The following is a 576716-nucleotide window of genomic DNA, read 5'->3' as shown; positions in this document are numbered from 1 at the left end:
GCTTTACTTTCATTGCCTAGAGTCGCTGAACTGTTGTTGGTCTTTTGGAGCATTTGGGCTATTATTGATTTTTATCTCTCTCCATGCTCAGATGCCTCCATATATAGATGAACTACTGTAGCTACATATAACGTCTAGATCTCTGACCTCCACTGAACAAAGCAGGTTGGCTGTATCTTGATCCAGTTTAAAGACAAATGGTGACTGTGCTTTTGAGGTTGGTTGGTTGGTTGCCAAATGGTCACCAACCAGTCTTTAGGCTTCTTTGACTGAGTCCAAACCAGCTTGATCGCCTCATTAAAACCTCATTCCCAGGCTCTTGGAACCATGCTAGGCTCCAGTTGCCTCGCTAACCTTCTAAAGTATTTACTACCGGGTCATATGTCAAGATTATAAGAAAGAGTTTTGGTTTTTCAATTTGTGGTCTAGGTGCTATTATGTGTACTTTGTTGGAGCAAGCACTGGTGAAATGCAGGAATACCATTGTGAATTTTTTTTTTATGTTATTTGTATTAATCAAGAAGAGCAGAAACAGAAAAATCAGGAGCTCTGAATTATTTGTCATTGTGAAAATTAAAGCCAAGCAGGGTTACATTAGATTACTGCTGAGAATGAAAGCAGGCTGTATTTTCAGGTTATACGCTGTTTGCTGACAGTGGTATGCACATCTCAATGAGGGTAAAAACATAGTAATATAAAGAGCACAGGTCCAAAAAAGTCAAGAATGGGAGAGTCTTACCAAACTGATGCTGTTCGCTCAGCAGGAAGATCCCACTCAGCAAGTTGTGACCTCTTTCTGCTAATCCAAAGAAAATCTATAGTTGGTAGCAAAAAAAAAACAAACATTAGAAAAGAAAAAGAGAATTTAGCATCTTACATTAGCATTGCACTTCATGGTTGTAGTGCTTGTGAGAAGCCAGCCTACACAGCCAAACTGACTTGCGTAGGTGTAGTTAGGATAACAGGAACACATGTACACACCTGCCAACATTTAGGTTTGAGAGTATGGGAGGTTTTCCAAACTGACTGTCGCTGCCTAACCAAAAGATGTCGGGAGATCTGTGAAGTTAGTGAATTGTTTTTAACTGTGTTAAAAAACACATGTGAAGTGATTTTGGTGACACCCCATTGTGTAGACTGAATAAGTAGTAGTACTGAAGTATCTTTGTTTTTGTTTCAGGGTTGCACTTTGTAGACGGTCCCTGTTGCTTTGAAAAACCTGAGGTTTGCTCTTTTTTGATGGAATTTTAAAGTTTCATTTTATTATCTACTTTGATATGGTTGAAAAGAAGTGCTGTTTGTGTGTTTTGTTTTGTTTTTTACAATGGCTCACTTATGAGTTATTGATTAAAGAAGGTTGATCAATAAATATCTTTCCAACTTTAGTCTGGATTAGTTGCACATTAGTTTCATATTTTTTAACTCTTGACTTTAGACCATAGAAATAAATGGGAACAAAGTGGTGAAGCAACAACGAGGCTAAGGGAGTATGTTTTCGTGTTCTGTGTCTGCTTTGGTTCTCCGGGTACTTAGGCTTCCTTCCACAGACATGTATTTAGTTGATTGGTTGTACTGGGTTGTTGTCCATACATGTGAATGTGAGTGTAACCTACTAACAGGCTGCCGGACAGTCCATGTATCCTGCCTATTGCCCTGTGGTAAATGAGATAGGCTCCATGATGGAAGAGAATGGATGGGTGGATAATATGTGTGCCTGTGCAGGGATTTGTTGGTTATACATGAATTACACTGTAGGCTGCCAGGTTGTGGTCACATGTGGGGCTAAAATATATGTAGTGGGCTGTCTGAAGATGGTATTTCATAGAAGATCTTGAAACTTGGCTGATGTTAAACACACAGAGGCATGCACAGTACTGTGCACAAGTTTCAGATACTGTTAATCTAATGTAGATCGTTTTTTAGGTTTTAACAACACACTGTACATCATATTGAGATATACCAACTTTACAGTTAATAGCTTTTTGGGAATCCCCCTGTTGGTGCAAAAATACTGTCATGGTCCCTGTGCCCCGCTGGTCAATCCTCTATTGGGCAATATGTTTGTGGTTTGTTTGCTCTCTCGCCCTCTCTCTCTCACTCTCTCTCTCTCTCGCCACGGCGATGCTCACTGCGGGCTCCCGCTGCTGGCCCACACACCTGCTCATCACCACACCGGCCGCTGATCCCAGCTGATTACTGCACTACTTAGATGGCGAGTCTGCACTAGTCTTCGCTGGATCGTTGAGCTATCAGTGTCAGTTAGACTTGTGTTTCGGCTAACCTTCACCTTGAGAATTTCTTATTATTATCCTGCTAACCCGACGTTTTGTGTGTAGATCGTTTTTGGAACCCGATGCGGAGAGGAGTGATTGAAGGGGGAACGTTTTGTACAGAAAGTGTGGAACACCCTTCTCCCAACCCTGTTTCCCACGGACCCTGGCGACCCGGACCCGTTTCCCCTGCACGTTGTATATAGCCACTTGGTGTATGTGTTCACTGTAAATAAACGCACTGTCCTTCGCTTAAAGGAAAACCCTGGCCTGCGCCTGAGTCTCTTTCGGAACCCCTAACAAATACTATTGTTTGTCTGTCAAACTGTGTTATCTTCGGCATTTTTCATAGATTCAACTAAAGAAATGGAAACAAATGATGTGTTTTTGTGACAGACTGCTAGTAACAAAGAGCCTAAAGTAACAATTTAAAATAGGTTCTTTGCTAAGTTATCTGTTATATGTAGACACAACACCGGTTCATCCTTTGAGTTAAGAGACTTTTTTTATGTTTCAGTGGGTTCATTCATAGGTCAGAGTTAATTGGGTTGACAAACAACAACATTCCTCTGACAATGGTCAGGTACAAGGACAGGAAAACGAGTGAAAAAGCAGCCAGTGTCCAAAGAAACCATTTGAAAGACCCTCAGACAGTCTGGGGAACTATTGTTCATGAGCACTTTAAAAATGACAACAAAGGCAGGCTCCTTGGAAGCAAAATTTAAAGGTGTGAGGAGCGGCTGAAGAATTTATGCAAATGTAAATTTGTGCAAAGGATGGAGGAAACATCAAAACAGGAGAACATGGGTAGATGGAACAATGGGAGTGTTGTGTTGGCAGGCTTGCAAATGCACAAAGTTTCCAACATCTTGATGTTTCAGTTTGACAAAAGCCAGAAACTACTGATGATTATCCCTATAAAAAGCCCCACTTCACTGGATCTTCTGCGCAGCGCACCATCTGTATTGTCGGGCTTTTTCTGAACCTTTCCACGCCGAATGGCAGGCTACCACTTGGCATAATATGCAGCTCACTGTAGTCCTGTAATGCATGCTTCATCTTATCAATCTGACCCAATAACCCCCAACCTGAGAGGAATCACAGCACTCGAAAACTATCAACGCATCCTCTAGAAGTGCATTTGTTGCTCGTATTGTGGCTATATGAAGAGTTGGGGCACTTCCACTCGGGCTAATGAGTTTGCTGGCAGCGTCGCTCTCTGTCTAATGACATCATTGACACTGATGCTACATATTGTGTCACGGGCCTCTGGCAATCGCTCAGCAGCTGATGTCCTCACTTTGCCACCGGGGGCACGCCTGCCTGGCACCAGTGGAGTGACGGTTTTGGCAGGGCCGGCGGAGTAACCCCGCTGCTACTGTGGCACAGTTTGCAGGACACATCAATTTGTCCCCCGCTATTGTGAGAGACGATCTTCCTGGCGCCGATCCAGAGCTCGCCGCCTCGGCCTCATCTGCATATCTTTGTTATCCGGTGCTGGTTCTGAGGGAGAGAAAAGGTAGAGAGAGAGAGGAAGAAGACAGACAGAGGGATGACGTGTTGTGTGCCTCGCCATCTGGGCTCTGTTTCTTCAACGGCCACAAATTAAAAGTCAAACCTGTATGAAGAGGATGAGGCAGAGGAGGAGGAGAGGTGGTGCTGGTGATGGGATAGAATTGTCAAAAGGCAACAATACTTCTAATCTCTTTCTCCCTCTGTGCATTTTCAAAAGATGGAGGGGAGAAGGAGGGGGGGAAGAAAGCTGCTTTAATAATTAGAGGGGTAGAAAGCTCAAACAGATGAAACAATGTCCCCCTCCTTTCTTCCCTCTCCCTATCGTCTGTAATGACTCGCGCGTTGATGGAGAGGGCTCTTTGAGGATGACATTCAAATGCTGACATTTGAATTATGTCTGTTTATCAGAGGGAGAATGGCCCGCCCGCTTTTGTTGTGCCTCCTTCGGCGCACAGATTCGCCAGTTGCAGGTACTCAAGCCGGCGGGTTCATTTTAATCACGCGAGCACGAACGTAGCGCACACCTCGAGTATTGGCTGACAGAAATCCTGAAGGGGGCAATTTTAGATGGTTTGGTAAAAGTGCGGGAGAATAGGGGGACAGGCTACACACACAAAAAAGAAAAAACTTTAATGGGTTTTATTTCAAGCGTTTACAGCAGAAGAGCCATCAAATTGTAACAACCAACATAAAATCACTCATCGTCACTAATCCCCGCCTGGATTGCCGGTTTATCTGCACGGCTTATTTCCTCACGAGGACGAGCGCGGACGCCGTTTTGCGGCCACAAAAATGTTGAATCCCATCGCAATCCATGTTAACCTTCAGGAAGCATCATGCACTTAAGGGGAGATAAAAATTTGCATGGGGAAGATTTATTGTCTATCACTAAATGGGCTGCAATGCAAAACAAAGGCCACTCCACAGCGGCGGTGTGGTCCCTCCTCGGATGCTTGTCAAAGTTGGGATCTAAAATCGGGGACGATCCATCACGTTGGCACATGAAAAATTATGGAATTCACCCCGAGGAAATGTATTCACGGGACACGGGTGCAAATGGCTGTTTAACAAAGGCGGTAAACGCAGGTCTGCAAGGTGTGCAAAACCAAGAGAGGAGAGGGGAAAGGAAACTACAGCCTCTGATTATCAAGCTCACTATCTGAGGGCTGTTTCACTGCTCTACACCCCCCTCCCCCACATATTACATATCGCAAGTGAAAAATTTAAACATGCATATATATTGAAATGATCAGCCTGCTTTGATAGTGGAGAGTAGCTCTGCTGGGAGAGAAGAAGAAGAAGAAGAAGAAGAAGAAGAAGAAGAGGGCAATTATCTGCATTTTTCCATTAAATATGAGATGAGACTTTTAATGTTCTGTCAATGTAAAATATACAAGTGAGCTCATGTAGCATGAGTTATCATTTGTATTATAGCTGGTGTTAACATATATGGATATTTAATTGGGAACAGGCAAATGTTGTTGTGTCAGTATGTGCAACGTAAGGCTTTCACTTTTTGAGCTCAATTTTATGCTTCACTCCTTCACCTGTGTCATAAAGTACCGAGCCCTCCAGCCCCCACCCTCCCCTAGCTTCCCTGTCTTCCCCTAAAGGCCATATAAAAAGTGGATGCAGTGCATGTTTAACATTTTAGTCGCAGCCACCTTGATTTTTTGGGGAGTAAGGATCAATGCATATGTATATGTATGTTAGCTAAGGCTAGAGACCCATTGGCAACCCCCTTGATCTCTTGGATAGGGGAAAATATCTCTGACTGGCCAAGCAGATGCTGAGGTTTCTGGCTGGTTGCAGGTGAAATCCATCATGAAGAGTCTACTGGACTAAAATCTGCAAAGGAAATAATTTCTATTTTAGCACATAAACATAAACATCGACAAAGACACAGACCGTGGATTTGTACAAAAGGAACTGGCTGGTAATGGACAGATGTGAGGTTATCAATGGTTACACCCTCGCGCAATAAAGAGGATTATGTTGTCTCATAAGACAGCTGACCAATCTGTTTCACTACCTCATTAAATCTAAACAAGATATATTGTCGAGGGTACAGCAACTGTGACCGTTTGTCTTGAAACAACAACGGTAATCTCAACATTTCAGCTTTTTTCTCAAAATGATCAACTATGTAGTTTTTTCTTAACGTGCCCCTAACATTCCATCGTAAAAATTCTCCTTATTATTGCTCTGGTTGGAAAACAGATTGCTACAGTTACCAACAAGATTCAAGGATGCCGACTTGTTTACAAACACTTGTCAACGACTCGCTAACAGATAGTGAAACTTAAAGAAGTGTGACTGATCTGGAAATAAAAAGGTAAAATGTTGCATGTTTGGTAAGACAGGTTTCAAAAGGTCCAGCTTTTACTTTGAAGCTAATGAGTGTCTGATTCCAGTTTGTGTTATAGCTTCACGACCACTTAGCAAGTAGTTGGCGAGTGTTTGCAAACAAGTCAGCATCCACTATGCAAACTGACAGTGGCAACTTGTTTCTGACCAGAGTCACAAAGTCACCATCACAATGCAGCATCATATACGTCTTCGCAAAAAATCCAATGCCAGCAGCCTCTAGCAACCACTGACCACTTGTTTGGGGAATACAATTTTTTTTCCTTGTAATCGGTGCTCACAGTCTTATGGTCTGTGTAAATGGGGCTTACAAACAGATTTCACAGCAACTGCTAGCCACTGTTTAGGGAATAACAACCGTTGGTAGCCAAAAGCCACCAATTGGCCTCTGTGAGGTCTTAGTTAGTAAGTGACATCTATATTCTGCATGAGTTCATAATAAAGCTGTATACATTCTAATTCATGTTACCATTCACACTGTAAAAGAAAGACGTGAAACCTCGCATTGATTTATGAGGCATTTTGAAGTTTCGCATATTAACAATTTGTTTGCTGCCATGTTGGATTTTTGGTGCTGCAAGTGACCTTATAAGCCAGCATACTCCTAGTGCCGGTCAACAGCCTGGATAAATGGGGAGGGTTGTGGCATAAAATCTTGGCAAATCAGTCATGTGGATCATCAAAAATCTGACTTCCATATTGAAGGAAGCTGCAATGCAACAATTAAGGTTAATTTGAGGTTAACAATGACCGTCTCCATGTGCTGGTGGAAGCTGTTGCTATTCAGAAGCAAACAAGAGAAAAGGAAAGGTAGGAGTGTAGATGTGAGAGCAGGAACTTTAAATTGAGGTAGTATGAGTGTTAAAGGGAGGGAAATCCCTGATTTGTGGACGAAAAGGAAGGTAGATATATTCATGGATGAATGGAAGAAGGACATGAAGAGGGTTGGTGTGCTTTTTTTATATTATAACATGTCAATAATCTGATATATTGGTTTTCAGTGTCCCACTTGTGTAAATGACCTGCACTGCCTGCTATTATGACTTAACATTAGGAATATCTAGGACCCTATCCTAGATAAACCTGATGACATCTCTATGACATTTAAATGTAAAATCGTTGGAATGTACCTTTACTTTAAAACGAAAGTCGGATGAGAGCTAGATTTCCACATTTCAGTATACTGTGTTACTTATTTCTTGCATCTGCATAAGCAGTATGTTTTGTTTATAAGCCTGTGCAAGCAAACTGTATGTATCATCATAAAACAGTTGAAAAAACAAACACTGAATACACATTATGTCCCTGCATTGTGTTTTCAACCCCTGCACTGATTACAGTACAGTCTCATCATTCACCACGACATCCTGGATGCAAATCCCTCCCCCTGCCTGTGGATGAGCTGTATGATCACCATATCGGCATGTGAAAATAATATAGATTAGTAACGTGAGAGGGAGACCGAGTGGAAAATGAGATGATTGCTAAAGTATGTTCTAGCTGATAAAGTGAAATTGCATTTGTCTAAGTGCTTGCAGGAGCCGGTCCATGTGACGACTAGAAGTGGAAATGTCTTAAGGTGGAAGTTGAACAATCAGGGGGTATCGTTTTTGTAAGTACAGCCTTTTTCACAGCTGTTCTCTCATTATGGACTGGATTTACCACCTTTTTTTTTTTGTTGGTTATATTTTTTGTTTCTCCACCTTTAGCTGTTTGCACTTTTATTCCCCTGCTAAAGTGAGAAGGTCAGGCCTTTTGTGTGCCTGCCTCCTCTCTGGGGTGAAGAATTTACCATGTTTCCCAGCAGATCGGAAGACCCAGCATGCATTGAGTGCCGCCTCATGTTCAGGTCTTTCAGGACAGTGGGGGAGCTTTGCTTACCGGCATAGAGCAGGGCAATGGCTAAAAAACACTCACAATGTATTTACAGTTCAGCCGGGATGTCAGTCACAGAGGTGAGGTTAGAGTTTTTGCAAGGTAAAGGTGGTAATAAAGACTAAAAATGGCAATCTATTGAGTCTACTCACAAAATTGGACTGCTTTTGAGAGATGATAGATAAACCTGACAGATATCAGTGTTCATTAATTACCAAAAACACACATTGTGGTTTATTTCAATGCCACACACACACACACACACACACACACACACACACACACACACACACACACACACACACACACACACACAAACACACGGCGTAAATACCTGCTAGAACACCACTGGGATGTAATGCGTATATTTCCTCAGGTATGAGCAGCATTTAATAAAAACGACACTGTAAAAGCTTTTCCTGCTAAATTACAGTGAAGTAATGACTGCTTTTGAATTGCCAGATGCTAGATGCCATTTCAGTCTAGCAACTGGCATATACAACATCAGTTAACACTCACCAGCCACCTTGTTAGGTGCACCTGCTAAACTTTTCATTAACACAATTATCTAACCAGCCAATCAGGACAAATCATTGTATTTACACATGTAGACATGGTCAAGACAGTCGGCTGAAGATCGAACTGATCATCAGAATGGGAAAGAAAGGTGATTTGAGTGACTTTGAATATGGCATGGTTGTTGCCATTTCAGAAACTGCTGATCTTCTTAGATTTTCTTACACAACCATCTCTGAGGTACATAAAATGGTCTCAAGACAGAAAATGACAAGTGAGCAGCAGTTCTCTGGGTTAAAATGCCCCATTGGTGTCAGAGGAGAATGCTTCTTTGAGCTAATAAAGGGAAACTGCAAATCAAATAATCTCTCGTTACAACCAAAGTATGCAGAAGAGCATCTTAACAATAGCAGGCTGTAAAAATGTTGCCTGGTTTGGTAATTCTGGATTTGGTGTAAACAACATTTAAAAACATCCATCCATTCTGTCTTATACAGGGAGTGCAGAATTATTAGGCAAATGAGTATTTTGTCCACATCATCCTCTTCATGCATGTTGTCTTACTCCAAGCTGTATAGGCTCGAAAGCCTACTACCAATTAAGCATATTAGGTGATGTGCATCTCTGTAATGAGAAGGGGTGTGGTCTAATGACATCAACACCCTATATCAGGTGTGCATAATTATTAGGCAACATCCTTTCCTTTGGCAAAATGGGTCAAAAGAAGGACTTGACAGGTTCAGAAAAGTCAAAAATAGTGAGATATCTTGCAGAGGGATGCAGCAGTCTCAAAACTGCAAAGCTTCTGAAGTGTGATCATCAAACAATCAAGCGTTTCATTCAAAATAGTCAACAGGGTCGCAAGAAGCGTGTGGAAAAACCAAGGCGCAAAATAACTGCCCATGAACTGAGAAAAGTCAAGCGTGCAGCTGCCAAGATGCCACTTGCCACCAGTTTGGCCATATTTCAGAGCTGCAACATCACTGGAGTGCCCAAAAGCACAAGGTGTGCAATACTCAGTGACATGGCCAAGGTAAGAAAGGCTGAAAGGCGACCACCACTGAACAAGACACACAAGCTGAAACATCAAGACTGGGCCAAGAAATATCTCAAGACTGGTTTTTCTAAGGTTTTATGGACTGATGAAATGAGAGTGAGTCTTGATGGGCCAGATGGATGGGCCCGTGGCTGGATTGGTAAAGGGCAGAGAGCTCCAGTCTGACTCAGACGCCAGCAAGGTGGAGGTGGAGTACTGGTTTGGGCTGGTATCATCAAAGATGAGCTTGTGGGGCCTTTTCGGGTTGAGGATGGAGTCAAGCTCAACTCCCAGTCCTACTGCCAGTTTCTGGAAGACACCTTCTTCAAGCAGTGGTACAGGAAGAAGTCTGCATCCTTCAAGAAAAACATGATTTTCATGCAGGACAATGCTCCATCACACGTGTCCAAGTACTCCACAGCGTGGCTGGCAAGAAAGGGTATAAAAGAAGAAAAACTAATGACATGGCCACCTTGTTCACCTGATCTGAACCCCATTGAGAACCTGTGGTCCTGGAGTCCACGTTTCTTTGCAGAATCGTCTTAATTCAGCCATATCTTCCAGCATGAATGGCCCATGCAAAGCATTCTCCTTCAGGATTTTCTGGTAGAGAGCAGAATTCATGGCTCCATCAATTACAGCAAGTCATCCTGAAGCAACAAAGCAGCCCCAGACCATCACACTGTTGCTGTTATGTCGTTTTTATGAAATGCTGTTAGTTTTATGTCAGATGTAACGAGACTCAAACCTTCCACAAAGTTCTATTTTTGTCTCTTCAGTGCAGAGAATATTTTCTTGGTGTTCATCGAAATGTTTTTGGTAAATGTGAGACGAGCCTTTGTGATCTTGTTGGTCAGCAGTGGTTTTCTCCTTGATCTCTCACGTGGATGCCATTTTTGCCCAGTCTCTGTTTTACTGTTGAATCATGTGGCAAGTGAGGCCTGCAGTTCTTTAGATGTTGCTCTGGGTTCTTGTGTGACCTCCTGGATGAGCCATCGAAGCTCTTGGAGAAATGTTTTCAGGCTGGTCACTCCTGGGAATCTTCACCACTGTTCCAGGTTTCTTAAGTGTGGATAATGTTTCCCATTGTGGTTCACTGAAGTCCCACAGACTCAGAGATGGCTGTGTAACCCTTTCCAGACTGATAGATGTCAGTGGCTTTGTAATAAGAGAATAGTTTTCCAGCTCTATATAAACAGGAAAAAAATAGGTTGTGAGGCGACTACATAACAAAAAAAGAATAAAATCATCTACACGAATGAATGAGGTCTTTATTAAATTCTGCCTGAAAGTAAAACATCCTAACGTAGTGTCTAGGTTGAATTTACCAGCTTACGAGAATCGATCACGCCTGGAGTCACACCGCTGTGACTGACAGCAGCTTTGTTGTCCAACACATGAGGTGTAATGTGTCATTTCCAAACAAACAGCCACTTCTCTTGCAGGTTGAGGTCAAGACCGGCTAAGGTCAAGGCCCCCGTACAACACCAGGGTTGCTGAAAACACACAACAGCCCCTTTGTTCTGGGGGGTTCCTGCTTGAGTGAACACGCTTTGGGCTGAGACTGCTGTTTTCATTTAGTTGTTGCTCCCGGGGCAGTTTTGTCTCTCTTCCTACTCCTCCCAGAGATTTCATCACCAATACGCTGGGAGATGATTTTGTGAATGAAGCCATGCATATCCTCACAGCTTTTATGATGGTAATGACTAGCAGTATGCATATCCTCACAGCTTTTATGATGGTAATGACTAGCAGTGCAGGAACAATGCCAGGAGAATGCTGGGATTCAGGGTCTATGCTTGTGGGAAACAGAGGAGATGAGGGTCTGGTTTTTGTTTCGTTTTTGTTTGTTTTTTTGAGGAAAAGCTCAAATCTCCATAATGTCTACTGATAAAAAAGAAACAAGTTTGACTTTTATCCTTTTTAATTTATTATATTTTCAATTATCTAACTTCAGGTGTCCTAAAACTTGCTCTATGGCAGTGTTTTGTTTCTGCACGTGCACTTAAGAGTTCAGAAGTCATCAGCACATGGCGTTCCCCATCCTCCTTAAAGAGGTTGTCACTACCCATCTGCCAGAGCCAACCCCTCCTCGACCACCACCACCTTCTTCATGACGTTTAAATCGCATAGCAGAAGATGTGTAAACACACACAACACATTTGGCAATGATCCCTTCACCATGGCAACGACAAACAAGGAAAAAATCCATTAGCGCGGCACAAAACGAGTGAGGAAGATAGATACTGAGAGAGAGAAAGAGAGAGAGTTGGCAGGAAGTCAAGAATGCCAAGCGTTCTGGCTGCCCCCCACCCAACCTGACAAAGGGCGCTGGCAATTAGGGTGAAAAATAAGCCCGCTGTCGGATGTTGTTGTCTGTTGGTTGTCATCCTTCACATACCCTCCACCAGAACTCTCCTCTCAGCGCACCTTAAAACACATCTTGAATTGAATCCTTGTCTTTTCCACAGCAGAGGAGTGAGCGTCATTGGCTGGTTGATTAACCTTCGTAGTTAAGATTTTGGCAGATTTACACAGAAATGTGGTTTTTTGCAATTCTTTATCATTGGCTTGAGATTCAACTTAGAGACTAGCTGCTCTTGAGTGCTTCCTTTGACATCAAATTTTAGTTTTAGTCAACTACATATGATGAGATAAAAGTAGACTAACATTGGTTCAGTGGCTAAAACGTAAATGTTTGTCGTCTCAATGTGCGCACATGTCTGCTCTTCTCTTCCTCCTAAGTGTGGACATTGTGCCGTGTTTTCATGAGAAACAGGGAGCATGGGAGCTTGTTGTACGGGGGTGATCAAATGTGCACGTCTAGCCTTACTACGGGAGGAGATTACTCCTGATAGCATAATTTCAAAACTAGTACAACCTTTCTACACAACTTAATTAGTTCTGATTGGATCTCGTTTCTCATTTTTAATCATTGACAAAAGCGCCAACGCATTTCATAACAGTTTTTGTCCTTGTGCAATAGTTTTTATTTGGTTATTGTCTTATTTTTGTCCAAAACAAGGTCATTGAAAAAAACTATTGGCCAACGAGATTCAGACTGATCTTATTTGTGTCTTCTCCCAGCATCCAATCTTGGATCTTTCACTTGTTGGGTGTCAGTGTAGCCACTGAGACTCAAATTATAGCATATATATATCCTCTCATGTATATACAAATACACCCAGAATACAACCAATTGGCAACCAGTTGGGTCAAGTCCCATATTGCACAGAAACACAAGGCAGACAACACTCAGTTAATTGCACCATGTTGGGATTCTGTCTGCTTTGATAAATTAGATGACTTACAAATCCTCACCGGTCTGTCTGAGAGAGTGAGAGAGTTGCAGGCAGTCCAAGTTGCACCGTGATTGTTCGGAGACAGGTTACATCCTACCAGGAATCCTGTGCAAATGCCTGGCATGTTGATAGTGGTTGTCCAGAGGTTGAAGGCGCTGATCTAAACCACTGAGGAACCAGTTGATCACCAAACGCAAAAACCTTCAATGCAATGACTCTCAGACAGGCTGTCTGGACCTATTTGTTCTCATTTTGGGTGTAAAATTTTAGGAACTTTCTCTTTAGCTCTGTAATGTGAAGCGCACATGGTTAAATCTAGGTTGAGCTGATTTTTCTGTCTGTGTTCAAACAGCAGTACCTGGTAAATGCTTTGTGCTATTGTCATCCACCAAATATCCCCATAAAGCTCATCTTCTCTTCTTTCTGAAACCATTGAAATTTTGTATCTAGCACAAACGGTAACAGAGTTGTGGTTATGTAAAGAGCCGCAGCCGAGCTGTTTGAACATAAAGGGTTAATTTAGTGGCATAAATGGTCCCCAACTCTAACACTGTAGCAATACATCCACATAAAACTAAATAAAATGAATAAGCCCATCTAAAAACTAAAAATGTATCAGTATGAAATCTAACAGGAGCCTGAAAGCACCCATATGAATGAGTGAAATGTGCCATCTGCTCAGTAGATTTCCTTTCTGAGATACACTAAAAAAATTCTGTTCTCAAATTTCTCAAATTTCAAAAGCACATAATTATTGTTGTATAGAAATAATTTTTTTTGCACTTAAGTTACATTACATGATAGGATCATACAATCAGATAACTACATGAATAAATGCTTTTTCCCCCAACATCCCTTTCTTATGTACAGACTCCAGCATCCAGACATCTGGCAGCGCTCCTTCTGCCAGACGGCTTTCCCCGTGACACCGAGTGTGGCTGAAAATTGAGGGGCCACAGCAGTTTAACTGTTATGTGATTGTTTGAGCATGTTCCAGCTTGTAGGCACATGGTTGCAGACCACACCGGCGGACCGAAACGGGTCTAATGTACACATGCAAACACGCATGCATGCATGCTCACAGGTGCGACATACTGTACGCGAGTGTGGCTGCACGGGGGGAGAAAGTTTTAACAGGCCTTGCAGGCCAATTAGAGTGATTCACCGCGTCATTGATTTTGACATGCAGGATTAACCGATCAGCAAGCTGTAAAACCATCAACAGTAGCCATGTGGTAGAGATACAAAAATACACGCAGACCTTTTATTGGTTTGTGTGAACCAAGTTTTTCAAACATATATCTTCAGTGTAAAGTTAGTCTGGCCTGTACGCGTGTGTGTAGACAACGCCAGTATTGGTGTAAGGCTGAAAGCGGGCCTCCTTAATCCCTCACAGTAGGTCAACCACTCAAAGAACTGCAGCCATTATCGGCTTTAGCTTCATTTTATTAAATCACTCACCACGTCCCTGTTGTGTGTTAATGGGCTAATTTGTACCGACACTGAGCAAAGGATACAATCAATGATATGGTTTTATAAGGAGGCTTAATCAGATAACAACTTTGTTCTAGCCGGTAATTAGAAACAGGAGTCAAGCTGGAGGAGGAGACCGAGCAGACCGTTCTCAGCCTTCGCCCCGGTGCACCGTGGGAATGGAGGTTGAAGGTCAATTTCAAAATTAGTTAAGCTTGACGGGCTGCCACTGACCTGCACAGGTGCTCCCACTTCCCCCGCTGCTCTGCACTTCCTACCACTGACCCCGCCATCCAGAGGTCACAGACATTGGGCCCCAGTCTCCCCGTCTCCCCCGTGCTGCACCCCAGGACCAGTCTGGATCCATTAGCAGAACCAGGACAAAGCCCAGGCCTGCTGAGAAGACCAAAGACCACCGCGGGGCTAATGCAAAGCTTAAGCACATTCAGCAGAAGAGCACATTTAGGCTAAGCGTTTGCACACCTTGTGGCTGTAGGTATGCACAGCTCACTGAGCTGTGCTGTTGCATAAAGCGTCTGCCTGCAAGGATATCTGCACTTTGCAACTGATCAAACATCAACTGTGCAGGACTTTAATAGTTAAATCTGCTGTTGCACATAAACATGAAAACAAATTTCCCTCCCTCCCTTCCCTTCACCTCCCCTAGGCCCGCCGTCTGTACTCTCAGTATGTTTTTTTGAGAGGGGTGTGGAGGGGCTGGTTGTTATTGGCGCGTCTGACCGAGAGAAGAGAAGCTAGTCCGTTGTTTTTGAGCCCCGCTGCGGTGTGGCCTCCCGCTGCTTGGCCTGCCATGTGTAATTAAACATTTGGCCTACACAATTACTCAGCAGTGTACACATGCCAGTGTTGGGCCTTGCAGAATATGCATTTCAAAGAGCACCAATTCCCTTAAAAGTGCTGTACTGACAGCGGAAAGGAGGGGAGAACCTTTTGGGTGGGGCAGGAACGGTTGAAGGGGAACAGGGGAGGAAGGAGGAGGGCGAGATGTGGGCTGGGTGGAAGGTCCACAGGGATGGACTGATTAGAAAATAAATTGAACCTGAAGCAGAACTTGAAAGTGGACCAGACCAAGGCAACCATTGTTTAGGAGGTATGGTTGGAAGAGCTAACACGTTAGCGATCCTCTCGTTTCCCTCTGCACGCTTTGTGCTATAAACAAAGACTGTTTTGGAGAATTTGACAACCTTATAGCACAGGAAAGTGAATAATTCATGCAATAATTTGAGACATTTCACTCAAACCAGAAAAGTTGACCTGATAATAGCGCTAGAGCAAAAAAGTCAGTGGATCATCAAAGTCAGGGGGAGTCATAATCAGACTTCCACTGACCTCTGTGCAGAATCTAATAGTGATGAACCAACAAAATGTACCATCACAGGCTGCTATGGCTAAAATGTTTCTAAAGATTCTGTGCACTGAGACCAGGACTGGGCGATTTGATGAGTATTGAGCACTTTTAGATACTAATAGCTTCATCTCTGAGGGAAGCTTGAATTTTTAACTTTTATTTTTCCTATTTAGTGGTTTGCCTTCTTGAGAATGTAACTTATATTATATAAGCACAATTATAAGCTGAACAGCAGGAGGGTGGTGCACGCTCCCTATTGTGTTTCAGTAAACTGAAAAGCAAAGCAATGCAAAGCAAAAAAAAAGAGGTCAGCCAGTCTGTTGAGATACTTTTCAGACATGTATGTTGCTTAGTGCATGGTGCACCTTCTCTAACAGACTGATTCAGCTAAGCTACCACAAGGACACATATGAGAAACCTTTCGTACAGCATGCTATCAATTCAATATATCTGTCAGGCAGAGAGGGATCTACCACATAATTTTCCCAAATGTGGAATAAATAAAGTATTTTTCATGTCATCTCATCTCATCATATAAACAATGTATACAGCCACCATGATGTCAAGCCCTGGTTTGGTAGCTTTTACTGGAACATTTTGTACATCACCATCTTTGAGTGATCTGATAATCTACTTGTGGATTTGACCAAGAAGCAGACTTGTGAGTTACAAGGCATCCACCTTTTTTATTGTCTATTTTACTCTTAATTAGACCGTCATTTATAAAAACAATCATTGTGTAGCACTGAATAAAACTGCAAACTAGTGCTCAGGACAATAAACACATTGAGAAAAGGTTTATTGAGGTGACAAACAAAGTGAGGAGTGTGTTCCTTTCCTAATAGACTTCTATATGATAGGACTTCTTTTTGTTTCCCCCTGCTTGTCATAAGTGAGAATGCAGACTTAAAGGAACTTCTGCAATAAATGGAAAAAAAGTGAAACTTGGGGAGGAAAAAAGGTAAATAGCAGCGGCCTTTTCTGCCTTTTCTTAACCCTAATGTTGCAGCTCTACAGTCTATTTTCAGAAACTGTTTCTAACATGACCTTCAGCGACCTTGATGGTGCTGTCACACACGCTTCATCTTTGTGTAACCAAGTCAGAGCTTCCAGGAGACACTAAAGCTCCTTGCAAAATGACAAACCGGCAGCTCAGGCAGCGGCAAGAGCACCCAGTCAAATACGACATCCCTCTGCAAACACCGTATCATGACTTGAGAAATGGCACGCTGGCATCCAGCTGTCAGTCAGACTTGAAATTCCTCAGCATTCAGAAACTAAAGCCCCCTATTTCTTCCCCTGCAGTTTGCCAAAACATGTGAATCTGCCACTTCTTTCTTATTGATAAGCTTTGACAAAAGTCTAAAGTCAGTGCAATAATGCAATAAGCTGAGGCAAACAGAGAGCAGGAAGACAGAGAGGGGGAAGTGCTGGATTTCGAGGATGTGTGTGCGTGCACCTCTCTCCCTCACTCTCTTGCTCTTACCTCTCTTTCCTGAATTTGTGTGTGTGTGAGAATGAGAGGAGACTAAGCTCCCCATCTCTCAGAGAGAAAAACAGCACACAAACACTCATCCTCTAGAGTCCCCCTTGAACAATGTGGATTTTAAAAGAAGAAACCTCTCTGCCAGCCCCTTGTCAGCAATGAAAGCTACCAACACGTCGCCGAGACGTTGGCAGCACCACCTGCCTGTGAGGCCCCAGTATCCCCTCCTCAGCCTCTTGTGTGCCATAGAGGTGCCTGTGTCCATGTCCCTCTATTGTGGTGTGGACTAGAGGGGGTATTGTGAACCTTGTCAACGGCTCTGCCATCTCCGTGCCAGCTGGCCGGGTGTAAGCGGCGAAAGGGGGCGAGGAGGGAGCGAACAATGCAAAGATCTGTGCACAATGGGCGGCCGCGGAACGGCGGCATTGTTCCACCATCATCAGCCATGCCAGCTTCCCCCGTGCCGACTGCGACACAAAAGCAACAACTCGTTAAATTGGGCTACCTCAGATTAAATTTTTACCCCAGGAGGGGTAAAAAGAGTCCAACGCATACCGGTCTGCATTAGACACAGAGCAAGGCTCTTCATCGACATGGTTTCCATTTTCGCATCCACATGTGCTCACAACCACGGATATCCCCGCAGCCCCACTTTTGAAATCAAAGAGCGAAGGAACGGGGGAGGAGCAGCTTTAAGGAAAAAGTCTGGAATCCATCTGAGATTGAGAAATCCAACCATCGTTGGTTGGATCCAATTGAATGAGGCAGGCCTGAGTAACACACTCCGACACGGCCTTTCTCTTCCTCTAACACCCCGACCATGTGGTCCCGAGGCCTTGCCAGAAAAGCATGTCACAGCTCATCACAGTTGCAGATGAATATTCATGCAGTAGAGGGCGTCTGTGTGTAAAGTATTTACGTGTGCGCCTGATTTTAGTGCAGAAAAAGAAGAGTGAGAACGTGTGTGTGTGACAGAGAGAGAGAGAGAGAGAGAGAGAGAGCACTGTATATTTGTGAGGTGTTTTTTTGGTTTCACTTCCTCACAAAAGTGATTCCCCGGCAGACTCCCAGGATGCAGCCACAGGCCTCTGCTGCTGACATGGCCACCGCTTGTAACACGCGGCGCAGCTCCCAGTGGTTCAACGGCCAAACACAGCCTGAGTAAGAGTCGGTGTTGGCTGGAACGTGAGGTCTCACACACTGTCTGGACGCGAAGGCGCACACACTCACTCACACACACACTCACACACACACACACACACACACGTTCGGGCTGCCAAAACTCCACAGATGTCCTGGCTGTTGCCGCGTGTGAGTCAGCGCGGGCCGAGCTCTTTGATGGCGAGGTCTGGTGCGAGGTTTGGGGTGCGAGGATTGAAATGCAAGGCAGGTGCGCTGCCACGTTTGGCTTCCAGGACATTCTGATGCCCAGATTGGCCCCTGACCCCCTGAAACAACAGCAGACCCGCCATGTCGAGTCCCAGAGGGTGACGCATTTCACTGAGAATTTTTTTCATTTTTTTTTAAAAAAGGAAAAAGAAAGGAAGAAAAATCTCGGTGAGAATTTCAAAAAGAAAAAAAGCCCCCCAAAACAAAACTGGGAAAATCAGATTTTGTCTGCCTGTTGCAACTTTTAGACATGTTGCAATACCAAATGACGACTCTGCTATCACTGGTCTGCTTGTCCCTACAGTGACTAGATTAGCATTGTGGGTAGCATCAAGAGTGCAACCAAGAAAGTGACATTTGTAACAAGATAACTTTCTACAAGCATGAATGTACTTTCGGCAGTTCACACAAACTTCAGTGATGACTGTACCATTCGATGCCATGCGGGTTTTTTGCAGTGAAACTTCTCTGAACTCTTTGAAAGTTGGTGCCCATTTTCAGAGCTGCACTAATATCTGTCATTACGTGGCATTAAAACCTTCCACACTGCCTGCTTTTTTGGAAAGCAGACATGATGACGATGATGACTGTGACAATAAAGTAATTGCCCATGCTTTTCATTTTTGGACAATTGATTTTTAAAGATACTTAGCAGAGCAGGTGAAGCATGAAGGAGCCAGTTATGTAGACATAAAACTCAGCACTCCCATGGGTTGGCACAAAGCCTCATCGCTTTCTCCTCGGGAATAATCTAATGTACATTGGAATGGATCGGCTTATTAATGATGGCGATTCATAATGCAGAGAGATGTTTGAGAGCAGACCCAGCTGTGGATCGCTTCCACAAGTGTTTTCAGTCAAAGTCTGGACAGTCCTTTCTCTGGGCGGTGTGGGGGTGTAGACACAGGCCTTGATTGACACCCTGTAAGAATGAGATTTATCAGAGAATTTATCATGATTAAGCAGCAACCGGGTCACAGGGCGCTATCCAGGAGAAACAATACTGGAGTTTTAGTGAGATGAAGTAATGACAGAACTAGCTGTAAGATCTGCCATGAGTCATTTTCCATTACAACTGAGTACCACCTCAATGCGATTGGGGTTGTTATAGCAAGGTGGCCCGAAAGTGCTGTAACATCATTTGTACATGACACAAACACAACACAACGGTGGAGGACATCAAAGCGATGGCAAAAGTCCTCACCTCATCACCATGGTGTTGGTTTGTGTGCAGCCACTTCCCTTCAACAAAGGTGCGTTTGCTTGTTATGATGAAGTCCCTCTCCTTGTCCAGTGACATCAATGCAGTCTGTTGACATCACATTATCAGCTCAACTCAGTTAGTTTGGTACTAAAAAAAAAGCATCAGTTGCTACCACCTAATGCAAAACCCTAAAAACAGAGACTTTAGACTGTCTATAGAACAAAGAAAGAAGTTAACTGTGGTTGGAAAGAGAGAAGGCAGAGCAGAAGTGGCTTAAACCTGAACTCTTTGAAACCCAAATGTAAAGCAAAATGACGTGAATCCGTGAATGGAAACCATCAGCTGGGATTCTCCTGACACCAACAGCGTTGAAGGGGAAATGCTTGGTTAAACTTTCTCTTTAGATAGAGACAGGTGAAAGAAAAGGAAGAGTGCTCTTGTTGTCGGATATCCGTGGGCTTCAAGTGCAACTGAGTAAAGCTGGGCTTTGTTTGGGTTTGGTGTGAATGCACCATGATGGCTAGCAGAGGGTCATTACAATGATTTCATAGAACAGCCATCTGCTTGTTTAGCTGTGTCCCAGTTTGAAATCTGAAAATATCCAACTCTGATAAACAGACTATGGTGAACTTTTTCCTTTCTCTATGGTAAATGGACTGGCACTTGTATAATGCTCATGTTTGGTGAATAAAATGAAGGCGGATGAAAGAAGAACAACATGAGACTTAAATCACGGGAGTTTGTTTTATTAGTTCTGACTTCATTTTTGGTTGTTTTTAGAATTTAGTCATGTGGTTTACACATTTGTGTCTCCTTGAAGTTTGATTGCACAAATCTCTTGGGGTTACATTAGGAAGGACATCATAAACTTCCTCATAAGTTTATGGTCTCTGTCACTATTTTCAAGTCTTACTCAGTAATGCATGCCATGCATATTATACATGACAGGAGAACTGACGTTAAAGGGTCAGATTTGCCCCTGGTGTATGAATATCAGACAGAAAATGCAAAATGCTTAACTCAGGTTTTTTAAACGGGACAGTGGGTAATGGAATTGTGGTTATGTTCCGCTTTTTTTACAGCCTGTGTGTTGGACCTTGTGTTGCCTCTCAGAATGGAATCTCCACAGGGATTACAACAAAACAAACAGATTTAGAAAGAAAATGTTTTAAATTTGTTTTGAGTCCTGACCTGAATCAGTGGCTTGTTGTGGGTGGGGGAAAGAAAACTAAATGCCACAACTTCAGCAGCATGGCGCAAACAAAACAGATCACTCTTCTCTGTAGGCACAGCTGCTGTTTGATTAGCAGCAAATTACAATTCATTCCTGTCGCCCCGCATGCCTATACTTCTTCCAGAGCTCTTTACACTTAGATTAAACACAAATCATTACTGGTATGTTGGGTTTGGGGGAATACACCTGTACTTTTTCTTTATTTAAAGCCACCAAATAAACAATATTTTGCTGGTACTGATTTTGTCATCAATCCATCCACTGTGATGGTGGTAGCAGCCCATCCAGACCTAGCTCCCCTTACCAACCTCCTTCAGTTTATCCAGGGGGACATCAAGCCATTCCCAGGCCAGCTGAGAGATGTAATCTTAACCCTAAGGATGAGGGGGGTGCCTCATCCTTGTCAGATGCCCAAACCACCTGAACTGTTTCCTTTTGATGTGGAAGAGTAGGAGCTCTACTCTGAGCTCCTCTTGAATATGGATATTCCCTGACAGTCATTACCAAAATTTCTTGACTGTAGGTGCGGTCAGGAACATAGATAAAGCGGTAAATCAAGAGCTTGACTGTCATGCTCACATCTCTCTTCACCAAGACCAACCGGTACAGCTTCCACACCACTGCAGTTGTGTCCTCAACCCATCTATGAATTTCCTGCTGCTCCCCTTACTTGTAAAAAGACCCTGAGATACTCATCTCAGGGTGGAGTGGGAACTCCAACGTGTTCCACTTGTGGATTTTGGTCTCAGACTTGGAGGTACTGATTCTCATTCCTGCCACTTCACATTCAGCTGTGAACCACTCCAGCGCGAGCTAAAGACCACCACCTGATGGAGTCAACGGAACCACATTATCCTGAAGCCACAAAAGAGGAAAACCTTCACCAACTGCTACAGCTAAATATTCTGCCCATAACAGTTATGAACAGAATCACTGACAAAGGGCACTCCTGGCAGAGTCCAACGCATACCGGGAAGAAGTCCGACGTGCTACCAGCATGCTCTTGCAACAACTTTACAGTCACCAAATGGCTCGTGGCAACGTGCTAGACATGCTATAGTCCCAAAGTACCCCTCACATGATACCCGGACATGGTCGAATGCCTTCTCCAAGTCCACAAAGCACAGTTAGACTCAACAAACTTCCACGCAAGCCTTAAATATCCTCAATAGGATAAAGAGCTGTTCTAGCATTCTGCTTAAAGATGTGACCCACCACCTTAGTCTGCCAGTCCAGAGTTACCACTTCAGATCTCCATGCGAAGTTGAGGTGTGTCAGCCTGGAAGCCCCTTACTAAGATTTCTGTTAGATTCCATTAAATCTTCCATGAGGTCTGCATGCCACATCGGCATCGACAAGTAATGAAAAACCACACCCTCTGCACCGATTACCCAAAATTGATACCACCACGGTGGCAAATGCAGGTAAATAGACAAAAAAGGGAATAAACTAACAACACTCAAAAAAATACAGATTTTGGCTGCTAATAATGATTTAACATGACTTTTATTCAGTTTCACGTAACTTAATGAGGTAAGTGAGACCACCCTGACAGTCAAGAGCAGTTATTACAGCAGACAAGCTCTGAAAAATCCCAAATCTTTATTTTATTATAATGGGCATATTCATATACAGCAAGACAGCTTCGAGTAGGCTTATGTGATCTTTTTACTTCTCAATCACTCAAACAGCACCAAGATCCGTCATTTGATAGTTGACGGTAGGAAAAAAAAATCTCTCTGGTTCATGTTTCTTCAAGAAAAAGTGGAAATATAAAATTGCACATATCAAAGACCTGGCATCCTGGACTCTGTTTTGCAGCTTTCTGAGCCCTCTTAATGAGATGACAAAAATAACACTTTCAGATGTGCCTGCAGCACAGCCGTCGCAACCCGATTGGCAGAGAGTGAGAATGAAGCCCGGAGTACAGGTGTCAATGTGATTAATTACACCGGGGAGGAGAATTAGCAGTCTGCTAATCAGGTCGACCAAACAAGGAGGGAAAATTGAGTTGTTGTTTTTTTTTAAGTGTTAGCTTTTCTCACGATCGTGGCCCGTTAGAAGAGCAGAGGGAAGTTTGTTAATGGCTCCCAAGTCCATCCCGGAGGACCAAATTATCCTGAAGGAAGCTCTCTGTTTGTGGAGTGCCGGCTCATATTTTGAACGCCCGCAGACGCGACTTGTAAAACTGACGGCCGATCCAAGAGTAGAAATTTATCTGAGGTTCAGAAATCCCGGTCAAAATTAGAAAATGACTTAACCCCAATAAAAGAAAAACAAACTCCGAGCTCTGGCCACACATAAAACAGGAAACGGGGATCACATCCAATCAGGTGGAACCATTAATTTTCATCTATGAAAACAACTGTGGATTAATGACTTTTGACATAAGGGTGATGAATGATAGAAAAACAAGAAAAACTGCTTTTTTTGGTTTCTGAAAAGCGTGTGTTGGTGCGAGATCGTAACATGTGTGTGGGAACATCTGGCATAGCCTGAAGAGACAGCCAGGACTGGACCTGCAGACATTTGGGGTCAGTGAAAATGGCCTCTATCCCTGACCCCTCCTCTCCATCCTCTGGCTCAATATTTACATTTTCACTTCCTCTGTTTGAGGTTTTTTTTTTTTCTTTCACACCTGCCAGTGCTTTCCCTTCGAATGAGGAAACATGATCAGCCACTTTGCTGCGCTTTTTTGGAAAGTCACAAACACTCAGCTCATGTGTAAAATTGGCTTCTGTAAAGAAGGTTTAGCTTTAACTTTATGCTGTTTTAGTTCAGTGTAATTTTGTTTAATTGATGTCTGTTTCTAATTTCCTCTTTTGTGATGACTGTTTGGTGGGATAATATTTATATGAGATGATGAGAAATATTGTACTACTCCCATATAATACGGAGAAGCTCTCCAAGTGCACAGAGCTCCACCTGAGGGTAATATTTAAGGCCTTTACAAGTAGTTCGTGTAAAATTTGCACAAATATTTCGTGTGTTATAAATATTTTTCTGTCTCATCTATTCTTAATGAATTTGCAGCATCTATAGTTCGATTTTTCCACTTTTTAAAATGCGAACAAACAGATCTGACCAATCAGACTACTGCATTTGGTAACAAGTGCACTCATAGATATTGCTGAAGTAAAATTGTAATAGTTTTGCAGGTTATTTGACCTCATGGTGGCACGGCATAAAAAATGCTTCCCCCTAGCCTCCTATTAGATACACCTATCGTATCAATGCCATTGGTGTATCTAAGGTCAGAGCTCTCCAACCTCTGACCCTTGAGAACAAGGTCACCAGGGTTGGAACTCGTCCAAGATTTTTAGCAGACACACCCATGGCATCAATTTGAAAATCCTCCAAGTTTTCAACTCAAACTGAAGTCAAGTCAAAAACATATGAAACCAAAAATCTCCCTAATTCTTATCTAGATCAGATATTTTGATGTCGTCATGTTGCCTAGTAACCACCTGACAATAGGCTTCAATGACCCACTTGTAGCATTTATGCACCTTTCTGACTTAAAGGGCGTCACATGAGTTTTATTTCACAACAATTAATTTATATCTGATAAACCTGAACCTTAAACAGAATTTCAGGTGGAAAAATGTCACCTGCAGGAGTGCTACTATAGTCATCAACACAGGTCATTAGTAAATTCAGTAGGGCGAGGTATTTGTTGTTTTTTAGGTTAAGTGTTGACGCCAAAATAAAAACTAGGATCTCTAGAAATTATTTTTACTGTAACTCTCGTGAAGGCAATGTGCAGAGAGGAGCCCACTTTACGTTAATATTTGAAACTGTATCGACTGCAACAACTCAAAATGAATTTCAGGCCCTCAATCAGCCACCTCAAAGAAATTGATTATGTGAAATATGGATGCTTCATCAAGTGAGTGAAGGTTTATTGATGCTGTCTAAGGCTAAGGTGAGTTTTATGTTTTCTAAGAGCCATTTAAAATTCATTGAATAATTATTAAGAAAAGCATGTTTGGCTGTTTCTTTAATTCCTTCACCCTTCACCTTCATCAATCAGACACAATAAAGTGTCTATTTGAACTGACTTTCCAAAACTGTATTTGTTAAATTGAAGCCAGTAAGGCTAACAGTTGGGCTAAAGTGGCCAGCTACCTTTCATGGTACCTTTTTTTTTTTATTATAAAGCAGAACTAACATGTAAAAGTTTACTTTAGTCCACTTGATTTAGAAGAAGATGAAGATTTTCTTAACCTCTTGCCCAATTCAGGGTCACAGGGCAAGTATACAGTACAGGTTCCCAGTCTATCTATCATTTTAAAGTTTAAATATTGTGGTTTTTTAGAGAGTAGTTCTGAATGAAGGATACAACGCTGTCCTATAATATGTGTTTTCTTTTTTGTCCTGTGTCCCACCTCCTGCCTGAGCCTGGTCCTATCAAAGGTTTCTTTCTGTTAAAAAGGAGTTCTTCCTTTCCACTCTCGCCAAATGCATGCTCATAAGGGTCATTTGATTGTTGGGGTTTCCTCTGTATCATTTCAGGGTTTTTACCTTGTAATATAAAGTGCTTTGAGGCAACATTTGCTGTGATTTGGTACTATATAAATAAATTGAAATAAATTAAATAGAAATATTGGTAACAGCTAACTTTCATAGTGCTTTTCTACCTAATTTAAGCACAAGTGTCATTTACACACACACACCCCAAAAAACACACACTGTCTAACATTTGCATGCATCTTGTGATTTGGTATCTTGAGTAAGATTACTTTAACATAGGAATTGGAGACGTGTGGGTCTACAAACATACAGAAATGCTCTAAAAGTCAGACACAAGCACTCCAAGGATTGTCCTTGGTCTCTCAGCGGTAACTGTTAAAATGTGGTCAGTGAGAAACATACGTGACACTCATTAAGTCAGAAAAATAGGACCTGGGGTGGGTTGCAAAGAGGCTTGCAGAGGTAGCAGCAACTGAAAATCAACTAATGCAACTTGAAAAAATTGTTTATAAAGGTGTTTATAGTTCTTCCAAGCAAAGAGCTGGCCTGCCAGGAAATGAATGTTGCCTCAGAGCATGCTGATATGTTTCTATTTAAATTTTGAGTTAGGCTGGACTTAATGACAGTAGGATACATTTGGCCCAAACTTTCGCCTCCAGGTAGTTTCTTCATTCTGCAGCCAGATGCAATGGCCACCCAGGAAATAACAGCTCTCTACACATAATAAGAAAAGTCCACCCATTAGATTGTGTCACACCTTTCAAACATAACAGCATGCAGGCCATGAATGAACCTTCTCAATCCCTTCACCATCATTTGCTCCTCTTTTTTTTTGGCGACACTCCTCTCCAGCTCCGCCCCTTCTACTCTCTCAGCCTCCTTTTCTTTTCATTCACTTGGGGTTTCATGCCCCTCCAACCACCACCCTGCCACCCACCCATCCATCCAACCAAGCTGTTCATTAGAAGACAAGCAGTTCCCTTTCTTTCAGAGAAGAAAGTCCAGTGGGCAAAAAGGAAGTGAGAGCGCGCAGGCAGGACATGAAACCTCTTCCCAACCGTCTCGGCCACCCAGGCCAAAGCCTCTCAACTCACAAGCCCCTTCAAGCGGGCATTTTCCAGCGCTGTGAATTTTTGTGCAGGTAAAGATTAGCAAAGAGCCCGCGGCAACAAAGCATTCAATCACATTCAAGTAGCGCCCTGTATCAAATGCGCCCTCCACCTCCACCTACTTTAGGAGTGCAGGTCTTTCTTCTCGTCTCCCTTTTTACTCTCTCTTCTTCTCTTGGTCAGACTGAATTGCCTTTGAATCAGGCATCTCTGGCCCACCCCTCCCTTCCTCACTCGCACATACCCCTTGCTCCTTCATCTCTTGTCAATCTGAGAAAGCCAGGAAATGAACGCTCTTTGTGGGATTAATTAATAGCGGGAGCTGGTCAGCGCGCTAGCAGAACTGTAATTGCTACTCAGCAGAGGGAGGAAGGAGAGGAGGCGGATGGGGAGGTGGGTGAAGAAAAAGTTTGGGTTGCAGTTTTTTTTCTTTCTTTTTTTTTTGAGCGCAGAGGGGTGGAGGTGAGGGGTGAGGTGGGGTGGGTTCCTGAGCGCTTTGAACTGAAGGGCTCTGCTGCAGTGGATTAAAGTGAGAAGAGAGAGATAGAGGAGGGAGGAGGGGGGGGCTTTGAAGTCTGCTGAGAGGTCTAGGAGAAGAAGAAGAAGTGAAGTTGGGTGGAAGAAATTCTGTCTGGCAACATCAAACGCCGTTATCGCCCACTTTCACCTGTTGACACTCAAGGGTGAAGACACTAGATTCGGCACCGTGAGCTGCGAGGCCATCACGTTCCCTTCGTCTTCATTCCTGTATAAACATCTCCACTGAGGAAGATGCAGATTGGTTTTGTTTGCACCAGTTCGCACTGGGGTTGATTCGGCTGCTCGCATCTGAAGTCATCTGGTTTATTTCCAAAGAGAAACGCTGCAGCTTTTCGATCTGAACTCCAGGGTGAGCCTGAGTGCACGAGTACGAGCATTTGGATCATTAGAATATTCTTCTCCCCCACCCGACTCCCACGCAGAGGCACATTTGAGCCGAGAGAACATACATGTAAATGGCTGAAAAAAAAAGGAGAAGAAGAAGAAAAAACTCTTAAGGTCATCTTCTGATTACTGAACAAGTTCATCTTCTGAATTTCAACACCAATGCGAGAGTTTAACTTATTAATTCTGCACAACTATATTCTTTAACGATCCAGCAAAAAGCTGTAATGCATTCCCCGCCGCCGTGCAGTCAGGGTCTATCAGGTTTTTCTGCAAAGCTCAAGTGAAAACCTGTAAAATTTCCCTGAAATTTTTGGTAATTTTTTTATTCTTTGTTTATTTATGCAAATAAAAAAAAAGTTGAAAAAACATTTAATTTATTCATGAGACACAATTATTAAATCACCCTGTGTGTATACTTTTTACTATTTTTTTATTGACATTAAGCTGTATTTAACAAACAGCACACAAAAATGAAAATACAGATTTTTATTATAACCTTTATTCAAACAGGTCTCCATCAGCAGTGAAGCAGACGTTCTAAAATTCCATAAAAGAACCCAGTGTTGGATTTCATGTTGTTTCACAAGGATTTTAAGGGGATTATCCATCAATGTTTTCAAGCTGTGTATGAAATAATCATCCCAAATATGGCAACAAGTGTTTCCCTTCGTGGCAGATGGCCGCCCAACCCTGAGCCTGGTTCTGCTGGAGGTTTTTTCTCCAACTGTTGTCAAGTGCTTGCTCAAAGGGGGTCATTTTTGTAGAGTCTTTTTCTTACATTATAAAGCGCCGTCAGGTGACTCTTGTTGTGAAGTATAGTGAAGTTACTACTACAGACCCACGCTACTGCATTGTTTGATTTGTGATTTTAGACTGCTTTAGGTGGTTGCTTAGCAAACCACCTCCATAATGCATAATTCAGGTTTATCAGATATAAATTAATTGTTGTGAAATAAAAATCATGTGACGCCCTTTAAGTCAGAAAGGTGCATAAATGCTACAAGTGGGTCATTGAAGCCTATTGTCAGGTGGTTACTAGGCAACATAACGACATCAAAATATCTGATCTAGATAAGAATCTTCGGCGGCCTACGGAGTACCAGTGTGTCCGGTTTGTGTGCTCAACTGCTGATTGTGCATCGCTTTTGAGCTGACACTCGGCCGTTGGCGGTCATTTCTGGCTCCAGTTGCCTTGGTAACCCCCTAATGTATTTGCTACCAGGTGAGGATATCCAGTGCTATCACTGGCAATCACTTCACTCGCTTGCCTCAAATTTTGATCTTATTTTGGGATCGGCCAACTTGCTTCGTCAGCATTTTTTTGGTCCACTGCTTGTAGTTGGTGAATGTCATTGGGCTAGTTTGGTTGCTGATCACCGCGTTACTGTGAATCGCTGTGTGCAAGCAGCTTGAGATATTTTTCCTTTATAATGGCTTACTGTCCTGTGGAAAGCCTCATCTGCTTTGCTAAAAATAAACTCTATAATGAGCACATCAGATGGATATTGATGTATTTACAGTGGGTTGTTACAGTAAAGTAGTAAGACAGGCAGCTCTCGGTTAATGGACTGATACTTGTATGGTGCATTTCTATTCAATCTGAGCATTCAAAGTGCTTTCTTACTATAAGCCTCATTCATTCACAACTTCTAACCTGACATTCACACAGGGAGATTCAGGGATCACTATCCCCAAGTTTGGAGGAACCAAGGATCAAAACACTGACGTGCCAATTGGTAGACGACTCACTCTACTTCCTGAGCCACATCCACAGCTGGAATGCCATAACCCCATAACATTGTGTTCACACATTTTGCATACATGTGTCATTAATTATCTTTGTTGATGTACAAATTACCCCACATGTGCTCAGTTCTTGTTTGTGCTCCTAAAAATTTTGTACCTAGTGTTATGGAAAACTTGGGTCCACTTGCTACATTTGCAAAACCGTCTATCAGGAGCCTTGGTGTTAGTATTGACTCAGCTCTGACTTTGGATGCCCATGTAAAATCTTTGGTTCGCTCCTGTTTTTATCACTTGAGAAACATTCCTAAGCTGAGTCCCATTGTATCGCGCTCCGAATTAGAAATTGTCATTCATGCATTTGTTTCATCTCGTCTGGACTATTGTAATTCTTTGTTTACTTGTTTATGTGAAGCATCTTTGGAGCATCTACAAGTTGTTCAGAATGCTGCTGCAAAGCTTCTGACCACGTCCTCCAAGTTTTCCCATGTCACACCACTGCTGATTCAGCTGCACTGGCTCCCTGTTAAATTCAGAATCCAGTTTAAGGTTTTGACCTTGACTTTCAGGGCTCTGCATGGACAAGCACCAACATATATAAGTGAACTTTTACATCCATACATTCCCAGCAGGTCCCTGAGGTCATGTGACCAGGGCTTGCTTGCTGTCCAACACACGAGGCTGAAAACAAAAGGCGACAAAGCTTTTGGGACTGTGGCCCCCAGATTGTGGAACTCTCTCCCTTTGAGCCTGAGATCTGTGGACTCAGTGGTCGCTTTTAAAAAACAGCTAAAAACTCATCTTTTTAAACTTGCTTTTGGTTGATTTTGATTTTTAGGTTTTAGCTTCTGTGAAGCACTTTGTGATTTTTATCTTGAAAGGTGCTATATAAATAAAGTTTTACTTACTGTTAGAGTGTCAGCTGGTTTCAATATGCATTATTTTACTGTTTTGGATCAACCCAATATTTTATTATTCCTCTGTGACACAACGAGGCAATGATGCTTATGGACATGCAATAACTTTGATGTTAGGCTTTTGAAAGTCTAGAATTATAAAGAAAAGATGTTTTAAATTGCCTTAAGATGGGAGCTCTCACGGGTTTTTCCAAGGAAACCTTACTTAAACACGTTTGCCATCTTTTGTCGTCCTTAAAAATATTTAAAACTCACTTATCATTATGTGTCATCATATCACAGTTTTCATTAGCCCATCGATAAAGTGTCTGAGAGTGACCTTGGTCGGAGGAGATTCGCTCCTTTGCTGAAAATGCAATCAGTAGATCTAAATGTGTGCAGATATTTTGTGTTGCAGTGCGTTTCGGTGAGGTGAATAACCTCCAGAGTTTGAGCGATGCACTGTACGACATAATCTCTTTCCATTTAAAGCTTTCACTTAAACACACTCGCACACACTTCAGTCCACTCATGTTCACACCTCCTTGAAAAATGAGGGTTTATGTAAATTTCTTAAAAACTTTGCAGATTTTTTTTCCTTTTTTTTTTTTTTTATATTCCAACCTCCCTGAACTGACAAATTAGTGCTGGAGCACCCATGCGTACGGAGACTTAATCATCAATAATCTTTTCATTTCCGAGGGAGATTATTCAGTGGGGCCTTTTGGGTGACTGTGCTCTGACTCTGCACTTGCACACAAGAAAACATTTTTATGGTGCAACTTCTGAGCGTTGAGGAAACTATTGTGACTCTAGCTTCAAAACACAGCTTTTCTAGAGGGAATAGTAAATAATTTAGATGCATAAGAATCACCTTTGGGTGACTGTGAATCTCTAAGTGGCCTATTTTTATGATTTGGTCCATTTAAGTAGTTCAAGCGAGCACTATTGCTTTCTTTTATTGAGCACAATATGGCTTCTTTGTGCTGTGGTTAATTAATTTAGGGTGTTCTGGTAGGTTTGGTCATTGATCTAATTTAAACAAAATTTTAAAAACCTTCATAACTCAATGAACTCGTTCTATTCAGTGGGAACATTTAGAGCAGGGATGGATCTTAATCGAGTCAGTGAAACTGCCCTTTCTGTCAGTGTGAAGATGTTTAACTACACATAACCCCTGAGATATTTTAATATAAGATAAATTATGGCAATTTTAAATGAAGGTCTCCATTTTTTATATGATAAATGTGTAAAATTACAGAAAAATGATCATAGATCATTGCCCAGATTATAGATCATTGCCCAGATTGTCCTGTATGCAAAAAATAAAGTTTTTGTTGTTGTTTTGGGGTTTTTTAACTGAAATTTCTATAGTAGATAATGATAAACGGCAACTTTTCTATCATTTAATTGTTTATCTTTTACATAATTACTTTGGTGTAGTATTAATGGCTGTGTGGGAGGTCTTTATCAGCTTTAAAACTAATATTAAAAATGTGTAAAAAAGCATTTTCCAAAGTCTTCGCCAGGCCAATTCTGGTCCCCGGGCCTTGTGTTCGACACCCCTGATCTAGGCCTTTACAGCTCCATAGGTGGCTCGAGACTTCAAACAAACAACTTTAATTCACTTCTTTCTTTTTTTCCCCTTTTTTCTTTCTTCAAAGTAAACATGGATCGTGATCATGCTGCCGCTTGTCTGCAGAAAATAAATAGATCAACCGCGTGTAGCTCATGGGAGTGGACAAGTGCAAATGAATGCCCTTAAAGTCAAAAATATGCACTAGACGGAGAAATCGTATGCATATCCAGTGAAGTGAGCCCACAGTCACTCATCCATTATACTAGCTTGGCACATTTTAGACACACACATGCTGGACAGACAGTAGTATCAAAATTCTGGAAAGAGAGATGTAGTGATAGTGAGGGGTGGAGGAGGAGGTGGAGGTGGGCAGTCAGAGGAACAGAGTGATCCTTGATTTTTATGCAACGCCTGTTCAAAATTCAACTATCCTTGAGGCACGCTTGTGCAACACTTTGCTGATGTCTGGAGGCCTGTAATTGTGCGCACACATCAATTATGGATCGCGGCTCTGGTACTCCTCGCCTCGTCCTCCGCCGGCTCCAATCAGAGCGGGGCCTGTAGCATGGTCACACTCCCCCCAGTGCTATTTTTTTAATTTTTTTTACCGTCTTCTTCTTCGGCCGGAGCCAGTTTGATTACAGGTGTAGTACAGGCGGCCTTGTTATAGACCAGGGGGCTGTTTGGGAGGACTGGTGGTCCCCTTCTCCCCCCCCCCCCCCCCCCCCCCCCCCTTCTTTTCCTGTCCGGGTATAGGGGGCACATTGGTGGGCGGGTGGAGGGAATTAGGGGAGGAAGCATGGGTGGAGGGAATAGTGGTGGTGGTAGCTAAGAGGAACGAGGGGGGAGGCATCTGATTCGGCCATCACATCCCGCTAACAATTTCTGTCAGGTCCCTAGAGGTTCCCTAATGAGCCCCACCGACACGGCCGAAGGCGAGATCCCCGCACCGGCCCACTGAAGTGAGAAGCCAGAAGATCGGCACCTAGCAGCCTTGCAATTATTAATCAGACTTCTCGCTCTCTTTTTTTCACTCCACAGCTCTCTCTCTTTTCACTCACTCCCTCTTTTACTCCATTCATCTGTTAGTCTAACTGCTCCCCTCTTTGTCTCTGCCTTTACTCCCCCCCACCAGTGGGCTTTTTACATGCAGAGTAATATATAAAAAAAAACGCGAACGTATAGCGGAGCTGCACATGTCTTGTCCGCGGCTCAGCTCTGCATGTCCTTTAGTGTTTGATTGGCCTACATTCTATTCTGCTCGATGCCTTCAGTTACAGTGTGGGGGAGCACCGAGACATGAAGATTTGCTGTGTACATTTAAAAAACTGACGCTCATGAATGAATGCAGCAGTGTTATTACACAGCAGAGGAGCGCTCTTGTGTAACAAGCAGTTTGGGTTTGTTTTGTTCGATTACTTTATGAGTTTTAATGCTGGGCTTTAACTTGATGTGTAAGACTGATCACTGTGTCAATGTTCATAATGTTGTCATCAGCCATCAGACGTCTTTTACACCGCTGTGATTTTTACCTCTTCCTTAATAAAAGCTTTCCCTCTCTCTCAGTTTCTTTCTATCAATGCTTTAATTTATGTTTATTTCTTTAGTCTTAGCAATAATAGCGTCACACTGCACTCAAGTCAGTAAATCAGCTAATGACTGATTACACCGTGTGCTCATAACACACCTAAGCTCCAAAATAAAAAAGGTCTGCATTAGCTACTGAGAGGCTCATATCCACAACTGTGAGGGTTTTGAATTTTAACCTGAAGGTCTGGGAGAATATTTTTCAAAAAGCTTGGAAAATAAATACAAAACAGACATATAATTATCTTTTTTTTTTTAAAGATGTTAACAAACCTATTTCTGTGTTTATTAAGTCAACTTAAATACCAACGCTCTTTAATTTATCCAAAAATGTGTCATATTGTTATGTCAAATTATATTTTTGTCACATGGAGAGGTTACCTGACCATAGCTGGTGCTACAGCTATTTATATTATTCTAAAGAGTTTTTAATTTGTTTTTGTTATACATAAAGATAACAGTAGGAAATAACTGATTTGATCCCTCAGCTCGTCACCAGCCTGTGCCTCATCAGATCTGCAGTCACTTTATTGCTTTTAGCTTTCATGGACACGTGATCGTCTTTTCATCCTGATTTTTACTTTTACTGTAAATCTTTACAAGCAGAAACCTGCTGGTTAAAAACAAAGACACGAAGAAGAAGGAGAAGGAGTGTGAGGCTAAAACAGGGGTCTGCCATGTTTAACACCCTGGTGACGTGCAAACAGACACCTGCCATTAAACAGCTTCATTAGCAGCATAATAATACACAGCGGCTTGTTTTCTATGAGGGCAGGTTTGTGCTTTCATGCACACATGTACAGAGTCTCACCCACACACACACACACACACACACTGACTCACTTTTATCCCTCCATGGAGGGGAAAAAAAAGGGAAAGTTGCTTCTCCAAGTCTGGGCTGACTCGCCCTGCGGCGAAACCTGACCTTTGCACCACAAAGGTGAAAAGCTCTGTTCTCATTGGTTTGAGAAAAATGCCTCCAGAAGTAACATTTTTCCCTCTTCACATCTCATCCTTTCATCGGTTATTGTGATTTTTTTCTCCCACTCTCCTCTGCCCCCTTTTCTTTCGTCCTCTGAGTGAAAACCTCCCGTAGCCTGCCCAGCCCGCCCCCTCCGACCCTAACCAACCACCGCCGTTACCACCGCTGCCTCCCCCTCCGCACAACTGCCGTCTCCTTCCCTGACAGGCCCTGATGTTGCTGTAACATTTTTATCACTGGGCGGCTGCGCACCTAGGAGAACGTGCAGGACGGAGCATGTGCTGTAGCTCGTGGGACAAGGCGAGGGGGGATTGTGGAGGAGGCGGGGGGAGATAAAGAGTAAGAACAATGTTCCAGGTATTCCTCAGGAACCTCGGGGGTTCGCTGCTTCGGGGTCAAGTTCACGCCCTTGCTAAGATGTGAATTGTTGACCCCGACCCGGGTGAAAATTGTGTACACACTCGCCTCCGATGAGCGACAGAGGAGCAATAAACAGCATGTGCTCTTGTTTTGATCTATTGCTTTGTCACAATATTGAAATGCTGGTGCAGTAGGTGTGACAGGCTTTGTGTTTACTGTCATTTGCATGCTTGCAGCTTTAATCTTGACTTTGATATTGCTTTGTACAATAAGAGTGAAAATAACTATTAATTTACACAGTTTTGTTTTTTTTTGGATGTATGAACATAAACACAGTTTTTTTTCCCCCACATTTAAATACTTAACAATCCAGTGTCGCTTTTTGAAATTGCAAAAACAATAACTGGCATACTTGTAAATTTTTTAACAGATATCGGATGTTTAATTAATGGATTTTTCTTGCCACAGTCAATAAAAATGTAATTACTGTGTAATTACTGCATAATTACTGTGTTATTATTATTTTATATACATTTTGCTCAACGTTTGATTAAAATGTATTCCCAGAATCTTTTTTAATATAATTTATTATTAATATTATTATTTTTATTTTTGGATTATTTAATTTTTTTAAATCTTTTATTTTTTCTAACCTCTGCAAGTTTTTTAAATAAGTATTGAGTGCATTTTTGAAGAAAAATATGCTCAAGATTTTAAAAAATAAATTAAAAAGAAAAGACAGAACACAAATATTATGCTTTAAGGATATGCAGTTAGGAAGGACTAACCACAAAGAACCAAAGCATACGGCATCGTCTTCATCTCCCTGGACTTCAACTTTCTGTCTCTGCTCGCTCCCTCTGTTGAGCGTTGATTGATGTCTGACCTGACTGTGTAGTCAACAAAATGGGTGTTTCCTAGCAGAAGGAGAGAGGGAGGGAGATGGAGAGGGAGAGAGAGGCTGCCTAATGAGAGCTGAAGACAATGCTGGTGTGATGAAAGAATGGAAGTCGCTCTGCTGGGATTCAGAATTAGAGGCAGAAATTGATGCTGCAAGTGAATCTAAAGAGCGAGGGAGAGCGAAAATGAGGCCACTTGCTTTAATGGCGTGCTTGTGCGTCAGCTAAAATGCTCTGTTAGGGCCTCAAAGGGAGACGTGCGCGGTGGTTAGTTGGACCTCAGCGACCCGTGCGTCTCCGCCGCGTTGTGACCTGTTTTGTATCGATAACAACAAGAATAAAGCACAAATTAATAAGAGAAATCAAACAGCAACACTTGTGTTAAACCTACAAGTCTTTAAATAAGTGAACGTACATTAAGTTAGTATTTTACAGCCTGAGAAAGGGAATTGTAGTTTAAGTGGTAAAATAATAAAGGTGGGAAAAAAAGAGAAAAAAAGAAAAGCATCTCCAGGAAAGGTGAGCAGAGAGAAGAGGCAGGCAATGTGCAGAATAAGAAGTAGGCCATCCACTTCCACTGCCTGCCTTTCATGTAAATATATTATGGCTAACAACCACTGCCTTAAAAATAATTAAGCCTTCATTTATTTATTTTTAATACAATTTTTACGTTTTATTATAATTAATTTAATTTGACGAATGGAAAAAAAATCACACAATTTAAGTCAACTTTGCAGAACTCGAACACTAAACTAATCTTCCTCTGTGCTCATTAATAACAGTTTTAACTTGAAACTTGTCTAATACTAAATGATAACAAATGTATGTCTTTTTTAAATTATTTTAAACAGTAATATTTAATGTTTAATGTGTTTCATCTGCCAATAAATTAAACCTACAGCCGCAATGGTACACGCGCCCAAACTCCAACAAACTCTTATATTATTTCTTCACGTGTACGATAGTTTTACAAGTCCTCTAAGGGAAAGTTATTTCTGGCCGTTACAGACTTGGCATGTTGCACAACTTTCCTCTCTTTATTAATTCATTTTACCAGGAAGTCCCGAGAGCTGGCCGAGGTAGCAGCCATGCAAATTCACGGCATGTTATGATGCATAAAGGTGCGACTCATGCAGTGTAATACGTAAAGATTTACAGCAGTGGTCTCTCAAGAGAAACAGCCACATGCCTCCTTCACAGCCTTCTCTGTAATCCCTTTAAAGTCCCGAATGGGTCTGAGCGTCTTTCTGAACCCTACACACTCGGTGCAAATCACTCCTTGCTTCCTTAGAAAAAGCCACCTGTAGCTCCTCTGCAGAACGTAGAGCACAAAATGAAATGTGTAAACGTCTTCTCTTTAGATGTTGAGAAGAAACTGTTTTTAATTGTGTCATGAACCCAAATTCATTCATGCAATTGAATACACACTTTTTATATGTATGTTCACGTATAAATAAAGTGAAAGAAGTCTAATCTGAATGTGTTGAACTCCACCGATCACAGTGGTGATGGTGTCCCTGTTTTCAGTGTGGAAAAATGTAAAAACTGCACAATTTGTTTTCCTTTCTCTTTTTCTGCTTTATTATTTTCCCGACGAGTTCCAGCATCAGTGTTCAACCGCATACCCACGAATCATTGATTTCTCGGGGCACTCATTAAAACTTAACTTTCTCCTCATCTCAAAAATCCGTCCTGCTGAGGTGCGTTTTTGCCCTCTTAGACAGAATCTCAGGGCAACACTGCGCATGATAAACACATGAGGCAGCACAGGGGCAGATTTAGGTGTGTGTGTGTATAGGTGTGTGTGTGTGTGTCTAGAGGACAAGAGGTGGGAGTGCGAGCGAAAGGAGAGGACAGAGCGCTGTGAGGGTGTTGGCAAGGAAGCTATAGTGTATTTGGTTTGTGCTGCTCCTGTGGGTTTGTGCATGTGTGTGCTCATGGGGTGAGTGATGGAGAGGGGTGAAGAGGAGGTGGTGGTGGTGGGTTTGGGTGGTAGCCCCGCTGTTTGGCCATACGCTCCTGCCTTCTCTTGCCTTTTCAGCATGGCTGACCAGAGAGCTCATTTGCATTAGTGGTGTGTGTGTGTGTCTGTGCGGTGGGGTGTTGGATTTTGCTTGAGGCCTGTCTACTCTTCCAGGCAGCAGACTGGTGTGTGTGTGTGTGTGTGTGTGTGTGTGTGTGTGTGTGTGTGTGTGTGGCAGCATGAATTGGGGGGGGGGGGGGGGGGATCACGCTCTGGCAGAGAGGACGTGTCACATCCATGTAGCCCCCGCTAATCAGCGCCGGCTTGAGCCACGGCCAACTTGCCGAGGCCTCGCTTCCCTTCCACACCATGTGAAGAAATGCAGATAATGGGGCACACTGCTGCAAGAAAGAGGCATGCTGGGAAAATGCTACATACACGTAGGGGGGTGAGAGCTGCCGGTGGACGAGCTAGGAGCTCAGCATATGGGAAGGTATTGGGTGTATGTATGTGTGTGCGTGGAAAGGCAACAAGCACACATGTGCGCTCGCTCCCTGACAATCCACCGGCAACTCTTTTCCATTGCAAATCCTCAGTCATTTGGTGAAGTGCTAGTGACCCCTATGGGCAAGATGCTGTGATTTTTGGCTATTCATGATGTGCATGGTTGAATTTTCTCTAACCCGGTGGAGAAAAAAAAACACATGCACATGCCATGTAAAATATTTCTGACTAGTAGTAAGGGTTTAAAATACTGTACTCCTGTTTTTATTTCCTCACCTCTTAAAGTTACTGTAGGTGATGTGAACATTTCCAGGGGATTAGTGCCAAAAGGATGACACAAGACTATGTGGGGGGAAAAGGTTTAAAGACCATACAGTGTATAACAATGAGGCACACTGTACAAACTGTCCCTGTTCAACGACAGCAGCAGCTCAGTTTATAAGCATGAAACTGTTATTTTACAGTGAACCTGCTTAAATCCAAAACAGTACTGTAAAATGTTACAGTGCCGCATATCATTTTAATTTTTACACTATGATGCTGTCATTTTAGCGGTCCTGTTATACTGACAGCAGGTTATCACAGTGCGACACATAATTTACATTTTTACAGTAAAATACTGTAATTTTAGTGGGTCAATGGTACATAAAGTAGTTTATTACTGTAAAATGTTACAATGTTGCACCAATCTTTACGTTTTTACAGTAAATAAGTGTACTTTTAGTGACCCTATTGTACATAAAACAGTTTAGTACTGTAAAATGTTACAGTGTGACAGATAATTTACATTTTTACAGTAAAATACTGTAATTTTAGTGGTCCTATTTTACATAAATCAGCTAATTGCTGTAAATAACATCTATAAAACCAGCATTCTTCATGCTAAAGTAGTTTTGATGCCCTTGGATCTGTTTCCTAAATTCATTTTCTTGTCTTTCATGATAAGATGTTAGCTTCTGATGCAGGAATTGTGTTGCTTTTAACATTTCAACACCCCAAAATGGCCAGACGTGACAAAATATTTCAGCAGTCTCTGTCATCGCGGTTCATTGCAAGCTAAATCTTAACACCATTCTCAGCCACACAAACACCAGAAAACACATCATGTGTCCTCAACAGTCCGAGTCTAAATGCAGCATAATTAATAATTATTAAATAATTAAAATAACCATCACAGCACTACTGAGCTGGTGTTTTGAACTTAAATAGCTACATTCCCATGAGTGTTTGTGCTCAAAAGTGAAGTCTCAGTAACTTGGTTATTTCTAATACTTCTGAAACTCAAGCCTGCCTTAACAGACAAAGTACAGTAGATTCCTTCAAAAGAAAATGGTACATTACTGTGCAAAGTTTTCTTTATTTTAACAGCAATCAATTACAAAATGCATAAGGGGCTGATTATTAGCATATAACCCCCAAACTGAACTAGACGTGAATAAAAATAGAGACAAATGTCACAGCCAGCTTTGTGAGGTTGCTGTGCCTACAACCTACAACCTAGAGAAACCAACACGTCCAATGACAAATGTTTGCTGCTGCACTGAAAAAACTTAACAAAATAAAACTCAAAGAATACAACAGGTTTTTATTTTTTCAAAACAAAACAAAAATCTGTTAAATTCTTTAGTTTGAAACCCGGAAGTGCGCAAAGTTTCTTCATAATTGCTTTTATTGTCTCTAATCTGATTGAACCTACTGAGTCCTTCAGCCTGCACGCTTTTATTCCAAATGTGTTGAAACCATCTGATGTCACAGTCCCATTTTAACCCTTGCACAACCTCCTTTCTTTGCCAGTACTGTAATCACTTATGGTTATGCCAGTAAACCTCATTTGAATTTGAATGGGCCAATGTGTGCGTGAGTGTGAGAGAGGAAGGATTGTGACAGCAGCAGTATCAGCGGTGAACAGCACCCACCTCCGCTCCCCTCCCCTCCTGCCTCACCTCCCTCAGGTCTTCAGAAAAGAGGACTTTGCCTGAGCCGAAACCTGCCGCTCTCACGCTATCATCCTCGACAAACAAAAAAGCAGCCAGGCGAGAGACAGAGGCACGGAAAGTAGCGAAGGGGAAGAGCGACGGAGAGGAGAGGGATGAGCTGAGGAGGGAGGGACGGAGTAAACCGTGGGGAGAGGTTTAACCCGGCAGGTTCAGATTTTCGAGCGACCCCTGTGTTTTCCTTCTCAGCCTTCGTCGTGGCAAACGGGCGGCGAGCAGATGTGGCAAACACGACACCCTTAACCCAAACCCCAGCCCCCTCCAACTTCAAGTCTTCTAAGCCCGTCTGATCCGCATCTTAACTTAAGGAAAATATAATGTATTCCAAAAGCAGGAAAAATAATATGACACAAAGGGATGATAAATAGCAGGATGAGGCCTGTAATAAGCTAAAGGGGGCTACGTGGATAATAAGCCCCGAGTAGGAGATGTGGAGACCTGGGCCTATATGCTTCTCCTTTGCCCACCCGGGATCTCTAATCCTGGGCTTTGAGGGGGAAGGGGAGGGTAGGAGGAGGAGGAGGGGGGGGTGCTGAGGTTGAAGTTAGTGTAAGATGCATTAGTGTCTTCTACACATGTGCGCCCTAATCCCTGCTCTCCAGCTTTCTCTGAGCCGCTTTTGTATTTCATTTTCTCTCCTGCTCTCTTCTCCCATCCCCACCCCGCATCGTCCTTTCTGCTCTCTCTCCCTGCTCTATCTTGACCAGTTAAATCCCGACGGGGCCGGCGGAGTGACAGGCCCCATTCAGCGGTGTGCTGGGGGTGACAGCTGGTGAGAGGCCCATGTGAAAGAGCGTTGCCCCCATGATGCCTCCGCCACCCCTCCTCTTGCCGTCCACACACACACAAACACACACACACACAGCTAAGGCAGAACTGAAGGTCTGGGCAGCAGCTGAGCCATCGCCCCCGTTGTGTCCTGCCCCCCTTTTTTTTGTCTCACCGGTCAGTCCAAGAGAAGCACCTGCGCAGGAAAAACAGGTAGCTGGAGTCCGATTGTAGCGTTTTTACCCAAACGTACCTGCCAGTCAACCCACATGGACAGAAGAGTTTCAGGCAAGCAAAAGACAGGTTTACTGAAACGACCCCTCTGACGGTTTATAACCGATCACTTTTGATGGCTAATGTTAGCAAAACTGCAGTTTAACAATCTCTGACATTCCCTGTTACATTCCCTTGTCTGCAAGGTCCATGTTTGGATGAGTCTGGTGTGGAAGAGCTTTACTGGCCCGCACAGATCACTCATCTCAATCCCATCAAAGACCTTTTGGAGGAACTAAAACAGAGTCCATTGTCCCTCTCTGACCTTACAGATGTTCTTCTGGATGACTGGACAAAATCTTCTATAGAGCTCAATCTTGTGGAGAGCCTTTACAGAAAAGTGTCTAGCATAGTAAACAAAAGACGTTTGCATGTATAGTATGCTTTCTCCTCAAATTTAGGAGATGAGCCGAGGTATTTTTTTAAGTTTCAGGAGTGAGAGGTCTGGAGTGCAAATCCTAATGAGAGAGAAAGAACAGGCGATGCCCCGTGTTGTGTTTTAGAATTTATCTTTAGCTTGAAATCAGGACTTTTTTTCCCTCCAAACTATTATCACTACAGCTGCAACTGGATCTATTAAATGCAACATTTAAAAGCTTTTGATTTTTATCTTTGCACTTGTGTTTGTTTCAGACATTAAAGTATATATAAAGGATATTGTGTCACAGTGCGGGTCTTATTTTTGTAACTTCGGCTATCATTTTTATTGAAAAGATGCTGCTTGTTTGATATTTCTGCAGTAGATCCAAGCAGTGAACAGCAATTTTTGTCTCTCCCCAGCTGGTTCAGGCAGATGTGCTGCCCTTCCTGAGTTATTTCCCTACTGTCACCAAGTTCTTGCTAAAGGGAATTAATTGGGTTTCTTGCTATAATACCATAAGGTCTTTACCTTACAATGTAAAGTGCCTGTTAAATAGGTGCTATATACAATAATATAATATTCTATGCAAAAGGATTAGAGTTGCTGGAAAATTATATGTTTTGGGGGGATCTTCTCAGAATTCTGACATTTTTATCTGAATTCTGATTTTTTTTTTTCACTGATTATAATCTCGGAATTCTGATTTTAATATCAGATTTCTGATCTTAATCCTTGAATTTTGTTTGTTGTTTTTCTGAGAATTCTAATTTTCACTTCAGAATTCAGATTTTCTTTCCTCAAAAATTCTAACCTTAATCCTAGATTTATTTTTTTTAGGCTTCTTACCTTACATCTTATGTCCGACTTCAGACGTTTTTTTTCCTCATAATCCTGATTTCTTTTTCCTCAAACACTTTTCTGCGCAGATGGTTTTATTGTAAAGCATCTTCAAAAGTCCTAAAAGGCAAAAATGGCACACAGAAGCAAAATGTCAACAAACGAAGCTAGACGTCTAAATATGAGTAAGATCCAACTCGAGATAAAAACTGGGATCATCTTTTCAAAACAATAAAATCCAACATAATTAATTCATTTTGATGGCATCTTTACTTTCTGTGCCTTCAACATTAAAAAAAAGTGCCTGTTTTAAGAGGGCCTTATTAAGAGTGTGTGGCAATGGTGATCTTGCCACAGGAAGCACACAAACTCCAGGTAAAATAGACTTTAAACCGTTTAATCCTCTAACAAAAATGCCCTGGGTATTTCACTACATGAAATACGAAATAAAACAAAGAGCCTTGCAGCGAAGGAAATGACAGTCAGGGTTTAAAATCCATTTGAATGTGTTTTTGAAGCAAATGCAGAGGCTTCAAACAACAAGGCGTCCAGGTCGAGTCGCAGGGAGCACAGAAAAAAACATTTATTTCTGTGAAAAATGTCAAGGGTTACGACTTTAACCATCATTCACAGTCACCTGGAACAATTTTAACTTGCTTGGTGGGTTTGAACGAGGCTCCACAGCATCCAGCTACTTGATCCAACTGCCCTCCCTAAAGTACAGTAGCTGGTCTGCTCTCAGCACGGCTCTCTAGTCAGTTCAGTTCATTAACAAGGGGGAGCTTGTGTTGCTCTGAGGCCTGCAGTACCGTGTGTGTTTGAGTGAGCACCACTGATGGACTTAGAGACGTGTGTGTGTGTGTGTGTGTGTGTGTGTGTGTGTGTGTGTGGCCCCGTCTGGTGCTGCCCTCATGTCGTCCATGACAGGATGTTCTTTCTCTGCCCCCGGCTTGCTTGCAATGCCTGGTGTCCATCAATCTGTGCGTGTGCCCTCACCTGCACCTGTTTATATGTGTGTGTGTTTGCTACCACATTATGGCATGTATGTGTGTGTGTGTGTGTCTGCTTCCCTGTTCGCCTGCCTAACGAGGGTCCCTAGTCCATATGTGACTTCCTCATTAACGGGCCCACATGACAGGGACAGAGGCGCTGGCCACTGGCCCAGAGTAGGGCTGACACCGCCGGACCCCCAGACGCCAGCGGGACCGTGTGTGTGTGTGTGTGTGTGTGTGTGTGTGTGTGTGTGTGTGTGTGTGTGTGTGCTCGGCCACAGATGCCCTAACCATGTGGCCCCCTGTTCTCTCTTCCAGTTAGGGCCACTAATTACAGGCTGGATCTCTCCCCTCTTCCTCCCTCTCTGCATCCCTCCATCCCATCCCTTCCCTTTCCCTCCTCTTTTTGTCTTCTTTTGAAGTGATAATGGTATCATTGGTTTCTAATTGGCCAGTGAAGATTGATTGTAACAGACAGGAAACGCTCACGATGTGCTGCAGAGTCGCTAGTCTGAGAAGGTGTTCGGTTGAAGTCGGGCTGAACACTGTGCGAGAGACACAGACAGAGATTTACAGTGCAACGGGGGCTAATAAACACAAGGACAAGCTGAAAATAAAAGTTCGAAAGGAGCAGGTTGCGAGCGAAATGACAGACATCCCCGCAAGGACAAACAAGCGCCGCACAACAGTTTGAAGCGTCGGTGCTGGCAGTGTGCGAGAGAGTCATGCCAGGCAAGCCGCCATAGGTAATGACTGACAGGCTGTCACACGGAGACTGCTTTTCGGGACTTCAAGTCAACTCTGCAAACACTACCCTGCCTGCCATACCTGGCAGAAGCACAATTGGATAACAAGCGGGGCTGTTTGCACTGCTGGTGCTACATTCAGTGGGAGTCACGGCGAGGAACAAATAACGTCAGCAAAGCCTTTTTTTTAGTGCAGTTAGCGGTCACAGGGAGTGTTTTTCCCATCATGCTGAGCTGTAGCAAGGACACAGAAAACACCGACTGACACTTAATTCCACCCCATGCACACTCCAGTACTGTAGACTACAGTACTGCAGTGTGTACTGTACTATATATATGAATTCTAGGGGATGTGGTTTCATCAAGAAAGCTGCAAGGCTGCAAAACTATTAATAATTATATTTAATCATTAACAAAACTATAATTTCTAAGTAAAGAAGTGACCTCTACCACCCTCACAATGGCTTATTCTAAACGAGAATCAACATTTGCCAACTTTATACAGAAAGGTACAGTCCCAGCAATTAAGGCATTCATGGTTTGTGCACATTGATTTGCATTGCAGTCTTTCTATTGATTAACAGAGGGCGACTCCAAAAAAAAATCACGTGGTATAAAAGTCTATGTGAAAATGTCTCCACTTCCTACTTAATGTATTGCCTTAGTAAATGGGAAATGCCACTAGTTTCAAGTCTGAAGAAATAGAGCAATCCATCCATCTATTCATATTCAGGTGCTTATCTGGGTTCAGCTCATGGGGGAAGCAGCTTAAACAGACCTCACCCTCCCCAGCCACCTTCTTACGCTCACCTGGTGAAACATCAAGGTTTTTCCAAGCCACCTGAGAGATGCAATCTCTCCAGCGTGTCCTGAGTCTGGGTCATAACTCCAACACCTCACCTCAGAGGTCATCCCAGTCAGATGTCTGAACCGTCTTAACTGGCTCCTTTCATTATGGAGGAGCAGCTGCTGTTTTCTAAGCCCTCAATGTTTCTCTAAATTTTAAAGGAAGTTCATTTACACCATTTCTATCTGTGATCTCATTCTTTCAATCACTATCCAGCGCTCGTAACGATACTTGAGGTAGGGACTTCTCTGTTTACCACATGGCCCAAGTTTGTCCAACAGTCACCCGTTCCACTGTACCCACACACTAACAACACCCCAACACATTTAAACTGCGCCACTTGAGGCAGGAACTCATCCCAGACTCAGAGTGGGCACAACACCCTTGTCCAACTGAGAACTGGTCCAGTGAAAGCTGGAGGTCGCCACCTAATGAAGTCAAAAGATCATCTGCAAAGATGAGCCTGCAACACCTGGCTAAGCTCTCAGTTGAACGGTATTGTGTTGTTAATTCCATCAGCAAGGAAAATGCCAAAAATCTACAGTCTGGTAAGTAATGAACCAAAAAGAAAATTCTCCAGTTTGTGACCCAGCTACAGGGGAGGAAGGGCACAAGTCATTGTACTCCAAGCGCCAAATCGATCATTTCTATTGAAAGCTCAAGTACATTTTCACAGTGTACAGGCTGTGAGCTGACCTGCTGCTCTTTGTGGATGTACACAACTTAATTGAACCAGATGTTTTGTGAGTGGTCATAGCTGATTTCCATCCCCTACACCAGCAGTCCCCTGGCCCGCCCGGGAGTCGTTTGATACTGGGCTGCGAGAGCTGAGGCTCAGGTGTGAAATTTACGGTTTTCAGGATTTTTATCGGTTTTTATCGTTATTTCTTTTAATCATTTTTCTCGTGAATTCGGTTTCCCCGGGTCTTTCCTAGGGATGGGTATCATTTAGGTTTTATCCGATACCGGTGCCAAACCGGTACTTTTGAAACGGTGCCGGTGCTTAAACGGTGCTCAAACTGGTGCTTAAAGAATGAAGAACACAAAATTGGTCCAAAAACCTCTCATGTTTAACTGTTTTCCACTTTTTCTTTGGTCATTTTAGTCTTTTTGGCCAGGGTGAAGGGAGTATCTGCCATCAAACAAGAAGACAGCCGCATCTACGCCGTAGATGCCGTAACTACGACGGTGTTTGCTAGTTCACCTTACATGCATTAATTTAATAACGTGGTTAGCCTACTCAACGTAAAGTATACACGAACAACATTAAGCTACTCACCAGAGAAGAAAGGCTGCTGCTGCATCATCATCTGCCATCATTTCTGCTACACTGGCAGGGCTAGGGGCCAGGACTGTACTCTTCGGGTTTTTGGGGGATGTTGCTAACTCCGGGTCCGAAAACAGGCAACCCACCCGCAGTAGATGTGCTCGTGTGAGGTCTCGCAGCAAGCTATCAAATACGGCGCATTTTTCGGCTTTAAAAAAAAACGGTATGCGTTGCCAGGTGTTTCATCGGATTTGAGGTGTTACCTCCTTTGACAGTATCACAGTATCACCTTAAAGCACTTGTTGCAGGCTGCTGAGTTTGCATATTTTGCTATGAAGTACAGCCAGACTTTTGAGCGCTTCGCCTTGGGCATTTTTAATCTGTAGCTCTGCTCTAAAAGAACGTACGTACCTGGGCCCGCCTACTATCCTCGGAAACCGAAAAAAAGCACCGAAATAAAGCACCGAAATGTGCGCTGCTTTTTGGTCTGGTTACTACCGTTTATGTCAGAACCAGTGCCATCATGGCACCGGATACTGGTACCCATCCCTAGTCTTTCCCAATGTGTTATGGATAAATCTTCTTTTTTTTGCTACCGGAACTGGTTTTATTTTGTTGTATTTTTCCGCGACACCTTAAAGGTCGGTCCATGAAAATATTGTCATACATAAACCAGTCTGTGCCACAAAAAAGGTTGGGGATCGCTGCCCTACACTGAAAGTACACTGTTTACGCTGTCTATATATCAGACACTATACAGTTAGTATGAAGGTGGAATAGATCTCACCATCATCAGCTAAAATTGATATGAATTTCTGCTACACTTGAACTCATGAAACCACAGCCACCTTGCACCAGTCACACACTGTTCTTTACTTCATACCCATCACAGTACAACAATCTAACCTGTTTATCCTGCATTAACCTGCAGAGGATTTTCATGCAACCTTTAAATAACACAGTTAGTCTACCTCAGTTTCTTTTGCAGCATGTTTCATGAAATGAAAAAACATAATGTCACATGTACAGACCCGATATCTGATTTTAAAAATGAGGACTTGCATGTAAGCTTTAAATGAGCAGTCCTTACCTTTAAGTCTAACCTCTCCTCTTCCTCTCCTGTCTTTATCTTTCTTCATCTCTAAGTGACGTTAGCTCTTTCTTTTCTCTCCCTGTGAAAAACAGCAGCCGGACCTTAAGCTAGTAACACACTGTAAGACAAACTTCACACAAGCAGTTTGTGTGTTTGCTGATGTTTGTTGAGCTGATTGAAATGTTGCATTTGAAATTACCTGCCAGAACATATTCCTCCTTTTATGCTTGCTCCTCTTCAGTGGGGCTAGCTTGATGCTAAAGTACCGCGAACACAACTTACAGACACCAGCAGTCCTTCCAGTGTTGTGGCAAAAAAAATGAATAAATGAATAAAAACACAGAGCCACACTAATCCCTGACTCGATAGTCATAGTCAGGGGTTAGACTGTTTAGACTGTTAATTGGTTCAATATGCATTAAAGCAAAAGTAACGAAAATGTAGGAAGTAGAAAGTTGTCCGGGAAAAAAAACTACTAGATAGTACAGATACCTGAATATTCTACTGAAGTATAGTAACAAACTATTTGTACTTTGTTACTTCCCACCTCTGGGTTCATGGATGTAGTGAAGGAAGACATGCAGATTGGTAGTAATCCCTAAAGGGAAAAAAAACGTTGGTGATTCCCATATGGAAAAGAAATAGTAAAAACTTATATGTGATTACTCATTAAAGTGGCCACTTTCTCATTACTTTCATACATTGTTTTAGTAAGTATCCAAAACATACAAGTTTCATTATATAATTTTTCAAGGGATCTTATATCCAGTGTTGGGTAAGTTACTTTAAAATAGTAACTTAGTTACATTACTTGTTACTTCTCTCAAAAGTAACTCAGTTACTTCAAGTTACTCGTTACTTTCAAGGTAACTAGTTACTAGGGAAAGTAACTTTGGTTTTACTCAGAATTCTCTTGTTAATGTGTTTCTTCCATAACTTTGCCAGTCTTCTAGCTTGCTTACTTGCCACAAGTGCACTGTGCCACCTACCAATAGAAAGGAAAAGATAATGTGCATATTTCCACGAGAGAAATCCCACGCCTGGACCGTCATTGACTGCTGCCATGATTCTAGCCTACGTCACAGCGTCATGTGCGCTTTTTACATCCAACACAAAAACTGCAATCGTGGTGCTTTCAATTGTGCTCAGAACTCGGAAATTCTGCCTTCTGAATAGGAAGATGTAGGTAACACCAGACTGCAGATGAGCTGCATACATGGCTGGACTGGGACAGAAAATTGGCCCGGGCATTTTGACTAGAGACCGCCCACCATTATAGGAAAAATCATAAAGCCTTTGAATGAAAATAAACACTGTTGTGACAGTGATGTACACTCTTTTGATGGTATATATGCTTCAATCTATCAATCGTTTGTTGTAAGATTCAGATAATTATTTTTTAAAAGATAGACATTTTAAATGAGAATAAGAAAGAAAAGTATTTCTTTGTGCCCCCCTTTCCCTGTTAATGCCCTATCTGGCCCCCCCTGGCAAAACTTTGCTAGATCCGCACCTGCACAGTTACCAGCTGTCAGCTACCTAAAAAAGGATCCTGGTTTTATTTGTCTCTCAGAAACAGTTCATAACTTCCCTTCAACTCATTCATGTCACCTAAAAGGTAAACCTGTTTCTCCATCACAGCTCTGATGATCCAGTAAGGACATCTCCTGGTTTCATCTTCATGTTTCCCTCTCACCAGATAACCAAACCATATCATGACCAGCAGGTTTACAGCTGTGGCTCCAGCAAACATCAGCTGATACTAGAAATTAATATTAAATAAATTCTAACAACAGCTGATCAAGCTTAAACCTGCTGCTGTTGTTTAGCGCGACATCCGCTGGTTTCCTCTTTCGGCGCAAAGTGAGCGATAAACAAACAAGAGAGAAAAGCCGATCAGCTGATCATTGATCAGTTTCATGATTGAAGTAGAAACGGGAGAGGGAGGGGAGAGAATGAGAGAAGAGGCAGCTGTGCAGCAAAGACAGAATAACTCCAGTTTTGTGCCTTTTCCATTGTAGCTGAATTACGGGACAAACTGTTCCTTTTCACCTCAATAAGAAACGCGTAATATTTTCTCTGAATACCAGACGGGACGGTTGGCAACTCTAATAACTTGTGAACAAAATAAAGTTCAACATCATTAACTTCATAGCACCACCCAGCTGTATAGAAACTCCGTCATGCTAGCTAGCACGCAGTACGGAAAAAGTCAGCACAACGAAAATAAACTCCACCTAAACTCGGTTTATATCTGACCCAGAGAGACTGCAGGTCATAACTTCTTACCTGAAGTTCAGTTCACACTTGGACCGGCGGCCGCCTCGGGTCTCTTTTCCTTCTGCGTCCCCTTTCCTTCATCCACCTGCTGGCCTCCACCATTTGCTAATGTTATTGAATCTGTGGAAGCTCCGCGATAGCCACCACACGAAGTAACGAGTAACGAGCCTATCTAAATCCCAGTAACGACTAACACGTTCCTGATTTTGGCATAATAACTAGTTACCGTGCTCGTTACCACAATAATAACGTAGTTACTGTAACGCGTTACTTAATAACGCGTTAGTCCCAACACTACTTATATCTGTTTTCACTCTTATATGCTTTTCATACAAGTTTCACACAAGACAGATACAAACTTTATAAGATTTATATATATCTTTTCCATATGGGTTAAGGGAAGCACTCTGATAACATTTCAGTCCTCAATAGCGTATTGCAGTGCTGAATGTTTTCTTGTCCTGTGGTTGATTGAGTCTTTCAGTGTGCATCATGTCCCATCATCTCCTCAGATTTTCAATCAGATCCACACTTGTTGTCTTCATCGTGGTGGTGATGCATAAGCTGCACTTTGTTTCCTGTTTGACTGTTGTGCTAAAGATCTGAGGGTTAAAACACACGCTAACATTTTCTCCAAGGTTTCCACCACTTGATCTTTGACGGGTGCATTTTTACTGACAGTAGAAAAATGTCGTACCACTTTGAAACTTCCAAGTTAAACTCACCATTTTTCCACCAGTCGTCAGCATTGCTAACCTCTGCTTCAGAAAACATGACTCTCAGCTTTCTATTTGACCTATTGATGGATAATTCTGTTTTTCTTTCCAGTGTACTCGCCCACAGGGTCTTTCTTTACAGGTCATACACTTCGAAAATCGACATCTGATGGAGGCTTTAAAGACAAATTCACCTTCCAGCAGATGTAGGTTTTTAAGCTTAATTTCAGCATTCACTGGCTTTTGTGCTGCATAAAGCCAGAAATTATAGATTCAATTAGCACAACTGGACAAGAAAGGAAAAGAGGACAAGTTGAATAAAAATTTCAAATGTTACTGAACTTACTGTTCAGAGCAGCTTTGAATTTAAAAAAAAAAACTAAACTAAAGGAGCTACAGTAAGGTTACCAGTGTCCTGGAGATGTACGCCCCCTCTGACAACCACCAGCTGGCTCCTTGGCACCCTCACTGACCTCATGATCTCCAGGTCTGAGCTCTGATGGTTCACCTACTACTGTACTTGTCAAGTTCACACGTTTCACACGTGTAGACCCTCCCTTATTACATACATGATCATTTCAGGGTCACAGGTACACCATCAGGGCACTAAGTCTTGTGCTTTCACTCTAATTTTCTCCAATAAAACCTGTTTCTGGAGCTTTTAAATTGCTGTAAAGATGGGTGATCAAACAATAGCTGGGAGGATTTTAACCTTTGCCAAAAGGTATAAAGTACAATTGAAATCTAAGCAGATCAAAGACTAGGATGTTGTCCATAATTTGTTGTTTCCGAGTAAATCTCCCTAATCTATCATGGTAACATAACGCTGCTATCATCACAGCAGGAGGGAAGTGGGGAAAAAGAGATGAAGAACATTTCCATGTCCATAATTACAATATGCTATTGTGCACATTGTCAGAGGTTTTGGAAGATGGAGGGTGGAGGAAATGATCGCAATCATTATGCTATAGCTTGGATACAAAAGTATAATTTACAGCTGTGGTATAAATACAAGATTTAACTGCGAATTATTATGCACATTTAAGAGTACGACTCTCTGCGGTGGCTGATTGTCTTGCAGAGACGTGTCGGCTGCTCGGCTTTTCTGCAGATGGTCTGGCTCAGATTTTTCAGTTAACTTCAAAATAATTACCTGTCACACAAATGCCCAAAAGGCCCCAGGGGCAGTTTAACACTCTCAGCACATATCATTTTTCTCTTAAGCCACCACACAGCGTTAAAATTAATGCTGCTGCCCAGACAACCTTTTGACCTCTGACCTTCCAATTGTCTTGTTGCTTTTCAAAGGGTAAACAGAGACAGAAGACGGCCTGTCTGTGAACCTAATGGTCTGTCTCTGTGTCTACGTATCTGACTGATGACCAGCTTACTGATGTGTTGTCGTTTGTTTCCATACAGTTTTATGTTTTTTGTCAATTTTTGTTACAAAACTTCGGTCAGGACCACTTTAGGTTTAAATAAAACCATATAAATAAAAAATAAAAGCCATTTAACCCAGTTTATATTTGACATAGTTTATATCTGGTGTTTGTGTTCAGCAGCAGCAGACTGCTGTGTGGAAGAGAGCAGCTGTCAGGGAGTGTGGGTTGCAGTGGGTTGCAAAGTGTCTCGCAGTCGCAGCAGCAAATTAAATATCTAGCTATTGTGAAGGGTGAATTTATGTGTGGTAGAGACAATAAATACAACCGGACCTCTTTTTTTTTTTTTGGGGGGGGGGGGGGGGGGGGGGGGTCCTTCTGAAGGCATTTCACTTCTCATCCAAATGGCTTGTTTACTTTTAAAAGTTGTTGTTACTTCCTAAGTGAGGCGAGGAAGGAAGTGATTGCGGTTTCATGTGGCTAAAATGAGCTTCCTCTAAAGGGTGTCAGAGCACTCAGTAGTCAGTTTAGGTATTTTTTGGGGGAGTTGACCAGGATAACTCCTGGACACCTCCTAGGTGAGGTGTTTTGTCCAGCTGGGAGGACAAAGACACATTAGAGTGATTATGTCTCTTGGTTGGCTTGGGAATGTTTTAGTGTCCGGAAGAGCTAGAGGAGGTGGGTGGGGAAAGCGACTCACAACTTGGACCTGGATATGCAGCAAGAAGATGGATGGATGCCATCTTGGAGGTGTTCCTGAGGGTTGCTGGCCCACCTTGTCATCATGTGAGTTATTAAGGGTCTAGTAACTGGAAGGTCAGTGGTCTGATCCACTCCAGCCTGCATGTCAAAGTATTCTTAAGCAAGATATTAAACCCCAAGTTACCTCTCGACATATCCGCTGGAGTGTGAGTTTGTGAGTGTGAGGTTAAAAGTGTTCAGGCATAGAAAATATTGTGTAACTGAGTCTTTTAGTAAGAAAATTTAAATATATATGAATACCAGTCTACTGAGGGTCGCGTGGGCCAAGGTGTGAATGACTTTTGACTGTCACAGCTGACTGATAGTTGGCGTCACTGCTTCGCTTCAGTGAGGGTTCGGTATTTATTAAATCTGGGACTCCCCATTTGCTGAAGAAGCCTTTTTAATGAGAAGCGACAATCTTCAAGAACCTGCAAAAAGAAGTTAAGCAGTCTTCAACTCAAGCAGCTTGAATAACTGAGAACCTATACAGCAGCGGTCCCCAACCCCCGGACCTCAGACCGGTACCGGGCCGTGAGTCGTTTGGTACCGGCCCGCGAGAGTAGAGGCTCAGGTGTGAAATGTATAGTTTTCAGGGTTTTTATCGGTTTTCAGCGTTATTTTGTTATCGTTTTTATCGTTAACTCGGTTTTCCTTGGTCTTTTCACGTGTGTTATGAATAAATTTTCTTTTTTTCGGTACCGGTACTAGTTTTATTTTGTTGTATTTATCCGCGACGCCTTAAAGGCGGTCCGTGGCGCAAAAAAGGTCGGGGACTGCTGCTATACAATATATTGCTGTCATATATATTATATTCAGTATTTTGTATTACATACACTTTTGATAGTATTTTATACTGTACACACTATTTACAAATGGATAGTTATTTATTGACCCACCCTAAAGCCTATTTACTATCCTAGCTTTATTTTGGATGCTTTCATTATTTTACTTTGCGCACAGAAATAAAATAATTTCACAAAAACTTAAAGATAAAATACCAGGATCTTTGGGTCGTACGCATCTTCCTTCTTTCTCCAAACATAAACAAACAGATCCTTTTTAACCTCCTGACATCCACCAGTTACTTGCAACATAATTGGGGTTCAGGTCAAATGCATTCCCAGAAACTAGAAGACTCCCGCCCATTGTGGCCAGCTGTTTATTAGGCAGCTTGTTTTGTGGTCAATGTGTCAGAGCCATATAGACAGGTGGATGTTATATTAACCACAACCCTAAATTAGTCATCAACAACCTATTAGTTGCTAAAAGGATAGTTACTTCATCTATAGCCAAGCTGACACAGGGTAAGAGTAGAATTTAGGGGGATGTGTCCTTTTTCTAGTTTTCACTGCTGTACTTTTAACATGTAGCCAAAGAAGAAATTGTTTACGGCTCAGTTTTTCTGGCGATTATTGCTGCAGTGAAAGGAAAAGGAAATAAAAAGTAGAAGAACATAAAAAAAATGTTTAAATACATGAAAACAAATATGGGGGAATATATTTCACAGTTCAATGTGTCTGATGCTAAATGAAATATAGAGTAAGTGGGTGAGAACAAATGAAAAGTACAAACAAATAGCACTGGCAAAATCCAAGCACTAAAGAGCTGCAGCAGCGTAAGTACTCTCATTTCTTATTTTCAGAAATCTACACCACTTTCCTCCTCCGCCACCAAATTTTCACCAAATATAGCAACAAAATAATGTACAATAACACACTTGTAAGATGGTATGAGCTGCTGGAGTTCAGACATATATAGAGCCATGTTAATGTGGGGGGGGGGGGGGGGGGGGGGGGGGTATTACAGTTTATCAACCTGCCTGTGCATCTGCCAATCAAACCAGCTGTCTGTCAGCCTGTCAACAAGCAGAGATAAAGAGAGAAACTTGTTCTCAGAATAGAATCAGCTGTTCTCTGTACTGTCGGATGCTCCTGCTCTCCGGAGAAAGCGTTTCTCATCTGACATCTCCGTGGATAAGACCGAGATTTCCTATTGGGTGTAAGGGAGTGATGGAGTGAACGGCTCAATGAGAGGGACAAGGGGGGAGGCCTGAACAAAGCTTTGTCCACTCGCACCCTCTCTGTGGATCACAGTGTGACGACCCCACTTTCCCAGACTGTGAAAGTCACCCTCTGGTGTTTAGGTTAAAGAAATCCAGGAGAGGAAATTAATTTTGTCGTAACTCGTTTAACCTTTCAGCGTGCCCCTGGGTAGCCAGGAGGCAACGAGAAGTGAGGTTGGATGTGATAACAGCTATCTGGTGACTGCTTATGGTCTGCAGCTCGTCAGTCTTCAGCATCACAAAGACTGCTCAGAGGTCACTTGAGATACATTTAAAGGCTCTAACCCAGGATTTTATTCATAATTACGCCAAAATTAAAAGTACATTTGTGTCAGAGTCTCTTGGAAACTGGAATCAGTTTGACCAGTGCACTTCACAACATGATTATCATGCATACTTACATTAAAGTGACCACATTTTTTTTTTGCAATTACACTTGGAAAAACAGTGATTTGAGACTATAGTTGACCAGGTGCAACAAACTTGCAATCTTGTTGCCTTTGAAATGGTCGCTTTGAACACAGGGACCACTCGCAGTTAGCTGCCATCTACAACTTCGGCTTTGGCGCATCAAGTGTTAATAAAAAGTCCGTCTGCAATCAGTTTGGGTCAAGCTGGCAATCACATGCTGTCTGTTTGTGATAATACAGACATTGACTGTGAAAAATAGGCAAAAATTACAAATCTGATGCCATCTTTGCAAATCTACATACACAGAAATTCACATTAATGACTTAGATTCAACGTCCAGTCAGAACCTTATAGGTCTAACGGGATTTCATCCAAAATCAGTGACGTGTTTGCTGCAGGACGATGATTTAAAATGACATAGGTGCTCAGCAACCTTGCTTTAATATTTATAACAAGAATACAACCAACTGGCAAGCAGCTGCCAATCAACTGCAAAGACATGAATTCTGCTTGCATTTATAAATGAGGCGGTAATTATTTAACCTTCACCAATATGTCTGAGTAATTGCAGTCAGACAATTGTTACTTTTCTTAAAAGTAACAAGTACGTTACAGCATTTGGCAAAAGCCTAACAGTGGTCACCAAAATGATATTTTTCCTAGCTGAAAGGAAGTGCTGTCCTATTCTTACTCTTTTCTTCTAACAAAAAAACAAAAAACAGATTTACCCATAAAATGTAACAGTCTGCTTGTCTCAGCGATGAGAAGTACAGCCCCACATGCTTGCTAGAGTGACTGTAGATTATTCTTGGTTAACTCTACCCACCTTGGAAACAGTTGGCAACACTGGCTCCGATCCAGCAAGAGGAGAAATTCATACCATTTTTTCCCTGTCTTAACGTTTGTGGTTCTTTTTCTGTTTACTGTGGTAGTTATGATGATTTAAAGTGGAACCAACTTTAGTTTCATGTGAATAAGTGCATATAAAATCTGCACTGAGACTTTAGATGGGGCATATCAGCGCAAACACCTCATACTAGCTGTCAGCACGAGCACGGTGGTGGAGGGGTGATGATTTCGGCACCTTGCAGTCACTGAGTCAGCCATGAACTCATCTGTATGCCAAATTACTCTAGAGTCGAATGTGAGACATCTGTCCAACAGATAAAGCTTTCACCAAACTGGGTCATGCAACAGGACAATGATCCCAAGCACAGCAGCAAATCTACAACAGAAGAACAAAAAAAGAAAAGAATCAAAGTGTTATTATGGCCCAGTCAAAGTCCAGATGTGGCACGGTAAGAGAGCTATGCATGAACAAATTCTCACAAACCTCACTGAACTGAAGCAGATTTATAAATCAGAATGGGCCAAAATTCCTCCACGACAAAACAAGAAACCAATAAAGTCACACAGAAAAAGATTGTTTCAAGTTATTGCTCCTAAAAGTGTTTTTCTACAAGCTGCTTTTAGCTTCCAAAGGACTGGAAAAACTTTTTGTCACAGGACTGTAGAAAGCTCCAGATTTGTCGTCACTGATGTTTCTGAGCCCTGACACACAACAGTAGGTAAGCAAATACGATGCGATTGCTCCCATGAGCCGGTGCATCCATGCATCACGGCACACGGCATAAAGATAAATGTTTCCCGACATCTTCACTCAGTTTCAACTTGTTGCCACATGTCAGCGGTGTCTTCCTGCCACTGGAAATGACTTCCTGTCTCTTATGGATTTATAGTCGCTTAGCAGATGTGAACATCTGGCTGCACAGGAGTTAGCAAGTGAATTTATGGGAGCGCATCTATAGCATTTGCAGCAGATTTTTATCCCTGTGTTTTGTTAGCGGGACATGAAAAGGAAAAAGCGGGAGTAAACAGAAAGAACTGATAGGATCCAGATTAAAAAGCCCGAGGTTGTTATAGGTAATGAACCTACACTGTGTGTGTGCAGCTATTGTCGCCTATAATTGCAGTGATGTTCTTCAGCAGCCGAGAAATGCCAAAGAGGACCCCTCAAACAAAAACACCTGCCTCGGCTGTCGTTTCTCTACAATATTTCCTTCCTGGCAATCCCCTGCCTCTCTGCCTTTCACACACTCCCCCCCTCCTCCTCCTGCCAAGGGTCCATGAGCGAATATTTTTGTATTTTTTTATAGAAAACAGAAGAAGAAGTGCCAGTTGGGAGACAAAAGGAGAAAGTGGTGACATTATGATGTGCCCGTGATGTTAATTAAAAGAGGAGAATGAGTCCATTCAGCAGCGTTTTACCGATCCCTGAACAATAACCTTTTGTGTTAAAGAGAAATGTGATCTATACCAACCCTGTAAGAGGTTTACATTAAACCCAGCAAGCTGTACAATGAAATGTCACTCTCCTGCCATCTCTGCAAGGATTCAGGCTCACGCAGTGACGTGTTTATGTGAGGTGAAGCGTTAACGCTGCGTTTCATTTTATTTCCTTTGCTTGTCACTTAAGCATTTTGTTATTGGTACTGTATATCACACCGCTCTATGTTTTCTTGTCATTTAGGTCTCCGTTATCCAATTCAGCTTTGTCTTTGCTTGTCATCTTTTTTGAAGGAGATGAAGAGGGGTCTTTTGTTTTTTAAATATAAAGGCCCTTAGAGTTTGTTTTATTTCATGTCAAGAAAATTTATATTTTTGATGTACTATATCACTGAGCATGTAAATACTATAAGCCAATCAAGCGTTCGGATGCTGGTGGATGTCAGGCGTGCATTCTGTCAGTTTCTATCTTGTTGTCAGAGGCAGGATGAATGCATTAAGACGACTTCTGTACGCTGCTTTCATCAGATTCCTCTCTTTGAGACATGTGGAGGTACAAAAAATACACCGAAAAGCTCATCAGCCCATAAACACATCAAGTCATTAAGAGAAGTCTCGAACTTCTTGGCATTGTTCGACCTTTTTTGGGAAAGCTTCCAGGGGGTGGAAATCTGTTTCCGCAGGCTCGGTAATGTTCAGATGTGGTGATTCAGAGGGACATGAAAGGTATTTCACTCGCTCATGCTGTTCATGAGTCCACTTGCCAGCGTGAGTGGGGGCATTATTTTGAAATATGAAAATTTCATGAATGAAAAGCTCTTGCACCACGGGGTGTACCTAAGGAAATGGCCTCTTACTCCTTATTATTTCACCATGTGGAGGAATTACTGGGCTTATGACTCCCACAAGATTGCTACGATACATTTAAAGACCAGGCTGCACATTTAACTGTTACAACAATCTGCTGCAGGCATATATGACTTTCTTAGAATGGCAGCAGGGAGACAATTTAGGTCAAGAGGACTACCACTTTGGTCCAAATGAAATAGTGTAAAGCTACACTGAATTCACACCAAAGCACATAAAAGGCGTCTCAAGTCCTGGATTTTTGTTGCTGCAAAAAACATTTGAGAAAAATAACTAATCTTATGAACTGCCTTGACATAGTGAAGAATATCTAAGGTATCCTTCACAGACTGCTCAGCGACCCCAATGCAACCTCCGGTTATGAGGATCAAAGCCGACTATAGATCGCCAGGTTGCAATTCTTATTGATGGAAACAACAGCTGCAGATCCATCATGTAAGTCTCTCATTCCACCACATACCAATGGTGTATTGGATTGAGATCTGGTGACTGTGAAGTCATTCTCATTGTCATGTTTAAGAAATTCGTTTGAGATGATCTTAGCTTTGTGACACGGCGTGTTATCAGAAGATGGTACACTGTGGTCATATAGGAATGGACATCGTCAGCAACAACACTGTTCATTGGTGTTTAACTAATGCTTCGTTGGTACTAAGCGGCCCAAAGTGTGCTAAGAATCAGAGCTGTTTTAATTAATTGTCACATGAAATCAGCAAGATGCTCCAAAGACTCTTTAAAGGCTTAATGTTTAATGTAATAGAGCCAGTGATCCAGATCTTAGTTACTCTCTAGTCCTTGGGTGGTTTCCTGTCCACAAACAACAGGAACATCTAAACACAGTGGAGCTCAGAGCACAGCTCAGGAGCTGAACCAACTGAACAATATGCAGTATGTTTGGGTTCACTGCGTGCAGCCCCAGTGGCCTAATGGATAAGGCACTGGCCTCCTAAGCCAGGGATTGTGGGTTCGAGTCCCATCTGGGGTGCCTTTCAGCAGAGTGGCGCAGCGGAAGCATGCTGGGCCCATAACCCAGAGGTCGATGGATCAAAACCATCCTCTGCTAACACTTTTAGACAACTGGTTGAACCCTGAGTAATGGGCCTCAAGTGTGCCGAGAAAATCATCACACCAACATAAACAGCACAATGGCTTCATGCTTTTTATGCCACCTCATGTTGTAGCCAATTTAGTTTACATGTCCACTGTTTTAATCGAGTACCCGAACAGTTGTACCTAATAAAGTGTGCATCTCTCTAGCTGACCATGCTTATTCTCCGCCCCTTACCTGTTTGATAGATGTAGGTACTTTTACACCTTTAACATCAATGAAATTTTTTTTATCAATTAGGTGGATTGGCCCCACCGGACGAATCACAGTGATTAATAATTCTGATTAGATGCCGATATTGTGATTAACAACATTTTTTTCCTCTATCATTTAAAAGATTTTCACTTTTCAGATGAAACATCTCAACCTCCACGAGACAACTTGTTTTTTTGTTGTTCTTTTTTCTTGAGGATTAAGTTTCCATCAGTCACTCTTGGTGACTTTGGATTCACATTTCTGTGGCGTTTCATGTTGTCACAACTTTTCACTCTGTTCCCTTTGTGGCGCTTTATTATTGCGGTTTTGTCTCGCAGTACAAAGACTGTATGGATTCTTTGATATGTCAGCGATGCAAATACAATGATGGCTTGAAATGACAAGAAACAGAAAGGAGCTCATACTCTGACAGCAGAACTAGGCCAATTTATATAGCAAATGATTGGTGCCATTCGTTTTAGCGCGCACGGAAGCAGTTGTTCACTTATACGGCGAGCAAAATATTAACAGTGTGTTCATAAGTAATTAGTCTGAACTCTAACCTTTCTTCCTTTCAGCACCCAGTCTGCTGGCTGTCTCTCTAACTCGCTGTAAGAAAACGAGCAGCTTGTTTCAGCCTCAACAACCCCTGAAACAGTCGCCATAAAGTAAACACACTAGAAATCTTATAAAATTGTGGATGAGGTGATGACTATGGGACATTTAACCATATTTTCGTACATTTAATAAACAGATAAACAATTAAATTACAGAAAGTTCCCTTTTTTTATACTGTTTCCTTAAAAATGTATGGTTTTTTTTAATGGTGGCTTTACAGTAAAAATTGACTTGCATTTCTCTTCTTTTTCTTATATTGAAATATTTCATGAATTAAAAGGGTATTTAAAGTTATTTACACTGACAAAAAGGGAAGTTTTACTGGTGTGGGCCACAATGTAAAATGAGTTTGACATCTCAGCTGTGGAGGAAAGCGAGGTGTAGGAGTTGGAAAGAGTGGAAAGGGCGGAGGGATCATCCAATGCAGCGACCTCGGTTGATCGTGCGAGCGGGGGGGAAAGTCTTTGAGTTAAGTTTTAATTTTTACTGAAAAAATCTCAGTTCTCTGACTAACAGACTTGCCAAATCTCAGCCAAAGTTCTGGTCTAACCTTGACCACGTTTCGTTTTCCAAACTTTTGCTGCTCGGATCGCTCATGGGTGTCCTCCCACTGTGTACTTGTACTTGTGCAACAAGACGGATGCAGAAAGAAGAGAATCGTAAGTGCATCCTAAGCGGTCCAGGGCTCCGCAGGCCTGTGCAAACCTGTAGGTGGTGATGAACAATTACTTAGACACACTCTGTTTGTTTTCCTCTGGAGGGAAAGAGGTTGGAGTGCATTTTTCTTTCATACAAAAACATAAAACTGCTCTCTGTTTTGGCCCTTTAGGATACCGTAGGTAAACAAAATTTGTAATATTTACTCGGCTGCAGTCACCCGGGTACTTGTGTCGGCAGTGGCTCCAGCTTGTTGCAGCATCGGGTACATCTGAGCGGTCTGCAGGATCTGAGGCATCACTGGGGAGGCTGTGCTGGCACGGATGAGGAAACGGGAGAAGGAAAGTGGGAAAGGAGGGGGTATAAAGGGAATCAATGCAAAGCTCCTTTTAAACTCAGTTCCCAGGCTGTGCAGCTGCTAGCAATTACCTGAGAAGGAGAGAGGAAAGACTGTGAAGTAACCCAGCGCTGAAGGCCTCTCCTCAGCTCACGCCCGGAGGCTCACTAATTACTTCACCAAAAACCCTGAATATCTGTCAGAACCAATCAGAGGCCGCCAGGAAATAGGAACATGGAGAGGCATTCATTTGTTTGTGAGGCAAACACTCGCCAAGATACTAAGAATCTGTGTTTATTAATGCATGTGTACAGGTTGCTCCCTGGAAAATATTGCCTCCCGCTCTGAGGAGGGACATTTTCATCCACACAGACGCAGCTTAGCATGGAGTTAAGCAAAGGGTAGAAAGTAGAGTCGGAAACATGAGGTGCTTGCTCTATAGGAGAATCGTCATTTCTGCATCCTTACTCTTCCCTCCTTCCCCCAACACCTTCCTTCATCTTCTTTGGATTGGCTAGGGAGCCTGACTGTCCCCCTCCCACTCCACCACCACCACCCTCTGCCATATGCTCAACGCCGTTAGTCTTTTAGAACCACTTTGTCACTCTCCCGAGTTTAGGAGGTAGACTTTGAAAGTGATGTCGCGGGATGCAAAACACCCGGGGAAGGTGGGCCAGCACCAGACAATGATTAATACGGCTTTCAGAGATCTCCTTGAAGGAAACTGAGGCGTCATTGCGTCGCTGCAGAATTACTTCAGCTTAGAAGGGAGGTGTGGGTAGGAGTGGTGGTGGTGGTGGGGCGGAGGGGTAGCTGCATCATAGTTCTTTGAATCGCCGTATATGGATGTTTTTTAATTAAAATGTTTAGAGAAAAACACATTATTCACAACCTTGAATTGCAAGGGCGAAACATACTTTATGCATCAGGGAGGAGGAAAGTGTTGAGACTTTGTCACATTCATGAAAGCCTCATCTTGATTTCCATGCCGCTCCTCCAAGGTTGAGCAGGTTGTTGTCGCCCCCCTCCCCCCCACCTCCTTCCTGTTCCAAGTTCTAAAATGATAAATGATAAATTAGCGCACATTTCTCATACCTTTCATCTGCTAAGATGTCGGGACGCACCGAGAAACAAATGCTGGAGATTTTAAACGTTAGAGAGAGGCTTTCTTTCTCCCTTTGGGGAGTGCTGATGTGTGCTTTTGCATGAATGGAGCCCAAAGGGAGTTTGCAGAGCTCGAGGTGGCAGGAAGAGCAGGAGCTGGTCATTTCCAACGTGAAGCCACAGGATCGTGTTTTCTCAGGGGCCGCTAATACGCGCTGGCATAGTGAGTGACTCTCCTAGATGAAGGTCTAATTAAGACTAATAGAAGACGATGATGGAGGTCTGCTCGGGGAGCCGTGACACTCACACCTCCTGTGGGTGTTACTTGGCTTTCTTCAAGGTACACTTATACACAGCGTGAAAGTGTTGTGCCATATCACAGAAGCCCACTGAGGAAGCTATTTACCTGTCACTAATTCTTGCTTGTTGCTGAGTAGTAAGATGCATGGTGCTGTGCAAAAGTGTTGAGCCATCCTGCATTCCTTTATGTTGTTTTGGAAAAACATACATAAGGCCTGGGGCCCAGAATCTGCCTGACAACGATTCCTATCCAGCCGACTGGAGGACTGGAAAATGTGAAGGAGCACGGTGGGTCAGACGTAGGGCTACACGATTAATCGTTAGAAAATCGCGATCTCAATTCATACTTATGTGCGATCTCATTTCCAAATGACAACGATTTAAAAAAAAAAAAAAAAAAGACGACGGCGATTGTACCGCATTTTGATCCGGGACGTACTCTGCATGAAAACAAGCGCTCACTCTTCCTGCTCAACAAATGACAAGGGCGGAGCCTTATACCACGTGATACAGAAGCTGTGCCGTGTGATGCTAAAATTAGCAGGGAAAAAACAATGGAGAGCACGTCAGGGATGACGAGAAAGTGACAGGAGGAAATCCGTCCCGGTCAACCACCCAAACATCAATAACGGGAACCTTATACAGCGCTTCCCTATACACGTCGAACTCCCGCAGGCACAAAGAAATTACGGAGGCTATTACTTATCACCTGACCAAAGATATGGCTCCCATCAACACTGTGCAAAACGAGGGATTTAGGAAAATGCAACCACAAAACGTGAGACATTTGTTGTTTTATGTTTATTTATTGTGTTCATGTTCAGTCTCAACTGTTACGAAGTTGATGGGTTGGCAGTTAATAAGTGCAATAAATATTTATACTGGAAAAGAAAATCGCTAGAAAATCGTCATCTCAATTCTAAGCCAAAAAATCGTGATTCTCATTTTATGCAAAATCGTGCAGCCCTAGTCAGACGGCTTTGTTTATTGTTGGGGTTTTTTTTACAGTGAGTCTGAACAAAAAAAAGTTAATTTTCTTTATGTTTTATAACTTTTTCTGTGATTTTCCACGTTTATTTCTTACAGTTTAAGCCCAAACAGTCATGCTAATCTACTACACCAACGTGTCTTTATCATGTGGAAAAACTGAGACACGCTGTTGAAATTGCATTGTTAAAAATCCCTCTGGGATTAAATGTTCAGTTTTATTTCTCTTTATTGAGAGAAAGGGGAACTTTCACTAGTCGGGGCCACTTGAGCGAGTTATTTGTGGCCTACGATGTAAAATGAATTTGATAAATAGTCCTCATTACTCGTTGGGTGGCTTTAAAGGTGCATTGTTGATTTAGTCTTCCTCTCACTGGGCCGCTGCTGAAACATTTATTCAGTAGCAAAGTGAGCGAGGATCAGATTGCACATATTTGGTAGAAAGCAGAATATCAACACTGTGAAGAAAGTTCAACTGAGAGCAGCTCACTGGGGAACTCAGATGATTTTGTTGTTTTTTGATAAAAAATGTGAAAAATAAAAACATAAAATGAAAAAGAGAAACGTTCCACTAAGACTGTGTTCAAACTTTGACTGTGCATATATCCAGCTCTATGATCTGATGGACATCTTTACAGATTTAGGTAGCAATCACTAACTGTTCACTTTATAAGTTTACGAATGTCTAGGTTCTTGTTAACACAGATATCCAATCAGCCTATCGCCTTGCAGCAACACAGTGCATTTAAGCATGATGAAGAGAGCCTGCTGAAGTTTAAACAGAGCATGAGGACAGGGAAGAAAGGGGATTTAAGACTGTGGAAATGCACTCACCATGTCTCATCAGGATACAGCCATGTTCTAGCAGTGAGTGCATTTATAAACAGTTTCCTTTGCAATAATGACAGAAAGCTGGCTGTCTAAAAGTGCTAGCAGGAGATGGCTCAGCACACTTGTGATGCCCACGCTGCTAGAAATCACGCCAGATGGGACTCGAACCCACGAGCTTGAGCTTAGGAGGCTAGTGCCTTATCCATTAGGCCACTGGGGGTGCACTCAGTGTGCTGCATATTATTCAGTCTACAGCTGATCCATTGTGACCTGCAGCAGAATGAGGAAAATGTCTATTCAGCTCCTGAGCTTTGCTCTGGGCTCCACTTTGTTTGAGTGGTGTTTCTGTTGTTCGTGGAGACTCATGAAACCAGACGAGGACCAGAGAGTAACTAAGATGTGGATCACTGGCTCTGGTTACATTAAACATTAAGTCTTTAAAGAGTCTTTAAAGGATCTTTCAGAATTTATACCACAAAGAACAAAGACAGCTCCGAAGGAAAAAGTGGGGTCTGACCCTTTACTAGAAAAGTATAGTGCACAGTATAAAATATTGAATAATATAAGTAAGTATAAAATACTATCACAGCACAAATCAAAATGGGGAAAATGTAGTTCACACACAGTCTATTGAGTTTGAACTCTATTATTCTTAATTTTTACAAACTCTTTAAACCTTCGACTTGCCTGTAAGCTGATTTCTGCTGTTATGATCCCGGTCACACCCACTCCTGTCACATTTCTTCTGTCCCATCTCCCATTTTTTTTAAAATAAAGAAGTTGCAGTGGCCAGTTTGAGGGGGGGAAATGTGACAGTGATATAATGAGCTATGAATACTCGCATTTATCCACTAATAAGTGAGATAATTTAGAAATGAGTGCTGAGTAATGACGTTATGATTGTGGTGGGGACACAGAAACAAAGGAAGTGCTCTCACTCAGTCATTCCCTTCCTCCAGCACACACACACACACACACACACACACACACACACACACACACACACACACACATTCATGTACAAAGAGTCATTTGCACACTCAATAAAACTACTGTTCTTCCATATCGCAATTTATCCGAACAAATTAGAGGCTGCGAGCATCCCACAGATGAAATCTCAGTTAGTATCTACCATGCAAATTAAAGCAACGTGGCCCATACTCCATTACACATATCATTATAAACCCCTTTGCCCCACTTCAAAACCCCCGCTACCAATGATCAATCTCACCATGTTGGGGTATAAAATGCAAAGCTGTGAATTAACAAGCAGGCGTGACAGGCTGATTATTGATTTAATGTCAGCGCCTGGACGGCACATACATCTCTGAGGCGCAGCACACTATTAAAATGTCCTAACTAGGGTAATTGCATTAGACACCTTTTTATACCACTTTGTAGGGCTAATCGGCATGTAATAAGGAGAGAGATGAGACAGGAGCCCAGCGATTCGTCGAGACAGCGGCCACGTGATGTCATGTCTGGAGGCGGAAGGTAAAGCAGGAAAGAGGGAAGAATAAAAGAAGTAGAAGGGAACGATCGGGGCTTTAATCTGTGCAGGGTTACAGATTTCTTGCCACTACAGTAGGAAAGGTTAGAACAGAGGTCAAAGGTTAAACAGAGACACGTCAATGTTGGTCTTTGGACTGACCTGATTAAAAACAACTACATTTTGACAGAAGCCCAGAGCGAAGATCAAGATCCAGCCAGCGTGCACACCAGAACATAAAAGCAGAAAACATGTAAGAAGGCCTCCACCCGAGCCCAGCAGAGGCCGGACAACTCATCCTGGACCCACCCAGGCAGCACAAGCACCATGTGAGCCGAGGGTTTCTTACAATTGAAATCTAAAGAGTCCTGCTGACAGATTTATTTAGCAATGTTTCTTTATCAGGCAGAAAAACTAAGTTGCCCAAAGTAGGCTGCATGTATGCGACCCTCGATGTAAAAAGAGTTCGACATCTCTGAGCTAAAAGCTTGCTTTAGTGTTTACAGTTTGGTGTTGTTAGAGTCATGCTAGCTAGAAATTGCGCAAAGGTAGATGTGAAGACAGGCCCGCGTTTGTGTCCGTGAAGTTTGAAGGGCACAAAAACAGAACAGTCCTGCAGGAAGACGAAAAGCATTTTCCCAAGAATTGAAACATCCTTCAACATGTTGACAGCGCTCCAGGCTTGGACCACTTCCTGTCGCTCCCTGAATGAAGATGTGAAACTTCATTATAGAACCCCCCGATGAGGCCTGTGAGGGAGGGAAAACAGAGAAAAGAAAGAGGAGAAGACGAAGAAGACGGGGTGGCCAGGTGCCAGGTGCTCACTGTGACGGGACACCCCATCGCCACGGAGACATGGGTCAGGGGGCATTTGGTGGGAGGGGCTGCTCGGGGCAGGGGGAAGGGGAGGGCGCGTGCTCCGAGCAGCGGGGCGGCCAAAGCTTTGGCATGAATTACCCGCCTGCTGAGCCGGCGCTTTGGAGATGCTGGATGAGAGGTCACGTACTCAGTGGCCCTCAAACGCACACACAGGCTCGCCCGGCAACAACAACAAGGCTCTGTGTGCGCCCGGCTAGTCACAACAGCTATTCTGCATTTAGCACACAAACACTTGTGCGCTCTTGGAGAGGATGAATTAGGTCAGCTCGGTTGGTCAAACAGGACGGCTCGATCCGCAGCGGGGCACTAAACACAAATTATTCTCACTAGAATGCTTTTAATATCAAAGAGGAGAGGGACAATCAGTGGCTGGACCTCCTCCATTTAGACTGTCCCACAGCTCAGCGTGGCTCCATGCAAGGCACCTTGTCCAAAGAGCACCTGGACGCGAGAACAATTCGGGCGAATAGAGCACACTCGGTTTCTGTCCTCGAGTAAACAAGCTGAAATGCTGATTTTTTTTAAATTTTATTTATTTTTGCCCATCTGGGGAACTATGGCGTTGCTACGGTCACCGAAAGGCACAAGAAAAGTTTGTTTAATCTGCACACAGAGAATAAACATTTTAGTTTCTCGACGTGTAATAATTGAAATTTCATTTTTAATATTAACTTCATTAGATAAAATTAATGAGTTTGTTTTTGCGCTTTGAATTTTGGTAATTGGTTGACCTTTGTTTGTTGAAATTGGGATTACAAAGCGCATTGTGTTTTATGATGAAAAATAAAGATGTGGTTTGAATATGAAATGTATATTTTAACAGAGAAAACCTAAATACTTGAACTGCCTATAAAAAAAATTGAGGTTTGTATGTTTTAATGTGTTTTTTTTATGTACTTGATGTTATAATGCTGATGTTTACAAAAGTCATTTTACAGTTCAACATGAATAATAAAAGGGGTAAAAGAATACGTTTGAAGGCTGCAGTAATGATCCTGTTTTGTTGACCTTAGCTTTGTATCCCACAGACCCACACTGTTGTATATTTAATCAGACTGAGGACTGAAATTCAAAGACTAGCAACGACAGGCTAAATAACCCTCGGTGACCCAAGTTAAACTTGGCAATGGGACTGATAATTTACATATAACAGGGCTGTAAATAAGTGAGAAGGTCATCTATACCAGCGGTCCCCAACCCCCGGGCCTCTGACCGGTACCGGTCCGTGAGTCGTTTGGTACCGGGCCGCGAGAGTTGAGGCTCAGGTGTGAAATGTATAGTTTTCAGGGTTTTTATCAGTTTTGGCCGTTATTTTGTTATCGTTTTTATCGTTTACTCGGTTTTCCTTGGTCTTTTCACGTGTGTTATGAATAAATTTTCTTTTTTTCGGTACCGGTACTAGTTTTATTTTGTTGTATTTGTCCGCGACGCCTTAAAGGCGGTCCGTGAAAATATTGTCGGGCATAAACCGGTCCGTGGCGCAAAAAAGGCTGGGGACCGCTGATCTATACTGTTAGATACAATCAGGTCCATAAGTTTGTGGACGTTTTTACTTTAGACCATAACATCGTGTTTTAAATCAAATAACTAACATGTGACTGAACTGCAGGTTGTTGGCTTTACAGCTTTTAGAGCATTTTTTATAAACAGTTCCGCATTTTCAGAGGTTCAAAAGCAATTAGACAATTGAGTTTCAAGACCAGCATGAGTTTTGATTTTGGCATTTCTGATGGTGTCAGATGGGCTGGTCTGACTATTTCAGAAAGTGCTGATCTGCTGGGATTTTCCCACATAAGCATTTCTAGTGTTTACAGATAATGATATAAAAAAGTGAGCGGCAGTTTTCTGGGAGAAAATGCCTTGTAGATATCAGAGGTGAGAGGTGAATGGCCAGGCTGCTTTGAGCTAAAGGAAGACAACAGTAAATTAAAAAAAAAACACTTGTTGCGACCAAGGTATGTGTAAGAGCATCTCTGAAAGCAGCAGAAGTCCGCAATGGGAACCAGTCTCGAGCTATGAACTGGAAATTGAGGCTATAAAACACAAAACTGGACCATAAAATACTGACAAAGGTTCGCTGGTCTGATGAGTCTCAGGGCAAGGTGAATATATCCAAATCAAAGCGTTTCCTTGAACATGATGAGTCCACTGTACTCAAATGGCCTCTGCAGACACCAGATCTCAATCCAATAGAGCAACTTTAGGATGTATTGGAACGGGAGATTCACATCATGTCAACATGGACCAAAATCTGTGATGAATGGTTCCAGCACCCTGTGCCATTAAGAGCTAAGGCAGGGTCCAAACAGATACTAGGAATGACTTGGCCAGTAAGTGCATATATAAACAGTGTCCATTAATGGACACGTTAAACAGTGACCTTAATGACAGAAAGCCCGCTGTCTAAAAGTTCGAGCAGAGAATGTCCTCTGCGTTAAGGACCCAGCATGGTTTCACTGGGCCACTCTGCTGGACAGCACCCCAGATGGGATTCGAACCCACAATCCCTGGCTTAGGAGGCCAGTGCCTTATCCATTAGGCCACTGGGGCCACCTTGTGTGTCATCCCTCTATGTGGTTACTGCCCTTTGCTTATCATACCAAAGTGAAGCTGGCCGTCCGAACAAAAATTTTACCCACGCCTGCCTTAGACGAAGGATCTTGTTGGTTGTTTGGGACTTTGAAGCTAACACTGGCTGTAAAAAGAAAAGTCACACTGAAGTAAATAGGTGGTAAATGAAGGCTTTTGGAGCCAGTGAGTAGCTTTAGCCTCTTAGTAAAAATAATCGTGTTCTGATAAGATCATCAGGCAGGCTACCATTTACCATCTTAATGTGGAGTTGCCAAGGTTACACGTATCCAGTGTCAAATGCACAGATGCGAGATCTGACTTTTACTGTGATTCAGGAAAGAAAACAGGAAACAAATTGTGCCTAATGGTGGATCACTGAGCCTCCTCTTCATTGTGACATCGCCGTTAAACTAGAGGTTTGTTTTCGCCAGCAGTATCCGTATGTGATGATCCCACTCCCACAGGAAGAGGGAGAGAGTGGCTGAAGTGAATCAAAGGCCAGCGGCTTCTGTGTCTGTCTCCGTCCGGTTGATTGCCAGAGACGCTGGATCAGCGCCTCCATCATCTGACAACCTGTGAGAGCGACTCATTCATTCAATCCTCTCCTACACACCTCCGGGACCTCAACAACACCTCGCAGCATAATGAATCAAACGCTCTGCCAGGAAAACACAAACCCCCGCATAAACACACACACACAGACACGTGCACATGTCGCAGTAATGATTGTCAGCGAAGACAAAAGAAAAGTTTGGTGACGAGTTCATGACTTATTCCGTAAAAGGGAGGGGGGGCTTGTGGATGTGCTGCGGCGAGATTCTGGAGCCATGTAATCATGGCAGGCGTCAACAACGCCATCCTTATTACTGCAGTAATGAAAAGTGAATCAGTCTCACACGGATTCATTTGTTAAAGGCAAATAATTAAGACAAAGGTCCTGCATCAAGCAGACAAATCAGAAAGACAAAGTGTGGTGCGTGACAGTCCTCCCGCGGTGATGCAGGCCTGTCCTTTTGTGTCATGACTAGTCGCTCTCTGGCATTAATCAGAGCGTCGTCCTATCTTGTTAGGCTGAGCTGGGAGATGATAGGGAGACCGCAGGTCTTTAATCAAGGTTAGAATAATCTGCGATGGTAGCTGATTATAAACCTGATCATCAGCAACATATTGTCACCTCCTAATCATCCAAATAAACAGAGAGAGAGGGAGAGAGGGAGACCTGCCCTCAGCCCCCACGTGGAGGAATAAATTACACGCAAACACACACATGCCAGAGCCTTACACATGCCTACATGCATATGCAAACACAATAAATGCATGCATTGCACACACACAGGCACACGGGGCCGAGCGTGCGCGTTCTGATATGCAATCTGCAGCGCGCTGCACTTTTTTTTGTTGTTGTTTTACATCAAATACTTTTAATGCAAATACCACATTTTATGGGGGCCTTTTGAAAATTCTTGCCTCTCAGCGATTGGGAAACGAATGCACCGCGGCTAAGAAAGCCCCAGCTTGAAAGACATCCATCAAGACAGCAGATAAACAATGAAATGGCCCCTCTCAAGTCAGTGATAACCTCAACTTCTTTCTAATCTACTTTCATGTGCTTTGTCTCCCCTTTTTTTCCTCTTTTTTATTTACTCCCACTCTTTTATTTCACCTCTCCCAGGGTGAGCCTCTCCTCTTCCTCTTCCTCCCTCTCCTTCCTCCAGAAGCTCATTACCTCGGGACCGAGCGAGATCTCGGCTGTTTTCAACGCAGCAAAAACAAAAAGAAGAAGAAAAAATTATAACACGACCGGCGACGGCACTCGTTAGCAGCCTTGTCAATCATCTTTGGCGCAGGCAGGGTGGAGAAGCAATCGGCGCCGGGGTCAGCGATGAAGATGTTCATTCTCTATTCATCCATCACATCTTTCGGGGAAATCAATTTACAGCGCATCAGCGTCACAGTTGCCTCGACAACAGCGGTGATGTGAGAGTGGAGGGAAACAACTTCTAAGAGAGAGACAGAGGAGAGTGGTGGATTCGTTTAGATACAACCTAATAAATGTCACTCATCTTCTTCTTCTTTGTCTTTTTTCTCCACTATCACCCCACCACCACCACGTTCTAGGTTACATGAATGCTTTGTCCTCTACTCAAAATTACTATTTGCTAATAACTCAAAACTTTAATAGCAACCAAAGCAAAGCATCAACTACCCAATCCTTTGTGGTGCTTTCACTTCCCTGTCCCGTTCAGGAGGTGGCAGGTGACGAGGCGGAGGTTTTGGGGGACGTTGCCGCTCATTTTTAATGTAGTTGTTGCTTTCTCGCAGGTGTCAGCTTCACAGTTCATTAAGGGTGTTTGGTTTGAGGGGGGGGACCTGAAGAGATGGAGGATGAAAGACAGACAGAGATGGAAGAGAGTTAGAAAGTAACTGGCGACGTAAATGAAACACGCCGCCGACGCCGTCCACGTTTGCAGACTTCAGATGAAAACATGGGTTAAAAAAAAAAAAGAAAACAGACACTGAGCGACGAGTGTGCGCTGGTCATGGGAAGGCTTTGAGGAAACCTGAAGTGTGAGGTGGAAGACAGGCGAGTAGAGGGGGACGTGACAGAACGAGGAGAAGGATGGAGTGCCAGTTTGTGTGCATGGAAGCGCACAAGCTTTGCCAAAAAAAAGTGGGTGTTTGTGCGTATGTGTGTGTGTGTGCGTGTGTGCTTTCATTCCAGGAGATGTCATGCTGTTTGAGCAAACGGTTCTCCGTTAAGGCCATCCACCGCCTGCTGCCGGCGCCACCACCCCTGCTGTACCCAGCCAGCCTCGTGCCAACGCCTCCGACACCACAGCCGCTGATGCCAGGAGCCCGCCTGCCCCCTCATCTCAGCAGAGCAGATGTCACTCAATTGCCCTCCACCTCACCCCCTCGGAAACTTCACCACCACCACCAGGAGCCGCCGCCACCCTAACAGTCAGCCGAGCCAGCGTGCCAAGCAGGCGACGTGTTAAGAGAAAGTGGGGCGGCGGGCCCGCCGACGGGACGGCAGCAGGCGGGAACGCACAGAGCGGGGAGTGCTGTAGATTTTTCGCGCTCCCGCCAATCGCCCCCCCCGACACCACCCCCGATCCACCCACCTCTCCCTGACAAACGCACGCACATGCCGCATGCACTGGCTCACAAACACATGCGCAGTTCCCCACCCCATTGTAAAAAAAAGAGACACACTTTCCCCTCGTTCTCCCGAGATGACACCCCCTGCAGGCCTTTGGAATATTTTAATTCTGTTTCCTAACTCTTATTATGTGTGGAGTGTGTGACATGTGAATTGTAATTAGTTGCTCTGGGGTGAGCAGAGAGCGAAACCCCCACCTCTTTAAAAAAAGAGAGAGAGAGAGAGAGTGAAAACACTGGAGGGCAAATAATCTTTCCAAACACCCCATCCAATTTTAACCCCCCTCCCCGAGTCACAACCTGGTGTTCCTGTTGCCACCTTCGGTTTACCTACATAGGTGCAGGCCCCCCTCCCCTTTTGTGTTGTTTCTCCATCCAAGCCCGCCATTCTCCTCCTCCTTCGCACCGCCGTGGATCTTATCTGCGAGGGAGGCCCATATCAATAACCCCGCAGCCTCCGCTCCTGCACTACAAAGAGCCCGGGCAACAGGGGCTAGCTGTAAGGATGGAAGATAATGGGATTGAGGTGGTACTTAAATCTCAGCGAACCACTGCAGCTAAGTAATTAGTGGATGGGATCCATACTGGAGGGTTAAGCAGAGCTAATGCCACCCTGGGCGTTGCTGCTGGAGCAAAATTAGCAGTATAGGAATGAGAAAAAAGACAGCTTGCTGCATCTGTCTCTCAATCTATCTGCTAGACAACCTCCAACGTTGGTGAAGCTCTCCAAGAAACCCCAACGCAGACAGAAAGAGGCCAGGGGTAGGAAGGTGGGAGGGAGGACGAGGATCAGGGATTGTAATTTCACAGCAGTGTCAGAAGAGCCAGCCGAGGCCCTGTCTTTCCATTGAGGCTTCATTAGGGCGAACAATGGACTTCCCTGCCATCTAATTAGATGAGGTTAATGAGGAGAGGAGGGCCACGGTTGATCCCCACCGTGCAGTCTGAGTCACAGGCGGGGTGGGGGTGGTCAAGGGGTCTTGGGGGCACGAGAGGAGCGTCCCCTTGGAAAGGACGCAATGTACAGTGCACTGTGTGGGCCGCGGCGAGAGTGTAAACTCCATCTAAATCGCTGTATGATTGAATTATTGATTCCTGAAGGGAGGTAATGGGTTGATAACACATTGTATTACATTCACTGTGATTCTAATACGGTTTCACAAATATTACAGAAGAATTAGATATTGAGGGAAATGAGTGCAAGTGAAGACAGCGGAAAAGCAATTATTTGTAATAGCTTACAATACATTTTGCAGGGTGGTTCATGGTGAATGCTGTTCAAGAGCAAATATTAGTCACTTGTTTTTTCTTTAAAAGCTGCAGCAATCCTCTCACATCTCATTGGACTTTTCTCTTTTCTTTGAGTCTCTAAAAATACTGCACACCGGTCAGTTTCTAAAAGCCGGAGCTTTTTGTGATGTTTGGCTTCACTCTGTTCATTTTTTAAAAAAAAATACGAGTGTCACAGCTTAGAATAAAGCTTCTTTGTGGGGAAAAAATCTGTTCCAGCTGCACTATACCTAACATGTAAACTCACAGGAGGCTGTACGGATATGAGGCTAGCATCAGTTTATCAAATTGTTTCACTATCATCCATCCTTGTCACTTATATGCAACGTATGCAAAGCTTTTCCTTCTTTTTTAGTGCATCATTTCAAGAAAGAAATGACGGAGGTGAGTCAGTTAATGACCAGATGCAAGGTATGCCTCCCACCTACTCGACGTAGAAATGAGTGAGGGAGAAAGAAGAGTCATTAATGGCTTCACCCTGCTGTCTCTTCAAATTCTTGGGTCTTGGCTAATGGCTGGTCAGACACACATTTCTTTCTTCTAATGTGGTGTAGTTACAAAGATGTAAAATCACAGTCCAAAAATGCAATCATACACAACATGGTGTCATAATAACATCACCGCAGGACGATTGTTAAAAACAACTGGCTTCCTCCTTCCACTAAATTTATTATATCAGTACTGCTATTATAGTTAGCACACACGCTTTATGGATTCTGATCACTAATACAAAATATAATCAGAAAATTATATGATGATGCATTATGTTAGGTGGAAAAATCTGAAATAGCTTAAAGCAGAAACGAAGCACTACACGTATAAAGGCTTATTTACACCATGGAGCTGTAGTCTAAAAAAAATATCAGATTTAACTCTGTCTGTGAAGTTAGATTTAAGAAATAAGTGAGCCATGGGTCTGCAAAAAGCAACGTGAAAGTGAAAGTTCTCAGAGAAGTCTCTCACCTGGGGCGCTTCTTCTAACAGTTCACTGCATCTGCCTCTTCCTGTTCAGTGTTTTTAGCACCGACGTGTCATCTACACTAAGCTGGTGACATCTCGGAGGGACACACCGATCACAGTGTCAATCCCTATTTCGGGTAGGTACCATCAGGCAAGTGCATAATATTACCCGACTAGTTCTGCTGCCTAAGCCTAAATAAATGGCTTGACTGTCACTGTTTCTGAACATTAATGGAAATGAATCATTTTAATCTGGGAATGTAAATATATAAATACTGCCATACTTTCATAATACTCCAAAGTACTCATATGGCAATGCATATTTTAATGGAAACCTCTGAGACTGCCACTTTATTAGCTGTAACAACACAAAAGGGATGTTTTCACACCGAGGCTCATTAATTTCAACTTGTAATACAGTATACAATATGTAATTACATGGACCATTTGGATCATGCTGCATGGTGACTAATGAGTACTACTTTTGGTATTTTAGTTCAGAGTTGCCTTTTTTTTGTTACACCAGATCCCCTTCCAGATGCAACCCCAAAGGAGATTTATATCCCTGGCTGGAATTGAACCAGTAACCTTTTACCCACCAAGAAAATGTGTCATCATTTTCAAGAATAAAGGGAAAGACAAGACTATATATACAAACAGGTTTGATAGTGCATTCTAGACTCATTCAAAAACCAGAATCTCCGAATTCCCAGTTAGAATTTTCATCTAATTGTCTGCATGATAAGACGGGCACTTAAACTAAAGTTTTTTATGTTTTATATTTCAATTTTGGATAATATATCAAGAAAGTTAAATATTAGAACAACTTTTATTAGAGCTATATTTAATATATTGGATTACTTGTAATATTAGTACTTTAACTTGTTCATTACTGCTCTTACCTTTGTGGAGCAATTTCCTCTGTTTTGCCGTTTATCATTTATCATAACAATAAGCACCTTATATTGTTGACACAAGAACACACTGACATCTTAACTCAGTATTTACCTGCCTGTGCAATCTCTGTCGTCATGATACTCTAAAAAATCATCACAATTCAAAGACGAAGATTATACATTTGAAATTAGGGATATCACGTGTACTGTATTGTGGTTTTGTAGTTCCCCTAAGGGAGACTTAATGAGATGAAATGTCTAAGAAGTTTCCCACCACTTTGCCTTTGTCTTTATCATCAACATTTTCAGACCCCAAAAATCAATTTTAAAGGAATCTAAAATAATAAACCAACAAATGCTAAAACCAACTTGTTATCAACACCCAGAAAACCCACCAAAGTGCCAGATTGCTCACAACACAGAATACAGCATGTGAGTTTGCCCGTGATTAACAGCTAATTAAACGGGTGTAAGAGAGAGGGGAAGAGGTGTGCGTGAATTTGCCATTAGAGATGTGCCAGACGAGGGACTGGGTTTATGTATAGATAATGGCAGTTAAAAAGCTTGTGTGAAGAAGAAATAAGGGGTATTTTGGCGCCGTAAAAGCAACAGCTGGCATTTAATCTATGGAAGTGACAGTGAGAAGCAAGCTGTAATGTAAGGAAAGAAGAATGTTTTTAACAAAAAAAAGAAAACTGGTTTCATTTTGCCATTTATACTCTGCTTTTATGCAGTCGTAGGAGGTTCATTCTTCAACAGTAAGCATTTTGTTTTGTGTGCAGCAAAACAGCCCTTTTATGGCGTTCTACATCACAGTGCATTATAGGAGATTTGAGGCAGCACCTGCCTGATCTGTAAGCTAGCAGCATTGCTCTCCAAATGGGACATTACTCCGTGGATGGGTAATGTGATTTTTGTGAACTGGGAGGCAATTTTGAGATTTCAAAAACAATGTCATCACTGCGCATTAGTGAAACCAAGAGATTACACCTGCTGCGGCAGAGCTGACGGTCTAGTTTAGACACACACGTAAAGGCACACACATATTGAGGTAATGTGTAGTAATGTGTGGGTCATGGTGTGCAGTAATAGCCATAATCACAGTTACAGTTAAGCTCGTTTCACATGAGCCTATTGAAGCCCATGAGCAATTTCATTTTATATATCCAATACTGTGCAAGAGTTTTGAATCATTGTAATTTCTTTACATTTTGCTGGGAAGAAAGGAAATATTTCCAATGATTTACTGAAACATGCAAACACACAGGGAAAAAACAGAGTTTGTACAATTGTAGAGAGTTGAAAGTCAATATTTGGTGTGACCACCTTTATTCTTCAGCACAGTCTGAACTCTCTTAGGCAGCTTTCTTGTCATGTCTTTAAGTCGTCTTCAGGAATAGTTCTCCAGGCTTCTTGAAGGACATTCAAAGCTCTTCTTTGGATGTTTCTGCCTTTTGTTCTGTTCTCTGTCCACATGATCCCACACTGCTTCAATAATGTTGAGGTCCGGGCTCAGGGAGGCCGATCCATGACTGATAGTGCTCCACTGTGTGTTTTTCTATCCAGGTATGATTTTCTGGCATTGACAGTGTGTTTGGGATCGTTGTCATGATGAAAGATGAAGCTGTTGTTTATCAAAACCTTTGCAGATAGTGGATCAAAATCTGATGGTACTTTTCTGTATAATTCATCTATTTTCACAAGATCTCAAACACCACTGACTGAAATGCAGCTCCAACCATGACAGAGCCTCCACCGTGTTTTACAGATGGCTGTAAATGCTCACTGTTTTACCTCTCTCTCTCTCTTGACCTCCTCTGTATACACTGACAGTGATTTGAACAAAGTTGTATATTCATTATTTCATATGACTTGCTTTATGTCTCGTTCTTGTGTAATTTCCGTACCTGAGCCTTTTCTCCCTGTTTCCCTTCCTTATGAATGGCTTCTTGACAGACACTTCGTTTGTCCATCACTTGTCCAGTTTACTCAAATTATTTATGTTGTCAGATAGATAGATAGATAGATAGATAGATAGATAGATAGATAGATAGATAGATAGATAGATAGATAGATAGATAGATAGATAGATAGATAGATAGATAGATAGATAGATTCTACATTTTACTCTGCCTCAGTCTCAATTCTTTTCATTTCCCCAAAGAAATGATGCAGTTGAAACTGACATGCGCGAGCAAAATGTTAATCAAACAAACCCATTTCTCCTCAACAGCTAAACCAAACAAACGGGCCTCAACTTTCCCATTCAAGTCAGAATGACAGCGTAACACAACACAGCAGCAGCGAACGCAGCGTTCTTTATTCAGGGAACGTCAGCCGCGCGCTATTCTGTTGAAAATATCAACTTCAGATGTTGAGGGGAGGAAAAAAGACGGGCGTTTTGTCTGCCTTTGTTGGTTTGGGCTTGATATGCCGCGTGAGCCTTTCAAGCCATTTGTTAGACTCAATTTCTTCCTCTGTTACATCTACAGATTACGTTTCAAGCAAACAACCAGCAACATGAAGGCGCAGAAGCGCTATTATGGTGAGAGAATGACAACTTGCATAGGCAGAGAGCAAGGGGAGAGAGGAGAAATACAAGAAAAGGATGAGAAAAAGAGTTGATGTAAAGAAGGCGAGGGAGATTGGAAAGAGGCGGAGATAGACGTGATGAGATACTACAGTGATGGGATGTATGCGTGTGGGGTGTGTGTGTGTATGGTAAATGCTTGCATGCAGGTTATGCAAATAAAAGAGCTTTGATTCTTTGGCCTTAAACATAGATTCCCTTTCATTGTTTTCCTTTCCGTTAACAGCCTCTTTTGGTTTTGCGTCTCTCCTACACCGTCTCGTCTTGTGTGTTCATGAAACATCACAGCAATGTGTAAAGTCTAAACTTGAAACATCTGGCTGAGATATTCATTTTCTTTCTAGATAAGTAACTTAAGGATGCATATGAAGTGAGTGGCCTCTCACTGTCTTTTTTTGTTTGTTTAGATATCTAAACAGTAGCCACAAAAATGAATATTCATTTTTTCAGAAAATTTAAATCTGAATAGGCCCTACTTGTGTTTTAATTGATCTTTAAGTAATAATCATCATGACTAACATAAGCAAGCCCTGTCCTTACTATTAATTTATGGCACCTGGAGTTTGTATCAGCTTCCATGTAAGTTTATTAGCTAGATAAGCACAACTAGTGACAATCCAGCAAAAACAGAATGCTAATGTCTCACAGTTTGTTTAGTGTATGCTGTGCATCACATTAGCAAGAAATAACACTTTTGTTATAAAAAATGGACCCAAAACCCCCCTCAAATATTAGTATTTCTTTACAAAAAATTGCTCAGTATTAGCCTTTTGAATTAAGTAATGACCAGCAATAAAAAGTGTGGCTCTAATTTTAGTTTTAAATATCAAGTGTTAACTTTTATTACAGCTTTAGCTACATAGCAAATGTAATAGTTGAATTAGCTTAAATCAAGCTAAAACATAGCCCTGCTCTTTAGTAAAAAAAAACCCTGCTTGTTAAGTTAGCAGGAAGTGTGCTATTCTGGTAGTAAAAAGAACAAAAATGTATTTAAATAAAGAAGCAAATAGTAAGATATGGAGGGTGAGGTACTTAGACTACCCAAGTAAAGCTAGGCTATGGCTTCTTTACCTTCTGGATAGGTCAGGTCCTCAAGATAGATTAGCAGGAGCATTTCCATCTACAAAGGGAGAGACAAAGTCCATGTTATGAAGAAGGAGAATGGAAGTTGAGCAATCTGACCCAAAACTCAACAAAAAAAGATTGAGTGTGAGGGTTGTCTGGGACCACTTTTAAGTTTGCTAACTCACTGTTGTGCTAGATTTAAGCAGAGAAACTACAAAGTTAACCATAGAGGCGCCGTGCACATTTTGCATGCTATTGCAGAAGTTGCCTAACTTAAATCCAAATTGTAAGTCATATTGACAACTTACAGCTGTTTTCTGGGAGACAACGGTTTCCGAATAAAGTCCACTGTGTGCGCTTTGAAAGAAGTCAATTGTAAAAGTAAAGCTTTGCATGCAAAAAAAAAAAAACTTTCTCAAAGACGTGCCACATTTTTACTTTCATGGGTTACTTTTTGGTTGTGTTTTTGATTCTCCATCCAAGTAAGTACAACAGAGAATTTTTTTCAAGGTACTGGAAGGAAAAGCATGTCGCCTTATAGCACATATTACTCCACTGAAGCAGGTCAGTATATCAGCTACAGTTTGCTCCATTTTTTTTCTTTTTACTTTTGCCATTTTACAGTTATATAACAATGCACGAGGACACACTAACTGTTAACTGCTTGCCATCTTCATTTTTGTTCTCTCCTCCTATGATTTTCATTTTACTACTCTGGAGCTAGTCAGAATGTCCATTAATGTTTCGTACACTTCATTAAATACCACAGCAACACCGGTTACGGGACTCAGAAAAATGCTCTCATACAGCTTTTGGATGATTATGATCATCTGCATGTTACAATTTTTAAAGAAATAACTTCACATTGAGCCATATCTGCTGGTTCCCCTTATAAACATTTACATTTGCAACTGCATGTTCATTATTAAACAATAATGGAAAGTATACTTTCTACTACTTCTTGATATATTTGTAATTTGTGTTTTTAACCACTCCTCTTTATTGTCATTGTAAACACACTCAGACATGAATTTCTCATCCTGATCTTGCTTAAATCTAAGTGGGGTTGGCTAGAGTCAAAACACAATCTCGCGTAATTTTTTTAAAAATCAGATATTGGAAGTAGTGTGTTCCCAACAAGTGCAATTAAAATTGTATTGTTGTTGTTTTTGTGCCTTCAGAACTTGGATCACTCACGAGTATAAAAGACAGACCCAGTCCCAGGAATAATTTAGTCTTATTCCATAGCTCTACATGCCATTAGTGTGTACACTTCAGTAAGGAGGATCACTTGCCACGCAACAGTGGTCTGCTTTTCCAAGCTTCCCAGCAGCACTCTACTTTAACCTAGATCGCCATCTAGTGATGGTGTGCTGTACACCACCCTCAACACACAGTCCAAGCACATCAGAGAAATAACAGTGACTGTATGGAATTACATGTGTTTTTTCTTTTAAGTGTATGTTTGTGTGTGTGTGATTGCAGAAATCTGCTTTTCCTCGGACATCGCTGTGAGCGGCTGGACCAAGGATCGATTCGCTCTCGTTGCTGGTGTCGACAGTTAAGGCAGTAATTTCCACGGTGGTTTTCTACAAACAAAAACACGTTAGTTACAAATTGCATCCAACAATCGTCTGCTTCCTCATGTCTTGATTTTGTAAATGCAGGCTTAGTTTTAGACTCTCGTCAGAGGAATTTTGAATGGAGCAGATAAAACTTTTTTTGGGTGTTAAATCTTGTTCTTTATTGAAGATTTATTTGAACTGGGGTGAAATAATAATTGTTATTAGTGTATCTACAAGATGTTAAGAATTAAAAAACTTTTTTCAGCTTGTCGTTGGCGCACTTTTGAATAGGACAGCTTGTTTTTTGAGCACTGCACCCCACCAACTTTTAGAATTTAGGAAACCTTAATTTTTAGCTTTTTTTCAAATGCAATTTTGAATGTAAAATTCATGGATTAATTAAAGGGAATTGCCTGAATTAAGTCAAAGCACAAAAATAAGAAAAACTGACTTCAATTCAAAGTACCAGTTGTGTACACATCTTCCAGGAAGTAAGAAAGACTTTTTTTTTCCTTTCATGTATTTACATATGTTCCTGCTCCTTTTTTCCCCTGAGTGTATGTAAAAATGTCTTCGTTTTCCAGCTGTAGCTCCATACATGTGTGTGCGAGTGTGTGTGCGTGCACAGGCCATGCGCCACACCTCTCCATAATGAAATCATGCGGGTCAGTGAGGCCAGCGAGGCTCGGGCAGGTCACCCAACAGATCGGAACTAAGCTGCTTTGACCCAGCCTGGTACTGAATGCCAAACACACACAAACGCACACCATGCACGGCGCTTACAGCACAATGGAACCACTGTACAGAGGGGAGGGTGTGTGGTAATGATTAAAAAGGCGAGTCCAAGGAGTGTATTTACAATGCAGGAACCTACGCAGGCAATTGTCTTCTTGTTGTTTTACTCCAAAACTAATAAAAACCTATCAGAGAAGACGCCTTTAAAGAGGCTTTGAAAAAATATCACATCAGGAAATTAAATCAACAACAGAAGTCTGTAAACACCGAAATGCTACATTAGATTACAGTACAGCAAGTTGTGTTTTCAGCAGGGTTATTACGGAGAAAGGGCTTTAATCATTTCGCTTCTATTAGCTGCTGCTCGTATCGCCCAGGGACTTCCATTAGAATTAAATTAAACAGTGGAAATGTAAATATTGACAACATATGCGTAATTATTTATTCCACAAGCAACAAGATCAGAAAATTATTGCTGCAGCATTGTGTTTATATGAAAACAGAGCAATTTTTTCCCATTTGCTGGCAATAAAAATGTAAATGAAATTCCACAGAAACAACAACAATAATAATAAAAATAATAATAATAATAATAGTAGTCCCCCAAAAAACAGTTAACTTAAACACTTTAGAAAACGTACAGCTAGCTCTCCCACCGTCCACCTGTGACCTTAACGTTCTGCATTTCCAACCCGTCAAAGGTCAAAGGTCAACAACTTCAAGACGGCAGTCCTCTGGAAGCTGTCGCTTTTTCTAAGAGGATAATCAATTACCAGAAGACTGATCTCGGCTGTCGCGTCCCCACTCATTCCTGCTTCTTCAGATCAGCGAGGTCCCCATAAATTTGAATGTAAAACAAGCTCACCAGCACAGGGTTAAACACGTAATTAGCCACGACAAGTGAATATGAGGAACAGACTTAGTCAGGAAGAGAGCTATGGTAATGCGGGAGACTTCGCAGCCCCTGCGAGGCATCGAGACGGGACGCAGGAAGGGGAGGGTGTGTGAAGAAGATTTCAGATGCAGATATTAGAAATGCAATTGTCTTCTGCATACAGGGCGCCGGTCTGGAAATTGACTTTTTCATTATTCAGTTAGTACAATAATTAAATATTCGATGCCCTGGGTTGGTGAAGTCACTGAACCACACGGAAGATATTTAACCGGGCCTGACAGATGTTTTAAATAATGTTTATTTATCGATACTAATATAAACTGCCCTAAACTGTCACTCTCCTGTGACCTGCCTTGGATTTCTCCGGGCTTTGCATCGCCAACTTGCATCCGGTAGTAAGAAGAAGAGAGGTTGGGGGGAGAACTTGCAGAAATGAGCAAAGTTTGACTTTGATTTGCAAGAGTTTCGGGAAACTCTTTTAGAGCGTCGTCTGATTGGCCGCTTCCCCGCAATTTCCGGTGACACGATTCAAAAACCGAGGGTGAGCTCTCCGTTTCGCAGCGGCCTCGTTTGTCCAGATGCAAAGACGACCCAAGTGTATAAATTAATAAATGAATACATGAGCAAACACCAAATAAATATCCACACAGACGAATTAATACATGAATGCGCGGCTATATTTATTTACCATCGCCGGCCCAGACAGAGAGGGGAAAAATATCATTATACAATAATTAGGCTTCCATCTGCCTTCCATTGCCCATTACCAAATATGAAATATTCTATGTATTTACATCCGAAAATGCCAATCCCATTCAGTATCACCGCGTGATTTGCAAGTCATGTAGCTAGAAAGGCCCATCAAGGGAGAGGATAAAAGGCAAAACGGAAAGCGATTCGCTTCTTTACAAGACCGGCCAGAACAAGGCAAGAACAAAAAGGTATAGGAGAGGCAGGGTTTTTAAAGAAAAAAAGCCCTACGTGAGAACTCTCAACAGGCTTGGAGCGGTTACAAACAGCAAACGGTTGGACGCCAGTACTTCCAGTAAGCGAGAGGAGAGGAGCTCAGTCTGAGGCCGTCCCTCGTGGCTTTCATGTGGGTAAGTACTCTTCATACGATACTCATGTTACAGTTTTCTGGAACGCGTTTAATATCAGCACAAACAGTTTTTGCACCGCTCAAACGTTTATCCTGGCTCTCGCCATTTCTTTCTGCGCCGCTGGAAACTTGGACAGGGCGGCCGCTTTGAGCCGCCGTGTGCTCGAGAGCAGCGCTGGGGTCACGTTCGAGCTTTATTCTCGATCCGCCCGAAGTATCGCGTTGTCCACTCCGAGAGGCAAACGACATGCAAGCGGACTCGAGCTCAGCTCGGCCTGTGGAACAATGCACTTCCTTTCGGATCTTTGCAAGTTTCGGAATCCATTTGCATTGGCAACAGGTAGCGGGCTCTCGATGGGGGCCCCGAAAATGTCTGCTTAGAAATTCATCTGCTCCTTCACATCAGAGGACTCAACAAGGGAGAGCGGGTGTGTGTTGGTGTGCAGGGGGGGGGGGGGGGGGGACAAAGTGGTAGAGTGCTTTTGTTGACAGGCTCCGACAACTTATAGTGATCCTTCATTGCTGTGTTTGATGGACATCTGAGCACCACTTGTGAAAGTGTGGGGGATGGTGAGGAGAGGGTGGCATGAGCGGGAGGCGGCGGTAGTGGTGAGGGGGGGGGCGTGGGTTGGGTTGGTGCACGGGGTGTCAACACAGAGACTGATGGAGTGTGCGCTAAAGCACTGTATTGAAAAAAATAAACAAATCAGAAACAATTAAGTGTGAACTCTCATGGAATATTCATAGGCGCGCAGCCTTTGCGTGACAAGCCATCACGCCACCTCCGGTCCATTTTTTTTATTTTTTATGCTTCTCCTCTCCATGTCCTGCACACATGGAGATGTGCCTGCCACTTAAATCAAATTAGTCATTAGCAAATTGAATCAACAATTAGAGCAAAAGAGCTGCATGGCATTAGCGTCAGTTCAGTCATATTTGTCAACCTATCAGAGCAACCTCTGGAGTGGATTCTCCTGCGGTCCAACTCCTCTCCGGTGCATTCAAAGTCAACGCCGTAGCTCAGGGCAGAAGGCCCCTCTGTCCCTTTTATGCCAGGGTCACCTAGCATCACTGCAGCTTGAGCACTCTGCCATTTTTTTTTTCTTTGACTTTTGCCAAACTGTGTTTGTTTTGCTCGCCGAGCTCTTTGATGGATCCGGTGGCTGCCCTGACCGCCCCTCTTTCTGCCTCTTCTGGATTATTTGTATCGACATTTCTCACTCCTCTCCGCCACAGCTTTTAGTTAGAGGCTGTCAAAAACATTGCTGGCGGAAATGGAAGTATCCTCATTATGCAAATGCCGGCCTCCACTGATGGCATGTTCTGTTTTATAAATTGCATCCCCCCTTGTCAGAAGTCAAATTGTATTTGAGCAACTTCAGAGAAATTGTCACTAAGATTTCAATTTGGTTTGCCTGCTCTGCCACCATCAATTTAGTCACAACAAATATAGACATATGTTTATTTCTTTACAAAGAGCGACGTGATCGTGCTGCTCTGTTGCTGCTCTTCCACAATCACACATTATTATATAAGTACATCTTGTGTGGGGTTTTGAATAATGAAAGCCCAAAAAAGAGAGAGAGAGAGAGGCTGGAATAAATTCATTCCAGATTCAGATTTTTTTTTTAATAAAATATGATAAACAGCGGGGGCTAGCGTATATTTTTTAAATGGTTTTCTGCTCACAAACTTTGAACAGAGTTGACGGGGCATCCTCCGAGGAAATATTAATAATCATGTCCCATTAGAGGTAACAAGAAAACACATTTAGGAGCGATCCTCTGTAAGCTGCATGAATAGCTGGGTAATTGTACATTTCCTTATGTATCTCATTTGTAAAGATTCCCTCGCAGCTGTCGTTGGAAATCTAAAGTTTCGCACTTATAAATAAAAACCCAATCGCAGCTTTTATTTTGGAGGAACCGAGGGACTCTTGCTACATTGTAACTTCTCAAATACAATATTAAATATTAAACATGCCTTTTTCATCATATGAATTATTCTCCTGAAAGTCATTTCCAAGCCTGGAAACTACTTCCTTTAATTCTTTAAGCTTCCAGACAAAAACAGTCTTCAGAACTTGATCAATTCAGAAACTAATATTTGAGAGGATTTAAGGGGGGGAAATGAACTTAGTAACCTTGGTCATATAACAGAGCTAATGCTGAGTCGGCAGTTTGAAACTTATAAAACCAAATATTGAGTGGCAGAGCTTCCAGCCGGCAAACAGCTCTGTCAGCACGGGTCAATAGAAATCAGTTTTAGGGAATGCGATTTGAAAGAAAACTTTAACAAGTTTCCTCTGTGAATTAAAAATGATCCGCAAACACATCACGGGATTTGAATTTATGACGTTACGGCATTTATCTGTTTCCATCTGTAGCAACGTCGAGGGTCTAAAACCTGATGAGTTTTCTGTCTGCTCAACTTAAGGGCCTCCATCAAAGCCAAACTACATCCAAGTGCCCTTGAATTGAAAGAAGAAAAAAAACATACATCAAAGCGACAAGAAAAACTCAGAGTTCACTTCAAACTGGCAAAATCTTGCCCACTATCCTCCATCACAGCAGTAAAAAAAGGATGACGTCTTAAATCTGTGACAGCAACAGAAATTAATGGCGCCTGGCTACTACTGTTGACAAGCCAAAACCCCCCCAAAAAAAGAGAGAGAGAGGGAGTGAAAAAGGAAAAAAAAAGAGGAGAAAGTGAGAAAAAAACGTCAGGGTCGATTTTAATATTCATGAATTTTCTACCAGCTCAGTTCAGCAGTTTCGATTAAGCATTAATTAGGAGCCAGAGGGGAAACCAAACAAAAATAAGGAGCTGAATGACTAATGAAGGTGGTTGAGATGTGGGTAGACTGCCATGCCACTAATGGTTCAGTGTTATGGGTGCTACATGGGCAGCAGTGCCAGCAGTGTGGGCGGCTAGACGCACCTCTGCCCACACCAGAGATCACACTCTGAGAGAAAAACACACTCTGGCCATGGAAGAATAACATCCTCGCCTCCAAACAGCGAACAACCGCTGTTTTCTGTCTTTAAAGCCTGTCAGTCGAAAAACCTCCCAAATCCACTTTTGTGAAAGGGGTTCATGTGTTTGGTTGAAGCTTACGTGCTCCTCTGGGTGATGGAAAATTCCTAAAACTGCTGGGTTTGTGAACATTCCCCAAACCAGCTGGAGAAAGTTAAAAACACGCACGTTAGGATCAAGCTGGAAATGGTGAAATGAGGGTCCTGCATCACAGCAGCAACACAAGTGTCAGCTGTTACACATTCACATCGCAGGTCTGTATAAAGTTAACGTATGTATAAGTTATGTCTTGACTGTGTGAGGATCATTTCTCGTGTTTAGTTCCTGTAAAGCAAATCTTACAGTCAGTGGTGTAACAGTACGCAAAGTAAAAATGTTCACAGTGGGGTTTTTGTTGTTTGTTCCTGTCGTTGCTGCACACTCTTTATAACTCGTAGTAGTGCGAGTGAAGAGTGCCTTTAGATTTACGTGTGTTTACTGTCATTTCCATTGTTTAAACTACAAATTTCCAGTCGCAAATCTTGATTTTCGTTTATTAATAAAGCATAATTATTTTATTTTTTCAAAAAGCATAAGGTCACTGCTGCTTTGTATCGCCTCAAATTTAACATTGAATATGAATTTTTAAAATTTTAGGGTAATATAACAATCTCTCTTTACGTTGTTTAATAAAATGACGGTTTCTTAAAGGGTTTTATCATGAAACAATGAAAGATGCTATAACTAATGAAATGTGAATAAAAAGCTGATTACATTAACAAAATACAAGAACTTTTCTGTTTTAATATGCAAATTATACAATATTTTACAAAAATGTACCAATTATGAAACATTTTCCAAAGCGGATATCTGAGCACTGGATAAAGCCAGGTACCAAGTTCTTATTTCATTAACACACTGGAGTTTTTACTGTGCAGACAAAATCTGTTTTGTGTTATTGGCAGCAACCAAGAACCTTTCCCCACACTTTTACAAAATACAGTATACACATATATATATGTATGTATGTATCTTTGTTGTGTTCAATTACATACATTTTTAGTACAAATCTGTATTCATGGACAAACTAAGAGATAAAACTGAAAATTCCATTTCATCTGATGACTTACTTTGCAGTACACATACAGTTTTGCATTACAAGAGTTAAATTAAGTAACAAAGACATAAAGTGTAGTAAAATAAAACGAAGTAAAGATCTACTTTTGTATGAGACATTTCCTTTCATTTTATGTTTCTTATGGAAGCAAAATGTCCTAAAATTTCAAAACTGGCGAGTGCGTGATCAGTTTTCTTATATGTGTCTCGCTTCATTCAACATCCAAAATATGTTGTATTGTATATTGTACAATAATGTTTGTTGCATCCTTTCGAAAGAAAAAGTTGCAAAAAAAAAAAAACAAATAAAAAATGAATTAAATATGTTGAATTTTGCTGCTTATTAACTTAATTTCATCAGATGTGTCAAAAACCAGAATTTACAGCATGGATTACAAATTCTCTTTTTAACAAAACAATCTCTGCAGAACAACACACATATAAAACTAAATAGCTTAACTTGGAATAAAACATGCTACTGGTGATAAAGAAAACATTTTATCAAATTATACAGTAAATCTTAAATAAAATAATTATTTATTTTTACTTTTAGAACTATCTCAAAATATTTTAATGCTGAATAAAGCTGACTTAAAATGTGTTTTCCCTCTGGTATCATTCAGAATATTACATTAAAATTATAATAGGGATTTTAAATTATAATGTAACTGTATCTATTATTATTATTATTGTTGTTATTTATATACAAACTGCCCATGGGTTTTATTCAATATGTCACCACTAATGTGAAGTTTATAGTGCACTTCATGCATTAACAAGAACAATGTATATGTATGACAGTACTGGAGTTGAATACATTTGTCAAATATGAATAAACAGCATAAATATGAATTTGGCATAAAATTTTCATTCATTATTGTCGTGGCTTTGAAATGTCAGCTAAGGCAAGATTTACATACTATAAATATTTGCACTCGAAAAATTTTTTTTGTGCTTATTGTTCTTAAATGTGGAATAAAAAAGTACACAGTTGTGTCCCTTTTTTCAATTTTCCTATTGGTTTTATTTTTCTTATTGGCACAGGGACGGGAGGGAGTAATAATCCCCACAGGAGCAGAGGAAGAGGACTGGGGGGGTGAAAAAAAGGTTATCTTTTCTTTTATCTGTTTGAGAAAGAGCTTTGCAGTCTCCTCTCCCAGTAAAACAAGGATAAAGGGAACAGAGGAAAAAATAAATGATATTGTTACAGAGGTATTATCCTTAAGCCTGCCCATGATATTTGAATTGTATTGGTGAATTGTAATCAGGTATTTTGGCTTAGCGGCGCTGCTCTCCGTGTTGAACGCCTACCATCTGGTATTGGACGACAGTGTGACAGACAGTGGGCTGGAGAGGGAGGGGAGGAGGGGGGCAGAGAGAGAGAGGAAGCCGTTATCCAACTGAAAAGCCTGGTGACTTTAGTTTCCCAATCTCTAAATCTACACATTGTAATGTAAGTCCACAGACAGGAAGCCCAGAGCAAACAGTGTTTGTATGACCAGATATAGGCTGCAGATCCCTTCCAATCATGAGGGGGGAAAGTTGGCCTGTGTGGGGCTTTGTTCACTCTGGGTAGGTAAAAGAGAAAAAGAAACAAAGCTAGTCTTTAAATTATTGGGATTTTGAGACATCTGAAAGCCCACAGTGTTATTCCATTTTGGTTGTTTTGTTTTCAGATATCACATGGCTTGAGATAATGTTCTTCAGGATGGTTTGCAAATGAATTGTGGTGGGAAAGATGAGGAGCTATGGTGTGTTTATGCTGCTAATTTCCTGTCAGAAAAATGTAAATAAGGCTTTTAGATATGGCTGGATACACTAGTGAGGGTGGCTCAGAGTAATATAGGATGCTATTAAGGCCACATTACAGTATAAGACAACATTATTAAACACCATTACTTACTCATTACATGAGGCCTGTAATGTAATAACAGCAGACCTAGTTTTTCAGATGGGAAGTGAGTCCAATGACTTCCAGATTGTCTAGTATCCTAAATATCCCCTTCGATATCTGGGATATTTACTTTGCATTGCAATGATAATATTTAACTTTAACAAAAGATTTTCAGTCCAAATTGCATCGATCTTGAGACGTGATCACAAACAGTAGATTTAAATAAATTAACCTTCACAGAAAAATTCAGACTAATTAAGACTGTTTAAAATAATTGTGTTTATAGCACACCACAAAGTCCAGCAAGACTTATAGAAAAAGAAAACGATAAAAATCCAAAGTTCCCTTAAAAGCACGCATTTGGTGAGAGTGGGGATAAAAAAAAATTAGATATGCATTTGCTTAGATATCAAAGAAACAGTCCACTCTTCATGGATATGCATCCACCTTCAGTTCCTTTCTCCGAGAGAGAAAGTAGAAAGAAAGACTCATCTGTGTCAGAGTCCTCCAGTTTGACCCCGTGACCCTGGCCCGGCTGATGAGAACTCTTGTTTCCGTTTGACGACGCTCCGCAGAGGAGAATCCTGTTGCGACTGGACGAGTGCCCTTCAGCCGCCTCACTCACCGCTTTTCAAGTGGCTGAGCTCTGCCAAAACACAGGTCCAAAGTTCAGAATCCCCTCAGATGACAAAGCAGCACATCAGTGTTTGTTTTTGTGTGTGTTTGTTTTCTGCATGCAGGTGGTCGCCACGGGGTTGCTATTCATCGATCCCAGTGCGGAGCCAGATTTCTTCTAAGTCACGTTGCGTTGGCGTGACCCCCACCTTTACAGGCAAATCGACTCGCTTGCATCTGTTCTCATGTAGCTAACCCTGAATGGGACGTCATATGAACATCTTGTGGTCAGCAAGGGTGAAACACGGACAATAACACTGATTATCAGCAACAGCTCTGGGTGAGAGTGGCTGCCCTAACAATTAACAAAGAGAGGTGTGTGTGTGTGGAAGGAGGCGGGTGAAGTTTTCTTTCTTTTCTCTCTGCTGCGCCTCCTATCACAATTCATTACCACAAATTAGGGTTCAATAAAATTGCTATTCAGAGATAATTAGGAGTTGGGTTTGTGGGGGGGGGTCGGGGAACAGAGGACGGGTTAGGCAGGAAGTGGCAGGAGGCCGGGTGGAAGGGGTGGAGGAGATTTTGCTTTCCACATGTCATCATGACCCAAACCAACAAATTGAGGGTCTGCAGCTGGGGCAAGTGAAGTGAGACCCTGACCTGCCGCCAAACACACACTGATAAGACGACCGCACACAAAAAGAAAACACGCACACACGCTCTTTTTCTCCCTTCCTCTCACCTGCTGAGTTGGGAGCTGCTCCAAGTTAAACAAATTATTTCAGGCCTCTCTCCCTTTCATTCAGCGGAGCAACGGTTCACCAACAAACGGTGATCCCACATGAGGACAGCGGCTAATAAGGTTGCGTGTCTGTGTCTGCGGCTGTGTGAGTGTATAAGTGGCTGCCTGAGTGCAGGAGCTGCCGTTGTGCCTGCATATATGTGCGCCAAGCTTTCATTAATTACCACTTTCCTGATGGAGAACAAGCTAGTGATCTTTGCATTTGAGAAGGAGCAAAATACTTGTCGCCGTAGAGCAGATATGTTTAATTAAGACATTAAGATTATCTTTATTTCTATCATATTTGATGATTTAGCTCTAAAAAATGACAGTAAATTCTTTATTTCTGTGTATATGTAGCAGTGTAAAAGCACAATGTGAGCATACTTTTTATTCCATAGTAAAACTTACAATAATGCCTTAAATTGAACACACAGGGGTTTTCTATATATAATTAATAGACCGACTGTTTGAAAATATTTAAGTGTGCTACTGAATCAGTGCAAAGGACTGCTTTAGCATGATACCTTCTCAATATTTTATCCTCTTCTCAAGATTATCCTCTTCAGTCAACAACTCTTTGTTCAACAGTAAAGCTGAGAGACTAACAACATGAGTGATGTTTAAAGACTCGAGTGAATGGCTTGGAATGAAAATGTCTCAGCGCTACTTTTGTTATTTCTGGAGTCCATGAAGGACATTTTGGCTTAATTTCAGGAGTAGATAAACTACAATAGGCCTCAGCTTTGATATTTTTGTCCTGTTGTTTACGGATAGTTTTTAAGATTCATGTTAATTAATTACCCTTCCAGGCCTTAAAGTGTACATAAACAAAACTGGTCTATATGTAATTCAAGCAATGAAACTTACCTCCCTTAATGGACTTCTATTTCTGTCTATTTATTTATAACATATTTAAAATCTCACCTAGGGTTAAAAATATTATCACAGTTTTGTGATTTTCCTTTAGTGAAAAACCCAAAACTGTTTTGATAAGTGACAAAAAAACATGCCTTTGTGACAGTTACAGTTGTAACGATTAAAGAGTGAAAATATGACTTTTAGCTAGCACACTGGCTTAATTTATCTTTTAAACAGACATTGTGACATAACCCACTAATGTCCCATTTGCATGTAGTCTATTACTTGGATACTTTTATTATAGAACAACAAATAAGGACACAAAGAATTCAGATTGTTACATATTAGCTTTGCGTCAGAAACAGCTACATGTTTAGCAATATTAGCTAGCTAAAAAGCTAATTTTTGCTACTCAAATTGAAACTGATATAAATTTTTCACCACATGTCCTCTTTGTAACCTAATCATGATTTTTAGGGTTTAAGCCATGGTTCTTTTGCAGTTTTTTTTGTTTGTTTGTTTTAAAGTATTAGCTTAAAGTTTTCAGTTCGTTAAAATATAAAATAATAATAACAGTAGCTTTAGCTTAAGAAATTTCTTTCATGCATAGCTATAGAAAACCTTATTTAAATGAAATAATTAGTTATTATCTTATTATTGCTTAAAAAAACAGGTTTTAACTTAAAAAACAAAGCAAACTAGTGTTAGCGTCGATTGGTGCTCATATTATCCTGAAGGATAGCGTATTTGGGTAAATATAGGTTTTCCACAAATATATGTTTGAAGCACAATTATATCTATTTAAAATCAATAAACTTGAAAGTATATAAATGTTATATTCTTTATGTATTCAAAATTTAAAACATTAAAAATTTTAAACATGTAATTTTATATATCGGACAATGTGGGATTTTAGCCAAAGTTTTAAGTCCTGATACTCAAATAATCATTAACAACAGACACTCAACACTTAAGATAGAAGCAAAGAAAAAAAGCTACATAAACAACACAGATTACCACTTCAACAACAACATTTTGTGTTTACTTTCAAGCACTGCTTTGGCCGCTGTTACTGACATTCAGCTGCTCTGTTGAACCTGTCAACTTTAACTCCACTTGTTCTTTCTTATGGTTGTTTGTGCCCTGCATCCTCCTCGTCCTTTTCCTCCTCCTCCGCCTCTCCCATGTCCCCCAGCTGTCTGCGTGCGACTCTGGCTGCAGCCCCAGCACTACTGGAGGGGCCGTGTGAACCGTCCGGTCCGGTCACCTCGCATCAGTGTCGGGCTGGAATGCGCCGTGGCCTTGGCCCTGGCTGGGGACACCACTCTGGGGGGGAGGGGGGGCATTGGTGGTGGTTGCCGGCGGAGCAGGTGCTCGCTTAGGGAGAGGGGGGAAAATAATGTTGATGTCATGTCCCCGCCACCCATTGTGGTTGGGGGGACATGGACACTGAGGGACAGAGAGAGCCAGTGGGTGTGCCTCTCCAGAGGTCACTGTGCCAGATCAGAATCACACTGAGCTTTTACTTATTAAGTGGCTTTCTGTGCACCCGGTGGTCAGCCAGCACTACACGACAACCAACCCTCTCCCTTTGCACAAAAAGACTCCGGTAAAGAGATACCGACTCGCTATTGAGACAGCCACTCTGCCGTTGTATTTGCCCCTGCTACTACCAGCCACTGTGAACAAATATGGCACATGATACTGGAGGTGTAGCATTCCTTCCCCCTTCCCTTCTCCTCTCCTTGTTGAAAGAAGTCCTTTACACACCAAACAGAGCATCACAGACTCTCTGATCAGCAATTATGCACTTTAGAGGTATTAAATACTGCTGAGAGGGGAAACGGGGGCCTCCAGGGACCACCAGCAGTCTGTAAATACACTTCTCTCTCCAAAGTGAAAGGGAGAGACCTGCCATTTGTAGACATAATTCATGCATTAAATGTAACGCCGGGGTAAAACAATTACGTCGCATATATTTCATCTTTATTTACTTCGTCATGTCGCTGTCGCACAGCAGCGTGTGCGCACAGCATATGACAACTCTTCCGAGTTATTTGCGGCGTATGCGTTCACTCATCTGTGTTTTCCTGCTCTACATCTATATTAATCATCCGCACAGGTCAGAGATCGCCCGGTTCTAAGTGGTGAACTGGCACAAAAGATTATCATCAATTAATATGCCATAATAACAGGGTTCACTTTCATAGCTGCTGTATGCATTTGTCTTTTAAAGTGATCTGGTTTGGCAATCTAGCCTGTAATGTATGCAAATGTGAGGAAAAACACTTTGGATTGTCTCTGAGGAATAAGAATCCATATCGGGATTCATACCGGCAGCGTATTCCATTTTTGGCATCGAGAAAAGTTCTCCAGCAGCCAGTTTGTCTCGCCGACTTCACATGTTTTCATGCTGTTTCCCCAAAGTTGTCTCTGTGAGCAGAGCCTGGTGGGAAGCCAGAGAGGCCATTATTCAAACCAGGGTCTTGACACCATTTTATGGCTGAATTGCATTAACTTGCATGTAACTTCAGCAGTGGGAAGCAACTGTTCAGATACAACTCCCCCACCATCACCAAAACTCAGAAGGTCCTTTGATATGTTTGTCCATGTAGCATAATTCATCCACTGAACTGCACGACACGGACATGAAACAAAAAATAGCAAAAGAAACGGAAGGACACCAGGCATCCTCTGCCAAGTTTCACTTTTGAAGAGCACAATTCAGATCAGCACCAAATTTTAGCACCATTAGCTTGCGTCACAGTCTACACTGAGCACTGGCAGTGTCAGTTTGTACGCATAAGCAACAGGGCTAATATTTGCTTATCATTGGGCCATTTTTAAAATGTGTGCCTCTTTGCTGAAAATTACTGGTGGAAATGCCATACTGGATAAATGCTGCATTGTCAGGTACACTTATCAGTACCGGTATCAGAAGCATTTCATGTGTACTGGAGTTCTTTACTGGAGTATATCAAGTACTTTCTGCCACTTTCTTACAACAAGGACCCAATGTTAAAAAAAACAGCAAATTCTTTGTTATTTGTTACTTAGGAAACTTCATAGTTAAGAAACTGCAAAACAAATCAGCTAAAGCAAAATGTAAAAGTGAAAAGGGCAGAATTTATTCTCTTTATTTACAGTTTTAACTCTGCAAAGGCATCCACTGTGGGCTGGATTGGACCCTTGGTTGGGCTGGATACTGGGATTCGTTTTTAGATGTTTGGCCTCTGGTTTAGGTGGTTCTAAACTCCACCATTGTGTTTTAGAGCTGAAGAAGCATCTTGGATTAGAGGTGAAACATCTTCAAGCAATTTAAGAAAGTCCCGCTGCTTTCTGCCCGAGCTCCTTAGCCCTCCAAGGCCTGGATGACTGAGAACCTACACAGACATTTTCTTACTGTCCACTGATGAACACAGCATCTTCTATTTTTGTTGAAATCATTCCCCCAGATGCATTACTGGTCAGTGAACAGTGCTTTTGTACATAATGATTCACTATACTAAATGGCACTAGCTGGAGCAGATTAGGCTCAAAAGGCGACACAGAAAAGGCCACTAGTTTCATCAGACTTCAGTTTAGACTTCCTCTCTTCACTTGTCAATACCACCTGGGGAAAAATACCTGCTCCAAAGTACAAAATAAGCTCTGTACTAGACTAAGAAACCATCGCTGCTGAGCAGCAAGGCCGCTCCAAAGTGAACTCCGAAGTGAACTCCAGCTGCAAGTTGCAGAAACACCCTGGGCAAGAGGAGCTTAAAGGACGGCGTGAGTGACGCGGCGCCTCGGCGCCAGAGACGATGAGGAGAGGGGAAGTGACAGCAGACAGTTGCTACACACGTTGTCGGGCTGGCAGTGTCACACCTGGCAGCTGTCAATCATCAGGCTCCCGAACACCTCGCTCCCTGATATCGCCGGAGCTGCTGCCAAACATGCCTTGAGTGGTGTCAACCATCCACACATGAGCAGTGGCCTACTCCGACTGCACACATCCTGTCACGGCGAGTCAGAGAGCGGGAGAGAGAAAAGGGGAGAGACAGGGAGAGAGAGGGGAGAGGGAGGGAAGCATCCATCTATTTACATATGGAAAGGTCACAAATAGCCTGCAGGCACTGTGCTAATTAGAGAATGTGGGAAAAAAAACTCCAAAGATAAATTGAAAGACAAAAATGGAGAGTTATCTAAGTGCGGTGGCGTAATGAAAGTGAGGATAAGGTGAATGAAAGGAGAAAAGGTAAAAGAGAGAAATTTCTTTTCTTTAAGGTGGGAGACTGGGGAGCCGGTCGAATTTGCAGATTCGACATCATCTGAACACTCTTGGGTAGCGACTCATCGATACAGGTGGTGATCGGTGCTCCCGCCTTGTTCACCGATGTAGCTTTAGCTCTCTGGCTAGCACGGGCCTCCACCAGCAGACGCTGACCATATGACGGTGTTCAGATGACCGGGCGTGGGTGATCTCTCCCTTAGCCGGATAAGCGAATCAACCTTTATAATTCATTGTGACAAGCTGACAGGGAAAATGAGTGTAAAATTTTATACTTACATGAATTTTTGTGTCAGATCACCGTCTGTGCACTTGTTTATCCGCCCGGCCATTGCCGAGGGCTTCTTTCTCCGTGGGTGCTCCGCGGACTTTGTTTCCAGGCCTTCAGACACATCGCCCTTCGCCCTAGTGAATTTGCTGATTAATTTTGGATGCTCCCCTTAATTAACACCCCAAAGGAAAGCGTAGATTTCCTAACCCGCCTTTTGCTGCAGAACAAACAAAAATGAGAGGCTCTGAAGAAAGATGACCTCAGGGAGACAGACGTGCCGATGTCCAAAATGACATTACAGGAGCAATGTGAAGGCCCCGTGATGCTGGGCCTAGACCTGGACCTGGGCGATGCCTCGGGAGCTCCCAGGCCTTTTAATCAGCGGCTGGAAACGAGCTCCCCATTAGTCTCATTTCATTTGCTTTAGCGTCGGCAGAGAAGCAGGCCTCGCATGATGCCACCCGACGCTTGAAACATGCTGCGCTTGTGCCAGTGCTGGTGCCGCCTCCGGCCCACGGTCATTAATTGGTGCCACTCTCTTACTTCCAGTGAAATTGGCAGATGACGGACAGGGGGCGAAATAAAAATGTGATTTCTTTCTCCTTTTTCCCCTCTCTTCCTAACATCAGAGTGGATTTCACTAATTGGGTTGAATGGCGCCCATCGCGTCTTGTGACAGCCAAGCAGGATGCATGAGAAGCTGCGGGCAGCTTGGAGAGCTCTCACCCTGCCATGCCAGCTCAGAAGACATGCCGGCAGGAGGGGATGGCAGGGTACGGGGGGGTGGTGAAGTTGCAAAAGACACACTGAGACAAAAGAGCGCAGCTAGCGATTGCACGCTCGCTTTACGGAGACCTTGAACAAACAAACTTGCACTTTGTCTCGCTGAGGGCGAGGATACGCACATCATTGCTCAACCAGAAGGTAGCAAATCAGCTCATGAAAACACGAAGGGTAAAGTCCTCGGAGACTTTTCCCCTGCCTTTGCGGCCCATGCGTAGTCACTACATCAATTTCAGTGAGTAACAAAAAGGTTGTACTAGCATAAACAGCAATGCAGAGGAGCAGGAATATGAAAAGAATACAAATGATGCTATCAATCAGCCACCCCAATGCATTTTTGGGTTGCAAAAATTTCACATTTTAACATTAAAATCCTATTTTCCTCACATTTTTTGTCATGTCATGTGGGCTTTTACAGCACAACAGCCATCTCTACTGTCGCCTTACAAACACAGGATTGGGATCACACCAATAGTGTCCAGACTTTCCTCTCAAAATATCGCAAAACCTGTCACTGCAGTAAGCTGATGTACAGTTTACATAACTGCAGGCTAACACAGTGTCCAATTAGGACTATTAAAAGCACATCCGATCCGCCCGCCTCCAGTAAAACAGACATGGATGTTTGAGCAGGTCGTCTCAGCTCCACGTTGGACAATTGTGCGCTTTGTTTTTGCGGAGATTCTGGGGGGAAGAGTCGGGAGGGAAGAAAAAGCAGAATTCCTGTTACAAAAGGACAAGAAGTGCAGGTGTAATTGGGATATTTGGGAGTGTCCGGTTTCAGGGCCCATCAGAGAGCAGCAGTGAAATGAAGCCTGTAAGACTAGAGCGTGGACTGGCAGGAGAGGCTGCCCTCTCACTCTCCTCTGCTCTTGTTCTGTCTCAGTTTGACTGCACTCTCTTTTCTCATGCATCTTTTTTCTTGTCTTTTATTTGTTTAGAGATCTGCACCATCCCTTCTGTTTGCAATTTTGCTCTCTTTGGTGTTTCTTTATTATCGTCATGCCTCCTTCTCTTTACAGGACATGACACCACAAGTCCCAGCGAGGCTTAGTTGCACACCACCCCCACCCCTCCTTCTCCCGGGCAATGATAGCAGCTTGATCGGGCAGGTATAGGTAACAAATGAGATCAATTAACGTGTCCAAGAGGGGCACCTACCCGGGAGTCCGGTTGCACCAAACAATCTCCTCATCTTTTGTTTCCCTCTCCGGGATTCCATTTGCAACCTCATCACTTTCCCGGCCGGGACAACGGAGCCGATTGTTCCACCCAGCCCTCTAATGGAGAAGGCCCAAGAAAGCCTCCCCCCTCCGCCTTCCTATGTATCCGTACTATCAGGACTCCAACTCAGGACAGAGGGCGACCTCGACGAAACGAATCCTCACCTGCCCCACCCTCCTCACCTTTCTCTCTCTCTCTGTGCGGCCCTCTCAGGGCTCGATTTGTAGCAAATTTGTTTCTCCAGCTCCCTTTAATTGAATGACTTTGGCACTAACAAAGGAGCTGATTGAACTCAATAACAGCCCTGTTGAAGGCAGCAATGCTAGAGCAGAGGGCAACGCTGCTCCCCCCCCCTTAAATACACACTTTCTCTTAGATTACATACATCTCAGAGGGATATGAAGGCAATGTTTCAAACAGGAAATGGATCTTGTTTTTGGGCACATCATGCAAAACAAATCAGAATGAAATGTGAAATTGATCAATCTTCCTGTTGATGTCATACTTAACTGGCGTTCCTTTGCCCCGCGAGCCTATCAGTTACTGTCCGTGTACACCTTTCTGTCTCATCTGGGTTTAACCATCATTTTCAGATGAAGCATTTCCAGACCTCACAGCTGACAAACTGACAGTCGCAAATTTCATCTCTGCTAATATTACATGCAGCTTGATGGAGCGATGGGACAACCGAGTGAAGGTCTGCAGAGAAAAATCACCAAGAGGAGAAGCAGAAATAGGGGCAATTATCTTGAGTTAGAGAGACAGGGGGAGCCGGTGATGGCAACCATCGAACCCCTGAGCGTTCTTTTAAATGTGCTTGATGAATGTGATGTGTGCGCCTCATCTGGTTCCCTCCTTCCTTCAGTCTGTCCACAGCAGTTAGACGAGATTGTTTACGATAACCTTGTAATCAACCTGGCCTGGCTGACAGTTTACCATTACCCTGATAACAGCTCTGCTGCAATTTGGCCCCTGAAAGAAATTTTTTTTTAAACAAAATGCACACACACACACACAAACGGAGCGACTGCTCTGGCCCTTTCTGATGCCTTATTGATAGAGCGCTGGCCCTGTTATCTTTGTGCGTAATTTGTTTTCAAGAACGGTGATTTACATTTCAGTAGGATTACACCTTTTAATGCTACACACGAGCGAGAAGTGGGCAGCCGTTGAATACTCCACATCACCATCGCAGAAGGAGGTGGGGGGAAGAGGGGTAGAGAGATGGAGGATGGGGATGGGGGAGAGGGGTGTTCAAACGATGCATTTCCAAGTCCTCAAGTGGAGAGGATTACAATTACAATTAAAAATCAAAAGGCCTGCGTGTCCATCAAACGACTGCCCATAACCCTTTGTGTACCCAATGCCAAATAATCACGGCTAGTGGAGGGTTGGCAGATGCAAAACGCTTCCCGAGCTTAATTGTGGTGTATTACGGGAGCTTGTTCATCGGGATATTATGCAATAAGTGTTATTTCAGGCAAGGATGCAGGTTCTAAATGGCATGCTAATGTGAGTCCCTTGGCAGCATGTTAAAGAAAATCCATGCAGCACCATTAAAACAACAGCGGGGCCAATGGCAAAGTTCAATCATCTTGTTTTGGATATCGCCTTGATGTAGTACAACAAGTTCAGTGCAACTCCAGCTGCCACGGAGGGCAGGTAGTGAACATTTTCAAACAGGAAGCAGCAACATAAAGTAAACAGTATTTATATGTAGGATGCTGAAAAACTCATTCATAAGCTTTTTAAAACATTTCAAATATGTTGTGGATCACAACCATATTTAATGAAGTCTAGAACTTCTTCTGAATATTTATCCTTCTGAGTGATAGTTTAATTTTGGATGATAAGATTCAAAGTAGAATTGTTGTGTTTTTTGTTTTTTTAAATCAAGTTAAATCACCCAGCCCTGAAAAAAGACCCTACAAAATCAAAAAGGTGAGGGTAGAAAGAAACGTCCTTTCACAACAACACTGCTTTCCAAACACCAATCTGAGTAAACCAAATCATAACCCAACACAAAGAAACCTATCTGAAAAATAAACTAAAAACTAAAGTTGAGTAGACTGTTACCTAAATGTACATTATGAATTGGCAGAATATCTCTGAAGTGTGAGAGACCGCTAACCAACCACAATTATAGGGTGATAATTAACATCCGTAATAAAGTACTCGTTTTTTTAAACATCTTAAAGCTAGATGCCAAGAAATCCTCAGTTGTATCCCGAAAACAATGTGTCCTGTGTGAGAGTGTGACCACTAAACAGACTAAACCAAATTATAACACACAGGAAAGAAAGCTATCTGAAAGGATGGAGACAAAAAAAACCTAAAAGTGTAGATTCTGTAACCACAATGGCAAAATATTGTAAATCCAAGGGATCAGACAGGAAAAGAGTGCCCTGTTGGTGCTTGAACTAACAGAATAACTCTGCTTTCCAAACACCAATCAGAATAAACAAAATTATAGCACATTGCAAAGAGAGTTATCTCAAACACTGGAAAGAACTAAAAGTATAGGCTCTATGACCACAACTGGGCAAGTACTGCAAACCCTAGAAATGAGACCAAAAAACAATATACTGTTTTAGTTGCTGCTGAGACTAACCGGCATATAATAAAACTGCCTTCCAAGCACCAGCCACAGCAAAAACCATTATAGCACATTGCAAACAGAGTTATCTCAAACACTGGAAAGAACTAGGCTCTATGACCACAACTGGGCAAGTACTGCAAACCCTGAACACGAGCCCTCAATCAGACTAACTGGCACAACACTGCTTCAAACATCAAAACATCAGATTAAACTGAATTATGAACACAGTGCAAGGAGCGTTAACTATAAGTCAATGACCACAAACTGGAAATCGAACAAGGAAGCCACAAAGATGACAACTGACAGATGAGACTAAAACAGAGATGCATTCCTTCCTTAATTTAAGCAAATCTGTTGGGAAATTCCACATTTCTGAGTTAAATGACATCTAAAAATGAAAAATACTCCTCGGAGAAGGAGAAGATCTGAGTGACATTTGCTATATATAATTATTTATAAAGCATTTTAAGCACACTGAATTCTTTTTTTAACTTCACTAAATTGTATTTAGATGCTTTGGCCGCACTGTTTTTAGAAAATATCATCCCAGTTGAATTGAACTGAAAGCTCACCGTGCACGTTAGTTAAAAATAGTAATCAAATATAGGCCTTTGCTCTCTATAAATATGACTTTCTAGCAGGAGTTGTTGTTGCCCTGCTTTTTACTTCCACCAACACTCTGCGCAATGCCAGCACGCCGCCCCCTTTTACACGCATTCTAATCATGTGCATTATTTCAGTAATTCAGATCACAACATTTTACATAATTCTTTGTTTATTCATTTTCTCAGACAGTCAGTGAAATTATGTAAAACACGCTCTCAATGGCGCTCTGTGTGTGTAATAGAATGCAGATTTCATGTTATTCTAACACGTTTACTTACTTGGAGGCAAAGTGTCCCATTTAAATGAGAATTACACTTAAATGTCACATGGGTTTATCTAAATTTATAAACAGTGCATTTATTATATTACATTGGGTGAATCCTAAACATGGATTGCGGGGAGCTTGGATGAGAGACGTGCTCCGAGGGTTATGACTTACTAATGCCTATTTAAATTGTAAACGCTTCCTTCCTTTCTGTATTATTTACCCGCCTTTTCTCTCTGCGAGACGACATGGCACCTGAAGAATTGCTCTTTGAATTTCCCCTGCCATTGAGACCGAAAGAAACATCATTTGCTTTTGTCGAATTAATTCAATCATTAGCTGCCAGTTTGAAACATGCAGTTCCATGAAAGGGCTGAGATAATACCGCTCCTGCCATTCACAGTAAGCCCGGTGTCTCCCGATAGCCGTGGCAATCTATTGCCTAATAATTTTCTGGCCAAATTATAACGCGGGAATCGTCATTCAGCGAGGTGAAATGTGTGAATGCGACAGTGAATGGTGAGAGGGAAGGAGACCCCTTGAATGTCTTTCTCAGAATGGCAGCAAAACAAGGAGATTACAGGGGGAGAGGGAAACTCGTTTACCTCATCAGTGGCCTTTGTACGCCTTGAGTCAGCTTTCTGAGGGGAAGGTGTTTGAACTCAATCATCGCTGGCTGTCTGTGCTGGGACACAAAGTAGTCCCTATCTGAATGCTCTATTAAAATATATACATCCTATTGAAAAACAAAAGAAAGACGACAGCGGGGGGGAAAAAGGAAGCACAATTCATTAAAGTGCATTCAAAATCTATGCACTTCAATTTTTTGGACTCTGTGCATGAGCAGACAGCATTTCACTGTCCTGTGTACTTGTTTTCAGTGCACACGATGGGGATTGTTTCCATATGGGACAGCAGTATAATAGCAATAGGGTACATTAGATCTCCTCCATACAGATGTTCACCTCTATTTCTGCAGCAGTTGGGTCCATCTGTGTTTACAGTGAGCTGCTTAGCGCACGCCCGTGCGAGGAGAGGCATATCAAGCATATGGACATTTTACAAAAGGTTACCCTGCATAAATTAGGTTGAATGGCAATCTGTTGAGGAGAGGTGGCTTACTGTGGGAACTAGGTGGTTCGGGGTATAAATGGATAATAAAGGCATCTGCTTTTTTAGCCAGAACAAATTGAGAAATGAGATATGTGCAGTTTAGAAAGTGAGTGAAAAAAATTGTGCATCTGGGAATGCTGCAATAACAGAAGATTATTTACTTTTCTTATCTCATTTCCTTCAGTAGTTTGCATGGTAAGATTTTCACATTAAACCTAATGTTATTTAACCATTTAATAAATTTTTTTTGCAAGTTTGAAGACATTTTTGTTCCTAATTTAGGCACTTTTTCATTCCTTTTGCACTCATGTCTGTGAACCCCCCCAGCCTTTATGTGTTTTTTAGTATCACATGCTTCCAATCAGAGGTTACTCTCTTAAATTCGACTGCTTATTAAGGTTTGATTATTTTTTTTTTTACTACCAAAACATGCTGGTATTTCATTAGAGACAAATAAGGTGCTTTTTTTGTCCCAGTTCTGGAGGCTGCGCTTTTACAGCAGGCAGCGCTTTAGATTTTTATCACATCTTAGAGTGACATCTAGTGGCTGCTTTTCTCATGACGCCACAAAGATATAAGGTCCCCAAAAAATGCAACCTGGCTTTATTAAAAGTGTGTTGTTACTTTTTCTGTCTACATTTTCAGCTCAGCACCATGTAAAAATATAGCAAATGTCTATGTTCTTTCAATTGGTAGATGGATTCAGAACCATCTTTGTCAACATCGGCGTTCGTGTTCACATCTGAACTGATTTTGATTGGATTTGGACTGCTTTCAGGGACTATCTGAGCTACTTATCCACAGCTTACAGTTTTAGCTATTTGTTTACTGCATTTAGTTACTTATGAACCCAAATTTAAGTTCATGCTGTCAGCAGGTACCAAGAAACTAAGAAAAACCAAACTAGAGAAAAATCTGTCAAAAAGAATAAGGAGAGACCGATGATCTGTGGGCACCACCTGCTAAACCATTCTCTTTGTGCTGTTGTTGGCTCTTCAGTGCACCTGTTGTCTCTTTGATTTGCACCAAAGCAGCTGATATGGATTCACAGTGGATTCTGCTTTCTAACTGAACAGACTGATATCCCTGAAGTTTAAAGGACTTTGTGTTTTACTGCACTGATCAAGTGCTCCCTTGATTTTGAGCAGTTTATCTGGCATCTTCATTACGCTCAGCGACCAGTTTTAACAGCTAAGCTGTGGTAGGATATTGAGCAGGATTGTTCCCATAATTTAAAGGGGATAAATAAGGTTTTGGCGTTTTTGCCTTTTTAAACCTGACCTTTTTCATATTTTGTGTAAAGATTTGTGTGTAATAGAAATGGTTTTAATAATAAATCTCACCAACATAAAAAAATCTTTTGTGAGAGTTATATTAATTTTTATCCTTTACAGCTAATATTTTATTTTATTTTATTAACAGATTAGCAAATAATTTCAAGTTCTTCTTTTCTTACTCTTAGAAAACACCATCAGCTGTTACTTTTAGTAAACTGTTCCACATTTTTACCATTATATTTATTTATTTATTTATTTATCAATTTCTTATCTGTCTGTGTTCACTGCTTATCAGTGACTTTTTCAGTCATGCATTTTTTTAGATTCACAGGTTTAATTAAACAATAATATGTGTTTGTCAAACAACTTCGGCCTCTGTTCATTACTGCTTTTTAAAAGCGTGGACATACATGAACGGATTTATATACCAAGTTGGATTTTTAAGTGATACTGTGAATATTCCTACTTTCTGATTGTAATAATGACCAAAATGTACTAATTGAGCATCATGTTTTCTTCAAAGTGACCTGAAACTAGCAACTAAACTTTACTGACAGAGTTGAGGGTCATTTTTTGTAGACATTTCTGCAACTGCATGTATTTTTTAGCAACCAGAGCAACTCCTAAGAGTAGATGTTTGAAAAACTATGCTTTGTTTTTTTTTGTGTGTGCTTCAACATCGTACAGGAATATGCAAAGGGTATGATTTTTGCAGCCACATAGCTGCAGTTATTTTGTACATGCTCTACATTTGCTCCATGCTGCCTGTGTTTACACAAACCACAGAGGCCACAAAGACTTTGAGAAGACATTTGCTTTGGGACATTTTAGTCTTGTTTTCTGTTGTTTGGAGTTCACAACCCGAGCAAATCCCCTTAAAACAAAGTTTTCTTGTGTTGGAGATCAGCAGCGCGTTGAACCTGACATGATCCCTCCTATCGCTTGCTTCCCCTCGGTTCCTGTCACACCTAAATGCTGTCAGGTAACACAGAAATAACCTTTAAAATAACCAATAACTCCAGTTCCATGTCAAACGCCCCTTCAAACATACACCTCCGCCTCTAATATGCCTCTGTTTGCTCTCATCTCTGAGTTACCTTCATCGCCGTGTGGGTGGTTAAGATTGATTAACAATAAGAGCAGCTGACTAGGTAGGAATTATTCACCAAAAACAAAGCGTCCATGAATCAAGAAGGGCTCGCAATGAGAGATGGAAGGAGGAGGAACCACCGCTTCCTGCGTGTGGTATGATGTCGGCTAATTGAAGCTTTGTCAAGCAGATCGGGGGTGGGGGAGGTTCAAAGGCGGACCGAAGTCTGGCGACAACACTCGGTTTATTTTGGTAGGCTCGCCACCTTTGATGTGAGCTACTTCTTCTACACATGCAGCTTTGATACGAGAGGTCATCGCCGCTGGTCAAGGGGGCTTACCGGACACAACAGGTCCTCTGGGAAAATGAGCGGCCAGGTCATCACAGAGAAAAACAAAAACTGAGCAGAAGAGTGCTTGAGTGGTGAGGATTCATATTCATGCAGGGATCGCACATGCATAGACGCCACAAAAAGGGCTTTCAGGGTAATTAACCTCATCCTGTTGTGGCCGTGCTACACGTTTTGGCCAAAGCAATTTCTCCAGAGAGGCAGGTGTTTAAAACTTGTAGCTGTTTTTGATGCTTTTTTTGTACAATGCTCCCCTTTTCAGGAACACTTTCTCTATCACACACAAACCTAAAATTCAGGATGATTGATTACACCCAGAAATACTGTCAACTAAGAGACCTCGCTAGATGAGGAAGCTCTGACTGAATATGAATATCAATTAAAGTTTCTTATCAGTTTATACAAATTATATAGGCTAGCAAATCATTCCATGCATACAAGCTAGCATGTAGCATACAGGAATTTAAAGAAGTGCTAGAAATCCTGTTTATAGGGACATTTTTAAAGATGGCAGAGGGACAACAGGAACTGTGAAAAGACTGCAATAAAGGGATCAACCCAGACTTTGACTCTAAACCTTACAGTCCATGCCAGCCTGAGTTAAAACTGCTTACTACATGCTAGCGTAACTTTGATTGTATTATTAAATTAGCATGGTTTCAAGCTAGGTGAAAAGCAGGACAGCAACATCTCCCCCTGCTAGAAAAATGTATTCATAGAGAGCAAATGCCCATATTGGACTTTTTGCAAGTTCACTGTCGATTAATGAGTGGTTTGCAGGTGTTTACATAGAAGCTGCTGGCAATCAAAGCAATCGCCAGGAATTTAAAGCAGCACTGTATATGCCTTCATGACCAATTTCACCCTAGTAAGTAATAGCAAATAGCCAGGAACCACTCACCAGTTGGTCACAGATTACACTGGTCAGTGTCTGGGGTCCCTGGCCGATCTCTACGCCTGTGTTTCTGAGGTCTTAGACACTTTCTTTCATGAATGGATCAACCATGATGGCACATAAGGCACCTCTTTCACTGATTCTTTCAATCTCTCTAGTTTTTAACCCGTGTTATTCCTGCTTCACTGACACAGATTACAAAATAATGACATTTGTGGCACTATAGACCAATTTTACTAGGCTGTTATATCTGACAATTGTCATAGCATTAAAGTTTGTTTCACATAATGTAACAACTGGCAGTAAAAATTAGTGACCAGTCTTTATTTTGGAGGCTGCAGCTCCAGTTTTATTGTTTTCACGATGAAGGATGGTCTACCCTTTCACTTACACATGGACCCTTCCTAAGACATTCACAGGTGAAATGTATTGACCCGAGCTGAATGATGCCAGAGAAAGCTTGTGAAGGTAAGAGATAATGCCATAGGAAGACAGATGTTCCTACTGTTACAATTCCCTCTTTTCAGCTCCCATAATTATGTCTTTTCAGGACCTTTGTGTTTATAACCAGTGACACCCAGTCAAATGCTCCCTTTATTTTTGTAGCAGAGTGGTAACAGCCTTTAACTCACTTTTCCAATGTCTTTTCATGGCCAGTTCTTTTGTTCTTGAAGATAAAAAAGTAAAGAGTGTACGTGCACTGGGAGGGAGACACTCTGAATAATGTGCTGATCAATAAAGACCATCTAACAGAGAGATAATGTTGTGAAATTTAGAGTGCAGGTCGTTGAAGTGTCATCAATAGTGCTCACAGTGAGAGGGTTCATGCTGTAGGTCATTTTCTGCTACAGCTGAGCCGACCATATAAAAGTAAAGGTACAGTTGTGTCTCATCTCCAATACAAATTCTGTATGATGAGGTTTAACAGTTGTGTCAAGGGGAAAAAACATCAAGGCCATTTCATTAGGTACAAGACTAGTTTGGACCAGTTTTGCCTTCAGAACAGCCTTACTTTTTCATGGCACACATTCATCAAGGTGCTACAAACATTTGTTGGTTTTTGGTCCATATTGACGTGATAGCATCACACACTGCAGCTCTGTGGCTATAGGTCAGGAGGTAGAACATGTCACCTACTACTCAGAAGGTTGGTTGTTTGGTCCCTGGCTACTCCAGTCTTCATGCCAAACAGGCTGGCAAGATACGAACCTCAAGCTGCTATTTAAATACAAAAGCTACGATGTACCAGCTGTACACTACACAATATCCATCATGTTAAGTCTCATTGCGTGCAGCCCCAGTGGCCTAATGGATAAGGCACTGGCCTCCTAAGCCAGGGATTGTGGGTTCGAGTCCCATCTGGGGTGATTTCCAGCAGAGTGGCGCAGCGGAAGCGTGCTGGGCCCATAACCCAGAGGTCGATGGATCGAAACCATCCTCTGCTAGGACTTTTAGCCAGTTTGCTTTCAGTCATTAATGGAATACAAGTTTCCCTTTATGCACTTACTGGCTATGAGATGTCTAGTACTGGGTTGATACTAGACTTGTAGTCAAGACCGCCTAAACCGAGACCAAAGGGTATCGAGACCAAGACAAGACAAAGTCGAGACAGAGACAAAAAAAGTCTTTAAACTGCAGCCAGATGCTGCTTCGTTTACGGGTGTCAGGCATATTTATATGTTTTTGCGATGCACTCACACAGCCCTCCGCACCGCTGTCTACTGTCTCACTCGCTTACTGAGAGGACAGACGCACGCTCCACTTGACTGTCGCGTCTCTCACCCTCTCTGTTTTTTCACATAATGATATTATCTTATATCCTCACATGTGATTGGCCACAATATGGAGGGATTGGCGCATAGCTGAGCCACTGTGTGAGAGCTGAGCAGCAAAAGGAAATTAAGTAAGGAGCCGGCTCTCGCTCAATGGGAGTCGACTCTGATTACTACAAAGCACTCTCTAAGCACGGCTCTTAGAGCTGATGCTTTTGCGCATGACGTTGTGTGTCATGGATACTGTTGACTCCAAATCTCCCGACCACTATAGACCAAGACAAGACCAAAGTCCCCTTTTTGTCTCCTGATCTTCCATGGCAATAATTCAAGAAGTTGCTGGAAACATTCCTGAGAGATTTGGTCCATAATGACATGACAGCATCACACAGTTACTACAGATTTATAAGCTGCGCATCCCAAAGGTGTTCTTTTGGATTGAGATCTGGTGACTGTGGAGGCCATTACAGTGAACTCATTGTTATGTTCAAGAAATCAGTTTGAGATTATTTGAGTTTTGTGACATGGTGTGTTTCCTGCTGGAAGCAGCCAACAGAAGATGGTACACTGTGGTCATAAGGGATGGACATGGTCAATAACAATACTCAATTAGTCTTTGTTAAACTAAACCCTGTTGCTAAAGGGCTCTAAGTGTGTCAAAAAGTGTCTCACACCATTACACTACCAGCACTAGCCTGAATTGTTGATACAAGGCAGGATGATGTTTTCATGTCTTTTACACCAAATTTTGACTTTGCCATTTGAATGTTGCAGCAGAAATGAAGACTCATCAAACAGGCAACATTTCTCCAATCTTCTGTTGTCCAGTTCTGATGAGTCTGTGTGAACTGCAGCCTCAGCTTCATGGTCTTAGGAGTGGCAGCGGTGTGGTCTTCTGCTGCTGCCATGATGCTCGTCTCCATACCTTGGTTGTAATGAGTCGTTATTTGAGCTGCAGTTGCCGTTCTGTCAATTCAAAGTAGTTTTGCCACCCTCACCCGGAGAATTGCTGCTTACTGGACTTTTTCAGAAAGTTTTCTGTAAATGTTGCTTGTGTGGAAAAATCCCAGTAGATCAGCCGTTTCTGAAATACTTAGACCAGCCCGTCTAGCACAAGCAACCATACTAACTATCAATTTCATTTAAGTCATCATTTTTCCACATTCTGATGCTCGCTACAAACTTCAGCAGGTCACTTTGATCATGTCTAAATTCCTAAAGGCACTGAGTTGCTGACATGCCTTGCAGGTGTTTGTCAACTGTTGAACCTGTTTATATTTTACCAGACAACCTTAATGGTCAATCATATCATATTGTCCTGTTCATACAGAATACAGTAAACCTGTTGTATGTGCTTTCTTGTTTAATACTTTTGCACTAATGTTAACATGAGACATGAGCAGCTACAGACATCAAATATGCAGAAAGCTGTTTATGATTTTTCCCTGCCAAATGACCTCTAAGAAGTGCAGCGTGCCAAAAATGGAAGCGAAAGAGTAAATTTTTATAACCAACAGGCTTCTTTTAAATCTAAAAATCAAATCTCAGTCTGCAGGCCTCATGGAGTGTCTGCTGAGGGCAAGGTGAGTGCGGAGGATATCAGCGTCATCGCCCGCTCCTCTCACTCTCGCCATGATGAGCTGTGCTGCCGAGTGTGTTGTTGCCTAATTCTCTCTAACTACAGCCCTGTGTAATCACATACCCCAATTAACCACCTCGGCTCCCCGTTTCCTGCGACGCGCACGCCGCCCTGTCTTCTCGCCACACCGCGTAATTAGCTTTCATCTGGAAATGAAAAGAAAGGAGCAGCTCAGCAATTGTGCAGCCACTCTCTCGTTCTCCCCCGTCTCTACCCATCTCTCTAGCACTCTACTTCTCATATCATAATGGCCCGCAATTTCAATCAGATGGATTTTTATCGCTGACACTAAGAAAAATTGGCTCTCATCCTAGTCCCTCCTTTCAACCCCCCCACCCCACCCCCAAACAAGCAGCCCGCCTCGTTTGATAGCTTATGCTTGTGAGACAGCCATCAAGGAGAGTCCTTGTTGTGACTGGGAGGTCTTAGTTTGATATTTACAAAGGATTTAATTCCCTTTTGTTGATGGGTGTGTGGCATTATGGAAGGATCAGGTTTTGCATGCTCTAACAAGGTGTAGCACAAATTAATTCCAGTCCACATAAATGCGAGAAGGGATGAAACAAATACATTGGAGATTTTTGCTTTTAATCATTTTGTTGGAAGAGATTCCCGCTATAATCTTCAAGTACATTATCAAGCATTAATGCTTGCTTTCATTGAACAGGTTAAGAAGGCAGGGGCCAAGCATTGCTCTACTCTAATTCACACTAATGAGCACAGCCCCAGAGCCTTTTTTTACACAGTGGACCATCTTTTAAATCCTGTAAGTTTTAATAAGATTATGTGGTTGACTGAGGAATTCTAAAATTTCTAAACTTTTCTAAGGATAAAATTAATGACTTGAAATCCTAAATAGTAGTTCCTGATTCTTTTATTGATGCCCTGCCCCAGCAATATCATTTTCTCTTCTTTAATGCAACTATGGACGAGCTTTTAAGTACTGTGGCACGACTAAAGCACTCATTGGGCTGTTAATATGAGCTATACCTCCAAATTTTCTCTGTGAAGTGTTGGATATCACTAAGGGGCATTTTGGGAGATTTTTTTTAAATGGGGAGCCATGGGGGACCACAGGAAATCAGAATATTGAATCATTAAAATGTTCATAAGTGTGCTCATTTGCAGCCCTGCATCCTGTTGCAGATTTATTATGTGGGAAGTGGAGCTCCATAAGCTTGTGATGGATAGTTTGGATAGCAAAGTGCAAAATTATAATTCTTTTTGAGTAATAGTTCACAGCTTGAATACATATATATTTAAAGTAGTTAAAGTAAATGTACTCATGTAATCTTACACTTTTTCTAATCATATACATCATTTTATTGGGCTATAATTATTGATTTAGGGATGTTTATATATGCTTAATGTGGCACCAGCAGGATCATCATGCAGGATCATGTCTATGGCACTGAGTTGTCTATGTTTTATCAGTGACCTCCCTGATGTCACTGATCTTTAGTGGGAGTTAACAGTAATCTGTGCTCTGGATGTGTCCCAGAATACTTAAAGCCTGTTTGCAACCACTCAGAAAAACATGATCTCATTACAGAGGACTCTCAAAGTTATCTTTTATAGTAAAATGTCTGGAGAAGACTGTCTACAACTTCCTGATGTGTTACAACAGAACAGCATCTTTGAAAAACTTCAGGCATGTTTTAACATCATACAAGTTGCATAACATGTTCATATTTGGTGCCTTCATGGTGAGATTTGGTCCAGTTTTGACCTGGTTCAAGAACCAGCTCTCTATACTAAATTTTGAACTAAAGATCTGTTTAGAAAGTATGATAAATGGCCTATTTAACATAAATAACTGGATAAATAATCTTTAATAAATGCTTCAGAGATCAGGGAAAGTTTTTTTTTATCATTTGTTTTTGAAAAAAAACTAATTGTGAATTTTGTCCATGTGTTTTGTCAAAATAATTAACGACATGTCAGTTCCAACGGAAACCACACTGTCAAATCTGACTTAAACTTTGCAGGAAGATTATTAGGGGAACCTGAATTCCTTTCAAGTTTTGTGGTATTGGTTTGTATAAAATACACACCTTAAATGTCAGTCATTTATGCAACTCTGCATAGTAATTAACAGTACAAACCCAAACAAAGACTTATTTTCCCTCGAACATATGACTGGCAATATAAGAAACAAAGTCAAATATGATTAACATAAAATGTCACCATTTCAAATCACCTGAAGACAAAGGCATTGCCTAGCTTTGTGGCGATATGTTGTTGTGTTGGGTCACTTCACACCTACAAACCCAGCAAACACAGTTGGAACAGTGGCTTTAGCCAAAGAAATATCAAAAAGAGGGGCAATGGTAATTAACCCTTTAAGACCTACCATAGAACCAAGTCCACCAGAGCTTATAAGATAAGATAAGATAACCTTTATTAGTCCCACACGTGGGAAATTTGTTTTGTCACAGCAGGAAGTGGACAGTGCAAAAGTTATGACGCAAAAATTAGAATACAATAAGAATAAATACAGTACACAGCTGTACAGAATAGAATAAAATAAAATAAAATACTATATACAGTAGAATAAAATAGAATAAAAATATACAATAAGATAAAAATAGAATACGAATGCTATATACAACTGAGTAAAAATACAACGATGCCAGAAAAGATTATTGCACTTAGTGTTATTGCACATGTGTGGATGTGTGTGTTTGTTCAGTTAAAGTCTTTGTTGTGGAGTATGACAGCAGTGGGGAGGAAAGACCTGCGAAATCTCTCCGTCCCACACCGTGGGTGCCGCAGTCTCCCACTGAAGGAGCTGCTCAGTGCTGTCACAGTCTGCTGCATGGGGTGGGAGACGTTGTCCAACAGGGATGACAGCTTAGCCGCCATTCTCCTGTCACTCACCACCTCCACTGGGTCCAGAGGGCATCCTAGAACAGAGCTGGCCCTTCGGATCACCCTGTTCAGTCTCTTCCTGTCCCCAGCAGAGATGCTGCCGCCCCAGCAGACCACACCATAAAAGATAGCAGAAGCCACCACAGAGTCATAGAAGGTCTTCAGGAGTGGGCCCTCCACCCCAAACGACCTGAGTCTCCGCAGCAGGTACAACCTGCTCTGCCCTTTTCTGTAGAGGGCGTCTGAGTTATGAGTCCAGTCCAGTCTATTGTTCAGATGAACACCAAGGTACCAATATTATATTATATTATATTTTTACCTGCTGTGGAGCCATTTTTGGGAGCATTTCAAGTTGCTATACATCAATACAACCATTATAGCCCAGATTTTAATAATATCTATTCATTAAGTGCATAGTAATTACATAAATTGCAAAAAAGTGCAATAAACTACAAAAAAATTGAAAATCGTTTTTGCTTTTTTAACATATATTTGTAGTTAGAGAAATTTAAGAGGCTTATCCCTCAAAACTGTAAATACAAAAAAGTTGCACAAAATAGTTTCCTACCACAGGAAATTTATTTTGAGTGTCTTCATAGTTTTATTTTTGAAATACACCAATTTTTATACACTGCAGGAAAAACGAAAATAAATATTATACTGCAAATTTGCAAAAAAGCAGCATATGCATCAAAATAAACTATTTCCAGCAGTGCAATATGAGTCCTAAGCATCCCAGAAACGACACAGAAAGTCATAAAGTCAAAGATAACTTTAAAAAAGACGAGTATAGGCTCTGAGGCCCTGATAGTAAAAAAGACTACATTTCCGCGAAAATGACGTCACTTCCGGTTTCGGGCAGGTAATGGCGGAAATGCAAAAGTTCACGCTGACGTCTATTCCAACGTAGGAAGTGTTATGAACAGCTGATCGGAACGGCACAGCGTGTTTCTGGAATATTATGTTTTTGTTCCTGCAAGCGCTTTTTATGCAGTTTTTGCAAAGCTTTATGTGGAAGGAAACCGTGACCTAGGACAAGCTGATGGCATAAGATGTAAGTACAACTCCTCCGGTTTCATATGCAAAAAAAATTTTTGCGCTAGCTTACGTGGTTGCAGTGCTACTGGGATTTAAAAATAGTTACGCAAAACAGAGCGTGCCCGCTCCGATCGGCTGTAAAGGGTTAAGTGGATGACCAGAGAGGGTACCTATGACAGATAGGCAGATTGGTACCCAGTGTTGGTCAAGTTACTTGAAAAAAGTAATCAGTAACTAATTACCGATTACTTCCCCAAAAAAGTAATCCAGTTACTTTACTGATTACTTATTTTCAAAAGTAATTAATTACTTAGTTACTTAGTTACTTTTTAAAAACACAATTTACAACCTGAATAGGTGATAAAGCGATAGATCTTTCAGTCCAATTCTACTTTTTCTGCATAATCTATCATACAAAATGTAATCAAATGGAAAAGTCTCTTTTTAAAACTTGTTTTATTAGTTTTAATATTTTAACTTTATGCATCAAGCAAAAATTAAATTATATGCAACATTCTCTGACTGGAAGAAATTTGCTTAACATTTAAACTTATTTTCTGCACATTCCAGCACATAAAATATTAATTTTTTTTGTGTTTACACTCAGTCTTTCAAATAGATGCAAGTAAAACACAGCAGAAAATAAATAACATCAAAGACTAGCGGTCCTTTTGCTCTATTTTCACCTGTAAAGCAGGAGTAGCGTAGGCGGAGGTTTACCCTGGTGCAGGTGTGCCGCGGCGGTCAGTTGAAGAATCCGCGAGTTTCTCAGCACACTTGGTGCTTGCTTGGAAGTTTAGGGGGGGTTTTTTTTCGCTTTTCCCACGCACAACGGACACTAATGTTTTTGTCACTTTTTATGGAATCAAACTCAAAGTAAGGTCAGTGATAGGTTTGTAGCTTGAACCCATCCGCTGGAACGTTGAAGACAATATAATTACACTGCAAAGCAAGACACAAGTAGGCAAGCTTCTTCATGTTTCTCGTGCACGGGAGAGAACCGGACAGGCACCGTTCCTTTGCTTGACCCCAGTTGCTCTCGTCCGTTCTCCCGTACCACTGTTCTTTTATTGAGGTTACATGAATATGCATAAGTTCATTAACATATGACGTCTACATACACACAAAGAGTACCTTGCCTGTGTGTGTGTGTGTGTGTGTGTGTGTGTGTGTGTGTGTGTGTGTGTGTGTGTGTGTGTGTGTGTGTGTGTGTGTGTGTGGACTGCTGATCAAAGGGTCAAACATCCTTGGTCAGGAAGAGGGTAGCCTCCCCCTCACCCTAGATGGTTCATCCTAGATAGATAACACGGTGAGGAAGTACAGCAGTTCATTTATAAACAAAAGCACTTAGACTAGAACAGACGCAACTACGTTAATCCTACCGTAAAACAATGAAACAAGGTACGACCTCTCCCCATGCTCCCAGGATGTAGGTGTGCATTCTAGTGTGGAATACACACCAAGCCTTTGCAGCCTGTTAAAGATCACACAACCTATCACTACACAATTGATTATACACCTCTAAGAATATATGGTTAAATATTTCTAAGCATAAATGACAATCAACAATACAAATCTAACAGTCAGTACTTCCACGCTTTAAACGTTGCATGCACATACTCTCTCCTGCATTCGATATATGATCCATTGTTGATCTGCACACAGCTGTTGTCACGAACGTCGCACTTGCTTACGTCACTGTCATGAGACATTCTCGCAAAAAAATCACGGTTTTATTAACGCAGTAACGCAGCGTTCCTACGGGAAAGTAACGGTAATCTAATTACTGTTTTTGCAATAGTAATCCCTTACTTTACTCGTTACCTGAAAAAAGTCATCAGATTACAGTAACGCGTTACAAGTAACGCGTTACTGCCCATCTCTGTTGGTACCTATGACAGCTGGAATAGGCCCCAGCACCGCCATGGCCCTGAACTGTTTAAGCAGAAGAAGATGGCTGAATGCAAAAACACTGCCATGACATTTAACACATAATTTTTATGCAATTCATATGTAAATCATGTTCTTGTGTCCTCATGCACTGCATAAAAATTTGATTTGTACAGTATTCTTGATTAAAACTGAGCCCACCAACAACAATCTGTGCTTCTGATGGACATCTGGGCAAACAGATGACTAGGTAATACCGCACTTTTTGTTGATATGATGATTTGTCATGAATGGCCATTCAAATTACAGTCACTCAACTGCAAAAAACACAACTGCGGTCTTTAATTTGATTTATAAATCAAAGTGCATCATAGTTAGTGGACAGTGTAAAATCATAAGTCAAAGTTGACCCAGGACTGAGAAATCTGCTGGTGGGTAAAATCCATTAAAGCCAATAAAAATGTTGAAGTATTCAGTGGTAGCACAGGGCAGTAAGGGGTGGCTGTGGTTCAGGAAGTAGAGCACATCGTCCAGGTTGGTGGTTCGATCGCTGGTTCCTCCAGACTAATTCTCAAGGTATCCTTGGGCAAGACATTGAACCCCAAGTTGTACCTACTGTATCAGTTCGAGTGCAATTGTGTGAATGTTGGGTTAAAAGGTTATTAGGATGAGAAAAAGCTGATTGGGTGAATGAGTGCTCAAGTAGCACAGAAATACACAAGTATAAGTACTAGTATATTCTCAGGCCATAAACTTTAATTCAGGCAATGTACAAACTGCCAAATTATCTGGGTAGTGGTATGTCTGTGAAGGTTCTCAGTCATCCAGGTCATCGTAGCCTAAGGAGCTTAGAGAGAAAAGCATCTGGACTTCTTTAAGTTGCTTGAAGATGTTTCACCTCTCAACCGAGAAGCTTCTTCAGTTCTGGAGTCAAATGGTGGAGAGTCCCAGATTAAAGCCATGTGGGATTGTCCCCCCACGAGGAACAATGGACCCCCTAATGATCCTTTGGGTAGTGGTTGTTGGGGCTTATGTTGAAAGGAGCTGCCTACTCCTCTGCAGTCTTTCTCTGCTTTTATTTACAGGTAATCCTCCCAAACCGGACACTGGAAGTGGTTTGTGATTTCTTGTACACCTTTTTATATAGTTAAACGTAGAGTCAGTCATTTTTTGAGGGTATTTGATAGAGAGAAAAAAGCATGTTGTGCTTGTAAATATACATCATGTAATTATGTCTTCCAACAAATTGATGCGATCTTATAAATATATAATTAATCCAATAAAAATACACAGAAGCAAGCAACAGTATGTTGAATGTGACCTGAATACAGTGACCTGAAAGGTTATCTGTTTTCTGCCTAATCGCTTTTTTGTTTTCTTTTATGTTTGTGGATAGAGACTGGATACGTATGTAGTACAGCAAAGTTAGAGGAGGAGAAGAGAAATCATGGGGGGTGTTTGCCTTAGTGCCTGAAACTTCAGACTCAAGACATGCAGGATCATGTCAATGTTTCATCATCAAAGAAAGGGCCCCCTTCACCAAAGAATGAAAAGGAAGGAGATAACGCCATCGGTGCCACCTCAAGCCTCGTCTCCTGAACTGAAGTCAGGACTCATACCTGCTGCAGCAGGTCCCTGAGGTCATGTGATCAGGGCGTACTTGTTATATAGCATATGAGGCTGAGAACTAAGAGAGAGAGAGCTTTTGCCAGTGTGGCCCCCAGACTGTGGAACTCTCTTCCTCTGAGTTTAACATCTGTGGACTCAGCAGTCGCTTTTAAAAAGCAACTAAAAGTCATCTTTTTGGAATTGCGTTTGGTTAACTTTTTGTCTGTTTTGTTTTAAATGCCTTCATATTTCTTTGTGGAACACTTTGTGATGTGTCTCGAAAGGTGCTCTATAACTAAAATTTTACTTACAAGATTTTATTAGTTTTCAGACTCCTACAAAAATCAACCTTTCCACTGACAAACAGTTCGATTACATTCTCAGATGGTGTAAGAGTTTATTCACTAAAAGTGAGAGTCCAACAATACTAGATCCACTTCAAAGAAAGTTTCACTCACGTCAGCTAACAGCAACTCACAGAGGTTAATAGCAGCTAACAGAGGCTAATAGTAGCTAACAGCAGCAAAAATAGGAGGGCTTACTGACACAAACATTCAGGATATCCTCAACAACTCTAACTCATTGACATATATCAGACTCCTTTCACAAACTATTACAGCCTCCTCCAGAGAAGATAAACATGGACATTTCGCTCGCAGCATTGACAGCTGAGCTAAACAGCAAACTGCCAGACAGGAAAAAACTGCAGACTGGATCCAGTCTGATTATACTCACTAACCAATGCAGAATGCATTCAGGTGACCCTGAATCCTCCCTTAGTTATGCTGCAATAGACATAGGCTGCCGGGGGATTCCCATGATGCATTGAGTTTTTCCTTTCCAGTCACCTTTCTCACTCACTATGTATTAACAGACCTCTCTGCATTGAATCATATCTGTTATTAACCTCTGTCTCTCTTCCACAGCATGTCTTTTATCCTGTCTTCCTTCTCTCACCCCAACCGGTCGCAGCAGATGGCCGCCCCTCCCTGAGCCTGGTTCTGCCGGAGGTTTCTTCCTGTTAAAAGGGAGTTTTTCCTTCCCACTGTTGCCAAAGTGCTTGCTCATAGGGGGTCATATGATTGTTGGGTTTTTCTCTGTATCTATGAAGCGCCTTGAGGCGACTTATGTTGTGATTTGGCGCTATAGAAATAAAAAAAAGAACAAAAAAAAAGAAGAAGAATGGTGACCAGAGTTTTTGAGGTGACTTATGGCTTAAAGGGATAAAACACTACAAAAACTATAACTGTTCATATCCATTTTTTAAATTTCTAGATTTATTATGTTGAGGTGAGACATAATACTAAGTTATCTATCTGTTAACTATATTATCTTAAAATATAGTTTCTACAAAAATGTATTTGTTACAAAAAGAGTAGTAGAAATATGTTGTGGCTGTTATGGAGTAGTCATAATGCAATAGCCTTTCCATTAAAATCATCTTTCCCCACCTCCCGCACAGCAGAAACCTTAGCAGAACTTTTAAACAGAACAATCCAAAGTCCTGCTTGCCCTTATCTTCTTTTCACTTTCTCTAACCATGTGACAAAGTGCTGAAATAAAAAGTTTGATCCCCTTTTGGCACACTGTTAGCGAGAGGCTTCCCTGCAGATGAAGAGAGATGATATCATTAGGAACTTATCAGCAGCATGAATGCTGCTCACAGGTACAGCGGTAATGTGACATGAACACCACACTTTGGTGTCACCAGGAACCGTTCCAGCCGGGTGAATCATTGTTCAGTCAAACAAGTGAGCAGCCTGTTAATGACACTGCCATGACATTTAACACATAATAAGGTGTTTCATCCTGATCTCCTTAGGAAATGATTTGCAGGTGGAACGAACCTGAAGACCTTTTACTCCTACAACATGATGAAGGCAAAGACTGTCTGAATATCTTGTTCTTGCTGCTCTTTTTCTTCCCTCATTTTCTCTGTCGCTTTACCCCACCATCCCCCCGCCGCATCTCTTAGCTCTCAACCTGGTTGTTCTCTTATCTCTCCATATCCCGAATGAATCGAAGGCGCTTGTTAGCCCAAGGATGTTCATCGGTGAGTGCTTGCAGGGAGAGAAAAAAACGGTGGATGGGACAAACACAGCTTCACTGTGCACTCAGAAAACCATTTAAATACACTCAGCAGCCCTGCATGAACAAACAACTCAAGAAGTTGTAGATCTAAAACCTCAAATGGGTCCTTCAAATGTCAAAATAGATTTGATCATTAGCAATGCAATATGTTTACACTAGTGTTAAGATACCCAAGCCAGATTTAATATTTAGGTTTTAAAAATCTTTTAGTTCACATCTCTAGACTATCTTCATACTACTGTATTTATAATTTAAGGCATCTATACTACTATTAGTACTATTAGAGCATTTTAAAACCCCTTTTCCATATTGATGCATAATCCTCCATCTATCACATCTAGCATTACCCCAGATCTGCTAGCCTAGATATAATATTAAATGTTTGGCAGAAATGTGGCCCACATCCACATCTGTGGATCTCTTAGAGTCTCATTCTTCATTTCCACACCTCCATCTTATATAGCTCTCATCCACATGTGGCGTAACCCAAGTACTGAAAATCTTGGGTCACATTTGGCCAAACTAACTGAGCCTGGGCTCAGATTGTTCCCAAATGTGTATGTGTTATCTTTTATAATATGTGGCATGCTAATAGAAAACCATGCATAAGTCACTGTTTGCTAATGTGCTTCGTATAAGTTTGAACTTCCTGCTAAAAGAAAAGAAAACCAGGTGGTCACTCTCAGTGATGAAGCAGTTTCGTCTCATCCATTAAAAACTTATTTCACTCACTCGCCATTTCACACGAGTGGAGATGACGTGCAGGCTTTGATACAGAGTAAACATCTCTCCCATCGGGCGGGCATTCGGACCATAAATTTGAAGTTGAGGGGAACGAAGTGTAACTGCTTTCATAATCATTTGTTATTTCAACACAATTTCCACTGAATAATTGTTCCATCTGGGTGGATAAGCACATTTAACAAACTTTCTGCGAGTACAGAACCGATGTGGCGGTGATCAAGAGCAGACATGGATACAAACACATCCTGAGATACTTAGCTGCGCTGCTTCTGGTGTCATTACTTTCTTAACAGAATAAAAAAAAACAATGTAGGGAAACATATTTATGCAATTGATACGCTCTTTCAGTTTCAATAGATTGTGTTTGCCAAGCAGTGCATTCATTTTTCATTAGTGCTTCTCTCTTGTCATATAATTTATACAGTGGCTTCCCATATCTTGTGTGCTATCCAGTGAAAAACACTTTTGAAGAGTGAAATCTGTTTATAAAGTATGCGTGTGTCTGTGTAGGAGTCCCTGGGTCTTTGATATCATTCAATCACCACTGAGTAAGTGGGATGTACATGAAAAGGAGGGCTTTTCCCCTCATCTTTTAAGCCTGTCCAAATCTGACATTTTTGGGCATTTACAGAGGCAAAGAACAGCTGGTGGCCTTGTGCATCTTACTGATGCTCATCTTCCTGTATATGAATCCTTTTGAACACAGTCGCTCCCAATATGCTTCTTTTGATGCTCGCCTTTGTTTGGTGACTTCACATCTTTGTGGAGAATAAAGAAGATTACACGGAGATGGAAGTGATTTAAGATCAGTCCTACGGTTAGGTGAATACAGATTTCAGGAGATACACAAGGAAAAAAAAAACATGTACAGCGTTTGTGAGCTGCTTTTAGCTTAGTTAATTTAAAGGACAAAAAGTGAGCTACTGTGTTCCCTTTTTGCCTAACTTTTTTTGGAGATAAACTAAGGGATTTGCAGGGATTTCTTCCAATTCAACCTATACTCAGTAGGGATGGGCATTTCAATCAACAACACTGTTTAATATTCACTGTTAAGCATTTGAGTTTTAAGCAAAAGTATAATATTTCTATAGTTTAGTTAAAATCCTCGGGGTGTATTTCCTTGTTTGTCGACACGTCTTTGACAGATCTGAAAATCTACCTCCAGTTAATTGTGTAAAAACAAGAGAAAGACATACAGTTGTCGGGTAAAGTTCACACTCATCATGGGTATGAATGTCATGGTAACTTGGGGTTTTTAATAAAGTCTTTTTCCAGGGTGGATGATGGCACAGCATGCATCTAGAATGACATTAAAAAACAAGAATTGGGTAGATGAATTTTCTCTATTCTATACGGGGTCAAAGGTATACATAGGTTCAAACATATGCATAAACCTCCATTAATATTTGGTTAAATGTCCCCTAGCAAGTTGTACCTCAGACAGATACTTTTGGTAGACATCAAAAGTGCCGTATTTGACCACTCTTCTGAGCAGAACTGGAAGAGTAAGAAGTAGAAATAGAAAAGTCTGTGTCTGTGTTCAAATTCAAGAAGTAGCAGTAAAAATTTGCCAAAAAAAATAAATCAGAAAATACTCAACAAAGGTGCAGATAGCTGAAAATTCTACTTAAGCACAGTAAGTATATGCACTTCATTGCTTTCCATGTCTGCCAAGAACCAATTGACGTGGAAGTCAACTCAAAGGGGGAAAACTCAAAGGATATTTGAAAATTGGATGAAAATTCAATGAGATACAATGTTTTTAAGGGAAGATTGTTAGGGTCCCTGGGTCGTCGACCCAGTGTTTTGTGTTTTTGGTTCTTTGATTTTGTTATTTCATTATATTCTAGCTTTGCTTTATGGGTTTTAGGATCATTCTTAGTTAAGGTTCTCTGGGTGGGGTTTGGTTAGAGTTTTAGTGTTCTGGTTTTCTGTCTGTGTAATCCTTAGTTGCTGTCTCCCCTGTCTGCCCTGGTCCCACGTCTCTGTTCCCTCTGTTGTAGTGACTGCATGTGAGTCTGTGTCTTTTGTTCAGTCTCTGTTATGTTTCCTGTTTTACTTTGAAAGTCCATGTCTCATGTTAATGTGTCTGGTTTTGCTTCCTTTGTCTCGTTAGGCCTGATTTGCCCCAGCTGTGTTTCCCTCCTGTTACTCATTCCCTGATTGCTCCCTCTGTGTATTTAAGCCCTGTGTTTCTCTGTGTCCGTGTTGCGATCGACCGTTTATTTTGCTGTGTGTTTTGTCAGTCTGCCGGTGTTAGTTTATTTGGATTTTTTTCAGTTATGTTTGAGTTCAACATTAAAGCTGTTTCGGTTTAAGTTTGTCTCTGGAGTCTGCACCTTGGGTCCTATTCCTGTCTGCACACAGCCATCACTTAACAAAGATAGTTCCTTCCTCGACAAACATTACTCCTAAAATGACTGGTGTCAGCGAAGCACATGATTCAAGCTAAGGAGTTTGGTTCCATTGCTAAATATGGTTTCTACACTTTAGTAGTAGAACTAAAGCGCTATGTTAGCACTTCATTCATTTTGCAAATTAGACAGAGAGATACTTTATCGATCCCACAACCAAAATTTTTGAAAATCAAAATAGCAGGCAGTGGTCCAAATCAGTGGAAAATTTTGTTTTATGGCATGGGATTCAAATTGGTGAGGAAATGCGTGCCACATCTAAGCCAAACATTTGTTGCTACCTGGGAAGGAACTGCTCCATCCTTCTTGTTAGCTCTGAGTTACCATGAAGTCATATTTTGTTGGGGATCTCACCCCACCTGTAGCCACACTCAGCTCCAGTGAATTTCTTGCCCGGGCCTGCAGCCAGTATCACAGCATCCTCAAATCAGCATCGTCTTGGCATAGGAGTGACAGCAAACCTCTCGCCTCTGAGGTTTGCATACAGAAGAAGGGCTTATCCTCTTAACAAATGAACCTGGAACCTAAAATCAGAGGAACACAGGAGGGATCATTGCTGCACTGCACGGCTCTCCCCCCCTCCCTTCCTCTCCCTCTCCGTCAGAGAGGGATTATCCTTTTCACTTAGTGCGAACGCCGCTAATTTCTCCTGCCAGGTTCAACTCCCAGAATGCACCAGGGAGACTGGCTGTCTATGCTTCTTTTCTTCCTTTCTCTTCTCTCCTCGTTGCCATCTCTCTGTCTTTTACTCCTTCTATCCACACCTGGCTCCATGACTTGTTTTATCTCTCTGCTGGTGGGAACACAAACCCCAGTGTTTCTTTCACCTCATCCTCTTCTTTGATGGTGTTTTACAAATTCACTTGGCAGACTACGGCACCGTATTCCTGGGACTCAAGGCTTCACGCATGTGCCTAAAAACAAGATTAAAGGTGCATACTTCTCATAAAACAGGTGTTGTCAGCATCTAACAGGTTGAATTTTCTTTTATTTTTCCCTTTTTTTCACATGATGCAACAGCAGGGTTTTGTATTCAGTATCGATGTGACTGAGCCGAGGCTTTTGTTCACAGAAGCGTTCACTCATTTTACTTCTCTAAAGGTAAGGAGGTGACAGGTTAAATGAAAGTAATCTATGTTTTAAAGCTGCATTAGCCGAGAAAGTATACCTTTCCCTGAACATACTTACTAAAAAATATATATATAATAATCACATTTTAACTAAATAAAATATCTGGAGACTAAGTCCCCATATGCAGCTCACAACATTTACTACTGTAAAACACGTTTGGTTTAGGCAAGGGTGCAGCAAGGGTCCACAGTTAGTTACACTATCCTCAGATGGGCCCACCTGCCTACTCAGGTAACAAGAATGCCCTGTATGTGTTGTTTCTGAGCACACAGTTCTTTGGACAAAAGACAAGGACTTACAGTAATGTCCAACTACTGGACAGATCTGATTTAAAGCTATTCAGGTGTATGAGTATAGTGAGGTATCCTCAAGCCCCAGGAGTCTGGATTGCCAATGAGGTACCAGATGGGCCTCTACAGCCTGTGTGCCTGGGGCTTTGGTTTGTTTCTAACATCCAGACTGTGTTGTGGTCTCACCCGGACAACGCACCTGGAGTTAATTCTTGGCAATCAACGGAGGGTATTTATGGCCAGCTTCCCTTTCACCTCACCGCCAGTTCGTCAACCCACCTAAGCTGGTAACAGGCTCAAACTCCAGCTCAAGATCCAAGTTCTTGTATGCTTACCTTGTTTTCCTTGCTCCTAGCTCCATCAGTCCACTACACCACGACACCACTACTAAGAGTCACCTTTTGGACTCTGGTTACAAACCCCCAAAAGATTTTCAGCTGCATTCCAGGGAGTATTACCTAGCACACTAACCTGCCTGCCCTCCTGCCACCACCACCCACGCAGAGTTCTGGAAATCTCAGGTCAGACCTTCTTAACACTCCTCTGCCAGTCACTCGGACCTCTGCCTCCCCCTCCAAGCCTCAGTGTCCTCCTGTCCAAGTGAGCCACTCCATCTCAGTATTCACTAGAATCTCTGGTCCAACCCATTCACCCACTAACACCTGTTCTCTCTCTCTCTGCACGCCGCGAGCACCATGCAACCAGTCACCGCTTATGTAATGTACCTCGGGCTGCCACGCTAGAATTCTCTACCTTATATTGTATTGTGTATCAAGTCAAGTTTCTAGGTTTTGTATTATATTATGTGTCATGTAACGCCAAGGTTCTAGGTTTGGTTCTCCTTGTCTGCTCTGTGTCGTTGTAAATAAAAGCTTCTTAGTTCAACTGTTCTGCCTCCGCACTTCATCCTGCACTCGAGTCCAGTTCTGGTACAGGCCTCTGGCCCCCAGTCTAAATCATACATGTTCGTTAAATATTGGTAGAACATCTCAGAGGTAGCAGTTTCCAAGTCTCAGATTACGTTTTAGAGCCTGGTAGTTTTAGGACTGGTCCTACACTGCTATCCCACACTCCAATCACTAACCAGGTGAGCATCCAAGACTGTAGCATGGCACAGCTGCTAATGGTTAACTCTTTCCTGACCCATCTGCCTATGCTGTCTCTGTGTTGGGTGTCAGATGATGGGCAGCATCTGATCTATAGTTTCCATCCTTCTGATGTGATTTAATCTGCTGGTTTACAAAAATATACACACAATTTTATAGTTATTCTACATTTTCCTAAATATGAATCCTAAAGAACAGTAAATGTGCAACATTTGTGATTACACACACTTTATAATTTCAAATCAAACTGACCCATTTACCTCAGATACCCTTCTATATCTCGTTCAGGATTGCGTGCGCTGATCTTTCCAGACAGTAGAAACAAATGACCAATACACGTGTTTTGTTTGAATATATCCAACTGTTGACATGTAGTACTACTCCTCAGGTCCACCAGTCTGCAGATCGAAGCATCCTTGGGTAAGATACCGAACCCGAAGTTGCCCTTGAAGCATCCATCAAAGTGTGAATGTACAGTGCCAGTCCATTTAAATACATACTTTTCCAATCAGTCTAACGGACATCATTTAAGAGATCATACTAGATGGCTTGTACTGCATGCATTCACCTAGCAAGTTGGTCTAGCCAAACAGATTGAGAAACTCTGCACTAACACCTCTAAAGCAATCAAATTAACACATTACATGATGTTAATTTAACTTTTAAAAGGTGTTAAAACTGATTAACCTGGATCATGGTGACTAGCTCTGTCTTCTCCAGTCTTTCTGTCAAGTTAAACTGCTGGTTGTGAGATTAAATGTCATTTTTTCCTAATTTAGCCCACGTAACATTTTAATTATTGTAATTTTTTCTGTAATTATTGCTGTAAGTAAATTTTCACTTTAACCCTCCAGAGTAATTCAAACAGCAGAGATTATATCTGACCAAACCAAATATCCCATCAACCTGAAGGCACTGTGGGGAAATTACATTACTGCTTTGGAAACCAGGGACACGCCATCCATCTTACCCCAACCATATGCAAGTCTCCCAGTTGGTATGTATATGAGTGGGCTGATTTGGTCTTCTCACACATACAGGCTCTGCCATATATAGTTAATCATAAAAAAAAACCCAGTGTGCATGCTCACAGTATCAGGTTTATGCCTTTTCGTCACCTGTATTTGTATCCTCTGTGTGTTTACTCAGCACATCATGTTAGTCTCTCACCTCTGGCTAATTCTCACACCCTGCTGATGAATTCCATAGCGGTGCACGCCGGGTTGTAAATCGCATAAGCCAGAGAATAAATACAGGCAGTTTCATGGTTTTCATGCTCGCTCAGCAAGTTTTATTTGAAAGCAAAAGCCATGGTGAACACATGCAGGAAAAATAGATTTGAAAACCCTCACAGAGCACGTGGTAGTCTTTTGTGCTGTTACTTGACCTGGAATTTTAGATTTTGTCTGCCATCAAAGTGGGAAAAGATGTTGTTGCTTTACCACCCAATCACATTTGACCTAAAAGATATGATTTGATGAAAGTTCATTCCTCAAGGGCATCCAGCCAGAATGCAAAGAAAACAGCCGTCAGTGATTTTGCAGTGGGTTAATTTTCCTTTAAATCATCAACAGTAGCTTAACTTAACAAAGGAAGACTCACATGGGCTGCTAAACTGTGAAAGAGAAAACAGGGTTGTCTTTGAGTCATTAACTTAGAAGGGTAAAAAGTTTTTTTTTTAGAAAATCAGAAGAATAAAGGAAACTCACCTTAGCTGCAGTTCTTATATAATGTGCTCCAGGTGAGTTCAGTTAAGGGACAAAGAAACCCAGGAACCAGTCAGCGATGAGAAAACCTTGAAACAAATTGAGGTAAAGATCGCGAGCTGCGGGAGAGCGAGTAAAGGGTTAATAAAAGTAAGAATTTTTACTATATTAAACTTAAAAAATTAAAAGAAAATAAAGAAAGTTGGAGCGATGTAATCTGCTTTTCTATTTTAATCTAGAAGTTTCAAAATTTAGGAAAACAAAAAATAATAATAAAAACGTTGGCCAACATCTGTATAGGATTAGGGTTATATCGCCCACCTGTTGTTTGGATATGCTCTTGACATTTTTTATTTTTTTCTTAGTTTTCATGGAGACAAATTAATGTGAACAAAAAACTATCCCTGCTTTATAAAATACATGTGTAACCTAATAGGATTTATCCTAATCTTTGACACCAATTGGATATAAAACTTCAACTATGTGTCAAACAATGTTATTTTGGTAAATAAGTCTGTGGTCCATGAATAAAAATGAAGTGACTGTTTGAAAAAAGTTAATCTGCTCATATAGCAAAAGTCATACATATCATCTTTTTATCAATAATGATATGCAATAACTAACAACATAAAATGCAGATTTAATGCAGACTCTCCTTTATGAGTTTGCAAATTTATGAAAGGAAAAACACAAAAAGAAAGGAGTTTATTGCATTACAAGAACTAACCTTTAAATGTCAGATGAAATAAGACCTCACTGTAACAACAGACACTACTGATGTAAACAAATACAGTCCAGTAAATTTAATCCAAGACAAGCAGGAAAATGATTACTTTTAAACTTTAGGGGTAACAGAAAGTATGCACATTTTCACATGTGTATCAGCTTTCCAGAAAGGACCAGATATTGGTAGCAAAAGAAAAGTTAACTAACTTTCCTGTGGCTAAGCGTTGTTGCTTTTGCCATTGTTAGCTGCTGTTAGCCTCCGCTAGCTGTTAGCTGGCATTAGTCAAACCTTCTTTGAAGTGGACATAACATTATTACTCATACTGTAAGCAAATAAACTGGTATACAATCAGAGAATGTAATCAATTTTTTTACCAGAGGGAAAGTGTGATTTATTTATTTTTTTCGGACAGCTAACATTAGCTTGCCTAATGCTAGCTTATAATCATCAATAATCATCAATTGTTGTCGGCTCTTGTCAGCTGTCTGGAGGCCATGTCTAATCAACTAAAAATAAGTAATAACTCTTGTATGTATTGTTAATTGTTTACTTACAAGTTCATGAGAGTGTATCAATGTGTTGAAAAATATAATTACATACTATTCTCTGTATATTTATAAGTACAGTATAATTTCTTCTGTTGAATAATGTAAAAAAGATTGACTGCACTTTTAAAGAGTGTTCCTGTTTGAATAATAAAATTATCTGCAATTATGTGACTCTAATTAACTGATGTAAGGTTTATTCCTGAGTCAAAATGGTCCTTTGCGGCTTACTATGCACTGCATGGACTAAAGGCTTTAAGTCTTTGTTACTTAACAGATGTCTATGGGTGTTTATTTTAACCTTACCTTATTGTTATTTGATGAAGAAATTTTATTTTAGATCTGAGTGAATTTAATTACATTAAAGCTAAAATTGGTTTAAAAATATTTTGATGAAGGTAGTAGTTGTTTGGAAGAAACTCCTTGTTTTTATATCATAGGTTTTATAATTAACCTATGAAAAGTCCACATAAACATTTTAGTGACTTCATTTGTGATGTAAAATCAAGGGATTTTTTTTCTTTCAAAGTTTTACATCAGATAACAACAAATTTAACATTTTCTTTAATCTGTCTTACCCCTGACTCCCACCTACCACCTCAAAAACCTTCCACTACCCACCCCACCTCACCCCGTCTCTTTGTAAACCTCAGTACGTGACGGTATTCTGCCGTTATCCCGTCTCCCTGGCTCACCGCGGTGGCTGCTGCTGCTGAGCTGTTTGTTTAGGAATCTGGGCCCGAAAATTGTATTCCATCGACCATGCTCGCTATCAACACACAATTATCTGGGTTAATCATGTGGAACTGTGGCAAATTCACCTGGGGCTCAGGAACTAATGACATTCGCGTCTGGCCCTGCTTTAGTGAAATGGCCCCAGCACCTGCAGCAGGAACACGGAGATTGCCAAAGAAAATTTGGTCTCATTTCGTCGTCCTCTACGCCGCCCCCCGCTCCCACCGATCCAAACCCACCCCCCCTCTCACCTTTTCTGCCTCCCTTCCCCCTTTCCAATCTCTCTGCCTCTCTCCCCATTTCTTCTGCCTTGAATTTGTTAATCCTTCAGGTTTCCTCCTCTGCACCTCTTTCTTTTTGTTTCTCCTGCACCTTCTTCTCCGGTCAAGAGAGGGACAAACAGAATCCCCAAGTCCCGCGCAACCAATCGCGATGGCGAGGCAAACGTCAGTCTTCACGCCTCTTGTGTAATCACTATACTTTTCCGGCTTCGCTACCTGCGTAACACCTGAACAGTAGATGGTGGAAAGTGAGGAGGTGATACAGAAGATGATATGTCGTGATTTTGGTTCCGGACAGACAGCGACTTGCGTTCGCGCTGTATAATTAAGAAAGTGATTGAGTGCAGTCAGCAGGGTGTTGATGCTCTTTCTCCATCACACTTTCTCCCCCTCGCTCTCTTTGTCTTTCTATCACACACACTCAATCATACACACCACGGAGTCATTTCCACCAACTTAGAGGAAGTAGAGGAACTCAATGCTCGTAATTATACATCAATACAAACATATGTTTCCCAATCACAGATGCCATCCATGTGTGAAATGGGTGTCACACTGTTGGAGGTCTCATTATTTGTGAAGTGTGCGCCTCAATACTTTGGATACCACCCACACTGGTCACAGTGACTGTTATATACCTCCTCCGATCATCTCAAACAGGGCTTTTGCATGCCGAGCATACTGTACGTCAGATTGTGTTTCCAGAAATCCTTATTTGATACGAGGTACGAAACAAATCCTTCCTCTCTCGGGGAAAGCTGTGGTCAGTATAGTTCCACCGTAGATGAGGTGTTAGCTGGGTTTTATTTGCACCTTATGCACTCTTCAGTTGTTTTTTGGCAAGAAATAAATGACTACTGTTGTGTTGCACAGAGCTCGCGTCACTGCCCATTGCAGTCATGTTTTAAGGCCTGACTCAAAAATGCAATCCCTTCGGTTTTAATGAGGTTCCAGATTCAACCGTTAGTGGCATTCATTCATTAAAATCCCAGAGGGTATGGGCAAAACTACAATTACTGTGTCTAAAAGTGAGGTCCCTGCCATTTCTTTATATACTAAGCATGTCTTTAATACAACTCATTTACACACAGGAAGCCTTGAGTATTGTCCACGGCAAGATATAATATAGTCACGGCCCCACTCGAGGTGCCATTAAATGCTTCAGGTGTTATACAAACAAATTACCACACAGGTCATGAATAATGGAGTTCTGGTGTGAAAGCTGTTAAAAGATCTGATCTCAGTTGGTGTTTGGCCTTCACCTGAAAACTTGGTACCGTTCCCATTGGAGTGAAGAGTCAAACACTTTGTTTGAGAAATCTTAAGCTGCAGTCAAACCAACCAAGAGCTTAGCTTTCAAACATGGTTACCCCTGTGAAACATAGCCTGAGACTTCTCTGTATCACAGTCAACCCTGTCCCAGCTTCTGTCTGCACCATCTCTGCTGAAGAGTGTGATAAGTTCCTAAGATCATTTATTGAAAAGCTAGAAAACATGAAGCAGCTTCCAGGGGCCTTTAGCTAGGCCTCCTTTCCTACTTACCTCTATCCCTAAGGACACTTCAGGGCCAAGCGCAGCAGTGGGTGACCAAGAGGAAAGGGACGAGGAAGAAAATGAGGAGGGACTCAGCCATCTACAAGAGGTGGGCAAAGGGATGAGCTGGTAGACCTCATCAGAGATGACATGAGACAGCAAAGGGAAGCTGAGGGCAGCGCAGGAGAGCAGTGAAAGGATTACAGTTTTTCTTAACGCGTATGAATGAGTGACCTCTTCCAGGAACTGTTTGTTTAAACTTCCATAGTTTAAAGAAACAGGAATTCTCTGGCAGTGTTGCTGGATCTGATGGAATGGAGTACAATAGAATAGCCTTTTATTGTCATTTCATATGTACAACAAAAGTGTGGACAACAAAAATGTGGAAGTTACTGAAGCAAGATATGTCTTCTGTTTGGTGAGTGGAGCTTCACACAGGGTGGTCTGCAGAGAGTGCTTTGGGATGCTGCTTCCCACTGTCTGCTGAATCGACCATTAACAGGGTTATTTAGAAATATGCAAACATTGAAGGTACAAAATGCTACTGCTATAGTTTAGTACTTGTAACAGTTTAAATCAAAGCATTATTCAGATTCTTACGCTTAAGTTAAACATATTAATAAGTGTAAATTAGCTTTTTTCATCAACTCAAAAATGAGAGCCTGTTATCAGCTTTGTGACATTTTTCCAGCCACTCTATGCACACAGACAAGCTAAAAGGTCAAATATATTAAAAAATTAGAAAATGTTCTACTGTATTTTAAATCTGAGAGATATTTAGTTTACATAGCTATTAAGTAAATGGGTACATTTGATCTCTGGTCATTGAGTTGCTGAAATTACCTGTAAAACTAGTTAAACTTAACATGTAATATCTAAAAGCTTGTAGATGAAACTAAATTATTTTACTGGGACATGGTTATCTCTCAGCCTGAGATGCAAATCACGTCGGTGACGAAGGTACAGAAGCTCTGGTTTCATTTTTACACCTTACAGCTGTGTGTTTCAGGCTGTCACTGTTGCTAGTTGATTGAAGATACGCTGAGGTAAGGCCAGGAATAGCTGGTTACGCAAATCTGTTCAATTTCACAACCGCTCACGTCCGGCCTTTGTGGTTTTCGAAGACCCGGGTAGGTCAGGTCTTTCAAAGGATGTAGCCCCTGAATTTGGACACTGCAGTCGAGAGGGCTCAGTTATGCAACGTGCAGGGTGTCTTGAATCTGTGCAGGGTCTGTGCATGAGTATCTAGGTAATAGTTAGCTAACCATTTGACCTTGATCTCACTGTTAGCGCCCAAGGTCAAAGTAAACCATTTAGGTCACGAACAGAGCTTTACAACAAACTTTTTTATTTTTTCAATACGACACCTTACATCACATCACAATGACACCAAAGCAGGCCATCGTCACCATATTGTAATAAAAACACAATAAAACATCAAAGTTTTAGTGTCGCCTGTCCTTTGGGGGGAGTTGGGCTCTCTATACACTCTTGTTTATAGAACTTGTGTCACTTTAAAGTTATTCTGGTGAGTTTTTCTCTCTTCAACAGAAAGGCACTAACAATTTTTTCCACGTCTGTACATGATTCACAAACAGCATTTGCTGGACTCATTGTTTTCCCCAGTTTTATAAAATCGCTGTCTGCACTTGTGCACGGATGTGTCTGCACACAGAAATATATTCAGGGATTGTGCGGCTAATTGAAAAATGTTCACCAAAAATAATCAAATTTAAAGCTTAAGTCTGCATTCGAGCCCACATAAGCGGCAACAAGAGGAAACACACACACACGCTCAGAAACTCAGGGAGCTCGTCTTGTTGCTCTGGAGTCCGTGACACGGTTTAACCGTCTCACAGGATCCATAAAACGCCCCCGAAGGCTTCATATAATCTCCCCTTTTTTCCTGCTTAATAGGAGATAATACAAGTGCGCACCCCGATGAATCAATATGCAACAGCAGCTTTAGTTTGTTAATTAATACCAGTGTCGGAAATAGATTTGTGATTTGGCAGGGCAGGTCTGATATGACTCTGGTCTCCCCTCTCTCCCTCACCCTGTTCTACTCTGCATCCACATCCCATTGAACTAATCTCATTCTTTTTTTCTTCTTTTTTTTCAATAGCGCTAATTCTTTGACTAAAGCCTGTTATCTCATTAAAGGCCCCGCGATGGGATTCGATGGCATCCTGACATCTGTATTCATTCCCCTCGAAATTAGTCCTGACACAAATTTAATGAAAAAACACTCCGAACAGTGGAGATTAGACGGCATGCCAAGCATCACAGAATAGATTGGGGAGAAAAAAAATCATCTGCTTAGTTTTGGTGACATTTTTGGAAGGATGGATTAGCGCTGGTCTTAAATAAGAGACTGTTTTTTGACTTAGGTCTGCTGGGTCTACCTGTTCATGGCTCGTTTTGTGCTTTTTACACCTAATCTATAAGTCGGATTGAGACTTGGAGGGATGTGGTGATGTTCCTGATGGTCTTCAGAGGTAACTTGAGCTTTCTATAGTAAGAAAGAGTGAGTCAAGACAAAAAGGAGCTCCCCTGGTACTCAGTAGATAAACCTAATGCTCAACAAAACCAGAGGTTGCACGGCAAGTGGATTCCCTTCCTATTCCCAGTTGGCTACCACCTTACGTTGCACCTCCTCCTCTTCGTCTCCAGCTCCTCCCTTGTTCCACCCCCGCCCCTCGTCAGTCGCGGCACTGATAATTCTCTCTGTTTGCTAAAAACCAGAGATGAAAGCGTTCACGGATGAAAGAAACTTGGATTTAATCTTTCTCGCCGTCTTCTGCTCCCTCTTCCAGTGCACAGAGCTGATCGCTTTCTTTGGAAAAGGGTGAGGGAACGAGGGAGAGGCGAAGAGAGAGGGGAGGCAGAATAAGTGGGAACAAGGGGGAGAAAACATGGACAAGTAGGTAAAGCCTATTTGGAGCCAAGAGGCACGGCTGTGGGTGCTAGTTCAATAGAAGCATTTTGCCTCTCCAAATGTACACACACTGACCTGATGAAATAGCGGCCTGGAGAGGCCACAGATAAAGAAAAGCCATCATTTCCTCCTGTGCCTCATTTGGCCCTCACCACGATAAGGCTCAGGGATATCTATAGTCACAAGGTAAGAGGCCTGTCATAAAGAAGAGATAAAGGGAGTGCAAAACAGACTGTGGGGAGCTGAGGGAAGACGGGCAGAGAGGAAGAAGGGGGGTACAGTGTGCACAGGCTGCAGGAGGGATATTCACCCAATATATGAAATGAGATGGAATTAACTGCTCAAAGTCAATCCACCTGTCACCTGGTCAGTTGTACTCAAGGATCTGAGCTTGGAAAAATAAAATCCACGGACCCCACAGAGGGCTATGTGTAGTTCTTCTTTGCGTTACATAATTGTACTCAGTGTTTACGTTTGCAGTGTAAGTCCACACACTTTGCTACTTCAGCTTTTATGGGAACAGACCTGCTGCTAAAACCATAGTTTAGCCTGGCACAGGGGTGTGAAACCTAAGGCCCGGGGGCCAGAATCAGCCTGGCAAAGACTCCAATCTGCCCTCTGAACGTTTAACTGTATTTTTGCAAGTTTTACAGCATGACAGTCATGACTTTCTTATTTCTTCTTTTTATGCATATTTGTCACACCTACATGTAATTACAAAAGTAATTACCAGCTGCGCTTTAGAGCAGTTGGCCCATATACGATTCCAAACAGACTCGTGAAAAAAACCACGTGTGTTTTGTCTTCTTAATGCAGGAAGGCACTATAGCTGTGCAAAGGTCTGCACGGGCTAGCAACTAGTCGTAAAAAGAACGCCAGTTCTCCTTTTTCTCACACTGCACCTTCTTCCTGTATTTATGTTTGTTGCTCCCGCCCCAGACACACCTGGCCAATGAGCAGACTGAATGTTCTCACATGGTTTGTAGTGACGCATTTTGGTTCACTTGGATTTTTTCTCTGTGCAAAAACAAACCAAACCAATGGAAAAAAGCTACAAATTTACAAATTCATCAACTGATGAATGAACAGAGTAAACAACCTACAGGTGGGAAAACACCCTAAAATTGAGGTGTAATTCAGGAAACACAGAAAAGAAAACCACTCTGTTCATGGTATGTAATAAATATAACACCGGTGTAATTCCCAGAGTTCCTGGGTAACATCTCCATTTCTCATTGGATCAAATCTCAAAGTCTAGGTGATTTTTGTCCTGATAATATGTCGTTGTATGGGTCCACTGTGTGTCAACAATTTAATGTTGGATGTTACCCCCCATTAGTCGTACAGCCGTTTATCCGGTGGACAAGGTTGCTGGAAGATTTTGCAATGCAGCTGCAAAGCTGTGAGAATTTCCTCACTGTACCCAGAGACTTGGGGAATACAGCACCAGGCCACAGACCTCATTATCCACCACTGACTTGCCTGAATAAATGAAATGGAGGGCAGAAAAAGGGAAAAAAAATCTGAAAGGTAAGGTGAGACACTGAAAGCACAGATGTAAGAAAAAGAATCACCTGTGACTCAAAAGAAAAGATCAAGATAAAAATATAAAAGGGAGGTAGAGAAGCTTTTCTTCTTTGCCCTTACACATGCACACCATATTCTGTCATCACAGGAGTTATTAAACCATTTTCTTCTTTCCCATAATTGCTCATTTAGATCATTGCCTGCAGTAATTTGACTGAATGTGAAGTGTCTGGTAAAGGTTACACAACTTCTGGTTGTATTCGCAAATTAAATTTTCAATATTTCTTTTGTAATCGGAGCTTTAAGGCCACGCAGAATGACACATCTGAGCCCAGATGCTATCCTTTTTTTTTAGATTTAAATGTTGATTTGCTGTAAAAGCGCATCACTAGCCCGAGGCCGCCAGCTTCCTCTCCCAGGAGCGGTGCACGGCGGTGGTGTGTGGGGGTGTTGGATTTTATAACCTGCAGCTCCCCAGCCCACCATCGCCAGCCAGTGCAAAGAGAGCCCATATGGAAGCCGAGCGTGGCTCCGGCCAGCTCGGGCTCATATGTATGGAAAACATGAAGTCTGGAGAGGGAAGTCACATGGGGTCGTGCTAGTCAGAGAGGCAGCCCGAGGTCCTGGTGCAGGTTAGAAGGTCTTGGTTCGGGAGACGAGGCTAATTTCTTCTACTTGGCTGAGCAAAGGCCTGAATAATTGCGCCCCCTGGGTTGGCCTCTGGGTAATGTGGAGGTAGAGCAGAGTGTACCAACGTGCAAAGCAAACAGGGGGAGGTTCGGGGAAGGCGGGGGATCAGACGAAAGGCCGTGTCCTGCTTTTAAAGGATGCTCATTATATTTGTTATGTTGTGAAAGCAGCAAAAGAAAAAAAAACTCTATACATCATTATTTCAGCTTCTCACTGCAGAGGGTGCTTGATTCAGTGGCATTATATACATACATTAACCCAAGCCTGCCTTTTTGATCATTGGCACTGTATTCGAGCATCATCAGAAACAAAACCACATGCCAAGATGTTATTTTAGTCTCTCAGGACTAAAAATAGGACTTGCTCCTATTTTTTTAATGTTATCCACAACCCTACAAAATCTAGTCACTGATATCTTATGCTAACTTAATCTTCGGAATAGGGATTAAAAGGCCATGAAGAATCTGGAAAAATGCAATGTGACAGTATTTTCGAGGCCTGGAGAAGTTTTGGAAAAACCTAAGATAAACCATGAGGTTCAGATAAACTAAAGTGAAAAAACGCTTGTCAGATTTAATAAGAGCTGCATCAGTTTGAACCACCAAACTCAGATATCTGGAAGAATTAGCAGAGGATGGTTTCTATCCATTGACCTCTGGGTTATGGACCCACCCCAGATGGGACTCAAACCCACAATCCCTGGCCTAGGAGGCCAGTCCCTTATCTTTTAGGCCACTGGGGCCGCACATCATGTGTCATATATATCAACCATCATATATATCACATATATGTGGCGTGGTTGTTGCTCTGAGTATTTCAGAAACTGCTGATCTGCTGGGATTTTCCCACACAACCAATCCAACAGGGTATCTTTTGCATGTGGTGAAACAGGAGTTTCTCTTCAGCTGACAAATCTGCAGCAACTGTGTAATGCTATCATGTCAACATGGACCAACATGGACCAAAATCTCTCAGGAATGTTTCTAGCAACTTGTTGAAGAACTAAAGGAGATCAGAAGGGAAAAAGGGATGCAGCCCAGTACTAGAAATGGCGTTACCAGTGAGTGAATATAGAGACAACTTGCGTTAACGAGAGAAAGCTGGCTATCTAAAAGCCCTAGCAGAGGATGGTTTCAACCTCTGGGTTATGGGCCCAGCACGCTTCCGCTGCGCCACTGCTGGAAATCACCTCAGATGGGACTCGAACCCATGATCCCTGATTTAGGAGGCCAGTGCCTTATCCATTAGTCCAGCGGTCCCCAACGTTTTTTGCACCACGGACCGGTTTATGCCCAACAATATTTTCACGGACCGGCCTTTAAGGTGTCGCGGATAAATACAAGAAATAAAACTAGTACCGGTACCAAAAAAAAGAAGATTTATTCATAACACACGTGAAAAGACCCAGGAAAACCGAGCTAAAGATAACAAAATAACGCTGAAAACCGATAAAAACCCTGAAAACCATACATTTCACACCTGAGCCTCAACTGTCGCGGCCCGGTACCAAACGACTCATGGACCGGTACCGGTCTGAGGCCCGGGGGTTGGGGACCGCTGCATTAGGCCACTGGGCATACATAGCTAACCGGTTTAAATCATCTCAGACTTCTTGACCATGACACTGAGTTCATTGTACTGAAATGGCCTCCACAACGAGACAAATCTGCAGCACGTGTGTGATGCTAACATCTCAACATGGACCAAAATTTCCAGCACCTTGTTGTTGAATCTGCAATGAAGAAATTAAGCAGCTCTTTAATTAGAAGGGCTCCAACCCAGCAAAGGTGTACCTAATGAAGTTGCTGGTTGGTGCATCACGTGAACTCTGATAATGGTAATGTAAGCAGGGCTAGCATAGCTAACTTTAGGCTATTGCTGGTATAAGGGCTTTGGTTTTGCAGCTAAATCTCTTCCTGTTAAAATGGAGTTTTTCCTTCCCACTGTCGCCAAGTGCTTGCTCATAGGGGGTCGCTTGATGTCTCCTTATTTTGTCTAGCAATCAAAGTTGCTTGATTGCTGGAGTTTTCTCTCTATTATTGCAGTGTCGTTACCTTATAATATAAAGTGCCCTGAGGCGACTATATAAAGGTAAATTTCTGATGTATTCATTGAGTTTAGAGAGACCTTTCCTAGAAACCACAGAGGTTAATAAAAATATAAAGGAACATGAATGGGAGGACAAAAGGGACTGGTTAAGGGGCACTTTAATGGTTGATGTGTTGGTCATAAAGATTTTTACAGGGGCTTGGGGCATGCTGACAGTTTTCTCCTAAATGATAGAAGAAAATCATCATTCCAGCAGTGGAGCTGAAAAGGGAGAAGTCAAAACAGGAAACAAAGCAGCCACCTCTCTTTGTGCCATCTGGAAAATGGCACAGAAATTGCTGGAAAATGCTGGTAAAGACTGACCTGCCCCAGCAGTTGGGATGCCAGTTTTGGCACCCTTCCATTCACAAGGACAACAGAAGCAAGAAAAAACTGCTAGTTAAAGCTGATAAATGATGGTTAATCTATCAACCTTTGCACAATCTTTCTTTATTTTTATGAAACAATGTTTTTACGAGGGTGTAAAATAAATGCCTTGGGTTGCTTTTCTTTGCGGTAAGCTCCTTTAAGCAGACAGCTCTGTCCACTGCAAAAGTGTGATGTCGCAACTTAAAGGACTCCTGGCAGTGGCGACGAGTGCATGCATGTTCCCAAAAGCACTCCTGGATCGAGTAATGAATCTGCCATAATCTCTATGACCAAGTGCTGTGACTGGATCTCCTCGCATTTATTAGAAAGTAAAGATCAACCCTGGGCTACGACGAGGAGGTGACAGAGATGTTTGGTGACAGCTGGGGGAATGAACGTGACATGCTCAGGTGTAATTATGCTCACCTAGTTCACAGCGGAGATTAAGAAGAGAAGGGACGGATAAGAGCAGGAGCGTGAGACGTGAACGAATAATGAAAGACTCGTTTTCGTCACTGTATCATCTCGAGGTCTCACTTCTGTTTGCCTTTTCCAATTATAAAAGGTGTGACTGTGGGCCTCCACCCCCTCCTCCTCCTTGTGATATAATGTTAGTAATACTTAATTTCAAGGGAAGGAAAAAATAATAATTCTTTTGTTTGTGAGAGAAAATTGAATGAGTTGACTTAATTATCACTTACAAATTTCACTCCTGCTTCCCTCCCTTAGCAAACCTAATCTGATGTGTGCACTGCGACTCTGCATTTCACTGCCATGTTGTCGGACATCATCGTAAGGAATCTACTAGGGGGATAAGAGTGATTTTAATGAGGTGATGCAACGCTTCCAAACGCTATCCTGAGCCGACTCTGCCCTCTAGTGGCTGCCAGACGTCTTTACATGAAGGCCAAAGCAGCCCTCCTATCAGAAAATGGATTATGACAGTCTAATTTATTATTATCCCCATCCCTCTGACCCAGCATTTCAGATCTTCAGCCTGATGTCCTCATGACAGGCAGCCACAGTCACACTCAATCTACTCACTGCTTCCACGCACCCTGAAGCGGCCTTCCTCTCTTCAACTTTTGTCAAACTTGATTTATCAATTATAATAAAGGCAGAGTGAGAGCGGGGAAGCATTAATCACAATGGGATCTGTTAAATAGATTAGAAAAATCATTTGCAATGACTAACTTTATCCTCACTGATGGAAGCTTTTCTGTGTTTTGGTCCTTTTGACATCGCTGTACGGTTGGAGTGACTTCCTGTCAAGCATTGCTTGCCTCTGATTTTACTCTTAAATCATACTAATCCTGATGTGATCCATCCAGATCTTTATATTTGCTAGAAATAATAATCAAGTACTAGTGAACAAGTAACCAGGTACTGGATAGAAAATCACACAGTGGAGCACTATCAGCCTCCCCAGAGCCCGGACCTCAACATTATTGAAGCAGTGTGGGATCATGTTGACAGAGAACAGAACAAAAGGCAGAAACATCCAAAGAAGAGCTTTGAATGTCCTTCAAGAAGCCTGGAGAACTATTCCTGAAGACGACTTAATGAGAGAGTTCAGACTGTGCTGAAAAATAAATATCGAATTTCAAGCTTGTTAGAATTGTACAAACTGTTTTTGCCTTATATATTGTATTTATATGTATGTTTGTACGTGTTTCAACAAATCACTGCACCTTTTCCCTGCAGAAATCTTCTTTTCAGTCTATGGAGGCATGAAGCGCTGCATTGATTTTGCACTCAGTGATCGAAGCTCCTCTAACGCCAGCACATCTCTGTATCTTTTGCAGCTTTTTGTACCAAACCTTTCCTTACAGTCACCTTCCCAAACAGCCAGCCTTTTCAGCAAGGACTTCCTAAGCTTACCCTCCGAGGATGAGTGTCATCTGGACACCTGTCACGTCAGCAATCTTCCCCATGATGCATGCTGCATGTATTTATCTAGACCGAGAGATGCACAGTATTTATAAGTCACAGAATATTCTTATAATTTTCAATACATTTGTTTAATTAAATTCTTTTAGTTATAGGTCATAAAATGGAAAAATGCTTGAAGAATTACATTATTTTTCTAATGAGTCTAGAATTTATTTCAGTTTCCTAAATAACTGTTTGAAAACATCAAGCTTTTTGAGAATATAGTTTTTTATTTAGAAGAATTATATTACTCACTGGGGGAAAAAAAGTTACTTTCTTGCGACAGAGTAAAAACTGTGGCTTTAAACTGTCAACAGATGAAATCTGAACTCTCTGGTCGTCATTTATATGCACATATGCTCGATTACTATCCGTATGCTGTGTCAATGCAATGAAATCTTTGAGTAGAAGTAGAGAAAAAACGAACCTTTACAAACAGCAAAATGCAGTAAATGTAAAGTTACAGTAGTTTATTGACTGGAGTAAAATGTCGAACATGAAACTGAACAAATATTTGAGTAAGCAAACTGATTTTAACCCCGTACGCGCCCGTTGGTACACGCCCCTACATTGGTTTCAGTTTGGTGACCGCAAAAATTCCCATCACAGGTCCGTGCAGCTTTAACCTACGAGGTCGACTCTACTTTTATGGATCACCAAGTCCCGTCATGTACATCACAGTAATGGCAAAGGCCCTTTGTTTCTGTCAAATGTCTTAAAACGAGTCTCAACAGCTCAGTTTCCAACCAGCTTTTCTTACATATTAAACTTCTCTGGACTTCCACGTAAGTCCTGCAGTTCCTCTAAATCCTACTATCTTAAGTAACACACGTTAATGACTAACAAACCTGAAAGAGCACAAGGTTTAGGCCTTTAATGTAAATGACGCTTTTTGATGTGTTGAAAATTGTCCTGTATGAACGTTGGTTTGATGCCCTCTCTTAACTTTTTATATTGTGTAATTGTATATTTTTTCAATTACAACAAAAGAATGTATCAACAATGAGGTAAACAGTAATTCAAGCACACGCGATACGATCACGTAAATTAAAACAAAAACAAAATAAATCTCTAACCAAAACGAGATCAGAGAAAAATATAATGGCATAAACCATTTGACTAGTCAATCAAATGTCACTGTATTAAAAACAAACACACAGTTATTTCTTTTTCCCCACAGCAACAACACAATCAACATTTCCACTTTAAATGAAGTGGCGGCCACCTGAAAAATGAAGCCGACATGACTCAGTGTGAGCTATACTGTTATAATGTTATGATGTAAGCAGACTGTTGTAATGCTCAACTTTACAGTAATTAAACAACAGTCCTGTTGAATGAATTTTCAAATAGGAGCTTGAAGCCTACTCAGGCAGTTGTAGCGATTAGCTTTCTTCGAGGCCTCACGAAGCTCAACATCTCTGTGTTTGTGGTCCTGATGCCTTTTGGATAACTTTAAATCAACTTATCTGATTAATAATGCAGCCTGATTTAGTTTGGGCGAATTAAATTCTGGTATTTCTTTAGTACTAATTAGCAGATATGTGCAGTTTATGAATGCAAGCTTACTAACCAAGGTAATCACTTAGCACTCCAGATATGGTCACTTCTGGCGCCATGATAACATTAGGTCTTCAAAAAGGAAAGTTCAAATGCCAATGCTTGACATCACATTGGTTATGTCCAGCTTTTATATACAGTCTATCATCTGAATGGACTGTAAACTGTATATAAAGGATGGTAACAGCATGAATATCATTGGCCAGGACTCTGTAAGCATTTCTTTAATGCTTACAGTGCTGCTACACACGAGACAACTAAAAAGACTAAAAATCACAGCATTCAGTCGATGGTACAAGACAAAATCAGATTCGTCAGGAGCCTCCTGTGACTGATTTTAAGCCACAAACATTTGTTTTTCTTCTCAAGCATCATCAGCTCCACATCCGCAACTCATCTACACACCAAGCACACGGCATTTCACTCCAGACACGTGGAGCGGTGAACTTTTGAACAAGTCGACTGTCTGTATTCACAGCTCATCTGTCGAAATCTCCGAGATTTTGTCCGTGCTGTCCAGCTCTTTACTCTCGATGCTTCGTCCGACCAGGACGAAGAGGAGGCCGGCCAGTAGGCAGAAGAAGACGGCCACCGGAGCCAGGAAGAACGAGGGGCCGTGCTGGACGCTGAGATGGAAAGACGGGCAGCGAGAGACTTTCTGGTGGAGGGTAAACTGATCCAGAGTGTCCAGGACCTGGATCCACATCAGATACATCACCACCACGATGAACAGACACACGCCTAACAGACACACGGGAAACAGTGCAGGTCATTCAGCTTCTGATCGATATAAGATATACAGACATAATAACCAGGCTTTACAGGAGAATCAAGAATGTAATGGGAGCAAAAATGCCAGATGACATCTGCAGTTTAAATATTTCTACTCATTTTACAAAACGTCTGTTGCAGCCTTTCTCAGCTGATGTGTTTCTGTTAAATACTGTGTTGTTTGTTTTGTTTTGTCAGCGTGTCATCTACTACACTTTTGTCCTCACTCCGTGGGACACGTGTAAACCTGCAGGACAGGTTTTTACCAGTCAGTGGCACAGCAGGTCATGTTTTACTGCCTGTTTTGACTGCTCAAAGTAAAACAATAAATCGTGCCGCTTCATAAGTACAAACAATGCAGTCATTGTGAAATGAGACTGTTTTTTCTTCAGTTTTTCCTCTGCGTAGAACAGGAAATTGGAAGCATGCATAAAAACATTTTACATGGCTCACATGTTTGCCAAAGCACGGGAAAGGCTTTCCTCCCTTCTAATTTCTAAATTTTGCGACCTTACCAATATTTTCATACTAATGTTGGCTCGTAACAAAGATTTTTTCCAATTTTTTAACTTGAGTGATCTCTGCAGAAGAGGAAAGGATGTCCTGAGACTAAAGGTATTGATGATTGGTGTTTGGGGTTAGCTGGAACCGCACACTTTCAAATTACATTCTTGTGATAAACGTTTAGCCAAGAGCTTCAGCAAACAAATACACCAAAACAGGGAAACCGTTAAATGTGCAGAAAATAAAACTCCTCAAACACAACCTCCAAACATGTTCTCATTTAAAACTGAGCTACACAGACCTGGAGGCAGTGTTAGCTAACAAATGTGAACCTCTATTAAATGTTACATTATTTCTAGTTTCAGTGATTTCTAGTTAAAATATTTTTATTTTTTGATGCTACTAAAACTAATTTAATACCACTAATACTACTAATCTTACTTTCTACATTAGTTGTAGTGTAGCTGAAAGCATTAAAATCTTTTGAAAATAAAATTGTAAAACATATTTTTCTGAACATGAACAATTTGTGTTTTATGTTTTCTTTTATTCCAAAGCCAAATCTGCACTAGAAACTTTGTGTTTAACATTCATTAATGTTTATAATGATTTTTAGAATTAAGCTACTTTACTTAAAAGGATTAAAAATAAAAGACATGTTTATGTCTTTGAAGTTGTGCAAAATTTTATTTTATTTATAAATTCTTCCGAATCAGCTAATCAAAATTATTGCACGTTATGCAGATTAAATATAATATTTTTTAACAATCCTACATTATTTATCATAGATATGAAAGTACATAAATAGATTTTTAAATTAAAACACATTTTATCCAAACAAGTAAAAAAAAGGTGTTGTTAAAAAACTGAATCTGGTCAGAAAAAGTGGCCTACAGAGGGCAGGGTTTGCCCAGCATACGATAAATTAGGATTATTTTGATCTGTCAGTCATGCAAAGCTACTCAATTAGAGCAGAAGAACACAAATACGGAGGTGGATATGAGCGGTGGAAGCCACTTTAAACAACTTAATGGCTACGTTTGCTGTAGCACTCCTGGCCAGTCATAGAAATCAAAGCCAGAACACTGGCTTCACTGTGTAGTGGTTTGTAGATTCACTGGGGAAGAGAAAGGTCACTGGTTCAATTCTAGCCAGAGACCCATATTCCCTTCAGACTGTGTCAGAAAGCGCATGTGGCATGGAAAAGATGGCAAAAGTGTACCTGCTGTGATGATCTCTAGTGAATAAGGGATCAGACAAAAATAGTTCTCCTATTTCAGAGACAGATGGACACTGGATAAGAGGACTGTGACCAAAACTGTCATTACAAATGGAGTAAATTATACAATTTCTTCTGTTGGGGGGCAGAAATCTCACAACATACTTTAAAATGTTCTCATGATAGTCTCCTTCTGAAGAAAGCTTCTGAGGATCTGTTTGAGAAGAAGCCTCCAATTCTATATTTAGCCTTACCGCCAAGCAGCTGTAGAGCCCCGCCCACTTTATAGAGCTTGTGGTTGGTCAGTGGGCCGGCACAGATGACAACAAATCCACCGATGATGATCGCCGCCAAACCCATGACGAAGAAGATGGTCCAGCAGATCCTGAAAACTGAGGAAAACACGACAGCCAGTCAGTGCTCAGTGCTGTTTTTACAGTGACAATGTGCCGCTTGTATAACAAAGTGATGCCAACCAGTGGCCGCATTGCGTTCAACAGGCTGTCCAGGAAACTTGTGCGGCTCATCCCACAGCTCTACCGGCTTGTTAGCAGGAAAAGGGAAGAGGAAAGCGACCTCGCACACTTTTGGTAGAGGCTGGTTTGCTGAAGAGGGGGGAAAGGCAGCTGTCACAATTAAAGGTTCACTGTGTTATTTTTGCCATTTATAAAACACGTAATGAAGGTTCTCACAGATCCAAAGGTCCCATATTGAGTAATCGTGAGAAAAGACCGTGTAGGAGCACCGCCAGAACAGACCCTCATGGAAAATGGTCACACCCTGTGAATTCTGTCGGATCAGAAAACAACATCTGATGAGAGCTGTGGAAATAAACCCTGTTTCTGACCCGTGTTTGGAGCCAATTTTAATGAATACCTCAATGAATTTTACTCCAGAGCCACTCATCTCCCAGGTTTCATTACAAGAATGTGTGGAGAACGAACAAGATCCAAATGCAGTGAGTGCTTTCTGGCAGGGAGATGTTTAAGTTATGGGATACAGCATAAGAGGCAGGTTTACTGTGTCAGGGTAACCAGAGCCTGCTACAGAAAAAGACTGGGGGTCCATCGGCTGCCAGCAAACAGACACATTTGAGGAAGTTTGCACCCAGAGACCCTCCACTGGAGCTCTTCTAGCTTACACTGAAAGAGGATCATGCTCAAAAACATCCTGATGGGATTGGCGTTTTTTTTTTTAAATTTGTGTGTCAATTTGATCTTCACAGAGTCTCAAATGAATCTAGAGTGCATGATAATCAAGTTAAAGCAGCCAAAAAGTAGAAGAAGAGAAAGAATACTGAAATTTTAAGCAATGCAAAAACTATCAGGACAAAGGACAAAAGGATATCAGTGCAAGAATAAAAGCCTGATCATCTGAATGCAGATCCATAAAAAAGTGCACATGTACGGTCTGAAGGGAGTGGTGCAAAAGCCAACTGGGGGAATACTGCAAGTTGGCACACTGAACTTTGTGACCTCATCTTCTCTCATGTGGCCGAGATTTGATTTTCTCTGTCCATTCATTTAAGTCTCAAGTATCACCATCCAGAGACACTATATGTAAATATTCAATTTGTAGGTCTACAGCTACAAAGTGAATTTGGAGACATTTAAAGTCATAGATAACGTATCTGATGCACAATATGTCTATTTTTCAGCCCCTTCTCATGCACAGGGCCTAAAATAACATCGGTTGTTTTGCAAATGTGAAGGGTCAGTGGTGTGAAACATCACCAACTAGCCAGAAATGCAACCCATGGTACACAGTATATAGGACGTGCTGTGGGCTACTCCACAAAAATCAATTAAATTGACTGAATATATATAAAATTTGTCATCATTAAGTTAAACTTTTCTCAACTTTGAGGTGCACAATTGAAGCGATTACCAATGACAGCGAAGAACACAGTTCACATGGGTGTTACAAGGTTACCTAGGCAACAAGAGCCTGCACCCGGTCCACTAGCGGCATGACAGCAACAAAGTGATGTGTAATAAGCAGCCTGACAATGGTGATGAAGGTTACTGTGACAAAATAATGGCAACATGTAACACGTTGACACATTGGTTTGTTATACTTACCCTGTTATACTCCTATTTTAGTATTATTTTGCTCTTTCAGTCTTTTTTGTTACAAAATCATTTTATGTTTGTGTGCAGATTAGAAGTGTAACGCTGTTGCCATATAATCCAAGTACTGGCCTCTGGTCCAGTGATTTCCATGCAGTGGTAAAGGTTTGCCAGGCCCCTCAGCCCAAATCAGCTTTGGGAGAGCTAATGGAAAATCACTAGCATTGCACTAACATTTGTCAACATTTATTTCTTAAAATATAATAAAACATTATACACACTTTTGTCTTTTAAATGGCCTGAAATATGAGAAAAAATAGATTTGTGTTAAAAGATGTAACAATCTTTTGATCTTAGCCATGCAGGAGAAATCTGGCTGGTGCAATCCTATACTGAGTGTTTTTGTTGTTGTTGTTTGTTTATGTTAAACCCATAAAAAAAAGGTAGCACTTTGGGCACCAAATATTTTGCATGAATAAAAAAACAAAAATTCCTGTATTCCATTAAAATACAGTTGCAGTAGCTCAAAAAAATTACATTCTTGTGTATTTTTACTTATTTCTTTTGTAAATTGATGATGTTGACTCAAATTTTAGATACAAATTCACAGCATTACGCTATCATTTAAGTTTTATCTAATAAATAAACATATTTTAACGTGGAAAAATCTGCTTTTCATTTTTTTTAAATGACAAATTTTGCGTATTAACAGTTTTCCATGTTATGTTAGTCATTCAGTCTGTTTTTGTAACTTTTATATTTCAAAGCATATTCCTATTTTAAATACGCATGTTAATAAATACATCTTTACTCATAAACTACTGTTTCCCTTTCTTAAAAGGCATCACATAAATCAACTCGTCGCTCCTGCACAGTTCAAATACCTTCACGTTGCTCTTCCCGTCTCTCAGGCTGTGTTCTCCGGGGTTGCTGCAGGACTCTGCAGCCAGCAGCCAGTACTCAGTCCCACAGGAGAGAATCAGGAAGAGAAACCCTGTTGCTCCAAAGAATAGAGCAAAGAAGAGGAGCACCTTCAACCTCAGGCTGGACGACATGTTTAAATCTTTCCAGATTCCTCCGTCTCGGTGCTTCTCTTTCTTACTCTATTAGCATGTCATGTTTAAAAAGTCTGATAGACTCCTAAGAGGCTGGACATGTCGATTACGCATGACACTCTACACAGGGCTTCCCTTTTACTGCTGACCAATCGGGCACAAGAAGGTGGCTGAATTAAAATAAATGTGCACCATATGTTGGAAGGGATACAGTTACAGAGGCCAGGGCTCAGACACACATAAATAGGATGGGTACATTTAAAAATAGAAGCAAAGCAAACAAGATAATAAAGCCCGAAACAGAGAAATCAACACGTGAAGAAACATCTCCTTGGCGTTTATTGGAATGCCAGCATTGAAATCCAGATTTGGTACAGTACAAGGCTATCCAGTATAACTGAGATCTAGGCAACAGTGACAGTCCAACAAGTCATTCAAACTGCATGTTCATATATTAATACGATTTGTTTTTCCTTCAAAGACGGGTTGTTCAAGAGATGATTCATACAAAATGAGGGGGGGGGATTTAAAAAAAAAAGAGCAAAGCGGTGGTGATTTGTCATAATGCTGCAGGAGGAACCAGGAAGAAACAAACATGAGCAAATAATTTCATGTAAATTCAAATAAATATTTCTTCCAGGTACTGAGGGTACTTAAAAAAAAACAAAGGAAATGGGAATGGTCAGTTTGTTTTGGTGATTTCTATTTTTTTTCTTCTTTTTTTTTAATGCTTGCACCCATTTGATTATCATAAAGCTGCTGCACAGAAAGGCTGCCTTTGGGGTCACTTGGAAAAAAAGCTGTCCTTGAAAGAGAAGCTCTGAGATTTAATTGTTTCATCACAAATTATTAATAAATTTAAATGGAAGCAGGGCAGTGCGTGCTATGTGAGTAGCTACCATTTACAGATGTTCCCTGATTCCTCACAGTTAGTGAGAGCAGTGACTTTGTCCTCACGAGGAACGCCCATCCAGATTATTTCATTGCACTTTATACTGCACGTATTTGGGAGCCCAGCAATACGCCCGCCAAATAACAAGTGGATCAGATGAACAGTTGCTGACACAAGCCAAGAGCACATGCACATACAGAGGCTCCTCGAATTATTAAAATATCGATGTAGGCTCATGCAGGGTCTCGTTTTCAGCAAGCATCGCTCCTTTATCACCCAGCAGAACATTTTGTTCTTGTTAAAAGGTTGACTGGTCATTTAGATATAAATGTATTTATAAAAACTTTTCCAATAATGATAGCGAAGCTGAACGCTGTGCTGATTAAAGAGGCAATGAATCTGAACCATTCGTCTTTTCTCTGTATGAAAACTGCAGAAAAATTAAAACTGTCATACAACAGTGTGTACTATCCCTTTACAAACTGGAACAGTGTTACTCTTACAGGTACCATTTAAAGATGCTGCCACCTGAGAAGCTGTGAGACTCTCAGCCCTAAGATGCACTTATTTCCGGTCAGTTATGCATTCACTTCAGCACCGGTGGCTGAAGCCAGATTCGGCTTTTCGAAGAAAGGATTGGTACACACCACAGACTGAAATCTTCAGTTCTTAGAACGAGAACACTTTAGGCCTTGTTTGTTTCCACTTTAACTGACCCCAAACGATGATGCCCCAGACATCGATAAAACTAAACGCATGGCTTTTTAAATCAGCGGGACAGTTTTCAGTCAGGCTAGCATAATTAGCGGCCTTTTAACATGCGAAATTCGAACTGGGGAACACTATATGCCACTAAAAGAGGAGTGATGGTTACAGAAAATGGACCCAAGTATGCCTACAGAGTTATTTATACATTTCTGATCCACTTCATGTTACATGAGATTTTAAAAAATCTAATATTCTTTCAAAAACAAGAAAATTTCAAAGTGACTCCAAGCTTTTGAGTAATCGCGTAGCAAAGCATGATGTGTTTCTTAAAACAACCGTTACACTTTCAGTTTTTAGAGTACAGAACACATACCACAACCCAACCCATATACACAGAATTGCATTTATACAGGACTCATGTTGATTAATTACATTTTACAATCCTGTGAGGATAGAGTAAGTACATATATGAGGCACGCAGAAATTAAAGATTTATCACCTATCATCATCATCATTATTATTATTATTATCATCATCATCATCATCAGCCTACTTGCAGTAAACATTTTATCTGAGGATCCTTTGGGCTGAGTCACCTCTTTCCTCTAATTTGTGAGGATGCTGCCACTCTTCTGGCAGTTTGTTTGGTCCACTGTAGCTCTATACAAATAATCTGTCGGAGCATCCGTGCAAAGGCTGGAGGGACTTGCACAGCACGTGAGGTCTTGCATCGTCCGTTTTTTGTTTTTCCTCTTCTTGGCCTCCCCTGAATGCATTCTTTCTCTCCATCGCCTAAGACATGACTCCAAAGACGGGGTTGTGGCGGCAGATGCTTGGCCCGATCTCCTCGTAGTCTTTCTTGGTGTGGCACACTTGGTAGAACTCGGGCTGCAGAAGCAACACACAAATGTAACAAAGCAAACTTAAATACTGAATAACATTTTGGAAACATCACAGTGTAAACAAAGAAATTCAGGGCTTAAATGTTGCAAAAGAAGCCTGTTAGCTTTCTTTCTAATGCGCACCTTCATATAGGAAACTTACAAAATAAGTTCTTTTACGTACTGGATACTTAAGAGAATACATTTTGGATAGTTCAGCGGGTATGTACTGGGTAGTAAAGCGAGTAAGTACTGGACACATGGGTACTAACGGTGTGCATATATTATGGAGTTAAAAGCGTACAGCTTACATCACTAGAACTAGAGAGTGTAACTACAGGGTATTTACTACTATGATGAAAACACTGATTGCAGTGCAAAAGTACAGATGTCCTTGAAATACTCACAGTAGATGCCAGCATTGATCCTCCGAACCAGACAGCATACCTCTGCATGTGATGGGTGATGACTTGCACATCGATGGGTTTGGGCTGCAAAACAAAGATGATTTGTGCTCAACAGTTTACTGAAAAGCCTGCAGGCTTTGGAAGAAAGAGTTCTTCTGCGGAGCAAAATGTTTCACAGATTTATGTGAAGCTGCCTGTATCAGCTCCTCGTGCTACTTCTACCCCCTTACCTTCAACTTCCCACCGCTCAGCTCTTCGCTTATTTTCAGTCGTGCGTCCACAGTCCTCTTCAGGTCCCTCTGCAGGCGTCTGCCAAAGTCCCTGAACATGGTGGAGCCTCCGGAGAGCACGACATTCTGTGACACAACACAAAATAATTACTGCTATGTGCTGCGTGTCCATGTTTCAAACAGAAGCAGACAGGTGTGCGTTTACCTTGTAGAGAGGACGCCTGACGTCGATGGGACAGTTCTGGATGACTTCATCCACCACTTCTGAGATGGGCTGGGTGAAGTCTGGGTTGGCAAACTGGATGAAAACAAAAAGGTAAAGTTAAAATAAATAAAAAAAAAAAAAAAAAAATATATATATATATATATATATATATATATAAGGGGTGCAACGATACACAAAATTCACGGTTCGGTTCGATACTTTGGTGTCACGGTTCGATATTTTTTCAATACAAAAAAAATGTTCATGCCTTTTTAATTTGTCATTTATTAAAATTATAAATATATATTTTAACTCAAAAGTACAGTTTTTAAATTTAACCCTAACCCTTGTGCGCGTTTTTTATTTTGACAGCGAATGCGCACCTGCGGACCACTTATGTGCAGCCCTGGTTATTTAGCTCGTCATATTGCAGCCACAGAAATTCTTTTGTCCATGAAACCATAAAGCTGCACTTTCTTTTTGCCTTATAGTCTGATTTGTCATAACTTCTCCGTTTTGTGGTAAGCTTTTATTTGGCTGTCACTTCTTCACCCTGACCTGTCTTATTTGGCTCAGCAGAACTGAAATGCTTTTACACACGCACTCACATAAGCTCAGCGATTCTCTGCGCGATCAACCTCTCACATGTTTAAGCTTGCTGCGGGAGATTTCACTTGTCATGTTTGCATAGTAAGCTAACGATTAATAAGACGATGTCAGAGGAATTGGTGCACAAATTATCATCACTCACAGATCAGTGCTGTCGCTCTCTATACACAGTTCGCACGATTGCAAAGTGAAAGCAAAAAACAAGCGCAAATTCAAACGCGATTTCAATATGTCACATATTGACAGCGGCTCACCGATGCCAATGACATAATTACCCAGCTACATTTCTGAAAGAATGCAAAAGCATTGACATATATTTTTCCTTCCTACAATAGCCCGACAGGCAGGGAAGAGATAGATTTTGGTAGCCCGACTGAAAAAAATCGCTAGCTCCAGGACGTCGGGCTAGCGATATTGCGAGCCCTGTATCTGATTGAGGAATCACTCATCTTTGGAAAAGAGAGTTTATTACAGAGAAATGGCTCTTTCCAAAATAAAAGCTATACTATCCGCTTCTTCTGGGCTATATTCTCAGCAGCATAAGGAGAATCATGTGCTAACAGCTGTCTAAATGACTTGGCTAAAGTTAGTAGCATGCTTGTTGTTTTTGTCTTTGCACTAGGATGATATTGGTGTAAATGTGCAGTCATATTCGTTGTGTTCCCACTAGTGCTTTCAGGTTAATCTCGTTGAAATGACCTTAACGCCACAACACGGCAAATCTCCGTTAACGAGCTAACTGCGCTAACACACTAGTTCCCACCCATGTAATTGAGCATTGCATGGCACATCCAACATACTGTTTTACTTTAGTCCATGACTCGCTTACCTTCAGGGTCATACGTCACATGAAAAGCAAAATAATTCCAAACGCCAGATCTGAATGGGGGAGGTCCATGTTGCAAGGAGAGCTTAACTTCTGTCTCGCTAGCTTGCCCTGCGCTCTTCCTTCTGACGATGCTGTCTGTGTTGAGCGCTCAGTGGATCTGCGCTCAACAGTGCAGCCTAGGCGGAGTAGTCGAACGCAGATTCACTGAGCGCTCAACACAGACAGCATCGTCAGAAGGAAAGTTGATAAAATAAATTACAAATGTTGTATTGTTCGATACATATGCGTACCGAACCGAAAGCACTGTATCGAACGGTTCAATATCGATACGAATATCGTTGCACCCCTAATAAATAAATATATATATATATATATATATATATATATATATAAATTAGAGGAAATGTGAGCAAAGCGTGTCCGCGTGTTCTGTACCTCAGGGTGGAAAAAGATCTCAGGGCCGAGGAAGCGCTCGTACCCAACGTCGATGGTGAACTCCTTCTTGGTGATGGCGTTGACGCCCGTGTACTGTTTGATCCATTTGCTGCCGTCTGTGTCGTACTTGTTAAACTCTTTAACAAGGTCAGGGCACACATAGCTGAACCGCTCCTAAAAACACAGCACAAAATATTTGGCAATACTGTAAGACAAATGCACATGGAACTAAACAAACAACGACGAGCTTCCCGTTTTAAACCTCTGGAATGAATGGAGAGGCTACCAGTTTTCAGTATAATTTAACTATGGCTTCTAGTAGCATCTGTTTCTAAAATCATTTTATATGAGTGCTTGAAGTTTGTTGTATATTTGCTGCTATGACAACTCAATTTCCCTCTGGCATTAATAAAGTTTCTCAGATTCTGATGCTTCTGATGCCACACTGACCTCTAGTGGCCAAACTGATAAGTACATGACAGAAGCAGTACGCAATCATCTGTCAGAGGTATCACTTCCTTTTCTGCCTTGTTTTCTTACAGACTGCATCTTGAGTTAGTTTCCATTTATAAATTAAAATCTATACAACAACAACACCGCATGGACAGGACAGCTTCACAATGACTCAAACTGGTGCTCATGCTGTTTGCAACGACACAAAAGGTGTCCTCGTGAACAGAGGCCCAGTTAAACTCTGTCGCTCTAAACTCTGTTACAGAGCTCGGCCAACATGCCCCTGCAGTTAGCAACAGAGATGAAGCAATCCCTCAAGTTGTGTGCCAAGGCTGTCACATAATCCTCCCGGTTTGTCCGCACTCTTGCTATGACCTGCTGATGCCTCTTTCAGTAACGAAGTGCCAGCTTTAAGGCAGGAGTGATGGCAACAGAACAGCTGCACCCCAGATCTTTTACCTCAGCAGTACTCGCTAAGAAAATCCACAATCATAGTGCCGGGCTTTTGTGTTTTGATTCTGAGCGAACATTCTGCCAGTGGCACATATTGATGTGCCATCCTGGAGGGGTTTGACTACCTCTGCAACCTCTGTAGGGTCCAGGTGTCGTCTCATGCTAGCAGTAGTGACACTGAGACTAGCCAAAAGCAAAACTACTAAAAAACAGTCAGAAAAGATGAGGACTGAAAAATGTGAGTGTCCTCCAGCTGTAAACCGTTCCTTTGTTGCGGGTTGTCTCATTGTCGCCTCTCTAGTGCTCCTGTAGTTAATTTAATTGACACCAAAGCAGTTGAAGCTGATGAGAAACCCCCTCTGCAACTGAACTGACCCTGCGTTATTGTCCATTGTACTCTGCACAGCAGCATAATTTCATATTTATTAAGACTTTAACCTAGTAACTGAGACCATGAACTCATCAGGAAAATCTTTACTCCAATCCAAGATCAACTGAAAGCCAGGCTCACCTTCCCATATATTTCTATACAGTCTGGCTGCTTTTATCGCCCCCTGCTGGCCATTAGGCAAGGCAAGGCAAGGCAAGGCAAGTTTATTTGTATAGCACAATTCAACAACAAGGTGATTCAAAGTGCTTTACAGAGACATTAGAAACAAGAACAAATAAAAAGCATGATTTAAAATTGATTGATTAGAAAAAAGGGCTTTTTTTTCTTTTTTTTTAAACCTGTCTTTGGTTGGTAAACATGAAGCGTACTGACCTTGACAGCTTTAGCCGTCTCCAGAGACTGCTCTGGAGGAATCCCCACCTCTCGTTCCCTCAGGAGCTGCTGGATGAAGTATGTGATGTCTCGACCGGCGATGGGGATGTGCTTGATGCAGCTGCCGATGACGTAGCCTTCAGCCTGGAACGCCACAGAGCAAAGGATTAGAGCTCCAGGGAGCGGAAGTGAGGCTGGGAGCTAAAAAGCAATTAATAATCACAAAAAAGACGCGACACCGACCACCGGGATGACGTGCGTGACCCCGTCTCCGCTGTCGATCACCGTCCCTGTCAGCGTTCGTTCTCCCACCTGTCTGGATGTCCAGGAGGCAGCCAGCGCCAGGACAGCCTGGGGAAGAAGAAAAAAAAATCATGAAACATAGGTTTACGCTCAGGACACTCATGTGCATTTATATGAAGTAAGAACAACCCAAACAAACTGTGAAACCTTGAAAAAGAAGAAGTGAAAACCCGCATTTCCCCATAAAACATCCTCGGAATCACATTCTCAGTCAAACACACAAATCTAATTATACGCACGCAGCTCTCACGTCTGAGCTCAGTGTTTGAACCAGCTGTGAGTGCTGGGTTTGAACTTTTAGGGATTTGTTTCCAAAACTCAGAAAAGCCTTTGCAGCAGTCTTACCTGAACAGCAATGTAGAGGCCGGGGACATTGAAGGACTCGAACATGATCTCTGCTGTGTACTCTCTGTTTTCTGGTGTGTTGAGGGGAGGCTCTGTCTGAAAAGGGAAGACAGAAGATTTTAGGCTGATCGTTCACACGAGACGGTCGTTGCTATTTTTGTTGTACTCTTGATTCCCTAGCAGTTTGTATTGAAAACAAACTCTCTGCAGAGGAGCGGACACGTCTGACAGATTAGAGAGGCGAGGCTGAGATGGTTTGATGGTTACTCGGCACAGCTCGACTTTCATTAGGCCAGGGGTCCCCAATCCCAGTCCATGAGGGCCGATGTCCCTGCAGGTTTTAGATGTGTCCTTGAACCATCACAGCTGATTTAAATGACCTCCTCAACATGTCTTGAAGTTCTCCAGAGGCCTGATAATGAACTAATCATGTGATTCAGGTGTGTTGACCCAGGGTGAGATCTAAAACCTGCAGGGACACCGGCCCTCGTGGACTGGTGTCCCTGCACCAGTCCCCTGCATTAGGCGGTAGCAGCTGGTACCAATTACTTTTTTAGTGTCCGTTCAGGCAGGGGCTCCAAGTGATCCGAAAATGTGATGTCAACATACTAAATGCCACCGATTGGCCAGTTAGTGGCGTCTCTCGATCAGTTATGAAGTCCGTCTTCCTCATGAAAATCAAAACTGAAATGGCTCCACACAAACCCACAATGTGGTCCCAGAGTCTGTCCACTGTTATGTTGCTGCAGCAAGAGTGCTGACAGGGACTAGAAAGAGAGAGCAGATTTCTCCTGTTTTGGCTTCCCTTCATTGGCTTCCTGTTAAATCCAGAATTGAATTCAAAATCCTGCTCCTCACATACAAGGTCTTAAATAATCAGGCCCCATCTGATCTTAATGACCTTGTAGTACCATATCACCCTATTAGAGCACTTCGCTCTCGCTCTGCAGGCCTACTTGTTGTTCCTAGAGTATTTAAAAGTAGAATGGGAGGGAGAGCCTTCAGTTTTCAGGCCCCTCTTCTGTGGAACCAGCTTCCAGTTTGGATTCGGGAGACAGACACTATCTCTACTCTTAGGTTAGGCTTAAAACTTTCCTTTTTGCTGAAGCATATAGTTAGGGCTGGACCAGGTGACCCTGAATCCTCCCTTAGTTATGCTGCAGTAGGTGTAGGCTGCTGGGGAAGCTTTCTCACTATGTGTTAATAGACCTCTCTGCATTTAATCATTAGTTATTGTTATTCTTTGGCTCTCTCCCACAGCATGTCTTTTGTCCCACCTTCCTCCGTCACCCTCAACCAGTCACAGCAGCTGGCTGCACATCCCTGAGCCTGATTCTGCTGGAGGTTTCTTCCTGTTAAAAATGAGCTTTTCCTTTTTACTGTCGCCAAAGTGTTTCCTCACAGGGTTATATGATTGTAGGGGTTTACTCTGTTCTATTACTGTAGGATCTACCTTACAATATGAAGTGCTTTGAGGCGATTTTTGTTGTGATTGTGTCGCATACAAATGACGTCACAGTACTTCAAGCCGTGTCACTATAACAACCACGCCCAGAGGGACTCAACTGTAATGTAATGACATGTAATGGTAAACGACCAATAGGAACAAGAGGAATTATTATATTATTTAGGTCGCACCAGTTTCACAACACTGAGACAATTTGATCCCGCAAATATACTTTTGAGAACATCTGTGTTTTGCCCTCTAGGCCACAGTTAACAGAAGTTTGTGTTTGGTGTAGACAAGAAAAAACAGAGGAAGGGCCCTGCCTGCTGCTTAGCTCTAACTACCATTAACCCACAGTGCTCTGGTCTTACCAAAAGGAAGTAATGATCTTCAGGTTCTGCCCGCAGATACTTGAAGATGATCTGCTCCATAAACCTTTCCATCAGGTCCCAGTCTTCCACAATCCCGTGACGGATGGGCCACTGTGGACGCAAAGAGAGAAAAACAGCATTAATATCGATCCTCAAACACAAATCTGACTCGGCCCCCACGTCGGCGTCTATCTCACCTTCGTTGCATACGACGGTTTATCGATGGCTTCGTCCCCGATGAAAAAATCCAAATCATCGACTCCCTTCATCATCCTGCGCTGGGCCTGGTCTCCGACCTTGGCCGATTCTTTGATCGCAATACCTGCAGACAAACGATGTAAACTGTAAATACTACGGGTGGAAGAAAAACAAAAATTTGGTACAGCACAGTACCAAATATATTTTATTAAATAACTATGAACAACAGGATTGATCATGCACTTACATCCTGAGATAACATTAGTCGAGCAAACTTAGATTCAATCGGCTCAAGAAAAAACAAAAAAATCATCCAACACTGGACACAATTAGCTTGGCAAAGATATTTTAGACACTCAGTCACACGAGTGGAAACAGGACAGCTGTTTCCTGTCTAAATAGTTGCTCAGAGTTTGATGGCGTCGCACACTCATGAGGTCACCACAGCAGATCAGCTGCATGTTCTCCTTCACCGCATCCATGGATGTGCTCTGAGGTCTTGGTATTAAACATCCTTTGTCCAACTTGTGATCTGTGAGGTACGTCTAACCCACTCCCTTAAATATATGCAGACCAATCATGCTTACAACCACAGTCCCCCCCCTACTAGAATTTTCATTATGAGCCAGGAAAAACCTGCTGTGCGTGAGTTGATAAGAAAATATTGTTCCAATATGATACCAGCCTTACGGAAACCAGTTTAACTGCTCTAGTACATCTCTAGGGTGAAAGGAAGTCGGCCTGAAACTGTTAACCTGCATTAAACCACACAGAGGCAATCCACATTAAACTGCTGGTGTTTATGCAACTTAACGAATAATGCAGTTTAATAATAAATATGCTCTCTAACAGCATCCCAGCACGTAAATAAATCCACATGTTCGACATTGCCTTGTGTTTAAACTAGTTTTAGGTCTTTAGTGGTTTTGTTTTTTGTTCTGTTTTTTTGAGGGGCGGGGGGGTCTGTTTACTTACATGAAGGCATGATGAACTGTGGCTCTGTGTTTCCTGCATATCCGAGCTTCGTGTACCTAAAAGGGAACACAATCAGGGATATAAGACACTTTCTCCAGGCTTGAGCGAACGTAAGTGTGTAATATGAGGGCTGCTTTCTCCAGGAAGTAACATTAGCTTCAGCGGCTAGCAGCAGCTAACAGCAATGACAAAGCTGAGGGAAGAACAAAAAGCCTTCAAAATAAAGCAGCTGGAAACTTTGGCTGGATTTGTGGCATTAACGCCGACTTCACCGACGAACTCAGAATAACAGAGAGGCGCTGAGCAAAAGCCCCCAGCCTGAAGGCTGAATAGGGCGTTAGCTGAAGTTTGACAGTCGCTTAGGTGGTCAATGAAAAGCAAGCTAACGCTAACTAGCCTTTTATTGTGCTCCTACTCACCCCGTACCGCAGTCAACAACACAAGCCGGTAGCCGACCAGCCATGCTCGCTCTCCTTCAATCTGTCCACGGAGAAGTAAATGAGGCGCCCGACACAAGCGGAGAGATCAACAACGGCTGAATGAAATCGCTGCAGCCTGAATGAATAGCAGAATAGCTGCCGAACGGAGAGCGCTTCCGGGTGCGGTGGAATTTCTTCTAGTGCAGAGTCAGCAGGTTCAGACGGGCAACTGTGGCCCCAAGTGGACGGAGACTCCAACTGCAACAGTAGAAAAACAGAACAACAGTTGAATAGCCCCTTATTGTCGTTGAACTTGTCGGTGATCCACACCAACTGTGCTGGAATAAAATATGAATAGTAAGACAACATGAATATCTTCTTGATGCATGCTCAATCATCCAGGTAAGTAAATCACAAAAAGTTGATTCTGTTCATCTGGACGTAGCGTTTTCAGTGGGAGAAATGTTTCGTCGCTCATCCAAGTGACTTCTTCAGTCTCAGCTGACTGCAGGTTTCCAACCTTATAAACAGTACATTTGCATAATGACTTAAACCAGCACCACTGAATGAACGAATGGGCTGGGAGGTCAGTTCCTTGATCATTAATATGCAGATTCTCATGACCATTGATTAACCACCACTGATCAAAACACTGTGATCAAAGACCACTGATCAAGGGCCATGAGTACGATTCACAGAGAGTTGGGGATTGGCTGCAATCACACAAAGGGCGGGGTCTTATTTGGCCTTCTGTTTGGATTAGTGGCTGCGGTCGTCACGTTTCACCCACAGCATCCGCCTGATTGAGCCCCTCTTTGTCTTCATATTCAGCTACCTTTCGTACTTATTGGCTGAGCTGTTTCCCTTATCCAGCATCATGGCGTAAGTGCAGTCCAGACACGACAATGTTCACAGCTGAGAGCAAAATGTAAATAAACCTGCACCCAACATTTAAAGTGGGAAAGTGTCACCACAGTGTGAAAAATAATCATGCGACATATATAAGTACTGTTAGTAAAATAACAATAAATGTAACTGATGATTAGTTTGGTGTTCAACAACTTTCCAGCTCCATATTTTAATTTTAGACTCTACTAGAAGAGCTTTGCATGATTAACAGTTCAAAATAATCCTTATTTATCTGATGCTCAGCCTTAGTGGAGCCACTCAGGTATTTCCGCTCCTCTTCCTTTCAGACAACTTTCTTCTTGTTGGCTGCCCTCTCAAATGGAAGGTTTAAACATCAAGTGTGCAGGACATCTGTGCTCACAAACAGAGCTGTATGCCACAGATGACCATGTTATGGATGTCTGTTTTTTAAAAAGAATCACACAGAGCCAGAAATGGAAATATTTGAGTGCAGTGATCTCATTTGTTGTATTAAAATAAACAGTTTGAGATGATGAAGATGATCAGAAGATGGTGCACTGTGGTCATAAAGGGATGGACATGGTCAGTAAATATACTCAGGTAGGCTGTGGTGTTTAAACGATGCTCAGCTGCTGTATCCCATCTGTCACAACCATGCTACATATAGAGTCACTTAAATCACCTTTCTTCCTCATTCTGATGCTCAGTGTTATCTTCAGCAGGTCACCTTGACCATGTCTGCATGAACATCAGGCTGGGTGGTCATATGCAAAGTTAAATCTAGCAAACAGGGATTTAAAGCATAAAAACATTATAGACTCTCTGTTGTAAAAGAATCCTTTTGAAATGCCATTAAAATTGGCATTTTTTTAGCCAACTAAATGTAATAAAAACAAATGTGAATTTAAAGCTTGAATAATGCTTTGATATGACTGTTTCTTAATAATCAGGTAAATAAATGCTATAGCACCCCCGTGTGGCCAAAAAACAATGTAAGGTTCAAAAGTCTGTTATAACCAAAATGATATTTATATATGTGTATATAATATAAATATTCCCTCTCTTTTTGGTAATGTTTCATAATTTTTCATAACAATTAGTTTGTCATGTTAAATGCTCTAAAGTTTAAATCTTTATTTCTGTTATTTTTGCACATTTTTCCTTTTATTTTCTTTCAGTTTTAACACATTGAATCAGAATCCGCTTGGTGGCCTCTGAAATATTATGCTGTGTGGACAGAGCTGTGAAAAAGAACCATCTGGGATTTTTTTGGTTTGTTTTATTGTCCTCCCTGCAGCATTGTTGTATGTGCTATAACCACGAAGTACTAAATGGAGGAGAATGTATCCCAGAGGTTGTGCACCACCATTCACCACGTTGTCAAGATGCGGTCCACTGTCTCCAAAATAAAACCTAATATATATAAATATATATGAATAAGTCACACAATAATCAATAATATTACTAGAAGATGGATATGTTGCTGACATAAAATGTATGCAGCATCTTTCTTTTTTCACTTTGAGTTTGCAAATTGAAATAATAATTTAAAAAAAATAAGAACAATATCATCACCATTAATATGAATAATAACAGCATGAATTGGAATTGAGTTGAATTATTATCATTAATATTTGTCTTATTATCATCCTCATGCTGCTGTAGCGTGTGGTGTATAAACATGTATAATGTAACTGCAAAGAGCAGCAGACCTGTTCTGTAACGACCTGTACTTTCTGTGCAAGCTCGATTTTAACGTAGACTTCAAACATTTGCGGTGTTAAAAGTATCCAGCGTTTATTCTTTATGCTGTCTGTCTTTGCAGGTTTTCCCCATATCAAAAATAGAAAGCGACCTCGTCTCCCTCTGTTGACTCCACCAGATAATATCAGTGATTTAGGTCCCATCAGAAGCCAGACGAATTGGTGCCAGCCCTCCACCGGAGGCCCGCTGATAAAGACGATATATGAGCAGGAATGAGCTTTAGGGCTTGATTCTGTCTCTCGAGCACCTTCCCACATTAAAGCCAACCCTATGTCCCGAGAACATCGGCCCTTTGTCCTCAGGCAGACTTATCACTCACACAAGAGTCTCTTCACCACATAGTCTCCCATAAAGGCCCTTGGCTCTGCAGCCTCTGATAGAAACCGTCCTCTTCTCGTTCCTGTGGAGTCTGGCTGCTTAATGAAAAATCTCTATCAAGAACTGTGGCTGAAGCACTTTGTTTCATCTCTGTCAGTGGCAGCAGAGCAGAAGCCGTTATTGAAGAAGGACTTCCTCCCTACATCAAATAAAATAAAACAGCAGAGGCGTGTTTTCTCCTACTGAGGGAAAAACAGCATTTCTGCATCATTGTGAAACAACAGAACTGTACCAACGGGGTAAATAGTATTTAAATGGTGTTAAAGAGGTTTTAATTTAGAATGCAAAGGAAAAGAAAAATACGTTTTTGCAAGGTTAAACAGGCATGTGGGAGATAATCCCACAACTCAAGCGCACTGCCTAATGTCCAAAATGCCCTACATTTGTATTAATAGTCTGTTTTTGTCCTGCTTCGGTGGTATTTCCTGCAATGCATTTCTAACACACGCTACAACTCTTCCTGGAAGTCTTTCCACAGGTTCAATGTTTATGGGAGTTATGGAGCGTTCCTTCAGAAGCACATTTGTGAGGTCAGATACTGATGTTGGACGAGAAGGCCTGGCTCACAGTCTCCACTCTAGTTCATCCCATAGGTGTTCTGTTGGGTTGAGGTCAAGTTCATCCACACCAAAATCTCTCCTCCATGTCTTCATGGACCTTGCGTTGTGCACTGGTGTGCAGTCATGTTGTAACAGGAAGACTCCATCCCCAAACTGTTCCCATAAAGTTGGGAGAAAACATCTTCACTGCTCTCCAATGTAAGGCTTGGATATATAGAAGCCGTAAATCATCATGGCATAGAAACCCATTCAGTCAAGCTCTCTATCCACTGTTCTTGAGTTAATCTCAAGGCGACATGAAGTTTGGAGGTCTATAACACTGTGCCGACCCCACTCTGCACTCTTATAGTGTGTCATCCAGAGCTTCATATTTTTGTGTGTCACTCTTTTGAATACTAGAGGGCACCACTGCTCACGTTTTCAAGGCCTTCCACCCTGAGAGTGCATCACTCACTGGAATCACACAAAGAGCAGCTTCTGCACCTTTTAAACAGCCTCTGTTAAATGCAGGGATTTAAAAAAAAAAATTTCTTCTACTTGGCCCTCTTTGATTCAGCTGCTTCTCTCTGCTGAGGTGCAGAGTGTATTTAACACTCGTCCGATGCTTGTTAACGTCCACACAGCCACAGATTAATCTCCCCCTTTGCGCTAAATTGTGTTTATTGGCCCCACTTAGTGGAATGGAGATTTGTGTTTGTGCTCTAAAGTGGATTGGAGGGAAGCAGTTTGTGTCAGCTTGACTGCCAAGTCATCAGATTCAGGATCATTATTGGCTCTACCCACTTTCCAGGCCTGACGGTGTAGACAGTGCAATCTGTTAATAGAGTCTCGTCTTAATTTAAGGCCCACAGCTAGGCTTTGATTCACTGGTTGCAGCTAATGGAATTTAAGGAGGTTGGACACACTGATGGAGGGTTGCTTTCATTTAGTTTAACTATGTGTACAGTATCTGAGGCTAATTGACCCTCTGGAGCTTTTCCGATCTCGCCGTCCTCTCTTGTCCTGCGATCTGTGCCTCCCACACCAGAACTGATCATTTCCTTCTCATTTCCAGACAACAGTAAACAAAAGTAGATGAGTTGAGGTCCCTCGTCAGCTTGAGTATTTCCGCTGCCAGAGTCGTACTGTGACTGCGTCATTAGAGCAAGGCAGAGGAGGGCCTTATTATTTTTAATAATCTCCTGTTTTTTGCTGCTTCTTATCCCCCAGAGGTCTGCAGTCGGCACTTCCCCTCTGTGATCGTCAGCCCTGACTCCCTCGCCCTCCTCCTCCTCCTCCTCCTCCTCCTCCTCCTCCGTATTCATGCTTAATGATGCTCAGTCATACAGGCGCGCCCTCACACTGCAGGACTCTCACTGATGACAGGCACAAAGTTTAAATTGCAGCAGCAACACGCACACACAAACACACAAAACTGAGGTTTAACCTCCCCTAATGTGAGTAACGTTGCCGCGTTCATGATGGCTCCAACAAGCCGACGGTTGTCTTTTCATCGCTTTGCCAAAAATTATTGCATGTTTCTCTCTATAGTCTGCAGGACTCATCGAGTGGGAGCTGCTCTATTGTGTCTCAAACAATGCACCGCTGCATTGTCAGGCGTATAATTGAAAACGGTTACTTGGAAACACTGTTATGGCTCTTACAAGTCAATCATCCATTACTGGTGACGCTTATCATCGCAGCCACAACTGGACTGTCAAAAGCCTTCAAAGCGGTCGGGAAAGAAACTGGAAAAGTAGCTCACGAGGCAGCGTTTAGCACACATGAAGTCACAGCTTAGGGGTGTTCCCACCTGAGAGCTGCTCATTAATAAATTAAATCATCATTTAAACACTGCATTTTGTATTTACACAGGTTATCTTTTATATTAACATGTCCTTGATGATTTGGAACATTTAGGTGCAACAACTATGCAAAACAAAGAAGAAGAAGAAAGATCCCAAAACTAAGAAATCAGGAAGGGGGGAAGCTGATTTTCACAGCAGTGTATTTAAAATGATACACCGAGGAGGAAAACTGTTTTTCCCAGGGAAAAAAATGAATCTGTAGATACATGAGCTGCAAATTCCAAAGACCGAGCTACCAGACAAACAGCCACTCGAAGACAGAGGTGTAAAACAGGTTTGCTGTTCATTCTGATAAAGTCCTCTGTGTGATATAACACTTTTATCACGTTTACACTGTTGGCAGTCTTTCTATCAACTGCAGGTTCACTTAACAAGACTGTGCTTCCTGCTCAATAACGATAAGTGAAAGCAGGCTGCAAACTGTCTGAAATGAATGTCTTGCATGCTCAATCATCCATGTTTATCTGGACGTAGCGTTTTGTGGGAGAAACGTTTCGTCACTCGTCCAAATGACTTCTTCAGTCTCAGCTGACTGCAGGTTTCCCCAATCTTATAAACAGTACATCTGCACAATAGCTGAAACTAGCCGACTGAAAGAACAATGGGCTGTGAGGTCAGTTCCTTGATCATGGGCTAGTTTCAGTTATTGTGCAGATGTACTGTTTATAAGATTGGGGAAACCTGCAGTCAGCTGAGACTGAAGAAGTCATTTGGACGAGTGACGAAACGTTTCTCCCACAAAACGCTACGTCCAGATGAACAACCTTCTGGGATGTCTGAAATAAAAAATGCTGCAAAAACATACATGCATAGTCATTTAAAAAGAACAGTACAGAGACATGTCAGCAAAGTGTGGTTAATTTAATAAAACACCACATCCATGCCGTCCTCGGGCTGGCTGTTCTCAAGGTTAAAGACTCAGAGAGGTTAGGCATACCTAACCCAGCAGGGACCACCAGCAGAGGTGAATATAATTTGGAGTTTCACCCCCTCAAAAAAGTTAATGCCTAGGTGCAGTGAAATTCTAATATCAGACTGGAAGCAGGATGGTTTTATTATGAAAAAGACATTAACGTGTGATAGTCCAGCACAATATTTCATAGACTTTAAAGGTTCCCTGTAATTTCCTAGATAATAATTATGTGGCTGTAAATTTACAGCAATATTCTGTTAAGGGGCTTAATTTGTTTCTAATTACTGCAAAGGAAGAAAAAGAATCTGTGTTCAAAGGAATTTTTTCAACAAATTAACTTTAATTAAGCAGTAACCTCTGTAAGTCGGAGCACAGAAGGTCAGTAGATATATCGTAAATAAAAATGTATGATTAAAGGAATCCATTCATTGTTGATTTCTAAGGGAACATCTACACAGGCATACATTCAGTAACCATCGCTCCTGTGCAGTTGCCCCCTGTGTTACCAAATGTAAGTTTATCATGTTATAAATGCTGATTGGTCATTAGAGAAACTCTTTTCCAATTATGGTAGCAGAGCTGAAAATGGTGCTTGATCTAATAGTACTGGCTGAACTAATAAGAGTTGAGGGTCCGCGGTTGCTTTGTTGAGCAGAGGTGAGGCCGTGCTGCCAAGAACCCCAACCTTTCTTTTACTTTATATTGTTTAGTTTCAGTTTGGTTTTTCCTAGTTTCAGTGTTAGTTTTAGTTGTTTTTTGTTGCTCATGAACACAACCGATCATGGTCATGTTCTCAAGTTCAAGCTGAGCATCAGAAACTGTTGTGATTTGCCACACCACCGTCTGTTTTACGCAGAATGTCTTGCTGTTGGCATAGGTCAGAGGAGAATGACCATACTGCTTCCAGCTGACAGGAAGGGAACAGCAACTCAAATAACCACTCGTTTCAACCAAGTTATGCAGAAGAGCATCTCAACAGCAGCAGAAGACCACGCCGGGTGCAGCTCCTGTCAGATAAGATCAGGAAACTGAGGCTACAATTCACAGGGGCTCGTCAAAATTGGACAAAAGAAGATTAGAAAAACGTTGCATGGGCTGGTGAGTCTTGATTTCTGCTGCAACATTCACACGGTAGGGTCAAAATTAGGTGTGAACAACATGAAAACATGGATCAGCCTGCTTTCTATCAATTCAGTCTGCTGGTGGTGTAATAATGTGGGGGATATGTTTTTAGAAAAAGTATAAAGTGGCCAATGAAAGCATTTGTAATGTGCGTGACATTTGTTAGGGGCAGATTTGATAGGTTCAGACTAGCAATTACAATGCAAACACTTGACGACATGCGGACATGCTGGTCTCGATAAATGTCCAGACTGTCTCGGTGCTTGTTGGACAAATTTGACCACACTGACCAAGACTAAAGCCGAGGACATTTCCCTATCCATAAATTATAAATTTAGTTTGTTTTATAAGCACACAATATTGTTTCTGTTTGTTTTTATTGTTATTTCATTTAAATACAATTTCTAACATTTTTAGCTTCTAGTGTCGTTTTAATGAATTATTATTGCTTTGGTCAGAAGTCTTGCAATTTCTTGACAATTTCCCCGCCTTAAATTGTCTTAATTACATAGACCAAGAAGTTTCCAAAAAGTAACAGAGTTATTATTAAATGTTTAATATTTTGCGCTCCATTATCTGTTAAACTTCTTAGTTTTCAAACACAAAGTGAACGAGCTCTTAGAGTGAAATCACGACGTCTTGCTGCTTAACGGCAGTTTTTCTGCAACATTTCTGCAACATTTATTTACATCACATATCAGCAGAATACAGTGTTACTCTTCACAGAAGATCAATAAAAAGACAAAAGTTTATCAGATGGCCCCGTCTCTGACACAGCTTTTTCAAATCTAGAAATAATAAACTCAAGTATGCCTTTCCTCTTGACGTTCTTGAACTGCAGTTTCTTGTCCTGCGCTCTCCTCGGGACCGTTAAAACCTTCACGTGTGGCATTAAAATACAGCGCCGGAGTGTCTGCATCGCCGTCCACAGCACATTCACCACAGAATAAATACGATACGGTACAGATAGCCACGCAAGCAGCAAAACAAATATCCGTGATAAGAATAAATAGGCAAACAGATCATTTAGAGGCAAATATAAATGCAGAAATTTTCTAAAATGCTCATCTGAACACTGAAATATGAGAATCAAATCAGGTTTCAGTTATGAAATTTGTTTTACAGCATGCAGAGGGAACCGTGATTTTGGGGCCATGAAGGATACTTAAAGGGAAATATGACAGAGATCACCTGAAGCAAGTCTCGAGTGAGAATTTTATTTGTACTTGTATTTTTTTCTTATTATTCTGCACTATGTAATATGAAGGTTATGAGACAATTTAATAGATCATTCTACACAGGAATATTAATGCCTACTAATAGTGCTTTATATCGCAGAAGCAACCCTATGATTGACAACGCAGAAACAAAGAGAAATGACGGTTGATAGTGGAGAATAAGCATAAATGTGAAAGGAAGGTGCGAGAGAGCTGGGAAACCTTCAACTTGTTGCCTCAGTCAATGTGCAGTCTTCACGGTAACATATGAGAAATAAAACTAAAGTTTGGCTTCGTAAGGTCAAATCTGTGTATTCAGAGCATAAACAGCTACAGCGTCGACAGGAAAATGAAACCAGCAGCGCCGTTTCAAACCGTAAGACCAGAAAATGAAAAAGCTCAAAAGTATTATAACCTCCACCAGCACTTTTTTTTTTACAGCATCTAATAACCAGAAAATAACTTGAGACCAGCTTCTTCACATAAACACTCCACTTCACAAAAAGCCAAAAGAGAAAAAAAAAAGAGAAAAGAAAGAAAAAAAAGGCGAGAGATGACTCAGCCGCATCCTCTTCAAACCCGAGCAATCAATGATTCACAAAGCTCTGTATGCTTTCACTTCTCCGGGGTTTCAGTGTCACTCTCAGCGGTTACGCCATTTTATCAATAACACTGACAATTTTCCATAAAGCTGAGAAGCTACGAAGCCGATGTGGTGTCCAAATCTCCTCGTAAGGTCCAGACCCCGGGATGAACCTGTGGCAACAAAAAGCACATCGTATGTATTTGTTTAAAAAGTGTGGCTGCCGTCAGCAGCAGTTATGCAATTTAAGACAATTTTATGGTTCAAGTTACAATGAATAAGTGAAATACTTTATTGTTAATATATGTGTGTGATGTAATGTATGTTGTTGGCTGGAAATACATTTACAAGGGTTTACAGAATGTTTCCGGGGTGGAACCAATGTTTAGTCTGTTGTTTGAGGTCGACGGCATATTCTGGTACACGCTACACTCGGTAGAGCGCAGCATGCTTTCGTCTCTCTCTGGTGGTGGTAGAGACGAGACATGTAGACGCATGCAACGGAGTGTCCGACTATGGGAAAGAGTGACACTACAAGAAGCGTTTTCATTAACCCCTGCAAGTTAATGCGGCCAATGAGGTATGCAATTTGTATATGTTGTGATAGAAAATAAGATGTTTGTTTGTGATAGAGCGAGCGAGTTTATGGTAACCACGTGTATATGTTAGCATTTTGTGAAGGTAAATTGTAAGCATTTGTGTTGTTTAATGATGTACCTTATTGTTTATTCTCTATGAGAACAATGTACGGCGGAAATTGATTATTTTATGTTGTTGTACAGTTCTCACGGCATCGTTACGGCATCTCTGGTGGCATCGTTGGTGGCGCCCGTGTGCAATAAATGCCAGTAAATCAAGAACGCCTTGTGTTCGTTTTTCAACTTGGAGGGAGTTACAGTGAGAACTCAGTCTGCTCGGCATGAGGCGAGGAGACGAGTAGCGGTGTCGTCATCCACTGAGCAAGAAGAAATTCATCGCACGCTAGCATCAGACAGATAAGACTATGCATACGCCAGTTAACCTAAGCAGCAAACAGTTGAAGTTTACATGGACGATCCTTTAAGTGATGCATTTAAAACAAGTTAAATGTTAAGAAGTGGGTCAACTTTGACGACTGTTTAACGGAACACTGTAAGAACTGAAAGTAATCTGGTGCTCTGCATATCTCCTTTCTAAGTTCATGGTTCTGTCTAATAAGATTTTTTATAGGTGAAGTCATTTTACCTATTCGTGTTATTTGGATGCTAGAAGTGTTGTAGAATTAAGTGCTGCGTCGTATGTGTTGTTGGTTTAGGAACAAAGTTCACCATATTTATACGACTCAAGATGGTATTCATTCAGATATTTTATTAAGGTTTAAGGTGTTGTAAAATCTTGAAGGTATTATCCATTCTTGATGTTTTGGACAAGTTCACCTAAAGACAAGGTTAAGCTTGTAGCTATTAATATTTCAGGCAATTGAGCTGGTCTGTTGTTAAACCGCATGTCTGTTAAAGGTATAGCTAGAATTTATTTTGTGCCAAGTAATAAGTAAACATCGCAGAATGGATCAAACAACTGAATATGAAACTAAGAACGGCGACTTACTTGAGGATAGTAGTGCCACAAATGTACAGCAGTCATGTGAAGAAGAGCCACGAAGAAGTCAAAGACCTCGAAAGCTTACTGAAAAGGCTCAGCAACTGCATGATGATAAGTCAAAAAAACTTCAGCATCGTTTCACTACAACTTATGATAAATGGAAAGCAAACGCCAAGCAAGCTAAGAAAATGATAAAGGGAGCCCCCTCTGTTGAGGTTGTGAAGGATTTGATGTGTAAGTTAAGTTGTGCATCAGCAGATGTGAAACACGCATATGAAGATTTGCGCAAATGTGCTTCCCCAGACAGTGAGATCCGTCGTAGGGCAGACACCTGTGACGCGGTATCCAAAATAATCTTGGACAATGCAACCACTTACCTTCAGAATAAAGATAACGAAGACGTTCAGATAGAGGATTTAGTCTGGCCTGAGTCTAGTTCAGTGTTTTCATCTTCAGCTTCTCAAGGCACAAGTAAGGGCTCTCAAAGAAGTCTAAGCTCTGCAAGCAGTTCCAGCATAAAGTCACAAAAGTCAAGCCTTTCCTCCATTAAGAGACAAGAGGCCGTAGCAGAGCTAGCTGCTACACAAGCTGCACTAAAGGTCCTGCAAGAGATAGAATGTGAGCAACAAGAACTTGAAAGTCTTGAAGAAGAAAATCGAAAGAAGATTGCATTACAAGAGGAAGAAAATGTGGCAAGAAAGAAAGCACTGGAAGAGAAACGCAGACAAATAGAGCGCTTACAGACTGTTAAGGAGCTAAGTGCGGCGAAGGCACGACTCCAAGTTTATGAACAAGACATAAGCTCGGATGAGGAAATAACAGAGTTACTTCATAACCACGCAGCTCAACAACATAGATCTCCAGGAGTTGTAAGGAGTCCACGTGAGCATCCCGTGATACACCAAGCAGATAGTATCACAGTCCTCGCTGAAGCAATAGCAGAGTCTATTAATGTAAGCCGTCTCCCAACACCTGAACCATCTATCTTCATGGGTGATCCACTAAGGTATAGCGATTGGAAGATGTCATTTCAAACCCTGATAGGCAGGAAAAACATTCCAGTAGGGGAAAGAGTCTATTACCTTCGTAAATATGTTGGCGGACCTGCAAAAAAGGCCATTGAAAGCTACTTCCTATTAGGAACGGATACAGCTTACAACTCAGCATGGGACATCCTGGAAGAAAGGTTTGGAAGTTCATTTGTGATAGCTAAAGCTTTCAAGGATAAGCTTGCCGCATGGCCCAAAATCGGACCCAAAGACAGTGTTGAGCTGAGGGATTTTTCAGACTTCCTTAGAGGCTGCCAGGCTGCAATGTCCCAGATTAAGGGTCTGGAAGTATTGAACGACTGTGATGAAAATCAAAAACTTCTAACAAAACTGCCAGATTGGCTGGTGGCCAGTTGGAATAGGAAGGTGATTGAGATAGAAGAAACTTGTAATGTGTTTCCTACTTTCAGTCAGTTCGTGGAATTCATCACAAAGGAAGCAAAAATAGCTTGCAACCCAGTGACTTCTCTTCATGCCCTGAAGTTTAATGATGGTGAAAAGGTAAAGATAACAAAGGCACGAAACATTGGTGCAAAGGTGCTTGCGAGCAACTCTGAAGAGAATGCAGAACGTAAGAAATGCACTTTTTGTGAAAGATGCAATCATGGCATACAGACATGCTGGAAGTTCAGGGAAAGACCAGTTGAGGAACGCGTTAAGTTTGTTCAGACAAGGAAGTTGTGCTTTGGATGTTTACAACCAGGACATCTCTCAAGGACCTGCAAAAGAAGGAGTCTTTGTGAGACATGTAAGGAAAAACACCCAACATGTTTACATGAAGACCGTGAAAGAGCAACCAGAAGAGAGAAAGGCAGTGATGAGCATGGGGAGAGTGTAAAAAACTCGAAATATGCTAAGTCAACGGAAGGAACAGAGAGCAAACATACTCCTGAACCATCAAATGAAGCCACGTCAAACAGAGTAGTGCAAGGTATGGGCAGCATGTACTCCTCTACGGTTGTCCCAGTTTGGCTATCTACATCAAGTAACCCAGAGAATGAAATTCTTGTATATGCACTACTTGACAACCAAAGCGATACCACATTCATTATGCAAGATAAGGCAGAAGCTCTGGAAATGAAAGGGGAGGCTGTGCAGTTAAAACTCTCCACACTTTCATCCAGAAATACAATCATCCCGAGTCAAAGGTTAGTTGGACTGCAGGTGAGAGGTTTCTATTCATCAAAGAAGATTTCTCTCCCTGTAACCTATTCAAGAGAGTTCATCCCTGCCAATCTAAGTCACATTCCTACACCAAGAACGGCAAGAGCTTGGACACACCTAGAGCATCTTGCAGAGGAGATCGCTCCATTGATTGAGTGCGATGTAGGGCTTCTCATAGGATACAACTGTCCACAGGCTTTGCTGCCCCGAGAGGTCGTCCCAGGTAAAGACAATGAGCCATTTGCTCAAAGGACAGATCTTGGATGGAGCATAGTCGGTTGTGTTAGCCCATGTGTCGACTATGGTGATGCTATAGGAAGCAGTCACAAGATTGTCATGAAGTCAGTGAAACCTCACCTCCAGACATCTAAGAAGCTCACAAACGAAGTGAAATATATATGTCGAACCCAAGTCAAGGAGTTCATTTCACCGCCAGATGTGCTGAGGATGCTTGAGTCTGACTTCAGTGAGAGAAGAGTAGAGGATGCTAATCTATCTCAGGAAGACTTGCGTTTCCTAACCATCATGGAAGAAGGAATCAAAATCAAGGCGGATGGTCACTGTGAAATGCCGCTCCCCTTCAAGAAAGATCGACCAAATCTCCCAGACAATAAGACGTGTGCAGTCCATAGGCTTCGATGTTTGAAAGGAAGATTTGAAAAGAACAAACAATATCAAAGGGACTACACGACCTTTATGAGTGAAATCATAACAAATGGGGATGCAGAAAAGGTCCCAAGAGGAGAAATTAACAACAGTCCTGTGTGGTACATTCCTCATCACGGGGTGTACCCACACAAGCCAGGAAAAATACGGGTTGTATTCGACTGCTCAGCAAGATTTGAAGGCGTGTCACTAAATGATCACCTTCTTACCGGACCAGAATTAACGAACAGCCTGATAGGTGTTCTCTGTCGCTTTCGCAAGGGACAAGTTGCCATAATGTGCGATATCGAGCGTATGTTCCATCAGTTTCACGTCAAAGCAGAGGACCAGGACTACTTGAGATTTCTCTGGTGGGACGATGGAAACTTCCAGGCTCAACCATCAGTCTATCGCATGCGAGTGCATCTATTTGGAGCTGCCTCTTCCCCTGGTTGTGCAAACTTTGGGTTGAAACATGTTGCTGCCCAAGGACATGGTCACTACAGTGAAACGGCCATTCAGTTCATTGAACGAAACTTTTACGTGGACGATGGGCTCACAAGTGTCGCAACCAAGGATGAAGCCATTAAGTTAGTAAAGGAAGCAAGGCAACTCTGCAGTGCTGGCAAACTGCGAATTCACAAATTCATTTCTAACGATCATGAGGTACTTGCATCCATTCCAGAGAGTGAACGTGCAGATTCAGTACGAAACCGCAACTTGGTTCTTGGTGAGTCCCAAATTGAGAGAGCTCTGGGAATCAAATGGTGCATTGTTGCAGACCAGTTCCATTTCAGAGTGATTGTGGATGAACGCCCACTTTCTAGAAGAGGAGTCTTATCAACTGTGGCATCCATCTATGACCCTCTCGGCTTTGTGGCACCATTTGTTCTGGTTGGAAAGCAAATACTCCAACAGATGTGTCAAGACAAGGTTGGATGGGATGAACCACTGTCAGAAGAGCTCAAACCACGGTGGGAGTCTTGGCTATTGGATTTAAGGAACCTGGCTGACATCAAAATTCAGCGCTGTTATCTCCCAGAAGGTTTTGAGAAGGTCGAAAGATATGAACTGCATCATTTCTCAGATGCGAGTGTTAAAGGGTACGGTGAATGTTCTTACTTGAGAGCAATCAGTGTTTCAAACCAAGTCCACTGCTCTCTAGTTATTGGCAAAGCCAGGGTGACTCCTACAAAGGTCACCACAGTACCCAGGCTTGAGCTATCAGCAGCAGTTATTGCCGTGCGAACGAGTGACCTGCTTAAAAGGGAGTTGGAAGTTCAAGCCAAAGAATTCTTTTGGACAGATTCGAAGGTTGTTCTTGGATACATCAACAACGAGGCTAGAAGGTTTCACATATTTGTGGCAAATCGCATTCAGCGTATCCAAGAAGGTTCCGATCCAGACCAATGGAGATATGTGACTTCTGAGAACAATCCCGCTGACCATGCATCACGGGGTCTGACAGCAAAGGGACTAATTACTTCCAGCTGGTTCACCGGTCCAGATTTTCTCTGGCAGGATAAACTTCCTGCTGATGACATTAAGGTGGGAGAGTTGGGAGCTGAAGATCCAGAACTTCGTAAGACTTTTGTCCATAAGACACTGACCACAGAAGATTCGTTGCTCAATCATTTCTCAAGATTCTCAAACTGGACAAGGCTAGTTAAAGCAATTGCACGACTCAAGCGATACGTCAAAGAGCTGAAAGGTCTGACATACAGAACAAACGAAGTCACCAGTCTTGACGAGAGGAAAGAGGCAGAGCTTTTCATCATAGCTACTGTTCAAAACGAACTGTTTTCTGAAGAAATCAAAGATCTGAAATCGAAGCAGACAACAACAAGAGATCGTGCAAATAGGTTGCACAAACTGAATCCTTTCTTGGATGAAAAGGGTGTGTTGAGAGTGGGAGGTCGGCTGGAGCATGCAGATTTACATCCACAAAACAGTTAACCTACTTGAAGCTGAATCGTTCAGAATTCTTGTCTCTGTGATCTATGTGACTAAGGGACTGTATACACTTGCCTTTACAACGAGGTTCAGTTGAAAAATCATTAATGATTTGGTGGGAGTGTGGCTGCCGTCAGCAGCAGTTATGCAATTTAAGACAATTTTATGGTTCAAGTTACAATGAATAAGTGAAATACTTTATTGTTAATATATGTGTGTGATGTAATGTATGTTGTTGGCTGGAAATACATTTACAAGGGTTTACAGAATGTTTCCGGGGTGGAACCAATGTTTAGTCTGTTGTTTGAGGTCGACGGCATATTCTGGTACACGCTACACTCGGTAGAGCGCAGCATGCTTTCGTCTCTCTCTGGTGGTGGTAGAGACGAGACATGTAGACGCATGCAACGGAGTGTCCGACTATGGGAAAGAGTGACACTACAAGAAAGCGTTTTCATTAACCCCTGCAAGTTAATGCGGCCAATGAGGTATGCAATTTGTATATGTTGTGATAGAAAATAAGATGTTTGTTTGTGATAGAGCGAGCGAGTTTATGGTAACCACGTGTATATGTTAGCATTTTGTGAAGGTAAATTGTAAGCATTTGTGTTGTTTAATGATGTACCTTATTGTTTATTCTCTATGAGAACAATGTACGGCGGAAATTGATTATTTTATGTTGTTGTACAGTTCTCACGGCATCGTTACGGCATCTCTGGTGGCATCGTTGGTGGCGCCCGTGTGCAATAAATGCCAGTAAATCAAGAACGCCTTGTGTTCGTTTTTCAACTTGGAGGGAGTTACAAAAAGAAAGAAAGAAAGAAAAAGAAAACACTATCTTAAAACAGTAACTTTGAAACCATTTCTGTGTGTGTTTAGTCTTTTCACCTTCATGCTAAATATCTCACAGCCAGTGAACTCAGGCAACACATACGATCCGACACTCGCTGTTTTGTTGAATTTTGGTTGAAATCAGGGCTTTGTGCACTCCACTCACATTCATTTATTAAAAGATGAGAAAAATTATTTGTTTAGGGCCTCCAAACTGTTGCAAAGCAGGAAAAGCAGTTATCACTGTAGAGAGCAGCATTAAGATTTCCCTTAGCTAATTTAAGAGTAATAGATTGAGGACATATGCTAATTTGCTTTCTAGTGCATATCAAATGAGACGATTGATACTAGTCTCACATCTGCCCATTACGTTTACAGCCAGATGGTAGTTAGCTCAGCTAATCACTGGAAAAAAGGGGAAAACAATCCCCCTCGCTCTGTCTAGAAGACAAGAGTCACCTACCTTCACTTCTAAAACTGTCAAAATGACATAACAAGACTTATTTGTTTAATCTGTTAAAGAAGCACAGTGTCCTTTGTCACCCAGGTCAGGTTCCTCTCATAGCTTCCAGGTTTTGTGCACAACTAAGACAACCTGTTGTGAGCTATAACTAAAGCAGGGGCGGGCAACTCCATGCCTAGAGGGCCGGTGTCCTGCAGGTTTTTGAATGAACACAGCTGATTTAAATGGCTAAATTACCTCCTCAACATTTCTTGAAGTTCTCCGGAGGCCTGGTAATGAACTAATCATGTGATTCAGGTGTGTTGACCCAGGGTGAGATCTAAAATCTGCAGGACACCGGCCCTCGAGGCCTGGAGTTGCCCACCTCTGAACTAAAGCATTAACTCACACTTGATCAGCTTTACCTAAAAGAGGGCCGACAAAAGGTCCTGTACCTAGTTTAGCTCCATCTCTCTGTGGTGAAGCTACAGGCTGAGCTCATACACTGTATATATAAGACGGATGGCCCACCATAACATTACCCAGTGATTTGTAGACTATCCATTGAGGCTTTGAGTTTGGTACTTCATCCCTTGCAGTACTGTCCATACCTTTAATCATGCTTAACTCGAAGCCAAGGAAAAACCAACCACATGGAGAGCAGTTGCTGGAGGTTGCTGATTTTTACCAGGAGAAATTGGTAGCAAAGAGGGTGCTGTGCCAAAAGTTCCTTGAGATTGCTTTGGCTGCTAGCAGACTGCTGTTGATACCTGTGGTTTACACGGAAGATGCTGACCTGTCTGCAAACACTTACCAACTACTTCCCAATCTTTAGTAAAATTTGCAAAAGATGCAAACCAGACACAGAGAATCTTTGCCTTCAAAGTAAATGTTGTACCTTTTTGATGCAAGCAACACATTAAAAAAGGAGATACCTTTATTTGGTCATTGCATTTCTAGTTTCCATTGCATTATTTGTAGTTTTCCCACTGTTTGATTTGTTTGCAGCTAAGTCGGTGTCTCTCATGTCAGCTACTGACAATCCTGGCAAACGGCTAGTGACTAAAGCAATCAAAAGGAGACCTCTTTGAATGCTACCAACAAAAGCAATCATGATCTCACTGGTTGAGGAATACAGATTCTTCCCTTGGCACCGGTGGTTGCCAGATGGTTGCAGACTGGTCCCTAACTGAGGTTTTAATAAAACTGAAATGATGGAGTGTCATAAAAATTAAGTTTTACTGAAAAGAAACAAACCAAAGCTTCTTTTTTTTTTTTTTCGGTGTGGGGGGGAGATGCTTTGAGCATGTGTATATCTGATTTAAAGGTACTCGGGGGACTGGCTTCCTTTTGCAGTGACCTTCAAGTGGCCATTCAAGGAACTGGGGTTTTTGTTACTTGGGCTTTATTTTAGAAGTAGAAGTTCAGCAGCAATAGATCACTGGCTCTGCAGTACGGAATATCCCTGTTTATATCACCTATTTATGGAAAAATATACTCCGCATGAATGATGGATGCACTTTCCTTGTGTGCAAGGTGAGAGCAAAGCAAAAGTGTCTGAAACCTGCATTTTTTTTAATGGCCCCACGGGCAAATTTGTAAAAACCCTTTGGTTTTTGCAGAAATCTGTGGATAAATGTCTCTTGGCCCTGACTTGAGTAATTACTGTTGTGTTTGATAAGCTCAGTGCCTCAGTCATTTTGGGTCACACTGATTTAAAAAAACAAAACAAAAAAACCCCATTAAATCTACCGTCTTATTATCCCCTCGCTTATGTGGTTTTAACACCATGCTTTCTTTTACAAACTTGACTTTAATTCTGATTGGAAAGATAAATTCTTTTAAATGGTTTAGACAGAAAACAAACTGTACAGCGAAGTTGTGGCGGGAACATCATCTACGTCAGTAGGAGGAGCAGCAGTGCGAGCAGGAAAAGAAGAAGAGGCCGGTTCGTCTGCAGGGTGGTCGTTGCCGCCGAGTTGGTGGGACGCTTCCTCTTGGGGCCGTTGCAGAGTGGGGTGTTGCAGCAGGAGATGCAGACTGAATTCAACCTGCCGGTGCAGAACTGCTGGTAGCCAGAGGAGGCGATGAGGCAAGCCCCCGAGGATGCACACGATTTCCGATAATGTATCCCTGAAAATAATAATCAAGAGCTCTCTAAATGTTTCCAGTGTTCAAACAGAAAAAATAGTAAAAATAGTAAAAGAGATTCCAGTAGTTGGAAATGCATTTAACAAAAGTTGCAAAGAAATGTGGATTCATTGTCCCTGCTGTAATAAGATTGCTTAGACTCAACTTATAAGAGCTGCAGTACTTTATTGTCCTATTTGGACTTTGAAAGTACTGATTTCCTGTCTCCTTTTATTAACTAACGTTGTGCGGTGAGGGACAATTTGTTTCTGCGATGTGTTGGAAAAATGCTTTTTATTCACTCTGCACTTTCTGACTTCTTTATCAAGTAACCTTTCTCTATCTGGTACCTATTGCTGTTATTTGTTATGTTTTTCTACGGTATGCTTGATATAGGAAGCATTTTGTCATCTATGTGGTATTGTTACTGTATTATTCATGTGGTTGTTTCTGTTGTCTGCAAATGAAACATTCCTTTGCTGTGTGGATTAAATCAAATTCAGATAAATTCAATTTCTGCAGCAGGGAGTTCCATTAAGTGGAAAGGCAGGAAAAATGTGCATCTTAGCATTTTTCCCCTTGATAGTGCTTGTTTGGTATGTGGTAATAAGGCACATGTTTCTACAGAACTGCTTCTCTGTCTGTCAAGGTAAAGCCTAAAATTACTATCTGAGGCAATGCTATGAGGGATCAATGTTTTACTCAAGGACACCACGCAAGGCTACTTTGTTGCAAGCACTGAACCTATAAACTTCCAATTATAAGACACTTCATCAAGCCACGTGCTGTCTGAGATTTGACAACTAATAGGAAAAATCTGATAAGCCAATCAATGATAAGTTTGTTATCTGAAGGGACTTTTGCAGGTAGCTGCAAACATAATATTGACAGTCTGTAAAAATAAAGAATATTTTTACTTCAAATACTAGGCTGCAAACATGTTAGGGAAAGCAAATGCACAATACCGTGTAAAGATGGAGTAGTTGAAAAATAAACATCCCCAAATTTAGTAAAAATTGAGCAAAAAACAGATTACAGTCACTAATGTTGGTTTAATTTCTGATTTGCATAATATCAGAAATTAAACTGATATTAATATATATATATTAACATAATTGTTAAGGCAGGAAAAACATTTACACAATAAAATGATAATTAATGATGTGCTTTAGCCTTGGATTAATTATATTAATATCAGTACTACAACGGAAGATTTTTCTTTCTTTTTTTTTAAATCGAGCTATATGTAAACACCAAAATCCAACAAAGAACAGGTTACTGTTGACAGTTGTAACTCAGATTCTAATAGCATTTTGCACAAGCTCCCACTCGGGTCTTTAAATAAGAGTGAACAAAGCAAACTGATAGCTAATGACTGTTTGGGCCTTAGAAGCAATGTTACAAAAATATGTTTGATACTAGGTTAATTAATATCTAGATTAAATAAAAATACATTTGTTACATGGAAGAAATTGAACTAAAGGAACAGGACTGAATAAAACTGAAAATGTTTTTTTCCCAACACTATAATAGAAAAGACTTTTAGAAGAACTAGCCGTTGTCTGTGCACATCTTTTGATTATGTTAGCTGGAGATGCTAAAGTGTAAACGTCCTCAAAATGTAATGAAAATCACGTTAATAATTTCTGTTTAGAAACTGAGAGCACCTTGGATCTTTCACAGCTCTTTAAATAAGATTTAACTCAACAACCTTAAAGTTAATGATGAGCTTTGGTCTTTGAAGAAATGCTATGCTAATACTTTTCATACTTGGCTATGCTAGTTAGCCAAACAGATGTTAGCAGATAAATACACAGATAAATGTACAGATAAATATTTTATGGAAGCTTGATTTTGCTACTGAATTTTAATTATTTAGTTTTACCATCAATAAATTAAAATGTTAGATAGCATCTCAAAACAAAAAAAAAAAACTTGAAATTTCGAATTAGATATGCCAAAATTTTAACTTGAAATTTTAAGATACTCAGTAAGTTCAAATTTTGAGATAGCTCAAAATAATATTCTGGTGCCCAAAACAAATTAAACTTCCTACCTTATACTGCTCTGGATGTGAAATAAAAGTTCAAACGCTACACCCGTATTGTGGTTGTATCCACTTTTCCTTTTATTATTTCATATTTATACATTTTTAGACAATAAATGGAGGTTTGTTAATCTTTTTTTGCATTTTCTACCACATGACCCCTGGTAGGTTTCCTAGTTTGGAATTTTAAAAAAATGTCTGCTTAAAAAATTGTCCCACCTCTTTTCCAAACTGTCAGTTTTTTTCACTCTATAGACTGAGCTATTTTATTTCTTGTAAGGCGGCACAAAACTAATCTAATCTCAGTGGCAGCTGAATGAAAGCCTCTTGTCTTTGACAAATGAGCTGAATGAAGTAGTTTCAGTCAGCTGGGGTTTTGGATCAGCAAAACAACATCACAATACAAATAAGGCTTATGTGAAAACGAGCCTGCAAATAAAAAAAAAAAAAGCAATGGATGGGAACGTTTATGTAGGTTTACAACTGGAACATTTTTACACACTGTACCACAGCCCAGTGTCCCCTCTGTGATACCGAGTCCTACACCAGAGTCAGCCTACACATCAGTCAGTGCTTCTCTTTTCCTTCAAAGCAGAGCAAAGGAACTAAATTACAGATAACAATATCTATTTCACTGAAAATCACAGGAGATTGCTCTTTTGGACCAGTCAATAAGACACAACGATTAACAGGTATTTTGGGATGGAAGAAGTTGGGTATCCTTGGGTACTTTCTTTTTTGTCACTAATGACAGAGAAAATTACACACATCTGCAAACATCACAGTTAATTTAAAGAGTTGTTTATGTAGGCTCCACTTACGTGACTCGAAAATAAAAGTCATGCTACGACCAAAACGAGCGTAGTCAATTACGGCAGCCTCACCTAAATGGCAGAGAAGAAAACTTAAGAAGTCACGTTCTCTCTGAGCGATGTGTTTTCAGTTTCATCTCTGGTTTCCAGACGGTCACCTTCCTTCTTTCTACTGATAGACAGAAACTCTATCTTTGTACTTTTGGCTGGCTCAGACTGTGCATTAATCCCAGTCTCTCAACCTTTATGGACTCTGTTCTGGAGCGCGTAAAGGAATGAGAAAACCAAGAAAGACATTCCTCCATCAAGCATACATAATTCTGTAATCTCTGTAACGTTGGGGCCTCTACTGAGGCATTGCCAGACTTCATGAGCTAACAACGAGAAGCGGCTTACCATCAGATTTGACCAGCACCTCCTTCTGGCACATGTCCTGTACGTTGACGGTACAGTTGACGATGTACTCTGGCGTGGAGCAGTCATTGTGCTTCATCTCCTCACACTGGTAGCACTGAATCTGAAGGGTATCTCCTGCCACACAGAGTGGAAGCAGAAATGTTCAGTTATTGCAGGACTTTTTTTGTTTCCCGCCCTACAGAGTTCTTCACGTGGATAATCAATCCTCCCGTCACAGCTTGATAAGCAAAGGAATGCGTTTAACATTTGTTTTTTTGTCAAATGTCAAAAGCGCGGAGCTTAAAAACTTGGCTAGATTTTTTTATCTTGTGAAGAAAATGAGAAAGATAGGCCTAGCCACTGTTTCCAAGAGGTTTGCAAACTCAAGATTAGCAGCAGGTGGAATCTTAGCTTCCTGAGAGATCGGTTGAATAAACTTTGATATTACTTATTGATACTTTAAAGACTTAAAAATATGCCCATAAGCTGCATTCTTCTATTATGCACCACTGAGTGATAATGAATGATGCTCTGTGATTAATGTGACTGTGCAAAGCTATGAAATTTCAAGCAATATGATTTTTTAATTTTCCAATCATTACCTAGAACTTGAATCTAGCGTTTGAGTCCATCAAACGATCAGAAAAAGTGTTTACTGAGGTCGTAAACCAAGGAGAGTGTGTACAATCTGAAAAGCAATAGCAGACACCCCCTGCCGGCCATTAAATTAAGTCACTTGGTCCACGAGTATTGCCTGCTTTTAAACTCATTTTCAGGTGTTTTTTTTTTTTTCTCTCCTCCCCCCCTTCTCACCGTCTCTTCTCCCCTTTGGTTTTCTTTCTCTCCCTCTCTTTCTTTCATTCTTTCTCCCTGTCCTATCCCCCAGTCATGTCTGTCCCGTTTGTAGCAACCGAAAATAAAATAAATTCATACTTATAATAAAGGTCAATCAAATGGACCAATATGGCAAGGCCATGATGATCCAAATCAAATCAAATCACTTTTATTGTCACATCACATGTGCAGGTACATTGGTACAGTACATACGAGTGAAATTCTTGTGTGCGAGCTTCACAAGCAACAGAGTTGTGCAAAATACAATAACATAAACAGGCAAAATACAAGAATGGCTACATCTGAAACTAATAAATATATGTACAATATATAATAGTATATGCATTTCTGGATGTGTATACTAAATGTTTTCCACGTGTGTGTGTGTGTGTGTGTGTGTGTGTGTATACACATATTTTACAATTTAAATAGAGTAAACAATAAAATAAAATATATAAAAATATACAGAGTTGAATATGTGCAAAACAGTGGCATTACTGTACAGTATGGAGTGCATAATGTTGAAGTTCCAGTAGTAAAGGTGAGGTGTCTATGACGTGTTCAGCAGTCTGATGGCCTGGTGGAAGAAGCTGTCTCTCAGTCTGCTGGTTCGGGACCGGATGCTGCAGAACCTCCTTCCTGAGGGAAGTAGTCTGAACAGTTTATGGCTGGGGTGACTGGAGTCCTTGATGATCCTCCCCGCTTTCCTCAGGCAGCGCTTCCTGTAGATGTCTTGGAGGGAGGGAAGCTCACCTCCAATTATCTGTTCAGAGCACCGCACTACTCGCTGGAGAGCTTTGCAGTTGTAAAATTGGTAAAATAAATCCGCTTGGCATCTTTCTTGGCCTTAAGACAACAATTCTGATGGCTAAAGATCCAAACGGGACACAAAAAAACAAACAAACAAAAAAAACTCATTTTCAGTCCCAGTTTAACTTAACAACGAGTGTCTACAGCCACCTGTAAAACACGGTGGAGGCTCTGTCATGGTTTGGGGCAGCATTTCAGCCAGTGGTGTTAGAGATCTTGTCAAAATGAATATATTTTGAACACAGAAAACTACCGTCAGATTTTGATCCGCCATGCAAAACCATCTGGAAAGTGTCTAATTGGCAACAGCTACATTTATTTGATTGACTGGCCTCTCCAGAGCCTGGACCTCAGTGACTCAGACAACAGGGTTTTTCACACCTCCCCCTCCTCTCAGTGGCGTTATGCACCATAGCAACTGGCCACCACAGGTGTGTGGTGATGTCACCCTTTCTCCCTCACTGTAAACCTAATCATGGCTGATCCTGTGAGTGTGTACGGGCTTCAGCCTGTCCTCTTCAAACAGCAGCTTTAAAGCAAGTCAGGATAGGCGTTATTCGTCATATGAACAGCACAGGTGACGACTGATGAAGTTTGCCAGACTTTTCTCAAGTTTGAAGCTGCTCTTCACAGGACTATTTTTCTTGGATTATTGATAATTGTTCACAGTATCTGTGAATCAGGGCTGTGTGTTTATTTCATCCCCTGTGTTCTCCCAGAGTTGAGCAATAGATGCTTGTACAGATTTTAGCACATATACCATTTGTTCAACGGTATATTTGCTCCAAACATGACTAATGGCGCTCCACGAGAGCGCTCTGTCATCTTTTTATCTCCCGCTGGGTGTTTTGACTTTACGCCTACAAGCAGATGGACAGTGACAAGGTCTCCTGACTGCACGAAGCACATAAAAGCACATGTTTTTCTTTGCTCTCTTTTATTGGATGTCTCGAGTGTCAGCAGAGAGGTTATAAATTCACACAGAATAAGCCGTAAAGAAAACACATCAGCAAAGCTCAGAGTGGCTGTTCTTAATTCCCTGGTAACCCGTGGATTTTATAGCTGATAAAACTCCATTTACAACACAAAGCTGCCGCGTTAAATGTAATCTGCCAGTGCATAGATGACCCATCTGCATCCTCATCCCCTGAGGTACTAAAACCAGAGTCCAGATTGCTACGGCAACCTCTTGTAAATATACAAATGCACTTTTATGTGGGTTTTTGCCAATTTCATCTGCCGCTTTTTTTAACTTACCAGCAGAGGCACCTGCAGACCCCACAGGAGCTGTTCAAAGACCTACTCGGTCCTCATTTTTCAAATAAATCATTCTGTTCTTTGCATGTTCTCTGTGGAGCGTTAAAAGATCAGCTCTAATTTAAAAGGTGGACTGGACTCCGTCAGTCATTGCAGATGCAGCAGACATATTTCTTTTGCAGTCATCAAGCTAAATCGTGAGGATTAATTTGAAATACATATATTCAGCCTTTATTTTGAAAGAGCACCATAGGCCTTTATTAACTTTTATACTGTATGAGAAAAAATGAGCCCAGAAATCACAAAAATATTTATTCTTCTCCTATTGCCAGAAACCTTGAGATGCCTCATGCTCTGCAGAGATCTGCTCAAACCGTGAGGCAAAAAGAAAGCGAGTGTAAGTAAACATATGAATTAGACATCACAGTGCCCACAATGACGTTGTAGTCCTGTTTAAGTGACTGCTACGGTTGGAAATCAGATGATCTACAGACTCAGTGCCACCTCTCTGCATCATAACTAAAAGCAAAGTCTATAAATTTATATAATCAAATCTCAGCATTTTTCATCAGATCACTGCGTATGCTCACTTACTGCTCCATGCTAGGATATCTTCATCAGAGCAGCTCAAAAATCCATCCCTGCAGAAACGCCTGCTCTAAACATCCCACTCAAGCTTATAGATATCACTGGTGCAATCATTTAAATGGCAGCAAGCATTCACCTCCAACTTTAAAGGTCCTCATATCATATCCACCACCACAACACCACCCTAAAACATTTAAACCAAGCAAAACCTGCAGACTCCTGAAATCAGGACACCAGAGCAGCATCCAGCTCCCGAGCTCTGCTCATCACTTCTAGAAAACTGCTTCAAATCCCCCGTTTTCTTAGTTCCGCTAAAGAAAACAGACCACAAACCACATCCTTTTTGCTACTTCTATATCGCCATCCTCTGAACTCCAATCACCTGACGCACTTCGGAACAACTAAATACTATCAGCGCGATGTGGCAGAAAGTCATGCAGCAGCGGGAACAAGCGGCTCGCACTTTTAAAGGGCGTCATTGGCGTGGATCTGTGTTACTATTGTTCCCACTTTGCTCCAAAATGAGCTCGGGGTGTGTGGGGTGGGGAGGGGGGCACTCCTTCTCCAAAACCATAAATCCTTCCTGCTGTTTCTCCACTTATCTAAAAACATCTGGAAAGATTCTCTTTTTTTATTCTTTATCTATTGGCACAAAGACGAGTCTCCAAAATGTTACACCGGCTATAAAGTAAAGTTCATCTCGACTGGCTCTAAACGAAGTCTGCATTTCCTCTCTGTGCGTGGACATGACTTCTATCATCATACGAGACCACTGCGGTCTCCCCAAAGTTGCACCTACCCGCATCGAGGAGGACTCCGAGCAAAGTCGCGAAAACGAGCAGACGCATTCTCTCCCAAATGATGCTCGGAGGGGAAACATGAAGAGAAGAAGAATGGGGGGACAAACACGCGTGGACTCCCTGAGGTTGTTATAAGACAAGGAGGTCGACCCGCCGCAGAGGCAGCCCGGACTCGGATCCGCTCATCCTCCCGGCTGACTGAAGTGACAGCGAAGAAAAAGAGAGAGAGGGGAGGAGAAGTAGTAGAAGAAGCAGCTCCTGCCCGCAAAGTGCGCGTCTCCTCTCCACGCAGCGCGACTGGAGACAGATCCGGAGCGCAGAAATCATAAAGCGCAGCCACGTGACTGGAGCGCACAGTTGGCGTTTCCATTTCTCATCCTGTGCCCGCGCACTAATTGCGCATCATTACTTCCTCTCACCGTGACTCTTTCTCGGCGCTGGCGTGTGGATTTGGATAACAAATAAAATCCCCCGTGCGCAAAACTTGGATTGGCGCGTTTTGGTGCTTCCTAACAGCTCGCCAGAATATTTCAGTGAATGGAGTCCGTAGCCCCCGCAAAGGGAAACACTTTCCCCTCGTCTGCTTTTAAGATCTTTCAGTCACGTCAGACTCTCAGTGGCCTGGATCACATAGCACGCGACGTGTATGTTTTTTTAATGGCGTAAATAGTCCGCGTGCAGACGCACATTTTAATATTAATTAATGTAACTGAGTCAGCTCTAAGGTGGGGTGGAGGGCCACGGTGCGTTTACTATTACTCTTATTCACGCCATGTAATCGCCATGAACTTATTAATGACGTATCATGTGATCATTTTACTTTGGAAAATAAAAGATGTAATGTGAACATTTTTATCTGCGCGCGCGTGTGTGTCACTGAATGCATTTAACTCCGTTTTATTTATATCGCACCAAACAATCACTTTACACCGTGAAGTAAAGACCCTACACTAATAGATTGATTTATCTATTGATAATTATCACTGAATCACTGTAACTGTACCTGCCTGTGTGCACTGAGCTAAACTTTGTTATTTAAGTAACGTCTGTCAGTTCAAACTACACAGAGCAGAAAAATGTTATCTTTACAATTAAATTAACTCAGGCAATCCATCTTTAAAAACAAAAAACAACAACAACAAAAAAAAAACGACAACAACAACTATCATCTAGTTTTGGATTCTAAGTACATACACAGAATACTCAGAGGAGAAGATTGTGCCATCGCTGTTGCTCCAGTGTTTCCCTCCGCTGCAGGTGTTGGGGTCCTGAGCTTATTAATCTGTGCTCAATACACCTGTGAACACCACTGTTGGTGAACATGTGGCTAATTAAGTCATCAACTACTTCATTAGGTCCACCTGTTTAATGCAAATATCTAATTGGCCAATCACATGGCAGCAACTCGAGGCCCTCAGGCACAGCCTGCTGAGGTTCAAACTGAGCATCAGGATGGAGAAGAAAGGTGATTTAAGTGTGAATGTGTCATGGTTGTCGGTCTGAGTGTTGGGATTTCCCCACACAACTATCTTTAGGCTTTAATAATAATAATAATAATAATAATAATAATAATAATAATAATAATAATACATTTTTATTTATGAGCGCCTTTCAAGTCACCCAAGGACACTTTATAATAGGATAAAACACTTAGTAAAACAATGGGAGAATAAGAACAATAAAACAAAAGCACAAGATAAAATGAACAAACAGTGGATTCACAGTGAATATGCAGATTTGAACAGATGAATTTTGAGTTGGGATTTAAACTGGGGGAGAGAACCAATGTTTCTTATTTCTGGGGGCAGAGAGTTCCACAGCCTGAGAGCAGAGCAGCTGAAAGCTCTGCTTCCCATGGGGGTGAGGCGGAAGGAAGGTACAGCAAGCTGGATAGAAGAAGAAGAACGAAGTGAACGGTCAGAACAGGTAGTGGTTAACAGGTCAGAAAGGTAAGGAGGAGCGAGGTTATGAATGGCCTTGAAGGTGAGCAGAAGAAGTTTGAATATTATCCGGAATTTCACAGGGAGCCAGTGAAGTTCCTGAAGAACAGGGGTGATGTGCTGGTAGGAGGGGGTTCTGGTGATAATGCGAGCAGCAGAGTTCTGAAGCAGTGGAAGCTTATGGAGGGATTTTTGGGGGAGACCATGCAGAAGAGAATTGCAGTAGTCAATACGGGAGGTAACAAGACTGTGGACAAGAATGGACGTAGACTGGGTGGAAAGAGAAGGAAGCAATCTGTTAATGCTGCGTAGATGGAAGTAGGCAGAACGGGTGAGATTGTTGATGTGAGATTTATAGGAAAGTGAACTGTCTAGGATGACACCAAGGCTCTTAACCTGAGGAGAAGGGAAAACTGTGGAGTTATCGATGGTGAGTGAGAAATGGTTCGCCTTCAAAAGGTTGGATTTGGTGCCAATAAGGAGGATCTCAGTTTTATCCTCATTACAGAGAATGTGCTGTAAAAGAGACAATATCCAGTGAGCAGCAGTTCTCTCAGTTAGAATTCTTTGTTGTTGACCAGCCTGGTTCAAGCTGGTAAAAACAGGCAATACTAACTAAACTAACCACTTTTTGCAACTACAGTATGCAGAAGAGCATTTCAACAGGAGCAGAGGGTCACTCCTGACTAGAGATGGACATCAGATATTACGTATCGGTATCGGTCCGATACTGACGTAAATTACTGGATCGGATATCGGAGAGAAATAAAAAAAATGTAATCCGATCCATTAAATATAAAAAAAAGCACCTCACAAAACTTGCGACATGGCGTAACTCGGCTCATAACCGTAGCATGTCGGAGCAGTGTGCTCAAGTGATAGAGAGGCTGTGTGTATTTGAAGCCTGCTACCAAACCAGGGTTTCATCTCTGAGAAGGTTTTCCCAGAGAGAAGTAAAGCAAGTGTGTAAGTCCATCTCTGAATGTTTGTAAAGCATTCACGCGTTAAGCTTAACAACCAATACCTGGAGCGACTGCATCTTCTTGCTGCTACTTCAATCGTGAAACTGCTTAATGATCAGCTGATCGGCTTTTCTGTGCGACTCCTTCTCTCTTCTTTGTTTTTGGCCCACTTCGCGCCAGAAAGAGGAAACCAGCGGCTGAACAACAGCAGCACGTTTAAGCTTGATAATCTGTTGTTAGAATTTATTTAATATTACTTTCTACTCGAGGATCTTTTGCAGCTGACGGCTGGTAACTGTCCAGGGGCGGATCTAGCAAAGTTTAGCCAGGGGGGCCGATAGGGCATGAACAGGGAAGAGGGGGCACAAAGACATACTTTTCTTTCTTATTCTCATTTAAAATGTCTAGCTTTTAATCAATAACTATCTGAATCTTACACCCAAAGTCCATTACTGTATATAGTAACTGTTAAGTCTAATATACCCTAGTAAGCTATATTACTTTTTCCTTTGGGAAGATACCATCTGTGCAGTCTGCAGTTCTGTTGAAGGAAGATGTTGAATCTATTTAATTATTTTTCAAAAAAAATTTATTTCTGTGCATTTTTTTTCCCACACTGCATCAAATTAAAGTTGATTACGTCGATTAAGCATCATGAGGTGGAGGGTGGGTGGTTCCCTATTTTTTTTTTGCTGGGAGTTTGCAACCCTATTAGTTAGGTTGCTTAAGATTTCTGCTAAGTACTCTTTAAAATACCAGAATAGGAAGGATGTAGTAGGTTTAAGTTTATTAGATTGATCAGTATTGCTGAACTATGAAATATTTTGTGCAGTGTATTTTTTACATACAGGTATAACAGAATAGCTTTAGTGTTGTTGTTTATTTAAACTTGAGTATGAACTTATACAAAATGCAGCAAGATATTTAAAAAACAGTTTTATTGATTAAAAACACTATATCGGATTCATATCGGTATCGGCACATATCCAAATTTATGATATCGGTATCGGTATCGGACATAAAAAAAGGGGTATCGTGCCATCTCTACTCCTGACATCAACCAAGAGTCGTCTTATTCTTCTTCTCTAAAAACAGGAAACTGAGGCTACAATTCAAATTCACCAAAACTGCATAACAGAAGATTGGAAAAATCTTGCCTGGTCTGATGAGTATCAATCGCTGCTGCTACCTTCAGATGTTTTCAGAATTTGGCATAGACATTAAAACATGGATCCATCCTGCCTCGTATTAGTGCTGCTGGTGTCTGCTTCCAGCAGGATAACACACCATGTCACAAGCTTAGATCATCTCAAACTGGTTTCTTGAACATGATAATGAGTTCAGTGTTCTCCACAGTCGCCAGATCTCAGTCCTATAGAGCGCCTTTAGGATGCTAGATGGACAAATCTGCAGCAACTCAGCGATGACATCAAGTCTATAATAGACCAAAATCTTTGAGGAATAAAGGGACACATCAGTACTAGAAGTGGCAAAGCCAGCGTTTGTATACGAGGACAGCAAGGTGGCTGTCTGAAAGTGCTAGCAGAGGATGGTTTTGATCCATCGACCACTGCGTTATGGGCCCAGCACGCTTAGGCTGCGCCACTCTGCTGGACAGCACCCCAGATGGGACTCGAACCCACAATCCCTGGCTTTTAGGAGGCCAGTGCCTTATCCATTGGGCCACTGGGGCTGCACACAGGAGCTAGCAGGTACAAGCAAGGTTTAACTTTAAAGGACACTTAGACATGTTAGTGTTTGTGTGCCTGATTATTAACCCATGAAGACTTTTATAATCACTTGAGTACTGCTCCATTTTATTATTTGCAGCAATTGACGTTAGCTTTGGCTTCCGGACCGTTTGCACGTCTCTGAAACTCACTTTGAGAACTTGAACTACTTTTCAGTTTTTGAGTCATATTTTCAGTGCTGTGAAAATCCATTAAGTTCTGCACTTTGTGACTCATTTTTATTTTTGTAATACCGCTGTGTAGTCATCACCAAATTCTGTGACCTTTTCATGAAATTTTAATACAGTCTTTTCTAATAATAAATCAGTGCACCTATGTCTCTCTTATTCTTTCCTCTCTTCGCTTTCTCCTAATCCTCTACCAGTTGCTTCCACTTCCTGAGACTTGGTCAGCTGGAGATCTCTTCCCGTTAAAAGGGAGTTCTTCCTTCCCACAGTCACCAGATGCTGCTCACAGGGGTTATTGGTCTAATACTGTCAGTTCTTTACGTTGTGATTCACCTTGAGGAATTGCACAGAACAAAAGAAAAAAAAAGCATACTACTTAACCTCGACTTTAAATCTGCTCGCGTGCTGCTCAAATAACCTACAAGCCTATGCTTAAGAGGCAGACACAGAGAAAGAGAAATCTTCCAAGCGTGCTTAAACTAATTGCGTTTATTTATATGCGTATAATTGCCCATCAGGGGACTAATGGTTATAAATCCCTCTGCAGCGAGAGCTCTGAGCTTCAGCCCCTGCTGACAGATTGTGAGGGGGAAGCGGTGATTACACGCCATGAAACATTTTGGGGAGGGCTTTCTCCAAACCTGGATTTTCACACTTAAAGAAAGGTCAAATGAATCACCGCGTATGAAGGTACACGTAGCACCTCCTTCACTATATTGCTCAGAAAAACACACAGACATCCTGCAGCTCAGGTTGAAATAGGAAATAGTTTCTCGTATTTATTTAGGAAATAGTTACATAAAATATAGCATTAAAGTCTAGTGTAACAGACAAATTGCACACAGTAATAATAATAATAACAATAATATTAATTACCAAAGTAACACTGCTGGTAACTTTCTCTTTACAAAGGAAGGTTTAAGGAAAGAGGTGAAGCATGACAATCACACTACAGTCTGACAGTACAAAATGTGGGTATAAATACTGGACATCTAGAAAAATACACAAGTCCTCTTCAGACTCTCTTCATACAATATTAACAGTTTCATAGAAAAATCGAAAACACACAGTCGGCTCTGTTGATTAGCACCAGCTGGTCAAATTCCAGAGAGAAATGTGATAAAAAAAGTGATAAAAAACATTTTAGCGTGAGCTCTTATTGATCAAAATAATATTTTTACTTTTTTTAAAAACAACAAGAAGAAGAAGAACGCCCGAAAGAAAACACAAGACGCCAAACAGCAGACATTAAACAGGTTGAACGATTGGCAAACAATTTACATCTTTTTACTTTCTTTTTGTTCTTACTTGCATATATATCGATCAGCAATGCCCGTTCTGATATTAACTTATATTTTTTTAATATATACAACATAATATACAGCCACGAGAGGAAAGCTGAGGTTTTGGAGAGTTTGGGTGTGTTATGCTACATGAGACTACGTTTGGATGCTTGGAGAGCCATTTGTCTACGCTTTCCCGATGGCTGCGTTTTCATTTTTACAATCGACTTTAGTCCAGTATGTTCCCTGAGCTACGGGCGACGACACCTTATGTTTGCTTGTTTTATCTGTACCTGGTCTCATTAATTCATGTACCATGTGGAGTTTCAAAAATGGAGTTTTATGCAAATATTGCCCATTCTGCTTGTCGTGTTTTCTTTTATTTTACACATCTTTGTACAGTATTTGTTACAGTGCAATGATAAGAAGTACACCAGCATGGTGGGAGGAAGAGGAGGAGGGGTGGTCACTAATGATACAAACGTGTATTGCTGTCCAGTCCACCACACCCAAGCCAAACCTGTAAAAGTCCTGTTTTTTTTTCTTTTCTTTTTTAGGTTGAGGATTCATCCTCGCGTCTGTAGCTCTTCTAAGTGCTTCTTGTTGTAGGCAGAGGGGACCGGCACTCGTCCTTTCATGGCAGGGCTGTAACTGAGACAAGTCCTCTCCAAGATTAGCTGAAGGTTGAGAGGAAATCAAGAGCAGATCCAAACCAAAACCAAGACATTTTTGCAAGGCTGAGAAAAAAGAAGAAAATAAACACAAACTAGTGTTTAGGGTTGGGCGATAGGACAGTGACCGGCTCAGATGATTGGCGGTTGTATTATTGCGGGAGATTTTTGGCGTTTTAGTTTGCTAATTTTCTGCGTTGCAACCGTAGACAGTATAAAAGATGGATGTGGCTGTGGTAACATCACCCATTGGTTTCAGAAGTTCAAACTTCCGATGTTTTTAAACTGCAGTTGACGAGGGACGGACATGGCACACCCCGGATAATCGTTAAACTTCAAAGAATGTACAGAATGGACTTAAATATTTACTGAGTATGACCCAAATTAAGCAAGTGAGCTAATAAACTCATCACAAAAGTGTTTACTTATGTTGTCTCTGGATTATTTTCCCATAGACAACAAGTCTTTCTGGAACTACAGGTCTGCATTCCCTGGTGGTTATTAAAGAATAATGCAGGTTTAAGGCACGTCTGCATTGGCTTTATTTCTTTATTTATTTTGTTATACTCGGAAGTACGTCCACCTTTTATAATGTCGCTGTAAATAATTAACTCTAAAGTGCAATAGCTCCTTACTTTCTGGAGGTTTTATGAGCAAGAGTGGAAAGCTGTACACAGATATCAAAGTTTTTCACTGACATGCCAAATGTTCCTGGTTTTCTACCCTAATTGTTTGATAGAGTTGCTGTTATCCCATCTGTGGTTCCCAAAGTTTGGGCGTTTTCAATAAATAAATACAAACTTTTTAAAATGTCGGCTTTCCAAAACGATGCCACTTCAAATTGATAGTTTTTTAATTAATATATATTTTTAATTTGGGAATGGCTGCTTTAAGATGCTAAGGTGTACCTCAGTTTGCCAAAATAATTAGTTGTGGAGATGTGGCAGAAAATGTTAATGTATCGCCCAACCCTGTTAGGGGTAATCCCCTAGAAAAACAGATGTAATCTACCCAAAAATCCACTCCATATGTCCACTGTGTCGTTCAACCTCCAGCCAATCAAGGCATGATTTCCAATAAGAAGGACAGAATCTGAAAGAGAAATGTCTTGAAAACTGGACTCCATCTCTACAGCCCTGCTTTTTCAGACTTCGTTGGATCCCTGGCTGGTGCAGGAAGAGAAGCTGTCGTACAGCGAGTCGCTAAGGGAGCCCACGGGATCCACCCCGGGCCTGCTCGTGAAACTGGAGGAGGACGAGGCCTCGTCTCCTTTGAAGCAGCTCTCCCCGCTCTTCCCCCCGTCGGCGTGGCAGTCAGCTCTGCGGCCGCCCGAGCCCGTGTCCGGGTACAGGCTGCTGGAGCTGCTCTGATTCAGCTTGTTTAAGGACTCCAAAGAGAAGTTGAGAGAGAGCGGCTGGCTTGTGCTGACGGGCATCTTCTCCATGGGAATCTCTTTCTGCAGAGAGAAAGGAACATCTGTTAATGAAGAGCAAATACACGCTAGTTCATGTTACGGTAAATGCTGCAGTGTGAACTTTTTGCGCTGCCCTGTCTCTACTCTAACAACAGTGAGTATGACAGTGATCTATATTGAGATTTTTGTCACGCTCAACGACCAAATGTACGTCTTGGGTGCTGGCAGGCATTCATCGCAGGGAATTTGGTCCCCTCGGCACTCTTCCTGCTACATTAACTGTGCCATTCAACGTTATTATTTCTTTTGCATTACCTCTGACCATCTGCTTTGTAGGAATACATTAGTAAAAAAGCTGCTGTTTGTTAACACTGCTTCAATTAGCAGGAGTGGTTTCATCTCTTAGCTGATGCCAAAATGTGCCAGACCAAGAAACACACCTTTAGCTAACTCAGTGCTCGGACTTATATCCAACAATGATGAGACAAACTATAGGACAGAGGTGCAACAACTAGAGTCATGGTGCCACGACAATAACTTGGTCTTAAACACCAAAAAGACCAAGGAGATCATTGTAGATTTCCGGAAGAGGGGCCATAACAACCATCTGCCTCTCTTCATTGGCAGTGAGGCGGTGGAGAGGGTGAGCAGTTTTAAATTCTTGGGGGTAACTGTGACCGAGGACCTGTCCTGGGGCAACCATATCACCTCAGTTGTACGGAAGGCCCAACAGCGCCTCTACTACCTGAGGAGACTGCGGAGCGCACACATTCCCAGATCTCTGATGTTGAACTTCTACAACTGTGCCATCAGCAGCGTTCTGACGTATGGATTTCTAGTGTGGTTCCCCAGCTGCACCAAGGCCGATCAGCAAGCACTCCAGCGGGTGGTGAAAGAAGCTGGCAGAATTATTGGAACAAGTCTGCCAGAGATCAGTAATATCTTCCCCACTCGCTGTCTGAGGAGGGTGCACAGTATCCTGCGGGACCAACATCACCCTGCGCGCCACCTTTTCCATCTGCTGCCCTCAGGGAGAAGGTACAGGTCTATACAGGCCAGAACATCCAGACTGGCCAACAGCCTGTATCCACAGGCTGTGAGGCTCCTGAACTCTCTGCCCCCCTCTCACGGACAATAACCATATCCAACTTCTTAATAGCAATGAACTGGTCTGCATTGGTGCATCATATCTTTATTCTCTTCCCCCTCCTGCCCCCCCCCCCCCCCCCCCCCCCCCTCTTTCTAAAATAGATAACTATCATATCTGATATCATATCTCACAGTACAATAATATTGAATGGGTTGCATTGTTGTATTTTGTCATGTTTCTCAGGTCTTTGTCTGAATTTCTACGAACATTATTGCTAAGGATTGTCTTATTGCATTGGAGTCACACTGGGTTAAATATGTACACTTGGGTTTTAAGGGGTATTTATTATTTTCTTCTTTTTTTTTGGGTTGTATGGAAGCCCCAAACGCAATTTCATTGTTCTTGACAATGACAATAAATAAATAAATACTAAATACTAATACTAAATACAAAAACTGTAAAAGCATGCATTAGCCGTCTGCTTCACTGTCATATGACCCATTGCCACACAATCACAGAGTAAAATAATCCCTTCAGAGGGAAAGCAACACAACACATACACCTAAAAATAGTCTGTTCTTATTCATAATGTACCTGCTTCCCAGTATCTTTTTAATGCGTGTCTCAAAAGACACTTTAACAAGGTAGTTACTGTACCCCTCAGCATCAAAACACCTCCTCAGAGGCTGTAAACAACTTTATTTCTGCAACAAATAAAGCCTGGGAGCACAGCAGCTATCTTCATAGGTGCTTTTTGCAGGGGTAAGTACACAGAGGAGTAGCTGCAGGGGCTGGACAACCTCTAGGGACCCTCCAAACCTGGACCGTTTAGCATTTAGCTGCGAGCTGTAGCTCCCTTCGGACATAAATCCAGAACTACTTCACACAAGGAGCACAAACACATACGCCACTGAACTTTATTAGCACAATTTGGCCCGTGCAAACTCTTACTGCAAGGGTCACGCACACACAGAGATCTTTAAAAGTTCCCCTTAATATGAAGGTCTCATCTGCCTCTTATCACACTGAAAACGTGATCACATTTGTCTTACTTAGCCATAAATACATGCTTTCACAGCCTTTATTACAAAAGTTCCACCTAAATAAAAACCAAAAGGGTTTGATCGAATAAGTCATAAAGCAAGGAATTTCTCCTTTTTATCAAAGAGGCCACAACGAGAAAAGTTTAATTTGGTTATTTCTGATTTAACAGTATGTAAAAGTGGGCGACCTAAGGAGACATTAGCTCACCTTTTTTGTTTACTCTGTAAAAATGTCTATGTTCATAATGCTGCTATATCCCAGCCTAATTAATATACTGTAGGGTGAAAGCTTCACATGAGCCTGTTGCTGTTAGTCTGGTCCACAGGGTTGACATTTCCAGCCACAGAGCAGGAGCAGGCTCATAGCATCAATCTACAAGAAGCTGAAGTCACGTAATTTTGAACTGTAGCAGGAAGTACAGTGTCCCTTTATGTAAGCACAGCTGTTAATTAATTAATTAGTCCTGTTGTCTGTGAAACCATTGATTGAACAGCTTATTTTAATTTATTTTTTTATTATTTATATTTTTAATTCATTCTAAGGTCTGTATGTAATGGAAGTGTGTCCATTTAGGGTTTCTTCTATTTCCTGCTGCAGCCTGATCTAGCATGTTTTTCTCCTTATCAAGTAGCCTCATCTCTTATCTTATCAAAATATTCCACCTTTGGTGATGTGGTGCTTCTGTAGATGTATGCAGTGACAGCTTACTGACTAAATGACATACCGCTGAAACTGGATTTCTTTCTGTGAGACATAGCAGGCTGTTCGTGCTCGATACAGGGATGTCACTGCTCTATAGTGAAACATTAGTTAAGTCTTCTCAGTTTCTCTTACTAACAACCTAATTACATTCACGTGCCAACCCAGGTGTAAACTATGTCATGATGAGGAAAGGATTGAGAGGGAAGAGAGGAAATCATTTGCCTCTAAATGCAGCAGGTCTCATAAGAGCATCAAATCCTGGAAGAGTTTTAAACATGCAAATGTAAAAGAAAATGCCTGAAAAGTTCAACAGGAAGGCTAAAAATGAAAGTAATCACCTCATATTGTGACTGATGCCGAATCAACACAAAACCCTAACATCCCATCGAGGCCCATTAATCTGCACGGTGACCTTTGTTGGGAGGCGGAGTCATCATAAATTTGTAAAGAGGTCGGAATCAAAAGAAATATTAAAGGAAAAATGTGCCCAGAGGTGACGTGTGACTCACATCTGACACACAGGAGCAGCTTTTTTTTTTTTTTTTTGCAGGTGCGGAGGTTAACTTCCAAATTAAAAACAGGTGCTGAATGCAGATTAGACCGGACGAGTTTTAATTCGACACCCACGCGTGCTTTTTCATAGCTTTCCTATTTTTGTGTCAGATTTTTGTCAGCTGTACAAAAAAGAAAAGACCTGTCGTTAAACCGCCTCGGGGCAAAGAAAAGAGTGCACAACGTGAATCTGTGAAAAACAGTCTTCAGATGCTGATTCTCTCAGCCAGCCTCCATTCGTCACAAACAAAGGAGAGAAAAGAAAGGGGGGTTGGCTGTGCTATCGCTGATTGGGTTTGATTTCGGAGGAACACAATTACCAGCAGATCGAAGCTTCCCGGTGCAGGTCTCTGTACCACCTGCGGGCGCAGCCAAAATGATGGCTCCACACATAACTCAGGCTCCAGGCGGACGTCTCAGTGAGAGCTTCCTTCTTGAAAACACGAGGGCCCGAATCAGCAATTGGTTCTGCATCACATGCCAGTAATAGGATGTCTAAACTCAAATTCAGCAGACCTGCTTGCTACAAAAGCTGAGTGAAAGGGTCTTTTATTAAGGCTCAAGCAAGAAACATTTTTTCGTTTTCCCCTGCTGTTATGTATTTTTCCCTTTTTACGTTAATATTCTGAGTCGTACAGATGTTACACGTCTATGCTTTAGATCTGTAATCCTTCAGATTTCTCATGAAGTCAAACTAATTGTATGCACACTGCTATACTTAGTAGCTTTTAATGACCAAAATTGTAATAGCCACACTCTGTAAATAAAAGATGGAGCTAGTAACAGTTGCCATCTTGGAGTCCCCAGGGAGAGGGGGGGGTCGCCTTTACTGGAATGAGAACACATCAGCAGCCACAGGTCAGGCAAAATAATGACTTTACCTTCTAAGGAGGCTGATGAGAGCCAAACCGCTCCAACAGCTGCTCATCACCTTCTACACATGCACAACAGAGAGCATTCTCATAGCCTGCATGACAGCCTTGTATGGTAGCTGCACCAAAGGTGACACAAGCATGTTGTGAAAGCAGCACAAACAAAAACAAAATAATAAAGAGGGCCAAGCAAAACCATGAAGACAACACACCCCTCGGACGATGGTCTGTATTTGTATAGCACTTTTCTAGCCCCTAAGGACCCCAAAGCACTTTACACAACCTGTCATCCACCCATTCACACACTGGTGATGGCAAGCTACATTGTAGCCACAGCCAACCTGATGCGCACTGACAGAGGCGAGGCTGCCAGACACTGGTGCCACCGGGCCCTCTGACCACCACCAGTAGGCAACGGGTGAAGTGTCTTGCCCAAGGACACAATGACCGAGACTGTCCAAGCCGGGGCTCAAACCGGCAACCTTCCGATTACAAGGCAAACTCCCAACTCTTGAGCCACGACCGCCCCGATCTGTGTTCAGGCTCCTATGACTATGGCAGGCGCTTTAAAACTATCCAAACACATACAGACCGACCGAAACACAGCTTCCTCCCCATCTTAACACGACCCCACAGTAACTATGCATGAACCTCATGTGCAGTTTCACCTCCTTATGGGGATTTTATATTATGCAAAAAAACTCATGTAAAGTGCTCAGCATCATACCATTACAACCCTCATGTATCTGTTAATTAGTCAGTAAGCTATGTTTAAATATGGTATTTATTGTCAGTAATTTTGTTATGCTGGGATATTGACAATGAAGAATTTTCCTGTCTAGTGACAGTGATGCTGAGATGAGCTGTTTAGGGCGTGTGAACTTTTCTGTCAGTAAGTGCAACTGTTTTTGCCGCTGTTAGCCTCTGTTAGCTGCTGTTAGCCTCTATTAGCCACCGTTAGCTTCTATTATCTGACATTAGTGAAACTGTCTTCAATTGGATTGGACTTAGACACTTAGTGAATAAACTCACCAAGGATTTGAGAATGTAATCAAACTGTTATCAGAGGGAAAGTGTGGTTTTTAGGACTCTCAAGCCTAACATTAGCTGGCATAATGTTAGCTTATAACCAGCTGTTGCTGCTGTTTAGCGAGCTCATTGTCAGATGTCCAGAGACAGGAGCATCACATGTCTAATGTGCTGATAATAACAGTATCAGGAATAAATGAGTATATTTATCCACATTTTTGCATGTTAGTGTTCAGGACATTGAGGATAACATTTTATTAAAATGTTGTTTGCGTTTTCTCTTTCCTTTGCATTCTTTGGTGGAGAGGACACGTTCTCATATAATAAAACATTGGCATGACGCCTCATATTTTGAGTCTGCAGTTGCAGTTTGTTAGAAAACATAATTACACACTAATCAGTGCATATTTATAACTATATTATTCTTGTTTTTCTATTTAATAAAGCAGCTGATGCAAAGCAGTTGGTCCAGAAGTAAACTCTGAGGTTGAAAATTGCAACGACTGCCATTTACTGACATATCAGTGAGTGTCAAACGTATGGCTATGCTGGTATATACATGCATGGTTCATCATTATATATTTATATGTAGATGATGCTTTAATACTGCATAACTTGGAACCTTAATACGATTAAAATGGGTGGCTTAAAGGAGCCCTCATCTAGTTTAGTTTAGTTTCGTAACAGGCTGCAAACATGTTTATTTCTCCTGAATAGTATGTATTTTTAACAGGAATGTATATGGAGGATTGACTTGCTTCTTTTGACTGGTTTATTAAAGATATAACTTGCAATAAGATGACAAATATTATTATCTGCACTGTAAACCAATTAGCAAACCTTCCTGTCACCACGAGCCAAGATTGAGAGCTCAAGGACTTTGACATAGATGTTATTTGTTCATCCTCAAAATAAAGCAACAAGTCCACTGCTGGCATTTAAGTTTGCTGAAAGGATGTGATGAGAAAAAAAATTAATAGAAGCAGATCTGTATTCAGCACATGGAGGCATTATGAAGCGAGATTTGTGTTAATACTAACAAAACAATTTTTTTCCCATGTTATCTGCAAGAAAATCAGAGCAGCTGTGGACAGACATCAAGCTGGGTGTTGAATGGTTATTAGAAACTATTCATGGCCAGTTTCAATGACGTGAAAGTGTATTCAGTGTGAACTGTGCTGAAAGGAGGCAACAAATCACAAGTTTGGTCAGTGTCAGGTTTGAGAAAAGTTTGGAGGGAGAAGTAATTGGAAAACTCATTTTCTATTGTTGCTGACAGAATTTCAGCAACTTCGTGTCCGTGCATCGTGTGATTGTAGCGTCTGGGTTACTTTACAATGAGGACAACAGTGGTGGTGGGAGGGGAAATGCTAATATAACTTATTTATTGTCTCGGGCTATGTGTTGTCTTTGCTGTCACCACTGCGCGAGTAATTTGATCGCGGGCCAGTGTGGTGAAAGTGCGATGGCGGCTTCTCGCTTTCTATTTCGGGGTCTTTTCCATCTGACTCTGGCGATGCTATCAGCCTGACAGTGACACAGTGGGAAGCGCATATTCCTGCTGCTGATATTTATTTGTACACTGATGCAGTTTTGGTTATCTAGCAGCCTTATTTCAAACTGCATGTCAACTGAAATGTTCCCCTAACCCTCACCATGTAATTACTGCCCAAGGTAACAAGCTGTTCCACGCTTGAGGAGTCTGCTGATTTGTGCTACACAGAAGGGTTTTGTTTGGACCTGGGCCACAGGAATATCACCAATGCCACACCTTGGCACAAGTTCTGATGCTGTTTTCCTGCAGCAATATCCCAGACAAAGCGTGGAAATAAAGGGGGGAAAGTAATGAGTAAGCAGGAAAAGCAATAAAAGCACAAAAGTTCATTCAAGGAGGACAAAAACAAGACAGAAGGAGACAAAGGAAACCTGTTTAGAGCGAAAGCGGGCAAAGTCAACTGGGAAGAAAGACAAAGAGAGTTGTATGGGAGACAGAAATAGAGAGGGGCAAAACTGAAGGGGAAGAAAGGCAAAGACATGTGGGAGAAAGAGAGACTGGGAGGAAGGAGAGGATAGAAAGGAGAAGGGGGTGGGGGGCGCCGTTAGCGGGGCTGTCAGGTGCTGTCAGGATGATGAATGGGAGGCCAGCACGGGCTGTGAGGGCCCTGATGGGAGCCGCTGAGCTTTACATCACTCTCCTGAGTGTTTGTGAAAGGTTATTAAAGGCGCTTAAATCACGGGGCTCTGACACAGGCCCGCTACCAGCCACCAAACTTCCCCAAACTAAAGCCGGTGACAGTCAAATGCTCCCGAGCCACGACAAAAGGAGAGCGGCCGCACAGGTGTGGACGTGCACAGCCAGGGGTGAGGAGGTGATGACACTCGGATAGATTGTCTTTTTCAGAGGAATAATGCGGGGTAAATGGGTTCAGAAGCAGTCATCCATCATTACGGTCGGTTCACGGCTGACGAATAAGGTTATTGTTGACACGAATGCTTATTTTAACGCAGAAGTTTGAAATCAGTGGAATTAGCTGCTAGTAAAATCACAGCAAACGTACACAGTGCGATAGGATGCTTCAGTAAGTGGGTTCCCATCGGAGTAAGTAAATTTACTATGCAGCAGTAGTAAGGTGGAGTCAAACTTTACAGGTTAAATTTTACAGCTGCTCTTTTTTTATTTGTATTTTGGTTTTTTTATTGGTGCTTTGTCTAAAAACTGTAAGTTTACAATACTATTTGTACCTAAGAAAAAGTTTAGACAAACTCAGGTGTGCTGTTGTTGCATTTGAAACACCTTTTACCTTTTATTAAAGCTAATCAGACTTCCTCTTCATCTGGATTTGTCTCCCTGGGTTTGAAAAGTCACATTTTACACGGACTGGTACTTCCACTCACCGGTGACTTCATTAGGTACGTGTGTTTAACTGCTCATTAATCCAAATACCTAGTCAGTACCAGCCAATCACAGGGCCCACGCATGCATAGATCCATCCTGTCTTGTAGCAATAGACATAATCAAACTCAGTTGGTACTAAAGGCGTACTAAGAAACAGGTATTACAAGTACTTTAAGCCCTTTGTCTAACATTCGTTCGAGGAGTTCTAAATTGGGACCAACTTGGGGTCAGTATCTCGCTCAAGGACAGTGTGACATGCAAACTACTAACCTTTGGATTAACAACAACCAGCTTTACCTTGTGAGAAACAGGACTTGAGATGTAAGCTAAGGGTAGCAGGAACAGATATCATTCGTCACATTATTTGGTTAGCCTAGCAGACAGGTGTGGATACTTGCGTTGGCACCCATCTTCCAGTGAAAGCAGCCAGGCTCTTAAATTGGGGGAAAATTGGTTAAAACCATAAAAACAGTTTTTAGCTGCTGGGTGGAAAGTTGTTTATTTCCTCTGTAAAACTGGAAGTCTATGGGGAACGAGTCATTTTCAGAGCCAGTAGAGAAACTGCAGTTTCTGAAATGTCGTTGTTTTTGTTATTCATGTATGGAAGTTGCTGCTTTATTTGAACTTTTTGCAGTAAACATGACTACCATAATACGAATAGCAGAAAAATACGACACATTTCATACCAAACGCATTTTTGCAGTAAACATGACTACCATAATACGAATAGCAGAAAAATACGACACATTTCATACCAAACGCAAAGTGTCTTGAAATTAGAGTTAGAAACCTGCAAAGTGGTCTACAAGTAAATTACTCCTCATGACAGTGTCAGCTATTATTGAGGAAGCTGTTTCTTTAATCTCTTGGATCAGTTCATAAACCTCCAATGCTACGACACACAAAGCCATTGATCCCAAGTGGTAGCAGCTAACACTCATTATCGCTGTATTACTGTACAATGGAGGCCTATTGATAAACTGCATTTGGGGCCATTGCAGCTTTGGTCCTAAAGTACGTGCTCAAAAACACGTGAATATTAGAATTAGGCACATCCACAGACTAATATAATCTCACAGCTGTGAAACAATACTAAGCAGCTTTTTAAAGAAAGTTGAGCAGCTTTATGACAGCAAGTTTTCACGGGTTTCACTCTGACAAGGCGTGCTTCTTGGGTGTTTCAGGGGTTGAACTTCTGACCTCACATTATTGCAGCAGTCCCTGTAAGTGTTGCAAGCCAACACTCAACTGGGAAACGTAGCCTTGCGCATCCAATTACATGACAGGCAGGTCTGAGGATGAGACAAACACAGCCTTGCTTGTCCTGTTTGAGTCCGTTGCGTGTGGGCTAATGGAGCTGTGCTTGCAGCTTGGCCGCACAGCGTCACTTCAAAAGCTTCCCGTTCGATGCTTTGCCTGTCCACCGGGACTCGGATCGGAATCAGAAATCTCTCTCTTCCTGTTTCCTCGCTTGTAGTTCGAGTGGAGTCGCTGAACTTTGCTTTGTTAAATGGCGAATCGGCCTCTGTACAATAATGTAATACTTGATCGAAACGCTGCTTTTGCTTGACTTGGCAGAGTCAGCAAACTGACCTCGGAGCTTAGGGGGATTCATTTGTGCTCGAGTGCCGCTCTCAGGACACTCGGGTGTGTGTTTACTTGCTGAATCACCCTGGACTCACTGCATCACCTACACCCAGCGCAATTTGTCATAATAATCTGCAGCATGGTTCAGATGGAGGCTGCATGTGCACAACAAAACTTGACTGTTTAATGGTGGGAATGAGATCTAAATTCGAAAAAATGTTTATTTTTTCTAATTTGTGGGTGTAAATGATTACAAATAGATTCGATCTGATCTCATTTTAAATTCCAAGATGACTTCAGAGGTCGAGAACCAGCCCACACCATAAATTGAGATTTTTCTCCCCCATCTCTAATAGACAATAGTTTTTCTTAAAAAGTCGTGCTGACTCAGGCCTTTTTTTTTTAAATTATGGATTTTTATGTCAGGGCTGCTGCTGCTGGGGCAGGCGCACTGTAAGAGAGTTTGTCCCAGAGAGCCAGCATATTGCAGGCTGCAGGCCATTTCATGGTCTCTGATTCTAATTTGTCATTCAGCAGCGTTAAATACTTGTAGGCAAATACCCGCTGACACAAGAGGGTGAGGTGATCGAAAGCAATTAGGCGGATTTTTTCCGTGAAAATCTGTAAACGATTCCAAACGGCCGAAGAGAAAAACCTTGGGAGCGCAAACAACTCTATCGGGAAGAAAAAAGAAAAAACCTTGGATTTTTAGTGACTTTGAAAGAGCTCTTGTGCTTTGGGAGTCTGACCATCTGAGGAGTCTCCTTGCCGAAGTTTGCGACATACGAGAATCCTAACGGTCCAATTTATTCTTCCTCCCTCTGCCTCCGCTGCAAGGAAAGCGAAATTATGCATCTTCCATCCTGGGAAGACTTTCATTGAGGTCAGGCGCCGTTTTTCTGACTCAATACTCATCCTCTTTATGCTGCATAAAGAAGCATACATCTGGGAGCTGCATGGCTTTTAACACTTTAAAGTGCCTCTTTTTGGGCTACGCTAAGAGCCAATTGATTTATCCTAGAACAACAAACACAGGGCGTAGTACATTTTCTCTTTCTAATGGTATTCTGAGGCCTACCAATCAATAATAACTATTAATATACAGAACATTCACCCGCTAAATTGAAACACTTAGAAAGTGACCTACTGGACGGCTTCCTTGACAGGAAAGTTTAACACAAATAAAATGCTTGATGGGAATCGGCAGCAAGCCTGTAAAACAGCTGTTAATGAGCGAATCTGATTAGCGGGGAAACAATGAGGAGTTTGAATACTCACACTGAGCCTGTCTCCAGCTTTTCCATCAAGGGCCGACTCCTTGTGCAGCAGGTTGTACTGCGAAATCTTCCTGCTGTCCTTCTCCAGGTGCGAGAACATGTCGTGTTGGTAGTAGTCCATGATTGACAAGGATTTTTCCACACTTCTTCTCTTCAGGGTGTCCTCATTCTGCTCGACTAGAAACACAGGAAACAGATTCACAAAAAAGGCATTTTTTGTTAAACTTGATCCAACTTCTACAAAAGATAAAGACTGAGGAAGCTTCATGAAAGATTCAGCGACTACAACTTTCAACCACACCTGAGTCATTCCTCTTAGCTCTGTTGATCAGGGTCTTTTGCGGCGAGCCCAAAGTGCTTCCCGTCCCCTCGGGTTCAGTCTCAGTGTCGCTGCTGCTGCCTGAGTACGTGCACACTCGCAAGGCTCTTTCCTATTCATGGACAACAAAAAAGTCATTTTAAAACAGAGACATAACGCGCCTTCAAAGCCATACGAGCGCTATTATGCAGTCTGGTTTTTGCACAGAGAAGATACCAGGAAAAAACTTTAAATATAGCCCTCATGACTAAGTTAACTTTTTGCAAAGCAAAGTGGTGTTTAAGCTTCTCTCTTTTTTAGTTCAGTAGCAAATTTAGTTATTCATATGTAGATACCTACAGTTTTGAGAAAGTTTACTTTTAAAAGTTATTTGCAACATTATAAAACAGTCGGTAATGTTACAGAGTCACAAAGGCCTGGAGACCGGCTGGGAGCCATAGATCCCAATCCCAAAGTGTCAAAGTGTCCCCTTAGCAACTATACTAACCCTATAAATGGAGCGGAGCGGTCAGTAAGCCTAGAAAAGCACCATTTGAATCCCAGGTCTATAAGACCTCAGTCACACAGGTCTAGAGTTTGGTCAACAACCCCCCTGGCAACCAAGAATAACTTTGTTGGCAATTGGCTGCTGGAAGTTGCTTTCTAGGTGAAACTAGTTGCAAAGAGGTTTACTGTGCTTGGGGAGTAACCTCCTTTTAATTGCTTTGGTCTCTAGTGGTTGCAACAGTTGCCAACTAGTCTGCAAGCACTTCTCAACTACTTGCTAAATGGTAGTGAAACTGTGAAAAGTGTGACACAAACCAGAAACAGAGACTATTAACTGTCAAATAAAAAGCCTTCTGAAACGTAAGTGAGGAGAATACGCATTTTTCACTCATGACTGGAGGTTGCCACGAGGTTGCAGACCAGTCTCTGGGCCTGTGTGATCTTACCTGCTGAGGAGAGCAAAGTCTACAGTACTTTTGGGTTATTCTTTTTCTTTTAATTTTCTTCCTGTGCACCTTGGACATGGACTAACTGCAGAAACATCTGATTCTAAACACACTTTAACCAGTGAAGTGATTGTGTGAGTATCTGTACACTGCACATCATGCTGTAGATATTGGCCAGATTTCTTTGATCTCAATGGGACTGGTTAAATAAAGGTAATAATTAGCTTGTGCATGTTGGTTATGTTGTCAGATTGGAGTATATCCTACCGGACTTCTACATCTGAATGTATTCTCCTCTACCACATAATCAGCAACAAGCTAATTAATCCCCCTTGGAGTGACAGTTTCAGCTGACCTAAAAGCTAGGCACTGATGCTCTGTAGCTGCAGCACGGCCATCATTATTTTTCTCAACACACACACACTGCATTTCACTGTGATGCAGTTATTGTCTCCTTTCAACTATATATTCAAAATAAAGTGAATACTTCCATGAAGAAAAGGCTGTCTTTTCTGCCATCTCACTAGCTTAGCAGCGCTAAAGAAACGCATTAAAAAACTGTAACTGCTTAATTCAAAAGCAATTAACTGCAACAAAAACAGATATTTCTAAGAAGCTCCTTCACAACACGTTACCCTCAACAGTTGGTAAGTATACAGCCTCCCTGGTGACATTAGTGGGAAAAATGCTAGTGTGTGGCCACCACTTTATTACCTCATTCCTCAAAAACAAGCAATGACCATTTTCAACTCTGCAGCTAATGAAAGAATTTCATCTTTGAAACTGTGTAAAGTTTGAGACAGTGTCTGGGTATCTCTCGAGTCCCTTTAAGAACCACAAATATGTCAACTTAGACTAAGTGTAATGTAAACGACTTACGCCCAGCATATCATGGTCCTTGGATTTCATCTTCCTCTCTGCTTCTGTCTCTTTGTCCTCAGTGGAACCTGAGATGTTGCTGCGTGGGGCACAAAAACTCAACCTCTTTGTCTGGATTGCGTCTAGAAATCGGGGGATATAAAAGAGAAATGAGGCAGGAGGTTTATAACAAACATGATAAGACGGTGATGAAGGTGATGAAGGTGATGTGGCGAACACTGACCACTGAATTTTACAAGAAGATCTGAACTAACATATGACCAAGTGGATTACCTGTGCAAACAGAGCGTGGAATATCCACTGGCAACTAGATACACGCAGGATTTTTGAGTATTTGAAAAATCATTAAATTATAAGTGATCAAATAGGTTATGCAACTACTTTTTCTCTTAAAATTGATATATTTGCTGTGCTAATCGATGTGCCTGATAGTGTGTAATGTGCCACTGCTGCCAAAAAGTGGTAATAATTCAACTAGAGGCTGTTCAGCGACAAAACAGAAGCGGAATGGTTTGTTAGCCAGCTAAATGCTACCGCACAAACAGGAGAAACAGCTGTAAAGCTAGCAAGTCAGAAGTCTACCACGACAGTCATTTGAGGAACAGTCAAATACTTCAGAGCGACAATCGAAAAGGACTTTTACTTATAAACTACAAACTGCAACATATTTGGACGTAGGGCAGATAGACGTGGGAGTGGAGCAGGGAAAGACCACTGTAATTCTCGTGGTAATTTCTCCTTGAGCTGACAGGCTGATGAAACACGGGATGAGTACATCTTGTACATCCATTCAGTCGAAACCTATCCAGCTGGCTACAAACCCATTTCCCATTCGTATATCTGAATGAAACATTAACAGCGTCCACCCTGTGACTGCTCCATCCACAACTCCTGGCAGCCAACAGAACAGCTTTCAGCTGTCGTCCCCAAATGACATCGGGCCGTCTTATTATCACTCTACCCAGTGCTGTCAGACGCCAGTTTAATTGTCTCGCATTCAGAAACCTCTCTTTCAGCTGCATTACAATAACGGGCTGCTTTTGGCTCGTGTTCTGTCTCCATCTGAGAAATCTGCATGGAGATCATAAAAGTCCTTTCCCCTTCTTCCTCTCACCCATTACGAAACAAACAATGTGACAGATGTTCTGTCTGTTCAGGTATCCTTTGCTTTTTTTGAATTTTTTATAATGATGAAGGAAAGGACAAAGAGGTAAAACCTGTGATAAAGACGCACAGCTTACTGTTAAGGCTTTCATAATCAACTTGTTTCACAGGGAAGACTCAACAGGAGCCACTTTATGTTTGTAGTTTTGCCTCAGATTCCTGCCTCTGCAGTGACACCGCAGCACTGGGGTGAACGAGATGCCGCCTAATGTCTTGTAAGCATAAATCTCCGGGTGTGAGCGCTCATCCCTGCATGTTATTGTAGCTTTAATTAGCCATCTGATTGCATGCTACCCTCCGCAGTTCTGCCGTGCATCATGGCCGACGCCGAGGCAGAAGGTGCTTTATGATCTATGGCTGCGGTGACGTGCCTATCTAATTGCATTTGTTGGTTTTCCTCGGGGAGTGGGAGTGTATGGCTTTCTACTATCTCAACTGAGTATCAGATGTCAGTGTTGATGGATTAGTCTCTGAATTAGCTGAACAAACAAGGTTCTTCTTTTAATCAGAGTTTAATAAACCAAACGGCTTCCTCTTGTCTGCTCCTCGGGAGCCCTTGAGCAGTCAGGAGGAAAATGCATTAACATAAAGTACAGTGACATTCAATACTTCACTTAACTTCCTGAAAGGTAAATAAGCTGTCTGAGGCTTTCGAGCCTAGGCTTTTTGTCCATCAAACATAATAATGGTAACGTTTACAGGCATGGATTTAAATTTATTTCCACTGTGACCTCGATGGAAAACATGAATAGCCTGAAAAGCACAATGAAAAGCACTGTTCTTTCTATTGTGGTGCCACATCCTGGCAGCTCTGATGACCTTCAAGTTAATTTAAAGAAAAAAAGTGCTGTAAAAAACTAACAGTACAAAGCACTGATGAGTATCAGTGATATATTAGATTAATAAAGCCAGACATCTATTATCTGTAAGATATAAATGAGGCTGGCACCTTTGCTTTGATTTAAGAAGCACTGCAAGTTGTAAATGTAATGCTTATACAAGCGAATGCACAAGCTAGGGTTACTGCAGGTAGATATACTGCAGAAACTCATCAACCATCACTTGTAACATTGAAGGAAACTCTTCAGAAATGAAACTGCTGTCATTGTAGTGGATTTGTTCATTTGGCCTGAAAGGCAGATTGACTAGGAATCAAATATTCATCCAAGAGATTCACAAACTAGCCAGCCATATTTACTTGGCTGATATTTTGGTTAGGTGTTTAATCCAATACCGATGCACTCATGTCAGTGTAACAACACGAGTAGCTGGGTGTATTCTCCACTTTGACTGTTTCAAAGCAAACAGTTGGCCTCTTTGGGCAATCGCCATCTCTGCTGTTTCAAAAAAATCGTCCACAGATTTCCATTCAGGACTACAACCTCATTCCATTTAGGAAAAATTGGTGGGTGCCCAGTGTTTGCATTGATTTTTTTCTTTTGCATTTGGTGACCGAATGCAAGTAGTTAGCAGCAACCAACTGGTTCCCCAGAGGTTGATCGTGCAGTGCCTTCAACTCCTAAGGAAACAGTTTCAATCACAAGACAATTAAACAGGTTGCTTATTGGAAGGCAACCTGTCTCCAAACGATCAGAGACCAGCTCTGGCTGACTGCAATCGCTCTCAGCAAAGGTTTGTAAGTAACTGCTTCTAATCTATGAAACTCCCATCATGTTGCAGTCAATCTGATTCACTCTACACCAATGAGTACAACTTGTCTGCGATGCCATAGGGGACTCGACTCAATGGGTTGCCATTCCACTTAAAATGACCGGTCAATACTATAAAGGGTCTACAAACAGGAAAAAGAAGGCTATGTTGTGAGGCATTTGTTTACAGTTAATATTCCTGTCTTACCTGAGGATGCTAATTTGGGCAGGCGGCTCTGGGTGTCCTGGGCGTTGTTGTTGCTGCAGGTCACAGTGGGGTCAGACAGGGAGTGACCCATGCTCATAGAGACATGCGGGTGGGGTTTTGAAAGGGAAGGCACTTTCACATCAGGTTGTGAGGGGTCAGGGTGAGAAGAGGGAGGCTCCCGATCGAGCTCAGAGGAGCCACCGGTCACCCCCTCGGGGCTGGATTCAGATTTAGGGATGTGGCGACCGCTGGCCCGGGTGACAGAATCGGGGAGAGGGAAGGTGCCGATGCCACTGTCCAGGGTTCTCATCTGACAGCCGAAGCCTAAAGTGACAGGGAGAGGAGTGTGACGTCTGGGAGAAGCAGGAGACAACGACACAGGAAAAGAAAAGGAGGACCTGGATTTACATGCAGCGGAAAGGGTTGTGTTTAAACAAGGAATCTGTAGCAGGTTCAAAACACAATGTAAATGGAAAAAGAGAGAAAACAAAACATTTTAAACTGACACAGTACTTTTTGGAAGCTCCTTTCTGGTGCCCATTTGTAGTTATCACTATGGTGAGAGGCACACAGCTCTCATATACACAGTACACAAGAAACACCTGCTGCCAGCAATTCTGAACTAAATACACGATTGAGCTGCAACCCGAGGACATGCTCCTTGGATTCATCAGAGTGCACGCTGGGTTGTAATCAGGCGATGTGACAGCGAGTAGGAACAGATGGATGTCGTTTAGAAACCACAGTTTGCAGAGCCTTGACTCAGGCTGGAACAGATGGATGGCCATTCAGCACAGCACAGGCCCTTGTAACTGTGAACGGTAATGGCCAACAGTTACATCGGCTAATTATTAGTGGTTTGCAACTTTTTGCTGAGTTACACTGAAAACCACTGAGGATTAATTAGCTTTCTTACCAGGGACCTGTTATTCTTTTTCTTGTTTCCAGCTGTGTATACTGTTCCAATGGTGGACGCTCATATTAAACATTGCCAGAGTTTTACATAATTACGTCAAAGTAATTCTTGGGTCAAAAAGATTCAGATTAATTTACAGCACTGGGAAAAGCCTTGAGCCACCCCCACTTCTTTCTATTTTGCAAGGAAAATGGGAAATAGTGATTTAATGAAGCATGTGTAAACATACATGTAAATACAGCATATAAAGCAAAACCAAAATGTGTAGAATTCCAACGAGCTTGAAAGTCGGAATTTGGTATGACCAAGTTTTTACTTAATATCTCTTTGGGAATCACCTGGTGCAAAAATACCATACTAGTACAGTTATCTTTGGTATTTTTCATAGATTGTACTTAAGAAATTGGGGAAAAAAAGTGTTTTTGTGACAGGCTGCTAATAACAAAGTTAAAAAAGTAAAATAGGCTCTTCACTAAGGTGGCTGTTACATACAAAAACAAAACTGGTTCATCCATTGAGTTAGGAGTCTTTTTATGCTTGAATAACTTATAGGTCAGAGTTAAGTGGCTTAACAGACAAAGCCATTCCTTTTAAAATGGTTGGGAACACGTTAGGGCTGCTCAATTAATCGAATTTTAATCACGATTACGATCTGGGCTTTCAACGATCATTAAAAATGACTGAGCCGATTATTAGCCCCTCCCTAATTTATCCGCGACACCTTAAAGGCCGGTCCGTGAAAATATTGTCGGGCATAAACCGGTCCGTGGCGCAAAAAAGGTTGGAGACCGCTGATTAAGAGGACCCGAGGGAAGCTCGGAAAGCTAAGCAGAAGTTATTTGGAGAGTGACTGCCGTTGGTTGAAAAGAGAGTTTAAAAAAAAAAAAACTTCAGTGGTGTTGCACACTATTTTATATTATTTTTTTAAAGTCATTGTTAACCCTTTAAAGCCGGTCAGAGCAGCACGCTTCGTTTTGCGTAACTATTTTTAAATCCCTGTAGAACCTGAACCGAGTAAGCTAGCGCAATAATTTGTTTTGCATATGAAACCGGAGGAGTTGTACTTACATCTGATGCCATCAGCTTGTCCTAGGTCACCGTTTCCTTCCACATATAGCTTTGCAAAAATTGCATAAAAAGCGCTTGCAGGAACAAAAACATAATATTCCAGAAACACGCTTTGCCGTTCCTATCAGCTGTTGGTAACACTTCCCACAGTGAAATGATGCACATGCTGTTTTCTTTGCAAATCTGCATCATAGGATTGTTTTTTGTTTTTCCTGCAGTATATAAAAATTGCTGTATCTCCAAAATAAAACTATGAAGACACTCAAAATAAATTTCCTGTTGTTGTAAACTATTTTTTGCAACTTTATTGTATTTAAAATTTTGAGGGATAAGCCTCTTAAATTTCTCCAAGTAGAAATATATGTAAACAAAACAAAAGCGATTTTCAATTTTTTTTGTAGTTTATTGCACTTTTTTGCAATTTATGTAATTACTATGGACTTAATGCATACATATTATTAAAATATGGGCTATAACAGTTGTATTGATGTATAGCAACTTGAAATGCTCCCACAAATGGCACTACAGCATGTAAAAAAAATAATATAAGCTCTGGTGGACTTGGTTCTATAGTAGGTCTTAAAGGGTTAAATAAATATCGTCAAATAATCGTGATCTCAATTTCAGTGAAAATAATCGTGATTATCATTTTTGCCATAATCGAGCAGCCCTAGAACACGTTCTGGACTGACAGTGAGTGAAAAAGAAGCCAATGTCTAAAGAAACACTTTGAAAGACCTTCAGAAAGTCTGGAGAACTATTGCTCAAGTCTGGTTCCTTGGACACAAGAAAGATGAGAAGTATGATCGGAGATACTGGAGTGTAAACCTCCTAAAAAGTTGTCTGAAGTAAAAAACAGTGGAAGTTCAAGACTTTTTCAGTTCTGCATCTCCAAGTATTGGTTGTTAAAAACTCTTAAAGCGAACCTGAAGGCTTTCTTTTCTTCAGTCTCTCAGAAATGCGTAGATATTTACAGATTCTGCTTCTCAGTGTTACTAAAGCTTAAAGGGTTTCTTTCAACGCTGTTGTGCTTCACAGTGAGCTTTAAAAAGAATTTGCAAGTACTTAATCGGGCATACTTCAGAATTAGTTTACCGCTAGAAAGAAAAACAGAAAACAATATTTACACTTAGATGTGAAGCTCATACCATCTATCCATTTTCTCTTTGGACGTTTTTCTAGCAAGGATGCCAAGTACATTACTTAAATGTACATTATCTAAATTTAAAAGCATTGCCAATAGATGCACAAAGTAGGGGAATATTTGAGCGAGTTTTTGAGAAGAAAAATCGGTGCATGTCGCCAACTTTCAGCAGATTTCGCAACATACTGTGAAAACGAGTCCTTATATAAGTGTTTGGATGTACAGATACACCATGTTCATTGCACAGATGGCCTGTTAGTTGCAAATGTATCTGCTATCAGGCCCTCGAGGACACTTACATGTACTGGAATAAACAGAAATGCTGATCTCAGTGCATGTCATAGCCTCCGTATGCACATGGATGTTTACTTGTATATGAGAGCGAAAGGCGGAGAGAGCCATAGATTACACGGCTGTGTAATTGAATGCCAAGCCTGGCAGTTCAAAATGCCCTCTATAACCAAACTATAACAAGGTCCACAGTAATTCTACCCAGAGGGAACAACGACTGGACATAATCTAGTTTTTCATGAGCTCCCTATCACTTCTGTATACAACCTCCAGGGTTTGAGCAGAGAGAGTTGCCTTATTGATACCTCCTCTGCGTGGAAATGGGTTTATTCGAGGAAGAAAAACACAACAGAAATTGTAAGGCTGGATTAATACAACAGAGTGTACTATCTCTTTTGTTGCTGGAGCAAACATCCAGTTGAAATTATTCCTCTTTGGCTGAAGAATACAGTCTTTTTCTGTTATTTTGTACTTTCGTGCTTGTTAAAAATGTTTTAAAAAGGCAGCGCCATTTTCTAAAAACAAAAGTCTACAAAGTAAGTTTTGAACACCACACACATCAGCACCTGGTGAAGTAATAGCTGAATTATTAGTATTGATCAACAGTGCCATCAAACCTCTGCAGACGTATTAGAGTCATTTTGAGCTCCGGGTCAGTCAAAACGTTATTTATTGTCCCTTTATGAGGAAAAAAATACCTGCCTTGAGGGAAATTCTTCTAATGCACAGTACAATAACTGACCAGTGTGAACCTCCAAGCCCACATTCATAACTCGAGCTGCTTGCATCATAAACTGGCTGGATGTAAACTATTTTTATGATTGATGTGTTTACCTGGCATTAAAGCCTGTGAATGCTGCACTTTGGAGGGACGTGACATTATAGCAGTGCTGAAAAGCAACGAGCAGCCACAGCTGAACCTTTATTAAATATTTAATTCAGGCTGTCGGGAAGCGCTTAGTTGGCAGAATGTAAAGAAGGCAGCCTGTTAACCAGAATACAGAGACAATTAACATTTTTATTTTTGGTGACATGGCTCAGACCCAATATTAGTGGCTCAAGCCAAAAGTATTTTGTGATTGATTAGTAGCTTCGCAGCTCAATCTGCCAACTCTGTGCTTCTGTGGAGATTATTTCCATCTGCACTCAGCCTTAACAAACACATTTATTTTAATTGTGAGAACTGGCAGATGTATAGATTTTTCACTGTCACCAGCATGCATGTTTTGCATACAAACAGGACTAATTAAGATGCAACCCCAGAGAACAATGGCCAGCTTTTCCATCTAGTTAAAATATATTACGTTTGGAGACTAAGACTTTATTGCTATTGTTAGTAAACCTTTGAATATTCAGTTTTGTTTTTGCTCCGTTTTGATCTCCACCAACTCCTGGAGGAACTTTCTGACTCTTTAGCACCTAAGTTCTTAACTACAGTCCCTGGCCACTTTGTTAGGTACACCTGTTCAATTGCTAATTAATGCAAATATCTAATCTAATAAGTAACGCAACAACTCAGTGCATTTAGATATGTAGACATGATCAAGACGACCTGCTAAAGTTCAAACTGAGCATCAGAATAAGGAAGAAAGTCGAGTTAAGTGACTTTGAATGTGGCATGGTTGTTGGTCTGAGTATTTCAAAAACATAGATGTTTCTAGAGTTTACAGGGAATGGTCTGAAAAATTAGAAAATATCCAGTGTTTGGTAGTTCTCTGGGTAAAAACAGCATGTTGATGCCAGAGGTTAGAGGAGAATAGCCAGACTACATTCAGCTAATAGGAAAGCAACAGGAAGTACAATAACCAATCATTATGACCAAGGTATGCAGAAGAGCATCTCAACAGCAGCAGAAGACCACGGTGGGTAGGGATTGGGTATTGATAAGATTTTCACGATTCCATTTTCGATTCTGTTTAACGATTCGATTCTCTTATCGATTCTTTTTTTAAAAAAAAGGAGAACACTAAAGTCGATTAGCTTAGAACTTTGTTTTATATCTTCTCTTTGAACAAGATAGAAATTTAGGAGTAACATGGCCTTACAAACCCAACAGTGAGATCTTAAGAGATGCAGCCTATGGCTCTTCAATGGGGGGTCACAGGGTCCCCAGGAGAAAAAATTGTAAATGTAAAATAATAAAATAAATATTCTTCTGTAGCAATAACAAAGTATAACATAAATTATTCTGTAGCAATTACACAAGAATATGCAGTAATGTCCCTGCCTACAATTAAACACATTCACTTACCAAAGATCAGGGCATCTGCTGTGGTACATGGGTGCAAGCCTTTTACCACAAACTTAGTCACTGCTCGGTGACATTCGTCTATCCTGGCCTGAAAGGAGACGCTACCGGTAGACTGCAGCGAGAGCTGCCAGCATCTGAGCCAGACTCTGTCTGTCTCTCTCATCATGGTCACCTAAATGCACAGTAATGGCAGGTTTTGTAATAAGGCAGATCGCACTAACATAATATGCACTGTTAGTTGATTATTTACCTGCCGCATTAACGGGAGAGGACGTGGAAACGTTACCGCTGCTGCTGGGTTGAGATTCACGAGTCCGGAGCGGAATTAAAAACACGACATTCATTTAAGGTCATCGTGTGTTTTGTGAGCAAATGTTTCCTCCCTTAAATGAAATATCTACTTTGCAAGTATTGCAAGTTGCCCTGTTGTAATCCGTTCTCGTAAAGTATAACCAAACTTTTGAGCGTTTGAGCCGCCATGTTTCCTGCCAGGTAAATGACGCTCCGCAACGTGGTGATGTCATTCAGGGCGACTGGAATCGATAAGGGAATCGTTTGCAAAAATGGCAAAGAATTCCAAGGAATTGAAACAGTGGGAACCGGTTCTCAACAAGAACCGGTTTTCGATACCCATCCCTAACGGTGGGTGCTGCTCCTGTCAGCTAAGAGCAGGAAACTGGGACTACAATTCACACAGGCTCACCAAAACAAGACAACAGATTATTGGATGTTTTGTTGTCTGATCAGTCTCGATTTCTGCCACGCCATTCAGAATTTGGTGTAAACAAAATGGAAAACTTTGGGCTCTAAGTACCAACTGAGCTTGAACGTGTCCATCCTTTTAAAACCACAGTGCACCTATCTTCTGATGACTGTAGGATAACACACTGTCTCACAAAACTCAGATAATCTCAACTTGTTGAATCTATGCCATGAAGAATTAAGACTGATCAGAAGGCAAAAGGGGGTCTAACCTAATACTAGAATTTACAAAACCACGACTCTGAGCAGTCGTTGGCGAGCCAACTTTCATAAAAGTCCACTGCTGGAACTCACCCCAGATGAGACTTTAACCCACAATCCCAAAATCCCTAGCATAGGAAACTAGTGCCTTATCCATTAGGCCACTGGGGTGTGCACACTGTAATAATGTAACAAAAACATTTTGTTCAGTGTACAGCCGGTACATTGTGGCTTGTTTATTTAAGCTGTCTGTGCTAGCAGCAGCAATCAAAGATTCTTATCCTTTCAGGAGCATCACAATGGTAAAGTAAGGTGTGTCTTTAAACATGGCATAGTTGTCGTTGGTGCCTTGTTGCAAAACTCAAATAAAACTGGTTTCTTGAACATGACAAAAAGTTCACTGTACTCAAAAGATTACCACAGTCGCCAGAGCTTAAGCAACTAAAAGCCCATTCACATGGATGTGCAAGCTGACAAATCTGCAGAAACTATGTGACGCTATCATGTCAATATGGGCAGAAAAGTCTGAGGAATGTTGCACCTCGTTGAATCTGTGCCATGAAAAATTGAAACAGTTTTGAAGAAGAGGGTCCAATACTTTTACTAGCAGTGGGTAGCTAATAAAGTGTCCGGTCAGTGTATGTTCACCAGCTGTGTCTGGTGGCTAGTTGGTTTTTGGAGGTTTTCATTCTCTGAAAACTCCTACCTATCACAGCTGAAAATGACACAAAAATTCTAAAGTTACATGCTTGAAAAAAGTACCCATAGGGCTTTTCCCTGTCTAAAAGGAATCACAGAGTCAGGAATTTCATCACCTTAAATGACCTCTTTTACATGCAGTACACGCTGTCCTGCAATTCTATTTTTAACATGCATGTACAGGTTGGCCCTCGGGTCTTTTGCATCCTCAGACAGCTGCTCTAAGTGGCAGCTCCAACTCGGCTTCTAAGAAGGACACATTTTTAGTGGTTTTCAGCTCCCTGTAGCGTTTCTGAGATTTTAGAATATACTATTTATTTTATTTGAAGTTTTATTTGCGATACTGTTCTTACCTTTACTTCACTTACATCTTTTATTATTTTCGATTTCTTCTCTCTTACAGTTATAGCACATATAAAGCACGAAATGGTTTGATAGTACAGCCATCCTAACCATTTGCCATCAGAATAAGCTATTTTATTTACAGTTTTAGTGTTCTCCCAAGTTTTGGCAAGGCAAGGCAAGGCAAGGCAAATTTATTTGTATAGCACAATTCAACAACAAGGTGATTCAAAGTGCTTTACAGAGACATTAGAAACAAAAACAAATAAAAAGCATGATTTAAAATTGATTAAAACAAGCAAACAAACAAACTAATTAAACACACACATTTCACACCTGTTCGCGCGATCTGAACCCTTATCGTAAGGGGAGCTACCAGTCCTTCTGTGGACGAGCTACTTTCTATTTTAAATTCCCTGAATTTAAAATACTCTCTAGACCCAGTCTAGACCCAGTTGGGGAGCTACCCAGAGCTCTAAACCCACTTAACAAACAAACAAACAAACAAACAAAACAGTATATAAAATCAAAACAGATAAAATCAGAACAGTAGATAAAATCAGGCAATGAAGGAACAAATAAAATAATGATTCTGACTTATCTGCACACCCCTCTTTTCCCTCTGAAACAAACTGGCTGGGGTTATAACCCATCTAATTTATTTTAATAAAACTAAGAGAAAAAACAAAATCGCTACCCTGCTATCAGCAAATCTAAATTCACACCTGCAATAGAGCTACATTTCAAGAAGCATGCCATTATGTACTTTGAGATGAATCTGTGAAACAATTTGTCAATAACCCGGTGAGTGACAGCCGAGTAATGAACACGGTGCACTCCACATCCAGTAAACAGCACCTACACCCCCTCCTTCCCCTCACCGAGCTACAATCTACAATGTAAGTTTGTCGCTCTGCAGTAATAACAGTCATCATCTCATCTCACAATTGTTTGATGCATTTATTTTTTCACTTCTTTAGCTGCTCAGGCATTGTGAAACATCACCCGGCTGCACGTCAATCACCTGAACAGACTGTCAACGTGCCGTTTGCAACCGCTGCTATTTCCCCACAGTAATGGTGAGTCTGGCAGTGAGGGGAATCAGTTGGCGACGGAATTGAGTTGTCAGTCACATCAGGAAATTGCAACTGTAAAAATGTGTTAATGCTTTGTTGCACCGGTTGATTTTTGACAGGTTTAAGCCAAATGAAAACCTGTACTCAGTGAGATAAACACTTGCAGATAGAGTATGAAACCCAGAGAAGAGAAGACGTGAAGTTTAGGCAAAGTAACAACTCAAATCAGAGAAGAGGAAAGATATTGTTCTTTTAAACTGCCTTTAGTGAAAGCTGAAAAGTAACTCATAGACTCACCTAACATGTGGTCTTGACAAGCTGCGTCTGGGATGTGTCCCTCTACATTTTCAGCCTTTAGGTTGATCTTCTCTGTCATTATGAGGGTCTAGAAAATGAACAAACTCCATGTTAGTGACAAAGTTATGACGTAAAGCAGAGATTTTAAACCTTTTTTCTGACACACCCTTAAAGGTTTGTCAGATAGACCTGAGAACACCTCACCATCCCCACTTTTCAAGTTCAAACACGTTTATTTGAAAATTATTTTAAACTGGAAACACTTTCAGCTTAGTAACCAATCATAGCAATTAAATTCAGTCACACCACAGTACAAATAGGACAGAAACCTTCTTGCTTGAACAGAGAAAATCAGTGGTTGCTCAGTAACTGCCCTGAATTTTTTCACATTGGTCAACTGATTGCAAGATGTTGCAGCAACCGCTCTCCAAACAATCCTAGTCTAGCTCAGATTGCCTGCAATCACTCTCAGACAGATTGGCATACATTTACTGGGAGTGGTCCCCAACTTTGAAATAACAGTGAAAGCCCGTGCTTTGAATAATTTTAGTATAGTATGACTAGTATAACTGCAGCACTAGTGAAATATCCCAACTATTAGATGACTGACAGTTTGTTCATCTATTCTTATTTTGCTAATAATTTGCTAATAATTTAAAATGATTCATATTTCTAGCTAGATTGTGTAATGGTTTAAGCTAGTTTTAGCTAGATGGTGCAAGTTTTATTGCTCTTTCATTTCTTCATCTAAATTTTTATTTGATAGGTACGCTGTTAGGTCATAATTACTCCCTTTTTAACCCTAATTTTAGCGAGCTACTGTGACTTTCCTGCAAAAAAATTTCTCTTGCTTATGCCAACATTTATCCAGGTATTTTGACATGCCTTTTCTTAATTTTTTATTACTTACGCAATCCAAATCCCTATACATGTTTATAGTTACATTTCTATTGCTTATCAATTAATTATTTTTTTCTTTTAGATGAGTTGAGCTAAGCTGTCCACATACCCCAGGATACCTTCTGGATATATTAGACCGTATAGATGCAGCTTTGTTAGTATAAGCTGTTAACATTTATCAATTTAAAAGGCTTTCTTTTAGGTAATGTGCAAAAGAAAATTGTGGATGAAAAGGATCGGTTAAACCGATTCACGTACTATATGACTTTCCAGAGGACTGGACAAGCTTCTGGCTTTGTGAAATGTGTTGAAAGTTTTGTTCAGAAAGAAGTAAGGTAATTGTCACAGACTTTCTGCCATACTTTAATTAGGTTATTTTAAAAATGTGGTTTTGGGGGTGGTGTAAAAGGAGCTTGTAGGTCATAAAGTGTGGCTCTTTTGTTGTATTTCTGTGGGGAGAAGATAGACGGAAAGCTTGGAGGATGGTATTAAATGGCTCTTTTGTCAAATTGAGTGTCTGCGATAAGGGGCTCCTCCATGTTATCAAAATTTCACATCATCTGGATTAAATTTCCTACATTATGCGGTGAGACTGTCATTCTTTCCCCCTGTTCAGACTGCTCCTTTCAGTTTCTTTTATTATTGCTGTCTCCCTTCTTTCAGTCGCTCTCAAGCTCTCAGGCTCTCCGTCATATTTTGGCATTTTGACTGACGGGTAATAAAGAATAAACCCACAAGGTCAAGATTTTAGCATTTTGCTTACAAAGTGCACTGATATGATTTACAAAATCAAACAGCTGATAGGAGCCTAATTTAAGTCTGTACTACATCCACAGCCTGATGGCTGCCTCTATGTGAGATATAGCTTAAAAACCTTCAGCTTTGTGGAGACAACAACACAGGATTGGGTTTGATAATAAAAAAAGTAGGCGATGAATTGTAGGCTGAGTCAGAACACAATGCGAATCAATATTGAGCCTTCAGGGGATGTGATGGTGAAGAGGCAGAGGTGTTGTGGATCTGTTTGTGAACATGTTCATACTGTACAAGTGTGAAAACCTATGGGAATTTTGCACGTATGCGTGCACTGCAAACAAGCTAGCCCCAAAAACTGTAACAAAGTCCGCAGTGCATGTTTGTCTACTTACAGCAGTATCTGAACAGATCTCCATATCTCCCTTCGTTTCGCTGTGTTTTTTGGGCGTGGCGATCCCAGGCGGCGATGTGGCCACGGAGTTGCCCTTCACAGCGGTCCTGTCAGGAAATAAGATTTGATCTGTTTTTCATGTCTGTGTGCCGAGTACTTCCTTTATCAACTCACCAGGTAGAAAGCGAGACTCCTGATAAATTGCGTTGACCCACTCTTTCGCTTCATGAACGCGCAGGTAAACACATGTGTGCACGCACACATACACACATGGAAATGTCATCGCACGGTTAACAACCTGCATGAAGTGGTACTTCACAAGTGTTTGAAATCTGTCAGCTGGGTTTTTGAAGAGGAAAATGAGCAAAGAGAGTAGATGACTGTGGCTTAAACACACAATAATCCTGAGTGTTGCTGACTATGTGTCTGATCCCCAAACTGTTTATGCTCACTAGTGAAGAGTCACACCTCAAACAGACAGCTGCTGTTTGTGTTTCTCTGAACACACAAGCTTAATGTAGGGATTGCTCATGTTTAATGTAATAGAGCTACTACTTTGCTTCTGAATCGTTGATTCACTTGGTAGAAAGGCATCTCTGAGAAAGCTCGGTGACAGGAAATAATCAGCACAGCATCCGATCAATTAGGATAATAATACTTGATTTTCTTAATGACAAAGGTGTTGCTAACTCACCTGCCAAGAAGCTCTTTCACGATCTGGTCTTTTCCAATAAAGGCCGTCGTGCACTGGATCTGACTGGCAATCTGACCCATCTGATTGTTGCAGTGGTCCATAATGGAGCTAAGCTTGTTGTTCATCTCAGACAGACCCTGCACCTCCTGGCTTTCTTTCTGCTGATTATCATTTTTCTTCTTATCCTTCTTCTTGTCAGACTTCATCTGTTTGCCTCCGATCTTCAGCTCTTTCTTCTCCTCTTTTCCCTTGGGAGAGTCGGCTTTTTTAATACTCAGAGCTGGAAGTTTGCTCTTACGGAGGCCGAACCAGTTTGCCAGAGAGGGACCCGTCTTCTGTTTGGCCTCGGTGGCAGCGACTTTCTCCTGTTCTTGACATTTCTGCACGTTCTCCTCAATTCCCATCATGACTTTCTCTTCAATAGTGGTGACTGTTGGGCTGATTTTTTTCTCCTCCATATCTGGGTGTTTGTTTGGGGAGTCCGCCTGGGTTTTGACTTCCCTGCTGAAGTCTGCCTCATTAGGGAATGCTGCTTTGTCTTCTGTCTCTCTAACTGGATTTTCCAAGCCGTAGACACAAGAGGACGGAGGATGAAACTGTGGATGAGAGGCAACCTTCGATGGCTTACGGATGTTTAAACCAGTCCGATCACTGATGGGTAAACTACGAACCACTTTGTGAGAAGGTGACATGACTGCCTCCCCCTTCCCTGTGCCCTGTGACCCCTCAACTTTAGAACCCGATTTGAAAGCTCTGTCAGGGAGGATGCCGTGACTATTTGACCCTGTCATCCCTCCATAGTGGCTAAGTCTTGTCCTTGGAGAATGAACAGGGCTCTCTGCTAACCCAGCACAGGTCGCTTCTAAGGAACTCTGTCTCGACAGAGAGTTCCCCCTTTCCCCTGAGTTGGTAATGATCTGAGTTCTGATTTTTCCCGGCCCATCTAAGGAATTGATGCTTGGTTTTTCAATGTAGTTGGTGCTGAAACTCTGGCTACGAGCTTTTGCCCCGTTCATCCCTAACGCTGGCTTTAAATGAGGTTTGGCAGCAATAGATATGGATCTGCCAAAAAGCTGACTACTCCTTTTCCCATTATCACAAACACCCCCTTCCTCTGGCACCATAAGAGCTTGTAATTCTTCTTCCAGTAACCTACACTGGACTTCACCTTTCCCCTCTGTAACAGACATCTTGGATGGCGAATCAATATTGTACTCTGTCTGCAAGTTGTCACACTGGGCAGAAGCATTTGAAGTCACAGTCTCCTTGGAGACTGAGTTGATATGATCTTTCTCTTGTTTGCCTGGTATAGAGGGACTATTTTTATGGCTAGGAGGAGACTTTAAAAATGCCTTAAAGCCCATTGGGATGCGAGTCTTTGAGGCTTTTTCTGCTAGGTTAGGGGACATAATAATAGAGCTGTCTAAAGCTTTGCCAGTTTGTGGCTCTGCCTGACCTTGAGGTGTGTCCTGAAGTGAAACAGGTAAACTAATAGAGGTCTTCTGCACTGACTGATGGACATTTTTATTAGCAGATCCTTTTTTGCTTGCAGGTGAGTTCTGAAATGAGGACCCTCTGAGGGCACTGTAGGGAGGAGGGACATTCTTCGAGGTTTTAGGTGCGGTTTCAGGTTCTCGAGCACACCCTGAGTTTGCAGAAGGGAGGTAGTCTTTCGTGGTCATCCGCTTGGAATCGCCTTTAGCAGGTGTCTTAGTCATGGCAGGGGACTTTTGAAGGTGCTGACTGGTTTTGTCAACCAGTTTCTGAGGTGCAAGTGCAGTCCCGTAGCCTGCATCCAAGTCTAAACAGTCTTTATCCTTGATGGGTAGCGTTGATTGCATATTTGGTAAAAGTGAGGTGTGGTAACTTGGGGGTGGACCCCTCACAGTGGTTGGCGACCCCTCGTAATTTGGTCTGATCAGTAAAGAGGTGGTGCGGCCCGGGGGAGGGGGAGGAGAGGGGGACCTGAGTTTATTTTTGCTGTTTTCACAGTGTTTGTCTCTGGTTGGCTGTTCGCCGTTGTCAGCATACTCCAGGTGTCTCCTTGAGAGGTGAGGGGAACTCGATGAGGCGCCCTTATTCCATTCGGCCCTGCTGGGGAGCTTTGAGTTCACCGCTTTTGGGCTTTGAATACAGGTTCCTGGTGTCTTGATGAATCTGGACATTTTAACTGTCGGAGAGGAGGGGGACTTCTCCTGCCCAGGGGGTCCTGAGTTCCCGCTGTTACTTGGTTCAGTGGCAGAGCCCTTAGATAATCTCAGTGGGGATCCTGAAGGTTTATTACTACCAGGTATCTTTGAACTACTGTACTTGGAACCAGCAGCATCATTCATGGGAGGGATGGAAAGGCCTTTACTAGCTCGGTTGCTTGGTGGTTTGATAAGTTTCCGTTGTGGAGTCAGCTGCATTGATAGCCTCTCTGCACTTCCCTCCCTGCTACTGCTTTGCTCCCTTGGCTTGTGGGTCCTGATCTGATATTCAGACGGCTTCTCTGGAGACTCAAGAACACTGTAGTTTCTTGATTTTGAGGGTTTCTGCTTTGTTGGCCTCTCTTGGGGCACCAGTTCTGTGTAGTCAGGAACTACTTTGCTACCCTGAATGTCTTTTTGAGTCCCAGCAGCTGCTGCAAGTTTCTCTGCACAAAGTTCAATAGGCTCTCCTTCTGCATCAAATATTGCCAACACGCTCTCCTCAGATTGGGTGCATTTGGCCACTTTGGGCTCCTTAATCAGGCTGAAAGGCCTGGGTCTTCCATCTGCAGACTGGGTACGAACCTGGTCTCTCCGCAAGCACTGCTGTGTAATCAGCTTGGCAGCATCTCTTGACAACCTCTTCGAGTCCCTCTCGGCTTGCTCTGGTGGCTGGCTAAAGGACATTCGGATGTCACTTGACTCAGACTTTAACTCCTCCAGATCATCCGCATCAGACAGACGGGGAACTTCTGGTTCAGTAGGGGTGAGGTGCAGCTTCGATGGTCTCGTAAAAGCTGATATCCGCCCTCGTTCAGGGAGAAGGCTGTTAATAAAACTCATGAGTCTTTCAGGCTGCTCCTTTGAGTCATACCCAGAAGGGTGTTTAGTAGCCACAGGACTTGAGATAGTGTCACCTCCGCTGTCTTGCGTTCCCTCCCAGCTACATAAACTGTCTGAGATGCTGTGTGAGAGCTTCTTACAGTGAAACCAGTTGTCCTTGGTGGGGATGTTATCTCTACAACTAGAATGTGCTAGTTCATCATCTGCATCATCAGAATCATAAGCGAACTTCTTTCCCTGAGCAGTTCTCCCCACATGGGTAGGCCTAGACACCCCTTTACTGCTACTCTTGATGCCCAGTGAGTAGATGCCCTCATTGGAGTTCATGCAGTCTTTGTAGCCTGACTTGGAGACCTTGGAGGAACAGGAGGAGCTCCTGTGTTTCCTCCTTTGGAGCTTTCTCAGTCCTTCCAGTATGTGGCTCTCCTTACGTCTTGTGGGGAGGTGCTCCTCCTGAGCAGCACAGATATTACTAGGGGCTGACGAACCCAAACTCAGCCTCTTCTCCCACGTCAGAGATGACTAAATGGGAAAGAGAAAGGAGGCAGAGTCAGTCTCTGTGTAGTAAGAACACATATTCTTTAGTACGTAAAGCAATAGAACTGAGAAAAGCAAATCATAATGTTGGCTTTTGCGTGCAAGCTATTTTTATTCCACCACATATTTTAAATGCTTGGAATTAGGATGGTGCAGGACTGTCTTTAAATATGAAATCTCACATTTTCTCAGAAGCTTTAAACTCCAATTGGAAACATAATCAGCAAACTCATGCATGAAGGTTGTGGGATTAATTAAGGTCTCGAAATAAAGACTAAAGCACCCCTAATGAGCCTGATGAGCGAGGTGGTTTACCATTTTCCCACAGGAGCGTCCATCATTCCAGGTGTACGAGCCGCTGGAGAATTCACTGCACGCGCTCGACAGCGACAGCTCACTGCTGCTACAGCTGCTGCGTGGGTACACGGGGGCTGGCACTGTCAGGCTCAGCTGGCTCAGACATTTGGCCACAGGGAGACCTGCCTTTCCATTCAACTGAACCTCCTATGACACAGAAAAGAGGCGACATAGCATTAAGATGGAGTCACTTACATGGCCGCTTAACAATGTTTGTGAGTTACATAAGCTTTCCTTTAGTCCGACTAGACATCAAAAGTGTTTATGTGTTGGGTACTGCTGCATATCTAATTGCCATCATGCTGTTGATTTTGTGATGAAAGGTATTGAAGAAAACCTTGAGACACCCAATCAAATATCACAGAAAAGTCGACTAAATTGTCGATGTACTGCACTTTTCAAACTTAAAGAAATACCGATATCAATCATCTTTCGTGTGCAGTCACCACACCGCGGCAGATGTTTGTCCAATTAGCATTTCCCTGAAGACAATCTGACAATGACAGTGGAGTTTAAGATGAGGAATCTGATACATCCATGGCACAGTTTTCAATTCTCTAATCTCACATTCGTGTGCGTGTCACTTAACACGGCTTATTTAAGGTTATGTAGAGGTTTTGCTCATCCTGATTACAAGATGATTCATAATTCGCTTTTCAGCCATTATTATTTCATTTTCTTTTTCTGCTCTGATGGCACGCATTAGGGTTTATCAGGTGGCATCCTCAGAGGGGTAAAAGGGCAAAGGAAATGGAGCAAACTCATTTTCGGGCCTTAATGCATAATATATAAGATGATTAATGTTCCAGAGTGTCCTGTGGAGTCATTTTTACTGAAGACGAGTCTCAATCGATGGTTTTCTGGTAATATGACAAGGATATATCCCTCTTAGTGCCAAGTGATACTGCTGGCTTTTCCTGCTGAGAGCACAGGAGGGGTCACGGATTTGGATTTTAGATCTGTATTTTAATATCTTGGAATGATTTCTTGATGGGAGACGGGGGTATAGTTGTGCTGCAACACTTGGATGAGTTATATGGGTAGGGGAAAAAAAGTACATTTAATGTTTCCCATTAGGCTTACATTAGAGGGGGAGTCTGTATTCCTGGAAAGTAGGAAAGCCTTGCTTCTCTCTGGCTCCAGGAGCAAATCTGCTGCAGACAGATCCATGATCCGAGAGTGGAGTTTCTGAAAGTCAAACGGGAAGTACACGCAAAGATGAATTTTTGACTTTGGGGGATCTCAAGAGGAGCATCTGAGATGACAGAAGAGCATAATTGGTATGAAGATCTTTATCAGTACTTTATGCGGCGCACAGCATAGCCTGAAATTCCTTTTTGTAGCATCTCAGCTGGGCGTGAGGATTTTGATCTGAGTATTGTCTAAATCTCCCTCGAATGACAAATATTAAAAGAAAGCAATTAAACAAAGTAATCATTTGAGTTCATTTTTGAAAATCTCAAACAACTGCACAATAGGCTGAGGCGGAGCAATATTTTTTACCTATCTGATTCCCTCCACTGGTGCCAAACGGAGCCCCGATTCATCCCTCTCTCTCTCAAAGTCATTAATGTCATCGTCCAGAAAAAAAAAAAAATAATAATGTGAATAGGAAATAATTGCATCAGGGAGTTTGGGATTGCTTTGATTTTTTCCCCCTTTTTTATTTGTGCTAGTCTCTTCTGTTATTTCACTCTCATGCTTAAGAGGGAAGGATACAAAACCAAATACATTTCCACATATTAATCCCAGAACTTAATTACACTGGATTCCCTGAGCTCAAATTAACTTAAACTAGAAATCTGCAGGAACAGAACACTTGATCTTGTGCTGCATTTCCTGCCAAGGGTAGAACTAATGCTCACTTAGGGAGTATATGCATGTGCTTCTACGCACTGGTCGCTTTGTTTTCTTTTGTTTTTGTTTTGTTTTTTAATTCAGTTTCTACCATTAAAGTAAGTGGCGACTCACATGCTGTGCACCCCTTGAAGAAAATAAATTGGGTGTTATAAAAGCAAAAGTCACCCACGGTAAATGGAAACTGAGCTTTGAAAATGATCTCCTCAAATTTTCCTTCAATGGCATGAACGTTTTAAAATAAAAATGGTTTCCATTTTATTTACTTCCATAAACCTCCTTCCCGACTGTGTATATCGACTTGTGAAAAGAAAAAATACACGACTTCTAATGACACCAAAACTTCCCTGCTTTCTTTTGTCTCTTTAGAACAAGTAACCTGTGTTGCATTCATTGTGGATTTTTCACTCCAACTTCAGACAAAAAAAAATCCAAAAGAAAAGCTGCTTTTTGTATTAGAGAAAGCCTGTGAATAAGCTGTTAGCGTGACTGATTTTTGTACCATCAGCGACAAGGTGGTAATTTGCCATGGAAACAGATCGATGCCCATTTTCCATGTTTCCTCTGAACAGACTGTATAAGGACCATATTCTTTACCATTTGTAAGATTTATAAAAGCATCCGGCTTTAGATGCTGGCACAGAGTTCTTTCTAACGTGTTCAGGTTTCAGTGAGTTCAAAAACAGTTAAGCTACAGGGAGGATTTCTATCTTTTTTTTGCCTGTTACAGATCAAAACTTAACTTTTAAAATGATCTTGCCGAACACTCATCAGATTTATAAATATAAAGGGTCTGTTCTGTGCCCTGGAAAGCTTAGGAGATCACATTCTTTCAAAAGCAAATAAAGGCAAAAGTAGTAGTAGTAATATCGTGCAGTTGTACTAGTTTGGGCGCATATATATATATATATGTCTGTATGTGTGTGTGTTAAGGCATTAACAGCAAAAGAGCAAAAAAAACCTAACATGTAAAAAAAATGCATCAGAGTTTTAGGGGTTTTCTTTGATTAAATAAAAAAAATATATTTTAAGTGCAAATTCTTGTCTTATAAAAAATATGCAATTTTCACTTTTCTTTTTAAAAGCCGACAAACTGCTGAAAAACTAATTATTAGAAACTTCTACAGGACTAAACGTGATAAAATAAAATTTGAGTTCATTTCGTTTTGTCAAAATACAGTGCATCTCAGGTTCTGTAAAATTGTTTGTAACTGTTTGTTAAACACAATCCCACTGTTCCCAAGAACAGACGGCGATTGAGCTGCTGAGGTCAAAGTGATCAGCCTGTGCCAGCTAGGACTCGGGTAATTCTGTACCCGGGTTTGTGACAGTTCTGCTTCTGTGTCTAAACTTTGTCTTGTACTGCTCTTAAGCATGTTTTAATTATTGTGCAGTATAAACGGCCTAATTAGTATTATTATTATTATGATATGTGATAGTTTTAGGTTTTTAAATAAAAAGCTGTCTTTTTCACATGGTTTGTTAAAAAAACAAAGCTGACAACCTTTTTCAACGAATGTTTCATCAAGAAAACATCAAAACCATATCGAAACAGTTTTAATTTAAGACAGATGAAAAAACATCTACAGGATTTGAGTTTATTTTGTTTTGTGAAAAAAAATACAGTTCAGGTTCTGTAATTGTCATTTTACTTTGTTAATCTTTTAGTTCTTCACACTTTCCTTGTAACATTTTTTATCTAAAATTATCTTTTGTTAAACATAATCTCACTAAGAACAGGCGGTGTTTGAGCTGCCGAGGTCACAGTGACCGACCTGCGTCAAGCTAAACACTCGTTGCTATTTTAGCAACCGGCTTCGTTCCATTTCTGCTTTTGTGTTTTTTTACATTAAACCTTTTCACCCTCACAGTGCTCTTAACCATGTTTTAATAAATGTGCAGTATTTGTAGTTGATCTTTTTTTTCCTTTTATTTAAAATTTAGATTATTGTCTATAAAGCACTTTGCAGTTTTTGCTTGTAAAAGGCACCATCTAAATAAACATTGTTTGGTTATTATTTTATTCTGTCCACAGAGATAACTGTGTATGAAGCTCTGATGCGACACGGCCGGGCCTGGATGCTGTCCACACAGGATGGGAGTGGCTGAGCTGTCACGGGGGGGCTCTGATCTTATCATGACGGTGCTGGATTTCACCTCCTCAGCATCCTCATCAACGATTCAGTCAATAGTGTCACAGGGTCACGGGGGGAAAGATAGGTGAAGGAAATGCTAGCTGACAAGGCCGACTGTACGCTTCTTGAACTTTTTGACATTCAAAGTCAAAAATGTAAATTGTCCCATTAATGCAGGGATGACTGCAATATATCATGCAAATAATGGCCTTTTATTGACTATTAGCTAACGTCTGGAGTAACTTCATTAGTCTGGGAGCCAAACTTTTCAAGATATACTGAACAGAAGGAAAAAGCCTTCCTGCTTTTGTTCTTTTGTTGTTGCTTTTTTTCTGCTTTGACAGTGGTCATATTTCAAGATAATGAACGTCGGCCCAGAATAGCTTCCAAACAAATACGTCAGTATTGGCACTCGCTGTCAAAAACACATCGTCCTGCAACACACCCACACATGCACAAGAGAGAAAAGCCGTGCTCGCAGATTAATTCACAACACACACACACCTACTCATCCACATAATGCTCACCTGCATGACCTGATCTATACGTCTGACTCATCACAAAGGCTCTTCCTAAATTTCCAGCTACACACTGCTCACTGCACTGTAGCTGGAACTAAGACAAATGCTCCGCTGCAATATAATAAAGTAAGATATATGGAGCTCCATTAAAAACAGACATTCTAAAGCTCCACTCTGCAAATTTTGTTATTTATGTTTGTGGAAGAGTATTTGTTTAAATCTGCTATTGCAAACTTCTTTTTTTCTTCTGTGCACAAAGTTTTTACAACTTTTTCACAACCGCATGAGCAGTAATGAGGTCACGGCATGCATGTTGTGTCCTTGGGGCTCTTAGGTTTGAAAAAGAAAACAAGCATTTGTCCCAGTAATGGGTGACTCAATTGCTACTAGCCCGAGCAGCATTAGTGGCTGGTACTACACATAGCTGGTCGTAGTGCAGAGTTTGAGAAATCTTGCTTTTTGTTTTGTTTTTTTTAACATGTGGATGTCAGAAATGAATATGTGGCATTTTCACACAAAAACATTTCAGCTGAAGGCAGCGAAGGTGCACAAACGGTGCATTCACTATCAAATGCATTATGGTTCTTTATCAGAGGAACTCAAGATGCCCACGGGGAACTGGGGAACGTTTAATTACTGATAAGCAAAAAGGTCCAGAGCTAAATGGGAAACTGTACACTCATATCGGTGATTAAGTCTCCCTCGGCTTGAGGGTGTAGGACAGAAAAGAAATGAAAACTCACCCCGGTTATTTTCATATTCTCCTAAGTAATTCAGCTCAATTGGTTTAGTAAGTTGAACACAAAATCTATCTGTAATCTGACAGATACAAAATCCAAACCCGTTTGTTATCCTTTGCTGTACGCTTACGCAGACTTCTCAACTGAGTATTTATGACTATTTAAATAATGACAGCCTCATTTCTATAAGATGAATGTGTAATTGGTTCACTGTGCTTAGCACGTCAGCGGTAAACAGAGAAGCTATGTTAAAAAAAAAAAAGATTCTTGCATTTTTCAACTTCACTAAATGTGTAATCCATTAAAAAGGGGGAGGAGAGGGTTAAGCTAACTATCAACTAGCTTTTATTTGAGGCCCCAGTAACATAGGCCCAGAGACCAGTCAGAGGAAACAATCAAATCATTCAAATGTTTAATTAATAAGGAAAATGTGTTTGATATAAAGTGAATGCGTACCAATGCAGTATATTCCATTTGACCATATTTAATAAATGTAACATTTTGTAGTGTAGTTGTGAGCTTTGTGCTAACACAAATCCTGTATTCTTTATAAGAAGAACACACAGACTTCTGTGTCACGGTTTGCGGGGGCAGACCGTGTGTATTGTGTATCAGAAATACACAATACATAATGAACTTGACATTCATTATGTATTGTGACAGATGGCTGCCCATCTATACAACCAGAATGCCCATGACATTCTGGTTGTATATTTAATTCAATTTAGCTCAGTTCAATTCTTCTGTAGCCCCAAACCTCAACAACTGTCAACTCAAGGTGCTTTATATTGTAAGTTAAAGATCCTACAACAATACAGAGAAACAATACAATACAGAGAAATCCCCAACAATCAAACGACCCCCTAAGAATAAGCACTTGGCAACAGCAGGAAGGAAAAACTCCCATTTAACAGGAAGACATCTCTGGCAGAACCAGGCTCAAAGAGGGGCAGCCATCTGTCACAATCGGTTGGGGGTGAGGTAAAGCATTGAAGTCTAAGCTCCCTTGTTCTGGGACCTCCATAAACACTTTCTTGATGACTTAATGGCCTCAATTGTTGATTTCAGGCGTTATTAAATAAAACACAAAGTTCATTTTGTAGCTCATGGTCACTATTGGAGTCAGAAAGGAGGATTATCAAGGGTATGCTCATTGGCTATGCTCATTGTACTCATTTTTTGGTTGGTTCTGCCTCTCAGCTGTCACATCTGGTTTGAAAACACTAAGATAAGAACAACAGGAAATGCTCAGCTCGAGGCTTCAGAGTGACTTCACCACCACTACTACCCATGAATAGCAGCTAAATCCGTCTTTTATAGAGTCTATGGTTGTAGTGTTACAATGAACAGGAAGATAAGAAAGTGGCCTCGATCTTCTTATCTAACTCTGCAAAAAATAAGTATAAAAATAATAATTATACAGCACGACAGATAAAAATATAGCTGTTCCGTAGGAAGTCCCGAGCCTTTGTGACGTGGATAAATATAGCTGTTTTTAACAGCTCTCCCACACGACTGAAGCCCTCATAAAGGACACGCCGAGCATCCGGAGAGGCGTGATCACATTATGATTAACTCTTACATTGAATCACCCTGATGATGGTTAAAATGTTGCTATTAAATAATGAGCGGACAAAAACCCACACGCTTGTAGAAACCACACAAACAGCACTGTAGCACGCACACATTACATGATTATGTTCCTTTCACCTGCCTTACGTTACGTACGTACTCATAATGTCTGAATCACGCCGGAAAGAGAAGAAGAAAAACAGTCTCGGCTGGATGCCAGAGGGATATAAAGCAATACGCCGCAATCCAATTACCCGCATGGGATCTCAATAACGACTGAACTTGATCTCAAACTCTATCATATTCCTGAGTGCCTTAATACACCTCTTCAGTGAGATTGCACCTCTTTGGTTTCCGCTGCGGTGTCGGCAGTATCCTTCTTCCAGCCTTTTATATTGCACTTTCACTTAACAATATTCCTGCCTGTCTGCTAATGGCAGCAGAAGTACCTTGAAAGGATCTTTCTAACACGCCTACAACTACATTAGTTCTCTTTCCTCATTTTTTAAATTCATTTTCTGCATTTGTACCACTTCCTGTTTTTGCTTTGCTTTCTCATGTCCTTCCTTTTCCTTATCTACCCATAATTTCTTTCTCCCGAAAGAGCCACAATTATGTGACATTCCACTTTCCGAACTCATCATATTCCCCTCTGACTTCGTATCATGGTTGACAATAGCTGCGTAAAAACACAGCCGCAGGTCCGTCAGCCTCATAATTACACCTTACAGAGTCTGCTGGATGGACACATGGACACTTTTCAGTAAATTGGGACCAAAAGGAGAGAAAAAAACACCCACTCCTGCTGAGAGAATATAGGGTTTATGGGGTGTACAAGTACAGTGATGTTTGGTGATGGCTACAGGGTTCAAATCTTTGTTGTTTGTTGGATGTGGAGAGTTGGAGATTATAGCCCTGGCGCTGCAAACATTTCAGAACTTATGTGAAGTGTGTTATTTTGATTTGGAGGAGGGGATTTGTTTTCAAGAGGGCACCAGGGAAGACGCTCTACTTTGGGGGAAGGCAGGAGATGTTTTAAGTTTGTATCTGCCATTTAAAGACTTCCAACATAGTTTTTAATGTAGAAAGCCGTGCTGCAGGGAGACCCGATTTCATGTGAATCCTCAACATAAAACTATAAAAGTAACATTAAACGGCACATATGTAAGCTTAGAGAGAAAGATGTAAACCCGTAAACAATCAAAGTGTTTACGGGTTATTTTTCTTTTCTTTTTTAGCAGTCTCTTTCTCTGGTTAGGACCCCAAAGCTCTTTAAAAACAACTAAAAATGGAAAACAACTTCAAATGCATGAGAAGAAGTACTCAGGGTCGTTTACTGGAGTTCTTTCCACCATGTTTGAGTGTGGATATGCAAACTCAGGCTAAAACTATAGGACCCCAAACTGACCTACTTAATTTTTAAAATGTATACCTTGAATTTTTTTCAGGATAAATAATATTAATAACTATAAAATTTAACTATATAATATGATATTCAGTCTGCTGCTCAAGTTTGCCAGTAACTTGTCTGAGGAACAGGAGACATAAACTGTTCCAGTAACCTGAGGAGGTGGCTGTTTCGATTGGAGAAGCCAGAGCAAAGACTTATGTTTGAGTTCAAATATCTATATACAGTACTTTGTGCATTACTAAAACATTTATGTGGTAGTAGCGAGACTAAAATAAAAGTATACTGGCAAAGGAGTAGCTGAGGACGGTATAATCCTGCAAAGCTTGCATATGACAGGACTCTCTGCAGCTCTGTGCAAACTAAATCATTCCTTACTGATTCACATTAAGAGGGTTAAAGCACTCGATTAACTGATCATCAGCCACAGGGCCTGGACATCTTACAGTCACTGAGTGGACCATGAACTCCTCTGTATTTTTAATTCACTTTTATTTATATAGCCCCAAATTAGAACAACATTCAACTCAGGGTGATTTGTATTGAAAGACAAAGGCTCTACAAAAATATAGAGAAAGGCCAACGATTAGACAACCCTCTGTGAGCAAGCACTTGGCAACAGTGGGAAGGAAAAACTCCCTTTTAACAGGAAGAAACCTCCCTTAGGCTCAGGGAGGGGCGGCCATCTGCAGCGACCGGTCTGGTCGGCTGAGGGGAGGAACACACTCTGTTCTTCTTTGTTTTTTGTTCTTTACCTGTTTAACGATACATTTCCTGCCATTTGATCACCTACAATGTAGTGTATCGACAGGAGGGTAGGTTCTGGGAAGGGCAGCGTACCTGGAGAAGCAGGTCCGAGGCCGGCTTGATCTTCTGCTGGAACAAAACACCGAGCGCCCGATTCTGCTGCTCGAGATCAAAAACCCTTGTTCGCAGCTTCAGACACTCCTCCCTCAGATCCTGATTCAGGAGGACAAATAGAAAGAGCATCGTCTGAGTGTAAAATTCACATGACAGTTAGAACAACACTGAGAGTATATCCATTAATTTATATTAGCATGCATTAAGAGAAAAAGAAGTAACAAACCTTCTGGGTTAGAAGCGCCTGCACGACTTGATTGGCAACCTTAAAGAGAAAAAGAAAACATCACAGAATATAATTTATCTGCTTTGGCACCATAATAAAGTCCTGACCTCATATGACCCTTCCGGGCCTCTATAGAAACCCTTACACTGCACTTTGGAGTGTTTGTACTTCCTCAGCCAATTTACACCTCGGATGAATTATTATGAGCCCAAGCAACCGCTGTGGCACAATACATTGCACATTTTTCCTCCGCTATTGGGTGTGTGTGTCTCTTTTACACACTCGTGCAGACAATGTTGAGCTCTCACAGCATAATGGTGGTATTGACAGTGCCTGGTTGATGTAGGGTACCAGAGGTGTGCCTGACTTAAGTGCTGCTGTGCCCGGGTCTTGGTCTCAGAGCGGTTCGCACTTCAGACCGCAACGCCGATGGAGGAGCGTCTACGATTACTGCCCATTGATTGCTCATTAATACCCCGTGAAGCCCCATCGGCTCTTTCGAGCGCCTCGTTTCTCGTTTATTGAACGAAGAGAGATGGGGGTAAACATAGCAAAATGAGCCCTGCTTGTGGAACCGCAAAGTTACAGATCTGCCTCTTGTGATCAAACAAACTGGAGTTAATGGTGTTTGACAGAGGATGTGAACTTGCGCACGCTGTACGTCCTGGAAACAAGTTACAAACACAACAAACGACTTTAAAATTTCACACAGACAGCTGGTGTAACATAAAAAATAATCATCCCTTCTGTTACACTGTTGTTCTAGTTAGAGGGGCGCACACAGTCTCCATCATTAAAACAGGATTATTGCTAAGCCGTCCTTCCACCGAAAGCCAACCACAAAGGAAAACAGTTGACAAATAAACACAACAAAACCGAGCTGAGCCATCTTAGTGAGAGCAGGGAAGCAGAAAGGAGACGAAGGCTGAGTTTACTCCAGATGCAATCCATCGAGGATGCAGCTCTGTATAACAATGGCCCCGCTTCCCTGTACTTTCTTTTCTTTTTTTTAACTTTCGATTTTCTTCCTCACCCCCTCTCATTTTTATTTCCCCTTATGCTCTCACCAGTCTTTCCCACCCTGCGGCAGATCTGCTCAGTCTGCTGAGCTTGTCGGTTTGAGGACAAATTGGGCGACTTGTCCCTGCTGGACATGCTTTCCTTTAGCAGCGCTCCCTCCATCCCGGAGTGATTCAGCAAGCAGGCACAGCCCAGAGCCGGGGCTGCTTCATTTCCCTCATGTAGCTCCCTAAACAGTGCTTAACAAGCTCTCGCAAAATAACCAGAGGGCACAGAAGTGATATTGTTATGTAAACTATTTCTGCACAAACACCGGTTCATGTCAGGATGAAGCTACATACAAGCTGACATTTCAGACTTGCATCACAAGCACTTAACTGCACGTTACAGTTACAAAAAGAAGGAAAAATAAGTAGTTAAGGAGCAAAAGAGACTGCAGTACCTCAAATAGCCACTTGAAGCTGGCACCAAGTATGAGTCAATCCCCACAGATTTTCATATTAAAATGACCAACTTTACAGCAGAAATAAACATGTTTAAAGGCTAATGCAAGAAGCATTTTGGGCTCTATAAATAATTTCAGCTTCCATGAGAACTTTACAGAGGGATGGATACCAGCCGTATGCTATAACAGCTGTACGATAAGCTTAGCTTAAGCTAATTTGAGTGACTGTACTTGTAGTGTTAGTGCCTTTTACAGTTTAATGTGTGTATAATTGTACTTCAGTGCATCAGTCTCGAAGAGTGAAATTCTAGTAGTTTCTTTGTATTTCATTTTTAGCACTGATTACCGCATTTCTGTTGTGTATTATGCTATTCACACTAGCTAGCATTAGGTCCTGGTGAATTATAGCATGAAAAAACAAAACCAAAGAAAGAAAGAATGGGGTATTATCATAATGCTAAAATTATACATTGTTGCAAACTGGCCTTGTTTAAGGAAAAAGTAAGTGCCTACCTAGCTGCTAGCTGTCCACTAGGCTTAATTTCAGATACTTTGTGCTGCTGTCTTTGTGGTGTTGGTGCTTTTTGGAGTATTTTTTATGCAACTAGTTGTCAAATAATACGGCTTAATGTGTGGGTAACTGTATTGACAGCCTGTAAAGAAGTCTATGCTTCAGTTTTGATGAGTGAAATTCTAGTTGTGTCTTTGAATTTCAATTTTAGAAAATTGTTATCAGGTATCCCAACCTCCAATTTGAACCCATCTGTCACACCTACTGTCTGCCTATCCTCATGTCCTTCCTCCTCACTTCCTTCCTGTCTTTGCATCATATAGATATACTGTTGATGGCCTACCAGCTACTTGCGCTGTATACTGCAGCTGCTAATAGTATGGAAAATAAGTAGTATCCATGTAGTTGTGAAGTTTTAGATTCTTTATTTGACATATAGTGCAGACATAGACATAACAAAATTCCAAAGGCAACTGCTATTAACTATCATATCTTCTATTAATTTAGCCTGGATAGTATAGAGTTATGTAAATGTGTGTGTGTTGTTACTTAACAGTTTAAAAGTAAACAGAGGATGTGAAAAGACAAAAAATGTCAGATAAAAGAGTGTGCGTTAAGATTTAGTTGCATGAAAAATAAAATTGATTGTCATTATCAACAAATTCTCTCCAGCCTTCCTCGAGCTGTGGCTGGAGTAAATTGCCAAGCTGTAAGATAACCATAGCATGGCTCAGGACCTCATTAAAACCTTAATCTTCAGGTCCACAATACAATTTATTTTATTCTGTCAAAACAAATTCAGTTTCAAGGTAAGTAAAACATCTCACAAGCCACTCAACGTCCTTGAATGTTGCCTGGAATGAATAAAGATAAACAAGGTGTGCACTCACCTCGTCGAGACACCGCTCGTACTGCTCCCTTTGACTCTCATTCTCTAAGGCCAGGGTGGAGTTCTCCTCCTGCAAAGAACACACACTCCAGTTATGTTTGATGCAACAAAAAACAACAGAGACAGGAGCGGCAATCGAGCGTTGCTCTGGCTAAGACTGAGACTTCCCTCACAAAGGTCATATGTCAACTTTGAACCAGGACAGCCAATAAAAATTTACCAAGTGCAACTGAGAAAAAGGTCAAGGGGATGGAAGTTATGATGCTGAACTTTGGGGCGGCAGCTAGCCGTTTGGAGCCCGGACCTAATAAGAATATCTCCTCTGCTTGCCAAGCGATGAGGTGGCGTCCTATTGATCTTTGGGAGTTTCCAATTTGTCAGAGGCAGGCAGCATATTAGGAGCTGTCAGACTCTTTGGTTCTCTCGCCCTCTGCCCTTTACTAGAAACTACCAATCCCTTGATGAAAACATGGGAAACATGATTACAACCCAAAACAGTCCAACGATGCTGTCTTACGAAGAAACACTGACTAATTAAAGCCTCAAAGCCTGCAACGTGTGGTTATGAGTGCAAATCTAATGAATGGCCTGAGCAATTAAAGAGAGCTCGAGCATCTCATGTGTTAGTTTCTATTTTCAAGAGATGCATTTAGCTTGGGAAATCCCCCTGACAGTGTATTTATCACTGTTACACAACTTAATTTATGATTCAAATGTGCCAGCGAAGACTCATATTCCCATCATTAACTGCAGAAGGAGAAAAACAAATAAATCAGCTCCCATTTATTCACACCCAAAAAGAAATGAGCATGACTTTTTAAAATATGTGATGATTTAACCAGAGCCTCGCCTACACGGCAGCTCATTTTCTTTAACTCAAGCTTCAGTATGAGGCGCTATCTGACACGTCCGCGCGCAGCCTAAAATCAGTTTTGCTATGTTGTTTTAGTGGCATGCAAGTCTGTAAGTGTTGGCGACTGGACGTGCTTGTGTCCTTCTTTCTTTGTGCTGTAGTTATAGAGATGAGCAACCTGGAAGTGCACCGCTCTCTTAGCAACAGGGCTGCACATGGAAACACATGCATGTGACATTTAGGTCTGTGAGGTAGCACGGTTTGGACGGATTATTTACATTCCTGCCCCTCAGAAGACACCAGAAATATTATATTAAATAATCATATAGCATTTAATTTCAAGGTTACTATGCCAAAATAGTAAAAACATTTCATTGTATTAAGTTATGTCGCTGTTAGAAGAATGAATGGCGGTGGCTCTGAGGTGTCTACACCAGGGAAAACACTTAAGCGGGAGCACATCCTTGGCAGGTGGCAGAAAATTAACTTTCTTTGTGTTGAGACTGGAATTTAATATTTTTCAGGGATGATGCTTTCTGAGACCAAGAATCAAGGTAAAAGGATTAGTCTGTCATTGAAAATAGTACAACTCAGCACAACAGGCACTAAAAATTTGACAATAAACCTTCTCAGTCAAACCGTGTAATCCCGCTATCATATTCTGCCATAGTTCAGTGTATTATTATAACACCACAACAACCCTGCAGTCATAATGTCAGTGTAAATAACAATTCTTGTAACTAACTTTAAAATCTATTCATGACTTGGGGCAGAGCAGACGCCTAAATAATATAATCTCTAAAAACCTTCGATTATTTAATAATGCTCATGTTATGTGAAAAAAATCTATTTTGGGCCATTTTAAAGCTGTTTGTTGTCATTAGAAATGAAACAGGATTCATCTGAAGTCACCACTGACAGTACAAAAGACCGATATAGCTACCATGACATCACCCACTGGTTTGAAATATTGTCACGGTTACCATCCCGCTGTTTTGAAACCAGCGAGGGGTGCATCTAACAGTGAAACATTTAATGTGCTTCTCATCCTTAGAATGACCATAATTTAGAAAATGCATTTAATTAATTTAAATAATTTATACAATCCAAAATGAATGACTGAGCTCATTAACTCATCTGGAAAGTGTGTATGTAGCCCAGCTAGAAAAAAAGAGCAGTGGAAAGTAGTTTTTTTTTTCATGTATAATGTAAAGAATTTAGTCATTTCTTTTTTCTTTTATGTTTAAAGGAAGATGTGGACCAATAAGATTATCTGTTGTCATTTAACTTGGCCAATCAGCAATGAGCTCCCAGTGACCCTTGCTGTTGACCTTGATCACATGATTTCCTGTGTTGCCATTTCGTTCCTGTTCATATGATGCCATGTGCCAGAGAAACTAATGTTCCCGAAGTCGAATCGCTAGGAGTTAAAAGCAAGTCTGCTGCAGTTGTTTTTGGTTGTTCAGAGTTTCACCCTGTCAACGGTCAGGTTTTTTTGTTATCTGGTAAAAGGATGACTCGACAGACGGACCCAGTCTGAAGCAAGCCCCATCGAGGAGCAGTGATTCCACAGTTCCAGTTAACTGGATGGCGAGCCAACCCGAAATTGAAAAGGATTTGCCAAGGTTTTATTGAAGCCAAAGTTTCGTTCCCATTGAAGCTTCAGATACCTGCAGGACTACGAACTTTCTTCCTTCATCGGAGTGTGGTAGGACAAACATTAAACAAACTGAACGGGCCCCAACGATCCATCAGTTATCAGACATTATCCACTCATATAATTGACTCAGAGAAAGCTGTATGCGCGCACTTTTATTTAGTTTGTTATTTTGGGGAAAATATTTTGTATTTTATTTTATTGTTTTTTCATTACATTGTTGCAGCTGCTGTGTGTCAAATATAACAAATTTGTGAACAGTATATTGTGGTGTGGTCTCTTCTTATTGGTGTTTATACCTTGGGCTCCTGCCGATCCTAGATCTTCTGATACTGGCTAGTGGGAGTTCGGTCATTCTTAATAATAATTCACAAGTTGGGTTACATGTACACAGGTCAGGGCTGAGGGGCGTTTTCCCACAGACATCTACAGCATTGGAAGTTTTTTTGCAACCAGAGCTGTCGCCCCCTAGTGATTATTTAAAAGAATGTAGGTTTAAGGCACTACTACGTTGGCTTCATTTTTCAAACTTGGAAGTTAAATCACCTTTAATGTTGCCCATAGAAGTCATGAAAGTCTATTTAACTTGCATCTGCAAGCCGCTTTGCAACCCCACTGAACCCCATTTTCTCCATTTAACGCTGAGTAAAGTCTGACATAACAAATGGCATGCCTATTATCATTGATGCCTGCTTTGTACTGGACCTGCTGTGGACATTTAATGCTTCCAATCTACACTGTAGGGACAAAATTATTGGGTTCCACAGCTTAATCTTTTATTTTATACCTCTGTGGCAATGGGACTTAAAAAAACCCTTCATGTTAATGGTGTGGGTTTCTATGCTTGAGCAGCTCCTGGAAGTGTAGGTGGCCTAGCACTTTAGTTCATATAGTGCACGTAAATGTGAGGGTGGGAATGTTCCAGAACAGAACTGCAAAATTCAAATTACTGTACATGGGATACTAATCTTCTTTTGACAGTAGTTTTTTCTCACTGTTTAGTGACTAATAATTTAAGGATTCGACTCTTCTTTATGCTCTATTTTTTGGGGCCCAACATTCTCTGAGAACATTTCTTTGGCTCTTTAGCTCTTTAGTCATTTTCTTCATCAACTAGTACTCTACTTTATCTCCCTGTCATTTGGTGCTTCCTAGTAATGAACTGGCATGGGTAAAATCAAAACAATTTACATAGCTGATAGGAATATATCTATGCTGTCAAATAATATTACAGCAATTACAAACCTATAGCTTATCCAGTTTATCCACCAATATGTGAAGTACAGACATCTTTAGACTCAACCTAATCCATATATAATGTATATACCCTGACACGTCTTACAACAGGCTCACACGCTTGCATTTTTGGGTCTTTGGTAAATATTTATCAGGTTGTGTTTGTCAGGTGTGGACTCCTGGGTAATTTTAGCTTTAATGCCCTTATCACCTAATCAGTAAAATGACCAGTGGCCATTTCTCCCAGAATGTGCTATGTGTATTCATTTAGGCCCCGGTTACAGACTGCAGCACGTGCCTGCCAAGTTAATGAAGAGAAACAGAAACAGGAGCCGGGCGGTGCTTACTTAGTGCCAGTGGAGTTTATGCACAATGAGGGGCAGTGATGTATTGCCTCTGTTTTGTTCCTGCTGCTTTAGCTGGGGGTGCATCCATCACCCACACAGCAGCAAGGAATAAAAACGGCAGATAACTTTTGATAAAGCTGTTTAAAATGTAGCGTCTCCGTAATGCGCTTCACCAGATGGATCGCAGGGACAGGTTGACCATACTTTTCGCCAGTCTCAGAAGATAACTCACCGCTGGAGGAGCAACAGGCAGGCAATTATCTGCCACTTTGCTGTAATTAGGGTCTGTTTTCTTTCAGGGATGAACAAACAAAAGGAAGAAAAGATCAAATACACTCTGAGGACTTTTTTTACTTTTTCACTTCTTTCTCCTTCATGTGTCTTTCTTGCTACCAAAGTGTCATCTTTATTTTTCTACACGCATTTGGATTGAGTAGTAGGTACTCTGTAGTATCTAGTAGGTAATTGCCACCTCATTAAATGCAAGCTGCTCCACCAAGTGAAACAGAAGCAAAGGGCAGAAAACAGCAACCAAATTCAGCAGAATGAAGCATGAATGGTGGTAGAAGCTTTATCCATTTAATCCAGAGCTCAAAACAATTTTTTTATACAAGCTTTCTAACAACTTGCCTTTTATTTTCAATTTTATTCACTCTATTTTTATTTAATATGTGCGCTGTTTGTTTATATCAGAGGTCAACAACCTTTACTATCAAAAGAGCAACTTTTTAGCAAGGTTTGGCTTAAACAAGCTGTATGGAGACACTGCTGTGTGTGGGGTTATAATGAAGTCAGCTAAATACATATTACACTATTAACATAAGTAATAGGTGCAATACTGTGTACTTGTTATATATAATAAGTTTTTATATTTGAAATAACTAAAAAAACCTACTGACATATAAAGGCCTACTTCAAGCCTGCTTTTGATTAATAAAACATGTAGCATTAGAGCATGACTGATATATATCTGCTGGGCTGATATTATCGACTGAACGTAGCTATTTTGGATTTGCTATTTATAAAGGCCAATAAATGAAAATTTAAAAAGTAAACCAGGGATAGAAAAAACACCCTTCAACCATGTTATGAATGTTGATGTTACATAGTTTGTCCACCAGAGGGCACTCCCTTTGCAGCCTCTCTTTAATGTGTTTGGAATGGCACAAACAATAACCAGATGATCCAAGCTGAGCATAAACGAGTAAATGACGAGCCGTGCCAATAAAACAAGATCATGTTTAAACTGTGTTATCATATTACCTTAATAATGATTAATCATTACGCATAACATATGTTTGGAAAATTAGTTTACTGTAATGTGTGTCTAAAAGAAATAAAATATCAGATTTTTAAAATCACCAAATCTCGATATCAGTTGTAAAAATGCTATATCGCTCGTGCTCTATGTAGCATAATAGCTTTAGTAAAAAGTAACATTTTCATTTCAATTATAACTGAAGTGCACAGATCAAGCACACCAGTAAGAAAACTATCTTTAAAAAAAAAGCAAAGCAACAAACCTCTTTGTTCATTTTTATAATTAAATTATTTTGTTACCGTCATTAGAAGAGTTGCTGGAATTGGATAAACGAGCCACATGTGGCTCTGGAGCTGGAAGTTTGAGACCCCTGGGTTAAGCTTAGGCACCAAAGTGTCTGGCTGGGGTTAGGAAATGGTCATGACATTTACTTCTACTTCTTCACTTCCTCCTAGATAATCTGTGTTGCTCTCTGTTTATCACTGATGCAGCGGAGGATAATAGCCTCCTGAGCCAGACTAGAAGGTAGAAGAGGGCAGCTCCTGGCCGTATGCATGTGACAAATAACAAAGGATGACATCCACTCACTGGGATGATAATATATGAAATGAGTGACATGACTCGGGGTAAGACCGAGTGCCACGCACCCTTCACCACACCAAAACCAAAAAGCCACGTGGAGCCACTTAGGAGTGTATCAGTGAAGACTAAAAGCCTAACTTAATTAAGCCTGAGCACTTTAATTACTGAAGAGATCTGAGCGGATATGTGTCCAGTGGCTTCAGCACAAAAAACAAACAGTGTAGATCGCTGTGGCTGAGCATCTGCTTTGGCTGCTTTGGCTCGTGGCGGAGTATAGCCCAAATCCCCAAGCGCAGAGGAAAACAAACCAAAGCTGGAGTACAGCCCGAGGCCCCGGCGGCGATTCTCACAGGATGACTTTGCTCTCCAAATGAAGGAGACCGGAGAATTTGATGAGCTGTCATGCTTTCAGACACAACCGAGCAAGGACTCTGACAACTGTCAGACGGGCTGGCCACAAAGGATAGCCAGGGGTGGCTAGGAGTATGGATACAAGAAGTATACAGAGGCACGAATAAAGAAAACTCAGAAGGAAAAGGAGGTAGGCAGAGAGAAAAAGAAAGCTGAAAAATTCAAAGCAGGAGAGACTTAAAGAGACAACAGAAATGCGTGGTGGCGAGTTAGTACCTCCAGGGCCTTGAGGCGCTCCAGCAGGAGCTTGGTTTTGTCTTTATCCTCTTCTGCTTGGCTGGCATCATGTTCAGGATTCAGCAGCAGCCTGGGGTCCAGCTCTGCTTGAGTCACCGGCAGGGAGCCCTTCTCTACTGGGCCGTCGTGCTGTTTCTGCACTTCCTCAGAGAGTTTATCCTGACGCACAGACAGCGAAAAGAGGTTAGAGGGGGGGAAAAATAAGGAACAGAAAATCAAAGCATGAATTTGGCGAGCAAAAAGCAGAGCAGATGGGAGGAAAGAATTGAAAATAGAGGTATGACAAATGTTTCAGGGTAAAACGGTTAAGGAGGCGTGAAAGGCAGAACTCAGAGGGAAGGAGGGAGTGAATGAAGAAGAAAGGAAAAGGGGAGAGGATCAGATGGGCAGATGGGACAACAGGGAAGCAGCTTCAACAACAGAGCTCCAAAACATCCCATAATCCCTAATCATGTTTCTCTTGTTTTCTAAAGAGTGGCAGTGACCTTCAGGGGCTTTCTTTTCTGTATAATGGGGATCCTGTGCTCTCCCTCTTTGCCCTTACACAGTGTCTGTCTCACGCAGTCTCATTGCCAGCAATCTTTTCTCTTCTGGTGTTTCCTGGCATCTGTGATAATTAAACACTGGTTATAAGTAGCTAATAATGAGGTACTGTCTGGCTAGCGCCAAACTGCTAAAAACAAACTCTTGGTCACAGTTAGAACACTATTCATGCTTTTCAAGGGATCTTTGGAGCCTCACATTAGATGCTTACTGAAAACATCTATTCATCAATATTTGCTGGAAAAAGATCATCTGCTTCTTTGCTACAAGGGCTGAAAAACAAAACAAACAATTTATAGTAATGTCATTGAATTTTAAAGAAGAAAAAAAGCCCCAAAGTGGATTGTTCCAGCTTTTGTGTTTGTCTGAGAAAACAATTTGAAGACATCACCTTAGATGAAAACTCTGATGCACGCTTTGTTCTGCATTTTTTACTTTAAAAGCTGTAAAAGTATCTGACTCCACTTTTCAGTTGAAGTGAATTTTGCTTTGGCAGTAGTTTAGATATTAAAGTCATCGCTCTCTGGCATTTTTAAACCTAAAATAGTGGTTCCAGTGTTTGCAGCTGGTGACCTTTGCAAGCGCTCATCATAGGCTGAACATGTTAATAAAATTTGAGCACTGATGTTCTCTAAATATTGCCTTTCACCGTACCTTAATAAGTGTAAGAGACAAGAAGTAGCCAGTATAAGATAACTTCTGAAATAAGAAAAATTATATAAACCTGGGGGGAAAATAATAATTGTTTTTGATGAGATATACTCAGATTTGGTCTTTGGACTTTCAAGGAAAACCAAGTCAGTGCTTGCCCACAACCAGTGATTGCCCAGCTGGAGTTCTGGGCAAGTAAAGCTGCACTTCCTCTAACATCAACTTCCAGTTGGCCCTAAAAGTCAGTCGACAAATAATAGTGCTTGTTGAGCAGTAATACGAACTAAAACTGACTGACTGAGTTTTAATTAGTAAAATTCTAGTTTTACTAGAGAATCATGGGTATGGACAAAAACAGCCAAATAATGACAGAATCGAGAACAACCAGTGTTTCCAATATTTCACTTCACTGCCTGCAAATATTTCTCAAAAATGTGCTGTTGAATAGTTCCTGATATATAAACTGCAAATAAACAGCGTACTATCCTCCTCCAGCAACCTTCTCAGGTATGAGGGATCCAGTCTGGCCAATTAAGGGGTGACATTTACTTCCTTGGTGACTTTTCTGTCTTTGGCCTGTGGCGATAACATTTAGTGGACTGACGATTGACGATTTCTTTTAAATATAGTGGAATTTTTATTAGAGGTTTCACCATTTACAAAAATGCAAAACTGGGTATTTATCTGTTTGCATTGTTACTACATCACAGTAATTCAATTAACTGACACAGTTTGACACCTTCCAACTCCCAACAAGATAAACAGCACGTTAATCCTGTTAAGCTAGAAACTTTGATATACAGTGCTTGGTTCTGGAGATTTGTAAGCACTTTTGTTTGGGTCATTCAGGAGTCCAGTAAGGATCTCAGTCATAAGAGCTTGAATATACTGATGATTCTTGAGAAAAGAATTGTTATTTTCCTACAATAAGTCTTGCACTTGAATAAATGAATGAAGTAAAATACTTTGCTGTATCTGATATTCAAGAGTGGCTGATTTCTTTAAAATCAGCAGTGTCTCAGTGCTTGATCATTTAGGGCAATTTTCCCCCCAGTGGTCTTTGATTTCTTTCATTTGAACAGGTTTTCAAAGAGGCAAAGATTCACAGGATAAAATAAATATGTGAGGAAAAGCTGGATGGTAAAGACCCAAATTTGATGCACATTTTTCTTTTTTTTTCCTCACAAATTCATCATCTTGTGACCCTTCAGATTGATCCTAAAACCTCTTGAAGTGATCCCTAGTTGCAGTTCTTTATACTTACTAACTGCAGGCTTTTGGTAAAAAGATGTGTTGAATAAATGTTAATAACATGTTAGCTAGATGACAATGAAGGTATTATTGCATCCTAAGTCACAAGAGCAGAGTAAGAACTTGAGTGCGACATATCACTGTGCATGTGCCTTAAAATTTTCCTCCTCAGCAGATGAAGTCTGAAGACACCTGCGGTTAATGTGCTCGACAAAAGTGAGGTTAGCATCACAGATGAATAGCCGCAACTCTTTTTTTTTTTTAAATCTGAAAGCTGCACAGACCAAGCTGCTACTTTCTTCTAAAAGGAATTGGAAATAATGTCCTTCAGAATACACCCCCACCCCACCGCTTGATTAAATGTCGTCTAAACATGTATTAGGTTTTCAATCTTGTTCGATTCCATCAGACAATTGTGTTCAAGGCAATACTTTATAGTCAAGGTTTTAAGTCTGCTTTCGTTCGCCTGTGATGCCTGTGATTTGAGAGACTGCTCATCAGACGGCGTTAAAGGGCTCTGTAATAATCTCCGCAGAGAGAGTCTTGAGTGGGAGAGGGGAGGGAACTTTGTCCCTCACGTTGCCCTTTCAAGTTATTGAGTTTGCCTGCTGAATACACAGAATACAGCAGCGGCAGCAGGAGCACATCACTGCGTAGGAGCGGCTGGTGTTTAGTTATACAGCATATGGGAATAGCACAATAACCCTCCAAGTATATTCTCTATCCGCTGCTGATCACATAAGGAAATGTTTACAGTTTACATCAAGCAGCAGATCACTGAGTTTAGCTTGTTTTTAAATTTTTGACTTCTGTTGCTAAAAAAGATAAAGAAATCCAAGTCCTTCATATATCTGTTATCATTTTGTGATCGTTTCCATGAAGGTTTATGTGATGTATATCCATTTTAATTTGCTTTAATCTAGCTAGCAGTTCACTATGTAGAGAGCTGGCATGCTAACATACTAATGGTAATGTAGTACAATATAGGCTACCATAAAAAACATATCTTGTATATATAGTAGCCTTTCAGAATATACTAGCTAAGGTTTTGAGGGGGATATAGATTCCTGATCTTCCTGTTGGTCTGTCTTTAGGCTTTAAATAAAGAGCACAGAACTTTCACTTGGGAGAGTAGAGTTCAAATCTCACTTGAAGACAAAAATTAGCACTGACTGGTAGGAGGGGCAAAGAACAATTGAGAAGGGAGTCTCCCTGTTGTTTAATTGCAATGGGTTTTTCTAGATTTCCACCTTCTGCAGTTAAAAAACTTTGCAGTGTTAGCGTTCTTGTTGGTATTTTGACGGCAAAAGTTACCATGTTTGGAGTACAACGAGTTCTAAGCTATAAGCTAACACTAGCAAGTGTAGTTAGCAAGGTGCCATCTGATAACAGGTGCCTAAGTAAGAGACTAAAGCTTATTTTAGACTTCTGTGTTGAGCCAAGGCAAGTAGCCAATACCGTTGCCAGCATTTATACCTGTTCGCGCACTTTTGGCACCAAAAACCAATTTGGTGGCTGATTTTCTCTCTTCAAATTGATCCCTTATCTTACAGTCGCTTTTGAAAATGGCAGCAGAAGAAGTAGCTGAAAATGCATAAACAGGCCAATCAAAGGTGTTTTGAGCTACATCGAGGCAATGGAGGTGCATGTCAGGAAATGGCATAGGGCTTCTTCGGTGTTAATGGTTATGATGTATCTACGGTATAGATTTAATTACACTGTAATAAAATACTCTAACTTAATTCATAAGCCACAATCTTCTATACATCACAGCAGGTCATATTTTTCCTCAGATAATTCAATTGCCAACAACATTAGAGAGATCCAATTAAGTCCAATTAGTGGAAGTGGGTAGTAGCAGGAATCCATTAGCACAGTTGCTACCCCTAATTCCAGTATTTGATGGACAATTTATTGAAGTTGGCTCTTGAGTTTCTTCAAGTTTGTCTATTGTTTTCCTTTTAAGGCTTTAGATAAAGAGTACAGAAGTTTCACTTGGGAGAGTAAGGTTCAAATCCCACCTACAACCAAAGGTTAGCAAATGTTATTAAAAAATTAACCCCATTCAGAGTTTTTGTGAAGAAGGAAGCACAGAAGTCAGAAACACTCTTGTATTAAACTGTAAATGTGCTTTCTATAGCTGTAAAGTATTTTCTAACATGGGTGTCCAGGGTGAATTGAATCGCTTTTGGAGAACAGCCTCAAGTGGCCATTAGACGAACTGCAGATTTAGTACTTCATGCTCAGAACCCCAAATTTTTTAACACCACTGACTGAGTGTTTCTTCCCCTCACACTCCCTTTTTAAGGGTTTATTTTATATGCACAGACAACAGACAACGCTATCTGCATATTAACAAAGTGGATTCATTTGATATATATTTCATAAGACTGCACTGTCGAGTTGCATTTTTGTGATGAAGCTTTTGCGCCTCAGGACAACTTTCAGACATGAGTCTATTATTATGGCTGCTAAACCCATGTTTCACATGTACTCAGTGGAATACATAAGCAATAGAGCCACTGACAGTGAACTTTACGATCCTTGTTCTTTATTCGGGACACTTTGATTCGCACTCATCAGTCAAGGATGATTTTTTTCTGCATCTATTCCTGTCTTGTGATATACACATGTAGTCATTAATAAAGACACTCTTTTTATTGCATACTTCATGAACTAGTGGCTGCCCTTTTCTTCTCCTCCCTCGAGGCATTTCACTCTCATTTCACCGGCTCGAAGTTAAAGACAATAATGTGGCTGCTGCTTTATGGACACTGTAGTTACCGTGTGCCCCTAGTGTGACATATAAGAAACAAACGACCAGTGAGGCTTAATAAATACTCTAAGAGTCTAAAGTATTTTCAAGACTACAAATGAATGCAGCACACATAGCTGGGGGCAAAAGAACATTTGTTTTCTATAGTTAGGCCTCTCAGATAATGCCCCACTGATGATAGACCGAGCGAAGCATTTCTGCACTGCAACACTGTGTAAACATGTTCAGCTCCAAATTGTGAAGTGAGACCCCAAAGGTGACCCAAGCTTCAAAAATACACGGTATTACTTATTCTTTCTGCATTTCTGCTCAATCCCAGCAGCTATTTCTCTTACATAACAGGGCCGGGAATGAATTCTTTCATCTTGACTCAGTCTGGCTTTAGTCAATACCCAGGCTCTCAGCTAAATAAGAAAAAACAAACAGTGGAAGACAAAGACGCATGTCTCTACTAAATGATCACTGCATGTCAGTAAATAAATTCTGAAAATAACAAATTTCATTTGTCCTTTCATTATTTCTGTACTTTTTCCTAAGCAGCTTTAAGAATAACCTCTCTCTGGACCATCACTGGCATCACAGTCTCACTGTAATGAGATTTTTAAATGAGAGTTTACCTTGTAGACCTTCATGATGTCCACCGTGTCCACAGCAGTCTGCTCCAGGACACCCTGATTCTGCAGCAGTGACCGCACTGTCTCTTCCATCCTGCGCACACGAAACACACATCGTCAGAAAAAAAGATGCATTAGTGGGAAATGATGATGATGTGGAGACCTAAAAGTCAGAGGCTATAATGTCCTTAAAACTAATATTAAGTTCTTTATTTTATTTTATTTTATTTCATACAACAACATTGCTAAATATCAGCCCAGCAAAGGAGGAAGTATGCTAATGTTATACATTGCCACTGTGTGCGTACGGAGGAGCTCAGGGTGCATGTAGGGTCAACAAAACATGTAGGAGTGAAGAAGTGTAGTTTTAAAACAGTTTATTTTCCTGTTAGCTCTAAATACGTTTTTTTTACACATGAAATTAGGACCGAGTGTTGTCAAAACTGTTGGTAAAAGCATCTGATTGGTAACATCTTCATTTTTCATCATGATAATGATCCCAAACAATAAATAATATTAATAATAAATAGGTAAAGCTGGACTTTTTCATGTGTCGATACGTCTTCTGGCCCTGCACCTGCCCCATTTTTAGATGGGGTAGTGCATGTACTGTATTTTTCGTTCTTACTGTAAAGCAAACCCTCATCTTTCCTGAGAAATCTAATAAAACCTCCACCACCACCCTCAGATTTGAGGCATGTACTGGCAGATGTGTTTTTCTGCAGGATGGTGCATATTTTAATTTAATTTCGAGGACTTCTTGTTCTCATGCACGCTCACCCAAGCAAAAACAAAGATAGATAAAGGCTAATAACGGTGCCTTTCAGGGTTTTAGGTTCCACTACTCCAAAAAAGATAGTAACTCAGAGCCAAGGTCCAAATGACCTCAACAGTATATAAAACATCCCAACCCATGTGATACCAGCAGCCTCAAAATGATGAGCAGAGTCAAATGTTCGGCTAAAAACATCTGACGTGGAATCTGTTTTCAAGCTAAAGGCTTGCTGTTTGAAACGGATCATTGCGTTCTTCTTCCTTTGTTTTAATACTCTCCATAAGAAAGCCCACACAAACACACACACAAATGGCTCAGAAGTGAAAATAGAAAGGGGAATGGGACTGAATCAGAGCCAGAGACACAAGATGGATGAGTCGCAATTTTTCTGGACTGAATCCCAACTTCTGCTCCGTTCGCTATGCGAGGAACATGTCGTCCAAAATGACCAGACTGAGTGCAAAAAACTGCAGTCGCAGTGTTTACTGACTTATTGTGTGAGATTTTCTAGGCGTGTGTCAGCGCACAGCTGTATTCACGTCTGCTGATGACTTGAATTAAGCGCAATCACGGCAGCACAAACCAAGCGAGCGACCCTGACCTTCAAGGCCCCCGTCTGCTCAGAAACAATCTTTTGCTTCTATTTTGTGCTGCGAACGCTGCAAGCTGCATACAGAACAGGTACCAAAGAGTGAAAACACCTCTACCTATTTCCATCTGAATAGCAGCCACATGCCCTTTCAATCCACAGCGCTGTACGGTGACCTTTCACCTCACAGGCGTTCACTTTGTGATTCTGTGAAAAAGAAAAGAAAACCTACCCCAGCACCAGATAAGCTGTGAAAGATAATCTCGGGCCCAGCTGGGATCATGTAAATGGAAGTGATAAGATGAAACTGACATTCAGGAGCACCAGAGGATCCAGAGTAACAGGCAGTCTTTGTAAAAAAAAAAATAAATTTTAAAAAAGTCTCGACAAAAGAAAAAACGTTGACACTGTCAGCTGGGAATCATCTGGATTCATGACACCATCTTCTTCTTCAACTTTTGATTGGTTTGATTTGCGGTGAAGTTAAACAAGGAAGGACCCACACGGAAGGAGCTGAGATGTAAATTTGAACGTTCAGAGCGACATTCAACCCAGTCTGCCGCATGCTATTTGCATTAGCAAGGACTATCACCTCCTTTTTTCTCTAGCCTCAAAGTCGGGACTCATGTGCCTGTCAGTGTGACAGAAGGCCTTGTATTACTTACTGAGGCAGTGCAAAAGTGCATGAATCATTCAAAAAGTTTAACCAACCAGAGTTTCAATCAATTTCTGGATGTCCTTTACACATTTACAGGCAATGTTATCAAAGTTTTGACTTATTTGTACAAGAATGTCAAACATTCATAAACTGTATGTGGGGGCTACGAGGACACTGTTACACAGTTTTAAAAAATACTTGTGTAATTCAAAGAAATTCTTCAAGGTTTCAGGATTCTCACGTACAGTGTTGTGAGGAACCTTCCTTTCTGATTTATTCGTTTTTTATATATTTGTCACACTTACATGTGTCAAGATAACCTGAGTAAATTCAAAATGCAGTTTTAAAATGATGATTTCATTTATTAGGGGATCAATTTTATCCAAACCTACCTGTCGCTGTGTGAAAAAATGAACTGCCTCCTAAACCTAATTACTGGTTCTGCCACCCTTGGCAGCAAGAACTGCAATCAAGAGTTTGTGTAAACTGGAAATCAGTGTTTCACATCACTGTGGAAGAATTACATCCACTCTTCTTTGCAGAATTGTTTTAATTCAGACACATTGGAGGGTTTTCCAGCATGAAGGGCCTGTTTAAGGACAATGCAAAGCATCTCAATCCAATTTAAGTCCAGACTTTGACTCAACCACTCCAAAACCTTCTTTTTTTTTTTGAGTCATTCTGAGGTGGACTCGCTGCTGTGTTTCTGATCATTGTCCTGCTGCGAAACCCAAGTGCTCTTGAGCTTCAGAGCATAAACTGATGGTCAGACATCCTCCTTCAGAGCAGAATTCAAGGTTCCATCAGTTACAGCAAGTCGTCCTGAAGCAGCAAAGCAGCCCCATCACACTACCACCACCATGTTTGACTGTTGCTGTGATGATCTTTTTATGAAATGCTGTTAGTTTGATGTCAGATGTAACAGGACTTAAACCTTCCAGAAAGTTCAGCTTTTGTCTCGTCAGTCCACAGAATATTTTCTTGGGATCATCCAGATGTTTTTGGTAAATGTGAGACGAACCATTGTGTTGTTTTTGGTCAGCAGTGGTTTTCTCCTTGGCCTCTCCCATGGACGCTATTCTTTCCCTTTCTTATTGTCTTTCTTATTTTAGCGTTATGGTAGGGAGCATTGCCATTTTCAAAGAAGCTGGTGCCACCGGGGAGTTGTGTGTTTGGTCTGAAACAGATTTTGGTGGACTAACAAAGTGCAAAGTAGAAACCATAAAAATACCAGGACCCAACGATAACCAATGCTCCTCATTTTGTCTGTCTTCATTTTTATAATGTCGAGACTGACCAGTGGTTTTATCCATTCATATTTTTGGAGCCAAAGGCAGAAGAGCACAACGATGTTCCTGGTGGCTTTTCAGTGATCAGCAGTGGCTGTCGGCTATGTGGTAGTGGGTGAAAATGAGCACATGGAGGCAGGGCAGAGGAGGAACACCATCTGTCCAGGCTGAGCCATAAAGCCGGCTGTAATCAGGCTGCTAGCTGCTGAACGAACAGTCAAAGCGGCAGTCAGGCAGAGCTGATGGCAGATTGCTCCAGTTTCTGCTTTAAATGCTGCCCTTAATCAGCACAACCTATAGAGAAAAGAGGGCGTAGACACGGATAGCTTCGGTGTCCGGAGACGCCGAAATGGGTCAAGGACGAACATGATCAGCATTGCAAGCGGTTGCCGTCCTTGGGGCTGAGGGGATTTGGGCAGATGACCACCAACAGATATAGCACCAGTGTCTGCCTCTGTGTATTAACATGCCACTGAGCTATCTATCAGCCTGAGAGATAAATCCCTAGCAATTTTTCAAGAAGTCACAAAGGTCTTTTTTTTAAAACACCTAACTTTCAGTTTCACACTCAGTTTCTCAAGCTGTGACTCTTGATTCCAACCGAACGTGACGTGCATGAGCTGATTCTGAACAGCACTTCATTATTTTGTTGATCTCATCCGCGACAATTCAGGAACGAATTGCCAACAATTTATGAGAATGCACTATAAAAATGTAGAGCAGTGTGTGGGGTAAATGTGTGTGTGTGTGTGTGTGTGTGTGTGTGTGTGTGTGTGTGTGTGTGTGTAGGGGGCTTTTAAACCTAAACTGCGATGACATTTCATTAAGCGACACAACAGATGGAGTCGAAATTATTCTAATACATGAAAAATGCACCAGATAAGCCGGCAAAGCGAAGCAGAAGAATTAAATGAATACATGAATGACATGGTTTGCCAAAAGTTTGGTTTTGTTGCACACAAGTCCACACCTGCATAACTCGCTGTGAACTGGCAAGGCCTCGGTGACCTTCACTTTACTAAAGTGGCAGGATGGTGAGAAACACTTTGATGCCTCAGGATGCCTGCCTGCTGCTCATATTGTGGCTGGAGAAGGAGGAGGAGGTGGAGGAGGGAGAAGGTCTGGTTTTGTGGCACACCTGAAAGAGAGCCTTTGTGTTTCTAAACAGACCCGGTGCGCTCTGGAGGTGCCTCGTTTTCCATACCCCTTCCATTTCAGAGATCACTGAAGCCACAGATGTGTGTGTGTGTGTGTGTGTGTGTGTGTGTGTGTGTGTGTGTGTGTGTGTGTGTGTGTGTGTGTGTGTGTGTGTGTGTGTGTGTGTGTGTGGCATCTCACTGGATAGACTTTGGTCCTTTTGAAGGCTCGGGCAGAAAGACTTTGAAGTTTTGCGGTGGTGCTGGGGGACTGGAGGTCCTCATTGTTGACAGAAAAAAAAATCTGGCTCCATCTGGACTAAAGATTTATTCTGCGTGGCGATAACTCTCCCGTTTTCTCCGTTTGCTACAGCTACAATCACATTTCCACAGATTTGCAAATCATTTAACGTCCATATGTGACCAGGAAATGTTATAAAGGCAACATATTAAAAAAAATGTTGTTGAAATTCTATTTTATGCTCGTTTGTTACTTGGGGACAGGGACATGTTTACCACAGTGTTGCATCACCTCCTCTTTGAACATCACTCTGTAAACATTTGGGAACTGAAGAGACCAGCTTCTGTGGCTTTGACAGCAGTGTTTTCCTCTTTTTGCTGCTTAGATTTTTTTTTTTTTTTTTTGCAGACTTTAGTTTGGCGTTGTCTTGCTGAAATAGGCAAGGCCTTCTCTAAAAAAGTCATCTGCTGGCAGCGTACGTGGCTCCAGACCTGAATATATTCCTCAGAGTTATTGCTCCTGTCTCCAGGATTTCCAATAAGATCTGAGATCTTCTGAGCTCGAAACATCCCCTTTTTTTCCTGTACACTATAAATTTTTACTTGCATTTGAAGATTCAACAATGAATGCACCCACGCAGTGATTTCCAACTACAGAATCAATCCGGTTTTCAATACACTGAGGGCCCGAGGTACATGGCCACTGAATATTAGTTTTCAGCCTCGTCTTTTATGAACACAGTTCCTCTGAATTTTGTTACTATATAAATGATGTAGATACTGTAGATGCAGGAATCTGCAAATTCTTTGAAATTTTCAAATTTCTCTGAAACTTTTGTCCTCACAAACCTTTACAGAGTGGTGAACTACCATTTTACATACTATTGGCCTTCAGAGCTGCCTTAATTCTTTGTAGTACAGATATGACAAGCTGCTGGAAACATTTCTCAGAGTTCATAGTGACATGATAGCATCAAAGAGTTGCTGCAGAGTTGTACATCCAACCAGTGTTCAGTGGATCAGTGCTTTCATGTTTTTTATGCTAATGTCACAACAGAAATCAAGACTCATCAGACCAGGACACTTTTTTCCAATCTAGTATTGTCCGATTTCGTGAGCCCGTGTAAACTATGGCCATAGTTTCCTGTTGTTAGCTAAACAGAATGGTACCTGGTGTGGTCTTCTGTTGCTGCTGAGATGCTCTTCTGCGTAGTTTGCTCATAACAAGTGGTTATTTGAGCTACGTTTGCCTTCCTGTCAGCTTCAAGCATTCTGCCAATTCTCCTCTGACATCAGTGAGGCATTTTTACCCAGAGAACTGCCGATCCCTGGATGTTTTCTCTTTTTCAGATCTAGAAGTGTGTCCTTTGTAAACCCTAGTGATGGTTGTGTGGGGAGAAATCAGATCTGCCCTTCAGGTACCAACAGCCATACCACATTCAAAGTCACTTAAATCACTTTTTTCCCCTGATGCTCATTGTGAACTTCAGTAGAAGTTGCCATGTGCCATTTGTATTAATGAGCAGTTGAACAGACAGATCTAATGAAGAGTCTGGTAAGTGTACATCCAGTTATCTTACTAATTAACCTCACAGGTTGCACTAGGTGTTTCTATTTTTTTATCATTACCTTACTTTTTCAGTCTTTTATTGCCCTAATCATAATGTAAATGCTTAAATCTACAAGCAGATTAATTTCTTCAATCTCATAAAAATCATATTCAATTAAATAGAGTTTCCAATTTATTTGAAAATCCCTACATTCTCTTATTCCTGACAGCTAACAGAGCACCAGCAGTTTTTGGAACTGACTTGTAGTTCATCTGCTTGAATTTTGAACTGTGATCTGACGTCTTGTGCCTGAACTACTCGTTCTAATCTCATTTTCTTCAGCAACTCATGCAGCCGGCACTATGACTAAGAGTGCTTTGAATAATTAGCATTAATTTGTTAGAAAGTGTTTGCGAGAGAGGTAATTATGAAGTAATGCGGTTCCTCGAGCATTAAAATAGTGAATTTAAATAAGCAAACGTATGTTTCCAGAGCTAAGTAAAGAACAGGACAAGCTCCCAGCTAAACAAGACAAGTAAACAGTGCAATTTGTCTCTGCTAAAGTCAGCTACTTGAAACATATGTGAGAGAAAGGGAGTACGCTAAATGCTTTTGATGGATGGAATATAACCCTCAGATGACAGAGCATTAGTTTACATAAAAAACATGCTCAGTGTGATAGTGTGATTAATCTCAAAGTGCTTGCAGGGACCTACTCAAAGCACCATTCTGGGAAGGAGAGACGAAGGAAAGGACAAAAGGCAAATGCCAATTCTGACTCTCGTGACCCTTGTGGTGCACCGGCTAAATTTCAAGTGTGGTGCTTGTCAGCAGTCCAGGAAATACAATTAAGACTCCAATCAATTTTCAGCCTGGGGTCGACGATGTTAAGGCTAACACACCCCTCTCGCCTCCTCTCAAACACGCACACACACACGGAGAACGCACACGAGCTCAGAGCTCTTCATGTGTCAGCGATCCGCAGCGGTACAAAACGATGCACTGTCAGAACAGAGCGGGTGATACAGTTAGCATATGAAAAACTTCCAGTCCTCTTCCTCTTTTTGCCATACAGCTGTCAGAAGCCACAATGACTTCAAACGCTTCATTCAAAACTATTTCTATTCATCAAAACTGCATCCCCCTTTATTCAGCTCTAACCTTCAATGACAAATTCCTTCACAGACCTGAAAATGATTAAAGGGCTCCAAAAACCTCTGCCAAAAGCTGAAAATTGTAGCTCAAAACTCACCCCGTCTTGACTTTTTTTCCATTTTTACTGCCGCCGTTTTTTCCGAAAAAGGCCAGAAGCACCGTGCAGACATCCCTGAGCTCCATATGTGAAGTCATCCGCTGTAAAGTGACCTAGACACTACAGCACATATGTGGGTCTCTGGGCTAAAATAGGCCATGCGGTCATCATATAAGCCTGAGTGCTTTTCACTCAATCGACGGTCAGTCCAGCGGCCGGGTCAACCAAGTCAGCCTGACGGCACAGCTCCTGTTATCACTCTGTACTTGCTGTGTCTCCAACGTGTCATTATCCGGCACTAGCCTGTGCAAAGACAGTGATCTGGCAGGCAAAGACTTTCCCATATGTCCCATGTTAAGCCCTCCACACAAGAGAAGGGCACCTGCTGGGCGGCAAGCAGGCCAGCAGTCTCAGATAGCATGGGGAAGGCGGTGGCGGGGGGGGAGCAGCGATGGACTTGCACAAGTAAGGACAGGGATCCCCCTGTTTGGCAGCCTGTGTGTGTGTGTTTGTGTACACGCACATGTGTAGCTGTGTGGGTCTTTATTAGTGATTAAGAGGCTTTGGCTTTCATAAAATCGACACTTTCCGTGCAAGAAAAGCTGAGAGGGAGGCAGCGTGCCAGGACACTCACCGCACGATCAGAGATCTCTACAGGACTTCCAGCGAGTCGCTTTCTACCATCACATTTTTGGTTAATTTTAGTCAGTGCTCTCCTGCCACGTGCATGTTTGCAAGTTTCACAGCTCAGATGAAGCAGGACACACACACACACACTCCTATTGTGGGGATATTCATGCTGCCAGCGTTCCTCGGCAGGCACTTTGTCTCTATCCCGAATTAGAAATAAAAGCAAGGTCTTTTACTTTGTTTTTCCTCTTTATCACAGAAAGTCCCACAGGCATGTGTTTGAGAATGAAGACCATAATGTGAGGATGAAATATCTGAATCCTCAAAGAATCTTCACCTGAACAAGAGGACGCTCTTCTTGCTCTCTCCGACTGTGGTCGCACTCTCACTTTATCAGCGCCGCAGTCAGGCTTCGGTTGACTGAAACCCTCTAATCTGATTTGACAGGAGCACAATTGGAATATCCCAAAGCTGGTGAAACGATACTGAGAACAATCACCTGGTTGTGCAGCTGAATCGAGGCCATGAGGGGCCCTCGCGTGACTGATTCATCGACAGCTCCAATCGCCTTATCTGACCTTAACAAGGCGCTGCGAAACTGTCTGTTTTTTGGCCCCGAAATAGTCCATTTTTCTTCTCAGACTCCTTTCCAGCAACACACACCCACCGGGTGATTGCCTAGCTTAACACAATGCTAAGCCACTCTTATCCTCTTAGAGCTGTTTTTGCAGAAAACTCGCAAGGAGACCCTTTCTAGTACGTGACCTAAATGAAGCAGAGAGGCAAACAAAACTGGTGGTGAAGAGTTTGGCTTTGAGGACAGGTCAGAGTTGTAAAAGTCATGCATATCAGTCATGCATGTTACAGTGGAGTAGCATTTCAAAGGTCCTCGCCCTTGTGACCGCTGCCTCTCGCCAGAGAACTTTAACCTGACCAACAAGACACACATGCAAGAGACGCAAGGGGGAAAAGAGATCAAGCGGCCGGAGCATTTAGTGTGCCCCGTAAATCATATTTCATAAATCTTTGCTGTGACAACAACGGCAAATAGTAAAAATGTGCAAAAACCACAACAGTTCAGCCATCCAAGACTTCTGAAATAACCACAAAAGGGTTTTTAGCAGAAGCACTGCACAGACTGCACAGACAGGGTGCAATCGAGGACTAGCCTGCAAGAGTGTAAATTAAAAAGGACATATGGAGGCGACCAGATTTAGATTCCTCCTTCATCCCCCTCAACCCCCAGCACTTCCACTACGTTTGGGAGGATTTAGAGTGCAAATTCACGAGGTCTGTCCCACATGTTCACCCCTGGCCAAAGGAAGCATTTAGCAGCAAAGAAGCCATCGGCTCTCGAGAGCATCTAGCTGGAGCCTCTCTAAGCATCTCCCTTATGGGCTGCAGGCATGTGCATCCCACATGTGAGAGAGAGCTACAGACTGAGCAAGACATCCCAGCGGGAGACCTTAGTCGTGATGACAGCGTGTAGCGCATTACTTACACCCAGACCCTACAGCCTCTTCCTACCATGGACTTTTGGGAATTTGAAGGGGTCAAGATGGAGAGAAGGGGTGGAAGACCATTGTTTGACCAAACCCAGTCAAGCCATTTTGAAGGAAAAGCAAAGAAACCAAATCAGTTGTACTGATTTCCCAAAAGAAGTGTGGATATGTATGTGTCTCTCTTAGTCTGGATAAGTTAAATATATTTCAGGCTTCTTTTTCTAATGATTAGACAAAAAGATGTATGTACCCACTGGATTTAAAAGCTCTGAGCTAAGCTTTTGGCTGCCACTCTTTAAATCATTCTCTTATTTGTCATCTATTTTACCCTAAATGGGATAATTACTCACAATAAGAACTTTATGCTGTATTAAACTTAACTTCAAACAAGCTATTTAAACTATAATCCTATTAGGAAAATGTTTACTGGGGACATAAATCTAGCAAGAAGCATAGACGTCCTCCTCATAGACTTTTAAACAATCAAACTTCTCTAGGCAATCTAACAAGCTGGAAGAAATACAGATTTAAGGCACTTCTGAATTGGCTTCACTTTTCAGACCTGGAAGCTACATCCATCTTTAATGTCACCCATGGAAGTCATTGAAGTCTACTATTTAGCTTTGTAACTGGCATCTTTAAGCAGCTTTACAACACATGTGAACCCAATTTTCTCCATTTAATGCAAATTCAAGTCTGACTTAGCCAATGGCATGTCTGTTATCACTCATGCATGGTTTCTACCGTACATCAAGCGTCCAATATACACTGCATTGACAAAAGTATTGGGCCATACTACTTAATCTTTAATTTTATTCTCCTTTGACAATGGGGCTGCAAGCCACTTTGCAACCCATGTGAACTCCAAGTTCTCCGTTTAACACTGAGTAAAATCTGACTAGCCTTCCTTTATATCAAGTCGAATGCGCAATTTCAAAATGTAAGCCTGAACACTGGCTATTTTCTGAAAGTTTGGAGACTAAATGAGACCTAAGTTGTTATAGAAAGTAACTGGTTGACTGATCAGCCTTTCTTGCAAAAATTCAGGCAAAAACAAACAAATAAATAAGTAACAGCCAAATTTAAATACTGGAATAAAACTGAGAAATCATTTGTGAATAAAATCAAACCTCAACTCTGTATCCTGTAAGTTAAGATTACCATAAAGATTTCCTGCTTAGCATTCTGCAGCAATGAATGGCAAACAGGCAGATTATTACACCGAGGTGACCCTTCTTTGATTTATTTCAGAGGAAGAAATTCAGCGTTTACATTTTTTAAACTCACCTCAGCTGAACTACAGGGGCAGAGGCGGACGAATCGACTCTTTAGGAAGTAGGTGAGCTGCTTGTGTAACACATCTGTGTATATGTGTCATTCAGAGCAGCTGCCAGACAGCGAAATCTATAGTGCAACCATGAGATCAGTTTGAATTACATGCTCTTTGGCTTTAGGCTACAGTCACCAGCTTCACACTCCAGAGAAAACCGGTGAGCTGCTGCTGCTGTAGATGGATGCCCTACTTCCACACACGCTTGTAATCTGACCTATTAACATCATAACCAGCATGTTTAATCCAAGGTGGAAGTTGCTGTGGTGCAATGGAGAGGGCATGTGCAAGTATTTGTGGCCGTCTGACACAATTACAAGCAGATAACGGGTCACTTTTTGCCACAGAAACCCAGTGGAGCGCTTTAAGTGAGGGGACTGTGTCTTATCTTCAAAGAAAAATGTGAAGATTGATACCAAAGCCCTCTTATGGGCTAGTAATTTAGTGCATGTGATAGAGTAGAATAACCCAAATTAAGTTCAATCAGACATAATTCCCTGGTCAGATTTGGAAGTTAAAGAGAGGAGGGAGGGGGCTGAAACGGACCAATAAATCCTTTCAAATATGAGGTGCTCCCAAAATAGTCCAGACACCTATTATCTATTTAACAGCCCCATTCCCCCATTGGGCAACAGTAAGGAAGTAACTTCAAAAAAGACTGACCCCTCCTCCATCCTGTTAATGACCCAAGATGTGTCGCCTTGAACAGAGGGCCTGATTCATCTGGCTAAACCCTGCAGAGGGAGTGGGAGGAGGGGGGAAGATCTGTTTTGAATGCGCCAAATTAAAACACTTGGACCTGGCGTGGCTGGATGCTTGAATGATTAGAAGAGAGGGCATTGATCTGCAAACAGAGCGCAATCACTCAGCTCCCCCTGTCTGAGCCTATCAGGCTTTGGCGGTCCAGCTGTGGCGGCGGTGGTGGTAATGGAAGCAGAACATGAACGCTGCAGACCGCGGTGGGATCTCAACCTGAGCGTGACTGTTCAAACAACGCGTCCAGACTTGAAAAGCGCTGCCATTCCTGCATGTTTACATCACCGGCCTCCTAAATACGCTGCGTATGCAAGCGTGCATGCATGTTCTCACACACCGTGCTGAAAAGAGCACGCCGCTGGGCTGTAAATCTGCAGGCACCCGTCGTCATCTGCTGCTGTTGTTAGTCTGGCCATAAGTCTCCCATATCCTGCGTGAAGAGGGCCCTTCAAAGACAGTAATGAGTCAAAGTCAAGTGGAGCGAGTCGGCTGTAAACGCCCCAGTTTTGTCAATGAGCGCGCCCGTCTTCTGGGCGACAGAGAGTCTGATTTAAAGATAGAGCAGAAAAAAGTAGAGAGGAATCTCTTGGAAAACAAGGACTTCACATTTTCACTCCTTTCTGGAAGTGTCTGACCTCCAAGAACAGGCAGAGGGATGAGTCCAATAAAGTTTTTAGAGTGTGAGGAAGGAAACAAAACAAATCACTGCAAAAAGTTCCTGGGTAAAATGAAATTTGCACTTGTGCTCATTACCTGCAAAAACTGTCTTCTTCATCCTCAAGCCACATTTTTAATGCAGGGTCCCCAGTGGCCCCTGTGTCTCCCCGGCGGTCATCCTGTCTGAGCTTGGAGCCGAGATGTAGTCAAGGCCTCGGAGAACAGACATCCAAATGTGCTCGATCGTTTCTGTCCCTGACATTAATTTATGCCATCATTTAAGGAAGGACAAGAAGATTTTTAAGTTGTGTCCCCCATCTTTTCTCTGTCTTTCCCCTGCTGGGCCAGTCCTGGCTCTTAAAGTGTCCGTGTGGAGTTGTGGGGACGTCCAGGGTGGGCCGAGGACGCTGCTGAAGTCTCCCGCTAATCCGCTGGAGTTTAATGACTGCAGAGGCCTTGCAAGTAGTGGGGGGAAGCCTTAGAGAGGGGGTCGGTCAGGGGAGGTTGGGCATGTGACCCACACCAGGCTAAGAGCCCAACTGGTTGGGGGAGGGTGCGTGTGCATGCAGAGGAGAGGATATAGACCTATGTCTAGAGTTAAGTGGCCAGTCAGTTGAAGAATGCCAGCTTTCTGATCTCGGGAGCAAATTGAGCTATTTCTTTTATTTTCTTTCTTGTTTTGTTTTGTTTTTCTTTAGGGTGAAAGCTGAAAAGAAAAAGCCAGTTGTTTCAGTTTTGCCAATTCCTGCCTTAAATTGTTACCCCTGCCAAAAAAGGAAAAAAAAAATAGCCTGCGCATTACAAAGGACAGAAAAAAAGCAAAGGAGACAAAACAAAGGCTGTAAGAAGCCGAGATTCCCTGGAGTTTGTCTGGCTGTAGGGGTGACCGACTGATCTTTTCTGTTTGGTGTTGCTTTTTGTTCACGTATCTGATACAGTAAAGAGCAGCTGTAACAAGCAGCTCATTACCTTCCTGCTTCACATCATCACACAACAAAGCAGAGAGCTCAAAAAGCAAAGAATTCGGAGCAGAAATTACTTATTTGCATAGAGTCTGATACCACAGCTAAAGCACTTGGCTGGCTTTTATCGTTCCGACTGGTCCGCCTTATTTCCATCCTCATCTCTGTGATTCCAAAAGTGCCACCTCAATTAATTAGCGACACGCAAATCAATTGTTGCCTGAGGTCAAGCAGATCACGGTCTATTTATAAGACTGGACGTCCACTTAACATGATTTGTGGGCATTAACTCAAAAAGACACATTGATGAACTAAGGTTTCTACCCCCCCCCCCCCCACACACACACCCCCCCCCCCCCCCCCCCCCACACACACATCAAATGCACAACAAATAATGAGCCCGAATCAATCAATCAGCCAGCAGAGAGGTAAATAAGTGTCGTCTGCCGGTTGAAGGCAAGCATCCGTAAGCCAACAACTGAAACAGCAGATGCAAGTAGGGCAAAGGTTTACAGGAAGGCTTCTTTTTTTTACTGGCTAATTAAAGTGACCACACTGTTGTCCCATCTGCCACCGCAGATTATTGGCTGCCATGTAAGCATGCTAATGCGGCGAAGGGACCAGGTACCAGTAAACACACTCCACATGCTTGTTAGGGGACTCGTTCACATTCAGATAAGCGCTCGGGCATCGCTTTAAACAAAGATTAAGGCTCTGAAAGTGAAATCCTGTTAGCTTATTTGTGCAGAGGCGTTAGGGGAGCGGGGAGATATCTTTCGAACTTGCAGCCCGAACCCCGCGTTCCCTTTGGGAGTTGCTAAGAAGCATTGACGACGCGGGGAAATTGCAGCAATCGAGCATGATGTCAGCGCGCCACACCGCTGGAATGGCAACAGCCGAGCGAGGTAGGGCCGAACATCCCCACTTCGATGAGCGCTTTTTAAGGACATAATGGAATCTTTGTCTTTACTGCCACGCCGTTGCTTGGCAGCAGGAACGGTAGCCGCCGGATGCCCGATGAGAGCCATCTATCTGGACAACCCCTGCCATGCAGACAAATTCATCTGGCTCTGCGGGGACCTGTGCAGGACCCAATCAGGGATAAGCTTCATATATTTCCCCCCTAATAGAATTGCTGTACTTCATCTCACTCTGGCTTCAGCACATTGACTCTTGTATTGCGAGCTACTATCTCACTAATTCACTTTTAGCCTTGAGGAGCGAGTGCACTGTATCTGCACTCTTTATTATGCCGGGGAACCTGTGCAAAAACCCAATAAGTCTACGTAAAGGTCAGAAGGTGACCCCGATGGAAGACGTGGACAGGGGAAATGCCGGAAATAGAAAACTGCTTCAGGTTTAGGAAGGATAAAGCAAAATGAACTCCCCTCAGCTATCTCCAAAACAGTGTAAACTGTATAAATGTGCATCAGGAATGCGAGGAAGGCCAACATGAGTGAGAAACACCACTGAGCTTAATTCAGAGGCATCAATGGAACATTTTAAATATGTGATAAATCTTTGGAATGGCTCTTAAATATTTTATTCCTCCCCTGGCAGCGACTCTGCCCTCGTCTGCACTATAACACTGGGACCATTAAAACGTACCGGATTTTCTCCAACCAACTTAATGAGAAGATAAGCAGTCAATGTAAAATCCCCCAGACTCTTTTTTCCCCAGCCCCGTCCTTTTGCATACTGAATGCCTATCGCCTAATTATGGCATCAACTCGGGCCCTGGCTCTTGATTTGCTGTCCCTCTCTGTCACACTTCAGCAGCTGCAAAGAGGAGGATGAGTTCATGAAATAGAGGTTACTGAAGTTATGACGAGAGCATTGTTTAAGGGCTTCACACCTTATGGGTTCCCTTTCTGCAAAGCAAAAGTAATGTATCAGACGATCTTTTTCTGACGAAGACAAGGTCAAGCGTCGCAGAGAAATGGCACTGAAGTGCTCTGATGAAATGGAAAAGCAAAGAAAAGAATGTGAGAAATAGAAAAAGTGGGAACAAGGTATCGATTTTGAAGGTTACTGAAAGATTGTGCTGATTGCAGAAAATTGCTGGCAAAAATCTATTGCTTTCACTAAAAGGGATAGTTACTGGTTTCTGGACGCTTCAGGGAAAAAATGCTCCAGGCTGCTGTACATGCCACTGATATCTCCTTAAAGAGAAACAGTTTGATAAAAAATGTCCAAGTTTGCTTTATTAGATTTACTCTGATCACTTGGATCACCCATTACTGCAGCTTACTGTGAAGTTTTAAGAAATTGGAGCAAAGGGTTAAACTCAGTACCCAGGCAAAGGCTTAGTACAGTGATGGTGGCTGTGGCTCCTCTAGTCCACATGCCAAAATATCCTTCGACAAGATTCTGAACCCCCGAGCTGTTGGGTTAAAAGTGCACAGGTATAGAAAAGGGTACTTGTTTGAATGACGTTTGTAGTAAGGAAGCGCTTTGAGTGCTCAAATAGAGTAGAAAAGCACTAATAACTCAAAAGCTGCATTGGGACAGATTGGAATCTTCACCGTGCCAATTTTGGCCTAACCTGGCTCCGTTTTTTTGCTGCCTCTGCAAGCTGCTTTGCAACCCACCTCAATCCCAGCTCACCCTTTTCATTGCATGTCTGACCCAGTCGTGTTTGTTGGTTGTCTGCTGGATGATAGCATTGATCAGAATAGAAATCAGGAACTGGCTGTATTGTTCCATACAACTATACTCAGTATTGTCTGCAATATCTTTTTAACCCTATGACCATGATTCTCAGCTAGAAAAGGGTGGAATGCCCACTTTGGGTCTGGAAGGAGTTGTTGTCAAGGGTGGATGAGTTTAAGTATCTTAGACAGTACAGCTGCTACTCCTCCACATCGAAAGGAGCCAGGGGAGGTCATTCAGGTATCTGACTAGGAAATCAGTATTTTTCCCCCTGAATTCGCTGAATGTCACTGTGAATGCTTTCTGTGTGGACATAGCTTTCAATACTTTTAAATGCACTTTTATAAAGAATATGGGAGTTGAGATTCTTCACTCTTGCACATCTATCGTTTTTTCTTAGCATTGGGTCCAAAAGTCCAGTTTTATTAAGCCTCTGGTAAAGACATATTTTAGAAGACAGAAAAGTCTAGCATGGCTCATTTTTCCTTCGTGAATGAAAAGTTAAAAAAATAAAAAAAAGTGAACACAGGTGCCCTTTTCCAGGGCAACAGAGTTCAAACCAGAGAGGAAAAAACATCCAGGGGTCTCTGAGTCCAGACTCTGACTCCGAGCTACAGACTTTGAGTAAAATCTACTCAAACTCCTGTCATAACTTTTACAGCAAAGAGACAATAATTACTCGATGACCAGATGCTTTGGCCTTTTCAAATGAAAGTAGGACAACAAGTAATGCAAGGGACTCGAAATAAGTCAAACCTCTGAAGGATTAAGCGCATTTCTTCACTGATTACAATTTCTTGCAGATGGCTTGTGATGACCTGCAGTTTAGTGAAAGGAAAGCGTGTGAGGTCATCTCTTTAAAACCTTTTATTACCCAAGGATTATTCATCTAGCGTGGTGTCCGACACATCCATAAAGTCTCAAATAAGAACAGAAAATAAATGGAAAAGCAGTTCAAGGATTTATGTGTGGGTGGTTGCCCTTAAATGGGGTTAAGAAGTAAAATTTTTCTTCTTTAAAATGTTACAGATACTGTGCCGTGAAAAAGTATCTGCCTCCTTCCTGATTTCTGAGGGTTTTTTTGCAAATTTGTCACACTTTCATGTTTCAGATAACAAAGCAAATTTGAATATTAAACAAAGAAATGGATAAGGGACAACAGTTATCCAAACCTACTTGTTAATGCCCATAAACTTAAAAAGTAGTTGTTCCGCCCTTCGCAGCAAGAACTGCAATCGAGCTTCAGTGATAAGTGCAGGTGAATCTTTCACATCATTGCGGATGAATTTTGGTCCAGTCTTATGAAATGCTGTTAGTTTTATGTCAGATGTAAAAGGACCCAAACCTTCCACAAAGTTCAGCTTTTGTCTCGTCAGTCCACAGAATATTTTCTTCTTTTCAAGATGTTTTTGGTAAATGTGAAATGTGAACTTTGACCTTAACCGAGGTCAAAGTTCAAAGTGAGGCCTGTGGTTCTTTAATGTTGTTCTGGTGCAGTAATTTTGGTAGGCTGGTCACTCGCCACTGATACAAGTTTTCTCCATGTGTGTATAATGGCTCTCACTGTGGTTCATTGGAGTTACAAAACCTTAGAAATGGCTTTCTAACCCTTTCCACTGACACATGTCAGTGCCTTTGTTTCTCAGCTCTTTAGATCGTGGCCTGATGTGTTGCTGTTTGAGGTCTTTTAACCTGCTTCACTTTCTCAGACAGGTTCTATTTAAGTGGTTTCTGGATTCAACAGGGCTGCCAGTAACCAAGCCTGAGTGAGTCTTGTGAAACTGAACTCAGCTTTCTAACAAATGTGGTTAATCATCAAAGAAAAACTGAATTTTGTACTTACTCAGGGTAAAACAACTAGACAAACAACAAAGAAATGAGGTGGGGGGCAAATACTTTTTCACAGCACTGCATAAAAAGGAGATCAAATCACTCAAGTGAAACACAATCATTTTATAGACGCTCGTACTTTTCATCACCTCCCACACAGGGTTACAGAGGGCTGAATACAATATTTGCTGATGCTGAATAAACAGGATCAGTATCATAGCAACTTTGTAATTCGTCCTCTATTTGTTTTTATTTATTCCTTTTGTTCAAACGTAATGAGTGAGGGCTGAAAAATGGGATTTAAAGCCCGCTCTGTGCTCCTGGGTTCTTTTACCTGGAGAATTGCAGCTGCAGTGAAACCACCTGCGCCTGACCCAGCTCGGACTCCTCCGTCACTTCCCGGAGACGCTTCTCGCTCTCCAGTCGCAGGCGTCGCTCTTCCTCTAGCTCGTGGATCAGCTTTTCTCGCTGTGGGAAAGAGCAGAAGGACGATCAACTCTCAGGCAGTGTGTGGCCTGGGGCTAAAAAGATCACCCTCAAGTCACATGCCACAATTTTTACGACCCCCTTCCCCGAATATTCGACCCTCCTCGGATGAGGGCAAGCAAACACAGGCTGTCTCAGCATCATAATCACCAAAACATCTGCTCACCAAACATCTGAAACCAAACACAGCTTGTCCTAGCTGAAAAAGACAATCCACGCCTCGCCGCTTTTTCCCCTGACTTTAGGTGTGAGAGGAAATAAAAGAATAAGGGCATGATGACATTTAGGCCGCCTCGATTGGCATTACTTCCAGTAGTTTGTTGTTACTTTGAAACACTCATAATGAGCCTCCGCTTCTTTCTGTCTCTATGAGAGAAAGTTCACACTAAATGTCATCTGAAATCACTGAGCCCGCCCTCCCGTGCCTCAGTCTTTCTCCTGCTTTTCATTTCATTTCAGATCTATTCAGAAAATGCTCCCCGATATCACTGAAGCTATGAATAGCATGTTTACCCTGCTCCTCTCTTCCTCACACCATGCAAACCGTCCTCTCTTCTTCTGCGTGTTTCACCTTTTTTTCCCCCCTTTACGTTATAGTTATGATGATGAGTAAACATGACCTCATTCGACCCAACTATTGATAGATCCTGAATTAAAAAGCTGGAGTTCCTCGGTAAGAGGAGGGAGGGATCACTTATGCCTACTTATCTCTGCTTTCCATTCCTTGATTTCAGAGCTTTATAAATGTTGCTTGTGGTGTATATGGTCTCCATGAAGCATTTAGCCAGTTTTCTCTGGTCTTTTCCAATTCTTTAATTGGATTCTTCATTTCTGAAGGATTCTGTCTTTGGATCCCAAAAGAGAAAGACATCCTTGCCTCAAACCCAACTTCAAAGACTAAGGTCCCTGTGGTGGCACACTCCCTACTCCAGTTTTCTTGACAAAGTTGCAAAAAAAGCTTTAAGCAAATTCCTAGCAGCAAGGCGGAGGATTTTTTTTTTTAGCTGACGGCGCAAATAAGACGGGATCATTCTCTTGGTCTGGCAGTTTCTATTGTACATAAAGCCAAGCATCTGTCGCTGCTGCTGACAGTCTATGACAAAGCCACTGGCTTCCATTTCCGTAGATTTGGGTGATCTACCAACTGTCAAAGCCTTGCCAGGAATATCAGCTAAAAATACAAGATTGTAAAATATCTGCAAATGGGTCTGAGGCCAAAGACACACACTAGAAAGAAAAAGGGAGACAGTTTCTTCTTTTGCAAACAAAGATGCAGTGTTTGGTGAATAAGAGATTCAACTTTGGCTTAACAAGGGTTGATTAGAGATGATTATCATCCTTTTATTTCCACCTAGGAGTACAAGTACCCAGGGAGGTGGTGAAAAACGTATATGTGGATATACAGTGCAAAAGTCTCGACTCACTTCTGATTTCTTTTCTTTGGCTAGGAAAATGGGACACTGTTCAAATGAACAGATACTGACACTTCTTTTGTCCGGTTTCCTCAAACTTTTTAAGGACACCCTGCACACCATTGTGAGATATGTTACATTTTCAGCCAATATCTCTTTGGGAATCACCTTGCTGGTGCAAAAGTACTATTTTATCTCTGTCAAACTGTGGTATCTTTGACATCTTTCACAGATTGTTACTAGCAGCCCGTCACAAAAACGCACAGAGGGCCTAAAGACACATCTTATAATTGGGTATTTGCAAAGTTCTCTGTTATGCATAGTCACAAGAATAGTTAATCCCCTGAGTTAAGTTTCTTTTTTGTGCTTAAATGACTCATAGGTCTGTGTAAGTGGCTCAACAAACAAATAAAACATTCCTCTGAAAATGGTCAGTTACAAGGACTGGACTGAAAATGAGCAATAAAGGAGTCAACGTGCAAAAAAAGCTTCAGGAAGCCTAAAGAACTATTCACCCAGAGCACTTTAAACATTACCACAAAGTCTGGCTCTGTGGAAGAAAACATCTGAAGTGAATGCATTAGTATTTTAAACAGAGACTACTGTACATAAGTGAATAAAAGTTTTAAATAACCTTTTAAATAACAGCCTTCACTGTACTCTACAGTATATCTATGGAAACACACCTGTTACCTTGGTAATTCTCCTGCACCTCTCCTGACAGATTCCTTTAAACATCTGAAGTTTTGAAAGCTCTTTGCTGTAAAAGTAAGTCTCTGGATAATCCTCTGGATAAAACATTTGAACTTTATATAAGAGTTCAATGAGAATCAGTTCAGTTGTTTACAGATGTGTACTGGCTACTATTTAACATGAATCTAAATGTGATTGGTTAACTCTAAACAGAGGGTGTGCACACATGCTTAAATATTCTAGTTGTTTTGGAGTCAATCAGAGTTTAAGAGCCAATGGAAAATGTTGGGAATCACCAGATTATCCTGTCAGTTCTTCATCAGTTCTCTTCAGTGCAAATGGAATTACTTACTGCCCATCCTCATCGTCAGCACCAGTCATGATGTGGTATTACTCAGTGCATGCCTGCAAAGAAGCTGGAGTGCTTTCTCTCAGACAAGCATTATGGGGACATCTTGTGGCGTGAAAGAATATAGGTCAGAGACAGTGAGCGTGTCACTCTGTGTGGCATATGGACAAAACATCCTCCTCGACATGAGGCCCTCCTTTATGCCGGGTCTCTCGTGAAAAACCATGAAACCAAACTGGAAAGAAAAACATCGAAACAACTATAATGTGACACCGAGTCGCATTGCTCCATTACTCCGTATGACCATACTCTCCTTATAAACTGTCTTGTGTCACTACATTGTTACTTCTGTTACAAAAGCAGATCCTAACTGGGTGATTCAGCTGCTGAGGGGGAATATTAAACCAGAGTCACCATTAAAACCAGTCCCCGTCTTCACCGCGGCAGTAAATTCACGGCTACTATGTGCAGCGGGGAGGCTCTCCCTGTCAGGAGTAATGGCTGCTGTAAATCCACTCATACAAGAACGTAAAGTAGTGCATCCCCCTGCCAGGAGCTGGACGTATATATATATATACATATATATATATATATATATATATATATGTATGGATATATATATATGACTTTTCTGGTTCTTCTTTCTTTATGACACATAAAGTTGTTTTATGTTTTATAGGACACATTTTCCACTTAGCGTTTAAAGAAACGGGCGCCGATTTCAGCCTCCAGCGTCGCAGCAGTTTAGCTGAATTTCACCTCGATGCAAATGAGCACAAAGGCCTTTTATTTGCATCAACATGCATGGCTTTGTTCAGCAAAACAAAACAAAAAAAGCACAGTAGCAGCTTTGGTCCTGATTTTTTTGTTGCCCACACAGGCCTCCAGGCATAAACCACCGACCGCTACGTGTCTGCTGACAGTCTTGCCAACAACCTCAATAACAACACAGGATTTACAGTCTCTACATTGTAGTAAAAGCCCTGCGTTGCTTTTGTTCAATATATAATTTCTGCAATTTTACAAGGCCTGAGGACATTAAATCAAACATTGCTGTATCTTTCTGTGGCCAGAAATCCCCGGCAATACATTTCTCCTCGATTGAAATGTTTATTGTCTGCATCAACTTCTCTCTTTTTTTTTTTCCTCCTTTGGTGCTCTAATTGAAAGCATATTCTTTAATAAGCCTTCACTGCAGCCACAAAGACAACACTTCTTTAGAAAAAGCCCTGGGAAGAGATCTCAAAGTCAACACCGAGAGGATGAAAACACGCCTGGCAACTTTCTGTGAGAACATTTATTTTAGTTAATCTGGCCGCTGAGGAGATAATCCCCGCTCTCTTGACAGCCTGTCACTGTTGTATGGATGGGATGAGGCGAGGTGTCCTGCCTTCTTTGTCCTGCAGGGGGCAACATGCTCCTGTTCTATTAAACAATGCAGCGCATAGAAAAAAAAGGAGAAAGAAGCCAATGTCAAATGAAATATGGGGTGTAATCTATAAAATAGCTCCTGCTGGATTTTTATACCACATATATCAGAAACAAGCCCAGATTTGGGCATCAGGGGGTGGGGGGTGAGGGGTGAGGGGGTTTGAGGATTAAATTTGACCTCTGCCACAGAGAGATAAATAAAGAAATATATCCATCTGTATGTGACAGAATTTATCACCATCAACACGCAAAGCCTGAGAAATAAATGAAGAATCTGTTACACCGAGCGGCTTTGGAACATAAGATTTTATTAGCTGCACTCGAGCCCAAAATGAAGCCTCCCGCTTCGGTAATTGGACAACATTAGATGGTAATGGTATTCATCCGAGCTGAATTACTAGAATACTCGGAGCCCCCCTTTCATACCCTCTAAGATTCACTGAGGACTCTAAATTAATTAGAGGCCTCTGCCTCTCCTTGTTGTGCTGTGCTGCGACCTTATCAGGTTAAGTGCATGTGTGTGTGTCCCATCGTGTTGTAGGATGTCCATCTGCAACTGTATATACACTGTACTCGTTCAGGGTTAGGGGGTACAGGCCCAATAATCTCTTCATTACACAGGACATCCCCCCCCTTGCCTCGGTTGGAGCTCTTTGCCTAATCAAAGGGGCCGGGAGCGGCTCGGAGGCTCGCTGGCAAAGCAAACATCGGGGACACAAAGCACTGTGCAGGTTCTCCATTCATTAATAAAACATGCCACCGGGCTGTTTGTGTGCATCAGCGAGGCTGGATTCAAATGAAAGTGTAACACGAGGAGGATCGGGCCTCCTGGCCTGCCTGGCTGGCTCCCAGATACAAGTCGTAAAGATAAAAATTATAATTATGCTCTTGTTTGTTTAGAAACAGAAGAGAAAGCATCAAAGTGCAGGAGTGTGTGTTTTCCGATTACTTGTGACTAAAGTGAGCCCAAACAGTGTTTTATCACCCCACCCCACCCCACACCAAAAGACTCCATCAATTCAATTATCATGGAGCGCCACTATTGGAGTGTACCACTGCTCTCTTAGACAGCCACGGGCACTGTGGCAAATAATACACACACCCCAGGAATATGCAAAATCATACGAGTGGCCCATTTATCATTGCCAAGGGAGCTCCCCCACCCCACCCACGCACACACACCCAGAATGGGACGGTGTGGAGATGCGATTTGGACCTGGCTGTCAGCGCTCGTCACCCGGTGAATGTGCTGAGTCCTGCGGGGGGACCCCATCGCGGCCCCGGCCCCTGCCCCTGCCCGTGGCTGATAAGGCCAATCTGCAGAGACAGCACCTGAGTCCCCCCCAGTTCCCAAACCTCCACGCTGTCACACATCCTCCAAACAGCTGTCAGAAACCCTATATGAGGGGTCCCCGAGCGCCCGAGCTCCACGTGGAGCCTCTCCTTTTTAAGCCCGTCAGAGAGCCCCTTTATCTGCTGGCAGCACGCTACGGAGCATGTCCACTCTGAAGGTGCTTTTTCTTTTTTACACACCAATAAATCACTGTCAGATAATCATCATACCTCGATCCACTTACAGCTAACTAATTAAACCCCGTGCTCAAAATTAATTAATATTGCCGACCCGGAGCCCTGCCAGTGTGCCTTATTTGCTTATTTGATTTGGCTAAATGTAATCCAGGTGAGCAGAAAAGCCACACATATGGTTATTTAAACAGTGTTAGTTATTACAGAAGTTTTATTTGGTGATAATATGCAAATGCTACACACTTATCTAGTAATCTTGGAAAAGTCCAGGAAAGTTTTTGTCTTATTCTTTGCGTTTATTTTAAATGTTGGTGCCTTTCAGGGACAAAATCTCACTATCTTCCAGTATAACACAGTATTTTTCTAATGCAGTAAGTTTGTGACAGTAATTGCTGTTATGCTGCTTTCAGACTTCTTTGATACGGTTTTCTGGTGTCTGTTGCGGTTCAGCCAATCATTAGCTAGTCTGATGACTTAGCCTCAGGGGGCCTGTGTAGCCAGCAGATATCCAGGCCAAGGCTTCTTGTTTTATCTCCCCCCCTGCCTCCGGTCTTTGTTTACAAATACAGATGATTTTTTGTAACAAAGGGGTAGCCAACAGGAGCAAATCTAACTCTCCTTCAAACAAAAGCCTGCTCGTATGTGCCAGAACACTGAGAAAGAATAAATCTTGTTCATTTCCTGCAAAAGTTCGCATAATTATATATCTGATAGCTGTTAATAGACACTGTGTGTTAGCTGGTATTGTGAAGCGATTACCTGGTCTTTAGGGTGTTTGTAAAAATATTAAGAGAGTCAGAGTCATAACTTCAGCTGGATGCAGATGCCTGGGCTGCCACATTGATATTAGTTTCTTGTCCTTATTCCAGGTGACATTGTGATAAAATCAGTGTTTAAAGTCTAAAATGATCTCTATAGTTGAAGGATGTGACTTTAGTCTTTGGCTCGCTGACTTTCAATCCAGCAGGAGTTGCAGCATTTTCTAGAATACTAAGATGTTCTGTTTCAGGAGGGTCCAAAAGAGCGGTGTCATCTGTGAAATCTACTATTTAATCCTAAAGATACCACCCTCTGAGACCCAGTACAGTAGGAACCTTAAATTAAAAGGATATTGCCAACCATACAGCTGACATCAAAAATCATCATGCTGGTAAATCTTGTTTCTCCAACCAACCATCAGCGAATGCAAGTACTGAAGAATACAAAAGAAAAAAAATGGCAAAGGGTGTTTTAGATGCAGAGATTGGTTGGCAGCTACAAGGTTGCTCAGGAAAAATTTATATTCCCCAACTGGTTGGCAAGTGGTTGCTGGAGGTTGCTAACAGGCACTAATAGGTAAAACAAACTCCTTGCGATCGCTTTGGTCACTAGCATATTGATGCTGTTGCTAGCAGTTTGCAAGAGAGATAGCAACTTGTTGTAAACACTCACCAGCTACTCTCTAAGCTGTAGTGACACTTGAGAAAGTGGAACAACCTGTGGTCCATTTATTGAGCGTTTTTAAGTTTTTGGACTTTAGAGTTTTGTTTATTTTTAAGATCTATTTAATTTCTGGTTTGTTTAGTGTTTACATTTACCCTCATATATTCCTCTTTAGTGTAATTAGTGCTATTCCTAGTTCCCTGGTGCTTTGGAGTTTATTCCTCCCTCAGTGTTCATTTCACCTTTGTCAAGTTTCCTTGCTAAGTTCATCCATGTGTCTGCATTTTCCCCATTTGGTTTTCCCACTTCCTGCTTTATTATGAGAGTTAGTTCACTGTGCTTTGCTTTTAGTTTTGATTCATTGTGTCATCTTTGCTGATTAATTCAGCAAACAATTCAGTATTTATAGTCACCACCTCCTCGCCACAGGGTTTCCAGCATGTTTTCCTGTGTTTTGAACTGTTTTGTACTGCCTGCCATCAGCCAAAATAGACATCTTGCTTTTTTGTTAAACAAGCTTGCCTGTCTTTGGCCTGGCTGTAGCTCAGGAGGTAGAGCAGATCATCTATTAATCCAAAGGTTGGTGGTTTGATCCCTGACTGCTCCAGCCTGTATGCCTTGGGCAAGATACTAAACCCAGTTGCTCTTTGATGCATCCTGTGTAATATAAGAAATGCATTAAAAAGCACTGTATAAAAATTATTTACCATTGATGTTGGGTCCTCACTCTTAACCACCCCTTGTCTGGAGTGCTGCTTTTCTTAGCAACTCTGGGTTCGATATCTTGCCCAAGGATACTTCAACATGTAGGTGAAAAGAGCAAGGGGATGAACTCACCGACCTCTCGACGAGTAGGTGGATTATTTAAGTCAGATATTTCCTGGAATATCTGACACCTCCTCTATCAGTCTACATTAAAGCCTACCCCAAGTCATGCTTTAGCTTAGAATCTTGATACCAGCTATAAAAGTGTGTAAATGTTTGTAAAAGTCCAACACAGACATACTGCAGAGCTATCCAGGGCTGCTTCTTCAGTGACTATGTTGAATTATTGAATGAAATCCTGAAGCTGAAGTAGCAACAAGATAGATTCGGGTGAAACGACCTGTTAAAAAAGGGGCATTCCCTCATCAGAGAACCGCAAATGTTACTTGATGTGGCGTTACAAACTATGTCACACACTCTTGAAGATTGCAGCACACGCAAAATCCATTTTCATGTACAGAAATAGCTGATTCCTATCGTGGCTTGGAGGCTTATTTAACCATGCTGTGCTCTCACTTTATATTCACAAACGCAGCGCCTCCCCCATCGTCCTCCTCCTTTATCTTAACTTCATTTTCTACATGAAATGCTCCGGAGAAATCAGATTTTTAAATGAGCAAGTTGCTCAATTAAGCCGAGGAGTTGAGGCAAATAAAAAAAACAATTCCCTTTTATCACTTGCATGTATGCTTCGCTCAACCGTGAAAGAATCAAACGCCGCAATCAGCCCGAGCGCCCATGGAAACGGCAATGTGTGGGTATGCACGAGGCGAGGCTCGGATATCACAGAGCATCCACAAAACCCAAAGAAAAATAAAGCTAGTTGTTCTCAAAGCCAGATCATTTATTTTCACATGTTGTTTAGACAGCCGTTTCCAGCGGTCATAATCTCACCTAACAGCTTTAAATGCCTTTTTAATGGCGAGCCCAGCCCCCCTCCGCCCCCTCAGCCCACAGAGCAGGCAGCGCCGCCTTTACAAGCCTACACGCAGACTTGTGTTCTCTGCCCCTGACAGGAAACCTCGGCATCCTGCCCCTGATGGACTTAGACTGCACTTCGGAGTGGCATCAAAAGAAAAGTGGGAGACAGAGAGCAGCTCTGCCCTGCCCGGCACCACACCACGCCTCTGGGATCGGGAAGAATTCCAGGGAAAACCTACAGCAGCGACGAGGCCGCGAACAAACGGGAGCAAGCTTGCTGGAAAGAGGCCGAGACTCTCGCAGTATAAACCCCGACCTGTGCTTTGTCAAACACCTAAAGGGAAACCTGCTGTTTTTCTAGCAGGAGTTTCAGCAGAGTGGGCCAAAAGCAGCACGTCCGAGCCTTGATGTGAAGTTTAAGAAGCAGTGAGAGGCGTAAGACAGGCGGATCATTTTCACTAATAACAAAACGCATCTTGTGTGGTCATACATGTGGTGAAATGCAGCGCAGGCCTAATTACTGATTGCCCTGCAAATTATTTAAAAAGGTTTCATGTGATTCTCCCAAACGATCCATAACAAGAGTTGTGCAGCTTCAAGCTGCCAGCAGTATGCGTGCTTCGCGGCGGGACGCCGAATTAAAGCACACACTCCTCAGTAAACTGTGCAGTTAGTGCTGTTTCACATGCGCAACCCGAGGCTTACGATTGTGGCGATGCACGATCATAAAGATACCCTTCCCTTTCTTTTTCCTACACAATGCAGTCGTGATGGCGCTGCAGAAACACTGCCGCACACTCTCGCGGCATCTCTGATCGCCTTATGCGATCAGATCGAGGCAGCGATCAGAGGCTGCTAAAGAGAGGCATCAGATACAGAGGCGGGGTAGTGCCACTTCAAAAGTCTGCGCTGTTTTAATCTGACTCTATCGGTTCATCCCCTTGCAGGCGAAGATGTGGGGGATGTTGGGGAAGAAGGCGATGGGTTTTGGGGGTCTATGACTGGACGCAGGCTGGGGGTGGTTTGCAGTTTCCACTTCACTCTGGCAGCACTTTGACAATTATCTCCTTTACGCAGCAGCCTCTTTTTTCACTCCTATTGAAGAACCTCGCCTGAGCTCCGAAGCCTCCCAGGAATGCCAGAGAGAGAGTGGAAGGGGAATCCAATGGGGATAATCCCAATTTCAAATGGAGCTTAGTGATATCCCCCTCCTCCCTTTCTTCCTCCATACCCCCCTCCCTCACCCTCCTCCTGTCTGGCACAGATAACTCATCCTTCTCTCAACACTGTGCATGCGCAGACAGTAACTCACGTCGCCCTCTAAAGTAATAATTAGCATGTCATCCAGTCGTGTCAGTTGGAGAGCCGGGCCTTCTGGGGAGGCTCGCGGCATGGCGAAAGATATATTTTGGTTGGGCTGCACTGAGGTCAGAGGAAGCTGGGTTACTGTTAGAGGAGGAGGTGTTGACACGCAAACGTGTTGTCACTTTGGTGTGAGCACACGCAGGTAAAAGAAAGGAAAAAGTGGGGGGCAACTGCAACCAACCTCTGCTGGTGTGGTCCACATGAACTCTCCTACTTGTGCCCCAGAAAGCTGAATCTGTTCATCTGAATGATGTGTTTTCAGTGGGGATGTCCAACGCAACATCCAAATGGACTCCCTTTGACTTTCTCACTGGTATTCCTGGGAGGCTTCAGAGCTTTCCCACTGAAAACACAACATCCAGATGAACAGATTCCGCTTTCTGGGACTTCTTCGCCTTGATGACTGAGCGTGCATCAACACATCTCCTGCTTATGGCTGGCATTTGGTTTGGTGGACCAGAATGTGGGTCTCCAAGAAAACTGTGTTCATGGCACAAAATGAATCAACCACAGGACAATGTGACCATCGGATTAGAAGTTTGTAGGAACTCAGAATGTAACTCAAACAACTGGTTGTTTTCTGGGTACATTCCTATATAAAAGCAAGGTTATCGAGCACCAATGTAATTTTGCAGTTAAATCACCCTCTTGCAGCAGCTACGTGGCTGTTTGTGGAAGAATTTCTGTTTCATATCTGTGGCTCGGGTCTGAACGTAAGCAGATTTATCATTTTTGATAATTTATCACACTCGGTCACTGTATTATCACAAACAGATTGCATCTCATTGTCAATTTGACCCCATTCAACTGCAAACTGAGAGCAGACTGACTTTTTTATCGCCTTCAAATCACTTTGAAGATCTCATCTGACTATGAGTGGTGATCTTACACAGTCTCACTCATTTTGGCCACACTGAGATCTCCAGTTACTGTTTTGTTCCCTACTGTAACTGTAGCGTAGGATATCAGTGACCAAACAACTAAACAAGAGGCTTCAACACAGTAACCCACAAACTTCAAAGTGGCTACTTCAGCCTGTTACAGACATTCTGTGGTTGAAACAAAGATCTTTTGGGTTTGTACAAAATTTGATTTTAAAGGGAAATACCACCAATCACCAAGTGTCCATGGCCCTTTTATTCTTCAACAAACACTAACTTGATTTTGGGCTGTTTAGTCTGTCAGATCTGGCCCAAATGTATCTTAAAAAGGACGGCTGTTTTGGACCACGTCGCCCAAATATCATCACAAAAATATGATCACGCAAACTTGCAGGAAAAACTTCTTTCCCAGCAACTTTGAAAAGTCTCAGTTTCATTTGTTTTCTTTAATATTTCAGTCCCAAAACTGACAACCCAAACACATACACAGTGAATTAATTTTTTGAATAGCTTAATATTGAGGTCTAACACCAAATCAGTTTCATCTACATATACATTTTCATTTCACAACACACTGGACACAACTTAAACAACTAGCCTATAAGGAACAGTGATGGTCAGGTTCATATTCCATTCATCAACAGTATGTCAACCCATCAATGCTGAACCTTTTTCAAAATCAATAATGAACCTTCTTGTTTCACACACTGGGCCATGCTTGGGGGCGACAGTTTGGAGTCAACCAGAGGTCAGAAAGTAAGCGCTGGCTGACTCTGGCGTGATTTCCTCTGACATCTGCTGACATCAACAAGTCCTAGAGGTAAAGCCGGTCTTTGTCTGTGCTCTTTTAGTGTCTATATTTACGAGCCGAAGCACAAACTTAGCTACACATCTGGTACAGCCAATAAATTCAGTATCTACTGTGCTAAAATGCCCTTGAGCAACATGCCAAACCCCTGCCCATCTCCAAGGAGGGAGCTCTGCTCAGTATCTGACCCTGTGCTCTGACCTCTACAACTCTGAAGAGGTATGAAGAAAAAATAGAGCATTCCTCCTTTGGGGATCAATAATCACACGCAGCGGTGAGGAGATCTCGGAGCGTGTCGGCCCTTGTGTGCTGTAGCTTTAGGCCTGCTGCCACACAGAATCAGAGGCGTCACTGGGGTGCAGTGAAACAGCTGGGCCTGTGGTTAAAGCGTCTGCTCAGAGGCTGCAATCAGCTGAGCCCCGCTTCATCACCCGGTTCTTCTCACTTCCTGACCTCGCTTACAAACACACACTCTATAAATGCATTCAGACACACTTGTGGAAACGCAGACACAAACATATACGCTGCTTTGAGCGCATATGTATGCTAATGACCACCTCCAGAACTCATAAAAGAACGGCACATCAGCACTTTCTACCAGAGACACGATGCAGTGTGCAGCATTCTACGGTCACAGAGCCTGGCAGTGCATTCAAGTACCTGTAGTTTGTGCAGAAAAGGTCAAATTTATGCAACGCACTGCTTTTTCCACAAACAGGCAACTGTCACATAACACAGTATTTTTGTACTTGCTTCTATTATTGCCTACACATGCATTTCTACAGGATTACTGCCTTCAAGAGCTTCTGATGAGGTGTCGAGACACTCAGCCAACACAACAGTTTTGGCAGAGCCTGACGGTTTCTGTGTGGGTATGTACGTGGAGTGAACATACTGTGGCTTTTCTGGCTTCGTGAAGATGATAGGGCCAAGCACTTCCACTGTACTTTACCATTGTTCCTTCGCTCTTGCTCCGTGCGACTTCCCTCTGCAGGCGAGCCACAGCCAGCTTTTCCCTAAACCAAAGAAACAGGAGATGGAGGGGAGAGAGAGAGAGGGGGGAAGGAAAATAAGAATGAGTCAGTGTGTGGTCAATCAGCAGCTCAGTGTGCCAGGTCTGAGTGCTAACAAAGTGGCAAATCAAGAAGTACCCAAAAACATATTCATTCTCTACTAGTCCACTGATCATGTAAGTGCTATGCATGTGGGACTCTAGTATGTCTTAGAAAATGCAAACCATTCTTGTCCCAGAGTTTTTGATAATGCAATTTTATGAGAGGCCACCTGCATGTCTCCATTATCCACAAGGTAGCTCTTTGGCCTTGGTGCCAGCACTACATTCGTGGTTTCCAGACAGCTGGAAAGAGTCCTCAAAAGATCACAACAGAAGATAGGGAAGAGGAGGATGTTGGGTTTCCAACCAGGATCCCATTCATTCCGTTTTCTTTGGACCTTGAACATTAATTAAATTTTTCCCTCTCTTTTTATCCTCACTTCTTTCACTGGTTAGGTTTAGGTGCTAAATACCTTAATGCATGCTCAACGCATACCTCAATAATCATCCAGGTAAGTAAATCACATGAAGTTGATTTTGAAAGTCTTTAGACTGAAAAGGTTACTTGGATGAGTGACAAAACATTTGTCCAAATGAAACGCATAAATTAAATGCATAAATTAGCATTTAGCTTCTAGCTTTTAATACAACAGTCGCTTTAAAAAAGGCAGTGAAAGAAAACAGTGGCACAGCTTACATTATTTTGACTATGTGGAACGGACTTGCAATCTCATTGCCTTTGAAGTTCTTGCATTTGTTAATATTGCAAGGAGACGCATCACAGAGTGACTCAGGTTGATTGCAATGCAACAGCAATCAATTTGAGTCAGACCAAAGTAGTTTGAGGCTGGTTGCCTCACACCAGACGACCTGTGAAATCACCTTGAGATCAAAGCTGGTCACCCAGACGTTGAGGCTATTACAGGCTCAACCTCTGATCAGCTGGTTGTTGCAACTGGCTGCAACCAAACAAAAATCCAATGCAGTCACCAGGCAACCACTAATAATTTTCCAAGCATACCAAAGGTGTACCTCAAGGATCAATCCCGGGACCACTTGGATTTTTTTTACACGTCAAAACTTTTAGTGAAAATGTCACCAAGTTAATAATAGATTGGATTTTATTAGCGCTTTTCAAGGCACCCAAAGCGCTTTACAATACCACTATTCATTCACACACTGGTGGAGGCAGCTACAGTTGTAGCCACAGCTGCCCTGGGGCAGACTAACAGAAGCGAGGCTGCCATATCGGCCCCTCTGGCCAACACCAGTAGGCAAGTAGGGTAAAGTGTCTTGCCCAAGGACACAACGACTAGGACAGAGAGCCCAGGGATCGAACCGGCGACCTTCCGGTTACAGATGCGATTCCCAAACCCCTGAGCCACGGTCGCGGTACATTCTGCTACAGTTAGCTATTAATACACTAAGGGACACCCAGCATGGGTACTTGTCTTTTGCCCTGTCTCCCTCTCCTCATCCCCAACCAGTCAAGGCAGATGGCTAAGTCTTGTTTTGCCTGAGGTTTCTTCCTGTTAAAAAGGAGTTTTTCCTCCCCAGTCTCTCCAGGTTGTTGTTTATAGGGGGATTCATAGTTGGGGTTTTCTCTGTATTATTGTGGAGTCTTTACCTTACAATGTAAAGCGCCTTGAGTCGACTTTTGTTGGATGAGAGATGAAACATCTTCAACATAAAGACGTCCAGCTGCCAGACAATCAATCCTGATATTCCTCCAATAGGATATCATACCTCACAAACCTGAAACCACTTAGTTATCCTTTTATTTAGAGCGATTCTTGTTTTGTTTCCATCTTTCATCTTACTTTTATCTTACAAAAACATCAACCACTGTCTTCACACCTAAGACTCACTCCCTCTATTCGTGCCTAAAGGCTGTGATGAAAATGGAAAGAGAAGCCTCCCCTCAGCTGCAAAATCAAATTTATCATCATCAGAGGACACTCAAGCTCTCTACTGGGCAAATCAAATTCCTCGACTTAGCTAATCATTTCTTGTTTACTAAGTGGTTGGTATCAGATATCCAAGATCAATATCAGCTCACTATACAAGAAACCAACACTTCTGCCCTCCATCTATCTCCAACTTCGGCAGAACCCACACACGCCTGCAAGCAAACCAGCAGACACACACATGGAAGAGGCGAGGTCGTCGGCTAACTACGCAAAACAGAGTTCGCGGTTCTATCCAGACAAAAATAGCTCAGAGGAAACAAAAAAAAGAAAAGAAAAAAAAGCTGGGCATCCTCGTGCCAGACCCTACAGCCTTACAGGCAGACACACACACACTCATAACAAACTCTTCCACACAAATACGCACAGAGCTGAACAAAGAAATTGACTGTGCACATCCAATCCATTTCCCACGTGAGGGCATTCCAGACTTTAATGGGATAAATCTTGGCACACTAGCACGGATAATAAAAAACCCTGTTTTAAAGCCCCTCCTGAGGCATCCACAACAACTGAAGCGGTGCTCCAGGACAAGCCAGACTGTGAATGTGTTTGCTGAAGGCTTGTCAGTATACAAGTGTTTCTATCCGTATTTCTGGGAAAACAACAAATGTGTAAGGGGATCAAAAAGCCTCCTTTGGCAGCGTAGCCTCTGAGTGAATCTGTTCAAGTCATTATTGTTGTAAATATAGTACTCTACATGCATTACTAGAGGCGCATGATGTGTTATCACCCACTTATTAATGTTTCTGCAGACCGGCTTGAAAGCCAGGTCTGCTAGGAGGTAAATATCAGAATCAATCAGAATCAGAATCAGAATACTTTATTGATCCCTGGGGGAAATTATTTTTTGTTACAGTGCTGATATGATAGTTGCTTTAAAAAATGCTTGAAAATAATTAACTTACTTAAAAAAGACAGTAACGAGTCAAAAAAACCAAACCTAATAAATGAATTGCATCATCTTACAAAACCTTAGGTGTGCAGCTCAGGAGGAAAGTTCCTGTCAAAGTCTTGTTCCCGACTGTTTTGTCTTCACAGCACACCTAATGTGGGGCTGTGGGACCCAATAAAGAAGCTGATACACCAGACAGCCCGAGTAATCCCAATCACCTGCACATTTTTCACATTTCTTCAACAATAGCAGACATCCAAACCCCCCAAAAATAGCTCATGAGTAACAACTCCTCACCGCCTCGCAGTCTTTGACAAGACGCCGTTGTTTCTGAGCGGCTTACCTGTCGGAGGGAAAACCCCCCGGTGATTAAGAGACAGCTGACAGAGATGGATGAATCAACCGTCTGAACTGAACAGGCAAAATACAAGGTGGGCTACGTTTCTGCTCCTGGATGGCATTCCCACTGCAGTGATTCCTCTAATGGGAAAACACTGATTAAGACAACGGCGAGCTAAACGAGCCGATTGTGAAACACGCACTGTGGCGGTGACGAATTCAGGAGGAAGTCAAGCAGAGTGCCGATGCTGTGAAGCAAGCAGGGGTGTGTGCGCGTGTGCGTTTGGGTGTGTATTCTGGACTTTTACTGCATTGGTTACTGCATTCATAAATTCCGTGTGAACGCATGCCCCACACCTGACTAAAACACTCGTGTTTACATTACACAATGTGTCTCTTCCCATTACAGCACACTGTACACCATTACACCACTTTCATTTAAAAAAAAAAAAAAACTCTCTGGAAGTTCTCACTGCAGATATTGTTTTGTTAAACGGGACCGGCCTGGCATTCCTCCAGTCTGTGTTATGGCTGAGCGTCACAGCGCTGTAAAGGGTTAAGTTTCAGGCCACTTATGTACAGGCATGTTCCAGGAGCAACGGAGCATGAGCCAACTGCGCCCGGCGGCAAAAATCGCCGCCAAATATAGAACAATTTGACATTCTGTGTTAAACGTAATTATAGTAATTGGCACGAGCGGTAGTCAAAACAGTATTCCAGTGAAAAACGCTCACTGGCGACGTCTTGCATCCAGTTGGCGCTGGTGTGGAATTATATGATATCTGAACTGCATTCAAGCGCACATGAATGCAATCTGTAATGTACTCTGTGTGTGTTTATGCCTGTGTTTAGGCTGACATATTCCACTCTAAATTTGTCATGTGCATTTCAACCACAATGGATGCGAGATCCATCACGTCGTAAACTTTTACCAGCTGTGTAAACTGGCCCCGAAATAGTCAGACAGAGTCCAACCTGACGGCTGTTAGAGTCAGGGAGTTTATCTCAAGCCCATCTCTCGCAGAAGGCTCTAGTTTGGTATGCAAAGAGCCATGTTAACACATTAATTACGATGTTTTCATTTTTCCCTCCACATGTTCTCATGAATGTCGTCCAAACGGGTCAAAACGCAGGCACGCGGTCCCTAAACGCCTCATTTTAAAGGGTAATTCCATTTTATAACAAGCCGGGTCTTATTTTCCCAGTTATGGACGTTGTTTCGAGTGGTTATGATAACATTAACAAAGTTTTACAGGGGCTAGAAACCTGAGCAGGCAAACAATCAGCCAACAGTTTGGACAGCGATGCAGCCAAATTATCAAAACCATACTGAAAGCATGTAATCCGTCACAGTGGGAAGACACGAATAGAACAGACAAGCCAGAGCTTTCCACATAAATCAGGATAATCTGGGTTTTGTTTATAACCTGTCAGATTGTTTGTGTTTATTGCCCATAGACTGTATATAAAAGATGTATGTGGCCACAGTGACATCACCCTTTTGTTTGTGGACTTTTGGATTCTAGATCTACACCATTACAGCTGTCACCATCTTGAATTTTTGGACCTAGAAGAAAGCATGACAAGCTCACTAATGGTTAGCTTAATGCGAGCAGCCCTAATAACACATTAATGCTGCTCGCAGGTACCCCCAATATAGCTGCAGAAGATTAGCACGCTGTAATCCGGTTTATTTTAATATGGGACCCTTAGAGTGAGCCTCAAGTGGCCACTTGACGAACTGCAGTTTTACACACTTCCATGTTTGCTTAGATTTTCAGCCCTGGATATTTTGCTTCCTGCCGTCCTTTAAATGAGCTAAAAACATTTTCATTGAGGCAGAAAAGTGAATGATTCTCTTTGGACTCGAAGCCCCAACTTTATATATTTCACACTTGATGCGTTTGTCTTCTACATCCTGATCTTGTGATGAAAGCATAAGCTGACAGCTGACCGTGTGCACACGTTCTACCTCCGCTGAAACCCGTGTGGGGTGTGGGCCTCCAGTTTCTCCTGCTGATTGCAATCACCTGATAGTGGTGATGACTTACTAAACAAGGGAATCCCACCAAGCACCAGTGGAGATACCCAAACCACCTGATTTGGGTATCTGATAGCCCCAGTTGCAAGTGCACTTCTCTTCAGTACACAAAATGCAACGAGAGTAAGGTGGTCATGTAGTCTGATCATGTCAAAAAGCAGTACTTTAAAGTGGATTTAATACAGTTACAATGCTTGTATTAAACATGGTCAAGTGTTCAAATATTGAGCGTAGTTTGTGAGTCACAGGCGCAGGCTTCAAACAAACTCAGTTTCAGACAGGTTTTTTTTTTCTACTCTTGGCTTCAAACGAGCAGTTAGCCCTAGCACAGTCATCACAGAAGCCCCACCCACCTGCTGTTTAATCTCTGTTTGTAAAGCGGGACCAGTCAGGATGAAGTTTTCATAAAGGAAGGAGCTGGTTTCAGACAGTGGCTTTGTGTAAGATAAATAAAGCTTATTTTGAACTATAAATCATATAATGCAGCTCTAGTAGAGTCCACTTAAAGCTTAAACAGTGATTTAACATCTAGTTTGTGATGAAAATCTTGGCTTACATGCCTCGTTTGTGCACCTGCTTTGTTACATTCTTAACTCGCACTACCTGCCATCCACCCACACACCTCACAGATCACGTCTTTCCTTTTCACATGCATTTCCTTCAGCGTCAAACGCCGCCCCGTCTCTGAGATAAGACAGACAGCGCGGCGCAGAGCGAACATAACACCCGCCCCGCCGCATTCACAGCAGATCAACCCTGTTTCCTCTGCTCAGTCTCCTGAGCTCAGACGCTGTGTAAACCCTCCGTGTGCACCCGCTCTTTCTCTAGCGTCGCAGCGGCGGTGGCGTGCATGCATGCAAAGACACGACCTGTCAGGGCCGAGAGAGGATCAATCACAGCTTGAGCTGACATGTTGTGGAGCCCTGCGCTTTGAACTACATTGTGGGAGGCAGACGTTTAGCCCGTGTTTTCATCACTGTTATCACGGCTCTTCCATACAGGTGGTTTAATCCACTGTACATTGTTTGCTGCTAAGCACATAATGAAAGAGGGAGAAGCGCTGTCTCCTGTATTTTGGTTTCCTCTTTCCCTCGCGGTACTGTACACCACTATCAAGTGCGTTTAATCTGTCCTCTTAAACACCACATACTGGTTCAGCTTTTTCCCTGCAGAAGTTACTCACTTTGACATAAACACATGCATCCTGATGCATAAAAGATGCATAAATATAAACCATCTCTCTAGTATTGTCATCGAGGCTTATGGGGGAGCTAAACATTTCAATCGTTCTCAGCCACAACTGTACACAGAGTGGCCAGGAGGGATGCATAAATGTTTGGATGAGAGCAGAGCTGCCATGCATTTATGTATTAGCGTCTGCACTCCCGCTGGGTTAAGAGCCCTGATACGCACGCAATCCCCATGGCCCACATAGGGCGCCCTCTTCAGAGGGATCCTGACTCCGGACCGGTCATTCCCATCCTTAATCCTTCTACAGCTGTGTTATGTAACCTTCTCTGTACCGATCCACCCAAAAAAATCAACCCAGTCCCAAACCCTAGTGCGGGACAATAGGCTTACTGATGCGTTTGATAAGTTACAACATCCAAGCCAGCCTGACAGGAAAACAGAGTTACAACTGCCAAGAGAGTAAACTCGAGATGGGGTGTGAAATACATTTGCACAACTCTAATTTCTCATGTTCTGCATGGATTCCCTGACATTGTCATGGAGAAAATGAACTTGAAAAAGTCCCACTTCATTATGTGTAATTAAAAAGTCCTGTACCAACAAAGGCAACGTATCATTAAAGCATCATTTCCTTAAGACTTTAATGCAGGAATTCCTTTCTGCAGTCGAACCCCAAATGCCGAGATGGCATCAAAATCAGCGTCGGTGTAAACACTTTCATCTGCACGGGCGTCTGAGGGGGTGGGGCTTGCACATCTGTGACCGTTCAATTGGTCCCAATGCATTAGGCAGGTTCAATCAATCACCACGAAGCACTGTGGTGGATGGCGAGGAGTGGCCTGACCCGCGGCGATCCCCCGTTTCCCAGCCACAGCTGGTTCCTGACCTCCTGTCGCTCGTCACGGACCCCCGTCTGCAGTGAAGGGCAGCGGAAAAACATGAGCCACATGTCAGCACCTCTCACACCCAGCCAGCCAGCCAGCCAGGCAGCCAGACAACCCGGCACAATGAGCCTTACCTCACCACCGAAGACCATCAATTATTGACGAGGTGAAATGTGATGAGGTTCTGCTGTGAGCACACAAAGAACACACGCCTTTTCAGGCTGCCATGTGGCCTAATAACGTCTTTATTTTCCAAAAAGACACGTTTCTAATCAGCAACATAGTCCTTGTTTGATGTTGTGGAGCAATAATCTGCATTAGACACTCAGAAACACTGTTAGTCTGACCAAGTATGTATGATAAATGCCTCCCTGTGATGTGAATCTGGACAACAGTGTGCTTGACAAACACTAAGAATGTGGGTCATCTCAACACCCATACATAACTTCATCATCATGACTCATACTTAGTTTTAATTTAGGAGTTGCGTACTGGACTTTGTTTGGACACGTGTGTGCTACACTGAGCAATGTAGTTAGGCGAGTTGAGATGATCACGATTAGCAAGATTAATCCAAAGTCAATAACAGGTTGAGCGCTCCGAGTTGTTTATGCTTTTCCCTCCGAGATAACATCTAGCCCTCGGTACTTCACAGGAGTCTGACAGAATACACCGGGAAGCTTTGTTTTCTTTTTTTTCCCCTCCGACTCTAAGCATTGACATAATCTTGGAGCGTGTGATTGATGGCGGCAATCTCTGTGAACTAGACTGTGTGAAAATTTTTTTGCCTTTCCCACTTAAAAGAACTTCAGGGAATTCTTCAAAACCTCAAAAAGTCATTGCTTCTTTTATCCTATTAAGTGTCTATGTAGAAAAATTGGCACATTCAGTGGATAAGTTCTTGAGTTGTGGTCTAAAATGTGGCTTTTGGAGACACTTTGACAAGCAAAATCTCATTAATTCTTCTGTGTCTCCTCAGCTTCCATCCTTAAAACAGTAGAGTCAAGTCATGTTAAACAGACCACACTCCTACCTAAAGTAATAGGAAGGGTTTCAGCTTTGATTTCAGTGGACATAAAGGACATAAAACCTGCGTTTAGATATTCATCAGGACAAACAGCTTTTACAAAAAGCCTAAAACTTTTCATATATCTCAATCAATCAATCAAAATTGTCAAAGTGATTAATGTCTCATATTGCCAGAACTCTTTCAAATGCTAAATTCCACTACAGATACGGTGAGTCAAGAAAAACTGCAAGCACTCCTAAAGAGCAGATATGCCTGCCACTACTCTGTTCAGACTGTTTGCCGAACTGGCAGATAAGTTTCCGAGTTTGGCTGTTTCTAAAGAAGGCAACTGGGTCTTTGGGGACAGGCGAGACGCTACCAAGTGCAACATTTGTAAATCACCAACAAAACTAAACAACACATATCACCGCTATCACACGCTATTTTGCCCCTCTGGCCATACGAGTGTTTAGGCATAGGAAAAAAGTGGTTGTATGAGTGTGTGCTTGAATGAACGAATCTTGTAGTTAGAAAGCACTTTGAATGCTTAAACAGAGTAAAAAAACGCTACATAAGTACCAGTCCATTCACTATCATCGTTGGTGTTGCAGAAATATGTGGAAAATGCCTTCTGTTTTCATCTCATTTCCCTCAAGATGGCGCCGAGTATGGCAGCCTCGTCGCGAGCTCCCCCAAGCAACGGCTTTCTTCTGTGTTTAATTTTACTTTTCCTTTATTTTTTCACGAGCAGCACTTGTCTCCTTGTGTACGACCGACAAACCTTACTGGACATAAAAGACGGTCTTTCTTATAACTTTCCGGAGTTCAAGTTTTGCAACACGGACGCTCCGTTTGCAGACCCCCATTCATCTCACCTGAGACGCCTTTGTTCTCTGGCCCTGGAGGCCGCAAACGCCGACGCAGAGGGAGAAGATCTGGCGTTCTGGTTCGACTGAGACGGCGCACTTACAGACCACCGTTACCCAGTTTATTACTGGCTAATGTGCAGTCTCTGGAGAACAAGCTGTGCGAGCTTCGGGCACGGATCTCATTCCAGCGAGAGATGCGGGACTGCTGCGTGATCTGCCTCACAGAAACCTGGCTATCGGACAAAGTACCGGACTCCGCAATACAACTGCCGGGGTTCTCTGTGCACCGCGCGGACAGGTCACAGGATCTTACTGGGAAAAGCAGAGGCGGTGGTGTGTGTTTCATGATCAATAACAGCTGGTGTGATTATGCGAACGTGCACCCGGTCAAATCCTTCTGCTCACCGGACCTGGAGTACCTGATGATTAAGTGCCGGCCATTCTGGCTACCGAGGGAATTTACAGCAGTGATTATTACGGCTGTTTACATTCCCCCACAAGCCGACACTGACCGTGCACTCAGGGAACTGTACAGCGCGATCAGCAGCGAGGAAACCGCACACCCAGAGGCAGCGTTTATCACAGCCGGAGACTTTAATAAGGGAAACCTGAAGAAAGTCTCACCAAAACTCCATCAACACATCCTTTTCAACACACGTGGAAACCGGCTACTCGACCACTGTTACACCTCTTTCCGGGATGCGTACAAAGCCCTCCCCCGCGCCCCATTCGGCCAATCAGATCACTGCTCCATCCTGCTCCTGCCCGCCTACAGGCAGAAGCTGAAACAGGAAGCTCCAACCCGGAGGGCGGTGCACTGTTGGACGGACCAATCGGAGTCTGCGCTGCGGGACTGTTTTGATCACGCGGACTGGGAAATGTTTCACGTGGCCGCCAGAGACATTGATGAATACACAGACTCAGTCTGCGGATTTATCAGGAAATGCGTGGAAGATGTCGTCCCATCCAGAACAGTCAAATCCTTCCCAAATCAAAAACCCTGGATTAACGGAGATGTTCGCGCGGCACTGGCGGCACGGAACACCGCCTTTGCCTCCGCGAACACATCGGACTACAAACACGCACATTACCAACTCCGGAAGACGATCAAAGCAGCCAAACGTGAGTACAGGGACAGGGTGGAGCAACAGTTTGACAACCCTCGGAGTATGTGGCAGGGACTAAACACGATCACAGACTTTAGAGGGAAAACCAGCACACCGCAGACCACGGCCTCTCTGTGTGAGGATCTAAACGTATTCTACGCTAGATTCGACGCAGCGAACACCATGAGACCGGACAGTGTGCGCACCGCGGATGACGTCAGTGCGCACACTGTGTCTGAGGAGGATGTGCGGAAGTGCTTCAGGAAGGTGAACGCACGCAAAGCTACTGGTCCGGACGGGATTCCCGGCCGCGTCCTCAGGTCATGCGCGGCTCAGCTGGCTGGAGTGTTCACGCACATCTTCAACCTTTCCCTCTCTCTGTCTGTAGTCCCAGCCTGCTTCAAAATGGCCACCATCGTCCCTGTACCCAAATCCTCCACCATCTCCTCATTGAACGACTGGCGACCTGTAGCCCTGACCCCCATCATAAGCAAATGCTTCGAGAAGCTGGTCAGGGACTTCATCTGCTCTGCACTACCCGACTCACTGGACCCTCTACAGTTTGCATACCGCCACAACAGGTCCACTGATGATGCCATAGCCCTGACACTACACACTGCCCTGTCACACCTGGAGAAGAGAGACACGTATGTGAGGATGCTGTTTGTAGATTACAGCTCAGCATTCAATACCATCGTTCCCTCGAAGCTGGACAGGAAACTGCAGGATCTAGGACTGAGCAGCTCCCTCTGCAGCTGGATCCTTAGCTTCCTGTCTGACAGACGCCAGGTGGTCAGACTGGGCAGCATCACCTCATCCCCCATCACACTGAACACTGGTGCTCCACAGGGGTGTGTACTGAGCCCTCTCCTGTACTCACTCTACACCTACGACTGCACAGCCACTAACAGCTCCAACATCATTGTGAAGTTTGCGGACGACACTACAGTGGTGGGTCTTATCACCAACGGTGATGAGACGGCTTACAGGGAGGAGGTCAGCGCCCTGACCCACTGGTGTCAAGACAACCATCTCACCCTCAACGTCGCAAAGACAAAGGAGTTGATAGTGGACTTCCGGAGGTGCAGAGAAGTACACACCCCCATCACCATCAACGGCGCTGCTGTGGAGAGAGTGAGCAGCTTCCGGTTCCTTGGTGTACATCTGGCTGAGGATCTTACGTGGTCAGTACACACAAACAAAACAGTGAAGAAGGCGCAGCAGCGCCTCTTCTTTCTCAGGAGACTGAAAAGATTCGGCATGAGCCCCCGCATCCTCAGGACCTTCTATCACTGTGCCATTGAGAGCATCCTCACTGGATGCATCACCACCTGGTATGGCAACAGCACCGCCTACAACTGCAAAGCTCTCCAGCGAGTAGTGCGGTGCTCTGAACGGATAATTGGAGGTGAGCTTCCCTCCCTCCAAGACATCTACAGGAAGCGCTGCCTGAGGAAAGCGGGGAGGATCATCAAGGACTCCAGTCACCCCAGCCATAAACTGTTCAGACTGCTTCCATCAGGAAGGAGGTTCTGCAGCATCCGGTCCCGAACCAGCAGACTGAGAGACAGCTTTTTCCATCAGGCCATCAGACTGCTGAACACGTCATAGACACCTCAGCTTCACTACTGGAACTTCAACATTATGCACTTCATACTGTATATAAATGCCACTTGTTTTGCACATATTCAACTCTGTATATTTTATATATTTTATTATTATTATTATTTTTTTTTTTTTTTTTTACTATTTAATTTGTAAAATGTGTATACACACACACACACACACACACACACACACGTAGGAAAATATTTAGTATACACATCCAGAAATGCATACACTATTATATATTGTACATATATTTATTAGTTTCAGGTTGGCCATTCTTGTATTTTGCTCGTTTGTGTTGTTGTGTTTGCACATCTCTGTTGCTTGTGGGGCTCGCACACAAGAATTTCACTCGCATGTGCTGTGCCAGTGTGCCTGCACATGTGATGTGACAATAAAAGTGATTTGATTTGATTTGATCTGATTACATTTGTGCCAAATTTGATGGTGTTTTTAGGGTGTTTAAGACATACAGTATCACAAATATGTATGGGGTGGAATAGCTTAATGCCTCTGGCAACAGCTGCCACCTGAAGAGGCATGAAACTCTTCAAAGAATTCTGCAAAAATCTTCAAAATCAGAGTGAAGACGCTGATTTAAATGCACTGTTTAGTGGGCCAGAACTTCTCCAAAACTTATGAAGTAACAAAGATCAGACATAAGGAATCCTCTGAGAGAAATGCATTTGCGTGGATTACCCCCTGCTTGGCTGTCTGTCTGTCTACCTAAATGTTTTCTTATTCTGCGAGCAGGGCCTGACCTCAATTGTTTCCAAGCCACAGATGCATTCCTGCCCAGACGAAACGAAACATTGCGGATGAGCAGATGTGCTTTAAAAATGGCTGCAGCACCCGCCCGCCTGCCTTTCTTGTCTGTCGGGAGGGTTTACTCACCAGCGTGGCTCATGAAGAATGAGGATGGGGCTAGACATGATCACACGGAGGGGCAATCTTAAGCACATGGCTGAGCACACATGTACAAACACACTTGCAAAGATATGCAAAGACATGCACACACACACATTTACAGACAACTTTGAATCTTTCATGTGCAATTCATAAATGAGAGATGACTCCAAACTGGAAAGGTGCTGTTGCTGTACCTTAGCAAACACAGTTGAGGGGATATGTGGAAATGGGGCAAGAGAAGGAAAACAGAGCTTATCAAAAAGCATTCCCAGCCACATACTCACACTCCAACAGGTTGTAATCTTGTGTTTGCTTAAAATTTTCCCCAGTGATGGCTGTCTAACTTATGTCGCACCCTCTGACACATAATTGAGTTTAAGTGAGGCACATTTCACAAAAGACTGCAATTACCTCATGATATAGGAGTTCTCCTGTTTTTTGTGAAATGGATTCGGACAAGATAAACAAAACCAGTTTTTTATTTTTTCGTCCCTGAGAAATTATTATACTTCTCCAGAGATGAACACAAAACATCTCTGCAGATCTATACAGGCTCTGTACGCTTGAGATGAAGCCCAACTGTGTCTAAAGGCCAAGAATGTCTCAGCGTGTGCCAAGACGCCACGCTTAAAGGCAGCAATAAAAGCCTGCTATCATAGACAGAAGCAGGATGAAATGAATTGAAAAATTGGCGATGTGGTGAAGAGTGACGACAATCAAGAGACTAAGTTGGCTATTTTACTTCCTCACCTGACCGAAGTGGTATGAAATGGGTGGGTTTGTGTTGAAAAGCTACAGAAATATTTGTGACACTAAGAGGGCGACGTGTGGGAGGATTTTAGGCGCTGTTTGATCTTCTAATAAGTGTTCCTTTTGAGGCATGCTGATGTCTTTGTCTGGGTATTTACAGGTGACCTGGGTGGAAAATGAGATGATGCTGAGCAATCTGCTATGAAGCTGAACCTGATCGGTTACTGTGATAGTCTTTCCATCAACATCGAGTTTTTACAAGACTCTCAAATGTTTTTCCATCCTTTTAGACATGTAGGTATGTGTACTGCTGATGCCTTCATCGGTCTGATAAAGTGACACTGTCATTCAGACATAGGTCCTATTACGTAAATTGTTCTTTAAATACTTTAAGACATCTTTAAGACTACAAACATATACCTTGTATTCATTAAACGTTCATAGGATGAGAAAAGGTGATCTGGGTGACTGTAACAACTGGCGGGGCATCACGTTGCTGTCGGTACCCGGGAAAGTGTTTTGCCTCGCTCTTTTGAATCGGCTACAACACGCAGTGAACGAACGATTGCGAGAAAAGCAGGCTGGGTTTCGGGGGGCCGGTCATGCGTCGAGGAAATCTTCACCCTCCGCATGATCATTGAACAAACATTGGAATACCAAAGGAAGATTTCTAGTAATTTCATTGCCTTCGAGAAGGCTTTTGACAGCGTCCATCGGCTGACTCTATGGGCTATCCTACGCCACTATGGAGTCCCTCAGCAGTTTTTAGATGCCTTTCGTTGTCTCTACTCCAACTCCCGTTGCTGCGTCCGGACGGATGACAGCTGCACAGATTTCTTCAAGATCAATACTGGCGTCCGACAAGGATGCGTGCTATCCCCTTTCCTCTTCCTGTTGGTAATTGACTTCATCATGTGACGATCAGTTGACCAAGCTGGCATTGGTGTGCCCTGGCACGAAGCGCGTAATCTCACTGACTTGGACTTCGCAGATGACATCGCCCTGCTGGGCTCGACTCAGGAAGACCTCCAAAAGTTGACCGCGGCCCTGCAGAGGGAGGCGACGAAAGTTGGATTAAGAATCAGCGTCAAAAAAACCAAGGTACTCCGAGTTGGCTATGCACGTGCCCGCATTCCTGTCATGATAAACCAACAACGTGCTGAAGAGGTGGAGAATTTTACATATCTTGGCAGCATCATCTCGAATGATGGGGTCTCTGATCGGGATGTCGACGCCAGAGTAGGGAAGGCAGTTGGTGTCCTGCGACGTCTCCAACCTATTTGGAACTCGACCTCCCTGAATGTAAGGGTCAAGATCAGACTACTGAACTCTATCGTCTTCCCTACTGCACTTTATGCTAGTGAAACCTGGCGCTCAACAAGTGCAATTATTCAACACCTGAACGTGCTTCAACAACGTGGCCTGCGGCGAATCCTGAGAATTTCCTACCGGGACCGAATAACAAATGAGGAGGTCCTACGAAGAGCAGGCACCCGCCCATTAGCCGATGTTGTTGCAGAAAGGCGCTTCCGCTTTGCGGGCCATATTTTACGCCTACCCCCTCATCGCCCAGCTAAGATTGCCATGACATGGCGTCCACGCACTGGCAAGCTAAAGCAAGGCCGACCAAAGACCACATGGCGTCGAACATTCATGGACGATCTGAGAACTGTCGACATTGCCTGGGACGAAGCTGAAGCAGTTGCTGCTGACCGACATCGATGGAGATCACTAGCTGCCCGATGCGCCGCCTGGCGTAGGAGGAACTAAGTCTAAGTAAGTCATAGGATGAGATGCCATCATATTAACAGAAAGGAACAACTTGTTTCATTGCTGGAAAGTTTTCACTTCCAGTCAGTTTTCACTCAAATTATTGAAGTCAAAAGTCTCAAAATCCTCCTCCAATGAGCCATTTCAGCTTTCAAAAGCTGATTGAAGTTTCTGGTTCATAGAACTAACTTACTCCCCTTATCACGTTCATGGCAAGGTGCCTAAAGTGCTCCTTTAGACATGATAGAGACATGTTTGGAATGAGATAGTAATAGAAAGGAGTCTGAAAAGGACATTATTTTGGCAGATACAGAAGCTTGTTCAAACATCTGCTTATTTGATCACGTTAGATGCCAAAAAATATCTCCGTGAACCCTTCGTTTGTTCTCAAATTATTGTAAGAAAGTCTTAAAAAAGCAATTATGATCTAGGCCAAACTACATGCAACATATACATACGTGGTTGGAGCGTAACGGGGTGACAACAGGGAACCGCACCTCTCACTCCATGACAGCTGAGGTAGGCTCCCCTGTGACCTATGAACTGGATGTTAAGAAAATGGATGGATGGAAAGTAGATCTCACAGTAGCAGGTAGCCATAGTTTTGCACATGGCTACTGTGAGATGTACTTTGTTGAAAGTGACAAGTAAAGGTCACTAGAACTCAGTAGTATTACATCTTCAATTGAAAAGTGAGCATGGTGCACATTTAGGCACAAAGCAACATTTTCAGAAGACTTCAGATTAATATAATCATTAAGGATGTTTTTCTGAAAGACGCACGAACATGTTCAAATTACCATCAGAAGGTTTTAATAACACCACTCCAGTGAGCCTTTCCACACAGGCTTCTCAGCTTTAAAAGTCCAGTAACCCTGAACAGTGCATTACTGCCAGAAGATGCAAATGCTAATGTAGCACTTTTTGCATGTTCAGTGCTATAAATGCATCCACATACATATAACCAAGTCACACATTTCATCCATTGTTCTGTATTTCACACCCCGGCTAGCCTGCATTGAGGTAATTGGGGAACAGAGACTCATGTGTACTACTGTACTACAATGCTAGAAGGTTCTGCTGACTCATGGAGACCATGCAGAGGCTACAGGGTATTTTACAACAGCTGTCAACACAACAGTAGCCCTTTACAGAAGCGGACAAACGGCCACTGCATATACAATAAAGACAAAGGTGCTGCAAACAAGACGCATTTGAGCCAAGGGTCAGCCATCTCTACTGCAATCCACCTCTGCGGGCACACATATGTGTCCTCAGTGTTCCTGGGCAGTTCATAACTCAGACGCCCTCTACAGGAAAGGGCAGAGCAGGCTGTACCTGCTGCGGAGACTCAGGTCGTTTGGAGTGGAGGGCCCACTCCTGAAGAAATTCTATGACTCTGTTGTGGCTTCTGCTATCTTTTATGGCGTGGTCTGCTGGGGCGGCAGCATCTCTGCTGGGGACAGGAAGAGACTGAACAGGGTGATCCGAAGGGCCAGCTCTGTTCTAGGATGCCCTCTGGACCCAGTGGAGGTGGTGAGTGACAGGAGAACGGCGGCTAAGCTGTCATCCCTGATGGACAACATCTCCCACCCCATGCAGCAGACTGTGACAGCACTGAGCAGCTCCTTCAGTGGGAGACTGCGGCACCCACGGTGTGGGACGGAGAGATTTCGCAGGTCTTTCCTCCCCACTGCTGTCAGACTCCATAATAAAGACTTTAACTGATCAAGCACACACATCCATACATATGCAATAATACTAAGTGCAATAATCCTTTCTGTCATCGTTGTATTTTTACTCAGTTGTATATAGTATTTGTATTTGTATTCTATTTTTATCTTATTGTATATTTATTTTATTTTATTCTACTGTATATAGTATTTTATTTTATTCTATTCTGTACAGTTGTGTACTGTATTTATTCTTATTGTATTCTAATTTTTGCCTCATAACTTTTGCACTGTCCACTTCCTGCTGTGACAAAACAAATTTCCCACGTGTGGGACTAATAAAGGTTATCTTATCTTATCTTATCTTATCTGTTGCAAAAGCCATGGCATTAATATAACTATTCTCCATGTGTGATGCAGGCAGTTTTTCATGCGTTTAGTTGCATCGCTTTACTTAGAGTCACTTTGCACTGTAGCTTCCATCTTTAAGTATGTCTGGTCCCAGTAATTCTCTTTTACGTGTTCACAAAATTGCCATAGCGCTCCTGTTCTTGCCCTCTGGCATGTTGGTAACCAAGCAGTTAAAAGCATCTGCACGCTGCCGTAATTCACTCTAAGTAAAGACTGTCACCAAATGGCTAAAATACAACAAGAGAAGTGTTTGGAAAAGAGTTTTACAGCTTCAAAAGGTGAGCTTCTCCAGCAGCCTCTCTCCATTTCCTTTCCAGCTGCGCCAACACCTTCAGCCTCTGGACACGGTCCCGCATGTTTCTCTCACTATTATCCGACGATTTACAGCCAAGATAGAGGGGAGCTGAAGTTTGTTGACATTCCCCGCCCCCGTGCAACCTCAAATACGACACTGACCCCCTTTTCCAACCTCATAAACGGCTCACTCCGTTGAAAGCGTCACCGTGACGAGGAGAGAAATATGAAACAAGTGGGAGCGCTGGCAAATCAGGCTTAGACCGCTTTGAGCGAGAAAACTTGTGAGGTGCGTGCACGCACTGTGAAAGTGTGTCAGCCTGTGTAAAGTAAACAAGGACAACACCATATTATCTTGTAAACTGTTGGCATGCAGTGCTATGACCTAAAAAACAAATCCAATTTGGGGATTTGCTTCCCCCCCCCTTCCAACACTAAGACTTATCAATAAAAGCCCTTACAAAGGAAAAAATTTGCAAGCCAAGAAGCTTTCTGTACAGAGGCAATATTTTAAGCCAGTTTTGACTGGAAAACAGGCAGTTTAAATGCAAAAAAAAAACCCCAACCCAGAAGTTTTCACACCTTTTTGAACTCAAATGGAGCAAGTTCATCTGTTTAGAAACCACAAAAATGCTCCAGCTCTAATGACATCACTTAACAGTCAGCGAGGGTGTCTGGGCAATGCTTTGTCTCCAGGCAAAACAGTCAGCTCATGCAATAGACCATTGATAGCTAGCAAATAAAAGCCTTTTATTGGTTATAAATTGTGTCAGACCATTAAACTTTATATTTTTCCCGAGTGACATTGCTCTAACTTGAGCCAACGGGGAGACAGAGGAGGATAGAAAAAGAAAAAAAGACATCTGATAATCCAATTGTTCTGCATTTCCAACTTGTTAACATCCAAAGCATGAGACTTCAGTTGGAATTAAATGTGTTGTGGCTGCATGCATCCAAAAAAATAGCTGCGTCGCAAAATGTCAGGATTCTTTACCAAGCTTCTTTTTTTTTTTTCAGATGATGTATTGGCAAAAACAGGTTTGTATTAGCCTGACGGAGCTCTGCATACTGTTTTTAGGGATCCTATGTGCAGTTTGAGGGGGATAGGGGGGGAGGAATGCATTCAAAGCAGCCTTAATTGAGCTGGATGGCCTGCAGTCACAGAAGCAGAGTGTCTCAACAAGACTCAAGCGGGCGAGATCCTGAAATGTGCCTCACACGTATACATCATTAAACTGGCTTACGGCTCCACGGTGCCGATCAGCGCTGCAAAGACTCTGGGAATTATATGGGAAAGTTTGTCTGGAAGGAGCCCTCAACCCCCTCCCTCCTTCAAAATGAAAGTCCTCTGGCTGTCAATGAAGGGGAAGTGCTCCCATGCTGAGGCCCACTGGGCCAGCCATTGAACAGAGGAACATTCCTCAGTAATTCTGTTTGACCTGAGCCCAGAGTGGTAGCTGAGGGTCACCGAATACAGAGCGCCACATACGGGGAGGAGACCAAAGGGGAGGAGGAAAAGTTGGGAAAATCGGATGCACAGGAGTGAGAGTGAGACAGACTGGTGGAAAGAAAATACAGTCGTCTTTTCCCAGCCTTTGTTTGACAAGTAAACACTCAGGTTATGTCATCTGTCAAGACTGTCCTCCAACAGCAATCCCGTAGGCTGTTTCATAAGCTGTCAACGTGACCTGAAAATGTGTTCAAGATGCAAACAACCTCTGGTGGTGCTGCGAAGAAGTGCCAGGTCAAAGTGGTCAAAAGTGCTTGGTATGAAAGCTGCTGGACTTCTTTGAGGTTCTTGAAGATTTTGAGGAATCCAGATATTTGACCTGCAGCTGAAGGCTGTTGTAGTAGATGCATCAAGTTCAGATAAGCAACAAATACTTTATTTTAACCCAAACCATCATTTTCTTCTATGAATAACCTATAATAGCCTCTGAAAACACCCCAAACTGAAAAATGGGCCCACACAGGACTCAAGACTCAGTTTCCTGGTTAAAAGTTGTCTGTTTTTGGCATCTGTGGTACACTCTGTTGATCTGTTTACAGAAATCAAATAAATTCTGCCCACATGTGAAGCTGTAAAGGTGCATCAGTCCTTTTCAATCTGCTAGCAAAAACTGGAAAACAGCCCAAAATCGGCAGTGTGGTGGGACTACTGCTGCACTACAAACAGGGCAAAGAAACCATAGATTTTTTTCGCAGCTAACTATGCAAATAATCCTCAAATATAGCAAACTCTAACACGCTTGTCCAGCATATTGTAGGGTTGACTGTTTTCCCCTTCAGTGGGGATGGTTGTCACGTTCCAGGAAGGCTTATGTGGGTCGTTTAGGCTCAGCATCCAGCATCCAAACCACTGCAGCACTCACTGTTTACTCCAACCAACGAACTTATGGCAAAACTTCCACCAGCACGTGATGAACTCCTTTTGACCGTTAAATCAAAGCTGGCTAAATGTAGGACACACGATGCAGTAATGAAGTAAGTGTGTCATAAAAGAGTGTGGCACCGGGGGCAAACGGGGGGCGGATGATAATAATGGTTGCACTGTGGCATGGCTGGGATGGAGAGAATTACAGTTTTAATTCTATAAAATCAAATCCCTCCACTTGGCAATCCTCTTATCCAGTAATCCCCAGGTAGGTTTCAGAGAGGGCAACAGGCTCAAACTGCCCACTGTGGCAACACATCTGCCTCCCCCGTGGTCGGTGGGGTTGATATCAATGACTGCTCCTGTGCTCCCCGATAAACGCTCTAAACTGAAACCAGACCAAACAGCTGACACATGTCCACCCTCAATTTGTCTCCGTTTCCATCCCTTCCAATAACTTCTTCTTGGTGGCCTTCTGAGAACCAGCCAGCAGCAGGATTTAGGGGTAAATAAATCAAGGTTGGTTCGCGTAGGTGCTTCTGACGTCTGCAATACTGGTGCTACCTTTTTTGCGGTGGAAACTGGGCATCAGGAACGTGCTGGTGCAAAAGAAATCATAAACAAATAGCAGATAACATGGTGTGTGTGTGTGTGTGTGTGTGTGTGTGTGTGTGTGTGTGTGTGTGTGTGTGTGTGTGTGTGTGTGTGTGTGTGTGTGTGTGTGTGTGTGTCGGGGGGATCAGTGTCAAGTATGAAGCTGAGTTTTTAGGGCTTTGTTTGGCCGCTCGCTGCTGAATACCTCAGTATATACCTAAGTGCCTCATATACTGGGGTACTGCTGCAACCGTAATGTGCTTTAAGTACCTTTTAATCTGCTGTTTGTTACCCTTCACATAGATTGCCTACATTCATTGGCATTCCCAGCTGTAAAGCATCCACTCCATGCCAGATGCTATTTTTTGCTCTTGTGATGGGAAGCACCAGTTCCCAGGGCAAAAAAAAAGCTCTCTTTAACTCAAAAAAAGACAGAATGGCATTTCTCTCTGGCGCTTTGACAACACCAGCAAGAGAGTGATGATACCTCCCATGCTCTCCCATGCTCTCATTTCTCTATTCCCCAGCAGTTCTGTTTATAGAGATAACAAAGTCAGCCCAAAAACATAAAGCCGCCCCGGCATCCCTGCGATGGCTGCAGGCACCAAGCACTGAGCATCTATCTGTCTGCTGCAAATTAGGCTGCCTATAAGGGAAGACCCCCCCCCTACTGACCTGCCGTGACTTTGACACTGCAGGTCTTAACGCTACATCACTGGGAAAGACTATATATACATAATATTCCATATTATTGTCCACCACCTCAACCAGTTCAGCTCATTTCAGTGTGGGATTAGTGGGCTGGATAGGAAATCTTAATCTGCCTGAGCAAGCGAGACAGAGAGAGTGAGTGTATAAGGAAAGAATTGAAGCCTATGCATTCCTGCACATACAAATCCCTGCAAAGCCGGGCTTCTTTAACCTCCACTTTGTCTGTTTCCTGGTGTTATCAGTCAGAAACAAAGTGGGTTGTTTTTTCTATGCAGCACCCCTGACCCCATGCTGTTGCCACTAGCAACAGAACATGCGATTCCCCTCGCAAATCAGTGCAAATCGCACATGTGTGCAGTCCTTCTATATGAAACATGTCCCCCTCTGGGGCATTACTTGGAAATATTGCAGCTCGGGACAAAGTAAGGAAGCCTAAACGAGGTAACAGTGAACCTGCCGGCATGCATGTGATGCACATCTTAAATCCCCAAACAAGCCAAGCGTACTTCAGTCACAATCAAATCTTACAAGAAAACAAGGTTTCTTTCTTTCTTTTTTTGCCATGTCATGAGCGGCTGACGCCGGCTCGCTCCTTACCCTCGTGGAGACGCAGCATCCTGGTGCATTCAGAGGACACGCATGGTAATCCACTGGCACGCTTTCCTCCTGCTCCGCAGCTGCTGTCCGACTGATCCCGCAGATGACAAAGTTTACATCCACAAACAGAGCGCTGCCGGCTCTGCCCCGGACTGTCTTTCCCTCTTCCTCGCTCTCAAAGTCCTTGCTTCCCACCCCCCACCCCCTCCTTTTTCCCCTACTCTGCTGCCTCCCTCACTCTGCCGGCGTGCACCGACTTCTCCCGATACACCGCTTTCCCTTCTCCCTTCCTGCTACATGCACGCTTCCCTCAGCGCTCCGAGGCTCCTCTTTACACACACGCACAAACACACCGAGTGTTTTGTGCCTCCGATCTGCCGCCCACCACCCCACCTCCCGGCTTTATCTTTCCTCCGAATATTTCTCTCCTCAGTCTGTCTCCGCTTCTATCTCTTTCTCTCTCATGCTGTCTGTCTCCGAGCCTCCCTCTCCCTCTCTCTCTGTGACTGCCTCCCTCCTCCTCTTCCTCGGGCTTACAGGACGTTTAACATGTGTTCAGGGAGACGGCTGCTCTGCTGCCTCTCTGAAGGTGGATCTTTCCTCAGGGGGGAAAGAGAGGGCCGGGAGGCTGGGGTGGGGGTTTGCACGGAGAAGGAGGAGTTGTTTTTTTTTTAGGAGGTGGGGGGTGACAACAGCGTTGTAGGCTGGGGGGGGGGGGGTGCAAATCTTTACCTCAAACAAGGGGACATGAACAGGCAAGCAGCAGCCGGCTTGTAATGTTCCACTAAGTGGACTCCTTTCAGAGCAGGGGGGGGGGGGGGGGAACAGAAGAGCTCACACATGCAAAAATGTGGTAAAGTTGCAACTTTCAGGTAGTCACTCTGTCTCCCTGCACACCTGGTCGATCCTTTCCTGAGGCTGGCACCCTTGTTTGATCATACAGAAAGTTGCAAAAATGGGAAAATAGTCAAATTGGGAGCTCTGTGGGGAGATCGGGGAGGGGGGGGGGGTGTCAGTCCCCATTAAATGATCTGACAACCACCTACTCTGAGGCCTAAGCCGGCCAAATTGAGCCCTTGTACAAAAAAAAAGAGAGAGAAATGTGGACGGGGAAAACACCGCAACACAAAGAGACAAGCGTGCTGACAAAAGACAGATAGAGACAACCGAGGAAGAGATCAAGAGCAAGGAGGAGAGCGAAAAGACGAAAAGTGAAGGAGAAGGCGAGGAGGAGAAAAAAAAGGAAAAAGAAAGCAGTGCTTGGGTCTGCTGGGCCGAGTGACTCCGGCCCATCTGCCACAATCACAATCAGTCCCAGCTGAATGGCTGTGACTAACTGCAGCATGAAGCCCGCAGCCTCAACCCAGGCAGGATGGAGATGAGAAGGGGGGGGGGGATGAAGAGGCAAAAGTGGGGAAGAAGAGGAGGGTGATGGGGGGGGTTCTATTGTCTACTCCCCAATAGGACCAGTGCAGGAGGAGGCGGGCACCGGATGGGTGAAAAGGGGAGAATTAAAAGGGTCCCGGTGACAGGAGTGCTCAGTTAAAGAGGGTAAAGAAAGGACAGGGGAAACTTAGAGCTGGGGCCATCGCTGCCACTGTGCTCTACAGCCACTGTCAGTGATGTCCTCAGCAAACAATCACGCGAAGCAAAATGAGTCTGCAGGAGGCTGATGGAGCGGCTTGCTCACGTCAAGATAAGGGAAGGTAAATAAACCGCCCCAAAAAAGTGACACTCATTATCAGATGTCTCCTAAAGCCGGCAGCGACATTGTCATTTGTCATCATAAAACTCTGAGAGATTCATGATGACCGATGATTGCGCTCGTGACCAAAGTGTCACGCAGAGCGGGGTAATTGTGTTTATCATAAGCGCAGCTGTCTCGTGAGGGGAAATCTGAATGTGGAGCGAGCGAGATTTGATTTTACGAGCAGGTGGTCACCAATTACACACCATTGTCCCATTTGGGTTAAAAAAAATAAAGACAGATGAATGAATGGCTGAGTCAGCATTAACACAAGGACGCGCACAGTAATCAAGAAATATCGGCTTTAATTTGATCGACGGGGAGCGCCGAAACAGCGAGTAGCGCTGTGCAGTGCAACAGATGTGAGGCTCACTGTGTTTTTTTCCTGCAGGAAATAAGCGATGCTTGTTTGCTTAGCTTTGTTTATTTCCATTTAACTACATAATGATGGTACCATAAGTGCATATCTGCATGATTGTGTGTGTGTGTGTGTGTGTGTGTGTGTGTGTGTGTGTGTGTGTGTGTGTGTGTGTGTGTGTGTGTGTGTGTGTGTGTGTGTGTGTGCGTGCGTGCATGGGCTGACAACTGTAATTGCATAATGAATGGGTTTGTGAAAGCATGTGAAGTTAAAGTCCGTACATTTTAGGTATACACTGGTGGATGTGCACGGGTGCATATTTGTCTTCAGCTGCCCCTCATATCTTTATATTTTGCTTCCAAGCTAGACCTTCTTCACTCCTCTTGAGCAAAACGTCTCCAAGTTTCTTCTTCTTGTTTCTTCTGGTTTGTTTGGACATTGGTTTCTTTTTCACTGATTTTTAGTCCAGTCCTTGTACCGAAGCATTTTTTGTTAAGCCACGTAACACTGACCTATGAATCATCAAAAGAAACATAACTGAAGGGATGAACAAGTGCTGTGACAACACATAAAAGACAACTCAGCAACGAACTGGTTTTAAATGGTATCTTTAGCCACTTTGTTTCTGGCAACCTGTCACAGAAACACATCATTTTCTTTTCATTTCTAAAGATGAATCAGCTGATCATCTACTGAAGCCTCATCAGAAATTGTCTCAGTGGAAGGAAGGAAGCTGCCTAAAAGAGTTCAGACTGTGCTGAAGAATAAAGGTGGTCACACCAAATACTGACTTTTGAGCTTGTTAGAATTGTACAATCTCTGTTTTTTTTGCCTTTAGTGTGTGTTTACATGTATGTTTGCACATATTTCAGTAAATCACTGCATCTATTTCCCATTTACAAAGCAAAATATCAAGAAACATGGGGTGATTCAAGACTTTTGCACACTACTATATAGACTACAGTCTGACTGTACACGTGCACAACGTCTGGGACTGAAAAATGAAGCCATGTCTGAAAGAGTCAATCCCTGTAGACCACCCTTACTGTAAGCACATATTTATAGCCCAGCACAACAAAACCCTTTTCCCCGCCATTATTAGGGCTGAAAGTTGTGTGTGGCATAATGACAGGTGATTCTAGCTAGCCAGGCCTATAGATGTCTTTCCACTTGTTACCGAACTGGATGTCGTGACTGCATTTGTGCTGTTAGAGCCCTTTGGACTCTTATTAATGCAATAACAACTCTACTGACAGCCTAAGAATTCTTCGTGCCAGTGTTGCTGGGTGAAATTCTTTTCTTTTATCTGTATGATACTCAGCACTAATTAGCAGCTATCTGCGTCTGTGCTATGCACTTATGCACCCTGCTAACCAAGCCTGTGAGCGTGAGCTGAAATCGTCACTTCACTAATTAATATGTAAAGTCAGGGTGGCAACTCCCATCCTTTATTTACAGTTTATTGTGTGCGTGTCTTCATGCAATACGTGCAAAATATAATCCATACGTTGTCACAGTGATAATTAAGTCCACTAACACCATTGTGTAAGTGTGTGCGCATGATGTTTGCAAAATTCATATGCGTATATGAACGTGCATGTGTGTGTGTGTGTGTGTGCTGAGTGATCTGCTGAGCTCATTAAGGCGCCGCTTATTGCTCTGCCAGGGGTGTCAGTGACAGATTCCACTGTTTGGAAACACTCGGCCGCCCACACAGCCAGCCTGGCTCCACCACTGTCACGCACACACACACACACTCGGACTAGGTTAGCATTCCACAGGGAGGAGGGGGTACAGGGAAGGAGACAGGCCGGTGCTGGGACAGTGGCCGGAGGGCCGGTGGGTCGATATGGATTTGTAATAGGGTGCAGGGTGGTCTGAGGTATGCTGGCTGTGGCTGCATGTAGCGTGAGTGTCAGCACCTCTGAGGTCCTTTCGGGTTAGAAGGACGCTGGTGCTCGTAGTAGTAGTATGTGTGCAGCGGTTGAAGAAGTATTTAGGACGCTTACTGAAGTGAAAGTAGCAATTCAGCCATGCAAAAATACTCTATTACAAGTCTGTCACGATGTGTAAACTGCATTTTTGCAAGTGAGTTCAAAACAAATTTCCCATTTGGAGAGTTCATGCTGGAATCAAAGCTTTCAGTAACCTTGTTAAATGGATTTATCTGGCACAAATTAAAGTTTTTGGCTCAATTTACCACCCAAAAAAAATTATTTAAAATGAGACAACAGCGAGCACCGATTCCTGGACTGGCCTGTAAAATATAAACACATTACGTAAAACGAACGCACAGCTTGCTTTGCCGTCGAACTGGATATGCCTCGCATTTCATCAGAGCGATATCTCGAGGCTAGAGAGGGCTTGAAAGTGCTCATTATGAAGAACAGTTCCTGCCAGTGTTAAATAATTGATGCATTACTTTGTGGGCAGCATGATAATGCTGACCCAGATGGAGCTAAATACAACAGATAGTTTTTAAAGCACTGCAGCTGGCAATATTTCAACTGTAGTGAAGTGTAGGTGCACTCAGGTGTAGTACATGGCCCTGAAATGTTTAGAAAAGTAAGAGTAAGTGCACCACACGAACGCACAAACATCCTGTCGGCCCGCTGCTCTGGCGGTCAGCCACACTTTCCCTCCGTGACATTAATCCCCTGCAGCTTGATCACAGATGAGCGACCAGGGGCGACCGGCGTGCGTCACTTGAGGTCATTACCAGACTGGTCGATTCTACAGTCTAGGTGTGTGTTCCCAGTCAGCCTTTAATCGTACACTAGATTAGCCCAAACGTTTGGGCTTGAGATTTGTTTCTGAGAGCAACCATCTAAAATGTCTGAGCAAGCAAGAGGTGCAAAGTCATTTGGAAACACGTCGGTGGTGCTAGGCGTGGATATTTAGCTGTCAACATGGACGGGAATCTTTTGGGAAGAGGTTCAGGGAGTATTTTGTGCACAATGATGAGTAAAGGAAATGCCATTCTGCAGACAGGCAGGCCTGTTTGTTTACCCAACACTAGCTTGCCCTGGATCTGCACAAGACAGATGCAAATCACACGGCGGGGCTTCCTCCGGAGACTCCCTGCATGTTAGTGAGCATCTACATGTGTGTCATTTCACTTCTTTGTTGCAAGATGAAGTGTGTAATACAATGAAAACCCGCAACGCAGTCTTCGGTCATGTTTCATTAGAGCAGGGAAGGGGGTTGATGGGGGGGGTGGGGGACGATGCCAGTCCAGTGAGACATCATCAAGTGCACCGAGATTTTCCTCTCTGGAAGATCTCAGGAAATGTTTAAAGTCATTAGGAGTGGAATGAGCTGGATTAACGCTGATGGCGGTATCTTTAATTAAACTTAAGTAAATCTTTTTTTAAGAAAAAGAGCATTCCTTGTGTGATTACAATTCACAAATGGGGGCTATTATGGGGTAATCTTAGTTTTATCCTCCTCTAATCAAAGGGACAGTTAGATCTCGCAGCAGAAAGACTTTTTTTTTTTTAAAGAAAGCAGCAAATTTAGAATACACAACATTTAATGCATCCTCTAATTCTTATGCAATCAGAAAGTGCTTATTGTAAAGCACTTTGTGATTTTTATCTGTGAAATGTGCTATATAAATAAATTTTACTTACTTACTTATACTTAGAAGCTCGATTAGGTTTAGAGATGGTCAAATGCAGGTCAAAATTAGATACGCTTTAAATGGTGCTTTTGTACTCCAGCCGAGCCCTCAGAACACTTTTCCCCTACAAGCCACATTCAACCAGTCACACGAGCATTCATTCACCGCTTCATTTTATGCCTTTCAAGTGCTTTTTAGCCATCAAGCACACCAATGGATCCATCGGGAGAATATGGAGTGTCTGACTCAAATATGCAAGATGAGAATTGAACCTCTGACCAGCTCTATGTTCAGAGCCGAAAAGTGAAAACTGTGAACTCTAACCAATCATTAAACCAGATGGGGAGTCTCTAAATTGATATTGATCTTTACCTGTAATACGTTTAACAAGGCTTTGCAGTCCTTGTGATCTAAAGCAACCATCAGCCTCTCTCCAGCTACCAAGAGGTTAACAGAAGCTGACATTCACTTTTTCACTGTGTTTATATGCTGTACTTTCTGGTTACAGCCCCGGGCCCTCTTGCAGCAGTGCTGCAGGAGCTCATCTCTGGAGATGGGGAAGATTATCCCAAAATGCAGGACACTTGGGTGGGGTTTTACAGGACTATTAAAACCCCACCTTCCTGCATCTGTAACTGCTTTCTCCACCCTATGTTCATCATGATCCATGCAGCGCCTTACACCACTGACAGAGACTTAAGCACATCATGTTTTTGTGTTAATTCTTGTTAAGATGGACAGTTATCGTCTTCTTAATAGCTATGATTTAATGGTCAGCAGCATATGTTGTGGCCCTTGTGGTAGCCACTTGTTTTTAGTGGTTTCTATTGTTGTTTTCTAACCACTCACATTTCTCTCTCCCACCTCCGTTTTCATGTTTCAGTGTCAATTTGTTGTCCTTTGGTTACTTCCTGTTTGAGTTTAAATGTTAGTTTTACTTCTTTCCCCTCCTTTGGGATTGTTTGCCCCACCTAAATTTGTTTCCACCTGTCTCTCTAAAATCAGTTCTATGTGTTTGTGCAGCCCTGTGAAAAAGTCCACCTCATGATTCAGTAACTTAAAGAACCACCTTTAGCAGAAATAACTGAAGTAATTATTCTGTGTCTCATGTTATCGGTCTCTCAAATCATTGTGGAGGAATTCTGGCCCACTCTTCTTTCATTGAGGTTTATGCACAGCTCTCTTAAGGTCCCAACACAGCATTTTAATCAGGTTGAGGTCTGGACTTTGACTGGACCATTGTAACACCTTGAATCGTTTCTTTTTCAGCCATTCTGTATTTGTTGTACTGTCACAGCACCCATTTTGGGCCGATCTTTATCTGTTGTACAGATAAAGTCACTTTTGACTCTAGAATACTTTGGTATACGGAGGAGTTCAAAGTGTCCAGGTCCTGTAGCTACAAGAAAAGCCTAAATCATCACCCCTCCATCGCCATGCTGACAGTGGATATGAGGTGTTTGGCTTTGTGCTTTATGACCACACATTTTCACTTTGGTCCAAATGATTTTGTTCCAGAAGTCTTGTGTTATGTCCAGATGCAAACCTAAGCTGTGCTGCCATGTTCGTCTTTAGGCACTTTTGTTCCTTCTCCCGAAAGACCTTACAAACTATACTTATTCAGTCTTCTTCTAATTGTACTGTCAAGAGCATTTAACATACTAGCTGAGGCCTGTATAGTCTAATTTGTAGCCCTTTGGGTTTGTTTATCCATCCCACCTGCTCCACTTAGGATCCGACTCCAGAGTTCTGTTTAAAACTGACCAGTACATTGTCCTGAAACATTATTCTACATTTACTTTAAGAAACATTCAATTTTACAACTTATCACTTCATCAGAGACTCACAGGACACCCACTTTCAGGACTGCAGTGTTTTGATTTTCACACATTTTCACCCTTTCCTGTTTCCTCAACGACATGAGGATGTTTTCCAGAGAGCCCTGAGCTGGGGGTAAATAGCATGGTTGCAACCACTGTGACTGCCACCACACAGGTTGTGTCAACAATGAAAACCACACGGGCTCTATCAATCTGCTCATCTTAAAGCGAGGATGTTTACCGGAGTGCTTCGCAGCACATGTTTTAGTCAAAATAACGGCACACTTTCAGGAGCATAAAAGGAGTCATAACATATTCACCCTAGAGCTGATCTTGACAAAAATCTATTCACTGTACGGTGAAGAACTCAACTAAAGTTTACAGACCTGAACATTGTGGTGAACAGTCAATTCAGCTGAAATCAGATAAAGTAATATACTAATGTGTAGAAGTGTTTCTTTACAGTACAATACATTTAACTTGAGTGTCTGAGAACCCGGTGAAACACCAGCAGTAATTAGGCATTACACAAAATCCCACTGGCAAAAAGTCTCTTAAGTGCACCTAATTGCTTTTAGGAATGCAGATAATACCCCATTCAGTGGAAATGCCAAGAATAAGTGTCACAAGTCCTTTAAAACGCTGCATATGCATGTTGTGAAACCACTAGAAAATGGTTTAGTGAAACACTGCATATACAGGGAAAGGACAGATCCATTAGGTTAAGCTATTTTCAGAAAAACAGCCAGTACACTACGGCTCTGCAGTGTACTTAACCTTGAAACCAATCAGAAAACATCAGAAACATGAAGGCTTAAGGTGAATGATATGGGAGGCGAAGCATATTACTGGCAGGTTCTCATATGCAATGAACAGGGGAATGCACCTATGAAAACGACCTTGAAGACGCTTCGGTAAAAGGCCTCATTAAACCATTCGATTAACCTTTTCCTCTCATGAGCTCCATAAAACTGATGCATGTATTTTACCAGGGCCTGGACTGTTTTGGTGTGGGGGGATGGGGAAGATCGTCCCAGCTAGACAGAGTTAGCGAGTTTCTGAGAAGATAACCTAGCACGTGTTGACTTATGTCACAGGGCGGCGGTGTCACCTCCTTAACTTCAGGCTTCAGTGAGGTTATCATTGTGTTCACAGTGAAGTGAGGTCAAGATAAACAAGAAGCTTTTCTGTCGACTTGCTACTTCCTTCAAGAAAACAAATTCTCACACATGTTAACAACTTACTGCTATTTACAACAAATTTCAGCATTATTTCTTTGGACATTTTCTACATCTTTTTCTCATTCATTCTCATTTTGAGTCAAGTCCAAGGAATGTTTTGTTTGGTCGACCTGGTGTGTAGTATGTCCTTAAAAAACCTGAAGAAACTTGGACCTGAGAGATGCATGTAGACCTTCAGCTGAATGAAGCCTCATCAGAAATGGTCTCGGTGGAAGGGTGGCTGTCAAGAAGCCATTCTTAAAGAAGGGAAATACGCAGAAAAAGCTGAGGTATGAAAATTGCAGAAGAACTGAACTGAAAATTAGTGGAAACAAGTCTGATGGAGGTTAGGAGACGGGTAAAAAAGTGTCTACAGCCATCTGTAAAACACGACGGAGTTTCTGTTATGGTTTGGTATGCATTTCATCCAGTGTTGTTGGAGATCTTGTCAAAATTGATGATTTATGAACACAGAAAGGTACCATCAGACTTTAACATGCAGTAACATCTGGAAAGAGTCTAATTGGCGCAATTTAATTTTTTTTTAGCATGAAAACAACCCAAACCCACTGTCAAGAAAAACACACAGTGGAGCACTATCAGTCATGGATCAGCCTCCCCAGAGCCCGGACCTCAACATTATTGAAGCAGTGTGGGATCATGTGGACAAAGAACAGAACAAAAGGCAGAAACATCCAAAGAAGAGCTTTGAATGTCCTTCAGGAAGCCTGGAGTGTCATGGTCCGGAGTCTGTGACTCCGTGTTTATGTTAAGTTTATTATTATTCTGTGGTTTTGGTTATCTTGGGTTTTTGTATTCTCCTGCTTCACGTTTCATGTCCCTATGTCTGTGTCCCCCAGCCTGTGTTTAGTTGGTGTGTGTTGTGTTCAGTCAGTGTGTTTCCTGTTTTACTTTGAAGGTCTCGTTTCCCCTGCCTCGTCAGCTGTTATGTCTCCCAGGTGTGTTTCCCTCCTGTTTCCCATCCCCTGATTACTGGTGTGTATTTATAGTGTGTGTTCCCTCGTCCTTGTTGCTGGTTCGTCTGTGTTATGCCCTTCGGTTATTCTGTGTATTTTGCCCCGTCTTCCTGTGCATTCTCCCCGCGTAGTTCTCCCTGCAAGGTACCCTCGTTCATGTTCAGGTTTTGTTGTTTAAGTTTTAGTTTTCCCAGTTTAGAGTGTTTTCAGTTCTGTTTCTCGCCATCCTTTCTTTTGTGTTGTACATCACTGTCGCAATAAAGCTCGCTCACCTCAGAAGCCACCTGCATTTTGGGTCCTTAATAATTCGCACGGCTTGCCCCGGCAACCCGTGACATGGAGAACTATTCCTGAAGACTACTTGAAGACATGACACAAAAGCTGCCTAAGAGAGTTCAGACTGTGCTGAAGAATAAAGGTATTGACTTTCAAATATTGACTTTCAAGCTCATTAGAATTATACAAACTGTGTTTTGCCTTATATACCATATTTAAGGTGAGCAGCAAGACAAATCTAGTGGCTTTGTGAAGTGCGTGTAACCTCTGGTCACAAAGCAGAGCATAGAACACACGGTACACAATAAATTCAGCTCTATAGTACAAGATTTATGCTACAAGGGTGTATTTTAGCAAAAACATTCATAAACCAAACCAAGCATCTCTGGTGCCTAAAACTAACCAAACAAATGGGTGAAAATTAAGCAAATATTATAACAAAGGGAAAGCTAAGTTGAAAGGAAAAGTCACAGTTACAGCTTCTGAATTGGATTTTTTTTAAACCACACTTAACTCATCATATCTTCCTTTCAGCAGAGTGAAACCACGCAGTCACGGTTATGTTATTGGCGGCCACCGACTGATAATTTATACTGGGCTGCTAAATAACTCGTACTGGCCATCAAGTAGGAAAATAATATGCAAAACCAGATAATTATACATGAAGAGCAGAGACTTTTGTCATTTTACCACTGGCTGTTCATGGTTTACACTCCACAAGGTTTAATCGAGCATTTTATTAAAAAATAACAAAGTCTTGAGGAAAAATACCAACAAATTTAAAAAGGCAAATTCCACCCTCGCATGAAGGTTTAAATGAGGGTTTCACAGACTGATTTATTTGCCCACTAACTGCTCCTTTAAGATATTTTGGAGTCTGGACTCCTGGGCCGTAAAGTGACCTCTAATGGATGGATTAGGTTCAGTCATTTACTTCAGAGGGCGCACAAATATACTTTGGGAGCATATTAGATCTCTTTAAGGCTTAGCGTGATCAAATTATTGCATTAGACCGGTCAACTTATCCAATTAAAGTTGTAAAATGCATGGCTCTCGCCCAAGCGAGACGGCAGATCCTCGGGGCGTCGGAGGGGTTTGCGGGAGGCTGAACCCTATCCACCTCCTCATCGGCAGAGCAGGCCTCGCCGCATACTTCAGCTGAGGATTACAGCCTTTCATCTTGCTCAGACCGACGGCAGCACACAGGCGTCTTTGAGGCCAGATATGGCTTGTAGCAACATCAGCAAGGTCCAGATTTGTAAAGCGGTTTCCCAGCTTTGTGCTCCTGTGGTCTTTCTTTCTCTGGCATGTTTACAGGCTCACTCATTTAGCTCTTTCTCTCACTTAACGCCACCATCCTCTGTTAAAGGCCCTTAAAAAGGACAAACTTTAAGAAAATTCAGAGTCTCTCAGAAAACTTTTAATAGCTCAAACAATTTTGAGAATTTGCAGCTCAAGAAAGGACTTTCTTGACTTTCCAGTCAGTCTTTGATAGTTGGTCTTAAAGCTCAAACATTGTATGATCAAGGACAAATAGGCAGAAATGTTGAGCTGCTTCTCAGAGAAAAAATGGACCAATTTCAATTCCACCCACAGGCGAATTCACTTACACAAAGCAAGTCCTATTAGCTATAATCCCCCACCTAAGAGCACATCTGATCTGACCTCCGCTTTCTATCTCTGCCGTCTTCGGAGCGGGGCTGCTCTATGAACATGACAAATAGCTTATTGATCAGCAGATGTCGTCGTCAATGTCCTTTCGACTTGGGCTGCAGCTGCAGTTGCCTGCTCCCTGCAACCTGTCCTAAGCCCCGAGCATCTCCAGCTGAGTCCCCTGCCTCCCTCCCTGCTCCCTCATCACAACTCCCCACTTCCCAGTTGCTATGAGGGAGCCCCCCCCCTCTCTCAGTCCTACCCCACACCGCCTTCCAGCCACCCTCCTCATCCCTCCTTGTCCTCCAAGGTGTGGAAAGGGTCACAGACAAACGCCATCTGCTCCAGCAGGCAGAAAATGGCAGGTGAGACCAGCTCTGGGCCATGTGACCCCTTACACTGGCCAGCTATGGCCACTGAAAACAAGGTCAGGGGAAGATTTGTGGAAAAACAAAAAACCCCAGCTCAGCACATTGACAAATCAACAGTGGGAAAGTAGAGATGGAAAGAGGGAAAAAAACTAATCTGCATTGTTTTAATCCACAGGGAAGATTACACAGTCACGGTGCCTTGACACAGCAGCTTGTCAAAAAGAGGTCATGCAAACTCACTCCCCGCCCGTCATGCTTTTTAGTGCTGCAGAGCATCCATATGTTCCCCACCACCACATGTCTGTCACTCAGCAACGACTTTAATAAACTCTTTTTCCTCAACACATCCAACCTGCCCTGACTCAACTGTGTGTCAGCGGCATATCAAGGCCACCACTAATGAGAGTGTAAACCTTTAAAAAGACATTTCATCATGTTTAATGAGTGCCCTGCAAACAAACGATGAATAACTGGAAACCCTGGGTTTGGTGTCCAACTGTACAACGTGTCTGATGTTTCCAAATTTGGATTTGCTCCATCTGATGTTGACACTGTGCCGTGGAGCTTTTGTTTCCGTCTGTCAAGGACGTGGTCACATTGAATAGATCGAGTGGGAGAGGCCGGCCAGCATCCCACTGGGGCTTTGTGCTCCATCGAGCAATGATGCTGCGACCGAGTGCAAGAGACGGCGATTGTGTATCTGCATGCGAACTCATGGGGCTTTAGGATGACGAGGATATAGCAGGTGTTTCTGACACTCAAAATTATCTTTAATTAGATTCAGATAATTAATAATCCATGTTTTTCATTAATTTACACTTACCACCTGTAGCTCTGCGACATTTGGAGCTTGTTTAGGTACAGATGACACCCACTTGGCAAACATCAGTGAAAACTCCAGCTTTTGCACAACACACCACATCCATGTTTTCTTTTAATTTATAAAAATGCAAAAGTCTCGATCCACCACTCATTTCTTTCATATTTTGCTTCCAATGAGCCAGATATTCTTGAAATGTATTCAAGCACTCTCGGGCAATAGCCCTCCAGGCTTTCTGGAGGTCTTTCAAAGCTTTTTTTGGATATTAGCTACTTTTTCACTCACTTTTAGTCTAGTACTTGTTACTGGCCATTTTCAGAGGATTATTTATCATTTCCTAAGCCACTTAACGCTGACCTATGAATCATTCAAGCATAAAACACTCAACGGATGAACCAGTGTTGTGTCTAAATATAAAATTCCAAAGATAACACAGTTTGAAAGACATAAAATAGTATTTGTGCACCAACAAGGTGATTTCCAAAGAGTTATTACCTAAAAACTTGGCATATCTCAGCATGGTGTGCAGTGTGTCCTTAAAAAAATTGAGGAAACTGGACAAAAGAAGTTTCCCATTTGATCAAAATATAAAGTAAGACCAAGATGTACATATTTAGCAATTAAATGAAAGTAGTATCTGCCTTCTAACATAAAAGAAAAAAGTGAAATTAGGACAGAGATCAGCCATAATTGTCCAATTGGTGTACTTTGCCAGTGTGAAACTACCCCATAATATGGTACAATGAGAGCCATGAATGTAGTAGGTCACTGGGTCATAAGGAAGGATGCAAAGAACTAGAGGAATGTACGGGCTTCTCTTTCTCCTCTTGACTGATTGATGGGCCCCATATTCTTAGGGGTGGAGCGAGACATCTACAGCATCGTGAGATGCTGCCTAATAAGGGAAAGGAGGCGGTTTTTTGTTTTTTTTTTTGTTTTTTTTTAAGTCGAGGTCTATGTTTTAGCTGAACAAAAGCCTTTGTGAAATCATTCATCACTGTCGCCGCTCTGAATCGAACAACACTGGAAAAGAAATGAGAACAAATCCTGGCTGGTGGTATGTTGTTTCTAAAAACTGAGCTTCAAAGACAAGGAATTTTCAAAGTACGGATTTCCACTGGTTTGTTTACAACATCTAGAGGCTTGCAACAATGCAGAGCCCCTCACAGTTGAATCTCTCACTGGAGCCCATGGAAGACAAAAGCAATCTTTGTAAATAGCACTTCTCCTCAAGACACCAGCATTACTTGAAAAACTGGAGCCTTTATCCATGATTCTTTCAATCAAGATACTGACTTGAAAGATGTACTTCAAATGGCAAAAACTACTTTGAGTTATGAGTGAGTTTATATCTTTGAACCTCAAGGAAACAAATGTCAGTTTTACAAGGCAGGGGTGCATTGGGGGATACTTAGAGAATCGGTCTAGTCCTTTTTAAAACATACCAAACTGACCGTTAGTGGTTTGGTTTGGTTTCTCAGGTTTTGTCTACTTTTACTGACTGAGCGTTTTACACAATGGCACAATGGCTAGAAAAACATTGTAGAAGACCAAGTTTGATGCCTTGCGGAGATAAGAGCAAAAGGAAGAGACGTGGCAAAAAGGCTAAGACACAACGCTTACATGTCAACGCTTAAGCACTTCAAAGTACAATGCCATGTAGCATTAGATCATTTAAAGGTATAATTTACCCAATCAGAAACAGGGTACTAACCTTGTTTTTAAGCCAGTTTGGACAACCTTAGAAGGATCAGGTTGGAGTACACTCCAAAGGGGGGGTTTTTCCTTCTCACATGGGGTACAAACAGTAAATGGGAAGCTGGACAGAAGCTGGACAGGTAGAGCTTTGAAAAGGGAGCACCATGAAGAGAGCCCACTGGCATTTATCCACTATTTTTTCACTAGTGGGCAATCAGACATCACATGGACTCCATGGTAGGGCGCTGGCAGGTTAATGACCAGTTAATGCCCAATCTACACTACTCGGGGCATTTGTGTTTCACATGCAGCTTCCAGGGTAATCGGGGTACTTCAATCATTTGCAGTTGTACAAGTTCAAGGCTTTTGAAACCATTTGGTCCCCAGGTCAGTTTGCACAGGTCATCTAAGTGGCTATTAGGTCACTCTGGCTCTCACACGAGATGTCTTAGAAAGTTGGGTGGGGATGACTTAGATGAGAGGGTCATTCCTTTACACATCACTTCCTTTATTAAGGGGCTGTCCTGGCCGAGTAAAGGGGATGGTCAGTGGTCATTTAACCCCCCGCAGCCACCGATCCTGAGACCCTTATTCCCCTTTCCCCTCTGTCCAACCCCCAGCCCCTCTTTGCTCACTCAGGGGGAAAATTACTTTGAGCCGGGGGAATACAGCTCCATTGAGATGGAGAAAGGGTTGTACAAAAGAGGGTGAAGTTTAAAAATTGTCTCTCTTTTCTATGGGGGCTGTGCATCGCTGGAAGGGAAAGGATGATAGCAGCATTGAGGGGACAAGGTCATTAGATTGGCATCTCCATAAGCTCTTCATTTCCATTGTCTGTGCAAATCTGCTCCAAAGGACCTCCATGAGAAATGCCCCCAGTCAACCCCAAACTGAGCCTGGAGTCTCCCCCTTTGTCTGCCACTTTTAGTGTGCTTCCAACACAAAAAGCATTTCTCAAGAACTGTGCACAAAGCTTGTCTCAAGCTCAAAACCAAACAACATTGTTCTGCAGCCTCTGGTTGGCAATGAATTGCAGGCAGCTGCTGATATCTTCAGGCAGAACCTCTTACCTTCGAACGTTTCGGCGCTCCTCCTCGAGCTGCTTGAGAAGTTCATCAATGCATTTGTTGGCATCCATGTATTCCTGCCGAGAGAAAGAAAACTTTATGTGTAAATGATCAAAGAGTCAAATGCTAACAATGATTAAAGGAATACATGCAAAATCACACCCTGACTGCATCCTCGTGTTGCTTTCATAAATGTCAAAGAACGTCAAGACAGGAGTGATTTTTAAAAGGTGTGATAATTCAGTTTAGCCTCTTATCCCCTCTCCATGTGTAATTCCAGAAGTACCTCTGGGTAACTTCTAATGGCTGGCCCAGAAGCAAGCCCGGCAGTGTAATGTCAGCTGGGAATAGCGCTACTGAGTTACAGCACACACAAAATGAGCTAAGGCTGAGAGCAGAATGGAAGAAACAGATGTTAGGATTTCTCGGCTTTGGCCTAATGATTTGCTTCTTAGTGGTCTGACATCATATAGCAGAAGGGGGTTGTAACTGTGAGAAATAGGCCACATACAGCGGGCACCATACTTCAAACATCTGGGTTTTCAGATACTCAGTGTCTACCTGCAGTACACAGCAGAGCACACACTGTGCTGTCAGATCAGTGCGGTGGAGGTTTAAGACTAATTAATTAGATATTAGCTTGACAGCTCACGATACATCTCATGGGTAAATGGTTATCTCTGTGGGACAGATGCTCTCCATTGATTTCCAGACACTCTCATCATGTGCTGTGAGTGTAATTGAATAATGGGGATTCCCAAGAAGAAGTCCCTAAGCCAGAAATCTCAGTCTAGGAGGGGAAAAATGGTCATAGTATCTGCAAACCATCCATTTTTTTAGATCCTTTTATTTTTGCTTTTACTGCAACTACGGCGCCTTGGCCTGCATCTGAACATAACTCCCTTTGCAGCTATTGTAATCTCAGTTCTCTAATTAGTCACTGCCAAAATAAATCCCTTCAATAAAGCACAAAGTCACTGTTGTAGACCAGAATTCAAGGAAAAAAATGAAAAACAAACACAGTGTCTGCAGTTTCCAAACTTTGTGGGAAAACCCTTGATGATAAAATACAGCAGTGTCCACACGAGACAAGTTTGGTCAATATGGAAATTTTTCTTGTTGTAGTGATACACTATATCATAGCAATACACTTTTCTGGGAAACACATTGGGAAATCCCACATAATCAGCCAAAAACAGCAACACAGCCTCAAAAATGACCAATTATTTGACAAATGGTCTAATATTGCATTAATGGTCAAAACCAACATAACCCCAGCACCAACAATGCAATTGACCAGTAACACTGTTGCGATAACACAGCATGCTGACTTAAGGGCTTTCTGCCATTATAATATACTTTACGTGATTATGATTTAATCTTTTTTTAACATTTTTTCTTGCCATAATAGCAAAAGCAGCAGCTTCATTTTGCAGCATGACAATGATTCTGTTTTTCTTAGCAAAACACAAAGGATTGGGGGATGGCTCAAGACTTTTGCACAATACTGTTGCTTGGTGCCCAGGCCTAAGCAAAGTAACAGGTAAAACAGATCATTTACAAAAGCAGAAACAACAAGTCAGCTCAATATTCCCTTTTGGTTTCACACAGAGCACAAACCCAGTCTCCTGGGTAAAAGTTTTGAGCTTCACACATTGTCATGACTACATGAACGTTGCCGATCTTTATGCTATTACTTCTACTTATAAGCATTGTTTTTATGTCTTTTCCCCGATTCACAGGGAAGCTATGACATTACCACAACATGACTGGTGAGTAGCAATGATGGTCCCTGAACACTTCATATGATACTGTGGAAAAACACATACACAATGATATCAGATACAACTATTTGGCACAGGCTTTCAATGCCCTTATTGATTTTTCAGACATGAAACACTGAACTATTTCACAGCCTGTAACACAGCACTTTTAATAATTTGCATTGAGCAATATGAGGACAGAATGATTCTGACCTCCCTGCGAACCACATCTGGGGCCTGAACAGACCTAAAGTACTTCTGTTATCACTACATGGGCTTTTTTAAGCTGTGGCCTTGAGAGCAAATTCACCAGATGTTCAGAGACTGCTGATCTAAATACATTAAGCACAGTTGTTTTGTCTGCTGCTTCTTAAGCAATTATTGGACCTAATCTCGCATCTGAGACTGCCACTCAAAGACAGCCATCACCAGCAGCTTGCACCAGTGCCAGGAGAACATGGCAAAGGCCCAGGTGTCCTGCCGAGTTTGCATTCAAGGGCACTCTGGTGACCATTAGGCAAATAGGGACAAAGAACGACAACAGATCGATGCTTAACAGTGTGGTGTCACATTTTCCAATTTCTGTCATGCAAAAAAAAAATGACAACAAAAGACATTAACTCAGTTTCCATCCATCATCCCTTTCATCACTGGAATCATCCATTTTTACTTAATCAGCATGACAAATCTTTCATGTTTGGAAAGCAACCAATTACAGTGCCTAACAACACTGCCCTAAAGCCATCTGTCAGTCTCAGAGTGTCACAGAACGGGGCCAGAATGGCACTCAGACCCAAGGCGAAAAGGCCATTAGTGCTCAGTGCTAAGTTCCCAAAGTTAAATTTACCGTTGGCTCCAGGAGTAGTTAATCAATAGTGCAAACCATGGCAAATGATTGTTCATGTTTGTGTTCTCTGAATTCATCCTGACCACATGGGTGGACGGAGAGAAGCTTGTAGCTGTGAAATGTGTTCTGCAGAAGAAACAAAGTACACTCTAACAGAAAGATCTCATGCTTTGGTAGGAGGTATGCTAGCTAGTAGTGTGGATAAACAGTTGAAACTGCTTATATATTATGAATAAAAAGGTGTAACTTGTGTATGGCAGAAAAGTTAGAACAGGAAGGTGAAAGCACAGATACATATATCAGCAATAACCTTAAAGAAGCAAATGGTGCTGCCTTCTAGGAAGTGTGAGGCCATTTCCAAATAATTTGCAGTGAGAAAGGTTATTTACAAGTGGAAAACGTTCATGACAGCTGCCAGTCTTCCCAGGAGTGGAGGCCCAGGCAACTTCACCCTAAGGTGAATTAGGTTTGCAAAGTTGCACCTGAAAAAAATCACAAGACCTGTGCAACAATGTGCTTTAGAAGGACAAGACCAAAGTGGAGATGCTTGACCATAATGCACAAAACACAACACATCAGCACAATCACCTCATGTTAGGTGTCAGCACAGTGGTAGTCAAATGTGAGGACATCTGTCTGACAGATAAAGCTTCGCCCAATTTATGTCATGAAACAGGTCAATGATCCCAAGCACAGCAGCAAATCTACAACAGAATGGCTGAAAAATGGAAGAATCAAACTGCTGCAATGGGCCAGTCAAAGTCCAGAATTCAACCTGATTGAAATGCTGAGTTGGGACCTTGAGAGAATTGTGCATAAAGTCTCAAGGAACTGCAGCAACACTGTAAAGAAGAGTGGGCCAGAATTCCTCCACATAATGTGAGAGACTGATAAAGTCATTTAGACCTGAATTATTTCAAGTTATTGCTGCTAAATGTAGTTCTACACGCTACTAAATCATGAGATGTGATTGGTTTTCACGAACTACTTCTGCATGTTGGTATGATAATATATCATCACCTAATTTTAAACCTTGTAAAGACCAGATTATTTTTCAATATGTTCTGGTATGAAAAAGGGTGTACCTACCATAACTGTAGCTAACTCTAACTGAAAGTTACCTAGATCCAATTAAAACTGACTTCAAGTGAACACATTGAACATGAGTGGCCCTGAAGATGAAGAAGTTCAAATATGCTGAACCACTGGTCTAAAGAAAACAAGCACACTCTGAACATTCAACAAACCAACATCTGCCAATTCATCAACTAAAATGTGTGACTTTTTCTCAAGCGGCCAAGAGAACCTTCTTGGGTAAAACATCTGTCTCTGAAACACCATTAGCAACACAATCCCATAATGATTACGACTGCTCCACAAAGGGGAACCTTCTTTGCGAAAAGCCCTGTGTCAGGGGAAATATTTACAGGCCACATCAAAGTCAAGTAAAGCTGGCTAAGTCAGTGTTGTCATCACGTAGCCCTCGTCCTAATGACAGGGCACTGAAATAATCCTCAGCACACATGAAGGAATGTAGAGAATGCAGCATGCTTGTTGTCATGTGAAATAGGAGGGTATTTAAAGCGGAGATTTAAAGCATGACTCATGTATGTAATGCCGCGTGTTATATCTTCAGCCAGGCATTACTCCTGACGGTTTTACGGCGTGAGTGAAAGCTGTACCGTTCCCACGAGGCCCAGGTACTCACGTGTAGACTGGAGAGGGGAAAAAAACACAGAATTTACTAACCCGAGACTTTATCAGAGGCATATTTCTCAGGACCAGCGCTCTGGTGAATGCAATTCCTTACAGTGCTTAAAATGTCCTAAGAGCTGTAAGCTCATAAGGAGTACGTAAGCACCTCCAAAGTATACTAAATCATGAAGAGGCTTTTACAAAAGTCCCAATATACTTCACCTGACAGCAAGATGTGCACTTACAGAGCAACAGACCTTCAGGAGACGTTGTGGTAAATTAAACTGAATAAGGCGAGATTGGTTGGACTGCTGCATGTAAATCTAATTTTACAGGTAACAGATTTCACTAAAAATTGTTTCTCGTACTCAGTGTTTTAAGATGACAATTGGACTTGAAGCTGCTGAACAAGGTGAAGCCTCTTTTCAAAGCAAATGTCTAAATGTTATTTTATTTCCTTATTGTAGGTATAACGTAGAATGGGGTTAAAACCTGAGCCATTCAGTCGAAGTGGCCTCTTTTAGGATCTTGTTCCCATCAATGAGGCATGAGGGATCACTAGATATTTTGATGAGTACTTCCTTTTGTCCTTTCGCTGGCAACCTGGTCCCACGTTCCTGCAGTGTGGACATATAAAAAGCTTGCACCAGTTACTAAGACTTCATATGCCATGGAGTTTGTGGTCACTAGGTCTACACCCAGCTGAACACCTATGGAAGATTTTGGACTAATGAGGAAATACATGAAGGGTATATCTTTTACAAGAATGATGTCTGTCCCTCAGTAGAGTTCCAGAAACTTAAAAAGTCAAGAAGGACTGAAGCTATTCTGGCAAAGCTTGTTGAATCAACATCTTTTAAGACTCTTTATTTTGTTTTATTCTTTATTTTGTCACCTTTATTTTGTAATTTATTTCCTGCACTTGAGGTTTCCTAAATAAGAAACCGTTTTAATTATAAATACACATTTTGCCTATTCTTTTTTGTGTGCAGAATGAAAGCTTTTTAAGGTGAATGAATGGAAGGATTGCCCATGGTACAGATGATATTGCACTTTAAAAAGCCATTCATTAACAGCCAGTGCTGTGCACAGCATTGATTTTTGCAGCTATAATAAAAGCAGGGGCCGAGCTATTGTTAACCTGTCAGGTAATGTGTTTGCAGATGTTCATGCTCTGCGACCGCTGCTTCTCAGTAATGTTTATCCAGCCGTGTTTACTCAAGTGTGTGAGAGCGTTTGATAAGCAGGCGCTCAGTAGCTGCCGAGGAAAGAGCTTCCCCTGACTCGCGCCATGGCTCGAGTCCCATATCCAGGCCCCCCTCCAACTGCTTGTGTGCCTTTATGAAATTTTTAAACGTGAGTGCCATCCCCCCACTGCCTTGGCACCAAGAAGCAGAGAGGGAACATATATATATATATATATATATATATATACATATATATATATATATATATATATATATATATATATATATATATATATATATATATATATATATATGTGAAAAAAAACCCAACACACTTCTGACCACACAAACATGCAAACAGGCAGACTGTCTGACACTCAAAGTCAGTGCAATCTGTTTAAGATTAATGGTCCAGATTTCTCAGTAATAAAACATCAGATGCATTATTCATCCATATGAGCCTCGCAAGCACACTCTGCTCTTTCACACATTTTTGGAGATTAGGAGCGATGGAGCCACATCCCCGACGAGCGTCTGCTTCTTATATCGGCTGCTTTGGAGTCGACTGGAAAAAATAAATAAACTTTAAGCTAGATAAAACTGACCTGGTTGCTGCAGAGGTCAGGATACGTTCCTTTAAATCCTCGCTGATGTAAGTTCCTTCCACCACCTTGATGTGTCTGCAGATGAGAACCTCCGCCTGGCTTGACTGATAAGACACCTTGTAGAGGTCTGCAGCCTCTGGGAATAACACCCAGCCAAAGACAAGGTCACAACCTCGATCCTCCCTAACCCTGCGTCCCAACCCATCCCGCCAACCTATCTCTGCTTTCCAGGAATATATTTGTTTTTGCAGACTGATGACATGCCAGCAAGGCCTGTGGGACTGAAAAAGCATCTGAAAAGCCTGAAAAGCTGCAGGTTTGATAGAAAGTAACAGTCCCACATGGGCTACTGCAAGTCAAAGGTTAGGCCAACAGAATTTAAGATTTCGTTCTGGGCGTTTTGTTTTGGGGGGTTTTTTCACCGTACACTTGAGAATGAGTTATGACAGTGACTTCTCAAGGTGTGGGAGATATACTACATCTGATAGGGCTGTTAGTCTGGGCTTCCTGCCAAACACACAGATGTGTCTGCTGCCGAATACACCTGCCATCCAATACTCCAAAGTTTATGTGAACATCACCGGCAAAAGATGTAAACACTGCAAATTTAATTAGCGTCAATGAAAATGTATTCTCGTTTCCCCAGTATAATTTCTAATGACTGTGATCCTATCATATTATCCGGTAAGACTAAAGCCACTGCTGCTTGTATCAGGTTTAGTTCAGCCTTAGTTAAATTCATTAGTCTTATCAGGATGTTTCGGGGCTCTGTGGTGGTGATCCATCTCTCAGTGGTCTTTACTCACATCCCCAATGACCTGGCGTCATAATATCTGCTCAGCCATCAGGCGCTCATATCCTCAGACCCCGATATCTCCACTGATAGCCCTGCTGTTTAATCCCGGAGCGCGCAGCTTCTTGGATTAATGCGTGTTATTATTCATGTGGGAAAAACATAGAGGTCTGTGTGCTGTCAGCTTGATCTGTCAGGGAGGATTGCTGTCAGTGGCGGATGTGATCCCAGATATTTTCATCGGTCGCATAAAGGACAACCATTTCCTGCATCCAAATGATTTGATGAATTCATAAAGGAAATTGTTGATTCTTGAGAAGACACAATGGGCTGAGACAAGGTCACGACCTCTACTGCCGTGGGAGGTCGGCTCTTCTCTGTCCTCAGAGGCTATCATCTATCTTGGTTCAGTCAGAGACACTACAGAGAAAAACGCATTCGAAGAATCCTTAATAGAAATCTATTGGAGAGTTCCTTAATGGCAGAAATGTGGCTTTGCCCTCCCCGTTCCCAAAGAGCCAATCAAACTTACTGATCACGCTGCACAAATCACTCACTAATTCTAGTCTAATTTTAAGCACAGCAGTGAAATGAATGGAGTTTACCGTTATTAGATATTTATAGCTGTTCATTTTGTGGCTCGCACATGTGGACTTGTTCAGTTCTTTTTTTATTTTTTTTATTTGATGACTTTTAAGTTTTATGTTAGCAGTTTTTTTTACAGTTCTTTTATAGTTCTGTAGTATATGCTGTATATATAGTTTCTATTCGTATGTCATTTCCTAGCGTCGTTTTTGTATTTTTGCTACTATAATGGTTGACAGTTTGTATAGTGCAAAATGGAAAAGGAAACCTTGCAAAATGCAAGGAATAAAACAGTTTAAATGAACAAAAACACTAGAGGTTGTTATTAAGCTATGACGTTACTTTTATTATTGTTGTTGTTGTTATAGGCTGTTTATAAAGATTGCATTATTCTACAGTCACACATGGGGAAAACAGTGTGTAGGAGACCAAAATAAATTTCCCATGACCAAATTATTGCAACTGTGCCATCTTGCTGCCTTGGGTTTCTTCTAAAACAGGGACCAGGTCTGCGACCACTTACGGTCAGGTGCCATCTCCAAAGCAACTTTGGTTCACCAAGATGGTGATAAAACCACAATAAGACAGAGTCTTACTCGTCCATCAATAGTGGCATAGTTACTGCAGGATAGGCTAAATGACTGCAGGCGCTTGGCCAAGTTGATAGGGTCAAGTTAGCAAATACTTGCAATCATTTTGTGATAATACAACAATTAACTGAAATCAGAATCACAAATCTTTTGCCATCTACAAACACAAAAATTCACATTAAAACACAAATTCATATTTCTTCCACAAATTGTGACATAGTCGATTTAGGATGGTGATTTAATTGCACTCAGTAATGTTATTTTTATAGAAATGTAACCAGAATACAACCAGTTGCCAACCCGTTGATTTGCAAAAAACTCACATCATAGAAAAGTTGCATTCTGGACAACCACTGACTTTTGCCAGCTGCAAGGTGGTTGCTATCAGCCACTGTGAGTTACCACTTTGGATCCTTATGTTGACCATGTTTAGAGACAGAAGACACCATATTTGTAACTACTAAGATTGCAGCTAATGCTAGCTAGCTTGGTTAGCAACATGCATATCACGTTATGGTTGTACTGCTAGGTAGATAAAATAAGAAGAATTTCATGAAATGCAATTGATTACCAAAAATATGATGGAGAGGTGGAAGTCCACCCACCTGTCAGTGTCCTAATTATGTTTCGGGTTTAGTTTAATTGAAATATGCAATTATTATTTTTTTGCATACAGTTGTGAAGAGGAGGAACTTAGCTACACAGACTAACACCTTTGTTTGTACTAGGCTATAAAAAAGGTTATTTTTGCTGTAAAGTTCAAAATTTTATCATGGAAGTCTATGAGGCTTGACAGGCTTTTGGAAAAAGCCTCAAGTTACTGCATGTTATTGCCAGATTACTGACCTATAACAGCTAATAACAGTAACAATCCCGGCTTTGAGTGTTCATTAGAAAATATTACATTTTGAAATGAAAACTAAAATAAAAATCTCTTTCTGGCACGCAGTTAATGAACCATCACTCATTAAATGTTGCTGAATCTGAGTTGAGTGCTTACACTACGCCTGATTGTACCTAAACTGTAACGCTCACACAGTGGCCTCATTGAGTAGAGGACGTTTGTGTAACAAATGCCTCCAGTGAGCAGGATATTCTTCATCTGCCTACCTGCTCCAAACGGAGGAGTGTCAGGCACCAAGGATTACTTCAAGATACAAAAGGGAGCCTGTTCATCATCTAGAATGGGTTTCAGCAATTTGGGTTATCTGATGTTCTTCCTCCAGCAGCACCTACGGCCGGGCCCAGCCCAAACATCAACACCTCGCCACCGTCAGGAATCCAAATCCCAGCAGATTATCTTTCCAAACATTAAGATACGCTCCTTCTCCGCTCTTTGGGTTTGACAGAGTGTCCCATTCATGCCTGTTGGGAACAGTGGCCAAGCTGTTCATGCCACAAATCTCTCAGGGAGGGAGCTGAAAAAGTGCCTCAGATGTCAATATTTGATCGCTTCCACAGAGCTGCCTGTGTGGAAGAGCCTGTGGATGCGTGGTACACCCATGTGAAAATATACACGTGTGGATTTAGAAGTTTATATGTGTTTTTGCTGAATCTGTGTGCAAATTTCAAAATAAAAGTCAACAAAAATGAAGCAGTTAAGCGTAAAGAGTACCAAGACACCATCATATAGTTTGTGCACATAAGTAAGGCTGTTCCTTCTTTGTATGTGACGTCGAAACCTTTGAAAAAATCAATAAATATATCAACAGGAATGAAGGCGTTTGAAGAAGCATTTTTCAGCCAAGAATTGTACTCCAGCAATGGCTGCTCTGACCAAACCTCACGGCTGAATTGGATTAAAGAGCTACTGAACTTTGTCTGCATTATATATTTTTCCATTTGTCACATAAATCCCCTTTCTCCTTTTGCTTTGTCTCTTTAATCCCTTTTTATGTTCTCTGCCAAAACACACATCAGGGAGGAGCGGTCGAGGAATGCTACCTTTCCAAATATAAACAAACACTTAGTGTATCCACACTGGTACCAGTGTTTCCAGACAGGATGGGAATCTAGGAAACAGGGAGGGGGGGAGTCTGTTGTGTTGCCTGTGCCCAGATTTTACAAGCTTGGGGGTTCGCTGGGTTTTTATTATCATCTGGGGGCCAATATTCAGCCAGGTGTACTCTGAGCGGGAGGGAGGGTGGCGATGACAGAAATCAAAAGGAAACCTGGACCTGACAAGCCGCGGGAGAGCACCGGGGAAACCAGGGAGGCTGCTACACGAGAGAACGAGAAAGCAAGTGAGCGTCAAAGAGGATGAGAGAGACAAAGGGTACAAAGAAAGAAAGAAAAGGGATATTTAAAACTGCAACAGCTGCTGGGGAAAGAGAGCTAAAACGCGGTTTTGATATTGTGATTTTGACTTTACCCGAGGAGGTTTATTTTTTCTGTTGGGTGAGATCTAAAAGGTTCAGATAAAGTCGTGGACAGTATACAGTCAACACTGAAGTGCCTTTGCACCTGCACGCTTGTCTGTTGTCTGTTTGTTTTGAAAATGTGCACGTGAGGATGGATGACTCACTGCACACAAAATCTACCAACAGGTACAAGTAAAGTAACCTGAACCTGAACGGACAGCGAAGGATGGCAGTGACCACATTCGCACAGGTCGCCTGGTGGGAGGCACACACTCTGAGACAGATTGGTGAAGATTTGCGAATAACTGTTGCCCAAGTTATAGCTGTAGCACTAAGCTATACTGATGCTACATGCTTTCAATTAGAAAAAGATACCTAACGCTTTTCTAGCTGGATTTTTCAGACAGATAAGCAGCTTTGGTGAAGCTGAGGTAAGTGACATGGCGCCATCGTCTTGACAACAAGCAAGCTAAATCAGCACTACCAAAGCCCTCTGTATGTGAGATGCCCAGGCAGAGGTAAAACAAAGTCAAAGCAGCGCTAAGGGACGAAGAAATGACCTCTTCCCAATGACCAAACACGCGTCTCCACTATATAGGAGCTACCAACACCCAAACACCACATACAGGCTATGTCAATAGTGCTGTGCTGGATGGAGCGTGATTTACTGGCTACGTTCCTCCATAATAGCGATGGAGAGTGCTGTTTGGGTAGGGATATCTGGTCCCATTGACATCATAGCGAGCCAAGAGTAGGACAAACTGTCTGAAACAGCTTATTTAGAGCCGTCTAAATCCTGAGCTTTTGGCTCACAGGGATTACTTGTATATACACTGACCTCATTGTTTGAAACTTAGCCATGTTTAATATGAGCTTCCACCATTGTAACAGTAAACACAAGACCAAAAAAATCAGGAGAAACATAATAATAATAATCCCCTTCAACTGAAGTTTCCCAAGACCAGAACCGTAGAGTTAAATCGCAGCAGCTAGCTACTATTAATTATGGCATACATATAAACAGAATACGTAAAACACTGTTGATTATGTCAGTGATTTAAGCCAAACATCAGTCAGTCCTGAGCCAAAGGACGAGTGACAACACTTTGGGGAAAAAGGAACAAAAAAAAGAAAAAACGAGCATGAGAGAAATCCTTTGGCAAGTGACAGAAGAAGGGGCAGATCAGAGCAGAGGGCTGATGCTAACCAGATGTTGGTTGGTTCGCAGGGGTAAGCTGGGCTTCTGTTTATGCAGGCTTTGACAGACAGGCACCACACCTAACCAAGCCACGCTGTAGCCGAACAGTTCTCCAAGAGGAGGAAGGCTCGATCCAGCCGCAGCAACGGCGCTCACTACACGGGAAATTAGGTAGATTATAGATCGAGCAAAAGACCTCAAGAGGATCCATTTAGCACTATCTGCCTGATACTTATTGTACACTCTTTGGAGGCTTTGTTTGCACTCAATGCTTTTGGCTTGTTGCTGGTACGTTCTATATTTCAGTGTGTGTGTACAATTCTGATACAAAACCCACGAAGCAAGGTTTAAAAAGAAATCAGGAAAACATTACCTACTGTGCCAGAGTTCAGCTGAGAGGACAAGAGAGAACAGCATCTCAGGTAACAAATCAAAACCCGCAAACAGTACAAAATCCCTTCCAAGCGTGTGTTTTTGCAGGATATTTCTTGCCTGAGACACTCCATCAGATTCCCTGACAGCTCACGTACATTAGCTTCAGGACTCAGCTTTATCACAGCCTCTCCTCTGTTTAATCCAGAGGCTGATTTATTGACGGGGCCTGTCTGTGCGCTGAGTCGGCCAGCCCAGGTGCCGGGCAGATGTCGAAGCGAGCTCGGAGGCAAAGAATTGCATTCCTGCTAGAGAAAGCATTAATGTCAGCCTCTGATTTTCGGCACTGGTAGGGGGGGAAGACAGAGATTGCCTCGGAGGCATGCAAGGAAACCATAAGCAGAGAAATGGTAATGTGACAAGCAGTAGGCTCCTGTCATCCACAAACCCACCTGTGCCACTCATACTTATCAGGTCCACATCCCCTATCTGGCCTGGCAGACACAGGGTCCAGATATAGTGCGGTGTTTCTTTTTTTTAACTCAGGAAGCTAGAGCAGAATAATAATAATGAGAAATGTGAAAGGAGATAGGATATGGCGACTTCTGACCTCTGCAGCAGGACTCTGTGCTATGATTATTACAGTGGTCATGAATTATTTCTGCGGTGATCTGGATGCTCACTGCATCTTTCCAGACAGATCGTGGGGTAGGCGGCAGCCTCGGGGTTAACACAACAGGTTTGTTTGAATTCGAGGTCCAACCAGAAAGAAAACTGAGTGTGGTGGGGGGGAAATGAATGAGGACAGAATTCCCTAAACAGACAGGTGCCCATGACCACCACTCGAGTATTCTTCGAGGCTTCAGAAATAGCTGTGACTTTAAAGGAGAGAACTGCAATGATAGTTTTTGGGGGGGGAGTGGACAGGCGGATGACTAACTGACAACTAAACAAATATTTTTAGTCACAAAGGGCGGGGTGTATCATCTAATGAGTGCATTTAGGCATGTTCATGATGAACTACCAAAGTTCAAACTAAGCATCAGAATAGGGAAGAAAGGTGATTTAAGTGCCAGATGGGTGGTCCAACTATTTCACAAACTGCTGATCTGCCAAACAACCTTCAGTAGAGTTTACAGAGGATTAGGGCTGCCACAAACTATTATTTTGATAGTCGACTAGTCACTGATTATTTTTGCGATTAGTTGACTAATCAGATTCTGCATCCATTGGACGTAAAACGTACAGCTTATTGCACCAGCAGCATCTGCTCTTATATAACTATCATTAGCTTACAGCTTTAAGTGTTTAAGGTATGTGCTAACTAAAAATAAAGACAAGATGATACATTTTAATGAAATTTGCAGATTGTTTCGGTGGAGTTTAATGAACTCAGCCGTCTGCTCCTTGCTATCTAAAATATAACAGGACACCGGAGTATATTCTCGACCTTCTCACACTTCTGATGATCTGCTTGACGTTTATTCAGCTGTGTAAAAACTATAACTTTAATCTCAGCTAAACCAATTCACTCAGGAACAAATAAAATACTGAAAAAGGCCAAACAACAACATTTTTAAGTTATCTAAGTGACTTATATATCATGTTTAACCTGAGTAGCGAAAGACAGCGGTGGGTTTGAAAACGATTTGCCGGGAGTCCGGTGTTCTCACCGGCTCTAGTGAGCCTTGAACCCCGGCTAGCTATCGAGCTAGTGGGTAACAGACGTCTCCGAAAACGTCAGAACGCTTTTGAAAATATGTGGTGTCTTGATAAACTGAGCAGATATTTGAAGTTTACACAGCTACATTCTCGCCTGAAAATATGTTAAACGTTTATTTTGTGACCCAGAAAGAATAATAAAAGTAATATTAAAACTAGCTAGCTGCCGCCATTGTTGGAACCTGAGCTGGGCCGCGCTATGAATTCTGGGATAGGCTGGGCCACGAAGGATACACTCGACCCATCCTTCAAATCTGGGGAAATGAAGGGCACATTTGTCGGCTGCATTTGTTGGAGTCTTCGAATTTGGACAGCCTTCGTCTTGTCGCTGTAACGTAATCGGCCTACAAATGTGGGCACAGGAGGATGCGGTTCCTGAATTTGGACACAGCTACGATACCGGAGACAGCTTCTTCTTCTTCGAGGTTTAACGGCAGCTGGCCTCCTTGTGCATGCAGTGCTGCCAGCTCCTGTTTCAGTCCGTTATTACACTCTTAAATCCTACTACTTATTTCTGCGTCTTTCAGGATCTTACAAAGCTTCAAACGACCCGTCGACTATTAAATTAGTCGTCGACGATTTTGATAGTCGACTAATCGTGGCCGCCCTACAGAGGATAGTCTGAAAAAGAGAAAATATCCAGTGAGCAGCAGTTCTCTGGGAGAAGATGTCTTGTTAACGCCAGAGGTCAGAGGATAATGGCCAGACTGCTTCAAGCTGATAGGAAGGAGTCAGGAAATCAAATCACCACTTGTTACAGCCAGGCTACGCAGATGAGCATCTCCACAGCAGCAGAACACGAAACTGAGATGACAATTCAGAACCACCAAAACTGGACAATAGAAAACTGGATGTTCTGGTCTGATGAGTCTTGATTTCTGCTCCAACGTTCAGATGGTACGGTCATCTGTGTGATATGGTCATAGGGTGTGCCGGCTTTTTTTATTTAAACATAAAAACAATCACTTGAGCCTAAAGGAAAAAATTGGAATACTGTGAAAAAATGTTGTTATTATTCCTGCCCTACAGGATTTAAAAAGCAAACACATCATTATGCTGTTTTGATGGAAACTGAAATTCTGACACTTTTAACTCGTCACAGAAAGACCATGTAGGTCTTACAAATGTGTCTGCAATTTGTGGGTGACCATCATTGAAACATGACGCTGAGTCTGTTTCCGATCTGCGGGTAAGTGCCGCCTCACAAAGCTTACAGGAAGACTTTTGGTCTTATATTTCAATTTCCACGTGAGTGCAGCAGTTTAAGCCTGAAGACATTATCTCCAGGCTACTGCATCCATTTCATGGGTTAATGTGAACAAAGACCTCTCACTGCAGCGGCTTACCGCACTCTGTCAAGTGATCTGACAGAAGACTGAGGGTCCAATAATTCAGCAGCATAAAATATTTAAATCGACCATCATTGACTTTTAAAGGTATTGTTGCGGCCCTTTTTCGGGAAGCTTTTTACGGTCAGAGCTCATCCAGGTTAGGAAGGAATTTCAATATGAATCTGGAGCCAACCACACGCTGTATTTACACAGTTAATGGCACTAAATCTTTGTTATCATCTCAAGTGGAGTCATATTTTTAGCAGCCATTTTTTTTGTTTTATTTCATCCAGATGGGAGCCGGGGAGGAATCTGACATCAGTGCTGTTTCTCATTAAGCCTCTCAGATGAGGTGACATCAGTAGACTTTTGCAGCAGGGCTGAAATACACTGGATTTCTCCTTGAAACAGGCGTGGGGTTAAAGGTCTATCTGATAAATAAATCACATTTCCATCAACACAAGAACTCATTTTCCAAACAGGAGCCCAAAATCAAATATTATTTGTTTGTGCTAAAATTAAGTTCATATCCTCACAGCACTGAAACTCTTTGAGATATTTCCAGATATTTCGGAACGTGATAGTGTCGCTACTGTGGGAAAATCTCGCAGAGCAAGGACCTGAATTTCCTTTGCTTACACCAGCTATTTGCTCTTACAATAACAACACTGTTCCATCATTATTATTTGTTTACTCGGCTAACCCTCTTTATCTGGGGCAACCCCCCCTCTTTTTAGCGAATGCTCCAGCATTCTCTGAACCCTCTGGAAGCCATTTCTCAACCAGACCTTCCAATAGGCTGTTTGAAAGTGAGGCACCAGCTTCATTCTGAGAGTTTACAATAGCACACCCATCAGATGCCCTCTGCCCCTAAAAGCATTACCTTCAGCATGAGCTTTTTACCATGGTACATAATACAGGACATGCTAGAGCACTCTGCATTGTTCCACTTGTAGGTCAAAAGTTGGGCTGATCACATTGGCTGTAGCATTAATGGGGGTGAGCAGACAAGATCCTTTCACTCCATGGTAGAGTAAACAACTCTCACTCCTATAATATCCTGTTGTGCAGAGGGGCTGGAAACAAGAATGATTGGAGTCCCATGAAGCTGTAGCCCCAAAAATGCAACTTAATAAGTCAAAGTTTATGAAAAAATCTTGAAAACATGCTACATAAACTGGAAATATAGAGTTTTTGCCACACATTCACATTCACTGCAGTGCTTTAATGGATGGCTTTAATATTATATGTAGTTTAGGGTTAGTATCTTGCTCAGGGACACTTCGACACACGGATTAGAGAGGCTGGGGATTGAACCATATAGCTTCCGAAGAGCAGAGAGTCCCGTTTATATCTGCCCTGCAATTTTAAATGTATTTGACATAAAAACTAAAATGAGGGATTCTTTTCATTACTCTTAGCTCTTTCATCTGGTTTAGATAAGTGTGGATATTTTTTACGGTTGCAAATATGTCAGATCTCCTGTTTAAATAATTTGGTGATGAGTTAATTAAGAAAAAATGAATAAGCACAACTTCATAATTTGAGAGGCATGCTTGTTCGCTCTGTCATTAATTTGGGTAAGAACATCTTTCATATCTGTTTGTTAAACAGCAAGCACCTAATGAGCTTAGTTTAGAGTTAAAGATAGAAACTCCGTGTTTGGTTATCACTGATCTTTCACCATCTTTTATGGGGAGGAAATTGTTACTTTCCCTAGTCTTGTGTTGCATATCAGGTGCTGATGACTGATCGTGGCGTTTTGGGTAACGAGGCCTGAAAGGAGAGACTAAGTCAGTGTGAAAGTTAGTTGCAGTTAGGGCTGCTCGATTATGGCAAAAATGATAATCACGATTATTTTCACTGAAATTGAGATCACGATTATTTGACGATATTTATTTAACCCGTTAAGACCTACTATAGAACCAAGTCCACCAGAGCTTATATTATTTTTTTTACATGCTGTAGTGCCATTTGTGGGAGCATTTCAAGTTGCTATACATCAATACAACTGTTATAGCCCATATTTTAATAATATGTATGCATTAAGTCCATAGTAATTACATAAATTGCAAAAAAGTGCAATAAACTACAAAAAAATTTGAAAATCGCTTTTGTTTTCTTTACATATATACTTGGAGAAATTTAAGAGGTTTATCCCTCAAAACTTTAAATACAATAAAGTTGCAAAAAATAGTTTCCCACCACAGGAAATTTATTTTGAGTGTCTTCATTGTTTTATTTTGGAGATACAGCAATTTTTATATACTGCAGGAAAAACAAAAAACAATCCTATGATGCAAATTTGCAAAGAAAACAGCATGTGCATCATTTCACTGTGGGAAGTGTTACGAACAGCTGATAGGAACGGCAAAGCCTGTTTCTGGAATATTATGTTTTTGTTCCTGCAAGCGCTTTTTATGCAATTTTTGCAAAGCTATATGTGGAACGAAACCGTGACCGAGGACAAGCTGATGGCATAAGATGTAAGTACAACTCCTCCGGTTTCATATGCAAAACAAATTATTGCGCTAGCTTACACAGTTCAGGTTCTACAGGGATTTAAAAATAGTTACGCAAAACGGAGCGTGCTGCTCTGACCGGCTTTAAAGGGTTAACAATGACTTTAAAAAAATAATATAAAATAGTGTGCAACACCACTGAAGTTTTTTTTTTTAAACTCTCTTTTCAACCAACGGCAGTCACTCTCCTCTCCAAATAACTTCTGCTTAGCTTTCCGAGCTTCCCTCGGGTCCTCTTAATCAGCGGTCTCCAACCTTTTTTGCGCCACGGACCGGTTTATGCCCGACAATATTTTCACGGAACGGCCTTTAAGGTGTCGCGGATAAATTAGGGAGGGGCTAATAATCGGCTCAGTCATTTTTAATGATCGTTGAAAGCCCAGATCGTAATCGTGATTAAAATTCGATTAATTGAGCAGCCCTAGTTGCAGTGAAAAAATTAGGAGCTTTCAGCATCACCCCATTTCACCATTTTAGCACATAAGAGGTCAATTTACTGTGAAACCTGTCCTGAGATTATTCAGATGCTTTCCAGGTTACCGGTCCATGCTGGACTCGAGCCATGCAAGCAGTTGGGGAAGTGGGTCGGAAGAGAAAGGCTTAATAATGCACTAATTCAACCAGTTTGACTTGATTTTCACTGACCTCTCCTCAGTGTCTCAGCTTAGGCAGGGATATGAGAGGGGAGGGGTGGGGAAGAGAGAAAATCCAATCAGGGAATACCTCCAAAATAAAAACCTGTTTCTGAGTGAATAAATTGAAGGAGGCAGGATTGCATTGCAATATTCAACAAAGGCCAAATACAGGATGCTTTGTTGGGCAGTAATCACACGAGGGCCATTTCCAGCAAATTCATGATAATCCCAGAGAATGAAGGTAATGGAATAATCATAAGGCTCTTGTTTGCGCTGCATAATTTTCCGCATGGAAATCTATTGGCTCCTACAGCTGTTGAGCCAGATGGATGTTGGGTTGCTGTGTGATAGCCCTCTGGTTAGCTCCCACAATAGCCCTTCATTGACCATGGGACCACACACAATGGCGATTGTTGACCACTGGAGCTGCAGACAATCAGCCCTGAGGGTCAAACGGGTCATCTGCGAAAGCATCCCTCATTCAATCCTGTTCACCTGAGGCTCGCTCCGCCTCATAAAACCCCAATCACTGCTCTGCTGTCTGGCTACGGGGAGGGAAAATCATTGAGTGCCATGAGCACATCACCATAAAATTGACTTATGGACTCATGCAAGGTATACAGATCATATGATATCTTTAGAAACTGGGCAACACTCAATAATGTCAGTGGCTCCAGCAGCCGGATGAGCCATACAGACAAACATTGCTGCATGCAGATGACATTGATTAATCCCGTTTCGCTCTGGTAGGAACAAGCTAGCTTTTAATGTTGGAGTTTAGCATTCAAATAGCTTCATCTTATAAATCAACCACTATAAAAGGATGTTCAGTTTTTTTAATACTTTATCTTTGATTATTTAAGAAATCAGCATTTAAAGGTTAGAACCAGGTTGGAAGGATGAAGCTAAACTAATTTAAGACAGACTTTTTTCAGTGTGTAATTGCATAATCTTCTAGCCAGTGACTTTCCTTTAAAATGGTGCGCCATCAAAGAAGCTTTCCCTCTAATCATTGTAATAACTCTGCCCTGCACCTCAATTGGATGCTTGGCATTTGAGATAATGTGCCCACAGTGTCATGATAAGTGCTTTAGAGCCTCAAGAAAGCAATCGAGTACAGTGTTGAAATGCAGATTGCTTTCAAAAAAAGAAGCAGGCTTCCTTTCCAACCTGCAGTGTGATTAGCAAAGTTTATGGTCTGTATTGCCAAGGCAGGGAAAAGACTGAAATGGACTACCTATCGGCCCTGACAGGACCCAATGATAGCAGAGCTGGCATGAAGGTCATTGCCTCTTGACTGGTGAAAGTGTAGCCGGCAGGCGAATATGGTGAGCCGGACTGCACTCAGCTCCCTCTCTCCCTTCTCAGTGACTTTTAACAGAGTGGAGACAAGGCTAGCATCAGCCGCAAACGCTTCTGACAGTGTGCATTAGCCACGTCAGAGGAGACCGGGTTCCCTACAAACAACACCTTATTATAACGCGACGCACTGCAGCAGTTTGAGGCAAAACAGGTCCCTCCGCTTTTGTTGCCTCCGCTCCGTCGCTTTGTTTGCATATGAGCGAGTTCCAGCGCAGGATATTGTGGAGAAACATTGCAGAGAATGGCTTATACAATGAAAATAACCGCTGGCGATTTTTTGTAAAATATGTCAGAGAGAATTAAAACCATTTTACAACAAGAAGCAGCACAAACCAGAAAGCTTCCTGTTATCAGACTTGAAACTCCAACCAGGAGTTTCCACCTTTTCTTTTCCTCTAACGTACCCTTGCAGCGATTACAGGAATGGCTTTCTATTTTCAACTTCCTCATCTGAAATTTACAGAGTTTTTGAGTGGGTTTTGGTTAGATAACTTCATGGTACAGTAGGTTATTGTTTTAGTTTACTGAGTAGCAAAAAAAACCATTGTGTAGGTTAATCAGCATCAGTTCATCAACTAATCAATTAACAGTTTCAAAGACATTGGTTGGAAAATACAATATTTAAAATACTGAACCTTCTTCTTCGTAGCTTCTGCAGCTTTTGGGCCAAATCCTGATTGTTGGTGATAATTCCTGCACTATCGGTTCTTGACATTGACAGCCTGGAGCTTCTGCACACCCACCTGCATTTTAAAGACTGACCAGTACAACAAACATCCTCAGAGACCAGCTTCTTCTAAAGTTTCAGGGGTAGTTTAGTGAAAATCTGTGTATTTTCCAGCACACAAAGTGGCTCTGAGAGTATCAAATTAACATTTTGGATCCATGGTCCTGCGTTTGACTCCACAGAGTTTGCATGTTCTCATGCATGTCTCCCAAATGCTTGACGGAGCTGCAGAAGCTGGTGATAGCCTAGCATACTCAGCCAGATGGTGGACATGTACATGCTCATACAAGTTAGTTGTGCTTGAGTACTTTGCTCGCACTATACGTCTACACAAGTGGCACACCGCTTTGGTTACATCCTAGGTTTACCTCTTTCATCTGGTTTAAAGCCAAAGAAATCCCAAATTGGCAACGTTATATTTTTTTTAGTGCTGTTAGCATTAACGCTCCATCATCAGGACAAATGCGATTAACAATTAACCCATTTGGAGCACAGACTGAGTCAAAATCCCTGAAATGTCTCTGTTAATGCATTTCAGCCAGTTTGTCCAAAGTTTGTTCGTTCTGCGCTCCAGATGGGTTGAGTGTGTTAAATCACTGTTAATCGTGTTAACACCGCCTTAACACTGACAGCCCTAATTTTGGGGGGGGGAATTAGCTCATCCATGTTTGAACTTCTGTGTTGTATATGCGCAAATCAGTCCATGCATGATTACATTGCTCCACCCGATTATTGGACGGACGATTGTCGGTTGAAAAATTTTTACATATCGCCCAACCCTAATGGCACGTGCATACAACTGCAGATATTATGAGGGAGAAGGTTTGACTTTTTGCATACATTTGATTTATTTGCGAATGAAAGCTTTTAAAATGTGTAAAACGCAGGAGATTATTACCTTGATGCGTCCTGGTGCAACAAAGCTTCAGCTACAAACATCTGTGCCAAATGCTCCAAAAGCAGCTTAAAATGAAGTTAAGGTTGCTTTTTCAGATTGAGGTTATTATAATTAAACTAAAACTAAACTAAAAGATAAATAAAATAAAAACTAGAACTCTACTAGAACTCTAGAAAGTTCAAATGAACTTAAACATTTTCAAAAAAATAACTACAAATAAATAGATAACTAATGTGGAACAAGCAAGCTCACTCTGAACTGAACTAAAAGCCCCACACTGTGATACAAATCAGCATTCACACTCCCGTGACAAGTGTTCTTGTAAATGCCCTGAAGCATTTAGTAGCCAACTTTATTTTTGTCAAAATCTGCTCCACTGCCAACGCTTTTTAGAATTTCTACAGAACTTCATTAAATTTTCTATTCAAACCTGTTCAGCTCCACTCACTTCTTTAGTTAAACCGTATTTCCCTGTTTGTTGAAGCCCTGAAGCGTCACACGCAGGTTATCCAGCCACACCTCGACTATACCAACAACACATTCTGAAAGACAATATGAAGCTGTCCTGACGCATGTATGCTTTCCCCTCTGGGCTCCAAACCTGTGATGCCTCACACAGCCGGGCAGGTGATCTTTTGTGTGGGAGGGAGTTGATGATAAAACACGGACAAACACATTAACTCCCAGTGTGTGCACAGTATGAGAGCAAAGAGCTTCAGCGCAGAGAGGAAGGGAACTGAGCAGTGAAAAAGCAGAAAAGATGAATGAGGCCTCAAAACAAATAAAGGAGAAAAATGAAAGACAACTGTGCAGCAGGCTTTCTCCCCAGTGTATAGGAAAAATACAGCAGCACTATTGTATTGTCTAGCTCTGCTGCTGGGGCCTGACAGGCCCTTTAATGCTGTAGAGCCGTCTGTAAGAGGCTGTCATCAAAAGAAAAGCACAGGGGACCAGAGGACGGTCGGTCAGGGCCGGGCCACTGTGCGGGGACACAACCAACTGGAGCACCTGGAGCTCAGAGCGGGCACACAAAAGACGCACACACCGATGCTGACGCACAAACACAGCTACACACACATGAGATGACCATGTGGCGGCACACACGAACCTCTTTTTTAGTGTATTTGCTTGCACATGAGCAAGCAATGATAATCTGAGTGCACATGAATGCTCACATGCTGCACACATAACCAGTAAGAATGTGTGTAATATCACCAAAAACCTGACAGCAGTGGTCAGTTGTTAAATGCAGTTAAAGCAGCAGCTGTGTGGTGGTGACCTCACGGGGTTGTGTTAGTAAATGCATAAAAACAGTGCAAAGACAACGAATAATAGTGGTAACCAGGAACTTGGACTTGAGACGCTTGTTGAAGACGAGCGGCAACTTTCAGGGTTGAAAAATGAAGCCAGCACAGGGGTGTCAAAAACTGCAGTTCCTTCTAGTGGCCACTTGAGGGTGTCTGTGATGAAAATCAATCCAAATATACTTCCATGATATAATGTCAAACTTCACAGCGCAACATAAACACATTTACAGCCTGACGCTAAAAGTGGTTTTGGCCTTTATGAGTAATTTCCACCTTCGTGACAGCTGTACATAACATGGAAGTTTTACATGACTCAGTAATTTAAAGTGTACGAAAGCTTAAAATTGTTTAGGGTGTGGCCTCTTTGAGTGACAGACAAGTCCTGAGTAGTCTTGTTTAGTGCCTAGTTTGGTTCAGCTATCCAGATTCTCTAATAAGTTCATTGTAATTTAAGTCTGTCTTTAGCTAAACAACATTAGCATCCCACAGATTTCCATTGCTGAGCAGATTCTGTAGGGGTACTGTGCAGGTGAAGCAGCACTTTTGTCCATATAGTGTGTCCTGGATCCTCTTTGGGGACTAAGTTCTACACTAAACTTGTGCAACCGTTTAATAACAACCACAACTTCTGAGCAAAACACAATTTTTCTGCTGATTATTTTTTTTGGAGCAAAAAAGCATGAATTTTCTGAACTGTATAACTGAAAGTAAATCATTACCCAGCTTCTTGAAACAGTGTTGTGCTCGCTTTCAAAGGCAACTGTATTCATGACTGATTTTCTGGTGAAGGTCATATAAGAGACAACGACAGTCTGCCACAGATTTACGAGTAACTGTTGGGATATTGAGCAAGACGTGAAAGACAGTAAATCCCGCTTGTGCGACTGCGCATCGCTGCAGCTTCAACAGTTATAATTACAACCATTCTCTGTCAGTGTCTGACAGCTGGCTTCCCGTAGGAGCAGATTCTCTCTCGTAAGTGAAAAACCCAACGTTCACTATAACCAACTCACCTAAATCTCTCTGCTGAACAACACTACCTGCCCACAAATTGAAATTTTGCATATTCACCGCAGCACCAGTGAACACCGTGACCTCGATATTTTCAGAAGTGTGTTTGTGTGCCTGTTTTGGGTGGTAGCTGTTGTGGCGACAGCATAATGTATGCAAAGCTCCGAAGCCGAGTTTTGGCTGTTGAAAGCCAATAAGGCGGTATCAAAACGAGGGCAGAGTTAATTAATCATCTCGGCTTCCTTTTCATGGCCCTCCCGTGACTGTCCCGGGGGCTCGTGTGTGTGTGTGTGTGTGTGTGTGTGTGTGTGTGTGTGTGTGTGTGTGTGTGTGTGAGGCAGCAAAAGCAAGGCAGGGAGGCAGGAGGGTGGTGCAGGTTGCAGCTGGGGGTTATTAGCATAAAGTAATGTGAGCCAGTAGACTGCTGAGCTCCTGTAAGCCTGCTGCAAACCTCCAAGGACAAAACAGGAAACTAATGACACCAGATTTATTCACTGACCACGGGGAAAGATAATTAAAAGACAGTAGATGACGCTGCGATTTAAAATCATTTACCAACTACGCTTCTTATGACATTTTTTAAAAACACCACATCAGCTCTTCAGGATGCCGTAACCAGTGCATTTGAAAAGTCACAGTGGTGGTTTTACTGATTTTGTGTGACGAGAAACGATGCCTGCCATCAATCATCATCACCATCAAACTGTGACTCTGGATGCCGCTGCTAATTAAACATCATACGGGAAAAGCAAAATGTTTTCCCAAAGATTTCATACATTTATATTGTTTTGTTTTCTGAGCTCTTCCTCGAGCCGTCTCGCCGCCACCCATAATTAGTTTTAATCTTTTGCAGCTGCGAGCAGCTCATCTCTGTCTCTCGGTGCAGTGCGATGTGGCAGCTCAGCTCCATCAAAACACAAAGGTCGCGTCCAGGCTCACACCCTCGTTTATTCAGTCAGTAGTTCGCTCACTGCCGAGGCACAGGTGTGCTATCGCACAGCTGCTTTTAGGATGCAACAATTGGGACGTGTTGCTTTTTGGCTAAATGCTAATAACCTGCTGTTTAGCACCAAATCACAACAACAGTCACCTTGAGTCGCATTACGTTACACTATAAAGAACTTACAATAACACAGAGAGAAGAACACTAATAAAAGTGTATGGCTGTAATGTTCTGCAGAAATAATTTCTTTAAAACTGCCTCAATCAGTATTTTTTCAGTTCCCACCCTCACCCCTAGAAATAAGCTAGGTCACTAGCTTTGGTTTGGGAAAGGCCTCATCGTGATACTTGTGAGAGGAGCTGACAACCAGAGAAAAAGGGGGAGGGAGGTTGGGGTATGAAAACAAGAGTAAATGTGTAACTGATGCAAGTAGGCATTTATGACCAGAAGGGGAGTGTTTGGGGTGTGTTCCAGCTCCTGAAATTCAGATAAATGACCTCCAATATATAAGCCATGAAATGCAAAAAACTACTTGTATTAGCACGCTTGGTTTTAAACCATTAGCAAGTCACAGTTTTCAACATAATAGCTGCTTCCAGCAAGTCTTTCCATCTTGCATAATACTAAAAAAAAATGGAAACGATTAAGGGAACTGATACGGTACGCTTATTATGGTCCGCCTGGGATTATGTAATGGATGAAAACATGCAAAATGAGATGGATATTGAGTACAGAAAGGATCTTTTTGTCCTTTGTTATATTTTTATTTTCATTATGGCCACAGGGCGAGCTTTTATTTTGGCAGCACAGTCATTGCCAGCTGAGGAGATTAAAGAAAAGGGAGAAAAAAAAGCACTCCTGGTCTTTTAAGGTGCTTCGCAAGCAAACGGAGCGCAAAAAGTCAGCATTTGCTCTCGGCCTCAGAGCGCCTAATGCTTTCATTCAATTGACAGTAAAAGCAACGTTAACGGGGAAGAGTCGCTCGTGGCCCTGACACAGCTTTATTTTGATTTAGGCTTTAAGTACATCGTCAGTATTGAAACTGCGGTGGTGAAATACTGAGCGCTATAATGCAAACATTGATGCCGCGTTGCATAACAGCCAAGAAGAAAAAGAAAAAGCAGGACATATTCTGCAAAATAAAAGTCTTTCAGGCTGGAAAAAGACTCGTGGGACTGAGTGTGCGTGTGCGTATGTTTGTATGTACGTGTGGAGGTTTGGGATTGTTGAGGGGGGGATTTCTAAAAGGAGCACAGGGAGAGATCTGGGCAAGGAAGAGTGAGAGAGTGAAATAGGATGGAAAAATGCAATCATGCATCGCGGCCCTCTCCAGCTCCTCGTCGTGTGTTGCTTCCCCCTCCTTCCCCTCCACGAGCCATTAGTCACTATCCAGCTCCTGTTAATGTAATTAGATAAAGGATATATGGAGTCTCGGAGCTCAGCGGAGACATTTGTCTGCATAATTGTGTCCGAGCAGTGGCCGAGGCTAAGAACCCCTGGATTTCCACAAAACACCTCTGGCTTACTAACCCAGAAAAGGAATTTACAGAAGGACAGAGAGAATGAAAGAAATAGACGGGTAAAGATTAAAAATCCTCTCTAAAGTAATCTGTTTTTTACAAAATATCTGTTGCTGTGTTCCCTGTTTTCCTGCCAATCCAATAAGCACTGCATGTCTTCCATTTCAAAACGTATAAACCCATCCGAGAGTACAGAGAGTCGAGCATCAAAGAGTTGTCATATCTGAAAGGCATCCTCCAACAAAAGGTGGTGTATTTTTAGATCTCCTGTTGCCAGAAGAAGTTCAAATGCTGGATTCTCCTCCCCAAAATGCAAACCCATCACCACATCCTACTAATAAACTGTCACATGTTGTGATCCATCTCAACCACATGGGGTAAATAACTACAGATGGCAGCAGGTCCCCTGACTCAGACCTTCTGGAGGGGTATCAGAAATGTAAAACAATCTCAATTCTCGCATCTAATTAGTAGTAGTCATAGCTTGCCAGCGAGTGACCTACATATGAAACACGTAAAGTGTTGGAGATGCATGACGCGCTGCCGAGGACTCCGGCATTCCCGTGCACTTTGCGAGGCTTGGACATGCACACAGTGAAAAGCAAAGAGAGACTCAAAACACTCTGATTCCTCTTTTTGATTAATCCTCGACAGTCCAACAGAGAGCATCCTTAGAGAGCCACATACATTTAAAAGTAGTCAACAAACAGCCACTTTAGCCGAAGACCAAAGATGCAAATACAAAACGCACACTCCAGATTTGAACTACTACTTCCCTTTGCTCTCTGCTTGGCTTTAACATTTCCTCCATCAACATCTCTCACTCCTCCCTCCTGCACTTCTTACCCAGGGCAATTCCTGCCTCCTGTCTGGGGCACAAGCAACATAGTTGGGTTTGGAGGGCAGGATGTTAGCCTGATTATCACCCAGTCAGACCTACATCCAGCTCCAGACAGCCTTCCTCTTGCCCCAGATACCTCCTTTGCTTGCGGAGGGTTGGAAAGGAGGGGGGGGGGGTGAACGTATGGACCGGCACTCACCGCGAGGAGCTCCAGCAGGGGGATGCTTCGGATCTTCCCGCTGACCGACACAACGCCGTGGTCCACGAACTGGCTCATCCTGCGCTCGCTGTCTCTCGTCTGCTCGCTTCCTCTTCTTCCGCTTGGTTCCACACTTCTGCCCTAGCTGAGTCTCAGCTGCTGCCTGCCACTGGGTGTATGTGTGCGTTTGCATTCAGCGGTGTGTGCGCGCGCACGTTTGTGTATGTGTGTGTGTTGGAATGATGATGCAGCAGGCAGTCGTGCAGCCCTGGCAGCAAAGTGCCTCTTCTGAGTTCTCTCCTCGGCGAGGCCACACCGGCATTTTGTCAATATTTAACCAGCAAAGTCAGGCTGGATTAAATCACCTGGGCAAGACCTACAGCGCATAGTTACCCAGGAGACTTTGTGTGCACTCATGTTTACATGTTTGTGGCTGAAGCAGTGAATTGTTGGTGTTTGTGAGTGCGTGTGAAGACATAAAACATTAACTCATGTCACGCAGAGGAGTCTGATTCAGACTCTGAGTTGGCGGTTTTGCCCGTTTTTGGCGACTCCAGCTTCAGACCAGAAACTCACACTTCTGCCACTTCAGTATTACCACTGCTGTTACCACCGCTGGCAACAATCTTAGGCCATGTAAGTGTAAAGAAGCTAATGAAGCACCTCTCTGACTTTCGCCTAACGACTGTTTCTCAGCATCACAGCTCTTATGACTTGTGAACTCTTGCAGGAAACTACTGTGTGCCGATCTGCAGACATTTTACTTGGAAGACATGTAAGCGGAAGGTCAGAGGACAGATCCTGTCTTTATAAACCACTTGTTTTTATCTACCTTAATTAACAAGGAGCAAAAGTTTTGGTACTTTGAAGCTTTCTGGGGACTATTTGCAATTCACTGCCTATTGACTCAACACATTCGCTGAGAATTTATTTGCATGCAGGTAAAGCAACAGCCTTGAGAGCAGCTGAAAGCAGACACAAGCTGACATGCAATCTCAAACTGGCTGGCCATTGTTTTATTACCTTTTGTAATTTATCTGCATTCAAATACAATAACCGGAACAGGAAGTCTTGGCCTGGATTTCCGTTGGCTACAGTGCAAATCCTAATATATTGGCTACTGTCTCCATATTGATTTAAACACAGTAATCTTTGTTATTTAGCCACAATATTAGATGATAAGGACACTGGTCAGAGGCAACATTTGAACATCTGCATTTTTAGTACAGTTGCCCTGATAAAGCCCATTCACTGTGGTCACATGCTTAAAAAACAGTTACTTAAATGTAGTTTGGACCCTGGAAAAGTATTCTAGACCTTTGTTTCCAAGGTACGTGACAATCTACAGCTCAAGCTGCCAAGGAAGATCACGTGATCGTATCAAAAGGTTCCACAACAGCCTCTAAACTGACCTCTTGGTTAGATCGCTTTCCGTTGTTTTCAAGATCCCGAGTCAGCTTCTGCCACCTCCGCTGACCAGTTTCCTGAGTGACATGCTGAGAATGAACTTCAAATGTCAAGATGGGGGTTTGGATTTACTCACAGTGGTTTGGTCAAGTAGGCCACACAATAGATAATGGCAGTTCTCTCATTCAGAGTGTAAAAATGTGGAAGTGGTTTTGGGGGAACTTCTACATTTCTTCCTAAAGTGTACACCGAGAGTAGTTTATTTTTGCATGCCTGATTGATGTAGTTCCTATCTGGTCTGTAGGAAGTTTCAGTAGATGATTCTCAAACTTTAACCATTTAATGGTGTCAACTACAAAAACGTTGACCACTGAGTCTTTGTCCTTTTTGGAAAAGTTGTTAGAAATTGAGGGGTGTAAAAGTTTGGACTTCTGGGTATGAAAACCAGGAAATTATTATTAAGTAGAGCCGACCGATATATCAGTGGATATTAGCAATTTGACAATATCAGTGTCTGCATTTATGCAAAGCAAAGAAGAGACCGTGTTGGTGCTACATTGCCCATAAGAGAGCACTCTGCAACTTTTATGTTCACACATGCTTGAAAACACCACGAACACAACAAAAATCTAATCTAAGAAGATTTCCGTAGAGCATAACGGAGTAATCCCTGGCTTGTTGTCACAATAAAGCAAAAAGGTATTTTTTAACTATACTCTCGTTTTATCTTAGCAAGGACTCAGAAATAACTACACATAACAACTTTTGGGGAATTCTTGATTGGTTTTGTTTGTCTGAAAGAAAAAAATATCTGTTGATCTGCTAGATTGGCTTTAAATCAGCAAAAATCTGTATCTGTCTTAAAAGTCCTATATCAATCAGATTCTACTCTTAAGTAGACAGTTCACATACTTACTATAAATCTTGCACCAAGGATTGAACTCATAAGATCAGCCAGGCTTCAATATTTCAACCAGCAGTGAAACTATATAATGCATATAACACAGACCATATATGTAAAAGAAAAACGTTGCTACCTTGACATCACCCACTGGCTGGCAGATCTCAATTTAGCCTTTTTGATGTTCACAATCTTTTGGGTGGGGTTTGGAGCCAGAAGTTATCACTTGTGTACAAACGTGTACAGTGTTGAGTTATAAGTTAATGCTGCCAAGCTTTGTTAACAAGCAGCAATCATTTTGACTATATATTTAAAAAAAATCTGGTGTTCAGTGACTCTAGGATTTATATAAAAACTCACCTCTTGTACAACAGCCATAAAGGGGGAAATGAACTACAGACACCAAAATGTTTTTGTACCAGGCTAAAAACTTGTTTATTTCTGCCTTAACATTTGGCTTTTCAACATTAGAGCCTATGGGGGCTGACTCACTTCTGGAGCCAGAGGAACTGCAGTCTTTGGCACTTCCGAGCTGACTTTAATTTTCAGCCCTGGCAGTTGCTGCTTGGTATAAATTACATGATCTAGAAGCTCCAGTGGGACTATTTCAGAGGAGTTTTTCCACTGACATCTCCTAAAATGACATAGTTACATTTTGCAAATGTATAAATCACCAAAAAAAAGCATACATGTGCAGTTTTACAGCTGGTATAGCAGCAAACCATGAATATGAGTCCTGCTCCTGCTGACCTATATAAGCTATGCTTTTTTTTTCCAATAGAGAATAAAGCTCATGACCTTAAGCTATCACTGTGATTGATGGGAGATGAGTGGCAGGTGGTGCTCCTGTTCAAACGAAGATGACAAACTCATCAGTCATCAGACGCCTGGGCGAGCTTCGCAGAGGAATTTATGACATCTGACAGAAGCTTCACACTGGCCAGGTTTTATGGAGCAAACAGAGGTGATGCAGGTGCAAAATCATTGCCCTGCCCAAAAGGATTCCTGCAGATGAGTAACCGCTTACCATCAAAGCAGTTTTCATTTGGTAATGGAACTTTAATTAAATAGAAAAGTACTTTGAATTCTATTGTGGTTTTACTGTTGGTTTAGAGATGAGTTATTTGACTGACACCAGTGCTGCCAGTCATCTGTTCATTGAACCAGTGTGAGCCATTACACAATACAAAGCTATGCAGAACACATAATGAACATTTTATCACTTAAATGAGGATCCATGTCTCTATAATAAAGACAGAGATTTTCATAATGCATCCTTTGGCAATTTAGGGATGCTTCATTTGTCAGTGAAAAGGCATCATGACACTAATGCCCATATAATGGTTTTGGTCTGGAATGGTCCGAAAATTGAATCTGGATGGGAATGACTGAATGTTTTAGTAATAGATCTTTAGCAAATGAGACAGTCCATTTGTCAAAGCTGCAATAAGATTAATGGTGAAATAACATAAATATAATATTATAAATTAAGGCCAATTATTGTGTTTGGAATGGCCATAAGACAGCAGTGAGGTAGGAATTACTAAATAATTTACATCATTTATCAAGTTGGAAACTATTTGCAAATTACAAGGTAGTCAAATTCCAGAGCATGTGCATCATGTATGAATCCAATGAAGAAAAATCAACCAGCCCCCAACACTTACAGTTTTCACCTTTAACCCTTTTCTCCAGGTGCGAGGAAGCTCTGTAGGAACTCACCCGACAAGCCAGACCAGTATAGGTGCGACAGAGCGCCCAGGAAGGCAGAGGGTAAGTGATTCAGAGGTCATTGTGGCACTTCACGACCACCAACCAATGCAAAGAGCAACTGCAGACTAAGAACAGAAGCAGAAATTCACTAGTTTTCAATGTTTTTAAGACAATAAATGGAAGATTAATGAACAGTAAAAATAACTGCTGGCTACAGCCCCTATTGAAGGATCAAGCAACAACTCTTTGTCTCCGACTAATGAATTTTACTACTAAATATGCACCAGCTATTCATATACTATTTTATCAATATGTTTTTCATCTGTGAGATGACCATGAGCCAGCATTTTCTGATAGATTCAATCAAACATAAACACTATAATCCATCCAGGAAAGATAAACTTTATATGAGCTGAACATAGCATCTGGGTATAGAGAGTGAAGACCTGCTTTCCTCTCGTGGCACCTTGCTACTGGATCACTGCGGTATCCTATCTATTCCCTATGCTATACACAGTGGTGTTTTTCTGCAGGTTAATCTCATAGTTTAATAGATCCGTTTTGTAGCACATTAGAAGCACATTATCTGCTGACTCAACTTCAACTTATATTTATACTATTCACTCACGTGTGTCATTAGGGATATGCTAGCTGAGCATAGCTACCTTACCTCTTGGCCAAATCACTACTAGCATATCTTCCTAAGTGTCAAGTGTTTAGTTATTCCTCAGGCTCCTTTAGTAACAATGACATGTGTAAAAAATGTAGCCTGTTCATAGCTTTGGAGACCAGGTTCAGACCCAGCTCCACAGCTTTAAAAATCCTGTAGCTAGCCAGATCCCTGTAGTCAGTGCAGGCAAAGATAGCTTAGCCCGAGGATTGCATTTCATTATTAGTAATTAAAAACTTCAGGCTCTCTTTGCTTACTTCTCACCCCAAATAGGCTGCAGCAGATGGCCATCCCATCTTAAGCCTGGTTCTGGCAGAGGTGTCTTTCTGTTCCTGTTAAAAGGGAGTTTTTCCTTCCCACTGTCGCCAAGCGCTTACTCATAAGGGGTGGTCTGATTGTTGGTTCACTGCCTTAAAATATAGGTATGCACAGTTATATATTTATACCAATCTATTTATGAATATACAAAGAGAATTAATCATAGGAGATGGTTAGTTTTTACCTATATTTACTGCTTTTGTTTGTGTCCCAGTACCACGGTGGTCACACATTGGCCTTAACTTATATACGAGTGAGTAGCATTAGCAATCTATAGCCAAAAGTCAGTGTTGTTTATGTTTTTTAGCAAAATTGAAAGGAAGTACACCACTTTGTCTCGTGTGAGTGAAGATTTAACCCTCCTGTTATGTTGCGGGTCCGATTGACCCAGAACATAAGAGATGTCACATGTCATCTGCATCGCTACAGAAAACGAAAAAAATCTAAATTCTAAAAGAAAATTGTAAAATAATCAGTGCCAGTGTTTCTGACACTTTTGGATGAGTAAATTTGCCCTGGGTCAAATTAAACCAGGAACATAATTGGTGTTCCTGGAAACCAACATAACAGGAGGGTTAAGATTGGGTGGGCCCTGTGGAATTTTCTGGTTTTTAAGTGGGCCGCAGCTCTCTTAACTGTTCATTTTAAGAAACTGCGGTCTCTTGTGAAATAAATTAGAAGATAAAGCAGGGTACACTTTTGGGCGGGGCTATTTGTGTTTGAATTCTTATCATTTAAGTCTCAAGTTCTCGAAAGTGAGTCAGACACACACCTCACCTGTGAAATCTGGTCTCAAAGGACAAATATGTTGACAGCTGTTTTCTCTTGCACTTTTTCAAGGCGTGTCACACCTACAAACAAGGTTTCCTTTGGAACTGGTTAGTGACACACTATCTTAGGCCGACCGTAACATGTGTCATCATGAGCTTCAATCCTTATCTCTTAATCCAACCAGCAAAGTGAAAACTGAAGCAGAAATCTACAAGTTAAAACAACATGAGTCAGAAAATGCCAAAAAACAAGTGAAAAAACACTAACAGGATGCAAACCATGATCTCCTATCAGATAAATCTGTGGCTAAAATGGGACCTCTGTCTCTGAACAGACTACAACAAGCCAGCTCCCCACATTTAAAGCCCTGGTCTTGGGAAACCATGCATGAAAGAGCCCTCTCAGAGCCCAGCTGAGGGTTTGGCTCAGCGTCCGATGAGGAGGATGTGATCACAGGGCGGCCTCTGTGCGGAAGAATAGCCAGGACGCGCTGCCGCACCACCTTCTGCCTCCCACACCCACACCCAGTCTGCCAGGAGGCTATACAAGGAGCTTGTCCCCCCAACCCCCACCCCAGCTGCAAGGTGAGGAGGTGGGTTTCCTCTCTGCTGACAGATGCAGCCCCTCCTCAGCCTCCTCTCACTGGGCTCTTAATCTGCACGTCCAATCCTGTTAGCCGCCCTCTGTCAGTTTCAAACCCAAACCTGCAGCACCAGTTTGATCCAAATATGGTGCCTCATCTGCATACGATAAACAAACATCCCTGGAGATGGATCTTCCATGCCAGGTGGACGAGGTTAACACCGTGGGTTAAGCCCTTCTGCCTGGCTCATGTTTCAAGTTTGTCTGCTTCTGAGAAAAGAGTATGCATGTTGGGAGCCATGCAGTAGACGCTCTTTAAGCTATATACAAAAAAACATATCAGAGAAAAGGCTTATAGGTCCGTAACAGTTCTTGCTATTCAAAATTTAAAATGACTGGACCGAACAGGAGCCAGCTTTCCTTTGATGATTTCAAACATGACTTCAGTTTTTTGAAATATAAATCCATTTTCATTTTGTGGGCTTGTAAAAGTCAGACGTTCATAGAGGATGAATATGGTGAGGCACGCTGAAATCAAAGCTGCCGCAAGTTCACTGCATTTAATAACATTTCTCCACAGTAAAATTATAATTTTTTCAAAAGACCAAATTTATATGGACCACACTTTAAGTTACTAGTTCCTGGTTGCTTAGTGATGTAGTTTCCCTCCTTGAATAAGCAATGGAAATAATGGCTCTGCTTATTAGATGGCAAGGATCTGTTAACTGTTTTTTTTTTTCAATCCTTGACTAAACTGGATAAAACCCATTGAGATGAAAATGTCAACACAAATGCTGCCTTTCAAGTCATCTACTTGTATTACTGACTCCCTATTTCAATAGAAAAAAGTAAATTAGCTTAAAACCTACACCAGCTTTGTATAAAATTCCACTGGACTCTCTTAATTCTTCATGGAATAGATTCAAAAAGGTGCTAGAAACAGACTTTGGTCCATGTTGGCATGACAGCACATCAACTGCTACAAATTTGCACATCCATGACCAGAATCTCCCCTTCCACAAACAGAATTGGCCTAATGGATAAGGCACTGGTCTCCTAAGCCATGGATTGTGAGTTAGGGTCCCCTCTGGGGAGATTTCCAGCAGAGTGGCACAGTGGGATCAAATTCATCTTCTGCTAGGATAGGACTTTTGGATAGCTGGCCTTAGAAGTTATTGTTGGAAGAAAACAGCTCATCATCATTTCTAGTACCTTGTTGGATTCCCATTTTGTCTTCAGAACTGCTTTAGTTCCTAATGGCAAAGATTTAACAAGGTGCTGGAAACATTCCTCTGAGATTTTAGTCCATGTTGACATGACAGCATCACATAGTTGCTGCGAGAATCTATTGGACTGAGATCTGGTGACTGTGGAGGCCATTTGAGTGGACTCATTGTCATGTTCATGACTCAAGTTGCTGTTGGAAGACGCCGTCAGAAGATGAGTACAAAGTGGCTGCACAGTGGACAACAATACTGAGGGAGCCTGTAGTGTTTAAACAATGCTCAGTTGGTACTAAGGGGCCCAAAGTGTACCAAGAAAATATCCCCCACACCAGTCTGATACTATTATCTTAATGTTGCTACAGAAATCAAGACCAGGTGAGGTTTTACCTATCTTGTCCTATTTTGGTGAGCCTGTGCAAATTGTAGCCTCAGTTTTAAAGCACCTGGTGTGGTCTTCTGTTGCTGTCAAGGTGCTCTTCTGCATAGCTTAGTCATAACAAGTGATTATTTATGTGACTGCTGCCTTCCCAAAACAGTATGGCCATTGTCGTGTGACCTCTGGCATCGACAGCAGATTTTCTCCCAGAAAACTAACTGGATATTTTCTCCTTTTTTTGGACCAATCTCTGTAAACCCTAGAAATTGGTGTGTGGGAAAATCCCTGCAGTTTCTGAAGTACACAGAACAGCCCATCTGACACCAACAACAATCCCACGTTTAAAGCGACTTAAATCACCTTTCTTCTCCACTGGCTCACTCATTCTGATGATTGGTTTGAAAATCTCTAAGCCACCTTGACCATGCCGGCATGCCTAAATGAATGGAGTTGCTGCCATTGATTCGATTTCTGCATTAACAGGTATACCTAACAAAGAGGTTGCAAAGCTTATATATTTTGAATACATATGTTATTTTACTGGATTCTTGTTTCATGAATAAATGGGGATATATGATTCAAGCTTCAAGCTTTGGTTATACAAGCACAGTTTGTGAGACTTAAAAAAATATAGATATGATTTTTAAAAAAAAGACTAAATGTTGCATGACCAGGAAGAGCATAACTCCTTCAGGAAAGCTGTGAACATCTGATCTGGTCACACTTTTAAGTGTGGTATAAGGCATAACAGTGGCACAATCAAAGCCTTATGTGCAGTGAGACTGAAACAAATAATGTTTTCACCATCAATCTCCTTGAATAACTAATAATTTACTCCTAAAATGTGTGACTTGCTTATCTTGATAAACTTCCACTTGAGTCCAGAGTAAATTTGTGGACACAACGAGTGGTTTAACGTGTTTGATTGTGTGGGCAGATAACGCTGGCTGATAGAGAGGAGACTGTCCTTTCTTTGTCTGTGCAGACTTCAGGCCTCTCAAAAGACCTCTGTTTTTCTGGCACTGGGCTCCAAAGAGGGGAAACCACAGGCTGAATAGAGCTTGGTGCAAAGCGCTAATGTTTGGGGAACAACGCATGTGACTCTGACAGCACGCGGCCCCGCTATCAACTTTGATCTCACTCATGATTGGAAGAGGAGAGCTCATAATTGGCCCCTCAACTCAAAGGACACAAAGGATGGTCTCATTGGACGATGGATAATGGTGGTCCAATTACAAGGGCTGGCAGTGGGCCCTGGGCAAGAGGGGATGCACACAGAGCAGAAAACTCACTGTCACTACAAAGTAAAAACACTCTTTAATCAAACTGGAATGAACCCAAAAGCTTCCTCTTTTATTTTCCGACTGATTATTAAAGCGCCTTTGATTGTGCGATGACCTTGAAGATAGCGCTGTTTACAATGTGGACCTAGGTTCAGCAGGCAAACTGCACGCAACTTGTGACACGGCTCAGAGATTTCAGTAAGGGGGCACTTGAGAGGTTTTCATGCCAAGCTGAGAATAAGCAGGTCATTTAGAAAGCCTGGTTCATTATCACCCAAAGCAAAACTAGGTTATCTTTTGTTGCTCACCTGAAATAAATCTCTAAACTGTACTTGAACCTCTGCTAAGAGCAATGAACTCATTTTCTGACATTATTTGATAAACTAGCTCTCGAGGACTAGAGTTGGAGACCCGTGATCTAAGTCAAGCTGCGCGCATGAGCATGCCCTGTCTGCAACATGCCTCTTTGCAATTGGTTACTCGATTAAGATTGTTGCCAAGTAGTTGTATTCTGATTGTTTTCCAAAATAAAAGCAAGATTGCTGAGCCATGTATAAAATTCCAACTAGATTACTATTTATTGAGGAATTTCTGCATTTCTGTTTCAAATCTATGAGGTTTTGGCTGGACTGTGATTGTAAGTAGTTAATGTAAGTTTCTGTTTAATACGAATTTCTCTGTCTGTAGACAGCAACAGATTTGCAACCTTTGCCATATTATTACAAACAGATTGTCAAGTAATTTCCGACTTGACCCCATTAAATCACAAACCGACAGCAGAAAGACTGTCTCGTTCTGTTTTATCACCATGTTCATACATCAGGGTTGCTTGGAAGCAGCCATTTCAAATATGAACAAGATTTCGAGTTCAATGCACACGATCCAACAGTCTCCAACCATGTTTTTTTTTTTAATCTGCCAGTGCCACAAAGTCATTTAACAGCCCGGCTACATCACTGTTCGCCTATTCCTAAGTGCAGGCCCCTAAGTGTATGCCTTGCACTAGGTTACTCAAGAGTATCCAGCCTACTATCCATATTCAAACCATTTGCAGTCATGAAACTGAAACTGTTGATTTAGGACGCCAGATGAGGATACCAGACTCACTTTTATACTTATTTATCTACAACCACACTTAGACATTCTTTTTTGGGTTATCAAAATGTATAACGTGTCTTTGTGAATTATCTGTCAGATTTGAAACGGTATATGGTTTTTTTTTGTATATGATGAAAAAAGAGACCCTGATGTTATAATGACTATCCACAAAATATTAAATAATTGCTTTAATAAAAACATAAGCTATCTATTAACATTAATATTCTTGTAACTTGGAGGTTGGAAAACCAGACGATAATAATTATTAAACCAATTTTACAGGCAGATGGAGGCTGTTTAGTCTTATCCACAGCGTGTGGTGGAATATGGGGGAAACCTCTGGATTTCAGACTGGAGTCTAGGGAAATGGCAAGGTTGTAATCGCTCATCATCAGGCACATGAGAGCAGAGACGTTCCCATGAGACAAGAGCAGAAAAACGCCGCTACTTCAGTCTCTCAAACTTGACGAGTGTCTCGGAGTTTGCTGGCTTCCCACACCCTGCGGCCCCGTGGCTACCCACGCGGTGAGCCCAGGTATGCACGGTATGTCACCTGGCAGCTGAGGAAGCTGTCAGAGACCCGGCCGGAGGCTGGTACACCCCTGCCGAGAAACTTCATTTAAGCACTCAAGGTAAAGTGTGTGAGACTGAGAGAAAGGAGCTTTCCAGTCCGAGAAGAAATCTTTTTTATGTAACTGGCTCCCACCCAAAATGTCCAATCAGCCTGGGCTTCAGAACCACACTTTACACCAGTTACTCAAGAATCAAGCTGACAGACTAAGTGAGCACTAAGTGAGCACTCGTCCCATGAGCCTGGCACCCTGTAATACACATGGCGTGAGAACGAGGCCCACGCTGGGGACGGCATTGTCGGTGGATTTCTACTGTATAATTACACTCAATTAGTTTGAGCTGCTCAGTAATAATATCAAACCTCTCCATTTGTCCGCCTGACGATGTGGGAGCCAATCAGATTAGACTGAGCATTTCTTCCCATCCAGCTAAAAAGCCTGCTCCCCTGCTTAGTTTTATGTCTCCATTCTGCATTGTAACAACCAGCTATAATAGGATGAGGGGGGAAGAAGGAGAGGAAATCCAGTCTTGCCTAGCGGACTCCACGCTGGCATGCCATCTAATTCATTTGCACTTAAATTTAGCATAAACCAAACTAATTTGTCTGTTTTGGGGTTTGTTTTGGGACAGTTTTATTGTCTTATTTTCGCCGTTGGGGAATGAGCCAACGAAACAGGCCAATACAACAACATGGCAGCAAATCAGCACGTAAAACACTTTATACGAGGAGGCGGCTTGACAAAAGCCAGGGGGATTTAGCTAAAATCCAAATACTTTGGAGATAAACAGGAAAGCACTACCACATGCTGTTTACTCAATACAACTCACAACTATGTAGCAAGCGTTTAATCAGTAATGTGGAGCACTTGATTATTAACCCTCCCCTGCGGAGTGTTTTCAATTTGGCCTTTTGTTATCAATTATCTCCGAGCATGATTGCACTGCTGCGCACATCATAAATGCTGGCAGGGAAAAGAGTGTGGAAGAGAAAACAGGGACATGCTCTCACCAGTTTAGACATCCTTGGCTATTACTTCACTGTTTTAGGAAATGCATTAGACACTACATTTTAGACAGAAGCACATGAGGGTCTTTTGTTTGGGTACAAGTGAGGAAGAGAATTGGCTTTAAGCAATTTCTGCAGACATGCACTAAAACAAAGCAAAGAAGACAATGATACTGAAGTGCATTTTTGGCAGTGTTGAGCATGTCAGGGGTCAGGTCCATTGTGATGTTCCTGTAAATCTCTTCTTTAATAAGCACCAGTTTGGTAGCGACCTCCTATAGATAGGGTTGGGTTGTAAATAAATTATAATAAATGGAAAAATAAGCACATTTTCAGAAACTAGATGCTACTTGTCAACGCATGTCTTGCAAAAGCTGAGCATTTGGCCCTCACTATCATGTTGATGTGACGAGCTCAGGATGTACCTGACGGAGAACCTGGGGATATTGCACAAACAAAAGCATACCCAGATTTATCTTCTATTTCACGCTAAATAGGACCATGGCTTACAAAATTAAAGGTACATTGTGTAAAATCTCACCAGTAGATGTGACTTGGAGATTGCAGTCAACTTTCTTACCCAACCCAATTCAAGTGCAGACTCCTACCATACAACCACTATTCATCTGTAGTGAGTTTAAGGTGTCAATTCGCTCTTTACCTCAGCCGGGTGTTCACATCTATTTACTTTGGAGGAGGCTGTAAAACTTGTGAAAGGAGTCTGATATGAGTAGATGAGTCAGTGAAGCTCACTTTTCACCGTTGACAGTGAAACGAAGGTGAGTTGCTGAAGATATAATTAACTTTTCTGTTGGTATGTGCTGCTGCTTTTGTCTGTGTTAGCCTCTGTTAGCGGCTGCTAGCCTCTGTTAGCTGCTGTTAGCCTCAGTTAGCAGCTCATTATTATGTATGTTAAAGAGCCCTGACTTCACTGACTGTATCTAACAACATGTTTTATGAAATAGGACTTGAAATGAGCGATTGAGACCACAAACTCACAAGGAACATATGGAAAGGAAGTGAAAAGTAGTGATTTTGTCTTAGATTCCTATACCATCATTCTTCCCCTGATGAAAATTAGAAATACTACAGGTTTAAAACACTTCAATTCTTAATTTCTATATCCATCTTTTATATGCAATCCCCTACTCCCTCAAGTCCAAACCAGATGGTTTCCCATGAATGTCAAGAGGTTAACCAGTTAAAACTAGGGCTCAATGCTATGAGGTAGTGATTACATACATGTGCTGTTGATTCAATTTGGCCTTTCATCTCAGGCTGAATATACAAGGTCTGTGTTGTTTCCAAAAAACAATTCAACAGTGAGACCAGGTGAACATAGGTGTGAGAGTGGGCAAAGCTCCAAGCAATCTGCCAAGTATTTTCAAAGTCAAAGTCAAAGTCAACTTTATTTGTCAATTCTGCCACATGTACAGGACATACAGAGAATAGAAATTTCGTTACTCTCAAACCCTAGATGAAATAGCAAATGAACATTTAAATATAAGAGAGTGATTAAAAAATGCAAATAAAATAATTAAAAAGTAAAAATTTAAATAAATACAATACAATTTAACAAGAAAGCTATGCAATATACAATATACAGTATTCAGGTAAGGGTAAATGACATTGAGTGTACATTGAGTGTTCTCTACATTCCCACTTTAGATGAAGTTTGTGTACACTGCTGAGCAGAAGCAATCACCGCTGTGATGACAGCAATTCAGGTGGGGCACTTTCACCAAAGAATGACTGGAACCAGATCAGGAATAGATTTGCATCGGCTGATAACCTCCAGCACATTTGGAGCTTCCTTTGGAATGAATCCCGTTTAAAGCCAGATTCACAGACTTTAATTGAAGGAACATATCTGTGCTGCACACTTACTAAATATATCCTAAACTCACCTGAACTGTAAAAGTTTTTCATTTGTGTGTTTTTAATTGAGATAAAATGCAACATTAATGGTGTACAACAAGCAGCAACTCCTGGGTGAAGAATGGAAAAATAAAACCAATGCATATGTGCCAAAAGATGCAAAAAAAAAAAAGCGGAGGGGGGCCCTTTAGCCTCGTTTCAAAAGCAAGTCAGTCCTCACAGATTACCACATTAAAATGCTCAGCTTTACAGCAGAAATAATTATGTTTACAGCCTGGTACAAACAGTTTTGTTCTCCATAGGTCATTTGTACATTCATGCAGCTGCACAAGGTGTGAGTTTGCTTATGACTCAACCGTTTAAGTGTTATTATGGTTATACATTAATGGAGGTATGGGCATTTTGAGTGATGGATGTGTAAGCTGCTAGCTGTCTGCTACACATCCCCTCAGCTAATTGAATTAACTGAACAGGACTTTTCAACCTTGTTTGTCGTGTTGGTTTCTTTTAGAGTAAGTTTAATGCAGTTATCTGACAAATAACATAACTGATGTGCAGTTAGTTGTCTTTGCTCGAGCTTTTGTGAGTGTGTTTGCAGTGACTTAACACTAATTCCTCAGTTCACCTTTCCACTAATGATGGTCACATCTGGTCGCTGTTCAGCACCCTAAAATGAAACCTTGCACCCCAAAGGATACACAGGTATGAGTCCTGAAACATCATCAAACACAATCTTATTTTCAGCACCTCAATCCTCAGACATGATAATGAACCACACCAGTGTGTTAGACTCCACTGTGTTGGATAGACCTCTGACTGAGGTTCTGTGATGACCTACTTAAAGCTGGCTGGCTGCAGATAGCAGCAGCAGCTCACGGACCGTCCACGGCCATCGGGCTCACCGTGCACGTCCCAGCATGACGAAGAGAGTCTCCTCCGCAGGCGGGCATCAAATGATAAAAATAAATAGAAGCACAGAATCAACCCAGCAACACAGCTGTTATGTAATTCAAATGTTGCCCCAGTTACTCGCGAGAGCTGCTGCTGCAACTCTGGGCCATCACTGAGCTACATAACCTGATGCAGATTATATAGTCCAACCCAGACTGTTACATGAATAAAATGCTGATAACAATGACTAAGACTCCACTCCCTGCACATGCATTTACAATACATCAAACACAAACATAATCAGAAAGACGGAAAAGCTCGAGCTCTGGACAGCTTTCAGCAAACAAACTCAGGAACAATGAGGAAACACGGCGCATATGTAACTGACATTCAAGCCCTCTGATTGCCAAATTACCCACATTGACAGAAGCTAGGCCATGTAATCCATCCAAGAGGAGCAGACATAAATATTTTACCTGTTCCTCAGCTGACATATGGCATTTTGTCTTCATTTTTGTGTTGCTAGTGTGAACTGAAAAAGCCTTCGGGGGCGTCCCTCAAGTGGAAAATACATTTCATCATCACAGCAGGCCATGAAACTCAAGCTACTTTCTGCATGAAACATGGGTGTAATCTTACATAAAGGGGACAACTACTGGTCATCTCTCTGGGATTAATCTGCAGTCACACAACCAGCAGAGCCTGATTTTTCAAGTGACACAGAAGGAAAACGAGGGCATGAACGCTCATGCCTGTCGTCTGACGGAATGTCAGAAACCGCCTCTTGTGTTTTCTCAGATGCCTGAAAAAATAAATGTATCGGAGCCTCATATCCTCCCAGGAAAAGGAGTGTTTACAGGACTTAGTGGGTTTATCTGTGCCAGGGCCAGCTGGGCCACAAGGGCCATGGACAACATGTCCCGCATCAAGCACTGGAAGGATAAAGACGCAGGTCGGCCTCGAACTGACTGACTTTCGGTCGAACAAAGCCTCATTTAACTAAAGGCATGACGGCATGGTCAATAGCAACGTGCAATATGTGCATATTTGAGTATTGAGCGACATAATAACCCTCTTCTTCAACTTCAAGATTTGCTCCACTTTTCATGGCATGGAATCAAATCTGCTGCAAACTGCCACCAGATCTACACTGGACATTTACCAAAAATGCTCCAGGCGTCTACATGTCCCACTACTAAAGCAACCCAGTGCTCCTTCTGCTCCTGCTGCCCTGAGTAGGAATAAATCATTAGAGAGAGAAGAAAATAGTTGAGTTGGAAAGAAGGAAACCAATAGGAGAAAACAAAGACACAAAGTGAGAGTGAAATTAACAACATACCAAAGGCAGAAAGAAGCCGATATATTTAATAAAAAAAAGGAGAAAGTGGGAAAAGGGAGAGAAAAAAATGCATGCATGGATAGTTGAGTGGGCAAATGTGAGCATGTTGAATCATAAAGCCATATCACAAACATGACCCAGATTCAGGCTCACAGTAAATCAGGCCGCTGTGTGTCCAATTTAAGCAATTAAAGCCACAGTGTGTCTCACATCAGCCCATATCGGCACGTCTGGAAGTTCTCTAAGGATCACACGTTCAGCGAAAAACAGACATCATCCAGTCATCGTGTGCTGTGTCAAAGGAAGTTACATATTCACAAAGCTAAACCGCGGTGAATAAATGATAAACCAGGAAGTGTCTCGCCTTCCTAAGAGGATTTAAGTGTGTCACCACAGTGAATCTTCGACATCCTCAACTCTCAGTTTAAGAAGTAAATTACTGACAGACTCAAAGGTTAATGCCAGAGAAAATCAAGACCGTTTTCTGAGGAGCTACTTTTTCTTAATTGTCTAATTTACATTGTTGTATATCACATTCTTTCAGTCACAGATTTTCCTGCATTTCCTTGATTAGCAACAACGATTCAGTGAGGACAGTGACTGTGGACATCTGGATGTGAAGTGACTGTAAAGGTGCTGCTGGGGTTAAAACACCGACTGTTATGTAACGTCGTGTTAGATGTATTCATGGACAGATAAAAAGTATGGAGGGACATTTAGTTTAGTTTGGCATAAATATAATTTTTTGAAAAAAGGAATTATTCATCTCATAATTTCATTTCTGTAACTTTTATTAAGGTTTTTTTTTCTATACTTCTACATTTATTCCAGGCTATATTGTTTCTTTCAAAGTTTATTCATTTATTTATTTATTTTTAGTTACTTATGCATTTCCCATTTATTTCTATATTCTTACAATATTTTGTTTGTTTAATTCTCAATTTTATTCATTTCTTTATCAATCTATGTACATTTCTCTAATTATTTCTATCAATTTTTTTATTTATCACTTATTCCATTCAATTTCTTTTTAAATTCTCCTCTATTTTTTACATTTCTAAATATTTTTCTTTTCTTTTTTATTATTGTCTTAAGTATTAATTTCCATTTTTCTATATTTAGATGCTACTAACAGTGAGCATAAGTGCATAAACACTAAAAGGGTCATTTTAGTCCGTTGCTAGGTGGTTGCTAGGCAACATGTTGACATTAAAATATATCATACATAAGCCAAGTTTTGAGCATATGAATTCGATTTTATTATTGTGAAGTTAAACACAACACTTTTATAAGGTTTTATAGTTGCACAAACACTAATAAAGGGTCATTTTAGCCCATTGGCAGGTGGTTGCTAGGTAACATGACAATGTTACAAAATATCATACATAAGTCAAGTTTTGCATATATAAATTAGATATAAATTAGATATTACTATCATGAAGTGATGCAACGCTTTTATAAGGTTTTGTAGGTGCCTAAACACCAAAATTTGTAATTTAAGAGTGGCAGGTGGCACACATCACAATATGTGATATAGATAAGAACCTTCAGGGGTCTAGGATGTATTTCACACCTCAACTCCTTAACAGGTGAGAACAGTTTGGTTTAATTTAAGTTTGTCCCCAAAGTAACAGACGCATACATAAAGACGTATAAATAAACTTTTCTTTCTTCCAGGGTGTATTTATATTTACTTAAATTCTACTTATTTCTGTTTACACTTTCACCATTTCTTGTCGTCCAAAGAAAAGACTGTAAAATTACAGAAATCAATAGCATGTTCACTGGTTTCTCCTGTACGGACTCTAAGGACTGAGGCTCTCTTGCAGGTCAGGAGTAGGTAAAGAAAGGTCAGCAGAAAGCTATAAAGTCAGGTCAAGTCAATAGAGTGTGTAAACATGTTTCGACTTCTTTAGAGACTGATGGTCTGTAACGCAGGCAACAAACTACAAATTAAACCCCTGACCTGCAGCATAAGCATGCATACGTTATTTAACGGCTTTACAGCGTTTCGGGGTTTGTTTTTTGTTTAATTGGTTAGTCACATGGACAAACTGCAGCTTTAAACATTTGCCATTTCATTTGCAACAAACGTGTTCTTGATGACTTCATCACTTCCTATATCTTCATGCTATTTTAAGACTCTTTGATTTATTATTTCCTGCGCAGTGACCGTACTGTATGCACCGAAGGGAAGGGGGGGTAAGCTTCTCTTCTCCCATGCAGACACAACACAGCAGGCACTTGACATTCCAAAGAGGCTCTTTCGAGCAGATTCACCTTCAGTTAACCCTGAGACAAAACAAGTTTCCACTCCTGTGATTTGCAAGAGCGGCCCGGCATAAAGATAAGCCTGTCAGTCACCGGTGGGCAAAGAGTGTTTCACAAACAGTCATGGCAGACTGTCCTTTCTCACTTCTGTTTGACACGTGGGTGTGTTTATGCACTTGGGGGAAAAAATTAAATCTCAGTGTAGCTTTGACATTCTTGCAAGCTAATTAATCTCAGTCTGTAAAAGGCTTAACATCACATTTTTGTGCTCAACAGTGAATAAAAGAGGGTCATGAATGGGAAAGATTTGAAGACAGGAAATGAAACATTTTTCATTCCCACCAGATTGAATAAACAAAAACAGAGCAGGTATTTACCATGAGCACCGCCAACTGCTTCGTGGGAAATGCAGTCCAAACAAACCACAAGCAATGGTAGCATGGTCCCAAAAGCAATACCCACACAAAACTCACTCACAAAGGTTTAACAGTGCGATTAAAGGAAAAAGCAGCCACTGCTTTGAAAATTGAAATATCAGCAAAAAATATTTATTTCATGTGAATTACCACTATAATCTTAGGCAATAGCCAATAAATACTGTCCACTTCCTGACCGAGTTAATAGTCTAACAAAATAACACACTGACGGTGTTTAGGAATGACTTACCAGTATGTTGCTGTCAAGAGACAATCTCTTTAACTGTTCTCTCCTCTCCAGCTGTCTGTTCATGCTTCCGCTGCCCTGCAGTGATCCATACACCTGGACAGTCCTTCAGGGAGGGGAAAGGGGCGGAGTGGAGGACAAAAGGACAGTGAAAAAGTCAACAAGGAAAACCTCATATCAGGTGGGTCGTATTTCCGCTGTTACGAGGGCTTTCACCTTTTACAGTGAGATCAAAGTCCAAGTTAGGAGCTGCACAGTCCAGTCACACACTATCCCTTCCCCCTTATTTGTGTAACGCTTCATTCGGTCTCTGTTGCCGTACTTTCAGCCAAAAGTTGACAGGACACTGGGATCACAGTGTTCCTGTTAGCCGTGTCTTACCGCTTGCTCTAGGCATCCCACCCTCTACCCCAACCCCAAACCCCAATCTACAGCTCTTTGTTTTTCTAGGCCTCTCCAAACAGCGCTGGGAACCAGTCCGACCTGGCCTGACTGAGGCCACAGCAGAAGATAAACACTTCACTTCACGCATACTACTCCTTTACAAAGAACTACGGTTTTACACTCACTGCGGTGGTGTACAGAGTAAGTATACCACTTCCTCATTGGTGAGCATGTGGTCAAAGGTCAGCTGTTGGATGCCTCGGGGTCAGAGACAATGTAAGTGCAACTAAACTTGCTATAATGTTATGTAGTTAAGGCAAAGGTTGAAATTAAACTAAAGAATACAGGTAATTATGTGGATTGCATTTCATGTAAAAAAAAATGGTTAGCATTAAATGTGGCTATGACGCACTTTCCTTATTAGTTATTAGTCTGCAGTGATAGATCTAAATTTCATTTAGATCTAGATCTACAGTCTCATTTATTTAAAAAAAAAAAAAAAAAACCCTCTTAGCCATCTGTCTCACAGGCCTAAACACCAGTTGGCAACCCCCCAGCAAAATATAATCACTTAAGAAAAATGTGTGTTCTTCAACCGGTTGGTGACTAGTTACTGGAGGTAGCTTTTGCTAGCTGAAATCGGTCCCAAAGAGGGTGTTGCAGCAAAAACCTTGTGATTGCTTTAATTGCAAACTGATTTTCAAGGTTACCCATAGTTTGCATGAATGACACCAACTTGTCTTTAAATGCTCACCATTTACTTGCCAAGCATTGGCAAAACTATGATAAGTGTATTTTCAGACAAGTTAGTTTCTTACATACAATCTAGAGGCAATTGCAAGAACCTACTAATTAACTGTATTAATTATATTAATTCTATTATTAAAGATTAGGCTTTATCACTACCTATTAGCTAATAAGGAAAGTCTTTGCTGAGGCCATAAATAATGTGAGAAGTAGGGTTGTTTTCTCATAGACCTTTATGCAACATGACTTCTTTTTCCAGCCAGGAGTTGCCCCCTGCTGCCCATTAGGAAAATTGGATCCTGGTTTCAGGTTGCATTCATCTTTTCTATGCCCATCTTTTCTATGCCCACAGTGACTGCAACTCTGATATGGTTTAGATAATTTAGCATTTAATAAGGTTTACAATTACTGACCAAATCAGCTACAACTGGGGAAAGCCCTGTGTACCTCTTTGTGACCAGTTTCATGCCAGCAATCTTGAGCAACCACTCACCTACTGGTTAGGAAATTCACATTTTTCCATTGCAAACAGAGGTCGCCAAATGACTGAGGCCTTGTAATATGGCCACCCTGTGTTAAACAAGCTGCTTTCCAATTCTGTGAGCATGCAGTGTCCTTGGTTTTCAATCAAATAGCTGATAGCTAAAAGGTTCAACTCAAAACCTCAGAAGTAGCTGAAAAGTGGTGACACAATTGTTAAGTCTACCTTTTACATGGTGGATTTGGTTTAGATCATAGTTAATATCATACTTGAGAAGTTCAGAATAGGCAGAACTTGGAAAAGGCATTTATGAAATTTATAAGGTAAATCTACAGTCCTGCTCTGTATCACGATTTACTAGGTTCAGAGTTTAGGTGATATGTGCTTACCCTCCTCACAAACCTACTTATGCAACAAACAAACCCTTTTGCATCCACTGCAGGCGCTATCCGTTACACCCTGTCTAAAGCTTCAGCAGCATGACTGCACTTGTCAAATATGCCCACACATCAACATGACATGTTCCATCCACTGCCAATCTGTTAAGTCCAAACTTATCGACATGAAACATCAGGATCAGCCGCTGCCTTTTCATCCAGATCTGATCTTATATTTTGAAACATGATACTGTCCCTTTCTGCCCTATTTCTGAACAGCCCTGGGCAATCAAGTGTAGCGGGAATTTCTCTAATCAGCAAACAGGATGTGAAATGCTCTGTCTTTAATGACACAGAAACATCAGACTCCTGACCGTCTCACTTACTCTGGCTTTGTGATGACTAATTGTGAAAGTGTTTTGCAACAGATGAAATGATGGTCTATGTTTAGCATGCATTTTAGTTTGGTCTATTTTCTCCTGGAGATTAGGAGAGGAAGTAAATCTTCCCTTGGATTCAGAGATAGGGGGTTATAGGAAATTGAGAGTAAATGATTAAAATGGATTACAGCACAGCGCTTGATTACACAGACCCAACAAAGAAACCATGGATGGCATTTTCCTTTGGGTGTACAGTGTGAGGGATGAGGCAGTGGATCGATGGGAAGTGATTAAGATGAAACAAACACCTTACAAGCCACATATCAGGGACATTGAGATAAAGGCAGGCAATAAAACACTGGAACACTGCTACCTTTGACATTTGAACAAACCGAATGATGTTTTGTCTTAGTGCTGTCAGTTGCCCTTAGTACCAGGTAACATTCAGTAACAGCTCAGAGAACAAAATGGATCAAAAAAGCATATTTAACACTGATAACAAGAGAAAGTGGAACATTGTTACAATATATACAGTTATAAAGTTAAGCACATAAACACAAGTCAGGGGCTGTACAATTAACTGAATTTAGTCTAGATCATTTTCTGGCTTCTTACTTACACTTAAAAGCCAGTGGAAACCTTTTAAGCGATGAGGACATGTACATCGTGGACAGGAATGCGGGTTTGAGTGGGAAGTCATCAAGACCATTTATGTGAAAGGGGGACAATCATCTCTGAACTGAGGAGGGGGCTTAAGAGTACATCTTTCACCATCTGACAATGTTGTGATTGCAGCCATTCCCCAACTCTCTGTGAATGGTACTCATGGTCATTGATCAATTGTCATGAGCGTTTGCATATCAATGATCATGTAACTGACCTCAAAGCCCAGTGTTCATTCAATGGCTCTAGTTTCAGTCATTACGCAAAAGTACTGTTTATAAGGTTGGAGAAACCTGCAGGCAGCTGAGACTGAAGAAGTCACTTGGATGAGTGACGAAGCCTTTCTCCCACAGAAAGCGCTACGTCCAGATAAACAGAATCAACTTTCTGGTATTTCGTCACCTGCATGATTGAGCATGTATCACGACAATTTTTGGCTTTGATCAAAACAGTTGAGCAACACTGCAAGTTTGCAAAGCAAAGGCAAATCACACTAAACTTGTAAGCTCTTGTAGGGATGTGTGTGTGTGTGATTGTGGGGCTTGTAGTGAAAAAGTGCTACATAACAACAGGTTCATGTATCAACAGTGGAAATTCGTTCAGGTAAGGTTTTATGATACGGCCCGCAACTAAGACCCCTTACTCACGCAACTTGCATTGTCAGACATTCCTCTGTCACTCCTTTTCTTTAAATGTGTGAACAGAACAAGCTGCTTTGATGAGGCTGTGACAGGATATGTTTTCTGTTTGTGTGATCTAGATTTTACAGCATTACACAGCTATCACAAGGAAGACGAGTTAGTCTGTAATTGCTTTGGTTTGTTTCGTCGGCACTTCTTAAAGAATAATAGTTGGCGATGAAGTGTGAAATACTTCCAAGCCTCGATGATAGAGTGTAATCCTGGGCTCTACAGTAAAGAACTAATCAATATCTCATCCATTAAGCATTCACTGGGCAGATGTGGTGCTCATGGAAGCATGGAAATCTGATTGCTGCTGAAAGTTACGGCCGTGGCCGCCGTCTGTAAAAGTCAAAGCCATGGCCAATTTTCCTCAGACGACAGACTTGTTGACTGTCGACCGATCGTTCGTATTTCTCGGTTGCTTGGTTTTAAAGGAAATGAAACACTTGGGGTCTGTTGGCCATGATGAATGCTCTTTTAAATATGGATTGACAAACAGTAGTTTTGGACGAGCTATTAGAGATACAGACATTAGAGTAACTCAGTCTCCATCTACATAATGTGATTTTCTCCTGCGTTTAGCTGAAGTTATACTTCATATTCCAAGAACTGACACCACTTTGCAAGCATTTATGACAATCCAGGGGCCTCTCTGCAACTGTCCCGCCTCCCTCCTCATTCCCCGTGATTTACACCTAAAGCAATTACTGATATGTTAAACTGGACTAGTGTTGACCTACGCGTCAACGCCTATAGTCCACACGGCCCCCAGCCAGTCGGCAACCAAGGCAGTGGGATGGAAAGGATATAATCAAAGGAGGCCAGGAGGACGCTGACATCTGGGAGTCTTTGTGCTGTAGGCCTAATTAGATGCCAGGGTGAGGGAAGGAGGGAGGAAAGGCAGGATGGTGTGTGCATGTGTGTGTTTGTGTACAACACAAAATGGGGGTTGTTTGAGGTGGGAGTCGTTTTTTAACATCTGCTCCAGGAACAAGAGAGGACCCAGCTGAAGTCACAGAGCCCCAGACAGCTCTGAAACTACAACAGGGATAATGTGAGGGGATAACAGCTTAATGATAACACTTAAACCCATTGAGAGATCGCTGTACAGAAAACAGCCTCGTGGATAAATGGCAATAACAAGCCCAGATTGTCCATGAATATGGATCGTCATGGCTCCGGTTTGATACTGTTCTTTTGTAAGGTGGGATAAATTAGGCAGCTGTGCATTTATTGCAATCACTGGCTTTTTTTTTGTTACTGGCCCTCTTAACTCTATTGCAGGGCTGAATAATCATACAGTAAAGGGACCTCCTGAAGAAACACTGTTGCTCCACCCTCTGGCTTTTGATTCGTAAGTGTTACAGAGATCACACTCTGCCACAAGTGACAATACCGCCCTTTGTACCTAGTATAGTAAGGCATTCTCCCACGCATATTCTCGCTTCGCCACAAATAAGAAAGTCCTTGTCGTGGTTGGTTTAAGCAGGGGGTGGCCTGAACTTTGGCACTCGCGCAACAAAACATTTAACTGAGCAATGGGAAATTATTTCCCCCTCCCTTTATGTATACAGTATGAAGTGGTTTAGTCACGGGTTATATAATAAATTATATGATAAATAGTGGAGCAAATACATGTAAGCCTATATTTAAATGGCCATCTGGAGCCAAAGATTAGCAGTATGGGGGCTTTTTTGTATAATTAGTGGAAACCTTTAGGTCTTGGAAACAAAAGCCTCTTGGCCAAATGGTAACTCTGTGATCAATACCCCAAAATGGGGGGCAGGGGTGCCAGGAAGTGCCAGGGCCTGAAAATGGATGGTAGTGGTGGTGAGGGGAGATTGGACATTGATTGGTGCACCCCCCTTTTGCCCCAGGAACCAATTCATTTTTGTGTCTGTACCCTGTGCGCTGGCTTGAATTAAGGATGGGGGTGGCTGAAACGGGGTCAGCACAGAGGCATCCCCTACGGTCCACAGCCTAGTTCTCTTTATTTTTCTTCTTCTTCTTCTTCTGAATGATCCATCCGGACTGCCATGTCCGCTGCGACTGAATGAATGAATGAATGACCGGGGAGAAGATTATACGTTTGAGCCTCGCTTTTAATTTGCTGCAGTGGGAGGGTAACGTTTTGGGAGTGGGGGCTGCTATTACTTTCCATTCATGGGGGAGAAAATTGAAGCATGCGAGTGCCTGATTTGGGGTTTTTAATGTGTGGAGAGAGAGCAGCACAGATGGCCTGTGCTGATCGGATGTTTTGAGTCCCTCTGCTGGCCGGCCTGTCTCATCCTGCCTCTGCATGTGTCCCGGTACAGTTGGCACAACCTAACGTGGAATTACAGCGTCTGAGGGTCCCAAACAATAGGCCGTATTTTACACTGGCCTGTTGTTGCTGTCATGCTCTAAGGAAACCAATCATTAAAATGAATGTTTTGTCTAAATGTTGTATAGCCTCTGCCACGGTATATCAGTGTTTAGACTGTGCTGGTAATCAGGTTAAGTGAGGTGAGTATTTATCATGTGGGTGTGAAGATGTGAGGCTTATTGCCAAGGCTAACAGGTCAATGTAACACGCTCTTTAAAATGAATACTGATAATCCAGGCGAGGGATGATTCGCATACGCTTTATGCTTGCTTGTGAAACCATGATTATGTTCTTTCATTTTAATCTTATACGAGGAGGCCAGTCTCAGCATGCGCATGTTTATCAGCACCGAGATTATGCGGCATGAGCATGTGTGTCTCCTTCTGGCACTTAAACTAGATTATTAGAAAATTATGGGCTTGTGTTGAAGGTATGGAAAGGATTTGTAATGCACATGTCTGCATAACTGTGTGCAGGAAAGCATGGTTATTTGCTTAGGCCTTTAGTTCTCAATGTCATTATGATTGCAAAGGAACAAGGACAGCCTATGCATAACTGAATAAACAGCCTACGTCCTTTGAACACAGTGAGAATGACTACAGCTGGCGAGGCCGAGTGAAGACAAACTCGATTAGAGCTGCAGTTTATTTTCATTTTCAATTTACCTTACTAATATGGAGGCCCTAAAGTGTCATAATAATTTTGAAAGTGTGTGGTTAGTCATAAGCTGTGTCCCAAAACGTCGGCTGCATCCGTCGGAGGACTTGGCCTTCGCGGCCTACGTGGGCCGGGTCCTTCGAAGACCAAGAAGGCTGGAAGTGTGAGACTGTGAAATGGGACGGTCTAGCCTTCAGATTTGCGTCAACGCTGTCTCGGTGGAGTTTAATAAACTCGGCCGTCTGCTCCTTGCTATCTAAAATATAACAGGACACTGGCGTAAATTCTCGACTAGGGATGGGTACCGGTGTCGTTCTGACATAAACGGTAGTAACCAGACCGAAAAGCAGCGCACATTTCGGTGCTTTATTTCGGTGCTTTTTTTTCCTGAGCTGTGATACACTTTAGATTCTAGCCAATCATTTTACGTTTCCGAGGATAGTTGGCGGGGCCAGGTACGTACGTTCTGTTAGAGCAGAGCTACAGATTAAAAATGTCCAAGGCGAAGTGGTCAAAAGTCTGGCTGTACTTCATAGCAAAATATGCAAACTCAGCAGCCTGCAACAAGTGCTTTAAGCTGATACTGTGATACTGTCAAAGGAGGTAACACCTCAAATCTGATGAAACACCTGGCGACGCATAGCGTTTTTTTTAAAAGCCCAGAAATGCGTTGTATTTGATAGCTTGCTGCGAGACCTCACACCGAGCACATCTACTGCGGGTGGGTTGCCTGTTATGCAACATCCCCCAAAAACACGAAGAGGAGAGTCCTGGCCCCTAGCCCTGCCAGTGTAGCAGAAATGATGACAGATGATGGTGGAAGCAGCCGTTCTTCTCTGCGTGAGTAGCTAATTTACGTTGAGTAGGCTAACCACGTTATTACATTAATGCATGTAAGGTGAACTAGCAAACATCATCATAGCTACATGCGGCTGTCTTCTTGTTTGATGGCAGATGCTCCCTTCACCCTGGCTAAAAAGGCTAAAATGACCAAAGAAAAAGTGGAAAACAGTTAAACATGAGAGGTTTAGGACAAAGTTTGTGTTTTTTCCATTGTTTAAGCACTGCTTCCAGCCAAGAGTGATACCATATATGCCCCATAGCTGCAGAAAACGCTAACATTGTTATATTTTTACAAAAAGCAGCTGAACATGAGAGGTTTTTGGACCAATTTTGTGTTCTCCATTCTTTAAGCACCGGTTTGAGCACCGTTTGAGCACCGGCACCGTTTCAAAAGTACCGATTTGGCACCGGTATCGGATAAAACCTAAACGATACCCATCCCTATTCTCGACCATCTCATACTTCTGTTTAATCAGTTTTCTGTTTGACGTTTATTCAGCTGTGTGAAAACCAAGGAAGAACCCACCCAATGGATTAATAAAGTTTTATTTAATCTAATAATCTAATAACTTTGATCTCAGTCAAACCGATTTACTCCAGAACAAATAAAACACAGAAAAAAGCCCAACAATTACATTTTTAAGTTATCCGAGTGACTTTTAAATCATGTTTAACCTGAGTAGCGAAAGACAGCGGGGTCTGAAACGATGAAGCCAGGAGTCCGCTGCTCTCGCCGGCTCGAGTGACCATTGAACCCCCCGGCTTGCTATCGAGCGGGTGGGTAACAGACGTCTCCGAAAACATCGGCGCACTTTTGCAAATATGCGATGTCTTGATAAACCGAGCTGATATTTGAAGTTTACACAGCTACTTTCTCGTCTGAAAATATGTTAAAAGTTTATTTTGTGACCCAGAAAGATTAATAAGAGTAATTTTAAAACTTAGTAGCGGCCGCCATTATTGGAAACTGAAATTGGCTGGGCCGTGCTATGAATTCTGGGATATGGTGGGCCACGAAGGACACACCCGACCCGTCCTTCAAATTCGGGGAAATGAAGGACGCATTTGTCGGCCGCATTTGAAGGAGTCGACGAATTGGGACAGCCTTCGTCGCCTGGCTGTGACGTAATCGGCCTTCAAATGCGGCCTCCGGAGGATGCATCCAGCATTTTGGGACACAGCTACAATGTTGTGTACTATCTTCACACAAGACAAAATAGTTTGTGGGTTTGTGACAATAATTATATTTATTAATAAATACACTAATAAATACACTTTGCTTATGGGCAACATAAATACTAATCATGTTTTTGACTGACATGTACAGTTGTGGTCAGTAGTTTACAGACACTCCTCGTGAGCATGAATGTCATGTTAATTTGTAATTTGGGGGGTTTTAATGGTTTTAAAAGCAGACTTGTCCAGTATCAGCACTGTGGGTGTTGTACCGGACTATCCATCTATGTTCCACCCCTTACCTATGACCATGTGATCTGGGTAACAGTAATAGTAATAATAATAATTAGCAGCCAAAATGAGTTTCCTTCGTAGGGTGGCTGGCTTAGGTCTCTAAGCCAGCCACCCTACGAAGGAAACTCATTTTGTCTAGCTGATGTGGTTGGAGCATCTGGTTAGGATGCCTCCTGGGAGCCTCCCTTTGGAGGTTTTTCTGTGAAATTGGGAAGAAACCCCAGGCTAGACCAAGAGCACACTGAAGAGAATGTATATCTCATCTGGCATGGGAGCACCTCGGGATCTCCCAGGACGAACAGTAAAGTGTTGGTGGGGAGAAGGACATCTGGAAATGTCAGCTTTGCCTGCTACCACCCACAGACTGCGCAAAAGATGGCCACCATGACCTCACCCACTGGTTTTGGACTCCACTTTCTGATACGTCAAGGTTAGCGTTTTGGCCGCCCCCACGTTGGTTTTTGGAGCCAGAAGTTACCTTATATAGATAATTTATAGCTTGGTCACCAATCTACAACTAACAAAACAGTAGAATTTTACTCACCAAAACTGAAGTACAAACCTCTGAGGTGGCCACAATATCTGTAAGATTTTGGAGCTCCAACACTACATACACGGTGACTAGATGTATGGATATCCCATAACTCCAAATCCATTTACTCTCATGGCATGGCCATATTCAACCCAAAACTCCAACACATTTCTCCAACAAGCAACAATGAACAAACTGAATCTTTTGTAACGGTGTTCCACTAGTGTGTATCTGAAATCCCCATGCTAATGTTGTTCCTGTATGATCACAACAATGTTGGTCCATGATCAATATTGCAATTGACCAATCAATGGTTTGATAGTGATAGTTTTAATAGCATTAGGCTAATACTAGCTTAATGCTCAGCTGTCATAGGTCAGTTGCAATGTTGATCCTGGACCAACATTACTATGATGGTGTACGAATGACACCAACATGGCGATATTTTAGATCATGCCAAATTTCCAATTAGGGTGAGAGTGGAAAATTCCACCAGTAAAACTTTACCCATAGGATGAGTCTTCAATAATCCGGTTAAATGCAAGAGCCCAAAAAGATATCAAGAAACATTCACAAGATTCAGTCCAAATCAGACAAGAAAACACCTCAGAGCACCATACACTGCAGATCATTTAAATGCATCTTCAAGGGCAAATAAAGTTTATTAAAAAAAAAAAAAAGAAGTAACATCTAAGTCCTCATTTAAGCCAGGATATTTAGTGGCATATAATTTATAAATCCAAAAAGCTTCCCTTTGGTTATGGAGCCCTGGTAAATTATTTCATCGTATTGAAAGAGGAATGTGGTTAATTCCAATCGCTTGTACTGTAGAAGAGTTACTATTATGAAAGTCCAGGTAGTGTTTAGCCTTGGACTCATTAATGTTACTTGTGTGTATGGCATATTTGTTTTCCGCTAACCTGACCTCCAACCTTCAATCTTTTTGTTCTACCAAAGTAAAAAGAGAGCAGACTAGCCCCACCAGACTCAGGTCAGGACATCTGTCATTCAAGCCATTCCACTTACTCAGTTATCCAGCTGGATCAACCAGCCCCTCTCTCAGGCTACGTCCACACTAGCCCGGATAGATTTGAAAACGGCATTTTCATCTGAAAAACATGTTTTCAGTTGTTTTCAAAGAGTTCCGCGTCCACACAAAAACGGCCGAAAACGCTGACGTTGCCGTTCCGTGCATGCGTGAAACGCAAGACAACTCGACCTGTGTCATTTCCCTCTGCCATTTATTTACATTCCGGCTCTTTGAACCGTGGCGGCGAAATGGCAAGACAAAGCATGTTACCACTTGGGTTAAGTGGTCACATGACTGCATCATGACCAACATGCGTCACCGTTTTCCAAAGTCTGCATTTTCGAGTGTCCACACTGCGATGGGACAGCTCTGTTTTGAAATGTATCCGTTTTCGAGAGCGTTTTCCAAACGCTGCGTTTTTCCTTGGGGAAAACACCATCTCAGTGTGGACGGGAGGGCAAAACAGAGAGAAAATGATGCGTTTTCAAACAAAAACGCATTAGTGTGGATGTAGCCTCAGTCTGGTCCTGCCTGAGATTTTTTGCTATTAAAAGGGAGGTTTTCCTTCCCACTGTTACCAAGTGCTTACTGATAGGCGGTCATCTGATTTTGGGCTTTTCCTTGTATTATTGTTGGCTCTTTACCTTACAGTATAAAGTAAAGCAGTAAGGCTGTGAAGCTGATTTTTAATAATGTACAATTTAGCATTTGAACATGGGAGTTTATGGCAGACTACTCGAGTGAGAAGAGGAACTACCACTACTTCACTAGCTCAGTAAGATCCCAGTTTACATAAAATTATTACTTGGGTAAGATGACTCATTCATATGACAAATACATATTTTGTGCGCAAGATAATGCCTGGTAAAGACCAAATGAAAACTTCTTTCCACAATAAGTTGATAAGATTTTGCACACAAGATGAAAGAAATCCACCTTTTGAGATCCCATGGGCTAAAATAGCTTCTTGTTTCATAAATCAACAGTCCATAGCTTACAAGTGTTCAGTTCTATCAGATGTAATCTAGAGCAGATTTTGGATATTCAGAAGCTGGAACCAGCAAATGTTGGCAGTTGTCTGCCACGTTTCTGCCAAACGCTCACAGGCAAGGACAGCGTGACTAAGGGAGAAAAAACAATCCTGTATATTTAATAAGTAAGGAACAAACGGAGCTCCTCGTTATGCTTTTAAGCTGTAACTCGGAGGCATTTGTAAATCATTTGGTGTGCAATAACCAGACAGATTTTTGACACCTAGTTCTGCATTTTTAAACAGGGCTGTGCTTATATTTTCACTCGCTTTGCTCCAGTTCTGTCTCAATGTGGAGTCCTCCACATTGTGATGTTATTTATTCATACCATTTAATGATACATTTTACAGAATTTGCATGAAGCCTTCACAGTCGGGATGCTTCTTTGAAGATTGTATTAATATTTGACTTAGCCTACTTGTTCACTAAAGATGAGCTTGGCTGAGAAGACTGACAAAGCTCGTGTACTTTGCTTTCATTACTTCCTAAGTAAAATTGTGCCAAGTGAGATGTCTTTCTCAGTCACTTACAGTAACAAAGACTGTGCCCGAACCTGTCTGCCCTCTTTAGTCAGTGGTATTTAGCAGGCAATTTAATGTGGGGGTTTAAAAAAAAAAGGAGGGAGGGGTCGGAGGTCTGTCGGAGAGAAAAAAGAAAAACAATGACTACAATGTCGTCATCCTGTTCATGAGGGGAGTCCCTGCAATTCCCTGCGATTATCCCACCAGATGCGTAGGACATTTTACATACACATCCTGGAAAAAAAAAAAAGTTAACTGAACATCCTGCTGGGGGACTTGCAGCGTGCTTCAGCAGCGTGACTCTCCACTGAACTCTCTCATGATAGTGCTTCAGGTAGAAAAAAAGCCAGAAAAATATTCTCCAAAGGCCCAGTAGTGATGCAGCATGCCAAGAGAGGGCAGAGGAATTTTCCAAGCGTTATCAAAATACACAACTGTGCCCCCTTCTCAGCTTGGTATGCGAGCATCATGCGATGGGCAGCTTGCTGAAAAACTGAACACATGCATTTCATCAGCAGGCTTCTGCTGACAGCTTGAGAAACAACAGCGTTTTTGTGCATGTTTATCTATGCGGATGTTTTCCAATGTGCATTTTCTCTCAAAGAAGGATGTGAAAACCAAACACATTCATGTCTTTTTATGAGTTTATCACTTTTTGTTTTTAGGCTAATTTGAGCTGTTTACAGTAATGATTAGTCTGCTTTACGTTACATAAATTCCACAAATATATATTATAAAAATGCTTTTTAAAATGACAGTTGTAATAAATGTAGACTCTTTGTAAATCTGCTTGAGCTAGTTGTAATCAAGCAATTTTAATATTTCAGAATTAAATTAAACCACCTCTTTGATATTGTTTTATTTAAAAAACAAACAAACACAGTAATACAAGCCTTTATATCTATTTGCACACCAACATCTAGCAATTTTACATATCAGTAATTTCATATTTTTAAACATCACAAAAAATATTGTAAAAAACAACTTTACTAGCTCTTTCTTTAGCTAAATGATTTGCCAATTAGCGCATTGCTAAAATGTTACTAAACATGTTTTGATCTAAACAGCATTTTTATTTTAGCTTGACATTCCTCGCTCAGCTAATTATCCTAGCTACAAATTAGCTAGCCTAGTTGCTAATTGCATAGGCTAATTAATAGACTAGCTCATTTGTAGCAAGATGCTAACCTGAAATTTTGACTTCCCAATAGCAAAAAGCAGTTCTCAAAAGTGTATTTATTTTTATTTCATTTTGAAAAAAAGAAGAAGAAGAAATTAGCCAATTACTAATACGGCTACATGCTGGGTGGCAAATAAGTAGTGGATAGCAATCACAGATTCAACTGGGCTTACTTACAAAGCTAATTAGCTTAGTAAATAGCTGGCTAAATTTTGTTCTGAAATCTTGAAATTGCTTCTTACAACCAGCTAAATCACAAAGCATTTACATTTTTGGGGTTTCAGGTACTAATTACAAGTTAACTGGCCTTTTTAAAACTATTTTAACTACCTTTCCACAGACTTTGCATTAATTTGCATAATATAAGACAGAGGAAACATTACTGTAAATACTATAATTAGCCCATAAAAGCTCAACTATCAGCTTCATGGATTAATCTTGGAGTTTTAAAGTAAGAGTTCCATTTAAATGAATAAAAACAACTGAAAAACAGCAAAATAAAAAACTTTCATGTTGCAGAGCTACTATTACTACTACAGGAGAAAACAATACAAATTGAGTTAAACATCAAATTGGCACTAGCTGATATTAGTCAGCTAGCCCAATGAAGGTTTAAACTGCTCAGTTTCCCATAATGTCAGAAGACAAACAAGCAAGAATCCAAACTTACTCTGCGCCAGCCGGATCCTCTCCACTCAACAGGTCTGCAGCTCCCAGACTGTCAGGAGTGTTTTGGCTAGGAAGACAACCTGATGATGTGGACCTTTCTTTGATGGCAGCTGAAAACATGCTGTTGTAAATTCCCCTGGAAGTGTTGCACAGAGGGGGGGGAGGAGGGAAGTCACACACACAAACACACAACACTATCTGTGCTGCCAGCTCTGGAAGTCTGCAGCAACACCCAGTGAGACTTGTAAATAGAAGGGAGGGAGGGTGGTGGTGCTGGTGCTGGTGCAGGAGGGAGCTGGGGAGGCGTGGTGGGGCGGGAGGATAAGGAGAGTGAGGAGAAGTTCCACATTACATCAGCAGCAGCTGTTGACAGGCCTGCGTTTATTAACTAACTGCCAGGGCCGGAGGAGTCACACCACACAGAGCGCGCCCTTGCACACACACACACACACACATATAGAAATGTGCAAACACATGGATGGTTCCTCAGAATATAAAAGAGAAACACTATACTGCTGGGAAGCTCTTAAAGAGGAGCTTCTTTCCCAGGATTCACCTCTCTCTGCTTGGCTTTCAGGTGTTACCTGTCATGTGTTTACACTGGCTGCGAGACTTGCTGACTGGACTGGAAGAGCTGTTTGCCTGACTCAGACAGCAGTAATGGCATTACTGCAAAGAGAGGCCTGCTTCTGCATTCCTCAAGTGTCTTGGCTTGGCGGACTCCCCAGCCTCTTAGCTCAGCCTGTATTTCTCTCCCTCCCCTTCCCTGCCTCTCTTTCCTTCTCATTTAAATGGAGGCACATGACTCTCGGCTTCACTGCCAAGTATACTTCTCTGTGCCGGCCGCGAGCCACCACCAGCACTCTGCTTTTCATTGCCCTCTCTGCAGGGCACTCCTCAGAGAGTCTGCATTCCTTCGCTGCCACCCATCCGAGGCTCAAAGAGCAGCCCTGCCACTTGTATTAACCTCATCTCTCGTGCTATATCTCCTTAAATTCGGTTTGTTTTACTGATTTTTTGCAGGATGCACCAAAAACACAAAGTGCATTTGCTTGAAATAAGCCGGGGTTCCATGTTTTTCAGCACGACCGCCCACCGCTTCTCATCCCTAACCGCTGTGAATAAATGGTCTGCTTTCAGCCCGTCTCTGCTACATTCCTTGCGGTCTCAAATGCAATAATTTCTGCAGCAATTCCATTCTGTTTGTCGCATTCTTGCCCCATAAGCTCACTGCATTGCAACATTGTTCACTCGGCGGAGGCAGAAGAAGATGGAGTGAGCTGACGACATTGCAATACGCCGGGGCGGTGGGGAGCTGGAAGATAAATGACTTCATGCGCGCGCACACACACACACGCATGCACACACAAAAACACCTAAAAAGATTTCTGAGCTGCTTTGAAGGCAGAGCACACAAGAAAGAGTGAGATCCCCGGCCATCCTGCAATCACAGGCATTCAATTAAACCTAAATGTCAGGAGCTAATGGGATAAAGAGCAGCATGGTGTTACGCTGATCAGCATCAAGGAGAGAGTTAATAATACAAGAACCACCGTATCTTCTTCATTAAGCTTTTCATAATAGAAATCTTTGACTGGATAATTGGAAGCTTGTGATTTATTTATTGAATCTGGAGTGAAGAGAGAAATGTCTTTTGCTAGATTTGAATTTGAAATATTAGCATTTGTAGACTTGAATTTGCATAATTAGGTAAATGTTAGCTTTTATTTTTGCTGACAGTGTAAATATCTCCCCTGTTATTCTGAGCTTTTTACAGGTTCCTCATGAACCTGAGTGGCTGACAGGTGGAGTCTGCAGTATACGCGTGCACCGTGTGTGCGTGTATGTGCGTATGTAAACACCTGTGCGTGCTTATCTCGTGAAGAAACACTGACCGAATCTGCTCCTCCTTCCTAAATCACATCCTGTCTTCCACATCTGCCTCCTCCACTCGTTCTGATGTGTTCTTATCTTGACATAAGGAAAGAAAAATATTTCTATTTTCCTAAATTCTTTTTCTTTTTGCTTTGTTGTCAAGCAGCAAACCCATGGTGGTAAGTTTTGCGGTATAAATCAAGTCATTTATGTGGTATGTTTGGAAACGATTACACAGTTTTATGGAGCAAACAGGCCAGCTGAAGAGAGGTCATGAAGATGCCAGCTATGGCTTTTCTATCTTAAGCTCTCTTTTTACGAATGGTTGTCCAAATGAGAGTAACATCGTCCCTTTTCAAACAGTTTTCAGGTTTTCATCCAAAACCTCAAAAAGGACGGCTATAAAAGGCTTTGGAACTAACACAAAGTTTTAACTGCGATTTGACTTGAGCATGCCCAGAGATGGACGACTGACAAAAGAGTCACACAGATCCAGAGATCATTTGGTAAAATCTAGTCGTTCAGGAAAAATAGGTGTTCCTGTAAACCTCCTTGCAATAGATTTGATTGCTAGCAGGTTGTTAGTCTCCTGGAGTTTGCATGGAACACACCAACTTGTCTGCAAACACAATTTACTCAGCAAACTGTAGTAAGAGGGAGAACATTTGCCTTTAGAGCAAAAGTTGCCCTTGACTGCTGCAAACAAGACATTTCAAAGGGCTGTTTGGTGACTATTGGTGAGTGTTTGCAATCATGCAGGCGTCTTTAATGCAAACTGTGTGCGACTGAGTACAATTCTGGTACAACAGTGAATACTAGTAGCAGCTAACAGCGATTCACCAATAAGTTGGGGAATTAAAGACACAAGACTGGCAAGAAGCTGTTGGATTATTAACTGGTCACATGACAGCCACTGGAAGCCAACGGGTAAAGCGATCGGTTTTTATCGGATTCCTTCGTGGAAGAGAAATTGTGCAAGTCATGTTTCCGAAGTCACGAAGAGGCAACAGAGGGCTTGGATTGCGGGGAAACTCCCAAAACACACCGTGGTACAAGAAATCCCTTTCACTGGAAAGAATAGTGACTGTCGCTGCCCCCTCTCTCTTCCAGTACTCCGGAGCGAAGAGACAGACAGGACGGCCGGGGACACCGCCGGGTATTCTTTGCCCCGCTCCGATTTTAGTGGATTTTAATGCTGTGGCTGACACCACTGGACTTTTAATGTTGTTTTTATGTTTTTACTGTGTGTTCTCCCTGGCCAGGGGTGTTTTTAACTGTTTTTAATCTTTTTTGTGAAATAAATTATATTTTAGTAATAGAGTTTTATATTGTTCTATTGCCTTGGCTACTCCACTGCTCTGTCCGTTTTTTTAAGGGGTTGCCCTTCACTTACAATAAAACCTGGTGTCCACCTACATATCTGGCTACTCGGAACATGTCAGTGTCCTGTACCCATCCGTCGGTAAACTGAAACTGGGCTTGTTGCAGGGATCTGAAGTTACTAAACACTTCTTGAGTGTATGCACTCACACTTAGGAACATATAATTATAAATATGAGCGTGATGAAAGCTGGGCAGCACGCTAACGTCTTTAGCCCAGTCTGTATGCTCGTATGGGTCTAACTCTTTCACTCCTTTGATTTTTTCTTCATACCTTTTTTTTTTTGGCCTTTTCGTCAAGTCTGTCTTTGTACGGACCTGCCATGTTCTCCTTCGTTTTGTACATAACTGTTTTGGGGGCAAATAAAATGCAGGTAGGGATTAAAACTGCTAAATTAATGGTTATCGGTGCTGGAAATGCTAGCGCTTCATGCAGTGTTTTCATTTTGCTGCCACTCGTACCTACAATGCAACGCGCGAAAGTCACGTGGTCTGACTGACTCACTTTTGTGACAAGCCTCCAGTGGCCATATGAGGAATTGCAGTTTTGTGGTACTTTACATTTTCCTTCATTTTTTAACCTTGTATGTTGCTGAGGAATTCAGCTATTACTTTATTTAAAGAAGAGCAAAAATCCTTAATATTATACACAGGTAATGGTTTAAACAGTCTATATTTCTTTTTTTTCTTTTTTTTTCTTTTTTTTTTTTTTATATTTCTAAACTATGCAAAACCAAGACCACTAAAATGGAAATCAGTCAGCAAGCAGTGATGATGGAGGCGGCTAATGTTCGTTAATGTTGTACTTTCTGGATGATATCGATTTAAAAAAAAATCCCAAAACAAAACAAAAAGCACATTAAGGCACTCCGCACCACATCACACTATTTTCCAGATGTGACTCATGTGGTGTAACGGCTGTTCTTCACAGTTGGTTTGTCACACCTGTGTCTCCTGTGGATAAACATCTCAGTTTTGCGTCAAACGTTCTCCCCTGAGCCCTGTGGCATTTATTTCTATTTCTTAAACATATCTGGGCCACCCCGGGCCAGACCACATGGTTAACGCCTTTAGATTTATAGCACCCAAGCTTCGCGTCAAGGTGAAACCTCACACGTAGGCTAATAGATAACTCATAAAATTACCTAAGGGCAGACAAGCCTCTGCCGTTTGGTCCTGTTCATCATTTTTAATCTCGCCTTTACATCTTCATATGTGGACACTCCTACATTTTTGCATGTGTGTGTGTTTGACATGGAGGGGTGAGAGTCTAGTCTCAGATAATTACAGGCCACTGATCCCATCAGCTGTCACCGCCACACTCTTTTTACATGTCAATGACAGCCAAATGGGACCTCATATCCTTCCTCCGGCTCATACAATGCTCTCATTGAAAACATGAGCAGCGGAGAGAAAATCCGAAAGCAAGAAAGCATAGGATGCCACTCCTCGTCCCAGCTGGCGCTGGCTCAATGGCAAAGGGCACTGAATCTTGTCCGCGGAATAACAACCACTCCTATTCCTCTCCTCAAATCCTCCTCCTCATCCTTCACCTCTCTCCGGCCGACTTCATCACCGCCTCGGCTTAATCTCTGCACATTCATGGGGACTTGCACCCAGGCTCTGCTTCTTTGCCTCCTTTTGTGTTTGCCAGCACTCTGAAGAAAAAAGAGGGGGGACAGGGGTGGATGAAGGCAGTGGTGCCTGCGGTTGCTTTGGTTTGTCTTTTTTGGCAGGGGGGGTGGGGGGGTAAGAGCTTGGCAGGACGCCTGGCTGTGGCACTGCATACAAACATAGGGTGAAAACACAAGGCCTGTTTGTGTAGGTTTTGTTTGGCTGTCACATCTCCTTACCTAAAGAAGAGCGGGGGAAAAAAATTGCCACAAGAAATGGTTTGCCCCTCGCTCCCTCTAGACAGCCATCGATTCTCTGCAACAGCCAGGGGGGAGATGGACAGAGATGAGATGGAAAGCAATCCATATCAGGAAATTACTGACCATAACTCAATGAAATTAATTTAATCTTTACAATAAAGTCTTGGCAGGAAGCCCAGTCTTGTTTTTTTTTTCTACTTTCAAAATAGGAAAAGAGCTCTTCGATTAAATCTGAAATACTATCAGTCTGCATGTAAATCTACAAAACAGCACCAAGAGAGTAACCGCAATTCATCACTACAGTATATTGTATATCTGAGTAGACAAAGAGCTGACACAGTCCCTGTTTTCTTTCCTGCATTACATCCCGTTCAGCTAAACCTCCTTAACTCGATCTCCCTTGGACTCGGAGAAGCTGACTTCAGCGCAAACGGCACATTGCATGTGATTTGTGGAAGTTGAAATCTTTACCGTATGTGCCGCTCTTGTGTCCCTCTCGGGGTCCACGCTTACATGCTTGGTAGGGGCCACTGATGTGAAAGGGGACATTGCCGGGTTCCCAGCGCAGCTGCGAATAACATTGAAGTGGCATTCCAACTTGTCAGTGTAGCGTGGGCCATGCACAAAGCCACTTCCTGCTCCTCAGAGGGAAATTTGAACCAGCCGCCCATGCACGGGAATCCGGCAATCTGATCAGATTCAATATGTTTTCCAATGTTTATATGTAAATTAGCCACTGTGCCACTTTGTCATAGTTTAACGGCATGTGGTTTATATCAACGTCTACACAAATTTGTATTTATGTTCTATCCTGTCAGTGTTGCAGCACATCAGGGCCTCTGGGATCTCCTGGTATTTCAATTACAGAATGTCCCCCTGATAAAGGACAATCTGCATAGGTAACGCCGAAAGAGCTGTAACTTATTGCAGCATACGGCTGAGCTGACTGCTTTATGATCACTCTGGTCGTAACCACAACGCCAAATCCAAAGGGAAGCTTTGCGGTGGAATGAGAAGGAAGCCTAACATGTTTGGAAGTAGAATGAAATTTGGAGTTTAAGCTACCTTTGGAATTTCTGTTTTCCCTAAAATAATCCCATCTGTTAATTCAGTTACTGTAATATGCATGAGATTAGCTGGTTCTGTTGGAGGCTTCTTCCTGTTAAAAAGGATATTTTCCTTCCTACTGTTGCCAAAGTGCTTGTTCATAGTTGGATGTCTGATTGTTGGGGTTTTCTCTAGTTTGTTTGTATTATTGTAGCGTCTTTACCTTACAATATACAGCACCTTGAGGCAACTGTTGTTGTGATATGACACTATATAAATAAAAGTGAACTGAAATGAATATATTACATCTATACAGTCTAAAGATTCAGCTTGCTAAGGTCTCATTCACAGGCCTAGAAACAGTCCAAAGAGGGTGCTGCACCAAGTTCACTTGGTCACTTGGCCCAGTTGCCTGTCGCTTGCATGGAAGACGGCAACTTGGAAATAGTCACCAAATACTTGCCGAGCAGAGGTGAAACCTGAAAAAGTCAGGTGCAAACTGGAATTAAATAAAGTTCACTTTTAGAGTAAAAGTAAAACTAAGATGTTTCAAACATCTACTTTGAAGACAAACAGACTGTCTTTCTACTTTGCAGCACACAGTGCAAAGTACTACTGTTCAGCGAGTTTTTGGTGAGTGTTTGCTAACATGTAGGGGTCGCACCAGCAAGTTAGGGTATAATAACTATTTTTCCCCAGTGACCTGCGGTCGCCAGGAGTCGCCGCCCTGTCCTAACAGAGTTTGTTAGCTTCTGTCTCCATAAAACCAAGATGCCAATGTCACAGAGGCTTTCTATGTAGTTTATGATCTCCAGCAACTCTTTGGTGAAGTGTGCAGCAAAATACAGCACTATGTTGAGGGCATTAACTTTGTCATTTGGTGGCTTCAGATACCATATATTCAATTTATCCTTAGGTTTGCTTTTTTTTGTTGTTTGTTTTTTTTTGGGGGGGGGGGGGGGGGACTCAGAGCTCTCTCTAACTCTTCAGAATGGAGATAAATGTGATTTAGTTTGTGGTACTTGTAAAAAAATGTAAACACTGCAAAATCTCATTATAACAAAACAGCACTGTCAACAGCTTTTATGTGGACTATTTCTTCTGTACAAAGTAGTCTCTTTGTTATTTAACTGGTGCGTGCAACTCCCACTAAAACCACAAATTGCTGTTTTTAAATTCCACCTTTCACACAAGTTGAGCAAAACATACACAATGTATTAATCAGCCAGCTCTTCGTGATGGGGAGGGATTTTCATCAGTATACTTGGTACAGTTGATTCCCACTAAGCTGTCAACAGAGAAGATCAATCTGATGTGGAGTTACTCACTTTTTCCTGCAGCTCAAAAGGTAATTCTTAATATTTTATCTTGAAGAGTCAATAAGATAAAGGAGTCATATCATATCTCTATCAACAGATATTTGTATATTTATGGGAATCTCTGCAAGATTTCTGTTTCCACGTTTTTTGACCAATTCAAAATGAGGCAGGCTTTGGTTTCATGCAGATCCATGTGAGTATACAGTGGGGCAAAAAAGTATTTAGTCAGCCACCGATTGTGCAAGTTCCCCCACTTAAAATGATGACAGAGGTCAGTAATTTGCACCAGAGGTACACTTCAACTGTGAGAGACAGAATGTGAAAAAAAAATCCATGAATTCACATGGTAGGATTTGTAAAGAATTTATTCGTAAATCAGGGTGGAAAATAAGTATTTGGTCACCTCAAACAAGGAAAATCTCTGGCTCTCACAGACCTGTAACGTCTTCTGTAAGAAGCTTTTCTGTCCCCCACTCGTTACCTGTATGAATGGCACCTGTGTGAACTCATCATCTGTATAAAAGACACCTGTCCACAGCCTCAAACAGTCAGACTCCAAACTCCGCCATGGCCAAGACCAAAGAGCTTTCGAAGGACACCAGGAAAAGTATTGTAGACCTGCACCAGACTGGGAAGAGTGAATCTACAATAGGCAAGCAGCTTGGTGTGAAAAAATCAACTGTGGGAGCAATCATCAGAAAATGGAAGACATACAAGACCACTGATAATCTCCCTCGATCTGGGGCTCCACGCAAGATCTCATCCCGTGGGGTCAAAATGATCATGAGAACGGTGAGCAAAGATCCCAGAACCACACGGGGGGACCTGGTGAATGACCTGCAGAGAGCTGGGACCAAAGTAACAAAGGTCACCATCAGTAACACACTACAACGGCAGGGAATCAAATCCCGCAGTGCCAGACGTGTTCCGCTGCTGAAGCCAGTGCATGTCCAGGCCCGTCTGAAGTTTGCCAGAGAGCACATGGATGATACAGCAGAGGATTGGGAGAATGTCATGTGGTCAGATGAAACCAAAGTAGAACTTTTTGGTATAAACTCAACTCGTCGTGTTTGGAGGAAGAAGAATACTGAGTTGCATCCCAAGAACACCATACCTACTGTGAAGCATGCGGGTGGAAACATCATGCTATGGGGCTGTTTTTCTGCCAAGGGGACAGGACGACTGATCCGTGTTAAGGACAGAATGAATGGGGCCATGTATCGTGAGATTTTGAGCCAAAACCTCCTTCCATCAGTGAGAACTTTGAAGATGAAACGAGGCTGGGTCTTCCAACATGACAATGATCCAAAACACACCGCCCGGGCAACAAAGGAGTGGCTCCGTAAGAAGCATTTGAAAGTCCTGGAGTGGCCTAGCCAGTCTCCAGACCTCAACCCCATAGAAAATCTGTGGCGGGAGTTGAAAGTCCGTGTTGCTCGGCGACAGCCCCAAAACATCACTGCTCTCGAGAAGATCTGCATGGAGGAATGGGCCAAAATACCAGCTACTGTGTGTGCAAACCTGGTAAAGACCTATAGTAAACGTTTGGCCTCTGTTATTGCCAACAAAGGTTATGTTACAAAGTATTGAGTTGTATTTTTGTTATTGACCAAATACTTATTTTCCACCCTGATTTACGAATAAATTCTTTACAAATCCTACCATGTGGATTCATGGATTTTTTTTTTCACATTCTGTCTCTCACAGTTGAAGTGTACCTCTGGTGCAAATTACTGACCTCTGTCATCATTTTAAGTGGGAGAACTTGCACAATCGGTGGCTGACTAAATACTTTTTTGCCCCACTGTAACTACACACCTGTTATCAACCAATGGATAACCTGGCTATAGCAGAAGCTTCCAGAACCTGATGGATTCCCAGACTGACTCGATGATGTTGCTGTCCTCCGCTGTCCAAAGGGCTTCTCACTTTCAGACAGTGTACGTCTGTATCCACTGTGGTGATTAAGCTCTTCTTTCAAGCTCGGGTCTCATCTGAAGGTGAGCTTTCTCTTTGAACCAAGGAATCTGGGCTTCTGTCAAACCACCGCAAGAGTCTCAGGGTTCCCACAAAACCCAGCTGATGACAGTTGCTGTTTGGAGATGAGGGCATCAACTTGTGAGACCCGGCTCTCCCATGGGAACCTGTGGAAGCTTATCCCAACCCACTGTGCACCCCCTGAAACTGGTGCCTTTCCCATCATGGATTACAGGAGCTTTATAAAGACTACTTAGATCTCCATGCACATCTTTCATCCAGAATGTTTGCACCCATAAGATTGCAAAAAAACCCTCTAAAACAAAAAAAACCCCAAAAACACCCCCCCCCCCCCCCACACACACACACACACACACACACACGCACACACACACACACACACACACACACAATTTCAAAGAATGTCAGGGAAGCAGAGAAGAAAATCAGCCGATTTGCAGAATCTTTAAGGATGGGACAAAACTGTGGTTGCCTCAAGGTGTTTTATTTTGTAAGGTATAGACCCTACAATAAGAGAGAAAACTCCAACAATCACACAGTGCCTATGAGCAAGCGCTTCACAACAGTGGGAAGGAAAAACTCCCTTTTAGAAAGGAAGAAAGCTTGAGCAGAACCAAGCTGAAGGAGGGGCCGCCATCTAACGTTAACTTCAGGGTATTTTACAATGCTAGCATAAGCTACTGCTTATGGCTAAGAGAAAGTGCTAAGATTGGCCAGCACATCTCTTTGTTTATCTAACCCATTGTTTAGGTGACAGTCGGTGGTGACATTCAGCAGTCCTGGAAAAATTAGTGGAAACTCATTAATCGCTAATGAGTTTCCAGTAACTTTGACAAAAACAATGCCTGGCCATCTAGTTTATTGGTATCGCCTTTGGTAATTCCTTTGAATTTAAACTGTCACATGCAAAAGTAAAAGCGCTATGAACCTCAACTATAATTTATAGTTTTAACTGGCAAACATGTTAATGCTATCAAGCTAAGATCTCAAACTGAACATCAACATCATTTAAAGCTTGCAAGCATCTTAGTTTAGTCAAAATACCACTATGCTAGCTAGTTCTTTGTTAACTAATTAGTTTTGCTTAATTTCAAAATAATATAAGTTACTGTTCAACACATTAGTCTGTAAAAATGTCACTGCTAGATGTAAATTGATAGTAGATTTTTTTCTCATCTTTGGAAGGCTTTTAGCCTTGTACCTCAGCTATCAATGCTTGATAAGAAGCGTTTGCCTTTATTTACTCTAGAGACTGTAAAACTTTATAAAAGAAGTCCAACTTCTGAGGTGAGTTGTTGAGTATGTGCTGAAATGTCTGTAAGTGCTACTGTTTTTGTCGCTGTTAGCTACTGTTAGCCTCTGCTAACCAACCTTAGTGAAACTTTCTTTTAGGTGGATACAACATTGTTCGACTCTGACACTTACTGAATGAAGTTATGATTATGATTTAAGAACGTAATCAAACTGTTTATCAAAGGTAAAGTGGTATTTTGTATCCTGAGCCTAATATGGCATACGTTAGCTCTTAATAACAGCTTATAGTTTTTAAATGGTTGTTGTTTAGCAGGCTCCTTCTCAGCTGTCCAGAAATGAGAGGGTCACATATCTAATCTGCTGACAATAAGTTACTGTGACAATAATATCAGAAATAAATAAGCAAGTTTATACATGTTTTCATTTGTTAAAACCCTGATTTCATTTCTGAAGCTGACGCTTGAGGTCATTTTACAAAGAAACCGGTGGTGTACCTTTCATTCATGTTTTCGTTTCGTTGGTGAAGGGGACCCCTTCTCCTGTGATAAAACATGGGTATGGTCTTTCATATCTTGAGTCAGAAGGTGCAGGCATAAATGTATCAGCCTGTCCACAACACCAGAAACCTATGATGGTATTCCTTCACCTCAGCTTTTAGTGCAATATGTATGTGGCTGGTCTCAAGCTACATACATAAAACACCATTAGTGTAAAGGGTGATGTCCTTCCAGCCCGCTTTATTAAAATATGGTGGTGGATGGCAGAGACTGCTTCCCATGAGTCCATGCTGAATAAACTTAAAAACGATACAGAAGATAAAGATGAACATTGGGACTACTTTTGGAGCTATCTGAAGCAAACAGGAAATCATGACCATATTATCATAATCTGAAGGATTATTAACTGTGACCACCGGTCCAAATGTTACTTTACCGTCATTTTTATTTGCCCATTTCTGTGTTTCTTCTCTTGGAACCCACTGCTAGTTAGTTTCTCTTTTCTTTCTTTTAGACTTGTAAGGGCAGGGGTGCACACCAGCAGTTTTCTTGTGTTTTTTGTTTGTTTGTTTTTTCTCTCTCTCTTATACATGTTGCAAAATCAATAAAAACTTAAATGTCAAAAAAAATAACAATAATGAAAATATGGTGGTGGCTCCCATAAACTGCAAACCTGCTCCTATGCATGCATGTAAATGTACTGATTCTTTAGCGCTTCTCTAATCTATCTGAGCACGCAAAGCACTTTTATACAACTTACCTAATTCACCCATTCATACAAGCACTTTCCTATCTAACCTTCACACACATCAGAGAACAATTTGGGGTTATTATCAGGCAGTAGCATGCAGACTGGAGAAGCCAGGGATCAAACCACCAACCTTCTGATTACCAGAGAATCTGCTCTACGTCCTGAGCTACAGGCACCCATAAACACATTTATGAGGATGCGTCAGTTTGTTGGAAGATGTAATTACACGCTAATCTGTGCATATCTACAAGTTCAGTATCCTTTAAAAAATACAGATTGTATCTTTAAGGTAATAAATACATAAACAGAGACTAGAGACATAATATGTGACTTATATGGACATGTTACAGAGATAAACAGGGATGGGAAGCAGATGGAGATAGACAGTTGAAAGAATATCAAAGGTTTCACCGGTCTGCCCTATAACAGGGTTGAAATGTAGGGACAAGGACGGCGTTTGTTCTTTAATCTGCTCTCTCACACTGGGTTACTGCAGCTCTCCTGGGAATCACTTTCAGCCCAACACAGACTGACGGTGGGATCTAAAACACCACTCAGTCACAAAGCTGCAGACACAGGACAGGATACCAGCTTCCCATTTCAACAAGAAATGACAAGACTGTTTTGTTATGAATGGTTTTATTGAAAAAAAAAAAAACCCACCTCCACATACAGAGTTAAAAAAGAATATGCTGGATTTTCAGGTTACAAACAGACATCCTGTAGTGACATACGACAATAGTTACTGACAGATTCTGGCAGTAGTACAAATGGAGTGGTCTGCCTTTGATGGTAGTTTATCCCTGCCACAGTTTCAAATGAAATTAACGCCACACAACGTTTAAAAAAAAAAGCAAAATTGGTAAAAAGCAAAAAAGCAAAACCCAAAACTTATAATAAAATGCTGCGAAAATATTGTGCAAGAGCCATGATTAAATGACACTGACGGAGATAATATGAAGTGCCCTGGGTTGTCATCGTTTTGTTAAATTGTGCGTTTCTCTGATGATTCTCTTCCGCCCTCTAGTGGTAGTAAATCTCTACTGAAGGAGCAGCAGTGAGCATGTCTGCAGACCCCGTTTACTTTACAAGTGCTCGGGGTGGTTCTGCAGACAGGTGATGAACTCTTTCACCTGTCTGCCCTCAAAGCAGATCTGGTAGACGGCTGCGAACAAAGGAAACCTGCAGAAGGAAGGAGACTCAAAGTTTATTGCATGTTGATGTGAGGACACTGCAAATGAACTGTTTGTAGGTCAAGGAACAGGAACAAAACAAGCTGCTGGCTATAAAAAAATAAATGATTTTAATATCCTTTATTGTCCGAGACAGGTTCAAGATAAAAATGAGCCCACAGCTGCTGGTCTAATCAGAGGTGTAATCAGGCGATATAAGTGAAAACACGTGTGTGTGTGTGTGTGTGTGTGTGTGTGTGTGTGTGTGTGTGTGTGTGTGTGTGTGTGTGTGTGTGTGTGTGTGTGTGTGTGTGTGTGTGTGGACGGACTATGGCTGTTTATACTGCAGTTTGCAGGTAATTACAGATAGCAGGAATGCTGATAATTCTTATTAGTTTCATTTAGATTTCATGCTGCCGGTAATACCAAAACTTCAAGAACATAATTGTGATTTATAACTTCGATCCCAATCTTCGAAGAGCACAGCCAGAGTAAATATTCAGCCCGACTTGAACCATTAATGTAATGAAGGCGTACCCAGCAGACTGGAAACTGGTTCTGCTAATATAAAACAATAAAACAAAGACGTAACTGTACGTAAAAGGATTAGTGGACTTACTTGTTGACCATGTCCCTCTTTTTTAAGATCTTGTAGACCTCCGCGGAGGTCTGCGGACCCTGGAGCTTCTGGCCATTGAGCATTTCTGCCTCCAGCTCAGCGATAGACTGCATGAGCAAACATAAAAGCGTAGGCTGAGCAACCAAGTATGTTGACAAAAAGGACACACAGATAGAGATCTATTGTGTTGATGGCAGTAAGCTTTTCAGGGCTGTCCCGGATACCATTCTTTGGTCTCCAGAGAGTGAGCACTGCAAGCAGCAGACAAGCAAAACTGCTTCTAAGGGGCTTTGAAAGGGAGCTAAATCTAGCAGAAAAGTCACTAAGAAGGCGACAGTGAGATGAACTGAGCCGCGATGATCACTGCTGTGAGCGAGGGGGATATAAAGACTGCCCAGCAAATATTTGGTTAGAGCCCTTAACCTTCTTCCTTCACTGCGTCCATGACCCAAATCAAAGATAGCGTGTGCACGCTACCTCTGTGTACACTTCAATTATTCATAGAGTAAACCCAACGGGGGCCACTTTTCCTCAAGATAAAAATGCTGCAGCCCCATTTAAAGTCTGAAGGAAAACATGACTGACTGAAAGAGTTAAATGAAGTGCAGCTGGGTCCATAGACCTTTTGGACAATGATGCAATTTTTGTAGTCTTGCCTCTGTGCACCTCAACAGTGGATTTTGAATGAATCAGTCCAGACTTCCAGCTTTAATTCAAGAGGTTTAAGTTTTTTTTGCATTAAATGTTCAGAAAAAACAGCCATTAAAAGAAAACAAAACTTTGTTTTCCTTTTTAATACAGTCCCCGATTTTCACAGGCTCAGTCTCAATTGTAGAAACCAACATGGACCAACAAGGATTGTTTTTAATACTTGGAAATTCCTCTCGAGACGCTCTGCCAGAACTTTACTTCACCCACCTTCAGCTGCTGTTGTTTGTGGGTCTCTCTGCCCTCAGTTTTGTATTTAATAACTGAAAGGCTGCTTGGTTCAGTTGAGATTAGGTGACTGACTTGGTTATTGAAGATCTATTTATTTGCCTGTGAGACTCTTGGGTTTTAACTTGGGGTTGAACAGTTTTGCAGCATTTGGTTGTATCCTCGCAGGGAGTAGAGCCTCGTACACTTCACAATTAATCCTGCCGCTTCTATCAGTAGGCACATCATCAATAAACACCAGTGAACCAGTTCATGCCCTTACCACACCATGAGCACCACAATGTTTGATAGATGATGTAGTATTCTTCAGATCATGAGCTGCTTCTCTAATCATACACACCTTTCTCTTTTTATTGTTCTACTACAAGTTCATCATAGTTTCCAGAACTGCGCGGGCTATTCAAGATGTTTTCTGGCAAAGTCTAATCTGGGTTTATTGTTCTTTGTGCAAACCACCTGTAAATTCTCTGTATCTCGATTCATAAAGGCACGTTTTGCTTGTAAACTTTGACAATGATATAAGTACCTCCTCTATAGTGTTCTTGACTTAGTTAGATGCCATTAAGATGTTTTTCTCAACGATGGAAATAATTCTGTCATCATCCACTTCAGTTATCTTCTGTGAGCTTTGAGGGTTTTTGGTGTTGCTGAACCAGATTGTTGATTTGGACACTACGACAGTTTTTGCTGTCTCTCTGATTTTTTTTCCCAGGTTAGTGATGACCTCCCTCATTTACATTACTATCTGTTTTAACATTATATCGAGAGTTTGAGTGAAATGCAAATGTGAACAACACTCACATGTCTCTGAAACTGCTCAACAGTCAACTGTTTAATTACTTTTGAGTCTCAGAAAATGCGGCACTATGTGTAAAAAGAAAAAAGCTGTAATTCCTGAACAGTTAAAGCTAAATGTTTATATAAAAAAAGACCTTTGAAACTGCACAGTAGTGCACTTCAATAACTTTGATTTTTTCCTCTTAATACTAATAGTAGATATTTGATTTACATTGTAATAATTAACATTTAGTTACCCTTTGGATTTTTGTAACTTATATTCCTCTTATTTGAAAAACAATAATTGCGATGGACTGTCCTCTCTGACTCACCTTGGACGTTCTGACGAAGGCCTCTGCGACCTTCCGGTTTCGTCCTCCGTAGCAAGTGGTGATAAGGTCGGCCACGCCGCAGCTTTCCAGGAAGGTTGTAGAGCTCACTGAGCCTTTGCAGAAAATTTTGGCAAAGGCAACCATTTCCATCAGGCCAAGCCTGATTACCGCCGCTTTGGTGTTGTCGCCACAGTCGAGGCCATCACAGAATCCAGCGCCGACCGCCACAATATTCTAGCAATGCATGAGGGGAAGGGTGCAAACATTTTAAGGTTTTCCATTATACAAGGAGAATTTGACTATGGAAACATCCGTTTACCTTTAAGGCTCCACAGAGCTCCACTGTGTCACTCTCCCGCACGACAGCGATGCGAAAGTTGGGAGTCTGCATCAGTTCTTTGAAGATGTGGCCGTTTGCCTCATTTCTTGCTCCTGTAGTGAATGAAGTTTATTAAACATAGAGTGCTAAATTGCTCCAGCAACACTTAAAACAGGAAGTAACTGTGCACTAGCTTGTCTGACCACCACAAAACCTCCTCTGCAACTTATCTACACATGTGCTGTACAAAGTATCTAACCGATGGTGGTTTCACAGAACTTCTCATCCGCCACCTCGCTGGCGATGTTGGCTCCCATCAGGACGCTGACGTCAATCTGTAGTTTCTCTCGGATGATGTCTGAGATTAGCGTCAGTCCTTCCGGTCCCTCATCAATGCCCTGGATGACAATAATCAACAATTTAAAACATAACCTCTACCCTGAATGGGCTTTTGGCCTTGAGATGATGGTGACACATACAGGATGTGATTGTCTCTGTATTATATTGTATTATATACAAAAAACTCATGATGCCATGACCGCAGAAAAATAAGAAGCTGTGGTTAGGATACTGTTTCCCCTTTTATGCTGGCAGAAAATGTGACATGAACAGTCACAGGGTCTTACTTTGATGAGTGATATCCCGATAGCTCCCTCTGCGATGTGAGGTTTCATCTGATCACAGAGTTTCCCAATGAATTGGTGCGGGATTACAAAGACGAGGATCTTTGCTCCTTTAACAGCTTCTGTGATGTCTGGAACAGCCACCTAGTGAGCCGACAACAGCATGTTAGTCCTCATACAGAACCAAATCATACAGTGCCAGTATGCAAGACACTTCATTTTGGATTTCCTCTAACCCACACAGGATCAAAAGTATACATACAGACTTAAATATATACATGTATTCACTTAAATCTTTTAATATGTGTTGCTGAGGGTTGTACAAATTCTTAACAAAGCCAAGGCCCAGTCATGATCACCAATGATCAATCATGACTAACAGACCCTGTATAAAATCCAAATAAATTCAAACTTTTCACCCAATTCTTTTTTTTAAGTGATTAAAGATGTATGCTGTACACTCAATCCACTCTGGAAAAACGGCAGGTCAGAGAAATCATTAAAAGCCCCAAATGACCATGATATTCATGCCCATGACGAGTGGATGTAAACTTCTGACCACAACCGTATATATCACTGTACACTGATATATATACTAGTTTAATGCTAATTTACGGCAGTATGTATCTGCGGTATATCGTTTTTCATTAACGTTGGTAAATATTTAATAAGCATGTAAGGAATAATGCAAAGATAATTATGACTAATGCAGCGTTCCACTTGGAACTTGATGTTGGAACTTGGGAATTATGTCTCTCCTGAGTTAGCACGTTCCAGAAAAACCAAAAAAAACAGGAAGAACAGGTTTGAAAAAAATTCTTATCAAGGTGGAGCTATTCAGACATCACTAGCAATTCAGCATAATTCTTATGTTTTTGCACTTAAAACACACAGCCATAAACAGAGCCTGAGAAGTGCTCTGAGTGAGTCAAAAAACACACAACAGTGACAGCACAGATTAAAAGTTTACAGTTTTACTACAGTTTAGGTTCAGTGCCAACATCTTGGATTAGTAACTTTGGGTATGTTGGTCTGCGCTGACTTCCCGAGTGGGAAGTTCGAGTAAGGTGGGTGTTCCATAGAATACATTTCTGACCTCCAACTTATTAAGGAGCGCACCGTAATCTGAACTATTTAAAGATGACACTGCATACCCACTGCAGCAGCTTAGTTATTTATAGATTCCATGATATTTTCTAATTTTTCATATTCTATGACAGTTTGAACTCAAGTTTAATGATCTATAATTAAGCATGTGGTAACTTTATACAACCAAAGACTGCAAATAATGTCTCAAAAGCCAGTTTGGTGGCATTATTCTCACATTTTAATGAAATATAATGCACTCATTTGTATTTTCTTAAATTAGTTTTCGAGTGTATAAATAGTCTGGCCCCAGGATGTCTTTCTAGTTGCATTCAATAACAAAACAGTAAGAGGAGGATTGTGAATCATAACTGTAAAATACCACACCACAGATCTAAATATGGACGGTCAGCAGCTATGAAACACACTCCTAATTGAAATCAATTTGATTACAGATATCAAATCTTTTAGAGTAAAGGTCAAAGGTTGGTTAATTGTATTAATTTATTAATGTATCTTCAGTATGTGTATGTATTGTATCTCTGTGTATTACAGTGCATTGCAGTTTTATGCTGTTTGAGCATTGTGAATGTAAAAGACCAACAAGGGACAAGGGCAGGAAATTAGCAATGGTATTGGAACCATGTCAAACTGCATTGTTCCTTTTAAAAAAGTTAAATAATCTTATCGGTGCAATGTCGTGTGCTTCAAGATTGCGGTAATTAGCAAACCGGACTGCATAATCTACAGATGATGCTTCTGTAACTGTTGCACTTACCACATTCTTGGGCAGCTTGTGGCCTGGTAGATACTTGACATTTTCATGCTCGGTGTTGATGATCTCTGTCAATTTCTTCCCGTCAACCATTTCTTCATAGACCCACATGTTCACCATTGGGTCAAAGCGGTTGGAAGCTTTGACATTGTGCCCGATAATTTTGGCAATGGCAGAACCCCTGAGGGAGGGACAAAGATCAGGTTAGAGAGCCAGGACTGAGCCTAACCCAAAACCACAGGTTGAAGCTCTGGGAATTAAGTGAGTACACAAAGTACGGCATGTTCCTGAAAAGGCTAAAAAAGCATGCTTAGGCTTGGAATTGGACTTCTTCCAGGAACATGCCCTTAAGGGAGAACTCTTTGTAGTCCCAAGAGTTAGAACCACAAAAGGTACTCACAGGTACTCCGTACAGGTACTCTACAGGAGTGTATGGATTTTATTTTGCAAGACCCTTATTTTAGAAAGCAGGATGCTACTACACGAACAGCTCTTTAGAAGCAATCGAGGAAGGCTGTAAATAACAGCTCCAGATCTTCCTTTCTGATGTGCAGGACAGAGGTAAAGATAAGCCTATTAGATTATGAATACAGCGGGTTTGCAACCAGTAAACGACCAAATCAGCGATCAGTTTTCAGTTGGCTGAAAAAAGGGAACTCCTACTTCTAAAAGAGGCAAAAAGATACAGAAAAACGTTACCAGTTTCCAGATCCAACGATGCAAACTTTCTTTCCGGGCATTTTTAAAAGTAGAAACTCCGACAGTGAGCGCTTTGCAAATACAGCCTGTTGTCCTTTACTCCCCAGTCTTTAACTTCCTTATACGCCCTGAAAACGCTGCTACTCTCTTACCACGCCCTTACTGTCACGGCTACACCTCTTATTATGTGCAGTTCATAAGCAGCAAAGCCTTCTCCACGCATCTCCACCGTTTAGACATCTCCACTGTTTTTGAAAGCTTCATAGCCCATATTCAGGTTCGAGTTTAAAGGTGACTGCATGCAACAGCAACAAGTCCGCTATATTAAAGCGAACGTTTTAAAGGCCAGTTATTATTTAATATTATCGGGAAATATGGGATACCGCCAGTCACATTACTACCTCATGATAACAAAAGCGTATTTTAAAGGCGCTTCCGGTCATTGGGCTTTTCAAAATAAAGCTCTTGCTAACAAAGGATGCCGCTTAAAAAACAAAACCACTACACCCCTAATTAATTTAACACGTAAATTAGCTTATACATTATATTTAAAAACGAGGTATGAAAAACATTAAAAACAAAGCAGATTAATAACGCGTTTCTTTTTAAATAAATATGATTCAGCCCATCATTGAACACTCCTGGCTATCAAACATTTTTACATATTTGTCAAAATATTTATACACACAAAACGCATCTGTTTAATATCTTTAAAGTTGTACTTGTCTGCACATGTTCAGCGTATACAAAAAATATCAAATAATAAATTAGTGGGAACAAATATGGATAATATGTGGCCTATTTGTGTAATTATTTATTCACTTTATTTTTCACCTACAACAATGCAAAAATATATTATAAATGTTTTTAAGGTTATAATTCCTTCTTTCAGATAATACTTACCAGTCAGTATAAAAATAACAAAAAACTAATTTATTTGTTGTTCTTTCTTGTTACTTAATACACAAAATCTGATAATATTTTATAAAATTATTATGTAAAACATTTATTTCCGTTTTAGATTGCGGCTTTTTAATCCCCTCAATTTTTTTTTAACCATTTACGCCTCTTTTACGTTTTTTTGTTGTTATTGTTTGTTTTCTTTTTTGGTTGGATGGATTTTTTGTTTATCATAAATGATTATATTTTTATATATCTTATATATCTCAATGCGGAAACGCTCCTGTAAGGTGAGTCACATGACCGTGTCCCCAACCGAAGCCAGTAAATATCAGGCTAGCTAGCAGTCTGTTAGCTACTCCCAGTTCCAGTAGATCAGACCATGTTTTTTCAGCTGTCATCGGCCAGTTGTCAGTCCAGCGTGTGTAGCCTGTTCGGTGGTGCTTTTCGTTAAGCGATGACCTCCCAGTAAGAGAGACTCCGTCCTTTAAAAAAAATCAGCTCTGTAGACTTGGCTGGCTTTACAGGTTAGCTTAGCGCTAGCAAGCTGCGTCCAGAGGAGGTGTCGTTGCTAGTGACTATGCAAGGGGAAACCACGACGATCCGAATCACGGAAAACGAAGGCAAGCTGGATGTATATCCCCAGAACAGGACCCCGAGCTCGGGGAGAGCGAGTGCCAAAAGCTGGCAGTACAGGTTAGTTTGTTCCGCTAGCAGCTAATTTAGTGTTGTCAGGAGCACTTCGTTGACCCGGACAGCACAACAACCTACTCTTTTTCAGTAGTGTTTAAGTGTGTATTTGGTTCTCAGGTATACAAGCTGAGTCAGAGGAATGCTCTGTGATTGAATTGTGTATTTACCTTGCTGTGTTTATGGGCGTGTGCTCACTGCCTGTATCATTTTATGAGTGTCTCCTTTTGCCCCATAATACCAGCGATCACATGGAGAATATTGATGGCTACCTGATGAAATATACCAACCTGGTGACAGGCTGGCAGTACAGGTGAGTTCTGACCCAACTTCATGTGACATAAGTCATCTCAATGAGCATTAAAGACCTTACAGTTTTATAGGGACAAAGTACCTTTGTGTGTGTGTTTATGTGTTTCTAACTTACCAAACAAAAATGTAAGGTGTGACTGTGATAAAAAGTCATATCATGGACAGCAGACTAAGCCAGTGTTGTTTGATTTCAGGTTCTTTGTCTTGAACAACGAGGCGGGCCTGCTTGAGTATTTTGTCAATGAGCAGTCACGGCCACAGAAGCCCCGTGGCATGCTCCCTTTGGCGGGGGCCGTCATTTCCCCGAGTGATGAGGACTCGCATACCTTCACTGTCAATGCCATCAGTGGGGAGCAGTACAAGCTCAGGGGTGAGGATCTGGCAGCCATGAGTGCTCTAAGTTAATTTGGCTTTAGCTGGTGCTTCTGTGCTCCTTCCTGAGCTCTCCACCTTTTATTGATGCCTCCATTCTACTTTTTCTTTTCTTTGTTTTAAAGCTCAGCCTTGCTCTCATTAACTTCCATCTTGTTCCTGCTGTATTGATCTGGATGTTTTTCCATTATCTGCTGCCGGTGATGCAGAAGCACACAGGAATCAATGCTGAGTATGATTACTGTAGAGTTACTGTAACAAGGTTGTGTTCTTCTTCTCCTGTGTGTGTGTGTGTGTGTGTGTGTGTGTGTGTGTGTGTGTGTGTGTGTGTGTGTGTCAGCCTCTGATGCCAAAGAGAGGCAGCACTGGGTCAGCAGGCTACAGATCTGCACGCAGCACCACACAGAGGCCATGGGGAAGGTAAGACTGACAGTGCCGAGTGTGTTTATACCTGAAAAGAGGCACATGACCATAATTTGTACCATGGTTGGTTTACACTGGATCATTCTTCTGTCAAGAATATATAGTTTTAAAAATTTATCTTTAAAAGAAGAAGCATAATTAAGATAAAAACAAAAAAGTCAAAAATAAAAATCAGTTGAGGCAGGCTGCCTGTTACACTTTTGTTGGATATAATGACACAGTAGTTCAGTTCAATTCAATTTTGTTTGTGTAGCACCAAATAACCACAACAGTCACCTCAAGGCACTTTATATTGTAAGGTGAAGACTCCACGCTTTTCTTTCCAAGCTCCTTGGACTACGATGACCTGGAAGACTGAGAACCTTCACAGACGTAAAGACTCCACAATAATACAGAGAAAACCCCATATATCAGATGACTGCTTGTTAATAGAGGTATCCTATTAGCCAATCACATGACAGCTGCTCAATGCATTTAGACACATAGAGTATGGTCAGGATGGCCTGCTGAGGTTCAAACTGAGCATCAGCAAGAAGGTGATTTAAGTGATTTTGAATGTTGCTTGGTTTGTTGGTCTACTGATCTGCTGGGATTTTCCCATACAGCCAATTCCTGGGTTTACAGAGAATGATCAGAGAGGGAAAATATCCCGACTGCTTCAGGCTCATAGGAATACAATAGTAACTCAAAACAATCACTTGTTACAAGCAAGGTATGCAGAAGAGCATCTCACCAGCAGCAGAAGACCACATCTGGTTCTTGTCCTGTTGGCAACTGAGGTTGCGGTTCACGCATGTTTGCCAAAATTGAACAATAGAAGACAGGAAAAACATTGCCTGATCTGATGAGTCTCAATTTTTGCTGCAACATTTGGTTGCAGCAAAAATTATAACCACAGTGTACTCATCAACTCATGGCTGCTTTGAGAAGATTAACACACGATGTCACAAACTGATTTCTTGAACATAACAATGAGTTCATTGCACTCATTATGTCTGTGGAAATATTCTTATCCTTGAAAGGATGAGTCAAAATCGCCATCAGATTTATGGCTCAGGTAATGGCCGATCTGTGTGTTTCTTACTAAATCTAACCGATTCTAAATTAGAAGGGTCGTGATCGCTGCATGCAGTTTGTAGACGGGCACACCACCATTTTTCTGTAAGGAAACACGTGAAAGCAGAGAGAGAAGTGACAATGTTGTAAGCCCACAGAAGCACCACTAAAGCAACAAGGAAAGAGAAGGAAGTCTGACTGGCATGAAATCGTGCTAAAGTTTGCTTTGTAAGCTCTTATCAGATAATGTGTCTGCAGCTGTGTGAGCAGTTTGTGCAGATATTTGTGTCTGCGAGCAGTGATGACTGTGCAGAAAACACATTTTCATAAGCTCAAAACTCGGTGTGCTTACAAAATAAAAGCTAAAGGCGTATGGCTGCCTTGATGCATGAAGCTTTGTACTTTACCTTCATGTCCAGGATCTTTATCTAGATTTGCATATTAGCATATTTGCAGATTTTTTAAAAAAAAAAGAAGTTTATAGTAAAAACCTGGAAAACTCATCCGATGTGAAATGTGCACTCCAGAGACAGCAGCTCAGTCAGTCCTGTCTGTCTTTAAAGGCTTGTAAACCATGAACAGCTATGTTTTACTTCAAAGTCCATCTTTGACATCATTGTCAAAGTCAAAATCATCATTTTTTTTCTGTGCTGATGAGCAGTGACACAATGCTCTTTCATTAGTCTTTTTTGGTTTTTGGAGCAGAAAACCCATGCTGCTGCACACCTTTAGGCTCTAAAGGCCCTTAAATGGCTGCTGATCTGTCAATAAATGTGCAGCAGTGAAACAGCCGGACAGTACTTTGGTATTAAAACTGTTAGGGTGTTGTAAAAACTTCCTCAGCAAAATCTATGACTCATGAGCGGATGTGACAGTTTCCTGTTTTCCTTTCACATGTGCCAAAGGAGGCAATCCAACAGAGTTAGAACAGTATCGGTGTTTATGTAAAGAAATATCAGCTTCCAGCCTGTTTGTAAGTGCAGCAAGCAGCAGTATTGATCTGGATATTGAACTCCAGATTGCTGTGCAGCCCGTGGCCCATTTTAATGGTCTGGAGGTGGCCAAGTTTAGGAAAAATGAGCAAAGATGTGCAAAAATATAAGAAAAATGTTTTTAAGTGCTATAAACCACAGAGCCTGGGAGCCGGAGCTGGCCTGGTAAAGACGGTGATCCAGGCCCAATGACAGCTTTGAAAAATTAGAAGTTTGGACTTTTAAGTTTTTAAGTTGGTCATAGGGGTCATATGATTGTCTGTTTTCTGTTTTCTTTGTATTATTTCTTTGTGTCTTTACCTTACAGTATGACGCACCTTTAGGCAATTGTTGATTTGACTATATAAATAAAACTGAACCAAAGGTTCGGGCCAGTTTTGGAGATTCAAAAAAAAAATGAAAAAAAAACAAACCCAAAAACATAACAGGATTTTTTCCCTTTTACTAAAATAAAATAAAAAGTGTTTTATAAAATAATATACTTTCAGCATGTTTTGTGCTGTTAGTCCGGCATTTAAAAAAAACAACTTTTTGTTTGTTTACGTACGCTTACAAATTGAGGAAACAGTATGGAGTTCAGGGGCCATGAAAAAGCCTGATAAATATCAGTAGTTTACACTGCTTATAAAATGTTTTTGAAAGCTTTTATTTTGAAAAAACAATATGGTAGTGCAATACACCCCGTCTCATTTATAGCTAGAAACACTGCGCTGACCCATAAATGTAATGACTGTGCTGGTCTCCGTTCCTCAGAGTCAGCCTCCGTCAAAGTCCCGGAGTTACTCCACGGCGTCTCAGGGCAGCGGCAGCTCCCCGATGTCCATGCGCCGGCACAGCCAAAACCCCGCCTCTTTGTTTGGCTGGTCGCAGGTCAGAGGCTCGTCGGCCTACTCCAGTAAGAGGTCCCTGCTGCCCGACCACCTGATGGACGCAAGAGAGGTACACTTTGATCTGAAGAAGTCATAACTCACCGATTGGGGGGAACTTTTAGCCAAGACACAAACAGTGGGGGCTAAATCCCAAGGGACGCTAGTTGCGTGCTACATTTTATGATGATTAAAAAGACTGGATGAAGGCGCCGTGTTTGGACAAGATGAGCAGACAGAAAGCAGTGCTGGCACTCACTACAATGTTTCATTAAAGTTTAAACTCGAGGCCAAGTACAAGCAAAAAGTACAAGAAACATTTAGTTCCTACAAGGCACGCAGCGGTGAATGTGAAATATTTAAGAGGCGCTTTAGAGCAGGACTTTAGCTCACTGAGATTTGTTTAGTCATGAGCTTTAGTAGTCTCTCTCTGAGCCAGTTTAATGCTGCAGATTGTCCACAAGGGGGCACTCTCATGTTTATTTAACTTGAGTGGGATACAGCAGGTTTTTGTTCTAATCAGCAAGGTGTAAATATGTTTTTCCCTTGAATTAATCAGAACGTGATAGTTAAACAAAGGCACTGAGTCAAAATCAGCAGAGCTGCCTGCACAGGTAGTTAATCACGGTCCTGTGAGGCTTTGCCCTTATTAAAAATAACCACGACATCCTTGTATTTCCAGATGATGAGCCAAGCCCAGGGTCAGCACAAAGACCTGATGCAGGGCATTGAGGGCCTGCCTGCGACTCCTGGCCTTTCCCCCCTGGACCAGGACCTGCTGATGCTCAAGGCCACTTCCATGGCCACCATGAACTGCCTCAATGAGTGCCTGCACATCCTCCACCTGCAGCAGGTGGCCCGACAGAGAAGCTCCCTAGGAGGTACGTGGAGGGATGTGGTGGGTTGTTGTTGTTACCTTTTGTGTTTGTCACAAAAGGTAACAACACGTAAGTTGAACTGTATATGTTAAAGTACCTGGATTACGTTAAGGCTGTGCTAATTAATGATGGTACACTAAAAGCTCAAACTCAGTTTAGTTCATCTGGACCCAGGCTGGCAGTCAGAGAGCTTTTGGCCAGCACGAGTTTCTACAAACAGAATACTTACAAAGGTGGGACGGCTTGTAAAATGATCTGCAAACCTCATAAACCTGCATTTTATTCATAGAACATAGAAACATTTTCTTTCTCAGTTTGCACATTTGACATGGTTTCTATTGCTGTATTGTGTTCAGGCAGCATGGACACGCAACTTTATTTAGTTGAACTCATATAGCACTAAATTCCAACTTTGTCTCAAGGGGCTTTATTTTGTAGTGTAAAGACTCTACAATAGTACACAAACCCCCAACAATCATATGACCCCCTATAAGCAAGCCCTTGGTGACAATGGGAAGGAAACACACCTGTTCAACTTGAAGGAACCTCTGGCCACCTGTCAATTGTAGTTTTGACGTAATTTTGAGTCCCTCGTGGTGCTTTATGGTCAAAATCACCTGCTACTGTGGTACTGAGTCGTCCCAAACACTGTCCCTCTGCACCACCTCCATCTTATCCCTTTATTGACCAACCCTTTATATTTACCAGTAAAATTGACCATGGGTTCAATAAAGGGTTAAATAAATTCTATATAAACTCAAGTTAAATTTTAAGTTCAGTAAATACATGATGTTTGGGAAGTGGGTGTTAAATATTTATGTCTCTACTGGGCACGCAATCCTAAGAACAAATCATAGTCTTGCTCATGCAGTGTCTGCACCCAATCTAGGCGGTTAGTTTGGCCGGACACTGGAATTATTCTGCATTATTGATGGGGTCACCTGTCCCCGTTTGTACCACCTGTCTCGCTGGTAATTGGATCTCAGATGGTTAAATATCCATCCGCAGCACCTCGAGGACAGCTCTGTTTTTAAGCTTCACATTAAAAATCATACAGTAAGGTGAAGGAGAGGAGACTCGCTGATCTTTTGTTAAAATGCCGGAAAACTCGTCCCACTTTTTCCACAGCGGATCTCGTTACTCGATGTATATTTCATCAGGCCGGACTAGCCACAGCAGCCAATCAGATTAAGTCTTCTGACGCACAAGGTGAATTTGAATTAGATCTGTCCTCTGCTATACGTACTTTTAAAGGGGGCGGAGGGGGGGGATGCCATACTGAGAGGGTTTAGCCAATCGGGGTGGGGGATGCTTCCAGAGTATCCTGATACCTGTCTTCACGGAGGAGTTGGGTTACACTCTTTTGGTCGACGGCAGCTCTCTGAGGAGCAGAAGCTCTGCCCGGTCAGCTGCAAGGCGATTGCGGGGCGCCGTGCGGTAAATGGTGGGCCGAGCTTAGCGCTACCTGTGCATGTAGGGGGGCCTCGGTCGGGTGGGAGGGAGGGGTAGGACCATGAGTACCTCTGAACCTGCACCTGTGCACTCCCCGTCCACTGCAGGACCCACCATTGAGTGGCTGGAGCCCAAACTGCCCGACATCCTGAAGAATGGCAGCAGCTCTCTGGGCAGCTTCGCAACAGGTGAGGGCCCGCTGGAGGGGAACCGCTTGGAGCTCAGCAGCCCCGAGTCCTGCAACTTCTCCGGGGTAAGACTGGGAGAGGGGAGAGGTTATCTGTGTCATGCTTGTTGCAGTTTTCTGTTAATGCTCTGTGAGACTGCCTCGTTTTAAAATCAGTCATACAAAAAAACTTTAATTTCTTCCCTCCTCTCTCCTCACAGGAACAGGAAGACATAGATGCAGAGGATGAATTGGAGGACTCCTTTACGGACAAGGAGGAGGACCTGGGTGCCGTGGAGGAGGAACGGAGCGTCATCCTACACCTGCTGTCGCAGCTGAAGCTGGGGATGGACCTCACGCGGGTAGGTCAAGTTCCCATATCAGCAAAAACAATCCCTCTGAGACGCCAGCACGAACGGGTCTTTGATAAGGCTCGCTTGGCTGTAACAGAGGAGGATTTTCCCGGAGCGAGAGGAGTTTCTTGTATCAATAAACACAGAGTTCAAAGCACATTGCGTCACAGTGAGGCGTGAAATGCTGCCAAGATTCCCTTCTGATTGGTTTTGAATGCAATTTCACAGAATTCTGGTAAAGAATAAACCAAAATGAGGAGTTCACACCATGTTCATCTGCAGCTAAATAAACCATTTTTTAACAGTGTACTGATACACAGTTAAAAGTATGTGGTAAGATTGTTCCACACGTATTTCAGCCTTGACTCAGCAACTGTTACACAGAAACACTGCCTTTCACTTCTTAGGTTGTTTTTTTTTTTTTTTTCTTTTTTCAAATAAATCCTCCTGTGCTTTTCATGCATCATTATAAAAAAAACAAACCCTGCAAACTTTTCTAATGTAACACAAAAAGATCAACATCATTTACTGCAGTCATTGTGTCCTGATCAGTCCTTATGGTCCAGTAACGGTCAAAGACGCTGATACTGGTGTACTGGTGCTTTGTAACTTAGCTGTTTAACAGAAAATAGAAAGAACTATGGCTTAACACTGACATGTTGGTTATTGCCTGCATCTGTTGTGAAAAAGTATCTGCCACCTTCCTGATTTTTCTTTTTTTGCATATTTGACAGACTTGCATGTTTTAAATCAGACAAATTTTAATATTAGACAAAGATAATCTGAGTAAATACAAAATGTAGCTTTTAAATTCTTTAAATCATTTATTAAGGAACAAAAAAGTAACACAGACCTACCTGGTCCTATGTGGAAAAAGTTATATCCCTATAGTTTGGTCATTTTGCAGATCTAGTGACAAAACATTTGTCCCAGTGAAAAAGCAACATCCAGATGAACAATATTCCTTCCTGGGATGAGAACTGACTTTGACTGACTTTGTTTCTCAGCTGTTTCTTTAGATCGTGGCCTGATGTGTTGCTTTTTGAGATCTTTTCGCAATATTTTTGTGATATTGTATCGATACAGGGACAACAAATATTTATCTTGTTAAATAAATTAAAATACTCTTGGAATACTAGGAACAAAAGGGATCATCTCATGCACCATCATCCAGACATAATGTTAGCTAAGCAAACTAACACATTATCCAACATTGGGCGCACTTAGCTTGACAATTCAGATCAAGCTAATGGCTGAAAAGGACAAACTCCTTACATCCACCAAAGAGAGAAAATAATAATCAGCGGCTGCCTGGTGATTAAGTTGAATTTTTCACATTGTGCAATTGACTGTAGCTTGTGGTGATAATCAGTTGCCCAGAGCTTGAGGGTGTTGCACAGTCATGACCACGTTTGATCACAAAGTGATTGCGCAGGTCGCCTGCACCTTTGCAGTGTGACTTGGACCGACTGCAATCCCTCTGAGAGATTTCAAAGGTCTTTAAATAACTGCTGTCTGATTTATAAATGCAGACAGATTGCCAACATTTCGCCATCAGTCTGAATGAGTCTCTGTCATTGAGCACAACTCGAAGGGACTCGACTCAGCTGGCCTGTAGAACAGGAAGGCTGATCAATGAAAATGTAATTGTTAAATGTGAATTTCTGTCTATGCAGACAGCAACAGATATTTGTCACAGTTAAATGCTTATTAAATATCAGCCTGTGATGAGGCTGATATCTAGTAGCACAGTGCTGTATTCGAATTAAAGCCGCCCATGAAAGTAATTGAAGCTGTTTAAAAACCACATTTTGAGGCAGGATAAGGAGTCATGGTTGAAGTAAGCTCCTCATTCTTGGTAATTAGTTGTCAAGGACACGTGCTTAAACACCCTGACCCGAGGCTTACGCTGACACTCTTATCTTTCAGTGTCAGTTTGTTCCCGTAGTTCGATATCCTGCTCTTGAGTTTCTGATTTATCTCATGGGTCCGCTGTCTTACCTCAGCTGGAACTCTAGTAAACACCCCATGATCCGCAGGGTCACGTCCTGTCTGCGTCTTTTCACTTCCTCATTGCACTATATTTTTCTGCCTAACCTGAGCTAATTTAGAAGCATCCTCAGACTCAGTTTGTTAATGCAGTATGTTCCAGAAGATGTGATTTAAAATCTCTTCTCTTGTCCATTTTACTTGTAGGTGGTCCTCCCCACCTTCATTCTCGAGAAGCGCTCTCTGCTGGAGATGTACGCAGACTTCATGTCCCATCCGGATCTCTTTGTGACCATCACAGACGGCAGCAGTCCGGAGGACCGCATGGTCCGGTTTGTGGAGTACTACCTCACCTCCTTCCACGAGGGCCGCAAAGGCGCCATTGCCAAAAAACCCTACAACCCCATCATTGGCGAGACCTTCCACTGCTCCTGGAAGGTGCCCAAGAGACCAGACGCCTCCAAGGAGCCTTCACAGGGAAGCCCCGACCCCACTGCTTCCAGCCAGGACTCCTACCAAGTGCGCTTTGTGGCGGAGCAGGTTTCCCATCATCCCCCTGTGTCTGGTTTCTACGCCGAATGCCAGGAGAGGCGGATGTGTGTGAACACACATGTGTGGACCAAGAGCAAGTTCATGGGCATGTCCATTGGGGTATCGATGGTGGGGGAAGGTAAGGCAGCACAATTTTTTAAAAAACTGTGTTCTGCGAGGTTGGCAGCAGGAGTGGAAACACGAGCTGTTTTTACACATAGAGCACATGTAGGAGGCCCGCTCACCAGCAGCGAGTGCAGCGGGGGGTTAGCTCCTCTACACTCTCATTCACACAGGCTTTGCTGAATAAAGAGAGAGTGTAGAGCATTTATTGTCTGATCTGACTTCTCCCCATTTTAATTCTCACCTGCACCTCGATTGGATGTCTAAAAAAGTTCAGGGGCGCGCTGCATTGGAAACATTAGATGTTTTCACACATGAACTCGAGATGGCGTCAGCAGAATCAGGTTGGCTTCTTATCTAAAGTTCTCACTTCTCACGTGTAGCAGAAAGCAAGAGATGGCCCGCCTCAGATGTGTTTTCACTGCTGGAAGTAATCTGTTTGGCTCAGGTGGAGCATGCTGAGTTCTGGCAAGTTACCTGCTCTCTTCTCACGTGCACAATATCATGATGTGTGCTGTGGAGCTGGCAAGTCGCTATCTCACCTCCTCCTCAGACCTCGAGGCCGCAGTGCCAAAAAAGCCTTTCCATACACAGCTGTAACTGACAATAGAAGTGAGGTGCCCCCAACTCCCTTACTCCTCAGTTTGGTTTTAGTTTTATCTTAAAGCCCTCTTATTACCAAAAGCAGCAGTGTAATTAATTTAGGACTAAATTCTGGTGTATCAGGTGTCATAGTTGGTGTACATTCTCATTTGACTATTAATGCATTTCTTAATAAAAGTATTTCTCTCTTGTCCTTGTTAATAAAAATGTAGGACAGGACATGTTTGTACTTTACTGTGTAGGGCCTCAACCACAGAAGCATCTCTGTCATTTCCTCTGTCACCCAGTACAGACAAATAAGGGAAGTGTCGTGGTTGTGCGTCGGTATTGTGCAGAGGCTGTGCACAGCTTTGCAGACTGTCGTCTACATGCCATTGCTGTTTACCGTCACCAGGTGGCAGCATCAAAATTAGGTGGTACAGCCGACCTGTGAGATCCAGCTGCTCTTGATGTTGTTTATCAGTCAACCAGCTGCTGAAAAGAACAAAGTTAAAACCATTTCCATCACCATTTGACCTAAACCTGCCGTCATCCTTGTTGGGCTGCAGGCTCCTTTTGACCATTTCTGCGGTAGGGCTGTTGCAATACTAACATTTCAGACTTGGTTGAGTATTTTCCTGGATATTTCTATCATTATTAATACCACAGGGTGGAAAAAGACAAAAGAAAGATTCGACTGTATTCTTATTTATTGTTGCTGGGTAATACATTACATAGTACACCCCTCATATCTCTTTGTTACAACTGGCAGAAACCTTGTAACTCTTGTTTCTGTATTTATTCTTCCAGGTTGTCTGTATTTGCTGGAGCACGATGAGGAGTACACCTTCACGCTGCCCTGCGCCTATGCTCGCTCCATCCTCACCGTTCCCTGGGTGGAACTTGGCGGCAAAGTCACCATCAACTGCGCCAAGTCGGGTTACTCGGCAGTCATTACTTTCCAGACTAAACCCTTTTATGGAGGCAAATTACACAAGTAAGTCTTAGTTTTTATATCCACAACAAGAAGTAAAAGAAATGTATTTAATGTGGTTGCAATGATTGTCATTATATCAATATATGTGGTTTGAATCGTATCAGATTATGAGCTTGTGTTCCTTTTTGCCCATTGGGATCCATTTTCAGAAAGTTATGTTGTTATGCTGATGATGCTCAATTTTATTTACCACCAAAGTGCAACAACTTCCAAGCAGTTACTGCTTCGTTTCTTGGAAAACAAAAAAGTTTAACTTCAAACTGAAAAGCAGAAAAACCCCCAGAGGTGACCTTATTTGGTCATTGAGACGATGCTTTCATTCATTCAATGAAATGTGCTCTCTAAATGAACCGAACTTGACTATGTGACCAGGTGAACTACTAGCAATACTATGACAGTATTCAATTTAATTCAGTTTTATTTATATAGCACCAAATCACAACAACAGTTCCCTCAAGGAGCTTTATGTTGTAAGGTAAGGATCCTACGGTAATACAAAGAAAACAGATAATCCTATAACCCCATGACCAAGCGTTTTGGCAACAGTGGGAAGGAAAAACTCCCTTTTAACATTCAGAAACCTCCAGCAGAACCAGACTCTGGGAGGGTCGGCCATCTGATGCGACTAGTTGGGGATGTTGGCAGTAAGACGAGTTTTTGATTGCCAGTTCTGCAGCTCTTTAAAATAAGTGTCCAAGATGGGCGTTTATATCTAAACAAATCCTCAAAATTGCATGTTTGTATTAATTCGGTCCTCCTACCACACGTTTAGGGTAACAGCAGAGGTGAAGCACAACTCCACCAATGCAGTGGTGTGCCGCGTACAGGGCGAGTGGAACGGCGTCTTGGAGTTCAGCTTCACTAACGGAGAGACGAGGGTGGTCGACGTCACCAGGCTGCCTGTGACGAAGAAGCACGTGCGGCCAGTAGAGAAGCAAGGACCGACTGAATCCAGGTCAGATGAAATTGAAGTTGAAGGAGCGAACTTGCAGTGTATTTAATAGCGTTTGCTGAAACATTTCGATCCTTTGCAGGCGCCTGTGGCAGCACGTGACCGAGGCTTTACGGCAGAAAGACGTCGAGAAAGCCACTGAGCATAAGACGGTCCTCGAGGAGAGGCAGCGGACAGAAGAGAGGCACCGTGTCGAGACAGAAACCCCCTGGAGGACCCGATACTTTGACAGAGAGGTGAGCAGTGGTGATTTATTAGGTTTCTGCTGATACAGCAGCTGGTATTTACTGCATAGGAAGTCATATTGAATCATATAACTGCCACATTGAAGATCTTACAACTTATATACACAAAATATTTGAATTGCATGAGTTAAAAAAAAAAAAAAAAAAAACTTCTCAGAGGAGTTTCCACACATTAGTTTGATGCCCATTGTTTGGCAAAAATGTTGAAATCAAATACTTTGCAGCCTCAACTTAACAGTCTGGTGTTTTGTCTAACTTTATCAGGGTAAACAATTATGCTATCTCACTGCAGACGCTTCATTATCACTGATACGTGATGCCACACTGACTCTCGTCTCTCCTCCTGCAGGGTGAAGGTTGGGTTTATCACAAGCCACTTTGGAAAAACTCTACATTCAAATCCTAGTTTCTTCAGCCCTCTCCTATCTTGGATGTTGATATTGTAGATTCAGGAGTGTGTGTGTGTGTGTGTGTGTGTGTGTGTGTGTGTGTGTGTTTGTGAGTGTGCCGGAGTGTGTCTGCGTGCACACACGCATGTGGCCGTTGGTTATGAAATGACAAGCATGACCTGCACTGACGTACAGACGAATGCGACGCTGAGGGGGGAGAAGGACCGAGACAGCATGACCGAAGGTGTTCTCGAATCTCTCACATGATGTTCAGGAAGAGTACAAGTTTTTGTACTGCAGATTAGGGTTTTTTTTTTTTTTTAAATAATCTAATGTCAATGAAAACATATTCTTGTACAGGTAATGGTACTCTATTTACACAGCCTTAAGATGATCTGATGAATGATACTCTGTTTGGACTCGGATGATCCGCCTGGATATGGTTTCTTCTTCTTCTCCTCTTTTTAAACTGTGGTCTCACCTGAGGATAAAGGGACTTTTGGTGAATATCTTCTTTAAATAGGAAAGAAAATCCCCAAGTAACTGGAGAATACATCTCATAAAGCTGAATCTGTGTATTTGAGCTGATAAAACAGAAGTCATTCCCTCTGTCACTGGATGTATTTACTTACTCGTGGTGTTTTGATCTGAGCAGTACAGAAACATTTAGTGGATGCCTCCCAGAGTAATTATTAAACGGGGCAATTTCCCAGAGTATATACATAAAATAGCACATTGAGCAGTGCTTACAGAAATTTACGTACTTTAAAATGACAGATTTAAAGAAAAGTACTAAAAATTAAAAAATAACGGCATCTGAATACTGAACACTGAATTCACTCATTGTTTACTGTAGACTGCACTGCGTTTAATGTGTTTACTCTCATTTTATACATTTATTTATCTTGTCACTCTGAAGGAAAGGCCCCAGTCATATAGGCCTAGAGACAGGTTGGCAACCTGATGGCAACCACCAGTTGGTAGGTGGTGCTGGCAGTTGCAAAGAAGGTGCACTAGAACTGCTTTAGTTTCTAACATGTTGCTTATAGTTTGCTTGGAAGACACCAACTTGTCTGCAAACACTTTGCAATGGCTCTCTGAGCAGTAGTGAAACTATGAAGAGTGCAAAACAAGCCTGTAATAGAGACCGCTCACCCTCAAGGTGGAAGTTGAGTCCTTTAAAACATGTTTTCAGTAATAAGGCGTACTTTTACTTTGAATTTGAACGGTGTCTATTTCCGGTTTGCATCACATTCTCAATTCGTAGTTTCACTCCTGCTCAGAGAGTAGTTGGGAGACTGTTCGGATAACACCCAACGTTTCTTTGCACCAACTACTCACGACCTTTCACCGAAGCAATAACAAAGAGGTTATTGGTGCAGCACCCTATATCGCTTTGCGATCAGTTTTACCTTGCAACTGCTGGGAACCACTCCCCAAGCAGTTTGGAAATATGCCCCCCTCCCCCAGTGACGAGAGGTTGCCTGGGGTTTCCAGGTGTGCGTAAGAAGCCTAAGATGTCCTTGGTGGCATCACTATGACTCTATTAGGGTTTTTTTTTTTGGGGGGGGGGGGTTTAAATCATAAAATTTAGTTCAAGCTCCCCTTTAAGCTGTAAGCAGATCTATCTTAGGGTTTGGTGATGGGTAAAATTCTCCAACAGTTCCAAATAGTTACCGTGTCCAGTAGTGGGTGCTGTGTTTGTGCAACATTTCCTCAGTAATGCATTGTGCCACGAGGTTTCCTTAACATCAACCGTACATTTCCAGAGGGGTGTACAACAAAGCAAGTTCAACAACCTAAAAACACGTTCACAGATCATCTGTTGTACTAATCAACTTTGTTAACCTTCGAACGTTATTGGATTTCATGACTTAAATAATCTGATATATTGGTTAGTTTTTCTTGAGATTTCCCTAATGTTTATGTATGATTGTTTATTAGCCGTTACTAAGGGCATTGCAGTTCAAAAATAATCTTGTTTTATTGTCACAAGTAATGGATTACTCTGTTACAGTCTGCTTGGATCAGTTGGTTATTGTTTGTGGCTTCCAATACGTTGCCAGCGGGAAGTTGCAGAGTGCCCTCTGGTGGACACACAACATCAACCCCTGGCAAGGCTGAAGGGTGTTTCTCTCATTTCTTTCTTCCCTACTTTATCACGTTTTCATTTTAACAGTTATTAATGGCAACAGATTAGCACATCGCTGACATTAGCTAATAGCTGAGATGAGCCAATAGCTAAGATTAGCGCTGCTCTGAAAATAACCTGCTCCACACCAGGTTGTTTGGCATAAGTTGCCATGGTGATTTATCCAGTTTGAACCCCCCCGCACACACACACCTTTGTGATGCTGAAGACTTTGACTTTAGGCTAAACTTAGCTTGTTATCCTTTCATCTTGCTTCATAGTACACCCCTCAGGTCTGTACAGCAGAAGGAGGCACCACCTTGTGGCACTATTCAGCAATTGCACTTTACAAGCTAAATAATTCTCAAGAAGACAGACCACTAAAAGAACAAAACTTGCACATTGACACTCCCCATTGTAAGTGCTTAGTAGTGCATTCGTGAGCAACTATGATGCAGAGTTTTAGGTAAGTAGGTCAGACCAAAAAACGGTGTTTTAAAAGAGCTAAATGAGCACGTAACCAGCCAACATGTACACTGAATTTAACGCCAAGTTTAGTCAGTGTACGCCCTTGTTGATGATCACTATAAATTCCTTTAGAAACACAAAAAGTTTCCTTTCAAAGCTTCAGCTCTCAATTTAATGCTGAATGCTAATATTGATGTGGGTTTTGTTTTTGTTTGTTTTTTTTGACAAGTTCACGTTGCTGGAACAGCATGTTGTAGACTGAAAATTAGCAAATTTTATTAAATAATTAAATGATTCAGTCGCAGGTGAATGCTTCTTAAAAGGACAAAAAAAATGCTATGCCACTCTTCATGTCTTTTGCCTTTTTTCTTTGTGGTTTTGCAGTGTTTGGAAAAGTCCTGCAGCATGATTGCAAACTCACTTAAATTTCCTAATGTCTGTTGTGAAAGCTTTTAACCAAATTTGCTTCCTTTTGTAATGTAAATAAATATTTTCTTTAAATGTGTGTCCATCCCCGAGCTTGCCCTTCTTATTTCTGGAGTCACTTTGAGTACTTCATGTTCAATCAGTGTTTGTTTTCCTCTTTGATTCCACTCTACCGTGCTGTGATGTATACATGATATCCTGTATGTATCGCCTCCCTGCTAAAGCAACACGTTCTGAGAGCAGAAAGCCACCCTGCCATTGATAAGCTACCCCCTTCAAATCTCGGTGCCTTATGTAAACTCTTCATGTGCGTGTGCCGTCCAGCAAGGAGCACGGCACTCATCACCTACTTATCTGACCAATGCAATGATGTATGTATTGTTAACGTGTGTTTGATTTCTTTTTCTTTTTTCTTTTTTTTTTAAAATCAATGCTTGACGTCGAGACTTCGACTGAGCACTTTTACTAACGGTTTTGACATCCTCCTAGTTTTTGGATTCTGCTGGTTGTCTTGCAGGTCTCTGAAATGCACTGAAGGAAACCTGGTATGGGGAAAAATGGATGTGTGAGATAATCTAATAAATGGTGTATCACTTGTATGCTGTGTCTGGTTCCTCTACTCATCAGCATTATTATTTATGTGAAAAAGGCTGATTTTAAGACATATTGGAAGCTACACCTGCACAACTCCAGAGTAGTTTCCCTTTTAACAAATGACCAGTACTATGCTGTGAAATCAAGTCTAGGAACTCATCAGCTTAGCCTTTGGCTTGGAGTTTCAACTCTACTCAGGACATCAACTTAAAGGGAGCTCTATTACACTCATATCCAGCTCCATTGTTGGACTCTACTAGAGTGGCTTTGCATGATTAACTGTTCAAAATAATCCATATTTATCACATTCATGGCCTTTATGCAGCCCGTCAGTTGATCCTGCCTGAAACGAGCTGTTCTTTCTCCCTTTAAGCCAACTGTTTTGTGATTGGCTGCCCCTCATAAGCAGAAGGTTTGATAGCACATGGGTGGAGCTTCTGTACCCACAGCCAGAGCTGTGAGCCTGGTATGACCATATCTTCTGTCATTAATCATATATTTTCTAAATCTGTGCCATCACAGTAGTTAAAAAATCTGAGGTTTTGATTACACTGACACTGACCTCATTATTTGAAACTCTCGCTATGTTAAATATAACATCCACCATTATAACTGTACATATATGCACTCCTGTGAAAAGCTAACTCCACCCTCTCTGCTTCCATAGATGGTGAGTAGCTGAACAAACGCACTTGATTAACTGATTGTCAGCCAGCATGAGCACCTCTGTAAAAGCAGTCTTTCCAGTAGTGAACGTCCCAGTAAATTCACCCCAAAGTAAGACCGTGTTCAGAGAAACTACAAAACTTCCAAGAGCTACAGCTGAGACTCTACAGGCCTCAGCGTGTTAAAGTTCAATGCAGCGCAATTAAAAAACGATTGATTAATTGAACAAGTATGGCTTATTTGGAAGAGTTGTCAGAAGACAGACTCTAAAAAGATAAATGTTATATTTTAGTTTGCTGATATTGCCCTGCTGCCCACGGGGTTCTAGGTCTTAACACTCGCTTGCTCAGACTTTGACTAAAGCCCATTTTGGCAGGATATTGTGTAGAATCTATGACGACGCTAGCCCTGAGTGAAAGAGAGACAGCTGACCTTGAACTCAGGCACAAGAAGTCAGGTATTTCAATAAAATACACAGTCCCCCACAAGGAAACCCACTGTGATGGAGCTCTGTGAAGAGCCGACACAGCTTCTTTACCCTGTGAGATTCAGCAAGGTGCAGCAGGATTTGCAGGTCTGTTTATTCAGATTATTCCATCATAATCATACCATTAATGCGCATTATTTGCAAATCAGTTTATTTTTTCTGTTTATTAATCATTAAAAACACGTTAATTTTAGCACATGTATGATCTGCATGACCTGCAGTGTCTTTGCTTCTTGCTGACGCAGTGTGTATCAAGTCATCAGGGTTCTTATCGAAGCATAAAGTTTTTTGTTTCTCAAATAGCAACTGTGTTGCACAAACGAGAGCCAGAGGATGGTGAAACACGCGAGTCATACATGAGGACGAGGCAACTATCTCAGCAGAAGAATGCCAAGGACACTTGAGAGATATGCCGGTAATAAAAGACTTTTACAAAAAGTTCACAGTGTGAAGTGTGTGGCAGACTAACAAAACAACTTCAGAGTTTAGTTGCACATTTTTTCCCACAGTTTGCAGTAAACAAATATTATTTAAGGGGATTCTGTTATTCTTCTTTTTAATCTCTGTTGTTTTGGTCTTGAATTAACTCGAGCCGCTTTGTGTGAAAACTTGGATTTTTGACTCACTCAGAAGTAACTCGAAGTTTTGAGTTGTGTAACTAAATTGATGATAACTCAAATTGTCAACTGTCAACCCTCTGAAAGTTTTTCGTATTTATTTATTGACTGTAAGTGCTGGAAACAAGCATTCATAGCTTTAGGTATGGTTCACAGTTTAAAATAATCCTCATTTATCTTATTCTGGGCCTTCATTCTCTATAACAAGCAGTTTAATCCTCTCCCTTCAAGCTCATCTTCTTCTGATTGGCTGCCCTTCCCAAGCTTTGTTGTTCCTGCTGGCATCTTTGGCACTGGTGCTCCCCGTCAGCAGACAACAGCAAAATCTTCATGATTCCTTCCACCTTGATGAGAATCCCAGTCCCAGACACACTGAAGCATCCCCACAGCATAATACTCCCACCACCATGCTTCACTCTGGGGACAATGTTCTTTGGGTTGTACACCTCTGCCTTCATTCTCCAAACACAAGCAGTGTCTCTGTGGCCTAACAGCTCTAGCTTTGTCTCATGTGCCGATGTGCTTCCAGTATGCATCATAATCGGGTTGTCCTTAGCATATTTCAGTCTGGCCTGAATGTGTTTCTTCTGCAGAAGTGGTGTTTTTCTCAGTCTGTGCAGGGTTCTAGTGATTTTCCTACAATTCCTGACTTGGACAAGTCATTCACAAGTGTCTTGGTAATTGTTCTGAGATCTTTAGACACATCTCTCACTAGTTTTCTTTCCAGTCTTTGAAATCTTTTGCCTCTTACCTCTGTTTGTTCTCAGTGGTTCTCAACGAGTTTCTTTATAACTATGTATATCCATCTCCTGCTTTGTGAAGATCAACAATTCCTGTTCTCAAGTCTAAACTGATTTCTTTTGTTTTTAACATGATGCTTTGAGCAGTCATAGCTTAAACCCTTGCTGAAGTTTTCATACTGTGAAGATAATCTTTACAAGCTTAGAGCATTACAAAGCACATCCTTGGACAGCAGTGGTGCAGATGTGTGTACGCGGGGGGTGGGTGGGTGTGTGTGTGTGTGTGTGTGGGTGGTTGGGATGGGGGGGTCTGATACAGTCTGATACAGCTACACAGTGTGAAGAAGGTCATCAGTCTGACCCTCCCTGTGGTGAGCAGCGAGCTTCCTTTACTCTCCTCTCCCTGCGTCTCACTCAGGGCCTCCATCACGGCTGAAGAGCAGCTTCTATTGCTTCTATAACCACCAGGAAAAGTCTCAGCAGCTCCAACTTATCATTATTATCATTTTAATTCACGATGGCTCTCCATATATCTGGTCTAATAACGATGGTCATCTTTTATTTGTTGGTGCTGGGGATTGGGATCTGGGCTTTTTTGAAATCTAAGAAGATGGAGAAAAATTCAGCTGGTGGACAGGTGGAAGTTTCTTTTTTGGCTAATCGGAGGGTCACCTTGGCAGTGGGCGTCTTCACCATGACAGGTGAGTTCACGTAGAAGTGTGTGATCAGTAATTTGGTGCTAACTTCAAACACATTTTGCTTTGTTTTTTTTTAATGAAACAATATCTGTTTGCTTTTATAAAAGTAGTAACTTGTACCATGAATGTGAGACTTGTGTGTGCTCTGTCTTGTATGATCGGCTGCAGCTACTTGGGTTGGAGGTGCCTTTATCATTGGAGTTGCAGAGACTGTTTATGACCCCACAAAGGGGTTAATCTGGGCTCTCATTCCTCTACAAATATCAGTTTCATTCATCATCGGTAAGAACCTCTTACAGAGGAGTATTTACCTCCAAAAATATGCCTAAAATGGGCTATTTTCTTCAAAATAAGATCCACTCATACAGGATATGTCCTTATCTTCTATCATTACTTAAGATTTTTTTCTTAACTGTCCCCTTCTCTTAAAGGCAAATTTTGAATACCTTGACATTCCTCAGCGATCACTAAACTCTTAACCACAAGAATCGAACATAACCTGAAATCTAATTTCGGCACTGCTTTGATTGTTGTCTCTTTTGCTAAAGGTGGTCTGTTCTTCGCAAAGCCGATGCGGGATAAAAATTACATCACCATGATGGATCCCTTTCAGAGGAAGTATGGGACAACACTGACCGGGCTTCTCGCCATCATCCCTTTCATAAGTGAAGTCATGTGGGTTCCTGTCACGCTGATTTCCTTGGGTAATATAAACACACAAACACTTCCTTTCAGAAGTGTTGCCTAAAGGTGCTTTTTGTAGTTACCCTGCAGAATTTAGCCAAACATTTTCACAACCAGGGGGCAGCATTTTACCAGTTACCTCTAAACTTCATATTTTAAATACGGTTATATCCTCATAAGGATTTGCCCACTTAAAGAGCGTATTCACCAGTAACACTGGCTCGCCTGCAACATCTAGTGGTCCAAACTGGTATTACACAAACTACAGCATTCAACTTTAGTTGCCGTCTCTTCAATACAACACACAGGTGTTCTGTTTTTTTTTTTAACTCTTATTTTGTTATTTTTTGGAAGGTTTTAAAACTTCTAATTGCCTGTATTTGCCATGAGTATCTTTAAATATTTATAATGGTCAACATGATTTTCAGAGGTATCGATTATGTGTGTTTTTCTCCCAACAGGAGTCACACTTTCCGTCTTTTCCGATCTGCCCTTAAGTCTCTGCATCTGGATCTCTGCTGCGGTGGCCATCGTCTACACAGTTCTTGGAGGTCTCTATTCAGTTGCTTTTACTGATGTCATCCAGTTATCACTGGTGTTTTGTAGCTTGGTGAGTTTAATGTGACAACACATAAACAAGACTGCTTTTCCAACACGCCAGAGGTAAAAGTTATCTCTCGCAAGAAAGAGTGCACGTTACAGTTGAAGCAGATTCGTTTCTCAAAAGCTTTACTCTGTTTTTTTTTTTCCAGTGGTTGTGTGCTCCCTTCGTTCTGGCGAGTGATGTCTACACCGACCTCCGTCAAACGGCTTTCAACCACACATTTCAGGCGCCCTGGCTCGGCCGCCTTGAGCTTGATGACGTGTGGATATGGATCGATAATTTTCTCGCAATGGTGAGATGACATAACAGTAAAATGTTTCTAATGATTTAATAAGATCTGAAGTCCTTGAAACCTTATATTAAAACAAAAACATTGTATATAAAAGATTATATCAAATAAAGTGTAAAGTTGATATGTCGCTAATAAACAAATTGAACAAAAAGGCTGAAAAAATAAGAGGTACAATAAAAAAGAAACAGCGGGAGGAACATTAGGTTAACTGGCAAGAAGTAAGTAATGTGATTGGGTATAAAAAAGTCTCGTTAGGCAGAGTTTCTCAGAAGTAAAGATGGGCAGAGGTTCACCAATTTCCAAAAACCTGTCTACAGATTTCAGAACAATTTCAGAAAAATTTTACTCACGTAAAATTATGAAAACTTTAAATCTCTCCTCATTTACAGTGCATAATATCATCAAAGGAATCAGAAAATTTGGAGGAATCTCTGTGCGCAAGGACAAAGCTGAAAATCAATACTTGCCCTCAGGCATTTTGAGACATCTACATCATGAGTGTGATTTGCTTTTAAACTCTTGGCCCTGTATATGTTTTTATTTGTTAAAAACAAACTGTGAGCAATAAGTTCTTATGCTGGTAATTACTAAAACACAAGAAAATCTCTTGGTTTTAAAAAAAGTAGCTTAAAAAAATGAACATAGTAGATTGTGGGCTTGCTCTTTGTTTTCAGAGTGTTGGAAATTTGGCGTTTCAGGACTTCTATCAGAGGACACTCTCCTCCAGCTCCACGGCCACGGCCAGAATGATTTGTTTCATAGCGGCAGGTGTGGTCATTGTTCTGGGAATTCCACCTGTGCTGATCGGAGCTGTTGCAGCATCAACAGGTACACCTGACGTCTTCTTTCTTCCGGCTAAACCCTTTAGTTGTCCCCACAGCGGATCATCTGCCTCCATTTCACCCTTTTCCCTCTGCACATCATTTACTAAAAAAAATTCAAACACTACACATAAAACTTAACTAATATTCTTTTTACTCATCCAAATAGTTTTCATAGATTTTATTTTGAATTTATATTTTATCTGGCAAAAAGGGGCTTCCATACACGATGAGCCTTCAGCAGAATGATTCAGATGATCCAGAGATCAGAAAGGAGCAGGAGGACTCATATTTCAGTAACTTTAAACATTATGTTTCCTCTTATGCTTCAGACTGGAACCTGACCTCTTATGGCTCACCTTCACCCTATGAGCGAGGAGAGGCTGCCATGGCGTTGCCCATTATCCTTTTGCATCTTACCCCCACCGCTGTTTTCGTTGTCGGCATGGGAGCCATCGCCGGCGCTGCCATGTCATCCACTGACTCGTGCCTGCTGGCGGCAACCTCCATCTTCACCACCAACATCTACACCCTCGTTAGGCATCAGGTAGGAACAAAGTCGGTCAGAATGCGGAGTTCTTAAAAGTTTGTGTTGATATTTTGGGAAAAATGAGCTTTGGTGTTCTGTTTAGGTATCAGAGAAAGAGCTGCAGTGGGTGATCCGCCTCTCCATAGTGGTCGTAGGGACTGTAGGAACCTCACTCACCTACCTGGACAGCAGAACGTTGGCCTTCTGGATCCTCAGCTCTGACTTGACCTACACCGTCATGCTCCCCCAGCTGATCTGCATCCTCTTCGTCGGATCATCCAATGCCTACGGGGCTGTGGCAGGTTACGTTGTTGCCTTTGTGATGAGAGTGCTGTGTGGCGAGCCGGTGTTCAACCTTCCCGCCATCCTGCGTTTCCCTGGCTGCTCTCTGGAGGATGGTGTTTATGTGCAGCGCTGGCCTTTCAAGACCACTTGCATGCTGTCCTCTCTGGTCACCATCCTGGTATTTTCTTATGCGACATCGCTCTTGTTCAACAAGGGGATCCTCCCAGAGAGGTGGGACCTGTTCAGGGTGAAGACTCAAGAAGAAACAGCACCAGCAGATGGCGCCAGACTCGGTGAAAATGATAAACATGCATCTGAACCGATGTTGGACACAAGATGCTAAGTTTATCTTTTTTTCCTACATTTTCAAGTCTTCAGCACTTCTGCTATATTAAATGATGCACATTGGTAATGGCAATGTTGCCTGATTTCTGGATTACTTTTGTTGTTATGCAAAATAAAATGAACAAATGCCTTTTACTTCACAGCTAGTTAAACATTATGTTTACAATTACCTTGAGTCAGAAAACAATTAATCCCCACCAAGCTGCTTAGAGCACATTTTACATGTTTTTTTTTTTAATCATTATTTAAGAGAAATATCTGCTCTGCTGTAACAGCAGCATATTTGTGTATATCACTATTTGTGTGGGTAACTCCGTATAACAACCACTGCTAATAATGAACTGATTGTTAGTTAAACTTGAGTAAATAGCTATTTTACTGTTGACATTTCAATAATAAATATGTCGTACTAATCAGTGGGCATGTTATACTTTAAATCTGTTTATGTCATTAAGTTGTGCAATATAAAATTCCATACTGTGAAAAAGTTTGCCCCCTCTCTGATTCCTCATTTTTTGCACATTTCTCACGCTTATGCTATAAATTTTAATATCAGAGAGGTTAACCAAGTAAATTCAAAGTGCACTTTTTAAATGATTGCATTTGTTAAGGGAAAAATACAATGACGATGAATAAAAAGATGAACATAAAGTGTTTTAAACATATGATTAATATAATAGTGTCAGTACGTTTTCCATTAGCTGTTCATTGTTAGCTCGTCTGTCACGTTATTGTCTCCCCAAAAACACACCCATTGTGTTCTTGATTTTTTTAAAGTTTTTGCAGCATTTTTATATTATATATGCTTTTATTTTCTTATGTCGCAGTGTGTTTGACCTCTCAGAGCTACTGTAAAAAAAAAGAAAGAAAGAAACCTGACCCTATTTAAAAAAGTTGTCAGTCATCTTGCTGAGCTATTTTCAAAGCAAGAACTGAAAATGACAGAAACCTCCATTTAAAAAACCCCCAGACAAAGCTGAAAAACAGTGTAAACAATATCCATTTATTTAGATGTTTAGGAAATATTCTGATATAGTGAAGCTTTATTATTTAATCTTTGCACAAAGAAGACATCATTCGACACAGACATGTTACATTTAAAGGGAGTGACAAACCCAGCGACCCTCAACAATAAATATGCCGATGCGTCTTTACACTCTAGGCTTGGCGTGATATGCATTTAGAAACATCAAATGAAGAATTTGCAGAGCTGCGTGGATTTAGACGACACAACGACAACCCCCTTTAAGAAATGCATCATTCCCTCTGCGTAACTTGAGTCTCTGCGTAACCAAAATGATTACATAATTTTTCACAAATCATGACACAGAAAAAAGAAAGACAAGCAGCCAACAATAAAACACTCACAGTGCACTGGTGTGAGTTATGGCACAAAGTTTTGTCTTCTGTGACCTGACAGCACACAGAGAGGTTTGAGTGTGGAGGCCACAGCAAGCAGCTGAGTGTCACGAACACGGCAGACAGAAAACAACCTGACGTTACTGCGGGACTGTTTCAGTGGATACTCCTGGAGGTATGAGGTTCTCAGTGGACTAAATAAACCGATGTATGCAGACGTCTCTGTTAAGGCATGAAATGAGAAACGAGGTAACGTCTATCTACTGCATCGTCACAGTTGCAATAAAGATAAGAGACATCCCGTCCCCACTGCTCTGAATAGAAGACATCACAGACACAAACAGAACAGCATGACGAACACCAGGACAAGTGTCTCTGTAAATATTATATGCCTTTTTCTTACATATATAACTGCTATGTAAAGATACAGTCTTTGGTCCCAAATAAAATATTGTGCACAACATACACTTTAGAGTTAGAGCTGAACTCAATGAGACAATGGTAGGACATTATGACTGCATGATGATGGCGATAGCACAACCGGTGTTGGTTTATTTATCTACCGGTGAAGCCGCAATCTACTGCCTTCTTCCTAAAACTAACAAACAGATAAAACACATTCAAATGTAGTGTCTCTACATTTAAAAGGGGAATTGGTTGGTTTTTTGCTGTGTTTCCACAGCCAGGCCCCAAAGATGAAGCCTGGGATGACAGAGGCTGTGGGAGGGTCTACCATACAAAGTTCCTGATTGGTCACCATGATTTTCTCTCCAGTTATGGTGCACACTGTGGTCCGTGCCATAGTCTCTCCTATTCCTGCAGCCGTTACAACCCTTGCAATCCCTCCCATCTCTGCAACCCTCACAATTCCTACAACCCCTAATATCCCTGCTACCAATTTCTGCAATCTGTTCCATTCCTCCAACTACTGCAACCCCAGTAATCTCTCACATCCATGTAACTGTCAATCTGTGCAACTGTGGATTTTTTCTCTCCTTTTAAACGTGAAAATACGAGGTGCATATACATGAACACAAAGGTCGCAACTACTTCATAAGCTGCTGTGAGACTGTGCTGTAATACAGGGAGCACGATTAGACGGCGCAACATCTTCTCACATGAAAAAGTCATGTGACCATGTTTACAGTTTAGCGTTAGCCTTTCAGATTGCATCCACGCTAAAACCACAAAAAGTCAAAATTGTGTTGAATTTGTTTCGGTTATCCTGTTGAGCGTCTCTGATTTATCCTAAACTTTTATTTTTTAGCAGAGTTGATGGAAAAGTTTTTATCCACATCAAGATGTTTACTTTACAAACATCATCACTTAACAAAGCACTGGACATGATGGAGTTTTAGCTGGAAACACGTGTATTCGACTTTATGAACATTTTGAAGTGCAAATGACAGAAAAAAACATCTCTTTCTAAAATATAAAATCTCATAGACTTCTGGATTACAACATGTCATACTCCACTTCTATGTGATTAAAATACATATGCTGTGTTATATATTTATTCCCTTTACTCCATTTCAAATAAAGGTGCTAAGATAAGTCACTCACTTTATCTTTAGAATGGCTCTTTATAACGTTTATACAAATCTGCACCACATCACATGTTATATCATCTCCTTTTTCAATATAGACATATTTTCTATTTTAAATAGTCATTACTGAGTTAAATAATCCTTTCTCTTATCTTAAATAGGTATTTGATATCGTTGCTGAAAAAACATTTCTGCTCTTGGTGAGGACCAGAGATGAGACCTTATGTCGATTGCTGCTGTAACATACATTCAGCCCTCAGTCTGAGGACAGAGAAGATAAGAGAGTGACTCTGATTTGTCATATTTCAGACAGAGGAAGGAGTTTTCTTCATTTAGGAGACGTAAAGTCAAAACAGTCCTGTCCTTTCAAACTGTTTAAGACTTTCAGTAAAACCAAAAACTTTACTTTTTGTGTTTTATAGAGCATCTGGATAGAAAAAACATCCATCCGTCACCTCTCTCACACGTGGGACTCATCCAGGTCCAGGTCGACGGGTGAGAGGGGGAGGGGAGAGCGGCGGGGCGACCGGCGGGGGGGAGGAGGGGACAGCAGCGGGGTGAGAAGCGGGTTCTCGGTGCCGTCGTCCTCGCTGAGGTGCAGCAGGGTGTTGCTGCGCGGCAGCAGGGCGGTTGTGTCCTCGTCCCCGGGGCTCTCTCTGATCCTAGAAGGCCCCGGGGGTGGTGGAGGAGGAGGAGCAGCAGCAAGATGAGTTGGTGGTAATGGAGGTGGCGGCGGTGGACCCGGAGCGGGTGCTGTGCTCAGCACTGGGAGTGGCGGTGGAAGAGGAGAGGAGGTGCGGGACAAAGGGAGAGGGGAGCAGGTTCTGGAGAGGGGGAGAGGGGAGCAGGTTCGGGATGGGGGTGTTGGAGTGGAAGGCCGGGAGATGGATGGGGGAGGGGAGAGGCTGCTGCGTAGCCCCCACTGCTCTCTCTTCTCCTTGCTGCTTAATGCTTGAGGGACCTGTGTGGGAATACACCTGCTCCTGTAGTTTAGCTTTTAAAGGGCTACTTCACACATAAATGACATAAAATTATATTTTTATCTCCTTAAAATTAGAGGAATAGCTGCAGATGGTCATCATTCTGGTTTGAAGGCCGTAAAGGCGTGCCACAGGGCTCAATACTAGGTCCACTCACTGGCCACTTTGTTAGGTACAGTTGTTCAACTACTTGCTAGCACAAATATCTAATCGATCAACCCTTTATATTTAGGCATGTACACATCGTGAAGACGACTTGCTGAAGTTGAAACTGAGCATCAGAATGAGGAAGAAAGGTGATTTAAATGACTTTGAATGTGGCATGTTGTTGCTGGTCTGAGCGTTTCAGAAACTGCTAAGATTTTTCGTAAACAACCATCTCTGGAGTTTTACAGGGGATGAGCTGAAAAACAGAAAATCATCTCAAACTGAGTTCTCTGTACTCAAACGGCCCCCATAGTCATCAGATCTCAATCCAGAGCACCACTGGGTTGAATCTATACCACAAAGAATTAAGTGGTTCTGAAGACAAAAGGCAGTCCGACCCAGTACTAGCAAAGTGTACCTAATCAAAAAGCTGGTGAATATAAATCAGTAGATACTGCTACAAAAAAAAAATAGGATTTTTTTAGTGAACCAACTATGTAAGTACTTCAATTGTATTGTTTATACCACAACATGACATGGTATAAAACATGGCGATGGTAAGAAGAAGATGAAATAAATGTAGGTAACACTTAGTACTATAGTTTTATTTATTTTATTTAATGTCCACAGCATTCTGCATTTCCTCCTTCAGCTGGTCCTACCTGTGCATTTGTAGGTCCGTGCAGGTCAGCCAAGATCATGGCTGAAGAGGTGGGGGGTACTTCCAGGGTTGGGGACTTTGATGGGGCAGGACTCGTCCCTCTGCCTTCGCCCGGTGGGTCCACAGTGCTGGGAGTTGGAGGCTTGCTTGCCCCCGTGGATGCCTGCTGGCCTTGATTCTCTGTAAAGGTGACTGACCTCTTTTGGTCTCCATGCGCTGTGGGCAGACATGCATGCGCACGTGGTCAAAACAGAGACGATAGCGCCAGCTAGCAACTCGCTAACACATTAGCACCACCAAAGAGAGTGGAGGCAGGGAGGGGATGGGAGAGGGGGAGGCAGGGGATTGGGGGGGTAATGCAAGACAGACATGCAGAGCGTCCTATTGGGTGAGGTTGCAGATAAAAGGGACGAGCCGTTGCAGGGTGGAGAGGAAGGGTTACGAGTTGTGTCTCACCTTCACAGTCCAATAAAGTTTCTTTATTTCGAAACAAAAGCATGAGACAGAACAGAGTGAGAAGAGTCAGTCTGGTGGCAGGTGGTACAGCAAACAGCATTGGAACAAACACAGAGGTCGTGAATGGGGAGGACGGGTCAGTTCAAGTCAGCACACTGACAATAAATAAAGTATTGTTACAGGTATAAGTGTTTGTAAGTCTGGATTTGGATTGTGTGCTTGATCTGAAGTGCAGGGTGAGTTTTGCTGTTACTTTTAAAGATAGTCACGCATCCTGTTTCAGAGTTTTAAAACACATGATGCGCTTTCATCATCCCTCATCTAAGAAAAGACAGATGAAAGCATGTGTGCTGTTACCCAGTGGTTTGTTCTTGGGCTGGATGCTCCTGCGCGTTGTAGAAAGCCTCGCTCCAGATCGACCGCGTGGTTCGGTTTTTGGAATGGACAGCAGGGGGCGTCGCATCTACGGGAAATTTAAGAAAATCCACAAGATGGTTAGCCTGCCCACTGTATTGTAGCGCCTATGTGTGATGTCTTCCTCGTCTTTTTAGTAAATAAAATGCTTTTTAAAAACAGGTTTATGTAACACCTGTAACGGGACACAACCCAAGAATGACTGAATTATTTAAAATAAATACATTTCCACATCTATTTAAAAAATAATAATAATGATTTATAATAATAAACATGAACATAATACAGAAGAAAGTTCTATATATTATTAAAATGACCACAACAGTGATTGTAACAATATAACAAACTTATTAGACGTCTGAAAAATATAAATATATAAAATGAAAAATATATTAAAATAATATAAATCTATATTGCTTCAAAGACTTTGTCTTTTTTATCCCCACATTGTTTAAGCATTTTTAGGGTGGCTTATTTTGATAACTTGATTGATAATCAACCCCGACTGTTTGCGCAGACGCCACTCCTCCCTGAGCCTGGTTCTGCTAGAAGTTTCTTCTTGTTAAAACAGAGTTTTTCCTTCCCACAGTTGAGCTCTTGCTCACAGGGGCTCGTATGATTGTTGGAGTTTTGTGTGTTTATTTGTATTATTGTATTGGTCCTTACCTTACAATATAAAGCACCTTGAGGCAACTGTTTTTGGGATTTGGCGCTATATAAATAAAACTGAACTGAAGTGAATTTCTTTTATTTTATGTGTGTGTCTAAAAATACTTTTAAATTCTATTTTCTTGTAATGTATTTGCTTAAATGTGAATTAAGATAGCACATACTCAATGCCATCAAGTTACATGGACACATGGGACACATGAAAAAAGGTGATGTCCACACCTGTCTGAGTCCTCGCTTTCTTCCTAACGGGGGCTGGATCAGGAGGTTCTGACCTGGTTCGCTCTGCACACTGGCCACCCTGATGCAGTCAGTCATAAAGAGACACACACACACACACACACATTCACGTGCGCACATTCACGCAAAACACACAGAAATACGTCACCATAAAGGGACTGAAAAGCAAAGATTACCCAACCGTCGATAAACGCAACTTTGATCACAATAAGATGTCGCTGCTACTCTACCCATTCACTCACTACACAATACACACAATGTGCTACAAGACACCCAATCACAGTACGGAAAAGAATAACAGTGCTGCCATGATTCAAACACTGAAAACACAACAGGGGAGTAGTAGGGCCTGGAGTGGCAATCCTGACAAAGCAACTTGTCTTGTTTTTTGTGCTACAAATGCCCCTGAAACACCTGAAATGTCCCCATCTAACCATGAAACAGTCATACGGCATATTTAAAGTTAGCTTCTAAACAAAAAACAACAACTAAAGTGTCCATTGTTTGTATTTTTTTGTGTTGCCACCCCAGTTCCCTCGTGCCCCTCCAGATTGGTATCCACAATAGGACGCCCAATTTGATCAGCGAAAAGCCTGATAGACACGTAAACAGTATGAAACACCATGGCACCGATGAGAGGCTGACTTTAGTGATGGCACATTAACTGTAAAGAACCACAGCTAACAGAGAAAGAACAGAGGCAGAGCTCCCTGGCCCCAGGGGCTCTGAGACCCTTTTTAACATTTTTTTTTTTTGTAAAAGGGGGAGGGGGCCTGGTTAGGATAGCACAGCGGATGAGCTGAGAAGATGAGGGTCAGTGTGGAGCTCAAGGGGAAGTGAGGGGGGTTAAGGGGATAGAGACAAGGCACATTAGACCCACACAGAAAGAGATAGAGACGGGTAAGTGGGAGGTGGGGGGGCGGAGGTGTGACTGGCCGAGGCGATTTGATTCGATGCGGATGAGTGATCAACAGTGAGGCGGCCGATAGAGGTGGCCGTCCTGAGGTGATGCCCCTCCCAGTGGCAGACAGATGCAAGAATGCACCAACGGGACACAGACAGAGAGAGGGCCACTGTACCTAGAGAGGTTACCCTCCTGCAGAAGACCCTGGGACTCATCTAGCACATTGGGTTCACTGTAAAAAGGGGGGCGAAGCGGGAAAATGGGAGTTTAGGGAGTGTAGTGAGATCCATCACCACCCTGAGCCCCTTCCTTAGCAGGGTTTATATAAGCCAGGGTGTTTCCTCTAACCAAAAGTAACCAAAGGCAGAGCAGACTTTTGATTTTTAACATTCTTACCATGAAACAGAGTCTTAACACTGCTTAATAAAAAACATGATAAATCAACAGAGATATACATAGATAAATATGACTGTGGTTGTGGAATATGACTGGTTGATTTCTCGTCCATCGGTCGGCTCTACATGTTACATAATAAACAGGAAAGAGTTGAACATTTCATGAAAGCTGCTCTGAAAACAGAAATAATCTCATTAGTTTAACCAGCAGGATAGAAGCACAGTGGTTCTCAAATATAGCTGTGAAGTTTAGACACTTTAGCTTTTTGTAGTCAAGAGTCAACGTATTTGAGAGTGAAGCTATCAGCTGATTTTTTTATTGGTTAGCAACCTGCATTCATAGATCGCAAGTGTAGAAACATATTAATAAAATCCTGGAACATGACATTACAAAGGAGATGTACGTCAGGCACTCAGGAGCCTTGATTGTGAAGCATAAACTCGCTGTAAGCCTCTGACGTCTATAACTGACGACATATGTTTCAGTTAGAAATTTGCACTGTAGCTACACTATGTGGTAAGCACAAGCCCCTCTAAAACTGCACCAAAACCTATGCAGGATTAGGACTTTTTCAGGGCCCCTGAAAAAAATTACTGGGGGGACAAATGTCAGAATTAATCTCCTGATTGACTGTTTTTGTAGAATTCTTTGATTGATCTAAGAAATCAAACTTCTGAGATTAATGTCAAAATTAATCTCATGACAAAGAGTTATATAAAAATGATTACTATCTTCTCAGAATACTGAAATTATTGTCAGGATTCAGACTTTTTCCACTCAGAGTTTTGAGATAAATGTCAGAATTAATCTCGTGACTAAGATTAATGTTCAAATTCTGACTTTTTTCTCTGAATTCTGAGAACAAAGTCAGAATTAATTTTTTTCTTCTCAGAATTCTGAGGGATAAAAAATCCAAAAGACACTCCCCATTTCTTATTAGTGGCCCTAATCCTCTTCTGCATTAACCTGATGTGTACCTCCCTAATGTAACTGCATGTGGCACCGATGTGGCCTGTAACTATTGTGATCAGCACAGCTGAATCCAGCTAATGTTTTGCCAAAGCTTTGTAATTAATAAATGAAAAAGGAACAATTCTTTTCTGAATATAAGGAATACTAATCATAGCATTAATATAAGGACTCACGAATGTCAGTTAACCCCTGGAGAGAGACTGGTGAAAACACTGGATGGTACAGGGGGGAATTTTGTGACCTAGTGACAGCCTGTAACCATTTGCTGGTCAAGGAAAACAGATAGTTCAGAACAACTGGTTTCCAGGTGACTGGTGCCTTAATGCAGGTTAAACAGAGCTGGTCACTGTAGGCCTTTTTACTCCTTTGTTTCCTGTTATAAAGCTGGCTGTTTGATCATGCAGGATCTGCAGTTAGCTCTATTTTTCAGCCCTTTTGTTTTCTCCCTTTCACTCGGTCTGACATCGCCTTTTAATGGCTAGTGAGATTATTTCTGCCTTCACACCATTTCATCTTTACTTTTCAAGTACAGGAAGAACAACTTGCATATTGCAGCTAACAACTAACTACTAAACCACCATTTTTTGTTTGTTTTTTAACCGATAAAGACTAAACAGATTGAATTAAAAAAAGATTTTCACTGAACTAGGTGTGACTGTTTTACATAAGTGCTTATCTGTGGCTCCCAGGTTCAGTGGGAAATGTTACCTGTGGCTGGGCAACATGGTGGTGCGGGGGGCCTCGGGCTGAGAGGCCGCCGAGCCAGTGGCGTGGCTGGAGAAACGGCGCTGTGACATCACCCTGGGCATGAAGGCTTCGTGCTCGCTCACCACGCTGGGAATGCTCATGGAGTCAACTGCAGCGAGAGGAACGTAGAGTGGTGAGTTCACTTTAAAGGAAGTGAACAGGAATGAGTGAGAATAGCTGGTGAAAACAAGGGAACAGTGTTTCTGACTCTCTTCATCGTCCTCGTCGGTACGGCTGAGCGTGTCCTGTGAGGGCTGCCGTGACGGTTGGCTGTCCTGCTCCCAAACTGTTCCAGTGCCTGTGTTGGATCGCGACATTGTGGCCAAACTGAGGCGGTAGGCTGACGTGGAGGTGCCCACCGTGCTGATGGATGTCTTGCCCTGATATGCTGTGGGGTGGGAAACGCCATACGTGACTGCAGAGTTGATAGCTTCTATTTGAAAACACTTACAGGACAAGTTCACCCTGTTTATCCGTCTATATTACTGATTCCTTTTACGTGGACATTTTTTTAAAAACATACTCATGTTCCATTAAGAAATTAAACATACAGACATACACAGCAATCATCTCCTGTCAGATTATATCAGGGTATTTGGACTGCAGTATGTTGTACGTCAGTATGTGTGTGACGAGAAGCCAAAAAACACTAGATGGATAAAATGGGATTTTTAGATGAACTGTTCCTTTAATTTTTTTAGTATGTAGCTCCTGACCCGAGCCGCTGTGCACAGCCTCTTTGAGGATCTTGAGCTCATTGTTGAACTCTGCAAACAGTGAGCTCTTGCAGAGAGGTCGTGGGATGAAGCGCCGCTCCAGCTGATCAGCGATGTGGTGGCGCGCTGTGATCTCTTCCTGGGAATCGGCCGGCTGGGTCAGCAACTGGAAAAGTAAGATGGAGGAAAAGTGAGGAAGATGACAGCAAACTTTTCAGGAGTGCTGAAGGAGCAGGAGGCTCCTGAAGTCCCCTACCTTGCACTGTATAAAGGGTCTGAGCAGGACAAAAATAGGGATCCGGGTTCGGACGATAAAGTCGATGAAGTCCCAGAAGGCCAAGCCGCCCACCTTCCTCAGAGCCATCTCCTTCACCTGCAGGCTCAGCCGATACCACTGGTTCCCCAGCGAGCGCTCGAAGCAAACCAGCACCACCTTCAGAGCTGTGGAGGAAGGAGGATGAGAAGAGGAAGACAAAGCAAAGCTATAAAATGTTCTCCCCTCTTCTATTGTACCTAAATAAGCAGCCTGGCTCGTGGACTCTGCTAATCCCTCCCTACGCAGATCTTTCCCAGGGTCACCCGGCGTGGAGCAGTGAGCCGGAGAGGCGTCAAGCATAAAGTTCTTGGTGCGGGATGTGGAGATGATACGAGGGGGAAGCAGGATGTTGATGACTGTCTGTAGGAGCAGGAAGACCTCCGGCTGCTCCAGGTGGGGGCTGTCTGCATTGAGAAAACAAAACAAAAGCAGGAAATACAAAAAACCCTGAGCAAGATGCTGATTGGCGTTTTAAGTCTCCTCCTCCAATCGCACCAATAAATCACCTTTGCTCCCGGAGCCTACAGTTAACACGAAGGGAATGAGCAGGTTGAGCAGCATCCCCTCCCGCCTTTCCTGACTGGTGAAAGGTGAGATCACGTGACTGAGGGGGAAGTCTTCCTTCAAGGCCTGTGGAGAAGCGCGAGGGAATTAGCATTAGCACGCGGAGCAGCTGCTTTATGAGTGGGTGTTTGATAGGGTCATCTCGCCATACCTGAATCTGCAGAGCAACCAATCGGACCACGGCGGTGCTAAAGGGCAGAGGCGGAGACAGGTAAGGGCTGAGGTGGAGGAGTGGCAGCCCGTCCGCCACACTGGAGGGGCCGACCACACCCATCACCTGACAACAGACCAGACAAACCACCCCACCAAAAAACTTAAGAAAATGCTAAAAAAAAAAGAAAAACAACTTTGCTTTTCAACATCTTTGCAGTCCCATACCAGGTTGACGCAGACGTTGATAAGCGAGCGCAGGTGAGGCAGGAACGAGATGATCGGCTGTCGCTGCAAGGTCAGGCAGATCCCCTCGATCAGGCTACTGGCCGCCTCCCACTCCACCTGTCTCCTGGAGAACAAACAAGTACACACCACCACCCCCCGAAACCACATACAAGCACATTGTCATGAGTTTTAAAAAAAAAAGAGCTCACAGGGAAAAACAATTCTGCCCCTGAAGGGAGTTTGTTTGTTTGTAACCAATCTAGTGTCGACAGTTTTCAAGATATCACCTTCAAAGTTGGTAAAATGGTAGATATGGTACAACCTATATTAACCCTCTCAGGCTCAAATTAAGTTTCTGTTGCTAATGCATAAAAGAATACCTGCAGTGGTACTTCTGAGTAAAAAAACTCATAAAATATGTATGTGGGGTAATCTGCAACGCCTGCCTTGAGAGGGTTAACAACTATTTTTTATGGCCCGTCTTCAAACTTCACATCAACATACTAAGCCTTGGGGGACATTAGCACCCAAGGTCAAAGTTGACCTTGAAAAGAAACTTCAAGAAACCACATCAAGGAACATTTCAGATGAAAGTGCATGGAGAGAGCTGCACAACACACTCAATATTTTTTCATTATGATGCCCTACGATGGCACAATGTTGCCATAAAATTTCACAAAATTACACAGCATGAATACATATTCAAATCTCAAACTTTTAGAGCTCATAGAAGTCAAAGATTGCATCAAAGACAACAAATGTCGCAAAGCTCACAAACATAGCCAACTAAACACTGCAGCAACAGATCCGCCTCAGAGCAGTGTTACCTCTCAGCTAGCTGCCTCCAGTCTACAGTCAGGGAAGCTTTTCTGTACTCTTTATTACCAACATTTATGCATTTATGTATATATGCAAATGGCCCTCTGTGATAGTTTTACTCCAACTTTCTACAGTTTTTTGCAGGATTGGACCACTGGAAAGGCGAGGATAATGAAAAGTTATGTGAAACGTGTGTTTGGTTTTTTTACTTTAGAGCAGTATTACCGCAATACTCAACATACTGCAAAACTTTAAAAACTACAATAGTATTGTATTGTGGGCTGTCTGGAGATTCCCACCTCTAGTAAATACCTGACCATATGAATAAGGACTTTCAGGAGACAAGTTCACTGAAGTCCCTGAAATATTTGGATGTGTGCGATCTGACGGCAGCAGATGTGAAGGCCTGATGTTTTGTCTATAGCTTCTCAAGTACAAGTAACATAATATTCTTTAAAGCAGTCTAAATCAGTAGAAGACGACACAATCACGATGAATTACTTTTACTGAAACATGCAGAGAAGTTGATTTCCAGTTCCAGCTCTTAAGATGAAATATTGCAGCTTTAGTGTTTGACTTGGTTTTTATGTATGAAATTTATTTTATGAAATTTCTTGAAAATAGAGATTATAACTGTGATTATTTGTATCATTACACTGGTAATTCTAATACCAGCAGGTTTCTTGGTCATTACTGCATCAGAATTGTGGAAAAATCTTAGCAAACAAAAGTTTAAATTAAAGCATTAAAAACTTTTTAAGATGCATCAAAATTTTAAAATACGCATATAAAGAAAAAAGATTTTTGCATTGCATCACATCTATAAGGGTGATGAAGAATTCGTTCTTCATTGTGAGCTAAATAAAGACTAAAAAGACAACATAACACCTATATGTTGCTTTCCATGGCCAAAGACTGGACACTCCAGGCATAGAGGAACGCTGCCACTGATCCATTGTTAGAACAAACATCGTCACACACTTTTATGCCATTACGCATTTAAACTCACAGACAGGAAAACACAGTCCACAGAAGCACTTACGGTACAGCACCCACGAAGGCAGCGCTACAGAGGACAGTGCCAAGAAGCCGTCTATTCACTGTACACACCACGGCAGCGGCACAGCACGATACACTCACAGGGAGACGGAGAAAGAAGAGGGATTGTGTTCAACAGACCTGCTGCATAAAGCCTGAGGGCGAGCGCACCTGAGCGTGGGCATCTTGTGGATCTTGTTGAACATGCGGTCCAGCCTCTTGAGGATGAGGATGAGGGCAGGCCGGACGGCCTCGGACGACCAGTCGGTGATGGGCAGCATCTCCATGATGTAACGCCGCAGCCCTCGGCTCTCCATGGTCAGGGTGTCGTAGGGCGCCAGCTTCAGCAGGGCGTGGGCGATCTCTGCCAGCCTGGGGGCAGTAACATTCATTCAGTTCAACTTACAAGTGCTTTTTAGGATACAGCTTTAATTAACTAAGGAATGTGAAGAAACAACTTTACTGACTTTATTCCCAAAATGTGTGTATTGTGTCAACGAGATATCAACCGAAGTTGAATTAGGGCCGATCTGCAATAGTGTATAACACTATGCATAAATGCATAGTACGTGTAAATATTAATTAATATCTTAAGAACAAACAATTGCCACAACAGCAAGAAGGAAAACAAGTTTGAAGTGCCTTAAGTTTCAAAATAAGAGCAAGTTAATTGTCCACTAGTCAATCGACTATAGATACCTACAGAAGAGGATTAGGGCCACTGGAAAAAAAAAAGTGGGCATATCTTTTTTTCTTCTTTTCAGGAATTCTGAGAAAAAACTCTGAGTTCTGAGATTAAAGTTAGAATTCTGAGAAAAAAAATCAGACTTTTTTCTCAGAATGCTGTATTTTTTTTTCCTCAGGATTCTGACTTTAACCTCGGAATTCTGGCTTTAATCTCACTTTAACTCTGACTTTAACCTCGGAATTCTGACTTTAACCTCAGAATTCTGACTTTTCTCAGAATTCTGACTTTAATCTCACTTTAATTCTGACTTTAACCTCGGAATTCTGACTTTAATCTCACTTTAATTCTGACTTTAACCTCAGAAATCTGACTTTAACCTCACTTTAATTCTGACTTTAACCTCAGAATTCTGACTTTTCTCAGAATTCTGACTTTTCTCAGAATTCTGACTTTAATCTCACTTTAATTCTGACTTTAACCTCGGAATTCTGACTTTAACCTCAGAATTCTGACTTTAACCTCAGAATTCTGACTTTAATCTCACTTTAATTCTGACTTTAACCTCAGAATTCTGACTTTAATCTCACTTTAATTCTGACTTTAACCTCGGAATTCTGACTTTAACCTCAGAATTCTGACTTTAACCTCGGAATTCTGACTTTAACCTCACTTTAATTCTGACTTTAACCTCAGAAATCTGACTTTTTTCTCAGAATTCTGACTTTTCTCAGAATTCTGACTTTTCTCAGAATTCTGACTTTTCTCAGAATTCTGACTTTAACCTCAGAATTCTGACTTTAACCTCAGAATTCTGACTTTAACCTCAGAATTCTGACTTTAACCTCAGAATTCTGACTTTAATCTCACTTTAATTCTGACTTTAACCTCGGAATTCTGACTTTAACCTCAGAATTCTGACTTGAACCTCGGAATTCTGACTTTAATCTCACTTTAATTCTGACTTTAACCTCGGAATTCTGACTTTAATCTCACTTTAATTCTGACTTTAACCTCGGAATTCTGACTTTAACCTCAGAATTCTGACTTTAACCTCAGAATTCTGACTTGAACCTCGGAATTCTGACTTTAATCTCACTTTAATTCTGACTTTAACCTCGGAATTCTGACTTTAATCTCACTTTAATTCTGACTTTAACCTCAGAATTCTGACTTTAACCTCAGAATTCTGACTTTAATCTCACTTTAATTCTGACTTTAACCTCAGAATTCTGACTTTAATCTCACTTTAATTCTGACTTTAACCTCGGAATTCTGACTTTTACCTCAGAAATCTGACTTTTTCCCCTCAGAATTCTGACTTTTCTCAGAATTCTGCCTTTAACCTCAGAATTCTGACTTTTTCATCAGAATAATTTTTCCTCAGAATTCTTACTTTAATCTCAGAATAAGACTCATAAGAAATGCTAAAAGCATTTTGTAATTTAAACACAACAAAGTAAAGCCTGTGTGTTATCCATCTAGTGCTGAATGTGTGAAAGAATGTAGGTGGTGAGAATTAATGAGTCATAACTTTCTGACTAAATCTGCTGATGCCCAGCAAATACTTCAAGTTACAGTTAGTAATTTTTATGTTATTTCACCAAAAAGCATTCTGTACTCCTAAATATATCTAGAATAGTTTGTAATTACATCTTCCAGCGAGCTGAAGCAGTCTCATATCAATAATGTAATAAAAGCATGAAGCAACGAGACAATAATGTCACAGTCATCTGAATAAAATCTCATCTTCTTTCTCCTCACCTCAAGCTGAAACCCTAACCCCTAACCCTTAGGCTGAAAATCCCATGTTCCCTCTGACAAATAGTTTGATTACATTCTCACACTGAATGAGAGTTTATCTAATACATTTCAACCAACAGTGTTAGATACACGTCAAAGAAAGTTTCACTGATAGAGGATAACAGTTTAGCATATCCTTAACAAGTCACCTCAGTACTGCTGGTCAGAAGTGAGCTTCACTGACTCATCGACTCATTTTGGACTCCCTTCACAAAGTTTTACAGCCTCCTTCAGAGTAAATGAAGCTGGATGCTTCTCAGTCTGCATTGACAGCTGAGGTAAACAGTGGAGTGACAGGGAAAAATTCCAGGGTGGATTTGAATTTGATCCAAACATTAGTGGAAACACAGATACTGAACTGTTTGTATTTCATCTCTCTTGGCTGACTGAAACATGTTTGTCCTATAGCAGCCACTGTAGTTAGGGTTATGCACTTGAATCTCAATGGGTAAGAAAACTAAATAATTTGACAAATTTACACACTGTAACTAAAATCAGCTGCTATTTCATCGCACACCTCATGTGGGACTTGATGTCCAGTAGCTCCAGAGCTGTGACCCGCGGCTCGCCTGCAACGTTCTGCAGGATTTTGAGCCGTGGCCCGCAGTGTTTGTAAAACTCGGTGCAGATGTTCAACAGGGACTCCCGTGGACGGCGAAACTCCTCCCTGGCAATGCGCTCGTCCAGCTCCTCCCTTGGCATGCCCTGGCCCTCCTCCAGCAGGTGAAGATTGTCCCTGACAATACAAAGATCTCCTCAGTCTTGGTTTTCAAACTCCAAAACTGCACTATAGTCATCTATTCTGAGACAGGTGAGAGTTAAAGTTCTGACCTGGTGTTGACCCCTCCGGACATGGCGTGGTTAGCCGTAGTGCCGCCCTTGTGGCCCTGATCACAGCGAGATATCTGGGGAGCCGTCATGGGCCTGTGGACGATCAGATGACAACAACTAAGAGGAGCTAAAAGCAAATCTAGACTCAGTTGTGTCTGCATTGGTAAGAGACAAACCTTGTGAGGGTTTCAGAGCTGTAGAGCAGGGCCTGCAGAGACGTAGCTAGGGCAGCGATGGCCGCAATCTCATCTCTGGCAGCCGAAGCAGACTCCATCGTAACTGTGTTGCTCTTCAGTTTCTGGAGGTAGCAGGGAACCAAGGCCTCCAGCACCATCAGCATCTGGAGACTGGAGAGGGAAGCATGGATAGTATGAGGACAGAAAGCAACTGACAGAGAAAGACGCCTCGATGTTTTTATTGATACCTCCTGAAGGATTCGGGGGCATATGCAACCACAGTGACGCACAGCTTGATGGCCTCGCTGATAGAAAAGGTCAGGTCCTCATTACCATAACAGAAATCTGTGACATATACAGAGTACAGTCAAACTAGTCCAACAGTAATGTTAGACTAACAGTTGAATTTATGAGGCTTCCTTTACAGACTTATTTGATATAAGAGGTTTAATGAATTTGGGCATCAGTCTGAGTTTCTGGACTTCTTTACCAAGTCTCTACTCTCCGACTAAATCCATATGTTGATACCTACGGCAGCTTTGTCTGGAGCCAGTAAAATTGACAGTTTACCCAGAGAGCGTAGAGGCTTCTCAGCTTTGACCAGCTCCAGAGCATCCAGGGCATCCTGGGTTTCACCTTCTAGAGAGACCAGCAGGTCGAACAGACACTGGGCCGAAACTCCTTTAGAAAGACCGGTACTGGTGCTGGTCTGAGATGGATAAGAAGAGAGAAATGCATCAAAGGAGACGAAGAACTTGCAGTGGTGCTGACCGACTGCAGATTCATTTGAATGAGTCCGAAAGTCTTACTGTGAACTCGAGCAGCGGAGCAACGCTGGCAAACAGCTGCAGGATAAAGGGTTTTCGATGGAGGATGTAAAACTGCCGGCAGCAAAACTCAATGCCCTGCCTCAGAAGAGGGTTGCTCTCGTAGTCTGCATAGACCTGTCACAGCAGAACAGGGAGAGGGGATGGGAAATGTAAATTACTGCGAAACTGGAATTCAGAGCCAACTGCTCTTCCTCCACTCACTGTCTAGGCTCAGTTAAGTGTGCACAGGTAAGCATACCTGCAGCATGGTTGGCAGCATCCACTGGTACCCGCTCAGGGAGAACAGATGGTTAAAGTGAACGGCGGTGTTGATGGCGGTCGCCGTGTACTGCCTCAGCAGGGAGCTGTCCTCGGGGTGCAGCAGAAGGGCCCCGTTGAAGACGTTAAGGAACAGCATCATCTCATCGCCCCACGGGTACTCACTGGGCATGCCCAGAAACATTTCCTCCAACAGTTTGATCCACAACACCTTGTGGAGAGTGTCCAAGCCAAACAGCTCTTTTCCTGGAAGGCGGAGCAAAGCAGGATTCATTATCCTAAAATAAACAGTAGGAGCTATACTCAAGTTTATTAAGCTGTTAGTCTTTTTCTCACCTTGAGGCTCATTAAAGAGGGAGAACTCTGCATCGATGGCGGTGCGGGGGAAGGAGGGCAGGCGAAGCAGGTCCTCCTGCAGCAGGGAGACGTGGGACTGCTTGTGCACAGCTGGCATGTGTTGTGTGAGGGAGATGAGGAAGAGGACTCGACCGACTTCTTCTAGTTTACGGGAAAACACCTGAAAACAAAAATTCAGACTATGATTTTCCTGTTGCAGGACGCTGTTTAGGGGCTGATTTAATTTTCACATTTCCAACCTTACCTGTTTCTGGATGAGCTCCTGTCCTTTCTCAGGCAACATGTGGACCAGGTTGAGCTGAGGAGAGACTGACCTTCGGAACGGGTAGATGTCTCTAACATATGTCTGAAGGATAGAGAGAAAAATAATTACACTAAATATCTCTATGTTTAAAATTAAATTCAATGCCAGAGGTACAGTGGAACAGATGTGACTCAAAAGCACTGGTCTGACCTTTCTAATCTGCACAGAGCAAGACCGACCAACACTAACATACATATGAACTATTATTGATGATTAATGAAAATAGGTCTTGACTTCAGATAATTTAGTGCTTTTAAATAGTTGTTGCTTTTTTCAGTGAACAAAAAACCCCCTCAAAATAAAGTTCCCACCTTTGAATAATGGATGAGGTTCCATCGTTTATCCATGAGGAAGTAGTGTGCCGATCTGGCCTCGGGAATGTTGAAAAATTCCAGACACTCCTGGTTGGAGAAAAAGGAGATGGCTGATTAGCTTACTCACGCTGAATTACAATTTTAAATTTTATGCATTTAGCACACGCTCGCCCAGCATGATTTGAATTTAATTACAGTGATAAGCCTCCTCGGTCTTGCCTCACTGTGTGTGTGATTGACTGAGATGAGAATTTTTACCTTTAGCAGGGCTTCAAACTGAGTGTCTTCGTGGACTGGTAGCTGGGTTGGGATGTCACATTCATTCTGCCCGTGCACCACCAGCGTTTTGGTTCCTGCAGCAACAAAATGCATGAAAATATTTACATTTTGTGACATATTGTTGATTTCTGTTATTCCATCCATCCATTCACTTCCGCTTATCCTTTTCAGGGTCGCGGGGGGAGCTGGAGCCTATCCCAGCTATCATAGGGCGAGAGGCGGGGTATACCCTGGACAGGTCGCCAGTCTGTCGCAGGGCCAACACACAGGGACAGACAACCATTCGCACTCACATTCACTCGCACATTCACACCTAGTGGCAATTTGGATTATCCAATTAACCTATCCCCACAAGCTGCATGTCTTTGGACGGTGGGAGGAAGCCGGAGTACCCGGAGAGAACCCACGCAAACACGGGGAGAACATGCAAACTCCACACAGAAAGACCCCGGCCTGATGGTGGGATTGAACTCAGGACCTTCTTGCTGTGCGGCAACAGTGCTAACCACCGTGCCACCCCTTTTTTTTTTCACCCATTCACACACACATTCACACACTGGTGATGGCAAGCTACATTGTAGCCACAACCACCCTGGGGCGCACTAACAGAGGCGAGGCTGCCAGACACTGGCGCCACCGGGCCCTCTGACCACCACCAGTAGGCAACGGGTGAAGTGTCTTGCCCAAGGACACAACGACCGAGACTGTCCAAGCCAGGGCTCGAACCGGCAACCTTCCGATTACAAGGCGAACTCCCAACTCTTGAGCCACAATCGCCCTCAATCGATTTCTGTTATTGAACATTAAAATTAAAACAACAACAAAAAGAGTGACCATAAGGGTCTTTCTCTGTCAGTATGAGACTTGTTTGAATAAAGCTAGAGACCAGAAACAGAAGTTTGCTTTTTGTCTTAGGAAACAATGCTTTTTATACTTTTACCTTTTATCTTTGTTTTGATTTAGAAATGCTGTTGGTATATAGCTGTGGAAATGCTCAAGTTGACTACCTTATCTCAGTGAATGAACCACTTCAGACTAGAAGTGAGAAAAAAGGAATCTAATGATGGATATCAGGGTTCATAATGTCCCTTTTGTTAAAAAAAACATGGTTGTGATGTGTGTTTAGTAACCTGTTGTCTTGTAAAATGGTTGGGTGTGCTTGGGAAAAGAAAGACACATCCTGATATTACCGGGGTTAAACTACACCTTGCTACATTTGGCTGTTCCCTTATCAGTGGGGGCATCACCACAGCGGGTAACTCTCCATGTTTTGTTTTTGCAGATTTTTTGCCAAATACAACCTCAAAGTGAATTGGTGTCTCCGGCTGGTGCTGAACCTGCAGCCTCTCATTTGCCAAGAACCCACTTCACTATGTGGCCACCCCAGTAAAAATGCAACTTAATATTAAATAACACGGTGCTGATCAGACATTGTGGGTATCTCAGCTGGTCTATCGGTCCTACCTTGGTCTGTTTTGCCAGATCGGTGGACGGTCTAAACAAAGATCAAATACAGAGGTGGCACCTGTGCATCAAACACCCTCTGCACCACAAAGTCATCGTTTATAAAGTGCTCCACAAACTGGAGCGTCAGAGCTAACTGGTGGATTCTGGTGGAGAATGGTTTTACAATACAAGCATTACTTATGTCTGCAGTATTTAGCACTCACCTGGCATCGATGCTGTGACCAGCAGTTTGACCTCACACTGCTCTTTCTTCATGGTCTGCTTCAGGTCTTTAAAGAAGAGCCCCTCCACGTAGCCGACCACCTCCCAGAGGAAGGTCAGCGTGGCCGAGATGGCGTCCATGCCCCATTCACAGGGAGTCCGCACAAAATACATGATCAGGCCCACCTTAAAGGAGGAGAAATGATGATGAGGAGAATAAACAGAACTGATGACAAATATAAAGGTACAGGTGAAGGTAGCTGGTGACCCACCAGGTAGTTAAAAAGGATGTGAGAGGTCTGGGCTGGCAGATCTCCAATGTTGAGCAGGAGCTTCCTAAGCATGTACATCAGCTCGTCCTGGTGCAAAAACCAAACAAATGGACAAACAATAAAAAACTCATTGCGAGTCTTTTTCCCACATCTGTCCGCAGGTGTTTGCCTACCTGTCTGTTGCTAACTGTCAGCTTTTCCAGGAAGTGGCGGAGAACGAGAGCTGGATCTTCAATGAGGCAGTTCCAGAGGATTTGCTGGGCAACAGCACTCACTGAGGAAACATTTTTGCATAAATAACCAAAAAAAAAAAAATCACAAAAGTTTTGATGCAAATTCATTTTTTTGTGTAGTGACAGCTACCAGCCACGCCATCCTCTCTAACTTCGCCGTCTTCCATGAGGTGCACTATTGGTAGGACGGCAGCACAGATGCATGCTGGGAAGACAGCTTGAGGCGGCTGTAGCATGTGGTGAGTGGGTGTGTGTTCTGTTGTGTTTTCTTCATCTGGCAAAAAAAAAGAATTTGTAAAGAGCAAGTTTTATATAAAAAGTTTAAATTCATTTGTTTCTGACATTTTTCTACCTTCAGCACTGGCCAGCGAGCGGACAGACCATACAGAGCCCCGGCGGAAAGAGTAGTTCCTGTGGGAGTTGCTGGAGGCGCAGGATGGGCTGACAGACAGACGTCGTGATGCCAGGTTCACCACTTCTTCTGCTGGCGGGATCAATGCCAAACATAACCAGTAGAGGTACAGGGGGAAAAACAACATGCTATCAGGGTAAAGAGCTATGCAGAGTCAAAACACTGTGTGCTAATGTGGCAACCTGCAGGGCTGAAATATGAATCCAGCAAGCAAGTGCCAAAGTCTGCAGTTCCTCTAATGAGCACATGAGGCTGAGTCCAAGTGTGAGTCAACCACTATAAGCACCCATGTTTAACATCTACACTTTACATACTTAAAGCATTAAAAAGCATGTTTACAGTATTGTGCAAAAAATGCTTTTGGGCTCTGAGAATAGTTTTACCCTTCGTAAAAACACAGTTTTGACTTTACGAATCATCTTTACGAATGTAGCTTAGTAACCAAGCGTGCTCATGTTAGCACTCCCCCTTTCATCTACCGTAAATATGGTCACTTCCGGCTTTCAAAACTATTACGGCTGTATAAAAGGTGGAAAACGTGGATGTGGCCATCATTACATTACCCACTGGTTTTGGAGCTTAAATGTTAGTGTGTTATAGCCATATTGTTTTTCTTGGAGTGCTAACTTATCAGCTGCATCCCTAAACTGTATGGGTGCACTATGTCAACTCAGTATTTCACTCATCAAAACTGAAGCACAAACCATCAGGATGGTCTGTAGAAAGCTGAAGTATTACTCAGATAATCCATTAAAAATGCTCTAAAAGGCACTGAAAGCACACAAATCATAAAGAGGTTTAGTCTAATGGCTTGAAGTAGTGGACGAGACCTAGCAGCTGCCATCTACCTATATTGGACACCTGTCAGTTAACCATAGACAGTACAAATCATCAACTCAGCTTCTGGGTCAGAACAATAACACCAGTGCAGAAGTGCCTTAAACCTGCATTCTGTCTGAAGGCCGCCAGTCAGTGATAGCGGTGACGTGGGTTTTGCAGACACATGATCTAGAGGTTGGTCTCCAACCAGAAAATGCTGGGAAAACAATTGCTTAACCTTGAGTCACACAGGCCTACTTACCAGAGAGCAACCCCACTGGCAACCACTGGTTGCTAGGAAAAAATACGCAGTTGCAAACCGAAATACAAAGACTTCCTTGTGATTAATATGGTCGCTAACATATTGCTGCAGAATAACAATCTTTTATAGACTGTGCTTTCTGAGCTGTAGTAAAACTGAAAAGTCCAATGAAACCTGGAATGGAGGCTGTTCGCCTTCAAAGCAAAAGTTGTGCCCTTTAAAACATGTTGGTTGTAGTACTGAGGTACAGCTTTTACTTTGAAGGCAAACTTTATTCATTCGTCATTTGTTGTACTACTGCTCAGCTAGTAGTTAACAAGTACTTGCAGAGAAACATCAAAAACTACAGGCAACTGTGGCAACCAAAGCATTCACAAGGAGGTTTTAGGTGCAGCACCTTCTTTGAATTCGATTTCACATTTCTTTGCATTTCTTGAGTAATGTGCACATGACGTCACATTGCCAACCAGTTTTTAAGATGGAGAAAAGGGATAATCAATCCAAAAGGCTAACACAGTTTTTGCACCAGTCTGCAGAAAGCTTTTTAATGCTGTTAACACAAGAGGGTCGACTCTGTTTTGAAATAACTCTCATTTGGCCACTGGAGGAACTTCTGTGCTCGCTGTTTTCCACCTCTTGAGGTTTTTCTTGTATAAAACACAAGTGCTCATACGCCTGGCGGCCCCACCTTCCTCCTCTTGCTCGGGTGGAGGGCTGCATGTGGGTTCGTAGCAGGCCTCCTGAGCCACAGGGATGGCTGTGATGATGCTGGCCTCGCGGCCCAGACGCCGCTTCTCCTCCTCCTGCTGCAGGTTCTTGAGGATGTGCTCGGCTCGCTGGTGGGAGCGCGACACCGCCCGCGCAGAGAAGGATTTCTAAAAAGGAGGGGGCGAGGATCAAATAGCACAGAGGTAGAGCAGCGGGTGTAGAAATTGTAGGAGGTTCAGAATCGGGGGCAGGGGGCGGGGGGAATGCACAAATTAGCACTTTAAATCTTTCAGGAATGTGTGTGCACAGCTACAATAGGCTTCTGAGGAGCAACTGGACAACACATTAATACAGTAACTCTCCTCCAGCACACCGATCTCATGCTCTAAAATGCCGTCCTGAGCATTATGAAGCACGCTGCAGTGTAGACGTATAGAATAGGAGCAATTTCAATCACGATAAACAATAAATGTGTTCAGACTGGAAGATGGAGAATTTACTGTATCTTGTGCACAGTAATTGCCTCACAGCATTCGCACAAACAAATCTAAAACAGCCATGATATGAAAAACAAACACAGCAAAGTCATTCTCATCCAATGACCATGCATCAACAGCACGACACACACAACATGTCTGTATGCCCGATGCATGCTGTTATTTTCTCCTTAACAATCAAAGCATGTGCCGGAAGACTCTTTTTAAATATGTGGATTGTGTGTGTCCCTGATCAAGATGCAACTATCCAAGATGACCCATGAAACCGCCCCCCAGCTTCTGGTCCGTGATGAAAAACCTAAAAGGTCGCTTCCCCTTCTGTCTTTAATGGTCTGAGGTAACAAGATGCATCAGCAGCACAAACACCCGGACAGAAATACCAACTTACTATGGCATGGACTGACTGAATTAATGTGGGGTACTAAAAACAAAGACAGTCGATTAAATTATAGAACATGTGCTCGCTCATTAAAATCTCATATTTCTATTCATGCTTTATGAAAAAAAAATATTTAAAAAAGACAAGAAATTAAAAGGAGGCACCAAGAAATCTGTGTTCACACATTTTTCTTATATTTGCAGATTTCTTGGTGCAGTTTTCCACATTAAACTTGCAGCAATAACAAATGTAATATTCAAAGCAGTAAGAGTGTGCATATCGTCTTTTGTTTTTTGGTGGATTGTGGAGTTAAGTGGGATTAAAAAAATAGTTAAATTATAAACTGGCCTATTTTTACAGGGTTCACAAGCTTAGGAAAACTCTCTCACTGAACTCCAGTGGTGTTTAAAAAACCTTCTCTGTCACTTTAATTAAAAAGATAAACTCTAAAAGCTGTTTCTGATAGTAATACAAGTAGATTTGTGCCTTTTAGAATAGGGCTCAAACTTACAGACTGGTCTTCGTTGATTGGATCCTGGACGCTGCCAGTGTTCTGGGGCACCCAGGGAGGGTCAAATATGGGGACACAGGGCATGCCCAGTATTGGAGAAGGGAGAGTGAAGTTAATGCTGGGTGGAGGGATCTGAAAGAGAAGTACACCAAATTTAGTAAACACAGCGAATGCCCTTCTGCGCTCTCTCTTTTGGGGACGCTAAAAATGCAAACAATCTATTCCAATTTGTTCATGTAAATGGAGAGTCCTCGTCACATTAAGGTTAAGTATGGGGTTCCACAGGGTTCTGTGCTAGGACCACTTCTGTTTACAGTATACATGCTTCCCTTAGGGAGTATCATCAGAAGGCATAACATACATTTTCATTGCTATGCAGATGACACCAAACTTCCTATCAATGAATCCAGATAACACATCCATAGTTAGCTAAACTACGAGAATGTCTTAAAGACTTTTAATCCTCTGCTTCTAAAGTTAGCTAAAACGGAGGTTACTGTACTCAGCCCTGAAAATATTAGAAATGTGGTATCTAACCAAATGTTTACTCTGGATGGCTTTACCGTGGCTTTACCTTGGAGTTGTTTATATGGATATGTGGATATGTTCTTCAGTGCACATTTTAAATAAACACACATGACTGCTTTCTTATATTTGCACATCATCTTAACATCCTGTCTCACGGTGATGCTGAAAAACTTGGACTACTGTAATTCATTATAAACAGGATGTCCTAAAAACTCCCTGAAAAGTCTTCAGTATATCTAAAACATTGCAGCAACAGTACTGACAGGGACTAGAATGAGAGAGCACATTTCTCTTATATATACTATAATCTCTGTCTTTCTTTCACATCATGTCTTTTATCCTGTCTTTGTCCCCTCACCCCCAACCAGTCACAGAAGACGGTCCTCTCCCTGAGCCTGGCTCGGCTGGAGGTTTTTTCCTCTTTAAAGGGAGATCTTCTTGGACATTGGTTGATTGGGATATTACCTTAAAAATATAAAGGGTCTTGAGGTTTTAGTGATTTGGTGCTTTATAAATAAAACTGAACTCAACTGAACTACCTTAAAGATCTGCTGGGCTCCTTCCTCCATGCGAGGCCACACTTGGTAGCGAAAACGCCACAGAGTGTAAAACTTCAGGATGGAGTTAATGCGCTGGCAGGCCTCAGGGTGCTGGAACTCTGCCATCATCATTTCGGTCACTGCATCAGGGACCTTTACGGCGCACAGGAGAAACAAGGCAGCTGGAAGGGGGCAGATAAAAAGGGCAGGAAAGAAAAAGGTGAAACATGGTTGAGGGCAAAAAGCGTTCGTGAACCTTGAAGGGCACAGCGACCTAAGAGGGGACCACCACAGCTCAGTGATGAGCTCACCAGCAGCGGCTGCCATATGTTCATCCACACTGAGTAGGAGTTCCCAGGCTGCGGGCTGGATGTCTCCGTACATGTCGTCAGTCAAGATAGGAGCTGCTTTGATCAGCAGTGAAAGAGGAGCTGGTGACAAACTCATCACCTATGAGAAAACAAACATTTAAGATGAAAGTGCAAAGATGCAAAATGATCTATAATCTCTTTGCTAAGGTAGTAATAAGACACTTTATCTTTGACTTAACATCACCCACAGTGTATACAAACTGAAAAAGGTGCAAGCAGTCCTTTTCAGAGCTACAACACAATTAGAAAACTTTTATTTCCTTTTTTTGGACCCATTTTTTGCTTTCAGAACTGCATCAGTAGTTCATGCTGGAAGCATTTCTCACAGATTTTGACACATAACATCTGTTAAACCTCTGATAAACTGTTAAAACAACAGTTTAGCCATCATGCTGTTTTTGCCATGTTCTGATCCTACCATCTGAACGTTGCATGAAAAATCAAGACTCACTGGACCTGTCAACATTTTTTCCAGTCTTCTATTGCCCAAATCTTGGTAGCTTTTATGAATTATAGCCTCGGTTTTCCTGTTCTTATTTCACAGGAATGGCACCCGGTGTGGTCTTCTGCTGGTGCTTCTGTATAGCTCGCAGGCAATTTCTGTGCCACTTGTAGTATATTTTACAATTCTGCAAAATGTATTTTGGCAGCAGTTTCCGAAATACTCAGACCAACCACTGTGTCACATTCAAAGTCACTTAACCCTCCTCTCGTGTTAGGGTCGGCACCGACCCATTTTAAATTTCAAATGCATAAAAAAACCACATAGATTTGTTTATTGTATCAAGGCTTTTTGACTTTGTCAGGAACCTCTATTTCTACAAAATAAAACCAAAAAAAAATATTTTCACTAAATTATAAAATGCCCTAGTTAAAATTATGACCTTTGTGTTGTTAGGGTCGGTTTCGACCCAGGTATAATATTATGAGTATAAAGCAATAATTAAAGCCAAAACTGAAATCATAAGTGCACTGTCAGCTAAAACACTTACAGCAAGCACCTCTCCTAATCATATGAGCTTTAGGGGATTCTTATTTTGCATGTTTTTTGCAGTATACCTGCACAAAAACAAAACAAAATAAACACGGGCATGTGAGGTGAATTCACTATTTGAGTGGCCATTTGACTTCCAGAGTGCACATTTACAATTTGCAGCATACAAAAAATGAGAAGAAGATTCACAGTGAGCCAAGTTCAGGATCATATTTTTGGTGAAAATGAAGGAGAGGACACAGAGCAGCATAGCGATTCAGATGGGCAGGTTTCTAAGGAGGAAGACAATGTGGACTATCATCCAGAAGACACAGACACATCTGATCAGAGGTGGAGGTCGCTGGTGCTGAAGCTACTCCTGCTGAAAGATTCAAGTCCAAAAATGGTAAGATCTTTTGGAGCTCAGTACCTCATGATGTACATGGCAGGGCAGCTGCTGCAAATGTCATCAAAATGACCCCTGGAATCACAAGGTTTGCTCTGACCAAAGTCAGTGACATCAAGAGATGTTTTGAGATATTTATTTCATTGTCACTAGAAAGAATCATCATTACTATGATAAACCTTGAAGGAAAAAAAAGTCCATGGCGACATGATGAGGAATACCTGGATGCTTTCATTGGTGTTCTTCTTGCTGGAGTGTACAGATGCTGCAATGAGGCCACTGATCGTCTATGGCAGGGGTGCCCAATCCCAGTCCTCGAGAGCTACTATCCTGCAGCTTTTAGATGCATCCCTACTCCAACACAGCTGAATCAAATGAATGGCTTGTTATCAGGCCTTTGCCAAACATGATGGCATGCTGAAGAGGTAATCAAACCATTTGATTCAGCTGTGTTGGAGTAGGGATGCATCTAAAAGCTGCAGGATAGTAGCTCTCGAGGACTGGGATTGGGCAGCCCTGGTCTATGGGATGCATCGACAGGCAGAAACATTTTCTGGGCAACGATGTCACTTCACACATTTGATATCATTTTGATTCAAGAGTCCTCAGATTTGACAACAGAGAGATCAGACCGAGGTCTGACAAGCTTGCTCCCATCAGGGATGTCTGGGAGAGATGGGTGCAGTTTCTTCCACTGATGTTCATCCCAGGGCCAGTGACAGTGGATGAACGTCTTGTCCACTTTTTGAGGAAAATGCCCCTTCCGGCAATATATACCCAGTAAGCCAGGGAAAAACGGCAGAAAAATCTGGGAAGCCTGTGATGCAAAAACCAACTATGCCTGGAATGTACAGATTTTCACAGTCAAAGCTGCGAGTGGCACTCCTGAGAAGAAACAATGAAAATGTGTGGTCCTCCATATGACCACTGGACTGCAGGATCAGCTGTGATATTTTATTTTATTTTATTTTTTACCAGATATGACCACGGACAAGAACTTCACAAAGGAAACTGAGGTGAAGCTGTATCATTGGGAAGTGATAAAAAGCCCACAATTACCCACGGCTATAACCAAAACAAAGGAGGAGTGGACTTTTTCTTTTTTTCAGTTTATATTAAAGGTCTACTGCTGAAAAAAAACAACCTTTTTTTGTCTTTTCTTGATGTAAATGTCTATGGGTCGAAATTGACCCGTAACACCATAGATGTCATTTTAGTTATTAATCTTAAAATGAAAAAAATCAATAAAACAGATTTATTTAAGAGATGTGTCCTATACCCCTCAGTAATACTCAGGTAACACAGAAACCTTTTATTTATTAATATGATTCTCTTGAGGTTAATTTTACAATTTTTTTTAAAATTGAAATCGAGGGGTACAGTGACAAAAAAAGACCCAGAGGCCCACGCCAAAAGTATTAAAACCAACATTTTCATGGATAAGGAAGCCTAACAAGGTAACCAAGAGATGAGAAACAAATTGGATGATAACTTATTGTTTTTAGTATATTTTATAGCTGATTTAATTCACGGGTCAAAACCGACCCGCTAACATAAGAGATGATAACAGAAAGCTAACACGAGAGGAAGGTTAAATCACTTTTCACCTCAACTCTGATGCTTTGTTTTAACTTCAGTAGGTTGTCTTCACCACAACTACAGAACTAAATGATTTGAATTGCTGCCATATGATTGGCTGATGTGATATTTGCTTTAGAAAGCAGTTGCTTGAACAGATATTACACCTTTGTAAAATCATTAATAGAAATCTCTAGGCCAGACAGGCAGACGTTCCTCTAATGGCCAGACTCCCATGTTAAATAAACAACTTTGCATGATCAACCACACTTGCAGCCTGATCCAAAAATGATTGTCTGTATGAGTAGCTTCTTTCTGCACAACTGTTTTTTCTTTTTAAAATTCATTAATCTCAATGCTGGTTAAAGCTTAAAGCTGGGGTGCGGTCTCCTTTATTGACAGCACGGGCAGCTCTGATTCCAGTCTGAGAATGTGGTGCACATCAGGTAGGATGTAATAATTATAAAAATAACAAGAAAAACAGAAATTCACCTGATTGCGGATGTACTTGAGCATGCCTGTATCCTTCTTCCCTTCTGTGTTGGAGTCAGTGGGTCTTCTCTTCATGGACGGGGTCCTCAGACAAGACTTGTCTGAACACTGATGGGAAATAGTACTTTAGAAAGTGGCGAAGATTTAAAAAAACTAACAAAACACACATATTTAGGTTATTCATCCAGAAAAACAGCCTGTCAATTCCACCTCTTTGTTTTTCTTCACACGTCCTCCGATGTTACCAGAGGAGGCGCTGTCCTCCCTCAGGCTGTCCACCGTCTCCCCGTACACGAGCTTGATGGCACGGACCAGACGGGCGCAGGAGCGGCTGTGGTGTTGGTAGCAGCGTGGGTGGCAGAAGTCTATGTGGGTACAGATGAAACTCTGCTGGTTGCACAGCAGGATCATAATCTGTGCCGAGAGAGAGCAGAGAGGAGGTCAGTATGCGGGAAAGTACACACAGCTTTCCTCCCCGCATGTACCGACAGACTTACGTGAAGCCAGGACATGTTGCGGTGGTAGTTGTCCTCCGTTCCTTCTGAGCTCTGACCTTCTGGCTCGATGCTGGGTTCACTGGTGCTGAAGGGACTGCCTGCAATGTTAAACAAGAACAAACAACCCCATACAGGACGCTGATAATTGTCCACTTATTTCACGATGGAGAACAGTTTCTTTTCCCTGTGCAGAATACTTATAGTGTTCTTTTCACTCTCTAACAGGATCTGGCAAAAACAATACTGCAAAAGTAAACTAATGTTAACATACACTGTAAATAAGTCTTTAACTTAACACATTTTTCCCTATATATTTTACAGAATTTTCCTGTTATTTTAAAGTACATGAAATACCAATGATATGAGAAAAAATAGACTGTTAATTGGCAGGTCTGATGTAAAATAACATGAAAAACCTGTAACTGTGTTTTACAGTTTTTATTTTTTACAGTGTACTGTCATTTCCTTTGAATATTACACAATAATAAATGAAATTATGTTCTTTCCAGGAGTTTCAGTTACATCATACCGATGTCAGTAACTGTGTCCCTGCTCTGCGTTTGTGACAGCAGGCCTTCTTCGTTCTCAGACTCAGAGTCCTGCCGAGACAGCTTGGTGCTCTTCAGACTCCCCGCTCTGCGTATCGAAGACAGAGAGCCAACCTTCTTCACACGAAAACTGCGGGCTCCTTTGATCTGAAGCAGGCGCGAGCCTCCGATACGAATCTTCCGCACTGGTGCTGGAGAGCAGGGGAGTGGGGAGAGATTGTCTACAATCAACAATGAGCAGTGAGTAAATACGGAGCGGTAATCAGCTGCATTAACCAATCTGGATGACACCGAGTCTCACCCTGAGCCTCCTGGGTCTTCTTATCATCGCAGGTGGTGTCAGACTTCAGAGTGTGGCTGCTGCTGTTGAGGGAATCGTGCCCGTCTTCGTCGTCGAGGATGCCCGCAAAGCTGATCTTCCTCTCGTAGCGATGGCGGCCGAGCTCTGGGTCCAGACGCAGGCGGCAGCTGTCCAGATCCTGCAGACAAAATAAGTAGAAATCAAATTCTCATCGCTATTCACATCAGATTTACCTTTTTGGATTTTGATTTCACTACTGACCACAAGCGGTTCGGTGCGCGGTCGTGGTAAGCAGGGGAAGGTCTCTCGCAGGAAAGTGGTGATCTCCAACAACAGCTGGCAAGCGGCCATCTTCAGTGCGAAGGGGCAGCCACATTTTGTAGGATTGACCGTGTCTTTGGAGTCAGAACAGATAAGATAAAATATCTAAATGTGGCTAGAACATCTTTTTTGTTCTGACAACCTAAAAGTTGTAGAAACTAAATTTTAATTTAAGATTTTTTTTTCAAAGTACACACAATAAAACGCACAATACTGTGATCTTATTACTTTCATGCAGCATGTTTTTAAGTGTGACATCAACAGCTTGGCAAGTGCAGACTTTTTATTTTCCAATTTGAGTGGACGTTCATGCGAAATCATCTTCTTCTGATTAATTCAACACCACACAAATGCACAATAAGGTGCACCTGATGATCTAAAGCTGCAAATGGACCATTATGAGGTAAATATTTTTAATGATGATACAAGTTATCATTAAAAAAACCTAATTTATTTAACATCCTATTGTCCAATCCCTTACATAGGGAAACGGATGAAAATGTAGAATTCAAGTCATGAGAAAACAAATGAATGAGAGTAATGGTTTGAGTTTTTATGTGCTTCTTATTTGGAGGACTGCATTGGTTTGCAGGCCTCAGCAATGTGATTTCTGCCATGCAGTAGCTGACACCACTCAGACAAGCTAAAACAGCAGCAAGGCCTTTTTGGGTCACCACGTCTCATGAGACGCTACATCTGTGTTATATCTGCACAGTACGATAGAGACGATCTGGCCGAGTGGAAACCTGTAAATAGAAGAAAAACAAGTAACAGACACTGTTTTGACTCACTGTCATCTAAATAGTCTTCTTCCTCGTCTTCTTTCCTCATCCTGCGTTTGGTCTCTTCATCGTAAATATAACCCAGGATGTTGGCAGGGCTCTCACTGTCCGAGTGGCAGAGTTCGCTGAGCCTCGTGCCAATCGCCTGAGCAGATTTAACACGTTTACAGTTAATGAAGCCTTTTTATAAACTGTAACCATAAACAATCTTCGACACATTTAACTCACGTCTCCCCACTGGCAGAAATGCTTGGCAGCGTTCCACTGGAGCTTCTGGTTTCTTTTATTGCCCACAATAGGCGATCGGCCCCTGGACAGCCCTCTCTTGGTGATGTTTACGTGGTGGCCCTTCATCCATTCGGGCCAGTTGCCACGATTACACCGGTGGACAAATCTGGCACATTCCAAGAAAAGGGAGGCCCTGGCCACAACTGGGGCTTCCTAGAAGAACAGAGAAATAAATAGGTGATAGCCTTTGAAAGCTAACAGCGACATCTTTACTCTTTCATTATTTTCTCCAAAGTGAAACGCACGAGGTCCAGAGCAGCGGCGAGGATGGAGGCATCTGGTATGGTTCCTGGCTCGCAGCAGTTCAGGAGAAACTGGAAGCGTTTCATACCCTGTCGGATGGCGCCCAGATTCACTACATTCTTGTTCTTCATGGCCTCCTGGCTGGCTGCGAGACGCTCCTGGAAACCGTGAGGTCCTGAAGGACACCGTGAGGACCACAAGGGAAGAGGTATAACAAAAGCCGTTTGAAGAAGAGTTCTCGTTATAGACTCGCTTGTTTGCACAATAAAGGTTAGACATAGAAATTGCATGAAGCAACATCACCATCCAGGACATTTAACAAATAGCACTGAGCTGACAGATGAAGCTGAGTGAGAGATGACACACAGCCATCGGCAGGGGTTACACCTGAATTTTCAATCGTATAAGAATAGTCACAAAAAACAAGATGAATTTAAGGGCCAAAGATATTTTCAGGCACTTTTCTCCGGCATCTTTCTAAAAGGACCTACAAATCTCATTGAAATGTCAGGCGTAACCACAGCCGCACAGAGGAAAGCTGTATGTGGCCCATTGTGTTTAATCACTAACACTCCAGCACTGGAAATACCACCAGACATCACCACAGAAGAGACGGAGAGAGCACTGACAGCGTCATGCTTGACGTAGCACAGAGACACGCTCCACAGCAGAAAGATGGTTTCATAGACATGAGTTGTTGTGAGACACCGCCCGTCCTCTTTTTTCACCTTTGGGTGAAAACGCAGAGGAGAGGAACCAATGCTGGACAGAACAGGACGTGCACAGGTGGAGAGAAGGGAATGTAGACCTATCGGGATAAATGAAATGCTTTAAATTTCTTATTATTATAGAGCTAAAACTGTCTTTGGAAGTAAGAAGTTTGGTTTCAGCACATATAAATGTCTGGCTTTAGGGTTTTTGTGGCAAATCACAGACACAACTTTTCACAGCTTTTGCTCAGACATTGTTTAGAAATCTACAGAAATACTCAATGTCATGAGTAGACATATATCCAAATGAATGTAATTATAATATTTATTTTAAGCTAGTTGCTAGCTATATTGTATTTTATTTTACTGAGATACCATTTTTTACAATGTGTTAGAGTATTGTGAAAAAAGTCTTGAGTCATCCCTCGTTTCTTTATGTCTTGCTAGGAAAATGGGAAATAAATGAAGTGATTTATTGGAACTTTTAAAGGAAGGACATTCAGAGCTCTTCTCTGGATGTTGGTCGGTCCGGGTTCTGGACCATGATCCAAGACGTTTCACTGTGTGTTTTTCTATTCAGGTATTAGTGTTGCTGCATTGGTAGCGTGCTTGGAATCATTGTCATGCTTAAAAATTGTCTTTTGTCAGGTTTTTAATGAATTTTTTCTTAGTTTTTAGTTATATATTTATCTGCTGTAGATTTTTCATCCATTTGTCCAGTTTCCTCAATTTTTTTAAGGACACACTGCACACCATGCTGAGATATGTAATGTTTTCAGCTAATAGCTCTTTGGGAATCACCTTGTTGGTACAAAAATACTATTTTAAGCCTGTCAAACTTTGCTCTGGCATTTTCAAAGATTCAACTTGTTTCCGTTTGTACATGGGACAAATTACATATTTTGGGACAGGCTGTTAGTAACAAAGTGACTAAAGATACAATTTAAAATTGGTTCTTTGCTAAATTGTCTATTATATGTAGACACAACACTGGTTTATCCCTTGAGCTAGGTTTCGTTTTTATACTTGAATGATTCATCACATCTGTGTGGTCAGTGTTAAGTGTCTTAACAAACAAAAACATTCCTGTGAAAATGATCAGGTATAAGGACTGGACTGAAAATGAGCGAAAAGCAGCCAATGTCCAAAGAAACAATTTGAAAAACCTTCAGAGACCCTGGAGACCTATTGCTTTAATAGGCTGGCTACTTGGAAGCAAAATATAAAAGAAATAAAGGATGACTCAAGACGTTTGCATAAAGCTACATATTAGTTGTGTTTAAGGTAATTTTTCCATGCTGTAAAGGAACAAAGAAATCTCTTAGCTGTTGGATAGTCTGATGTTTTTTGTTTATAGCAATTACAAAAATGACTTTCAAAGGGCTGTTCAAGCAATCAAAAAGTGTTAATTCACTAGCATGAAAAAGTAGAGGCAGCAAAGGCATCCTGAACTGTAGTCAGTAGTATAGGGGGAAATGAGGCCAGTGATTCATATCATGTAACTCTAGAGAACTTTTGGCTGATCTTTTTGGCATATGCCTTTGACTCATCAACAGTACAAAAGAGAGACACAAGTACCTTCAGGGTGTGAAAAGCAGAGCCGGTGTGAAAACTCTATAAGCCTGCATTCTTTTAAGGGGGCGATCCTTACAGCTACAGAAAGATTAAGTGTCCTATAGAAGCAGCTGTCTGCCTCTGACCTCGGTAAACGTCGCCAAGTTTATCAGTGAGAAAATAGTGAGAAAATAAAACATCGAGTCCATTTCCCCTTCCCCTGTTGTTTTATATTAGCTTTAGTTTTGGGGAGGTTTTTTGGCAGGCCTTCCAGAAAATGATCACTTTGAATTGACACTGATGGGTTGAAAATTCACCCATCTGGATTAAAAGAGCGTAGCAGGCAGCTATCTGGCGAGGCTGACATGGAGAATGGTGGACGGCAGCACTGTCAAAAGATCACGACTTGCGAGGCCAAACAAAACACGACACCACCAGCGACAAACAGAGGCGAGGACAGAAGAAGAGAGGAACAGACAAAGAACGATGGGGGCATGGGGTGGGCGAGGGGGGCACCCCAGGGTGGGGGGGGTCTACCATCTTTCTCTTCTGTGTGGTGAAGCTTGGATGGATTCCTCCTGCCAGACCTCCATTTACCGAGCCGCTTGAAGAAATTCTCCTCCTCGTCCCTGCCGTACTCCGGCCCTACAGCGCCACCTTCAGATAGCTTCACTGCACTAGTGAACTTCACCTAAACACACATAAACACATCCGCGCATATCAGCTGGCAACGTAGACCAAATCAAACCTCTGTTTGCTCAAAAGGACGGCTGATTAGAAAAGCTGCGACACACTATGGTGGCTTTCAGTGGCGGCGAGCTGACCTTTGAACTCTGACGTATGAAGGAGAGTCGATCCACCGAGCTGATATCCAGCAAGTCCTCGACGCCGTCAGTCAGTCCAGAGAGAGAGGAGCGCTTCAACCAGTTCCCTGAAAACACACAAATAAAAAAACACTGACATGAACATCATCATGTATGGTAATAAAGAGGTAAATCTATAAATCGGGTAACTACACTGGGATTATGTATGCATGCACACCAATGGGTAGAACAGGGAACGATGCAAGGGCATTCACTCAATGTTACTGCACAGACACACACATTCAGGGTGTATAAAGATTCACAGAGATTCACAAAGATTCACAGAGTCATTCAAAGAAGTTACAGAAGAAGGACACTGAAACTAAACTGACCTTCCTGCTTGCTTTTAGCTGTGTTTGCAAATGCACTTTTATGATATGTTCAAAGAAGGAGGTGCCATGTGAATATGGTATATAGACAATTTTCATAATAAATAGAAGGGAAGTATAATTACTACGCTACCCATAACTAAATGAAAACCTACAAACACTTATAAATAGCCAATACTGCACTAGGGAGGAAATTTGCAAATAAAAGCTTAAAACTAAACCAATTTTCTCTGCTAAGCTAAAGTTAGGGTCTGGTTGTGTTTTATATTTTTATTTAATCAGCCAATCACATTTCAGCAATTTAGTGGATTTACCATTTATGTAACTTCAAATGTGGCATGGTTGTTGGTGTCAGATGGGCTCTTCTGAGGTTTTCAGAAACAGCCAATCTGCTGGGATTTACAGAGAATGGTCTGGAATGGTCTCAGCAGTGCATTGGGTGAAATCGTCTTATTGATTCAGAGGTCAGAGGTGAATGTGACCAGACTGCTTCTAGCTGATAGGAAGGCAACAGCAACTTAACTGAAAAAACTTGTTACAACTACTGTATGCAGATGAGCATCTCAACTGTAGCAGAAGACCACACCTGGTGCCACTCCTGCCAGCTGAGAACAGGAAACTGAAGCTACCATTTACTGGCTCAACAAAATTGGACAATAGAAAATTGGAAAAATGATTCTTGGTCTGGTGAGTCACAATTTCTGCTGCAACATTTGGACAGCTGGGTCAGAATTTGGTGTAAACAGCATGAAATAATGCCTTGTATGAATGGTTCAGACTGATGACAGTGGTGTAAGCATCTGGGGGGAATTTTATTTGCACACCTTGGCCTCCTTTGTACCAACTGAGCAACATTTAAACACCAAAGTGTTAGGGTTAGTGTTGAACACAGTGTACCCATCTTCTGATGGCATCTTCTAGCAGGATAACACACCATGTCCGAAAGCTCAAATTATCTCAAACATCTCAAACTATAATGATGCGTTGATTTAACCTTTTTTTCATGCTCACATATTGTTATATAAGAATGAATTTCAAATATTACAGACCTCAAACAGTATGAAAAAAATTGTTATGCTCTGTCCTATCTCTGGTAGGTGTAGCTTGAGTTGTGTTGGTATATTGTTTTGGTTAATTTAAGCTAGAAACAGCCTGCTTGATCTTAAGTAGGGGAGACCAGTGAACATCTCATTTCTACCTGTGTAAATAAGTTTAATTGCACATTTAATATATATACATATTTTTATATATTTATATCTTAAGATAAGAAAAAGAAGTGCAATTTCAATGTCTCAGTTTTTCTACGTGATAAACAAATACTGTTGTAGTAAATCAAAGAAAATTGACAGCATGACTTTGTGGGTTTAAATTGTAAGAAATAAAGTGTGTGTTAGGATGCCTGGGTCGTTGACCCAGGGTTTTTGAGTTTATTATATTATTTATACTTTCTAGTCTTTGGTTTCTTTGAGTTCTGTCTTATGGTTTATGTCTCTGTCTTCTTTAGTTGCTCTGTCTCCCCTATCACCTGTATCCCCTTGTCTAGTTCGCGTCTCTGTGTATCCTTAGTTCCTATATCCCCGTGTTCAGTCAGTGTTTGTGTCTGCCCTGGTCCCACGTCTCTGTTCCCTCTGTGGTGCCTGCATGTGAGTCTGTGTTATGTGTTTCCTGTTTTACTTTGAAGGTCTCTGTCTTATCTCAGTGTGTTCAGTTTACGCTTCCTTTTGTCTCGTCAGTTCTGATTTGCCCCAGCTGTGTTTCCCTCCTGTTATTCATTCCCTGATTGCTCCCTCTTTGTATTTAAGCCCTGTGTTTCTCTGTGTCCGTGTCGCGATCTACCGGTTATTTTGCTGTGTGTTTTGTCAATCCGCCGGTTTAAGTTTATTTAGATTTTTTCCAGTTATGTTATGTTTGAGTTCAGCATTAAAGCTATTTCAATTTACGTTTGTCTCTGGAGTCTGCACCTTGGGTCCTATCCCTGTCCGCACACAGCCCACACCTAACAGTGTGAAATTACAGCTCATTGTTCAGACTGTGCTGTAATTAAACAGAATTTCTTTTTTGTTTCATTGTTAAAAATATAAAAATAAAAAAAGAGATTTCCAAAGCAAATAGTAAAAAAAAACAGGAACTTTCCATCATTTATTTTTTTAATCTACAAGTTAGTTACTTTGGTATAGCATGAATGAAGTTATTATCAGTAAAAATAAAGCTGTAAAACTTATGACAATACAGTTAAAAGTCCAAAATCTACGCCATCCCTCACGTTTTCCAAAGCCGTCCAATGAGGCTGGATTAAAGTGTTTGCTGAGCTGATTCTGGCCCCTGGGCCTTATGTTGCAAAAATACAAACTTAGTCTATCATCACCCTACACATGATCCCTAGGTTTTAATTTTCTTCATTTAAGGGTGAAGCTTATTTGCTTCCCTAGAGCAACGCGTGCTAAATAAGCATGTACTCTCTTCATTTAAATCAGTTTTTTTTCCACAGGTCTGCAAACATGCTAGGGGGTTGGGATGATCAACACAACACAGACATGGTACGGATACAGTATGAAGATGGTTCCACATCGACATACGTAGGACAGAGAGAGTGAGCGGTAGGCGAACAGTCCTGCGGCATGCTATGGCACAAAAAGGAGCACAAAACAGACCAAAGAGTTGAAGTGACTTAGCCTCGGGGCAGGCAGTGCCACAATGTTGAACACATAAAACACATTATGTTAGAGGGGATTTCAAAGTAAGAGCAAATGCAATGAGATATGGTTGTTGAAATGTATACCGCTGCTCAATAAAAGGATGATTTGTAAGTCTCCATAAGCACACATAGCCTTAGGCTGCCTAATCTTTTAGAGAAATCCTATTTTCGAGCTAGTGCATATTTTCTAGTGCATTCTCGTCACTTACTAGGAGGCAAAAGCTCACTGTAGTTTTAAGACTTTTATTTTGAACCTACCCAGGGACTTCCTTGGGTAAGAAGAGGCTGCTCTTACCGATAGGCAGCTTCAACTTCTTGCGAAGCGAAATGCGACGGGATCTGGATCGTGAGCGGCGGTCGGTGGTGGTGCCAGAGTGTGCGGTGGTGCACTCTGAGGTGTCTTGTTCCGACTGGCTGCTGGTGTCACTGGCGGCGCTCTGCGACTTGAACATCTTCCTCCAAAAATCCTTCCTGCCCAGCAGAGCACCCGGGATCTGTTCTTCACTAGAAGCAGAGAGAGGAGGAGAGGAAAGGTAAGCACAAGGATAAAACATTTCCCACAAAACACTTTTTACTTCTTTTTTATTTTACAGGATGTTTTGGTATAAACTGAATGTTTATCAGAGGGTTAAGAAGGAGCAACAGGAAGAGCTTTTTCTACTTTGAGCAGAGAAATGGCAGCTGAGCTCGACGGAGATGGTGCTTTATGGAGAGGTGAGGCGGACACTCACTGTTCGGGTGTCTGGGGGGGTCTACTGGAGATGTAGCTGCGACACTCGTCTGCAGTACTGGACACCTGACCCTTCTCCCCGGACACACCCGCCTCTGACCTGCGCGCACACACACACCCCAACACACAGACATAGCGCTCAGGCCACCTGATTCAAGGCTCCATTCTGACCTGTAATTTAGGCATCGCACTACTTTAATCTCCACTGAACTGATGTCTTTTACATATTTTATTTCATATGAACTGTTAAAAAATTAAAGGAACACATTTTATTCAGAGTATAGCATCCAGTCGGTCAAACTTGTAGGATCTGGTCAATTTAGTAGCACGGTGTCACTACTCATTTAGTGTCAAACTAAATGACCAGACCTGGAACCTATACATGTTGCACAGGTAGTCCAAATCCGTCAGGGGACCACATCAATATGTGCCATTGGCTGAAGGTTTGCTGTGTATCCAGCAGAGTTTAAGAGCATGGAGGAGATTCCAGCAGACAGGCAGTTACTCTAGGAGAGCTGAACAGGGCCATAGAAGGCCCTTAACTCAGTAACTGCTCCTGCCATAGCCCTTCAAAATGATCACCAGCAGGCCACTGATGTGAATGTTTCTGACCAAACAATCAGAAAAGACTTCATGAGGGTGGCCTGAAGGCCTAACATCCTCTACTGGCCCTATACTCATTGCCTGGCACAGTGGAGCCCGATTGGCATTTGCCATAGAATACTAGAATTGGCAGGTCCACCACTGTTGCCCTGTGATTTTCACAGATGAGATGATTGAACTCATGTGACAGATGTGAAAGGGTTGTTATGCTGCCTGTAACATCGTTCAGCATAACCAGTTTGTTTCTGGGTCAGTGATGGTCTGGGGAGGCATACCCATACACAGATCTCTCTAGGCCAGGGGTGTCAAACTCCAGGCCTCGAGGGCCGGTGTCTTGCAGGTTTTAGATATCACCCTTGGTCAACTAGTCAAATGATTAGTTCATTACCAGGCCTCTGGAGAACTTCAAGACATGTTGAGGAGGTCATTTAGCCATTTAAATCAGCTGTGTTGGATCAAAGACACATCTAAAACCTGCAGGACACCGGCCCTCGAGGCCTGGAGTTCGACACCCCTGCTCTAGGCAGTGACACCCTGACTGCCATTAGGTGTCAGGATGAAGTAAATGGACCAACTGTCAGATCCTACGGTGGTGCAGTAGGTTCTGAGTCCCTCCTAGTGCTCAACAATACCCGGCCTCATGTGGGAAGAGTATAAAGGCAGTTCCTGGAGAATGAAAGAATTGATACCATTTGTGTTTAGGCTATAAGATTTCGGTAAAACAGATTAGCTTGCTGTATAATTTCTAGGTTTAATTTTCATTTACATCAAATGATGTAGCCTCCTTAAGTTTCTAACACATTACCCAACCAGTCCACATCAATATAAACATCCAGAATAATTTTTCCCTATTTAGATCTGATGAGTTTTCAAGGTGTTCCTTTAATTTTTTTAGCAGTGTATTTTACTTAAACTTCTTCCAACCAGTGCCTTCTAACCGTACCTTATATATAAAAGACAGACAAGCCTCAAAAATGCATTCTTTCTAATGGCCAGCAGGGGATCAAAAAGAAGTCAGATTGGACACAAGTCTATGAGAAAATAACCCTCCTTCTCTCTTGATCCAAGACCTCAGTAACTACCTTTCTGATGAGTTTATGATGAGGTCTCATTTACTAGCTTGAAGTTTATTGTGTACAGTGGGCCCTCACTATAACGTGGTTCACCTTTTGTGGCCTCGCTGTTTTGTGGATTTTTTTTTTTTAACAGCGCATTGTGTTCTGCGTCCTGATTGGCTGTAGACCAATCAGAGTACAGAATGCGTTCAGCTTATCAAATTTACACAAATCTTCGATTGTTAGCAGTGTGACTCTGAAGTGCTGTACTGTATGTTTGTACGTTTTCTCCCCAACAAACACAACAATGTCGATGAAACGTTTTGCACCTTCAAAGGCAACCGCGGGTGCCTTGGTTTCATTCCATAATACTGGACTTATTTTTCTACGAAGGTTTGAACTTCGAGAGTGTTTAAACAAGAGAGAAAAGTGTGAAAATGTTCGTGCCTGTCTGAGAAAAGCGTATAAAGTATGTAGTGAGGGGTTTTACAGCCTTGAAACATCTATAAGAATTGTAAAAAATAAAGTTGGCTATTTTGCGTATTTCACCTATCGCAGGTTATTTTTAGAATGTAACTCCCTCGATAAACGAGGGACCACTGTATCATTACGATGGTCATTTAATAAACGGGGTCACAATTAGAGTGAAATAGATGATACAAGAAGACACCATATGTGTCTGGGTTTGTAAACGAGATCCAGCCCTTGGTTTTGAGGTCCAGTTTAAAAAACAAACAAAAAACAAAGACGGCAACAGTGAAGCTTCAAAACAAAAATCAGTACGATTGTGGTGGCTGTGTCCATCTTTTATATATAGTCCATGAGTCTAAGTAGAAACGGAGTGGTACAGATACAAAGAGTCAGCTGTCTCTGCAACTGTAAGTCTATGCTTTCTATATGGGCACCGCTTCACAGCCAGCAGTCATGTGACTTTGTAGCCTCAAACGTGGAAATAAAATAAGTCAGAGGTAGTTTATTCTCTTCAGTGCCATGGCATGCGGTGGCGGCTGTCAGATAAAGCAGCAAACACAGCTGAGCTGCCTCCTGGCAGGGCTACCCAGAGCGCTAACAGCCACATTATTTTGGAAATAAGAACATCAAATCAGTCACTCAAGCAAAAAAACAAACAGATGCAGACAGGACAAAAAACAAAAAAGTCAAGCAGTGATGAGAAGCAGAGCTCTGTTACCTTTACAAGGTGATGGGCTTTAAATTTGACAGTAATGACTGCAGCAAGACATTTATTTTTCACCGTGAAGTCACATTAAGACCGTTTCTAGCCATTGAGTGTACCTCCTGGGACCGGGCTGTTTGGTCTCCTCCTTCTCATCAGGTTTCTTGGTGGCGGTGACCTTCTCCGCGCTGTCCAGGAGCGCGCTCAGTGCCACCCTGCGGAACACGTTTCCGTGGGCCTCTTTAATGAACTGGACCAGCTGGCGGATGTCACAGTACAGACCCTGGGAAAGGACAGAGTGAGACAAACAAAGTGAGAGCAAAAGAATGTGTGAAAGAGAAAAAAGAGAATCAGCAGCCAGTGTGAACAGTATGTAATTTTGAGCAAATGTGCGGGAGCAGGCTTGTGTTTTTGTCAAGCCACCAGCTCCAGCTTGTGAGTGGGTGGCCTCTGATTTCGTGCCATAACAAAGCCTGCCTCGAAAAGTGTGTCATCCTCCGCCAACGTACACCACTCACGCCAGCCTAAAGGCTCTGCAAGCACCGCAGAGAGGCCGAGGTACTTCAATGCTTTCAGACGCATCCAAATACACTTATCAAGGGTGCATTGGATATTTGATAACAGATTCTGAGTATTGTGGTGATTTTTAGACCTTAATATGGATATAAAAGTGTGAAAGAAATATTGTTTTTAGTTGAATTCAGCACAAATTTAAGCAACTTACGTATATTCCTTAAGACACTTACTGTGGACCTGATTTTAACTAAGTTAAACACAATCTAAGCTGTCATAAATGTCACTTTATCTGCAATTTCACTTTTAAGACAACTGTATATTGTTTAATTAGACATTAGGTTTAAAAAGAATTGCACTCCATATGCAGTTTTACTAAAGAGCATCTGAAAATTACATGAATTATATGAAAAAAGTAGTTTATAGCTATAATTTGCACGCTAACATTACTTTAATTCAAAACATTTCAGCTCTAGCCTACAGATTAGTGTGCTGTGATCATGTTAGTCACTTCCTGCTTTATTATGTTCATCAGTTAGGAGACAAAAAGAGACAGAAGCTTTCTCTTTGCCACCCTTTCTGACTGCCGGCCCTAATCAACCCCAATTAGTTTCAGCTGTGATTTGTGGTCCAGTTATTTCCCTCTACATATATAGTCTCTTGCTCTTTCAGTTTGTCAGATTGTGCTTATCATCTTTTTTTGTATTTAGATTTTTGCTTTTTTGAACCATCATACTTGTGCTATCTGATTCTTTTCCGTATGCGACTCAGTTTGAAGTGCCTGTGTAGCTGATGGATGCTAAACAAATCAGCTCATCTTGACTTGACCTTGGCCTGAAAGAAGATATATAGCTATTATGAAACACTCTTAAGGGGAACAGCAGATATCGTGTCAGACATAAAAAGGGGAAAAAACTGTCACACAGAAACTCTGTGTTTTTAAACTCTGCTGATGCATAAAACCTCTGTACAAAAGACAGAAAATGGTGCGGAAAAACTAAACTGCATGTTTAATATAGTCTGGTGCGAGCTCCCTTCAAAATTTTCTAAAAAAGAAAAGTAAAACATGTGCAAACATACATGGAAATACAAAACATAAGGCAAAAACTGAGTTTTTACAATTCTAATAAGCTTGAAAGTCAATATTTGGTGTGACCATCTTTATTCTCAGCACAGTCTGAACTCTCTTTCTTGTCATTTCTTTAAGTCGTCTTCAGGAATAGTTCTCCAGGCTTCTTGAAGGACTTTCAAAGCTCTTCTTTGGATATTTCTGCCTTTTGTTCTGTTCTCTGTCAAGGTAATCTGATCAAAATCTGGTGGTACTTTTCTGTGTTCATAATTCATCAATTTTGACAAGTTCTCCAACACCACTGACTGAAATGCAGCTCAAACCTTAACAGAATCTCCATTTCTCATGAGGCTTCAGTGAACAGTAGTGATGTGACGTACTGTATCGAGGCTTCGAAGCGTGTGTCGAGTAATGGAGGGGGCGTTTCCGCGAAGCGCGTATCGAGGCTTGCTTCATTTATGGGAGGAGCTGAAAATGATGACGTCCGAAGCCTCGCTGCCCGGCTGTACCACGTGACTGGTTCAGGAAGCGGTTCGAACTTTGCCGCGAGCTATGACAGCGATATAAACCCCTCAGACCCCATTCAAAATGTGGGCGTTTGATGGAGAGTTGCGGTTAGTGAGAGTTAGAGACAGTTTGGCGAGAGTTAGAGACCGTTTAGAAAAAAAAAAGAAATCGCCTACGACCTGCCACAGTGGAGAAACTGTTGTTTTTAAATAAAAACCAATGATGTGTCCCCTAAACACTAATCACTGTCCTTGCCTCAATGTTACAAAAGCACAACCACTGTCCACACCTCACCTCACAGTATATGATCATTTCCATTTTAGGCATTTCCAAATAATCATGTTCCATACTGCCAGTATAAATATACACAGTATACTGCCATCACTACAATATAGATGTTTTACACACTCCTTTTGTTGTTGACATTTACAGGCTGTGTGCAAAAGGCCACACTCTTCAAATTCATGCCAGCTAATATTTTTACGTCCAGTAGGTGTCCTACTAGAGCAAATGAAGCTTCAAGAAGCTTTGTGCTGGGGTGAACCAATTGGATGAAAAGCTTCAGTGCTTCATGAAGCTTCATCTGCCCATCACTAGTGAACAGTAGCTGATTAGCTGAAGGTCCAGGTGCATCTCTCCGGCACTGTGTCAGGTGACCTTCAGATCCTGTTTAACTGCTGTAGATAGTTTTGTAGGCCTGATATTTCTTCTTTTGTCCTCCGTTTGTCCAGTTTCCTCAAATTTTGTAAGGAAACACTACACACCATCCTGAGAAGTTTTCAGCTGGTAGCTCTTTGTAAATCACTTTGTTGGTACACAAATACTGTTACAGGCATACAATAGTATTTTATGCCTGTTGAACTGTGATCTCTTTTGCATTTTTCATAGGTTCTACTAAAGCAATGGGAACAAATGATGCATTTTTGTGAGAGGGTGCTAGTAAAAAAGTGCCTACAGATATAATTTAATATTGGTTCTTTGCTAAGTTTTCTGTCAAGAACTGGACTGAAAATGAGTGAAAAAGACAACACGTTCTCATCCCAAAATGTAACATACGTCGCCATGTGACAAATCTTCAGTATGTTATGCGTTCGGAAACATGAGAACCGTTTGGAAGGAATCTACACGTACATTTATTTTACTTTCTCATCATTAATTGCTTTGGAAAAAACAATCTAATATGATTAAGATTGTGGTTAAAGTTAGGGATAAGGTTATGTTTATGGTTAGGATTAAGGTTAGGGTTAGAGCTGGAATACACAGCTGGAACATGTATTACTGCTGGGAGCGTCTATTGGATTTCATCCACAATCCGGCGCGTATCATAGGGACGCGGAAGGTTACCTCTTGCGTTCCTATGGGACGCCTCAGGATGTGACAAATCATCAGTATGTTATGCGTTGGGAAGGAGAATGGTCTGGAAAAAGAAGCCAATGTCTAAAGAAAAAGTTGGAAAGACTTTTCTTGGAAGTAAAATATAAAGAAATGAGGGGTGGCTCTTGATTTTTGCACAGACCTACATCTACAATACATGTTCTAGCAGACCAGAGAGCAGCTTAGATAGCATGTCTGATACAACGAATGAGATCAAGCGTCTTTATCTATAATAAAGCATTAATTTAACTAATGAATCTAATGCGGAGCACCAAAACAGCTGGAAGGCAACCAGGTAGACGATTTCACGCCCCACTCACCAGGTTCTCGGGGCTGTGCAGCTCATGTGTGGTTGAGGCGCAGCGGGTGATGAGGGACTTGAACATGCAGCCCACCACCACGGCCTCCATATTCTGGGCTACAGATTTGTTGTCTCCTGTGGCGAAGTTGTTTCCGAAGCCCGCCTTGTCTGGAAGCAGCAGGGAGGCAGGAGAGACCATGGATGACACAGCAGGTGGTTTAGTCATTGCTGACAGCACTGAGCATACAACAGTGAGCCCGTACAACAAGGAAGGAAGGAGAGGGGGCAAAGGAAAAGGGGGTTAATAAAGCATATGGGGGAGAAGCCAAACTGAAAAGGATTCTGAGTAGGGAGTAAGGAATACATGCAAGTGACTAAGGCCTGCTTTAAAAACATACAGTAGAGGGTTTAGTCTCTTGGTCCAGTTAGATTAATATATCAGCCAGATTAAACCAGAACTTTTAGAGTTGCAGGCGAGTTTGTCACTTTTCGGACAGAGTGAGGGGTGCAGCAATGAAAGCGGTGTCTAGGGAAGGGTCTGATCAGGTCAGTGTAGTCATCTTATTGCTTATATTATCAACTGTTATTGATTATTGATCATGTGTATCTACCGATGTTTCTTTTTTTCGCCCTCCTGGACCTCTCACCTGCACTGCCGTACTCTGCAAGAGAAAAGAGGCGGGGCACAAAGTTGATTGACATCAGGCCAGCACAGACATGTAAGGCGGTGTCAGAAAGGAAGTGGCACCCCACCTCCACGAGGAGGTGAACCCCCAAGATGCAAACACACACACTTAAAAAATAACACACACCCACACACACACTGAAAACTAAACAAGGTGCTCATCGGTTCAGTAACTTGCCAATTGTCTCTTGTAGAAAAATCTTCAAATTCCAGTGCAAAACTGAATTGGCATGTAGGATGTGTCCTAATGCTCATCGATAAAAGCCACTGATTGAGCAGGAATGTAATGGGCAAAGCTCTGGATTGGCAAGTGTACAGAATGGATGAGCGTGTAAGGAAGGTAGGATTCAGCTCATTGAAGTGGATGAAGAAAAAGGAGGAGGATGGAAGCAGGAGGAGGAGGAGGACAACGAAGGAAAGCGACACGGACGAGCGGAGACAAGTGGAAGGAGGAAGGGGGAAAACACATATATAAACAGAGATAGCGCTGAAATGCAAAGTCGAAGTGCGGGGTGAGACAGTGGTAGGACAATTCAGCTTTGTCGACCACACTAGAGCTTTAAGTATTTACCTCTTTATGTGATATTATTTCATTTATATTGGCCTGTGCTGTAGCGTCCACACTAGACCTTTTAATGGGACAGATCTGAGTAAAATAAACCTGACAGACTTTGCTAGAGCATAAATATCTGCGCCATTAGGTTGAAACATTTACCGAACAGTTAACTTGGAAATCGATTAATCGTTTAAGCCTTTGATTTAAAAAATAAATAAACAAATTCACTTGTGCATATACTGTTAAGATGAATATCTTGAGTCTTGAGTACTGTAATTCCCTCACACTGTAATTTTGCTGCAGGAATGACACATTTCCATATTAGCCTGTTGACAAGAGGCCAATGGGATTCTTCCATTAACTTTTTGAATTACTTTCGAAAAAAAGCTCTGTGGGAAATATAGGTGTATGATACTTAATGATTTCATTCAAAAGGATAAAGCTCCATAAAATTTTAGTGGTTTTTGATTTTGGTTTCACTGGTTTACAACTACAGTCATCTCAAAGCACATTTAGGGTAAAAATCATATTATATTAGAGAAAACCCAAATAATCAAACAGCCCTCTGTTTGCAGGACTTGGCAACAGCGGGAAGAAAGAAATCCCTTTTAACAGGAAAAGCCCTTCAACAGAATCAGGCTTAGGAAGGGGCTGAATGACTAATAAGGGAGTGAGGATTAATGCTAATGTTGCATGACTTTACAAAATCTCCCCTATATTCTTGTTTCTTTAGCTTGTTGGCAAATACCTAGCCTATGACACACTTATTTATAGTCCTGTGGAAAACTAACTATACCCTTACTGCTACCATAGGAATTAACAGGGTAACAGCCAGGTACTGCTAATCAGATGCACTTGAATAATTGATCATCAGCATCTCTATAAGAGGAGAAGTTGTCTCAGTTTGCTGCTCTGGAGCATCCAGGTGTGTTTTAACACAATGCCCCAATCTTCCCATGAAAGGTTGTCCAAGCAAAAACTGAAGAGCTACAACTCAGATTCTACAGGCCTCAGTTAGCATGTTAAATGTCAAAGTTCATGACAGTACAATTATAAAAAGACTGAATAAGTATGGCTTGTTTGTAAGGGCTGCCTTCTTCTCCCTAAAAAGAACATGGCAGCACAGTTTAGGTTTGCAGAGTTGCACTGGAAAAAACCACAACACTTCTGAAAAAATGTCCTTGGGACAGATGAGACCAAAGTGGAGATGTTTAACCATAATGCACAAAACCAAACACAGCATATCAGCACAAACACCTTATACTGTAGCACATTAATGGAGGGGTGATGTTTGGGCTTGTTTTACAGCCACGGGACCTGGACACATTGCACTTATTGAATTGTCCATGAACTCCTCTGTATACCAAAGTATTCTAGAGTAAAATGTGGGGCCATCTGTCTGAAAGTCTGGATTAAACTAGGTCATGCAATAGGACAATGATCCCAAGCACAGCAGCAACTCTACAACATGACATGTGGTGGGACCTGAAGTGAGGTGTGCACAAATAAATGCCTGCAAACCTCAATTAACTGAAGCTACGTTGAAAAGAAGAGTCGACCAAAATTCCTCCATAGTGATAAGAAAGACTGGTGGGGTCATCCTTAAAACAATTACTTTACATTATTGTGTGTTTATTCTACAATTTATTTTAACAAGCTACTGAATGTTGGGGTGTTTTTAGTTTTCCAAAAATAATGACATACTGTAATTTGTCTTGTGTTCATCTCAGATTGTATTTACCTAATTAGAAGAACTGCTAAAGACCAGACCATTACTACTTATGTAAAGCTTCTATGTTAACCATAAACAGGTATCTTTCAGGCAGATGACGAAACCATAAGTGTAAAATGCTAACTCATTGTGTGGTGGTAAGACTCATTCCTGCAGCACTCTATTTCGATAACTTTAAGCTTATGTTCAGTTAAAATTCTTAATTTATCCAATACTTTGGTTTAATTTGGTAGTAATCACCACCCAGGATGCTAACATGCTCACACATAAGCTGCTAGCATGCTGATGTTTAGAAGGGTAATGTTAGCATGTTCAGTATCTTCCTGCTAGCATGCAAGAAATATTGTTAATTAGCACATAGCTGATGGAAATGTTGATTAGTTGCTAGCAAATTAGCATGCGGACAATGAACTCAGCGGTGAACATGCTAACAAACTTCGTGCAAATGATATATTTTTCTGTTATTGTGAGCATGTTACCATTCAGACTTGTATTTAATTCAAAGCATTGATGTAGCTGTAAACTTGTCAACATTTGTATTTCCCTACATTTTGTGGACTTAACGATTAATCGATTAATTTAAAAAAAATAATGCTCAAATTAATTAACAATATTTTTACCCCTACCACACGATTTTTCAGCAACAATCCAATATACGCAATCAAAGCCAGTGTTGTTCATCCTGTTTCTGCATTTATTACCAGCATTTATGATATTTTTCTTTGTGACTGTCTCGTATCTGCATCCCTCTCGCGCACACACACAAACACACACCGCAGCACTTACTGTCAGTGATGGGCTCCATGCAGAAGCCCAGCAGTGCATGCAGGAAGTCGACTATGTTATTGAGGGAGTCTCTGTTGACGTACTCGCGCATAGTCAGGCGAAACTGAAGCTTGTCCAGCTTATACAGGTTGGTGAGGCAGTTCTGGGCCTGAAAGAAAGATTTTTAAAAATTAACTTCAAGAGCAAAGTTTCTGGCTGCTGGACTTTTTTTTTTTTTTTTAAATAAGTCAGCTAGCAATAAAGTGGCTTTCCTTTAAATTTAATTTACCATTGAAATTTTTATTTCCATCTTCAGTAGTTTATGCAGTTCTGAGAAAATGTATCTCCCCCCCTTCCGAGTAAGTACAAAATGCAATTTTTAAATTGTGATTTAGTTCATTTAAAGGAAAAGTTCTTTAAACCTGCCTGGCCCTGTGTGAAAAACTAACTGAACAGCCTGTTTAAGCTCATGCCAAAGCATCTCATTCAAATTAAAGTCCAGACTTTCACTATGTCTCTCCAACACTTTCATTTTGTTTTTGTTTTTTTGGTTGTTTCTAACCATTCAGAGGTGGTGTGTTTTGGATCATTGTTAGTTTGATCCCAGATATGCGGGACTCAAACCTTCCACAAAGTTCAGTTTTTGTGTAAATGTAAATGTGACAAATATGCAAACAAACAAACAAAAAACAAACAAAAATACTTTTAAACAGCACTTTTTGTCTCCACTGTATGAGTGGAGGTGGGTTCCAAAGTGGCTTGCAGATCCTAAACCAAGTTAAAATACCACCCTCTCTGAATTGATTTTTAGATCACTATCAGCTGAGTCATCTGTAGATGTGCACTGGCAGTGAGATTAGTTGAAGAGCCAGTATTTGCAGCTAGGGTTTTGTGGCCTGCCTGAACTAATGCTATGTTTGTTTTTAATGAAAAAACCAATTGATTAGAATTAAAAAGAAATTGCGGCTGTCTCTCACTGAAGTTAGAAACTCAGCCCAGTGCTCCAGCCAATGAGTTTCATTTTTATTAAACTTTTATTACACCGAAGGAGCAATTCAGTAAATAATTAATAGGTAATGAATCGATGTCACCATCTGAAACTGTGTTTATTTGCACACATTCAAAGAATTAGAGAATAGAGAGTAACCTGCATCCTCAGGCGATCTCCTGATAGTCCTCGATGGCCCTCACCACAGCCGTAAGCACAGCCCAGAGACTTGACTATCTTTATGAGCATTGTCAAAGCCAGGCGGTGGGGGCTGAGGCCACCAGCTTCTTCCTGTTCCCAGTGAAGAGAAGCAAGAAAACACACAAGTTGAGACATTCAGGCATCCTACACCTTTACAATCTCACTCTAAACAAACCTGTTCAAACACACCTTTTTATCGTCATCCTTATTATTTTTCACATCGTCCTTGCTCCCCTGCCCGCTCCCTCCACCACTTCCCCCTCCCCCTCCTCCTCCACCACCCCCTCCTCCACCTCCTCCAGCCCCTGCAATCGGCCCGCCTCCCTGGGCGACTCCTCCGAGGCCCTGAGCTGCCGCATCTTTGACACGAGCCTCTTGGTTCTCCTTGTTATCTGGCTTGGACAACTTGCCCATCCCGGGCACCACGCCCAGCTGCAGCAGGCAGTCGATGATGTTGAGAGCCACGTCGCAGATCCTGGAACTGATATCGTGGCTGAGAATGGAGTAAAGAGCTCTCAGGATAGCCTAAATTGGAAGAAGGAAGGCAAAGAAAGGGTGACAAAATCAGAGAATTATTTAGTTTGACCAAGAAGGTCCCAATAACATAAGAGAAATAATTAAGGAAACTGTAAAGTGTCTGTGATGTTATGACTTAAAAAGGAAAGCATCAGAATTGAGTCTGCTTGGAGTCCCACTGGTGACATAATTGCTTATTAGAGCAGCCAAATAGGGCCATAACTTCTAATAGCTGTATTTGCCCCCAGGGTCCAATTAAATCACTCACTGTGAGATCCAACATGCCGTTTTTCAGCACAAAGTTATTGGTGCCCTCGATGTTCTCGCCTTCCTCCAGACAGGAGTAGTTGATACAGGAGTCAGTGAGGCTGCGCGGCAGGTTGGCGCATGCCAGCGGCTCCACTGGGATTTCAGGTACAGCCACGGGGTTGCAGAGTTTCTTCATGTGCTCAGTGAAGAAGTCGGCGTAGCCCACGTTAAAGGACGCAACTGTTGTGTTGAACGCCGCCATGGTGATGGTGGAGATCTGAGATCGAACTTTAGACAACAGAAAATCATTTTTTATTGAGTACACGGTCCTGGTTAATAGTTTTTCTAACTCACAGATCCTCGAGATCGCCCTCTTGTTCCACTTAGGTAGCTCCATAGTGCTTTAGCTCAACTGTTTTGTGGATCTGATGAATGGCTGTGGTTTTTCCAGTGATGTACAGATGGGTAGATAGAGACCTTTCTTGTATTATTAGTTCGATGTTTATCTAACTATGTTATGTTCCAGGTACAAAGGTCTGGACTTTGACTGGGTCATTGCAGAACTTTGGTTGTTTTCTTTTTCAGTCATCGCTGCTTTGTTTGAGATCATTCTCCTGTTGCATGACCCAGTTGGAACCAATAACAGCAGTCAGACAGATAATTTGGTAGACCATGAAGACTCATTGACTGGAAGCTGACCAGGTCCATAAAACAAGCCCAAATCATGACCCCACCACCACTGTGCTGCCAGTTTGTATGAGGTGGTTGTCTTGATGTGTTGAGTTCCATTTTCTCCAACTGTGGTGCTTCATACTACAAATAAACAACTCCACTTTGGTCTCGTCTGTCCAAACCACATTGTTACAGAAGTCTTGTGGTTGGTTCAGATGCAACTTTGCAAACCTAAACTGTGCTGCCGTGTTTTTTGTTTGTTTGTATGTTTTTTAACAGAGAAGAGGCTTTCTCCTGGAAACCTCTCCAAACAAGCCACACTTATCAGTCTTTTTGGAACTGTACTGTCATAAATGTTAAGATTTAACATGTTAACTGATGTCGCTCTTGGGTATTTGCTCGAACGTCTGCTCCTATAAAGTTTGCATTGCTGCATTCTGTGATCACAAACCTGAATGTTCCAGAGCAGCAAAAGGATAATGGATGTACTTAGTTTTCCACATACCTTTGCATTTTGCTCATAAAGTTATTCTTTTGGGTTTAGCTTTAATAGCTTCACATAAGGCACAACAGCCAGAAGGTTGTACAGAGATGTACTTGAGAAGAAATGTGTGTGAAACCTGTTTTTTTTTTCTTTTTTTCACTTGGCACCATTTCACTTGCTGCATTCAAATTGTAAGAGATCAACACACACACAAAAAAAAAAAACCCTGGCACGCTCAGTTTGAGACTTTAATGATTAATTTAAGTGTTATTGTGTCTGATGTCACAGCACTCTGGCAAGGTCTTGGAACCTTTTACACAGAAGCAATAGAAAGCATCCAAACTGTGAAGATCATTAACTGGGATCGGATGTGAACAGTTGAAAACTGGGAGGCTCGGGTGGGTGATTACACCCACCGGGTCAATTATACTGATTAGGTGAGGTGTCTCCTCAGCGCTCCGAGGACACTTAAAGACAATAACCATCCCAGACACAGCTTGTTCTCCCTGCTGCCATCTGGCAAGCGATTCAAAAGCAACAATGGAACAATGGTTAATGTTGAAGCCCATGTGTCAACGAAAAGAAACCATTTCATTCTCGTATTTGAGTTCAGTCACTTATTTATTCTTCTCATATTTACGGTTGAATCTCTACAGTCCTGCATGTGATATGTACTGAATACAAAAGTGTCCTTTCTGCAAATTTGACCCTTTTGACAGCTTCCTCACAAAATGAGCCTGATACTTTGGTACTTTTCATCCCGGCAGCACCTCATGTCAAATTCAGCTCCTTTCTCGCTAAACCCAAACAGAAAGCGTGTGGCAGAGTGTGAATCAGTTTAAAAGCCGGTGCTCTTATTTTGTGTGTAGTTTGTGTGTAAATTAGCATTGTCACAACAATATTGCTGTTATATAATCCTGCCCTATTTCTGCTTTGCTCAGCGAGCCTCAAAGGGAGCCGGCAGCATCTGTCCTCCCTTTATTGTAGCTGATGGACACTAATGTGATCAGCAGTGGATAATTTGTTTATTTCGCTTTACTTTCAAATAACGTGGATGTTTGTGGTTCCTCTTGCACTCTGCCAGCATCTCTAAGAACTCATTTTGATTTGACGTATGCCGGCTTTAATTTGTCTCATTTAAAACATCTGTGATCTATCTTTTATTGTTTTTTAACCATCTACCAACAAAAGAGAGAGTTTAAACTGTGTGAGTGACATCATCTATGTTCTGTTGATTTGTTAAGCCTAGGAAAGACAAATCAATACACTGGTCTACTCATTTTGCTCATTCCTAGCACCATATTTGAGACTCTAACAGAGCAGCTTTGCATGATTCATGCTTCAAAATAATCCGTCTTCACCTCAGGCTGGGCTTTGGTGCAGTCCCTCCTCTTTTAAGCCAACTTTCTTCTGATTGGCTGCTCTGAGATGACCATATTACGCATATTCTCTCTCAATGATGTCATGCAGATCCAAGAGTATTAAAAAACTGTCTAAAAACAAGGATTTAGAGCAGCTTTTAGCTCTTTTTTTTTTTTTTTTGGAAACTGTGGCCTTCATTTCCGGTGTATATATGACAGGAAACCAGGAAAGTCATAATAGGTCCCCTTTAAGACTCCTTCAGGTTTTTTAACATCTAGAAATTTAACTTTTGGGCTTGCTTTAAATACCTGCTCAGGCCCATATTTAAACCATCTTCTTACCCTCCTTGACGGTGTTGTCACTGTGGCTGTTAGAGTGGTCGGGCATGTCTCTGAGCAGCGAGTGGTGGGAATGAGAGTGTTTGGCACTCAGGCTGTCTGCATCTGCAGCTGTGTCTGTGCTGCCCCGCCGTGTGAATTTGCCTGGAAAGAGATGCAACAAATGGACACGTTTTAGGTCGAAAGCACACAACCAAATAACACAACTAAACGTGGACATCAGATGGAGCTGAAAAGAAAAGCTTAACTTTAAGCTCAGCAAACATCAAAGCCCACAGAGACAGAGTGCATTTACGTCCTGCCTACCCCAGAGAGTCTGTCTCTGCGGCTTTGGTGTTTGTTGAGCTGAAAGTTAAACTTTTTTTTTTTACCCAGCTGTATCTGATGTCCATGGTTTCCATCCATCCTCCACAGTCACTAGATCTTGATCCAGTAGAGCCCCTCTGGCATGTCCAGCCTAGAAATCAGCAGCAATTGTGTGATGCTATCATGTCAATGTGGACTTAAAGTCTCTAATGAATATTTCCAGCACCTTGTTTAGTCTGTACCATGAAAACTTAAAGCAACCTCTTTTGCAAGGTAAACAGTGTCCAATGAGTGTATTTCAATGTATAAATATTTGAGACATAAAGTGCTAAAATAATTATCAATGGCCAGCTACGGGCATTTTCATAATTTCTTTTATTTTTTAAGAGTTTCTGCTCTAATTAGCAAACTATAGGAGCAACAATTTGACCCTCCAGCAGTCATGGGTTTCAAATTATGACATGTTGTAAGAAGTATCTCATACTTATACACTATGACACAGACTTGAATCTTTCTAGCAGCAGCTCAGGTTAAGTGGGTTCATAACAGCATGGTAAAAGAGGACAGTAGGTTTTTTTTCTTAATGGAAATAAGCCTTTAAAAAGTCACTAACTCTTGAAAATAATAAAAATAATAACTGCTTTTGTGCCTTGAGCGAATGTTAATCTCCACTATTCAGTGAGAGCTCATAAGGAATACCAGTGTCAATGAAGTGACCTAATTCACCAGCTGACAGCCAGATCCAGACTAAATCCTCTGACTCATGAAAGCTCGGTGGAGTGGAAGCAAGACTTCAAACTGGTGGCATCCAATCTCATTACCCATGATGGTGGCCTGCCAGCCTCCACGTTCCAGGGCCCGCCTGTCGTCACCCAGGCCAGAGAAGCTTCCGAAGGAGAAGGTGCTGCGGGTGGGAGAGACGTCCAGGTGGTCATCGTGCAGCAGGAAGGGAACCCCCATCCGACGCTGGCGCTTCTTCCCCGTGTGATGGAAGGGGATGGAGCCCTTTCTCTCGCGGTCCTCGCGGCGGTTCTTAAACTGAAGTGGAACAACAGGTCCTCTCAATCACATGAATCTGTATTTATTGTTTTAGCTTAAAACATAAAGGCCAGTCTCTGACCTTCTTGAAGATGTTCATGCCCAGGTCGGAAGACAAGTCAGGGACAGCCTGCCGACGAAGGTTAGTCAGGGAAACCCTTGCAAAGGTCTCTGTGCTCAGAGATTTCCCCTCTTCATTGCATTTTAAGCTCATATCCTGCGAAAAATAAGAGAAGGCAAAGGTCACGAACCAGCAGGAGCAACACGGACATCCTAAAGATGGCTTAGAGGCGACTATTAAAGCTGTTTCGATGAGTGACCTGAGTCTTGTGGGTGTTGACCAGTGAGGGTGTCGCAGCCACCATGGAGCTGCTGCGTGGCCGTGGCAGAGGTGCAACCAAGGGCTCTGGGGGACGTTCAGGCCTCTCCTCCAGGATCTGCCTGAGGCGCTGCAGGTAGTACATCAAGGCCCAGTGCACGCCCTCCTCCGTCCAGTGCGGCTGCAGCAGACAGCGCAGCACAGCCACATCAAAATAAGTGGCGTAACGTGCCCGCTGGGCCAACGATGCTGGCAGGCCGGCAGGAGCTGATGTTCTGAAAGAAGAGAGAGGAAATAAAGGAAGTTTCACAGGTTCAACCTTTAAGATGGTGAAGTTTAATTTTAAAAGACAGTACAGAAATTAATCACGCACAGATTAAATCAATCTATGAAAGGAGTTCACCTAGTACGTGAAGGTATGCAGAATAAATCGGGCCCTTGCGGGGAGTTCAACAAGCAAGAGGGCACAACCAACTGTGATTGTGAAAGCTAGAAGCTAAATGAAGATATGTGTGCATCAAAGAGTTAAGCCTGTATTCGCCGTTTGTTTCAGAGCATTTTAACATTCGGGCACAACATATCCACACTTCCGCATAACTGGATGGGTGCTACATTGTCAGATAGATTTTGTGGGACTAAGAAAGAGTTGCCTTTATTACATCCGCTGTAACTGCTCTGCTCTGTGAAACCTGCAACTCTGACATAGCTAGAGAGATGTAACAGGTGACATGTAACCTGATTGCTCAATTTTTATAAAGTAAGAACAGCTTCTGCTATATCTGTGGTCTAATTTACCTAATAGCTGATGGCTTTTAGACCACAGTTAGTTTTAAGAAAAAGTTTAGCTCCTTAAACAAAAGTTACCGGGTGTAACTGGGTAGCAAGCTGTTCTGTTTCTATCTGCAGCCGTTTATGTCTGACAGTATTCCTCTGTTTTGGGATCTCTGTGTCCAAAAAGCCAGAGGTGAGGATAGTAGCAACAAGACCCACATAGAGAGCATATGCCAGTGACAATCAACATTCCCTCTAATTTTTCATGTGTCTGAGTGACACACAAACTCCCTGAGCGGCCACTTGGACCACAATGAGCAACATTAGATGTGTGTACTTTGGTCACGCCAGCATCGAATCGAGTTATGCAAACAACAAAGTTTTTTGCAGCTGTTTACTTAAAAATGCAGCCAAGGCGGTTTTTTAAATAAACATTTCAAACTATTTACAGAACAATCAGCTGTTCTGCATCAAATTTGATGCCACACAAATTGTTTGTGCCACTCCAAAAAATTATTTCTGTCCACTATGAGATAAAGAAGAACAACAGCCTGATACCTGCAGGCCTGACAACAGGAGATGTATCACTCCTGTATCACCTGTAACATTCAGTAGTCGCCTCATTGTTCTGACACACACAACAAAACTATTGACTACACTACACACTAACGACACAAGATTTGCGCTAAACGTCGCAAATCTCTCACATCTCAAAACACCGCCGTCACTCCTAAAACTTCCCCCTTTCTAAACAACTAAATGCCACGTTGCCTTTTCATTTTTTGATTGGTCAACATGGTACATTTTTCCACCAACAGGAAAGGCTGGGAAATTTTTTGATTTTGTTTTTGCTCACATACGGAGAGCGCTTTCGAGCGTTCTCCTTATAAAACGCCATTTTTACCAAACATTACATATATGTTTGGTAAATATATATATATATTTTTTTATCATAACTCTGGTTTTACGTGGCCTATCAACACAATTTAAAAACTGGTATAAAGTCAACACTTTTCCCGTCAATTCTTCCGTCAGTCCTGCTCACATCTCCAATGGTTGTACACGTTGTCATTAACGTGGCTTCACTCCACATCAGCCACGCTGCTTCGCTAGCTAAAACACCGGTGTCGGCACATAAGGACGCTGTCGTAGCCTGTCAACGACGTTGATTAGCTGCGTATATACGAATGTGAATCGCATCATTGGCTGGACTATGGGATACGGTGGCATCGTTCTAATCCCATACTGGAGCAGCCAGTCACTTACTGACTAACACTGCAAAACAGAATTGTTGAAGTATTGATTTTAATTTCAATTCAGGTTAGATTTTTTTCCTGTGCGCAGAGACCGTGCTAGCAGTGCGCAATTGCGCACGCCCGCAGTTTAGAGCAGGGCTCTAGAGTGCGACCAATTTGGTCGCAAATGCGACCAAATTTTTCAGTGGTGCGACTAAAAAAAATATTTGGTTGCACCTGTGCGACCAACTGTTCGGGTAGCAAAAAGAAAAAAAAAAAAATCTGCAACCTTCCCTGTGGTCAACAACAGACACACATTTTGCCCCTATCGTGGACTAAACCAATCAGAGATAGTCAGGGGTGGGACCTCTCTGATTGGCCGTGGTCCAGTTGAAAGTGCAGGTGGAAGTGGGAGGTGAGTAGCTTGAATAAAGCGATATCAATTCATTATATCCTGAATCGACTTTTAAATATAACTGTGTTTTGCCAGAAACGCCAGATTCTCAGATTAAAGCTCACAAAACCATTTCAACAACAACCAAACAGCAAATGAGAGCAGGTACACGGATTCCACACAAAGACGTAAACACAGAACGGACCGACGCATCAGAATCAGCTTTGTCTTTCTCGGCTTTCTCACCCGACGGCCCGTAGACGGACACGCTGTCGGAGCTTAGCGGTTCTGATGCGTCCGGTCCGCGCTGTGTTTACGTCTTTTTGCGCTGATTCTGAGCTGCAGGTTTTGTCTCTCTCCAACCAAAATTCACCGAGCCAGCAGCAAACTGCGCTTCACATTTGACCAATGTCGTCATGAATTTTGCTGTTTTGCTTCCACGACTATTAAAATCACACTCCATGCACAGCTAGCTCTCTCTCTATCTCTGTACTTCAAGAACAGTTTCCCGTCTCCAATCTCTGTTTTCTGTATTATTCATTCGCTTATTACCCACCAGTCTACCGTTGTTTACAGCGCTGTGGCTGCTGTCTTTTTCTTTTTTTCACTTAAATGACCTCGGACAAGAAAGCCTGTTTTTTCTGTTATTCAATACTGAAGAAATGTAAACTTTATATGCAGAACATTATAGAATATTTTTAAGGTTATCTGCTATAAAAAGCCAGACCAGGAAAATCTCCTTCATGTTTTTCTGTGTTTTATTCTCAGTTACTTTCACACAAAGGCATCTGGTATGGGCTCAAAATGTGGTCATAAATATTTTGTACTTGTAAAAAAGATTTGTGTGTGCATAAAAAAGATTTGTATGTGTAAAAAGAATTTGTGTGTGCGTAAAAAAGATTTGTATGTGTAAAAAAGATTTGTGTGTGCGTAAAAAAGATTTGTATGTGTAAAAAGAATTTGTGTGTGCGTAAAAAAGATTTGTATGTGTAAAAAAGATTTGTTTGTGTAAAAAAGATTTGTGTGTGCGTAAAAAAGATTTGTGTGTGGACTTAGAAAAAAAACCCTGCAAGTTACAAGTACGGATTTTTGACCCTATTTTTCTTCCCTTCATCTGATTGGTGAATGTCATGTCAATCACAAATGTAACAATCCAATCAGAGAACAGATGGGTTTGGCTGTCGAGGGGCGCTTTTTTTGAACTGCAGGTCTTTGAAGGGAATAAATGCCCTTTTACATGCCAACCCAGCGTTTTCCTTCATCACCACGAAGGAAAACAGTCTGTGGTCGTCCGAGTTTGGTGATTTTTATGTCACAGGTCTACGTGTTTAATACAGGGACTTCCACAGCCTTTTCAACAGCGCTGCGGACCGCGGGGTGGGGGCGGGCAGTGTTTTGGAAATGACAGTCTTCATTACAAAGCTTTCTTCGTTATGAATTAGCATACATGTTTTTATTGAACACTTGAAGAACTAGCAAAAAAAAAAAAAAACTCTTGTAGAGGACATAAAGTCAGAGATAGAAAAGACAAGGAGAAGGTGCATCTAGTACAGGTAGAGCTGCTGCAAAAACCCACAGAGCTCAGCAGCCAGCGTAACAAATTCTGGATCCTTTGCTTTTAGTTAGCAGTTAGCATTAGCAGCGTATCCTGCATCTGATGTGAAAGGACTTTTATGCTGCGCACTGTGACTCACAGCAATGGTCCTGGGTCAGCCCTGACTTTGTGTTAAACTAATCCTAAAGTAATAATGTTATTTCTAACCACTGATATACCACAACTTTATCCTTTCAACAGCTACTGAAAGTTAGGGGACCTAGCTGCTATCGGATATTTATATAGCGATCCTCCAGCTTCAAACGGTATCACCCTTCAAGGACCTGCAGTTCAAAACAGCGCCCCTCCGACAGCCAAACCCATCTGTTCTCTGATTGGATTGTTACATTTGTGATTGACATGACATTCACCAATCAGATGAAGGGAAGAAAAATAGGGTCAAAAATCAGTACTTGTAACTTGCAGGGTTTTTTTTTCTAAGTCCACACACAAATCTTTTTTACACATACAAATCTTTTTTACGCACACACAAATCTTTTTTACACATACAAATCTTTTTTACGCACACACAAATTCTTTTTACACATACAAATCTTTTTTACGCACACACAAATCTTTTTTACACACACACAAATCTTTTTTACGCACACACAAATCTTTTTTACGTACACACAAATCTTTTTTACGTACACGCAAATCTTTTTTACACATACAAATCTTTTTTACGCACACACAAATCTTTTTTACACATACAAATCTTTTTTACAAGTACAAAATATTTATAACCACATTTTGAGCCCATACATCTGCTGTGATGTTCACAATTCTGATGAAGTCAGTACTGATAAATGATCAGAATTATAATATTTCTGAATGTCTGAGGCTAAGTTGAATTGAATCGGGACTTTGAAAACCGGAATCAAATGGATTATAGAAATCAGTGATGATACCCAGCCCTAGTGAGCAGCCTAGGCACGACAGACGTGGATGTAGCTGTAATAGGAAAAGAACTATTGCTAACTTTTCTGTTAAGTTAAGGCCTGATCCTTCTGAAATTCATTCATTCATTCATGCCAGTGCTCTGACACGGTGTCATCAATCTTTGAATGCTGAAAAAGCACAGTGTATCCAGAAAAACACATTATATTATATAAATTATTATAAAATTTGTGTACACCTAACTTTTGTGCCGGTACGCCTAACTTTTTAAAGTTAGGCGTACCGGTACGCCCATGGCAAAAAGTTAGTCTAGAGCCCTGGTTTAGAGGGAACATTGGTGACAATATATGGTATATGACATTGATAGAGGTAAAAAAAAAAAAAAGAAGAAGATGAAAAAGCATGTAAAGGAGGAGCAAGGCGTGGGGTTGGGTTGCAAAGCAGCTTGCAGAGGCAGCAGCAAAAAGTAAGCAGTCTGTAGCAGCTTAAATTGTGCAGCCTACATGAGATTTGCTGATTCGATACTTTGAAGGGTGTCAGTGGAGTCATAAAAGGATAAAATCAGATGATCTGTCAGGACTTTCAGCTCAATCGATATGTTGTTTCATGGACAACTGAACCAGCATGTTGGAGAAATGCATGATAAAGTTCCAGTTGTACTGGCTGACAAACCAACCAGTAGCAGACTGCTGAGGTTGTAGTTGAAGACCAGTTCATCACTTTCATGATGAACTGGTCTCTAAACACTGTGCAGCTGCTCTCAAAGCTGCAGTGAAACTGTAAACAGTGGGACACAAACTGGACACAGTAGACTGTTGCTAGCTGCAGTCCTGAGGCACAACATTTTCACATAAATGATGCTTCTGCATCAGATCTACAGCATAACCTACGCCATAACCAGAACCCAATTTTAACCGTATGTTGCAACCTTTTACATAAGCTGACCTGCACCGCCTGAGAAATGTACGCTGGGTTGACACATACCATAATGACTTGAATGGCTGGAAGGTTACAGTGTTGAAACAAACAGAGTTTCCAGTTACTGTGTGATGTAGATTTTCCCATAAAAGCCTAAATCAAGCTTTACTCTGAAGGCGAACCTTCTCTATTTCCGGTGGACTACACCTCAGCTAGTAGTCGATGTGAAAAACTGACCTCTGAACGTGAGGTCAAGGTCACTGGAATTTGAAGTCATTGAGATTTTTAGTAGATGCACCTATGGCATTAATTTGACAAAAATGTGATTTCCTTCTTGAATTATCACATTCACATCACATTACTTCAGCTTAAACTTGTTCTCAACGCAGACAAAACAAAGCTCATGTTGTTTTCTAAATCAAGAAAATGGGCCCAAACAATCCCATCAGTAACCACTCTTGAAGGTAATAAAATAGAGTTGGTTCACACCCATAAATATCTGGGAATCTTAATTGATGACTCGCTCACCTTCAAACCACATGTAGAGAATCATGTGAAAAATCTGAAGTTAAAACTGAGATTTTATTTTCAAAATAAGTTGTGTTTCTCTTTTAGTACAAAGAAGCGGCTTGTTGCTGCGACATTTTTGCCTGTGCTGGATTATGGAGATATTGTATATATGAATGCTTCTGCTCAATGTCTTTGAATGGTTGATACTGTGTATCATGCTTCTCTGAGGTTCATCACTAACCGCAAATTTCAGACTCACCCTGTAAGTTATACTCTCAGGTAGGATGGCCTGCTTTGGCAAGTCGGAGGAACTTTTATCTATATAGTTTTATATATAAAGCAATACTTGGGTTGCTACCTTCTTATATATGTTCCCTGCTTACAATGAAACATGCTGGTCAGTATTCTCTTCGTCTGCATGGTTACTTGTTGCTTTCTGTTCCATTTGCCTGAACTGAATTTGGTAAAAGAGCTTTTGTCCACTTAGCATCCTCGGCTTGGAACAAACTGCAGAACGAATGGAAAATGACTGAATTCATTTTATTAAGTGCTTTTAAATCTAAACTACGAATCCTTAAGGCCAAGTCCATAACATACAACTGTTTCAATTAGATTAATTGTCATTTCAACTGATTTTTTTATTTTTATTTGAATTTTATTTTATTTTTTCATTTATTTTTGCATGTGTGTTGTTGCTGCCTGTGTTTAATTGAGTAATTTCTGTAACTGTGGGACACTTGCTGCTGCCTATCTTGGCCAGGTCTCCCTTGAAAAAGAGGTTTTTAATCTCAATGGGATCTTCTTGTTCTCAGAAAAACATAAAGGTCACTGAAAGTAGCTGAAATTTAAGCTTGATTTTTAGTGCCTGAAGGTATCAATTTCAAGATTCTACATTGCCTCCTTCTCGAGTCACTGCATTCACAAACTTGGGTGTCCACTCTGCCCAGCTGCCTTGCAGGCTGATGACAACATAAGAAAAACTATAGGAAATCATGGCGCATTACTAGCGACCAAAGCAATCACTAGGAGGATTATGGTGCAGGAGCTTCTTTGCAGCAGTTTCACCCAGCAGGAGCAAAAAACCCCTCCAAGAACCACCACCACTGATTTTGGTTGTATCACATCCAATATGGGGGACAACTCCTAGGCAATGTGTGCAAGACATCAGGTGAGAAATCTCAACACAAGTGGATAAAAGTAGCAGATATGGAATAGAACACGGACTGTAGAATGAACAGACACATGCAGTTAAAGTCACCTTTTCACATATGTGCTCATACACATCTCAGCATTTAAGTATTAGTTATTATTCATCTCTGGCTCTCTTCCACAGCATGTCGCGTCACCCCCAACCGGAAGATGGCCGCGCCCTCCTGAGCCTGGTTCTGCTGGAGGTTTCTTCCTGTTAAAAGGGAGTTTTTCCTTCCTACTGTCGCCAAAGTGCTTGCTCATAGGGTCATATGACTGTTGGTGTTTTCTCTGCTTTTACCTTACAATAAAAAGCGCATTGAGGCAACTGTTGCTCTATATCAGGGGTCCCCAATCCCAGTCCACGAGGGCCGGTGTCCCTGCAGGTTTTAGATGTGTCCCTGATCCATCACAGCTGATTTAAATGGCTAAATGACCTCCTCAACATGTCTTAAAGTTCTCCAGAGGCCTGGTAATGAACTAATCATGTGATTCAGGTGTGTTGACCCAGGGTGAGATCTAAAACCTGCAGGGACACCGGCCCTTGTGGACTGGGATTGGGGACCCCGGCTCTATATGAATAAAACTGAACTGAATTAAAAGGCACTTTACAGTAAACTATCCCTAAGTAGCTAAACTGAAAATCATGATAGCAATGCCAAAAGCCGTAACTACATATATAATTACACTACATCACAACCTTTTGTGTTATATTAGACTGTGATCAACTCCTGCCACATTGCTTCATTAACAATGCATCAAAGGAGGATGATAAACAAGGACAGAGCCCCCCTTCAGCATCATTGGAAGAGGAGCAGAGAGGGAGGGAGGGAGGGAGGGAGCTCCAGCCTACGTGAGTCCACTATAAATAAGCAGGAATGAAGGTCAGCAGTTGGCGAGCTGCAAAGGAGTTACCGCAAACTGTGAAGAAACATATTGATACTGTAGGAGAGGCAGACGTAGCGGGCCATTTAATCCCAGCCGCTGTAATAAATGGAGCAGGAAGTGCTGGTCGATATGTACATGAATCACTTTGAGAGCGGGCGGCGAAGGCAGGCTGTATCATGTTTCACCGTCTAGCCGACACATTCACACATACACACTCACTCTCCCTACTGCTATTGTGTCAGGTTGCCACAGAGACCGCGTGACGACAGCCACCCCGGTCCTCCGACTCCATGCGGTAGGAGAGGATGCAGCAGCCAGCGGTTGCCATGGAAACTGCCTCAGCATCAGCAGTGCTGCGCGGATTGCGGTGGTTGAGTAAGCTGCATTACTCGCAGCACCCGGTGCCGGAAATTATTTTATCAGTGCGGTGCAGCGCAGAGGTGCACGAACAGCCTGGTGACTGGCAGATGTAAATGTAAACCGTCCCTCAGAGACCTGGAGTCTGGTGGGGTAGGTGGGGGAGGCGGGGGGTATTTTTGATCAGGAGAGCGTCAAAACTCTCCCTTGCTGCATGTCTGATTTACATTCAGCTCACTGTCCTCCTCAATCCCGCAGTCAGCCTGAAAATCCCACTGCACGCATGAAGAAAGCAATTAATTTGTCTTTGTTAAGCAGGGAAAGAGGAGGGATAGATCCTCCATCTCCTGCATTACCATGTAACCACTGCTCAAACCCTGTGGTGCAAGGATGTGTGAGGATATAATTGGCTCGGGTGTTTTTAGGAGGCGAGGGGGTTGGTTTCCGGGCTTGTTTTGATTTTCAGTCAGCTGCCGGCTGTCAGAAGGATTGCGAAAAAGCGTCGGAGTGACATGCTTGGTTGTCAGAATGAGCTAAGATGAGCAGCGGAGGGCTTAGGATGGAAATAAACCTGCCAGTGAGGAACTTCTTTGCTGGTCAGATTTGGTGTAATTGTAAACTTTTTATTTTTAAATTTTTTGCCCTGCCTTTGCCAAAGAGAGCTTGAGAGAGACTGAGCCTTGGCCTGGAAGTGGGCACACCAAATCAAGCCAGGCCAGGGACTATGCCAGCATTAGACATGTAGCACATTACTTCAGCGTAATTACCCTGGATATGTGGGCAAAATGTCACATGGGTTTGCTGATGCACAACAGGAAAAGAGCTGTGGTTGTGTGCGTGAGGGACGAGACAGTACTGCTTGAAGCAACATATTACACAGGGGGGAAGTGGATCTATTCATGTACCCTAGCTCATCGCAAGCTAGCAGAGCGAGGCGTGTGGTGCAGTGGGTTTGACAGACGCTGCTGCGGGGCTCGGTGTTTAGCCATCAACAAGACGATGGCACCAGCTCCGTGTCAGTGCAGGTCATGTCTGCACTGCTTCAACCCTCAACTGGCTAAAGCGTGGAAAAATTAGTCATTTCCGAGAGGCTTTATGAAAGCAGCGCCTCCAATATTGATCGTTTATAAATCAAAAATAATGCTTGTGTGATTTCCTCTGTGGGTCTCTATTAATACAATTATCCATTTGTTTGGTAAGTTAAAATTGATGCTTCAACACGTTTCACTGCTTCTTGAGGGGAAACTGAATAACACATGCTCACTTTTTCTTGGAAGGGCCTTTGACCGGTGGGGGTTGCTGTTGGGAAGGGCCACCTTTCTCCACTGAGTTACCACGACGACAACTCTGCTCCCCGACTGACGGGGAGGAGGAATCTGATTGGGTGGCTTCGCAAACCACCTGGAAGCCCTGTGGGTAGGAAGAGAGATAGAGATGGATATCAGGAAGACAGACAGGCAGACAGTTCCTGATAATTAAAGGCTCTGAGGTTGGAGTGTGGTTTCTGTCATGACCCCGGCTCACCGTGCTAATGAATATTAACAGCCAGCCCCAGGGGGAACATTGGAAAAGGGGAGGGGAAGAAGCCTCAGACTCTTGCCCGAGCACATTCAATCAACATGGGAAGCAGAATCTGACAAGATATGGGCTGAAAACGTTAGCTCACCGTGGGACCCGGGTTGCCTGATCCACAGGGGCTGCACTGGTTGTTGACTGGGGAGTTCCTCTTTGCTGTTTAGACAGGCATAACAGTATACATGTGTTAATTCTGAGCAAATAAAAATAGATTATCTCTTAACACACTAATTCCCAACCAGGGGTACAAGTACCCCAGAGGGTTCTTCTGCAGTAGGCAGCAGACACCTGGAATGATTCGTTTCACTATTTATAGAACTGAGTGTCCTATGACTAAATATGTTAGCTAACGTTATGGATTGTGGTTCTTTCACACCAAAAATAGGAGGGTCTGGTTGGCTGGTGATTGCATTGAAGGTTTTTGCTGTTCGATTGCAATTATTGCCGCCTAATTTATAAATGCAGAAGGATTGCAAACACAATATAATCAATCTAAGTCAGTCTGCGCCAATAACCGTAACTCGTCTGTGACACTCTATTTGTTTTTTGTAAAGATTTTTTGGGGCGGCATTGTTACATTACTTTGATAGTAGAGCAGTAAATCTGTGAGGTTCCTCATGGAATTTGTTAGTGTGAATTTCTTTGTATGTAGATTGCAAAGGATTTGCAATTTTTACAGATTTATCACAGTTAATCACAAACAAAATGCATGTAACTACCAAGCTTAACCCCGTCAATCACAAACTGACAGCAGATTGACTCCATCTTATTGTGATTGAAATGCTGGATAACTAGTCAAAACTGTTAGCTAACTTGGTGTATTAGCAGTTGAAATAGCAAAAAGGTACGAATGACCAAATTGCCAAAGCTGTTAGCTAACTGTTTAGATTAACAGTTGAAATATAAAAGTATATATAACTAAAGAGATGAAATTGTTAGGTGACTGTGCAAATAACACTGTTAGCCTAATGTAACAGATAAAAAGCTGTATTACAGCAGCTAGCTAAAGCTATGAAATGAACACCAGTGATTTAGCTGCTATGTTGCCGGAAGAAAACTGTTAGCTAACTTTGTGTATTAACAGTTTTAAATAGCAAAAAACAAACAAACATTTAAATAGTTTAAATTAATTCTTTTTCTTTCTTTCTTTCTTCAATTAAGAATTAACTGTGTGTGCAACAGTTTATTTATTTATTTAATTTATTTATGTATTTATTTGTTTTCTTCACTGAGTGTGTTTTTTGTTGTTTTGGGTTATTATGTTATGGTTTTCTTAATTGTTTAAAATAATAAAAAACTTTAATTAGAAAAAAATTGTTTAAATTAGCCAACTACAAAAATATAACACCAGCAAACATAATTCTATATATTAAATTGCTGTTAAATAGAGTATTAGCTTAGGGCAGTAGATAAAAGGTTGAAATTATAAGCTTATTTATGGTTAACTAACTATAATTGGGACACGGTAAACTAAAAGTATCCCAGATTTAGGTTAAAATTAGTTCAGCTGAACATCTTAAACATGAAAGATGTTAAGGAGGAATATCTGACACAGATGCATGGGTTATATATTAGGAATACGATTAAGAACCACTTTATATACTCTATATATTATATATATAGCCCTTAAAGATAGCGGCGATTTCTCAAAGATAGTAGGAATTTCTTTAAAAAGTGGGAATTTCTTCACCTGTAACAATGTTTCTGACAGGTTTGATGAGGGCAGTAAAAGCAGGGATGTCAGGCAGGCGGTGCTCCCACATTGGCTGCCATATTACCAGACCACTAGCCAGTCTGAAGGTCAAGTCTGACTCCTGGAAAAAGGCAACATATTTACACATTTCTTTCCTCAAAACAGCCTGTAAACACCAGAAACAATTATTCTGTCTTGGTTAAATGTTTTGTGTTGTTAAGATTCTTAAACCTCCGTTACAACATGCTAACAAGACAAGACAGTAATTCCCTGCACAGCTGGGAAACAGTGCACTCCCAGGAGTAATATAAGCTGACCCTTTCATCTGTGTGCACACACAGATCAATAGGCACAGGGTGATGCTGACTGCAAGTACTAAATTAAGCAACACAGGGGTTGCTAAAATTAATCACAAAATTCTCAAAATTATAAATAGTCTAACGCCACAGATTAACACAATGCCTGTGCCATCCTGGCTCTCTGTTACAAAAATCAATTTCAAGGCCGTACACATTTGCATCCGCAGTTACAGACCTTTATCCGATGAACAAGCGGTGCAAACAGGAACACAAACAGCTCTACTGTTGCCATGCTCTTTTGGAATAGTTTGGTGCGAGTATGCTCATCCTCCTCCAGCAGGGAGCCGCTGTGCTGTTGTCCTAACCCGCCCAGGCCCGAGCTGGAGCAGGAGCTAGGAGCTCCCGGGGAGGAACCCTGGTTCCCCACAGGCTGGAGGAAGGCGCTACTGCTGCTGCCCCTGGACCAGCCGTGGCTCAGGCTGGGCTCATGGTTGCACTCCTGTGGGGCCTCCAGCAGCATCCAGTGCAGCGTGTGGAGCAGCTTGGTCTCCGCCACACCCAACTTGTCCTGGTGACCTGTGATGTAACCGAAAGACAAATACTAAACACACAGACACTTTTTTATCTGCTTAAACATGGCTGGCCTGCCAAAAGTCACCTGCAAGTGGACTCCAGAGAGAAACCAGAAAGCTTCCACTACCAAAAAATCTTGCATGCCTACAAACTGGTCATATTTGATGGTGACCTGTAATTTCCTGCTTCTAAATTTAAACTGAGGTTATTGTCCTCAACCCTAATAATCTAAGAAATATGATATCTAACCAGATGCTTACTCCAGATGGCACTACTTAGGCCTCCAATAACACAGCGAGGAATCTTTGAGTCCTTTTTGACCAGGATACGTCCTTAACTTCACATATTAAACAAATATGTTGGACTGCTTTCTTCTATTTGTGCAATTTCTCTACAATTAGAAATGCCCTTTCTCAGAGTGATGCTAAAAAACTAGTTCATGCATTTCATTACTTCTAGACTGGAATACAGTAATTCCTTATTATCAAGCTGTCCTAAAAACTCTCTGAAAAGCCTTCAGTTGATCCAAAATACTGCAGCGAGAGCATTGACAGGGACTTAGCCAGTGCTTTGGTCAAAGGTGGAGTGACAGGAGAACCAATCTAGCATGTTCTTGCATGAAACCTGAGCTCCCAAAGGAGAAACCCTCAAGGACAACAAGCCGCACAACAGGAGGGATCTGACCTGGATTGAATGAAGGACCCTCTTACTGTGTGGCAACAGTGATTTTCACTTGAAGGCGTATAACAGCTTAGTTCAAAGCCTGCCACCTCCTACTTAAAGAAAGTGTCAAATCCTGCTCAATAATAATGCAAACAGTGGCTCATTCATGTTTCATGTCTGACACATGGAAGTCACATGGAAGGATTTGATGCTTTTCTCTCCTGTTGTGTGCAGGCCATTTTAATCTCATAAATATTAATTCTATCATTTGCCTTTCTGTCCTTTTAAGCGATGATCTCTGAAAGAAGCTAAAAGGAGAATCAGATTTGTGTTTTGGCGATTGGGTATGACCTGGATGAAGCTGTCAGCTCGATTGGACTAAAGCGTCCTCACCAAGCTTGTTCCTGTTAGACAGCAGGATGGAGGTGCAGTGGAGTACGTGAGGCAGCGCCGCCTGGACCAGCTCCCAGCGGGAGATGCTCTGGATGGCCTCTGACAGGGCCGGCGACAGCCCGTGGAGCTTGTTCTCCACCAGCACTCGCTCAAAGGACTGGGGACGCAGCCAAAGGAGAGAGAAAAAAGAGGAGAAGAGAGACATCAGGCGGGCAACTTAAGCCTCTTTCTTTGACTATCTAAATGTCCCACATGGCCCCGAGCGAGCAAAAGCCTGTGGGAGAGACAGTGGAAGCTCTGTTTGGATCCAAAGGGATCTGGAGAAGCGTCATTATGGATATGAGTCTAGCTCGAGGGTAATGGGAGGAAGCACGGGGGCAAAACTAATTTGCTAAATGCAAAATCAAGAGCTCACTTGATTTGCAGGTGCATTAAGGTAAAAACAGATTACTGGGAAGGGAAGCGATTATTTCCCCTCATCGTGCACATGGTATTATGAAATGACTTACCACACAGGATGCCTCATACTGTTTTCCCAACTTTGGCCGCAGAAAAGCACTGAAAGACATCAACAGAGTGCTTGTGAGAGATTAAAAAAAGGACAAATGTAGGTTATAGGCTAGTAAATCACCCCATTTTGTCTATGTGGCCCACTTTTTTTTACAGGTGTGACATCATACAATCTGTACCCACAGCCCCATCTTCCTCCATTTAACACAAATCAGTGAGCAGACACTCACTGGCGGGGTTTCTCAATCACTTCATCAAATAATGTTGACGTGTGACGCGGTGACAAACCCCCGTCAGCCCTGCCTCGTTTTCACCAACGGCAAACACCTGTTATCAATGTCACCAACCTGGTCTGCCTCCACAGGAAGGTCTGGATCGGGAACGGTATTCCCTTCCCGCACTCCGGTTCGTTTTCATCCAGGCTTTTCCTCTTCACCATTTTGGCCGGACCCTGCGTGGCCGCCTGCCTGTGTGCGATCACCGGGACGCGCGGCTGCTGGCTCTGCCCAGGTGACCAGCGAGCTTTTCCCTCCCTCTTCACGACATGATTGGGTTAGTCCTGCGTAAAATGGCTGCAAGTGTCGATCGGTCGGTCGGCGGCAAAGGAGAGATAGAGAGAGAGAGGAGGAGGAGGAGGAGGAGAGAGGAAGAAGGAGCGCTCCGAAATCAGCACCTCCCTCCCTGGACAGCGACAGCTGATCGGAGAGCTAATTTATCAGCAGCAGCAGCAGCAGCGGGGCTTTAAAGACGCAGTGTGCAGCTGGGCCAGATGTTCTCCCCCTCTGCCTTTTCCTCCTCCTCTGATTCCCCGCAATCAACACATGGAGCGACTGAAACCGCTGCATCCGCGTGGTGCATCCACCCCTTTAAATATCAACAGGTTGTTTAATAATAGCCCAAGCTGTGAGTCATAAAAACACAGCAAAATCAAATCAGGTGTCACTTCCCGAAACATTCGCACTGTTTAAAGAGGCCATGCCGCGCAATAATATCCTCATAAGGCCATGGAACAGGGATCTAACATGTTGACGAAATCCAGAACAATGCACCGTGTTTTAACATGGCAGTGCTGTTTGAATGCGGTGTTTCCTTGTAAAAGAAGAAAAAGAACGACCAGAACTGTTCTCAGCAGATGGACAGTCACAGCATCTGAACAGTGCCTCACGCTGCAAACACTAAAACCATAAACATTAAAACCCAGCAGGGTTTACAAACTTTACAAAAGACAGAAAAGGATCAATTAAAGGAACAATAACCATGTAGGGAAGAAAAACTTTAGGTTACTTGCGTAACCTCAGTTCTCAGAGTAGCGTAAGTGAGACCTCTTACTATGGGATGACCCTCCCTGCACATTCCTCAGAAGCATTTATCTAATTGGCCAAGGTGACCACCAGCCAATCCTGTTAGGTTGGTGGTCAGGAACAGCCATCCACGTTTAAATAAATTGCGCTATTTAATAGCAGTTATTCAAGATAAGCACCTCTTCTCGCTTAGCAACAGCAAGAAGGGCTGTCTGGGTCATGCTACTCTGAAAACTGGAGTTTAGTCACCATCTAGGTATTGAAGTTTATAATTTGCAGGAGAAAGACACTGATTTGGTCCTGGTTTTGTTCAAGGGGTTTAACAAATATATATATATTTTTAACTGTTCAGGAATCACAGCCATTTTTATATTAAGTCCTCAGGTGACTGACTTGGCCACTAAAAAAATCTCTATCTTTGCAGAAACTCTTGGGTTACTCAAACAGGATGCTTTGGGTCAATCAGTTGTGCAGCATTCGGCTAATCTGAGCAGAGGATAGCCCCACACACTTCATAATTCATCCTGCTCCTTCTGTCAGCAGAGACATCACCAGTAAACACCAGTGATCTACAGTAGTTCCACTGGCAGTCATACATACCCATAACCAGTGTTGGTCAAGTTACTTACTGATTACTTCCCCCCAAAAATAATCGTGTTACTTTAATGATTAATTATTTTCAAAAGTAATTAATTACTTAGTTACTTAATTACTTTTTAAAAACATGATTTACAACCTGAACAGGTGATAAAGCAAAAGATCTTTCAGCTCAATTCTACTTTCTCTGCATACATACATACAAAATGTAATCAAATGGAAAAGTCTCTTTAAAACTCGTTTTACTAGTTTTAATCTTTTAACTTTATGCATCAAGCAAAAATTTAATTATATGCAACATTCTCTGACTGGAAGAAATTTGTTTAACATTTAAACCTATTTTCTGCACATTCCAGCACATAAAATAAAATATTTTTTGTGTTTTCACTCAGTCTTTCAAATAAATGCAAGTGAAACACAGCAGAAAAATAAAATAAAATTAAAGACTCAGCGATCCTGTTGCTCTACTTTCACCTGTATAGCAGGCGGAGGTTTGCCCTGGTGCAGGTGTGCCGCGGCGGTCAGTGGAAGAATCCGCGAGTGTCTCTGTGAATTTCCCATTATGTCGTAGTGCACTCAGTGCTTGCTCAGAAGTTAAGGGTTTTTTTCGCTGTAAAAAGAAGTTTTCTTCCCACGCAGTGAACAGCGGACACTAATGTTTTTGTCACTTTTTATGGAATCAAACTCAAAGTAAGGTCAGTACTTCCACGCTTTAAGTAAGAAGCTATGAAATTGGACTGGAATCAACTTCAGATATTTTATCTGCTTCATTTGTCATGGAAGAAGGGAACAGGCCTAATCTGGCCATCAAACTGCCTGTCAGTCAATTGTCTAATTGATTTAGAGCTTCTGCAAATGGGATAGTGTACAAAAATGACTGCAATTCTTAACTCATACATACATTTTTGTTAACCCTCTTGAATTAAAAGCTGCAGTGGTGTACAGAAGCAAGTCTGCAAAAATTGCATTTATCCCACTATAACTTTCATTAGAGCCCAGAAAAGAAATGCTTCTCTAGTAAGCTAAAGAAATATGTCATCGCGCTTCGTTGAGCATAAACTAAAACATATTAATGTTTAAAATTACAGAAAAAATTCATGTAATAATAAAACTGAATGTTTTTGTTAATTCACGAAAAATGTCTGTTTTTAAATCACTGTTTTGCCAAACTAACAAACTCATTAAGTTAAAAAAAAAATGTGTGTAGTAATGAAAAAAGGGAAAGGTTGCTGTTATTTAATTGTTTATCTATCACTTAATTACTTTGTTGTTCTTTGGCACAGTATGAACAACTGTGGAGGTGTTTAAACAGAAAGAAAAGCTACAAAATCTGTGAAAATATAGTCAAAATTCCAAAGTTTATCCTCTCCTTCACATTTCCCAAAGCTGTCCACAGGGCCGATGTTTGTTGGGTCGATTCTGGCCCCCATGCCTTATGTTTTACCCGCCATTACCAACTTTATGCAGAACTATAGAAAATTATAACAGGTTTTAAAGCGTTTGTCTGTCAAATATACAAACTTCAAATGACTACAGTAAAGCCAGCAATGCCTCCTGTTTAATGAATAATAATGACATTTTTGTTTAGCCTTCAAAACACGTGCTGATGATAACCAAACAGGCACGCCACACATGCAGGTTGACGTGTTTTTCACAAAAAGACGAGTATTTTCAAAGAATTGATCCACAAGACTCGAATGAACCAGTTTTTTTATTTCTTTTATTTCTTTATTTTTGTTGTTGCCATCATCCTGTAGGAGCATTTTGTCATCAGTACGTCTCAAACACCGGAAAGTGTGCACACATCTACAATTTTTTTAAATCTTTTTTTTTTAAATACACATACACAGGCAAAGAGGGGGAGCACAGAAAAACACTGGAAGGGTAGGTGACATCAGGAGGGGAGGTGCGGGGGGGGGGGGGGGGGGTCTCATAATGGTGAGCAGAGAATATGCTAGAACATTTTTTTATTCTTTTTAAAAAAAAACTTCTAAAAGCTGCAGGTTTGTGGGGTATTATTCCCATTCTTTACCTTCTTTATCTCTGCAAACGTTCAAAAACTTCTTTCAAATGGAATGTTTTCATATAAAGCTTCACACTTAACACTTTTTAAAACAAAATTCGGGGCTTTTACCCACTCAAATACACTACACAACCCAGTCTTTGCAAAAGGAGCAAGGTCACAGGGGCCCGTGTGCTAGAATGCACCCGGGCCATTTTACACCCACACAGAAAAGTCGAAGATCGCTCCAAATAGATCTAATTTATTTATCATTTATTTGCCATGCCAGCATAACAGCATTGTTGTAGCCTAATAAAAACCACAGCGCTAATGTAAAACCAGAAAATAAAAAGAAGAGAGGGTGGAAGGGGCGGCGCAGCCCGACGGCTGACGAGAGAAGAAACTAAAACACAAAAATCTATTGGAAAGCTAGCCTTTTAGCGCCCGACTCGACAGAGCTGCAATGGTTATCCACATTTAAATGCTAATAAGCCAGAGCAGCCACAGGGAACGTACAAAACTGTAAATACTTCCAACTACAGTGACATATATTTTTTATATATTTATATATAAAAAGAAAACAAGAGAACACAAGTTTGTCCAACAATTCAGCACAATTCAGGAAATCCAACAAACGCAACAAAGAAAAGTTCATGTCACACACTTTTCTTTTTTATGTTGTTTTTTTGCAGACATGCTCATCAGCCATTCTTTTGCAGGTCAGTTAAGTCTCTCGCTTATCTTTAAGACTAGCACCTACTGTCTAGTAGCTATATCTTGCATTCAGTACCGTATAAATTCTGAATGGACGTCACGGTCCAACTTGAAATTTTTAGCCCCGTGCGAGTGGGAATGTGTTGGTGTTTTTCAACGCACCAAAGAAAAAGAAGTAAAGATGAACAGAAAAAGGACCAAAGAAAAATCCTGTACAATCGTAAAACCACCTTCTTGAACCACTTGAACCTTGGCATTCAGCTTATCTAAAACAGAAAAGTCCACGTTTGAGTGAATGAGAGGATAAAAAGCAGACCGACAGACGGGGAGTGTCGATGAAGATTTATGAAGAATTCAGTTTTTTTAAATCCCGCTTGGAAGGGCCGGAGGGATCGTTGATTGGATGAGACGGTCAACCAGCTACAACTGTGGGGGTTAGGTTAAACACTGGAAGCTTGTGATGGGAACGATGGGAAAAGGAGGGGTGATGGTGTGGATTTGTATTTTTCCTAAGCAGAGGCAGCTGGCTCATAAGCCCTGCTTGGCCAGGGCAGCGGTGACATCCTGGGCCAGCGTGGAGAGCTGGGGCGACTCCAGGAGGTTGATGCTGCCGGAGGAAGACAGGCGAGGAGAGGTGCCTCCCGTCTCGATGCCAGGGGAGTGGGTGACGATGATTTCCGCACCGTGGTCCACCCGAGCTTTGGCCGAATCCCGGAAATTCAGCTTGTGGCTCTCGATCTGGTGAGCAGGGGAAGACGGTTTAGGTCAGCGCTCTTTTTCCTCTTTAACGTGAACTGACAGTGACATTTGGTATAAAAAGAGGCTTCCTTTTACCATTATGTTCCCGCCTCCAGGAGTGTGGCTGGTGTTCTCCAGAGAGTTGACCTTGGCGTGGGCCTTCTCTTTGAAGTCCAGCTTCACATTGTCGATACGCACATGTCCTCCCCCTGGGAACAGGACAGCAAGGAGGAGAAGAGAAGTGTTAAACCCACGAGGAATCGCTCGCCTGCAGGACATCACTTCTCCTAGGCAATGCTCAGGGCAAAAAAAATCTCAGTCTGCACACTGCACAGCCTGAAAAAGGCACAAGTGCCAGCTTTGACCTGATTTATACAGTTTATATAGTACCATGTAAGACTGGATGCAATATTCAATTTCCTGCTTTGACACTTTCTTGTAAATATCATTGAAATGGTGACATTATGGGGGCAAAACTGAAGCTGTAAGTGGACAGATGACAGATGAAATTAAGAAATATCAATCAGATTATTGCTAAGATTAAAGGAAATACATATGCTTTTACTAAATCAAAACTAATTTGACCAGAACAGACTTTCGCTCACTGGTGTTATTGGGCCTTGTTTTAAAAAAAAAAAAAGACAAACAGTTTGACATCTTTATGTTGATCTACGTGGAATTTCTGACTCCTTTTGTGCAACCCACAGCCACTGAACTGTGTTGCACTGTAAGTTAAAGACAAGCATGTAATATAAAATAACAATATGTGGATCTGCCTCTATTATAAAATGGATGGTGACCAACTGCATTCTCCAACTGCTAAAAGAGAAAAATTTAAACTTTCATGCTGTGTGACAGTGGCTTAAATGGTCTTATAATTGTGTAATGTGGTAAAAGACGTTTGGGATCATTTAGAAATCGTCACAGTTTGTCCAGCAGAGCAGCTCTGACTCCATCCGGGCTGCCTGCAGCACATGTAGCAGAGCAGCAGCACAGCTGATAGTTGTGTGGAATCAAGCAGCGTCTTCACATTAAGTTCCTAATAGGATTGGGCAACATGATAAAACCTTCCAACCACCTTCAGTCAGCCCAGAAACCGGCTATTTGTGGAGGAGTATGTGTGCTGCACAAACATTTGTAGCGTTTCAGTGAAAAACTACCAAAATAGAAGAAACTCTAATCCTGGTGCTTTGTTCTACATCAGTTGGACAACAAACTCCATCGGTATTTCTCTACAACTCCCCACAGAATTGACAACAACATTTGATTCTTAAGACTTCAAATTTCCTAAATCAAGAAAATAAAAGCACAAAAGAAATTAGCATCCAGATCTGATGTACTCGACGAGTTGTCAATGTCTCATCAAATTTAGTTATGGAGTACTTTGCTGGTTGCCCTTTTTTAAAAATGTTACAGCATTGTTTGGGATTTTAGTTTGTTGCTTGGTGGTTGTTAGGCAACAAAGACATTAGTATATACCATGCATAATCCAACTCCTGTGGATATATATGAGAGCGCACAGTCCTGAAATTAAAATGATACAATGCTTTTATAAGGCGTTTTAGTTGCATACTACAAATGGGCCATTTTAGCTTGCTGGTCGGAGGTTGCTAGGCAATGTGATGATGTGCTATAGATAAGAACAATCAGGGACCGGGTTTGTTTGCTCAGCTGGAGGTTTCATGGATTACAGTGGATATACATAAAGAGAATTGGAACATATATCAATACTGGAAGGTTTTAATGATCCAACATTTACTATAAAACACAGCATTTGTTACGCTCTAAATGGCACAAAAATCATTTATATCCATAAGGACAAATCAAAATCAGCTAATAGCAACTAGTCTTAGCATTCCTTTAAGAAGAGAGCCTTACATACTTTGTACAAGTAGGTTGCCTTCCTTTTTTCCATACATCATATATACTAGTTAAATGCATGCTGGAGTATTGTTTGGTCTGTGATTTTAGTGTGTTGTTAGATAGTTGCAAAGCAGCATTTAGACATCATAAGTTGCATGCATAATTCAACTGCTGTGGATATAAATTAGATGTTTTTGCCACCAAATTAAAATGATACGAAGCTTTTATAAGGAGTCATAGGTGCATAAATGCTGCAAATGGGCCATTTTAACTCGTTGGTAGTAGAGATGGACCGATCCGATATTAGGTATCGGTATCGGTCCGATACTGACCTAAATTACTGGATCGGATATTGGAGAGAAATAAAAAAATGTAATCCGATCCATTAAATATCAAAAAAGCACTTCACAAAACTTGCGACATGGCATAACTCGGCCCATAACCTTAGCACGTCGGAGCAGTGATCGCGTGATAGAGCGGCTATGGCATGCGAGACCTGTCCGTGGTCTGGTTGAATATTTGTAGCTTTGCTACCAAACCGGCATTTCATCTCTGAGGAAGTGATCCCCGAGAGAAGTAAAGCAAGTGTGTAAGTTCATCTCTGAATGTTTATAAAGCATTCCAGCATTAAGCTTAACAACTGATATATGGAGCGACTGCCTCTTCTTGCTGCTACTTCAATCGTGAAACTGCTTAATGATCAGCTGATCGGCTTTTCTGTCGTGACTCCGTCTCTCTTGTTTGTTTTTGGCCCACTTCGTGCCAGAAAGAGGAAACCAGCGGCTGAACAACAGCAGCACGTTTAAGCTTGATAAGCTGTTGTTATAATTTATTTAATATTACTTTCTACACCAGGATCTTTTTCTATGTAGCTGACGCTGGTAACTGTGCAGGGGCGGATCTAGCAAAGTTTAGCCAGGGGGGCCGATAGGGCATTAACGGGGAAAAGGGGGCACAAAGACATACTTTTCTTTCTTATTCTCATTTAAAATGTCGAGCTTTTAATAATTAATTATCTGAATCTTACACCCAAAGTTTTAATATGATGTAAAATGTATAGAAGTCCATTATTGTATAAAGTAACTGTTAAGTCTAATATACACTAGTAAGCTATAGTACTTTTTCCTTTGGGAAGGTACCATCTGTGCAGTCTGCAGTTCTGTTGAAGAAAGATGTTGAATCTATTTAATTATTCTTGAAAAATAATTTATTTCGGTGCGTTTTTTTTCACACTGCATCAAATTAAAGTTGATTACGTCGATTAAGCATCATGAGGTGGAGGGTGGGGGATGGTTCCCTTTTTTTTTTTTGTGCTGGGAGTTTGCAACCCTATTAGTTAGGTTGCTTACTCTTTAAAATACCAGAATAGGGAGGATGGAGTAGGTTTAAGTTTATTAGATTGATCAGTATTGCTGAACTAGGAAATATTTTGGGTGCAGTGTATTTTTTCCATACAGGTATAACAGAATAGCTTTAGTGTTTTATTTTTTTAAACTTGAGTTTGAACTTATACAAAATGCAGCAAGATATTAAAAAACAGTTTTATTGATTAAAAACACACTATATCGGATTCATATCGGTATCGGCCAATATCCAAATTTATGATATTGGTATCGGTATCGGACATAAAAAAGTGGTATCGTGCCAACTGTAGTTGGTAGGTGGTTGCTAGGCAACATGATGATGGTCATTGTCTGAGATATAGATAAGAACCATTGGGGGCCTAAGGATTTTTTGCTCAACTGGAGATTTCGTGGATTACAGTGAGATATACATGAAGAATATATATCACCAATGTTTTTAAAAGTTTATAGTACGAGTAACTTCTTTCAACAAGGACAATTAAAGATGTGGTAATGACAACTAGTCTCAGAATTCCTTTAAGAAAAGGCCCTTAAACACATTGTACAATAATGTAATTCTCTAAGTTTTTCTAAAAGGCCAGCTGTGGCTGTACAGTACCTGGTCTGTGGTGGATGTTGGAAAAGGAGCCACATTTAGCGGTGACATGGCTCAGGTCGATCTTCTTGGTCTGGATTTGGATCTGCGAGCAGTGGCACATTGCACAAATTCACCTTTAATTGCTTTGAATGTGAATAAAACACAAATAACAGGCATGAAATGCAATGAAATGAAAGCGACAGGTTTCAAAAAGAGAGAAAATGAATGTGGTGAGATGACATGAATCTCTAGACAAAGGCGGTGTGAGTCAATCAACCGCAGTCCACAGAAAAGCCACAGAGAGGCTGATGTCAGATCCCTGGAGGGGAGGTTAACATGAACGCAAGCAGTGACGGTGCAGACATCAAACAAACACAGAACACGGGCGCTACTGTGTGACGCTACGGGGAGCAGGTGCTTCAATTAAACTTTATTGTCCATGGGTGATGTGAATTAGTGCGAGCATTGTAAACAAGAGAAACTGACAGCCTTGCAGGCTGCAGAGGGAAGTGGTTTATGTTATGAAATATATGCACTATGCAGACATGCTGTATGTTGTGGCCCAGGTGAATGCACAAAGATTATACAATTGTAAATGTTTTTGTTTCTGAGACACAAAATACAGCTAATGAAGACGAACACACTCCACGAGGACGGCTCACACACACATCTTAATGTGAAGTGTTATCAAGAACGACAGATCTTGGATGAGATGATTTTCTGCTAAGTCACTCACGTTTCCCCCGCCTGCCGCGTGCTGGATTTTGTCCAGGGAGCCACATTTAGACTTAACGTGGCTAAAGTCCAGCTTAACGCTTGGAATCATGACCTGTGGATGACAGGTTGACTTTTTTCTTTAAAAAAAAAACCCAAACAGACAGAACACACAGGGTCTCTCACACAGCCGTGGAGTCGAGGGGCTTAATAAAAAAAAACCCTTCCTACTTCCCTGCTTAAAATAATCCTGTAGAGGCGTCCCAGGTTTACATCAGTCTGTCGATGCCCACTTTAACTCGAGTGCGCTTGAATTCAGACTGCATGAAATGGGCTGAAGCCTATGCAGAAATCAAGGCCCTGTTTAGCACCAAGTCTCAAACGTGAAGCGCACGAAAGAGTTTACTTCCCAGTGTGCAACATCCACAATTTTTAAAAATTAAAGAAAAATCAAATCTACCAACAGCTAGCTCTGCAAGCTGCTTTGCAACCCACCTCCACCCCAGTTTCCAGTCTATGCTAACTTTCCTGTTATACACTAAACAGTAAACAGTGCTAACTGAAAAAAAGTAACATAGGCGTGCTACACCTTTGGAAATAAACCCCTTCTCTTTTGCTTGTCCGAAACAACGTATTGGCAGACGGACAGATGACAGACGCGTGAACACATAATAGTAGCATGACAGAGTGCCACGACAGCCCCAGCTGAGAAAAAAGAGAAAGAGAAATAAGAGAAAGAGAGAAAAAAGAGAGAGAGAAAGGCGTACATACATTGCCTCCTTTGGGCGAGTGCTTCAGATTATCCTTGGAGCCACACTTTGGCTGAATATGACTGAAGTCCAGCTTCTCGTGTAAAATGTGAACCTAAAATAAAATTGGATAATTATGATAATAATAAAAAAGAAAAAGAAAACACTGTATGTGCCTCATTTAGATAAGTGCGCAGTGAGGGGTCGGGGTCTGTTTGCGTGCATCATTAGAACTAACAATGCTTTTCTTCGTGGTGGTGTATACAGCTCTGAGAATAGCAGTGATACGAATGTTTAATTCCCACTTTAGTGTCTCTCGCTTTGTCCCTTTGTCACTATAGACTTATAATAGACAATAGTCTTCTAGGTTTCTTTACAATCTGACTTCCTTCTAATCGTCCCCTGCTGGTCATTAGAAGGAATGCAGTCTGGCTTCAGTTTCAGAGTCGGCCTTTTATATACAGTCTATAATGACCAGGATAAAAAAGGTGCAAGAACCCCAAACAGTGGTGCTACAAACTGCTCGACTCTTATGTTGTAACTGAGACTGCAGTCACGCCCAAGAAATGACCTTCCAAGAATCTTTTACAGAGGACAAATTTGTGTTATTCTCAGAGCTGACCTGGAGGCAGAAATAATCTCACTGGTCAAGTTAAGCCTCACTGTGAGTAAGAAAAACTGAAAGATTGAGTTTCTTTCCTGAGAGATGCTCAGACTGATGCTCAATAAAAAGATCAAGATGTTATAAATATGATGAGGATCAAATCTGCAAATAGAAAACAAGAAAACGTATTTTTCCCCTGCATTAGTAAAAACCCAGCAAACAGTAGTTTTGCTTGTACAGCAAAAATAATATAAAGTAATAAAAAGGGGGACTGTCTCCACTGAACTGACCTGGATTCTTCCGACAGCTCTGATGTTGATTTATTCCCACGTATAACAACATGTGCTGTGTTTAGAGGTTATCTTTCTCATTCCTTCTGTGGCTGTTTCAGCTCAGAGGTTTCAGCCTTTCTGCAAGGTCGACCAATGACAGAGCGAATGAACTGAACTCAATGACGGCCCTGTTTGGTTTATTTTAAAAACATGAACTAATTATGTAAACTCGGAAAATCACAATACTGAAAACAGAAATACCACATTTACTGTTTTCAGGTCTCTTAAAGTGTTTCTTTAGTTTTGAGTCCAGTCCTTGTACCGGACCATTTTCAGAGGAATGAGCCACTTAACACTGACCCAAGAGTCATTCTAGCTCCTGTAGACTTCAGTCTAAATAGAGTGATTTTGTGTGGAAGAAAAGCTTCTCTGTGAGCAGAAGCTAATATGAAAAGATAGAAAATGGTCCTCTAATGTTTCTGGTCTATATATCTGTCTGCGCTCCTGTGCCGCTCCGCTAAGCCGTGCGTCACCGAGCCTCATTAAAAATTTCTGTCCCTCTGTCAGTTTTCTCCCCAAAGAAGTAAGGAGAGCTGGCAGTGAATCGACTCCACCTCCATATATCACAGGGTTAATGACCTCACCAACACAGCACTGTGGGGACATTAAAATGATCAGTTACACCCCAAAGATTAACAAGGAGATGGTTTCTGTCTCCTATCTGCATGCAGTCCATGTGTTATTTTACGTGTGAGGTACGTCATTGCAAAGGAACATCTCTCAGTTATTCTAACAGCTTGGCCACCTTGAGATCCTCTAAAATTTTTATCTCGTAGGTTCCTAAAAGACATCTTTTTCTGAAAGTCAAGGGTGGATAAAAGGAAGAGAGATGATATATTTTTATGCTGTGACCTTGATGTGACTCCTCCATAGGTAATTCTGCACGCTTGAAATTATTAATACCCAGAGCTGGAAGGGAAAATCCTGCACAGTGACGAAAGCAGCTCCCTCAGGGGCAAATGCTTTTGCAGGCTGGCTGCTCCTTGGAGGCGGTGTTTTCTTAGGAGGAAGGCTTTATGTTACAAAAACAAAACAAAAAAACTTTGGGAGAGCTGAAGGTCACCGGGGAGAAAATTGTTGGGAAAGAAAGAGGAGGAAGACGGAGGAAGAGGGGAAAGGATGCAGCTGATGACGATTCATCCAGACTGATGGAGATGACGGTGGACAGGGAGAGGGCAGAGGACAGTCGGAGGGAGGCAGACACACAGACGGTGGGTTAGAGGCACACCAGACAGTGAGCGAGAGCAAACGCAGAGCATGAGGAGACTATTTGAGCATTTTATGACATCTCTAGAGAGAAAAAGGAGATAAAAACCCATCCTTTTAAAGCTGCCTATTTTTTTTTACTGGTTTGCAGGAGCTGTTTAAGATTTTTCTAAACTCTGATACTCACAGAGCATCCAGTAATACTGAGTCATGATAATAGACAAAAGGATGGATTTAAAAAATCTCTTAAAAATAGTCAAATGTTTTGACTGAGGGAAATAATACAAAGAACGGACAATAATTCAAGTTAAAAACAGCTGTGAAATCGTGATTGGTTTGCAGTTTAAAGTCTTGTGCAGCCTATTTTATTTTAAAATGTGTACTTTACTGCCCCCATGTGGCAGAATTATGTACACACATAATACTTATAAGGACAGAAATCATTAATCTATGGAAATCTGTGCTTTTTCTACCTGCAGATGTTTTCCTGTATTTCTGTGTGCTGCAAAGACAAAAGTCACTCTGTGTCTCAGGGCTGCTTGTTACCTGTCCGCCCTTCGGCTGATGCTTAATGTTGGAGGTGGAGCCGATCTTGGACTTCACATTCTTCAGGTCAGGCAGAGGCTGATTGATGACCTTCAGCTGCCGCTGGACAGAGGATGGAGATTTGGGTGGGGTTCGGATCACTGCCACCTTCTTCTCCTGGAGGACGCTGAAGGACTTGGGCGTGTGGCTGCCCGGGGTGCGCGAGCCGGGCGTGCGGCAGGAGTAGCTAGGGGGCGTGCCGGGTGTGACGGCGGAGGAGCCTGGGGTGGAGGCGCCACTGTGGACTGATCGGGAACGCGCCGAGTCTGTACCTTAAGAGAAGAGAGGGCAGTAATGAGAAGACGAAGGAGGAGGAATGAAAAGAAAACCTTCAAACTATTGGATAGAAAGGAGTGATCCTTCATCTGCTTCTTATGATGATGATGATGGAGGAGAAACACAGCACTGAAAAAGACCTGCTCAGTTTCCACCTAAGCAAACAGCCAAGATCACACACAAGTGTTTGCCCAGGAGCCTGAAAGCACAAACACAGGCAGCTGAATTCATTTAGCTACTGGTGGCTTGTTGCTGCGTTACCGGGGAAGAACCAATAAGATTTTATCCTACATGAGAACAAGGAACACACCTGTTGCTGTGATCCACACCTGCTTTTCTGATAAGATAACTGCAGGGTGGATAAAGCCTATTTAGACACGCTTTATAAATACCTGTTTCCAATGGAAACTAAAGCTTTTTCCCAATTTGTATCACCCTGACCTTTGAACTATGACCTTGAAGCACTAAAATTGGCTTCTATAAGCTGTAAAAACCTGAGATTTTTGGATACATTCATGCAGTGTGTGGTTTTGCACATCTTTATGGCACCATTGTGATGTCATCGTTTGAAAAAATAAAAAGCGTGTCTAATGTCCAAGAGCTTAGGAAAGCCTGGAGGACTATTGCTCAAGAGCACTTTAAAAGAATTACAAAAAAGTCTGGCACCTTGGAAGTAAAATATAAAGAAATGAGGGGTGGCTCAAGACTTTTGCACAGACCTGCAAAGTGTTGTGCTAACATATGAGGTCAATCGATCAGTCTCATGTTCCAGCGGTCCATTGTGGAAGGCACAAACATACTAAATTTACCTTCTTACAAGCAGTTTTTCTGGTCTTAAGGATCACCTGTATCAAACATTACTTCAGCTGCTGTTCTGTGTGATTACCCTCTTTGAATTTCTTGGGGAAATAAATAAATAAAATAAAATCTATTTACTTTTTTGGTACAGTAGAGCTACTCAAAATATGGGACACTGTCTCGATGCATGTGGACGAGAAGTCAAGTCTCACATAAAGGGGGACATCTTCGACCCTTCTCGGAACAGGGCAAGATGGCTTTGTACCAGAGGAGGAGAAAGAGGAGATCCTGGTACAAAACCAGGCAATAAGACAAGTGCATCCACAGACCTGACAAGTTTTCAGCTGGTTGAGCGGTTTGATTAAATGATACCCAGAACAGCTGAATTGTGCTTGTTTATGAAAAGGGTAGTACACACTGCTGAATGAAAACCTCTTTCCGGACACCCAAAAGGCCAGATCCATCGCATTTTAACCATTTGGGTGAGAGTTTTCTGATGATCCAGCCCCATTAAACTTGCATGAGGTAAACAAGGCTGGCCACTGAGAAAGAAACAGAGATATCTGTTGCCATTTGCAACATTTCCAATCCAGTTCATGTTTGTTACACAAAAACAAATATGCTTTTCTTTCAAAATCAAGTGACCCTAAACTTTTGTGCAGATTACTGTCCCTCCCTGAGCCAAGCTCTGCCTGAGGTTTCTTCCTGTTAAAAGAGAGTTTTCCTTCCCACTGTTGCCAAAACCTTTCTCATAGGGGTTCATCTGATCGTTGGGGTTTTCTCTGTATTACTGCAGGGATGAAGGGATGATGCTCTCTTCTATGGAAAATATAAGTCCTTATCTTATAGTTATTAAAGCAAACAAGCATAAATAAACTGTATAAACTAATAAACAGATGTCGATGAAGATGGTGTGAAAGGTCTAAAAGGATCTACTAGGTGTTCTACCTGCCATACTAGGGGCTCTTCCAGACCTGGTGTCCGCTGTTCGGAACGCTTTACAGAAGAAGGGAATAAAAAGGGAAAATCAGGGGTAAAACAGCAGGTGGGAAGTGGAAGGTGTTGGGAGTTAAAGTATAATACAAATAATCTGGTGAGTAAAGAAGCAATTAATCTGGGAAGCAAACAATCTGAAGGTTTTGGACCGTGGAGATTCTTACAGGTTGGCCTGGAGGGGGTGCTGTTGTCCTCCTGTTCAGCAGCCGGGATGTGGCGTGTCAGAGACTTGGCCGGCCTGGGGAGGGATGACTTCTTCTCGGGGCTCCGGTACGCTCTCTCCTGGATTAACAGACACACAGCAGAGTTGAGATGCAGGCTGAGGCATGCACATGCTGGTCACAGCCACCCCTCAACCCTTGCTTTTATCCCCCACCCTCACTTTACCTTCTCCACCCATTTCTTAGACAGAGGTGATGGGCGTGAGCACGCGGAGGAGGGACGGGCCTCGCAGAGCTCCGCCTGTACGAGGGGGCTCCGTTTAAGGCTACAGGCAGAGCTGGGCCGGGGGGGCTCGCGATCAAACCCCCGACGCTGCACTGCCATCTTTAATACAACCGCCCTCGTGGGGCTCTTGACCGTGACCATGACAACAGGGAGGAAAGGCATGCAGGGTAGGTGGAAGATGTTCAGGATGGAAAACAGGCATGACAAGCAGATGGAGAAATGAAAAGTTGAGACAGGATGGAGTAAAAATGCAATGTGTTTATTTGTGGCTCATACACAAACAGTCTGTTTGTGTACGTGTGTGTTTTGATCTAACCGAACATATCTAAGAACATTGTTGTCTTTATAAATATGCCAAATGAACCACATGAACATTGGATTATTATTATTTCTGTTTGGTTTAATAATCTTTAGGAATGAAATGAAAGGAACAAGAAACAGAATTTGGCTGAAATCGTTTGAATGAGCTGCGTCGCTCGTTGCTGCACATCATAAGTGTGTTTTTAATGGTAAAATGTAAAATAATTTTGCACTTTTGATGTCTATACTCACAGATTTTCTCTGTCGAGACTGACACAAGGACAGAAGCAAGCATGCAAGACAAAATGATTATGGAGAGAGAGAAAAGCAGACATGCAAAAAAAGAGAAGAAAGCCCAAAAACAAAACAGAAAATATGAAGACGCCATGGCCTAAAGTCGTACAGAAAATGCACTCACCAGCCACTTTGTTAGATAGAACTTTTCAACTGTTTGTTAATGCAAAAGCAGCAAATTACATTGGAGCAACTCAGTGCATTTAGGTCTGTAGATATGATCAAGCTGCTGAAGCTCAAACTGGGCATCAGAATGGGGATGAAAAGTGATTTAAGTGACTCTAAATGAGGCATGGTTGCTGATTCGATCTAATTTTCCAAGCAACCATCAGTAGTGTTTACAGAGAATGGTCTGAAAAAAGAAAATATCCAGCAAGTGGGTAAAGATGCCTTGTTGATGTTAGAGGTCAGAGGAGAATAGCCAGCCATTTGAGCTTATAGGAAGGCAGTAACCCCAAAATAAAAAGGCACACATGGGAATCACACGGGAATCCAGGTGAGGGGTAGCCAATAAGAAGAAAGCGGTCTTTTAGGGATCAATATTACTGAGAGATGATGAAAACACTCTTGGAATAACCTTAACTTTGTGAGGATTTCAATTGAAAGACAAAAAATAATAAACGTTGACTTGTTATACTTACAGTGGTCCTCTCCCTGGACTGGTGGGCCACACTGAGGGGCTGATGGTGCTCCACACCTGTGAAGCAAACATGTTCATCAGTGTGACACACACAAATGCACATTTGCTGAATACAAGGTGAAAAAGTGGACATATGAGCACATTCATATTACAGAAGCACCTTCTGTACACGTATCACGACATTTCACGTCACCCTCACTTCGCTTGTTGACAGAACACACAACCTTCAAACATGCAGCCATTTTCAGGAGACATACACACGCACACAAGTGTTAAACCAGAGTTATTCAATACCAGTCACAATGAATAACATCATCACTGAGCAGAAAAAAATAAAAGCATGAATTTGAAGCAGAGCGGGAACAAATACTCCATGTTTGACAAAATGAGAAAAAACAAAGCATGTTTAAAGCTTTTAGAAAAATAAAACTGAAAAAGAAACCCAAAGCAGACCAGACATGACAGAACTTTAAAAAATAAATCAGCAGCACATGATGTTTGCCAGCTACACTGCACCTTGCTTGATTCCTCAATGAGCCATCAATGGAGAGAGAGCAAAGACATCAAACGCCACATATCCAAAACTGATTTACATTTGAAAAAATGCTTTAATTATTTGGGTGTTGCTCTCTCTCTATCCACGGCACTGACTCCGGGTGAAAAGTGTTCACCTGTGGCCTTGCGTCTAGCAGAGCCGTGAAGCAGAGCAGGCCTAGGATGTCTGGCCGCCGCTTTGGCTACACCCTTTCGAGACGGGGAATGACTTTGGAGGGCTGACACCTTACTCTGGTCAGCCCTCCTGATGCCTACTAGCAGAGAGGAGAGACAAGGTTATACCGACATGCATACCTCGGTTAGATGACAAGGATTATAAATTTCAGGCGTAAATACAGAATTGGAACCTTTTTTCTTCTTTATCTCCTCTCTTGGTGGATGGTGGCTCAGTACTTTGCGGGATACTTTAGACTCAGTGGTGGCCCTTGATCTGCCGGGGCCCCGTTTAGCGGGTCTGTCCACCACCACAGGCTTATTGGTCGAGCTCTGGGGCTGAGGAAGGGCTTCGATTTGCTCAGTCATAATACTTTTGTCATCATCTGCAGTGGAGAAGGATCAACAGAGGGCTAATTCTCCACGCTCCTTGCTAGCTAGGAGCTAGCTTAGCACAAAAGACACATTTCCAAACAAGTTTTCTGGTGCTAGCAAGTTTTTAAACCAAAATTATTAAACTAAATAAACATTTAAAGGCTTTTAATCTTTTTTTAAACAAGTGATTTATTAACAGGTTTACTCTGGGTACCTTGTGAATCCATCCAGCCACTGTCTGTATCTAGGATGGACACGTCCATGGTGGTTTCATCGTTAGGTGCTTGATTGGTCTGGCTAAGAACATCCGAGGTCTCCTCCTCCACCTTCCTCACCTTCTTTCCATCCTCTTCTTCTATCATTTTATGATCTTCCATTCCTTCCTTTTCCTCCTTTGTTTCCTCTTTCTTCACCCCTTCGTACTCGTCTGTCTTCCCTTTCACCTTATCTGTGTCTAAGTCCTCTTCTATTTTATCTGCCTCCATGTCTTCTCTGCCTCCTTCCTCTGTTTGCTGTGTCAGCTCGTGGTCAGAGCAGGGAGACAAGTGCGAACTGTCTGTTGCAGGTTCGTCACTGTTTTGGGCGCTGTGACTCCATTCTTCTGCTCCAGACTTTGGATCTTCTTCCAACATCTGGTCATCCACCATCAGTCTCACTTGTTCTGTCTTTTGCTCTTCCTTCCCAGCTTCTTCAGTTTGACTCTTCCTTGTTTCATCCGGCTCTTGGGCTTCTTCCATTATCTCTTGAGGCTCCTCTGCAATCTCAATATCATCTTCCTCCTCTGCTTCTTCATCTATTTGTGCTTGAGGGATAATGATGATCGGAGAAGATATTTGGAGCTTCGGTGAGCCTTTCACCAGACTGCTTTTTTGCTGCTGGTTTTGGTCATTTTTCTCATCTGTGTGCTTTGTAGTAATTAAATCCTGAGCAGTGTTTGAGGTCTGTTGCCCACTTTGGATTGTCTTAGCTTTGTCTGTGCTCTCTTCTAAAGACTGAGATAATCCTGAAGCCAAGTCTTTGTTTGGCATTTCTGGTTCATCACTTCTTTCTTCAGATTCTTTCTGCTCAGGCTTCAGATTTTCTTTGTCTAACTCTGACTGTTTATTATCAACGTTTTCAGATGCTTTTAGCTCTGATGGGTCATCTTTCTGTGCTTTCTCTCCTGCAGTTTGGGTTTCTGATGATGTGTCATCTGGGGACTTGGGGGTTGTTGGAGTTGGAGGAACCTTGGTTCCAGTTTCTGTAGGCGCGAAAGTGAACGAACTGTCTGGTGGGATAGGTGAAGCTTCTCTTGATGGGTCTTTTTCAACATCTACCTCAGGGATAGCTTGAATCTTTATGTTCCCTGGCAACCCAGTTTCCAAACGAAATTCACTCAGTCTGTCTTTTGAAGTAGTCATTGGGATTCTTAGCCGATCCGGTTTTATTCCACTGGTTACAGCTTTTTCAAGGATCAGGTTAGACTTTACTGGTGAGCCTTTCTTTTCTACCACTGGTATTTGAGAGATCACAGGGGTAACCTCTTTGTAATCTTGTTGTTGTATTCCTTTTGAAACATCTTTTGCTTTCAAATCCCCTAGATCCTCCTCTACTTCCCCCTCTACAGAAGGGAAACGCTGGTGTGGAGAATCCCCGGGACTGGGTACATCAGCGGGAGAAGGCATGGGCCCTGAATACTCACTGAAGACACAGTAGCCCACCTCCTCCAGCTGGTTTTCTTGTGAGAAAACACTTGGGGCTTGATCTGTCAAGGCAAGCTTGGCTAAAGAACTTCCCACAAGGGCAGATACATTGGCGGGCACTGACTTTCTTCTCATGTAGTCAACCTCCATCCTCTCCAGGGATGGACGAGGTAGGGCACCAGCCAGGTCCAACATCTCAGAGAGGCTTCCTGATTGTTTAGAACTATCTGTGTGCTTATCATAAGGTAAGGGCTCATCTGCCACGGTGGGGATATTTTCAGGTGTTTCAGTGTTAGTTGGGGTAATGGAGACAGCTGGTGGAAATGTAGGTGGATGGCTCACCACAGATGGAGTTGACGGATAAACCTCTGATTCATCATAGCTTCCACTGATTGGATACAAGCTTCCCATGAAGATCCTTGATTTCTCTTCCTTCACCGTCTGTCCGGCTGAAGACCCAACAGTAATGTTCAAGGAAAGACTTCTTTGTTCCAGTCCCAGTTTACCAGAAGATGTGTTGACATTTTGCTTTTGTTGTTTCTCCATATTCTGCACAATGTTTTCATCATCTCCACTTAATTTTGTCTTTGCCGTTGTGCTGAGCTCATAATAGCTCTGGGTTTGTGGCAACTCTTCTTCTCGACCCTCCATGGATGTGTCAAAGTAGGTTTTTGATCCTGACACGTGTTCTACAAAAACATCCGATCTGTCAAGTTCTGGACTTGACGTCAGAGTTTCTTGCGAAAGGTCTGTTTTTTGAATATCAGTGAGCAGTGGTGTGTCATGCAATCTACAGTCATTTGCACCATGCTGGTCCTCCTTATTAACCGCCTCAAAAACATCAGTTTTTTCTTTGCTTTCATTCATATTTGACCCTGACTCACTTGGTAAGATAATTCCTGCTTCTTCTTTTTCTTCTGCCATAAGTTCTGATGAGGCCTCTGTCACAACAACTTCTTTTGCTTCTTTTTCTTTAGACTCTGAAAGTAATCTTCTGTCAGTGACCTCTTCCTTCCCACCCTCTCTGTCTTGATTACCCTGCTCTGTTGAGGAAGTGCAGGGGAGAGGTTTCTCTCTATCAGAAAGAAGGGGAGGGCCAGTCGAGGCAGGTTCTTCTCCTTCTGCCTTTGCTCTTTGTTTCTCAGGAGCGGATGGTTCATCTTCCTTCATAGTGGACTCACAAGATGGTTTACTGACTCTCTCTTCTGGCTGGGCTGCGAGTTTGAAGGATACTGTACAACTTTGTGTCGGGTCATGTTAGCTAAAAGCTTTGCTTGCAGCATCCACAAAAGCTAGCCAATACAGTCAAGCCGGCGCCGTCTGCACATAGATACAGTAGCTCTCCATCAAGCAATACACACAGCACAGTGTATTTTGTGGCAGGCCACAACAGCACAGAGGGGGGATCACAGCACCTAATATAGCGTGCAGAACTGGAATGAAGGAATGAGTTGCATGATGTTAGATGACAAGAAGAAAATGATACCCGAACACACTGAATTCCTATTGCAATACAGGAGGATTTATAAAATATGGTCATCAACATGGTGATCAAAATAAGTTACTTTTATTTGATGTATAAATGGTGTTACTGCAATTTCTACTGCAAACATTGGCATACTGTGGATATGAATGAATTGTTACAGTGCACAAATTATAAAACTAATATTTGCAATATAATCTTTATTAAGTTTCACAATAGTGATGAGCAATGAGGGTGAATCTTATTATCCTAAGTGTGTTTTTAGCAACAATAGGAAATTAACTTTTGCTCTGGGATGAAATGAAAACAACAGTGAAACTGAAAGCAGTGATACAACAGACTCAAAATACATTCAGGACTGATTTGTGAGGCACCCATACATGTGGGTACTCTCAGAAACAGCTGCTTCACACACAATTATTCCAGCAAAACCCACATAAAAAATATAAAGAGCGATAATTCTAGCAACAATTACATCTACAAGGCTTTACAGTTTAGACAATGATATTTGCATTTGCAATGTAGCTGGCAATACAAAGGTGCAGAAATGGATTGACTGTAATGTGGTTGATCGGGCGTTCTGATGTCGCTCCGATGGAAAGCAAATGGTAATGTTTTGGATGAAAAAGCACAAACTCAAAATGCTGCCACGTCATTTTGCAACTTCAGGTATTGAAGCGGAAGCTTAAGGATTTCAGAGCAACAAAGCTGCAGGAAGGCTGGCAGCAAAGCCTCAGTTGCATTACAGTTCATTAAGAGTTTTTGAACCCGCTACAGAACACAAGAGGAGCATGCAAAATAGGTTACGGGCAGACGTACACTCACGCTGTACCCTCACACAAACTGTATGCACACACAGAAAACCACACACACCTTTTTGTGATGGGTTGTGATCACCTTGATGACTTCCTCCATTGAGGGCCTCAGGGGTTTGGGCTTGCTGGAAGCCCAAAGCCTGGGGCTCTGTTAAATAATTTGTTTGTTCTAAGAGCAAATCTCTTGGCTGCTCATATGTCACATCCTCTTGGTGACTGTTGAGCTCCTCTGGAGCCTCCTCCTTCTCATCCTGCTGTTGACTGACAACCTCTACTTTATCATCTTTGGGCGGGGAAGGAAGACGCATAGATGAGACATGGAGGATGACAAAACTGGGATTACATAGTTTACAAGATACTTTCAGCTCTGATGGAGATGCATGGGATGCAATCGACAAGACTTCTAGCTTGGTCTTTATAATTAAATACATAATATTTAATGGTTTGCATACTAGATGTAGAAGCGGTTACAGCATCTTACTACAATAGTATATAACAGTATATAACAGGGGTCCCCAATCCCAGTCCACGAGGGCCGGTGTCCCTGCAGGTTTTAGATGTGTCCTTGATCCAGCACAGCTGATTTAAATGGATAAATGACCTCCTCAACATGTCTTGAAGTTCTCCAGAGGCCTGGTAATGAACTAATCGTGTGATTCAGGTGTGTTGACCCAGGGTGAGATCTAAAACCTGCAGGGACACCGGCCCTCGTGGACTGGGACCCCTGCTCTAAGCCATCTGTCTTTTTATTCATAGACTGTACGTAAAAGATGGGCATAGCCTCTGTGTCGGAAAAGTGCCTTAAAGTTAAGTCGGTATTTGTATTTTGAGGTTATTTAATATAAAAAAAGGGATATTGTACTTATAAATATACATAGATAAGTTATTATTAAGCTATTAAAAGTACATATGAGTGGGTGCTGGTTTGTGGAAGCTGCCATGTCACCCTGCCATCTTGAATGCAGTTGCTAGGAAGAACGGTTTATATATTTGCCCATAACTGACAATGAGCTGGCTAAAAATAACAACAGCTGGTTATAGGCTAATAAAACTCACACTTTACTTCTGATTAACAGTTTGATTAGGTTCTTACATGGTATGAGAGTTTATTCACTAAATGTCTGAGTCCAACAATGTTACATTCACTTCAAAGAAAGTTTCACTAACAGCAGGTAACAGAGGCTAATAGCAGCTAAGTGAGGCTAACAGCAGCACTCACTAACATAAAATTTCAGGATAGCCTCAATAACTGACCTCAGTATCACTGTCATTGGAGAGAAATGAGCTTCCTTGATTCACTGACCTGTATTGACCTCCTTTCACAAAGTTTTACAGCCTCCTTCTAAGTAAATAAAGCACGATGCCTCTCACCCAGCATTGACAGCTGAGGTAAACAGTGGCCTAACTGCCTACACCATCGGGCGATCTGGTCCGGAGTTGCTTTTGCCGTGTGAGAGCACTTACTACAGGTGAATAGTGCCCAAAGCTTTTGAGGTGACTACAAAATATTAAACTGATTGTTAATTGACTGTATTAGATTTCCTTCTTTTTCCTTATTTATTGCTAAGTGTTGATATTATTCAAGTATCTTAAAATATAGTGTGTACAACATTGCACTTCTTACACACACAGAAGCAGAAACATATCGACCAGCCTCGTCGGTTATGGGGTACAGTCTAATTTTAATATTTTTTATCTGTCTTTGATGACTAAAACATGTTTGTCCTATATCAATCCTTGATTGCAATCTACAATTTACTGAGATCTAGCGGTACAAAGTTTAGATAGTATAACTTTAAACCTGTTGGCCAGAACGGGGCGACTCGTCTAGCAGATGGAACAATAACAACCTTATTTGTCACGTCTTTTACAACCCCAACAGACATTTTCCTGAAGAGTGTACTAGCTTCAATTCTTATTGAGTAGAAAAGCCATTTAAAGTCAACATTACACGAAATCAGTGTATGATTAAGCGCGCGACCTCAGAGTCAGATTCATTCTCTCCCACCTCAGGTTTCAAAAAGCTAAGATGGCAATGACTGAAAAAAAAGCATTACTTCACAAACCAGCTGTCAAAGTAGCTATTTCAATCTTTTTAATACGGTCTATGAGCATATCTCATTATCCCACAGATCTAAATTTCAGACACTGAGTAAAGAAACTAACCCTAAACCATGCAGTGAGACTATACAACGCTACACTTTTGTAATTGCATGCCACATGTCAAGAAGAAACACGCAGATATGTTAAATAGCTGAAAGTCAGACTTGGAAAAAATCAATACACAGAGTGAGATAGGGAACAACAGAGGAGATGCTGAGGGGTGGAAAGCAGACTAATGAAATGAAGGACTCCAGTGGCTGGTAATGTACCATTGCCTGAATGGAGGAAGAGTGTTTGTGTTGCCTAGTCCTTGTGTGCAGGGTTCACGACTCAACTAACTGTTATGTGTTTTAAACCAATGCAGGAGTGTGGACAGGACAGGGCGGCATGCTATGCATGCTCCAAACTCCTTAAAGGTGATATGACGATCAGCTGGCATGCAGACAGAGCACCGTGAAATTAAACGGTAGGGGGAAAAGGAAAGAGAGAGAGGAGGAAGAGGGTGCCCCATCTTTAAATCCTAGGGACAAGTGTGCTTGGGTGTCTTTTAGAGACTTTTGTGCCACTCTCACAGCCATTCACACCGTCAACCTGGATAGCCTGGATTGGCTTTAAGTGTGTATAGGTGTACCTTGTGCCACGGGCCCAATCTGCTCAGCGGATGGAGAGGGGGGAGGGGAGGGAGGCAAATTGGCTGAGTCATCCACTGCGAAGGAGAGAGAGAGAGAGAGACACACACACACACCGGGAAGACAAGACATGGATGGGAGGAAGGAAATGAAGACGATTCACTCTGCTGACCTTATCTCTTTGTAAGGTCTCCCTTTGAATTCAGAGCTTGGCAGGTTGTGTGTGCTTCATGAATGGTAAGTGCTCAGCACAAGACTGGACGCTTTCTCTGAGATTTAATAAGTTGGGCCTTTTGTTTGCTGCCCGTTGAGGATAAATGCAAACAGACTCACTAACTTACCCAAATGATGCAGAGAAACTCTTTTTTTTAAAAACATTTTATTAAGCTTTATAAGGCAGAATACACCCAAGATCAACACATCATAAACTTTCCAAATGTACCTGTTAGACGGTGGCACAAATATCATTGGTTCTCATTTAAATTCTAACATGGTGTTGTAGCACTGCATTATCTAAATTACAAGCTTATTTCTTGCCTAGTTTTTCTCTGTCTGTTTTAAGGGTTTATTCATTCAGTTTTCTTGGTATTTATTTATTCAGCTCAACTTTTTATGAATGCTTTTAGTAAACAATTTAATTGTTTATTGGCAGCAAACATTGCTGGAACCCTTATATCATGCAGGCGCTGGACCGCAGAGAAGTGGATCTTGATGCTGTTTCCATGTAGATGTAATGCTGTCTGTTTAATGTTGTCTTTTTTTTTTTTTGCAGGCAACTAATTTGGTTGAGAATAGACTTTAAACAATGTATAGTGCTTTGCAAAAGTCTTAAAGCCACCCCTTGTTTCTTTATATTTTGCTCGAATGGAGCCAGACTTAATTTTTATTTTTAAAGGGCTCTTGAACAATAGTTCTCCAGGTTTTCTGAAGGACTTTCAAGTGATTAGTTGGACATTGGCATTTTCAGTCCAGCCGTTGTACCTGACCATTTTAAGAGGAATGTTTTTGTTTGCTAGCCACTTACACTGACCTGTGAATCATTCAAGTATAAAACACTCAAGGAATGAACCAGTTGTATTGTGTCTACATATAACAGACAACTTGGCAAAGAGCCAATTTTAAATTGTATCTTTAGACACTTTGTTACTAGCAGCCTGTCATAAAAACACATAATTTGTTCTCATTTCTTTAGTTGAAACTCTGAAAAATACCAAAGATAACACAGTTTCACATAAAATAGTATTTTTGCACCAACAATGTGATTTCCAAAGAGATTTTGAAAAATTTGCATATCTCATCATGGTGTGCAGTGTGTCCTTAAAAATAATTGAAGAAACTGGGCAAAACAAGAAGTATCAGGCTTAAAAAAACCCAAACCCTAAAATATTGACTATGTTTGGAGGAGGTCAGTAGAGAGGAACGAGAGTGACAGCCGTCTACAGCCATCTGTGAAACACGGTGGAGGCTCTGTCACGGTTTGAGCTGCATGTCAGCCAGTGGTGTTGGAAGTCTTGTCAAAATGTAGACACAGAAAAGTAGCATCAGATTTTGACTGTGCAATACAATCTGGAAACGATCTGATTGGCAGCAGCTTCATCGTTTGATTGACTGGCCTCTCCACAGCCTGGAACTTAACATCATTGAAGCAGTCGATTGGCAAGAGCTTCATTTTCAGCATGACAATGATCTTAAACTCACTGCCAAAATCATAAATGTTAGAAAAGAATAAAGCTGAAGAATAAAGCTGGTCACACCAATATCGACTTTCAAGCTCATTAGAAACTTTACTGCATTTCCATGGATGTTTGGACATTTCAATAATCACTGCACCTATTTCCCATTCTCCTAGTAAAATATAAAGAAAAGAGGCTGGCTCAAGACTTTTTCACAGTATAATAATATACTGCAATTATATAATAATTTAACCCTCCAGTTTTGTGCATTTGCTGATTGCTGATGATGATTATAACTGTTCGAGACAGTTTATCTATAGCCTAGTAGGTTTATAATCATAACTTTTTTGATAACTTTTTTCCCCTTTTTGGCTACTTTCATTTTTTGCTATTTGTTAACTTTTGTGCTCAATTTCAATCCGGTCCACTGCGCTCTTAAATCTTATTGTAATTCTACTTTGTCAGACGAGTTGAGCTGATCCTTCCACTTAACACCGTTTGGGAATCACCAATTTTACACCCACCAAAGAGCCATCACTGTACCTTCCCCAATGTCCTTCTGCCTTTGTTAACACAGCTACAGCAGACTGTCCATGTTCAGCACTCATTCAATCAAAACACTTTCATTTGTTCAAGTGCCTTCATGGGATTGACTGCTCTTGCCCAGCATGATGGAGCCAATCACAATCCTCACAGCTGTAGACCCATCTGGTGGTGTGTGCAGGCACTCCAATCAATGCCATTGATACAACTTTGCATGCACATGCTTTTGCACACACTCGCAAACACACCGCACGCCTACCTGACGTCCCAGGATGCGCAGCCGCCCCGCCCCCGTGGTATCCATTCTCTCTATAGGCTGAGCTGTAGGCGGAGTAGCCATTCTCGCCATTCTCCTGGCCGTTGGAGGCCCAGTGCCCCTCTGGCTGCTGACCGTCTGCCATACCTGCCTGCTGGGAATCCGGGGAGGGGAAGGGTCACCTGTTGTGTCTAAGGGTGGGGGGCGGGAGAAAAGACAACGTATTATATAACAATAATAATAATAAACAGATGAGTCTTGGCAGAGATGAGTCTTTGCTGCAACAATAAGAGGGAGAAAACCCCCTGCGTGGTGAAGGTTACAGAATTGGCCACTAGGGGGAGCACTGTGCTACGCTGATGCTTTACCGGCCGGCCTTTGTCTCAGCATCCACGTGCTGAGACAGGAGGGAGAATATGTGCATCTCATTTGTCATGATTCATTAGTTTCTTTGTTTGGTCTTGCTTTTATCATAAAGGTGTATATGGCAACACCGCCTGATAAAATACATGCCTTCATTGTACGATTATTTGGATTAACCCCCCCTGCCTCCCCCACAGAGTGCAGGGATGGAAAAAAAGCAGGTGATTAGTAAAAAACAAACAAATTCTCTCAATTTTTAATCCAAAATATGTGACACTCTGCTGTAGAGAGGCTATGACACCGTGGTTGAACACACCCTTGATATCCCATAAGGAGGCTGTTACCATGGCAACCACAACGGGCCTTAAGGGTAGTGGGGAGGGGGGGGGGGCGTCCGGCAGATGGGTTTGACAGGCTCACCCTTTCAGTAGCAAACAAGTGCTCAATATGCACACAAATCTCGGAATATAACACAGCGACCACATTTCCACCAATTACAATAACAAAAAGCTTTGTTGCATTCAAGTACGTGCTGCTGAAGTATCTACGTTTTAATCAAGCCTCACTTAAAGCTATGTTTTACCCTCCAGAGCAAACACATAATGTTGCCTCCCGTGTCTGCCATTCTCCCTAAACAGGATCATTATAAACAAGCAGCTGCAAATTATTTCATCATAACAAACCATCAAGAAGACTCCTTTCTTCTTCCTCTCCCTTCTGAGGCACAACCTTCATGCAGGCAGGGGCCGGTCAGTCAGACTTTCAGCAGAATGTTAATACATCTATTATACCCCCAAACTATGGAATAAAAATAACCATCACGCCAGCGATTGTGTCGCCTCATCCTTACACTCCTTTCCTGTCTCCTTTCCCACCCTGCAGCGTCGCATGATGACAGGTCCGCAGTGATCGGGGCTAATGTCTGCTGCAGTGTGAGGCTCAGACAGAGAGGGAGAGAGAGAGATGAAGAAGGAGTAGAAGGAAGACCTACTGACACTCAAAGATACTAGGCCAAACTGTCTGAGACTGAAAATCTCAGCCCAGGGCTCAGTCTAGTCCCAGCTGTTGCTAAGGAAGAAAACTGGTGCGCTGACAGCCACATGGTGCTCATGGTGGTTCAGAACCGCTCTGACCTGCTTTTAGCTTCTTTTTCAGCAATATTGTGCCACACTTGGCATTCACACATTGTCCCTGCAAAGGATGTCATAAACCCTGGCTGTTTAAATAAAGACGTTGAGTAAAAAAACAGGTTAATTTACAGAGTTTTGGGCCAATTAAAATCTTCAATTAAAGAGTACTGCCTGTTTACAGTACTATTAAATTACACATTGACCTTAGGAGCAGAACATGTATTTTTTCCATACTTCTTAAGGATACTGATAAATAAAATTAAAGCAAAGACATTCAAGAAACGCGTGTGGATTGGTGTGCTTCTAAACAGCATCCAGACATGATCAGGACGACCTGCTGAAGTTTAAACTGAACATCAAAATGAGGAAGAAAGGTGATTTGTTCTCCATTCTGCATCCTCCATTCAACAGTGATCAGTATACAGAGAATGATATGAAAGAGCAAATATCCTGAGGAGAATAGCCAGACTCCTTTCAACGGATAGGATGGTAACAGTAACTCAAGTAATCTCAAGAAGACCACACTGAGTGCCACTCCTGTCAGCTAAGCAGGAAACTGAGGCTACAGTTCACACAGATTTGCCAAAACTACACAACAGAAAATTGGAAAATTGTTGCCTGGTCTGGTGAGTCTCAATTTTTGTGACATTCAGATGTAACTTGATTTAAACAACATAAAAGCATGGATCCATCTTGCCTTATCACGATTCAGGCTGGTGGTGTAATGATGTGGTGGATATTTTCTTGGCACCTTTTGGCCTCCTTATGGCCTCCTTAGTACCAACTGAGCATCCTTTAATTACCACACCCTACCTGAGTATTGTTGCTGACTATGTCCATCCATTTATGTCCACAGTGTACCCATAACACACCCATCAGGTGTCAGAAAGTTCACCGAGTTCACTGTACTCAAATGGCCTCTGCAGTCAGCAGATCTCAGTCTGGTAGAGCACCTTTGGGATGTGGTGGAGATGGAGATTCTCATCATGGATGAGTAGTTGGAAATAACAACTCTGTGATGCTATTACTTTAATATGGTCTTAATATGGTGTTTGGTGAGTGTATAAACAAGCAAATTCTGATTTTTTTAAATCCCCAGATTAGAATTATACTTAATTTATTCTGTGACCTTTGGACTTAAGTAACACTTTATACTGAAGTCACGCCAAATTGTCTATTTTTTTCTGTTGTTTGGCTTTGCCAACTCTCCAGACCTTGCTTTCCAGGCACACCCTGTCATCCTCGCACACTTAACATGATTCGACATTGCCCTCTCGCACCGGTTCCCCTTGGTTGTTTACCAGTCTTAGTGTGTTAGAAAGGGATAAAGTCTGCAGTGGCTATTTTCCAACCACAACACCAAAAAATTAGAAGATTAAATGAGGCGTATTCTGCAGTGATGAAAAGCCCTATAACGGTTTTCCTCTCATGTTTCCCACAGCAATCCCTCTCTTTTAAGACACAAGATACTTTAAGAAATACACTCTGCAGGGTTGAACAGACAAAGTGCAACAAAATGAAGTTTGATCTTTATATTTTTAGGCATTTTTTAGATACAATCCTAACAGCAATAGCACAGCATGAGGACCATCACATTTTTCTAATGCTTAGAGGGTTAGCTCAACAGCACTAGGAGTCAAAAGTGATCCGTCAAATTCCATCACATCTCGAGTTTGATGCCTTAAATGAAACGTTCCAGCGTGATCGCTCGCAGAGAAGAAGAAGAGAAGGTGTGGCAGCAAGCCTGAGGCTAATCGGACATGAGTGGGTTTCTCTTCTTCGTCTTTCTTTCCTCTTTTACTGTCATCGTCTCGCGCTCTCATGACCCCCTGCTGCGCTCCTCTCTACCTTCCACCCCCAGCATCTCATCGCACCACCCAAGCTCTAATCCCACCACATTTCCCTCCCTGTCTGCACCTCATCCCCCCTTCCAACCCCACCCCAATCTGGGTCACCCATCATGCCTCCGTAGAGCGCCACTCACATCGGAATGTCACCATCCATTTAGGATGGAGGATGGAATCTCTGGCAGCCTGTCTCAGTAGGCCAACCTGGCCTTAATCCTCTGTGGGAGAGGCCGAGTGTGTGTTTGAATGTGTGTGTGTGTTGGAGAACCTTTGTGTTTGCAGCTAGGATCAGCACGGTCACTAGGTAAGATTTTCTACACCACACTACAGATTAACAGTATCATTTAATCTCTTCTATTTGCTTTTGAGCAGACTAATCTCACGATAGTATCTACTGAATATCTGTATGAAATGAACGTGTTATAGAGATATAGATATTTTATTTATTGTTCGTGTCTTTTTTCAAGCAAATCAGCTTGTTACACGCGCATTGGTGCACTGAATGATGGCTGACTGTCACACTGAACAGAAGAACTGTGAAGTACTAAAGGACAAAAAAGTTTCCCGTGACCTGTAATCAACCCAGAATCCAGTGGCTTCCTCCTCTGGCAGCAGATGGACAGATTATGTTTTGCTGACTCAGCAGAACATGTGGCGGGGGGCTGGGGGGGTATGAAGCGTAATGAGTGCCTTCAGCGAAGTGTGAATGAACTGTGTAAATGCTGGAGAGCAGCACGATGAGCGAGGCACGCGCACACACAAACTCACAGCCGTGAACACGAGGCAGGGGTGATATCCACTCCTTACAGATTAAGTGCCGTAATAACTGGGGTAGAGGTGCCCTGAGATTATATTAGCACCTCTTTCAAAAGCACTGTTTTCTAGATAATGTTGATATTACTCAGTAAAAATACATTAAATATTTTAAATCACGTGATAATAAAACTGTAAAAAAGCTCAAGGTTGTTTGTGTCCTCCTTTTTATTTATTAATACTTTAAACAATAACCTGAGTATCAAAAACTAATGTCACCAGCCTTTCTTTTTGCTGTGTTTACATCACTATGTATCTGCATTCCTATCAAATAACTGCTTCAAGAGATCTAAGTGACTGTATCCGGGTCTCCTTCCCTTTCTTTGGTCACAGTCCAGATCTGTCCATGTATCTCCTGCCAAGAAGATGAGCTAGACTCATACATGGTAAAATAAGATTTTTATCGACTCATAAAACTTGACGATTGATGATTACTTAGTTTTTTAAAATGTCTTTTATGTTGCTGCCTCGTGTCTCGGTGCTCTATTTTTTCTCTTCTCTTCTCCATCACACTCTTCCAGTCATGGTGGATGGCTGCCTCTCCCCGAGCTCTTGGGTTTCATGAAGGACTCTTACCTGTTAAAAGGGAGTTCTTCCTCCCCACCGCTGATAAGTTGTTCCTCAAAAGGGATCGTAAAATTGTGGGACTGTGGAATATAACCTCCTTAAACCTCTTTAATTTGTCAGTAATGATTGGGGTTCATATATACAGTTTTACTAATAAACTTTTCAACATGTCCACATACATGTCCCTAAAGAGGACAATATAACAACACTGGATGACTGATTTGACTGATAAGTCCTGTAAGTTTTGAGTTGGAGGCTCCATGGATCAGACTTTTGTCCAGCACGTCATAGATGCTGGATTAGATTGCGATCTGGGGAATTTTGAGGCCATTCCTGAACCATTTTTACTTTGTGGCAGGGTGCATTATCCTGCAGAAAGAGTCCACAGCCAGCAGGGAGTACTTTTTCCATGAACTGGTGCACATGGTCTTCAGTGCTTAGATACATAGTTTGTTTTCAAACCATGACACTTGCCGGTCATGTGAGCAATGCACATGAACCCAACTATCCACATGATGTAAAAGAAAACCTGATTCATCAGACGAGGCCATCTTCTTCCATCGTTCATGGTCCGGTTCTGCTGCTCATGTACCCATTGTGGGAACTTGTGGATAGAGGTTAGCATGGGCACTCTGACTGATTTGTGGCTATGCACGTTCTTCTGCAACAAGCTGTGATGAACAATTTGATATGCAGTAGCTTGTGTGCTGGATCAGACCATACGGGCCAGCCTTAGCTGCCCATGTGCATCATTGACCTGTGGCCACCCATGACCCTGTCTCTGGTTCAGTGCTGTTCCTTCCTTGTATCACTTTCAACAGAAACTGATCACTGCAGACTGGGAACACCCAGAGGAGCTGCAGGTTCGGAGATGCTCGGAACGATTCATCTAGCTATCACAATCTGGCCAGTTTGTCAAACTTGCTCAAATCCTTATGCTTGTCGTAATGGTCATAATGTGATGTCTAACTGGTGTATGTAAGTTATACTTGGTAGGTTTTAACTTAACTTTAACTTATTATTACTGTTAGTAATTTCTGAGCTAATTTCCTTGACCCTTCCAAAATTTCTCCAAGCTTGAAAAAAATCCTTTAAATTTGTACATATGTGCATTAGTTAAACACATTGCCTGCTGCAGCTGTCACCAAAACACGATGTAGGCTGAACTGATATGTGTTCATCACACAAACAAACCCATACAGGTGCTTAGTCATCATCATAGTAACCATGACAATATATTCACTTTATGTAATCTAAATGCTCCTCACTCGAAAACAATGACAACAGTAAGTTCATTAATGTGTGCTATGCAGTTCATTTTAAGTAACCCACACCTGCAAACTGATGTTCCCCCTTTTAAGGCAATTCAGGGTTGAGTTTAACTGAAAGCAACTGCTGGCTTTCTGCACCCTTTATTTTCAGCCCCCAACCTCATCATAGCAGTAGATGTTCCCTGGCATGCATCAGCCCCATCCTGCAGTGATGTCATTGTTTCCATGGTGATATAACAGCCAGTGCAACCAGTAGAGGAGTGTGACTTTGACCACGTTATGGATCCACAAAGAGGTCAGCAGAGCCTGCAGGATCCGGGGGGGGGGGGGGGGGGGGGGGGGGGGGGGTCACAAATGGGAGCGGAGCCGTTTAACTCATCAATATCCTGATAGCTGGTTACAGGTTGGGCTCTAGATGTCATTTTAGGCTTTTATGCTGCTGGTGGTGCTAATGGGGGCGGTATTAATTATATATTTTTGCATGTAGACTCTTTAGTTGCTATGACAGTAAGAAAAATACCACACAGCAGGATTTAAAAGAGAAATAAATCAAGAATGTATGCCTTTCATGCTTTGATTACAAAAATAATCAATAAAAGAAAAAGAAAACTTGAGAAAACTCCTAATTTTGTTAATCATCTTGCAACCCTTCCAGTTTAGTCTTGGCTCCTATTGTCGTTTCCCACACCTTTTGCTTTTCAAAAAAGGTTACAGCCAGATTGTTTAGATACATAAGGAACACACATCGAAAGAAAAACAACACAGTCAAGCATAATAAACTGCATGATCAAAAACTGTTTGCTTCTGCAGTATCTTCCCCGGCACATCTGTGTCAGGTGAACCTGTGCATTCAATGGTGTCAGCGTAATTGGCAGAATCACTGCTCCCCCTGGTGGAGCCCCTGTTCCAAAATCGACACCTATACTGTATGTTCAACTAAAATTTGCAGCTGCCCAAATGGACAAGCCAGATGCCTTCTGGAGAAAGGTTTTATGGAGAGATGAGACAAAGACTGAGATGCTTGGTCACAATGACCAGAGGTATGTTTGGAGGAGTAAAGGTGAGGCTTTCAAACCCAAGAGATGACTCAGTTCATCTCGGCTGGAGATGGTTTGCTCTGCGCCGAGTCAAACTGGGATATCAGAGAGGAATCGCTGACCTGACGTCAACTGAAATGAAGTTACTGCTCAGAGACATGTAGACGGGGTCTACAGTATAGATGGTGTAAAAGAAATGAATTCAGCGTCTGAACACCATACAGGTGTTTTTTTTTCTTGTTTTTATGCCACTTCATTTTTTAGTTCTTTTACTTGTTTTTTTTACACTACTTTTTGACTGTTTGTATGTGAAAAGTATTTAATAAATAAATAAACTTACTTAATTACTTACAACACTTGGAGGCTGAGGTACAGCTTTGCCAGGATCCTCAGATACGCACATATCGACAGACAGTTAAAGAAAAGAAAACTATGTGAATTAAAGACAGCGTAACGAAGCCCTATAGCTGTGAAATACATCAAAGCTCGTTTTGGATGTATCTCCTGAAGGCTCAGTGCTAATAATTTCGGGTTTTTTTAGCTTATTATTTCGTTTTTATTATGGTATTAAAGAGTGGAGGCAAATCTCTACCAGCCTACCGTGCCCACCAAGTAGACAGTGGACCATTCATGATCATGAAGAGCTGGAATTACACTTGTGAACTGAATAACTTTCTATTATTGACACATCAAACAAACGGCTGCCAGGACAAACAGGACAACTGTGACATGTTTACACAGCACGAGCTCGCCGCCGTGTTTCTCAAAACTTCCTGTCTGTCAGCCCAAGCCCTCTCTTTATTACCCAAACTGAAGTGAATTTTGATGCCAATTACTGCACTACCGCACTTGTATACACCTACACCTACGCACACAATCTGCTAGAAATCAACTGACACGTACACAAACACCCACCGGCTCACGCAAACAAACACAGCTCAAATGCATCCAGAAGTCGTTGCTTAGGAGCGAGCGCGTTGTTAACACAAGCTAGATATAGAAACAGATGGTTGTGAAATCTCCGTCCTGCCGCTCGCTCTGTCATTTCTCTCTCTGTGACGCCACTCAAACACATATCAGCGGGAAAACACAAGATTAGACTTTCAGCTTAATGACTCCTTTTTGGCATACAAAAATATCCGTCATGACACCAACGCAAACAATCATTTCTCTTCTTTGTGAGCATAATTCCCCCTCTATTATATTTAAATATATATATATATATATATATATATATATATATATATATTTGACAATAGTCAAGCTGATCCTCTGGCTGAGTGCAGTCACTTAGAGCCGGCTCCCTGGGCCCCATGAGTCATGGGAAAACTGAGTGTGAAATGTCATGGGGGCATTTGAGCAGAAGTAGTGAATCTGGCAGCAGGTTTCCTGCTTTTGCTTTTTCTTTTCTTTATGTCACTTTAAAAGCTCTCATTAAGCCAGAGTTTATCAGCGATGTCTCTAGTAGGTTTATATGTATATAAGGTGGCTCTGCAGATGGCAGCGATGGTGCGTCATTTTATCTCATGGAGGTAAAATCGGATGGAGCACATTTATTAAGTTGTTCAAGACCAGAGTAGAAAACAACTCATCGCTCTCCGCTGACTTTGTTTTGCATGAAACTGCATCCTTGTCAAACTGAAACATGCTTAGCTGCAGCGTGACATGCAAAAATGAGTTTCATATAAGTTGCTGAACATTATTTCTGTAATATTGTAGGGTCTACACCTACTTCTAAATTGCATTGAGATGCCACTTATAAATTTAAATATCCACTTTTTAAATAAGTGGATAAAGTTCTTTTTAAGTAAAGTTTTTTTTGTTGTTGCTGTAGTTCAGGTTGTATTAGCATGGTATTTATATCATTGAGCCAGCTGTGGGTAACATTATTATGTTCACAAGGGCCCTAGCTGTGTCCTGTATGGAAAAATGTTATGTTTGTAGCCGACTGTTCCCCTATGCCATGCTTTTCAGAGCATGAGTCACTGTGTCTATGTTCTTTGTTCTGGAGTGAAATAACTCATCAGCCATTCATGAATTTATTCAATGTTGTTACTGTAACACCTTTGAAGCTGTGTTTTTAACTAAAATACTGAGAAGAATTCATGTTAAAACTGTGTTGGCTTACCGAAGTTGAAAAGCTGTCGTCGGTGATCAATGAGATAGGAAAGCGACGAGCTGAGGCGTCTTCTCTGTGAGGGAAAAAAAGAATACATGTTAGGACATCATTAAACTGTGGAAAAAAATGTTTAACTTGTAACATCCTTCTCTCTAAAAGAGGAGCTGTGTGTCACTGGGTCAGAAACAAGCCTAAGCTGCTTTAATTCACCAACATCTTTACATTTAAACCTCTGAATCATGTCTAGCTAGTCCTGAATCAAATGAGGGGCGTTTTCTACATGACAGCTTTCATTTTGGACTGTGCTTGAAGCAGCCGGGCGGGAGACATGCATGCGCGCAGCAGCTTAGCTCTGTCACCTGGAGTCTGCCGGCAGCGTTAATCCGATCGTCAGCGTGGCCTTTCCTCTCTTTTAAGCTGCCGCTGATGCACAACAACAAAGCCAGAGATGATCTAATCTATTCACAGTGTCAGCACGTGTGAATATTTTTTGCCTGTCTGGGTGTTTTATTTTCTCATTATGGGCTTGAGTGTCATTGCAAGCATTGTTTTATTGTTGTTGTTATTGCACATGCTTTCTTTTGCAAAACCATATGAAACAAATGGTTTTGTTCTCTAACAAGATCGTACTGTTTGGTTTTCCTTCAAAAAAGCAAGATTTCCTTTTAATCTGTAACTGACTTTGTACGGTAAGTGGGTTAAGGTGTAGGTTAGCATACGTTAAAAGTGATAATGGGGAAATTTTAGCTAGCTTGGCTCTGGTAAAAGTTGACAAAAACCAACTATCAGCACTTCTAAAGCACAACTCTCATTTCTTGAGAGAAGCAGATGTGGATCAAAAGCACCAAAACTGCAGTTCCTCTAATGGCCACTTGAGGGTGCCCCCAAAGGCGATCAATATCCATTGACGCCCATGTTAAAACTTTACAGCAGAAACAAACATGTTTGGAGACTGACATGAAAAACTCTTTTGGTATCTACTACGAATTTCCCCAAGTACTTTGATACATTTTCACTATGTAAAGTTCTACAACGTGGTCGCAGTTTTTATGTGGCCAAAAAAATAAAAAATAGAAACAGAAGTCATTAGGATAGCTTCCAATTCAATTGTAGGGATGATAATATTCTAAAGAATAAATCAAAAATAATTATCTTCCACAAACAAGTGATTACAAGAGTGTGCATGCCAAACAGACGCACTCCATGGCGAGCTGCTTTTAAGATTTATCAAATTCTTGGATCGGACCGCTGGGGCTGAGCCAGGGGATGAGTTAAAGCTTAAGTCGGCCATGAAGAAACACAGATTTGCACGTTTGCTCTGCTTTGGGACTGTAAGGAGGCAGAACACAGAGCATCCTGTTAACATTAAAACAGTGTGAAAGGACCGTGGGGGAGTTCTGGAGCCAAAAACAGGCATTCGGAGAGAGACACCGAATGCAACAGAGGGCTGAATGAAGGAGAGAGAGGAGGGGAGAAGAGATTTTCCAAACAGGAAAGGGGGGGGGGGGGGGGGGGGTGAGTTATTAGAGTAGAAAGAATAAGAGGGGAAAAAGTGGGGAAAAGATAACTCACAGAGGAGGAAAGTCAAATATTTCCTTCTTTTTTTTTTTTTTTTTTTTTAAAAGAATGAACATCTCTGCAAGTGACAGAACAATGCCACTGTTATTAATGTTGTCTTGCTCGACAGTAATTTTTTGTGCTTATGCTATTAACCCATGTGGTCATGCTTAACTTATCAGCTTTAGCCTTTAGCTATTAAATTAAACCACAAGGTCTCTTGTAATTTAAGACATTTTCATTCGTCTACTCAGTTGATGCACAGAGTAGGAAATGTATTTACTAATGCCGCTAATGCTTGCTGAAAACTATACTACTATTTTAGCAGTTTAAGGTTATAACCACATGTAAATTGTACAGAAAGCAGATTTTTATTATGAATGTTTAAAGTTTCTGAGTTACAGGTGAACTTTCAGTATTTCCCACGCAAAGACTTTATACTTTCAATTATATGGAAACTCATTTCTGTATGTTTGTTTATATGTCTTTAATGGTTCATCACCATATGCAATCAGATTACTAGTGGATAATCTCCTGGCCCTTATTTTGAAAACCCAGCCCTTGTGATATCCCACCAGTCTGCTTGCTGGACAGGTTCCTGTTGTGGCTGTCCTCTTTATTATTCAGCTGCTTTCCAAGAACCTGGAACTAGCAGAAAACAGTTTTCACACGACTCTTTGTCCTTCCTCTATAGCAGGGGTGGGCAACTCCAGGCCTCAAGGGCTGGTGTCCTGCAGGTTTTAGATGTGTCCTTGATCCAACACAGCTGATTCAAATGGCTAAATTACCTCCTCAACATGTCTTTCATTCTCCACAGGCCTGGTCTGTTGACCCAGGGTGATATCTAAAACCTGCAGGACACCGGCCCTCGAGGCCTGAAGTTGCCCACCCCTGCTCTATAGGAACCTCCTGGATACACCCTTACTAACATCAGAGGTTAAGAATTAAGAGGTTAAGCGTACTGATGATTGATAAGTCTGAGCATCTCTATAAAAGCATTAGTTTTGGCAGTTTGCAGGTCAGTAGCATTCAGGTGTGTGCTAACACAATGCCACAATATTCCCAGGAGTGGACATTTCAGTAAATTCACCATAACATCATAAATTCATAAATTCACCCTCAGCTTTCAATTCTGCTCCAGTCAGACCCAGAGATGCTTAAACTCCTCCACTTTGGGCAGCAACTCAGCTATAAATCAGGCGGAAATCCTTGGGCTACAATCCCCGGCTTCCAAAACTACCCTCTGGTACAATGAACATTAAAATTTTAAATATTTTCGCTTATTTTGCTTCAGTTCTATTTTTCTTTAATTAGTTATCCATCTGCATACAGACAGAACCAGATAAAAGGCAGGCAGGCTCTCTGAAGAAAGGCAGAGAAAGAAAAAAAAAACTAAGATCATACAGGAAGTAATGTCTCTTACAGAGGAGAGCTGCCCAGCCAGGGAGGCTTAGCCAGAAAGAGAAAGGGATGAAGGGAAAGAAAGAAACTGAGAGACGTATAGTTACAGCTCCGTCCAAAAATATCGGGAGCGTGACAGGAATAGAACCGCTGGACTGAGCACCACATGTTTTTAATGGTTACAGTAAATGATCCTGTCTCTCACACAGCAGCTGCCCTGTTTATGAAACCCAAATGTTCCTCAGCACAGTTCGTCATTCTTTTATTTTCAAAAGTGCATCCATCTTCATTACTCATGAGTAATTCATTATTAAGTGCAACTTTTCCTCACTGTAGGATGAAACCAATTAACAGGAGTTGCTTAACTGAGTAAAAAAGTATGTTTTTGGCCTTCTCATGACTGTCTCTTTGTCTCTGCAAAGCACCAGAATCAGCAAACACCCACTGATTTCCCCAGACTGCTTTTTAACAAAAACGATATATCTAAAGAGTTTCTTATCTTATCACCAAACTCATTAATTCAAGCTTTTACAGGATGATAATTTGACATCTTCACAATCTTATCAGTCATCCAAAGCGACTGTCAACCCACCAGCGCATCATCTTCATCGGTTTAAAAACAAACAAAAGAACAAAGTGCAAGGTGGAACAAACACGTCATTACTCATCAGCCCTTGGAAAGGTCGAACACAGATGACTAGATACTTTTTGTGCATCCTGACATCCAACTTGACCCGCATACGCCTCCCTGGAGGAGGGATTCCAAGTGGGTCAAACAGGGGGCAAACTGAGAGAAGACGGAGGAAGGATGGAGGAAGGCGGAGATGGAGGTCAGAGGGCGACATAATCCACAGATTTTCCCTCTTCATCAGAAATGAGGCAAACAGGAAATTAATACTCATCTTAGTGTCGTGTGAAAGGCCCCGACAAAACCTCGCTCAACTTCTCTGAAATGAGAAGAGGCAAAAAAAATGGCAGAAAGACACTTCCAGAATTATCTGGTTGTGTTTTAATTGAGCAGCCTCTCTGCATTATTGGCAGTTTCTAACTCTGGCAAATGACCTGCAGAGTCTTGGAGATCCAAATCCGAATTTCACACTGAAGCCTTTACAAACATACATTAACTAAAAATCAGTGGAGAAGACACTTGATCTGTCTCACTTGATCAGGTCAATTTCGACATTTCTTCAAAGGCAATTAACTGATCTTAATGCTGAAACCCTGAGAGAAAGCTCACAATGAGCCATACTCTTATCCTATCCTTTGGATGCCAAGAAAACTCATAAATAAGCAGTTTTCCCCATCACAGCGTTCCCCCCTGAGCACAACATTAGCTCCAACCCCTCAACACGAAACCATGGCTCAGCCTGTACACTTCGTCATTTGCAAATCTCAGATAGGCTGCTTAAATTGCATCACTGTGCAAACAGTTGCTGCTGACTCTGCAAGCTTCTTTGCAACCCACTGTCACTTCAGTTCTTTTACTTTTGAAGATGTCTATTGTATTTGCTGATGTAGCTTGTCAGTAATGCTTTACCCACCACCAGGTGGTCCAAGAACAGCATTTCTGCCCCATATAAATTACTGCAGCTGGCACGACCATCCAAAACTAAAGTGGCCTTCATAGAACTCATACATTTTTTGCTTTCTCAACAATGTCACAGATTATGATTAAGTTTAAAGGTTTGGCTGTGGCTCAGAAGGTAAAGCAGGCTATCCACCAATCAGAAGGTTGGAGGGTCGATCCTTGGCCCCTCTAAGTTATGTATCTTTGGGCACCCTGAGTTGCCCCTGATGCATTCGTATGTGAACATTAGATTAAAAGTGCATTAGAGGTGGGAATCACCATACATCCCATGATACGATATTATCACAATACTTAACGCACGATACGATATTATTGCAATTTTTTTTAAATATTTTGCGATATTCAGATTCTGTACATAAAGGTAAACTTTATCAATATTCATTTTATCTAATATCAAAGTCTCACACTCAGTCTTTCTCTCATTTCAGTCAGTTTTATTGTTGACAAACTGAACGGCTTGTATTATAGTCTAGTCCAACTTAACTGAATGCAACCATCTGGTACAATTATAGCTATTCTGAACTATGCAACTTATGAAAACTATGCAGCCCATTCAGCAACTGAATAATTTGAAAGTAAATTAAAACAAAATATAATTTTACATTAAATAAAAAAGTTTTAAACTTAATTAAAATAAAACATGTCTTAAATTAAAATAAGTAAACTGTCATGTTTATTGCTGCCAAAAAAAAGTTAAACACATTTGGACAGTGAAGGAATGTCAGGATTCTTGCTCAGAAAAAGGATCAACATGCTCTGAAGACAGAGTTCTAGTCCCCAAAAACCTTGTTTGCAACAAAATATCGATTTCTGCTGTCCCTGTATCGATACATTATTAGCAAACAAAATATCACGATACTACACAGTATCGATTTCCCCCCCCCACCCCTATTATGTATAGAAAAAAGCACTTGTATAATGACTGGGTAGCAAACGCTTTATTTTTGAAGCAGGGTTGTTTTAGAGGCAGGTTTTTATTTCTAATCCCTTGTGTTTGAAAAGTACCATCCACTGCAGCAAGATGTTTACTATAATTTCTGCTTCAGAGTTGGACATTTTCACACTGACGTCCATGGGGATTGACTCACTTTCGGAGCTGGCCCCTAGTGGCCATTGGCGGAACTGAAGTTCTTGGAACTTCAGCACTGGCAGATGTGAACACATCACTTAGTAGGTGAAAGGGCAGAATTGTCAGTCCTGTGATGAGTAGATGATCTCACAACATCCACAGAGGTGTCTTTAGAAGAAACACTGACAAGGATTACTTCTATTTTGAAACCACCTCTAATCATTTTCACTCTAGTTTTAAGAACAATCTCAGACAGTTTTTTTATGCAAAGCATCCATAAAGCACCTACAGGCCTGTATTTAGTGCCAAGGTTACTGAGGATAATGAGTATGGCTGCCACCTGATGACTTAGTAGCTTCTGCTAAACAGACTCCTACCTCCTCGAGCAAGTGCTAAAGGCTAAATAAAGACTGCACGTTCGTGTTGCTTAGCAATGCTGCTGTACTTTAAATCACTAAAGTGCCACTCGATTCTCCGGTTTTATTTTCAAAACCCACACAAAGATTTTCCTGAAATAATAATGAAAACATGCTGCAGGAAACGTGTTGCTCTATGGTAACAACGTGAGCGCTGAAGCTGCGGTCTGTGTTTGTGGCGTGTTATGGTTCAAGCTGGTGATCCAGACAGATAATTTGACAGAGACTCTCCTCCAAGGTTTTTGCTTCCTCCCTTTTAACTTGGCCATCACCCCCGCTTCCTCATCTATAATTCACACAGGCAACCTACCTCCCTCCCCCCCACACACACAAACCTGTTCATACACAATCCCTCAGGCCACACGCAAACACGGGTATGTTTAATGCATCAAAGTCGCTATAGGAGTTCAAGGTGAAATCCATTCTGTAATATGCGCGGATACTGCACAAAGAAATAATTCAAGACAACTTTACAGGGAGTCTTTAATCCCCAATAAGTACTGCAAACTATGAGATTAGGCTTTGCACTTCTTTAACGTTCCTCTACATCATGTTGGTGTCGATAACCATTTCACATTTGGCATTAAACGCTTACGACTTGTCATTATCTTTCCATCGCCGCTGTGTAATTACCTCAGTGATTCATTTCGCCTTATTCCAATCACGACTCTCCATCTAGTCCTGAATTCTTTTATTCTGCAGGAGACTTGTAATCAGTGCAATCACACAGTGGTAAAGAGAGAGAAGGAAGGTGGCAGTTTTCGAAACTACAGAAGAGGTGAGCATCAGTGATCCCTGTGAAAACTATTAATGACTGTAGCACCAGTTTGGAGATGAAAAGGTGTACCTGAATGTTTTTTCTTTGTTAAGCCACTTAACACTGACCTGTGAATCGTCCAAGCATAAAAAGCCCCTTTTGTTAAAGAAACCATTTCTTTTGTTGAATTTATGAAAAAAAAATGTCAAAGATTACACAGTTTGACAGGTAAAATAGTATTTTTGCACCAACAAGATGATTCCCAAAGAGCTATTAGTTGAAAACCTGACATATCTCAGCATGGTGTGCAGTGTGTCCTTAAAAATATTTGAGTAAACTGGATGAAATAAGTATTGGACCTAATAAACTATCTATAGCAGATGATCAGTAGCTAAAAGTTATACCCTGGTGAAACAGGAAAAAAAATCCAACAATGACCTGACACAGGACCTGAGAGATGCATCTGGACTTCCAGGTCTGATGGAGTGATGAATCCACATTTTTTGGTTCAAATCATTGGCAGTATGTACAGAGGAGGACAGGAGAGCGGTACAACAGTGAGCGTCTACAGCCATCTGTAAAACATGTTGGAGGGGCTGTCATGGTTTGATGTGCATTTCAGCCAGCGGTGTTGGAGATCTTGTCAAAATTGGTGGAATTATGAACACAGAAAAGTACCATCACTTTTTGATCCACTGTTAAATACAATCTGAAAATCATCTGATTGTCAGCAGCTCAACTTTTCAGCATGACAATGATTGCAAACACACAAATACAGTAAAAGCATGGAACACTATAATGGATCGGCCTCCCCAGAGCCCAAATCTCAACATTATTGAAGCAGTGTGGGATCTTGTTGACAGAGAACAGAACAAAAGGCAGAAACATCCAAAGAAGAGCTTTGAATGTCCTTCAAGAAGCCTGGAGAACTATTCCTGAAGACGACTTAAAGAAATGACAAGAAAGCTGCCTAAGAGAGTTCAGACTGTGCTGAAGAATAAAGGTGGTCCCACCAAATATTGACTTTCAGGCACATTAGAGTTGTACAAACTCTGTTTTTTGCCTTATATATTGTATTTGCATGTATGTTTGCACATGTTCACAAAATATGAAGAGCACATTACTGCTGTCTTAACTTTATTAATATCAGAGAGAAAAGAAACATAGGCGATGACAGGGAATAAACCAAACAACTGTAGATGGTATCTGTCTTCTACATAAGTCTGCAAACTTGTTTTAGCTTATGACGGTTGGACCAAAGCTTCATTACAAGTTTCACATGACTGTGAATTATGAGGTGTGAAAATACAGCATTAGTTTGGCTCTAATTTTAGCATAGGGGGTGTCACAGATAAATTTGTGGGTCATACTATAATTTAGAAAGGCCTTTCTTTTTCTAGTTCACAATTTCATCAGAAATTAATTATTTATCCTGAGACTCTGAATTCCCATTATTCCCAGTAGTGTTTTTTTTACTCTAAATGAGTACTTAAAGTTATTTTTATTAAGAGCCACATACATTAACAAAGTAGTTTATTACGTGCTTTTTAGTGCTTTCAAATGGTCATAAACACAGTCACACAGTCATGTCTAAAGGTGCAATAAGGTGTATTTTTATCCACACTTTTAACTTTGGGTAGATTTTTGTGGGAAATGGTAAAAAGTAAACAGTGAGTGAGAACGAAACTTAAAGGGAGGTCTTAGATGAGTATCCCAGTCAAATTTGTGTATTGTTTGGTTGTTTTCCTGGAATGAATTGCATAATGTGACGTTAGTTATCATCTGACAGCAAAACTTACAGTTATTTGATCTCAGTTAGCTGCTAATGTAACCCAGTGAAACCTGAAATCCACAGCAGGTAGGCTGAAATGTAAAATTTGCTTTAGCTCACACTTAATTAACTTATCAATTTCCTTTGACTTCCCCTACAGTTGTGGTATATCTGCAAACCACTCTGCAACCCACCTTCACCCCAGTTCCTCCTTTTACGCTGCATGACTCAGTGTTCTGTCTTACGTCACTGATGCCTGTTTTGTGTTGTACCCGGGATGTTTGTGTTGCTTCCTGCACAGAGCCAAGCTGCTAAATAAAAATTGCAGAAGGAAATACCGATCTACTTTTGACAGTTCCTGACTGAAACATTTATCTTAAGACGGCAACACAGCCAAAACTCTGTTCTCTCCACTTTCCCTGTGGCTAAACAACAGACTTGTTTTACAGGAAACCAGTAGGAAAGTGTAGACCTGTAAAATCCATGCAAATCTCTCTTTGTCATAATTTGAAATGTTAAAAAGTCACACAGGGAGGTATCACTGTACAGTGTGTGCAGGAGTCAGCCAGAAGAGGACTCAGTGGACCCAAGAGAAGATGCTTCGGAGCAAATTTCACTGGAAAAATAGGGCATCGTGGAATCCAGCTCTTTAAATGCATCCATTAAGTCTGATCCTTGAGTCAGGAGCCCCAGAGAAAAGTAATATCCTGTTTATGACAAGAAACAACAGGAAATGTGGTTTTGATTATTGGATTTAGTTGCTGCAATAGCATGCTATTAGCATGAAAAAGAAGCTAGAAAATTTCCCATGTTTAGACTGACTACAACAAGTAACCACACAGTAACATGAGCTTTATAATGGATTGGCTCTTTTACTCACTGTTGAAGTACAGCAGAGAAGAGCATAAACATACATGCTTCCTACGTGTAATGCTCTCTGCCCTTCACATGACCTAAAAGCTTAAACATGTGCTCGTAGCACTTTCTCCTCTGTAAAGCAGGAAGGACCAGGTGCGGGTCTTCGTGTCTCCAAGACGACAGCTGCAGTTAACAGCGAGGACAGGTGGCTGAACTGATCTATATGCATTCACAGTATGTATATATGGAGGTTTTTAGTGGCCTTGGAGCATTACAAGCACATTCATCAATCAACACGTTAGCACAGCGCCACCCGAAATGGTGCCCGGAGGCTGCGATTTCATTACTTTCACCCTGAGGAATGCAAAGAGAGTGAAAAACATTTAGGAAGAAGACTGCAGTTGTTACGCAGACATTTCTGGTTAATCCTTGAAGCTTTTTAAAGTTTCCTTGATGGAAATATGCAGCTGAGACATAAGCTAGCCGCCAATGTGAACCTCTGCGATGATAATATACAGGAACTATTTAGTTCTTAGTTTGTGTTATAAAAGCTACTCTGAACATCTTAAATGTCTTAAATGTCGCCCATGACAAATATATATCTACATTACTGTGCAAAAGTCTTGAGCGACACCTAATGTCTTTATATTTTCTTGCACTTGTTTGGGTAAATCACACTTTTATAGCAAAATATAAAGAATATAAAGTGAATTTATAAGTATAAACTAAAACTAAAATAACAAATAAAAAGTGAAATGAGCAAACACAATCTAAAAGTTAACAGAAACTGAATAAAACTGAAAATGATCATGTAAAGAGTTACATTACAAAACTATTAAACTTTAAACTAATGACTTACGCTGCTTTCTAAATCTGAGCGCATCTGAGGTTAAAAGGAAACTTTAATCTAAGTAAGATTCTGCTCAAGTCACTGAAATGGTCAGAAATTACAAAGCACACGCACACCTGACACCGTTTGAAGCTCAATGCTGTACACATTTAGTCTCTGGGTTTTATTACCTGTTGTTACTAAGCAGCTACCTCACCTTGCTCCTTTTTATCTGCACCCAGACACGTGTCAGAAAAACCTATATGTCCTGTGCTGTCTCGACTGTCTCAGGCTTTCAAATGAGACGTCCTTTTCTCCTGTAATCATCTCATGAGGAGAAGATGAAACTGTCGGAGGTGGTTATTGTTGGGAATAACACTTCTGGTCAATCTGATTGCCCTAAAACTTCAACTAAAGCTGATTAAAAACTGCACCTCTTGAAGCTTCTGTTATTTTTAGCCTTTAACCTCATGCGAACTGAGATGAATTTTGCAAATACATCAAGTTCTGTTTTCTTTAAATCGTCCACCCAACACCCAAACTGACGGGATGCTACCTCATGTCATTGGCCTCCTCTGGGTGTTTTCCACTATGCAGCATCATCCCGCATTCCTCAAATACACTACCAGTCAGTTCACCGGCTCTGCTGCAGTCTTCCCCCCTCCTGCCCCTGAAATGACAAACTGTCTCCTGTGGCTCACCTCCTCTTACAGCTTTGGCATCTAGCGTCATGCACATCAAGTATCACTTGTCAACACTCACTTCAGGGCTTCCTGTCAAAGTCAAGGGACTCCCGTGTTCCTGTCTCCAACACTTTGCCTCTTCAAATTATCCACAGCACGCATTAATCTCTGACAGGGAGGTATAAAAACACTGCAGCCTGAGAGGCAGATGTTGAGAAACGCTGGGCGACTACAGCAGCTCCTGTGCCAGCTGGATAATCAGCCTAGAATTTATCTCCCCCCCTAATGATTAAGAACCTGATTAAGAAGTTCGGAAAAAGTTGCATTTTGTATTGTTAAATACCCGGGCTCAATATCCCTGCAATTTCGGATTAAATCTACAGTTTAGGCATATTTTTTTTGCAGTTGAAGATGTCATGAAGAGAAAACAGTGCCTTTCTTTTCTGCGCTTGACTTCGCTGTGGCACCTACATTTATCTCCGCTGACTAACAGCAGCGAGAAGCAGGGTGGTGTTGACTCTTTCTCTCTCCCACTCATTTTGCCCTTCAAGCATGGCAACAGTTGGTTAACTGCCTGCTGCGCCCTATTCCGAAGGCACGGGCTTGGCAGAACCGGAAGAGGGATGCAGGAGGAGGGAGGAGGGGAAAAAAAGGGAAAGAGAGGAGAGGAGGTGCTGGGTGATTGGGGGACAAGCTGTGACCCCAACAACAAGGACAGAAAGAGGGCGCATCCGCCCCCCTCGTCCTGCCCGCCTCAGCCCTGGCTTGTCATCCCAAGTTGGTCCCAGAAAGCAGACAGCTCGCCTGAGAGCTGCCCAGCAACCGTGCGAGCAGACGGAGACAGAGATAGGCGGAGAGAAAAGGGGATTCAGGGAGGGGAGCGAGGGGGCGTCATGCCACTATAGATATGACAGACATTGCGGTGACTTCTAGCACGCAGTTATACATGCGTAACGTTGGCGAGACGGCAGAAACAAAAGTAGGAGGGTGGCACAGCGGTGTGGTGGTTAGCAGCGTTGCCTCACAGCGAGAAGGTTCTGAGTTGCTGTGTGTTTGCCCTGTGATGGACTGGAGACCTGTCCAAGGACTACATACATATAAATATATATACATAAATATGTGAGTCACAGGCCTACGTCCATCTTTCATTTACAGTGAATACTGCAACCTGCCCGAGGCCAACTGTCCACTATAAAAAGTAAGGGAGGAAAAGGCTTCTTACATATAAACACCGGTGCATGCCGTTACACGCCCATGTTACAGTACTGTCTGCCCTGTTGGTGCTGCTGGCAAGAAATGCATAGTAGATGTTGTTTAGTTTTAAAAAATACCAGTTCATTTTTGTCAGTTGCTGTTGCTCAACGACAGGATGGCTTCATTTTATCTGATATAGATAAGAACCTTCTTGGTCTTAAGATGAACCTGTGTGCCAAGATCGGTTGCTCAACTCTTAATGATATGGGAGGAGTTTGTGGACAAAGAAACAAACCAACACACAGAGAAACAGCGATTTGGTGCATTACGGTGAGATTAAGACTATTAGAAGTTTGTTTAACTACTAAGTGAATATGGAGTGGTTTATTGTCCCCTCGGATGGTGCCACAACACGAAAGAACAAAACAGATAAAAGCAGGAGGCGGAGGAATAAATAGTAGAAAGGACAAAAAGAAAGGAAAAAGAAACAGAAAAGATAGAGTGGGAGAAAAAAAAGGGCGCTACATCGCCACCTGCTCCAAAAGTCGATCGAGCCGTCAGCAAACTTGTGACAGCCAGCTCAGCCGGCGCTGACAGGCAGCGTAATGCATCCCGCGGTCTCGCTCGGCTTGGTGTCGCTCGCACTGAGAAACCACCAACAATCTGTTGGCTATGAGTCGCTAACCGCCAACGGCCGCATGCCATCACAGCTACAGCCTCTAAATAGAACCCAATCAGCATTGTTTCCAAGTGAAATAAAGTATAAAAAAATCAGGAGATCAGGCTTTTATCTCGGTTTCGCACACACAGGCACACAGCAGCAGCAGCAGCTCACCCTGAGTGAACCGTGGTGGCTGAATAATCAGGGGTGTCTAGACGGAGCACGTCACAAAGACTAAAGGTCATCAAACCAGAGGAACAACAGCCCCTGGCTTATCACAGCATCACTTTTTTCATATTCGCCGTCCTTCGAATATGTCAGCAGCAAATATTCTCAATCTGTGCCAAACAAAAGAGAATGATACCCAGGGAGATGCTGATTAGAGATCATACACACAATCAGACAAGGAAGAGGAGAAGAAGAAAGAAAGAAAGCCGGCACTTTTTCTCTTGAGAATTTTCCTTTTTTCCCCCAGCCTGTATAATACTGAGCATGCACATCATATTTGTAGCTGTAAAAGCAGCTAGAAAGGGACTATATAATATAATACACAGCATCTTACCTGGTGGGGCAGTTATTCCAGCTTTTTGTCTGCAAAGAGGACACAAGGGGGAGGGGGCAAGGCAGCGGCTTCTGCAGAGAAAGAGAGAGGAAAAAGAAAAGAGATGAAGAGGTGAGAAGAGGAGAGAGCAGGAGTCAGAGGGGCAGCGCCACGCAGACGAAGAGATGCCTTATTGTCAGCAAGCGGAGCTGGCGAGCACGCCGCTGCAGATTACGCACTCCCTCTCATCCACACACACAGAGGACCGGCACACTGCCTCACAAAGATCTCCCCTTCACCAGCACGCACACACACACACATACAGATAGTGCTGCAGACAAGCCAGTGTCTGCATTACATTGGGGTTGGGTGGAGAAAAGGGGAGGGTGGAGATGTACACAAGAAATGTGTGTGTGTCAGGGCTACATTAATTCATCTTTGAAAGGGATATGAAGCTCATCAAACCCCCAGAGGGAATTAAGTTCCAACATAAAAGACCATCTCCATCCAAGAAATTTCCAGAAGTGCGTTTCATTCTCTTCCCTGTTTATCTCAGCCCTACACATTACAAATGCATGAAACATTTTAACATGACAGTATCTCTGTGTGTGTGTGTGTGTGTGTGTGTGTGTGTGTGTGTGTGTGTGTGTGTGTGTGTGTGTGTGTGTGTGTGTGTATCGTATGTACAAAGGAGGGGTGCAGGGTTTGCCCCTGTGGTGAATAATTGCTCTGTCCTGGTGCTCATTTGCAGGCATGGCCAAGTGCAGCAGCAGCAGCACCGAAACAAAGACAGCGAAGGGGAACCGGAGGGTGAGGGGGGGGATGTCTGTAGACTGCAGAGGCCGGACCAGCAGAGCAGAAGCACACACAGCCCGGTTTCACCAGGCCTCCGACCTCAAACCACATGAAATGAAATATATTTAGAGTGCAGAGGCTAACAATGGTCTCGGGCCAGTAATCCATCACGTGAGCTACTAGAGATGTCAAAGATGTTAATAAATACAGGGATTATGAGCCGAGCGCTGGAGTGGCTAAAAGACTGAGTGAGTGCAAATTTGAATAATTGGAAGGGTGAGTGGATTTAATGAAACAAACGACAGGTTCAGATTTTTTTCTTGGTCAGAATTTGTCTCACTCAGGTCACCGCAAAAAGAACCAATGACTTCCCATTTATAACGTGACTCTGATATGCGTCATAATTAGGAATTAGCCTCAACCACACACACCTAGAGACTGGTTGGCAACCCCTGGACAACCCCTGGTTGCTAGGGAGTGATGCTTATTCCCTGACCTGAGTGCAGCCAGAACCTCGTAGATTTGAAACAGAAATTTAGGAATTCCTTGACAATGTCACGGTTCTGGGTCAGTTTGACCCAGTATTTTGAGTTTATGTTTTGGTTTAATTTTGCATCAGGGATTGTTCTCTTGTGTTAATGATTATGATGTTTATTATTAGAGTTTCATGTTTCTGTTTATTTGTGTTAAGGATTTGTTCTCGGTTGTATCTCACGTTTAGTTTAGTTCAGGTTCCATGTGTCATTCTCTGTCTGTCTCTCAGTGTCAGGTCTGCGTCTTGGTGTAGTGTTCTCGTTTCCTGTTTTATTGTGAAGGTCTGCGCCTCATGTGAGTGTGTTCAGTTTTACCTCTGTCTCGTCTTGTTGATTATTCCCAGCTGTGTCCACCACCTGTGTGTAATTCCCCTGTGTTTCTCTGTGTGTATTTAAGTTTGTGTCCTCTGTCTTTGTAGTTGCTGGTCCGTCTGCGTATCCACCATGTTTCATCCGTGTGTTCCCTGTTGTCATCATCATGTACCATCGTCTTCCTTCCTTCCTTCCTTCCTTCCTTCCTTCCTTCCTTTATGTTCAGGTTCGTGTTCTTGTTCTTGCTCTGTAGTTTAGTTGTCCCAGTATAGTTTAGTTCTCCATTTTGCCGTTTGCCTCTCCATATTTTTGTGTTCAATAAATCACCTTCACACCTTCACGACTGCCTGCACTTGGATCCTCTTTTTCCTTTTCCACATGGCTCTTCTCACTCGCTGTGACAGACAAATAGTTACAGACTTGCTGCAGTGCAGCAGTTTAAGTACAAAATGACAGCCTTGCTATTCAGCCTTTAATAAAGGAACATAACCCAAATACAACCAGTTGCCAACCAGTTGAATTGAGTGTCAAAGACGAGTAACGCTCACCTGCGTAGACAAACTCACACTGACTGCAACAACGTGACAGCCTGTGTTCATAAATTACGTGGCAATTATGTGTGAACCTTCATCAGTGTGAGAGCGACTGCAGTCACTTTGAATCAGACTGTGATTGTTGCCTTCCTCAAGGTAATCTGTGCAATCACCATCCATCCAAAGTGGTTGCCCAGAGGCCAAGAGTGGTTTAACTCTGGGCAGCCAGGCGGTTGCTGGTTTCTGATAGCAAAATATTCAGTTTAATAACGAGGTAGCCACCAGTTGCAAGGAGGTTGCTGCCCCATTTTTACTATAGCGTGACCGAGTCTTTAGCTAGTAATCATGGGAGCGCATTCAAAGACTAAAGACTTGTTCTCATAATATCCAACCGCACATCCATTGCTTCTAATCGCAGACGATAACGTTAGCAACTTGCTAGCAAATATAGGAGCATTTACTGTCTAATGATCTGGAGTTTGTGGAGACCAAGCCTGAGCTAAGCTTACAGTAAACAGTAAACAGTCAATCTTTGATACAGGGTCTTGACTTTGCAATATAAAATCTAAAATGTACAAGTTTACAGTTTCTATAAGATGACCAAAAAAAAAATGCTATAAAAAGTTGATGGTCTTTATTCTGAACATAAGCATTTTTAAAGGACCTGCCCTTTAAGGAGCCAATAAATTAAGCCATTAAAGTAAAACCAGTACAACCACATTGATGTCAAGAGACACTCCCTGACATGATCGCCAAACCTTGGAGGCCAGTGAGGTTGATGTGAAGCTGAATCACAAAGGACAGAGTCATTACGGTTTCCAAAACCACTTTAGAAGTTAGAGGCTGTGCTCCTTCCACATCCTCTCTTAGTCTCCAATGTGAAAAATTATGATATCAGCAATACATACTGGCCACCCTGCTCTCTGAAGATTTTCTATTGGTAATTGAAAAACCAATATCGGTCGACCACAAGCAGAAAGAGCCATCAGCATGAGGCTATAATCAACCTGTCAGCATCGAGGTCTGGATCAAGTTTAAAGAAAACAAATGAGACATTTAAAATGACAGCTGAAAAATAATCTCAGTGTCAAATTAAAATATGAGCTCATATTCAGATTTCACCTCTTCGGGAGGGTTCGGTGCTCATCATGAGCCGAGCAACAAAGCAGATCCGTCAGAGTCTGAAGTCCAGAGAGACGGAAGAGATAAGGAGAAAACTGGATGGATGGAGAGACGAACAGAAGGAATGAAAGATTGGGGGAGGGAGGCTCAGACGTCCCTGTCAACGCCTCCAGCCTTTAAGGAGGTCGTGCCAGCACCGATTAGAGACCAAGCCTGGACCGAAGCTGCAGAGCCAGCTAGCACAGTCCGGTAACATCTAATCTCCCAGAAAGCAGATGTCGGTTGCGCTAACGCCAATATGCCACAGCCGAACTGTCAACAAGACACAGCGACAGGCAGATCACTCGTCATGTTGTTCACCCTGTGTTTAAGCCGCACACGTGGTTGGTAAAACAAATCAGTGCAAACAGACCTCAAATCTGCAGACTGATCCAACATTATGTCGATCTCACTGCACTGTTGGAAGCACAGGTTGGTCAATGAAGGTTGTGTTTGGCTTCTGTAAGGGCAGGGATAGCTCAGTAGGTAGAGTGGTGGCCCCATGATCGGAAGGTCGGGGGTTCGATTCCCCTGAACGGCTACCCTGAGGTACCCCTGAGCAAGGTACCGTCCCTACACACTGCTCCCCGGGTGCCCAGTGGGTGCCCAGTGGCTGCCCACTGCTTCACTGAGTGAATGGGTTAAATGCAGAGAGGGATTTTCCCCACGGGGACCAATAAAGTACACCTTCTTCTTCTTCTTCTTCTGTAAGACTGGGACAGAGCCAAGTCATCATGATCTGGCTTGGCCGAACTGATCACCGTGACTTCTGTGCAATCACCCCGGGCTCCTTCAGCTAGACGTGGATGATTTGGTCCTGTATGAAGAGCTGCTGGATATCCCTGGACAACACCCAAATCATCACAAGAATAAGGCTGGAAGAAAAGTCTTTTAAATAATGTAATTTCAAGATGTACCTCCTCTGATCGAGTCTCTAACTCTTGCCTTTAAAGCAAACACCTGCCAGATTGGAAGCTGAACGCACACATACACAGACAGGGATGGATTAGCACTTGAGGGAGGTTCTAAAGCAAATCACTGCAGTGTGAACTAATTCAGCATCATCTGCTTCTCCAGGATAGCAACCAGCTGCTGACTATTACTGGAACTGATATATATACAGACTTGCCTGAGTACCATCATAAGATACCCAAAAGATGACAACTCATCTTCTGAAAGCATGAGGAAAAACAAAATGCAGCACTAGCACAAATTACGTTTGGCTGAGCGAGCAAATTTACTGCAGGTGCTTCGAGGACAAAACAGCAGCGATGGCAGCCTCGGTGCTTCAGTGTCATTAGGGCTGTGATTGCAGCTCCATTTTATTTTGTATAACTCGGACTGCTGTAGCTTATGAGAGTGCTGAGAGGAGTTAATATGAATGCAGATATCGATTAAAGATTACAGCGAGTGCTTTGGGAAAATAAGGTCAAACAAGTGTGAGATAAAGGGAATGTGGAAAGCTAATCTTAGGTTTAGATGTTCCATCGATGTTTTCTGACATTTTAAAGGTTATGAGATGAATCAGGATAACAAATGGCAGCTTAAAGAGGCAGAGAAATTTTTTATTACGGCACATCTATAAAGCTGTGTAATGCAACAGCTAAGATGTCTGATGCAACTTGGTCAGACAGATTACATCCATCAAGGCGAGGCTATAATCTCCTGTGATTGGTTGTTTCACTGTCCGGAAACGTTGGAAAGAGGTGGCATAGCAGCTACATGGGTCAGTTTGGAAAATGTTATTTTATTAATCAGGAGTCCTGAAACTGCAATTTTACACCCATGAAATTGCAAGTGGTTCCAACAAGCATCTACTGTAAGGACTGGTTTGTAAAAAAAAAAAAAAAATCAAACAACAGTCTCAAAGCTCTTTGTCCAAGCAAGAGCTCAAACCTCAAAGTCATCAACATTACTTACAAAAAAATGTAACAAACCCACACACTCCAAGGTATTTGTAAAGGCTTTTCAGCTTTGCTTCAACACAAACCTGCACGTTCACTGACTAATGACTGACGCTTTATTAGCAAGTGAGCATATGGTTTGATACTACAGTTAATCCTCTATTTTGAAACGTATAAACTAGTACGATTAAGATGTAAATTACTGAATATGATCCAAAATGAGGGAGTGCACCTATAAACTCAGCAGGATAGTGTTTAGAGAGGTCAAGACAAAAAGTCGTTTGACCATTTTTATTAATTTATCTTTTTTACAGCCACAGCTATCGCCATCTGGTGGCCTTGAGATAAAATGAATCTACATCTACAATATGTTTTATAAGGTCTATGGAGGCAGTTGACACTTGTTCTGTTATTTGTTCTTACAAAATTTATACAAACAGCATTATTTATTCATTGATAAAAATTTCCTCTAGAATGAATGGGAATAGAAGAGTTAAAAATGAAATAGTGGAAATACTTAAGTAAAATCCCAGTAGAGACGAACTCTTATCACAAAGAGAGTCACACTGGGTAAAAGAGTGCAAATTCCTCAATCAGGAGGGGAACTTCAGAGTGAAAGAATTTATTTCAATACGAGAGCAGTGATAATGATTTAGAGACTCTTTTATAGCCTGCCTGGCTCTGGAAGATGATCAGGTAAGTCTTCAGTCAATAACTAATCATAGCAGACACAACAATGCTAAAACCCTCAAGCCCAATCTAAGAGTCCAAGTCTTTTTAGTATTTTGGCCTGCTTTATAAAAAAACATAAAGGTTGCATTCATATGTTTCCTTGTTTCCTCTTACCATGTTAACTCCACGCTAATACTTTCACCCAGACGTGGACCTAATAATCGCCTGTGCTGGCACAGTAATGGCTGAGGATTGGATCACCGCTAGCATCAGCAGGACGGCGGGAGCAATCTCTTTCCAGCATGAGGCTGACGTCCAATTCAAACAACAACAACCAGAGATCACCAGTAACTTCGTCCACTGAGGATAATTATGATTATTACATTAAAGTCTCTCCTTTTAGTACAATATCAATTTGATTAACTTGCTCAAAGGTTTCTCTGGTTTTGAGTCTCACTCTGCTTCAAATTTGCCTATTGGACAAAAATTTTCTCTCCTATGTTTCTGCCAAGGCATTCACTTATTGATGTTTGCTCTAGGACGCTTTGATGTTAAGAGGTCAAAGGTGACTCTGTTCAGACCAAACATATGAGCTGATCCGCTCCATCCCTTAAGAGCCTTCTGTATATAGACACAACAGCGTGACTCACACAAACACCACTGCGTGACATCTTATCCGAGCCGTGTGCGCTGCAGACAGCATAAGAAGTCATTAGACATCCACTGATTTACCACAAAGACAATTATTCTGCACAATCCTATAGCTCACAAATGTTCCTTGCTTTATATTCATGTCTGGTAACATCCTAATTTCAGATTCCAACTATCTGCACTTCAGTTAAGATTTTTAGGTTACTCTGTTGCTGGTTCACACCATCCATCCATGTTCTGCCATTTCTCTGGGCCTGATATGGAGGGGCATCAGTGTTAGTACAAATGCTAAGACTTCCCTCTTCCCAGCAATAGTTTTCCACCAAGCTCCCTAGCCAGTCGAGAGACATAATCATAGCATGTCCTTGGTCTTCCCCATTCTCTTAGTGTTTGGACATACATTGAAAAAAATCACTCGGAAAGTGTTGAGGACCCAGCCTAGTCAGATACCAAACTACCTTTCCTGGGTGGCCTTCTTTTGCTGTATCTAAGGGTAAGCCTGGAGTCCCTTGAGACGCAGATCATTTCCATCACAACTCTTACCAGTTAGTGAGAGTAGGAAAGTACAGTATGAGTAAAAAATTAAACTTAAAAAAGGGGTTTTCTAAAATTCAGCACAAATTCATGTCTCTATCAGCATGCTTTGTGGACTTTCCAGTCAGCCTAGGAAACATAATAACATGGTTAAGCTTACAATGACAGCTTCAGTCATCAGCAAAGGTAACTCTACACTTAAAAGCCACAGATTCTGTCAGCAAAATGTTCAATTCAGCTGTTTAAACCTTTAAAACTTCAATCTCAAATTCCAATGCCCTGTTCAGGTCTCCTTGAGGAGCTTGACGTTTGCTCCCCACCTTATTCGCTTAGTCTAAACTCTGCAGTGAAGTACACCAGACACCAGTCAACACTTTAAGGGAAAAAAAGAAAAAAAATCTTGTCCTTCTGTTGAATTTAAGCCTTGACTGCCTAAAAGCTACTTCTGTCACCATCTATGCTTCTATGTAGTCATATATTGCTTTCTGACCTGCAGGAACATTTTCGTAGTTTCAGTGATTTTAATAGCTCTAGTACGGTCTCAACTCGCTGTAGGAGCAGAATGTCTCAGAAAACTGTTCTTTTGTGGTGTTTTTTAGCTGCTACTATAAAGTAGATACTTTATTATCATGAGAAGAGTCAAGCACATAAATACAAGAAACTATCACAGTCAAACAAATGTTTGCTTTTCCTTATATACTGCAGATAGCGGATACTCATATTAAATACCCAAATAACCACATGAGTTTTTAAGACAATGAATTAATTAATAAAACAAATTAATCTCTGTGAGTCAAAAGCTCAGGATGCAGACAGTGTTTTCTACTTTGAATCTGTGACACAAAGGGAAACCAGTGTCTTCATGCATTATTGTATGGAGACGGTGATAAATAGGATGGACACAGTCTGCTAATCAGTTTGTGATTGGATGTAGTCACAGTGGCAGTTACATGCAATCTGTTTGTGATATTACAGTGATGAACTGTGATGAAACAGTGAAAAACAAAAGTCTGTTGTTGTTTATATGCAAAGATATTCACATTAACTTCTTACATTCAGAGTCCAGCCACAAACTCATAGATTTTAACCAGAAATACTAAAAATAGTGACTATAAATAGTGACATAGTTGCTGCAGGATGCCAATTTATCTGCAAATTCAAAAAGGGGCTTGGGAGTCTTGTTTCTTTATTCCAAAGAGATGGGTCACAGACAAGCTGTACTCATCTGAACTGACTGACTCAGATTAATTGCAGCATGCTGGCAATTTGTCTGCATTTATAAATTAGACCAGTCCAATTCAGACCACAGCTGTCTGGACACTGGTTGCCTCTCGCCAGGTGATCTATGCATTCGCCCTGTGAAAGTGATACCCCAGAGGTTGAGGGTGTTGAATGTTCACTCTCTGACCAACCAGTTGATGGCTGCAACTACTTGCAGTTGGCTGCCAAATGCAAAAAAGTCACATCCAATCACCCAGCCATCACTGATTTTTTTCCAAGTCGTGAGGAGGTTGGCGTCCTATTTTTACTCTGTTGTGACCGAATTGTTTAAGGAAGGTGGCAGGGAGTTAAAATGTGACCCGAAGCATCAAGGAATAAGATAAATAAGGATTCTTTTGAATTGCGACTCTATTAGGGTCCAAAAATAGAAAGAGCTGGTGATAAGCAAAATCAATCCCCTTTCACATCTGCCTTAAATAATAAAATAAAACATAAAAAATGACCAACAGTGAAGACCAGGCCTTATTGAGCCAATATGAGGGTGAAAATAAAACATATTGACTTGTCAGAGCCAATTATAAAAATCATTATGAACCAAAGACTGACTATCGTCCCAGAGTTGCTAATATAATGTGAAAGCTAGGAGGAACAAAACATGAATAAACGAAGGCATGTCGTTCCCAGAGGACCTGTCTAATGGATGGTTACTTCCTGAATGCCTGTTTCATGCTCTGCAACATCAGTTATTCAGTCTAACAAGCTAAATGCTTTAATGGTTGGCATGAAAGCAGATTATTTTTCCCCTTGACAAACAGTAGAACATATCTTCCTCCACAAAGAGGGTGCCATACTCCTTTTACATCCACACACCAGATGAACTGTGATCCATTAATGTCTTAGGAAACTGTTTATTATATTGACACAGTCACCCTATCATTATTCAAAAGGCACAATTGCAAGAAGGTTGGTGAAAAGCTCTTGAGAGCATAAAAGCCTGAGTGGCTTGTCAAAGTGCAGCCGTACTTGTTTGCCGCTGCCAAGAGTAAATAGCAGGCGGTCCATTTGCCAAAAGAGAGCGTCAGACCATCTCAATGACTGGCTTGCCATTCATAACAAAAACCTCAAAATGTGTCCTGTAACTTACAGTGAGTGCGTGGGAATGTCCAGTCCTGTGCAACAGTTGGACCACCACAGGATAACATATCGAGTGTGATGGATTTTTCCCTTTACCACCCAGCAGGAAGGCCTCAGGGGGGTATATATTGTTCCATCATTCACATAATACATGCACACACACACACTGGCAGGCTAAAGATGGCCTGAGTGCGCTACTCTCGGACTGTCATTCCTCTCAGATATGAGCAGAGCACAGGAAATGCCTCAAATGTGAAATATGCCTCAGAGAGGCCAGTTTAAAACAGAGACGTGATTTGAGGAGAAAGAAAAGAGAGGAAGTGGAGGGGTGGGTGAAGGAGGCTGATGCTAAGACTGTGGGGGGAATTTAGGGGTTACACGCAGTCAAGTGTTTTTATGGACTTAAATAAATTTGTGCCTGTCTGAGGGCGTGTGCCTGCCTTACAATAAATGCTGTATATATTAACTGTCTGCAAGGTTTGTGCGAACACTCTAGCTTGCATGTGCCTGGCTTTACACTAACCACAGGGTGTAGCCGAAGGCTTTGAAGTAGTTCCTACACCCTGGGCTGAACTCTAACACAGGCTACTGTACAAGATCCTGTATTACCCCATGGAAAAATCACAACATGCTCTCTATATTCCCCTTGTAAAACTTCACTAGGCAGAAAAGGCTGAAAAAAGGGCAAAAAATAAAGTATAGGAAAACTGTGCATTTTTAAAAGAAGAGCCAATCACATTTATTTCCAAGCTTGAGATGGTAAATGGACTGTTATGGACTGTAGCTCCTTTCTACTCAGCTGAAAACTTAAAGCACTTTATACTACAAGTCTCATTCACCTTAATTGTATAGTGCTTTGATCTATGCCTAAGCTCTCAGCCTAAGTCACACACTCTCTCACACTCTGATGGAGGCATCAGGGGCAAGTCCGGATTCAATATCTTGCCCAAGGATGCTTCAGCGTGAGGACTGAAGGAGGCAGGGTTTGACTTTACCAATTAATTTTTTGTCTGACCAGAACAGCCGAACCCAAAGATATTTAATTGACTTTATATAAATCATACACTGTTATAAAGAGAGTAAACCTTGTGCATGCTAACAATAGCCAGAATGGCTTCAGGAGGTAAATCTGGATTTCTTCAAATTCAAATTCAAATTTTATTTTTCACACACACACAACCATACACAGTATGACATGGGGGTGAAATGCTTGTAGCTGTACAATGCCCGACCATTAAATGACAGAAGAAAAGTTTTACAATATTTACAAGTTAGTTTACTACAAAATTTACAAATTAACTTAGGAATTTACAGTAAAGAATGTGCAAATAGCAGAAGAGATTATAAAGATTAGAAATTATAGGAATTCTTCTTCTTCTGGTGAGTATTAGGTATGGAGCCTGGCCAGCGACACCCAGCAACCTTTGTGCGTATTACCCGACTGGCTGGCAAGTGATTTCTTGAGGTTACAGTTAGTAGCTACCGTGAAACTTGTCACAAAGAGGTATTCAGTGTTACACCGAGAACATTCTCAGAATATCTTTGATTGCACATTGTTGCAGTTTCCTGTATTGTATAAAGGCAACTTCTTTGATGCTATTCATCATCCAAGCTGAAGTGAAACTTGAAAACATGTGCTGTAGCCCGAAAACGATGAAGGTTCAAGGTTCAAGGTTCAAGGTTCTTTATTTGTCACATGCATAGTTATACAAGTATAACACACAGTGAAATGTAGCCTGACACACTCCTCGACATGTGCAAAAAAATGGGGGGTGGGGGGGGGGGGGGGGGGTGTAGAGGAAGAACATTATATATATAGTATATACATTGGGTGAATGTGCAGTAGTAGCATGAATGTTCATCTTTAAATTAAAAGCTGTGCCTTGATGTTGCAACAGATTGATTTGAAAGAGAATGTTCTTTGTTTCTAGTTTGCGTTGCACTTTTCATGGTTTCAATATCATTAGTTTGTAATTATTTAGAGACAAACTGGCATCTTCCATGAAACTACTGGTGACTGTTCGACCTGGAAAGCAATCCCAAAATTTTTAGTGCAGAATCGTATGCTGCTTTGTGACCACTTGTAGCGGAAGGCCACAACCTCCAGTGACTACTCGCCATCTGTTTGGTCTCCTTGCAAACGGTGGTTGCCAGATGGTCACCAACAGTTTTCTATGTCTGTTTGACTGAGCCCATAGCTTATCTGGAAACACAGGCAAATAAGTGACTATGGAATGTAGAAGCAGCTGGCTAACCTTGGCTGGCTTTCTAGCCAATCCTGTCAGAAACCAGATCAGTTTTCGTTTTTCGTCTTTCTGTGATGTGGTAGGAGCTGGTTGTTTGCTAACATTAGCATTAGCCAATGTGGAAGTGCCTTAAACCTGCATTTTAAGCTAATGACGGGGAAGCTTCACTGCTTTCCCAACCCTTTGCTGATGACTTTGGGGGATCAGTCGCTAGTTTGAGGTCAGTTTCAGGAGTTAATTTGATAAATGATGGCCCTTCTTTTGATTAGAAAAAAGTGAATCCACTGCTACTCATATTGGACAGATGACTGTTGAGCACTCAAAAGGCTTTCTTACTGCAAGTTTCATTCTTCCAGTCACACACACACACATTCATACAACATTGTTTATCTATGCTTTGGTTTGCCGTCCTGTTTCTAAACCCTGAGATAACTGACTTCAGGACTCGACTGACAAATAATTGATATCACACTGGCTAGAGCCATCTTGTATCGAGCCAATACTGCTGCATGCTGTTATTAGCAATGCTGTAGGGGAAGAATGGCATTTAGGCAAAATGCTTACGAGCAAGCATAAATGTCACATCTTTTTGATTTTGCAACAAATTCCACTTGAGTGACATGCCTCACAGAAATCAGTCGATCCGTGAAAGTCTAATCTTTTTTGGCACATTGGCAATTAAAAAGCACTCGGAGAAATGCTACAAACTGCACCTTAAAGAACTAAACTGCCTGTCACAGCAACCGTGCTACCTCAAAGCTCCAAACGTCTCTTGGAGAACATCGGCCTCAGGTGCTCATTTTCCAACTGAAGCCGTCTCTCTCTTCTGCTTTACCTGCAGGGTGTCTGAATGCAGCAAAGCAAGCAAATAATCAAGCAAACAGAACAAAGGTCAGAGATTTTGCACAAGACTTAAAGCGCGCACAGCAAAGGCAAACTAAATGGAAATGTGGGTGGCACAATGAATCAAACGTGCCAAAAGAGGGAAAAGTAACTTCCACTGTTGCTTCCCTTTGTTGCTCTGCATATGCCTTGAGTCTTTTACTAATAATGCAAACTCTCTGTGGATCATTTCAGGGGCAGATTACTAGCAAAGAAAAGTAGACAGAGGTAATTTGTAGCAGGGATGTCCCCATTTCAGAGCCTTTTACTGCTCAGGGGAGATCTAAACCTTGGCTTCCACATGCCATCTGTTCTAAATTAGCACCTACGCAGGGAGCGCTCAGATCTGGGCACCAGTGGTCAGACGCTGAGGTTTAGAGTCCTGAAGCTCCAACAGCACAGGACAGCACTAAGCTACTGGCAGAGAAAGAGTGAGCTCTTCTTTTTTCATGGTTTATATGCAAATAAGCAAGAGCAAATGAGCAGCAGAGGTCGCACAGTTGTTTGGACAACGTACCAAATGACTTCCTGAACAAGTTGCAGTTGAGTGCTGAGCAAGAATAATAAGGCAGATTAAGCACAAACACATAAAATTAAGTACACCAATAATCGATTCAGGAATGACTATTAGCAAGGCTTTTGGTGGACTGAATTATATTTAAGTCCAGATGTTGGCTTGTTTCTTCAGAGAGAAGTATGAGGGAGAGACGATAAGCCCTGCAGAGCTGCTGTGGCGTCCAGGCTTGGAGGAGAGAGGACACATGTGTCACTGAGACTGAGTGAAGAGCGGAAGTTTCTGGAAGTCATCAGGCAGGGCGGAGGGGGCCAGCTGCACAGGGCTTTTACTGCAGTGGAGGAGGATGTCACAGCACAAAAACATCCACACACTTAGCATGGATGCAAGGTCCAATGATATACCGTGTGCATTCAAATATAGCAAATGAACACTCACACGTGCAAAATACTACTTGCTGAAAAACATAAAAATACGTTCTGGGCGAGAGAAAAAACACAGCCCATATCCTGGGCTGGCAGGTCAGCCGCCTGACATGCAAACACGCAGCCATGGTTAACACCAATAAATGACAAACACGTGGAAACACATCTCGGAGTTGGTGTCAACAGCTGTCACGTCTTATGGGGCAACTCTGTCATTCAGGCCGTGCGCAGGGAAACCGCCCTGTCAGTAAAGCGTCCAAGCCTCCCTCCTCCCATCCCCCGCAACAAGAATGAGTCATGGTAGGCGACTCAGGAATTGAGATGATGTTGATTTTTTGGCTGTACTGTATGGGGGGGAAATGCAAGCAACACCCTCATGATAAATGAATAACAATGTGTTATGTTTCGACATCTATTTTTATTGAGAGTAAATCCTGGCGTCTGCCGTGGGGCCATACATGTGGTTTTGCATGTTTTAACCCATTTACTATAAAACAGACCATTTTGAAAACCACTCTGTTCCATTTTAGTGTTGCGGATGCAGCTTTCCCATTGTTCCCAGCAGCTGGTTGTTTTTATGTATATCTGTATGGTATGAAAACTGGTTACTATTTCAAGTGAATGTAATTCTGAATTTATTTTTGCATCAAAAAAACCCTAAAACTCATATTTTACTACAAATTAGCATCCACATTACTGATGGTTCTTTTGTGCTTCTTTTGCTTAAAAAGCACTATGCTTATTTACAGCTCCATATTTTTATTCTGGTACTCTAATAGAGTGGTTTTGTATGATTTACGGTTCAAAATAATCATTTATTGGACTTTGGTGCAACCACTCAGTGCACCCTGAGTTGAACAAGCTGGTTGGAAACATGTTGGAACCAGTGCGGAAACCTGGAAGCTGATATATATTTTGGTCATGTTCCAAAATAAAGTTATTCTGGGAAAGAATTTGTCTGAAACTGAGTAAAATATCAAGATCCAAAATTCCAAGTCCCACTGAAGCTTTTTATTTCTGCTTTTATAAAGAAGACGTGGTTAAAAACAGAGGACTGGTATTAGTATTAAATACTGTTAATAGCCAAAAGAGTAATAATATTAGCAAAAATACAGTTACAAAAAACAAAAAATAACAGATGGACAGTGTTCATGTCATCTATGAAATGGAAAAGTTGGCCTTTAGTCTGAGATCCAGAAGAAACCCGTATACACTAAATAACATTAATGATATATGATGTACCCGATTTTTTCTTTTTGCGCATTAAAAATAATAAATAAAAAGAAAAAAATCCAACTTAGCTTCTGCCCCTTTAGGAACACTGTCTTGTGATTGTCTGCTCCTCCTAAACAGCAGCTGGTTGGGGCTTATGTGCCTGGGATGACCACATAAAGGCTGTCTGGTCTCTATGACATCACAAAGAGCTAAGAGTAAGAAAAAAAAGGCCCAAAACTGAGCGTTTCTAGTAGTCTGAAGCCTGAACCTTTGGCTCTCTGGGCTGTGGCAATTCTAGTCTGCTAGGACGCTGAGCAAAACCTCTGCAACCAGCATATATCACCATTAAATCATAAATAATGTGACATCAACAACACGCCCACTTATGTAATACTGTCCAAAGTGTTAACTGCTAGCTTCTATGCTCTTTGAAGCCTGCTAGCTCTGCTAAGAAATTGTCCCCTCATATCCCAATTTACTAACTCCACACTCGACTGTCATGTCACAGCCTGCAGACAGAAAACTTGTGGAAGCTATTCAAATATCTCTTCCCCTATATTTAAGCCGGTATGCGCAGCATTTAATTATTGAGCATTTTATTTAATCATTTTTATCTACTCCACTCACCACAAACTTTCCTTTTTTTTATAACACTCCTCTTTCTCTTTTTTCCTTTTTTTTTGTCACTCCCAAAAGGATAACACGTCTTTGTTTTCATGAGACGAGTCCTTATTGTTGTCATTTAAACAGAGTCACGCATGCCACTTGCAGTGGGAGTACATGGAGTCGGGCAGGGAGGTCACGTCTCTCCAACTGACTTTGCAAACTTTGCACAATGTCGCTGCTGTAGTTTAAAGATGATCAGCCCTTAGAGTCCCCCACCAATGTAAGCACCAATGCCAGTGTATTCATATGAGAAAGTCTGGAAAAGCGTGTGCTATTAAATGAGAAGATATGCAAGGGTTTAGTTGGGGTGTGATTCGAAAAGAGGTTCCAGAATCGTATGCCTGCAGGATTATCGAATCATTTCATCAATGTTGGCACGTTTTATCGACAGCAACAAAGTGCATAACATTGATGTCTAACTCATAGCAGTGAGCTTTCCTATGCTTCACTTCCACTCTGTGCTCAGGACTCGGCGACAGTCACAGTTGCGGTGAAACTGAAAACACGAGCAAGCCTTCACCTGGTTTTAATATTGTGATTGATTGATGTAGTACACCTGAAACTGTGCAGCATGTAAAGTAAAAGCAGCCAGGGAGCTTAACCTTACACTGCAGGCACTTCCACTCTGTCAACATCAACGGCATCGATGTTGACATGGACTGGATGACAACCAACTCAAACGGGTTCTCTTTAAAACTGCATTTTAATAGCAAACATGAGTAGTCAAATTTGTGCTCCCCGTGCGCATTTCCTGTCATCGGGAAGCATCGCAGCAAAGCCTTTCACCTTGAGGTCCTCTAAGTGCACACTATTAGTGTAAGTGATACAAGCAATATTGTGGTTAGAGTGAGAGGAGAAGCAGGGGGAGGTGGTAACATGTTCAGCCCCTTGAGGCTGGAGAAGCAGCCAGATGAGTTGGGGGGTGGGGATGTTGTTGAATGGGAATCAGTTATGAGTTTCCATTAACAAAATAGGATGGAGTGAATACTGAAGATAGAGTTATTAAGATAAAAGAGCACAGGTATAATACACCAGCAGGGTGGGAAGCCAATAATGACTTCCTGCACTTAAGGGGCTCAAGGCTGAGGTCATTCACCATTAACTTTACTTGACATTTGCATGCTTGGAGCCGGCCGTGGCTCAGGATATGTCTCTCTGATTACTTCTGCGGTCTCTGTAGACTCTGATTTGCGAAAGTGTCGAATAACAGAACGTGAAAAGTGGTCTAGTTCATGCCCAGTGAGGGTGTATCTGTCAGGGTTACATCTGAAGTCAAATCCAAGACTCAATCAAGAGTTCTGAATGACCCTTCAAAAATACTGAAAATTGAGTTGACCGGTCTCTTACATTGATCAGACAATAGGTTATGGTACTAAATTTGATTCAAGCAAAGGCTCCACAGTTTAATCTAGACATTATTCTAGTGCACAGCTGGGGACGCTGTGTGGGCTCCGTGTTTGTGTGGGGTTCAGGAGGCTGCCGTTATTATTGCAAAGATAGTACTTTGTTTCCATGACACTGAGATGAGTCACTATGGCTACGGCTCCATTGGGGAACAAAGTCAAATGAATAAGGAAGACCCAAGGACGGCGGTGGTGCTCTTATTGACAGAGAGGTGATGTGTTGGGAAATAAAAGCTTGGTACTCTATGAACTTACAGACGGTGTTAAAATGATGGTGCTTTATCTTTTTGAAGGAAGCTGATACTATTAACCCAGTACTTTTGAATTCTCGCTTATAGCCAAGGTCATAATGAAAAGGCCTGAGTCATTCCCAAGAAATCCGATAACAAAAAAGAAATGAAAATATCATGAAAACAACTGCGAGGTAAAGATTTACCAGTTGTCAACGATGCTTCTGTTTTAAACACAACTGAACACAAACTACAGTAACAATACAATTTATTTACCACACCTATTGTTCGTTTACTTCGGTTGAAGTCAGTTGACAAGTTTGCAAACTTGTAGACTTTCCTGCTGTTTTGTTTCTTTTCACACAGTAAAATCCAAGCGAACTCCAATCGAAACAGTATGTTCTGTCTGTTTACTGACCAGATGTTTGAGGAAGGAGCACAATTAAATACTTTTATATAAATATTTTGAGAACATGGAGAATTTAGATTTCTCAGATAGTTGCTAACCCATGCTTACCCTTGAACATCTATGGTGCCTTGTTGGATCCCAGAATGCAAAGGATACGTTAGCTCAAACTTGCAACTTACACCAGGTGTTGGGTTGGACTTGAACCGCACACAATTTAAACTGACTAAATGTCACAGGTGTGAACCCCCCCTAAATATGCATATAGGTGATATCTGTACATGCATATAGGTCTCCCAACTGAAGACTAGAATTATTAAGCCAATAGTCTATAGTTATATTTAAAATATTTCATCATCAAATATTTTCATTCAAAATGGTGATTTCCTATTTTTTGTTTAAAAATGATCTAAATGAGTTTCAATTTAAGTGTATGTACCAAATAAAGAATAAGAACAACAAGAAACAGTAACACCATGACAGAAATCACACGCTAAGCTTGAACTCCTGAGTCGCACACAATGCTGTGCAACAGCTGAGTTAATTTATTATTTATTTGCAACAAAAGTGATGATACAATCTTCTGCAGGTGAGTCCATCTGTCAGAAAGAGACACCGAGCACTCGTGTCAGTGCATCATCAGCATTCAGAGCGCCGCAATCGCCGGCTCTGCAGCAGAGTGACATCGTCTCCAATGCAGCTGACTGAGTGTCACTTTGGCTTTGCACAGCTAGACACACACATATGCATACCCACACCCACAGTGGCTGGAATTCACACACACACAATCAGCACTGCCACGTGCAGACAGAATGATGCAGGGCAGCATTAGCCAGACCGGGTGTTGTGTTTTCATTACACAGATGTGGATGCAGATTAAAGCGTCTTGTATCTCCAGCTTTGTGGTTCCCAGCACAACTGGTTCACATGTCTTTTGATGGGATGCCACCCAGCACAGGAAATAGCTGGGCCTGAGAACATACGAGCTAAAATAAAGTAAAAATGCACTCCGCGTCTCCCCCAGTTTGAAAAGCACAGAGCTGTGCTGAATTTGTGGTGGGAATACGACAGATAAAGGCTGGTGGAACCAGGACGTTGTGCGTCAACGATCTGAAGGGTTTACTTTCCTGTTTGTATTGGCTAGTTCAGTTTTCATCTGATCTCAGGCTGGGGGAGGCATGAGAGGGGCAGGGTACTCTGTGTGTACTTTCAGAGGCGTTTATCACAGCAGTTATCAGGGCAGCAATGCTTTCAATCATCGCTTATTTACATTTTTTATTTTTATCTGGGGTTCAACGGCTTTTATTGAACTGCACCACCCATTGTTAGTGTGCATTACAGTGGGACAACATGGCTAAGTCGTTTCACTATCTGCCTTCTGAGCAAATGCGTTTTGGCTTAGTTCCGGATGGGGAGTTGGTTCATGCAAAAATAGATGGCCATATAATGTTGAACACAGAATTGCCTTCTAAACACAGGCTACAATCACAAGGAGGAACTTCCAGCCGCGAGTGCCAAAATACACTCTATTATGTCATCCTGGAGATGCAAAATCCAAGCACAGTCCCACACACAGCACCAAGCCGGAGAACTGTTCCCACTCAAACAAGTGGGAGCTAAACTTGAGGCGCTCTAAACTTACGTGTAAATCACATCTGCTTCATTTGATCGGCTAAAAGACCAGCAGCTCTAAGCGGGCCGCGACGGCGCACCGGTGGTGATTAACTCATCAGGCTGGAAGGCTCTTTGATTGAACTTACCAGGGGTAACGCAGAAAATGAGGTCTTTTATCCTAGGGTCCAATGGCCCTGCACAGAATCTGCACACAGGGATCTCTATAGATGATCCCCATGTGGGGAGAAACGGGGTGGGGGGTGGGGGGTTTATAATGCTGCGCCTAGATTAGGGTGAAAGGGAGGCAATCAGCCTGGCAGCCCCTGAGGACACATCAAGCTTGTGGTTTTTCTCTTGGACAGTAAGGCATCATCATGGTAGAAAGCAGATGGCGGAGGATTAGCATCTGAATGTGGGCATGAAGATCCACAGGGGTCCCCCCCCCCACACCGCTACTCCTCCTCCTCCTGCATCCCCGCAGGGGATAGGTGAGCTGAGAAAAAGACGAGCTCTGGAAGGACAAAATCAATAATTGGAGACCCGTGGTGCGCAGACAAAGGAACCGATGGAAAGCTGGTGGATTTACACAGAGAAGCAGCTAATTACGTTGTCTTCCTCAGAATATTTTTACTGCGGGCTTCCTATAACAATTTCTGGGTGCAGAATCAGAAGGATGCGCAATACAAAAACAAAGCCAGAGATGGCGATCGAGCTCAAAGCTGCCGTAGACATGGTAAAAAAAGAGATAACATCAGGACACATCCCACGTAAAGCTGCTTTTGAAGTTCACGCCTGTGCTGTTTGGACTTGGTCTGAGGGAAAACATGCTGGTATCATCAATGAGCTCTATTTGTAATAAAGCGTTTAAGCTTCACGGCAAGGTAAGCCTACTGAAAGTCATTTTGGCACAACAGAAACAAAAAGAAATGGTAGAAGAAAAGCAGATATGTCTAAAAACATTGTGCAATCTATACCGACTCCATGCACAGCGGGATTTCCCCCCTAAGCTTCAGTAACATAGTAAAATACTACCTCTCAGGCCTCTGCCTGAAAAAATGGCAGGCAGTTTAGATGCAGAGGTAAAACACAGAAGACAGGTTTGCTGCTCCCAATAGACCCAGAACCTGAATGGATTTGCTATAAAACCTTAAAAAAACACAGTGAATGTAAGTTTTACAAGAAAACAGGGGCTATATATGATGTAGAAGGCAAACTATATAAGTATGACTCAAATAATAAATAAAAGGATTGGAAATATGGAAAACCTTTGCAGCCAGTTGCATCATGTACAAATGCTGAATTTCCCCAAAACCTTCTGCCTTCTTCTTTTTCTATGTTCTTAGCTACAAGTTTCAAGCACTGCAGACGTGCCATGTGAAAGCATGCGGCTCCGATTCTCCAGTTTATTGCCCGTTTATCACCAGATACTGTCAGCAGGCACACTGAGTCAATGGCACCCAGGAATACAAATCTCTCCTTAAGAAAAAAAAAAGTCACCCAGCTCATTGTGGTGGAAAACAACAGTCTCCTTCCCGCGAGGGGGGGGCATTCGCAAACATCTGTTGACGCTCCTAAATAAAGCTTAAGTCTCCTTTTTCTGTAGAGATTTATGTTGTTTGATTTAATGAGGTGACCCGAAGTAGTGAAGTCTCCCCATCCCACCTTCAGTAGACGGCACCTTGGGGACAACTCAATGCAGCTGGGCCATTCAAAGTTCAAGATTAGCTGGAATTATGAGGAATTACAATACAAAAAAACAAACAAACAAGCAGATATTCTTAATTTTATTGATGGTACTGCTTGTAGACCAATCAGCGGATTCCCAGATCCAGTTGAAGGTGTGTGGAGGAAAAGAAAGGAACAGCGAGGAAAGGGAACATTATGCTGTGATAAAAAGGACAGAAAGGCTTTTTTCTAGGCTTCTGTCTGTATCTTTTTTTTTTACAAGTCGAGGCAGAGACGCACAGAGGGGCTACACACTCAAAGAGGGTCATTCCTTTGAGGGGCTGGTTTCCATGGCAGGGGTTGCCCTGGTGAGTGGGAAGGGCCTTGATGGTCCCAGTGGAGCAATAGGCCCCTGTCAACAATTCAAATCAATAGAGAGAGTCCAGGTTGGAGGATACATGTGAATAAGGCTACGTTCACACTGCAGGTCTTAATGCTCAATTCCGATTTTTTGATCAAATCCGATTTTTTCGTCTGCTTGTTCACACTACAACTAAAATGCGACAGCAAACACGCTCTAGTGTGAACGCTCAAAGCGGCCCGCATGCGCAAAAGAAGACTTCACACACAACGCGCTCTGTTTAGACCCAGAGCAAACAATATTGTTTGACTGATGGCCCTTAATATAAAGACTTCAAACTTTACGTTTCCCAATTTTTTCTTTAAGTTATTTTGTTATTTACATAATAATGTAGATAACCTAATAATGATCCTTATTGCTGTTTTAGAGAGGAGCGGTGCTTCAAAGGATAGTTACAGATTTCTGTCAGAATCTGCAGATTATGCAGTACAAATAAAATGTTAACGTTTCTCCAACGTTGTCTTCCCAGCAGTTTCACCGATGGCCAGGAAGCGTTCGCGATGTCGTATCGGGCGCTTCTCCGGAGCTGATAATTGGCTTCTGTCTTGTGTCAGTGACGTAAAAGACAGATTTAATGCGACATGACCGTTCAAACAGCAGTCGCTTTCTAAAACATCGGATATGTATCGGATTCAGTACCACATACGAAAGTGACCCAGATCGGATTTGAAAATATCGGATTTGTGCCGTTCACACTGTCATACCATGATCGGATATGGGTCGCATAGGGTCAAAAAAGTCAGATTTGATGCGCTTTCGCCTGGGGTGTGAACGTAGCCTAAGTGTTGCACTAGAGCCTACAGCTTCACTATTAATTGATCTGTCATGTCATATATAGTCAATTTCTTGCCTACAAACATCAGAAAATTTTTACTTTATTTAGTCATTGTGGCTCTAATGCTTTCATTATCTGTTACTGATTTTGACTTTGTCTACAATTGGAAAAACAATATATGTAAATGACTGCTATTGGAGACATTTCCTAAGTGATCCCCTACATGACCTCCTAATAGGTTATTCCTGTCTTTGGTGGGGAGAACAAATAAACACAACTAAGGCTGCATTAACTCTATACCCCTTTAAAGCCTTCCAGGAGTCATGTAACCTTGAACAACTTTTCTGATCTGACCAATATCTGTCATATTTCAGGGCTGCTTATAGGACAAAATGACTAGGAAGTTATTGAGGCCGGTCTCTCCCTATGGAGTTACCTTGGAAACGAATCTAATGGTTGTCAAACCCCGTCTTTTAATTTTTACTGAGGTCTCAAAACTTGCCATTAAGGGTACAGGAGAGATTGTCAAATGCCATTATGGGGGAAAGACTTAAGGTAGTACAAGACTTCCAGGACAATAATGAACTGTACATCAGCGGTCCCCAACCGTTATTGCGCCACGGACTGGTTTATGCCCGACAATATTTTCACGGACCGGCCTGTAAGGTATCGCGGATAAATACAACAAAATAAAACTAGTACCGGTACCGAAAACAAAGAAGATTTATTCATAACACACGTGAAAAGACCCAGGAAAACCGAGTTAACGATAAAAACGATAACAAAATAATGCTGAAAACTGATAAAAACCCTGAAAACCATACATTTCACACCTGAGCCTCAACTCTCGCAGCCCGGTACCAAACGACTCACGGACCGGCACCGGTCCGAGGCCCAGGGGTTGGGGACCGCTGCTGTACATAACACTTTTTAGCCTTTATTATGATAGGACACTAAGGAGTGGTTAAGAAAGCTTGGAGAGAGAGCAGGTTAGGGAGAGACAGAACAAAAAGCCTTGGGCAGATCCAAACCTGGACTTCTGAAATGGTCTTACAGCATATGGTTCACCTGCTCAACCAAATAAGCTATAGTGAAAGACCCCCCCAAAATATTTCTGACCTGAGGAAACCAATCACATGTTTACTAACTAAAAATGCTACAGCTGCGATTACAGCTGCAACTCTAAACTGCGACTCAAGACCCCTCACTTTTCTGAAACGTTAAAAAATGTGCACAATGTTCCTGTTATGAATTCTGTCTCTGTGTTGGGAATTATAACAATAACAGTTATGATTCATTGATGATGTTGTGCTAAATGTGTAAAATAACAAAACTCTTGGTTTCTGCTGCTACCTGATATTCCAAGAATGCAATAAACTGAGATTAGAGACACCTACAAACAGCTGCAAGCGACAAACAAAACGTCAGTTCCAGTAAACGTTTTGTCAAATTATATTTGGTTGACTTGAGTGTCTTATTATTCTGAATCATTAGAGTTGAGCTGTCATTTCACAGACATTTAAATGTATGAAAGATGTGAAAACATAGGAAATCTAACAAAGCCAATGACCATAATGGTGCAATTTCTTTGGCATTATCAGCTTTTCAGGTATTATTGTAATGCATTAATTGACACACAGAGAAGGAAAATGTGATTAGAATTACAAAGTAGCTACCAGGCATCCTGAGGCGGACATGTAAGGCATTATTCATTAAATTATGTACTCCAAAATGTCAAAACAGTGAAAGAAGACGTTAAAATGAGACATAAAAAAGACAAAACCAGTTGTTTTGTCTTGCCAATGGCATAAATTATGTAGTAAAGTAACAAATCTTCATATTCAAGAACAAGAACCAGAGGGTCCTTTTGATTTGGCGTGAAAGCAATTAACAAATTATTAAAATTGCTGATTAATTAATTAATTCAAATACCTGCTTCTAGGGTAAAACTGAGTTATGTGAAGCCAAAGTGGGTTTGCAGAGTCTGATGATTTCATCCTGCATATTTTTCCATCGTCTCTCTGTGGCATGTGTGAGAGAGAGGATGTTAGATATGCTTTTAAGCCTCTCTTCAGACACATTCGGCAGCGGTCACAGTAAAACCCCTTCCTGGATGCTGGCCAGGACGTCCACTACACGCAGTCAGCTGCCCCTTGTTCCAGCAGACTAGTTAAAAACAAGACTCACAAGGAACGAAATGTGCTATCGCCGTAATCATGTCTTCCATCTGTTTTTATGTTTCACACTGGCTTCACAGAGCTCCTCTGTGTGATGCTTCTATGAACTAGGGGGTTTCCATTCATCCAAAATACGACCCTGACAAGCAGACGCACTCAAGCGTGTGCACGCTAACACAGTGAAGAGATGTTCTGGTTTACTTAAGAAGCTTCAAACCCAGAGAAGCAATTTACCCCGAATCCTTGGGGACTTTATTTCCACTACATTACCATCCAATCTTTTCCCTTAATGGATGAACTAAAAAAGAAGAAAAAAAAACACAAAAGAGAAAACATGTTCAAAAAACCTCGAGAAACCCAATAGATTTGGTATGTTCTAACAATACTCTAACAATGAGCTTCATTCAGTCCTCTAGCACACTTCACTCAGTGTATTAGCCTCCAACTGCAGTCAGTTGGCTGTTTGCAAAAGAATGAGGAGAAAACAATTGAGCTGTTTAGCTTGCACATCTGGAAATCATAAAGGCTCAGCACTAAGTAGCTTAGCTACTACGCTAGGCTAACAAGAGGTCCCCAGCCTATTCGGTAAAAAGCTAAGGCTCATTAGTGGTTTGTTCCCAGTCCGAAAAATCAGACCAGCCTCACATGTAAGCACTGCTGCTCCAGCTGCATCGTTCAGACTACCATTAAGTCCTAAAATAAGTTCTGGTTTTGAAGTGACATAAAATAACCTCACATTGAAAGGCAAAATCCCGCCAATGCTTTTTCAAGACCTTCAAACATGTAAGAAACCAGCAAAGACTCGAGCAGCTTTTCGATCTCTCCAGCAATACTGTAGTCCACTACAATCTGAAGGCTAATATTTGCGTGTAGAATTCTCCAGGTTTAATCTAAAGGGTTGTACAATGTAGCTTCATTAATGTTTTGCATCACTTTCCTCATTTGCTCTTTGTTGTGCTTCAATAAAAAATGTAATTCATTACAGTAGTACATTATATTGTTTTTAAACTGCAAAACCCATAAAAATCCAGCCAAATATTAGCACTTTACTAAAATACAGTGGCAGGACTCAGCTGGTTACATATAGCTGACCTAACATCATCCAGAATATGTCAGCAGGCCAGTTGTGTGCAATTTTGTTTGCCAATTAAGGGTGTAAAACCACAAACAGCAGGTTAAATGTCATAACCCTGTTAACACAGAAACACATAAACGTCCCTTGACGGCTTTTTGGGAACATGCAACAAGTTTTTGCCTGGAATGTGTTGTTGTCTACAGAAACTGCTCAAAAAAAGACATTTTTACAGTGGATGACCAAGGATCAGGCCTGGTAGGCAGGTTGTATACTTCGTCTTTCAAAAATTCTGAAGAATGTTTTTTTCTGTTTTCTTTACCCAGTCCTTATGTCCTCCTCACAGATTAGCTAACACAAGATCAGAGGGTAGAGCGGCAGCAAATATTAGAGATGCCAATATCTGGGGGAGCAGCCCCTGACTGTAAGAATGCCCTGCATGAGTGTCCTCTCTGTTGAGGGGCAACGTCCGTGAGGAATGAAATATGACACTGGCTGTCAGGGCTCGTTTGGGAAACTAGCGGTGAGCCAGCCATGGTTGGAGCTCCGGGTAGAAGGGCGAACAGGGTGGATGAGTGATTAGAGAGACTATCTTGTAACAAGGAGGTCACAAGATGAAGAATCTGTGTGGTTAAGCTCAATTAACACACACTAGTTTAGACTTTACCAGCTCTTCCTACTACAACTAGACAGCAGATTCTGCATTATTGTTGAATCCAAAAAGCTGTAGGCCTTTTTCTAGGACTGATCACCTCTGCTCCTATCCCACAGCCTAGGTACCCGCTACATCCATCTGTCCTCTGTTGTTACAGCATGCTTCCTGTGCATACAAAGTGTCTCTGACAGCTGTATCTTCTTTTAAAGAGCGGGATACTAGAAACGGCCTTGGTGGACAAGTGCCTACGTCAATGATAAGTTCATTCATTACTGAAAAAAGAATGACGTTCACAATGCTCTTCATCCATGCCTAACAAAAGACTTGTAGGTCCTAATTAACATGGCACACTGCTGAGTGGCAGCCTGTTGAAGCTTTCGTGTGTTTTTCTTGCTTTTTTCAGCATTTCCTTAATCACTTACTCAATTATTCTTAATTACTAATTACTTTACTACTTTACAAATCTTTTTTTCTTGCTTTTGGATTTTTAAACAATTTATATTTGCCAGCTGTGCCAGTTGACAGCACTGAGTACATGCGTGATGCTAATGCTAGAGAAGAAGCAACAGGGCTGCAGAGCTGAAGCTATCATCATGTGGAGTTTAAGGCTACAAGTTGCAAAGTCAATTGACTCCCAGCCTATTCAAAGTATCGTTGGACAGGAAGACTTTGTATAGTGAAAAAAGATGGAGTTCACAGTGATGATGAATAGTAATACCGGAAACGTTCTCTTCATCTCCGAGCATGAAGTAAGGAGAGCCTTCAAAAGAGTGAACACCAGGAAAGCAGCAGGACCAGACGGCATCCCAGGTCGTATCCTCAGAGACTGCGCATACCAGCTAGCTCCTGTGTTCACTGAGATATTCAACATCTCTTTATCTCAGTCGGTGATCCCCACATGCTTCAAAGAGTCCATCATTGTTCCTGTCCCGAAGAAACCCCACCCTGCTTCTCTCAATGACTATCGCCCTGTAGCCCTCACCTCAGTAGTGATGAAGTGCTTTGAACGCCTGGTCAGAGACTTCATCATTTCTTCACTACCAGACACACTGGACCCACTACAGTTCGCTTACCGTCCAAATCGTTCCACAGATGATGCCATCTCTCATCTCCTCCACACATCACTCACTCACTTGGACACTAGAAGGGGGAATTATGTTAAAATGCTCTTCATAGACTACAGCTCTGCATTTAACACCATAATTCCCTCCACACTCACCACCAAGCTGGAGCATCTGGGACTCATCTATGTGTCAGTGGATCTCCAACTTCCTAACTGGCAGACCACAGGCAGTAAGGATGGGCGGACATGTCTCAGCCTCCACCACTCTCAGCACTGGAGCCCCCCAGGGGTGTGTTCTGAGCCCCCTGCTGTACTCTTTGTACACATATGACTGTGTGGCCACTACCAGCTCCACCACCATCATCAAGTTTGCTGACGACACCGTCGTGGTGGGCCTGATCTCTGATAACAACGAGACGGCCTACCTGAAGGAGATTAGGAATCTGGAGAACTGGTGCCAGAGGAACAACCTCCTTCTAAACGTCAGTAAGACAAAGGAGCTGATAGTGGACTTCAGCACTAAGCAGGAGAGGAACTACCAGACCCCCGTCATCAACGAGTGCCCAGTGGAGAGAGTGGACAGCTTCAAATACCTCAGAGTTCACATCACGCAGGACCTGTCATGGTCCTGTCACATCAACACCGTGGTGAAAAAGGCCCGTCAGCGTCTCTACCACCTCAGACGCTTGAGAGGCTTCCAACTGCGTTCCAAGGTGCTCAGGAACTTTTACTCGTGCACCATAGAGAGCATCCTGACGGGAAAAATCTTAACCTGGTTCGGGAACAGCACCATGCAGGACAGACGAGCTCTACAGAGGGTTGTGCGGTCAGCTGAGCGCACCATCCGCTCCGAGCTCCCTGACCTGCACTCAATCTACAGCAGGCGGTGCTGGACCAAGGCCAGGAAGATCATGAAGGACCTCAGCCATCCCAACAACAGACTGTTCTCTCTGTTGAGGTCAGGAAAGCGATTCCGCTCCCTGAAGACCAACACAGAGAGACTGAGGAGGAGCTTCTTCCCGCAGGCGATACGGTCTCTCAATCACACCACCACACAGTACTGACCCACACATATGGTTCTTACACACACACTGGACTTTCTGGACATTGTTTTCACTTCATCACTTAAATCACTTTAAGCATATTTGCACTGCAGAAGACATAATGTGGATTGCACATCACTGGACATTATATTCTTCATTTCCAGTTAATACTTGTACAGCTGCTGGTATTGTGTATTGTGTTTTAAATGGCACTGCACCTTCTTACCTGTCAGAACTCCTTAGTACTTATCGCCCCAGGAGATCTTTGAGGTCAGCCGATCTGATGCTTTTAGATGTTCCCAGGTATAAATTAAAGACAAAGGGAGAGAGGGCGTTTGCTGTGGCTGCACCCAGACTGTGGAACAGTTTACCTCCTCACGTCAGATTCTCCAAAAGCCTAGAAACTTTTAAAACTGCTCTTAAAACTCACCTCTTTTCATTGGCTTTTAGAAAGGTTTAATTTATTTGTTTATTTATTTTTTATTTGATCAGCGAGGTGTTTTACGAAATTGTGTTCTATTGTATTTTTATCTGTATTTACTGTACAGCACTTTGGTCAGCCTTGGTTGTTTTTAAATGTGCTCTATAAATAAACTTGACTTGACTTGACTTGACTATATATTTATTTATATTTCTTCATACATTCTTATATAGTTCTATATTGTGTATTTTGTTGTACAGTTATTTTATTTTCAACTTTAATTTATATATGTTATCTTATTCTTTCCCAGTTAAATTTACCCTTCATTCTAATTTGTGTTGTACAGTTATTTCATTTTTAACCTTAATTTATATTTTATTCCTTCCTAGTTAAATTTAACCTTTTTAATTTTTCATATTTATTTCCTATCTTATTCATAGCCTTTTCCTTTTTTGTTTTCTTTAGGTCACGAGCAGTTGTCCAAGCATTTCACTACATATCGTACTGTGTATGACTGTGTACGTGACAAATAAAATTTGAATTTGAATTTGATTTGATTTAATAATACTATAAACTTCATGGAAATGTGGCTGAACTTACACTTTACTATAATCATTTACATTATATTAAAGTATACAATACTATTATTATTATTACCATTTTTCCACTTGCTGTAAAAAATAAATTCCCAGATATGGGGAATAAATTAAATATTTTTGTCTCATTTCTATGATCTTTTCTATCACTTGAGTATGTCAAGAAGCTGCATATCAAGTGTGTGTGCACTTGATATGCAGGTCAGTGGGCCGTTTGGTTCTTCTGACGTAGGCGAATTAGATTAGGTCCCTCTCACAGTTGAGACTTAATCACGTACTAAAGCACAGCTCAGCCATCTCCCATTAGACACCTGTGGAACAAAAGGAGCCTCAGACGGGAGCAACAGATATGTCCTGAGACCTTAAACACCTGTGTCTGAGGCACTGAGGTGTACTGCAGTAATCTACTTCACCAACAAGCTAGAATGCACATAAATTCTTGAATAATGAGCAATATCAGAGACTGATCGTGATTCCAGACACAACTCTAATGCAATCGCTTGTCATCAGGAAGGGCCAACGAAGATGATGTGTCTAAATTCCAGTGGAGTGGATGACAGGTCTGTGGTTCCAGGACCTAACCAGAATCAACGATGGGAGATTTACTTAAGGTCACCCAAAGTGGTGCAGGGAGGCGGCTCAGGTTTCCTGGTGGTTATATGAGCAAGAAATGGCTAGATATGGCTTACACACACACACACACACACACACACACACACACACACACTACAACTGAAATTTAAAGACGTTAAGAGTGAGCACACACACAAAACCCCAACCTGTCGTGCCCTGATTAAGGTCATTTCTGTCAGTGATTAGACTCAGCCCAATCTGGTCTGACAGAGGCTTGTCCTTACAGGAGAAGCAGGCGAAACTTGATTCACATCTCACCTGCTGTGCTAATGCACTTTGTCAACCTTCATTCGGCCTGAGCCAAGAAACACCTATTCTGTGTCAAACAGGCAAATATGTTTTGCATGTTTATCTGAATCTGCCATTAATGTGAACCTGAATTACACGGGGCTTTAGGAAAAACTCTCGTGAAAACAATCAGTCCATTTCTACTACGTTCCTCTGGCTCATTACTGCTGGTAAAACAAATTCCACTTTTCGTGATCAAATCGAATCTGACTGAACAAGCAACCACAATGCATTAAGCTGAACTTTGGGGGGATCTCAGGTTACCAAGCTTGGACATCCCCAACATGCCAAGGCACTGATTTCCCTCTACATCTCGTCTACAGCCAGGATCTTCTGAGGCAGGAACTGGAATGTCCAAACACACAAACTCTTGAATTCCTTTCCATAAAAGACTGTTTTCACACTTAAAATTCTACAGAGTTCCTGCTTCTCCTCACTGCACTGAGGCTCGGGAGATGCTGAAAGGATGCAGAACTGAAACAGACCCTTTTAGCCTGCAGATTTTCAGATCACTATCTGTGACTGAGCACTAGGGCTGAACGATATTTCGCATTTGCGATAATATCGGGACATGATCAAGTGCAATTTTCTAACCGCAAAGGCTGCAATTATACTGCGATTATATTATACAATTCATGGGCTGCATCCTCCTGAGGCCGCATTTGTAGACCGATTACGTCACAGCGACGCGCCGAAGGCTGTCCAAATTACTACCATATCCCAGAATTCATAGCGCGGCCCAGCCAAACTCCAGTTTCCAGCAATGGCGGCCGCTACTAAGTTTTAAAATTACTCATACTAATCTTTCTGGGTCACAAAATAAACTTTTAACATATTTTCAGGCGAGAAAGTAGTTGTGTAAACATCAAATATCTGCTCGGTTTATCAAGATATCCCATATTTGCAAAAGTGCTTCGACGTTTTCAGAGGCGTCTGCTACCCACCAGCTCGACAGCTAGCCGGGAGCTCGAGGGTTACTGATGCGGCCGAGAACGGCACAACTCCCGGCACATCATTTTCAGATCACCGCGGAGTTTCGCTGCTCGGGTTAAACGTAATATATAAGTCACTTAGACAACCTAAAAATGTTATTGTTGGGCTTTTTTCAGTGTTTTGTTTGTTCGTGAGTAAATCGGTTTGGCTGAGATTAAAGTTATTAGATTAGATAAAATAAAACTTTATTAATCCCCCGGGTGGGTTCCTCCTTGGTTTTCACACAGCTGACTAAACGTCAAACAGAAAACTTATTAAACAGAAGTATGAGACAGTCGAGAATTTACACCAGTGTCTGGTTATATTTTAGATAGCAAGAAGCAGACGGCCGAGTTTATTAAACTCCACCGAGACAGCGGTGACGCTAATCAGAACTAGACCGTCCAATTTCACGCCTTTAAACTTTAAAGGCGTGTTTGTGTGTGTGTTTATACAATTGCTATTATGTTTGCACTTTATGTGTAATGTTACTGACTGCAGAGATCAGTAAGATGTGTGTATTTTTTATTTATTAGTTTTATTTATTTAATATTATTTTTTAATTGAATGACTGTCTAGTAGTTCACAGATGTCGAAAAACTGAGTGTGGTAAAGCCACTGATTTTTTTTATGTATATTTCTGCAATCTGCACATTGTACTGACTTTCATTTTAATGTTTACACCAGGGTTCCTTGTCAGCACTTTATGCTCAGATGTTTGTAAGCTAAAAATAAACTATTGTGTATGTTCAAATATACTGTTGTGATTGAAGAAGTTAAATAAAAATGTCAGTCATCAATTCATGCATCACCTCATGTCATCATAACAGAGGTCTGTCTTCCAGGAAAGAACAGTTTAAAATTAATGTAATATAGTATTGGCCATACTATATGATGTATTGCTTGTCTTTGTTTAATAATACAGAAGACAAATACCTTAAAAAATAATCGCATATCGCATCGCAATCGCAATATTGGGGCAAAAAATCGCAATTAGATTATTTTCCATAATCGTTCAGCCCTACTGAGCACATATATTTAAGGCTGTAAAACGATATTAGAGTCCGTCAGGGAAGATCCCAGAATATGGTTTTGGCTTTCAGCTGTCATAACAAGGACATTGTTATTAATTTGAGTCACATAAAAGGCTTCCTTCAAACTACATTTTGCTGGTGAGAGGTGGTGGTGGTGCCTATAATGCCAAGTAGACGCTGGGCTACTCCCATCATAACGCATTGACAAATCGGTAATAGCCCGAAAAAGGGGGGGGGGGGGGGGGGAGATGGGGATAACTATAATAATCCACAATTATATTGCACTTATATTTACAGTTTTCCTTTTAAATATCCACTGCAGAAATAGGGGGATCCTTTCCTGCAGTGGATGGCTGCGAGCGGCGCCGGTTTCAGCACCATGCAGGCGTGGACCAGAACAAAAGGCGCAGGATGCAGCAGCGCAGAGAGCCTCGCAGGGACGCAGCGAGACGGTGACAAATGCCGCAAATTAATACCCAGGTTAACACATCTGCCTAACAGCATTTTAAATACAAGTCTCCACTGAAAAGCGACTTTAAAAGGCACGCATTTCAATCCGCCACACTCGCAGATATCCCCCATTCTCTCTAAGAATCACGCACATAACCATAATTAACACCATAACCACACACAGCAGCAGAGGATTAGTGGACAGCGACATTGATGTGCAGACTCTGATTTTTTGTCAAACTTTCCCAGCAGCCGGTGTCGCAATCCTACATCTTAAATTTGCGCATCCGCGCTGCTTTGCGCCATCGTAAAGTCTAATTTCCCCGCACATGACGAAGCAAAGCGATTTGGGTCTTACCTGGAGGTTCAGGCTGCTGAGCGGCACTAATGCCCTTGGATAGGAAGAGAGCTGTGGTGACAATGAGAGCGGTATGGGGCCCTGTGGCCCCTCCCCGTTGCAAATGAAGCTACCGTAAATGCAGAAGTCTGCGCGCAAGGAGGATTATGTGGCTTCAGTATGCGATGATGTAGAATCTGTGCAACATCTTTGTAGTGTAAAAACACAAAAATAAAGAAAACACAACGCAGCTCCTGTAAATACTGACACACGCACATATAGGTATAAAGGTTTGATGTCAGGTCATTGCTAAAGGGCTTTGAGTGATTTGATGCAAAGGGGTCAGCTCTCTGTCTGCAGTGGATGTGAGCGCGGAGCTGAAGCACCGGGGTGTGGCTGTTGCTGAGGGAAGATGGAGAAGAAAAAGGAGAGGCGGGGGTTAGACGAGTGGGGCTATGGGGGGAAATGGGAAGGAGGCAGAGGAGATGGACCAGTGAACACGAGAGCTGTGCAGTAGTATTGCTATACTAATACAGATACCAATAGGCTCAACTTACAAAGGCAGCTTATGTTGATCTCATAAAGCCCACGATTTATCTGACGAATAATCAGCGTTTAACGTAATCGAAACATCTATTTTAGACCTGGAACCTAAATGTGCCTGGCTATAAAGAACTTTGGGTCAACCTCTACTGTTTAAATGCGTTACAGGCTTTAAACGAAACAGTAAAAAAAACAGACTGACTGACAGTTAACACAAAAAGGTGGGGACATCTTTCATAATGAATGTTTGAGGTCTATTTTTTAGTTTTCAAAAACAATAACTTATTTAGAACAATTAAGCAGGATACATATTGAACTTGGAGGACAGAAACAAAGTATCCAGCGATACCAATTATTGGTACAGCATTACCCATATATTTGGATCAATTTGAGCCACCTCTAGTCAACAGCAGATACTCTCACAGTGCCCTCGAGGTGAGGCGTGATGGTCACAGACAATGACATGACTCCATATTTACAAATATACACAAGCTCTGAAACACTGATGCTCCAAAATTCTGAATAAATGTGCAGAAAACGTGGTCACCAGCAAGCCTAAGGTGCAAAAAAACCGAGCTTCAAACTTTGAAGGGATGCTTTGAATCATCAGGTCTAATTCAACAGCCTGCTTTTTTCCACTGCACTGTCATGGGCTCCTCCAGGTTTGAGCAGTCCTTTACTGCCACCTACTGATGGAAGTAAGTCAATGCACTGAAGATGCTGACGCTGCCATATTATTAAGCATAGTATATGCAGCATAAATCAGTGTGGCACTTAAAGCAGACATCTTTATTTTGATGTTTAACTAAAACAACCCATAA

The 576716-nt window shown here is 42.0% G+C and overlaps 10 protein-coding genes and 4 non-coding genes across 19 annotated transcripts; 5 read left to right on the top strand and 9 right to left on the bottom strand.

Annotated features, from left to right (window-relative positions):
- The first annotated feature begins 58893 nt into the window (after window positions 1–58893).
- trnar-ccu (transfer RNA arginine (anticodon CCU)) lies at window positions 58894–58966 on the top strand. The gene has a single exon. It is a non-coding gene; the product is annotated as a tRNA-Arg (tRNA).
- Window positions 58967–68963: 9997 nt separating this feature from the next.
- On the bottom strand, window positions 68964–69036 carry trnar-ccu (transfer RNA arginine (anticodon CCU)). Its single transcript has one exon. It is a non-coding gene; the product is annotated as a tRNA-Arg (tRNA).
- Window positions 69037–107632: 38596 nt separating this feature from the next.
- Window positions 107633–107705, top strand: trnar-ccu (transfer RNA arginine (anticodon CCU)). The gene has a single exon. It is a non-coding gene; the product is annotated as a tRNA-Arg (tRNA).
- Window positions 107706–131827: 24122 nt separating this feature from the next.
- On the bottom strand, window positions 131828–147281 carry LOC146608118 (transmembrane protein 182-like). The gene is made up of 5 exons (XM_085347335.1): window positions 147011–147281; window positions 144750–144846; window positions 144534–144662; window positions 144312–144449; window positions 131828–142304 (listed from the first exon to the last, which is right to left on the bottom strand). Exons 1-5 carry the CDS (start codon window positions 147179–147181, stop codon window positions 142036–142038), a joined length of 804 nt encoding a protein of 267 aa, XP_085203461.1. The 5' UTR covers window positions 147182–147281; the 3' UTR covers window positions 131828–142035.
- A 1767-nt stretch (window positions 147282–149048) lies between these two features.
- LOC146608117 (actin-related protein 3) lies at window positions 149049–158276 on the bottom strand. The gene is made up of 12 exons (XM_085349013.1): window positions 158105–158276; window positions 157686–157741; window positions 156710–156834; window positions 156513–156623; window positions 154695–154790; window positions 154290–154397; window positions 154047–154190; window positions 152378–152551; window positions 150505–150597; window positions 150300–150425; window positions 150070–150153; window positions 149049–149669 (listed from the first exon to the last, which is right to left on the bottom strand). The coding sequence occupies exons 1-12, from the start codon at window positions 158146–158148 to the stop codon at window positions 149574–149576; spliced, it is 1257 nt and encodes a 418-aa protein (XP_085205139.1). The 5' UTR covers window positions 158149–158276; the 3' UTR covers window positions 149049–149573.
- Window positions 158277–167607: 9331 nt separating this feature from the next.
- LOC146608116 (uncharacterized) lies at window positions 167608–174550 on the top strand. Of its 2 annotated transcripts, none has more exons than XR_014905126.1 (2): window positions 167608–174238; window positions 174441–174550. XR_014905126.1 is itself a non-coding variant. In XM_085348307.1 (2 exons), exon 2 carries the CDS (start codon window positions 168903–168905, stop codon window positions 173751–173753), a length of 4851 nt encoding a protein of 1616 aa, XP_085204433.1. In that variant the 5' UTR covers window positions 167608–167938; window positions 168141–168902; the 3' UTR covers window positions 173754–174550. The 2 variants fall into 2 exon arrangements, 1 of the variants encoding a protein (XP_085204433.1); XM_085348307.1 differs by having other exon boundaries at window positions 167608–167938; window positions 168141–174550.
- A 2370-nt stretch (window positions 174551–176920) lies between these two features.
- On the bottom strand, window positions 176921–184751 carry LOC146608115 (ly6/PLAUR domain-containing protein 1-like). The gene is made up of 4 exons (XM_085348440.1): window positions 184697–184751; window positions 180409–180543; window positions 180022–180084; window positions 176921–177156 (listed from the first exon to the last, which is right to left on the bottom strand). The coding sequence occupies exons 1-4, from the start codon at window positions 184743–184745 to the stop codon at window positions 176921–176923; spliced, it is 483 nt and encodes a 160-aa protein (XP_085204566.1). The 5' UTR covers window positions 184746–184751.
- A 4466-nt stretch (window positions 184752–189217) lies between these two features.
- Window positions 189218–189292, bottom strand: trnar-ccu (transfer RNA arginine (anticodon CCU)). The gene has a single exon. It is a non-coding gene; the product is annotated as a tRNA-Arg (tRNA).
- Window positions 189293–190846: 1554 nt separating this feature from the next.
- LOC146608113 (nck-associated protein 5-like) lies at window positions 190847–378142 on the bottom strand. 3 transcript variants are annotated; one of them, XM_085347468.1, is made up of 20 exons: window positions 377940–378142; window positions 363929–364031; window positions 317950–318023; window positions 280167–280287; window positions 267546–267679; window positions 249407–249497; window positions 243548–243727; window positions 236986–237054; window positions 234120–234158; window positions 233873–233992; window positions 225883–225987; window positions 224758–224946; window positions 220874–224427; window positions 220181–220286; window positions 218133–218220; window positions 209086–209409; window positions 206065–206186; window positions 204236–204365; window positions 203936–204111; window positions 190847–192927 (listed from the first exon to the last, which is right to left on the bottom strand). In XM_085347468.1, exons 1-20 carry the CDS (start codon window positions 378056–378058, stop codon window positions 192616–192618), a joined length of 6156 nt encoding a protein of 2051 aa, XP_085203594.1. In that variant the 5' UTR covers window positions 378059–378142; the 3' UTR covers window positions 190847–192615. The 3 variants fall into 3 exon arrangements, with proteins under 3 accessions (XP_085203594.1, XP_085203595.1, XP_085203596.1); XM_085347469.1 differs by having other exon boundaries at window positions 280224–280287; XM_085347470.1 differs by lacking the exons at window positions 363929–364031; window positions 377940–378142 and adding an exon at window positions 344960–345482 and having other exon boundaries at window positions 280224–280287.
- Window positions 378143–390575: 12433 nt separating this feature from the next.
- LOC146608112 (glycerol-3-phosphate dehydrogenase 1-like protein) lies at window positions 390576–397443 on the bottom strand. Its single transcript, XM_085347130.1, has 8 exons — window positions 397272–397443; window positions 396576–396753; window positions 394715–394855; window positions 394348–394486; window positions 394089–394201; window positions 393770–394003; window positions 391725–391831; window positions 390576–391115 (listed from the first exon to the last, which is right to left on the bottom strand). The coding sequence occupies exons 1-8, from the start codon at window positions 397310–397312 to the stop codon at window positions 391019–391021; spliced, it is 1050 nt and encodes a 349-aa protein (XP_085203256.1). The 5' UTR covers window positions 397313–397443; the 3' UTR covers window positions 390576–391018.
- A 1044-nt stretch (window positions 397444–398487) lies between these two features.
- On the top strand, window positions 398488–415144 carry LOC146608111 (oxysterol-binding protein-related protein 11-like). The gene is made up of 13 exons (XM_085347925.1): window positions 398488–398867; window positions 399106–399174; window positions 399368–399543; window positions 399886–399965; window positions 402770–402955; window positions 403565–403763; window positions 405320–405465; window positions 405600–405740; window positions 407928–408390; window positions 409767–409953; window positions 410726–410908; window positions 410988–411141; window positions 411500–415144. Exons 1-13 carry the CDS (start codon window positions 398752–398754, stop codon window positions 411554–411556), a joined length of 2157 nt encoding a protein of 718 aa, XP_085204051.1. The 5' UTR covers window positions 398488–398751; the 3' UTR covers window positions 411557–415144.
- Window positions 415145–418185: 3041 nt separating this feature from the next.
- LOC146608110 (high-affinity choline transporter 1-like) lies at window positions 418186–421924 on the top strand. Its single transcript, XM_085348088.1, has 8 exons — window positions 418186–418369; window positions 418535–418648; window positions 418915–419070; window positions 419512–419660; window positions 419803–419946; window positions 420621–420774; window positions 421100–421314; window positions 421400–421924. The coding sequence occupies exons 1-8, from the start codon at window positions 418186–418188 to the stop codon at window positions 421922–421924; spliced, it is 1641 nt and encodes a 546-aa protein (XP_085204214.1).
- Window positions 421925–425292: 3368 nt separating this feature from the next.
- On the bottom strand, window positions 425293–493317 carry unc80 (unc-80 homolog (C. elegans)). 3 transcript variants are annotated; one of them, XM_085347539.1, is made up of 68 exons: window positions 493211–493317; window positions 492863–492911; window positions 492354–492510; window positions 490960–491300; window positions 490423–490546; window positions 488824–488888; window positions 488422–488567; window positions 478404–478677; window positions 478166–478300; window positions 477867–478083; window positions 476743–476883; window positions 473903–474171; window positions 473308–473643; window positions 473077–473208; window positions 471951–472098; window positions 468803–468853; window positions 468211–468428; window positions 464547–464710; window positions 461597–461695; window positions 461161–461369; window positions 460747–460791; window positions 457803–457909; window positions 457516–457669; window positions 454717–454889; window positions 454412–454624; window positions 454193–454328; window positions 453342–453475; window positions 453081–453258; window positions 452761–453000; window positions 452232–452329; window positions 451945–452148; window positions 451735–451842; window positions 448226–448364; window positions 447915–448096; window positions 446848–446979; window positions 446346–446378; window positions 445441–445627; window positions 443612–443743; window positions 443390–443533; window positions 443200–443300; window positions 443027–443113; window positions 442757–442940; window positions 441066–441160; window positions 440805–440894; window positions 440434–440535; window positions 440169–440349; window positions 439813–440078; window positions 439554–439688; window positions 439315–439453; window positions 438993–439089; window positions 438745–438915; window positions 438569–438661; window positions 438255–438473; window positions 435421–435621; window positions 433393–433516; window positions 433166–433291; window positions 432957–433080; window positions 432648–432854; window positions 432391–432575; window positions 432135–432300; window positions 431627–431806; window positions 431380–431527; window positions 429479–429535; window positions 428382–428460; window positions 427434–427539; window positions 427077–427097; window positions 426622–426836; window positions 425293–425793 (listed from the first exon to the last, which is right to left on the bottom strand). In XM_085347539.1, the coding sequence occupies exons 1-68, from the start codon at window positions 493300–493302 to the stop codon at window positions 425293–425295; spliced, it is 10506 nt and encodes a 3501-aa protein (XP_085203665.1). In that variant the 5' UTR covers window positions 493303–493317. The 3 variants fall into 3 exon arrangements, with proteins under 3 accessions (XP_085203665.1, XP_085203663.1, XP_085203664.1); XM_085347537.1 differs by lacking the exon at window positions 460747–460791 and having other exon boundaries at window positions 435391–435621; window positions 468211–468359; window positions 493211–493302; XM_085347538.1 differs by lacking the exons at window positions 446346–446378; window positions 460747–460791 and having other exon boundaries at window positions 425293–425812; window positions 426644–426836; window positions 435391–435621; window positions 468211–468359; window positions 493211–493302.
- A 4170-nt stretch (window positions 493318–497487) lies between these two features.
- Window positions 497488–575424, bottom strand: LOC146608108 (uncharacterized). Its single transcript, XM_085347836.1, has 20 exons — window positions 575374–575424; window positions 542721–542791; window positions 529384–529447; window positions 520231–520418; window positions 517758–517832; window positions 515082–515306; window positions 511258–513939; window positions 510863–511054; window positions 510606–510769; window positions 509962–510009; window positions 509279–509296; window positions 508676–508852; window positions 508444–508561; window positions 508232–508279; window positions 506171–506481; window positions 503505–503597; window positions 502756–502848; window positions 502041–502122; window positions 498312–498424; window positions 497488–498215 (listed from the first exon to the last, which is right to left on the bottom strand). The coding sequence occupies exons 4-20, from the start codon at window positions 520370–520372 to the stop codon at window positions 498006–498008; spliced, it is 4791 nt and encodes a 1596-aa protein (XP_085203962.1). The 5' UTR covers window positions 520373–520418; window positions 529384–529447; window positions 542721–542791; window positions 575374–575424; the 3' UTR covers window positions 497488–498005.
- Window positions 575425–576716: the final 1292 nt, after the last annotated feature.

Source organism: Diplotaxodon limnothrissa, linkage group LG23, assembly GCF_057381915.1.
Source record: "Diplotaxodon limnothrissa isolate DT_005_m linkage group LG23, D_limnothrissa_male_GT1.1, whole genome shotgun sequence".
NCBI classification, from domain to species: Eukaryota; Metazoa; Chordata; class Actinopteri; order Cichliformes; family Cichlidae; genus Diplotaxodon; species Diplotaxodon limnothrissa.
This window is presented reverse-complemented; position numbering and strand designations above follow the sequence as displayed.

Excerpts from the sequence above, each read along its gene's own strand:
- LOC146608113 (XM_085347468.1), bottom strand. The coding sequence starts at position 378,058 with ATGTTTTCAGCTGCCATCAAAGAAAGGTCCACATCATCAGGTTGTCTT. Across the intron at positions 318,024-363,928 it reads CTCTTGACAGCAACATACTG|GAATACATGGATGCCAACAA; the intron begins GTAAGTCATTCC and ends TTCTCTCGGCAG. Across the intron at positions 233,993-234,119 it reads AGGCGCTTCTAACCCAGAAG|GATCTGAGGGAGGAGTGTCT; the intron begins GTTTGTTACTTC and ends CTCCTGAATCAG.
- unc80 (XM_085347539.1), bottom strand. The coding sequence starts at position 493,302 with ATGGTGAAGAGGAAAAGCCTGGATGAAAACGAACCGGAGTGCGGGAAG. Across the intron at positions 491,301-492,353 it reads GTCTAACAGGAACAAGCTTG|GTCACCAGGACAAGTTGGGT; the intron begins GTGAGGACGCTT and ends GTTACATCACAG. Across the intron at positions 460,792-461,160 it reads GAAGTTGAAGCTGCCTATCG|CATGCCGCAGGACTGTTCGC; the intron begins GTAAGAGCAGCC and ends TTTGTGCCATAG.
- LOC146608116 (XM_085348307.1), top strand. The coding sequence starts at position 168,903 with ATGGATCAAACAACTGAATATGAAACTAAGAACGGCGACTTACTTGAG.
- LOC146608111 (XM_085347925.1), top strand. The coding sequence starts at position 398,752 with ATGCAAGGGGAAACCACGACGATCCGAATCACGGAAAACGAAGGCAAG. Across the intron at positions 399,175-399,367 it reads GTGACAGGCTGGCAGTACAG|GTTCTTTGTCTTGAACAACG; the intron begins GTGAGTTCTGAC and ends GTTTGATTTCAG. Across the intron at positions 410,909-410,987 it reads CAAGGACCGACTGAATCCAG|GCGCCTGTGGCAGCACGTGA; the intron begins GTCAGATGAAAT and ends GATCCTTTGCAG.
- LOC146608112 (XM_085347130.1), bottom strand. The coding sequence starts at position 397,312 with ATGCCCGGAAAGAAAGTTTGCATCGTTGGATCTGGAAACTG. Across the intron at positions 396,754-397,271 it reads ATCGTTGGATCTGGAAACTG|GGGTTCTGCCATTGCCAAAA; the intron begins GTAACGTTTTTC and ends TCCCTCCCTCAG. Across the intron at positions 394,856-396,575 it reads ACAAGCTGCCCAAGAATGTG|GTGGCTGTTCCAGACATCAC; the intron begins GTAAGTGCAACA and ends TCGGCTCACTAG.
- LOC146608118 (XM_085347335.1), bottom strand. The coding sequence starts at position 147,181 with ATGTCGTCCAGCCTGAGGTTGAAGGTGCTCCTCTTCTTTGCTCTATTC. Across the intron at positions 144,663-144,749 it reads AATATGGGACCTTTGGATCT|CAAACCAGCCTCTACCAAAA; the intron begins GTGAGAACCTTC and ends CCCCCTCTTCAG. Across the intron at positions 144,450-144,533 it reads TGAACGCAATGCGGCCACTG|TTTTCAGGATCTGCTGGACC; the intron begins GTTGGCATCACT and ends TGTTTTCCTCAG.
- LOC146608115 (XM_085348440.1), bottom strand. The coding sequence starts at position 184,745 with ATGCGTCTGCTCGTTTTCGCGACTTTGCTCGGAGTCCTCCTCGATGCG. Across the intron at positions 180,544-184,696 it reads CGGAGTCCTCCTCGATGCGG|GAGATACCCTTCAGATTCAG; the intron begins GTAGGTGCAACT and ends TCTGTGTGGCAG. Across the intron at positions 177,157-180,021 it reads GACTTTTATTTTCGAGTCAC|GGATACATTATCGGAAATCG; the intron begins GTAAGTGGAGCC and ends TATTATTTTCAG.
- LOC146608110 (XM_085348088.1), top strand. The coding sequence starts at position 418,186 with ATGGCTCTCCATATATCTGGTCTAATAACGATGGTCATCTTTTATTTG. Across the intron at positions 418,649-418,914 it reads ATCAGTTTCATTCATCATCG|GTGGTCTGTTCTTCGCAAAG; the intron begins GTAAGAACCTCT and ends CTTTTGCTAAAG. Across the intron at positions 419,947-420,620 it reads TCGATAATTTTCTCGCAATG|AGTGTTGGAAATTTGGCGTT; the intron begins GTGAGATGACAT and ends CTTTGTTTTCAG.
- LOC146608117 (XM_085349013.1), bottom strand. The coding sequence starts at position 158,148 with ATGGCTGGTCGGCTACCGGCTTGTGTTGTTGACTGCGGTACGGG. Across the intron at positions 154,791-156,512 it reads AAGATCATTACTTCCTTTTG|ACAGAGCCTCCCCTCAACAC; the intron begins GTAAGACCAGAG and ends TTCCCTTTTCAG. Across the intron at positions 150,154-150,299 it reads TGAGCGGTGGGAAGTTGAAG|CCCAAACCCATCGATGTGCA; the intron begins GTAAGGGGGTAG and ends TTTGTTTTGCAG.
- LOC146608108 (XM_085347836.1), bottom strand. The coding sequence starts at position 520,372 with ATGGCAGACGGTCAGCAGCCAGAGGGGCACTGGGCCTCCAACGGCCAG. Across the intron at positions 508,562-508,675 it reads CACCTCTGTCTAAGAAATGG|GAGAGAGCGTACCGGAGCCC; the intron begins GTGGAGAAGGTA and ends CTGTTAATCCAG. Across the intron at positions 502,123-502,755 it reads ACGCGGCAGGCGGGGGAAAC|ATCCAAATCCAGACCAAGAA; the intron begins GTGAGTGACTTA and ends CACTGCTCGCAG.